This window comes from Schistocerca americana, chromosome 7 (assembly GCF_021461395.2).
Source record: "Schistocerca americana isolate TAMUIC-IGC-003095 chromosome 7, iqSchAmer2.1, whole genome shotgun sequence".
NCBI lineage: Eukaryota > Metazoa > Arthropoda > Insecta > Orthoptera > Acrididae > Schistocerca > Schistocerca americana.
In genome coordinates, this window is record NC_060125.1 from 449,258,141 (window position 1) to 449,834,856 (window position 576,716).

The 576,716-nt window shown below is 40.5% G+C and overlaps 2 protein-coding genes and 2 non-coding genes across 6 annotated transcripts; 2 read left to right on the forward strand and 2 right to left on the reverse strand.

Annotated features, from left to right (window-relative positions):
• Positions 1 to 89,849: 89,849 nt before the first annotated feature.
• On the forward strand, positions 89,850 to 405,729 carry LOC124621758 (DENN domain-containing protein Crag). Of its 3 annotated transcripts, XM_047147171.1 has the most exons (35): positions 89,850 to 90,645; positions 107,317 to 107,413; positions 112,383 to 112,626; positions 112,703 to 112,772; positions 129,288 to 129,460; positions 129,672 to 129,895; positions 140,348 to 140,473; positions 140,573 to 140,717; positions 140,856 to 141,031; positions 156,658 to 156,841; positions 173,539 to 173,680; positions 191,107 to 191,252; positions 191,451 to 191,573; positions 203,047 to 203,249; positions 206,975 to 207,098; positions 211,424 to 211,620; positions 220,729 to 220,919; positions 229,651 to 229,758; positions 235,601 to 235,741; positions 240,938 to 241,178; positions 248,362 to 248,505; positions 248,586 to 249,479; positions 270,634 to 270,720; positions 298,858 to 299,007; positions 303,583 to 303,770; positions 321,250 to 321,316; positions 323,146 to 323,277; positions 368,435 to 368,577; positions 382,685 to 382,785; positions 388,398 to 388,568; positions 388,654 to 388,821; positions 393,468 to 393,562; positions 402,105 to 402,280; positions 402,366 to 402,545; positions 404,589 to 405,729. In XM_047147171.1, exons 1-34 carry the CDS (start codon positions 90,444 to 90,446, stop codon positions 402,500 to 402,502), a joined length of 5,910 nt encoding a protein of 1,969 aa, XP_047003127.1. In that variant the 5' UTR covers positions 89,850 to 90,443; the 3' UTR covers positions 402,503 to 402,545; positions 404,589 to 405,729. The 3 variants fall into 3 exon arrangements, with proteins under 3 accessions (XP_047003127.1, XP_047003128.1, XP_047003129.1); XM_047147172.1 differs by lacking the exon at positions 270,634 to 270,720; XM_047147173.1 differs by lacking the exon at positions 229,651 to 229,758.
• A 23,812-nt stretch (positions 405,730 to 429,541) lies between these two features.
• Positions 429,542 to 487,912, reverse strand: LOC124621959 (sphingomyelin phosphodiesterase 3-like). Its single transcript, XM_047147487.1, has 5 exons — positions 486,919 to 487,912; positions 486,666 to 486,778; positions 446,311 to 446,524; positions 441,357 to 441,565; positions 429,542 to 430,161 (listed from the first exon to the last, which is right to left on the reverse strand). The coding sequence occupies exons 1-5, from the start codon at positions 487,664 to 487,666 to the stop codon at positions 429,928 to 429,930; spliced, it is 1,518 nt and encodes a 505-aa protein (XP_047003443.1). The 5' UTR covers positions 487,667 to 487,912; the 3' UTR covers positions 429,542 to 429,927.
• Positions 487,913 to 549,891: 61,979 nt separating this feature from the next.
• On the reverse strand, positions 549,892 to 549,966 carry Trnat-ugu. The gene has a single exon. It is a non-coding gene; the product is annotated as a tRNA-Thr (tRNA).
• A 515-nt stretch (positions 549,967 to 550,481) lies between these two features.
• Positions 550,482 to 550,556, forward strand: Trnat-ugu. The gene has a single exon. It is a non-coding gene; the product is annotated as a tRNA-Thr (tRNA).
• The last annotated feature ends 26,160 nt before the right edge of the window (positions 550,557 to 576,716 follow it).

The window sequence follows — 576,716 nt, forward strand, 5'->3', positions numbered from 1 at the left end:
CTAGAAAAGATTTTTACATTTGTTATTATTATTAAGCGCTGCACTCAGTTGGGAAAATCGATCGTTTGAACAATTCGTTCAGTTTACGACAGATCTAAAATTTCAGATGTGGACGAAGCCTTTTTTGGACGATTTCAAAAAACTCAGAGATTGCAGGCTGTCTTCGTCACAGCTGAAACTTCCCAATTAATTACAGGGCCCAGACAATCATCAATGGTTCAGACAGAGAACTCATTCGTCATTCACTCTAGAATAAAATGGTCACAAACCTTATTTCTGAGGAAAATTGTATATTGAATCCATTTCCGTACATGTTCCGTTTTCTGTTGGTTCCAAGTCTCATGTAATTTTCTTTTACAGGTTTTTCTTTCTCTTTATCTATCACGCTAGCGGCACAAACTTTCCTAGCTCGCTTTAGCGCGAAGAAGAGTAAATAAATCTCCTTTAGCAATCCGACAATCTTCCAACCGATACTTCCGAAGCTGTTCCTCTCTCTCTATATAATAACAATGGAGCATACATTTCTGTACCCCTGTTGTTCCAAAGAATAAACGTACTAGAAAAATACCTTGGCGTCGACGAGCTGTCGGCGCATATATTACTAGAAAATCTGATCAGATACTTTTCAAACGTAAATACATGTGGATGATTTGGTTGACCATTATTAATTATTGCGTGGTAGAGGGTAATTTTCCGTGGGGAGATTACAGGTGATCATAGAAATGTGTCTATTAACAGCCAACGACGCAACCTCGGGATAAAATCACTGAACTTTGAAAGTGATTCGGCTAAGGAACGTGGTATGTACGTGGTATTTGCGACTCTATCACACCGCACCCACCTAGATAATTCTTTAGTATTTGTAACGCACTCTGTCTCGACATCATATCAGAGGTTCCGCGATATATCCACCGAGTTATAGGCGATGACAGACAGTAGTAGTAGATGATGTGCTGATTGAGGTCGTAACAAGAAAAATATACACTAACTTCCCAGATCTCTAGCGATATTCTATGTTTTAGAAATTACGTCCATTCAAATACGTGCTTGCATAGGCTCACACCCACAAGTCAATCATATTTCACTCACTCTCATATCTCTAAACGAGTCACCTTCCTCGAACCTTACAATATGGTTTTAATCACACCCTACACATCTTGTAGTCGCACCCATTTCTCTATTTGTACAGCTTTCCACAAGTGCTCGTTCCAATTTAAGTCCGAATTGAGCAGAAGTCGGAGAAAGACATATCCAATACCTTCTGCAACCGACGCAAAAACAGATCGAGCTGAGTTACTGCAACAACGCCGGCCGCGGTGGTCTAGCGGTTCTAGCCGCTGAGTCCGGAACCGCGCGACTGCTACGGTCGCAGGTTCGAATCCTGCCTCGGGCATGGATGTGTGTGATGTCCTTAGGTTAGTTAGGTTTAAGTAGTTCTAAGTTCTAGGGGACTGATGACCACAGATGTTAAGTCCCATAGTTCTCAGAGCCATTTGCACCATTTGAGTTACTGCAACAGGACCGTGTTTTGAGCATTCGCTGGAAATGCGCGCAATGTGGTACGCCCCCAAACTAGATACAAGTACTACAGATGCCAAACATGCTATCTTTGTTATTCTGTGCCGGCCGAAGTGGCCGTGCGGTTAAAGGCGCTGCAGTCCGGAACCGCAAGACTGCTACGGTCGCAGGTTCGAATCCTGCCTCGGGCATGGGTGTTTCTGATGTTCTTAGGTTAGTTATGTTTAACTAGTTCTAAGTTCCAGGGGACTAATGACCTCAGAAGTTGAGTCCCGTAGTGCTCAGAGCCATTTGAACCATTTGTTATTCTGTACCCGCGCCAACATAGAAAAATTACGAACTATAGAAGCTCAACCTATTTACAAGTCACCTAGTCGTCGATTCGGGCGCAATGACGTATAGCTGTGGTCGGCCTCCAGCGCAAAGAAAGAGGTTTCTCAATACTTCCCCAGAATAGGGTAGCGTGCAACTATCCAGGCATTCCTAACCGTTCACCAAGTCCCACACCTCTAACTGCAGCTGCCTATGTGGACATGATCATACTAAATATACAGACAGGGCAGAGACCACGTTAAAGTTTGATCACCTACACTCTAAGCGAATTATCGTATGAGACGCTCCCTCTGGTCCTGATTCAAACACTGTTTTCTAACACGCTTTTGTACATTGCCAAACTTTTAGCTTTCTGCCACGACTTAGAGGTCTGTGTCAGATTCTAAACTGACATTAAGACGCACTGATCCACGACCTCTCACAGAAAACTAGACATCGCTCGGTGTAAATCATATTCTTACAGTGTATAGCATAACACTGGATGATTTTTAAATAAAAGATAGTTACAACATAAGCAAACTAGAACAGTTTGGCAGCGTTGTGGAAACTTTCCAAAGTACCGTCCGAAAGTGACTGATGACCTCTACATTTAAACTCATATGTCACAGTGACGGAATAGATGATGGCTCCGTGTTTCATTTCGAGTTATTTCTATTTTTGCACTCATGTATGCGATCGCTGTGTAGCAGCTAACAACCCCCAGAACTTGTCACCCATCCACAAAACTTCTTCCCCAACTCAAACAAGTGATCTCACTCATTCATTATGCGGTAACCATCAGCGCACCAACGCACGGATGTGATGGAAAAGACACCGCCGATGTATTGTAATATTAAGCAACACACTTGATAGCGCGAAGAATTTTACATTAACTCCAACACCGGCCAATCATGTGACAGCATGTTTCCCCAATATCAGTGTCGTAGCTAAACAATCCGTTCTCTACTTTGCGAGTATCGTTACGAACATGGATATATGGCCGCTCAGCACCCCCTTTCACAGTTAATTCTCGAACACATAAATCATCAAAGTATACCAGACGGTGCTCTACATACACTCCTGGAAATGGAAAAAAGAACACATTGACACCGGTGTGTCAGACCCACCATACTTGCTCCGGACACTGCGAGAGGGCTGTACAAGCAATGATCACACGCACGGCACAGCGGACACACCAGGAACCGCGGTGTTGGGCGTCGAATGGCGCTAGCTGCGCAGCATTTGTGCACCGCCGCCGTTAGTGTCAGCCAGTTTGCCGTGGCATACGGAGCTCCATCGCAGTCTTTAACACTGGTAGCATGCCGCGACAGCGTGGACGTGAACCGTATGTGCAGTTGACGGACTTTGAGCGAGGGCGTATAGTGGGCATGCGGGAGGCCGGGTGGACGTACCGCCGAATTGCTCAACACGTGGGGCGTGAGGTCTCCACATTGCATCGATGTTGTCGCCAGTGGTCGGCGGAAGGTGCACGTGCCCGTCGACCTGGGACCGGACCGCAGCGACGCACGGATGCACGCCAAGACCGTAGGATGCTACGCAGTGCCGTAGGGGACCGCACCGCCACTTCCCAGCAAATTAGGGACACTGTTGCTTCTGGGGTATCGGCGAGGACCATTCGCAACCGTCTCCATGAAGCTGGGCTACGGTCCCGCACACCGTTAGGCCGTCTTCCGCTCACGCCCCAACATCGTGTAGCCCGCCTCCAGTGGTGTCGCGACAGGCGTGAATGGAGGGACGAATGGAGACGTGTCGTCTTCAGCGATGAGAGTCGCTTCTGCCTTGGTGCCAATGATGGTCGTATGCGTGTTTGGCGCCGTGCAGGTGAGCGCCACAATCAGGACTGCATACGACCGAGGCACACAGGGCCAACACCCGGCATCATGGTGTGGGGAGCGATCTCCTACACTGGCCGTACACCACTGGTGATCGTCGAGGGGACACTGAATAGTGCACGGTACATCCAAACCGTCATCGAAGCCATCGTTCTACCATTCCTAGACCGGCAAGGGAACTTGCTGTTCCAACAGGACAATGCACGTCCGCATGTATCCCGTGCCACCCAACGTGCTCTAGAAGGTGTAAGTCAACTACCCTGGCCAGCAAGATCTCCGGATCTGTCCCCCATTGAGCATTTTTGGGACTGGATGAAGCGTCGTCTCACGCGGTCTGCACGTCCAGTACGAACGCTGGTCCAACTGAGGCGCCAGGTGGAAATGGCATGGCAAGCCGTTCCACAGGACTACATCCAGCATCTCTACGATCGTCTCCATGGGAGAATAGCAGCCTGCATTGCTGCGAAAGGTGGATATACACTGTACTAGTGCCGACATTGTGCATGCTCTGTTGCCTGTGTCTATGTGCCTGTGGTTCTGTCAGTGTGATCATGTGATGTATCTGACCCCAGGAATGTGTCAATAAAGTTTCCCCTTCCTGGGACAATGAATTCACGGTGTTCTTATTTCAATTTCCAGGAGTGTATTTCTAAGACCTCGAGCATAGTACTTAATTTATGATCCATCTCTCTGCGTATGGGGGTCACAGAGCATCTTGCCATCTTAGGGTAAAAGACCATCTTCACACTGTCATTGACCAACCCGCCCTGCAGCATTGTCACCGAATTAATATGCAACTTATCAGAAGAAGACCGCTACACTCCATGTCTCATGAATGAATCGAGCTTTCCGAGTTCTAATAACTCAGTGGTTTACAGTACGCTGGACCTCGCTAAAGTTTGGGGTTTGTAGAGAAATAATTTCCATTCTACATCTTGGGAATTATGTTGCGCTAGCGATCGGTAGGAGGACGCCTAGTGCTTGATATCGAGAAGTACCGCAAAAATGGTATAATATTATTGTGAACCATGCGAAAATACGTATGTTCTTGTAATCCCCGAGTCTGGTGATGTCTGTAGAAAAGTGAGTAGGTTCGGAGCAGAAAGAGCAACGAGTTTGTGCTGAGGGGAAACGATCTCGAATTTGTAGACGAGTTCTGAGAGCGACTTTGCTCCGCTGAGGGTGCTCTGATGTAAAAGGGATAATTTTGTGTGGCCCTGAATGTCACGTCTGTAGAAAGAAAGAAAAGGCTGATGGTGCTTTCCTAGGACTGGGGAGCATCGTGACACATAACCTGTGTGAGTGTAGGCATACCACAATTTTTTCGTGTGCTGTACAGATATAAAAGGTAACTGCACTGTTTGTGTAAAATGTGTATATATTGCACTGTAAAGTTACCGTGGCTTATGTTGTGTAAAATGTGTGTGTATTGCATTGTAAAGTTAGTATGGTTTATGTTGCTGCATGACTAGAGAGGATGACTAAGTGTCCTATCGTGAGGGATGTATAGATTCAGCACATCGATAACGGCGAGAGATTTTTTTATGTGGAAAATTACGTGTGCTATAGATAATGAGATTTGTTCCAGAAGCACCGCCGTCAAGAGAAGACATTAACTATACATCGATCGGTGTCAGACTGTAGCAGCAATCGTAGTATTTAATTGTAGTTACACTGGTAGATATGTTACTGGCTTCCAACATCCTTGTTAGTTTGGTATGTATTTGATGATCTATAGACAAGTTTATGGGTTTAACTGTCAAAGCACTATAGCAATCTGTGCAAAATAATTTTACCGCTGAAAGTCTGAGAAAGAAGAGACAGACAGTGCTTCGATACCGGCGGCATCAGTAATTCGATGGGGAAATTCGATAAGAGCCAATAATTATGCTCGATTCATTCACATCCTTTGTGCTGGGATATAGGACCGTCTACATAGTGGGGAGAACATTTGCGTATATTGAGAGCAGGAAGGGCAGACCGTTATGGAGTAGGTACCACGTTAGGTCCACGAGGAATAATGCATTCAGTGTTATTCTGCGTTATTTTCGTTAAGAAGCTCTGACAGGGGAAGAATTTCCGTGCATACAAGCTGAGACAACACGAAAACTCCTACAAAAGCACACCTTAATTATTGCTCGGACACTATGCAATTTACTAGAGTTCGACTTGGTTATTATTTTAGATAGCAATGTGGCTTCAGTATAGCATTGAGAATGTTGCTAGACGTGCTTGCGATGGTAAGTAGCTATGCGCGGCGATGCGTCAGCCACACGCCATAATGGCTAAGGAGAAAACGTCTTTGATATTCTGGAACGGATTTCTGCAGCATCTTCGCCGGGCCGCAGTTAGAGGGAGGGTAGAAAGGAACCCACACGCACAGCCCAGCTTGGAGCGTGTGCGCTCTGTAAATAAGTCTTCGCTCCCATCCGATCGCATCATCAGCAGCGCCTAGATGCAACTTTCATCTGCGTCTGGCGGCGGCTCGCGGCTGCGCTCCCGTCTGATCACGTCAGCACGTATTTTGATAAGAATTACTCAGAAATCAAGTATGAAAGGGATTTCCCCACCTCATGTTTGTGGGCATCTGTGCGTGGTTTGACAGCTGACGACCGCATCACTCCGTGGTCATTGGACAGGGTGTGTGTGTGTGTGGGAGGGGGGGGGGGTTCCTTGCACGTGTTGATTGCATTATTTTGCGAGCATGCCTGTGGACTGTGCCATTCACTATTTGGACGCTTTACGAGTACTGAGCATGTCTACACATCACTGTGCTGCATTGTTTAGAAGCACTTTGCAGCTCTGTACTGTAATTACTTCGGAAGATTAGGAGTTGTTTGCGTGTCTGCAGACTGTGTATTGTGATCCCAAGCACATCAGGGCGAGTGTTTTGCGTCAGTGTGATAAATGTACTGGATCCCTAAATAAAATGTTCCAAACTAAATAGAGTGCACTCCTTCCTTACTCTCCCCAGCAGCCCAACGCAGCCTGAGTCATTTTCGCGCCATTTTCCCCCTACAGACCACCATCTGGGATTAGGTCATTGGAGGGATGACAGTATCCTCTGGTGGCAGTAATCTGTACTAGGTCAGCTGGAGTCTAGATGTCGTTGTGGAGACATAGCTTGCAATATAATAAATACATGTTTGACATAGGCAGAGTCGTTTTCCCGCAATTTCACCCCACCATCTTGAATGATATCATGCACTCTGCATGTTAGTACACGTCAGTGCACGTTAGCCTGTCAACATGGGTTGCTAAGGGGACATGGCGGTCGGTTGAGGATCGTGGTCGAGACTTTAACTATTTCCTTCCACGTCCAGGAGTGCGTGGCACTCGCGAAAATTCGTTCCAAGTCCATGGTAGCGCTCTCTGGTGGTGTCAATATGTACTAGGCCTTGTGGTGAACACTCTGTTTGCCGCCGCCTTGGATTACGGTACTTGCGTCATCACCTGACGTCACGGTGACGCCCTCTGGTGCCGGTACTGTGTACTAAGTCAGTTTGAGCCCAGACCTCGTGGCGAACACACTGTTTGCTGCCATCTTGGATTATGTCACAGATGAGAGCGCCTTTGATGTTGGAGATGTGAACTAAGTCAGTTGGACTCTGTACCTCGTGGTGAAGACACCTGCATGAAATTGTTTAAATAAAGACTTATCTGAAAGTCCTTTTTTCCACAAATCCTTAGGAGGAGGTGGTGGTGGTCGGGCGACTGAGGTTAGTTCAAGTGTCCTTCCTTTGGCGCCATTTTCTTAGCTTAGTAGAGATAGGTGAAGTGACCTTTGTTTACTGCCAAAATTCAAACTTCCCACAAATGGCTCTGAGCACTATGGGACTCAACTTCTCAGGTCATTAGTCCCCTAGAACTTAGAACTAGTTAAACCTAACTAACCTAAGGACATCACACACATCCATGCCCGAGGCAGGATACGAACCTGCGACCGTAGTGGTCTCGCGGTTCCAGACTGCAGCGCCTAGAACCGCACAGCCACTTCGGCCGGCAAACTTCCCACAAGTTCATAGGTCGGGTAACAGGTTAGTGGAAGTAGGCCAAGTGAGCTATCTTCCTGTGATTTTCTTTGCTTAGTAGAGATAACCATTGTGTGATGCATTATCCTTTTGGAGTTTGAACTTCCCGCCATTTTTTCTGGGCAAGGGGGCGTGGCACATTCCTGCCAAAATTCACACTTGCCACCAAAATCCGCCATCTTAGATGAGGTCATGCGCTGTTGCCAAGTCCACATGCCACCATCTTGGATGACATCATCGCCACCATCTTGGATACATCTAGCAACAATGCACAGTGCGCCAGAATGTCCCTTGACCCAATACTTCTAGTCTATAAATAAAAACCATATCTTGTTGTTCTTCAAATGAATACTGTACCACCATGCTCACTGTATGACTACATCGCAGGTGATGTGTGTGTGCTCCGAGGCGAAGCTTACGTGTGAATGCCTCTGACATGAGATGGAGACAAACAGCAACACCTATTTGAAATGTGTGCGTATCATATTGAGGCAGTGACAGGGCGAGGGTTGTTTGTATGTGTGAACCGACAACCATTGCGCTGCCATCAACCGACGAACAACAACAGGACACTCCCACGGCCAATCGAAGCTCGTGGCGCCACGTTTCCGCAGTTGTCAGCCTACACAAGATTAGAAATGGCGTCAGCTATCCAGGTTTAAAATTTCATGACACAATTTTTCTCTGCCCTGTATAAAAGACTGTAGTAGGTTGTTGCCCTTGTCGAGTTTTAAGAGACTTCGCACTGCACTCAATTAAAATAAAACAAACTAAAAGGTAGCCAAAATGACATTCAAGGCGAGCAATCTACTAACGCCTCTCATCTATACACAGAAAAATAAGGAAGCAGTAGATTACCTTGTAGAACGTATGACGCAGTTGAGGAAACATCAAACTGGGTCAGGTCGACAGAAATGGATCACAAAATGTAAACATGTAAGATATGCAGTTGCGCATGTTCTGGGTGTTGGACTAAGAGAGATGTATAACTAAAGGGCGCCGCTCACAGCAGATGGCGCCATGAGAAGAGAATTAGGATAGCCAAATGTAGGGATGAGTTGCAGAAACGAACTTTGGAAAATTAATAAAATTCAGTATTAAAATCTAAATAATATGCTTATATAAGTGGGTTCTAAAAGGAGCAGGGATGAGCAACGATTTAAAAGTTAAAAATTTATAAAGTATATACTATACTAGCGAAGGAGAGTAAAAAGTATGAAGAATCTTTGGAAATAATTTTTAGTGAATTAAGCGGAATACGTCTATATTGCACAACTGCATCTCTGCAAATGTAAAAATAGGACACAGGTATACTGTAAACGTGTCTCACAATAACACCTGAATGTTGACGTAAGTCTCAAAAAACATTTCAGTAAAGCACATGACACTAAGAATGTAAAATAGGAAAAAAGCAGAGAGAAGAAAGAATGCAAAATGTAGGACTGCAAATAGGCCAGTATCACGTATATATCGCAGACCAAAACGCGTAACTCATAAGGTAAAGTATGAACGTATATAGTTAACAAACCAGCAGAGTTGAAGAAGAAAAAAAAGTACGTGGTGCACTCCCCCCCCCCCCCCAAAAAAAAAGAGTGATAGACAGTCGTTAACTACTTACGTAAGAATAATGATCTCTTAGTATCAAAGTACACTCCTGGAAATGGAAAAAAGAACACATTGACACCGGTGTGTCAGACCCACCATACTTGCTCCGGACACTGCGAGAGGGCTGTACAAGCAATGATCACACGCACGGCACAGCGGACACACCAGGAACCGCGGTGTTGGCCGTCGAATGGCGCTAGCTGCGCAGCATTTGTGCACCGCCGCCGTCAGTGTCAGCCAGTTTGCCGTGGCATACGGAGCTCCATCGCAGTCTTTAACACTGGTAGCATGCCGCGACAGCGTGGACGTGAACCGTATGTGCAGTTGACGGACTTTGAGCGAGGGCGTATAGTGGGCATGCGGGAGGCCGGGTGGACGTACCGCCGAATTGCTCAACACGTGGGGCGTGAGGTCTCCACAGTACATCGATGTTGTCGCCAGTGGTCGGCGGAAGGTGCACGTGCCCGTCGACCTGGGACCGGACCGCAGCGACGCACGGATGCACGCCAAACCGTAGGATCCTACGCAGTGCCGTAGGGGACCGCACCGCCACTTCCCAGCAAATTAGGGACACTGTTGCTCCTGGGGTAACGGCGAGGACCATTCGCAACCGTCTCCATGAAGCTGGGCTACGGTCCCGCACACCGTTAGGCCGTCTTCCGCTCACGCAGCCCGCCTCCAGTGGTGTCGCGACAGGCGTGAATGGAGGGACGAATGGAGACGTGTCGTCTTCAGCGATGAGAGTCGCTTCTGCCTTGGTGCCAATGATGGTCGTATGCGTGTTTGGCGCCGTGCAGGTGAGCGCCACAATCAGGACTGCATACGACCGAGGCACACAGGGCCAACACCCGGCATCATGGTGTGGGGAGCGATCTCCTACACTGGCCGTACACCACTGGTGATCGTCGAGGGGACACTGAATAGTGCACGGTACATCCAAACCGTCATCGAACCCATCGTTCTACCATTCCTAGACCGGTAAGGGAACTTGCTGTTCCAACAGGACAATGCACGTCCGCATGTATCCCGTGCCACCCAACGTGCTCTAGAAGGTGTAAGTCAACTACCCTGGCCAGCAAGATCTCCGGATCTGTCCCCCATTGAGCATGTTTGGGACTGGATGAAGCGTCGTCTCACGCGGTCTGCACGTCCAGCACGAACGCTGGTCCAACTGAGGCGCCAGGTGGAAATGGCATGGCAAGCCGTTCCACAGGACTACATCCAGCATCTCTACGATCGTCTCCATGGGAGAATAGCAGCCTGCATTGCTGCGAAAGAAGGATATACACTGTACTAGTGCCGACATTGTGCATGCTCTGTTGCCTGTGTCTATGTGCCTGTGGTTCTGTCAGTGTGATCATGTGATGTATCTGACCCCAGGAATGTGTCAATAAAGTTTCCCCTTCCTGGTACAATGAATTCACGGTGTTCTTATTTCAATTTCCAGGAGTGTATATTTGATTCTTTCCGGCCAATTGACCGTTTAGTAGTCTTCATCTGCTTTTTTCTTTTCTTTTACGCGTTTGGCTATTTCCATTTCTTCCAAAATATTTAGTTGTTTACCGTCTTGACCGTAGTGGAGGATTTTTAAATTCTGTAGCTTAGGGGCCGGATGTTCACTAGCCTTAAGAAGTCCTGCGAAGGCTGAGATGTGTTCAACTTAGCCTTTCTTGTTCAACAGATATTCATGAATTTTTTAGAAGTTCTGCCGGTTCGGCCAATGTACGCAGCCAGACACACATTGCACTACAATAGGTACACACCTGTATTTCGATACTTATCCCTGATCGTCGGCTGCTCGTTATGCACGTATTTGTACTGAATAATGGTATTTGCAAAAAAAAATCACTTGCACGTACATCCCTAGAAAGAGTCTAGCCAGGTGGTAGGAGAAGTTACTTAAGAAGGGCAATCGTACTTGATTATTTTCAGAATCAGACAAACTGCTCGAAATGTTAACACGCTGTCTAGACAGATCAGCTTCGTGAGGAATGTTTACAGTGGCAGCACTATAGCCATTCTTATCAGTAATATAGTTTATGTTTTTACGTTCCGCATGATGGCTGCGTCACTGTTAGTGGCGACTCCATAATTCCGGAAATTACACTGGCCAACAATGAAAATGTTTTGGGCTAAAAAATAGTTAATTCCTAGATATTTCAATCTGTTGAATTAAAAAATCACCAGAAAATGACAGATTAGGTCTTGCTTTGGAAGTAAAGTGACATTTCATTTTCATAGTCAACATTCTCAGTTTGGAGGAGATTTTGTTTTCAGAGTGGGCGTACCCGTCCAATAACAAAACACAAATGCTCTTAAGCTGTTTGTGAGTCATAAACATAGATTCTGTCTCTATAACTGTGAGTTTCATTTAGTTTATGCTGCAATTAAAGCGGAATTTCTGGTTTGGCAGTCCTTTTGTAGCTGAATTGAATGATCTCATTAGAGAACTTGACCTGTCAAAGGAGAAAGTAGAAATTCTTGGTCTCGGCTACAGCAGTAGAATCTTCTCGAAAGTGATGTCACAGTTTCACAATACAGAAAACGTCACATGGAACTGCTTCACTTTTTGGAGAAGAAAAACAATCTTGTTGTCTGTTGCACATTAATGGCTTGATGCTTTGGGTCGGTGCTGGGGCCGCTGCTGTTTCTTATTTACATAAATGATATGCCTTCTAATATTACAGGTGATCCAAAATTATTTCTGTTTGCTGATGACACCAGCTTGGTAGTGAAGGATTTTGTGTGTAATATTGAAACATTATCAAATAATGTAGTTCATGAAATAAGTTCGTGGCTTGTGGAAAATAATTTGATGCTAAATCACAGTAAGACTCAGTTTTTACAGTTTCTAACTCACAGTTCAAGAAGAACTGATATTTTGATCAGACAGAATAGGCATATTATAAGCGAGACGGAACAGTTCAAGTTCCTAGGCGTTCGGATAGATAGTTTCTAACTCACAGTTCAACAAGAACTGATATTTTGATCAGACAGAATAGGCATGATTCAAAAAGGGTATTTTCGACTCAAAAACGGGCTGTTCGAGCTATATGTGGTGTAAGTTCGAGAATCTCTTCTCGACCCCTATTCAATAGTCTGGGAATTCTGTTACTGCCCTCACAGTATATATTTTCTTTAATGACGTTTGTTGTTAGCAATATTAGCTTATTCCCAAGAGTTAGCAGCTTTCACTCAGTTAATACTAGGCAGAAATCAAATCTGCATGTGGAATGCACTTCCTTGACTCTTGTGCAGTAAGGAGTGCACTATTCTGCTGCATCCATTTTCAATAAGCTACCACAAGAACTCAAAAATCTTAGCAGCAGCCCCAACGCTTTTAAGTCTAAACCAGGCTCATCCAAGAATTGCGAACGGCGGGCAGTGTAGTTCAGCGCCCCGTCGGCGACCGTGTGTCGCTAGTGTCGGCGTAGGAGCGAGAAAGAGAGCTGCGGAGCGAGTGAGACCGCACACCACTGGTCTGCGCTGGCTGGACTGTCCCGCGGTCTAATCCAACGTAAACAAAATATTCTATTTTAGAAATAATTTTATGTAAGGGATATAGAGTCTCATTCTTACTGTTAGTAGTTACAAGTGAATATTTTTTGTTATACTTCGTGCTAGCGCTTTTTGTATCCCTTTTCAGAGTTTAGAAATCGGATCCTTAGTTTGCTGTTTTGTACGTAATAATTTTAACTGACCAAGTTTGAAAACTTATTAAAAATAGAATTAAGGTTATAAAGCTCTGTAATTCTTACAGTCAACATTGTTAAAGAAGACAATTAACATTTTACACGTTTTTTTTTTTTTTTTTTTTTTTTTTTTTTTTTTTTTTTTTTTTAGAGGAAACGATTTTCTCTAGGTTTGGTACAATATTCCGTGAGACTGCTGAGCTCAAAGAATTAGTTAAATTTTTATCACCAAGTAATGAACGGTTGTCAGTTTTAGCAAGCTTTAAAAGAGAGAAAAAGCGCTCACAAATATACGTGGAACCAAACATTGACAGAACTTTGGCCGTCTGCTTGTGCAAAAGAGGATATTTCTCTCGTGGAAGACAGCTGTAAAAGTCATCCAAAGTTTTACACATAAGAAAGCGGTCATTCAGGTGGATATGGCACTGCGGGTCAATCAGCTCTAATTGAAGCACTTGTGAGACGTCCTCTGCCCGAAGGGAAAACGGGCGAACAAATACATCTAAGGTCGGTTGCAGCTCATTTATCTGCAAAAATCTGTTTTCAAACTGTTCTTGTAATTCGCAAATGAGCCGGCCGGAGTGGCGGCAGGGGCTCGATCCGTTGTTACACCGGTCAGGCGTTCCAATTTTAAACCCATTGACTCTAAGACGTTTTCCACGGCTAGAAAAATATCCAAACCTGGGGTTGTGTCTTTTAATGGTATTATAAGGTCGAGAAATTCTTCCGTGACACGCAGATTGTCGTCGACACCTTGAATGAATATGACGAGCTGAGATATGTCCGCAACGTCCGTGGACTCGTTAAGAGCGATAGAAAATGAAATAAAGTTTGCCGCTCTCTCCATTAATTGCTGCTCCATATCTAAGGCCATATCTTCGACTCGGCGAGCAACAGTTTGAGGCGAAAGAGCTATTGCTTCAAATTTTTCCGTGAGGTCTGCGGGACAAATACAAGTCGCTGGGTCGACCAGGCAATCCCAGCCGCAAGGGTTTCCCTGCTTTCGCAATTCTCAGCGAGCATTTGTAACTTGCGCGCAAACTTGGCCCACCTGTTTCCTGCCCCTACCACGACAAAAAAGGAACATACAATTAATTTTGTACAATCCTGTTTTTTAAAACACTTTGGTCAATTTAGCAATTAATTGTTTCATTCATTGAAATTCAAATAAAAAACTAACTAAAAAAGATTGGTTTTAGGTGCGTTTTCCCCCAGTTGCTCTGAAAAGCGGCCTTAGACGCTAGCAAGGACAGCGAAATGTCGTCGCATAATAAATTTTTATCTATTAAAATATTTGCTTTTTATTTAATTAAAAACATAGACAAAACTACAACATATGTGTTCCCATCCATAAAAACAAAAATATACAAAAACAAAGAATGACTCTTAATGACTCTTTGCTGTCCGAGTGAGCGTTTGTGACGGCTTTTCAGAAAGAGGCAAAAAATAACGCACATGAAACTTTTTGTTATGTCTGTGTGGTGTGCGTACTGTAAGACCTTGGGTACACACACCATCAGATTATTTGACTTGTCGCTCTAACGAAGTAGGCGAGTGTCAGCAATATGTCTCGTGGTCTTATCGTGGCGTGTTTATCTTCTGCCGTTAGGTCAGACGATAGAAATGCCACTGGCACGCTTAGAGCAGCAGATTGACGGTGACCAACTTTAAACAGAACTTGATTAATTTTCACACACATTTATTAAAATAATAGCAATCATAAACCTTACTTAACTTGATTCTGGATGCTGTTTACAATTGACAATCTGAAGTTCCTTTGGTCTTTGTACGTTAATCTTATTCTCACATATCTCTGATACTTGACAACGTGTCTATTCATTTATCTTCATGGCTATGTACAGGAATATGGCAATCTTATTAGGTGCAGACTTAAACTTGACTACAGACTGATGCAGACTGACTAATCGGAGGTCTGTACACTCGTTATAACAACTCGCTCGTTCAGGTATCACTGCGCGAGTGTGATCCGCGAGGAGAAAAGGTTGTACTTTAGCAGCAATCTCATTGGCTGCATTACATATTAATACGCGTATCGGCGGAAGCAGAATTTGGTCTGTCTCTAAGATAGCGCCATCTCATAGTGCGGAGACGGACGAGCGCTGCGCCTGCGCTGTTGTGCTTAGCGAGGCGCGCTCTGTTGGGAAAGCTGTGTACGCGCTGACTACGCGGAACTATGTACACAACAGTCTGTGCGACACGATTTAATGCAACCAAAATATGAAAATTAACCGAAAAGGAATGTTCCTTGCTGCTGACAATCTGATATTGCTAAGTGACATGTCAGATTATAAAATATAGTTTTATTTATCATCTTTATAAATAATAAAGAGTCATACGATAGGAAACACTTACTTCACTATAATGCTGCTTGAAATTTTCTTTCAGTTCTTCAAGCTTTGACTGGCGTTCCTCTTGCGACAAATTTTCGAACTGATATTTGTGACAGGTATTAAAATGCCGTTCAATCGAGTGCTTTTTTAAATACATGAGGTTCCGATAACATACTAAACATTTGGCATGATTTTCCATAGCAGTACAAAGGAAATTAATTTCCCACTATTTAAGTGCGGATGCACCGCTCGTCTTTCTTTTTGTCTGCTGCTGTTAACCATTCATCTCGATCCACTGTAGCCTGATATCTGTTGACTAACGGCTTTGCGCCTGCTGGCGCGGCGGTCTGTCGTCCTTACGAAGTGCGCGTTCAGGGGCATGGCGAGGCGCGGCGGGCGGTCAGGCAGTCCGCACGGCCAAGCTAAGCGACACGGCTCGGCCACTGCAGCAACACGCGAATTCGCCCGGGGCGCTGGCCGCGGGCGATCGCGGGCGCTGGCGCCCCAGGGGCACAGTTTGGACGAGCCTGGTCTAAACTGAAGAGTTTCCTCATGGTTCACTCCTATTCTGTTGAGGAGCTCTTGGAAGAGCTGAAAAATTAAGCAAATTCCAGTCTTACATTGTTGATTTTCTTTATTTAAACTTACGAATTGTCGCCTGAATACGTTTCTTGTATTTCATTTTATCTGTTTCTACTATCGTGTTATAATTTCATGTATTGACTCGTTCCATAATCATGGAGACTTCTCCTTAATTGGGTCCCACGGAACAATAAATAAATAAATAAATAAAATAAAAATAAATGAAATTTTTGAATTTGAACCATGATCCAACTGAATGAAGGCTATTATACACTACTACTAGCTTAGTTTGAAAGCTATGTAACAATAACAATGGTCTTCCTTCTATTCCTGTTGGTCATGCTGTACACATGAAGGATACATTTGCAAATATGAGAGCCCTCTTGGACTCAGTCAGGCATCATGAATACAAATGGAAAATCATTGGTGATCTAAACGTCATTGCCATACTCTTAAGAATGCAATTGGGGTTTACAAAACATTGCTGCTTCTTATACAGGGTCATCCATTGATAGTGACCGGGCCAAATATCTCATGAAATAAGCATCAAACGAAAAAACTACAAAGAACAAAACTTGTCTAGCTTGAAGAGGGAAACCAGATGACGCTATGGTTGGCCCCCTAGATGGCCTGCCATAGGTCAAACCGATATCAAACGCGTTTTTCAAAATAGGAACCCCCATTTTTAATTACATATTCGTGTAGTACGTAAAGAAATATGAATATCTTAGTTGGACTACTTTTTTCGCTTTGTGATAGATGGCGCTGTAGTAGTCGCAAACGTATAAATAAGTACGTGGTATCACGCAACATTCCGCCAGTGCGGACAGTATTTGCTTCGTGATACATTACCCGTGTTAAAATGGACCGTTTACCAATTGCGTAAAAGGTCGATATCGTGTTAATGTATGGCTATTGTGATCAAAATGCCCAATGAGCGTGTGCTATTTATGCTGCTCGGAATCCTGGACGACATCATCCAAGTGTCTGGACCGTTCGCCGGATAGATACGTTATTTAAGGAAACAGGAAGTGTTCAGCCACGTGTGAAACGCCAACCACGACCTGCAACAAATGATGATGCCCAAGTAGGTGTTTTAGCTGCTGTCGCGGCTAATCCGCACATCAGTAGCAGACAAATTGCGCGAGATTTGGGAATCTCAAAAACGTCGGTGTTGAGAATGCTACATCAACATCGATTGCACCCATACCATATTTCTAAGCACCAGGAATTGCATGGCGACGACTTTGAACGTCTTGTTCAGTTCTGCCACTGGGCACAAGAGAAATTACGGGACGATGACAGATTTTTTGCACGCGTTCTATTGAGCGACGAAGCGTCGTTCACCAACAGCGGTAACGTATACCGGCATAATATGCACTGTTGGGCAACGGAAAATCCACGATGGCTGCGACAAGTGGAACATCAGCGACTTTGGCCGGTTAATGTATGGTGCGGCATTATGGGAGGAAGGATAATTGGCCCCCATTTTATCGATGGCAATCTAAATGGTGCAATGTATGCTGATTTCCTACGTAATGTTCTACCGATGTTACTACAAGATGTTTCACTGCATGACAGAATGGCGATGTACTTCCAACATGATGGATGTCCGGCACATAGCTCGCGTGCGGTTGAAGCGGTATTCAACAGCATATTTCATGACAGATGGATTGGTCGTCGAAGCACCATATTATGGCCCGCACTTCCACCGTATCTGACTTCCCCGGATTTCTTTCTGTGTTGAAGGATATTTGCTATCGTGATCCACCGACAACGCCTGACAACATGCGTCAGCGTATTGTCAATGCATGTACGAACATTACGGAAGGCGAACTAATCTCTGTTGAGAGGAATGTCGTTACACGTATTGCCAAATGCATTGAGGTTGACGGACATCATTTTGAGCATTTATTGCATTAATGTGGTATTTACAGGTAATCACGCTGTAACAGCATGCGTTCTCAGAAATGATAAGTTCACAAAGGTACATTATCACATTGGAACAACTGAAATAAAATGTTCAAACGTACCTATGTTCTGTATTTTAATTTGAAAAACCTACCTTTTACCAACTGTTCGTCTAAAATTGTGAGCCATATGTTTGTGACTATTACAGCGTCATCTATCACAAAGCGACAAAAGTAGTCCAACTAAAACATCCATATTTCTTTATGTACTACACGAACATGTAATAAACAAATGGGGGTTCCTATTTTTAAGAAAACGCAGTTGATATACGTTTGACCTATGGCAGCGCCAACAATAGCGCCATCTGGTTTCCCCCTTCAAGCTAGATAAGTTTCATTCTTTGTAGTTTTTTCGTTTGACGCTTATTTCGTGAGATATTTGGCCCTGTCACGACCAATGGACCACCCTGTATATGTGCGACAGTAGGGATAGAAAATCGTATTCTATTAAAGAAGAGTGGTCTGCAAGAAATCTTAACCCTAGCGAGAAAAATGTCGTTTCCGAGCGTTTCATGGACCCAAACGACCTTCTTCTTCCAACCCTGGATATCAAGCTGGGTTTGATGAAAAATTTTGTTTAAAGTATGAATCAAGAATCAGTAAGCACATAAGAGAGATTTTCCGAAATTAAAGGATGCAAAAGATAAGGAAGGTATTTTTATCGGTCCACCAATTCGAGAACTTGTGAAGGATCCTGTATTCGACCAAGTTTTGGAGGGGAAAGAAAAGGACGCTTGGGAAGCCTTCAAGGGAGTTGTTCGTGAATTTTTAGGCAACAAAAGAGATGGTACCTACACTCAGTTGGTGACGGTGCTCTTGCAAAGATCAATCTCATGCAGCCACCACATGATGCTGTTCAGATCCAACCATCTGCGAGGTATGGTTCAAATGGCTCTGAGCACTATGGGACTTAACATCTGTGGTCATCAGTCCCCTAGAACTTAGAACTACTTAAACCTAACTAACCTAAGGACATCACACACATCCATGCCCGAGGCAGGATTCGAACCTGCGACCGTAGCAGTCGCGCGGTTCCGGACTGAGCGCCTAGAACCGCTAGACCACCGCGGTCCATCTGCGAGGTATTCTTCCAGCAATTTAGAACCTTTAAAATGTAACTACTATTTTAAAAAAGGTCAGTAATACTCTCTATGTTGTTAGCACGTGTAATTAAAATATATCTTTTTCTCTCAATCCGTTAATACGAACTACTTCCACCTAGTGTGCATCACAAAAACTAGAGTTAAGAAAACCTTTCCTGTCATATTCGTTTTTCTGACGCATAATTAGTGATATTCTTCGCATGAAGTGCAGGAAACATTCAATTTTTTTCTTGGCCAGTGTTATTGACTTTAAAAAGGCAAGCTTGTGTTGCCGGTGGTGGCAAGAAAACGTTGGAATAATGAAGTCACTTGTCGTTGGCTTTCTGAAGAAGTCCATGTTGATTTTATTATCTGTTAAATGTAACCCCAAATCAAGGTAATTTAGTACTCCATTTCGACCCATATTCTCGTGGGTGAACTTCAGTTTAGGACGGAGTGCATTAAATTCATTAGTCAGCACAGCAGTCTCAGAAATGTCAGCATTAAAAACAACATTGATGTCATCAACGTAACGTCGGTGAAACAGCATTTTCCGATACATCGGTCAGTTCGTAAGGAAAAATTAACGCTCGAGACAGTTACCAAAACTTCCGGCAGTAACACTTACAAGCAACTGCCCACAACGAGACCATCGCCTTGCCTATAGATATGTTTGTTAAATGAAAAGCAATTATACGACACGAGGAGTCGCAAGAGACAAATCACCTCATTAATAACCTCTAAGATCGTACGCTTATTGTTGCTTAGGTCTTTTATGTATTTTAATAGCGATTTCTTGTAAACTCAACACTGTTATACGCTGAGGTGGCAAAAGTCACGGGATAGCAATATGCACACGTAGTATCGCATACAAAAGGTATAAAAGGGCAGTGCATTGGCGGAGCTGTCATTTGTGGTTACGCGGTTCATGTGAAAAGTTTACGACGTGCTTATGGTAGCACAACAGGAATGATCAGACTTTAAATGCAGAATAGTAGTTCGAGCTAGACGCGTGGAACATTCCATTTCGGAAATCCTTAGGGAATTCAATATTCCAGAATCCACAGGGTCAAGAGTCTGCTGAGATACCTTATTTCAGACATTAACTCTCGTCATGGACAGTGCAACAGTCGATCGCCTTCACTTACCGACCGAGAGCAGCGGCATTTGCCTAGAGTTGTCAGTGCTAACAGACAAGCAAGACTGCGTGAAATAACTGCAGAAATTAATGTGGGACGTACGACGAAAGTATCCGTTAGGACGATGCGACGTAATTTGGCGTTAACGGGTTATGGCAGCAGATTACGAGAGAGCATTTGCTAACAGCACGACATCGCCTGCAGCGCCTCTCCTGGGCTCGTTACTAGGTGACAGGAAAACCGTGGCTTAGTCATATGAGTTCCAATTTCAATTGGTAAGAGCTGATTTTAGGTTCGAGTGTGGCGCAGAATCCATGAAGCCGTGGACCCAAGTTGTCAAAAAGGCATTGTGGAAGATTGTGGTGACTCCAAAATGGTGTGGGCTGGGCTTGCACGGAATGGACTGCGTTCTCTGATCAAACTGAACCGATCATGGACTGAAAATCGATATGATCGGCAACCTGGTGACGATTAGCAGTCATTCGTGGACCTCATATTCCCAAACAACAATGGAATTGTCAAGGGGCCACAATCGTTCGCAACTGGTTTGAAGAACATTCTGGACAATTCGAGCGAATGATTTGGCAACACAGATCGCCCAACATAAATGCCATAGAACATTTATGAGACACAATCAGGAGGTCAGTTCGCGCACAACATCCTGCACCGGCAACACATTCGCAATTATGCAGAGCTATAGAGGCAGCATGGCTTCATATTTCTGCAGGAGTCCTCCAATGACTTGTTGAGTCCAATGCACGCGACTTGCTGACTGCACAGGACAAAAAGAGGTCTGACGCGACATTAGGAGGTATCCAACGCCTTTTGTCACATCATTGTATATCAGTAAGACGATTTAAATTTTTTTTTCCTCTGCGTGTATTGGCGTCTTTGATGGACAAGGACAGTTCCTGGCTTGTGAATATTTCAGGCTATTGTATACAATTTGTTTTCGTTTTAAAGGGCCATGGTGCAATGTTTTAAAGATATTGACAACGGTGTTTGCTTGCTAAGGATGGACAGCAGCCCATATACACACATCAAAAAAAGTTTTGCATCACCCCGGTCCCTAGAACTCCTGAAGATACACGCGGATGTTGTACGAGATCACAGACACAGTCACTTTGACTGTTCAGAGATGTCACTAAACGCGCCCAAATATGTAAACAACCATGCATGAGCAGCGCCTATTAGACGGAGGAGGTCCGACAGCCGATCAATTCCAGTCATTCCGCCAGGAAGGAGGTACACGGCTCGTGTCGTCTGTAGTTCAACCATGTCTAGATGGTCAATACCGCGTTTCAATCGCGTCCGCATTGTTACTTTGTGCCAGGACGGGCTCTCAACAAGGGAAGTGTCGAGGCCTCTCGGAGTGACCAAAGCGATGTTGTTCGGACATGGAGGTGATACAGAGAGACAGGAACTGCCGATGACATGCCTCGGTCAGGCCTCCTAAGGGCTGCTACTGCAGTGTATGATCGCTACCTACGGATTATGGCTCGGAGGAACCCTAACAGCAACTCCACCGAGTTGAATAATGCTTTTCGTGCAGCCACAGGACGTCGTGTTACGACTCAAACTGTGCGCAATAGGCTGCATGATACGCAACTTCACTCCCGACGTCCACGGCGAGGTCCATCTTTGCAACAACGACACCATGCAGCGCGGTACAGGTGGGTCCACCAACATGCCGAATGGACCGCTCAGGATTGGCATCACGTTCTCTTCACTGATGAGTGTCGCATATGCCTTCAACCAGAGAATCGTCGGAGACGTGTTTGGAGGCAACCCAGTCAGGCTGAACGTCTTAGACACACTGTCCAGCGAGTGCAGCATGGTGGAGGTTCCCTGCTGTTTCGGGGTGGCATTATGTGGGGGCGACGTACGCTGCTGGTGGTCATGGAAGACACGGTAACAGCTGTACGATACGTGAATGCCATCCTCCGACTGATAATGCAACCATTTCGACAGCATATTGGCGAGGCATTCGTCTTCATGGACAACAATTCGTGCCCCCGTCGTGCACATCTTCCTTCCTTCCTTCAGGATAACGACATCGCTCGACTAGAGTGGCCAGCATGTTCTCCAGACAAAGCCTTGATGAATTTGGGATAGTATGCCACGGCGAATACAGACAAGCATCAATGCAAGAGGAAGTGCTACTGGGTATTAGAGGTACCGGTGTGTACAGTAGTCTGGACCACTACCTCTGAAGGTGCCGCTGTATGGTGGTACAACATGCAATGTGTGGTTTTCATGAGCAATAAAAAGGGCGGAAATTGTGTTTATGCTGATCTCTCTCTTCCAATTTTCTGTACAGGTTCCGGAATCCTCAGAACCGAGGTGTTGCAAAACTTTTTCTGATGTATCTAAATTTCAACTCGATACCTGTAACTATTTCCGAATTAAAGGCGTGCAGTGTGATGTTGCAGCATTACTATAGTACGAAAACAAATGACAAAAACAATACGATTTCTTAAGATTTTGTTGCGAGTTAACACTTTTCACAATTTCGCGTGTAATGTTGCAGCTACACCTCGTCTCTTGCCAAATATTATGGTCCTAGGTAATCTGCATGGCACCCAAATCAGACATAAAGTGAACCTTCGGTAACTAAAACATCAGCCGTAATACGCCGTACTTGTCGATTTCAACGACTTAGAAGCATCTATTTTGTACACATTGGAGGTACCAGACCTCTTTGTACGTACATAAATTTCCACTCGATATCTCCGCCCAATCCTCAGAGAATTCGTGCTATAGGATGATCAAACATTACGATATTCGATTTACAGATGACAAATAAGATACTTTTTGTATCATATAACTACAAATTAAAACTGTTTGCTTTTTGTCATAAATATTGCTGCAAATCCTCGTCTCTTGCCAAATATTGCGCTCTTAGGTGAAGTGGGAAGCGCCTACAATTGGGGATAAGTCGGTTAAGTGAGTAATCGATTAACAAAATGTCTAATAGAAATCGCTGTACTTGTCGATTGCCATTAATTAGAACCTTCTGTTTTGTACACAACGAAGGGACCAGACATCTCAGTAAGTGACAAAAAGTTCCATTCGATAGCTCCACCCAGTCACCAAAGAATTCGGCCTATGTAATGGTCGAACACTACGATAGTCGATATACAAATGCCAAAGCTTTTTCGTAACATTTTACCACAAATTAACTCCTTTTGCGTTTTGTCACAAATATTGCTTCTAATCGTCGTCGCTTGGCAATTTTCACGCTCCTAGGTCAAGTGGGAAGCGTCAACAATGGCTGGTGAGTGAGTTATCGATTACCGAAATATGTAGTAGTATTAACTGTAATTATCGATTGCATTGACTTAGAGGCTTCAATTTTGTACAAAACTAAGGGACTAGAAACCTTAGTATGTGACATAAATTTCACACGGTAGCTCCACCCAGTCCTCAGAGAATTCGTCATTGGTTGGTTTAAATGGTGGGGGAAAGGGACCAAACTCCTTGGTCCCTCTTCTTGTTCCTGTTAAAACAATCATACAAGGGAAAGAATGAAGCAAACGGGACGTAGAGAACAATATCGAAAGGAAGGAAAAACCACAAGGACGAAAGAAAGATAACTGTGGTATCACCGCCAGACACCACACTTGCTAGGTGGTAGCTTTAAATCGGCCGCGGTCCATTAGTACATGTCGGACCCGCGTGTCGCCACTTTCAGTGATAGCAGACCGAGCGCCACCACACGGCAGGTCTAGAGAGACGTACTAGCACTCGCCCCAGTTGTACGGACGACGTAGCTAGCGATGCACACTGACGAAGCCTCGCTCATTGGCAGAGCAGATAGTTAGAATAGCCTTCAGCTAAGTCCATGGCTACGACCTAGCAAGGCGCCATTAGCCTTGCATAGCTTGTATCTAATGAGTCTCACTTGTATCATCAAGAGCTATGTACCACAAGGATGGATTAAAGTTAAGTATTCCAGGAGCTACGTACTTTTCTTTATAGCATTCATTACGTATTCTGTTGCAGACCTATCTCTATTCTGCGTGAAAGTAAACGCGTGCCTTCCGGCTACTTCCGTGGCGTGGCTGTCTTGCTACGCCACAACAATAACAAACACTACAAAAACAAAAGAGGACAAGGAAACAACAGAGAGACGCAAGAAAGAGGTAGAGGATATTAAAACAACTAAGCAAATTACCACGGCTGGCTGACCATGAGATACAAAGGAGAAGCCAGCCACACTACAACACAATGAAATGTTCAGTCCAAGAAAAACAAGGTGAGATGGACACATGAAGTGAAAAATCGAACACCAAGACAAACAAATTAAAGACAGTGGAATGTGGAGTCATCGTAGAGAAGGCCAAACGCCCACCCTTAGTTGGTACGATAAACCCCCCCCCCCCCCCCCCACCTCACGAATAAAACGTAAAACTAAAGTTGCTATGATGCACTGTCACCCAACACCGAAGTTAGGGTGCTGGGAAGGTTAACAGACCGCCACAGAGCGGCTAAAAGTGGGCAGTCCAGCAAAAAGTTCACGCCCGTCATTTGTGAGCCACAGCGACATCAAGGTAGGTCATCACAAAGGAGGAGGTAACAATGGCCAAAGCAGAGCCGGCAGAGGGCCACAGAGTCCCTGCGAGAGGCCCACGTGGAGGTCCTCTACATATTCATAGTCTCCTTAATGGCACACAGTTTGTTGTGCATACTGAGATTATGCCAATCCGTCTCCCAAAGCTGAAAAACCTTGTGGGGTAAGAATGATTGCAGGTCATTTACGGGAATGCCGATCTCAAGACGCACTTTCTGTACAGCCTGTTTGGCCAGCCTGTCAGGAAGTTCATTTCCTGGGATTCCCACTTGACCTGGGGGCCATTCCAGGGCACAGATGGATTCCTGCATGGTTGCTACCAAACGATGGCGGGGTTATCACTGTTCGATATCTTGTAGACTGTTCAAGGAGTCAATACAGACAAGAAACGACTCACCAATGCATGAGCGGATGCACTCAAGAGCACGAGAAATGGCCGCCAGTGCTGCAGTGAAAACACTACAGCCGTCTGGCAAGGAGTGATGTTCAATATGCCCTCCATGAACAAACGCAAAGCCAACATGACCATCAGCCGTCGAGCCGTGGGTGTAAACCACTTCATGACCCCAGTACATCTCAAGAATCTAGAGAAAGTGACAGCAGAGAGCTGCAGCATTAACTGAGTCCTTAGGGCCATGCGAAAGATCCAGGCGAAGCTTCGGCCTAGGTGTACACCATGGAGGTGTACGTGAATAGACCTCGACTGTGGGTGGTAAAGGCAAGGACTCCACTTGAGACACAAGAGATTGGACACAAACTGCAATCGTAAGCACTGACCTGGGACGCCGATGCAGGAGATGAACTGCCATGGGTGGGAAAAGGAGACGGTAATTTGGCTGCTCAGGACAACTATAAATGTCTGCAACGTACTGGCGAGCAGTTGTGCACGCCCAACCATCAATGGAGGGACTCCGGCCTCCACCAGGACGCTGGTCACTGGACTCGTCCTAAAAGGTCCCGTTGTTAGACGAACGCCATAGTGGTGCACTGGGTCGAGTAAATGCAACGCTGAGGGCGTCGCCGAACCATAAATCAGACTCCCATAGTCAAGGTGGTATTGAACAAGGGCTCTGTAGAGCTGGAGCAGCGTAGATGGATCTGAACCCTAGTTGTTGCTCAGGCAGCGGAGGGCATTGAGGTGCTACCAGCCCTTCCACTTTACCTGACGAAGATGAGGAAACCACGTCAATCGGGCGTCGAAAACTAGTCCTAAGAATCGATATGTCTCCACTACAGTGAGTGGATTGTCATGAAGGTAAAGTTCTGGTTCCGGATGAACGGTACGACGCCGATAGAAATGCAAGACACACGACTTTGCGGCCGAAAATTGGAATCCGTGGGCTACAGCCCATGACTGCGCCTTGCGGATGGCTCCCTGTAGGCGCCGCTCAGCAACACCAGTACTGGTGGAGCAGTACGAGTTGCAGAAGTCATCTGCATACAGAGAAGGTGAGACAGATGGCCCTACAGCTGCTGCTAGACCGTCAATGGCCACTAAAAATAGAGATACACTCAATACAGAGCCCTGCGGGACCCCATTCTCCTGGAATGGGCGGAACTATGGGAGACACCAAAGTGGACATGGAAAGTACAGAGCGACAGGAAATTTTGGACAAAAATCGGAAGTGGGCCCCAGAGACCCCACTCATACAATGTGGCAAAGATATGATGTCACCAGGTCGTGTCGTAAGCTTTCCATAAATCAAAAAAGACGGCAACCAGGTGTCGGCGTCTGGAAAGGCTGTTCGGATGGCAGAGTCGAGGGACACAAGATTGTCAGTGGCGGAACGCCCCTGGCGGAAACAGCCCTGACACAGACCCAGCAGGCCATGTACTCCAGGACCCAACCAAACAGCCAACATACCATATGTTCCAGCAGCTTACAAAGAACGTTGTTGAGGCTGATGGGCCGATAGCTTGTAGACGGACGAGAGATGTTTAATCATCTGAATGTGGATCCGATCTGGCCCAAGAGCAGTGTTGGGGCAATGTACAAGGCCACTGAAGAGCTCCTCCTCTCCAATTGGGGCGTTATAGGATTCTATGTGGCGTGTAGTGAACGAGACGACTTTCCCTTCCAGCCACTGTTTGAGAGTGTGAAAGGCTGAGGGGTAACTGTGCAACACAGAGGCTCGAGCATAGTGCCAAGCAAAGCTCTCAGCAATCGCGATTGCGTCGGTAGATAACACGCCATTTATGTGAACACCAGAAACACCAGTTGGGGGTCTGGTACCTGAAAGCACGTTTGATCCTTGCCCAGACATGGGAAGGTGACGTATGGCACCCAGTGGTCGAGACGTATCTCTCCCAACACTCCTGCTTCTGCCGTTCGATAAGTTGGCGAATGCGGGTGCGGAGCCATTTAAAGGCTATGAGGTATTCCAGGGAATGGTGCCGCTTATGTTGCTGTAGAGCTTGTCGACGCACCTTAATTGCTTCAGTAACTTCCGGCGACCACCAAGGGACTGCCTTTCGCCAGGGACACCCTAAAGAGCGAGGGATCTCGTTTCCTGCCGCAGAAAGGATTGTTGTAGTCACCTGCTCAACCGTCACATTGATGTTCCCGTGTGGGGGAGATTCAACAGTGACAGCAGAGGTGAAGGCTTCCCAGTCCGCCTTGTTTAAAGCCCATCTGGGCAGGCGTCCGTGGGCCTGACGCCCGGGCAGTGAAAGGAAGATGGGGAAGTGGTTACTAACACACAGGTCGTGATGTGATCTCCAGTGGATAGATGGGAGAAGTCCTGGACTGCAATTTGATAAATCAATGGCTGAATAACTACCATGGGCCATACTGAACTGTGTGGCGGCCCCAGTATTTAAGAGGCAGAGGTCGAATGAGACAGTAAACTTTCGACATCTCTGCCTCGGCCAGTAAGCATGGTGCCATCCCACAAGTGGTTGTGGGCGTTAAAATCTGCCAAAATTATGAAAGTTTAGAGAGTTGAGCAATCAGTGCAGCTAATACATTCAGAGGTACTGCACCATCTGGAGGAAGATATACATTGCAGACAGTTATTTCCTGCATCGTCCATATTCTGACAGTCACTGCTTCAAGAGGGGTTTGAAGGGGTACGGTTTCACTACAGACTGAGTTTAGGACATGAACGTAAACTCCACCTGACACTCGATTATAGTCGCTATGGTTACTGTAATATCACTCATAGCTATGGAGGGCAGGGTTCTGCATTGCTGGGAATCAGGTTTACTGGAGAGTAAAGCAGAAAGTAGGTGTAAAGCTTAACAGTTACCACAGCTCAGCCTGGTCGTGGAAAAAACCGCCGCGATTCCTCTGGAGCATGACGTCATAATGAGACTGGGAAGGTATGGAACATTCAATGAGGTAGTTTACGCCTCAGGGTCACCTGCTGCCACCAACTTATTGCCTTAGCAGTCTATATCCATTGTGTCTGAGGGTCCAGTGAGATCTAGATCCTCAGCAGACGCCAGACTCTCCACCTTATCTGCAGATGCAGAGCTTGTAGATAGCGGTGGTATGGATGCCACCACAAGTCACTTGCTCTTCTGGGTCTTCTTTTTGGATTTCTCTCGCTGCTCCTTGGATTTCCCTGGCTGGGAGGACTTCAGTCTCAGGGACTGAGGATGAGCATGAAGCCCTACCCTACAACCAGCTGCTTTTGGGCTCTTCAGCCACTGGCGGGTGTCATCTTTCCCATTAGCAGAAACCTGGGAAGGGACGACCCAAGGGACCCCTTCCTAGAGAGAGCAGCCGAAGAAGTCTTACACTTCTTCGGTGGTTGGGGGTGTTGCTCCAAAGTAGGTGGTGCAGGAGCAACAGGAAGGGAAGTGCCCCCCACCATCAAGGGGCAGGTGCACTCTTCCCACTCTGAGAGGTGACTGGGATTCATGGAGCTGATGGGGCTAGAACTGTTGTAGTGGCAGCATAAGACGATGTCATACATATAGGATGTAAGTGTTCAAATTTCCTCTTAGCCTCAGTGTAGGTCAGTCGGTCCAGGGTCTCATACTCCATGATTTTCCTTTCTCTCTGGGGAATACTGCAGTCAGGCAAGCAAGGAGAATGGTGCTCTCTGCAGTTGTCACAGATGGTAGGCGGTGCACATGGAGTATTGGGATGTGATGGGTGTCCGCAGTCTCGACATGTGACACTGGAAGTACTGCAGGAAGACATATGGTCGAACTTCCAGCATTTAAAGCACCACATTGGGGAGGTATATAGTGCTTTACATCATAGTGGTAGACCGTCACCTTGACCTTCTTAGGTAATGTATCACCCTTGAAGGCCAAGATGAAGGAGCCAGTGGCTACCCGATTATCTCCCAGACCCCGGTGGACATGCCGAACGAAATGAACACCTCGCCACTCTAAACTGGCGTGCAGCTCATCGTCAGACTGCAAAAGAAGGTTCCTTAAAAATATGATACCCCAGATCAAATTCAAACTCTTGTGGGGCTTGATGGTTACAGAAACATCCCCTAGCTTGTCACAAGCGAGTAACGCCCATGTCTGGGCAGAGGATCCTGACAGTCCTGCCATGGTGTGGCCAGGCAGGGGAACGATTTGGGGTCGTACTTCTGTATATTTAATTGAGCCCATGAACGCTTAAAGACTGCTAGTGTTTGACCATCAGGAAGAGATGATGTACTACACTTCATCACGTGTTGTTCAACCTGATGCCACCCACTCCAACCTGGGGTCCTCCCCACAGGTGCCACCCAGCTTCAGCAAAGGCCACCTGGCAGGATAGTCACTGCTGGGAGTCCCAATGCCCCAGGATGATGGGCATCTACTCCTCAGCCTACAGAGTGATCCCTGTGTGGTCAGGGGGCTACAACCAACAGGGTACATGGCGGCACCACCACAACAGGCTGGCTACCGTACTGGATATCAGGTACAACCAAGCAAACAAGTCCATTATCATCGTCAGCGTAGAAAACGATACTGCACAGTTGATGGAAAAATACCCACCCAGGAGGGTGACTTTGACTAACAGTTGGAGAATGAGCAGAAGTGCAGATCCACGTCGACGAAGGATGCAATAGGTCTCAGCACATGATGGACATGGTGCATCATGTAAGGCGTCCTTCCCCAATTGGCTCGCTCTTTGGGGAAAATTTTGAAAAATGGATGTCAAACCCTAAAGGGGACCATTACATAAAGGCCGAAACTTGTGAGACTCCTTTTAGTCGCCTCTTACGATAGGCGGGAATACCTCATGCCTATTCTAATCCCTGGACCTGCAGGGGGTTGATGCTCTGGGATTACAACAGTATATGCCGTACTTCTCGATTGCATTAGCTTACCAGCTTCTATTTTGTGCCAAACAAAGACACCAGATACCTTAGTACATGACACAGATTTCCACTCGATAGCTGTAACCATTCCTGGGAGAAAGGTGAGCAATGTGATGTTGTGGCATTACGACAGTACGAAGTAAATGACAAAAATGTAACGTTTTCTTAAGATTTTATTACAAATTAATACTTTTCGCGTTTTGTCATGTAATGCTGCTGCTGCATAACGTGTTTTTCCAAATATTTCGGTTCTAGGCCAACTGCATGGCATCTAATACAGTCAAAAATTGAGTTTTCGGTAACCAAAATATGAGACATATCATGCCGTACTTCTCGATTGCATTGACTCAGAAGCTTCCTTTTTGCACGGAACCAGGAGACAAAATACCTTACTTTGTGACACAAATTTGCAATCGATACCTGTAACCATTCCTGAGAGATAGGCGAGCAATGTAATGTTCTGGCACTACGACAGTACGAAAACAATTGACAAAAACGGAACGTTTTGTTAGGCTTTTATTGTAATTTAATACTTTTCACGTTTCGTCGTGTAATGTGGCCGCCGCACATCGTATCTGGCCAAATATTACCGTCCTAGGTCAACTGCATGGCATCAGTTGGTCAATGAGTGAGGTTTCTATAATCAAAATATGAAACGTGACATGTCATACTTCTCGACTGCATTGTACAGGACGAAAAGACCAAATAAGTTAGTACGTGACAGAAATCCCCTCTCGATACCTGTAACCATTCCCAACAGTAAGGCGAGCAATGTGATGTTCTATCATTGCGACACTACGGATACACATGACAAAATCGGGATGTTTTCTTAATATTTTATTATAAGTTAATACTTATCGCGTTTTCGTGTGTAACATTGCTGCCGCACCTTGTATCTTGCCAAATACTACGATCCTATGTTGACAGCATACCATCTAAAATGGTCCATAAGTGAGTTTTCGATAAATAAAATATGAGGCGTAACATGGCGTACTTCTCGATTGGAGTGACTTAGAAGCTTCTATTTTGTACGGAACGAAGAGATCGTATACATTAGCACGTGAGACAAATTACCACTTGATTCCTGTAACCATTCCCCAGAGAAAAGCGAGCAATGCGATGTTCTGGCATTACGACAGTACGAAAACCAAGGACAAAAACGAAACACTTTACTTCAGATTTATTATAAATTAATACTTGTCTCGTTTTCTCGCGTAATGTTGTTGCCGCACCTCGTCTCTTGCCAAATATTACGGTTCTGGGTGAATTGCACCTAAAACGGTCAATGAGTGATGTTTCGATAACCAAAATATGAGACATGGAGTACCATACTTCTTGATTGAATTCACTTAAAAGCTTCTATTTTGTACCGAACGAAGAGACCAAATTACTTAGTATGTGACACAAATTTCCACTCGATACCAGTAACCATTCCCAAGAGAAAGGTGAACAATGTGATGTTCTGGCATTACGACTGTACGAAAACAAATGACAAAAACGTAACTTTTTCTAAAGATTTTATCACAAATTATCATATTTGTCCTTTTCTCGTCTATTGTGGCTGTCACACCTCATGCCTTGCCAAACGTGACAGTTCTATGTCAACTGCATGGCATCCAATACGATCAACAAATGAGCTTTCGTTAACCAAAATATAAGACGTAACATGCCATACTTCTCGATTGCATTGATTTCGACAGTTCTATTCTCTACGGAACGATGAGACCAAATACCTTAGTACTTGACGCAAATTTCAATTCGATACATGTAACAATTCCTGAGAGAAAGCAAAGCAATGTGATGTCCTGGCATTACGACAGTATGAAACCAAATGACAAAAACCGGACGCCTACAATGAGCGACAAGTCAGTTAAGTGAGTAATCGATTACCAAAATACACACTAGAAATCGCTGTAATTGTCAACGGCAATGACTTAGAAGCTTCTATTTTGTGCACAACGACGGACCAGACACCTTAGTACCTGATATAAATTTCCACTCTGTTGCTCCACCCAGCCCAAAAAGAATTCGTACTATGCAATGGTCGAACACTACAATAGTCGATATACAAATGATAAAGAAGCTTTTTCGAAACATTTTGCGACAAATTAACACTTTTTGAGTTTTCGTCGTAAATATTCCAGCTAATCATCGATTCTTGCCAAATACTAAGCTGCTAAATCAAGTAGGAAGCACCTGGAAAGGCTATAATTGAGTTACTTGTGTTGTTGTTGTTGTAGTCTTCTGTCCAGAGACTGGTTTGATGCAGCTCTCCATGCTACTCTATCTTGGGCTTAGTGTATTCATATCTTTGTCTCACTCTATGATTTTTGCCCTCCACGCTGTCCTCCAATACTAAATTGGTGATCCCTTGATGCCTCAGAACATGTCCAACCAAACGATCCCTTCTTCTAGCCAAGTTGTGCCACAAATTTCTCTTCTCCCCAATTAAATTCAATACCTCCTAATTAGTCATGTGGACTACCATCTAACGTACAACATTCTTCTGTAGCACCACATTTCGAAAGCTTCTATTGTCTTCTTGTCCAAACTATTAATCGTCCATGTTTCACTTCCATACATGGCTACACTCCATACAAATACTTTCAGAAACGACTTCCTGACACTTAAATCTATACTCGATGTTAACAAATTTCTCTTCTTCAGAAACGCTTTCCTTGTCATTGCCAGTCTACATTTTATATCCTCTCTACTTCGACCATCATCAGTTATTTTGCTCCCCAAATACCAAAACTCATTTACTACTTTAAGTGTCTCATTTCCTAATCTAGTTCCCTCAGCATCACCTGATTTAATTCGGCAACATTCCATTATCCTCGTTTTACTTTTGTTGATGTTCATCTTATATCCTCCTTTCCAGCCACTGTCCAATCCGTTCAACTGCTCTTCCAGGTCCTTTGCTGTCTCTGACAAAATTACGTCATCGGCGAACTTCAAAGTTTTTATTTCTTCTCCATGGATTTTAATTCCTACTCCGAATTTTTCTTTTGTTTCCTTTACTGCTTGCTCAATATACAGATTGAATTACATCAGGGAGAGGATACAACCCTGTCTCACTCCCTTCCCAACCACTGCTTCCTTTTAATGCCCCTCAATTCTTGTAACTACCATCTGGTTTCTGTACAAATTGTAAATAGCCTTTCGCTCCCTGTATTTTACCCCTCCCACCTTCAGATTTTGAAAGAGAGTATTCCGGTCAACATGGTCAAAAGCTTTCTCTAAGTCTACAAATGCTAGAAGTGTAGGTTTGTCTTTCCTTAATCTATCTTCTAAGATAAGTCATAGAGTCAGTATTGCCTCACGTGTTTCAACATTTCTACAGAATCCAAACTGACCTTTCCCGAGGTCGGCTTCTACCAGTTTTTCCATTCATCTGTATAAATTCGCGTTAGTATCTTGCAGCCGTGACTCGTTAAACTGATAGTTTGGTAATTTTCACATCTGTCAGCACCTGCTGTCTTTGGGATTGGAATTATTATATTCTTCTCGAAGTTTAATTGTGTTATATATCACCAAAATATGTAGTAGAAATCGTTGTACTTGTTGGTTACAATGACATAGGAGCTTCTATGTTATACACAATGAAGGGACCAGATACCTTAGTACGTGACAAACTTCCACTCTATAGCTTCATATAGTCGTCAGAGAGTTCAAGCTACGTAATGGTCGACCATTACGAGAGTCGATATACAAATGACAAAGAAGCTTTTTCGTAACGTTTTACAACAAATTAACACTTTTTGCGTTTTGTCGTTAATATTGCTGCTAATTCTCGTCTCTTTCCAAATGCACAAATCAAAAAGAGTCTTACATAACCCTGGTTCCTATAACTTCTGGGGATAGACGGTGATACTGGATAGTGTGTCACAGACACAGTCTGTTTGACTGTTCAGAGATGTCAGTAAATCCACCCAAAGATGTAAACAATCATGCATGGAAACTGGAAATTTGTGGTAAGGTCTTATGGGACCAAACTGCTGGGGCCATCGGTCTGTAAGCTTACGCAGTACTTAATCTAACTTAAACAACTTACACTAAGGACAACACACACGCCCATGCCCGAGGGAGGACTCGAACCTCCAACGGGGGGAGCCACCTGGACTGTGACAAGAAAACAACCATGCATGAGCAGCGCCTATTAGACCTAGGGGGTCTGACAGCCGATCAGTTCCACTCATTCCACCAGGTACACGGCTTGTGCTGTCTGTAGTTCAACCATGTCTAGATGGTCAATACCATGGATCGATTGCGTCCACATTGTTACTTTGTGCCAGGAAGGGCTCTCAACAAGGGAAGTGTCCAGTTGTCTCAGAGTGAACCAAAGCGATGTTGTTCAGACATGGAGGAGATACAAGTAGTGGAACAAAGTTAGTAAGAGTCCATTTCCTTAGTGCGGGTTGCCTAAATCAGGGGCAGGTATGCACTCTGGGGCAAACCTACTGTTCTCCATTGATTGACAGGTACTTAGCCTATTGTTCTCCTTTGATAGACAGGACCTTAATCTATTGTTCTGCTAAAACGATCCCTCCTTTTGACTGGCAGGCACGTAACTTATTGTTCCTCCACCCCTTCCCACTCCCCTCCCCCTTCAGGAAACCTCCCCCTCGCTGCTGCAGGTACACTTTCAGGTCTTAGTTATTGGAGTACCCCTCTCACTCTTATCAATTTGATTGACAACTTAATTAAAATCTGATAAGCCCCCTCCCATTCCACCCTCCCTCCTGGAAACTGGCAGGAAGAAGACACAGTTGATCGGTCATTTGGAGGGAACTCCATTGCACTGTATGGAATATTGTATTAAAAATTTAGACAAAATGTGGAATATTGTTTATTTAAACAATTTAGTGGATTCAAGGCAGTGTATGGAATACATGGAAATTAGCGGAGAGGAATGATTCCATAACAGTAAATTCAAGGGTATATTGTTTATTTATAAAAATTTCAGTTTGTGGGGTTGGAGTTCTCTTGCTCATATTCTCTGCTGTTTGGAAACATGTAGGTCTTGTAAGAAGTAATTGTATGGGAAAAACATGTTGCATAACCTAATGTTTGGCACTGTATTCTGGGTGTCTTCACCTAATGTAACAGCACCATAGTTTAAGACAGGAAAGTTAGCTTCAGTGCAACATTTCTGAGTGCACCAGTTACAGCCAGGCGTGGATCTGTTGACAGTAAGTTATGCTGACCAGCTGTTGCAAAGTGGAATGGATGCCACAGGGCCGTCGAACCACTGAAAAGCATAAATGCAGCGGTTTGCATGGCACACGTTACCGGCAGAAGGGGCCTACTGGCGCAACCTAGGTGTTGTGAGTACGTGACTCGGAGCAGTGCGTTAGCAAAACAGAGGCACACAGCCGCACCTAAATAGGTGTGGGTTTCTAACTAGATTCATTCAAATGTGGTAACTCTCCTGGATGGCAGGGCGTATCACACCACCAGCTACACACAGTAGCAGATGAGGCACCAGCATCCCAGTCCACAGTGGGTCATTGGTTCGACCCTCAGAAGCTGACGTGGGGTCCGTAGCCGGCCAGCCAGTGGTGGGCCACTCTTCAGCTCACTACTGCCGGCAGTCGTCTTGGCTCCCAATACATGCCAGAGGCATCCTGAGCAAGGGCCGCAGATTCGAACACCAGATTGCGGGCGCTTGTGGTCGCCATGACCTCAGCTACACCAGCCAGGAAGAACACAGCTCGGCGGCTCCCAGCGGAGTGGTGCTGAGTCAACAGGGAAGAAGACTGCTGAGTCGACTGCTGGTGCAGCCCTGACGATGCACCCCTATCAGGCCAACACACAGCAGCACGATGCACTGGGTCGTTGTGGCAGTGGCCTCAGCATTGCGGGACCCTGTGACGCAGACCAAGGTGTTGGAGGGCACTGTGGTTGGAGACAATAAATCATTTAGAAAGCTCGAACAAGTCTTAATACAGTGCTTTCTACCTCTTCCCGCTACATTTGGTCATCCCGACACATTCGGTGGCAGAAGTCACCACTACACTAATGTTTGACCCTTTTTCAGCACATAACCTATTGTCCTGTTAAGTGGTTTTCCATGTCACCCCAATATCCTTAAACCCTTGATACAAAATTAAGTAATTAGTTATGTCCTCCCATCATTTTCTGGTACACTTTTCGAATTTCACATGCTTTTTAATGCCATTTTTGGCGCATTCTTCTTTGTCACCCACCCCCTTAAACTATTGTACTGCGTTTTACATACAAATTATGCAGGTTAACGTAGTGTTCTGCACTTAACCTGCTGATCTGCTCCATGTCATCCACTCACACACACCCTCCCCTTAACTACTGCACTGCTAACACCACATTGATATAAAAATTTAAACAAATTTATTAAATCGATATTCTTCACATGTATGGGGTAGATTTTTTTAATTCCCAGCATCCTGTTGGTTGGTGAAATTGATGGGATGTAGTTTAAACAAAGGATTGATAGTAAAAAAACACATCCTCCCACCCGATGCCTGACGCTGATGCCTGAGTCAGGGTGCACCGGTGGCCCCCACAAAGTGACGACAAGGCTGTTCAGGTTCCACAAGGATGAGGCGGTAGCATCCCTTCCATACTTGACACCCGAGTAATTCCTGTCGAAATACGTGTTCACCTAGGCACCGTTGCTGGCGCGATGATGCAGAGCTGTAGGTCCAGTGCTATAGAAATGTGTTCCAATGCTTCCCAGAATAGCACAGGGTGCACTGTTCCTAGCGATCCTAACAGGACATGGGAGCTGCATCTAGCCATGCACCTGTGCTTACCTGCCCAGCGTGGCTGACACATCACCACAAAATGTTCCCAGGACCTGTTTAGAAAATAGCCCAAAATAACACAGATTGCATTTTTCCCGATGGTCCTAACGAGACATCACACGTTACGTTCCTGGAAATCGTGACATCCTGCTGTCAACATACATCTCAGAAAAGTTAAATTTTCTCACCGCTAAAGGCCTTCATCATGTCTGTGCATGCTCGCTAAAACACAATTAATCATAAAATAATTCTTGTTGTTTGGAAAGAGAGTGCTGTCTAAGCACAGATGGGGGAAAACAGAACTCGAAGCACTGTTCTATAGAAGAGGAAAAATTGTGGGAATTTTCGGTATCCTATAGCTACAGGTCTGGAGATGTCCTAATGCACAGTGGTGGATGAGTGATGGCATCCCCACTTGTCTTTCAACACTTGCTTTCTCAGAACTTTCGATAGATATCTTGCCTCCATCTTGTTCGAATCAGTTTGTAGACGCTCCTATGCCCCAGGACAACGGATGTGTTGTGGGTTGGCAGGAAAGCCAACACTGTGATTATTAGAGGAAGCTGAAAGGCACGCGTTTTAGCTCACGCAGGCTGGCATGAGGTCTGGAACAGGACAAGGAAATTAGAATTTAGGAAAACGGACGTGGCTGGTGGAATACTTAACTTTAATCCATAAATGGTGAGCGTCGCTCTTGACTGTACATGGCGCCTTGCTAGGTCGTAGCAAATCACGTAGCTGAAGGCTATGCTAACTATCGTCTCGGCAAATGAGAGAGTATTTTGTCAGTGAACCATCGCTAGCAAAGTCGGTTGTACAACTGGGGCGAGTGCTAGGAAGACTCTCTACACCTGCCGTGTGGCGGCGCTCGGTCTGCAATCACTGATAGTGACGACACTCAGGTCCGACGTATACTAACGGACCGTGGCCGATTTAAAAGGCTACCACCTAGCAAGTGTGGTGTCTGGCGGTGACACCACAGGATATATTGTGAATAAGTGGAGCATTCTGATTGGCTCTTACTGAATTACCCTCCACATTACTGATGCTGCTGGTGTGGGGGCACTGTCCACCTTTTTTTTCTTTCTGCAGACGAGACTTTCAGCAGCAAAACTATTTGTACAGATCACCATATTGCACTGACAATTAAACCCTGCAAAGTGGCCTGCAGATCGTCAAATACGTAGAGACTCTTGCTCAATTACACTGCTGTGCCACTGAGGATGGAAACTTGAATATTAGAGAGCAAAATCGATCTCCAACCGGTCAATATATCACCGCGTACTGTGTCGATGTAGTAAAGATACAATTCGTACCCTGCACCATACAAAATCTCCCCTTTGACATAATGCATATAGCTATCGCCCGCCAGGCACCTGTACATATACCGTGAAGACAGACAGCACAAGCACATGCACCGCAGGTACACTTCTCGCTGCACTAGATATTTCCCGCGAGGTCGGGCAGTCATCCGCCCCTACAATGCTTGACCAGACCACTCTCAGTGGACCAAAGTCACTCTCAGAACTGTTGTACAAAGGCTGGGTCCGTTCCCCTCGGTACAAAGGCATCACCATTTCTGCTCCCGACCTGCTTGCTTGCTTTCTACACCAATCTCCAGACTCTTGGATTACAAGAACACATGTATTTTCACATGGTTTGCCTGAATATTATAGCATTTACGCGATATTTCCCGATATCAAGCACATAGCAATATCGCTTGCATAGCAGTACCACTTGCACAAGATAATTCTGAAGTTATAGACTGGAAATTATTTCTCTAGAAACCCGAAAGTTTAGCGAGGTGGAGCATGCTGTAAACCACTTAGTAACTAGAAACTTATCCCATCTGTGAAGACATTTAAGTGAAAACTCGAAAAAAAAATAGAGGAAACTGATATTTCCTCTTGCGAATACCAATGTTGGTGATGTAACAGATTCCAAATGATGCCTATAACTTACAAAGTCAACTAAGGTGGTTCTCATGTCTAGAGAACCAGAAAACATCTCCTGCACCTGTCTTTCACCTGCTAGATGCACTCACCACAATCGATGTTCCCTCAGCTAAATAAAGGCGCGAAATATGCAGAAGCAGTCAACCGAACAATTTACATGGGAGGGAGTAATGGTCCAGCGCAAACACACGTCTATATTGAATCTTCTCAGATTTCCATGCGATCACGAAAGCTGTCCAACACATACTAAGTATTAGTTCGCTATTCAGCCATCTAGAGGACGACATGGTTAAGTCCAGCTACATTCCTACACCCCAACAGGCCTCTCTACTCAGACAGCTCCTACCATTAGCCGAAAATGTGAACCATTCCCACCACAGGTCACCAGCGCTGCACGCCAAGCACGCATAGACAGAATCGTCCTAGGAAACTGGCCACATATATATTTTATCCCTGCCCTTACAATTAACGCTAGAACCGCGGCTGGGTCACTCGTGACACACTTTATAATTCTTTTGTTTGTCACTCTTTCGTATTATTGCCTAGAGTGTTACATTTCTGTGACTTTTTATGAAATAATGTAATTACTGATTATACTTCATTTCAAATATTACGGCGAAAACATAAAAGAGAAATATGAAGGTTCACCTAGAACTGCGGAGGGGTCAGTTCTGACCCGCCCGGCGCAGTCGCTATAATAATCGCATTTTTCATGTAGCTTCATGCCTATTGTTAGTGTGTGTTTGGTCAACAATCGCCGAACTCGTTTTTACTTCACTTCTGGCTGACGTTCCAGTTTTCAGCAGGGGTCGAGAGGGAGAGAGGTTCAAACAAGTCTGACCTTGTATGCAGATATTGCGCACCCAGAGTTTTGTACCACGAAAACGAGTTTAGTAGTGCATTCTGTCTGTGTAGATAGTGCTTGTAACTTACGAATGTATTATGGCCACATTTCTACGCACAGAAGAGGACATTATAAATGCTCTAAATGAGATTTTAGATAATGAATCTGAGGGCGAACCGCTGGAGTCTTTATCTGAAGAAGAATTTCCATCGCCAATAGTTCCGGATTCTTCATCAGAAGAGAAGGTTCTACTGAATGCTGATGAGAAAGATATGCTTGTTTATGTGTTTGTTTTATAATAATTTTTGTTTATGTATATGTTACGTAGACACTAATTTCAATTGCAACACTTTATACGAGGGCAGTTCAATAAGTAATGCAACACATTTTTTTTCTCGGCCAATTTTGGTTGAAAAAACCGAAAATTTCTTGTGGAATATTTTCAAACATTCCCGCTTCGTCTCGTATAGTTTCATTGACTTCCGACAGGTGGCAGCGCTGTACGGAGCTGTTAAAATGGCGTCTGTAACGGATGTGCGTTGCAAACAACGGGCAGTGATCAAGTTTCTTTTGGCGGAAAACCAGGGCATCTCAGATATTCATAGGCGCTTGCAGAATGTCTACGGTGATCTGGCAGTGGACAGAAGCACGGTGAGTCATTGGGCAAAGCGTGTGTCATCATCGCCGCAAGGTCAAGCAAGACTGTCTGATCTCCCGCGTGCGGGCCGGCCGCGCACAGCTGTGACTCCTGCAATGACGGAGCGTGCGAACACACTCGTTCGAGATGATCGACGGATCACCATCAAACAACTCAGTTCTCAACTTGACATCTCTGTTGGTAGTGCTGTCACAATTGTTCACCAGTTGGGATATTCAAAGGTTTGTTCCCGCTGGGTCCCTCGTTGTCTAATCGAACACCATAAAGAGCAAAGGAGAACCATCTGTGCGGAATTGCTTGCTCGTCATGTGGCTGAGGGTGACAGTTTCTTGTCAAAGATTGTTACAGGCGATGAAACATGGGTTCATCACTTCGAACCTGAAACAAAACGGCAATCAATGGAGTGGCGCCACACCCACTCCCCTACCAAGAAAAAGTTTAAAGCCATACCCTCAGCCGGTAAAGTCATGGTTACAGTCTTCTGGGACGCTGAAGGGGTTATTCTGTTCGATGTCCTTCCCCATGGTCAAACGATCAACTCTGAAGTGTATTGTGCTACTCTTCAGAAATTGAAGAAACGACTTCAGCGTGTTCGTAGGCACAAAAATCTGAACGAACTTCTCCTTCTTCATGACAACGCAAGACCTCACACAAGTCTTCGCATCCGAGAGGAGCTCACAAAACTTCAGTGGACTGTTCTTCCTCATGCACCCTACAGCCCCGATCTCGCACCGTCGGATTTCCATATGTTTGGCCCAATGAAGGACGCAATCCGTGGGAGGCACTACGCGGATGATGAAGAAGTTATTGATGCAGTACGACGTTGGCTCCGACATCGACCAGTGGAATGGTACCGTGCAGGCATACAGGCCCTCATTTCAAGGTGGCGTAAGGCCGTAGCATTGAATGGAGATTACGTTGAAAAATAGTGTTGTGTAGCTAAAAGATTGGGGAATAACCTGGTGTATTTCAGTGCTGAATAAAACAACCCCTGTTTCAGAAAAAAAATGTGTTGCATTACTTATTGAACTGCCCTCGTACTTTGTTTCGTCTTGAATTTTTACAAGTTATATATTACATTTATGAAGGTGTTTTTTTGTTCTAATATTACACAATATATTCAATATTAAATCGCGTTCTAATACGTATAACTACTATTACAGGAACAGCTGCCTCAAAGACTAAGTCAACTCGAGGAAGTGGACGTCCTCAAGGTTGGCGTGGACAACAAAATGCCCAGGGTTCAGGACTACTTCAGTTTCCTTCAGGTAGCGATATTGTAGCACCTGATGGAACAACCTGGAAAGTTGGAGTAATAGGTGACTGTTCAGCTGGAAGATATGGACAACAGAATGTTTTCAAAGATAGGACAGTACCATCTCCGCATGCAAAACGAAACGTGAATGAGACCTGTTACAGTGCATGGCATCTAATGATAATGGGCAAAATTTTGAAACATACTGTAAAATGTACAGAAACTGAAGCACGTCGTGTACTGAGCTCAGATGAGTGGACTATAAAAATTGAAGAACTGGAAGCTTTTATAGCTATATTGTACGTGGTGCTATTGGAGCTAAGAGCTTAGAACTAGACACATTGTGGTCAGTGAAGTGGGGAAATAATTTTATGAAATCAAGAATGGCTCGTAACAGATTCAGAGAGATAATGCGTTATCTCAGATTTGACATTAGATCCACAAGATCAGAACGACTAAGAGAAGACAAGTTTGCTTTGGTATCAGAAATCTGGAATGAGTTCATTGCGAATGCACGGTCTAGCTACATACCGGCTCCATACATAACAATCGACGAACAGCTTTTTCCTCCAAAGTGCCGTTGCAGATTCACGCAGTCTATGGCCTCAAAAACGGACAAAAGTATTGGATGGCGGTAGATAAAGACTCAAAATATATTGAGAATGCTATCACTTATCTAGGAAAAGATGACACTAGGCGTAGAGGTGAGCGTCTTGGTGACTTTGTTGTAAAAAAAATGATGCAACCGTACCTCAACAAAGGAATAAATGTCACATGTGACAATTTTTTCACCTCCTTAGCGCTCTCTGAGACACTGAAAGCTAATTCTACGTGTCTTGTGGGCACAATAAATCGATCTCGCAGGGAAATACCAGTCTATATCAAGAAGCCAAGAGAACAGTTATACAGCACAGTATTGTTGAAAAAAGATGATACCACACTGACTGTTTATCAGGGTACGAGCAACAAGAATGTGCTGATTCTGAGCACTATGCATCCTTATGTGACGATAGAGGATGGTATAAAAAAGAAGCCAGATACAGTTACGTTCTATAACTGCTCTAAATGTGGAGTGACCGTGGTCGACCAAATGGCTCGCAAATACTCTGTCAAAGCACCATCGAGGCGTTGGCCTGTTCACAACTTGCTGGATTGGGCTGGGATAAATGCGTGGGTATTGTTCAATTCTCTAAATGATAAAAAATTGTAACGCAGGGATTTCATCCTGCAGGTGGGGGAGGAGCTTGCTGAGAAGTACGCAGTGACTAGAAAGACTAGCGTCCCTGTCAGACTTGAAGATATTCCTGACAGACAAAAAAAGCTAACACGTTGCCTTGTAAAGTCTAACTGTGAAGGAATCAAATCATTTGTAAAGTGTCACATCTGCAAGAAAACTATGTGCAACAAATGTACATCAAAAGACTATTATTTGTGTTCATTATGTAATGGTAGCCAGTGAAAACACTCAGCAAATACATGTAAGTTTTAAAATATAAAATTATAATTTGTGTAAACCTTGTTTATTTTTCTTAATTTCATTCTAAATTTCCTAGTGCTTCTGACAATAGATCATTGGCACAAACAATAACCCACTGACATAGGGGAAATAAAGGAAAAGATCACGGGTCATTAGTGACCCAGCCACGGTTCTAGGTATGTCCAAATATGAGCGGTTATAGTGTTAAATATTACGATCGCAGTCTCGATTGGACTACATTCGACAATCAGCAAAGTATCGGAAATACACCCTGCTGACGGCTGTGGCTCTGGAAATAGAAATATCTGTACTATTCTTATGACTTCACATACCGGTACTCTTCCCTTTGCTACCATAGTATTCCACATCAAATCCATACCTTCCTTACGACTGGACATAGTCATTTCGTTTGCACATGTCAGAACACAAACACATACTTTACAAGCCTGATGCTCAAGGTGAACCTATCATGCATCCTCTACTACTAAGTATAATACTTGACCAATTACTGATTCCCTGCAATACGAAATAATATTGACCGAAAATCAGCTATGGGTGGACATGTCTCAAAAACTTTTCTCTTGCAAGGGGTACCACTTTGTCTTAGAAAGAGAGGCGTAATCGTCTTACAAACCGCCATAAGTTTAAAAAACATGATCGCAACGACCATATCACTATCACAAGCTGTCTTGATTCTACAAGTGCATACAAGTATCTATGTTAAAAGCCATACTGGCTTTATAAATCGAGATACGGCATTACCTCTGAATGAAGTGGCTTTTCCAGACAAATACTGTGACACTGAATATAGACAGTGATCGCTGGAGTGTATATTATCAGACCAGAAGTGTGGTTACAGATTTCCGTTGGTGCAACCTCGTTATAAAATTACCAAATTTAGTAAGTTATTCGGCTAAGGAACATTGTATGAAACTGGTATTTGCAACTCCCTCACGCCGCAACTAGATATTTCTCCAGTATTTGTAACGCATTCTGTCTCAATAATAATAATAATAATAATTTTATTGTCGTTCAGCTGATTACAGCAATAGACAAAGTCAAGAGCATATATTTCTACATAAACTACTATATCGATGTAAATTGGTTTACATAAAATAGGTACACATTAGAATACAGTATTTTCAACTTCAAAGAATTCATCAATGCTGTAAAACGGATTGTTCACTAGTAGCTTGTATAATTTAGCTTTAAAAATATTTACAGGCAGTTCTTTAAAGTCAGCACTTAGTCTATTAAACATCCTTAGTCCAATAACTAGGTAAGAGTTATGCAGTTTTGATAATCTATGATATGGTACGTCTACAGATGTTCTGTTTCTAGTATTATGGCTATGAATGTCACTTCTCATCACAAAATTAGACACATTGTTTCTAGTGTACATTAAAACATTGTAGATGAATAAGTTTACTACTGTAAGACACTGCAATTTAATAAACAGAGGTTTACAATGTTCTGTTTTATCAGAATCCATTATTATTCTTATTACTTTCTTCTATAAAAGTAAAATGTCATTTACATGACAGCTACTACCCCACAGTAAAATTCCATAAGAGATGATGCTTTGGAAGAATGCAAAATATGCTGATCTCACATAGTCATTGGGAACACATCTTTTTAAATTTCTAATTAGATAAATAACTCTTGAAAGCCTAGCCAATATATTTTTAATGTGTGGTTCCCACGTCACTTTATTGTCAATTGTAACACCTAAAAATTTAACAGTTTCTAATTCCTGGTAGTTTGGAATCTCTTTGAGGCTAAAGTAAAGTGTCTGGGTTTTGTTTTCATTTAGCAAGAAGCCATTAGCTTTGAACCATAGTGAGGACTGAGCAAGGGTATTTTCGGTCAGTGTTTTCAGTGTACCTAGATCAGAGCTTTTATGTAGAAAAATTGTGTCATCAGCATGCAATATTATATGAGAATTTATGAATAAGGGCAGGTCATTAATCACTAGTATAAACAGTAAAGGTCCAAGCACCGACCCTTGAGGTTCTCCGTACCTAACATTAACCAAATTTGATTTCTCCCTACCAGTGCACACAACTTGTTGACGGTTCTCTAGAAAAGACCTAAACATATTTATACTGTTGTCATCAAAACCATAGTAAACTAGCTTATTCAGCACAGTGTCATGCTCTACACAGTCAAAGGCTCTGCTCAGGTCACAAAATGTAGCCCGGGCATAGTCCCTAGCCTCGAACACATCTAGGACTAATTTTACGAGGGAGTCCATTGCATCCGTTGTGGATTTACCTTTCCTAAATCCAAACTGTTTATCACTAATTATATTTAGTTTACCCAAGTAGGCACTAACTTGCTCATACATAATCGTTTCTAAAATTTTTGAAAAAACTGGGGTTATGGATATAGGTCTGTAACTAGTGGGACAGTTCTTTTCCCCTTTTTTGTATATGGGCACAACTCTCGAAATTTTTAGTATGTCGGGGAACTTACTTTCAACTAGGCATTTGTTAACACAAAAGGTTAAAGGATAAATCACACAATCAATAACATCTTTCAACAAATTACATGACATATCATAGTAATCAACACTAACTGAAGGTTTGAAATTTTTCACTATTTTTAGGATATTATTTGGGCTCACTTCTGTGAAAGTGAAGGTGCTTGGGGGAAGCTTTCCAAAGCAGCTGTCCATAATACTAAGTGCATTTTCAGGTGGTTTGATTATTGAACTACTAATTTCTTCAATGGACTGAATGCAATATTTATTGAATTCTTCTGGGGTAATGGCAATTTCCTCTTTGTGTTTAGTGTGTGCAATGGAGTTTATTACACTCCAGGCCTTCTTGCATTTATTGTTAGATTTTTCAATGTTTACTATGTTATGCAGTTTCTTTGCTTCATTTATTGCCTTCCTATACTTGCATTTAGCTTTAGCACACACGTCTTTATACAGTTCTGATTTACTGGTTTTGTACAGACTAGAATACAGCATAACAGTATTTTTCAGTTGCCCTAGCTGTGGAGTATACCATTCCTTCGTTTTCCTTTTCTTGTAATTACTACTAATATTCACTGTACATTTTTTCAGAGGGATGTTATTTTCGAATACATTTAAAAAGACGGAGAAAAACTTTGTGAATACAATATCAGCTGAACAGTGTTGAGGCCTAATAAAACATGTGTCCCAACTGAAATAAGTGAGGGCATGTCTAAACCTGTCCATCCTCTCTCTGCTCACTGGTCTAGTAGTCACAGTTTTAGATTCTGGTTTGGTGCAGTCTAAAATTACATTATTAAGACTAAGATATACTGCATCATGGTCTGAGAAAGGGAAACTAATTACATCAGTGGACATACAAGTTCTCTTAATATTTGTAAATATATTGTCTAGACAGGATGAGCCTCTGGTAGGTTTGCAGTTAACATAGTACAGGTCAAATTGTCGAAGCACATTTTTGAGCTCTGTCACAGTTTTTCTGTCCTGCAGGACATCAAATCTTGAATTGATATCCCCTCCAATGACAACATTGTATTTTTTCCATTTCAGTATACATATGTACATTAAGAGTTCCTCAAGTTTCTCCAGAAAGATATGGGGGTCACCACTAGGTGGCCTGTACACTACTACTACCATTAGCTTAAGGCTCTCAATTACTAGCGCTGACATTTCAAAATGCATTTCATCACAAAGGGTATTGAGATCTATCCTGCCACAGTTTGGTGCAAGAGGTGTTTTTGCATATATTTCTACCCCACCACGTAAGTGCTGTTTTCTGCAATAGCAACTAAGTAGTGTGTAATCAACCAATACTTTGTACCCAAGCTCATCCTCTTTACACCAATGTTCACTTAAACATAGAATATCTATCACGTTTTCATTTGAAAATTCGTTGACAATTAAGCTTTTATCTGCCATGCCTTGAATATTGAGGTAGCATATTTTAAACTCTACTTTAGGCACTTCTTTTTTTGCATATTCTCTTAGTTGACATGACCTACTGTTACTGCATGAAAGTTGACCAGGTTGTGTCCTTATGTTACTAGAACACCCAGCCTGGTCTATGCATACAAGTTTTTTGTCATCTCAGTTGAAACATAATCCAAACACATTACTGGTCTTTTATCCTTCTCTAGCTTATCCAATAATATTCCGATAATTGTATCACTTAAAACACGTTTACCTAGATAACTGAAATGTTGAACATGCTTGGTATGCCATTCTCTGCTACAACTACTGGTGTTAATTAAGGAAACATTCTTAAAGTGCTTACAGATAGCTTTGTACTCCTTGTTTGTCTGCTCCACCTCCTTACTCACACATGACCACTGGGGCAAATCATGTCGATGTGGCACATTAACAACAATCACGTTGGTGTGGATTAACATTCCGAGAGTCTTCTTCAGTGTCGAAGTAGCAATCTTCCTTTCGTTTCTGCTGACGTCGTTTGCTCCGGCCATTACCACTACAAAGTCGCTGTCCGCGAGGACTGTGCTTTCTTTCTTGATTGATGTTGAAACATCCCGTAAACCAGCTCCTGATTTAACGGTACCTTCTATTTCAAACTCGTTAATCACACGAGGTCCGCTTTCCATTAACATAGCTGCTAATCCCCTGGCGTAACTGTCTGAATAAATCTTGATTTTACGTTTTTTCTTATACGTTACTTGGCTGTTCGCTAAGTTTTGAGAGTCCTGCACCACCTTATCAGATGAGTGTGCTGATACAGTTTCTATGTCATCTGTGTTTTGAAGCGAATTATATTTGTTATTTAATGGTAACACAAAGTCCTGCCTATGTTTATTGTTAATATGTTTGTAAGCGCTCCCCTTCGATTTTACAGTTACCCATCTACTGCTAGGACTGTTGTGAGCCGTTTTAGTCGTAGCTTCACTTTCTGGCAATCCAATGAATTTTTGTGTCCTCTCGTAGCTCAGCAATAATTAACAACAGATAATTTTCGGAGGATGAAGCACCGATTTTCACATCTTTGGTTTTTGTTTTACCACGCCATTGCTCCGACTTGTGTGGATTTAATTCATATTTCTCGTACAGTTTTTTTAAAACGTCCTGTAAGAGTCCAATAATTGTAATATATGATAGGTTTTCGTTTTTGATACTGTCTGTCTTCCTTGCTGCATCACACGTACTTGTTTCTTGATCATTAAGGGATGCAGCCTTTTGTTTACAATCCGCACAGTTCCACATAGTCGCACAATTATCGTCGCTTCTCAGGGAAGGATCAACCTTTCCGCTCCATGTTCCATTGTGACTGGTTCCTCATATTGCAGTCACGTATATGATCGCTGTTTCGGTGCAAGCCATCCCCAGAAGGTGATGCCCTTCCACAAAACTCTTTCTCCAACTCAGACAAGAGATGTCAGTAAATCATTATGTGGTAACCAACAGCATACCAGTGGATGGATGGGATGGAAAAGACACTGTCGATGTACTGCAATAATAAGCATCACAGTTGATATTGCGAACTATTTTAGAAATTTTACAGTAAGTTCAACACCGACCAATGATGCGACTGCATGTTTCCCAATTTCAGTATCATAGCTAAACTGTCCCATCTCTACTTTGCGAATATCATTGTGAATGTAGATAGATGACTGTGCAGTACATCCATTCATTGTTAATTCTCAAACACATACATCATCAAAGTATACCAGACATTGCTCTACATATTTCTAGCACCTTGAGCATAGTGCATAATTTACGATCTATCTCTATGCGGATGGAAGTCACAGATCATTCTCGCAGTCTTACGATAAAATTATAGACTGAAAGACCCCCTCGCACTGTCTTTGACCACTCCTCCCTGTAGCACCGTTACCGATTTAATCTGCAGCTGAGCAGAAGTAACACGCTACATTCCACGTCTCATGAATGAATGGAGCCAGCTGAGTCCTCGCCCATCCATGACCACAAGATTTCCCCAGATGTGCCTATGTCGAGGAGGTTAGCACCCGTTATCGGTGTATAGTAACACGTTTGAAAGTGTTGTGATGTATCAGCAGGTGGTTAAGAAGAACAAGTAACGGTTGGTTTTTGTGCATGTTGGAGCTCCAGACGGATGGAGTTTAATGCATTTTTACGTAAATCAACCAAGCTATCAACTCTAAAGTATTGTTCGAGAGTGTGGGATCACTACCTGGAAGGTATTGGTAAGAGAGGACAAACACATGCACTCCTAAGACTACAAGGTTCTGCACTTAGAGCAGGCTATAACGTTAGATCGCTCCAGTTTCCAACCTATTAGTTGTATGTAATGCTGCCCTTTTAATATTCCAGTGTAAGAAATATGTTTCCAGTGCGTGACATACATCCTTCTCGCTAGTTTCTCCATGATAAACTATGGTAACAAACTATAAAATGAAGAAACTACTTCCTTAAAATATCTATTCTGTGTAATACATGCACAATATAACTTTCTGGAGATGTATAGCATTCACTGTTCACATCCGATCATTGTTCAGAAATTATACTATGCCCACATCATTCCTATATAAAATGATCATATTAACGGAGAGTTCCTCTCAAAAGGTAACAGATAAATGCATAGCAGCAGCATTTGACATGTGAAATTACACGTCATGCTACCACTAACTCTGTAAACAGGACTTCTGTCAAGTAAATGTATTTATGGTGATTGCAGTGCCTCACAAACACCTATTGCTAACTTAGAATCATCTTAGTTATGAAGCTGAAGTCTAGGTGCAACAGGGGAATGGAATACATCATATAAATCTTTGTTTGTTTAGAGGAATGTGTCACATTTCATCACATGAGATAGAGGTCGTCTGATGACTGAGAGGTTCACTGTTAACGATCGCAAGTAGACACTGCTCTAAGACCCACACAGGACACGCAGTTGTACTTGAGTCAAACGCAGGCTATGTCACACAACTGATGCATTCTGACAGAACCTCGGGAAAAAATGGTCAAATGAGCTGCAGCAGCTTACCTCTCTCTCTCTCTCTCTCTCTCTCTCTCTCTCTCTCCCTCTATCTCTCGAGAATACATCATCACTCTACCATTAAATCGTACCTCGTTAAAATTCCATCTCTCTGACTACTCCATCCACTCTATGTCGTCCTTTAACACAGATGCAAGTAAGTTAACAGTCAACTCATGTGTATCACTACTACCTCAACAGCAACAGACATACAGTAGAATGTTGCCTCAACTAAAAAAAAAAAAAAAAAAAAAAAATAATTTTGATTCCATGGTTCCCGATGCTTCCATATCAACATTTTCTTGTATTCCTCTTGCTATTAGAATTCTTGTACACCAACCAGAAGACACGCAAGTACATCCTCAATTTCCCCACATTTTGGTCTGTTTTCTTTCAATTTTTTAGATATTTTCCGCTGTTCTATCGATTTTTATGTCACTTCTACCCATGCGATTCTCGAGAATTTTTGGACGCCTCGCGCTACCACAGGGGCACCTGTTCTGCACTGTCAAGTTAGTGGCGTTCACCGTCTCACAGCTCCCCCGTTTCAGCCTCAATCTAATGGTGGGAATGGACACATTGTTCAGAAGTTTAAAACTCAGATGCAGAAGTATGTATCTACTAGGTCCTCTGAAGCTGTGTTAGATCATTTTTCGAGTTCATACTGTTTCGCTCCTGTGGGCGACAAGTGCCCAGTGGAGCTGCTATATAGATGCCAACCAGGGACCCTCATTCACCTACTACATCTGTCATCACATCCACTGATGTCACCTGCTCCACGACAGTTTTGTTGATGAGGATAGAGGTGTCATCAGCAAAATGAGTAAAGTGAGTTTTAAAGCTAGTACACAAGGGAAGGTCATTGATAAAGATGAGGAAGAGAAGGGGGCCAAGTACAGAGCCCTGAGGAACACCACAGCCAATAGAGCCCCAGCTAGATGACACAGAGTACCCCTCAGAGTCGTTCAACATGACCTTCTGCTTTCTTCCAGCAAGGTAGGATTTAATCCATGAGCCAACTGAGCCACTTATACCATAATATTCAGCTTTTGCTAGGAGGAAAGGTCACAGAAGTTACCAACAGGAGACAATTTATTATTAAAAGACTCTAAGATATGATGGGTGAAGGAAAAAATAGCTTGTTCTGTTGGTACAGCCTGTTGAAATCCGAACTGGCTACTGTTTAATACCTTATAATGCTTGAGGTGTTCAATAAGTCTTTTATGAACCAATTTCTCAAGAATTTTAGAAAAGGCTGTTAAAAGGGAGATAGGCCGATAGTTGGCAACATTGGCTTTATCGCCTTTTTTAAAGAGAGGTTTGACAATAGCAAACTTTAGTCTCTCAGGAACAATCCTGTGCTGGATGGATTCATTGAATATGTGGCACAGTATTTTGCTTATCAACTTATAGCACTCCTTCAGTAATCTTGAAGAGATACCATCTATGCCAACGGAATTCTTGCTCTTCATCTCTCTAATTATATTCTCAATTTCATGTACTGTGACAGGAGACACTTTAATCTGCTTGGTTTTTTTATTAATAGCTTTTTGAAGGGATAACATGGCTTCATTAACAGAACATGTTTTTTCAGTTTGTACTGTTGATGCCTGAAAGTGGTTGTTAAAAGTTTCGGTGATTATTTCAACATTGTCATGAATGGTATCATTTGTTTTAGTTTCTATTGTGTTTTCTGCAGCAGGGATTTTACCTGTTTCCCTTTTTATTATGCCCCATATGGTTTTAATTTTGTTGTTAGAGACATCAATTTCTGATTTTATAGAAATACTCTTTGCCCTTCTTAGCACTTTTTTAAGGATAGAGCAGTATAGTTTGTAATGTTTTTCCTTTTCTGCACTATAACTGGATTTGAGTGAGGCATACAGATTCCTTTTCCTTCTGCAAGACCTTTTAATGCTCAGTGTTAGCCAGTTTTTATTAGAGTGGGCTTCGCATTTGGATTTGACAGTCCTTTTAGGAAAGGCCGCTTCGAATAGGCAGATAAATTCATTTAGAAAGGCATTGTACTTGTCATTGACATTGTCCAAGAGCTCAATCTGGTCCCAGTCTACTTCTTCTAGGGAATTACAGAAGCTATTGATAGACTGCGTGTTAATTACTCTGAAAGTTTAACTGCAGGAGTTGTTCTTACAAAGAGGACTAATATTATCAATTGAAAGTAGTTGACCATCATGGTCTGAGAGCCCAATCAATATACGTTTTACAGTTATGTTTAGAATTCTACTGCTGTCTAAGAAGATGTTGTCAATTTGACTTGTAGAATTAGCTGTGACTCTATTGGGAAAATCCACAAGTGCTGTTACGTTAAAAGAGTTCATTAAATGTGATAAATCATTTCTTCCCACGTTATCTGTAAGAAAATCAACATTAAAATCATCTACAATTTTAATATCTTTTATTTTTACAAAGAGATGAGTTAACAGAGACTCTAACTGTTTTAGAAAAATACAGATTTTGCCTGCAGGAGCCCTATAAAATGAAAGGACAGTAATTTCAGAGAAATCAGTACAGATTACAACTCCACAAACCTCACAATGTTGATCAATACAGTATTCACTCAAGTCTAAAGATCTATAAGCTATTTTGTTCTTAACGTAAATCACCACTCCACCCTCATCTAAAGAATGTCTACAGTAAAGAGCTGCTAGGTTACAGTTGTTCAGTTGCAGTGTGTCACAACCAAGTTTCATAAAGTGTTCACTAAAACAGATTACATCAGCATTATTAATAAAGTCCTTATCTAAAATGTTAATGGATAGCTCATCTAGTTTACTTAATAAGCCTTGAATGTTCTGATGGTAAACAGCAAATTTATTAGCACTGGCTGGAGATTTGGGGTGGTTGATTGGGTTAGTCTCTCTTAAAGTATTAACATTAGGCTTACTTGGAGGTGTAGTTATGACAATTTTCCTTTCCTTGTGGTGATACCATAAAAATTCTCACTATGAACTGCAGCTTTTTTGGACCTCTTGCTCCTCCTCCTTGCAGTTGGCACTTCTCCTTGGGTTGCTGAAGATTTCTTGTCTGTTAGCTGCTCTGATGGTTCTGCAACAGCAGCAAATGATACTCTGGGTGCTATTGATGCTTCATCTTTTGGCTCTGGAACTATTCTTGATGCCAGTATATCTTCCTGAGGTGGTGCTGGGAAAGCCTCTTCTGCTTGTGGGAGTGATGATATCCCCTCTTCTTCTTCTGAAATTGTTGGTAGGTCTATTCCGGATTCTGAAGTTATTTCTTGAATGACCATTGGAGCAACATTATTTGTTGATGCTAGTACTACTGTTGCAACCACTTCTGATGAGGGTGATTTTCCTTCAGTTGATTCAGGTTTTGCTGCCCTTGGTGAAGTCCCTGTTGTGTCAGCAATTAATCTTGGTAGTGCTGCCACAGGTGTTCGCTCTCTTGAATTCGCTGATGATGGTGAATTTGCTAATGCCATTAATAGTGGGTCCACTGTTGGGCGTTGAGTTTTTGCAGTAATTTTGGAAAGCTGACCTGCTGCATATGGTGATGTTTGCTGAGGTACTGAAGGTTGAACTGTTCTAGGCGAGTAATTTATTTATTTATTTATTTTTTGTACTTATAGGCAGCATTTCCACAATTTTTCTGCAGAGAAGTTTCTTGCCCTTTCTGTTAAGGTGCAACCCATGTCTCGTGAAGCTCTCTCTAAGCAGGAAGTCGGCAGGCAGAAACTGAGTATTTAGATACAGTTTACATATATTTTTGTACTGTTCATTAGCCTTGGTTATTTCTTTGTTTACGCACGATTCAAATATAAGGTCATGTCTATGTGGAATTCCCATGACTATAATTGCTTTACTATTATTAGAATCAAGTATCCTCTTCAACGTTTGGACAGCACTCGACAATTCATTTTTATAAACGCCGTTGGCTCCCCCCACTATTACTGCATATTCATTTATATTTGTTGGAGACCCGTCTTTTACGTTTTTTCCGATTTCATACAAGGGTGCTCCTGGTTTCACATAATTGCAAACTTGAACACCGTGGCCTTCACGTAAGAATTTTGCTAATCCACGACCGAGATTATCCGAGCGGATATTTACCTTAAAGGATTTCTTCCCTGACGCACTTTTATTTGACAATACAGTAGCAAATGAGTATTCACTATTTCTAATCTCTTCAAGAACACTGAAACGATTTTTTAATGCACTTGGACGACAGATTCGTTTGGTTTTCGACGAGTGAACTTTTTCGGCCTATTAAACTCAGCACAACTTTTATTTGGCGATGGATTAACACAGTTCAGTGACTGAAGATATATCAAGTCCTGTTTTAGCTTTACTATGTCGTCACACATAATGTCAATGATTTTTTCTTTTCTTGCTAATTCACACAGAATATCGTCCAAATTTTGTTGCAAAGGTCTGTGTTTACCGGGCTGATCACTAAGACTTGTATATACACGAGAGTTCACATGTTCTTTTTTTCCCAGTGTTTTTAACTAAGATGTGGCACGGCACGCACAAATTATCGCACACTGCGTTGTATTTCTCGCACAGAGAACACTTAAACACGCGATTTTTGTTCCTAAAAAGAAACTCACCGAATGTGTATCTTCTCCGGCTGCCATCTTAAATCTGTGACAGTTGCTTGCCTTGCAAAACAGAAGCAAATACTATGCAGAATGAACAAAACAAGGGCCCTTTCATAGAAGCAAATATTCGTAAACCACAACAACTGATTTCAAACTACACAAGCAAATTGTTTAATTTATCACTCCTGTACCAAATGTTGCAAATGAAATAAAGCAATTTTGCTCATTGAAAGCTCACATGATCTAGTGTGTGTGCTGTGACAACTGTTGCAAGAAACATATATATTAATGATCACTAAACAGCTGACCTAATCTCACATGCCAATTCTGAGAAGTGTTACAAGTAAAATATACATTTCTGTTCACTGTCATGATGCCATGGTCTTTAGTTTCCGCTGCAATGGTGGATTGGGAGCTATCTGGCATTTCCTGGGCAACTACAAACTTTGTTTGTGCAAAGTAACACATGGCGTTTTCACATACGTCTTCCTGCACACTTCCTGATCTTTTGTCATGTACTTTTTTCAGTTTTTGTAGAAATTCATTGAGAGCAAATTGAAATTCTCTCTGTCTCAGTTGGATATGGTGTATATTGTGAAGTAACACCCTTATATGGTACAATATATTTGACAATGAAAACAATTCAATTTTGACAGAATAATTTAATTGGATGGATAAAAGATATACTCAACAAGTGGTGGCAGAAAACGCACACATAAAAGAAGGTTGTAATTAGCAAGCTTTCAGAGCCAGTGGCTCCTTCTTCAGGCAGCAGGGTTGAAGAGGGAGGAAAAGTAGTGAAGAAAAAGGACTGGAGACGTCTAGGAAAAGGGTTTGATTTTGGGAAAGTTTAACGAAATCGGTCGTAATGAATGGGATTGATTTGAAATTTCGTTAAAGAAGAATAATAAAATTTATCTGTTGTTTTTAAGTTAATTTTCTTTCGTGCGAACTTTGTTGTAGAACCACTCTCTTATTTTCGTGTGGTAATAAAAAAATTTTTACTTACTTAATTATTACGTACATTTAAAGAAAAAATAATATTTACGTGAACTCATATGAACTGGTTAAGAATATTAGGTTGAGAATTGGGTCCTTTAAATCATTCGGCCTTGGCATACACTTTCCTGATGCAGTGGATTTTTTGTTAAATATTTTTACTGAATTTTATCCCGGCACTAGCCATAGAACACAAGATTACCTCTATTAGCAGAAAATGTTTTAATTATTGCCAAGCCGACATTTATCACTGATCAAACCTACTTCATTACACATTTAAGATATTTTGAAAGAACCAAACTGTTTAAATTTCAATGTTAACTAACATTAGCTATCCGCCTACGAATGCACAAACGTATAATTAATTCAAATTTTATCAGCCACAGGATCACTGAAAAAGAAGAACAATTTCTTAATTCACCATTGATTTTTATGCATCTGTTCCCGATTTACGAGTTTGCTATTGTTGGTCGCGGCACAGCCCAGCAACACCGCTAAAAAATGCTGAAAAATTCTTAAAGAAATTTTATAGATGACGTGGGCAAGCTAATTTACATAAATAATTCACACTTTTGATAAACTCTAATATATTTAGATCAAACAACAATACAACTCACATTAATTCGTAACGCATCGTCTAATGGCTGCTAAGTCCAGACAGAGACAAAAGAAGTCTACCCATTCGTAAAAAACTCTTTCACAGTGTCCTACCGCAATGACTTCTGAACAGAGAAGACCAAAGAATACATAATGCATTGTGCTTAAATAGTATTGCTGACTATTAACATTTCTTTGCAAATTGACGATATTATTCTCTTCTGGCAACATATCTCTGCTATCGCAAATACTGACACATTTTACAATCACATAATAAATACAGAAAAAATTCCTATCCTAAATACAGACAAATATTACAACAAAAAATACAAGGAGAATAACAAATGTCCTTTACACCACATTCAGTAATATTTTTGTTCAATAATTACGATATATACAACTTGCCCAGAGCGGCGTATATGGTACAAATAAACTCTTTCTTTTTTTTTTTTTTAATAACGTGAGTTTGCCAGGGAACGTTACATTGCCCCCTGGCAGCATTTGGCAAAGAGTTTTTACACTTTGACACAATGCTGCCAGTGACGTTCTTTACACTTGTATATTTTACGGAATGGCTCTTTTATTTAGTCCCAGGGTTATATAAGTTCATGGCTCCCCCATTTGGGCGTAGGCAAACAGGAAACCTGGGCAAAACTGTGCCGGAGCCCAGCCATCCCAGTTGGTTCATGGTCATTTGAATTAAATGCAGTTATTCATTTGAATTAAATTCAGTTCGTCATAAACGGTTACACAATTACACAATATCACAGTCACATACAGTTCGACTGAAGTTTTTTTGTGTGTGATACTATTATTCGTGTGATACACTACAAGGTCACTTGTCCTACGTAGTAAATGTTCAATGTTTATCGAAATGAAGTCATTGACATGTTATTCAGTTTATGTGAACATAAAAAAAAATCAATAATGCTGTATTTGGTGAGCGGTGCGGAGTGATTGTTGAGCGGCGCTCGGCGCGGCGCGCTGACTCCGTGTAGGTCACCGCCCCCGGCGTTGACAGCTACGGCGCGGAGGGGCGTGGCTGTCTGTCTGGTCTGCTACGGGCTGCTGCGGCCGCTGCATAGCTGATGTAGCCGGATGCGCGTTGGATATCCGCTCGCCCGTGCGACGTTTTCTTGCAGTGCTCCAGGAAACATGCAACAAGTTCAGAAACAGTGTACTATCCTTATAGGCATTTTTCCTGCTGTGGGAAAGAACGCACACAGTTAGTGGCAGTTATTACTCAGTAGGCCTTCACTAGTCTGGTTTGCACAATGTTTCGTTGTCACAGTAACACGTTTTATGGGCATACAATATTTTTCACCATGTCATGACTTGTCATTAGTCACACGCAAGTTTTCACCTTAGGACAAAATGTATCTTCGTAGTCAATGCGCTTTCCTAGCGTCCCTTGACACACAAAGAGTTAAAGTTTGACACTAGCTTGATCCACCGTCCGTTATCGGTTCACTGTTCGTGTCGTGCTAGTTCCTTGTCCACTTGCACACACGGCGATGATACAGTTTTTTATCACTTATACACAACTATTCCGTGACGTATTGCTGCAGGTTTAACAGTCACTGTCTGTCTCTGCCGCACAATACTGCACTTTTGTTTAAGTTCCTTTATTTTTATTTACAATGTCCGCTGTGCAATTTTTTTTTTTTTTTGTAATAGCACATTCGTAACTCTTTACCAAGGTGTGATATTTGCGTACATGGTAACAAAATATTAAAATTTGGTATTAGTTTGCCCAAAAGTCATCTATATTCGTGTTCGAGTAGATTTTATTTGTGCATTCCAGCCGGATTCAGGCATATTGTTCAATAACTCCTTTGAACTCATGTCACACTTTACTATCAACGTCCTACGTAACTACAGTGTAGTCTCTGTAGGCAAAAATTGACTTGGACTGTATCTGGCTAGCTCTTTTTTACTGTTTGAATCTGCACATGCTTCAATTGAAGCTTCTTTGTGCGTAACTTTGCATTACATAAATTTGCAACAAGTTTGCCTCCCGTGGTGCCCTCGGGTCACTACTGGGTGCATTATTTTCTCTAATAACATTGGTTAGATAATAAAGTTCTCAGGGCCTCATATTATTGATATTATTCTGGGTTCGAATCTGTCAATCTGACAGCTACACATATATACATACATACACATAATAGAGAAGATTGTGCCAAGAAATATTTCAAATTTGGGCACATAGAAAATTATGTAGTACACTAACTAATCATTACTAAAATGTTCTTTTTGATTGAACTCTGTCACAGCTTAACACTACAAATAATTGCACTAATCAGATTATCTGTGCAAACATTTAGAGCATGTTCTAGATAACACAAATTAAAAGAGTACATAACACAAATATCCATACACATGAGAAAGTCAATCATATTCTTATAACTAAACACTTCTACACTAGTACATTATCTCTAAAGATCACACATCATTAATGTTCATTATTTACAAAAGAATGGTGTCCACATAGGACTATTAGTCTTTTACTGTAGGAATGCTTTTACATCCTTACGCGGATACAGTCCCCGTACTCTCCCTGAGTGGGGATCTGCTAAGAGATAGCTACACTCATGTGGCACACTTACTACTCTAAAAGGTCCATTGTACACCAATTGCCACTTGCTATTCTGTTTCAAGGATGCCGAGGACTTAGGATGATTGCGTAAGAGTACCAAGTCCCCAACACTAAATTTTTGGTTATTCGTCACATGTCGATTATATTTTTCTTTCCTTTTCTGAGCGCACCTGGTAAGGTTGCACCCTGCTTTTCTTATCTTCTCTTCCTTAGGCTCAGGAATGACTGGGACCTTAGGCAAAGGTGCCAGCCACTCATTCAAAACTCTATTATTATTCATTATAATCTCGTTTGGTGGATACCCCGTAGAAGCATGCGGGGTTGCGTTGTGAACTTCTACAAACTTAGGTATTAGATCTGGCCATCTTGTGTGTTTATATGCAATGTATAACCTGAAAAATTTATTTAACTCTCCAAATGTTCTCTCTACTAAACTTGCTTGTGGGTGAAAACGGGAAATTAGTATATGCTTTATATCCTGTTCATGTAAATAGTTTTTCCAGGTATGGCCTGTAAAATAGGAAGCATTATCCGATATTATCGCTTCAGGCTTACCCACTTGTGTAAAATATTCCTTCCCTAACCATTTAACTATTCCACAAGCAGTGGCTGATTTAAGGCAGTATATTTTTAAATATTTAGAGAAAAGGTCATACACCGCTAAAATGTACTTCAATCCACCCCTGGCTCGTGGGTAGGGTCCTGCTATGTCTATAGATACTAACTGAAGTGGTCGATGAGGCACTATAGGATGCAGTTCAAACCTTGTGGACTTATTTTGAAACTTAGCTTTTTGGCACAGAGGACAAGTCCTGATAATGGTGCGAGTCTGCTGGCTTATCCCCTTAAAATAACAGAATTTGGACAAAATCCTTATTGTCTTGCCTATCCCAGCGTGACCCCATGCTAAATGCGTGTGCCACACTACAGCTGGGATAGCCTGTTGTGGTATACACACGACTCCATGGTCATTTGACACACCTGTTTTATAATACAGAATATTATCTACTATTTTGAAATTCTGAACACTTTTAAGATTGGTTCCTTCTTTAATTTTACTAATGATATCTCGCCAAATCGGATCAGTTTCCTGCAATATGGACATATTTTTACACATATGTAAAAAGTCCCTCCTATGTACCTTATCTTGTACTAATAGTATTCGATATTCCTCCGATTGTCCCAAAATATTTGACATTGAGGATTGCCCTAGTGGAAGCCTCGACAAGGCGTCTGCTACAACATTATCTTGTCCTTTAAGGTACATGATTTTAATTTTATATTCCTGTAATGCTAACCTCCATCTAAGCAAGCGGGTATGGTATAATTTGCAAGTCATTAAATAGCTCAGAGCCTGGTGGTCACTGAATACTTTGACTTCTTTACCATAGATGTAATAGTTAAATTTCTTTACCGCCCAAACCACTGCAAGAGCCTCTAATTCGGTAGCGGAATATGCTCTCTCGCAGCTGTTTAGTGTGCGGCTGGCAAATCCGATTACATTGATTGTTGTGTGGTCATTGCTCCTGTCCCACTGAAATAAACACGCGCCCAGACCGTATGAACACGAATCTGTCGCTATACAAAAATCTTTTGTCATGTCTGGGTGTCGCAGTATGTTGGCGTTCACCAAGGCATTTTTGATAGCGTCAAATGCGCGTTGACATTCTTCTGTCCACACCCAGTGCGCATTTTTACGCAACAGGCTCAATAAAGATTCGTTATTCATTAATTGGTTTGGAACAAACCGTCTAAAAAAAAATGCTAGACCTATAAATGCTTTGAGCTGTTTCTTAGTTCTCGGACTAGGAAACCCACGAATTACATCAAGTTTTTTGCTGTCAGGCTTGATGCCTTGTGGTGTTATTATGTGACCTAGAAATTTAATCTGATTACGTCCAAATTTGGATTTATCAAGATTCGCTGTTACTCCCGCTTGCTTAAACCTTTCTAAGACTTTACTCAGTAGTTCTACGTGCTCCTCCCAGGTGGCAGTGGCAATCACTAGATCGTCTACATACACTGTTACCCTTTGCAGCAAATCCGGACCTAAAACCGCGTCGAGGGCTGTTATAAAAACTCCTGCACTTACATTTAGGCCGAAAGGTAGTACCCTAAATTGGTAGCTCCTTCCCCCAAATATAAATGCAGTATATTTCCTCGACTCGGGTGTGAGCAGGATTTGCCAGAAAGAACTTCTCATATCAATAGATGTCAAATATTGCACTCCATGAAATTTTTGAATTTGCTCATCAAGATTTTCCGGATGAGTCCTAACAGGTACAATAATTTCATTTATGTCTCTCGCATCTAGTACTAACCGTACCTGTCCGTCTGCTTTTGCTACCGCCACCAAAGGACTACTATAAGGGGACAAAGACGGTTCTATTATTCCCCACTCGATCAGTTTTCTTATTTCTTTAGCTACTATTTCCTTCTTGGACCAAGGAATGGAGTATGAGGCTCGACAGTAAGTTTTGTGAGGCTTTACCTCGATATTGTACTGATATCCCTTAACAATTCCTGGTCGTTCTGAAAATACATCTGCATAATTAGATAATAACTGTACCAAATCCTGCTGTTGCATAGAGTTCAAATTTTCGGACTGTGACACTTTGTTCACAAGTGCGTCCACATTTGCTTTTAATTGATCATCTTGTACGTCAGGATAATAGAGATTCTGACCTAGACAATGATTGTCTAAATGTAGTATCCACTGATTCCTACACTTTATGTTAATAGCGTTACAATTAGGTACAGGTACCTCTTCAGATCTGAGCATGGACAATTCTATTCTCCTACCAGCATTCATCAAGCTTAATTTTCCCCGAGAAAGGTCGATTATTGCGTCCCTTTCTCTTAAAAAATCTACCCCCAAAATGCAGGCTACCTTTAAACCCTTTACTACCAGGAATGAGCACGCTATGGCTTCATCCCCTACATACATCTCTACCCGCACTTGGAGTTTAATTATTTGTCGCTGTGCACTTATGGCTCCAGTGACTTTACAATTATTCACGGGAAAAGTCAGCATACGCCTTTCCTTCCCCAGTACTTTGAATAAGTCCATACTCATAACACTGACAGTAGCACCTGTATCTACGACCGCTTGCACATCAATATTGTTAATTTTGATCTCTATTATCGCTTGTACTTTGTCTTTGTGCTCCTTAATGCACGTGGATGGTTCAGTTATTAATTCATCTCCCATCTGTACCCCGTCATTATACCTAAGGATACAGATTTTGTTCGGTGTTTTGTTCTGTGTCGGGCTGCTCTCACTCCAAACCTCAGCCGACGATGGAGAGCGTATCTCGGCTGCATCTAGTTTGTTGAATTATTGCTAGTGGATGGGCGTGGCTGCTCTGTGTCACTGACCTCCACTATGTGCACGTTGTGTTGCGTCGGCCGCCACGGTTGCGCAATTGGCGCATTTTGTGGTGGCGGTCGGTTATTGTCATATCTATCACTGTTTTGCCGGTCCGGACTGGGCCTCTGGTTCTGCGGCCAAGTTCGGTTTGCATGATTATAAGTATTAGTATTGCTCGGCCCCCTGGCATTTTTCCATCTATTATTGCTTGGTGGGCCTGTCTCATACCGGTCATCGAACCTCCTTTTCCGGTCATTATTCACCGGCGGACTATTGCCGTTCCGGTCTCTACCTCTATTTCCGTTTTGTGCATACTCCTGTCTCCTATTATTACCTCCGCCGTTTCCATTACTTGGTGGAGGCGTGTTATTTCTACCATTTCTATAACCATTTCCGTTACTTCTAGCCTGTTCAGAGGCTGCCTTAACGTCCTCCTGAATCAGGTCAATTGAGTCCAGAACAGACAAGAAATGTTCCATATCATTTTCAGGCACGTGTATAAGTTTTTCCTTTACATGTATCGGCAAGTGTGATTTCAAAAGCCTGATCAAATCCCGGGATGAAATCTGTTCGTCCCAGTAACGGGTCTTATTAATGTACTTCTCGAAATATTTTCGCAAATTGCCTAGTCGTGGAGAATACGGCTCTGGATTATATACCTCCTTCCGTAATCTCTCCTGGATACATGTTGACCAATATTTGGCCAAGAATGCTTTTTCAAATTGCTCATATGTATCACAACTGTCAGCTGCTTCGGTTGCCCATAATGCAGCATCTCCTTGTATGTAAGACATAACGAACTGTATTTTCTGGGTATCACTCCAAACGCTAGGCAAAATGTTTCTAAATCCCTTGATAAACACTACAGGGTGAACAGATTTCTTCTCCGTTGTAAAGATCTGAAACTGTCGGTTCCTAATCAAGCTTTCTTCAATCACTACTTTGGAATGACATTTATTTGTTTCGCTTACATTGGTTGCCTGTTCTGTCTCGCAGTCGCAATTTTTTACTGCAGTATTTATATGCCTATCATTGTTGGACCTGGCTGGCGTGACATACGCCCGTGCCTCGTCATGCCGCAAGCTAAGCTCCATCTCGGCAAGACGACGGTCCACACTCCGCTGCCACAGCGGAATGTCTTTGTGCACTATCCTTTTTAGATCTTGCACATCCGCACTTGAGCCCACATCTCTGGCCTCAATTGCGGCGTGCACTTTCTGATCTATTTCTTTTATGACTTCATTTTCTACTTTGTGCACTTGTTCGATCACTTTGTTCTCAATTACTTGAGTTGTGTCAATTTCTAGTTGTTCGACCCTATTAGTCAGGACACTGATTTCCTCTACTATATTGGCGTTAGCCACTTGAACACTATCTACTCTTTCGCTTAATTCTTGCACCGTTTTGGGTATGGTTTCATATTTTTGTTTCAAACTAACAATCTCACTTTGCATAACTTCTAAAGTTTGCATCAACTGCAAGTCCCTCTCATGCAGGCGTCGGTCACGCTCTGCTTGTTTAGCATCACGTTCTCTATCGCGCTCTGCTTGTTTGGCAAATTCAGCTACCAATCTCTGGTCACGCTCTGCTTGCTCAGCATCACGTTCTCTATCGCGTTCTGCTTGCATACATGCAAATTCAGCTACCAATCTCTGGTCACGCTCTGCTTGTTCAGCATCACGTTCTCTATCGCGTTCTGCTTGTTTAGCATCACGTTCTCTATCGCGTTCTGCTTGTTTAGCATCACGTTCTCTATCACGCTCTGCTTGCACACGTACAAATTCAGCTTGGAAATTGAGCATGCGCTCGAACATAACTCTTAATGATTGCACTTCTGACACCTCACCACTCTCTGGTCCGTGTCCAGTGCTTGCGGATGGCACAGTATTTCCGCTATCAACTGAATCACTGGGTGGCAATGGCAACATTTCTTGTCCTTCTGCCCCCAGATTCTCACATTGTACTTCCTGAACTACGTCACTAACATTACTTTGTGTCCCACTTTCCAACTCGGTATCACTACTTACTGACTGTTGCTCATTATCCATGTTGATATCTTTCTGACTACGCAATCTAACCATAGTAAACAAAAGAAATAAAATCTGAACTAAATATCCTAACACTCAGGTTTCACTGACATAATCACACAAGAAATGGACATTAACTAATACACACTTACTATATACTACAATGACTAACTACCTAAATGTCCTGTTATTTTAAAACAATTTACTAACAACAAGCACACCACTAATGATCCGAGAACACTGCACTGAGGCTACTTTACTACCCACAGGACAACTACACTGTAGCTTTACCTTTTGGTGATCTATCTTGGGTGCAGCTGCCCCCTGATATTGTAGTAGGTAATTAATTTTTCGAAATATTGAGCTCTCTTCTTCAGCTTGCCTCTGGGTACATAGTGTTCTCATGCAAAAAATCATACACAGGTATTACCACACAATATTGGTTATGCAATACATACAATACATAGAAAAACTATTAAATGTTCTGCAACAAAGTTCGACTATATTAATTCCCTAGTTATCTCACGGGTATTTAGTGGCCACTGCATATTCGAGCCCCACGTTGGGCGCCAATTTAACGAAATCGGTCGTAATGAATGGGATTGATTTGAAATTTCGTTAAAGAAGAATAATAAAATTTATCTGTTGTTTTTAAGTTAATTTTCTTTCGTGCGAACTTTGTTGTAGAACCACTCTCTTATTTTCGTGTGGTAATAAAAAAAATTTTACTTACTTAATTATTACGTACATTTAAAGAAAAAATAATATTTACGTGAACTCATATGAACTGGTTAAGAATATTAGGTTGAGAATTGGGTCCTTTAAATCATTCGGCCTTGGCATACACTTTCCTGATGCAGTGGATTTTTTGTTAAATATTTTTACTGAATTTTATCCCGGCACTAGCCATAGAACACAAGATTACCTCTATTAGCAGAAAATGTTTTAATTATTGCCAAGCCGACATTTATCACTGATCAAACCTACTTCATTACACATTTAAGATATTTTGAAAGAACCAAACTGTTTAAATTTCAATGTTAACTAACATTAGCTATCCGCCTACGAATGCACAAACGTATAATTAATTCAAATTTTATCAGCCACAGGATCACTGAAAAAGAAGAACAATTTCTTAATTCACCATTGATTTTTATGCATCTGTTCCCGATTTACGGGTTTGCTATTGTTGGTCGCGGCACAGCCCAGCAACACCGCTAAAAAATGCTGAAAAATTCTTAAAGAAATTTTATAGATGACGTGGGCAAGCTAATTTACATAAATAATTCACACTTTTGATAAACTCTAATATATTTAGATCAAACAACAATACAACTCACATTAATTCGTAACGCATCGTCTAATGGCTGCTAAGTCCAGACAGAGACAAAAGAAGTCTACCCATTCGTAAAAAACTCTTTCACAGTGTCCTACCGCAATGACTTCTGAACAGAGAAGACCAAAGAATACATAATGCATTGTGCTTAAATAGTATTGCTGACTATTAACATTTCTTTGCAAATTGACGATATTATTCTCTTCTGGCAACATATCTCTGCTATCGCAAATACTGACACATTTTACAATCACATAATAAATACAGAAAAAATTCCTATCCTAAATACAGACAAATATTACAACAAAAAATATAAGGAGAATAACAAATGTCCTTTACACCACATTCAGTAATATTTTTGTTCAATAATTACGATATATACAACTTGCCCAGAGCGGCGTATATGGTACAAATAAACTCTTTTTTTTTTTTTTTTAATAACGTGAGTTTGCCAGGGAACGTTACAAAAGTCACCCAGAACCATGGGTTAGGGGAGACGTACCACACGGGGTGACTCATTATTGGGGTCCACATCAGATGAGATTTGAAAACCTGAGACCTTAAAGGTGGAAGACAGGGTAATATGCAGGACTGAGATTACTGTTTAAACATCATACATGAGTTAATAAGAGTGCAAGCTAAGTGCATTGTACATAACAAAGGTGGGAGGGGGGGTGAAAAATTGATGGGTAAGACAATGCTTAGATGGAAGAAATTAACGTAAATTAAGGTCTGATGGGTGGTGTGAACCTAGGACATGTTGTATTACTAGTTCCCACCTGCGAAGTTCTGAGAAACTGGTGTCTGTGTCAAGAACCCAGATGGTGCATGTGGTGAAACAGGTGCCGAGGTCATGATTTCATGTTGTAGAGCATGCTCTGCAACAGGGTATTGTATGTTGCCAGTATTCACCCTCTACCTATGCCCATTGACCCTAATCGATAATTTGCCAGTAGTTATGCCGATGTAAAAGGCTGAACAGTGTTTACTTAACAGCTGGTATATGACATGTCGTTTCAGAGGTGGCTCTCCGTTTGACAGTATATGTTCTGCTAGCTACAGAGCTGCTATAGGTGGTGATAGGAGGGTTTGTAGCATACCTCTTGCAGCAGGGACAGTCACAGGGGTAGGAGCCATAGGGGGGGGGGGGGGAGGGGGGAGATGGGTGCAGAAGGAGCAGAGGGTCCGACAAGAATATTGTGGAGATTGGGAGGGCGGCAAAAAACTATTCTAGGTGTGGTGGGCAAAATTTCAGACAAAATGGATCTCACTTCAAGGCATGATTTTAGGAAGTGGTGATTCCTTGACTGTGAATATGCTGCTATGCCCATTGCATTAAAAAATGTGAGAAAAACAATGTTACAAATTATCGCTCAATCTCCTCTTAACCATCTTTTCAAAAATTCTTGAAAAACTCATGCACGGGTTGATTGTCAATCATCTTACCTTCCACAATATCCTAAACAAAAGCCAGTTTGGATTTCGTGCTGGTCCTCGTACAGAACAAGCAGTATTCTGTTTAATCAACCAAGTTCTGGACGCCATGAACAAAAAAAAGTCTCCAGTAGGTATTTTTTTTTTTTTGTGACCTCTCAAAAGCCTTTGATTGTGCACACCATCTAAACCTTTTGAAAAAGGCAGAATATTATGGTTTGGGTGCTACCGTTGGTTTGTAGCTCCAATCATACCTAAAGGACCGAAAGCAGAGTGTAATGCTGAATGGCTCATCCAGAGAACCTGCCTCATGTGAGTGGGGCTCAGTAAGTTGTGGTGTGCCGCAAGGCTCTGTTTTGGGTCCACTGTTATTTCTCATCTTCATTAATGATCTCCCACTGTTCTGATACAAACAGTAAATTTACTCTTTTTGCAGATGACGCTCCAATTCTAATTGACAATGTTACAGACAACAATCTTGAACAAACTACAAATAAAGTTTTCAATGATATTGTAACCTGTTTGCCGGCCGGTGTGGCCGAGCGGTTCCAGGCGCTACAGTCTGGAACCGCGCGACCGCTACGGTCGCAGGTTCGAATCCTGCCTCGGGCATGGATGTGTGTGATGTCCTTAGGTTAGTTAGGTTTAATTAGTTCTAAGTTCTGGGGGACTGATGACCTTAGAAGTTAAGTCCCATAGTGCTCAGAGCCATTTTTGTAACCTGTTTTTCTCCAAATGGTCTCTCACTCAATACAGATAAAACCCTTTATATGAGATTCCATACTTCACAAAGAAATCTGGAGGAAATTAACGTTAAATGCAGAGATCAAGAAATACAAAAAGCTGAGGTTATAAAATTCCTGGGTGCTTAAATAGACAGCAAATGTAACTGGTCAGCACACATTCTTCATCTTTATAAAACACCTAGGTCAGCAATATTTTCACTATGGGTTATTGCTTCAGTGGCTGAATCAGACACCATTAAGGCTTTGTACTTAATACTTTGTACTTTGTACTTAATGTCATATGCTATTACATTCTGAGGGAACCAACCTCACATAAAGAAAATTTTCGCTATACAAAACAAAAGGAATTAGAATAATGAGTGGTGTCCATCACAGGCACTCTTGCAGGCACTTGTTTCGAAAAATGGGGATCCTTACCACCTCCCCACAATATATCATTTCCTTGTTGACCTTTGTTTGTAAAAACCCTTCTATTTACAAAGATAACAGTCAATTTCATGACTATAACACAAGAACCAATAACAGTAGGCACATTGAAGTGAAAAGCCTCACTATGGCCCAAATAGGAGAAAATGTATATAATCACCAAATTTGTAAGTGTTGTAAAATTAGTATAATTAAAGTTATTTTGATACTCACCATATAGCGGAGATGCTGAGTCGCGATAAAGAGATTCACACAATCATAGCTTTTGGCTATTAAGGCCTTTGTCAGCAGTAGACACACATACCCACACGCACACACGCATTCACAGAAGCGCAACTTGCACACACGTCTGCACTCTCAGAGAGCTGAAACTACACATTCCATCCTGGATTTTCCATTGTTTAATTTTATTTTGAGTATTATCATAGGCATATGACAATTATTTATTGGTATTCCAGTATTTCCTTCGGAATATTTAGTTTATATGGACTCCTGTATGCATTACACATCCTTATTGGTACTCCTGTATTTCCTCTGGAATATTTAGTTTATATTGACTCCTGTATGCATTACACATTCTTAACGTGTGAAACAAAAATTTTCTGTTAACTGAATGTGCTGTTGTTTAGTTGATATCTTATTTACATTGTATCTTTTATTGCATTTATGTAAGATATATGTCAACTGTGTACGATTTGACACATTCCATGTCATAAATATATTACTCATCCTTAACATGTGAAACACAATTTTCTTTTAATTGATTGTGCTGTTGTTTAGTTGATTTTTATTTACATTGTATATTTGAACTATGTAGAATCTGACACGTTCCATGTCCTTGCGATTCACTTGCTACCAGGATTTATGGAACATGAAATGAAATAAATAAACTGAGTCACCATTCCCCTATTCTGAGTGAGATACTGGGCTCAGGAAAATAGCAAGATACTACTACAAAGAGTAATTATAACTACAAATTCAAGAAATTACTCCTAAAACTGGAAAGCAATTAGTGAAGGAGTCCTGCTGCATTAGATATTGGGTCCCTACCTGTTCCTTTTCTATATAAATGACCTACCACTTGCTACTGATGCTCATTCAATTTAATTGACTGATGGTACATCAGTTGTAATTGAAAATGAGACGTCTGAAAGAATTCCAGAAAATGTTAAAAATATTTAGAGAAACCTGAATCTTGGTTCCATCAAAATGGACTGAAACTAAATGTAACTAAGACAAAAATGATGCAATTTGAAGCTAAATTATTGGAACAAAATGAAATAAATATAATTTGCAGTGATCAGAATATCATAGAAGCAAACCACATGACGTTCCTAGGCCTAAATTTTGATAAAAATTGAAATTGGAAGGTACACAAAGACTGCAAACTTAACACCCTAGCTTTGCAACATATATTTTTTCAGGTGTCACAAGCATAGACATCTTGCTTTGAGACCATTATTCTGAGGAAATTTAAGAACAAGTGTGCTGCCAAACAACAGGTATCATGTTGATTACTGTTCTGAAATATAAAAATACAACACATTTCTTCCCTTTAGATGTATGAGGCATTGTTCGTCTTATATAAAAATAAATATACACTTAACTTTTTAAATTTCAACCACAACTACAGAATTTGCTACCGAGAGAATTTTAAACTCGCTGCACTCCATTTAAAACCTATGCTCAAACACTAGAGTACATAGGGTTAAAAATTTACAATAAAATAAAAGACATTTAACATGGAGGTAGGTTCACTGAAAAGATTGCTCTATACCCATTTGGTGGAAATGGAGAATTCTTTGAGGGCAGCTTTACAGTTCCAACAAGGAAATTATGGACTCAGAGCTGAAGAAAGTTAAGGATTCTCCTAATAATTTGTTAATTCAATTATTTTTTTCTATTCTGGGGGAATTTTATGACCATAAATCCGAATTGTACTTATTTATCACTTTGTCATAATTTAAATAGTCTATTTTTGTATATATTTATATTTTGACATAGCTTATGCAATATTTACATGTGTGCATTGTTGAAAGGTGCAGAGGAAGTAAAATACAATGTTTACTGTGTGTGCTTAAAAAAAATATTGCATTAACATACAGTTACAATAAAATTAAGATAAAAATCACAGCAGGTTATGGGCCCAGAGCAATAAGAAAATAGAAAAGCTAAAAATAGAAGGCATGAATAAGGAAGAAAAACAGTTAAAGATGTTTCAAGAAAACGAAGAATTTCGTGATATATAAGTGCTTAAAGATAGTAGTAGATTCAATCTGTGGGATGTTGAAATTAGAATATTATTTAATACGCAAGCCCTGTGAGATATTGTGGATGGAACTGAAACACTGGAAAATTGCAAAACTTAAGAAAAAGAAAAAATGGACAGTAAGGCAAAACATTTTATAATGAGGACAATTGATAAAAAGGTAAAGTCACATTTATTGTGTTGTGAAACTTTCAAATCAATGTATGATACACTTAAAGCAATTTATAAAAGAAATGCGTCTCAAAGGACTCAGCAGTTGCTTCAAGAATTTTATACTTTCAAGTGTGATAAAACCAGAGACATAGCTAGTAATATAAGTGCACTACAGAATACAGTATTTGAACTGAATCATCTCCAGTCAGAAACGGTGGCAGATATTATGATCATACCCAAGATTTTGCCTATTTTGCCAGAAGAATACAAACACTTTTCTCCAGCACGGGATTCATCACCCAGTGGTGAGAAGACTATGGAAAATCTAATTACAAGGGTTATAAGAGAAGAGGAATGACTGAAAAACAATAATCAAGAAGAGAGTATTGCCTTTGATATTCGGTTTAACAAAAATAAAAGATATAATTTGTAGAAATTGTGATGGTCGTGGGCATTTTGCAAGAGAATGCAAGAAGCCTAAGAAGAAAGAACACTGTTCTATATGCAAGAGGAATAATCGCAAAGAAAAAGAGTGTTACTTTAAAAATAAAAATAAAATTCAAGAACCAAAACTGAGATCTTTCAAGCCCTGTCTTCATTGCAAAAAGACAAACTCCAAAGAAGAAGACTGTTATTTTAAGAACAAAGACAGTGAACGAATATCATTTTGCACTTTTGAAGACATAAAAGAAGATCTAGTCACTCAAGAAAACAAGAAACAAGTCTTGATGACTAAAAGAAGATGGAAAACACTGCACATATAGCATATGAATGTAACAAAGGAAAGATTTCACAAGAAGCCAATGAGAACGATGATATGGCCATGGTTGTTGATAGTTCATGTAGAGGACATTTGTGCAATGAAGTGGACAAGTTAACAAATGTGAGACATTATGATAGTATTGTAAAAGTTGCCAAACAAGGTGGATCAATGAAAATAGTAGCAACAGGAAACTTTGTAGGAGATAACTGTGTTCTAAAAGATGTTATGTATGTTCCTGAACTGAGCAGAAATCTGATGTCTGTAAATGCAATCGCTGAAAAAGATTGTACAGTTGTGTTTACTAAACATTCTGTTCAAATCTATAAAGGTGAAAACCTGTTTTGAAAGGACAAAAACAAGAAATGGATTGTATGAAGTGAACATTAAATCAGGAATGCAATCACTACTGACACGAGAAGAAAAACAAGAATGGCAAAAGAAACTAGGTCATCCAGGCATAAACTGTGCTTCAAAGATCAAGAGAATGTGTGAAGCAGAACAATTGTGCGATGCCTGTGTGAGAACTAAATTAACAAGAAAAACATTTTCTACCGTGAGAGAAAGCGCAACAAGACTTCTTGAAATCGTACATACTGATATCTGTGAAGAGATAGAACCCCAACATTTAATGGATATAGGTACTACATAACAGAGTTAGATGATTTCACTCATTTCTGTGTAACCTACTTGTTAAGATGTAAGTCAGAGCCTGAAAGATTCATAATAAAATATGTGTTAGAAAGTGAAAATAAGTTCAATGCAAAATTGTCAAAAATAAGATGTGATAAAGGTGGTGAATATTCCAGCCATGAGTTTAAGAATTGGTGTGAAGGAAAAGGAATCGTGCTAGACTATAGTATTCCTTACAGCCCTCAGCTCAATGGGAAAGCAGAGAGACTAAATCTGACAATAATGAACAAGGCAAGAGCTATGATATTCGATAGCAAACTAAAGAAAGAGCTATGGGGAGAGGCAGTGCTCACAACTACATACTTAATCAATAGAAGCCCAACTATCAATCAAAGTGCCATACCTGCAGAGAAGTGGTTTGGGAAAAAAACAGATCTGTCAAGACTTCAAATTTTTGGATCAAGAGTTTTTGCCAAAAATTTACGCTATTTGAAGAAACCAGATGTAAGAAGTAATGCATACATTTTTGTTGGTTATGCACCAAATGGCTACAGACTGTTTGTTGCAGAAAGCAGAAATATTGTTGTGTCAAGAGATGTTGAATTTGAGGAGAAAGTGACAAAAGAAAATTCTTGTTATTGGTGAACTATCAAATGATACTAGCAATCAAGAAAATGAAATAGAAGACCATGATAATCAAGGAGAAGAAAATCAAGAAGTAATAACATGCAATGGAGACACAAGAAACTACAACCTTAGAAAAAGAACTAGTTTGAAAAAAACCTGTAAAATATAATGATTATGAAACAGCTTTACCTATCTATGAAGAATGTCTGAGTGGTCCAGACAAAGAAAATTGGTTGAAAGCTATTGAAGAAGAAAAGAGATCTCTTCAACAGAGTGAAACATGAAAGTGTGTTAGTTCAGAGGAAGAAAAAGGGAAAGGAATATTAACAAGCAAATGGATCTTTAAAGTCAATATAAGGCCAGACTAGTTATCCGAGGTTGCCAACAAGAAAAGGATATAGATTTCAAGGAATTATTCAGCCCAGTAGTAGATATATGCTCATTGAGACTGTTGTTTGCGCTGGCAGCGCAGAGTGTTTGATGTCAAAACAGTATTTCTCTTTGGGAAACTGGATGAAGAAATTTTTATGAAGATACCTGAAGGATACAAAGAAGCTGGAAAAATCTGTGTGTTGAAGAAAGCTCTGTATGGATGTAAACAAGCCCCATCCAGATGCAATAAAACTTAGACAGATTTCCTAAAATCAGAAGGACTAATTCAATTAAAACAGATCAGTGCATATTTAAAGATGCAACTGAAGAAATGTACGTAGCTATACACGTTGATGATGGAATCATAATAGGAAAAGACTTGGAGAAAATTGAAAATATACTAAAGAAAGTTAAGAAGAAATTTGAAATGCTTGTGGTATAAAATCCAGATATGTACTTAGGGATACAAATAATGAAGACAGAGGATGGAATACTTTTACACTAAGAACAGTATACAAAGAAAGTACTAGATAAATTCAATATGACTGACTGTAAGGCCATGAAGACTCCATTAGTTCCAGAGGGAAAGACAAATGAAGAAAATCAAGAAAACAGACACACTGAATTTTCATATCGTGAAGCCATAGGAAGCCTTCTTTATTTGTCATGTAAAACCAGGCCAGATCTTGGATTTACAGTAAATTATGAGAGCCGTTTCACAGAAGACCCCAAGAAAAGGGATTACAAAAATGTAAAAAGAACTCTTAGATATCTACAAGGTTCCAAGAATTATGGTCTTTTCTATGAGAAAAAAGAAAGTGAAGAAGATGACAGTATTCATCTAAATGTTTATTGTGATGCTGATTATGCACAAGACTTAAGAGGCAGAAAAAGTACAAGTGCATACATAGTTCTTTATAATGGTGCTCCCATTAGTTGGTGTTCCAAGAAGCAAAGTGTGACAGCTACTTCATCAACTAAAGCAGAATACATTTCAGCAGCAGAATGCACCAAAGAAATAAAACACATCAATACCCTAATACAAGAGTTAACCAGAGAAAAAGTGAAAATCATTCTTCATGTAGACAATCAAAGTGCTATCCAAATGATCAAATCAGGACACTTGGTTAGACGAAGCAAACATATAGATGTAAAATTTCACTATTTTAGCGAACAATACAGAGAAGCTTTGTTCAAGATAAAATATTATAATACGGAAGAACAATTAGTGATACCTAAGTTTGTGGAGCTTGTGATTTAGAGTCATTAAAAACAAACATTGTACTTTAAGGGGGGATGTTGAAAGCTGTGGAGCAAGTAAAATACAATGTTTACTGTGTGTGCTTTTTTTTAAACCAAAAAAATAGTGCTTAACATCTAAGAGTTTATATAAAAATAAAATATATCTGTAAGGTAAGTTGACATAGCAACATATCATGTGTGTATAGTGTTTTTTTTTCTTTGTGTCTATTTATGTGTGTTATTACATTCACGTAAAGTTACAATAAAATTAAGATAAAAATCACAGCATTCATTGGCAATAAAAAAATAAAATAAATATACATTTACTTTATATATAAAAACAAAGATGAGGTGACTTACCGAACAAAAGCGCTGGCAGGTCGATAGATACACAAACAAACACAAACATACACACAAAATTCAAGCTTTCGCAACAAACTGTTGCCTCATCAGGAAAGAGGGAAGGAGAGGGGAAGACGGAAGGAAGTGGGTTTTAAGGGAGAGGGTAAGGAGTCATTCCAATCCCGGGAGCGGAAAGACTTACCTTAGGGGGAAAAAAAGGACAGGTATACACTAGCACACACGCACATATCCATCCACACATATGTGCGTGTGTGCTAGTGTATACCTGTCCTTTTTTTCTCCCTAAGGTAAGTCTTTCCGCTCCAGGGATTGGAATGACTCCTTACCCTCTCCCTTAAAACCCACTTCCTTCCGTCTTCCCCTCTCCTTCCCTCTTTCCTGATGAGGCAACAGTTTGTTGCGAAAGCTTGAATTTTGTGTGTATGTTTGTGTTTGTTTGTGTATCTATCGACCTGCCAGCGCTTTTGTTCGGTAAGTCACCTCATCTTCGTTTTTATATATAATTTTTCCCACGTGGAATGTTTCCTTCCATTATATTGATATACATTTACTTTTGTATACTGGAAACCGTTATATGTAATTGCATAGCAGTATCTTGGAAATGTATATAAAATAACTTAAAAATCCTGATATGTGTCCAGTACATCAAATCAACAATGATTTGAAATTGCAAACGCATAAATCTATCATGCTCTATAGATCTTGGTGCATTTTTTACATCATTACAATGTGATCTTCTAGTGTAACGTGACAGGGTGTTGTAGTTGTCCCCTTTCATTGTTAACTGTAACTGCGAGTCCTATGAGTAATCTTTAACTGTGTAGTGTGCATTAGTTGCCAAGAAAGTATTAGTTGCCTTTTTAAACAGATTTAATTTAGGGGTCTTTTTCATCTCCTTTGGCAATTAATTATACAGTTTTATTCCCTTATAGAAAATGCTCTTTTGAACTTTCCATTTGTTTTTCCTTGGTAAATGTAAGTTGAAAATAGCTCCTGTTCCTTGATTATTTTGAACTATCAATGGAAAATTGATAATGCTTTCTCTAACTGGCACAACAGCTATACCATTCATGTGGTACAGCAAGGATACTCAGTTTTTTAAACAGTTTTTTGCTATAAAACTGACTACTACATCTAGTTATCAATCTTACAACCCTGTTGTGCGTGTATCCATGTTTTGTGCCTTCACTCCCCAGCTAAGAATCCCATAGCTAAAAACTGTGTCTACCTGGGCATAGTATGTCACCACAAGACATTGGCTGTTACAAATTGATTACAGAACCCTGAGAACAAACCTTGTTGATGACATTTTGTTTTGCCAGTATCTTAATATGTTCATTCCATGCTAACTGATAATAAATATTCATACTTAAAAACATTGTGCTTGTTACATTGTCTGTTTATTTATCATCTACACTTAATGTGATAAAGACATTTTCCCTCTTTATTCTATGTACATGCTGTTTGTTTTCCTCGTGTATAGTGTTAATTTATTACCAGTTACCAAATCATAAACATCTTTGAACATTTCATTTGTTGTGTCTAATAAAAGTTTTGCTGTTTTATCAGTGACTATGATTTTGCTGTCATCAGCAAAGAGGACTTTTTCTCCTTGTCTTACACTGTTTGGAAAGACATTAATATATATTGAGAACATAACTGGACCCAGCATGCTATCCTGAGGGACACGTATGTTTATAGGTTTCTTGTCTTGCAATTGTTGTACTAAAAGTTTATCATCAGCAGGCATGTGAACTATCTCCACCATTTGCACCTTGATTTCCACTTAAGATTGGAACCACTCATTTGCCATTCATCTTACACCTATTCCTTCTTCTTCTTATTTAGTGGTATTTTATGATGAATAGTATCAAAAACCTTGGACAAGTCTAAAAATATGCTTATAACAGCCATTCTTATCAAGGGCTTCAAGTGCCACTTTTGTGAACATTGTATCAACCAGTATTGCACTTCTCTCACCGTTGTTGTTGTGCTCTTCAGTCCAGAGACTGGTCTGATTCAGCTCTCTCACTATTAAAATAAATCTGTCTGTGGTAAGAGGTTGTATCAATTGATATGTCATTAGTTTTTCTTTCATGAGTAATTCAATTATTTTTCCGAATATAGACAGCAGTGAATGTGAGCTGTAATTTTCAGAATTCGCTGAATTACCTTTCCTTGGTAAGGGCAAAATGTGATTTGTGTTCCAGAAAAATATCTGAACTAAGGGCTTTTAGTGACACAGATCAAGAAATGAAAGACAGTGTGAATAGCCTTAACTAAAGTGCTCCAGTGAGTTGGCTTTGCGCTGTTCTCTGTGTTGTGATGTTTTATTTTGTCTGGTATTGAGTGCAAGAATTAAAATTGTTTAAGTGTGCATTCAGTGTTCTTCATTGGATTACCCCAACTTTCAGCAACTTCCCTACAGTGATGACCCTGCACAAAATGCATCACTATGGCTTCGGAGATGGAGCTGGCATGAAAATGGAGGGTGTCAAAAGCACTCTCCATTCACCCAGCAGTAATGCAACAGGTCCTCCTCATGATCAACAGCTTCAGCAAACAGCTCTGTAATGTAGGAACATACAAAACATTAAACTGTCAGTGTTTTGGAACTCAAGGTCACATCTCTGGTTCCTACATGTGCAAATTGTCAACACAACATACAGAATGATACATCACAATTCCTTTCTGTCATCACCCAGTTAAGCAAAGCTCAGACAACCTTTGAGGAGAATACTTTATGCATGCATAGCTGCACAGCACTTAAAGCCTCTTTTCACAGTCACCTGAATACAGGCTCTGCAGATTTATGGTGGATGACAACTTAGGAAATACGTCTGCCACCCAACTACTGCACAATTTGCATTCGCTACTGGCACCTGACCTACATTTGGAGCAGACCCTCCACACAATATGGCTCATCAGGCCTCCAAAGGACATGAAACTTATCCTCACAGTGGATAAAAATGCTTCGCTACCGGTGCTGGCAGATAAAGCTGAAAAAATGGCACCTAGCATAAAGGCACAGTGCAAAAAGTATTTTTTGTGTCAATGGCCCCGCCCCAAGCAATTCAGCGGCCATCACAAAAACTGGCCCCGACACAAGCATGCCAGCGAAAGCACTGGCCTCACAACTAATAAACTCACCTTAGAGATTAAAATGCTCACCTCACAGGTGACAGTACTACACAGAGTGCAGCGCTCAGGAGAGATATGCCAAGGCAGATGATGTAACAAGCATCAGAACAACAAAAGCAGTTGATGCTGATACCACTACAAGTTTGGTAACAAGGTCTGCATCTGCTCAGCACCTTGCCAGTGCCCAAATCCCCCTGATGGTCACCAAATGGCACAGTTAGCCATCATGTTCAACATTCAAGCTGCCACTCACTCTGTTACAACTGTTGCATTGGTTTCTAAGGAGTTTCCCACTCATGTTTTTGTCCATGGTGCTTGCCCAGGCACATGATGCAGAAAGATATTGACACTGACAACCAAACTGCTGTCTTGCTCCACTGGCATGGTAAATTTTCTGCATGTATCTTCTGCAGTGGGATTTCAGGCTTACGACAGACAGGAAGAGCATGGTGGTGTCCATGCAAACAGGAAGCACAATATTTTTTGGCTCGTACAGAGCACTGATATTATGCACAAGTTCCAGGCAAGAAGAGACTGTGCAATAACATAGGCCTACAGGAACCAATCACATGGAATTTCCTAATTGTAGATGTCAGGCAACGTACAACTGGGGCAGACATCTTATATCATTTTCAGTTACTTGTGGATGTTTAGACAGTCCTGGCATCTCAGACCATCATCAGGAGCACCTCGCAGGAGAACAAGTTTCAACAGATCCTGGAGCAGTTTCCTGAGCTCATTTCTCCATCAGGTGACAGACAGAAAAGAAGATCAAAGCCTCAGCAACAGGGCAATAAGAGGGAGTGAAGCACAGTCACCTCAGGGCCAAGAAGTTGGCTGTAGTCAAGGCAGACATGGATAGACAAATTATGGACAGAATCACATTCTCCTCAGGCATCCTGTGGGCCTTGCCCCTCCACATGGAGACTGTGTGAAGATTGCTGGGTACTGATGACTTGTGTGAATCTTTTTGTTGTGCCTATCACGACTTAGCATCTCCACTATATGGTGAGTAGCAACTTTCCTTCTTTAATATTGTTGCTGGGTACTGAATGAGAGAACCATCCTCAACAGGTACAAGCTGCTATATGAGTACTTGTATATGCCATATGGGCTAAAAAAAAAAAAAAAAATGCTGCCCAGGCGTGCAAAATTTCATCCACCAAGTCCTCTGAGGTGTAGAGGGTGTGTATTGTTATATGAGTGATAGCCATGTGTTTCTCTATACATCTACATAGCACATTAAGCAGTTGCAACTACTTTTCGAGCAATTTCAACTAGCAGGGATTGTGGTGAATGCAGCTGAGTGGATTTTTGACCTGGGCAGCATCAAGTTCCTGGGGCTTGATGTAGCAACAGCAGCCATCTTGCCTCTAGCAGACTATGTCAGGATTGTCCAGGAAGTGACACTGTCAAGAACATTCAGGAACCTTAAATGGTTCTTAGGATATTGAACTACTGCTACCACCTACCTCATATAGTAACATTGCTGACACCACTGAGTGGATTGCTTGGAGGAAAATTTGCAGCAGGAAATAGGAAGGTGCCTTGGAGTTAGAAAGAAATTGCCACATTTGAGTCAGTGAAAGACTATGCCTCATCAGCCATACTGTTGAACATACTCACCAAAATGAGCCAACAGCTATAATGGTGGATGCAAGCCAGGAGGCATCATCCTCCAAGAGCGTAATGATAAGACAAGGTAAGATAAGATCGCACATGGCAGCCCATGGAATTCTTCTCCTTGCTGCTAACAAAGAATAAAGGAAACTGTAGTGCTGTAGAGCGTAAGCTGTATGTCATCTATGCCACTGACAAGCATTTCCTTGATTGTGTGGATCACCTTGAAGGAGCATTAATATGCATCTGCTCCACATGGTCGGATGCACTACCGTTCATCCTGTTTGGCCTACAATCTTGCAATTAAGGAGAATCTGCAACATTTACCTCATGTACCATGAGGAGCTATGCCTACCAGAGGAATAACTAATTACTGACAAACCTTCAGACCTCTCCCCGCCAGCTTCCATGACTGAGTTTGGTCAATACCTTCAAGGAAAAAATGGCCCTACTACATACTTCCACACTACAATTACATGGACACAGGAACACTTTCACACATAAGGATCTCTACAGTGAAACTCTTGTCTGGCTGTATGATGACTCGGTCCACCCACCTCTCATGTCACCGTACAGTGGACCATACAAAGTTCTGCAGCATAGGACACACACCTTTAAATTTTGACGCAGTGGACAAGACAAAATGGTTAGCACTGAGAGGTTGATGCCTGTACGCTTGTACATGGAGGCTACAGAGGGCACTGCTACCATACTATTCACAACACCGCCAGCCACTTCCAAGCAGCACCATGCAGAGGACCCTGCCTTGATCAGGTGCCACCAGTGGTACCCATTGCTTGAAAAAACACCAGTTTCCTGACGTACCTGGGGCTCCAGGTTTATAAAAAAGAAGGGGATTGGGGTGTGGATGATGTAGTGACACAGATCAACAAACAAGTGACAAACTGAATAGAGTGTGGCATAGTGTTACCTGACATGCTTTGGTGAGCTAGCTTGGTACCATCCTCTATTGAGGAAATAGGATAATTTTTTATTTCGTCCATCTCCATTGTGTTAATACACAATATTTGATGCAGTGGTTACCGCCAAGTTGACACACTCATTGTCAGACCAAACACGTTGTTATTAACCACAACCAGTGATTAAAGATGGTGCCAAAAGGCTTGAATAGATCCTACACAGGACGTCCACCAGTGTAGGAGCTATTCTTGCCTTTTGGCACCATATTGTGTGTCTAGTTATAGTTAGTAACAAGATGTGTGATTTGAGAATGAGCATGTAAGCCTGAAAATTGCAGTAATTGCACCAAAAATTGTATATTAATTCAACTGAGATGGACAAAAAAAAAATTATCCAGTTTCCTCAGTCCTGAACAGTTGCAAACCTACCACTCCCTGGCATCATTCTTTGAATTACCAACCATTCTCTATGTTGTGACATATTTGGAGTGTTTGAATTTAAGGAGTTAAAGTATGACATCAGTGTTGTTCATTGAATTACTGCACACTTCAGTGACTTTCTCACAGAACCATTTAATATGTTTGTTAATGGGTTTTGTATACTGTTCTTCAGAACAGAGACTGGAGCCTCTTATATGCCTGCTGACTTCTTACTTTCTAATTGTTGTATTGTTTTCCTGACTTCAAACTTTGTAGTGGGAAAGAACATCATTCTGCTGTGATCCTTGAAGTTTTCCCTACATACTGAATATTCTATGAGGTTTCAGGATTGCAGCTGGACCATGTTGACTGCTAGCCACAATATTTTGGCTGGCAACTATCCAGCCATCTTCAGGTGAGTGTCTGCCATTGGGGACCACTAGTTCACGGTGCTGGCTTTATAGAAAAAATTGGCATGGAAACACATGTGCATTGGCTGCCATCGCAGAAGCGTCCTCTATCAAAAACCGCACCCTCTGCAAATAATGCTCCATCTGCAGTACACAGCCAAAAGCGTAAAGGTGAAACTATATATCCGCCCTCTGTCAGAATGCATGTTGCGACGGGGCGGTTAATAAAGAAGAAGTGCGGTTGAAGCATTTTCACACGCGAATGTGCATATACAAATGATGGTTAAAAATGTTATTGCAAATTTTGGCTCTCACGTAAGTCTCAGGGGATGACTTCCACACTTGGTGCATTAGTACACTTCCACACCCGCGCATTTGTTATAGTTTTTGAATTAATTATTCACTCAGACATAAGTACAGTTTATGCTAGGGAACAAGAATTAGGCAATTGTTATACTAAAATCAGTTTTTCGCGACACAGTTCAGTCACTATTTATTGGCGTTGTTCTTTTCTTTCACACAACGAAATTAGCACTGGTGAGATGGTTTACAGTTTTACTTTAATAATAATTTGCTTCTGAGCCCCCAATAGCAGTAATGTAGGCTGCTATAAACTAAAATTACTCAAACAATTCGAACAGAAACACAAGTCCCACTGTCCTTTTTGTTCTAACAGTTTTGGCGCAAAAACGCAGTTTGCCACATGTTCACTTACGACAAAGTATACCTTGTAAATCGTACTCACACAAATAATCGTAGCACTCCCAGTTCACCAAATATATGCTTGCACACTTAAACAATACTCTTTGTCGAAATAAATCGGTGCAAAAAAGAATTCTCAAACGACCACATGGGCCACACTCAAGTGGGGCTTGCTCGTCACCAACCCTCCAAAACGACTGACCAACGACTGACCCCCTGGCCAATTTTCTTACTGATTTTCAATTCCCCCGAAAGGGGCAGGCTGCTCTACAGCCTACAGACTTTTTTAAGAAATGGAAGAAGAAAGAAACGAGAAAAACAGGCGATAAAACGGTGACTTAAAGTGTAAAATGGCGGGAAAATGCGGAAAGTTAAAACAGAAAGCAAAAGGGGGTTGGCAATGTTAATAAAACACACAGGAATCAGACAAGTAACATAGTAGACACACAATTCAAAAACATGGCGACAGTCTGGTTTCTGTTCGCAAGAGATAAAAAATCACACCCAGCGACAGCATGATGGCCGTTCGGAACACTTCTCAAAAGACACAACATGGAACACTCACTGTAAAAACACTCACTGTAAAACACTGCACGAAAATGACGGCACAAAGATAACACTCCCGAGCCAAAGGCAGAGGGGGGGGGGGGACCTGGAGGAGGGGGAAAAAACAAGGAGGGAGGAGAGGAAAAAACGAAAAGGGGGGGGGAACCAAGGAGGGAGAGGACTCATAAGGGGGGAGAGGGGCAGGGCAGACGCGAGAGGGAATGAGAAAAGGCAGAGGGGGGAAATGCAAAAGGACTCGGTGAGAGAAGGGGACAGAGAGAGGGGAGGTGGGGAAAAAAGAGGATGGAAGGGGGGGAGGGAGCCTGAGAAAAGGACAGAGGAAAGGACGGGGAGTGAGGATCAGAGTTGATTTGAGGGATAAATGGAGGGAGAGAGGGCATCATCTGGGAGGGGGGAGTTGATGGAAACCACCTTGGGGAAAGAGATGAAGGATGTAGAGATGGAAGGGTAGGGGGGGACACAACAGTGAAGATGTGGCAGGGGGCGGGGATGGGAGAGGAGAGGAGCAACCAGGTGGTGAGGGGGATCAAGGCGGCGGGAGTTGTAGAGGATGCGGATATGTTCGAGGAATAGGAGCAGATGGGGGAAAAGGATGAGGTCATAGAGGATCCGCGTGGGGGACGGGAGGCGTATACGGAAGGTGAGGCAGAGTACTTGACGCTCAAGGATCTGGAGGGACTTATAGAATTTGGGGGGGGGGGGCAGATATCCAGGCCAGGCGGGACTGGCATAATAGAGGATGGGACGGATGAAGGATTTGTAGGTGTGGAGGATGGTAGAGGGGTGCAACCCCCATGTCCGGCCAGAGATGAGTTTGAGGAGTCGGAGGCGGTTGTGGGCTTTGGATTGGATAGAGCGGAGATGAGGGATCCAGGTGAGGTGACGGTCAATGGTGAGGCCAAGGTCCCCTGGCCAAGATGGCCGCTCGCTTGTATAAGTTTGGATGTCCAACCCCCTGGTTATTTAAGTACCAGTCTCACCAGTTAAGGTTACAAATTTTGATACACGCATCCCTCTGCAGAAATAAGTACACCATCGGAACCGCGCTAAAAAGTACATCTTATTTACCATGTTACATTAATTTCTAGGATTATTCCATTGCCCATAAATCAAGTTTTAGTTTTTGCAAAATTTCGCCACTTAGCGCAAATTTGTTAGTTTACATCTGTGCTGCAAAGTTTTAACATGGAACTGCATATAGCACCGTTTTTAGACGTAATCTATAGCGATCTACACATTGCGCTGGTCAAAACCTTCATATCTATAATAATTAATTAATTATGGGCGAAATATGTTAATAATAATTTGCAAACATTAAAAACTATTGCAAATTACATGTATAGTACGAGTTTAAAATACGTGTGATACCACCCAAAATATTATATAGTGCCGTTCTTTACGTCATGAATTTTCTATTGAATTTTATAAACAATTTCCCCTCAAACTTTGTTTATTGCTCTTTACGGGCTTAATTATTTATGAATCTTATCATATGACTACGGCACTCGATCCACTATGACGAGACGTTTTTAATGAGTGCTCGCTCATCCCTGTAAGTTGTTATTTGCTATGTTTACTAATCTTTCAGTATTCTTGATATTAACCGATTTTGAGGTTACTATAACTCTTGCGTCTCATGATTTGAAATAAAGATCGATCTTTCAGAAGGTGTATATTGCTGACGACAATCCACTGCCACATCGCTCTTCACCGTAACTTACATAGTTTTCGCGTAATGCGCGAAAAACCAAACAATGCCCCAAGCTACGGTCCAGGTGTCCGCCGGAGACCATCCCACCGACATTTGCAAACATCGCGCGGGCGCGCCACGCACTTCCGCGAATCGTGCACCATGTAGCGCGCTCGCTCTCCACAAAGCAATCTTTGCATACTAGAAATATTCATCTAGTAACGGGGGTTTGCGCCATCACAATGCTCACATCGCTAAAAACAAATGTCAGATGTTGCCAGATGTGTCTTTATAAATAAAACGTTTTCTTTCAGAAGAAACTAAAGAGATCACAGGGTCCCAAACCTATTCCAGTAGAATGCTGTCATCCCAATTTGTAAGATTTTGTGCTAGATGCATTTCAACAGATTTTTTTTAATTACTGATTCCCAAAAGGATCTCGCTGGGTCCAAGATTTCTGTGGCAGAATAATCCATAGAGTGCCTTGTGGTAATACTATGCTCAGCTATTGCCAAGTTACTGGGCTGCAAAAGGCGAGTGTGATGCTCATGTTCAATGCACATTTTGTGTACTGTGAGTATCGTCTAACCTATGCATGCTTTTCCACACTGGCAAGGAATTTTGTACATCCCAGCAAACTGCAGACCCAGCTCATCCTCTTCCAAAACAAGAAGGGCACTAATCTTTGTCAGTGGCCAGAAGATTACTTGAATATGATGTTTTCTTAGGATGCTCCCTACTTTAGATGAAAGGTTGCCGATGTATGGAAGGAACGTCCTGGACTTGAATAGCTCCTTATCTTCTTGATGTTGTGGGTTGTCACCATGGGCATACCCAGCGAGGGGCAGGGGGGGGGGGCAATTGCCTTCCCCCCCCCCCCCCCCCCCCCCCCCCAGAAGATATTCACAGTTTTTCACTAGTTTACTGTTTTATTTAATAAGAAGTGCTGTGTCTTGTCTCAAGGCCCCTCCCCCCCCCCCCCCTCCCCCAGTTCAGATCCTGGGTACGCCCTTGGTTGTCACATTTCTTCCTCATTAGCAACCCTACTAATCTGATGTGGAATATAACCATTATCTTTGAACACCAACCCCTGCAGACGTTATAGCTCCTTTGAAGGGCTGTGTGCATCAGGAAAAAACACGAGTCCCTTGCGCGTATGTACTAAGGACGTGAGTAGTTTGTGAAGGGTGATAGTAGCTCGACGCTTGCTGATAAAGTTTCGTATGTGTGGGCTTATGGCAGACAGAATGCCCTAATGACCCTTCCATTTTCCCAGTAACCGAGACGTCCAAAAATGGTAAGCAGCCATCCTCCTCTATTTGCATCATGTACTGATGTTGTTGTAGATTGAATTCAGCTTTTGCAAGAAGCATGACAGTTAATCTTCACCATGTGGCCACACTACAAAAGTGTCATTTATATATCACCAGAAGACTCTCAGATTAATTTCTACTGAATCAACTGCCCTTTCCTCAAAGTCTTCCATAAAAAAAGTTGGCTACAAGAGTGGAGAGAGGACTGCCCATGGCAACATGATCACTCTGCTCAAAATATTCAGTGTTAAATAAAAAAGTAAGTTGAGGAAAACACATGATGATAATGTGTTGTTATATCAGCTGTGAACTTATTGCTAATGAGTGACAAAGCGTCCATAAGAGGAACCTTAGTGAAATCTGAGATGACATAAAGCTCACTAGCAAGTTAGTTTCACTGAGTTGAAGTGACTTCAGTCTATTGACAAAGTCAGCAGAGTTGCAAAGAATAAACATTCAAAGCATGCTGAGTGTGGCTATGGCCAACACAGAAACTTTTTTCCAGGAGTCCCCTCATGGTTCCACATCACTTCCACTGATCCAGTCTGTCACCACATTTTTGCTTGCAGATGAGAACTGGGTCACCAGTGAAGAAGGAAATGGGCTATTTTCACTGCTTTCAAGTCTACCACATAGTGTTCCAGCTTTTGCTGTCAAACCCACACACTAAGTTGTGGATGTAGGCTCAGGCGATGTTAATTGATTACATAATAACACATTTGTTTCTTAAGGTGGTTAGACAAACAAACTTGTAAAGTAGTGTCCGAACGTTCACATGCCATGGTCGTGTGAGTGCAGTAAATAGCTCAATCACAGATCCTGGAGGGTGCACATTCCTCAGTGATTGAATGTGCAGTATGACCTCACAGCCACAGAGAGACAAAGGTTGCATGTCTGTCCGAACACACAAATTCTCTCTTGGCTCACTGGGCACTGTTTAATTCGTGGAAGCAATGGAATGAAGCGAATGATCGGTGCCTGTTCAGATGCATGAATGCGACGGAGGCGAGCACATGTTGTACATGACCCACGTTATCTACGGCTGACATAATATGCAATCAGCATAAACGTCCACATGTCATAGAGGCCTAGCTTATACTGGCTTTCACTTCATCTCTTTCATGCCAGTGGGCACTGTAACATTGCCAAAAGTTGGCCTAAGGAGAAAATCTGCACTTGTGTGTGAATATTGGCATGCTGCCAACTGTGCAATTCTGAGGTATGGCTGCTAATGATCCTGTGGTATGGCTGCCACAATTTAATAACAAAATATGTCAGAATATTAACCCTGATCATTACTACGTGAAGCTTATGAACAAAATCTCTGTGGGTTATATGACTGAATAATGGTTCAGATCACACCAACATCAGTGGTAAATAGTATTCAGTATTTAACTGTATTATTTTAGAAATGTTTGTCAATCTTGCTGCTGTCTAAAGAAATTATTTATTCATCCGTATACATTCAAGGTTCCTCTCACAACGATATAGGAATTATCAAGGTAGTAGCTCAAAATATACAGCACACAGATTAACATGCTTTATGAGGATAGGACAGATAGTTTATGATTTACCAGGTGGTTGGCAGTGACCTTGATTAAGAAGCCAATCCGACATTTGCCTCAGTCATTCAGTAAAACCACAGAACACTCCAATCAGGAAGGCCAGACAGAGCCTTGAATATGAGGTCAGTATATTAACAGCTGCATTGCCTCATTCTGTTGGTCCCTGCTGTATAATGTTCCTTGATTTATACATATACAGAAATTCTGAATGAAATATGTTTCACTGCCGAGAGAGCAATGCGTGAAGCCTCCAGTGACTACCATAGGAAAATATTGTCAAATGATCTTTCACAAAACCTGAAGAAATTCTGGACATGTGTAAAGGCTGTTAGTAGCTCTAGCAAAACAGTGAGTCACTGAAACTGAGTGTAGCAAAACAAAAGATGGAATGCTTAACTCTGTTTTCAAATGTTCCTTTACAAAGTAAAACCCAGGAGAATTGCCCCATTTTAATTTCTGTACCACTGAAAAGATGAGTGAAATAAGTATTAGTGTCAGTGGTGTTGAGAAACACCTGAAATTGTTAAAACTGGACAAAGCTCCAGGGCCCGATGGAATCCCTATCAGGTTCTATACTGAATTTGCAACTGGGTTGCCCCCTCTTCTAACTATAATCTATTGTAGGTCCCTTGTACAAAAAACAATGCCCAGTTCTTGGAAAAAAGCACAGGTCACACCCATATACAAGAAGGGTAGTAGAAGCAATCCTCAAAACTACCATCTAGTATCCTTGACATCGATTTGTTGTAGAATCTTAGAGCATAGTCTGAGCTCAAACATAAAGATGGTATCTTGAACAGAAAGACCTTCTCAATGCCAATCAGCATGGATTTTGAAAAGACAGAACATTCGAAACCCCACCCGCAATTTTCTCACATAACATACTGAAAGCTTTGGATCAAGGCAGCCAAATAGACGTAGGGTTTCTTGATTTCTGAAAAGTTTTTGACTAAGTACCACAGCTAAGCTTATTGTCAAAAGAATGCTCGTATGGGGTATCAAGTGAAATTTGTGACTGGATTGAGGACTTTTTGGTGGGGAGGATGCAGCATGTTAACTTGGATGGAGAGTAATCATCAGATGTAGAAGGAACTTCGCATGTGTCCCAGGAAAGTGTGTTGGGACCCTTGCTGTTCATGTTGTACATCAATGACCCTGCAGACAATATTAATAATAACCTCAGACTTTTTGCAGATGAAGCAGTTATCTATGATGAGTACTGCCTGAATGAAGCTGTGTAAATATTCAGTCAGATCTTGATAAGCTTTCAAAGTGATGCAAAGATTGGCAACTTGCTTCAAATGTTCAGAAATGTAAAATCATGCCCTTCACAAAACTAAAAAACATAGTATTCTATGACTGTAATATCAGTGAGTCGCTGTTGAAATCAGCCAACTCATACAAACATCTGGGTGTAACACTATGTAGGGACATGAAATGGAATGATCACATAGATTCAGGTGTAGATACAGTAGGTGGTAGACTTCAGTTCATTGAAAGAATACTGGGAAATCACAATCAGTCTGCAAAGGGGTTTGCTTACAAATCACTTGTGCGACCAGTCCTAGAATATTGCTTAAGTGTGTGAGAACCATACCAGATAGGAGTAACAGGGGATATAAAACATATACAGAGAAGGGCAGCATGAATGGTCATAGGTTTGTTTGATCTGTGGTAGAGTATCACAGAGATACTGAAAGAACTGAACTGAAAGAGTCTTGAACACAGGTGTAAACTGCCTTGAGAAAGTGTATTAACAAAGTTTTTATTGATTTTACTGCGGACTCTAGGAATTTACTATATTTCCCTATGTATTGCTCACATAAGGATTGTGAGGATGAGATTAGAATAATTACTGCACGCAAAGAGGCATTCAGACAATCATTCTTCCCACGCTCCATACAAGAACGGAACAGGAAGAAATCCTAATAACTGGTACAGTGGGACGTACCCTCTGCCATGCACCTCATGGTGGTTTGCATACTATAGATGTAGATGTGGATAATTTGTTCCAGCCAACTCATTATATACAGCATACTTTCGGTCTTCATTGCATTAAAGGACACTCAATGGTGATTCATGGACTGTTAAGATGCTTATGTGCCCCCCCCCCCCTCCTGCCCCCCCCCCCCCCCCCCACCCTTACCCGTTCACAAAGTTGACTCAAGCCTGCACATATGGAACTATACTCCTCAGTCCATATGGAAAACTGGAGCATCTTCTCCCATGATGAGTGAGATGTTGAACACAGGAGAATGACAAGACACAATTATTCTTGTCAAAGTAGCAAGTGCGATCATGTACTGAAATGCAACGGCGTGTTGTAGTTATCAACTCTCATAACTACCCACTACTCTTGAGTCCACTTAGTAATCTTTAATTAGTAGAAGTAGTAGTATAGTAATAGTAGAATTGCGTAGTATGCATTGCTTATAATACGAGCAAACAAAGTTGGCACTCGGCGTGTTGTCTGATTGGCGCGACTGTACATGCCTTTATGGTCGCCCCAACATCCACAGCGCTGAGTGTCAACTTAGTTTGCGGATTCAGTATACAGAATAGTTTGGCTACCTTTTTAAACAGATGAATTTTAATAGTCTCTTTCATTTCCTTTGGCGATTTGTTATTCATTTTTGCTACCTGATATATTATTTTGGGTTTTTTGTTTGTTTCCGTGGGTAAATGCTGTTCCATGATTATGTGTAGAATTATTGGCGAAATACATAGTAACGTTTTCCCTGATGTGTACCACATATTGATAGGATAGACGTACCGGTACTCACTTGGCACAGTAAGAATGCCCAATAGCTGTTTACTATGAGACCGACTACTACTTTATTCTCTTATTATTATTATTATTCTTACAGTCTTTTTCTGTAGTTTAAAACTGTGATCATGTTTTGTGCCATGTTGTGTGTCCTCACCTCTCAATAAGTATGTTTGGTTTTTTGCAGCTGTTACCTTACGATGAAGACAAGCGCTGAGACTGTGTAGGGAAAACGAATTTTAAATTTAGCGGCTATTGACTCATTCGCTTGTCACGACCTTGGTGAAGTCAACATGGCAGCAGTGGCAGAGATGAAATCATTTTGCTGAAGCGCAAGAAGTTACTGCGACAGTTGATGTTTCGTCAACACAATAATTGTGGGATTACATGAGATCGGCGTCGTTGTACAGCGTTGGAAAAAAAATAACAAAATGCACGACTATCATGTTATCCCGTGGATTTCATTAGTTTGTGATGTTTTGTGGATGAGTGAAGAAAATAGAATCGCCGATGTTCTTCGTTAATTGACGCATGCAATGCACATGTAGTTCGTACACACGAAGCGCTGGATTTGTCAGCAGCGCGCAAAAGCAGGAACGGAGAACTATCATGCGTAACTTTACGAGACAAGGAAGGAAGAGATGACATAACCTCCACACTCGAATGTGTTTTCGTTGAAGTTATAACCATGGCGTAACGTTTGTGCGCAAAGGAAAAGTGTAAATTAACTTTTATAGTCCGTGCCGTTTGTTTGTGTGTTCCCACTCAAAAAACTATGATAATCAAGTGCCTGAAGTTATGCTTCTAAAAAACTCATATGTGATAAGTGTTTTTTTTCTGCTGTACTGAACGTTTAAATCAGTGTTGTACCTAAGTTTATTGTTTTATTGAATAACGATGGATGAGAAAAGAATTGCCGATTACTTCGTGGTAGCCGGGTTACCTGAAAATCCTGAGCCATTGGAGGAATTTTCTCATGACAGTGCACATCTGAAATCGAACTACAATCAGCCACCAATAACAGATATCACTGTATATTTTCCAACCCTTGGAGAAAGTGTGCCACCAGAATATACTGTCCTGAGCAGAACACCAACAGGTAACTTACAAATTGGCTTGTAAACCAAACTTAACATTAGATTTGTAAAGGAAAGGAATCATCCTTCCAGGTGCACCTTTTGTATGCTTTTGAAAGGCATCTGATAACAAACATTGCCAAGACAACGCTCTGTACTTGAGATATGTACGATAGTTGTTTGAGATATTGAAGCAAATACTTATCAAGGCCCCCTAGAACCAACAACAAGTATTTCGTACACTCCTGAAATTGTTAAATATTGCAAATTAATAACTATATATTTGATAGAGAGTACCTATGTGATTCCACATGCACTGAATTAAATATATTATTAACATATATTACTGGGACACTGTCCACAGAGAAAGCATAGTGACCCCTGTAAGCTATTGTAAACAACTACAATAACAGACCTTTAACAGGTTTGTATGGGATAGTACAATTGGCCTCTCCACTCTCTTCCAAAAATTGTGGTTGCAGGGGCTTCCTGATTTATATTATAGGCCCTAGCTCAATTTTTGAGAAAAATTTTACAACAATTTTGTGGATTATTTGACAGATTCTGTTTTGAGAAACCACTGCATTTGACTCCTCAGCATCCTTGTTAGCAAGTTCTTCTTTTTCCATTCTTGAGTAATAGTTGAAACTGTCTTTGAACACACTGTACTCACAATCCAGTCACTGTTATGATTTGATTTCTTGTATTGCAGAATATGACATGTTCCTGTTATAACAAGTATATGACACTTTGTTGGCACAATGCACTCATCGATTGGCTTAGACAATTGCAAGATTTATAACTGAATAGGGGTCACTAGAGAAGTAGACTTGTTTGTGGAAGTAAATCAACTTACACTGTACAATTAAAAGAAAGTATAAGGGGATAGAAAAGTCATATGTTTTGTATATTATATTCCTTACTACATTCACTGATATTGCTTTACATTAGTTTTTAATAAAATGATGACTGAAGCAACACATGCATTTTATTACACTGACAGAAAATAGACCTATATATCTGTCAACAGAACATTCATAGATGCATTGGCAAAGAACAAAAAGAGGATAGAAGCTTTTGAGATGTGTTTCTACAGAAGAAAGCCTAAGGTTAAATGGTTAGATGATGTAAATAGTGAAGAGGTACTGAGTCGAATCAGGGAGAAATGAAATTTGTATCATAGTCATACTAAAGAATCAATAGCTTAAGGAACAAGAAATAGTTAACATTGAGATATAGTTAACTGAAGAAGTGTTGAGGGGTACAAATCGTAAAGGGAGATAAAGGCTTGATTGCAGTAAGTAGGTTCAAATGTATGTAGGTCGCAGTAGTTATGCACAAATAAGGACTTGCCTAGGACAGAATAGCATTGAGTGCTGTGTTAAACCAGTCTTCAGACCAAAGTTGATGACAAAAACAACAACAATGATGATAACAACAACACTGTCCATCAATTATGAAACTTGCAAGATAGGGCAAGTACGTAACTTTTACCGAACAAAAGGCTGCTTTCTTTGTTAGATTCTTGACTATACTGCAATAATATTCTACACTGACACTTTCAGATACATATCACTAAGGGTAATCTGTGGCATTAAATAATCATCAATGAAAGCAACGCACAAATATTATGGTTATATACTAAAAACTGTATATTAGTCTACTGTAGTTAAGGTATATTGAAATAAATATTTACTACTACTAATATATACTTTACATGAAACATATTTCCATGAAAAACAGTTGAGATAAATGATGCAGCAACTAGTGAGCCGTGATCCACAGCTCTTTTATTACTCAGTGTCGTATATGATGATTATCTCAGATATACATATTGTAACAATGAATGTTGCAAGCAAGTGATTAATCTGTTTCAGAGATCAGTTAACAACGCGATACCATGCCAATCAACCGATGACCTCATTAAAGTGACTGTGATACAAGCTTTAAGAAATGGTCAGAGGTTGACATCACTAACAGTACAAAAACATTAACAAAATAAAATCCAACAAACTAATGGGGTTCTTGTTGTTAATGTTGTCCGATATATTTAAAACTTAAAAACAGAACACTGTGGGGAAAATTGGGGTTTTGATCACACACGTTAATGTAACTATTGAGTATGTAGTAGGCCTATATATAAAATGAAAGGTAGCCATGACACATTTGTTGTCTTCAATAATTCCAAACGAAATCGTCATCTGACAAACAATCCTAAGCTGTGGGCTATGCTATAGCATAGTCTGTCACCATAAAAATTGACAAAAACAGCTTTTTGTTGTGACTCATTTGTTGGCTTCCCCAACTCTCATCCAAACTATCATCCTTGACCTTAACCTTGATCTCAGACTGTAGTATTGTTCAGTTTGTCATCAGAACCTTATAAAAAATACCATATATAGAAAGGAGGTCCATCTCCACTAAACCTATATAGTTCTAATAGGCAAAACTGTTTAAGCCATCACCCACAAGAAATAAATGTCCATATCACTATCAATTTTTTGCCAGTAGTTGTGACATCACACCAATGCCTTTATCTGAGACATACCCCAGTGCAGTGCATGCAACAACTGCAAATGCAAGGACACAACACTGGGGGGGGGTAATCACTTGTCGGCACTGGTCCTCTGTGGCAAGCATCCCTGGACACCTTTGAATGAAGTATAGAGGAGAAAAAATATATGTCATGCTGGAGCCACACTTGAAGAGACGTGCTCCAGCCCACCCACCAGGACCGCTGAAATGATTTTCCAGAAAAGCGAGTCAGCAGCCATGGCGGTCATGACCTCTCATGCTGTCAACAGCAAATTCAACAAGGTTTGCCGCAAAGCAACATCTGGTGTGAACACAAGAGCTTCTTGCCACTCAAACTCTGGACCAGGTCCCACCCTTAGCTGCAAATATGGATCAGCATTGGCATGCTGGTCAGTGGAGCATGAAGAAATTCATAAGAATGTGGAGCATTACCAAATATCATAAGAATACTTACTGAGAGGGAGGGCCACTGCTGCAACCATTGAGCAGTCCTATCCAGCAGTTTGGAATGAGGACCAAATAAGGAAACCAACGGCTTGTGGTCAGTGATGAGAAGGAACCTCACCCCATACAGCAAGATGTGGAACTTTTTGACCCCGATAATAATAGGTAGTGCCTCCTTTTCCACCAGTGAGTAGTTTTGTTGTGAAGCAGATAGTGTCTTCAAAGCATAAGCAATGGACTGTACAGTGCTGTCTCAGTTCTGATGGGCAGGACAGAACCAGTGGCATACTGGGATGCATCACAGACCAGAGTCAAAGGCTTATTTAGTGTAAAAGAAGTCAGGCAGGGAGCAGAGCACGTATGCTTCTTGAGAGACTGAAAAGACAGTTTACAATCTGCAGACCAGATAAGCTTAATGCCCTTCTGGTGAAGCCAGTTAAGAAGCTGGCCTGGGGAGTGAACTGAGCATAATATGAAATATTAGCAAAAAACGACTGTGTCTCATTCAGGTTCTTGGGCACTGGTAGTTTGACAATGGCCTTGAAAGGGGGCCTTCCATTGGGATGAGACTGTCTTTACTGAGCACATGACTAAAAAAAAAAAAGCTCCTCTGGGTAGGACAATTGCACTTTTCCAGCTTTTAACAAAGGCCATTATCCAGGGAGCGTTGGAAAACCAGCTGTCATTTCCATAAATGCTCTTCCCGATTAGGCCCCATGACCCAGGTGTCATTAAGGGAATTGACGCAATAGGGAATGTCTTGAACCAACAGTTTCAAATATCATTGTTAAATTCCCAATGCAGGCAAGATTATAAAAGGCAAGCTATTAAACTGATAGAGTGCGAAGGGTGTCTTGAGGACCAAGAAGAAAGTCCAAGAAACTGCATCCAATGGCAACTGCAGGTAAGCCCTCCCCTTGATAACGTCACCAACAAGTCTGCCTGCCATGGATTTGGTTTAAGAATCTGCGACATATTGTGCATTGACCGCCTGTTTAAAATTGCACAAAGGCACACGGTGCTGTCAGGCTTCTGAATTACCACCATAGGAGTGGTCCACTGTCTCAATGAAGTAGGAGAAATGACATCCTAGTCCTGTCAAAGGAACAAGTCAGTCTTTACCTTGTTGTGCTTGGCGAGTGGAATGGGGTGGAGGTGACAATTTTGGGACTGCCAACAGTTTAAGAGAAACACGTCTTGAAATTTTCTGCGGTTCCAAAGATACTGTTGAACAATGGACTATAGCACCAAGTAAGAAGTTCAAATCGGTCACAGGGTTGTACTGAGACACTAAATGCATGACATGAAAGCTGAAAATGGTAAAGGCGTCGAGACCAAAGATATTTTGCGCCAATGGTGAGTTGACGACAAACAATGTAAGGTGCCATTCCACATTCTTGTAAGGCTCAGACATGGAGAATTGCTTTTGCAAGAGAATGCACAATGTTTACTGTAAGACACATCCTGATGGAGTATCAAATTCATTTCTGGGCACCACAAGATCCTCTACATATCCAAATTAATAAGGCTGATTCACTCTTGTGTCTATCTGAAATTCGACCTGCCACTCGTTCACATTGAACAACGGCAAAACACAAACGACTACCACATGTGGAGCCTCAGAGGTAGCCCTAGAGTCCAATGAAAACATCGGGGTATTCGATGACTGACTCATGGCCCATCAACTGTCACAAACAATTTCCAAATGGCTTAGCAGACAGCATACAAAAACAAACCGTAACTATCCTCCCAACCTTGTACAAAAACAAATTTCCCCTGCCTTATCTTTTCAGTCTCTCGCCACCTCCAAAGTCCCACCGTCCAGCCACAGGGGAGCATTCCCTGTGTAACTTAGTACGATCAGGACTGGAGCAACTAAATTACATTCTCCGTGAGAGTTTTGACTATCTCTCGTCGTGCCCTGTAATGAGAAGTGTCCTGTCCACTATCCTTCCCACCCCTACCACATTAGTAGTCTGCCATCCACATAACATATACAATATACTCGTCCAACCCTACACAACCCCTGCTCCCAACCCCTTATCTCATGTCTCATACTCCTGTAATAGACATAGGTGCAAGACCTGTCCCATACATCCTCCCGCCACCACCTATTCTAGTCCAGTCACAAACATCACCTATATCATCAAAGGCAGGGCTACCCCTGAAACTGGTCATGTGATCTACAAGCTAAGCTGCAACCACTGTACTGCATTATATGTGGGCACAACAACCAACAAGCTGCCTGTCCGCATGAATGGCAACCGACAAACTGTGACCAAGAAGCAAGTGGACTATCCTGTTGCTGAGCACGCTGCCAAACATGACATCCTTCATTTCACTGACTGCTTCACAACCTGTGCCATACGGATCCTTCCCTCCAACACCAACTTTCCTGAATTGCGCTAGTGGGAACTTTCCCTGCAATACAGCCTACATTCCCATAACTGTCCTGGCGTCAACATTCAGTAGTTATTGTCCTCTCCCATCTATCCCCTTTTCTCTGTTCCTATTCCAGCACTACACAGCCCTCATTCCACTATTGCACCCAGTATTTTTTCTTCTCTCCTTTTCCACTATCCCCTGCCCCTCCTCACCTCTCTGCTGCCCTCCGTCTAACCTCCCAACTGCACATAACTGTCCTATCCTCCTCCTACCTCATCCGTGTGTGTTCCCCAATAGCACATCAATGTTCGCCACCCCTACCCTACTTTCCCTCCCTCTCCCCACTCCAGCTTCCACCTTGCCCACACCCAGTCACTACTCCCATCATGCACTGGTGCTGCAGCTCGCATTGTGGCCTCAGTTGCCTGAGACTGCAGTCATGTATGTGTGAATTGCATTTGTGAGAGTATGTATGTATATAGGCCTAAGTGTGTGTCTGTCGTCTAATCTTGCCCGAGGCCTTACTGGCTGATAGCTTTATTTGTGACAGTCTTTTTATTGTGCTATCTGCGACTCAGTATCTCTGATATATGGGGAATATACTATTTTAATTCTTGTGTTTGTTTCCTTATTTTTTGTGGGCTCATATGTTGTAAATTAAATCATTCCAGTGATAACATCAAAAATACTTTGAGTTTTTTTTCTTCCAGAAAGTTTGTGAAATCTCCAATACAAATATCAACTACATTTTGTGCCACATTGTTTGTATCAGTTATAAAAAGATGACAAAATCTCAATTGTGCCTTTTCTTGCATCTTCAAGAACTTTTTTTTTTTTTTTTTTTTTTTTTTTTTTTTTTTTTTTTTTTTTTTTTTTTGCCATATCACTAACTTGAGTATTATTGGTTATTTTGTGCAGAGCATCGGAGAACTTTCTTACATGGCACTGCATTTCTATATTGTGGATTTTCAAATGCAGTAGCTGTTTCCTTCCTACAGTTTAAAGGGTTTCTTAACCTTTTAGACTGACTTCTTTCCATTTTGTTGTAGAAATTCACTAAATTTCATTGATTGTTTTGTTTTCCTAATTTGCTGAATTTATGTTTTTGCGTGTTGTGCAACTCCAGTTGCAGTATATGTTTACTCGCTGTGCATTTTATTTTTATTTCTGAAAAACCTCATCAGTTGAAATGTTCTACTGATTGCACACGTTTGCTTGGTACCTGTGTGGATTACAGCACAAACGAAATCTTGCGATCGGCGTGTAGCACATTGACATCTGAGACAAGCCCTGCCTCCTCTTACCAGAGCAACCAGCTTATGGCTTGGGGGGGGGGGGGATATATATATAATGGTTTAATATATTGTAGAAGTGACACGAGAGATGATGGAGAGCAGGTAGAACAACATGAGAGATGATGGAGAGCAGGTAGAAGAACTGGGTTCAGCCCCTGCACTCACTTCAGTAAATAATAATAATAATAATAGCAATAAGTAGACACAGCACTACACATGGACCAACACTATATTAACAGCAGCTACTTGTTATGCCACATGATACAGTTACTTTGATAAGGCTGGCAATGAGCATACATATTTCAGAGCAGCACAAAGTCAGCCAACTTCCCCTGATCAGAGGAGAGCCAAGGTACAGTGTGTGACCAGTACCTATACCCACGCTTGTGCTACTGCCAACATCAATAATCAATCAAGACAGAATGGAGATATTAATAACCAAATCTGTTGAAGATAATATGGTCAGTAGTATCACTTTATTTTACAGAGGAGTACTATCTGGAACACTTTCTCAAGCACAAATAGGAAGGAGTGTTAGCAGCAGAGCAAGTAAGCTTTGTCCAGCATATTATAGACTACCACAGAGAGAGGAGTGATGCAGAGTGTGCTAGGTGGTGTCTTCCTCACTTAGTGTAACACTATACTTGTGCTTTGAGAGAGGAAACCAGTAATGTATGAAGCAGAAGAAAATATTGGCCAAGGATGTCGCATGTGTTCGGTTATTTTTAAATTTGTCTTCATTGGCTTCCAGCACCTTCAGGATATTGGAGTGGTTGACAGATATTTTTACTATTGTGCAATTCTTTATAAAATACTACATAATAACTTAAAGGACTTTGAATGCAATTTGAAAGTGTTCTTCATTAGAAAGAAAACTCTCAAAAATTTTACAGTAATATTGTTCATAGTTCCAAGTGTCTTTCTTATAGCACATCCCATTGGATTTTTGTTAAGTAGGCTTATAATGATTCCGCATTAAACAAACCCGTGATGAATCATGCAGTGCTTCTCTGAATCCTCCCCCTCCCCCCCCCCCCCCCACTCACACTCAGTCTCCCTCCCTCCCCCTCCCCCCCCCCCCCCTCACACTCAGTCTCCCTCCCTCCCCCTCCCCCCTCTCCCCATAATTCAAATTTGTAACAGTCTGAGACCAAAGAACAATACTTGGATATGGTTATTTATTATTATTATTGATATTATTTATTTACTCGTCCTTAGACCATTCAGAGCAACAGTATCAAATATGTCAGAGACATTACAGAAGTAATACATACATATATAAAATGAAAATCAAGTAAGATAGGTTTAGGTGAGGATAGTGCAGGAAGTCTGCCATTGAATAGTAAATGGAACCACCCCAGCATTTATCTCAGTAACTTGAGAAAACCCCTATTAAGATGGCTGGATGGGGAATAAACCTCTCTCCTCCTGAATGCGAATCTAGGGCATAAAGACTGACATAGCCACTTTTTCTCCCTCTCTCTCTCTCTCTCTCTCTCTCTCTCGGTATATGAAATTGGAAGGGGAATACAAATACATAGTCAGCATTAAGGTTGCAACATGTACAAGAAGTAAATCAGTGATGTAACTAGAATGTGAAATCTTGGTGTAAAACACTTCTGAAGAAATAAAAACACATGAACATGCTACTTAACCGTGCTGAAACATATAACACACACAAATGTGCTGCAACTATATCCATCACAACCAATCCAATACTAGATTCCTTCTCCGAGGTGTGTTGCACAGCATCTGAAACGAGTGAAACAGAAAACCAACAGCAGAAACATTATTTTGCAAAGACAAATACAGCATAGATGGGTCATCAGTTAAGAGAGTCAAAAGAACTCAACAATAAATGAGGACCTAGTATTCCTGTAAGCTACTGTATTCACTTGCATTGTAGAAACACTTCTAAAAAAGAACTAATTTAAACTGCTCTAAAAGTAGTTTCCTTCCCCATCTCTTTATGGAATTTGGCAGTGCATTATAAATAATGACACCAAAGTGACTCAATGCCATTCTTACTTACTCTGTATACAGGGATTCACAGTTACAAGTATTGTAACTGTTTTAATCGCAGTTGGTTAGCAGGCCACTGAGTCTAGTTATTGTCATCAACACACATTTGTAGATACACAAGGAGGATACAGTAAACAAACACAACTTTTTAAATAGGGGCTTGCAGTGAGCCGTAGCATAGCTACACTATGTAATCAAAAGTATCTGAAAATGACTTAAAAGTTCGTAGCACCCTACATTGGTAATGCTGGAATTCAATATGGTGTTGGCCCACCCTTAGCCTTAATGACAGCTTCCACTCTCGCAGGCACATATTCAATCAGGTTCTGGAAGGTTTCATGGGGAACGGCAGCCCATTCTTCATGGAGAGGTATCGAGGTGTCGGACGGTGAGGCCTGGCGCGAGGCCAGCGTTCCAAAACACCCCAAAGGTGTTGTGTAGGATTCATGTCAGGACTCTGTGCAGGCCAGTCCATTACAGGGATGTTATGGTCGTGTAACTACACTGCCATAGACCATGCATTATGCAGTCGCCATCCCTGAATTGGTCTTCAACAGTGGGAAGCCAGAAGGTGCTTGAAACATCAGTGTAGGCCTGTGCTGTGATAGTGCCACACAAAACAATAAGGGGTGCAAGCCCCCTCCACGAAAAACATGACCACACCTTAACACCACCGCATCCAAATTTTACTGTTGGCTCTACACACACTGGCAGATGATGTTCACCAGACATTCACCATACCCACACCCTGCCATCAGATGATCACATTGTGTACCATGATTTGTCACCCCACACAACATTTTCAATTCATGTTTTTTTAATATTGAAATTGAACAGACCTTCAGTCGGCAATGGCAGCACCACCTAGTTAGCCTTTTTTTCACCGATGTCGAAATACTAATCTTGAAATTAATATCGAGGCGTCATTTGGCATTTACCAGCGTGATGTGTGGCTTATGAGCAGCTGCTTGAACATGAAATCCAAATTTTCTCACCTCCCGCCTAACTATCATAGTACTTGCAGTGGATCCTGTTGCAGTTTGTAATTCCTGTGTGATGGTCTGGATAGATGTCTACCTATGACACATTACGACCCTCTTGAACTGACGGCGGTCTCTGTCAGTCAACAGATGAGGTCAGCCTCTATGCTTTTGTGCTGTACGTGTTCCTCCATGTTTCCACTTCACTACCACATTGGAAAAAGTGGACGCATGGGGATGTTTAGGAGTGTGGAAATCTCGTGTACAGGCGTATCACACAAGTGATACCCAATCACCTGACCACAGTCGAAGCCTGTGAGTTCCGCGGAGTGCCCTATTCTGCTCTCTCAAGATGTCTATTGAGGTCACTGATATGGAGTACCTGTCAATAGGTGGCAGCACAATGCACCTAATATGAAAAATGTATGTTTTTGGGGATGTCCGGATACTTTTGATTACATAGTGTATGTGACAAGATTCAAGCAGCCGTTTTCTGTAATGTAAAAATTTCATTTAATCATCCATTAACTTTACCCCAGAAAATTATTCCATAAGCTACAAAGGACTGGCAGTAACCAAATGACCCATTCTACCAGCATCTCAAGAGCAAACTTTAGAAATAATTCTCAGAGCAAAACATGCAGACTGTGTCTCGAGGAGAGTTTGGTTACAAGGCCTTTCCAGTTTAAGTCTTGATCAATTTTGATTCATCTTTTCAATATGTGTGTGTGTGTGTGTGTGTGTGTGTGTGTGTGTGTGTTTTAAGGGTCAGCCTGTTGAAGGACTTGAGGACTTGATGAGTTGTTGTGGACAAAGATTCCTTAATATTGCTCACTATTACACTAATGTCATCTGCAAACATCAACTCAGCTGCAGTTTCTGAGATGTGTTTGTCATTTATATAAGTAAAGAGCAGGCCACCTTGCAGTACACTTTCTTTGCATCAGATAATAATATGCTTTTATGATTAGAATGAGCTGATGTGAGTTCCATAATCTCTGATCTGCTATGCAAATATGATTGAAACCACTTGTTTTCAACCCCTTTTAGCCCTTTTACTTCCAACATTGCAAAAAGAGTTTCATGAGTAACAGAATAAAAGCTCTAGGAAGATGTAAATTACTGATGACACTTGATTTTGGAACCAATAATCATGATTTTAAAAAATAGAATAACAAACTAACTACAGAACTGAATCTAGATCTTTATTTTACACCCTTAAATTGTATTATGTTTTCTTTTAAGTAAAACACTTTCATACAGAGGACACTACATGACATCGAAGGAAAGCCTCTGCGGAATGTGAGGGAGCTTGGTGCGACATCGAATGCCGCAATTTTCGTCCTAGAACAAAATTTCAGAAACTGCATGAAACTGGTGATATTGGCTAACATAGTAGGTAGGGATATTTAAAAAAATTGTTTTTAACAAAATGGTGGCACTCTGAAATAAGAGTCTATTTTTTGACAAAACAGTTGCTATAAGAACCTGCACTGAAAATCTGAATTGAAATATATTGGAATATTACTGCTTACTACAGTAGAAAAAATGTTGACTTGCAAGTTACAAAAATGTATACTGTAATTACATGTATGTTTTAGGAGTTATAGCTCCCAAACTCGAAAAATGTTGTTAAAAATAGCATTTATAAGTTTGAACTCATGTTTTTTAATATTGAAATTGAACAGACCTTCAGTCAGCAATGGTGACACCACCCAGTTAGCCTTTTTTTCACCAATGTCGAAACACACTTATCTTGAAATTAATATTGATTTACTGGCTTCTGCTTACCAGTTGAAGCATTTTTTGCACAATTAAGAGTACCTTTTGAAATTTTCTATACATTTGCTCGTTATTTTCAAGCACTCACATTTTACTTCATGTAAAAGACAAGTGAAATGACATGTTATGCAGATATCAGAGAAGCATGTGCTTTCAGACTGTTTACTGTAAATGAATTGTTATGAAGAGAAATCTTGTTGAGAATAGTATTCTAGTTGATACTAATGTTCACTGTGACACCAGCTGAAGCTAACAGGGCCCCTATTTCATCAGTAACTATTATAGTATTACATCGGTTGTATTCAAGCTCTTTGATGCACCAGACTACCATGCAGTAAACAGCAGTTTTAACATATTTTAATATTTATGGCACACTTTATGTGAATGAATCTTAAAAACACTCTCTCTAAGGAACATTTTAATCCATTAAAAATTATGCCTAATAAATTCTACCCTTGTGTATCCCCTTAACTCCTACAACACTATTGTTTGTATCCAAGTTTCTCACTACTTCATCTGTGTAATCCATTATCACTGTTTCTGTACTTCTATCTGCTTGAAAGCCCTGATGTTTATTATTCAGTGGACTGTGGTTGTTTAATTGCCTGTTGGTTTGTTGTTTAATTAATCTCTTAATTGCTTTAGAGACTGCCAGTAGGAGTGAAATGGGTCTATTATTTTCAACTGTATGCCTATTACCACTCTCGAATAAAGGTATCGCTTGCAAGATTTTTAATCTGTGGGAAAACACTCCCTCAGTGAATGATAAATTAACAATGTGAGCCAAGGGCTTTGCAATTTGTGAAGCAGTTATGTGTTGTAAATGACACCTGTACATCATCTACATTGTCTGACAGTTTGCATTTGAGGCTTTTAATCTCCTTCACTACCTCATGTTCACTGGTTGGAATGAAACTCATGCCATGTGCAGGTATACAGTACCTAAGTTTACCCTATTTTGCTAAATTTAAGGTGGGTGTTTGGCAAACATTTACAAAGTAATCATGTATGTAACTTGGCAGATATTTCTTTGCCAATAGTGGTATTACCAGCATTGTTAGTGTAATTTCGTGCTCTTCATATATTTTCCCTCTTTCGCTTTTTACAGTATCCTATGTAGATTTTGATTTATTGCCAAACATTCTTATTGTACTATAGTTTTTAAATACTTTTTCATTTGCAGTTACCAGCCGATATATTTTCTTGAATGTCTGTACCTATGCCATAAACTGGGGTTCTGTAGATCATGTAATTTGAGAACTGAGCATTTTTAAAGTCCTACAGAAAAACTTAATGTCTGATATAATCCAGGAGCTAGATTTAGAGATCTGACATGAATGGGCTCTGATTAGTCAGAAAATACATTTCAGAATTGTCCATGAATATTGAAGAGAAAGCATCATATGCATTGTTAGTACTTGACTGTGAAAACACTTCCAACCAGGATTCATTACCTAGACCTGTAACAAAAAATACAATTTTCCATAGAAAAATTTCTTCTTTAAATAGAAGTACATTCCTTTCTTTCATAGGCATAGCTGGAATTGCAAGGATGAGACCATTATGATCAGATAGCCTTAAGTCAGTATGAAGTCAGGCCCATTTACATTCTGCCAACTTTGTCCAAGGCTTTGGAATACAAAGTTCACAAACAGCTTACTAATTATTTAATATCTAATGGCATTTTAGATGAATAGCAGCCTCGTTTCTGGCAAAATTGTAACATGATGACTGTTCTTATAAAAGTGATGGATGAACTGGAGTAACATGCGACTATTAAGTGCTTTTTAGATACTCTTCTAATTGTATGTTAATTATATGAAACTATTCTCTCCCAGTGCAAATATCATCTATACACTGACGGCCTTCATTTATATGATCTAAGTGCAAGTCCAACAAACATGTCCACAACTATCCAGCAAGTAAATGCTGATTTACTTGCCCTACCAGAGCAGGCACAGAACATGGGTTTGAAACTTAACCCATCTAAAATTCAAGCAATCTTAGTCACCCACAAAAGACTTATTACCCCTCAGTTCAGAGAATCTCTTCCACAATTAATGCTGAATTGCACAGAAATAACCTTTTTTCCTCCTGCAAAGAACTTAAGGATAATTCTAGACCATCACTTAGACTGGATTGGACACAAAACTGCAGTCTGTAAGGTGTCAGCATCACATCACTCTCTACAGAAATATAAAAAGCATTTCCTCTTGAGCTTAGAAGGAAGCTCTTAGAGAGTCTAATACTCCCCTTATTAGATATTCTCAAGGACTTTCGTACAAAAACTCACACAGGCCGGAACTGACAATTAATGCTTTTGTACAATACAATAGTGATACAAGCTTTTTCGACCACATCATTCTTGCCTACGAACAACTGCTACAGGTGTATGCTGATAAGCAGAGAGACTATCATACTTTATTTGCTCTATTCTCTTTTCAGTCATTGCACTCCCTCTTATTTGCGTACACTCTTATACTACTACACTCATTCTCATCAAAGTAAAATCCTTTCTATATCAGGGACCCAATTTTGGAACAATTTTCCTGAAAATATAAGAAATTAAACCCCTTTCAAATTTCAAAATACAGCTAATGGTACACCTTCCATCACAATAGTCATATCTCCCAATGTCTGTGCAGCTCACTCTTGCCAGTTCCTCTCCCCCACAACTTTTCTCTACAGCTTGTCGGCAGAGCTCTCTATTTATATTCTGTTCTTTCCTTAAGGGCAGTGTCATTGTAATTTCAATATTCTCCTCTTTCTTTATCCCTTACACTTCTGATAATACTAAACATGTCTTTAATAATACTAAACATGGCTTCAGGTGCATTAAGTTAATCTATACCGTTCTAAGGGCCCTTTACCACTATTCTTCTTATTCTTTTTCTTTCTTTCTTTCTTGTGAATGTTTTGTGATATATTTGGTACCAGTATGTGTTGTTCCTGGTCAGGTGGAAGAGAGGCCCTTGGGGCCCGGTTGGGCTAAATAAGCAACAAACAAATAAATATTTTCTATCTCTGTGGTGTCCACATTTGAACATATGTTGTCTGTAAGATTTTTCATTCAGGGTGTCTACGACCCGGGACAACCGGGAGATCTGGGAAAAACCCGGGAATCTTTTTGAGTTCCGGGATTTTTTCATTGTTTTAGTGTTCAGTTACATTTTTGTGATTTTGACTGGTAAGAACCAATACTCCAACAAAAAAATTTACTGTATCCCACTTCTGCAGAATAATACTGCAGCAACAAAACATGAACGAGAGAAAAAAACAAAAATAAAACTTAAGTCGCAAAGAAAATGCGCCATATACAACAACGAAACACAGTGCTCATACAAGCGTCTGCCAAAAGCAAAGTGTATCAAAGGCTTTAGGACGACTGTGTAGTGCTTCTTAACAACAAATTGCCTCCGATGAGCGTGACGTGACAGTTTTTACATTAGATACGTTTTAATGGAAGATCTTTTAATGTTTCACACGTACGAACATGCGGGCTTCCTGCGTCATTGTAGCTGCGCAAGTGCAGTGACACCTGTTATCTGGCGCTCTGTGGCAACTGCTGAGACGTACCTTTGTAATAGGTCATGGAAAAATATTGCGCATATTGCTTTGAAAAGCGTTACTTTCAAAGAAAATTTCCTTTTATGTAAGATAAACTATGTGAGAGGGTGTACGACGAATTTTTTAAATCACAGAGCGTTTGACTCTTGTTTAAAAATCAACTCTTTGGGGACGGCCATATGAAGAGTTTCGAGCCCAGAAGATCAGACATTTACGTCGTTATTAAAAAAATTTACTGGGACATTTATGTAACGTATGACGCACAAAAAAGATCAACAATATATGTGGAAGCTTAGCTTCTCTTGCAGCGTATTAATCTTAGAGACCAATATTATGTGTGATAGCTTTGTTTTTCTTGTAGCAACAATTGTACATTAATTTAAGCGATTAATTTTTCTTAATTGTGTGTTCGCGCTACTTAATAGTGATCTTGCTATTGGCTGACTACATCACGTGTCAAATGCTGTCATCAGCTGGCGAGATCAGGTGACATGAGCTGTGACTGGCTTACAAAAGCGCGTCGCAATCTCTATTTTAATGCTTCGTAACACAGAAATATGCAGTGTATATGTTGCTGCACATCAAAGATCTTTCCAAAACGTGCTTTTTCCCCTGAGTTTCATTTTCTAAAGTGCCGGGAAATTCTATGTCGGTGTATAAAACCATAAACCATAAAAGGATTGATAAGTGCCGAGAAAAAGTATACTGTCACTTAACACGGAAAAAGTGTATTTTCACCCGGGAGAAAGTGTATTTTCAACCAGGAAAAATCCGGGAATTAGTTTTTCCTTGTCCTTGTAGACACCCTGTCATTGTATTTGTTATTCTTGTGGGCTGTTTATGAAAGGAAACATGTTGGAACTGTGCAACACATTAAGAAACAATTTTTTAGTATAGAATCATTCACAAGATTTATGTTGAAGTCCTCACAGACAATTATTGTAGCTTTTTCATTAAACATAATATCCACCAGAGACTCCAGCTTATTAAAGAAGGTGTCTAAGTCCCCACAAGATGTTTTATACAGTGCCATAATTATTAGATTACCCATGTCATCTTGCTATTGAACAGCAGCAGCTTCAAAACTCTTTTCAGTACTCAGTGCTTCATCTCCGTCACACCCTTTTTTTAATTCCACATCAGATTTAAGAAAAGTACAAACTCCTGCACTTTTGACATCATGTCTACAAAACTGACTCTCCAGATTATAATGATTAATATTAACAATACCCAGTTCAAAATCTCTGCACCAGTGAGTGCTCCATATTGTGCATACAGTCAATATTGGCATCATTGACTGCAACTTCAAAGTCTAACAATTTCTTTCTCGGACTCTGGATATTATAGCTTAAAATATGAAAATTTCTAGAATAGAGACTGATAACAGTTGTACTCACACTTTGCTGTGTCATACCTGGTGCTATATTTTTTTTTTTGGGTGGGGGGGGGGGGGGGGGGGGGGGAGGGTACCAAAAATCCTTGAGCACTAAAGGTTGAATGAATGCTTTGTAAGTAGTCTTTATTGTGAGTGAACAGCCTTAGGATAATTCCGGTAAAACTCAGTCTGGAATTAGCTTTCCCCATGGCAGTCAAGAGCAGTTTTATTTTTGTCATTATGAGAAACAAAATTAATAGCTGCACAAATTGAGTTACTGGATACATATACCTTCAAATCTGTTCACAGGTTTCTCAGCAGACTTGAATCATGGAAGCTTACGCAGTCCTGAAGTTTACCTGTGCTATCGTAGAGGAAGAGACAAGCCACCTCTTGTGGATGTCGGGCAAGTTTTTTGATTTGTTATATTTTGTAAACTGTTCTATTTATTGACAGTTAGTTATTATTATTGGCATATGTGTGGGAGAAAATGTTTGAGTTTTAACATGTATGCCAACAGTTCAAAAGATTATTGTTACAAGCAAAATTTATTTTGTAAGTTCATACTTTGTTTGCCAAATGGAGCAGTAGAAGACATACATACTTGTATGTGCATATTAAAACTGGCTTTAAAATGCAGTATTGAAATTATTATAGCATTTGGTAACTGTTCTGTAAATGTGTAACACCTGGACACTGTTGCTTATTATTTTCAGTGCACTTGTTTAACAATAATGGAAATTCTTGTATGGAACAATACATAAAATAAGGGAAAGATAGCTACTCACCTTTAGTGGACTGATATGTGGCACAAGTGTGCTTGCATATGCATCCTCTCTTTTTCTGGAACACACACACACACACACACACACACACACACACACACGCACACACACACGCACACACGGACTAACTCTACCGCATCCTACCCTCAATGTATTTGTGTACTGTGACATTGCTATACATACAGAATTATTGCAATGGTTGCATCTGTCAATACACATTATCATGCTAAGAATCATCTGAATGTCAGATATTCGCTTGCTAATGAGATAGAGCACATTGATGTACTTTGTTTTAAAAGTAAAATCCTGTGACACATCTTGGTAACGCAGAAATATGCTATAGACCATTAACGAAGGTAATCATTAGGATTGTGGAATATACCATCTTACTGACTTTACGGGAAAAAGTTGAAATCTTCAACATCTGTGAGGGAAGAAAATCTTAAGTGTACAAGATATAGCAGTGCATTTTGAAGTGAGTAAAACACAGATCACTGATATTTCAAGGAACGTGAGTGACATCTTTAAATTATGGGTTAGAAATGAAAATCTTTCTGCTAAGCATTCATTTTCCAGTACATGGGGGTCAATAGTGGGTAACGTAGCATTTCAATCTCTAATTTTCATTTACATACCAAGAAAAGACATTGGAATGTATGAAGGTCAAGAGAAATGAAACACATTTCTACATCTACATTCACATCTATGTAGATACTCTTCAAACCGTCATACTGTGCATGGCGGAAGGAACCTTGTACTACTCTCCTGCTGCTGCTGCTGCTGCTGCTACTACTACTACTACTACTACTACTACTACTACATGTCATTTTCTTTCCTGTTCCACTTGCTAACAGAGCAAGGGGAAAATGACTGTGTAAAACCTCCATACGAGTCCCAATTTCTCACATCTTATCTTTGTGGTCCTTACACAAAATGTACATTTGTGGCAGTAGAATCGTTCTGCAGTCGACCTCAATTTCCAGTTGTCTAAATTTCCATAATAATGCCTTGCAAAAAAGAGAATCATCTTTCCTCAAGGAATTCCTATGTGTGTTCACAAAGCATCTCTGTAATACTTGCTAAATGGTCGAACCTGCGTATAACAAATCTAGCAGCATGCTTCTGAATTGCTTCCATGTTTTTTTTTTTTGTTTTTTTTTTAATCTGACATATTTGAACAGCATTCAAGAATGGGTCACATTAGTGTCGTGTACATTGTCCCCTTTATGGATGAGCTGCATTTTCCCAAAATTCTCCCAATAAAGTGAAGTCGAGCATTTGCCTTCCCTACTACCAACCTCATTTGCTCATTCCATGTAATACTACATTGCAGCGCTACACCTAGATATTTAATTGCTGTGACTGTGTCAAGCTGCATCCCACTAATGCTGTATTCAAACATTACAGTATTGTTTTTTGTACTCATCCACATCAACTAGCATTTTCTACATTTAGAGCATGCTGCCGTTCATCACACTGACAGGGTGATGTCACGGGGGAAACATTCATGAAAATTTTACCAATATATAGCACTGTAAGTGTCTTAAAATAAATGGGGTTGGCTTCAGATGACAGATGAATTGCAGTATGATGGCTGTGGTTCGAGTTGCACATTACACCATCTGTACTGTTCAGTGTGTGTGACTGCGCAAGTTCAGCCATCAACAGTTGTGGCACTGTTAGGTAGCAAAGCCCATCCACCATGGAAAGATCTTACCATGCTGCATGGGGAAAGTGGGTTTTTAACCGCCCCGGGACCAAAAACAATATAAAAAGCAAAATGGCATTGATTTCTAATTGTCACAAGACTGACGCGAGACTGTTCAGTATGCTGTCCACCATTCTCTGCAACAAGATGTTCTGAATGTGTTGTGCAATGCATGCCTTCAGTTCAACTTCATTCATAATTGGAGCACTGAACACTACACCTTCCAGATAATCCCAGAACCAGAAGTCACATGGATTAAGATTAGGTGACCTGGACAGCCAAGCTGTAGGGAAATCATGGCTGATAATTGTAGCATATCCAAAATTATTCTACAGTATCTGTCACACTGGCTGTGCAATGTGTGGGGAACATCATCTTGCTTAAAAATGAGCCTACACCCCTGCTATTGAAGGGTTGGAATGAAATTGGTGCTTAAAAGACCCTCATAGTGTTTACTAGTGGTGGTGCAGGTAACGGGACCTGCAGGATTCATCTCCTTGAAAAAATATGGCCCTATGATAAAGGATGCTATCATCCCACACCACACAGTCATCTTTGCAGAATGAAAGAGTATCAGTTGATATGCATACGAATTTTTCATTGCCTATCCTCAGCAATTCTGCATATTGACAAGTCCTTGAAGATGGAAATGAGCTTTGACTGTCCGCAGAGTGTTCCATGGCTGTTCATTTTCCACTTCCTTGCAAGTAAGAAACTCTAGAGTAAACATTTGTCTCAGTAGCAGGTCATCAGGAAGCAATTCCTGAACATGGATAATTGTGTATGGATAACAATACCAGATGTTTTGTAGGATTATGTTTCATAGGATTGAATGCACCATGCTTGCAGGCATGCCCAATGTTCGGGCAGTTTCTCATGCACTGCATGTTTGCACACCACTTCTTGACACCTCCAGTAATGCTGTGGCCACATCTTTGACAGATGTCCGATCCACTGCTTTCCCCCCTTTGCTACATTGCACTTCAAAAGAACCTATCTTTATGAATTTTGTAGTCATTTTCTCCAGATCCTTAGCAGGTACTGGACCAATGCTTTTTTCATACCCTTGAGTCTCTGGAACTTTCGCAGGGCAGCCACGTAGTCATCATTTTTGTAAAAGGGCTATATTAGCAATGTGTGATCCTTCATGGAGACAGTAATGTTGGGCATCTTGGATGCAAACTGAGAACTGCACATCTGTTGGTGTGTGTATTATGACACAGTGCCATCCGTTAGTCGAATTTTTGTTAGGTTTTTTTTTTTTTTATATTTCCCGTGTCAGTAATATGATGTTCAAATTTGACGTCATTCTGGGCAGTGGTTCTCTTTCTGTTTTAATTGTGGGAACCTAGTATTGATGATGTAATTTATATTACAATGTGACAACATGTGACATTATAAACGAAAAACTTTTATGTGATATGATTCGTTCAAAATGGGTTACATCACTGTGTATCTCACTTTCATTTTCAGTGACAAGTTGATAGTTTTATTATCTGACATCAACATTTTTGTGCATACATAATGTGATGCTCTAAATACTTTTAAGCAAATGTGTGACATTTTATAATGTGTGTGTTGTCATTAACGTTTACATCAGTTAACAGATTTTTGGCAGTTTAATCTTGTAATGCTACTTATGTAGTTTTTCAGTTTTGTCCACTAGAACCTGATGATGTCAATCGGCTAGAAATGATTGTTCAAATAAAGAAATTTATCAGAAGCTCAATCAGAACATTTGTCAGAGATAAGCTAGGTCTTTTCTTCAGAGCCATAACCAGTAAGACAATGTTCTTAAAATGTAACAAGTGTGTGGGAGTAAAAATTTCAAAAAGAAGACTTACACTGTGTATCAGCAAGATTGATGAATTTCAGAAACATGTTGCTAGAGGCAAGATTTCTAGACATAAGAGGCTACTGGCATTTTCTGTGACTTGTCAAAAGCCTTTGACTGTGTGAACCACAACATTCTCTTAAGTAAATTAGAATATTATGATGTCACCGGCAGTGCTGCAAAAGGGTTTGAGTCTTATCTATCCAACAGAAAACAAAGGGTGTCATTGTGAAATACCTGTGCAGTAAGCAGTCAGTCTTCATCTGACTGGGAATTAATTACATGTCGTGTTCCTCAAGGTTCCATCTTGGGCCCATTGCTTTTTTTTCTTGTGTACATTAATGACCTACATACATAAAAAAATAGGATCTGCCGCAGCAAAACATAACCAGCTATCAGTACAGCATGATTTACAAATGGTTCTGCAAAACCATGTAATGCAAAATTAATATCTGAATAAAGAAAACCCACTGATGATTGCATGGATGCTCTGAAATATCTTTGAATTGCATGAAAAAAACTGTGTTTTGCATAAGAGGCAGTCTGTGTATTCAATAATTTTAACTGCAAACATGGCAAACGCAAGAGCTGTAAGTCTAAATGATGAATACATTAAGAGTAGAAAAAAATCTGTACCTAACTTTCAGAACTGTTACTTCATTCATCAGGGATGAGTGATGGGTAGGGTTTGGGAGGTTGAAAGAAGGGGTATGTTACTCAAACCTCAGGATGACGACAACTTCCCTGATGATGTAAGGAGGAGAGAAAATATGGATCCTTCATCATGTGGCAGACTATCAGTTGAACTGCACACTAGAGACCAGAAATTAGTAATGCCACTAGTGTTCATGTCTGAGGTGGGAGTCACAATTTACCTCCCCCCCCCCTCCCCCCACACACACACAACGCTTTTTTTTTTCTTTTTTTTTTTTTTTTGCAAATGTTTAGTATTTATTATATGGTACACCAGTGAAAACCATTTTAATTAAGTATAAATACGTATCTGTCTGTATTCTTCATGTGATTATTTATGTTTCTATTTTAACAGTGTAATGTATGAAGGGAAGGAGCGCATTATGGCTGATTCAGAACCAATAGTCACTACTCCTGGAGGAAGAATAGCGAATGTGAACAACTCTGGGGCAAAGACATTTGTCACCTTCAGACGTGCTTCACCCAGCATGCCATGCAATGAGCTTGTTGTGACGGACATATGTGTCATACTCACCAATAAAGGCGAAACAGCACCTCATGCCTTCTGTATGATCAATAGAAACCTTAACAAGGGAATGGTAAGTTCTACCATGAAATAACTATCTTTTCCAGTGTCATTCATTGCCATAAATTATTGTATATTTTTGTTTCCAGGTTGGTTCTGATGTATTTTTATGTTACAAAAAGTCAATGAACAGAGCAACATCAATATCATATAAGCCAGGTATGTTTGTAATTGATTGATCTCTTTTGTATTTGTTTTTCTGATTTCCAGGGCTCTGTAGATCAGTTAGTAGATGATAAGATCTCTGTATTGTTAGTTTTTTACACAAAACTTTTTAAGTACATGCCATAATAATGTTCAGAATGTTTACTGTGTAAACATTCTGTTCACTTTTTTCATTTAGTTACAACTTCCTATTGAGCCTTATTACCTCTTATACCCTGAGGAAATAAAGCATTAACAGACACTAATTTAACATAAAAAATTACACTTCTGATGTTCTGTGTATTTAATCATGAACTGGCTTTCATCTCCTTACACCATTGTCAGCTAACAACAGCCTAAGAAACCACAAGCCAAATAAATAAACAAAATTTGTAGAACATCAGTTTTTCCTTTTGAATGTTATTGTCATGTTCATTCATTCAGTCACTTATGGACTATTGTATAACACCTCTGCAGTATTTGTGGCGTGGCTGATTTTGGAAAGTATTGCATATCATAAGACTGCTACGTTTTTTACTTTTACATAATGTGTGGCAATAGTTATATGACCTCTATTGCTGTGCTTTATGAAAAATTTAGTACCATTTTCAGTGACAAAGAAAGAATCAAAATGATTTTGTGTACTTTACACATGGGATTAGTTATTGAAAGACTCAAAACATGGATAGTAAATGCTGAGTAATATGCATTCTGGGTTTTAGTCTCCAGTCTTCTTTTGTTTGCACAAATCTCATTTTGTTGCATTCTTAGAAGCAGTGAAGAAATTTCCACAGCACAAGTTGGTGCTGTTCACACCTTGTGCCATTCTCATTTGTGAAGATATCTTCATGAGTTTTAGTCTATGAACTGAAATTAAAATGGGTTAGAAATTAATAGACTGCATTAAAAAATGAATGGTATTTTATTTTTATATATTTACAGATAATTTGGTATGTGAAATACTTTAAAACATGATGTTCTGCGGCAATAATATGTACTGTTCAGTAGATTTTCAGTTGTGCAATCACTTTTCCATACATTTTGAATAACTGTCCTTGTTCCGGGTGGGGCACAGCAATTTGCTTATTTAGAAATTCAGTTAAAATATAATCTAGATGTATATTTAATTCTTTGAACAGCATCAAGAACAACATTTAAAGTTTATGTTTACGTAGGTTTAAACATTATATCAAGCAGATGGCATCCATTATTATCAATACGTTGTGTTAATTGAATGAGAAGTTTTGTGCAACTTTTTTTAGCATATCAAGAGATGTGTTGGTGACAGCTTGACAAATGTTGTTCTTCAGATGAGCCAGGGCCCAAAGACGATTGTTGTAAACAAGTGATTTTGAATAGCCCCATAGAAAATAATAACAGGAGGGTAAATCAGGTGACAGTGCTGCCCAGTTCAGATCACCCCTAAAGGAGAAGTCTTGGGAAGTGTTGCTGCAAAACAGTCATTGACACGTGTTGCGTGCACCATGGCACTGCCCTGCTGGAACCATACACTTCCCGCATCTACGTCATAGAGTGTTGGTGGGAAAAACTCCTGAATCATTTGGACATGACAGTCAGAAGTCAACGAAACTACCTGTTTGTTCTCTTCAAACTACTATGGACCAATTATTCCAACTTGAAATAGTGCACGCCAAACAATCAATCGTTTTGAATGTAGGGGATGCTGATGAAGTTATCTGGGGGAGGAGGTGTATCAGGGCTCCAGTAGCGCATGTTCAACTTATTTACAGATCCCAAAAGATGAAACTGAACCTCATCATTGGAGAAAGCAAATGTCTCCTGAGGCATGCCGAGAAGCACCCCCCACGCATATGTTTGAACAACAAAATCACGTGGATTAAGTTTCTACAGCACAGCCTACTTGTAGGGATGAAATTTTAGTTCTTCATGAAGGATTTGCATCATAGATCAAGCAGACAATTCAACAGCAGCTGCATGTTCCCAGGCAGAGGCTTGAGGGAATCGCAAAACAGGAAGCCTTACTTGTCAACCTGCTACACCGTATGTGCCATTTGGCTTCTCCCACCCAACACCAGTCTCTCGGAACTGCGGAGATGGGAACTTGCACTCCAACACATCCTTTCATCCCGCCATCCCCCTGGACTGAACCTACGTTAAACAACCTCACTCCCATTTACTCTTCAGTCCGCTCCTCTTTCCCTTTCCTCTTTAGCCATTCATGCATCTTTTCATCGTACATAGTTGTGTTTATCTTTATACTGTATACCTCTTTACTTCTGTATGCATCCTCTTTGGTTTGAACCTGGCACAGTACTTACAGTAGAATATCTTTGGCTTCCCTCTGACAACCATGCCTCCATCCTTGCTACCCTCCCTGTTTTCATTTGCCTGTTGCTTCATAACCTGGGTTGTGAGTGACTGAATCCACTTTCCCTTCTTCCCTTTCTTTCCCCTCTCTCCTCCCTGTTTGATTTCCATATCCACAGAGTATTGTCAGTAGCAGTTCCTCTTTCTGGCATGCAAACTTTTACATCTCAGATGCTGTGTTTTCAGTTGCACTTTGAGCTCCCCCCCCCCCCCCCCCCCCACCTCCCTCTCACAGTTTCTAAGGGGTAATAGGGTGTATTGTCTGCAGAATGAAGGAACTTCAGCAAAAGACGAAATGATGATATCAACAGTTCTTTGGTATTTCTACTGTATCATTGTAGTAGAATCTTGTGATCCGACATTGAAGCCTCTTGGTGATGTATTGCTCCAAGAACTGGCTACACACACTGATAAATTGTCAACCTGGACTATGTACCACAGTGTGGAGTCATTTCCTGGAAGAAGGCCAGAAAGTTGGGTCAGAAGATTACATTAGAATGATACAGTACAACCAATACTTAAGAACTTTTAGTGTCTTCAACAACAAAAGAATAGTGCATAAAGTGATCCACTCTTAGAAAATTACAGTTATTGTTCTGGCTTGTAAAGAATTTCATGAACCATGAACAAAATTAGTCAAAGCCTTCACTTTATCAATCACTGTATTATGTTGATATGCTAATTGCAAAATAATCTTGCTGCTGATTGGGATGAGATACTGGGTACTGATGCACAAATACTGGGTACTGATGTACGCATACAGGTCATGCCTAGAAAGTAATGTGTTACATTGTTTTGTGATGCGACTATACATCACAGAGTGCTCAGACCAGTTGGGAGGGGACCTTAGCCTTCCAGCGGTAGGCCACTTACAATGGAGAAAACTTTGTAGTAATGCTTTTGAAAATAAAGTTTTATGTGAATCTCAAGAAGACAGTGCTGGAAACTTTTGGAATGCTTAACAGGGTTGCCACAGGTTCTGGAAATCAGAGAAATCATGGAATTTCAAACACATCAGGGAAATACAAGGGAAATTTGGAAAAAAAAAACAATGGAAAAATCTCGTTTTTTGTCTCGGTGGATGAAATGGTTTGTTTACTGAGGTGTCGTGCATCGTCATTGGCTGGGTGCAACTGAGTACATTTGCCACTTCCCTACTCCCTCATTACTACTGCTTTTCCCCTTCCTACCATTCCCCTCAGCTTGCAGTCAGTGCTGTCACCGCTTCTTGCTGCTAGCCTAGCAGCTGCCGATGAGAGGCAGGGAGGCATGAGGAGTGGTTTGTTTGGATCTGATTCTCAGAGACAGTGGATGCAGCAGCCGGAGATGGTGGTCATGTGTGCATGAGTTGTGTCTGAGTGATTGTGTGAATGTGTGTGTGCCTTGGTTTTCTGGCAAAAGCTATGGCTGAAAATTTCGTTGTGAGAGTGTGGTTGTGTTTTCTACATGCCTGTATGTGGCTCTGCAATCATTTTTTTAGTGAGTTGCTACCTATCCTCATTATTATTGATTTCAGAGTATTTGGACAAGTTATCTGTTGCATGGGTTGATCACCATGGTCTCATTTCACAACATACTGTCTGTGGCTCGTGAATAGCTGGCCACACAAGTGGATTTCCGCCACAGGCCAGAACCGCAGGCCGTTTCTGTAGGAATCTGTAATGAATCGGGTCTTTCGATCTGAAGTCATTCATTTCCCACTAATGTGAAGACTGTGCCCATTGGATCTAATCTCACTGATTTGCTCACAGGCTGGGTCAATGTGTGTGGTATAATGCAGCAGATTTTCATGGTTTATCCATAGGGCCCGGACTGTGGTGCTCCTCAGCAAGCCAGAGGCCATGGGCGATGGATTTCAGGAATTAAGACTGTCTCGCTGCAAGTACGTTGTACAGTGTGGTGTTTTATAGAAATTTTATTTGTTCTAGTGCATTTTGGCACTTCAAAAGTGGATTATATGTTAGAAAGTATGAACAATAAGAAGAAGAAAATTGTCAGTCCCTGGCAGCTTGTATGCTATGCATTCATATACTTCTCAAAAGAAAAATCGCACAATACCTATAAAATAATAGATATAACACAGTGGGTAATAACTGATAATAATGAACATACTAGAACCAACATTTTATTTGTTGTGGATTGGCAAGAGAGCCAACCCACTATGAGAGGAAGCCGAAAGGCACGCGTTTTAGCTCACGCAGGCTGGCGTGAGGTCTGGAACAGGTCAAGGAAATGAGACTAGCAAAAAAGGACGTAGCTGAGGAATACTGAACTTTAATCCATAATTGGTGAACATCGCTCTTGACGGTACATGTTTTACAGCATCAATAGTAACTGGTAATGGCGCTTTGCTAGGTTGTAGCAAATGATGTAGCTGAAGGCTATGCTAACTATCGTCTCGGCAAATGAGAGCGTAATTTGTCAGTGAACCATCACTAGCAAAGTCGGCTGTACAACTGGGGCGAGTGCTAGGAAGTCTCTCTAGACCTGCCGTGTGGCGGCGCTCGGTCTACAATTACTGATAGTGGCGACACGCGGGTCCGACGTATACTAACGGACCGCAGCCGATTTAAAGGCTACCACCTAGCAAGTGTGGTGTCTGGCGGTGACACCACATTATTAGCGGTCACCCATAGTGTTGGTTTACACAGTTCTTCTCCCCCACCTCCGCTGCCCCCCTTCTCTACACTTCTTTTAAAAGGCCTACTTTTTCCTGAGGTTATTTCTGAAATCAGTGAAGGTATTTTAAATCTGCCTTTCAACTCCAAGGAGATGCATGTTTTCGTCACCAAATGTGTTTTGTTTTATTGAAATAAAATAATGCCAGTGGTCGTAATTAAACACACATGCCATTTGGCTTGCTTTCTCCATCTAAAGTAGTTCATTGCAAAAGATGTTGATGTTAGCATTTAAGATTTTTGCTAACATAGGAAACGCCATCTGCTTGCAAGTTTTTTTTTAGATATTTCCTCATTTGCGCTATTGTTTCTTGTACCGTAGCTGCAAAGGCAGATTGTCAACTTACATCTTAATTTACCCTTGAGACCTAAAAATTTGCCGGGGAAAAACGCTAAAACCTGTCTGGAAATCAGAGAAATATCAGGGAATTTCACTTGGGGAAACTTGTGGCAACCCTGGCTTAAGGACGCCTTCGGGATGATTGTCTTTCCAGATCGTAGTCAAACAACTGGCACAAGACGTTTAGAGTAGGTCAGTAGGAGCTAGCTGATGAGGTCTGCGCAGGATGCCTGTCAACATCGCAAATGGATGATCATTAGATTTATGTGAACCTGTTGCTGAACTCATACTGTCAAATGAGTGTTCACTTGCTCTCGGAATTATTGTGCATGCTAAAAACTGTTTTTTATTTTTATGAGATTGTATCTGAAGACTTGGCCTTGCAGAAGATTTGCACTTCATGGATACTGCATGACAAAGCAGCAGCTCACACTGCCTATGTTTGCACAGCCTGCCTGATCTGTACTGATTTGTCAATGGTGCTGCAGCCACTTTACAGTCCCAACATGGCTCCAGTGGACTTTTTTTTCTTTTTGTTTCCTTATTTGAAAACTGAAATCAAAGGAAAGTATCTTAAGTTGATGGCCAGTATGCAAGCTACTTTGACGGCTTCTCCGAAGAGCATCCTGATTCATGAGTTACAGAAAGATAATGATGCATGGAAAGAATTTGAAGTTGTTTGAACCTATCTGAGAATTTTTTATATCAGAGAGAGCGAGAGACAGATATTATTTTCTGGACAAACCCTGTAAGTTCGTTTGCTTAGCTATTGTTTTGCTCAAAGATTCAGCAATAAAATACTCATAAGATTCATCCCATAATTTTTTGTTAGTCGCTCATTTGTGCCATTTTTAGCAGTATATAAAAACTGAGAATGATACTAATTACTACACACTGAAATAGGTGCTGATGGTTGTCATAGTGCTCTACTATCAATAGATTGTTCCAAATTCCTGCCCCTTTTACTACCCATACTGCTCGTGTCTTGCCAACTATCACAGCTGCTGTCATTAAAGCTTTTATCTGCAGCTTTTTTAGTAGTAACTGACAAATGACTCCTCTTCATCAATACAAGACATCATTCAGTAGCAAAGGCTACAGCAAACAATTTGACTGCCATTTGCCACTAATTGTCAAAGTTCACTCCTGACAGTACCAACAGAACCAGTCATGTTGACTGACCAGAACTACCAACGTCTAACAGCACAATGTTGTTGTTGTTGTTGTTGTTCTTGTGGCGGTGGCAGTGGCAGTAGCGGTGGCGGTCTTCTTGGTCTTGGTCTTCAGGCTGAAGACTGGTTTGATACAACTCTTCACACTAGTCTCTCCTGTATAAGTTTCGCCACCTCTGAATAGCTACTGCTGACTACATCCATTTGAATCTACATACTGTACTCTTCCCTAGGTCTCCATCTGCAATTTTTACCCATCACACTTCCCTCCATTATTAAATCAACAGTTCTTTTAGTCAAGTTGTGCCAGGATTTTTTGTTCTCCAATTCGATCCAGTAACTTCTTAGTAGTTATTCAGTCTACCCATAGATTCTTCAGGATTCATCTGTAGCCACATTTCAATAGCTTCTAATCTCTTTTTACCTGATGTAAGCTCTCCCTTAATAATTCCAAATAAAAATACCTTGTTCTTTAGCCTCAGGAATGCGGAACTTAAGTTTTGGCTATCAGACTTTGAAAGAAGATGACATACACCATACCACTACAAATAATGGAAAATAAAATGTCTGTGGTGTGTATGTAATTATTTACTGCAAAAATTAATCATAAGTGATGGAAAGGTCTTGTGCAATAAAATATTTTTCTCATTTACTTACCGTATTTACTCGAATCTAAGCCGCACTCGAATCTAAGCCGCACCTGAAAAATGAGACTCGAAATCAAGGAAAACAATTTTTCCCGAATCTAAGTCGCACCTGAAATTTGAGACTCAAAATTCAAGAGGAGAGAAAAGTTTTAGGCCGCACCTCCAAATCGAAACATAGTTGGTCCATTTTAATATGAGACACAATTTAGGTCGAATGAATGATGATACAGCTACAGTAGTTTGGTTCGAGTCGTAAGCTTAGCAGTTAAGCTTTACCAGGTAGCCATTGCTACGCGTCAGGCACTCCGTCCGTATTTACACTGGTACCCTTCCTTGTTCATGTGCTTCGTCTGGTTTGAATTGATTGCTTATGTTTCTTTGATCTCGTAAGTGTCGTTCTCTTTATTACAGGTGTTTACGTCACTCTAAGCTGAAAATGCATTACTGTACTGTGTCATGCATTGTTTGTTGCATTCTGATAATGAGTGTTTATGGCCTGTCGCCGCTCGCTGCATGGCTTGCTTTTGTGCGCGCTATCGCCGCATACAATGAAAACAAGAGAGACAGCGAGAGAGAGAGGGAGGAATTGTCTCATTAGTGAAACAATGGCAAGAGACTGCTATTTGTTGTTACTTACACTGCTGCTTTCTTTGATAATGATCAACAAGAACCAAATAATAGACTGCATATGATAGAAGATGTGCTGAACAATTTATCGAAAATTTTTCTCTGTTTGGAAATCTTTGCAAACGCCTCTTTAGTACATTACATTACATTCTGCACAGAAATTAGAGTCATCTTAGATTTAAAAATCTAGTCAATTGCCATGCTTCATTTCTGACTGTATCACTATTAGGCATAAGAATAATATGAATATAAACATGACATGGTATGTATATTCTTCCATGTTTGCTGTTGTCTCACTCTAGTTTCGTAGTTGATTAGGCAGACAGGATTTAAATGAGATAGCAGCAAACACGAAAGAATACATCGCAAAATGTTTATATTCGTATTATTCTTATGGTGAAGAGAATACTGTTATTAGCAACCATCTCTTCTCACAGGTAGGAAAAAATTCAGAATGTAGAGTTGACCATATTGACAAAAACCCCAAACAGTCTTGCCAGTCGGATTTTCGTAGTACATTGATAAGCTGCTACATTCAATGATGAACAATACGGAATTTGTATTTACTTCGTTGGATAATGTATGAAAATGCAGTGGCTGAAACTCGGGGTGGAGAAGAAACCTCGTCTTCAACCTTTTTTTTTTTTTTTTTATTTTTATGTATTTACTGACACAGAGGTTTTGGCGCCAGTATTTATCTTTGTGCCTGCAAAGCAAGCCTGTGTAGCGCTACATGTATTTGACGGCAGAAGTTAGTTGTGGCTGCACCTACCAACATTTTTCAGAACTTCCGCTTACTTTGCACTCGATCCTAAGCCACAGGCGGTTTTTTGGATTACAAAAACCGGAAAAAAAGTGCGGCTTAGATTCAAGTAAATATGGTAGTTTATTCAACTTCCAAGAATAGAAACCCACCTAACCATATCTCACTCATTCACATTGATGAAAACTGACAAATACAAATCCATTCACTCCAGAAACCACAGGTTGTTCAGTGTTCGTATATCAATTAATTACACCCCTCAGTGCAATTATTAAACATATTCATCTTTAAATTTGCATATTTTTACATCCTGACTCTTGCACCTGATGCCACTCCACTGACTCCATCCCACAACTCACTTCACGCATTTGCTAGAGATCAGAATTGTTGACATAACCTGACCATCAGAAAATATGTGAAATGAGGAAAGTTTTACAAGCCAAGGCTCGTCAACTGGTGCATGCTGTTAGATTAGATTAGATTGATTATTCATTCCATAGACCCATAAAAGAGGGAATGCTCCTGGGTGTGGAACATGTCAGATAAACACATTACAAAAATGTAATTAGAAAAACTTGAGTTTCATTCATTTTAATGATCCTCAGTCAATAAACAGTAAAATTATGTACATGAATTAAATTTAAACTTCTAATATTTACAGGTTTAATACTTACATCTGCTTTCATTAAATCCATCATTCAGGCATTTGCTAGTTTCTTGGCTATTACAACCAAGTGTTGTCAAAAATTAAATTATTCATTTCAGGGGTCCTCAGTTAAGAACAGCCTGATTATGTACAAGATTTAAAATTACACTTCCTCTATTTACAGTCTTAAGACTTACATCTGCTTTCCATACATCCATCATTCACACAGTAGGTAGTTACTTGGCTGTTACAACCAAGTATTGCCAAAAATTAAAGTATAATAAATTTTCATTAAAATGGTCTACTGCACTTGTTGAGAAACTAATGGATGGAATAGAAGGAGTTGGCCACCAAAAATTCTTTTAAATTATGTTTAAATTGTGCCTTGTCTGAAACTAAACTCTTAATGGTTGCTGGTAACTTATTGAAAATATGCGTTGCTGAATACTGGACTCCTTTCTGGGCAAGAGTAAGTGATTTTAAATCTTTATGTATATTGTTCTTATTCCTAGTATTGATACTGTGTGCTAAGCAGTTAGTTGGGATAAGAGATGTATTATTTACAACAAACTTCATTAAGGAATAATACTGTGAAGCTGTGGTTAACATGTCCAATTTTTTGAATAGGTTTCTACATGATGTTCTTGGATTTACACTACTCATTACTCTGATTATATGCTTCTGTAAAATGTTTTCTCTGTTTGTGGAGTTACCCCAAAATATGATACCATATGACATAATGGAGTGAAAATAAGCAAAATATGCCAGTTTTTTTTATATTTATATCTCCTATGTCTGACATCATTCCCATTGCAAATACAGACTTGTTTAGGTGCTATAGCAGTTCGTTAGTATGTTGCTCCCAACTGAATTTATTATCAAGTTGTAATCCCAAGAATTTTACACTCTCGACTTCTCCTATTTCCATGTCATCATATTTTATACACACACCAGAAGAAAATCTATTGGAAGTTCTGAACTGCATATAGTGGGTCTTTTCAAAGTTTAATGACAGTGAATTGGCTATGAACCACTTATTAATGTCAGTAAAAATTTGATTAGCTGCCCTTTCTAAATTTATATTTGATTTACTATTTATTGCATTGTTTGTATCATCTGGAAATAAGACAAACTTGGCATCTGGTAATGTAACAGATGACAGGTCATTAATATACACAAGGAACAGTAGTGGACCTAGTATGGATCCTTGGGGAACACCACATGTAATTTCCTCCCCAGTCAGATGATGTCTGATTGCCTGCTGCTGAAGTGTTACGTAATGACGCCCTTTGTTATCTATTAGTAAGATATGACTGAAACCACTTTGCAGCAGTACGAGTGACACCATAATATTTTAATTTACTTAAAAGAATGCTGTGATTCACTCAGTCAAACACCTTTGACAGTTCACAGAATATGCCAGTTGCCTCTAATTTGTTGTCCAATGAATTAAGGACATTTTTGCTGTAAGTGTAAATAGCTTTCTCAATATCACAACCCTTAAGAAACACAAACTGTGACTTTGACAGTATATTATTTTCACTAAGGTGCTTACATAGACGCTTGAACATAACCTTTTCAAAGATTTTTGAAAAAGCTGGCAAAAGTGAGATCGGTCGGTAATTTGACAGCCTTTCTTTGTCCTCGTTCTTGTGGAGAGGTATAACTTCAGCGTATTTAAGCCAGTCCGGGAATCTTCCTGTGACAAGTGATTGATTACACAAATTTCTTAAGATACGACTAAGCTCACATGAACACTCTTTTATTAACTTTGTTGATATGTTAAGACACTATCCATTCCTTTCAGCTGCTCCTCCAAATCCTTTGCTGTCTCTGAAAGAATTACACTGTCATCAACAAATTTTGGAGTTTTTATTTTTTCTTCCTGAACTTAAATTACAAATGTCTCCTTGGGTTCCTTTACTATTTGCTCAGTGTACAGGTTGAATAACATTGAGGAGAGGCTGCAAATCTGTCTCACTCCCTTCTTAACTCCTACTTGCCTTTCAGACCCTTTGATTCTGGTTTCTGTACAAGTTATAAATAACTTATTGTAGCCAGTATTGTATCCTTACTTCCTTCAAAATTTCAAATAGTCCAGCCAGGAGAGTCAAAATCTTTCTATAAATCTACAAATGTTATAAGCGTAGGTTTGCCTTTCTTCAACCTACCTTCTAAGACAAGTCACAGAGTCAGTATTGCCTCTCATTTTTCTATATTTCTCCCCAAACTGATCTTACACTGTGGTTGCTTCCACCAGTTTTTCCATTGTTCTGTAAATAATTCGTGTCAGTGTTTTGCAACCATGACATATTAAGCTGATGATCTGGCAGTGTTCACACCTGTCAGCATCTTCCTTCTGTGAAACTGGAGTTATTACATTCTTTTTTAACTCTGAGGGTACTTTGCGTGTCTCATTTATCTTGCATATCAGATGGAATAATTTTGTCATGGCTTTCTCTCTTAGTAATACTGAGGAAATGTCATCTACTCCAGGGGGTCTTGTTTACATTTAGGTCTGTCAGTGCCCTGTGAAATTAGTATTGATATAAGCCATTATTCTCTTTAGCTGCAAACCCCAGAAGGCAGTGGTCAGACACGTATTGAACACAGTGTAAACAGACAGACATTTATGTTTCAGTTGTACCCACCTACAGTGTTAAATGCTTTGCCCAACAGGTAATAACATACTTACACTTTTCTGTTTCTGGTATGCTGCCATCAATCTCTGTAGAGTTAACTCGAACTCCACCAAGAAAAATTTGAGCCTGTTGAGGGATATTTTTTGAGCCTTTTGTTATAAGGGAACTGTGGTTCCTGGTAGCCAATATGTACTTTGCGTATGGGTTCACTGAATCCAATGGAAGAGATGATGGTATGCTGTGCTGTGCCTTCAGCAAAGGCAAACACATCATTGTAGTTTTGCATCTATATGTTGAAGCCTATGAGAAACCAGATCCTACCATGTTACTTGCTGATTGCACATTACAGATTTTTCAGTGTTGTGAAGGTATTTTCTCAGAAACAAATCTAATTAAGGCCATGGACTATATAAATGATAATTATATTATTGTAGGTAATGAGCTGCTTGACTTCTTTTCTTTTAAGGGTTCCCTGCATTGCAATGTGTGAGTAGTACCAGGGGCTCTAAAATGCATACCTTAAGTGCTATGAGGCCTTCTTTAGTTTCGGTGCTGGGAAGTAAATTTCTTCTACTGCATGCTCTTTGCTTTCCATATTTTGAGAGGTGATGGGGTAGACCAAAAGAAGGAAAAAAGTCCAGTAAACATGGGCTTTAAAGTGCATACCTCAAGAGCTGTGAGCACTTGTTCATCTACATATACATCAATACTCTGCAAGCCACCCGACAGTGTATGGCGGAGGGTATTTCTGGTACCATTGACTGCCATCCTTTTTTCCTGTTCTCTTTGTGAATGGCCCATGGGAAGAATTATTGTCAGTAAACTTTTATATTTGCTGTAATTTCTCAAATATTTTCATTGTGGTTATTTCATTAGATGTATGTGGCAGGAAGTGATATACTGTCTGCCTCTTCCCAGAAGGTAGTCTCTCAAAACTTCAGTATTAAACTGCTTCATTGTGCGCAAAACCTCTCTTGTAGTGTCTGCCACAAGAGATTGTTGAGCCCTTCATGGGATCTTGTCTCTCTCTCTCTCTCTCTCTCTCTCTCTCTCTCTCTCTCTCTTGCCCCCCCCCCCCCTCCTCCTCATCGATCCTACCTGGTAATGATCCCAGATTTTTGAACGGTACTCACAAAGGAAACTCCCCATCACAGCCCCGTCAGATTTAGTGGTAAATTGGCCTAGTGGACAGCTGGTCTGGAACTGAACACAGATCAAGTATGAAAACAGAAAGAAGAGTGTGGAAAAAAAAGGCAAAATAGAACGATGAATGCTTCAAGAAGAGGAAGCACAATATAGAACAGGGAAATAATGAAATGGTGTCATGGTTAAGTGGTTACGGTGATGGACTGCTATTCGGGTGAGCTATGTTCATTCCTCCCTCCTGGCATTTTTTATTTTTATTTATTTATTTTCTGTTCACTTTATTGAAATTTGTGTCTGTGTCGTGGTGTTGTAATGTCTGTTTACAACAGCGAGATGTAAGTTATGGACCTGGAATGGCAGTTGATTATGCACAACTACCCTATTAGCAGCTGAAAGGAAGTGGCTTTTGAATGGGAACCACAAATGTTTGACGACAAGGTGACAAGGCAACCGAATCCTCCACCAGAAAATTCATTTGGTGTGTCGTACATGGCCTTACTGATAGTATGTGTATCATTTGATAGGAATTTCTTATCGACACACCTATTTGGTACAACTGGTAAGTGTCTGAGATATACCTCCTTGCCCGATTTAGATGTTTGTATGAATGTGAATGTGATCACTCCCAAGGAAACGATGAGAACGTAATAGTTTGTCATATAAACTGCAAGAAATGAATGCAACAGTTTCACAATTACACAGTTTCTCTGTGCTCCGTCAAAACAGGTTTTTAACCAGAATGAGACTTTCACTCTGCAGCGGAGTGTGCGCTGATATGAAACTTCGTGGCAGATTAAAACTGTGTGCCCGACCGAGACTCGAACTCGGGACCTTTGCCTTTCGCGGGCAAGTGCTGTACCATCTGAGCTACCGAAGCACGACTCACGCCCGGTACTCATAGCTTTACTTCTGCCAGTATCTCGTCTCCTACCTTACAAACTTTACAGAAGCTCTCCTGCGAACCTTGCAGAACTAGCACTCCTGAAAGAAAGGATATTGCGGAGACATGGCTTAGTCACAGCCTGGGGGATGTTTCCAGAATGAGACTTTCACTCTGCAGCGGAGTGTGCGCTGATATGAAACTTCCTGGCAGATTAAAACTGTGTGCCGGACCGAGACTCGAACTCGGGACCTTTGCCTTTTGCGGGCAAGTTCTCTACCAGGAGAGCTTCTGTAAAGTTTGAAAGGTAGGAGACGAGATACTGGCAGAAGTATTATTATTCCTGGACCATTCACTGTTGCTTCTATTTTATTTGTTTATTTATTTTTCCCACAGTTCAGTACACACACTTCCTGATTTCATGCTAGATCTTCTGTGTTCAGTTTTTGATGAGCTGTCCACTGATGCCTCTTACCGTTAAATCTGAGTGTATGTGATGGGGAGTTTTCCTTGTCAGAATCTGCCGAACAAGCACCTCGTAAGCCATTTCGTCCATGGATGATTTGCATTTCCTTAAGCTCTTTCGTATGAATCTGTCTGGCGTCTGCTTTTTCTATGTTATTTTCTGTGCTAATGCACAGGTTGCTCTGGATAGTTACTCCTAGATATTTTACGGTAGATAGTGTTTCCAGCAATTTGTCATCAGTTGTATAGTTGTACAGCAGTGGATTTCGTTTCCTACTCGTAATGTTTTCTGGACGACCGGAGACTGTGTGGTACTGGGATGCAAGACTCACACGTCTCTCGTGGGTGATTTAATTATTGTGTGCAGCCGATCTTCTTCTCAGGACAGACGGCTGCATCGATCTTCACAATGCTTCTTCTCCGAAGATTTCATGCTGGTTAGGGAAATGATACTGAACTACTTCTCTACTTTTGAAATGATTTCTTACTCTCAGAATATTTTCATATCAACGTCACTATATTTTCTTCTTCACAATAAAACAACTACATAAGTTTCACGTCTGCTTTCTAGTCTCGCAAATCAACCCTGTCTGGAAAACATTAGTACTTAACATATACCATTACAGACTCTTTTGGTTTCAATAACCCTTGTCAAAACAGTTCTTGCTCCTATCAAGTCAAATGACAGAGTATATGAGTCTCTAGATAAAACGTATTTCATTTGTTCCCAACAGTCACTACTATTTCACTGCCAAAGAATAGCCCTTGATTACTCCTTGTACTGGACGTACAGCTTCCAAGGCGTGCGCGGTCACCACTTGTCAGCGCCGATAGACCGCCACAACTTTAGTCATCTCGTAACATGTGCCCGTCCTGCACACACATAAACCTTTAAAATATCATGTGTTCGAGATGGTGAAATACGAGTGTGTCTAGAATTTACCCTGAAATTCTCGAGGCACTAAATTATGTATGCACAATATGTTAACACGTTCAGGGTCAACTGGCAGAAACTGGATCATTCATCAGTCTTTTGCAGGTGCTTTTTCAAATCAATATGGTCTTGTGGCATTGTTACTTTTTTGATAGACAACTGCATCAACTGCAAACAGTCTGAAAGAGCTTCTGACACTTTCTGCTAAATCATTCATATACTGTGTAACACATCTCTTCCACTGAACAAGTGCTCATAGCTCCTATGGTATGCATTTTAGACCCCATGTTTGTCAGACTTTCTCTCCATACTGTCTGCTTCTAAAATATGGATTCCTGCCATATCCCTGAATATTCCTGTCATATCCCTGAATACAGACCCAGTAGAGAAGTAATCACCATAACTGTTACATTTATCCCACTTTGAGACAAGAGAGTCAATGCCAAAATTATTTGTGGTTGCCATGGAACAATGATTGTACACAAGTGTGCACCTCTTCGTTCTAAGCAACTTTACACCTACAAATGCTTTTCTTCAGGGCTCCAAAAATATCGAAATCAAAGGAGGGGGAATTAGGACTGTATGGAGTGGAGAATATGTGTAAGGGCTTCCCAGTGAAACTCCTGCTCCTTAGTTGAAACAAAAGGCACACTAGCTTCGGGAAAGTCATAATGACCTTTTTCTTTGATTGCAAGAACACTCTGTTCATTAACTTTCTGGAACACAGCTCTACAATTAATACATGGTGATATTTGGGCACTTTTGCATAAGTGGAAGCACTGCATCAAATCCAAACACCTGGTACTGTTGACAGAAAGCATCATTCTGTTGCAGAATCATGCCCACCCACATGTTGCCAAATTATTGAGACTACACTGAAGAAGTTTCACAGGGAAGCCCTTACACATCATCCATACAGTCCTGATCTTCCCCATGCAAATACTGTTTTCAAGAACAACATTCAGGGCAGTTAATTTGCTTTGGATGAAGAGTTGCATGCCTGGGTGCAATCCTGGTTCTATATGTAACTGCTAACTTTTTTCCCATGAAGGCTTTTTTCACAGTGGGATAAATGTATTGACAGTTATGGCAATTACTTCTGAAATAATAAACAATTTACTTACTTTTTTCCAACTGCCTCGTTTTCATTTCATGGCCCCAGATATATATTTGTTGTTCTTGAGAGTTGTACTGACATGGAATAGACTGTAAAGTGGAGTGAAACTGGTGTTCTTTTTCAGGTATTTTGTCTCGATATCCATATGCAGATCGTCGAGATTTTCCATTCCCTCCATCTGTGCCAATGTTCTGCTTACCTATGGGCTCTACAATAGAATGTTGGCCAGTTTCAGCAACTCAACCACGGCCTGTTTTCTCTACATTTGTGCTTACAGTTTCAGATGCAGCTGAAAAGGTTAGTCTGAATTTCTGAGGTTTTCTAGTTAAAATATATTTAAATGGAGTGTGTTAGAATATCTTGTAGCATCATGCAAGAGTTGAAAAGGGTTGATGTAGCAGTGAGAAAGAACAAACATTTCACAATTATAACACTTTTTCTTCAATGAAGAGTCCTCTAACATCAGAGGTTTGCAAATATGAGTACATAGACATTTCTTGTGTTTCAGGTGTATGGATCAGCAGTAACTTTCTATGAAAGAATTCCTAAGGATGCACTTTCTTCAAAACAACAGGAAGAGCTGGAGTTGAATGATGGTGATCAGAAAACTGTGAATATCAATAAATGTATCTGTCTTCTATCACATTGGCCATTCTTCGATACATTTGAAAAATTTCTTGGGTACCTTTACAACATGTCATGTGAAGGTTCTCACAATGTACCCATTGAGAGGTAAGTTCTGGCTAGACATTGACTTCAAATTACATTAAATACACTATAAAGAAAAAATACATTTGAATGTTCTTTTTTTGTTTGAAAATTATACCTGATAACAGATGACAAAAAAATTACCAGTCTAAAACAGAAAATGTTCAGTCTGAAGTATATGTTAAGTTTCAAAAGTGCTGTTTCACATTACTAGTCACTAATGGCATACACTCTGTACAGTACTGCATCAAACACTTGGTAACATATTTGTATACCATTGTCCAGTAATGGAATGGACCAAAGTGATAAGCAGAGTAACTCATTTGCAAAAATCCTGTGTTTTTCCCTTGACAGTTATTATTATGTGCCATACTAAAATTCTTTACATGCCATGTTTAGGGTGTACATGCCCCCCCAGACAACTGAGAACTTTGGGAAAAACCTGGAAATTTTTCACCTGGGAGAAAACTGGAAAAACCCAGAAATTTTTTAGAATTTCAGGAATTTTACATTGCTTAAGTTTTCAGTTAAATTTTTGTAATTTTGACTGGTTAGAACAGACATTCCAACAAAGAATTTTACTTTAACCTGCTACTGCAGAATAATACTTAGCAATGAAACATAAACAAGAGAACAACACAAAAATAAAATTTACATGGCAAAAAAAAAAATTGCGTCATTTACACTAACGAAGCATAATGCATGCAAAATGTCTGCCAGTAGCAATAAAGACTATGCAATGCTTTGTAATAACAAACTGCTTTTGATGAGTGTGATGTCACAACTGTTTAAATTAGGTTCATTTGAGCAGTTGCCAGTGGGCTCATGCCTATGCACAGAGCTGCAGTCACTTATGAACAGCACCTTCTCCCACTTTTGGCTACTGGAAATGTCACTATCAGCTGTAAAAGCAGTATCAGCAAGCAAGCAGATGTTAGCTAGAAAAATTTTCCTGGTGTGCTCAAGCTGCCAGGTTTGCATGTGCACAGAATATTCTGGGTTGTTGTGGGGGTGGGCGGGGTGTGTTTATGTTTTGTGATTTTTGCTATTTTCTTTCCATTTACAGCTCTTGCTTCAAATGAAAACAAAATTGTGTTCTGTGACTGGGAGCTATCTAGTGATTTAAAATACGTTCACATAATTACAGAAGACCAAAATATGTTATTAGTTTCAGTTTTCTGAATTTATTTTATTTCCGCATTCTTGGCAATCAAGCATTAATACTCTTGCAGAACAATGAAGTTTTTTTGTCATTTTGCTAAAGAAATTTGGCTTTCAGTAATCTTTTCCTCAGAGCTAGTCAGTTTATTTTAAACAAAGTGTTTCATTCCACACTATTGGCTAGTTTCAACTGTTCACTCAATTGGTAGTGCAGGTTTTCATTTCTGCCACATATGACATTATGCCATAATAAAGAACCAAACATGAAATAATACAGTACTGACACTTCAAGGAAATTGGGAATGCGAAGACCATACTGAAAAGGTTAAGGCCGGGTAGGGACCTACTTCATTGTGAATCGGACATATGAATGTGCGCTTTAAGCTGAATTATTCATTTTAGTATGGTTTATGAAATTTTGATGCTCTTGGAGTATTCTGTGATATCTTGTTTCTTGTATGACATAATGTAATATGACATAATGTAGAGTCTAGTTTCGAAATGAGTATGTGCCAAGGACTGCTGTCTTATTTTGCATTCGTAATCTAGATAGGATATGATAAAACAGTTGCCCTAAAGACAATAACTCTGTATGTACCCTACAAAAAACATGCCACAGTGCTGAACGGTGTCACATGATGCTCCAGTACACAGAAAAAATGCAACAAAAGGCATATGAGCAGAGCAAACATCAAGCACTGGCTACCTACATCATTGTAGCTGCACATATGCAGTAGCGCCTGTTTTGTGGCACTCATTGGCAGATGCAAATAGTGGTTTGAGAAGTTTTATTTTCAAAGTAAATTTCCTTTTATGTGAGATTAATTATGTTACATTTAAGGACCAGCCACTTAGAAAAATTTCAGGCCCAGAAGGGTCACTATTTAAAATTATACTGGCTCTTTTGCATTTTATACATCTTAAAGGGTAACACACCCAAAAAAGACCAGTATTATATGTGGAAGCTTAACTTTTCTTGTAGCTGTACTGTATGTATATTAATTTCAACCATTAACTTTTCCTATTTGTGTGTTTGTGCTACTAAACAGTGATGTTGCTATTGGTGGCTGAATACATCATTTATCTGTGTTATGAAAAGGAAAGTTGCTACTCAGCATATAGCAGAGATGCTGAATCACAGATAGCCACAACAAAAAGACTGTCACAAATAAAGCGTTCAGCAGTAAGGCCTTCATCAAAAATAGGCGACACACGCGCAAATGCAAACACAACTCTCTCACATGACTGCAGTCTTGGACAATTGAAACCACACTGTGAGCAGCAGCATTGGAGGCTAGCTTGCTGTGTTTTGTGGGATTCGTATTTATACTTTCACAATATGAAAATATGCAGCGTACATGTTGTTGCGCATAAAAGTTCTTTCCAATATGCATTGTTTCTTTGCTGGGTTTTGGTTACTAAATGACCCCCTTGGGGGTCCGGGGGTTAGAATAGGCCTGAGGTATCCATGCCTTTCATAAGAGGTGACTAAAAGGACTCTTGCACTTTTTGACCCTGTAAGTTCAGGTCCCATTTTATGGTTTGACCTGCCACTTTCCAAATTCTGCAGAAGTGCGGGCCATTTGGGGAAGGACGCCTTACATGGTGCATGAGTTATCTATTGTGCCCTTAGATTTGATCTCCTGAACCTCTTGTCATGACTTTGAATCTCCACCTGCAATTCAATTACTTGGGTGAGGACACTTCCCGTGGTAGGTCGTTTTCTTCCGTTGCCTCCTGTCCTCACTCGCCCCCATGACAATATTGGATTCCTCTGCACCCAATATCCAGCACGGTAACCAGTCTGTTGTGGTGGGGCCATCATGTACCTATATGTGGGTAGTACCCTTACCTATATGCGGGTAGTACCCTGACAGCACAGGGATCGCACTGCTGATGCCTGAGCTGTAAACTCCACACGTATGCCAAGGAGTAGATGCCTGTCTTCCTGGGGCATCAGGACTCCCGGCAGTGGCCATCATGCCATGTGGCCTTTGCTGTGGCTGGGTGGTGCCCATGGGGAGAGCCCATGAGCGGAGTGGGTGGCATCAGGGCGGATGACCCACAATGAAGCAGACTAAATCATCTCTTGCTGGTGACCATACGGCACCAGTAGTCTTTAAGAAGGGCAAGATCGAGTTCAGTGCTGACAGATATGGCCCTAAATCGTTTCCCTCCCTTGCTACACCATGGAAGGAACTAGTGCTACAGAAAGAAGAGAGCCATATTTGCCTCAGTATTTAGTCTGTAGCAGAATGGATGGGGACTCCTTTGTACCTACTAAGCCTCAATTGTTTGTTGAACATCTTGACGATAAGTTTGGGGAAGTGACAGTGCTGTCCAAACAGTGCAGTCTTGATTTAGACACCATCCTCAGCCCGATCCCAGGTGTTACTCGTTTATGACTGGCTGGGTGATATTCCTGTTTCCATCACTCCCCATAAAAGCCTCAGTATGGTCCAAGAGTTTCTTTTCCATTGCGACCTCCTCTTGCAGTCTGACGATGAGCTCCGTGCCAATCTAGAATGGCGGGGTGTTCATTTCATCCGGTGCATTTAGAGGGGACCCAAAGACAATAATGTTGTTGCCAGTGCCTTCATCTTGGCCTTTGAGGGTGATTCCATGCCTGCAAAGGTCAAGGTGATAGTTTACCACTGTGGCTTTAAACCATATGTCCCTCCCCTTATGCAGTGCTTTAAGTGCTGGAAACTCTGGCACACATCTTCCCGCTGCACTTCCAGCGCCACATGTTGTGACTGCAGACGTCTGCTGCATCCAGATACTCTATGTGCACCTCCTCCCTCTTGTATCAACTGTGGAGAGCAGCACTCCCCCTGCTCGCCAGACTGCACAGTACTCCAAAAGGAGTGGAAAATCATGGAGTACAAGACCCTGGACCAGTTGTCTTACCAAGAGGGTAAACGTAAATTTGAACGATTACCCCCCCGTTCGGTTGACATCCATATATGCTGCAGCTACATTACCATCACTGTCACAAGTACCAGTCATACCACACTCTGTGCCGTGAACAGTGGGCCCTCTGAGCTTCCATTTATATAAATAAGGAACAGGAGTGGCCCCAACATTGGTCCCTGGGGCACCCCCCACTTGACAGTACCCCACTCAGACCCCACATCACAGCCGTTATCAGCATTGTGAATAATGCCCTTTCACTGCCTGTTGCTAAAGTAAGAGTTGAACCAATTGTGAACTACTCCCCGTATTCCGTAATGGTCCAGCTTTTGGAGCAATATTTTTTGATCAACACAATCAAATGCCTTAGTTAAATCAAAAAATATGCCAAGCGTTCATAACCTTTTGTTTAGCCCATCCAGTACCTCATAGAGAAAAGAGAATATAGCATTTTCAGCTGTTAAACGACTTCTAAAGCCGAACTGTACATTTGATAGCAAATCATGTGATATAAAATGATCAATTAACCTTACATACACAACCTTTTCAATAACTTTTGCAAACACTGATGGTATAGAAATAGGTCTAAAATTATCTGCATTGTCCCTTTCTCCCTTTTTATAAGGTGGCTTTGTTACTGAGTACTTCAATCACTCAGGAAACTGACCATTCCTAAAGGAAAAATTACAAATATGGCTAAATACAGGGCTAACATGCAGAACAGTACTTTAATATTCTGCTAGACACTCCATCATAACTATAAGAGTCCTTAATCTTCAGTGATTTAATTGTTGACTCAATCTCCCTCTTGTCTGTATCACAGAGGAGTATTTCAGACATCAACCTCGGAAAGGCTTTTGCCAAGAAAGTTATGATTTCCTGTAGAAACTAAATTTTTATTTAATTCACCAGCAATGCTTAGAAAAGATTGTTAAATACTGATTTATCAGTAACAGAAATATTTTTACTGCGAACTGACTTGATATCGTCAACCTTGTGCTGCTGACCAGACACTTCCTTCACAACACCGAGCGAGGTGGCGCAGTGGTAGCACACTGGACTCGCATTCGGGAGGACGACTGTTCAATCCCGTCTCCAGCCATCCTGATTTAGGTTTTCCGTGATTTCCCTAAATCGTTTCAGGCAAATGCAGGGATGGTTCCTTTGAAAGGGCACGGCCGATTTCCTTCCCAATCCTTCCCTAACCCGAGCTTGCGCTCCGTCTCTAATGACCTCGTTGTCGACGGGATGTTAAACACTAACCTAACCTAACCTAACCTTCCTTCACAACTGACCATATTGTATTAATTTTATCCTGTGAACTAGCTATCCTATTTGCGTACCACATACTCTCTGCCTTCCTAATAACATTTTAAGCACCCTACAATACTGTTTGTAATGGGCTATTGTAGCTTGATTGTGACAACTTCTAACATTTTGATATAATTCCTGCTTTGTTCTACATGATATCCTTATCCCACTAGTCAGCCACCCCAGGCAGCCCATTACTACTAGTACCCCATTTAGAATGTTCTAGTGGAAAGCAACTCTCAAAGAGCATGAGAAATGTGTTAAGAAAAGCATTGTATTTATCATCTATGTTATTGGCACTATAAACATCCTGCCACTCTTGTTCCTTGACAAGGTTTAAAAAACTCTCTATTGCTGTTGGATTAACTTTCCTACGTAGTTTGTAATTAAATATGACATTGGTTTGAGTACAAAAGCCTTTTAGTGTTAAAATTTGTGCATCATGGTCTGAAAGGCCATTCATGCTTTTACTAACAGAATGCCCATCTAATAATGAAGAATGAATAAATATAGTGTCTATGGCTGTGCTACTGTTCCCCTGCACCGAAGTTGGTTAAAACACAGTCTGCATCAGATAATATGAATTTAGATCTATCAACATCATTTTTCTTGGATCATCATATACAAAATTTATGTTGAAGTCACCACATATAATTAGTTTCTGGAACTTCCCAAAAAGTGAATCAAGAACCCACTCTAGCTTGAGCAGAAATGCTCTGAAGTCGGAGTTAGGGGACCTATAAACAACAACAATTAGAAGTTTAGTTTCACTAATGCTCGACGACCACTCACGTACACCTCTATGGTGTACACCTAGGCCGTAGATCCGTCTGGACCTTTCACATGGTTCTAAGGACTCAGTTAACCCCACGGCTCTCTGCTGTCATTTCCTCTCAATTCTTGACATGTACCGGGACCATGAAGTGGTTTACACCAACGGCTTGATGGCTGATGGTCATGTTGGTTTCGCGTATGTTCATGGAGGACATATTGAACAACTCTCCTTGCCAGATGGCTGAGTGTTTTCACTGCAGAGCTGGCAGCCATTGCTCGTGCTCTTGAGGGCATCCACTCATGCCCTGGCAAGTCATTTCTTCTCTGTACTGACTCCTTGAGCAGCCTACGAGCTATCGACCAGTGCTACTCCTGCCTTCCTTTGGTAGCAACCATCCAGGAGTCCATCTACACCCTGGAATGGTTCAGTCATTCCGTGGTGTTTGTGTGGACCCCAGGCCACGCCAGAATCCCAGGAAATGAACGTGCCAACAGGCTACTCTGAAACCGCTTCTGGAGATTGGCATCCCCGTAACTGACCTGCGATAATTATTACGCTGCAGGGTTTTTCAGCTTTGGGAGGCAGAATGGCATAATCTCAGTACGCACAACAAACTGCATGCCACTAAGAAGACTAAGACTGTGTGGAGTCCTCCATGTGGGTCTCTTGCATGGACGCTGTGGTTCTCTGACAGCTCCATATTGGCTATACATGACTACCTCCTCTGTCACGAAGACCCATCTCGGTATCACTGTGGCTCACATATGACTGTCGTCCGCATCTTGCTGGACTGCTCACCTTTAGCCCCTCTGCAGCGGACTTTTAACCTTCCCAGCACCGTATGTTTGGTGTTGGGCGACAATTCCTCAACAGCAGATTTAGTTTTATGTTTTATTCGTGATGGGTTTTTTTATCGTACCATCTAAGGGTGGGCATTTAGCCTTCTCTCTGAGTCCACCACCCTCCCTCCGTTTTAACTCTGTCGGACTTTCTTTGCATTTGTTTGTCTTGGTGGTCGTCTTTTCCCTACATGTGTTCGCCTTGACTTATTGGGGTGGACATTTTAATGTGTTGCAAAGTGGCTGGCTCATCCTCTTTTATTATTGTAATCAGCCAGCCCAGACCATGTGCTCTATGGTTTTAATACCTTCTTCTACTTTTCCTTGTGGTGTAAGTTTTCCCCATTTTTTTGTTCGTTCCATTCGTTTTCTTTTTAGGTGTGGTTCCCCATTCCTTTTCCCCCTTTTACTTTCTCAAACATACATTGGGTTTTTTTGTACCTTGAGCCTTGCTCGTGTCAGGAATAAGGGACTGATGACCCTTTATACCCCAAACAAATCAATCAACCAACCAACCAACCAACCAGTCGTTCCCTAAATGGCTGGGAAGCTCTAAGCTGCTGAGTAAAAATTTTAACATTCAAAAGATTGATACATTTTACAATTCCGAGGGGAAGTATACTATCACTTGAACATGGAAAAAATGTATTTTCACCCGGGAAAATGTATATTCTTAGCCAGAAAAATTTGTATTTTCACCCAGGAAAAGTGTATTTTTAACTGGGAAATCCACAGAAAACCCAGAAATTTTTCTGTTGTTGGAAACAGACAAAAATAAGGAAAGGCAGTCACTCAATGTCAGCAGACTGATTGGTGTGACCTGGAGAAATGTAACTGATCAGGAACTCACCCTGACTCTTACATTGTTAGCTTTTTGTAGTCAGTCTCTCTCTCTCTCTCTCTCTCTCTCTCTCTCTCTCTCTCTCTCACACACACACACACACACACACACACACACACACACAAATTACACTGTCTGCTAAAGAGCAGTTTCGGAAGCATTGGGGGTAGAGTAGTTTGGCAACTGGAATTGAAGGGTAAGTGTAGGGAAGTAGTGGGTAGCAGCAGAGTAGTCAGAAAGCTGTTATTGAATTGTCAGTCTCAAAATGAGAATAAGTTACAATAAACATTATGAAATTGCAAGAGAGATAAGCAAATGTTCTGGCACAGAAGGAGCCATGGGGAAAGAGTAAGTGAAAAGAGACCTGAAGAGCATTAGAAGAACATGTGTGGAAACACACAAATGCTGAAAGAAGGGGACCTGGTTGAGCACAGATACTGGAAGGAAGTTCCAAAGACAAGGGTGTCCTGAAAAGTTTACCCTTGCCACCCACTAAAGTATCCATTGTGAGATGGTGCTCAGAGAAAACTAAAAGTTACCCGAGTAGCATTGACCAATGGAAGTTTATTTCTATGAAGAATCACAAGAAATATGAACATCAGAAAACCTATTCTCTATGACAAAAATGTAATAATTTTCTTGACCTGATAGAAGAATTGTCACTCTATCAAACACAGTCCCAGGAAGACGCGAGAGAAAGCACACAGTTTTTCACCATAGGTTACACTTCCGTAGGCTTGGTAGGAATTGGTCAGTGTAACAATCTGTTGTTGCTGTGGCATAGTCCTAGGCCTAGTCCTGATCTTGATGCGCAGTACCGGAGACTCATCATACATCAATCGAATTCACGATTGCTTTTAGATTTGGCGTCAGACTCCTATTCAGAGTTCTATATTCCAACATAATTGTTGTAGAGGAGTGTGACAATAAAGTAAGTTAAATGTTTATTTGACACTACCATAGTGAAACCACAGTCACAGTTCCATGACTGTGGCTTGACTATTGTATTGTCAAATAAACATTTAACAGATATTCAGACTGCAGAAGAGCTGCAGGCAGCTGTCCTATAAAGGCCACCTGGAGTTTGGATACCAGGAAGTGGCTGGCATCACAGGTCTTCACAGATGTGAGAAGAGCCAGCAGTGTCCAGTGATCGTAGCACCCTCACTACTGCAGCTAATGTCTCAGTGCAGTGGAGCAGCATCAGCTGCAGGCATCTGGCATGGCAGCAACCTGCAGGGCAATGCTGTGTGGCATGTGTGCTGGGTCATGAGGCACCAGCCTTCCACTGCACTGCTCTTCCTTTTGACCGATCTCTGTGTGTAAACAGTGGCCATGGCATAGGCAACAGCCAAGGACATTCATTCCTCTTCCCTTTGGAGGGATATGGTGAAGCCATCTCTATGCATAGATAGCTGCCATGGCAGAGGTGATAGTCAAGGACATAGTGGGAATCAATGCCTTGGAGGACTGAATAAGGTCCCAAGATATGTTTCAGAGGTGATTTAAACAAATTTAAAAAATTCTGATTAAAGATACATGCTGATATGTGACTTCATTAGTCACATTCCTTTATTTTTTTATTTCTTTATTAGGCGAGGTGCCAAATATGAACAGAAAATTCATGCTGAATAAGAGAGCACACTGTAGTACAGAGCCACAAGATGGGCAGATTGTTTCAACAATATGTGTACAGTAGTTGTGTATGTTGTGTTATGTCCGCACTATAACACAACAAATATTCCGTGATAACCAAATTTATTTGACCTTCTGTCACTCAAAACAAAACTTAAGTTCGACTACACAACACTTCGCTGGCTGTAGCGCCAAGGAGAAATCAGAGTCACTAGTAGAGAATACAAGTCCAAAACACTGCCAACCAGTCGATACCGACGCATCGCAAGTTTCCAGCCAGGGAGGCAACAGTACGGTTCAGTCGTCGTGAATCCAGCAGCTGGAACTGGTTAAACGGGCTCAGGGAGCTCGCTTAAATCCGCAGGTCCGGTCAATCAGTGTGTTGATAGATGGCGCCCTTATACGGTTGCTCACTCTGGTGGCAAGGGCAGTGCCGCCAGGGTAATCAGTATCGATAGTGGTGTGTACGCTGCTGCTAACCTCGCGACAACGCGTTCACTTGCGCCAGTTGTTGACATCGTGTGCGGCACCAGCGGTACTCGCTGTGTGCTGCGCATGTTGTAGCACGCCGCACCGAGTTGACGGCTGCTGTGCGGCGGCCGATACGACAGTATAGTATCAGAATTACCAACAGCAATGATGTTTTTTCTTACGTTTTGTCTACATTACAATAAATTCCTTTCTTTTAGATATTTCATATTTTCATACAATGGGTAAAAAAATTATGATAAGCAGTTGTGTGCCATTACTTAATGCATTGTTTATACTTACCTTGATCCTGGCAGACTTTTTTTTATTGATTTCCTTATGAGCTGCAGCTTGCCCTCGAATACTGTGTGCCATTCCTAATACATCCCTACAGTTTTCATTTCCTCTAACATTTTTCTTCTAATTTCCCAGATGAATCTAGAAATGTTGTTATTATCTATAAGCACTTATTTCTCTATTTTTGCTTGTTAAGTAGGAATATATTGTATTTATATTAATTGAAATATGTTTAGGTACATATCATATTTCTTGGAAGACATTCCATTTCCATCCCCTCAGAGGCCACGAATTCTGATACAGCTTTCAGCTTCTGACCGTCTTGTACTGACACAGCCAGAAGATCTTCCACTTCCCAGAAGGTGTGGTAGCAGACTTCAGTATTATGGTTACTTATTTATGTATATGTTTACTCTTTTGCAAAGCATCACGTATTCTTCAACTTAAATATTATTTTTCAGTGGTGCAGGATTTAGAGAACTTTTGATGAGCCTGGGACCTGATAATTGCCTTCTTGTTTTGCTGTTGGCACTAACAGAACAGAAACTTTTGGTGCATTCTCTTAGGCCTGATGTATTAACAGCAGTAGCTGAAGCAATTTCTATGGTATGTGCTATGCAATTTCATTTGCAGTCTTGTGCTAAATAATTGTAAAATATATAAATAGGATATTATTTTGTTTCTTTTCTTGCTAACATTACTACCTTCTCACTTTTTTTTTTTTTTTTTTTTTTTTTTTTACAGATAATTTTTCCTTTCAAGTGGCAGTGTCCATATATACCTCTTTGTCCACTTGGTTTGGCAGAAGTTCTTCATGCTCCACTTCCATTCCTTATTGGAGTGGATTCAAGATTTTTTGATCTCTACGATCCACCAGTAGATGTTAATTGTGTTGATCTTGATACTGTCAGCATATCAGTGTAAGTTGGATATGATAGTGTTGTTGTACAATGATGATTTATCTCGTATGTGCTCAAGCTGTGTACTGCATCAGAGAGTCTAGTGCAGATTATCATACTCTCCGTAAACTGATTTAAATGTAATATCATAATCACTGAGTGATCCTGTTTCAATGACATGCATATATGTAATAAAACATAAAAGACGACTCACCACAATGTAGTTAAAAGACCGTTTCAGAGGAAGGTGATCACCCCTTAATGACAGTCAACAGGCCATGGGATTAACTCACATGTACTTCTTCTGTGACATGTACTGCTTGTGTGCCATTAGCATACTGTGTTGCAACAGCTGCAGGATTGAAGTGCCAGCTGTTTGTGGCATGTCGTATGAATCTAGATGGTAGATAAGAGGTATGCATTCTCATTTTAATTTGTGGAAGATGTCTGACCATGTGCGGGCTCACCCATCGCAGAGGGACAGGGAGAGGGATGATGGACATTGTGGCCAGCAAAGCTGGACCTTCCAAATGTGGGTAGCTGCTATCTTGATGGCCAGAGATGGCCGGGCCTCTTAGGCCACAGGGAATGGTGCTGATTTGGCTGCTGAGATAGCTGCTGGCAGCTTGATTTTAATCATCAGTCACTCTAGGCCACAGGGAATGGCGCTGATTTGGCTGCTGAGATAGCTGCTGCCAGCTTGATTTTAATCATCAGTCACTCTATGTTACATTAAATAGTAGTTGGTGTTCAGGGTTACATGGAGTGAGGTGGGGCTTACTACAGTTGGTGTTTTTATGATGGAAGGACCTGCAGTTGCGGTTGCAGTGTGCCCCATAAATGTGTCAGGTAGTTGGTATGTTGGCTGCTGTTGGCCCAGCCACCTGGGATACAGTTGGTTTTCGTGGTGGCCGAGGTGGCTGCCTTTAGCAGTGACGAAATGTTTCTGTTGTCCTCTTTGGCCAATGGTTGTGGAGAGTGTATCTTTCCTTTCTTCTGCCTGAAGGTGTGGGTTCACACATTTCCATCGACACAGTATTTCCTGGGTACGGACTGAGTTAGGGCTCCATGGTGTTAACCAAAACAGAACTATCAGTGTATGGTGAGGCTGCCCATGTAACATTTCAACTGATATTTTTTTCCATTTATTGCTTAGGATTAATGTTTCGATTGACAACTGTGTGATGGTCTTCTATATCTGTTGTTTAAAGATTCTGACCATTGGTTTGATTCTATTTTTGATTGGGAGTGGAATAGAGAAACAATCAGATGCTCACTCTGTTTTACTAACAGAAATTCTAGGTCTGGTAAGCCATGAAACATGGTCATTTTTCTGCAACAAGGGCTTGCAGTCTCCTCCGATGACAGCGATATTTACCAATAGTTTTGTAGTAACCTCCATGTTTGTGGAACCATCCTGACAATATAGAGAAAATGTGGTAGTGTGTTTGTGTAGGTGAACTATATAGGCTGCAAAAATGGACCAGCAACATTCACCTGTGCACTCTTGCCACAGGAAAGGTTTTTGTGAAGAGAGAGAGAGAGAGAGAGAGAGAGAGAGAGAGAGAGAGAGAGAGAGTGTTAATGTATTACAAATGTAAACAGTTTGGATGCACAGTTTTACTTATAGGAAACGACCTGGTGAAATAATGCTGAAACTTCTTAATCTCGTCAGATATTACATAGAAGACTTCATACACAATCTCACTAAAACCCAATTATCAACTTTGTAAACAACAGGCTTCACTATCTGGTCATGCTTCGTCTTTCTTGCATCAGCTTTCTCGTTCATGTGTTCTTGGACTTGATACAATTCTTCTCTCAACCCATGTCTCAGTGAAAACTTATAAGCTACCCAAAAATGCTAGGTGGCTTTTTATCCAACAGAACAGTTGAAGGTGACTTTCTGCAGTCTTCAGGGAATATCATATTAATAAGTCTCAAAGTCTGATGACTTTTCATACCAATGTTGTGTTGTTTCCCAAAATAGACAATATAAACAACCAACTTCACATGTTACATGCTTCACTGGATTGAAAGCTTGTCTGTAGGGAAAAGTAGGAATATGTTTCATGTTACTGTCTTCCATAGGTTTCTTCCATAATTTTTATTTAAACTATGGACCATTATCACTAATAATGTACTGAGGCTGAATAACATTTACGGAATAGTCTTTTTCTAATTTCTTAAGCATAAAATAGTAATATTGTAAATATATTGAGAAAAATTTCTTACAAAATTTACTCTGTAGTATGGAAGTGGTCAATACAAGTCAATTGAAAGCATCTCACCTGGTTTATGTGATGATATATACATTAGTCCTTTGTGCTGCTCAGTTGACACTTTAGTTTTTTTGGCATACATTGTATGTCTTCAAAAAGTGCTGAGTCTGTTCACCATGTTGTTAAAGATACAATACTCCTGTAGTGTTAGCATACATTTGCATGTCCAAAATTGGCAAAGCTGTTGTGAATATACAGTACCTTGCAAGATCATCAATAGCACGTCACGGTATACAGACTCTCCATTGATCAAAATTAATGTTCCATTTTTGAAATAAAATTTCCTTGCTCGTCCAGATTATAACGTCATCTGCATCTTGCTAACATATGATATTCTGCAACATTTTCCGGACAAACTTTTCTCCCTCAACAGGTTTGATAAAATTTACGCATATTTATCTTTCTGCATAGGGTGGGCTGTGTTTAACGCTGTTGCATCTCCAGAAAGGTATGATAATGTTTCTGGTATGACTTTAATCTGTCCAGGTACATATCTTGTTTCAGAGTCAGGTTCTTGTAATGTTATTGCTTAGCACATGAGAGAAATGGGCACAAGATGTCAGCTCACTAGAAAGATAGCACTTTGTGGTCAACCATTACTGTTGTATCCTTTCCCAAGAGATAAAATGAGAACTTATCAATTCCCGTGATGATGACTAATGCTTCTCTCTGTATGCTTTTTCTAAAACACAGTTAGGGATCGACTATATTTCAATTCTTTTATCTTGGCGGTTCGCGCACGCCTGCCCAGACGCGGGAGATTGCTGCATTGCCAGTTGTACGTGCCAAGAGAAGCAGCGCCATAATATAGTTCACAAACTTATGTTTCGGGGGGAGCGCGCAGTGTATGAAGTAAAGTCACCTTGGCCGCATCAACCCTTTCGCTGCTACAGAGACGTGCTCCCTGCATTCTGCGATGTGCGCGATTTTGTCATCATTGCACTGCTCGCCTGTGCAGACACGTGGTGTTTCGACTGCTTTGACACACTTTATCATTCGATTTCACAAAAACTATTTGGCCCAAAAATTAGATTTTTACACATCTTCTTGACTGATACCTTCTCCCCATAAATGACTTAATTTTGTTTCGAAGTTCAACGCAGTTATTGTGCAGCATTAGGTGTAGTAAACCATTGCACAAAATTTTGAAGAGTTTGCAGAGGTAAAAGTCCATAGCGTATAGTTGCAATTAGAAATTTCAAAAAATTACATTCAAACGATTAAAATTCATGAAGTGAGACACTTCGATATTGTTTTTAAATAAAGAAAATATTCAGCACCGAACAAGGTTTGAACTCAGAACCTTTCGCTTCGCAGCCATACACTTCAACCATTACGCTAACACAGCTCGACTTTCCATACATCTCCCAAAGGGCTTTAAAATATCACGCAAAATACCAACAAACACTGTTGGTACGACTATGAATTACTCACATTTCGTCGAAGTACAATAGGAAATATACAATTACCGCTGTTCTTTATTGCGAAAAAGCGGTTAGTGAGAATGATACAAACACCTTTCCTTGCTATCGCCTGAAGTAGGAGGCTTATTGCTTGTTTGCTTTAATTAATTAATAGAATATGAAGCAATTGGTATAAAGAATGCTTTTTCCAAACTTTCTATAAAAGAAAGTCTGCTATCAAGACACTGCTTTTGTTCAATTACTTTATTTATGACTGAATGTTTCTAAAACTGAAGACACTCGTCCGTGGTCTGCACTGCAGTCGAGCTCTGGCAACATCGTTCTCTGTTCATTGGCTGACCGTGTTTTGTGACGTCAGATGCGCAGAACGAACCTAAACTCGGCCACCATCATAAATGACACACACTTTAGCAAACACTGGTGTTTCATAACTCTGTTGACAAAACATCTGATACAATTGCACACCTATAATATAATCACGGGAGTCTGCTCCTAAATAAAAAATCCACTGGCAAATTTGAATGATGCAATAATTTTGCATCACCCAATTTAGTTTTTTAAAGATCGAAAGCTTCTTTCTGTGGGCCCAAAATCCAGAAAGTTCTGTTTTTAATAATCAACACTTTGTACAATGAATTTTCCGACACATCCATTTTGTCCATATCTGGTACAATTTGTTGCACAATGATGCTATGATAACCCACTGATGGTGCATGAGGAATGGTTGTTCAAAGAAGCTGTTTCAAATTCTTTAAAAGTTTCACATTTTACTGGTGCTTTACTGCCCCATACATGAGCACAGGTTTTGCCGTATTGTTGATGCATTTGTGTCTCACTTCATTAATGTCATTATGTTTTGTTTCAAGCTCTGTACAATGACCTTGTACACCACCAAGCAGTTTCATTGCAGCGTTCACATAATCAGTGCACTTTTGCTTTATGGTTGCAGTTCCGTGATTGTACTGTCAGACCAAATCGGAAGTTTCAGCTAGAGGTTTTTTTCACTGAATCTATTGCTCTTTGAACTGTGTTTATACTGTGGTGGTTTCACTCTAATGATTATCACATTTACTCTGTAATTCCACCTTGAGCACATCGTGCTTTTGTGAAATTAAATCAAGTTCACTTTTTGTATCTCTTAATTCTGCTTGTACTCCCTGTACAAGATTATTTCTTGGGCGAATTTTCTTATTTAAACTGTGGAGCAATTCAAGTAATGCCTGATTATGTCTTCACATGCAGTTTCTAGTCGCATAGCCAGGACTGTTGTTGGCAAATTCACGTTTTCATTATCACTAATTTGATTGATTTCAAAATTTTCTGTACTTTTTTCTGGCTTAGGATAATTAATTACATTTCATACAAATTCAGATTCAATGTTGTCTGTACCATTAGCCATTGTCTATCCACTTCACTTAAGTTCGACAAAGTTAGTAATGGTTCCTAAATACATCCAATGAAATTTAAAATTTGCCATCTTATGAGCCGCTGCTACACATTTTGTGGACTTTATGTAATGACCCGGCCTATTCCGGGCTGCTGTGTGTCAGGATGGGCAAGAGAAATAGTGAAGGAGAGAGCAGAATCATGCCAGGGCATGCAATTAAACAGTTATACAAGGTGTATATGACTCGGGAAATCAAGGAAAGACCTGGGAATTTTTCGTTGTTTTTGTGATTTTGACTGGTAAGAATTGATTCTCTAGCAAGGAATGCCACTGTATCCTGCTACTGGAGAATAATACTACAACAGTAAAACATAAATGAGAGGGAAAAAATTTACAACAAAAAGAGACTGTGGAGGCAAAAGCATTTGCAAACAGCAAAAGTATGTCAAGGGCCTTAGGGCAAAGACTATGTAATACTTCGTGACAATAAACTCCTTTCTATGAGTGTGACGTCACAACTGTTTACATTAGGTTCATCTGAGCAGTTGCCAGCAGGCTCATGCGCATGCGCAGTTGACTTGCATATGAGCAATACCTTCACAACTTCCGGCTTCTTGAAGTGTGGCTGTTAGTTGTATTGGCAGTAGCAGCAAGCTGCCAGATTCGCGCATGCACAAAGTTGTAGTTGGGAGGGTGGTAGTCTCCATGTGACCAGTGTTTGTGTTAAGTGATATCGCTGTTTCTTCTTCGCTTACAGCCCCCATGCCAAATGAAAACAAAACGAATTTCTATGGCCAGGAGCTGTCAAGTGAGTTAAAATACATTCACATAATTACAGAAGGCAAAAGTATATTATTAGTTTCAGTTTCCTGATTTTATTTTATTTCCAAGTTTTTAGCAGTCCAGCATTAATTGCTTTGCAGAACAATGAAGTTATTGTTGTCAGTTTGCTAAAGAACTTTGGCTTTATTAATCTTTCCCGCTGAGGCAGTGAACTTATTTGAAACGAAGTGATTCATTCCACAGTATTGGCTAGTTTCAATTATTCACTGAATTTCAAGTGCATGTTTTCATCTTCTGCCATGTATGGTATTATTCCATAATAAAAAACCAAACAGGAGATAGTACAGTACTGCTACTCCTAGAAAATTTACGTCCCAAAAACCACACAGAAACTCTTAATATCAGGTGGGACCTACTTCATTGTGAATCTGGACAAACCAATGTGCACTTCTGGCCAAATTATGCATTTTAGTATAGTTTACGAAATTCTGATGCTTTTGGAGTATCCTCTGATGTCTGGTTTCTCTTATGGTGTAATGTAATATCTCTTTATGCTTTATACATACAAACAAGCGGTCTTCGTACATCACTGCAGCTGTGCATGCACCACTTTGCCTGTTTTCTGGCTCTCTCTGGCAACTGCTAAATCGAACCTATTTCTGACAGTCTCGAGATAGTATTGCGAATGGTGCTTTGAAAAGCATTACTTTCAAAGTAAATTTCCTTTTACGCAAGATGAATTGTTACGTGTGAGAAAGTGGGATGAATTTCTTAAATCACAGAGCGTTTGACTCTTGTTTAAAACTGAACTCTGTGAGGACCAGCCACATTGAAGAATTTCAAGCCCAGAAGACCAGACATTTACGTCATTATTTTAAATTTACTGGCACATTTGTGTGGCGTACCTTGTAGCTTATTAATCTTTGAGACCAATATTGTGTGTGTAAGCTTAGCTTTTCTTGTTGCTGCATTATGTATATTAATGTAAACCATTAACTTTTCCTCTTTATGTATGATGATGATGACGACGATGATGACGTTTGCGTGATTATCACTACCTGCACAATTTCCCAACCTTTTCTCAGTCCAGTCTCGCCACTTTCATGAATGATGATGAAATGAGGAGGACAACACACACACACCCAGTCATCTCAAGGCAGGGGAAAATCCCTGACCCCACCTGGAATCAAACCCAGGACCCTGTGCTCAGGAAGTGAGAACGTGATCACGAGCTCTTTATGTATTCACGTTATGTAAGTGATCTTGCTATTGGCCCCCATCCCAACCCCAGATGTGAATCACTGATAGTTTGCAGTCTGTCAACCGAAATCCCTGAGGGGGTGGTGGCTAGCTAGACACCCACTCCCTACTTCGGTGAAGTTTCCCAGAGTTCCACAGCTGTTATACCACAGGTAGGGCATACCTTGTGGTGCAACTGGATGAATTAATCAGCAGACAGGTTGCAAACCGATCTTCATCACACAGTTTTAGCTGTGGCTTATCTGAAATTCAAAAGCCCAATATTCTCACCAGTTAAAGATGCAGACAGAATGGCGGCACAACCAAATGCTTGAGAGCCGCTAAGTTCGAATATTTATAACCTTACAACTGTGCCTGTGATGTAGTCGTACTGGGGGTGGTGGGGGGGGGGGGTTAGGATTGCCATGTAGTTGTTCTGTCAGCTTTTCCTAGCTCACTTTGCCCCGAGTAAGGGTTGCTAGGTTGCTAGAGTTCCTCAGTAGCATACAAGTGCTCTGAGTTACAAAATGTTACTTAACTGCTGGTCACACTGTGTTAGTGGCACCAGACACCTCAGCCATGATCAGTGTCACAAACCCCGTGTCTCTGGAGTGTTTTGATGTAATGTCAACAATAGCACATCAGCCACACTGGCCTATATTGTCTGGTCATGACTGGAAAAAAGTTTTTAAAAATTTACAATTTGTGCACCAAACTGTTTCGGAACACAGCAGTACTAACCGTATAACTGCCATCATCTGAATCTGCCACAGCCAAAAACTGCACGTTGTCCAGCCATGCAACTCTATGTTGTAAACACCTCCCCTGTTATACTCTCACTGAATATGATTTTTGTCCTTCTCCTGATGTGCAAGTTGCTTAGGGAGTGAGCTTGTAAACTTTATGGTAGGTTTTTGGTGATATTATTTTATGAGCATTAGGTCATAGTCCAAGACACATTTCTCTGCGTAATGTGTCATCTACTAGTGGCTGTAACAATTCAGAAAACTTTTACAGTCTCAAACCAGTTCAAAAAGCTGAACTGTTCATACGTTTCCAGACTACAGTTGGTTCATGAGATCGTCAGACCACTGCCTAAGATCACAGAGTCCATTGATGTGTGTGTTATGAAGCTTTATTTGGTTCTAAGATCTACAACTTGTCTAAATTCACTCCTTATTCTATTCAGTTAAAGTTGATTTTGAATTTCTGTGGCATCTCCCTACATCTTTACATAGCAATGATTCACTCTTGATAAAACCATGGTATGATAATTCCATGGTCCCAGTGCATTCTACATCTAAATCTACACACAAATACACACACATACTCCACAAGCCACTATAAGGTGTGTGGCAGAGGGTACCCTTACCACTACTAGTCATTTCCTTTCCTGTTCAATTCACAAAATACAGCAAGGGGGGAAAAAATGGCTGTCTATATTCTTCCATACAAGCCCTAATCTCTCTTATCCTCATGATCCTGTGCAAAATGTACATTGGCAGCAGTAGAATCATTCTGCAGTCAGCCTCAAATTCCGGTGCTCTAAATTTTCTCAATACTGCTCCACGAAAAGATTGTTGTCTTCCCTCCAGTGATTCCCATTTGAGTTCCCGAAGCATCTCATAATAAATGCATGTTATTTGAACCTACTGGTAACAAATCTAGCAACTTACTTCTGAATTGCTTCAATGCTTTCCTTTAAACCGAGCAGGAGCGGGTCCCAAACACTTGAACAGTACTCAACAATGGGTCACAGTAGTCACCCACATGCAGTCTCCTTTACAGATGAACACTTTCCTAAAATTCTCCCAGTAAATCGAAGTCAGCCATTCACCTTCTCTACTACAATCCTTACATGCTCATTCCATTTCCTATTGCTTTGCAGCATTACAGCTAGATATGTAAATGATGTGATAGTGTCAAGCAGCACACTACTGATGTTATATTCAAATGTTATGAGTTTGTTTGTCCTACTCATCTGTATTAACTCACATTTTTCTACTTGTAGAACTAGTTGCCATTCATCACAGAAACTTGAAATTTTGTCTGTTATACTCAGTGCAGACACATTCCTGTAAACTAGAGCATCATCAGTCAGCCAACAACTGCAGGTTGCTGCTCAACCTGTCAGGCAGTTCATTTACATACATAGAAAATAACAGTGGTCCTATCATACTTCTCTGGGGCACACCTGATGATACCCTTGTCTCTGATGAACACTCACTATCAAGGACCACTTACTGAGTTCTGTTACTTAAGAAGTCTTTGAGTCACTCCCGTATCTGAGAACCATTGTTCAGCTATTGCTCATCTATCCATGTTGCCCAGACAATAATATTTCTTTTGATTCTTAAAGCAGGTGTTAATGCTTCTTTTTGTAGTTCCTATTTACACTTGACTGCATATGCAAGGGATTTTAGTACTCCAGCTGTGGCAAGCAGCAGGTGTAGGTTCTTTGTAATGTCCAAATGTTCACACACCCTTCTTGCAGGTTTAAACATTGTGTCAATACCAAGCCTTCCAAGAACTCTGCTGTGACCTGTGACCAATTTTATGGAAGGAGAGATTTCCCTTTAGATGGTTCATTCTCATTAGAATCTTCAGATTTTTTAGGGTTTAGTGACCTATTTATCACTGTCAGTAGCCATTTCTTCTGAAGGCTGCTCATCCACCAAGTACTGTGGCTCGCACATTCTCTAATCCTGGTCCACCGGTGTTTTACTGTAGTGAACTATTTGTCTCTTTGTCACAGTAGCTATTTCTTCTGAAGTCTGATCATCCTCCAAGTAATGTGGCTCACACATTCTCTAATCCTGCTCCACTAGTGTTCTGGTAACTCCTCTTTTCTATTTGGGATGGACCATACTAAGAGAATCTATGAGCTACAGTACTTGGAGGATACATTTGATCATTTAAAAATTGCCTTCAGAAAAAAGAGCTATTGTGACAAAAAATAAATAGGGCACTACGTCTTAAAAGATCTGGAGAGCTTAGTGAAAAAGAGCCAACTAAAGGGAAAGTCTTCCTCCCATTCATAAAGTCACAAGTTGTGAGCCATAGTACTAAACAAAGCTCCATAATGCATGTCGGTGCAACCCAGCAGCCTGACATATAAACTCTTCAGCGTGCTGAGGTCGCTTGATGTTGTAACTACTTTCTGAGTTGTTATAGTTGCTGACAATGTCTGCAGCTCTGGGAGATGAAATGTTAGGCAGAGAAAAATAGCTTGGATGAGAATCAAATGGTTCAAATGGCTCTGAGGACTATGGGACTCAACTGCTGTGGTCATAAGTCCCCTAGAACTTAGAACTACTTAAACCTAACTAACCTAAGACATCACACACATCCATGCCCGAGGCAGGATTCGAACCTGCAACCGTAGCGGTCGTGCGGTTCCAGACTGTAGCGCCTTTAACCGCTCGGCCACTCCGGCCGGCCGGATGAGAATCAAATGCCCATGAAACAAATATCACAAAAAACACAAATACTGGCTGTGAAAACCTGCGTTGTATCATTTATTGGTAGGATCCAAGTTCACAGAAACTCTGACAGTTGCAGGCTAACACATGAAGTCGACCAAAGCAGAACAAAGAATACATTGGTTCCACAAAACATCTGTCTTGACAGTTATTGATTTCTTATAGCCATGGGCCATTACCAGACAGCCAGCCCTGCATGTAAAATATAAAGCATAGTATTCAGTAAACGTTATACACCAGTGTGGCGTGCTAGACACACATCCATATAGGGGCCCACTCTCATGCATACTACTGTGTAACACTCACAGTACATGCTCCAAATCAGGCCTATTTTTGAGACCAGACACAAAGAGCAATTCATGCTCACATTCACACAGCAGTATACAATTCAGAAAAGTCAATCTTCGAAGTAGCATTAGAAAATGGCATGATTTCTGGCAGCACTTAATGTCAATCTCTTATGCTTCTATTAGACTAAATGATTTTCAGTGTTTATTATGACTTCTGGCAGCACTGAATGGCAATCTCTTATACTTCTATAAGGCTAAATGATTTTCAATGTTTATTATCCAATAGTTACTGAAAATAAGCAGATGTCTGATAATAGTTATCAGGTCATGATTCAGATATGAATCTATTATTGATTGATTATTAATTGTAGATCAAAGAGACTAGTTTGTAAATTATGACTGCCAAGTTTATGTGCCAGCTAGCTCAATAGATGATGATGAAGAGATTGAAAAAAAAGTCTGGTGAGATAAAAGAGATGATTCAGATATTTAAGGCTGAGGTAAAGTAATTATGATGGGAGACTGGAATAAAATGGCAGGAAAAGTAAAAGAAGGAAAAATAGTAGGTGAATATGGTCTTTGGGAAGCTACCTGGTAGAATTTTACTTAGAGCATAATTTAATCATGAAAAAAGACCATCATGAAAAAAGGTTGTATTCATGGAAGAGATGTGGAGACACTGGAAGGTTTCAGATTGATTATATAATGCTAAGTCAGAGCTTTTGGAACCATATTTTAAACTTTTAAGAAATCTCCAGGGGCAATTGTGAACTCGTTCCATAATTTATTGGTTGAACTGTAGACTGAAACTTAAGAGCTTGCAAAAAGGTAGTAAATTAAGGAGATTGGACCTGGATAATTTGAGAGAACCAGAGGTTGCTGAGAGTTTCAGAAGATACATTAGGTAATGATTTACTGCAACAGTGGAAAGGAATACAGTAGAACATGAGTGGTTAGCTTTGAGAGATAAAATAATGAAGGCGCCAGAGGATCAAATTGGTAAAAAGATGAGGCCTAGTAGAAATCCTGGGATGTCACAAAAGTATTGAATTTAAATGGTGAAAGGAGATAATATAAAAATGTAGCAAATGAAGAAGGCAAAAGAAAATACAAACTTCTAAAAATGAGATTGACTTGGAAGCAGAAAATGATTAAGAAGCAATGGATAGAAGATAAATTTAAGGGTATAGAAGCATATATGTGTACGGGAAAGATAGATACAGCCTGCAGGAATATTAAAGACACATTTGTAAAAAAAGGAAAGAAGCTATATGAATATCAAGAGCTCAGGTTGAAAACCAGTAATAAGCAAGGAAGGGAAAGCTCAAAGGTGGAAGAAATGTAAGAAGGACTATACAATGGAATTTTAATTGAAGGCAATAATATAGAAAGAGAAGAAGATATAGATGAATAGATTAAAATGAGTTAGGAGATATGATACTGTGAGAAGAATTTGACAGAGCACTGAAAGACTGAAATTGAAACAAGAATAGATGACATTTTCTCATAACTGCTGATAGCTTTGGGAGAGCTAGCCATAACAAACCTATTCCATCTGCTAAATAAGATGTGTGAGACAGACGAAATACCCTCAGAATGTAATAATTCTAGTTGTAAAGAAAGCAGCTGCTAACAAGTGTGAATATTACCAAACTATCAGTTTAATAAGTACTGATGTGAATTATTTACAGAAGAATGGAAAACTGGTAGAAGCCAAACCTGAGGAAGATCAGTTAGGATGCCAGAGAAGTTAGGAACACACAAGGCAGACTAACCTCATGGCTGTAATAAAATACAGGGTGCAGAAGGTTATATACAACTAGTACAGAAACCAGACATGTTATAAGAGATATAGGGCATGAAAGGAGAGTAGTGGTTGAGAAGGGAGTGTATCCCCAATGTTGTTCAATAATCTGTATATCGAGCAAGCAGTAAAAGAAACCAAAGAAAAATTTTCAGATCGGATAATGCTGCAGGAATTAGGTTAGGAAATGAGACACTAAAAGTATTAGAAGAATTTTGATATTTGTGTAGTAAAATAACTGATTATGAGGAAACAGAGAGGATAAAAAGTGTAGACTGACAGTGGCAAGAAAAGCATTTCTGAAGAATGGAAATATGGTAACACTGAATATAGATTTAAGTGTTAGCTAAACTTTTCTGGACCATTATCTGAAGTGTAGCCCTGTACGGAAGTGAAATGTGGAAGATAAACAGTTCAGACAAGAAGAGAATAGAGACTTTTGAAATGAGATGCTACAGAAGAATACTGAAGATCGGATGGGTAGATCATATAGTCAATGAAACTGAATAGAATTGGAGAGAAAAGAATATTGTACCATAACTTTACTAAAAGAGGGTATCAGTTAATAGGACGCATTGTGAGGTGTCACAAATTCAAGTTTGAGAGAAGTGTGCAAGTTAATAATTCTAGGAGACCAAGAGGTGAATACAGTAAGCAGATTCGGAAAGACATACACTATTTGATCAAAAGTATCTAGACACCTGGCTGAAAATGACTTACAAGTTCGCGGAGTCCTCCACCAGTAATGCTGGAATTCAATATTGTGTTGGCCCACCCTCAGCCTTGATGACAGCTTCCACTCTCGCAGGCCTACATTTAATCAGGTGTTGGAAGGTTTCATGGCGAATGGCAGCCAATTCTTTACGGAGTGCTGCACTGAGGAGAGGTATCGATGTCGGTCAGTGAGGCCTGGCACAAAGTCGGTGCTCCAAAACATCCCAAATCTTACTGTTGACACTACACACACTGACAGATGATGTTCACTGGGCATTCATCATACCCACACCTTGCCATCAGATTGCCACATTGTGTACTGTGATTTGTTACTCCACACAACATTTTTCCACTGTTCAATTGTCCAATGTTTACACTCCTTACACTAAGCGAGGTGTTATTTGGCATTTACCGGCATGACGTGTGGCTTATGAGCAGCCGCTCAACCATGAACTCCAAGTTTTCTCACCTCCTGCCTAACTGTCGTAGTGGATCCTGATGCAGTTTGGAATTCCTGTGTGATGGTCTGAATAGATGTCTGCCTATTACACATTATGACCATCTTCAACTGTTGGCGGTCTCTGTCAGTCAACAGACAGGGTCAACCTGTACACTTTTGTACTATACGTATACCTTCACATTTCCACTTCACTATCACATCAGAAACAGTGGACCTAGGGATGTTTAGGAGTGTGGAAATCTTGCGTACAGACGTATGACACAAGTGACACCCAATCACCTGACCACGTTCGAAGTCCATGAGTTCCTCAGAGTGCCCCATTCTGCTCTCTCAAGATGTCTAATGACTTCTGAGGTTGCTGATATGGAGTACCTGGCAGTAGGTGGTAGCAAAATGCACCTAATATGAAAAACTTAAGTTTTTGGGGGTGTTCGGATACTTTTGATCACATAGTGTAGGGAGCCGTAGTTATTCAGAGATGAAGAGGCTAGCAAGGAAGAGTAACACGGAGAGCTGCATCAAACTGGTCTTTGAACTACAGACCCCAACATAACTAGCAGAGTAACCCCAAACCCAATTGATTTTACACTTAAATACAGAATTGCCCAGATCACATATGTATATAAATATTTTACGTGGTTTGGTACCAGCAATAGTCAGAATTACAAGAATTCGTTGAGTCACATAATGTACAAGGACTTAGTATATGACTTAGTAAATGGGTTTCAGTTACAGTTGGTGTCAAGGGATGTCAATGACAGTGTCTCTCAGTACTTGTCAATTATGAGAAGGTAGCACACAAGTACTGAACTGACATACTGTGGTTTTGAACCAATGTAATTTTTTATTTTCTATTGACTGTTATAACAACACTACGTGAACCATCAATAAGCAGCTCTGTTTCTATCACATTTAGCTCCAGCCATCACTATTTGCCCTGTCCCAAGGGCTCTTTAAATCAGCAGGTTTTCTAATTCCATGCACGTGAAGTTGGTCAGATGTTTAATCATGTGGCCATAGGACCTAGGTTTCATGCAAGAAATAATAATAATTATTTTTGTGCTGATCAGTGTATTCATTGTGTTTTCTGTTTTTTTCTTTATTTCAGAGAAGTACTGTCAAATTGGTAAAGAAAATTTGTGACCATTTACAAATGCAAATTTCTGGCACAACATGGTTGTTTGACAGTTGAACCTCAAAAGAGTGACTTATGATAATATCTTTTTCTGTGCTTTCATTGTACAATAACACAAGCAAAAGGATCTTGTTGTTAATATGTTTTTAGATACACTAACTGGAGCATTAATCTCTTATTGTCACTATGACAATATATTATTTATGGAACTTTTAGTAGAGTATTGATGTTCTTGCTTGTAATATAGCTTTGATCACTCAGTGTGTGTTATGTGGATATTCTTAAATTATGCATGCTGAAACCTAGAGGAATTCTGTGTAAAGGACTATAACTCCAGAGTCAGTTCATTTTACATTCAAGAAAAGTTCCATCACTAATTATTGGCTGTTGCAAGGAATTTTGCCAGCTGATCTTGTATCTTCTGTAACTTTTCAAATGTATTTCAAGTGGATCTTTAAGTTTTGTGATCATGGCTGCAGCAACTTAGCAAAATAAGCCACTTTGTAAATAATATGTAGGAAAGTGTACTGATTATTCCATTATCTTTCAGTAATTTCATAACAAAGTGATTAATAAAATCAGTGCCAGTATAGTTTGCAACTGTAAGATTGTTGAATCTTAGACTACTAAAATCTTGGAAATTACAGCTGTGAAGATAGAAGAAGCCTCAGTACAAAGCTGCTCCCAAAGAAACCAGCCAGGATATTGCGGAACAGCCTTGAGAATTTGCAACAGAAAGTGATGTTGCACATAAGAACTGTGAACAGTTTGGCTCAAGATACATCAAAAGAAAATAACATTGATAGAGATTTCCAACTAAAGAGGAAGGAGGTAATATAAGATTATAACAGCATGATAAGTCATTTATAATTGTTAATATGACATTCTGCTGTTCATCATTATAATAGAAAGCAACTGACAGTGACGGCTGAATGAATTTATATTAGAGATGCTTTTTCATATCATCAAGCAAACTTCTGTTGGATCTGTTACATTTTATTGTGGTGGGTGGGACTAGGAGATATGTCTAGAGCAGGTCTTGGGGGCAGATGAGAGGACTGGAATAAAATTCTTGTTTGTCATCCTGATGCTGAGTTTGTCCATTTCAACATACGTGATTAACATTAATTACTAGGGACTTGAAAATGTAACATCTATTTTTGGCAAACTTTGCATGTTTTTGACAGTAGTGTCATCTATTTTTTCCAATATTTGCATCTATTTGTGCTAAAATGTGCATCTGTTTTTGGCAAAATTTGCATCACTGTTGGGTGAAATTTGCACCAATTTTTTGTGAAGTCACATCTGCTTTTGGTGAAATTCACATTTTTTCCTTTTTTGTTGTTTAAAAGGTTGTCCTGCTACTTTCTTCAAGATGAAGCCATAGTACTTTGAAATGAACCATAAAAAAGGAGAGATTTTTGACTGGAATGTTTTGTTTCTATTTAAGCTTTCGGGAAATGATTGTTTCTGCTGAGAAGCAGGAGCATTTTCGTGGAAGTGAACAGTGTGTTTGTATGATAATGTGCTTCTCAACATTATTTTTTCTTTCCCCACTCATTTCAATAACTACAAAATCTGCAGAATATTGGTTTCAATCTTTCATGAGCATTCATAGCTGTGTGACCCATATGAGACAACACTATGTACAGAAGTGACAAGCTACGTTCATAAAAGTGTAACTGAAAATAACTCTGTTCGCACCTTAGGGGAAAACTTTTGGCATGTTCAAAATATATTTATAGGCTCTGTTTTCTGGTCACTACAGTGCAGAGTGCAGACACTATAAACTGGCAGTCAGCCATGAGAATAAACAAACAAGAATTATGACCTCTAGAGGGGAGAGGAACAGAATAGGGTAACAAGCCACACATCTGTCTCTCAGGGCAGCCAACCAGCCTATACTCATGTTCTGTTTCTGCAAAAGCAGAACTAACACATTGTCATAGGAATTGTCGAACCCTTTTGGTGTTGTGAGAGAATCATAATTGGAATCCCATGATGGACCAGGATCAGTCTCTGCACTCAATTCATATAAGAAAAAAATATGACAACCAATGCATAGTCAAAGTGTTCGGTAACAGCTCTTGCACAATTGCTGTCTGAAGTTGGAAGTATTGTAAACAAGGTAGTTCAGGCCCAACCTCTAGCTGCATTGTACACAATTACAGTCTGAAACACCCACCACCTAAAACTTCCACATGAAGTATCTGCATTATAACAATTTTTAACTTCAGCTAACTGACAAACTTGCATGTTTCTGTGTTCTAAAATGCTAGATCTCATTGCTGACTCCTGTGTTGCAGTACACTGCATGTATCTTAGACGAACCATTCAGCCTCCCACAATTGGTGTGGCGCCAGAGCTATGTAGCTTCTGAATATAAAAGAAGGGTAATTTCTTCACTGGTCTGTGTCAAGAGAGAGAGGGAGTATAAGAGAGGTTCACTTGGCCTTTTAAGAACACATCTGTTGATGAGCTGGAAAATCTCTGACATTTTTTTCCATTCCATTAAAACTGTCCCTTGCAATCATACTACACATTTTTTCAGATCATTTCACTTCTGTTAGTTCACGATTTTTATAACCTCTTGTTATATGAAGATGCCAGTAACACACTACCACACTACACTTCCATTTAACATATTCATCAGCAAATTATTTAAGGTTCCACATGCACTGAATGAATTGTTGGAATACAATGTTTTTAGCCCTCTTTGTCTGTAAATTGCACTATCATCATCACAGAAGATTGTATCTCTTGTTTACTGACATGGCATGTAGGGCAGTGTGTCTTTCGGTATCTTGGTTTCTTCCACTAATGTTAAAACATCCTTTCTAAAAGTTTTTAGTTCACTTCTGATATGTTTATATCCATTCTGCATATCTTGCTGCCCACCTTAGTTATCTGGTCACTTCAATTCCTGTACTTGCAAAAATTGTGGACAAAGTCCTTGTTAAAACTTAAAACTCTCTCTCTCTCTCTCTCTCTCTCTCTCTCTCTCTCCCTCTCTCTCCCTCTCCCTCCCTCCCTCCCTCCCTCCCTCTCTCTCTCTCTCTCTCCCTCTCCCTCCATGTACAAACATAACAGAAACCTGTTTTCATTCATATCAATGCAATCTTTGTAACAGACTGAGAACTTTTCATCTTGCTCCCTTATTCATGTGTGCTCCCATCAGACACTATACTTCTGCACTCTCTTTCTGTTCCTTTGTTGTAGTACCGTCAGCCTATTGCACATTTTAATATTTCCCTTGTGAAAGACAATATTACTACCAAATGGACAGTTTAGTGATATCAATCAATTGGCTACATCCCAAGTTAACTCGTTTATGTAAATTTATAAAAACACTACCATTTAGTACCATAGCCAAGGCATTTGTCAGTCATGACTGAATGCACTGTATCAGTATTAACATAGGTAAGATCACACAAACAATAACAAATTAACATAAGTATAGTATAGTACTTAATAACAAAGAGTGAGAACATTTTTACAAATACATGTCCATTAAACAATAATTAATTGCACATAATACTGCATTGTTTAGGCAATGCAATTTGCTATTTCACTGCCAAAGAATTAATTCAAACTGCGCCGTGGTTTTTGTCGCATATTGTGCAAAATATTTCCTCAAAATTTCACTGATATTTAGATGATTGAATATTTTAATAGTCCTGCTGGAAAATTGTTCCACGTCATTGACAGGTAACAGTTTGAGATGTCTCTTTTTCTTATTGTGTGTGTTATAATTGTGGATATCACTCCTGTTGCTGAATGTTTAATGATTTTCCTTCACATACATGAGACAGTTGAAGACACATTGACAGCAAATTGTCATTACTTCTAGACATGCAGTGGTTGAGTTTCCTGCTTGATATTATGATCTTTATTGCGTTTTATTATTATTATTATTGTTATTATTATTTAGTAACAGTACTTCCTTGCTGCTGGTAGAGTGATCAAATAGTAACAGGCCATAGCTGATATGGCTGTGAAACAGTGAATAATATATCATTAACAGATACTGATCACTTATCACATGTTTCAGTTTTCCAAGTCCGTATTTGATTCATGAAAGTTTGTCACACACACATGTACAGTGTGTACTTGCAAGTGAGTTTGCTGCCCACCATAATACCCAGAAGTTTCACAGCCCCTGATCCCTGCTGCATTTTGCCCGGCGTAGCCCCCTTATTGTAGTCAGTCTGCCAAGCTGTGGACATCTATGCTGAAAATTCACAGCTATTTATACAAGATTGCAGCTCATCTGCTGTGACAATGCACCACACCTAGTCATGTTTTTGACAACATTTTCTTGGCCCGCCAGTGGAAAAACTGCTTGACTCATTCTGTAAGACTCCCATCTTACCACCACACTGGCAAGTTCACAGTGCCAGGTCTGATCTGTCTCTCAACGTTTGAACAGCCTCATTGCTGTAACAGGCATGCCAACAGCTTGTGCTCACCAGCTGCCTACGGCTTGCGCAACACTGTGTTGCTGTGCTTCCATCGAATCACCACTCTTCCTTTTCCTGAAAAGAAAAGTTTGGTATTGAAACTCTTTATGCAGGCTTCGAAATAAAATTTAATTCTCTCTTTTGAACACATCATAGCATGAAGTTCACTGTTACTGAGTGCTACACAGTCATTGTGGAAGGATTTCCACACACTAAAACTATTTCTTTGTGTTTATCTGCTTTTTTGCACTTAACATGTGATTTGCTCTCATCACTCACCATTATTTTGGTACAGTCTGTTTTGGACTCAGCTCCACTAAAGTGTAATTGTTCTTATTAGTGCATCAACTACTCAGATAGGAGATGAGGTACTCGTGGAAGTAAGGCTGTGAGTATTGGTCCTGAGTCCTACTTGGATAGTTCAGTCGGTTGAGCACTTGCTCGCGAAAGGCAAAGGTCCTGAGTTGGAGTCTCGACCAAGCACACTGTTTGAATCTGTCAAGAAGTTTCATAACACACTCACTTCACTGCAGAGCAAAAACTTCATTTTACAAAACTTTCTCCAGGCTGTGGTTAAGCCATGTCTCTGCAATATTTTTTCTTCCAGGAGTGCTAGTCCCACAAATTTCGCAAGAGAACTTCTGTGAAGTTTGGAAGGTAGGAGATGAGACACTGGCGAAAGTAAAGCTGTGAGGATGAGTCATGAATCATGCTTGGGTAGCTCAGTTGGTGAGCACTTGCCAGCGAAAGGCAAAGGTCCTGAGTTCGAGTCTTGGTCCTGCACACAGTTTTAATCTGCCAAGAAGTGTCAACACATTTGTCTTTTGGCTCCATGTATGAGAAAAATATTGGTAACTGCTTGGAACACATGCATATTCCTTGCTTTATCAGATTTACAATGTAAGGGGTAAGTATGGCCTGCAATTGTTCCTCAACTATGGTGGTCATTGTAAATGCACTGAGTTCTTCAACCTCAGCATGTAAATCAATGCATGCAGGCCTGAATCCGTATACCCTCAGCTGCCATCTTCTGATGGCACAGGGACACACTAATTTGAAGACATCATTGTCTCATAATTTGAAGACACCATTGCCTCATTCAGGGAGTTAGTTAGTTACTTGCATGTTCTACGGATCATAGTTGCAATCTCTTGCTGTAATATGGAATGTGCCAATTTTTTTATTGACAAAAACCTGACCATTTACATTATTGATTTTTACATTTATGGTAAGCTTTTTATTCCTTCGGTGGTTTATTATTATTATTATTATTTTTCCCCTCCCCCCTCCCCATGACTATGTATTTGCACTCTCTCTCTCTCTCTCTCTCTCTCTCTCTCTCTCTCTCTCTCTCATGGTTTCATTTTGTGTTTAAAATTAATTTTACTATCTATTACATTTCTCATAGTAAATCAAACAATGGAAAATCCATGATAGAATCTAACAATATTATAAAAAGGAAAGTTGCTACTTACCATACAGTGGAGATGCTGAGTCTCAAATAGAATGAAAAGACTGTCACAAATAAAGCTTTCTTCCATTAAGGCCTTCGCCAACAATAGATCACACACACACACACACACTTACATATGACTGCAGTCTCAGACAACTGAAACCACATTGCGAGCAGTAGCACCAGTGCATGATGGGAGTGGGGACTGGGTGGGGGTAAGGAGGAGACGTCAGTGGGGAGGGGGGAGGGATTGTATGATGGGGGTAGCGGACATTAAAGTGCTGCAAGTTAGATGGAGGGCAGGAGGGAGGGGAGTGGGGGGAAGTAGCAGAAAAGGAGAGAAGTAAAAAGGCTGGATGTGATGGTGGAATGACAGCTGTGTAGTGCTGGAATGGGAACGGGGAAGGGGCTGGATGGGTGAGAACGAAGGTTGGGGCCCGGAGGGTTACGGGAATGTAGGATGTATTGAAGGCAAAGTTCCCGCCTGCACAATTCAGAAAAGCTGGTGTTCGTGAGAAGGATCCATATGGCACAGACTGTGAAGCAGTCATTGAAATGAAGAACATCATTTTTGGCAGTGTGTTCAGCAACAGGGTGGTCTTCTTGTTTCTTTTGGCCACAGTTTGTGGCCAGTGGGCTGGACATTTCTCACGAGAAATGTCCTACCCACTATCCTTCCCACCCCTCCCACAGTTCTATTCTGCTGTCCACCAAACCTACACAATATACTCATCCATCCTTATACAACCCCTGCTTCCAACCCCTTACCACATGGCTCATACCCTGTAATAGACCTAGATGCAAGACCTGTTCCATACATCCTCCCTCCACCACCACCTGTTCCAGTCCGCCACTAACAGCAGCTGTCCCATCAGAGGCAGGGCGACCTGTGAAACCAGTCACGTGATCTACAAGCTGAGCTGCAACCACTGTGCTGCATTCTATGTGGGCATGACAACCAACAAGTTGTCTGTCTGTATGAATGGCCACTGACAAACTGTGGCCAAGAAACAAGTGGACCACCCTGTTGGTGAACACGCTGCCAAACATGACATCCTTCATTTCAATGACTGCTTCACAGTCTGTGCCATATGGATCCTTCCCACCAACACCAGCTTTTCTGAATTGCACAGGTGGGAACTTTCCCTGCAATACATCCTATGTTTCTGTAACCCTCCTGGCCTCATCCTTCATTAGTCACTGTCTTCACCTATCCAGCCCCTTCTTTGTTCCCATTCCAGAACTACACAGCTGTCATTCCACCATCACACCCAATCTTTCTACTTCTCTCCTTTTCCGCTACTCCCCTCCCCACCTCTTCCTTGCCCTCCATCTAACCTGCAGCACTTCACTGTGCAGTACCCCCACCACACTACCCTTCCCCAGCCCTGTACCAGCCTCCTCCTTACCCCACCCAGTCGCCACTCCCATAATGCACTGGTGCTGCTGCTTGCATTGTGGCTTCAGTTGTTTGAGACTGCAGTTTTGTGTGTGTGTGTGTGTGTGTGTGTGTGTGTGTGTTGTTGATGATGAAGGCCTTAATGGCTGATAGAGTTATTTGTGACAGTCTTTTTGTTGTGCCTATCTGCGACTCAGCATCTCCGCTATATGGTGAGTAGCAACTTTCCTTTTCATAATATTGTTACATTTTTCATAGTAAAGATATTTATAATTTAATACTTCACTCATTTCTGTGCCAGGATAAGGCTGTATGATGGATTGTGTAATTCATTTCTTCCTCTAGCATCACATTTATTAATCTTGCTGTTTTCGGAGTGTGACTGATTGTTTATGACAAATTTCATTGTTGTTGTTGTGGTCGTCAGTCCTTAGACTGGTTTGATTCAGATCTCCATGCTACTCTATCCTGTGCAAGCTTCTTCATCTCCCAGTACTTCCTGCAACCTACATCCTTCTGAATCTGCTTAGTGTATACATCTCTTGGTCTCCCTCTACGATTTTTACCCTCCACGCTGCCCTCCAATGCTAAATTGGTGATCCCTTGATGCCTCAGAACATGTCCTACCAACCGATCCCTTCTTCTAGTCAAGTTGTGCCACAAATTTCTCTTCTCCTCAATCCTATTCAATACCTCCTCATTAGTTATGTGATCTCTCCATCTAATCTTCAGCATTCTTCTGTAGCACCACATTTCGAAAGCTTCTATTCTCTTCTTGTCCGAACTATTTATCGTCCATGTTTCACTTCCATGCATGGCTACACTCCGTACAAATACTTTCAGAAACGACTTTCTGACACTTAAATCTGTACTCATTGTTAACAAATTTCTCTTCTTCAGAAACACTTTCCTTGCCATTGCCAGTCTACTTTTTTTATATCCTCTCTACTTCGACCATCATCAGTTATTTTGCTCCCGAAATAGTAAAACTCATTTACTACTTTAAATGTCTCATTTTCTAATCTAATTCCCTCAACATCACGCGACTTAATTTGACTACATTCCATTATCCTAGTTTTACTTTTGTTGGTGTTCATCTTATATCCTCCTTTCAAGGCACTGTCCATTCCGTTCAAAAAAAGAGTGTATTCCAGTCAACATTGTCAAAAGCTTTCTCTTAGTCTACAAATGCTAGAAACTTCGGTTTGTCTTTTCTTAATGTATTTTCTAAGATAAGTCATAGGGTCAGTATTGCCTCACATGTTCCAACATTTATATGGAATCCAAACTTGTCTTCCCCGAGGTCGGCTTCTACCAGTTTTTCCATTCGTCTGTAAAGAATTTGCATTAGTATTTTGCAGCCGTGACTTATTAAACTGATAGTTCGGTAATTTTCACATCTGTCAACACCTGCTTTCTTTGGGTTTGGAATTCTTATATTCTTCTTGAAGTCTGAGGGTATTTCACCTTTCTCATACATCTTGCTCACCAGATGGTAGGACTGGCTCTCCCAAGGCTGTCAGTAGTTCTAATGGAATGTTGTGTACTCCCGGTGCCTCGTTTCGACTTAGGTCTTTCAGTGCTCTGTCAAACTCTTCACGCAGTATCATTCCTATTTCATCTTCATCTACATCCTCTTCCGTTTCCATAATATTGTCCTCAAGTACATCACCCTTGTATAGATCCTCCATATACTCCTTACACCTTTCTGCTTTGCCATCTTTGCTTAGAACTGGGTTTCCATCTGAGCTCTTGATATTCATAAATGTGGTTCTCTTTTCTCCTAAGATCTCTTTAATTTTCCTGTAGGCAGTATCTATCTTACCTCTAGTGATATGCGCCTCTACATCCTTACACTTGTCCTCTAGCCATACCTGCTTAGCCATTTTGCATTTCCTGTCTATCACATTTTTGTGACATTTGTATTCCTTTTTGTTTGCTTCATTTACTGCATTTTTATATTTTCTCCTTTCATCAATTAAATTCAATATTTCTTCTGTTACCCAGGATTTCTACTAACCCTCATCTTTTTACCTACTTGATCCTCTGTTGCCTTCACTGTTTCATCCCTCAAAGGTACCCATTCTTCTTCTACTGTATTTCTTTCCCCCATTCCTGTCAATTGTTCCCTTATGCTCTCCCTGAAACTCTGTACAACCTCTCGTTCTGTCAGTTTATCCAGGTCCCATCTCCTTAAATTTCCACCTTTTTCCAGTTTCTTCAGTTTTAATCAACAGTTCACAACCAATAGATTGTGGTCAGAGTCCACACCTGCCCCTGGAAATGTCTTACAATTTAAAACCTGCTTCACCTACTACGTTTCCTTCTCTTCCTTTTCTTACTATCGAATTCCAGTCACCTATGACTATTAAATTTTCATCTCCCTTCACTATCTGAATAATTTCTTTTATCTCATCATACATTTCTTCAATTTCATCATCATCTGCAAAGCTAGTTGGCATATAAACTTGTACTACTGTAGTAGGCTTGGGCTTCGTGTCTTTGTTGGCCACAATAAGGCGTTCACTATGCTGTTTGTAGTAGCTTACTGCACTCCTATTTTTTTTATTTATTTCATAAGCAAGTAAATGTTCAGTGAAGCTGATGTCAGTATATCCAACTGTTGAAACAGTTGTGTACAAGCATTTCTAAATTGGACATTACATATTGCCCTGCCAACCAGTAACAAGTCCAAATCCAAAACCAGATTGTCAGTGAAATACAACATTCACAACTGGAAGCATCCTTATTATAAGAGACTACAGCACCCTGGATCGAGATCTGATCAGTTGTCATCTGTGTGGCTGTGCTGGCGTATTCTTATGTTCTGGTTGTGTTGTTACATCCTGTTCACTATTATGAGCATCGGGGATAGTCCCTCCCATCAGTTTTACAATTGTCAAGTGGGTCTCAGTATCCTTGAACCTCCCCCATTGTTGATCTGCACCTCTGAACAGTAGTAAGGCTTCATATGGAGGATGTGGATGATGTGTCTGCATTTTTGTCTTCTTCATGAAGGGACATAATCCTCGACTTCATTTGCAATGTCCAACAAACAACACGTTATGATATGACCCAAAGTAGTGCTTTAGTAACTTTTCTTGTAGTCCCACTTTCCGCAAAGGCATAAAAATCCATACCAACTAACCCAGGCTGTATCTCACTGGCTGGTACTTGGCTTTGCATCATTACTGTCTTTCTCCTTAAACATCCAGGATCAATACATGTGCTAGCTGCTATGTTTCTTCAGTCCTGGTGATCAGATGTTTCACATAGTCATCCTGAGTATCATCCAGTTGGAATGTGAGCAGCGTATCCATTTTGTTTTGCAGTCATGCAACCATGAGGAGAGTGAATGGTGTGAAGCCTGTAGTGTGGTACTTCGCTGTGTTGTATGTGAACGTAACAGCATGCAGTATTGTTCGACATCAGTGTACATCAAGAGCATATCTGCCAACATCTTATTAAAATGTACAGTGATGCCATTCGTTTGTGGGTGTTAGGCAGTTGCCATCCTGTGGGTAGTGTTGCAACATGAAATTATCCCTGATATTAATTTCAACTGGAAAACTTTTCCACCAGCAGAGATCATCATATGGGGTGCTTCTTGCTTCTAAATGCCCTCTTCCACATCTTTGTTGACAGCACAGCTAGTGAGGCTGTCAGTGCAGTCTATTATCCATCAATTCCCATTTGTTGACTTTGGTAACCTCACCAAGACATCAGTTCCAATTCGGTGAAATTGTGTTGCTGCAGATGGGTTGGTACCAGATGCACCAGAGATGACTGTGGCACCTCCTTCCATCATTGGCATTCCTTACACTGCTTCACATAGTGTCTAATGATGGAGACCTGGCCAGTGATGTCTGCATCTGATTTGCTCTAGAGTCTTCATAAATCTCAGGTGACCATATATTGGAGTACCATGGAAATACTTCAGGATTGTTGACTGCAGATGAGATGGGATGACTAGCAGTTGTTCCCACCCATCGAATCATAGTTCGTCACATACATCATTCCATTTCTAATTAGAATTCTCCTTTGGTCAGTTCTTCATTCTTCAAGGCTTCTATGGTTTTCAGCAATGCTGTATCTTCCCTGTGTTCGGCAGCAATGCTATTTATTACAGTGATGACTGAGATTTCATCCCTGCTTCCGTGTGCTGTCAAGGAATTCCTTGAAAGACGATAGCCAGCATCTCCAATGGTGTACTCCTTCCAACTCAAACCCCCCCCTCAGAGGGGGATGCACCCTGCACCCGCCTCAGGTCACACCTCCTGAACACCTGACAGAGGGACCAATTGGCAACTTGAGGTCCATCCTGTCAGACATTTTCCCAATTATACCTAGAATATCTTTTCGTCACCCTCCCAATCTTGTCAGACCGTGTACTCCTTCGCTCCTATCCCTATGACTGTCCCCACTGTAAGTCTTGCCCTATGCACCCTTGTAATAGACTAAACGTGTACTGTCAAAGGAAGAGCCACATGTGAAATGATATATGTCATATACCAGCTGTTATCTAAACACTGTTCGGCCTTTTACTTTGGCATGACCGCCACCAAGTTATCAGTTAGGATGAATCGGCATAAGCAGAGGATGTGTACTGGCAATTCACAATATCCTGTCATAGAGTGTGTTCTACAACATGACAGTCATGACCTTGGTGCCTCTTTCAGCACGTGTCATCTGATTTTCTGTCCCAGACACCTGTTTCTCAGCCCTCCGCTGGTGGGAACTGAACTCGTCATGATGCTTTGGCAGTATTCTCTTTCTTACATTTTACCTTATCTTGCATCTTTAAGCTCTCATGTTTTCAAATCTCATCTGTGCAGTCCCCAACAATCAGTCTTTCCTTCTCATCCCATCCAGGAAGTCTCCCCTGACCCGGGGTTCTGGTTGACTTCAAAATTCTACCCCTTTTCTGAAACCTCACCAGTTCTTTTCCTTCATTCGTCTTCCTTCCCCGTTAACCCTCGTGCCAGGAAGAGGAGCCACTGGCTCAGAAAGCTTACAGAGTTTAATTCGTTCTATATGTGTGTTTTCTTCTGCCTTTGGTGAGTCAATTTTTTATCTATCCAATTACATTATATTCTCAAAAATAGAATAAATGAGAAGTAATATTTCTAGGATAATTACAGTAATACATTGTATAGAAATAAAAATAAGACATACCTGTATCTTTGCAGGTCACACTTACAATTATACCATGACAAGAGCTTCCAGTAAGGCCTTTCAGTAAGGCAGCATGCCTTAAATAACACTCTGTGGCTCTTAGTTGGTATTAAAAGCAATAGGACTTGACAATGTTAATTTCCACTTAACATGTACAAATTAAATAAAGAAAAAAAGTGGAATTGTCACAATAAAATTCAAAATAATATCTACAAATAATATCTACAAATTGGGCATACAGTTATTTCATGAAAAATAATGTACAAAAATAATGACGAGGGCTTGTCATGTTAAAAATTCAAATTTGTCACATATTAAGTGTACAGTTACTTCACAAAAATTAAAATGGACAATTGTGTTGATTAAACATTTTAACATATAGTTATAACATTATACAAGGCAGAGCTTAATGCAACTTTATGCTACTATAAGGTATATAAACTTATATTACAACCTCTTTTTATTTTCGTAGGTTGAGGATGTAAAATGTAATGGGTTTATATTAATGTATGACATGTAAAGAACTATAGGCTTTGGTACTGTCACCATCTGGTGGCTGTTGTGTTTACTTCCGCCATTGACACTTCAAACTTGGCTATATCTGCCTCAGCCCATGGCAGATGCACACACAATGGACAACAGGCAAGCACCACTGCTTCACTAGTAAGTCTCAGAAAATGTCAGAGTTCCAGTTCAGTCTGAAATCATTTTGTTCATTGAGCACATGCTGTGGTTCTTTCTTGCCATGAACAAAGATTTCCATTTCTTCTAGTATGTCTAGGGTGTAGCCTTTAGATGCCTTGTATAAAATTTCTAAATTATCTTGCAAATGGCCTGTTTTATTTCAGACGATCACTGAGGGCATTCTTGTTTTGATCATATGTGTGCTCTCTAAGTCTAACTGCTAAGTTCCGGCCATTTTAGCCAACATAAAATTTATTGCAGTCATGACATTTTATTTTATAAACACCAGAATCCACGAATTTATTACATAATGTCAGTAGTTTAGTGTCATATTGTTCCCAAGGCCCCTTTCATGCAAAAGCCTATGTTCACTGTTTCTTTTTTAAAGCAGTGCATGATTTATTCAGAGTGTGCACCATATATGTCATTACCACATACTTTCTATCATGAACATCCTCTTTACAGTCATTAGTCCCCTTTTCTCCCCCCTCAGCTTGTACATTTTCCTCATGTCATTTTCTTTGTATATGTTGGCCCTTACAACTTGCGTGATTATCCTGCGTTCTTTCTTGATTTCATTACTTTTTTGTGGTAGCTTAAGATCTATAGTGCCCCTGGTGCAGGGTGGGGCAGCTATGAGCCAGGATGATGCGAGCAGGAGGTGTAGGCAAAGTGGAAGCCCAAGAGATTGCAGAGAAAAGCTGCTGCAAATGTAACAAGTTCTTTTATTGACACGTCTGGGCTGCTTGATACAGCAGGTCTGCGGCTGACTGGTAGCTAAATTCTGCTAGGCTGGTTGTCTGCACATCCTGCGATGCTGCCACGGTACTGCAGAGTACCAACAGACTCATTGTGTACGGTGGCCATACGGTCCCCATGCCATTGGCTTGCATTCTCGATGTTGCTGCATCCACTCCAGCCCCTGGTGATGCATGGCTGTGTCAATGTGGAGGATGCACATCACATGGAGATGCCCATCCCACAGTGGCAAGATCTGGTGCACAGAGCTGCCCTGCCATGGCCGCAAACTGTTGCCTTCTACTGGCAGGTCCATGTGGCATTCTCATCCTGCACAGCCCTGTGATGCTGGTTGGGATGTGAGACTCAGAATAATCGTATTACAAAAATGACCAATACTTATAGTTGGCAGCGCCTTGCTTGTTGTGCCACTACCAATTACTTATTCTAAAATACTACTGCCACTGTCTATGTAGAAATCTGCCTTACTCCTTGCTGCACTAGTTTGTACTGTACCATAGAGTTCTTTGTTTTCAGCAAGCTGACCTGGCTCCCAACATTGCATTGGCCTTTATTACGGTGACATCCCACACTCGCCTGTTGTCTGTGCTGCTGCCGTACATCACTCAGGCTGACACTAATATGTCCATATATGATTGTTACACTACAGGTCCTATGGGTGGCTGATGTAAAATAAGCCCATTCCTGTCAATTTGGATGGCTAGAGATGACTTTCATAATTGTATCTGTGTCTATCGGTATTTTGAATACTGAAAATAAATGTCTCTTGTGATGGTTAGGTCCAAATATTTTATACTACAGTCTGTTTTGGACTCCACCATTAATTTAATTTTTTTTGAATCGCACTCATTTCTTTGGCTATACTGCAAACCTCATCCTTATCACCTTTATAAAGTTACATTAACCTCTACATTGTGTAATGTTATAACTATACATTAAAATGTTTTATCAATATAATTGTCCATTTGAATTTTTACATATTGACTTTTATGAAATGGCCATATGCCCAATATGTGATGTAAATTTGAATTTTTACATGACAAGTCCTATTCATTGTTTTTACATATTATTTTTTATGAAATAACTGTATGCTCAGTTGTTGGACATTATTTTGAATTTTACCATGACAATTTTTACTTTTTATCTTGTGTTTAATTTGTGGACATTAATTGAATTTTAACATGGTCAAGTCCTTTAACATCACCTATTGTCGACAAGAGTATTATTTGAGGCAGGCTGCCTCACTGAACAGCACTAGTCATGGTACAGTTGTACATGTGGACTGACGAGATGCAGTATATTGAGTTTTTTAAATGTGGTAAGTCTTAATTTTGTTTCTATTCATTCATTACACCATATTAAGGTTGTCGTCTGCACAATGCTGCCACCACAATTTTTAATCACTTTTCCAGTGATACAAAATGTCTGACAGACAGCAGAGTAAGATTTGAAAGTTAACTGAAAAAATGTCTTCTTGAACTTACATATGTGTGTCTTCTTTTTTATGGAAAGAAAAGGGAAAAAAGCCCTTGTCGGTGATCAGCATGTAGGCATATTTATAAAAAAATTGAGATGTAAATATAAAATGACTCGTACCATATCATAACAATTTATCCTGCAAATGATCCATGTAACATGAAACTAGCTAACTAGTACACAATTGAAGACTACTTAGAGAACACAGAGTAGTGGTTAATAATGAAGGGGAGTGATTACAATACCCTGCCACATTACAATATGTGGTCATATCATGTTTGCATGTTTTTCAACTGTTTATTTTCATTGCGTTGTGATGATAAATCCTATATCATTTTAAGATGACCCCTGTACGCATAAACAAAAATAAATAAGACAGAATTGTGACTACAGCCAACTAGCAAAGACTCACAGAATAGAACTGTACAGTCAGTATATCATCTGAACTGTTTACTTTTGCACAGTTTCACAGCTTCCAGCACTTTTTTCAAAGAAAGCTGCCACTCCACAATATAGTCATATTGTTGGTCGTAGCTAGTCTTTTCTGTGCTCAGGTGCTGCCTTCGACTAGAATGCAATGGTTTGTGTTTTGTAATGTTTCATAACGTATGTTATTAACTTTAAAGATTACAAACACAGTATGAGAGATCGAAGTCGGTTGACAGAAAAATCTACGTCTTTCTTTCTAGGCTGGGATAGATACTACTCCCACTCTGAAATGAGTTAGATATGACTAAAAGTAATTGAGGTGAATGTATTAGTGTTCTCATTAGGTATTTCATAATCATATGAAAAAGAGAGTACAGAAAAGTAAGTACCTTTATCCTAACATGGAACGAGCCAATAGAACTTGTGCAGGAGGAATAAAAAATTATAATGTGAGGTCTGTTCAAAACATTATAGAACCTTCTCCACAAAATTTTTCTATGCTTACATTTTACTTTTTGTGTGAGGTCTCATTTTAAATAGTCTCCTCCATAATTGATACACTGTTCCCAATTACATTTCCATTTCCAGAAGCATTCTTAGTACACCTCTTGCTGGATCACGTGAATCACCGTCTGTGAATTTTCTTTTATCTCATCTATCATTGTAAATCTTCGTCTTTTCAATGGGATTTCCAACTTTGGCAATAAGAAAAGTCCACAGGAGCCAGGCCTGGAGGGTACAGAGGATGAGGTTGCACAGTGATTTTTTTTTGTGTGTGTGTGTGTGTGTGTGTGTGTGTGTGTGTGTGTGTGTGTGGGCGCACGCGTGCGCAATAGTCACACACCAACAGGGATGAACGGATGAATGTGCGGGTGTGTTCAACACATCTTGATAGTACCATTAATTAACAATTTGTCCCTGTGGCCTGAATTCATGATGAACTAATCCTTCAGCATCAAAGAAAACTATCAGTGTGGGTTCGACGTTTGCTCTGACCTGATGAGCTTTTGTCTTGGAGAACCTTACCCGACTCGTGAAGGTAGAACCTCGGTCACATCATAACTGTAGACTCATGTCTCATCACCATTTATGACTCTCTTAAAGAACATCTGGTTCTCATCTGTGTTATCCAAAAGCTTTTCACTGATTGTTAGGCAAGGGTCTTTCTGGCCTTGACTCATGAGCCGTGGCACGAACTTGTTGGCAACATGATGCATTCCAAGATGCTGTATCAGGATTTCATGACATGATCCATCTGAAATGTTACATTCTTCTGCAATCTCGTGGACAGTCAGTCTTCAATTGGAACAAACAATTATGCTGACATTCCTGACATGAGCGTCGTAAACTGTGTGACACAATGTTCTACTCAATACAGCACTGAACAATAACTAACAGACATACAACAATGAAACTTGTAGTAGTTACACATTAAACACAGGCGTGTGCAGGGATGCCAACCCTCCAACACACCGTTGGCATGAAATTACTAATGTACTGGAATTTTTTGAACAGATTTTGTGTATAATATATTTCTTGTATTTTCCTTAATCTTTACAGCATATTTATCAGTTGCTGAACTAGCACTTGAAATTGAGAATTAGGAATAAGTACCTTTAGAAAAATTCATATTATTGGTATCTTTAAATGTGTGACATATAGGCAGACAATAACACTTTGCCTTTTGTTTCAGCAAACACTAGAGCTGGAAATTCAAGAAGCATTTCTACGTTTTATGGCAACAATATTGAAGGGATATCGTTCATATTTGTTGCCAATTACCAAAGCACCAACTGTGGGAACCACTGACCCTAATTCATTATTTGACCTACAAGGTAATATAATTACAAATCAGGTGGCATTTGTAACATCATTAAAAATTTGCTCTTAATCTAGTTTCTAACCTACATAAGTTACCCTCCAGTGAATTTAGAGGACATTTCAAAAACCGTAATGTTTGCTGATGTTGCAAGCATACTAATAGAGGGGCCCAAACTCAGCTTTAGCAGACACACCTCTGATGATAGTTGAATAGGCCACAAATGGTTCACAGCAAATAGCTTATGCCTTAATCCCACAAAGATTTGTATTATGCAATTTCAAGAACGTAAACATGACCTGTTAGCATCATAAGTGGACATAATGGCCATACTCTAAATGAAACTTTGTGTGCAAAACTCCTAGGGGCACATTGGATATAAGAAATGAGTCAGCACTTGAATAAACTGATCAATTTCAGTCCAGCATGGTATGCCTTTAGTTGCATCTCCCATTGTGTTGTCTTATTTTGCGTATTTTCATTCCCTGTTATCTTACGGAATTATTGTGTGAGGCAGTGCACTTAAAATAAATAAAATGTGTGTTCAGCAGATGTAAGCATTAAGAATATCATGTAAAGTAACTAACTTTACATCTTGCCGAAGCCTTTTTAAGGATCTTGGAATTCTTACCCTCAGTTCTCATTACATTTACTCTTTATTGGCTTTTGTTGCTGATGATAAAAATTAATTGGAAATGAATTAATAATAACAACATTCTACTATAAATAGAATACCATAGCTGTACAAGACACAAAAATAGTTTTCATGTAGACTTTTTCTCCTTGTCCAGGTTTCAGAATGTAGTTACAGGGTGTATGTGACCTGGGACAACCGGGAGATCCGGGAAAAATGCGGGAATTTTTTCATCCAGTAGAAAACCAGGAAAAAGGCGGGAATTTTTTAGAATCCCGGGAATTTTTCATTGTTTTAGTTTTCAGTTAAATTTTTGTAATTTTGACTGCTAAGAACCGATACTCTAACAAAGGATATTACTGTGTCCAGCTATTGCAGAATAATACTGCAGCATTAAAACATGAACGAGAGAGCGAGAAAGGGAAAAAAAAACAAAAACCACGAAAATAAAACTTAAATTGCAAAGAAAATCCGCCATATAAAAAACACAGTACTCGTACAAGCGTCTGCAACCAGCAAAATGTACCAAAGGCTTTCAGAAGGCTATGCAATGCTTCATAGCAACAAATTGCCTCCTATGAGCATGATGCCACCACTGTTTACATTAGTCTCATTTAATCAGTTACGACTGGCCTCATGCACACGCGCAGTTCAGTCGCGTATGAGTAGTACCTTCTCCTGCTTGTGGCTACAGAAATGTGGCTGTTGGCTGGCAGCAGTAGCAGCAACCAGCCACACGCTACTCGGAAGAATTTTACTGGCGCGCCCAAGCTGTCAGATTCACGCGAGCGCAGCAGGCCCAGGTCAAGTGGGGGGTGAGGGCAAACCGGGGTATCTGAACCAGCCGGCAATTTCGGGGGGGAGGGGACAAATTCATATTCTTCAGAAAAAAAACCTTGTTTCACAAAGCACCTAGCATCCAGTGCACGTGGGTCTATCGATTATTCATATGATTTTGAAATGCACCCCTGCTGGTTTTTGAACACATTCTATGTTGATTTCTGAATGAATTATATGTTGATTTTTGAATGAGTGCATAGTGTACATGATGTCTCTGCCAGGGGAATCCTCGGCACATCTAGAAATAAACTTTCCTGCAGACAAAACGGGACAGGGCTATATGAGCTGAGTGGAATAAAGCCGAACCGTTGAATGCCAACTGGTGCTTGTTTATGTGATTGATTCGGTTTGTGAATGTTCAGCAATGTTATAATTACTAGCGAAATCCATATATTCAGACTACCAGAGTGGAAATACACGACTAACAGGAATAACAGGTAAGAAAGAAAGATTATGCATTATCTTCTCGGTGTATCCAAGAAAGTGAAATTTTTACAGAAAATTTTTGGCCAGATCGCTACACTAGACAGGGCCTATGGTAGTCTTCGGCTGGCAGCTGCTTAATTTCCATTCCGGGAAATGCATTGTACGAACATGTAATAACGGCTAACCGGAGAATAATTGCTGGTTAATTAAACTGGTGATTGTGGCAGGGTTAGTAAAGTTAACCGGAGAATGAGTTTTGACAGTGGTAGGAATAGTTACAGAATTTGTGATGACAAGACTGTTTGTTAGACTGAGGAAGGAGAAGAAACGGGGACACCACACAAATTATGGAAGAATATGACGATTCCAAATTTATACAAAAATTTAGTTTTTCTACTTTTTAGTCTCATCCATGAGAAACTGGAGCATATGAATGAAATATGAAACAATTTCCTAACGTAAAGCTTTTTGCTTGTAGTAGGCCAAATAGGTATTTCGTATTGGTACTTCGTGAATTATATTCTGTCGTATTATGAAAATAATTATAATTGCCAAAACAGTCTCATTCATTTGGTGTGTGTGTTACAGTTGCTGCAATATTAGAAAGGCCTAATTTGTTTTATCCAGCACACAGTGGCAAAATAGACGTAATCAGATTGAGAAACCAAACCAGTCTGGGTACTATTTGTATTAACAGCTTTTTCAGTATTAGACAATGACATTTCTATTTTTCATGCAGCAAAACGTTTGATAAAATTTGGTTAGGTCATAGTTCTTTCGCAGAAAGGAAAGCACAGCTTGTAAAGCTGTAGCAAGATTAGGGAAAAAATGGCTAGGACTTAAGGATTGAAGAAGTGTGTACTGTATAGCCTGTCTCTTGTCTTTTACTGGTTTTAGGTATCCTATATTTAATTTTATGTTAAACAGATCAAGTTTCTAGCTAATAGGCAATAAAGAGTCCAGATTTTCTGAAGAGTTCTTGTTCTTCTGGTTACAAATAATCCTATCCAGTATTAATTGCAAGGTTTTCTCTCTCTCTCTCTCTCTCTCTCTCTCTCTCTCTCTCTCTAGGACATTTTAATTTCTACTGTCCGGGAGGTGGGGGGGGGGGAGGGGGGGGGGACACGTTTTAGTTTCACAGAGCGAAATCAAGTGACATGCGGTATAAGAATGTTGTTTGAAGAGGCATGACACTGCAGGCACACTTAAGGCCAAATAACATGTCTTACATTTCCTCGAAGATATGTGTTTTATGTATCATACTCTTCAGAAAGGTGTTCGCCACAAAATGAACTTATTTTTGAAAAGTTCTTATTAATTTTTGATGTTCTAGTGTGCAGAGCAGTCTGAGTTAGGGGGGCTAGTCTCCATGTGACCCATGTTTACATTTAGTGATTTTTGTGTTTCCTCTTTGTTTACTGCTCTCACGTCCAATGAAAACAAGATGGATTTCTGTGGCTCGGAGCTATTAAGTGAATTAAAACAGACCTGCCCTCTGCAGGAGACAAACTGCTCAAGAAGCGGGAACCACTGATATCAAAATGTGCCCACACAACAGCGTATTGAAAAACAGAGAGAATTTAACAGAGACACATATTGCTTCCATAAAATTTGGGGAAGCTGTTGATAATATAGTTGGAAAAAGTTACAGAGAACAAACTGTTCAATATTTACATTGATGATGCAGTTCACAGATTGAATTCTTGGATAAATACTGGAGCACAATTAAATGATTTGGTAAAACTAAAATCGCTCCCATATGCTGATGATGTTACACAGATTTTTTTCAAGAGAAAATGATTTACAAAAATCCATTCGAGAACTGTGTATGTTAGAATGCCACTTCCAAGGTTTGAATGCCACTTCCGAGGTTTGGGCGGTCATTCCAGCCCCTTAATGACAAGGGCTGGCGTGTCACCCAGCCTGGATATAGTTTTAGGCAGGCTATTTCGCACATTCAACTAGGTTAATACCAGGCTGCCACCCGCATACCACCTTAGTTTAGCACTATTTCAAAACATTTAGGAAGCATTCACACACTTTCACATGGGTAAGATTACATGCAGACTGTTGGGGTACACAAATTTGGTTCCCAGGTGGGATGAGGAGAGGAGTATAAAGGGGTGGCAACATAAAGGGCATCTGGTCATTCTCTGACATTAACAGTGCCAAATCTGATAGTAGCTGTGCAGCCCCTAGTAGGTATGGGATATAGACAAAAGAAAGAAGAAGAAGAAGAAGAAAGAAGATGATGATGATGATGATGATGATGATGATGATGAGATGCACAGAATATAACACGAAAAGATCTTTTAGTAAACCTAAGTCAATGGCATTTTGCAGAAAATATTCAATGTGAACTAAGGTGGTAGTAAATGAAAAAACAATTAAACAGGTAAAATATTTTAACAATCTTTGATGTAAAATATCACATAAATATACAGAAGTTGTGCTGATTAAGTTGAACAGATTTGTAGTTAGTGAAATTTATAAAACAGTTGCACTGTCAACATTTTTATGTAGAAGTAAACCACGCATATGGAAGAAAAGACAAGAAAAACAAATGCAAGGATTATAAATTGTATTTGTCGGAGTAGTGAAGGGATGTAAAAGAATAGATAAAATACAAAATGAAGATATTCTAAAAGAGTTGAAAATTTGGAACATAAAAGATAAATGGAATGAAAACAAAAAGAAATGGAATGAACATCTACAATCAGTGGGTCTACAGAAACAACTATGTCAGATAAAGAGCTTTAAAACAAAAAGGGATCCTGGCAGACTGAGAAAAAGACTGGAAACTGCAGAAGAAGAAGAAAATTCACAGATTGAGTTTCCATAATGTCTTTCTCTTACGACAATGTGTAGCTTCTTTTATTTCATTACATGTTCTTTCTAACTCTTCACCATCTGTGGAGAGCAAGTTGGCATAAAAATTTATACTGCTGTGGTAGGTGTTGGCATCCTGCCTATTTGGCTACATTAATGTGTTCACTATGCTGTTTGTAGTAGCTTATCTGCATTTGTAATTCCTTATTAATGGTTAGACTTATTCCTGCATTACCCCTATTTGGTTTTGTGTTTATAACCCTGTACTCACCTGGCCAGCTGTCCTGTTCCTCCTACCATCGAACTTCACTAATCCACACTACATCTAACTTCAGCCTAATCATTCCCCTTTTTAAATTTTGTAACCTACTTGCCCTATTAAGGGATCTAATATTCCATGCTCCAATCTGTAGATTGGAGGTCTGTTTTCCCTGGTGATGTCAGTCCCATCAAGAGATATGAATGTGTGACTATTTAACCTCCGGAATATTTTACCCAAGAGAATTCCATCAACATTTAACCATATAGTAGGGTTGCATGCACTCAGGAAAAATAATGGCTGTAGTTCAGATAATTAAGGTATAGAAAAATTTAATCATGAGTAGTGAGTGAAGCTCAATTGTAGGAAGAGGATGAGATGGAAAAATAGTAGATGATACGGACAGGGGGAAAGGAATAAAAGAGAAAACCACCTGATAGAATTTTCCAAAGAGCATAATCTAATCATTGTTAACATTTAATATAATGGAAGGAAACATTCCACGTGGGAAAAATTATATATAAAAACAAAGATGAGGTGACTTACCGAACAAAAGCACTGGCAGGTCGATAGACACGCAAACAAACACAAACATACACACAAAATTCAAGCTTTCGCAACAAGCTGTTGCTTCATCAGGAAAGAGGGAAGGAGAGGGGAAGACGAAAGGAAGTGGGTTTTAAGGGAGAGGGTAAGGAGTCATTCCAATCCCGGGAGCGGAAAGGCTTACCTTAGGGGGAAAAAAGGACAGGTATACACTCGCACACACGCACATATCCCATATATGTGCGTGTGTGCGAGTGTATACCTGTCCTTTTTTCCCCCTAAGGTAAGTCTTTCCGCTCCCGGGATTGGAATGACTCCTTACCCTCTCCCTTAAAACCCACTTCCTTTCGTCTTCCCCTCTCCTTCCCTCTTTCCTGATGAGGCAACAGCTTGTTGCGAAAGCTTGAATTTTGTGTGTATGTTTGTGTTTGTTTGTGTGTCTATCGACCTGCCAGTGCTTTTGTTCGGTAAGTCACCTCATCTTCATTGTTAACATTTGGTTTAAGAATCATGAAAGACTTTTGTATGTCAGAAACAGACCTGGAGAATGTTTCAAATTTATTATATAATGGTAAGAGAGAAATTTCAGAACCAGTTTTTAAACTGTGAGACATTTCCAGGGGCAGATGTGGACTCTGGCCACAACTTATTAGTTAAAAACTGTAGATTAAAACTGAAGACATTGCAAAAAGGTAGGAAATGATGGAGATGGGACCTGGATAAGTTGAAAGAATCAAACGTTGTTGCAAGTTTCAAAGGGGTCATTAGGCAACAATGTACTGAAACAGTAGAAAGGAATACAGAAGAATACGAATAGTAGCTTTGAGGGATGAAATAGTGATGGCAGCAGAGGATAAAATAGGTAAAAAGACAGTGCCAAGTAGAATTCCTAGGATATCACAAGACATATTGAATTTAATTGATGAAAGAAGAAAATATAAAAATGCAGCAAATAAATCTGATGAAAGCAAACACAAACACCTAAAAGATAAGATCATCAGGAAGTGCAAAATGTTTAAACAGAAATGGCTGTAGGACAATCGTAAGGAAACATATATCATTAGGGGGGAGATAGATGCTGCTGGGGAGAGATAGATGCTGCTGGGAAAGATAGATGCTGCCTATAGGAAAACTTAAGATGCCTTTGGAGAAAAGAGAAACAGCTGTATGAGTATCAAAATCTCAGATGGAACGGCAGTACTAAACAGAGAAGGGATAGGTGGAAGGACTGTATAGAGGGTTTATACTAGGTAGATGAACTTGAAGGTAATAATATAAGGTAATAATAATAATAATATAAGGTAATAATATAAAAACTGAAGAGGACGTAGACAAAGATGAGATACTGCAAGAAGAATTTGACAGAGCATTGAAGGACCTAAGTTGAAACATGGTCTCTGGAGTAGACAACATTGCATCAGAAGCACTGATATCCTAGGGAGAGCCAGCCATGACTGGTCTGCAAGATATGTGTAACAGACAAAATACCCTCAGACTTCAAGAAGAATGTAATAATTCTAATTCCAAAGAAAGCAGGTGCTGACAGTTATGAATATTACCAGTCTGTTAGTTTAATAAGTCATGGTTGTAAAATACTGACTCTAATTATTTGCAGAAGAATGGAAAACTGACATAAGCTGACCTTGGAGAAGATCATTTCCGATTCTGGAGAAATGTGGGTACACACAAGGCATACTGACCCCACAGCATACCAGGTGTAGAAGTATGAAACTGGAATTTCCCTAGAGGTGATGTTAGTCTCTGTGTAGGGACCATGAGACCGCATCTGCAGCACCATCTGTTTCCTGTAATGGCTGACAACAAATGTCAACACACAGTAACCCAAGTTCCATACATCTATGTCTGTTTCAAACCTGTAAACACAACTACTTTTGTGCCTACAAACTACTATTTGCAGACAGCATTGGTTTTCCATTATCATTTGAAGAAAACTGCTGCAGAATTGCATTGAATGCTTGTCAAAGCGTTCGGTGAACATGCTCTTGGGAAACACCGTGTTTCGAGTGGTTGAAAAAATTCAAAAGTGGTGATTTTGACATGAGAAACAATGAGTGCTGGAAACCACTGAAAAAGTTCTAAGACAATGAATTGCAGGCCTTATTGGATAAAGACGATACTCAAACTCAACAGAAACTCATGGAACAATTGAATGTGATGCAGAAAGCCGTTTCTCTTCAGTTGAAAGCTATGGGAAAGGTGCAGAAAGTGGGAAAATGGGTTCCACATGAACTGAATGAAAGACAGCAAGCAAATCAAAACACCACTTGTGAAATGCTGCTTGCCAGATACAAAGAAAAATTGTTTCTCCATTGAACAGTGACATTTGATGAAAAATGGGTATATTTTGAGGATCCTAAGTGTCCTAAATCATGGGTGAATCCAGGCAAACCATCAACATCCACTGTAAGACCAAATCACTTTGGAAAGAAGACATCTCTCTGTGTATGGTCGGATCAGAAGGATGTCATCTAGTATGCGCTGCTAAAACCTGGTGAAACCATTAGCACTGATCACTACCAACAGTAAATGATCCATTTAAATTGAGTGTTATGTGACAAATGACTGAAACATGAAAAAGGGCAACACAAAGTCATATTGCTTCATGATAATGCCCCATAACATACAACAAAACAGGTCAGGGAAATGATCAAAGTGTTCAGTTGGGAAATACTAGGGCCTGCAGCTTATTCTCCAGACTTGGCTCCGTCCAATTATCATGTGTTTGCATCACCGGGATGCACTCTTGCTGAACAACGGTTCAATTCATATGAAAACGGCTCATTGACTGGTTCGCTTAAAAAAACTGTTTTCTGGCATGGCATTCATAGCCTGCATAGAGGTGGAGAAATGTATAAATAACAATGGAATTTATTTTAAATAAAATATTGTTTATCAGTTTCAGAATACAGACATAATTATTGCAGTCAAATTCCAGTTTCATACTTCTACTCCTGGCAGGTTTGAACGTAGGTTAAGGAAAGAAAAACCTATGTTTACAGCTTTTGTAAATTTGGAGAAAATGCTTGACAGTGTTGAGTGGAATACACTTTTTGAAATTCTGAGGGTAGAAGTGGTAAAATATATAGAGCAAAAGAACATATATTACTAGGTTAGATAGAGCAGCAATCAGTCATAGAATTAAGCTGCTTTAATATGACATTTATAGTCACAACGCAGATCGTGTGCTGTGAAACTAACATATAATTTTATGACAGTAATAGTTGAACTGTGTAAGCATTCACTTGAGCACGAACAGCTGCTACAATTCCGCACTGGTATGTAATGTTAACATTAAAAGACAACGATGTGATGGACTTCTAACTTTTGTAAATCACATTGTAATATATACTCTTGTATTTGTTTTAGCATTGATAATGACCTGACACAGGTCGAAATCTGATCTGCGTTGTGACTATAAATGTCATATTAAAGCAACTTAATTCTACGACTGATTGCTGCTGTATCTAACCCAATATAACCACAGTCGTTGCGTGCACCCACCCCATGGAGGGCAACCTGATCATATATTACTTGTACAGCATTTACATCTACATCTACATTTATACTCCGCAAGCCACCCAACGGTGTGTGGCGGAGGGCACTTTACGTGCCACTGTCATTACCTCCCTTTCCTGTTCCAGTCGCGTATGGTTCGCGGGAAGAAAGACTGTCTGAAAGCCTCCGTGCGCGCTCTAATCTCTCTAATTTTACATTCGTGATCTCCTCGGGAGGTATAAGTAGGGGGAAGCAATATATTCGATACCTCATCCAGAAACGCACCCTCTCGAAACCTGGCGAGCAAGCTACACCGCGATGCAGAGCGCCTCTCTTGCAGAGTCTGCCACTTGAGTTTGTTAAACATCTCCGTTAGGCTGCGTTCACACTGCCGGCCGGGCGGAGCCGAGCCTGGCCGGGCCGCCGCCCGCTTTGATATCAAACACATGGTTTTGAATTGCGGTGTTCAGACTGGCGGCCGGGCCGCGCCGACACGGCGTAAGCCTACCGGAGCCGAGCCGGCGACATCTCGAATGTTTAATATTGCCGGCGCGAGCCGACCGCAGGCGCGAGCCTGTGGAGCAGCACTACTGCTTCTGCAGTATACGCGTCACACGTCTCCCTTCTGCTTTCATCACAAGTGTGACTGCACACGACTTCAGTTTAAAATGTTACCTCACATTTCACAATCAGTGAGGAAAAATTACGTTTATTATAATGATACATGAGAAATTACTTTTATTTCATTTATTTAATCTACCGTATTTACATTTAAATTTGTGTTCTGTTTCGAAATTTTGTCTTGAATGTTCTGCAGCACATACTAAAATGTATTATGATTCATTCTGTAATATGAATAAAATTTTTCAGGATAGTTTTTAAGTTCTTCATGTAAAGAAAAAAACTCTCCTAAATGTCTGTCGCTATTTATGGGATGAATCCATAACCTCCTAGTTCTTCTGTACTTCAAAACTCGACGAGTTACAGCAGATTCAAAACAATACGAATAAAGGAGTGAAGACATTGTTCTACACGACAGCACAGACTAGCTAAAGGCGAGCAGCTGTTGGCTGCAGCTGCGTTTTCTACTGACTTGCTTGTCAGCTGTCGAAGGGTGGGGATTTTTTAAAATTTATTTATTTGGCCTCCGGCAGCTGACATCCATTTAGCCAAAGAGTGGGGATTACCTTGACAGTGCAGCGCAGCCCGCCAAGGAAGAAAAAAAAAAAAACAATGAAGAACAATGAAACGCACATCTGTGTCGATGTACAGTAGTTTCATTAACTCTCCATTATTTTTTCTGTCAAAGTAGACAACGAGACTACAGAATTGCGCTTCAGTTTCTGCAGTAAACGTATCACAAATCTCCAGTTTGTTTTTGTGATTAGTTTTACACCACTGATCACTAGTAATTAGTTTTTTTCTGTCCTGCATTATATGACTGCATTAAGCCAAGCTGTAACCGCTCGAACTCCGTGGCTTGCGGACGCGGCACTGACGCCACTGAATATCTCGCATTCCTTGTGACCAGAGACAGATATCAGTGTCATTATCATTTCAAAAACTTTTTGGTACTTTTAGCTACATTTCATTCGCAACAATGTATGGTCTAAAACGGATCTAACAGTAAGCTACCCGCTACATAACTTTTTCACTACAAGATTTGTAAATCAAGTGCACAACGTTGACAAATAGCGCCATTTCACAATGACTGTTAACAAATATGAAAAGACAAATGATTCAATACGAAGCTAAGATGTTACACTAGCACGTGTACAAAAACCAGATTCTTTAGCCGCATACTTTCTTCAAAATCGGTTGGGAAGTGTTACGAAACTAAGAAATCACGCGAAACGAAAAGTAGACTTTTTCTTTTTTCACGACGTAAGTAACGCTTTTAAGGAAAAAATAAGTTCATAAAACGATGTGGCGAAGTCTTATATACCGCTAAGAATTTTTAAAACATGAAAATCGGAGAAGTGGATTTTCCCCCATTTCGCTGTCCCGGCTCGGCGCGGCGCGCAATGTGAATGCACTACTCGTCGGCCTGAGCTGGCTAGGCACGAGCCGAGCCAGCTCGCGTCAGCCCGGCTCGGCCCGGCCGGCAGTGTGAACGCAGCCTAACGCTATCACGGTTACCAAAAATCCTGTGATCTGATTCAGAAGATATGACATTTTTATTGCTGAACAGTGAAAGTGGTGAAAAATACATGAGCTTAGCACTATAGTTCAAAGAACATTTTATTATGCTAGCACCAGAGGCATTTACTGAAAATTATGTAGTCTTCAGTGAATACCCTCCAATTACATTATGCAATATCTCTCTATTTACAGAGAGTTGAGGGGCATGAAAGAGGAACAGAGATTAAGAAGTGAGTGAGGCAGGGTTGTAGCGTATCTGAAATGTTATTCAATCTGTACATTGAGTAAGCAGTAAAGAAAATCAAAGAAAAATTTGGAGAAGGAATTAAAGTTCAGGCAGAAGAAATACAAGCTTGGAGGTTTGCCAATGACATTGTAATTCTGTCAGAGACAGCAAACAACTTGGAAGAACTGTTGAATGGAATGGGGAGTATCTTGAAAGAAGGATATAAGAGGAATCTAAGCAAATGCAAAACAAGGGTAGAGGAATGTAGTCAAATTAAATCAGGCAATGCTAAGGGGATTTTACATAAGGAAACAAGACACTCAGAGAATTATATGTGTTTTGCTGTTTGGGCAACAAAATAACTGATGATGACCGAAATAGAGAGGATATAAAATGTAGACTGGCAAAGGCAAGAAAGGCATTTCTGAATAAGAGAAATTAGTTAATATCAAATATAGATTTAAGTGTTAGGAAGTCTTTTCTGAACGTATTTGTAGCCATGTATGGAAGTGAAACATTGATGATAAATCGCTTAGACAAGAAGAGATTAGACCTTTTGAAATGTGGTGCTACAGAAGAATTCTGGAAATAGATGGGTAGATCACGTAACTAATGAGGAGGTACTGAATAGAACTGGGGAGCAAAGAAATTTGTAGCACAACTGATGAGAAGAAAGAATCGCCTGATAGGACACATTCTGTGACATTGAAGGATCACCAATTTAGTATTTGAGGGAAGTTTGGAGGGGGAGGGGGTCCTTGAAGGAAACAAGGAAACGAATAAAGTAAGCAGATTAGAAGGATGTAGGTTGCAGTAGTTATTCGGAGATGAAGAGGCATGCATAGGATAGAGTGGCATGGAGAATCCCATCAAACCAGTCTTTGGACTGAAGTCCCCAACAACACTGTGTGCCATGAGTCATTCCCCATCCCTGTAGGTTCTCATTTTTGAAGGGGTCTGTTGAACACATTTAATGAATGAATCATGCAAGTAATAAAATCTCATTGCATAGTAATTTGATTCAGAAGATCTGACATTTTTATTACTGAACAGTGAAAGTGGTGAAAAATACATGAGCTTAGCACTATAGTTCAAAGAACATTTTATTATGCTAGCACCAGAGGCATTTACTGAAAATTATGTAGTCTTCAGTGAATACCCTCCAATTACATTATGCAATATCTCTACAAATCTGGTAACGTAACAGTAAGCAAAATTACACTTTAAGTGAGCAAAATGTAGGATGTTAAGCATCAGCAGCAGACTTAAATCAGTCTTAATTGCAAAATCACAGCAGTTGTATTTAGTAATAAATTTCACTGCAGTGTGAGTTAATTTTAAAATGTCCTGAAGCACCGCGGCAAACCCAAAAAGGAGTTTAATAAATTTAGCTCCCCTTATACTTATCACTGCTAATTAGGAACAATACCAGACAATACCAGTAAACAACAAATGACCACAGTGCAGTATGGTAATGGTAATTGTAATTGCAGCGGTCAGTCTTATTTAAAAAGACAGTAAAACTAGTTTAAAAATACAGGTTGAGTCTTAACAAAGAAGACAACAGCAACCAGTCACTTTCTACAGTGCTGTTTATTTAAATAGCGCTATTATTGGTTTCAAACTGACAGGTTCATCTTCAGACAACTGGTTCATGTTGTGATACATTTTACCCTTAGCTTTGGCATTCTGTTTTCCCAAATGATGAAATTTCTTTGGGGTGGTGGTGCCCTACAAATGAAACAAGATAGACAGTGTCTTATAAGTGTAATTTGGCCTCACAATGATTTTAAATGATGTAAACAAATTATTAAAGTAAAGATGTTTTTGGTAACTTAGTTGAAAAATCCACGCTGTTATATTCCAGTGCTGACTGCTTGTGATCATGCATCAGTGATGGCTGTATGATGCACTTTTTTTCACGTATGTGAATACACATAATCTTACACATCAAGAAGTTTCACCATATGGAAGTGTATATACAAAGATGGTGATAATGCAACAATAACAATGCCAAAGACTTCCACTCTCACAGATATTTCGATATATACATATATGTGACAGTAGGAATTTACAAATTACTGTTGTTCAATTACTTACTCTTTATATTAACAAAGAACTTATTAAAATTAAGATAAACAAATGAGCAGCCAGTTTGTTATAAAGTGTTACTGGAGTGATATTATGTAAATATTGTGGTATACATTGAAAGCAAAGTAAATGATAAGAAATAGGTGTACATAAATAAATATTACAACTGTGGACATGTTATGTAACTGTTGTGGCATACATCGGCAGCAAAGTATATGGTTTGGATTGGATATACATAAATAAATATTAAATCGGTTTTTGACAAAGTAGCACAGTTGAAAAATGTAATTAAATAGTTATATTTCGGCCATGTCATCACACTGTGGCTCTTGTTGCAGACTACAAGATATTGCATAATTAATCACAAGTGAGTCAATGACACAACAGGGTATAACATTGCCCAGTTTTACAACTGTTATTGTAAGTATATAGACTGGTTGATAATCCATGATGTGGGGATCTTATCCAAATTCCAGATGCACTTTAAACATTCTGCTCTGTTGCTGACAGACCACTCAGCTGATTTCATCTGTATAAAGTCCTCCCATCTTCTAATCCAGTGACTTTGGGCTCTTGGATTACCCCAAGTGCAAGTTATTTGGGAATTAAGCAGTATCGTAATAATCTTGAAAATTAATATGAAATTGTTGAAGTGTTATATACTTTTATTGCCTCCATTTATAAAAGTCGATCATATGTCCTTGAGTTATCAAGCAGCAGAATTACAGAACATATGTTACATTATGTCACAATTTCCTGTACATTAAGATTAATTCCCTCAGTTAATGGTAATGTTGCTATTGCAATAATATCTGTTCAATATTATGCATTTCGATGGTCTTTTATTCAAAAATTGTAATACTGTCCTTTGTGACATAACCTACTTCATCGAACACTCGTTGCAGACTGTCTGCTCACCTCAAGTAGAAGTATGCCAGCACACCAACATATTATGGAACAAAAAGTAAAGAGGAACCATTACTTTAAACTGCACAAATTATTGTTCAGGCTGTAGGACATTATCTCAGGGTACCCCGTAAGCTTCCATAATAGACCTAGTCCTGCTTCTATTCTGGATCACTTACTAGTAAACATGTTACTTATCTTTTTTTGCAGGCAATTCTTATGTGTTAGTGGAAAATTGAGATGCACGAAAGTTTCCTGAATCAGTTCTCAGTATTCACAACAGCCCAGAAAAATGGTTTCAGTTAAATTCGTTGGATGTGAACACATCTAAAACGCACATGATACAATTCAGAACCATATAATCAAAATGCAAGCAGTACTAATAAATATTGGTTTCTTATCAGTTTATTGCAGGCAATGCTTATGTGTTAGTTGAAAACTGAGATGCAGAAAAAAATCCCGAATCAGTGCTTAGTATTCACAACAGCTCACAAAAATGTGTTTTAGTTAAATTCGTTCGATGTGAACACATCTAAAACACACATGGTACAATTCAGAACCAAATAATCAAATACTATTCACAACAATGAAGACATAGAAGAAATTCATAGGACTGAATTTAGACAGACAGACAACAGTATCCAGCAAACAAATAAAGCAACTTTGCATTTTTCATGCAAGTAAGATCAACTGCAACTAACATGGTCACACAAAAAGGCACATATAGAAGGTACTTAAAAATCTATTTTTAAATGTTGTATTATTTTTTGGGGAGATTATGCTAACATAATATGAGTACTAAACATACCAAAAAAGGTCATTCAGAATATGTGCACTGTGCATAACAAAGAACTATATCATCCATTATTTAAAACCCCACAACTATTAACTCTCCAATCACTATATAGCTATGAAATTATCATCTTTTTTTTACACCAGATATGAATTGATTGAGGAAAATCATTTTGTTCATATACATGTCAACAGAAATGAAAAAAAAAACTTTATGCTTTGTATCCATCTTAATCTGTATGCCCAGGCTCCTCAAATGAAAGTGTGTAGCTTATTAAAAGGGACCACGCTAATGCAAATGAAGTTCGTTCCACTGAAAATAAAGCTGTATGAAGCACCACTACAGAAATAGATGGCTTCATGTAGGGTGGACTGATAATAATATATATCATTTACTTATATATAAATACCATTTTACTCATATATTATTCTTTATTAGTTTAAAAATTATTGTGACTATGATGTAAATTTCCGACATATCTCCCATATACAAAGTACACAGTGCAGATTTACATCTTGAGAAGCACAAATTGTAATTCACATATTAGTTTGATAAAAACAAATTGTTTTTGTGTACTCATATTATTTATTTGTTTTGCAAAATACACACTAATTAAACAGCTTAAAAAACTTGAACAGTAATTTAACATTAAGAAGTTTCATCAGCTAGCCCCCCCTGTCATGATTGCTTCACAGAGTAGTAGTTATTAATATGAGATGAATCTTCAGTGGAAGTAAGTAGTGCTTCTCCTGTTTTAGAAGTTCGTTTAGCGGCCTTTCTAATGCTGCCCAGGCAGCTACACGCTGCTTGTGCAATCTCTCATATTGCTGTGTATGAGGTCTGTCCAATAAATTCCAGAACATTTGTAATTTCACAGCAATGGCGTGTTGGAGCGAAGTGCAGTTGGCATCCCTGGACATGCCTGTATTTAATGTTTAACTGCAGGAAGTTTCATTGTTGTATGTCTGTTTATTGTTCAGTGCTGTATTGTGTAGAGAGCTGTGTCTCACAGTTAGTGAATTTTGAGATGACAGAGTTAGAGGAGCAACACGTCTGCATTAAATTTTGCATGAAACTTGAGAAAACCTTTACAGAGATACACCAAATGGTGCAGGAAGCCTACTGTGATGAGTGGTTAAGCTGTAATCAGTCTTACATATGGTTTACACGGTTTCAAAATAGCCGAACAGAAGTTAAAGATGACCCTCATTCAAAGTCCCCATAAAATCTATCGTCAATGCTCATGTCAGGAATGTCAATGAAATTGTGCCTGCCAATCGAAGACTGACTGTCAGAGAGGTTGCAGGAAAATATAGCATTCCAGTTGGATCATGTCATGAATCCAGAGACAGCACCCTGGAATGCATTGTGTTGCCATCAAGTTCGTCCTACGGCTCATGAGCCAAGACCAGGAAGGCATTGCAATCTATGATGATGAGACACGAGTCTATGTTTATGATGTTGAGGCCAAGGCTCTATCTTCACAGTAGGTTGGAAAAGTTTCTCCAAGACTAAAAAAAATCGCATCACGTCACATCAAATGCCAATGCCAAGCTGATAATTTTCTTCGACTTTGAAGGATTAGCTCATCAAGAATTCATGCCACAGGGACAAACTGTTAATGGATAGTACTATTGGGACGTGTTACGAAGCCTGCAAGAAAATGTGAGAAGGAAATGGCATGAAATGTGGTGGGACAGTTCATGGCTCGTGTATCATAATAACACACCCGCACATTCTTCCCCATTGTGCCTGACTGTTGCACAAAAATGAAGTCACTGTGCCGCCTCATCTCCAAACCCTCCAGGCCTGGCCTCTATGAACTTTTTTTTTTTATTTTCAAAGTTGAAAACCCCATTGAAAGGATGACAATTTGCAATGGTAGATCAGATAAAAGAATATTTGCAGACGGCACTTCACGCAATCCAGCAAGCGGCATACCAAGACTGCTTCCAGAAGAAGAAATGGTGTTGGGAGTGGTGTATCAGTTGTGGAGGAGTGTATTTCAAAGGAGACCATGCACAATAAGTGAAGTATAAGCACAGAAAAATTTTGTGGACATGGTTCCAGAATTTTTTGAACAGGCCTCTACAGTAAATAAATGCAGCAAGATACTTAATCAAATGTGCAATTTTTGTGGTGGGCAGGCAAATTTTCATAAAGTTAAATTGTATACATATTTCAGAAATTTTATTATCTTGTTTTTATCTGAAATAATTGTTTTCTTTTTAAAGGCTTCCTTCGCTCCAGAGATAAGAATAATCATAAATTTTTCACCTATGTGATGAAAACCCAGATGTTCATACGGTTTATAGAAGAGCGCTCATTCGTTTCGGATATGGATGCAAGTTGGGCATTTTTTGATGAATGTACAGAGAAGGTGACTTTTGTTCTTGTATTACTATTAATGGTGTATTTGCTTGTTCACATATGTTTTCATTCCGCATGACCATGATTTTTGTCTATCAGCGTATTTTCTAAGAGCATCCCTGTAGTTTCTCATTGATTATGGGATCCACAGAGCATGCTGAAATAATGAATGTACCATCTGTTTCAAGTCTGTTTTTGGTTGTGTTAGGTTGATGATGATGGTGAGTGTCGCCTCTTAGAAATGGATGAGTCTCAACATAGTGAACGCACTGTGTTCATTCCACCACCAGAGCCAACTGGATTATCACCAGGAGTGACATATTCATATGAGGTCTGTGTTATTTTGATATTTATTAACTCTGTATATGTTCTGTGTCCTTATTTCATGTGCCATAGATTTAAAAAAAAGAGAGAGAGAGAGAGAGAGAGAGAGAGAGAGAGAGAGAGAGAGAATATGTCTCACTTATGAGCAGAAATAAGTGTTTTTAGCCAAAGCTTAGCAGCAACAATCTGGAAGAGACTGAGAATTTTACGGATATATATTGAGATCAATATCATTTTATAGCATACCTGATGGTCATCATATTAATGTTGAAGACCACGATCGCTATACGCATTGCCAAGTAATATTGTAATATATTATTTCCCCTTTCAAAGGTATATTATGTGTATAAAATCATTGTATACTGGTTGTGTATGTGACATTGTATTGATAATATAGAATACTCGAGGTAAAAGAAAGGTATTTTAATAACATGATTCTTTTAAATCACGCTAAAGGACTCTTCAATATATTGTATTTATTATTTCAGGCATGTTGTACATTCCCTGAGAGGGCATTCTTCATTTAGTTTTCTTTGTAAATACTAAAAATGGCAAGAAAGTAATACCTTCCATTTAATTAATTTACAATGAATTTTGGTTAAACCATGGTGAGAACACTGTTTTAGAATACGTTACACCTAAAAATAATCAGTAATTCTGTACAATCCATGATGCACTAGGAAAGGTATTAATTCTGGACAATATTTTGTGGTGTCACCGCCAGACACCACACTTGCTAGGTGGTAGCCTTTAAATCGGCCGCAGTCCGTTAGTATACGTCGGACCCGCGTGTCGCCACTATAAGTGATTGCAGACTGAGTGCCGCCACACAGCAGGTCTAGTCTAAAGAGACTCCCTAGCACTCGCCCCAGTTGTACAGCCAACTTTGCTAGCGATGGTTCACTGGCTACATATGCTCTCATTTGCAGAGACAACAGTTTAGCATAGCCTTCAGCTACGTCATTTGCTACTACCTAGCAAGGCACCAAATTCAGTTACTATAATTACTATCTTCAAGAATGTATTCTGAACGGATAATATTGTGAATCATGTACCGTCAAGAGCGACGTTCATCATTAATGGATTAAAGTTAAGTATCAAACTAATTACGTCCGCTTTCTGAATTTTCATTCCTTGTCATGTTCCAGACCTCATGTCAGTATAGTTCTTCCCTCCTCACACCAGCCTGCATGAGCTAAAACGCGTGCATATCGGCCTCCGATCGTAACACGGTGTTGGCTCTTCTGCTAACATAAAATATTTAATATAAAATCTAGTGGGGATTTCAGTAAGTTTTGATACCTTGTTCAGTTTGAGTAGTTATTGTTTTCCATTACTAGGGGTGTTTATTTCAGTGTCAACCATTATAAGATTTTGCGCTGGTTGGACAGTGCCATGGTAGTAGGATCCTCGTGAATGAATGCATATTTAAACGTAGAATTTTGGTTTGTGTCTAGTGTCTTCTGTTTCAAAAACAAACTGATCTACAAGAGACTATATGAAAAGTTTTGATACTATAATTCACTTTTCACAGGACCATAGCTTTGTAGGGTTTTCCAATAGATAATTAGCCAAGATAAATCTGCAGGTGATCTTCATAGCCCATCTAGAGTAAACCTTCCTAGCCACCCAAGATTCCAAACCCCTTGTCTGGCTCAAGTTCATCAATGAGATCGTCATGATCTGATCCTGTGATAAAGGCATTCTATCCTCATACCTCCACATCACCAACACCTTCTCTTGCATCCCTTTCATATGGTCCTTGCAGCCCAGTGTTCCATCTTCTTGATTGTTTCGAAAACCACCTCTCTTGGTGTCTCCATAAAAACCTTTGTATCAAGCTCATTAATCGACAAAAGTACCACAATTTTGATAGTTGCCACACCATCCTCAATAAAGAGTCTTGTTACCAATGGATGATGCATCTGCAGTGATTGATAATCCCTTGTCCTGAATGCCGAAGTATTATCAAAAAATTGGTTGTTTGTTGTTGTCGTGGTCTTCAGTCCTGAGACTGGTTTGATGCAGCTCTCCATGCTACTCTATCCTGTGCAAGCTTTTTCATCTCCCAGTACCTACTGCAACCTACATCCTTCTGAATCTGTTAAGTGTATTCATCTCTTGGTCTCCCTCTACGATTTTTACCCTCCACGCTGCCCTCCAATACTAAATTGGTGGTCCCTTGATGCCTCAGAACATGTCCTACCAACCGATCCCTTCTTCTGGTCAAGTTGTGCCACAAACTTCTCTTCTCCCCAATCCTATTCAATACTTCCTCATTAGCTATGTGATCTACCCATCTAATCTTCAGCATTCTTCTGTAGCACCACATTTCGAAAGCTTCAATTTCTCTTCTTGTCCAAACTATTTATCGTCCATATTTCACTTCCATACATGGCTACACTCCATACGAATACTTTCAGAAATGACTTCCTGACACTTAAATCAATACTGGATGTTAACAAATTTCTCTTCTTCAGAAACGCTTTCCTTGCCATTGCCAGCCTACGTTTTATATCCTCTCTACTTCGACCATCATCAGTTATTTTGCTCCCCAAATAGCAAAACTCCTTTACTACTTTAAGTGCCTCATTTCCTAATCTAATTCCCTCAGCATCACCCGACTTAATTAGACTACATTCCATTATCCTTGTTTTGCTTTTGTTGATGTTCGTCTTATATCCGCCTTTCAAGACACTGTCCATTCCATTCAACTGCTCTTCCAAGTCCTTTGCTGTCTCTGACAGAATTACAATGTCATCGGCGAACCTCAAAGTTTTTATTTCTTTTCCATGAATTTTAATACCTACTCCGAATTTTTCTTTTGTTTCCTTTACTGCTTGCTCAATATACAGATTGAACAACATCGGGGAGAGGCTACAACCCTGTCTTACTCCCTTCCCAACCACTGCTTCCCTTTCATGTCCCTCGACTCTTATAACTGCCATCTGGTTTCTGTACAAATTGTAAATAGTCTTTCGCTCCCTGTATTTTACCCCTGCCACCTTTAGAATTTGAAAGAGAGTATTCCAGTCAACATTGTCAAAAGCTTTCTCTAAGTCTACAAATGCTAGAAACATAGGTTTGCTTTTCCTTAATTTTTCTTCTAAGATAAGTCGTAAGGTCAGTATTGCCTCACGTGTTCCAGTGTTTCTACGGAATCCAAACTGATCTTCCCCGAGGTTGGCTTCTACTAGTTTTTCCATTCGTCTGTAAAGAATTCGTGTTAGTATTTTGCAGCTGTGACTTATTAAACTGATAGTTCGGTAATTTTCACATCTGTCAACACCTGCTTTCTTTGGGATTGGAATTATTATATTCTTCTTGAAGTCTGAGGGTATTTCGCCTGTTTCATACATCTTGCTCACCAGATGGTAGAGTTTTGTCAGGACTGGCTCTCCCACAGCCGTCAGTAGTTCCAATGGAATATTGTCTACTCCTGGGGCCTTGTTTCGACTCAGGTCTTTCAGTGCTCTGTCAAACTCTTCACGCAGTATCATATCTCCCATTTCATATTCATCTACATCCTCTTCCATTTCCATAATATTGTCCTCAAGTACATCACCCATGTATAGACCCTCTATATACTCCTTCCACCTTTCTGCTTTCCCTTCTTTGCTTAGAACTGGGTTTCCATCTGAGCTCTTGATATTCGTACAAGTCGTTCTCTTATCTCCAAAGGTCTCTTTAATTTTCCTGTAGGCGGTATCTATCTTACCCCTAGTGAGATAGGCCTCTACATCCTTACATTTGTCCCCTAGCCATCCCTGCTTAGCCATTTTGCACTTCCTGTCGATCTCATTTTTGAGACGTTTGTATTCCTTTTTGCCTGCTTCACTTACTGCATTTTTATATTTTCTCCTTTCATCAATTAAATTCAATATTTCTTCTGTTACCCAAGGATTTCTACTAGCCCTCGTCTTTTTACCTACTTGATCCTCTGCTGCCTTCACTACTTCATCCCTCAAAGCTACCCATTCTTCTTCTACTGTATTTATTTCCCCCATTCCTGTCAATTGCTCCCTTATGCTCTCCCTGAATCTCTGTACAACCTCTGGTTCTTTTAGTTTATCCAGGTCCCATCTCCTTAAATTCCCACCTTTTTGCAGTTTCTTCAGTTTTAATCTACAGGTCATAACCAATAGATTGTGGTCAGAGTCCACATCTGCCCCTGGAAATGTCTTACAATTTAAAACCTGGTTCCTAAATATCTGTCTTACCATTATATAATCTATCTGATACCTTTTAGTATCTCCAGGGTTCTTCCATGTATACAACCTCCTTTCATGATTCTTAAACCAAGTGTTAGTTATGATTAAGTTGTGCTCTGTGCAAAATTCTACCAGGCGGCTTCCTCTTTCATTTCTTAGCCCCAATCCATATTCACCTACTACGTTTCCTTCTCTCCCTTTTCCTACAATCGAATTCCAGTCACCCATGACTATTAAATTTTCGTCTCCCTTCACAATCTGAATAATTTCTTTTATTTCATCATACATTTCTTCAATTTCTTCGTCATCTGCAGAGCTAGTTGGCATATAAACTTGTACTACTGTAGTAGGTGTGGGCTTCGTATCTATCTTGGCCACAATAATGCGTTCACTATGCTGTTTGTAGTAGCTTACCCACACTCCTATTTTTTTATTCATTATTAAACCTACTCCTGCATTACCCCTATTTGATTTTGTGTTTATAACCCTGTAGTCACCTGACCAGAAGTCTTGTTCCTCCTGCCACCGAACTTCACTAATTCCCACTATATCTAACTTTAACCTATCCATTTCCCTTTTTAAATTTTCTAACCTACCTGCCCAATTAAGTGATCTGACATTCCACGCTCCGATCCGTAGAACCCCAGTTTTCTTTCTCCTGATAACGACATCCTCTTGAGTAGTCCCCGCCCGGAGATCCGAATGGGGGACTATTTTACCTCCGGAATATTTTACCCAAGAGGACGCCATCATCATGTAGTCATACAGTAAAGCTGCATGCCCTCGGGAAAAATTACGGCTGTAGTTTCCCCTTGCTTTCAGCCGTTCGCAGTACCAGCACAGCAAGGTCGTTTTGGTTATTGTTACACGGCCAGATCAGTCAATCATCCAGACTGTTGCCCTTGCAACTACTGAAAAGGCTGCTGCCCCTCTTCAGGAACCACACGTTTGTCTGGCCTCTCAACAGATACCCCTCCGTTGTGGTTGCACCTACGGTACGGCTATCTGTATCGCTGAGGCACGCAAGCCTCCCCACCAACGGCAAGGTCCATGGTTCATGGGGGGGTTAGGGAAGGTTAAACAGGGAGGACAGAGCACTGAGACCCCGGGTGAGAGTGATTACCTGTTATTGGGATGAGGGGGGCGACAGGCAACAGACACTTCATTGACACTCCTGACCCTCCAAATCTAGTCCGCAAATAGATCTCCCATGCCATATCCAACACGCCAGTATTCCCCTTACCAACTCCATGAACCATTTGCATAGAAGCGCCTCCACCCTCCCCTCTCCCCCCCCCCCCCCCCCCCCCCAAACTCCTCAATTACCCAATATCACTCTGGGTTGGAACAACTTAACCATGTCCCTCAACGTTGCTTTCACTACTTATCACACCTGTAAATGAGGAACATCACACCCATAATCCTTACTACACACCCAAACCGGGATTCTGCTGCCAATGTACAAAGTATCCTGGTCCAGCCTTACGCCACACATACTGCTACCTCCTTGCCACATGCATCATGCTTCTATTTAAGTCCCAGTTGCAACATCTGTCCAATGTATCCGCTCGGGACATCCTATTTCAATCCCATCAGAAGCATATCTTAGCCTATCAGAGGCAGTGCCAGCTGTGAAACCATTCTCGTCATATACCAGCTTTGCTGTAACTTCTGCCCAGCCTTTATACGGGCATTTGTCCTCCCAAATGAATTATCACCACCAAACTGCAGCCAAGAGCAGAATTCATTACCCATTTGCAAAACACTCCACTGACTACAACATGTCCGATTGAAATAGCTGCTTCACAACATGTGGCATAGGGATCTTCCTCGGACCCCCCCTCCCCGTAAACGTAACTTATTCGACTGTCAGTATTCATTTTATTGAAGGTAAGAACAGTTACCCCATCAAAGGTTTTGAAAAGTTTTTCTACAGTTCTAATTTAGTTTGTTACCTCTTTTACTGTACTCGGGTTGCTTCGTTCTTCGTTCTTCATTGGAACATTGAACTGCACATCAGGGTAAAAGATGCTTCTGTCTCCTCAAATAGTTACATGCTTTAAAAAAGATTGCTCTTAACACAAGTATCTAAATACATTAGCAGAATAAGAGAAATTAGTTAAGATTGAATATAGATTTAAGTGTTAGGAAGTCTGTTTCTGAAGATATTTGTCTGGAGGATGTGGAGGAGGCCCTTCCGGCAGCTATTGAACGCACTGGGTGTGACCGGCTGCAGATAGTAGCACATGTCGGAACGAATGACGCCTGCCGCTTGGGTTCTGAGGCCATCCTTGGTTCCTTCCGGCGGCTGGCTGATTTGGTGAAGACAACCAGCATCGCACGCGGAGTGCAAGCTGAGCTTAATATCTGCAGCATAGTGCCCAGAGTCGATCGCGGTCCTCTGGTTTGGAGCCGTGTGGAGGGTCTAAACCAGAGGCTCAGACGACTCTGCGACTATAATGGTTGCAAATTCATCGACCTCCGTTATTGGGTGGAGAACTGTAGGGCCCCCCTAGACAGGTCAGGCGTGCACTACACACCGGAAGCAGCTACTAGGGTAGCAGAGTACGTGTGGCGTGCACTCGGGGGTTTTTTAGGTTAGAGGGACCCCCCCTTGGGCGAAACGATAAAATACCTGACGGCTTACCAGAGAGGACATTATCATCGTTGATAAAGAACGTCCGTCCTCAGAGACCAAAAAACAGGAAAAGTCAACGTAATATTGGTAAACTGCAGGAGTATCCAGGGCAAGGTTCCTGAATTAGTATCTCTTATTGAAGGAAATAGTGCGCATATAGTATTAGGAACGGAAAGTTGGTTAAAACCGGAAGTGAACAGTAACGAAATCCTAGACACAGAATGGAATATATACCGCAAGGATAGGATAAACGCCAATGGTGGAGGAGTATTTATAGCAGTAAAGAATTCAATAATATCCAGTGAAGTTATTAGCGAATGCGAATGTGAAATAATCTGGGTTAAGTTAAGTATCAAAGGTGGGTCAGATATGATAGTCGGATGCTTCTATAGACCACCTGCATCAGCAACCGTAGTAGTTGAGCGCCTCAGAGAGAACCTGCAGAACGTCGTGAAGAAGTTTCGTGATCATACTATTGTAATAGGGGGAGACTTCAATCTACCAGGTATAGAATGGGATAGTCACACAATCAGAACTGGAGCCAGGGACAGAGACTCTTGTGACATTATCCTGACTGCCTTGTCCGAGAATTACTTCGAGCAGATAGTTAGAGAACCAACTCGTGAAGCTAACGTTTTAGACCTCATAGCAACAAATAGACCGGAACTTTTCGACTCCGTGAATGTAGAAGAGGGTATCAGTGATCATAAGTCAGTGGTTGCATCAATGACTACAAGTGTAATAAGAAATGCCAAGAAAGGAAGGAAAATATATTTGCTTAACAAGAGTGATAGGGCACAAATCGCAGAATATCTGAGTGACCACCATCAAACGTTCATTTCTGAGGAAGAGGATGTGGAACAAAAATGGAAAAAATTCAGAAACATCGTCCAGTACGCCTTAGATAAGTTCGTACCGACTAAGGTCCAAAGCGAGGGGAAAGATCCACCGTGGTATAACAATCATGTACGAAAGGTACTACGGAAACAAAGAAAGCTTCATCATAGGTTTAAGAGTAGTCGAATCATAGCTGATAAGGAAAAGCTGAACGAAGCGAAAAAGAGCGTAAAGAGAGCAATGAGAGAAGCATTCAACGAATTCGAACATAAAACATTGGCAAACAATCTAAAGAAGAACCCTAAAAAGTTTTGGTCATATGTAAAATCGGTAAGCGGATCTAAATCCCCTATTCAGTCACTCGTTGACCACGATGGCACCGAAACAGAGGAGGACCGAAGAAAGGCAGAAATACTGAATTCAGTGTTCCGAAACTGTTTCACTGCGGAAAATCGTAACACGGTCCCTGACTTCAGCCGTCGCACGGACGCCAAAATGGAAAATATTGAAATAAACGATATCGGAATTGAAAAACAACTGCTATCACTTAGTAGCGGAAAAGCATCCGGACCAGACGAGATACCCTTAAGATTCTACAGTGATTATGCTAAAGAACTTGCCCCCTTTCTATCAGCAATTTATCGTAGATTGCTGGAAGAACGTAAAGTACCTAGCGACTGGAAGAAAGCGCAGGTCGTTCCCATTTTCAAGAAGTGTCATAAATCAGATGCGAATAATTATAGGCCTATTTCGCTTACGTCAATCTGTTGTAGAATAATGGAACATGTTTTGTGTTCTCGTATTATGACGTTCTTAGATAATACAAATCTCCTTCATCATAACCAACATGGATTCCGCAAACAGAGATCATGTGAAACTCAGCTCGCCCTATTTGCCCAAGAAATTCACAGTGCCGTAGACACTGGCGAGCAGATTGATGCCGTATTCCTGGACTTCAGGAAGGCATTTGATACGGTTCCGCACTTACGTTTAGTAAAAAAAATACGAGCTTACGGAATATCGGACCAGGTTTGTGATTGGATTCAGGATTTCCTAGAAGAAAGAACACAACATGTCATTCTTAACGGTTCAAAATCTGCAGATGTAGAGGTAATTTCGGGAGTACCGCAGGGAAGCGTGATAGGACCTTTATTGTTTACAATATACATAAATGACTTAGTTGACAACATCGGTAGCTCCGTGAGGCTATTTGCAGATGACACGGTTGTCTACAAGAAAGTAGCAACATCAGAAGACTCGTACGTACTCCAGGAGGACCTGCAGAGGATTAATGCATGGTGCGACAGCTGGCAGCTTTCCCTAAACGTAGATAAATGTAATATAATGCGCATACATAGGGGCAGAAATCCATTCCAGTACGATTATGCCATAGGTGGTAAATCATTGGAAGCGGTAACGACCGTAAAATACTTAGGAGTTACTATCCGGAGCGATCTGAAGTGGAATGATCACATAAAACAAATAGTGGGAAAAGCAGGCGCCAGGTTGAGATTCATAGGAAGAATTCTAAGAAAATGTGACTCATCGACGAAAGAAGTAGCTTACAAAACGCTTGTTCGTCCGATTCTTGAGTATTGCTCATCAGTATGGGACCCTTACCAGGTTGGATTAATAGAAGAGATAGACATGATCCAGCGAAAAGCAGCGCGATTCGTCATGGGGACATTTAGTCAGCGCGAGAGCGTTACGGAGATGCTGAACAAGCTCCAGTGGCGGACACTTCAAGAAAGGCGTTACGCAATACGGAGAGGTTTATTATCGAAATTACGAGAGAGCACATTCCGAGAAGAGATGGGCAACATATTACTACCGCCCACATATATCTCGCGTAATGATCACAACGAAAAGATCCGAGAAATTAGAGCAAATATGGAGACTTACAAGCAGTCGTTCTTCCCACGCACAATTCGTGAATGGAACAGGGAAGGGGGGATCAGATAGTGGTACAATAAGTACCCTCCGCCACACACCGTAAGGTGGCTCGCGGAGTATAGATGTAGATGTAGATGTAGATGTAGAATGTAGCCATGTATGGCAGTGAAACATGGATGAAAACAGTTTAGACAAGAAGAGAATAGAAACTTTTGAAATGTGTTGCTACTGAAGATGGATAGATCACATAACTAATCAGAAGGTACTGAAAATAATTTTGCAGAAAAGAAATGTGTGTCCAACCTGACTAGAAGAAGGAATTGGTTGATAGGACACATTCTGAGACATAAGGCATCACCAATTTAGTGTTGGAATGAAGAGTGTGTGTGTGTGTGTGTGTGTGTGTGTGTGTGTGGAGGGGGGCGCACAGGACAGAATAGCACGGAGCCACATCAAACCAGTTTTTAGACTGAAGACCACAACAACAATGACAACAATTGACAAAATAAAAGTGAAGATAGCTGGGCTCTAAATATTGACTTTAACAGCAGTTCAGCATAACTCACTGAAGATGTGGCACACAGTACATGGCTTTGCCTTCAAATGAAGTGTCAGTCTGCTGTAAAAGAAATTGCTGTTAAAGACTGGATTACTGTGTGAGATTTTTCTCTCTGCAGCAGTGCGTGAGCTGATATGAAACTTCCTGGCAGATTAAAACTGTGCGCGGACTGAGACTCAAACTGGGACCTTGAAGGCAAAGGTCCCAGTTCGAGTCTCGGTCCAGCACACAGTTTTAATCTGGATTACTGTGATTATTAAAGGAGGTATTACATATCCAACACCTCAGTGGCTGACTATATTCTTAGAGTTCAAGCGTATTTTCACCACTTTTCACAAGTAACATATTTGGAAGTACAAAAAGGTGATGAAAACACTGATACATTCTCAGTTTGACAAAATTAACAGAAGAGGTCATTTTCTTGTATGTGGGGGCAAGAAATTTTATTTGGATAAGGCATTTAGACAGGAGAGCTGACAGAAAGGGTGGCTGTTAAGAGGAATGCAGCAAGAAGAAACGTTCTGTGGACTGTCTCTCTTTTAGTATTACAGATTAAACACCTTGCACTACTATCGTTTAAATGTCCCCTCCCCATCCCATGCCTTCTCACAGAATATCTGATTTGAAATTTTACTGTTGTGAAAATGGTATTTATATTGTTGTTGACAGTTATTTTACTAGGTAAATGTACACAACCCTATGGGGTGGTAAAACTATTTCTGCAACATTCTGCTAATTTGAGCAGTGTCATTTTATTTTTAATCATCTTACTATTTAGCACTTCCAGTTTGACTGATTTGAACAGTAGTTGTTTTAAAATGTACCAGAGCTAGAAAATGCAACAGTTTACAATTGGTGCAAGAAATAACCCAGAAACAACATCAAGTTTAGTGCACACTGCAATACAGAACTGGAGTCCCCAGTGCTGCTGTCTCCTCAGTGACATCTGGGGCACTGACCAATGTTAGCTGCTAACTGTGGGTGGCCTACCTGTTAAATTCCTACCTGCCTTGGTCTCTCTCTCATAGCCACCAGTCACTCTTCCCTCCAACTGTCTCTTCTCCTCTTCTACCCCTCCGATCTCCCGTAGTCCACTCCAACAGTTAAAACTACTCACTCTAGTCGAGCTGCATTGCAAGTTCATAGTTCTCAACCAAAACGGTGTAGCCATGCAGATGTGTGTGTTTGTCTTCTGTGCTTAATTAGCTCTGAAGGTATACATAACCCAGAAGCATAGCAAAGTTTTCAATCTTGTTTATGTACCTAACTGTTGTACTTTTATACAATTCACATAGCTTTGTGGTTCATTTTCCAAACATCATTAATTTTCTGTTGTCAACAGGGCTTTAATTTGAATCCTTTACTCTTCAAACAAAAGGATGTTAAAGGGTTTCTAAATGCAGCACATCGTCTAAGTGGAGGTGCTCCAGGAAGTCCAATGGCTCGGAGAACAAAGCATGAAATTAAGTTGTCACAAAAATTAGCAAGAAAATATTCTTCTTCTCCTGAGCACTGGGCTAAGTACCTTCTGGGAACATGCTTCAGGTATGTTTAATCTTGTTATCATTTAAAGGTGCCTGTCAGTGATACTGGTATGATGGACTGATACTAGCTTTGCATTTAGAAAGTAATGTGCTGGCATTTTTGATCAGGAACATCAAGCTCAGAGAGACTTCTTTTGCAGCAGATTAGTTAGAAATGTAAAAGTAATAAAATGTATATTAACAGTTGTAAATAAGCAATTATTTTTAACTAGTCAGTTAATCATTAGACATTGTGCAACTGAATTAAAGGGTCACTTTTTCAAGAACTTGTAATTGTCTCTCATTCCAATGCACAGGAGTTAGGAAACCTGTTTGACACACCTTAGCTTTGGTTTGCCTACCTCCATGTTCTAGAGCAACTGGGAGACTAAATTTGTATCAAAGTTTCTGAAAGGTATATTTTTAAAGTGTTCAACAAAGATAAGGCAGTGGCACCGAGGCTGTTGCCGAACGAGGGGGAGGTGGGGAGGTCTTAGATGGACCCAATGCCATTTTATTCATGGGTGTGATAATGTAACGCATGCACGTGTGTGCGCGTGTGCCTGCCCCCCCCCCCCCCCCCCCACACACACACACACACACACACCACAGGAGGGCATGAAACAAAAGTGCTGAAAAAGCACGAAACCCCCTCACTGCTTTGGATCATATTCAAATTTCATTAAATGGTTTTGAACAGTGCCTAGTGTTTATGCCTTGTATACCAGAACAAAAACTGCACTCTCACAACATCCCAAAGGAGTCAGATAATGTTCAATGTGGTCACAACTCCGCAATGTCCTTAGAGTAGGACTGAAAGCTCAGTATGGCAGCAGTGTTGAACAGTGTCCTGTTGCTAACCGTACTGCAAGTATCTGGGAGTCAACACCCCAAGGGAAGCAGTGGTCTAATTGGCACGCTTTATGTCACCCCCTGAGGCATTTCTGTATCAATTTTGAGCTTCTGTGTGTCTGAAATGTTCCCCTTGACCACCCATGAGAAAACTGCGCAATTTCAGTGCTTTGTGTCGCTGTTGTGACCCCCATCACAGAAGCAGCAAAATAATGGGTGAAATGTGTGTAACTGGGACTGTTATGACCTTCCTGTCATGTGACATGTCCATGGTGGCATTGGGTAGAATTGTGATGAAATTTGGTTCCAGTGTAACATCATTAACCCACCGTAAAGGTCACACAAACTTCCAAGCTGTGGGCTTTTTTTTGCATGTGTTGATGCCTTGGTGTTTGAAGCATCACTGAACCTGTAACCTAAACTTCAGCTCGTTCACGTTGTGTGAAATTTTCAGTATTTTTCCTTCATAAAAACTATTAATACTAGAGAAAAAAGAACTGAACCTTTATTGTAGGAAATTTAGTGTAGTTTAATTTTGTTCTGTGGCAAATTTTCGCTAGAGGGTGTGGTTTTAGAATTATTCATGAAAAATGTATAAAAGTGATATTAATTGTGTTCTGTTGTAGGGACCATTTGAAATAGGTCATATGTCCACATGAAGTTTTTTGTTCAGAATCAAACAATGGAAAATCCAGGATGGAATGATAGTATTATGAAAGGGATAGGTTTCAGCTCACCATATAGCAGACTTAACATCTGCACTCTGTTCAGAATCACTAATAAGCCCCTCAAAGCATGTATCTTTCCTCCTGACTCGCCCTATATGTACATACGGTATCTTTCACAGTTCTCTAGACAAATGTACCTTAAAATATGCATTATGGATGGAATCATACTTAGAAATTTTCAAAAAAGTTTTGTAAGTCCCCTTAAATTTGACTAGGTAGATCAGTTAAAATATTGGAGGAAGGTGAGGGCATAAGGACCATGTCAAGTTAATCACTGTTATAATCAGCATTATGTTTTTAATATATGTGCGAAGTTTTTTCTCTGTTATCATGATATAGCTGATGAAAAAAGTATGTGTATTGGAAAAGGAATACTAATTCAAAATCCTAAAAAATGATATATGTTTTGAATGTACAACCATTTTCTGTTTGGTGAAAAGCTCTCGGGTTTCCAGCCAGTGTCAGTGTTAAAAGTATTGCAACATTTCAATGAGTGTCATCCTTGTCATCTTCTGGCAAAGTGTCAAGATATGCGGATGCCGTGATTATACAGGCCAAGTGTCCTCCCCCCCGACCCCCCACCCCCCCCCCACCCCCCCCCCCCCACCCCCCACCCCCAAGCTGTGGGTGGTTGTGTGTTCTCTGGACCCCAGGCGAGAAGGGGTTGAGGTTGCAGTGATGGGGCTAGTAGGTGCTCCATTTGCATCTCTGTGTGGGCATTCTGGTTGTGTCTTGCAGTTGTATGGTACTGGTTGCACCCTTCTCATATTGCAACTAATGCCAGATGCCAAGTTGCACTAAGTTGATATCCTTCATCTCTGTTGACAAAATGTCATGAACCGTATTTCAATGGATTACTTTATGATGCTTTCTCAATAGCTGGTTGCGCAGCAGAGCACCTTGGTGTTCTGGAAGTCAAGGTGTGGTCTTCCTCGAAGATATGCTCTGCTATCAGTGATTTTTCTGTCTGTCCCAGGGGCACATGCCCGATTTGCTCGTTGCAACATTTCGAAATACAGTGTTGTGTTTTCCCGATGTACTGTTGGCCACATCACAGATGATGCTATACATTCCTGGTACATTCATTTTTAATAAGTTTTTCACAGAGCCTAGATGCTCTTTCATCTTCATTGGTTATCAGAAGACAGTTTGCATGTTGGATTTTTTGAATAGTCTTGCAACTTCTTGAGAGTAGTCCCAGGTGCAGAAGGCAAGCATACCTCTTGTCTTGTTCTTCTTCTTCTTACCAGTTTCCAGCATCTTGTCTCTTCTTGAATACCCTATTAATTTGCACTTCTTTGTACCCATTTTTGCAGAATACTTCCTTCAGGTGCTGTAGTTCGTTGAGAAGGTTTCCTTTATCACAGGTGATGTACACTCTAAAAACCATCTTCCAACCACTACTGAAGATGAAAGAGTGGCTGGCCTTTGCAAAAGACCCATTAAAAGTGAATGTAGCAAGAGTATAACCATCACTTGGCAAACACAATGCTGTATTTCGATAGGCTATGAAGAGCACATCAGGCTTGTGCACCTGGGGCAGACAGAAAATTCAGCAGTATCCGAGCATATCCTCAAGGAAGACCACACCTTGACTTCCAGAATACCAAGGTGCTTTGCCGAACAGTTGCCTCTCGGGACAATGTCACGAAGGAAGCCATTGAAATATGGGTTCACAACAATCTTGTCAGCAGAGATGAAGAACACCAACTAAGTGTGCATGGAATCCAGCGTTAGCAGCAATAAGACAAGAATGTGACAAACCCATTCAACTTGTAAGACACATCCAGAATGCTCGCAGAGAAATGTGAGTAGAGGGCCCACTGCCCTTACCACTGCAACCTCACAGCCCTACACACCTGTCAACCAGACAATACATGTCCACCTGTAGCCAGGTGGAGGGGACCACTCTATTGGTGTAAGTATACAGTATCTGCTTATCTCAACGGCTTCTGCATATCTCACTTTATCTCACACTTCACCAGAAGATTATGAGTATGACATTCATTGAAATGTCATGGCATTTTAACACTGCCTCCCTGGTACGTACCCGAGAGCTTTGACCAACAGTATATGCCGAGAGAGCCTACATTCTCAGATTTCTGTTTATTTTTATAGTGAACGTGTATCCCTATTGCTTGGCCTTACAGTTTCATTCTGTCCACAGTATCTGGTTCATACACCTACCAAGCTATGTTATGATGTACCGAAGCAAAGCGGCTACTTGTCTACGTACTGCTTATGAGGTCTTAGTAAAAATACAGAAAATGAAGTTGCAGCCTATGGATGAGGTATGTTACAACTTTTTGCAATTGCTAGGCAACTCTTTCATATTCTTCAGAGTCTTTGTCAACAATAAAAAATTGTAAATGTATTTTCATAGTTTTCGGGACTGTTGGTTCGTTACTCAGAGAAGATAAATTGTTAGAAGGGGGTGGGGAGGGGGGAACTAAGACCCCAGAATGAGAAGAACCTGTCTATTGCGTATTCCAACCAGGTGGATACTTCTCATTGTCTGGTCTCTTACACCCACCATTGTGACCTTCCAAATATTTTCTTTCTGTGGATGACAGTAATGGTTTCATAAGCTCAGAACTGGAATTTCACCTTATATACAGGGTATATTAGAAGCAAAATAAAAAGTATACCAATCAAATGTTGTTTAGCTATCAGGGTGATATCAGTCAGCATTATTGCCTTTTCTAGTAACTACATTCATTATGAAGATACGAACAGCACTACATCTTTCTTGAAATAGCTCTCTATATTTTTTATTCAATATACCACTGTCTGTCTCCTCAATGCCAGTTCAAAAATATATCACAGTGTACCATCCACAAAAACATGACTATATTAAAAACAGAAAACAAAATTCACCTGCACTTCCTGTATTAGAAAACAATTCAAGTGCTCAGGGTAAAAAACACCACAACAAGGTAATAAAACATCTGTTTGGAAGGTGGGTTCTTGTCAGGATAGTTTTCTCTGTAGAGTTCCTCTTCCTTAGTAACATTATAGCTACCTTCAACCACAATGTTGTAACCATTCAGTTCTTAAATGAGGGCTATCTTGGCTGTACACCATATATCATTCAAATAACAGCGTGTATCTGTATTGTAAGTAAAACATTGCAGTTACTGTTCTGTTAACTTACATGCTCCATAGATGAATAGCATTTCTACCTATTTTCCATTGGTGTATGTTGCACTAGCACAAACATTTAACTTAGGATGGTTGACTGAAATACAGGTGTGCACTTTCCTTGTATTTCCATTTGTTTACTGTCAACTGCAACAAGTGGATGGGTTACTTTGCCCAGTTACCTGCACTGTGAACTAGTACAGGAGAGTCAGTAAGTTTTGTGACACATCTTGAATAGGTTTTGATGGAGGAAGTGTATTACTGAATAAAACAAATATGGTGCTATTTAAAAAAGACTCATTGCTGCTTATCTCTTCATAACAAAGAAATTTACAAGGAAGGTAATCATGCTGATTAATTTTACCCTGGTAGCTAAACAACATTTGTTTCAAACATTTTGTATTTTGCTTCTGTACAAAAAGTTTTTGGGTGGGGATGGTCAGATGTTTTATAACTGTTTCACAGGCAACATTTGCTTGTCAAGGTGGAGAAAGAGTGTATCATAGAATAGTAAGATGGATGGGAAGAGAAGAGACAATAAAATTGATTACCATAAGTTAAGCCTAACCACCTATGTTAAAAGAGTCATTGCACCCAAACCTTATATATATATATATATATATATATATATATATATATATATATATGGGAAAAATATATCTAAAAACAAAGATGATGTGACTTACCAAACGAAAGTGCTGGCACGTCGATAGACACACAAACAAACACAAACATACACACAAAATTCAAGCTTTCGCAACAAACTGTTGCCTCATCAGGAAAGAGGGAAGGAGAGGGAAAGACGAAAGGAAGTGGGTTTTAAGGGAGAGGGTAAGGAGTCATTCCAATCCCAGGAGCGGGAAGACTTACCTTAGGGGGAAAAACGGACGGGTATACACTCGCACACACACACACATCCATCCACACATATACAGACACAAGCAGACATATTTAAAGACCAAATATGTCTGCTTGTGTCTGTATATGTGTGGATGGATATGTGTGTGTGTGCGAGTGTATACCCGTCCTTTTTTCCCCCTAAGGTAAGTCTTTCCGCTCCCGGGATTGGAATGACTCCTTACCCCTCCCTTAAAACCCACTTCCTTTCGTCTTTCCCACTCTTTCCCTCTTTTCTGATGAGCAACAGTTTGTTGCGAAAGCTTGAATTTTATGTGTATGTATGTGTCTGTTTGGGTTTCTATCGACCTGCCAGCGCTTTCGTATGGTAAGTCACATCATCTTTGTTTTTAAATATATTTTTCCTGCGTGGAATGTTTCCCTCATGAGGTGACTTACCGAACGAAAGCGCTGGCAGGTCGATAGACACACAAACAAACACAAACATACACACAAAATTCAAGCTTTCGCAACAAACTGTTGCCTCATCAGGAAAGAGGGAAGGAGAGGGGAAGACGAAAGGAAGTGGGTTTTAAGGGAGAGGGCAAGGAGTCATTCCAATCCCGGGAGCGGAAAGACTTACCTTAGGGGGAAAAAAGGACAGGTATACACTCGCACACACGCACATATCCATCCACACATACAGACACAATATATATATATACACACACACACAGGTATGAGCAGCGGCAAATTGAAATTAGTGGAGATTGAGGCCTGGCGGATAACGAGAAGAGAGGATATACTGAAGGGCAAGTTCCCATCTCCGGAGTTCTGACAGGTTGGTGTTAGTGGGAAGTATCCAGATAACTCGGACGGTGTAACACTGTGCCAAGATGTGCTGGCCGTGCACCAAGGCATGTTTAGCCACAGGGTGATCCTCATTACCAACAAACACTGTCTGCCTGTGTCCATTCATGCGAATGGACAGTTTGTTGCTGGTCATTCCCACATAGAAAGCTTCACAGTGTAGGCAGGTCAGTTGGTAAATCACGTGGGTGCTTTCACACGTGGCTCTGCCTTTGATCGTGTACACCTTCCGGGTTACAGGACTGGAGTAGGTGGTGGTGGGAGGGTGCATGGGAGAGGTTTTACATCGGGAGCGGTTACAAGGGTAGGAGCCAGAGGGTAGGGAAGGTGGTTTGGGGATTTCATAGGGATGAACTAAGGAAACATTCCACGATTTTTTTTTTTTATATAGAAGGAAACATTCCACGTGGGAAAAAATATATCTAAAAACAAAGATGATGTGACTTACCAAACGAAAGTGCTGGCACGCCGATAGACACACAAACATACACACAAAATTCTAGCTTTCACAACCAACGGTTGCCTCGTCAGGAAAGAGGGAGGGAGAGGGAAAGACGAAAGGATTTGTGTTTTAGGGGAGAGGGTAAGGAGTCATTCCAATCCCGGGAGCGGAAAGACTTACCTTAGGGGGAAAAAGGACGGGTATACACACACACACACACACACACACACACACACACACACACACACATATCCATCCACACATATACAGACACAAGCGGACATATATAGAGGCAAAGAGTTTATATATACTAACATAGGTTGAATCAGTGTCGTATTTCTTAAAGGCTGTTAGTGCAGATTTGTTCAAAACTGAATGAAAAGCCCCCTCAAAATCTGCAAATAACAGACAAGAGAAGAGATTTGAATCAGTGACCTGCAAATGTTCCATTGTACTTTACATATAAAGCAAATTTCCCCCATTTTATGATGAAAAACTAATTTATTTTCTGTGTGATTTGATGATAAATTTAGTGAATATCTTGAGCTAGCAGATACAAGGCATATATTATTTAGTTTTTTTTGTCTTGTTTGTCTCTTCTTGTGAAGTACAATAATTACATCACTGTTACAGTTTTAGGTAATTTTCTTTTTCCATAAATATTTTCATTATTGTTTCTAATTTTTTTGCAAGTATTCTCCTTAATCCATAATGATATTGATTAGATAATTGATGGAAAATGGAAGGTACTACCAGCTACAAAAAATCACAAAAAAGAGAAACTCATTCCGTAATTCAAGGCAAGATGAACACACACAATTATTTTGTATTTTGTTGTTAGAAATTTCAGGATGGAGAATTAACAAAAATTAGGAAAGACAACACACACTTTCCCGTAAATGATGGGTAATGTATAGACGCATTTAAAAAAATCAGATCATTGCTCCAGCTTTCAAACTGTTTTTGTTAAACACACACACACACACACACACACACACACACACACACACACACACACACACTTAAAAACTAATGTAAACTTAGAAACTAACGTGATAATGTGATAGTGTACTTTCTGATCTCTTCACTGTGTTCATATGCCACCTACCATTCATCAGCATGTGAATTGCTGTCTTTGTTATTTAATTTTTTTGTGTGTATTATACATTAGCAGTATCACTGATAGTTAAAATGTGGTGTGGAGTTAAGGAAGTGTGATTCATGACATTAGACTCACTTTTTACATTTAAATCACGAGAGGCAGAAACTGGTAACTTTTTTACTGATTAATTTATTTGAATCTTTTTCCTTTTACGCTTGTTTCAGGTTTGTTACCGTGTGATGATGCAGCTGTGTGGCGTGTACAGCCAACCAGTCCTTGCAGTGAAACTGCTTTTTCAGATGAAACGAAGTGGTATACAGCCAAATGCTATTACGTACGGCTTTTATAACAGAGCTGTATTGGAGGCCACTTGGCCCTCAGACTGCACTAATTCTAGTCAGCTGCTGTGGAACAAGTTAAGGTTTGTGCACCTTTGAGGTATAGACTGAGGAATAGTGTGAAATACTGGCTGTCATATTCTATGTTTACATATACGTATAATCTGAAATGAGGTTACTGTTTTAGCCGTGATAGTGTGTGGGATGAATTACTGTCATAAGCCTCCATATGGTATAAGATATCACTAATTTTATCTTGTTTTGTGAGACATTTGTAGGAGGGAACAATATGATGACGAATGTACACTGCTGTAATTTCAACACTGAATCACACTGTGATGCACAACTCCTCTCTGGTAATATTTTGCACCAGTCTTGGCTGAGCATCCCTATGATGCTTTTTCAATTACTAAACAAATGTGTGCTCTGCTCTTCTTTCGATTTTTGCTATTTCTGCCATCAGTCCTACGTGGTAAAGTTACCAGACTGAAAGTACTAGTCAGGTTTTGTTCAAATGAGAGTTTTGTTAGCTATCTCCTTCCTGAGGATTCTTCCAATGAATCTGCCTGCCTTTCCTATTATTATTATGTGGTTGTTCACTTTAAATCACTTCATATGCATGCTAAAATCAAACAGTGGAAACTCCAGGTAGCAATATCAACTACGTAGGAAAAGATAGATTTCTACTTACCGTAAAGTAGAGACGTGTCTTCTTTATGGTAAGTAGCATTCTATATTTTCCTGCATTGTTCATATGCGTGCTTAGATATGTAATGTAAGTGACTGATTCCAGTGAGTGTTTGGCAATGGTAATCAAATAATAATGGATCTTTCTACCTATTAATGTGCAACATGTTACATTCGGGTTTATGTTGTGGGTTAACTTCCAATCCCAGCACAAGGTGCCAGTGTTATCCCTGCATTTTGTTACAGCTATCCAGCATTGTAATTTCTCTGTATACAACAGTGTTATTCGCTAACACTTCATGGAAATCTGTAGTTATGTGCAAACTGTTCACAATCATTGTTGAAAATGGAAATGATCTATGCAGTTTTCCAATTGCTTGGCAAACTTCATTCAATCAGAGCATATAACAGACTGCTGTTAGAAGTGAGGAGAAAGTTCGTTTGCATTCTGTGTGTAAATTCATATGGATGTTCCATCAGGTGCAACTGCCTTTCCTTTGTTGAGCAATTTTAGGTAATTTTCTATCCCACGGTGACTAATCTAAAGATCTGTGAATTTAGTGTTGGTAATATCTTTAAATGGAAGAACCATGATGCAACCTTTGTCAGTGAAACAATTTCAAAAAACAAAAATTGGTATTTCAGCCTTCTCTCTGGAATCATCTGTTTCAGTGCGATGATGGCTAGTAAGTGACTTAGTAGATGGATTTGATCTGTGTACAATAATAGTATTTTTCCATTGATACTCATCATTTTCTATGTCAGAGATAAATATTTTGTTGAGGGCTCAAGCATTTGGAGCTGTATCACATTATTGCAAGGTAGGGTTTATCAATATGTGAGTTGGGGTGGCAATCTATAAAACATAGACATTTAGCGGAGATGCTGAGCCACGATAGGCACAACAAAAAGATTCAGACAATTATAGCCTTCGGCCATTAATGCCTTTGTCAGCAGTAGACACACATACACATACATACATACACACACGCACACACAAACTCACGCAAACACAACTTGCGCACACGTCTGCAGTCTCGGAGAACTGAAACCACACTCAGTTCTCCGAGACTGCAGACGTGTGTGCAAGTTGTGTTTGCATGAGTGTGTGTGTGTGTGTGTGTGTGTGTGTGTGTGTGTGTGTCCACTGTTGACAAAGACCTTAATGGCCAAAAGCTATAATTGTGTGAATCTTTTTGTTGTGCCTATCACGACTCGTCATCTCGGCTATATGGTGAGTAGCAACTTTCCTTCTCTGGTATTGTTACATTCCATCCTGGATTTTCCATTGTTTGATAAACATAGACATTTTTCATTCTGGCAAGACATTTTCACAAAACTTCAATCCCAAACTTTTCCTTCGAACACCAAAATATTTCCCTGACTGACACCTACATAGGGAGAAATGACCACTGTAATGAAATAAGATAAATCAGAGCCCACACAGAAAAGGCTGTTCGACAGTGGTACAGTGGACAATCAGTCTGAAAGTAGTTTTGTGAATCCCCTGTCAAACATTTAATTGTAAACTATAGAGTAATCATGAGCTGTAGAATCCTTGTTCCTGCCACCCACTGTAATCGCTTGAGTCTTCTAATCTATAGCATGTAAAAGAACACACCGAAGTTGTAGTAGTTATTTGACAGTGTTCAAGAAATGTCGTCACATTAACTTGGCCTTCAGTTCTATTTGCTGTCAGCAGTATTTAACTTTAATGTCATGTGCACTCATAAAGAAAATCTATTGTGTGGAGATGCAAGTAAATAATCGTGCTTAGTAGCCAACAGAGCTACATTGCAATGGAAACCTGAGAAATCCTGTATGTGGTTGTGAGCGGGAAAATAAACAAACTTGTTTGTCGAAAGGTGATAGAATATATCATATGATGATGGAATATATTTAAATTAAAATCATCCACTCCCTTTTCTCTACCTTCATCCCCCTAGCTCACTTAACCATCAACTGTTGAATCTTCACCTCCATTACTACTCTTATTTATTTAATACGTGAGGACAATATTTTTGAACACCAAATGTTGCCCTGATGAATCTCCTCCGTTTTGGGTGCCATGGAATATTTTTTAATTACTCTAATTAATATTCACACATGATGTTGACGCCATCAGCACTTTATGCTATTCTACTTGAAATAAGTTAGCTTTGTCAACCAAATCAACTTCAAAATGAATTAAGGTTGACCAGTTTTGTAATTGACCTCACTTTAGGAGAACAGTGTTCAAGTATTGGAATTAGTCAAATAATATTGCAAGAACAGTTTACAGTATTGTAAAACAGTGCCAGTTTTTTTTTTTTATCTTTTCATTAATAAACAAACCATTTCAATAAAATTCTTATGGATGCATGGCTGTGTCCTTATGTAAATAAAAATTCCAGTATTTTGTCCACTGTCATGAGCACCCTTCAATGGATGGACCACATACAACATGTCACTACAGTTGCACAGGGTGTCTCAGCACAGCAATCACAAATTTTCAGAAGAGATAGAGGACACCTAGATGATGGAAAATCACAGAGCAATGCATGGTCATAAATGTATTCGTGGCATAGTAGGGATGACATAAAATGTAAGAAAGGAAGGACATTAAAAGGGTGAGAAAACATGTTTATTATGCTTAATACAGCTAAAATGCTGGGATGACTTGGGCTGGTGTATGCAGTAGATGCCTGCAACATCATATGCGTGATCATCGTGACCACACTCGCTGTGAAGCTTCGCTTTGTCTGCCAACACAGTGGAAGTAGGATGGCACGTTACACAAATGTGGAGCTGACAGATATACATCTGGTATATAATCCCGCTCATTGCAATGAGTGAAGCGCACAGCGGTTGTACGCCCGTTGTTACCCCATGAGGCAAACTCCCTGCCACATGTTCTTTGCACACACAGACAGGAGGTTGTCCAAAAGGGAATCCTTCAATGAGAGGAGACAACAAGGTAAGCAAACGCCTGACAATGATAGCCAACGAGGAGACTGTGCTAGGGCTGATACACAACAATCCTGGTGTCAGTACAGGCAGTGTCTGGCGGATCCTGCATGACAACTTCATGTGCCAGTGCTACATCCACTGTGCTAGCCCGTTCTTGTTACCCCAACATTTGGCATCTTTCTTCAGGAAGTACTGTTGCACCTATTGAACAACACACACATTCCCATTGTGAAGTGTTCTGTCATATGGTTGCAGCATGATCGGGCCCCCTACATTACAGTCTTGATGTGCGTCACCATCTGAATGCAATGTAACATCATCATCGGTCAGCCAGAGTGATCAGGTGCATTGGCCTATGGGATCGGCAGACCTCACTTACCTTGATTACTTCCTCTAGGGATACACCAAGACATTGGTGTACAATACTCCCCTTCACAGTGCTGAGAACCTCGTTGCGCACATTATGGCAACTGCCGGGGATGTCTGGAACACATCCAGTATTTCCCAGACATTAGGTCTTCCATGCACCAGAGATGTGAAGCATGCGGCATGGTCCAGGGTCGTAATTTTGAATACCTTCTTGGACGATGATCATTGTCCATTATTGTTCTTACTACTCGGTTTCTTCTGTACTACACATAATAAACAATGTTTCTCAGCCTACTCGATTCCTTCTTTTCTTGTGTTTTTATGGCATCACCACAGCATTGAGCTGAAACACCCTTTATATGTTCAGAGGGCACATACCTCATAATGTATTACTTGGTCCCTATACCTCAAGTTTTCAGATGACATGGGCACGTTGGCATCCATTTGTTACTGGAATGAGAGGAGAGGGAGGAGGAAGATCAGATACTTTATTGTTTAAGGTTTTTATTTTTTATTATTTGTCTTCTGTGAATGAAGCAGCAACTGCTGCCGTTATGTAATGATTATTAGGCACATCCGGGTTCCACCTGAAACAGTTCAGCTCTCCCTCAGCCTTGATAGAATGGCACATAATCACTATAATGAGATCTTACTATAGTTCAATTCTTTTATCTTGGCGGCTCGCGCTTGCCCGCCCAGATGCGGGAGATTGCTGCGTTGCTAGTTGCACACGACGCACGCGCCAATAGAAGCAGCGCCATAGTATAGCATAGTTCGCAAGCTTACGTTTAGGGGGGGAGCGCGCAGTTCATGAAGTAAAGCCACCACGGCCGCATTAACCCTTTCACTGCTACAAAGACGTGCTCCCTGCATTCCGCGCTGTGCACGATTTTGTCACTGCACTGCTCGCCTGTGCAGACACATCGTGTTCTGACTGCTTTGACACTCTTATCAATCGATTCCACAAAAACTATTTGGCCCAAAAATTAGATTTTTACACATCTTCTTGACTGATACCTTCCCCCCATAAATGACTGAATTTTGTTTCGATGTTCAACGCAGTTATTATGCAACATTAAATATAGTAAACCATTGCACGAAATTTTGAAGAGTTTGCAGAGGTGAAAGATCATAGAGTATACTTTCCGTATGGTCGATTTTAGTTGCCACAATGTTGAGAATGAAATGTGGACAAGATACCTAAATTTCATTTAAAATTTACTGTATAACAATAGTTCATTTAAGTACCACATAGGTGTCAATATGTAATATTGAGAAATATTCCGTCTTTCGCGACTGTAACAAAAGTTTTATTTACACTGAGCACGTTTGGCTTTATTTTAAAGCACTTCAATCAATCAAAAGGAAGTATACAAAATACATTAAACAAAACTGTAGACTTACAAAAACATTAGGACTTGAATATACCGTCTATCAGTGAAGTGCTCTGAGCTACGTCAAATATAATTTTTGTGTGTGGCACACACAAACATCATTTATTTGCTAAAACACTGATCTGCCAACACAAATGTTGAATATTGTGTTACCGCAGCACAAAACTACGAAAGGTGACTTGGCAGTGGAGGAGACAAAATACTGTCCACTGAAGATGCTTCAAAAGAGAGAAACGCATCTGGTCTAAATAAGCCCCTTATTACAGTTGCAGAAGAGGAATATATTTCAGTACCATTGGTAAAACTGCGACTGTGGAACAAAAACAAGAAAGAGAACATGAGTACCATTGTGTATGTGCCATACCTTTCCTTGATTGAAGTTCTTTAAAATAAAGCCAAACGCGCCCGGTGTAAATAATACTTTTGTTACAGTCGCGAAAGACGGAATATTTCTCAATATTACATACGACACCTATGTCATAATTAAATTAAATGAGATATTGTTATACAGTAAATTTTATATGAAATTTAGGTATCTTGTCCACATTTCATTCTCAACATTGTGGCAACTAAAATTGACAATACGGAAAGTATACGCTGTGGACTTCTACCTCTGCAAACTCTTCAAAATTTCGTGCAATGGTTTACTACATTTAATGCTGCATAATAACTGCGTTGAATATCGAAACAAAATTAAGTCATTTATGGGGGGAAGGTATCAGTCAAGAAGACGTGTAAAAATCAAATTTTTGGGCCAAATAGTTTTTGTGAAATCGAATGATAAGTGTGTCAAAGCAGTGGGAACACCATGTGTCTGCACAGGCGAGCAGTGCAGTGATGACAAAATCGCGCACAGCGCGGAATGCGGCGAGCACGTGTCTGCAGCAGCGAAAGGGTTAATGAAGAGACAAAGCACTAGAAATTTCAAAAAATTGCTTTCAGACGAATATAATTCGTGAAGTAAGGCACTTCGATATTGTTTTTAAATAGTGAAAATATAAAGCACCGCATAAGGTTTGAACTCATTACCTTTTGCGTAGCAGCCCAACACCTTAACCGTTACGCTAAGGCACCTCGTCCGACTACACAGCGCCATGAGGACTATAGCACCTCACGCAAAATAGTGACAAACACTGTTGGTATGACTATGAATTACTCACGCTTCGTCGAAGTACAATAGGAAATAAACAATTACCACTGTTCTTGCGAAAAAACGGTTCGTGAGAGTGATACAAACACCTTTCCTTGCTATCACCTGAATTAGGAGTCTTATTGCTTGTTTGGTTTAATTATTTAATAGAATATGAAGCAATTTGTATAAAGAATGCTTTTTCCAAACTTTCTATAAAAGAATGTCTGCTATCAAGACATTACTTTTGTTCTATTACTTTATTTATGACTGAACGTTTCTAAAACTGAAGACACTCGTCCATGCTCTGCACTGCAATCGAGATGTGGCAACGTCGTTCTCTGTTCATTGGCTGACTGTGTTTTGTGATGTCAGATGCGCAGAACGAACCTAAACTCGACCGCCAACATAAATGACGCGCACTTGAGTACACGTGCTGATGAGACTGCCAATATGATGACAGTTTTATTCATACGATGACACGATCACACACACAGTATAACTGTATTGACAGGGACTCTTGATTGTGGAAGCCTGTGCTCGTACGTCAACCAGTCTTCCACATTTATGCATATTTATTTTTCTTAAAACTGGTACCTGTCTTCCATTAAGTTTTTATCTCAGTCTTTTCTAATCTTTTGTAATGTGGCAGAGAATTTCTTGGTACATCTACCATCATTTCATATGTCTACTTCTGTTTCATTCTCATTATGGTCATATTTAAGTCTGTGTTGTGTACCAATAACATGCTACAGTCTGATTAAAATTACTTGTTAGTTTACACATCACACTTTGGAGATTGTTTCCTTCATGCCCAAAGTATTCGCTGTTGCCAAAGTGCCACAGCAAATGCTCAGTTCTCTTACCGTACCTTGTCAGACTTGCCTTCTTGATGTGTTTGTCTCCTGAATCCTGGGACTACCCCTTTTATTTTGCATTTCATCAGACATGATAATCACACACACACACACACACACACACACACACACACCATTTCAAACAATGCCCAAAATATATCTTTAAAAAAAAGGGGAAAAAACGAAATTCAAGACAACTAAAGTTAGTATCTCTTTGCTTTCCATATTTTGGGAAGTGATAATATGGACCAAAACAAGGAAAAAATGTCCAGTAAACTTGTGCTCTAAAATGCATACCTTAAGAGCTACTAGCATGTGTTCATTTGCAGTGCTTTGGAACACAACTGTTATAATGAACAAGTGCTCATAACTTTTAAGGTATGCATTTTAGAGCACATGTTTACTGGACATTTTTTTCTTGTTTTGGTCCATATTATCACTTCCCAAAATATGGAAAGCAATGAACTTGCAGTAGAAGATATTTGCTTCACGGTATGGAAGTCGAAAAATTGCTTGTTGCTCTTAAGACACGCATTTCCAACTCTACCTTTACTGCGACTTTTTTGCTTCTAGTATCATGTACTTTCAACTGTATGCCTTTACACCATTAATTATGATACACCCTGTGTATAAAGTGTAATAGGTATCCTTCAGAGCAGATAGATCTCTCATAGATGTGCTGATCTCTCAGTGATTTTCGTGTTTACCTAAGTTTGACATCTCTAGACTTTAAGATTTATGCTGTGATATTGACACTTTTTATTTTCATCAGCATTTATTTACATGATAATATAACTAAAACCAAACCACCTCAAAATCAAGTTTATGAATGCAGTTTACGAACACAAAATAACCAATTTGTAGGTTTTTTTTTTTTGGCAGTTAATGTAGAACGAATGCTTCAAAAGGCTGCTCATATCACATAAAATTCTTGTTGTGTGTTGGTTCATGTTCACAGAAATTTGAATGAATCAGCCCAAGTCATGGTATGGAAACCAACCCCCGAAACATCACAGAACCACCTCTGGCCTGAACTACACCCTTCACACACTGCAGGTTAAACACCTCATTGGGCAGTTAGTGCACTTGATGCCCTGCTTCATTTTAAACAATTCAAAACCATGGTGAAAACCATGTTCTGTTGGACCACACTTAACACCTCCAGTCAGGTGCTGTTCAGCTTGTGTGATGTTTGGACCATAGAAGACCTGCCACAAAGTTTGCTCAGAAACTGGATGAGATCAGTCTGCATTCACAGACAGCAGAAATTTGTGTAGGATTTCAAACCAGTTGTCCTTAACAAGGCATAACACTTGTTCTTATGTAATGCTACGTGGCATTCCTTGCAGACAAACTAAGCAGCTGTGTTGATCCAACACCAAACTGGGCAACTTCATTTGTGGCTTTGTCAGTGCCATGTCCAAGCACAGTAGCCCTGTTTTGCCATTCTGTCACACCTCCTTATTGACCCATGCTACTGCACTGATACTGTACAACTGGCTGACATATACTCACTGTGTCCCTGCCATGACTTACGTCATTAGTGGAGGCTCACATGTCACCTAGTACCATTTCTACACCAAGTACAATGATTGAAAATGAAAATGGTCATTATGTTATTTTAATAAATATATTGTTCATTGAGCTTATGTAAATAACAATTACAGACAGTGTGGCATTAATTTGGAGCACATTTGCTCTGCTGCCTTAAATAACAATAAACAACAAACTGTTTCTATAAACTGAAACCAGATGATACTTTATGATTCATTGTTTTAATTGTATTGTTTTATTTATTTGTGTTAGGAATGTCATTATTGGTGTTGCACTGTTTCGTCGTTCTGGAGCAAGAAGACGTCTTTCAGAGGACGCTGTTTCATTTGCTGATGCCATGGATGGTTTGTCTCACACTTCTGTAGACAGTGGAAACTCTCATGAATATGCACAGGTTCCTCCATCATCTGATTTATCTGAAGTAAAGAGCAAACACATTGGTGGTAAGTCCCAATGCTAAAATATTATAAAAATATAGTATTTCTCTACTTTTGGTGCTGGTGTAGTTTAGAGATTATCTGACGAATGGTATCTGGCTTACATGCTTTTATGGCTATGAATCCTGTACAGTTCATTTCATTTCCAATTTAATTGACGTGAATTGCAGATTGCTAGTGATACCACACCAGATTAGCTGCATGACACACAAACTATCTTCCTGATACAGCTTATTTGGGGTGGGCCAGAGGTGGTTTAGATAGTTTCTTCCTTTTCTTTTCTTTTTTTTATTTTGATTAAAAAATAGAAAATGAGATAAGTGAGTCTTGAGATTTTAGAAGCAGATATTTCGTTCCTCTCCTCAGTTCCTTTCTCTTGACCAGTTACCTGCCTCTGATTGCTTTCCTTCGTAATTTTCACTTTTTAGTGTTTGTCACTACTTCCCTTAATGTCCTTATTGCCAGAATATGTGGAGCAGTTAAAGAAACCTTTGTGAAATTTGCCATACCCAACATATTGTTATAATTCACTGTTTACATTTTGCTTCTTTGTTTGCAGTTGTTTTGTAGTATAAGTGATAGATGAATATTAATACCTACTTCAGAAAAATAAAGTAAAGTTATTAAGAGTGTTAGTTATAAGTGGGTACTGAATAAAATTTGTTACTTTCTTCTGTTTTATTTGTCCTGTTTGTAATTACTCTGAGAATCAACACCGAACACCTCGTCGTATTCACCATGATTTTGTCTTGCATAAGATTCTGCCGGCCACATTTGTTATGCTATATTTTTAGCAGTACTTGGCAGTGACGATTATTAGGAAGGCATGTGATGGGACTTTTCAAGTATTGGCAGGAACTTCAGACTACATAGCAACAAGGTTGACCCATGTTTGCTTTCAGGTCTTATATCCTTTCTTGGTTATTAAACGAACATCTTTTGCTGACTATACCTTCTGGGCAGCAAATAGTATTCTGTTGCTCACTACGTGTGCAAATTTGTTTTTATGCCAACTTCTGAAGAGGTTAGAAACAAAACTTGCAAAGTGTGTGTTACCTGTTAACAATTTACCTTTTTACCAAATATTTTGTTTTGAATTTTCGTGTATATATATTGCTAAGGTACGAAGCTTTCTTTTCTTAATACTTTTAGGGACCATCCTGATCGGTGCACAGTGTGTCCCTCACACTCCACCTGCCCCACCCTATACTGATATTGTACTGATGGTCTATTTGTATTAATAGATACATTTCATAACAGCTTTAATAAAACTGTCAGCTGTGGAATAAACTATGGGAGGGAGCCCAGTGTATGCAAGTGTTATGTTGGGTTTATTGTGTAACTTGGGTTTTAATCAGTGTAATCCCAATTTGTGGAAGCTCTCCTCCCTCCTCTCCCCCTCCCCCCATTTCATCTCTCCATTAGTACTTCCATACATCACTTGTCACTCATTCCCATGCTATTCCATAAAGAAAAGATACTTAACAATTCCGGCCATTTGAATTCCCCCCCGCCCCCTCCCCTTTTTCAATACTAGCTTTTCTTAATTATGTAGTTGGAAACATTCCCTGCAACTGTCCTTCATTCTCGCATCCCTGGCCTCAAATCTCCACTGCTCGTTGCTCTCAATGTAGCTTCCTTTCTCCATGCCCCAACCTTTCTCCCACCCCTCTTCCATCCTCCTGCCTTCACATCAGCCTTTCAGTCCCTCTGCTATTTTTCTACCCCAACCTAGGTCACCCATCACAACCTTTCCACATACTTTTCTTCTTATCTGAGTCCTCTACCTTCCAGTCTCCCTTTTTCATTCAGTATGATTACTGCTGCATATCTTACATGTCCCTCCATTTACCTACATGTTCCGACCCATTGCACGGTCTCTTCTAACCCCATCCTTTCTATTCCACTCTCCTCATGCAAAATCACTTTTTGCCCTAGTCACGTAGTAGAAGTCAGTATTTACTCTCCCCCCGCCCCCCCCCCCCCCCCAAGAGAATAAGGGGATCTTATGATTTTATTGCCAATGTCCTTATGTATGAATGGTAGCAGGTATTGCAAGACTTGCCATTCATTGACAAGGAATACTGGACTTATGCTTCTAACTTAAAGAAAATGTTATGGTTTGTGCATTTATTGTCAACAATAGGTTACTCTAAGTGTTGCATTTTTGCTACCCCTACCTGCTGTTTCCTTAATTTTGACTTCTTTGATTCATCATGTCCAATGACTGATCTCACACATCTGTCCGGAGTAGTGAGCAGTGGGCTTAATCTACAAAGCAAGGTAGATGCCAAGAAAAATCATGTTTTTAAATTAATTTGTATCAGCCTGGATGTTTCAAGTTATTTGAAGTCCAGAATAATACTACCTTCTTTTGGATACTACAGAAATGCTAAGCATCCATATACTCGTATATATTGTTTAAGAATAGTGTTATTGCTAGAAGTAGACATATCTGTCATTTACAAAATGTGTGGAGAGGATAAGATATAGTTTACGTCATACTTCTTGCAAGTGCCCTTCATACCCATTGAGGTGGTCCCATACTTTAGAATGGATTTAATGAACAGAATTTTTTTTAAAGTGCGCAAAGAGTAGGAAAGCTGGCCATTAGGTACAGCCAGGAAATTCAACTATCAGGATTAGCAACAAAACCATGTAAAACAGAACTTGAGATTCCTAACTATGATGCCATCACTTCTTTTCAGTTATGCTGTCTGTTCCTAATTGGGAATGATCTTGACTTGACTGTAAGGCATCAGACAGAAACAACAGCAGTAGCCTGTGGTAGTTACTTGAAATGCGATTCTGTAATATGTATCTTACATTAATACAGTGCATTCAAGCTCCTACTCTTACGAAATTTGTATTGAAATACAGTTTGTGGAGGGATATAATGGAACCGGATAGATAAAAAATATACTGAGTCTTTATTTCTCATCCTGGTAAGTCTCTCCTGACCTGGGATTCTGGATGACTTTTCCGAACTTTCCACAACACCTAAAACTCACCATTAATTTTCCTTCACCCCTCTTCCTTCCCCTTCTACCCTTCCTCCAGAAGAAGGAACTGCTAGCTCCGAAAACTTGCAAATTTCTATGCCTCTGTATGTATTTTCTTGCAACTGTTTGGTGAGTAGATCTTTTATCTCTACAATTACATTATATTTTCAAAAACTGATTATTTTTGTTGAAATGTGGGGAGAGAGGAAGAAACAAATTACTAAATACACTGTAATCTGCACTCCAATGTTGAGATGACTGGGGTGGGAAGGAATACCATAGGAAGGAGACACTATTATTAATAACACTGCCTACTGCTAGACACACTTGCACACGTTATCAGTATACACCATACACCATGAAATAGTAATTGTGCAAAAGAAACACAGTAAGTTAATGTAAGATGTTAATGATCTACACTCTACAGAAGGTGCAATGTACATTGTGGTGGCTGGTGATTTGTGGAACAGAATGAAAAACATTTAGAATCGTTAATAATGTTATTGATATTGGCGCTTTCCTGATAGCTATATCATAGTAAACAGAAGTTAAACAAAAAGAGCCGCTAAATTGTAAGTATTGGTCACTAAATGATTCAATTTGAACACACAAAACTAATAAGAATATCTTCACTGTGATTAGCTTCAGCATAATGTAAATGGTTGTATGTAACAGTCAGAGTTGCTGAAGTATTTAAACCCACATCATATACACATTAACAGGAAGGTGGTTTTTGGCATAAACCCAATTCTAAATATTGTCATTTACCTTATACCATCATTAGTGTGACAGACTGTGAAATGTGAACATATTTTAGAAAATAGAACAGAAAGAGTAGTGAGATTCGTTCACAGACTGAAGAATAAAAACCTGTAACAATGATGGCACTTTTTACACAAATGATTATTGATATGATTCACACATGCAAGAGAAGAGTTTGGCTTTACAAATCAAAAGCACCTGACTGCACGTAATAATATCTTGTGAATGCTTTCAATGTTCAACACTACACTTGTTATAAAAGTTCTGAAGTCCAGTATCTCATTATTTTGCAGTCTGACACATGCTGCTTAAATCTACCCACTGCAGCAACTTCAAAAGATATTATTATTCAGTGTTTGTGATTCCATTTAAGTCATTGCCTCCCTTGTGCTGTTAACAATTAACAATACCAAGCTGACCAATGGTGTCCATTTCATCATTATAGAAGTTGGCTGTTAAATAATTGTAGGACCCTTGGTCGCCATTATACATGATGATGACATAATTCTGGAGCACTTTTGGCTGTACAAAAGTAATGTCTTCACATAACTGTATACCAGAGGCTTCCTCTAGGAAATATTTCCATTATTTCTTACCATGCACTCTTACAGAGAGCTCCACCAATAAAAAGGCACCAATTAAAAAGGTGTGCCAACAGGATGTTGCTTGTCTTTGAGGGTTCTCCTAATCTTATACACCTTTGGTCTATATACTGCCTCTATCCACCTGCCAGTGCTACTCTCTCTCTCTCTCTCTCTCTCTCTCTCTCTCTCTCTCTCTCTCTCTCTCTCTCAGTAAAACACTGCCATGGTTTGAGAGGGTCTTGTATTTTTAGTGTTCTGAGTGAATTCATTGAAAATTTCGTAAGGCAGGCATTCCATAGTATGCCTGGTCACTGTTGTGATCATAAGTATCACACCAAACTAAAAAAAAAAATAGAAAAGTATGTGATAGTGGAACACTGCTGTACAAAAGGACATAAAAATCTCCTCTGAAAATACAGAGATCCTATGTTGTGCCTTATTGTGCTGGGACTCTGTAATAAAAGAAGTGGTAGAAATCTGGATGTATTATTCCACCCTATTCAATATACAACGAAATTAAATACTAAGCAAATAAAGTACGTTCTAAGTATAAATATTCATCATTTTTGAACAACTTAACCCTTTCACAGCTATGCCTGTGTGCATGTGGATGGTAGTTGCTGCATGTCTCAGGTGCTGCACGCAAAAGAATACAGGTTTACTTTTCAATTTCACACGCCACACTTGTTTCAAATCATTCTTATGTTGCTTTTTCCTGATAAGTACTGTTCTTTGTTCGGTCTGGTTGCATCACTTTAATCTCATAAAAATTCCACTGTTGTACTGTGAAATTCATTATTGCTTTCCCAATGGGGTGTTTCCTGTGCAGCGTTTCCTGCCCACACTTCCCCACGTACTTTCTTAGTTAAAAAATAATTTATTCACCCTTCAGCCACGATAACTGCAGCCCATCTGTCCTGGGCGGGAATTGTGTTAAGATTATGGCCAGGTGGGCAGGGCCTCTCACCTGATATTGCCGGCTTGACCTATCTGACCTGTGGAAATTCTATGTAATTGTTTTTGTAAAACTGTAGGAAGTAATACATACGAGTTACATTTCCTTTGTATGACTTTACAAAAAGAAAAGAAAGAGGAAAAAAGAATCGACTATGAGAAAGTCTGTTTCTGCCACCGTGCACATGTCTTGTACCTGCTTTCCTGGCATTGCAGCGAAAGGGATATTTTTCATAATTACAAACAAAATACTTTTTACTTATCTTCCTCTATCGCTTCGCTTTCTGCTCATTTCTTTGGCAAAGCTTGGATTAGTTATGTGATGAATGAAACACATTTCTTTGCCATTCTAATTATTTATTAACATCAGATTGACTGTTCACAACACAGCTTCTGGAGAGAAGTGAGACAAATGAAAGACATCTTCAGATGAGTGGCATTGCATCTTTCAAGCTATGTTTCTTTACAGGTCAAAAGCTACACACAGACACTCTGAACCTGTGTGCAATGTCCATATTTAAAATCTCACATTTCTCATGAGAATTTTCGCAAGGCAAACTTTTTTAGTTACAGCAATTTTATAATCAACACATTAATTTTTGTGAAACTGTATGTTTAAAAAAACCATAGAGTTATGGTTACAGAAATATAGTAACTTTTGGAAAAAGAAAATTATTCTTTCAAAAGTGAAGTAAAGAAGGTTTCAATTTAGGTATGTCAAGGTTAATACAAATGACATTCCTCTTGTACAAATTTTAGGCCATACATGGTTTGTAGGTATTGTAATTTTATCAAATTTCTGTAAATAAAATGGCTTTAATGAAACTAACTACACTATTACGATTAGAAAACTGATAAATAAATTCTGAATAATGAAATGTAATGCGAAACATTTTGAATAAAATGAAGGTAAATACACAGGAAAAATTTAAGACCACAAAAGAACAAAGACAACAACTGGATGAAGAGGAGAAAGAAGATTTACACAGAAACATAGAAGCGGTCACAGATGCAATTATTAAAGAGGGGATTAAAGTTTTGCAGTCACATTTACAGAATGAATACCAATAAGCTAATGAAGAAAATTTTTAATTTCATTTCCAAATTAAGACACACCATGCGATGGCTGGAAGAGACAAGAAGGCATTTGAGAAAACTTAATGTCACAGAAAACACCTTAAATGACAGGGAACATTTCAAGCTAATGATCATACAGCCAAATTTCATATGCACAACAAGAGCCAAAATGTAAGAAGGTGATGTCAGATAAACAGAGGCAGGCCACCAGCCAGTGCATAAGTAGTTCTGGGAAGATAAGAAGAAAAAGATTTTGCCGAAATCTTGGGTTCTAAGCAGTCTAAAATTGCCTCCCTGCCCGTAGTACACACACACACACACACACACACACACACACACACACACACACCACACTATTTCTGGAACGTATTGATTACATGTTACTTATAAAATACCAGAAAATAAATATATAATTTTATTCATTATTTGGGTCATTAGTTCCCCTTTTTATTTTTGACTATTACCTATATTTTAAATAAATGATACGATGCCAAACCATCATTACTATATGTTCAACATACATGTTGAACTAGTTATGGCACTGCTTGTTAAAATAATTATTTACATGTGATCACATTTACTGTGTAGTTCAGATACGAGTTAGTATTGAGAATGCCTTATAAACACTGATATAGACTACTACAAAAATCAAAATTTTCCTACCCATTGTTAAAAGTTCATAGTGCGTCAGCAAATCTAACAGAGGTAGTGTCTATAATCTTACTGGAGTGTGGGACAGGTTGTTAGAAATGGGGCCTTCACAAAGGATCATAAGTAAAAACTTGATTTCAAGGGGAAGTGGTGAGACTGCAAGCAGTCCACAGTTTTCTCCTTACCCTGCAAAGCTGCCCTGTTGGATAACAAAGGCTGCACTCGCAACCTTGTCCATTTGCACACGCAAATCTCATTCTTGGTGCTGTCATTCTGTCAATAATAAGCTAAGCCATTATTTTATAAAACACACACACACACACACACACACACACACACACACACACACACACACACACACACACAGGTCTTGTCCTGGTAGTCAATAAGTTGCTGATGAAAATATAGTGCACATCTTCCATAGCTTGAGTTTTATCGCCAGACATTATGTAGCTTGAACACTGAGAGAGTTTTGTAACAGAGTTTGTCTCCGTAAGGAAATTCTTACCTCAGTAGTATTCACGTGATGTATGCTGCAAGGTTTCCTGTGTGAGATGATGAACACATCCAGATGCTATGGCACATACTCCCAGAAGAAATTTTTTCTGCTGCTCTTGGAGTTGCTGATTCTACAATTATTAGTGATTTACCTGTGCTCTTAACTGACACAAATTGATTTGATGATAGCAGACCATTGAATATTGCAGATTTCGATACTCACATCTTACAGACTTTTGAGACTTGTTTTATGTATGCATGAAAGTTCCGTTCTTTCACACAAGTCACAATTTTGTAATGAACAAACATGATTATGCTATAGTAGGTTCACTGATTTATTTGTCCAATTACCTGCTGAAGAGTTTGTGTTCATGTAGACTTGCATTACTGTCTGACCGGGTCAAACACTAGGTGCCCACTGGCAGTTCTCTGTAGGTAGTGTCACAGTGCTGCAGGTAAATTGTTGGAATGATGTTGCTGGTTCTAGTGTGTGGTTGTTCGGCTGGTGTAGAGACTATCTGCCCTGCCCCCCATTTTATTATATTGTGGTTATTTCCTGTTTATCATTTATTACTTTATTTTCCTCTCTTTCTTTTGTTCTTTTTATTCTTTAACTGAATTATTCTTTTCTCTTTTAATTGTGTTTTGCTTTGGTAATCCAAGTTTACTTCTCCCTCTGTCCTTTCTGTTATTTTGTACTGAAGCTTGCACCAACCTTCTTAATTTACTTTATTTTACATCCAGCTCACTCTGACATTTTTTGTTAATCATTGCCTCCCTTCCTCCCTACAAATAGTGGGTCATTGTTGGCAAACCCAAGTGCGCACGCGCGCGTGCGCACACACACACACACACACACACACACACACACACACACACACACACACACTATTGCTATTAGGACTCTCTCTTTCTTTCCTCAAATGCCTTTTATCTCCTTGTAGAACAACCACAGCGTAATTAAATTAGACATCCCACTGTGTATTGTGATTCTGTATGAGTCCTCAAAAGGCTTACGAAAATGTAATCTTGAAATATTTGTGGTAGCACTGTAGTTTTGGCAATAATCCTTGGTTGTATGAATGTGGCTGTTCTGTAGTTTTATGCAGTTTTATTTCATTTCATTTCTCTGCACACTAGTTGTTGTAGTACTTTTCTTCTTCGTGCACTGCTGATTCAGTATTGTAGCTGGCTTCTTCTATTGCTTAGGCAACCAGACAGATACCGACACAGGATACAACAGCTCAAGTGTCAGTGTCAATGCACGTGAAGTTCAGCCTGCAGTGACTTCAGATACGCAAACAGAACTTGTTGGTGGTATGTGTAGTTGACTTTGGAAGCTTTTCTGAGTATGTAGCAATATAGTTAATTAACTTAGCATTGCTATTTCTGTTGTAAAATAAATTAACCCTAGTTATCAGTGTAAGTAAAATCATGTATAATTTGCTCTGGGTATAAATTTTTTGTCAGTCTGTTTTTGCTGCATTGTATGATATGTCATTACTTGGTCTCTTAATTATAAATTCTTCAGCATGCTTATATTCTTTCCTTTGATTCATTTTATTCATGTGTGATAAACTAATTTAACTGAGCCTGTGTGCATTATGCTGTCTAGTTATTTACTAAGGACAAAATGGGAATGGGGTAGGGGGATAAATTTAAAACAAATTGTAACAACTAAGAATATTACTGTAATGTTCTAATTGTATGTTGTTTTGTATCTCCACATGACTGACTGATGTTTCAGTTCAGTACTAGGTAGATATTTTTACTTGCAGACTCATTCTCATAGGTGCTTATAATCTGTTCAGATATCTTTTTTATATAATACTTTGAAAATAAGTGAGATGGATATGGATATATATTTCTTGATTTTCTAAGAACAGATAGGGGAAGTGGTTATGTAGCTTCAGAAAAATTGTTTAAATTACATAAAAGCAATTGTGAAATGGGAATTCTAATTTAAGAATTTAGTAGAACATGCAGTTTAAAGCAGTTTTATTTACTCATACAGCTCAAGGTCTGACACAAGGCTTTCTTATTGTCAACATTCGGGCAATGTCTCTGTCAGGTGTCTTAACTATAACTTCTCATTTCTGTGACAGATGAGTAAATGTGCAGTGTACTCATGCTTGTGTTGCTGTTGTTATGATGTCGACTGTGATGGTAGAAGAGAGAGGGTTCAGATGTAAGCTAGCATATATCCGATTCCTATCAAATAGCACCAAGACAGAAGCTTAGTGTTCACAACCCAAGGACATATCACCATCAATAGTGTTGCATAGTCTCATTTCTTGAGACACTGCAAAAAGGTTTGGAATTTGGGGTCTTTACCTGTATCAGAATAACAAAGTGACTGACAATTGAACATGATAAAATCAAATCAACAGTCACATCAGTGGCTGTAATTGTTGTCGCAGAGTAATATGACAATAGCGAACAAAACAGACGGCACAATCAAACTTTGTTCGCTGGTTATTTGTTGCAGTGGTAGCTCCTTTGTGAACCATTGTCATTCACTTTGTTATTGTGATCTGTTTATAATACAGGTCTTTGGCACAAGATCTGGTGATTTTCTAGCAACTCCTTTCCTACCAATGCTGCCCAGATATTGGCAGTGAAAATTTTTTCAGCATTTCAAATTAAAGCAATTACTTTTGAGTCTTGTGCCACCTCACTGGTGTGCATTAGCTGCTTCAGTTTTAGGAGCAGTTACATATTACAGTCCTCACTTAAGATAGTTATATTGGAGTAGGAATTAAAGTTAGGGAGAAGAAATGCAAACTTTGAAATTTGCCAGTGACATTGTAATACTGGCAAAAACAGCAAATGACTTGAAAGAGCTGTTAAATGAAATGGAGAGTGTCTTGAAAGGAGGATGTAAGATAAACATCAACAAAAGCAAAACAAGGATAGTGGAATGTAGTCATATTAAATCATATAATGCCGAGGGAATTAATTAGGAAAAGAGACACTTAAAGTAGATGAGTTTTGCTATATGGGACACAAAATAACTGAGGACAGCCAAAGTAGAAAGGATATAAAATGTAGATTGACAACGGCAAGAAAAGCATTTTCGAAGAAGATAAATTTTTAACATTGAATATAGATTTAAGTGTTGAGAATTCCATAAGCTTTTGAAATGTAACACTACAAAAGAATGCTGAAGATTAGCGTGGTAGATTGCATAACTAATGAGGAGGTATGAATAGAAATAGGGAGTAAAGAAATTTGTGGCACAGCTTGACTAAAAGAAGGGATTGGTTGATAGGACACATTGGCACATTGTCCAAGGATCACCAATTTAGTATTTCAGGTAAGTGTGGCAGGTTAAAAACCGGAAAGCAAGACCAACAGACAAATACAGTGAGCAGATTAAGAAGGATGCAGGTTACAGTAGGGTCACTCTGTGTCAGCTCTCCTAGGCTTCCCTGCTCAACTATCACAGATTTTGACAAAAGTTTATGGAACATTGGTAAATTTTAACATTTGTCGAAGTGATGGTCACCTTGTACAACTGGACACTTTCTCTTAAGAATAATAATGAAGAGAATTTTACAGGATAAGTTCAAACTTGAATATTTTGTTAAAACACAAAAAAATGTGGTATTTTCAACCTGATTTTGCAAACAACTGTGTTCTATGAAACTTTTCAAACTGTCTTCTTTAGAAAGACCATGGATTTAACCACCTAAAAAAGTATGTTTGATTATCCAAAGTGAGCTAACAGTGCTAGATAATTTGAATCAAACTTGTTCAGGAAAAACACGGCATGAAAAAATGTAAAGTTTGGCTTCTCACACCCGTTAGAGTAAACGTATGCTGAACATAAAACTTAATATGCCGTAGCCTGGTAGTACAAGGATGTTGAATACAAAATTTCACTCACCTGCTATTTTGCAAGAAGCTACAAATGCATCAAAAAGATGACAGTTTTTATGAAAAGGGGAAAATAGTGTATATTCAATACTTCTTTTTCATATTCCATTTTCTGTTATTACTTCAAAACCAGTCGCATCCGAAACAAAGTGTTTTAAACCCCACAAAACAGTGGGTTTAATTTCCACCATGGGCCAACAATGCTACATAAATTGAGGCAAAATAGTCCTACAAATCACTCTGCAAATGAAAACTTTGGGTTCTTGTACCTTGTTGATTAAAGACATTATAAACATGAAACTTTTCAGACAACAACTTAGTGACATAAGGTTTTCCCAGATAAAATGCCATTCATGTACTGGTTTCTAAATTTCTCAAAATCAGTTAAAACTTAATTTTTGTAAAAATTATAAAAATAGATCACATTCAGTGTGCTTTCTGTGAATCTATTTTATGTAATTGATCTGAAGCTAACCACAGTTGGACAAAGCATGTTTTCAAGCATTCAGAAAATTGCGTCTAATTTTCCGCTGTTCGCTAACATAGCAGAAAATGATGGCAAATCGTAGTAAATGGACCGCAGAAACATCCTATATTGCAGCGACCTGTTGTCCATGTTTTGTTGCTTGTGGTTTTTATTTTTAAAGTGATGAGTAATATATTTCTATATTGCATTGCTCCATGGTGACATTGTCACTAATGGCTGCAGAACATGACCAAGCAACCCCTTTCCAATAGGGTCATGCCTGATAGCCATCCAAAATACCTTATCTGTGATCCTCAAATCTGTAGAAGTATCTCACATATGTGGCAAGCAAAAAGTAATATAAATTTTTATTTTAAATTTATCAACTTTGCGGTTTTTATTTAATTCGAAATTTTTGAACCATTTTCTGCTGTTCTTTTTCTGGAAATTGATACTGTCAGCCAGATGATGATATTGTAGGAACAGAACGTGTGAAAACGAGATGTTGTTGTGTTACCCAACAAGCATCTTGTTTCTAGTGCCAATAAAATGAATGAGCTGGGCCTTGAGGATGCATAAATTTTATCAGTGCATCATTTCGTTCAGTTGATCTCAGTAATGTTGCACTGTTCAGAAGTTTAAAATCAAAATTGATATTGTTGTTTGCTTGGCACATACAAGAGATACTCCTACATATTTTAGAATTGGAGATAAGGTATTTATCAAGTGACTTTATAAGCAGACAGGCTGTACCACAGCAGGGCTTTAGAACCTAAGTTAAGAAATGAAATTGGAGGCTTGGGAACTTGAATGAAGAAACCCACCTAAGGCCGGTATTACACAGCTGTCAGACTTGACCCCTATTGCAATGGGGTTGCTGGTTCATGTTCTGCAGCCATTCCTGACGGTTTCACCATGGATCAATGCAATGCAGTGAGATATTGCTTCCCAACTTAAAAATAAAAACCACATGCAACAAAACATGGACAACAGGTGGCCGCAGTGTAGCCTGTTGGTGTGGTACATTCCATCACATTTGCCATCATTTCCATGTTTGTTAGTGGACATTGGAAAATCACATGTGATTTCCAACTGTGGTTAGTTTGAATTCAGTTTTATAAAACAGATTTACTAAAAGCAAATTGAATATGATCTATTTTTGGAATTTTTACAAAAATCAAGTTTTAACTGATTTTGTGGAAATTTAGAAAGCAGTAAGTGAATGACATTTTATCTGGGAAAACATTATGTTACTAAGTTGTCTCCAAAGTTTCATGTTTGTAATCAACAAGATATAGAAACTTTATTTGCAGAGTGATTTTTCCAACCAGTTTGCCTCAGTTTACTAAGCATTGTTAGCCCATGTTTGAAATTAAATCAACTGTTTTGTGGGGGGGGGGGGGGGGGCTGAAAATACATTATTTTGGATGAGACTGGTTTTGAAATTGTAATAGAAAATGGAATTTGAAAAACAAGTATCGGATATTCACTGTTTCTACCTTTTCATAAAAATTGTCATATTTTTGATGAGTTTGTAGAATATTAAAAAATAGATGAATAAAATTTTGTGCTCCACATCCTTGTGCTACAGAGCTGTTGTGTATTAATTATCATGTTCAATGTGCATTTACTGTACAAGATATAAGAATCCAAAATTTACATTGTTTTCATGCTGCAGTTTTCGTGGACAACTTTGATTCAAATTATCTAGCATAGTTAATGTGCGTTGGGTAATCAAATACACTTTTTAGGTGGTTAAAACAATGGTCTTCCTAATGAGCCCAGTTTGAAAAGTTTTATGGAACACAGTGGTTTACAAAATCAGGTTGAAAATACCACATTTTTTGTTCTTACAAAATATTCAAGTTTGCACGGATTTTATTCAGTATGGCAAAGTGTTACATAAATGAAGCTTTATCTTTGAGACCCTTGTGGTGTTAGGTTACTGCACACCAAGTTTCACCTATAATCTTTGAGATGTTATCAGCAAAACGTTTAAATTTTTGATGACTTTGTCTAAATTTTTCTGAGTGTATATGTCTGGTAAAATTCTTTTCATCATCATTATTATTATTATTATTATTATTATTAAGAAAATGTGTCTAGTTGTACAAGGTGTTCAAATTTGATATCTTTCAACAACATATTGCATGAAACATAACAGCTCAAATTCACCAGAAATTCATGCTCGCTCTGTGTAAAGTCATGCACAGAGTCAAACAAGTGACTATATCTTGGCCAGTATTGCTTTGACACATGTTAAACTTTACCAATATTCATCAGACACATGTGCAAATGTTGACATATAATTTCGTCGAAATCCATGATGATCGAGTGGGGAAAATGTTCAAAGTTAGGCTATTTGACATGGAATGACCCAGTAGTTATTCGGAGATGAGTCTTGCATAGGACAGAGTAGCATCAAGAGGTGCATAAAACCAGTCTTTGGACTGAAGACCACTACAACAAACAAATACCCTTCATATCTTTTGTCATGTGATGTTGGAATGTAAATGCAGGAGAAAGAAAAGTGTTGTATACCAAACAGTTGCTATTATACTCTACATATTTTATACAATCAGGAATTCACAGCAGATATGCAAGTTTGAATGTGAATAGAACAGTCGGGAAGTGAAGGGGACAGAAATTACTGCATCAATAATTTTAGCTAGTAGCAAGTAGAAGACTAAATAAAACTGTGCTTAAGCATGAATTCCTTGTATCTCTTTTTTAATTACATATTTGTAATTGTAATAAATAGACAAGTGTTCAGAAGATACACTGTTGAAGTTGTGGCATGTATATTGCTTACAGATGTTAAATGTGCGAGCAAGGCAAACCCTTCTGACTCAGGCTTCGCACAATTTGACCGCTTCCGCTCACGTCACGGCAGCATTGTGAGACCCTCAGGCACTTCCTTGCTTACACCAGTGCGTCCCCTGCATCAACAGCCATGTAAGTTATAATATGTGGCATTTCAACCAGCCACTGTAATTGAAAGTTGTTGTTGTAATTGAAAATTGGCAAGAAAGTTGAGTTTCCATTAGTGTATATTCACTATACAACATTTTAAATTGTGGCAATTTTAAATGTGTCTTGTGTGAAATCTGATATACTTTTTGCCATTTCAGAAAAGTCATTGTAAAAAACGAAAACATGGACCACAGTATGGTCAGATTGACAAATTTTCCCTATTCTTGCAAAAGTTAAAAATGTTTATTATATGCCTTGTAATCCACATGAAACAAAATTTCTCCTAATCGTAAAAACAAGTGAAAATAAACTCTATAACACTTAAGTTATAGGAGTAGATGAGAATGATACTTGGTAAGGGGAAGCTGGGGAAAGTATTTAATCAAAGGTACTTTTAGCTTGTCAAAAATATAGAAGTGCAGAAATGCACTGACAGGCCAAAATATGTTGAACACCTGCTTAATAACTTGTTGGCCAACCTTTGAAACGTGATACAGCAGCAATTCTGTGAGATGCAAATTCAGTATGTCTTTGACAGGTTTCTGGAGATATGTGGCAACCGATATCTATGCACAGGTAACAGGATTCCCATAAATTATGGGCTGGTGGCTTGGGGGTGTGGGAAAGGGGCCCAGTGGTTTCCCAAACGTGTTCCATGGGTTCACATCAGGCGAATTTGGTGACCAAGATATCAACATCAGTTCCTCAAGCCACAGTAGCATAGTTCTAGCCTTGTGGCATGGACACTCATGTATATTACTAAAGGTTTATTACAATAAGGCAAGTATTAAAACTAGAAACCGTTTATATGTGTTGAGATAGAGTAACTCGTGGTGCTCAAATTACCCAGACTACAGTCATCCAGGATTTGAGAATGAGAGCACTTATTGACTTACAACGAACTTTAAATATAATTTCATATATTTTACAAACTTTTACTCTGTGATACCCCCCCCTACCTCCCCCCCCCCCCCCCCCACATACACACACACACAAAATAATGAAAGGAAAAAAAAACGCTTGTTGCTCACTACATTTCGTGCAGTAAAACTTCAGTGTCAGGCATGACATTTTAATTTATTACTTCTTTACTACTTACTCTATTGACAGCACATTTTGCAGGCAGTATCCATGTATACCACTGAATGTATGCTACATAGTTCAGGAGGTAAAATATTTTACAGGAGATAGTTTTGATAAGTCGGTAAATTTCCATTAAAGAACAGAACATTTTTGATGCATCTTCATGGTTGGTAAGCTTGATTATTCCAAGGATTTATGAAGAATTCGGACAATATACAATGTACAGTTCGTTGTTGATGGCTGTCTGAATTGATAAATTGTCAACTGTGATTGACAATGGAGAAAACAGAGTTTCGTGCTGTTATTAAACATTTTCATTTGAAGGGTTGGACCGCCACACAAATCAAAACAGGCTACGATGAATTTCATGCGGGCTCTGCACCATCATTGAAGACCATTTACTTTTGGATTAATGAATTTAAACTTGGTCGGACAAGCACTGAAAACGAAGGGCACTCCGGCCCTTGAGTTGACGTCATCACGAAACCATTGACAAAAGCCATGATATGGTAGTGGAAGACCGCTGAATTGAAGTTCATGGTATTGCTGAGACTGTAGGCATCTCAACTGAGCAGTACATAATATGCTGCATGGAGAATTGGGTATGAAGAAGCTGTATGCGAGGTGGGTGCCACAATTGCTCAAGGCCAACTAAAAGCATATCCGAAACAACATTTCATTACGATGTCTGGCAATGTTAAATTGCAATCAGCAAGACTTTTTGCACAGATTTGTGACTGCTGATGAGACCTGGATCTATCATTGCCCACCAGATTCAAAATGACAGTCAAAACAATGGACAAAGGTGGGTGAAAGTGCACCAAAAAAGGCAAAGACCATTCTGTCAGCTAGTAAGGTGATGGCTGTACTCTTTTTGGGATCCCCAAGGAATAATGCTCATCGATTACTTTAAAAAGGCAGATCCATAACTGGATCATTTGAAATTTGTGTTGGGTGAAAAAAGACCAAGGAGGGCACCCAGAAAAGTTCTCTTTCACCATGATAATGCACACTCCCACACATCAGCAATAACAATGGTGAAAGTGCACCCTATTAACCTTAATTAGCCCCAAGTGACGTCTTCTTGTTCCCTAACCAGAGGCTTTGACTCACTGGGAAGAAATTTACATCAAATGAGAAAGTGATAGTTGCAGTCAATGAGTGTTTTACAGAGTTTGACAGAAAATATTTTTCCAATGGGATGAAAAAGTTGGAGGATACATGGACAAAGTGTGTATCCCTCAATGGAGTCTATGCGGAGAAGTAAGACGAGCTGTTTACAAAATCTGATCTATCAAACCGGTCTCATACATAGGTGTTCGCCCCTTTTAAAGAATCATGGCCTGGAGGTTTACTGGATCTACTAGAAGGTGCCATCACTGTCAGAGGGTGTCCAATAATGTTCACCTGTCCACAGCTTTCGTGACGCCACATTTGATTGTTATCGCAGGTCCCATGGAAGTTAAGACGAATGAGTGCCCCCCCACCCCCCACCCTCCAGCATACCTCTGTCTCCACTGGCCTGCATCCACAGCAGCTGTTCATCTGGATAATGGTGTAGACACAACTATTATTGTGATGTAATAATAATGTTATTCATATAAACAAGAAACACTTTAGTACTGATTCGAGGTCCCAGCTCGATGATCCCATGCCCACTATAGGCATAATTAACTTTTTTGTTGCATCAATGAAGTAGCATCATAAAGTAAATGAGACTTGAAAAAGGCTCTGTTATAAGAACACATAAGTTGAACATGTGGGATAGAAGCAGGGGTGGGAAAAAATTATGATGAGGGGTCTGTATCAGTTGTGAAATGCCTTTGATATGGTTAATCTGTTGATCCAGGATCTTTTGTGGCGTTGAACCTAACTTACACTTCTAAAAATGTTTGACTACCAAAAATAACATACATAAGTGAAACACTGCAAAAATAAATAGAATACTTAAGTTAGAAAGTTGAATAATCAGAATGTGCATAAACAAATAATACCAAGTAAATGAATACTGGAGACTATTTTATAATAAAACTGTTTTCAAGAAAATGGAACTGGTAATAACCACAAAGAAGACACACATTTCATTCTTCAGACATATCACATAATAACTGTGAACTACTGTTTATTGGATACTCACATCGTTTGAGTATACAAAGCACAAATAAAGAAAGTACTGAATTCCAAATGCTATTCCATGAATGTGCCAGTTCAGTCACTGATATTAAGCATGTTGGGATACAATCAGATGTATTATCAAAAAACATCAAAGACACTACATGCAATCTTCCAGAGTGTGTCACAAACGAAATCCTGGCAATGTGTAGTCTGTCAAAAATGACCCATAAGGCAAAGATACAGGGAATGGCCAAATAATGTGAACACCTGTACTTATTTGGGAATCATTTAGTAATAATAAGGGGTTGGACCTCCATTTGCCCGTAATACAGCTGCGACTCTTCTTGGAATACTGGTATATAATGATTGTATAGTCCTCAGTGGAATGTTGTGCCACTCTTTGATCAGAACCTCTTCTAACTCCTGTAGTGAAGAGGAAGGCGGAAATCAGCTCCGCAGTCTGCGCTTCAGTACCGCCCGAAAGGGCTCGATAATGTTCAAGTCTGGGGACTGTGTTGGCCAGGGAAGATGCTGCAGTTCAATTGCATGCTCCTCATACCATGATTGTACTTTCCTGGCTGTGTGAATTGTTGCATTATCGTCCTGAAATATGGCATCATTGTTGGGGAATAACATTTGAAACATGGGATGCACCTGATGACCCAAAATGTTCACATAATCATTGGATGTAACATGGCCTTTGAGAGTAATGATGGGACCAGCAGAATGCCATGATATGGCTGCCCACACCATCACACTTCCACCTCCACACTTAACTATTGGAATCAAGCAATCAGGATTGCAGGCTTCTTTTGGCGTTCTCCAGGCATAAACCTGGCCCAGTGTTGGAAATAACTAAAACATTGACTCATCGGACCATATGACATGTTTCTTCTGATCGGCTGTCCAGGATTTATGCTCCTGACACCCTGTTTTACACTTCATTGTGTTGGTTGTCATCACTGATGGTTTCAGTATAGCAGCTCACTCTGCAGTCACTTTAGCCAATGTAGTTTTGTGTTGTTTTGACACAATTCATGTGAGTGTATGGCAATCTCTGTCATTTAGTTTTGATTTGTGCCCACTGTTACGTTCATACAATGATGTCCTTCCATGTTTTGTGTAGGCTGTCATGCTGTTCAAACAGTTGCTCTTGAAACATTCAGTAAGTTGGCTGTCTTGGTTACTTATGCTCCAGCTAATCGAGCCTCCACATTCTGCCCTCTTTGGAACTCTGTTAGATCTTTTCATTGCACGTCAACCTCAGGCTCTGAATGCAAATACAAAATGTGCTCTACTCGTAAACAACCTCTACTAATGCGCAATTGGTACTGAACATGCACAGTCCAGCATGACACGTGCCGTACCTGCATTGTTGACCGTCAAACACAACCACCCCATTACTACCACTGTTCACGTTATTCTGCATATCCCCTGTATATTTACAGCAAAATTGAACATCGTGAAGTGAAGCAGCTAGTTGTATCTCTGTTTTATTAATGGCAGTTTATTGCAAGGGGTGTGTTGCTTGATGTTGGGTTATGTTGCGGAGCGCTCTGTAGCTAAGCAAATTCCCACAGGCATTAGTTGTGTGTTATCATTAACTCCCGTAGGTATAGTAAATAACACACGTAACTGTGTCATAATTGTAATTCAAAATCCTAGAACTTAAGTTTAGAATAAACACACATGCTTTCACAATGAAACTGTTGTATTAAATGTTTTTGATAGTCTTATTGGGTTAATTCTCTTCATTGTCTTTGATTATGTAACTTTCTACAATTTGCAAAATCAAGTCCAACCTACCACCCTATAAAGAAGTAATGCTGCAAATGTGCTGAGAACATTTAATACAACTGAGGTTAATTGGTTGAAATTTGGGATGCTAGAATGTGGAACCAGATAAATGTGTGCTCTATTGAAAGAAATGACAGTTATAAAATACTTTTTGTGCTAAAGTACATACATTGTTTTACACAGTTGAAAGCAGTGCTGGTCTATTGATGACTGGTTTGTACAATGGACCATCTTTGTCAGAAGAGGAGACAGACGTTTTTGACTCAGCTTTTGGAGGTGACTCCCCTACAGTAGGATCACAGAGGAGACGTGCTCGGAGTGGTAGTTGTTCTGAGTTTGTCTTCAATCTGCGACATCATGGTCAGCCTGCCAGCCCAAAGCCAAACCGAGCTTCTGAGACTGAGGCTTGGAAGCTTCTTAGCAGGTATTGTTGATACATTGCTCATTGCATTAATATGTTAGAAGTATACATAAGAAACAGTTCTTCTTATCAGTTGACACCAGAGCTGGGCAGTAAATCACACAAAAACATTACTATTCGAAACCAAGAAACCTTCTTTCAGTAAAACACTGACAATCGTCACAATAAACAATATGAATTCAACATTAAACAGTACTGTTACTCAGCATAGTCAGTCGAGGGAAACAACAGAAATTGCCTAAGAGTGAATTTAATAAAGAAATTATTATAGTACGACAATCGAGAATCTTACAATTTAAGAATAGGTGAGAGAGCAACAAATCTGAGACAAAATTTGGAATACCAACCATATGGAAAGGATACACTGCTACTCACCACACAGAGAAGGCACACAGTGAAAAAGAATGCTAAAAATATTTCAGCTTGTAGACAAAGCCCTTTTTCAGAAGTAGAAAACTCACCCGCATTCACACACACATGACCACTGTCTCCAGGCACTAATGCCCTACTGTCACCGGACTTTCCATTTTCTGGCAATATTTGAAGTAACTAATTAGCATAATGTAGGGTCAGAACTGTTATGGGGACAAGTGCATGTTGCAGACCAAGTTCCCATTTGTAAAATTGTGAAGTACTGATGCTGGAGGAAGAATAATCTTTTCCAAATGGTATTATGCATCCTGTTTGACAGTTTTGTGATTATGTAGGAAGTTAAGTTTTGCAGCAGTGGCGATAATGAAGCTATTGATTTTAAATCCAGGTGTGTTGAGGAGAAACATTGTCTGATGATGGCAGTGTTGTAGAGTTTGCGAGGTGGAGTTATGATGTGCAAGAAATGTGTAGCACTCATTACGTAGTGGTCCCATTAGATATTTGCAGTACAGAAAAATTTCTGCTGTTTAAAGTGTTCTGAATTCTTGCCTTCGTGGTAGTAAAGTTTCGAGATTTCATAGCCATATAGCAGAGGCGGGACAACCATTGTCAAGTTGGCGAGATGTGTGACGACTGGATGGGTAAATGGAATTCTGTTTTGCATGTCTTTCTTGTTAGTGAAACATTCAGAGAGTGTGTTTCGTTAGTAGGCAAAGTGACTGAGGAGTTTTGTTCAAAAAATTCTGAAACATTATCCACAAAATTTTTCTGTGCTTACCTTTTACTTATTGTGAATGCTACGCTTCGCAGTACTCTCCTCCACAATTGATACACCACCCCTCCCTCCCCCCTCCCTCCCTCCCCCCTCCCTCCCTCCCAATACCATTTCCACTTCCAGAAGCAGTCTTTGTATGTCTCCTGCTAGATCGCTCGAAATGCTGTCTGCGAATTTTCTTGTATCTCATCTATCATTGCAAATCTTCACCCTTTCAATGGGGTTTTCAACTTCGGAAATAAAAGAAGTCCACAAGACCAGGTCTGGATGGTACAGAGGATGAGGCAGCACAGTGATTTTGTTTTTTGTGCAGTAACACACCGACAATGATGAATGTCCAGGTGCCTTATCATGATGCAAGAGCTATGAATTACCTTGCCATATTTCTGGCCATTTCCTTCTCACATTTTCTTGCAGGTGTCACATCACGTCCCAATAGTACCAGCGATTAACACACTGTCCCTGTGGCACGAATTCATGATTTAATCCTTCAAAGTCAAAGAAAACTGTCAGCATCGCTTTGGCATTTGACATGATGTGTTGAGCTTGTTTTGGTCTTAGAGAACCTTTCCCGATCTATGGTGAAGACTGAACCTTGGTCTCAAGATCATGACTGTAGACCCACGCCTCGTCACCAGGTATGATTCTGGTAAGGAACATCTCATTTTCATTAACACAGTCCTAAAGCTCATCACAGATTGTGAGGCAAACGTCTTTCCGGTCTCGACTCATGAGCTGTGGTACGAACTTGGCGGCAACACAATGCTGTGTCAGGATTTCATGACATGATCCAACTGAAATTCTACATTCTTCTACAATCTCTCACACAGTCTGTCTTCAATTGGCATGCACAATTTTGTTGACATTCATGGCGTGTGTCATTGGTAGACATAGAGGGTCATCTTTAGCTTCCATCCGCCCATTCTTAAACTTTGTGATCCATTCGAACACTTAGTCCATCTTAAGCGCTCATCACTATAGGCTTCCTGCATCATTTGGTGTGTCTCTGTAAAGGTTTTCTTTAGTTCCATGTAAAATTTAATGCAGACGCATCACTTCTCTAACTCTGCCGTCTCGAAATCCGCAAACTGCGCACATACTGCGAAACACAGCGTTCTACTCAATATGACACTGAGCAATAACTAACAGACTTACAACAACAAAACTTCCGGCAGTTACACATTAAACACAGGTGTGTGCAGCGATCTCAACTGCATTTTGCTCCAACACACCATTGGCACGAAATTATGAATGTTCTTGGAATTTTTTGAACAGATCTCGTATGTGTTTTGAATATGTGTTGGAGATCATATCATCATACCCTATCAGAGTGATTCCAGAGCAGACTGAGCATGCTTTTTGGTATTTTTAGTCTGACTGAATTGCCCATATATGCTCTTGAAGCTGGTTATGAGTCATTGTAGATCTTCAGGTATATGCACTGGAGAGGCATACTAGAAGAATACTAGGATAGTATTGTGTGAAGAATGATACATTTCTTTGTTATTTTCATCAAGAGCCTGTAGTTCTATTTGTGCAAATGGTTAAAAGAGAAAGTGAAGCACATTCTTTATTTGATGGTAGTCAGTATTGAAACTGAGATATTTACAATGAATACCGAAACTTATGTGTTGAAAGCATAATACACAGAAAGTAAAAGGATACCTGTTTATTAATGAGCATAACTCACGGAAAGATATTTAACTACTAATCAATACCAAGGGGTGTGGCATGAAATTGTTGAAAGAGGCCAAAAAGTCTTCTCTACAAAAATAAGTCAAGTGCTCTAAGAATTTCAAATGCTGAAGATAGTCGTATAAAAACAAAATGAAAATCTGAATGCTTTCTAGATCCCAGAGGGCCCTTGCTACGTAAAACAACAAAAAGTAGTAGTATTTCTCTGCTTTGATTGAGCACCGTACTTTGCGAGCAAAGTTTCACCTTTGTACTAAGATGCCAACTAAAATATGTCAACCTTACACCCTGTTAATCGCTAACAGTATGTGTTTCCAGTACAGTATCATTTCCCACATGTATGGTCTGATAGACCATAATCTTCCTGTTCTTCTTGGTCAGTTTCATACACACAGAAAACTATTTTTCCTTGAAAGAGCACGCATACAAACTTCCTGGCAGATTAATCATATCAGCACACACTCCGCTGCAGAGTGAAAATCTCATTCTGGAAACATCCCCCAGGCTGTGGCTAAGCCATGTCTCCGCAGTATCCTTTCTTTCAGGAGTGCTAGTTCTGCAAGGTTCGCAGGAGAGCTTCTGTAGAGTTTGGAAGGTAGGAGACGAGGTACTGGCAGAAGTAAAGCTGTGAGTACCGGGCGTGAGTCGTGCTTCAGTAGCTCAGTTGGTAGAGCACTTGCCCGCGAAAGGCAAAGATCCCGAGTTTGAATCTCGGTCGGCCACACAGTTTTAATCTGCCAGGAAGTTTCATATCAGCGCACACTCCGCTGCAGAGTGAAAATCTCATTCTGGAAAAATTTATTATCTGCACAGAAATACATGAAGAGTTCTGTGAACCTACAAAAGATACAAAGTAGTTTCCATGCTGTGCTAGGCAAACATTCCACTTTTTCGTTTTCAACATTGGTTTATAAATTTTGTCACAAAGCTTCCAAAACTGTAGATTTTCAAATTTTGATTGGATTCATTCCTGCAAATGCTAAATATCACAAATCTTCGCAGAATAAACCTCATCTTTTAGTATATTCGAGACTATAACCAGACTGTGGTATATGAGAATAGTGAAGGCTTTTAAAAGTTGACTATTTTCCAGTTCTACCAACATATCTTGAATCATAAGTAGGTAATTTACAGAATTGTCAGTCCATTTAAAAAAATAAGTCTTGAGTGATCTATCACTGAAAATCCCTACCCATAAACTCATGCCAAGAGAGTTTAACTCTGTCTCCATTGTAGAATCCTAGTAGAGATAGTTTTGTCTGTTCACTCTGCCATTTGACTTCAACTACCCACTTCAAAAGAATGTTTTTTTTTAAAAAAAACTTGGTATCTACTTCTTGCCTGATTGTGTACGAATAGCAGAATTCCATGTGCCTGTCTGGATCACTTACATTTAGCCCTTGAAGTCTGTGTGATATTAATTTTTGCTTTTTCTGAATACTTTGTAGGTTTGTTCTTGCTATTCCATACTCCTTGGATGCTTGTCTTTGAGATTTAATTAGGTGATTGCATTAACAAAGTGCAACAGTGTTAATATTCTCTTCTGCAGTAACAGACTTTGGCCTACCTGAATATCAGATCTCACTACCAACTCACTCTTTTCAAATCTTTAATTTTAATGGGGGCTGGATGTCTGGAAAATGCTCTGCAAACAAAACATCACTTTAATTAGTCATGTTTCCACCATATTTGCAAAACAAATGTGTACTTTCTATTCATTGTGTCAGATAACAACAAACAACAAACCTCAGACTGCAAGTATCAACAGACTTATGGGTGCTACACACTAGTCAAGTTCACATCTGATTACCACAACATTAGATAAAACAAAGTCTAAGGATTGCCCTTCCCTGTATATTCTTTGTTATTTAAAATCTTCTATAAATAGATAAGGTTACTGTTTTAATGTGTTTCAGATTTGGCAACTTGCTCGCAATTCAACAAGGCATAAGCTGTATATCAATTTAATCATTTTATTTAATTATGGTATCTCCATGCATATGTGTATACTTGTATGAGAGCAGATTTTCTCAACCTATAGTGACAGCACCACAACCACCCACTACAAACATTATTATTATTTCTTTACTTTCTCAGACGTTAAGTCTGGTTAAAAATGGAAAGTGATGCGGACCTCGATCAAGCGTCACTTCCTTGTAACTGTACAGTATATGTTATATTGCATTTAGGAACTTTCGTGTAATTGAACATGTATCAATAATTACGGATTTCTGTAGTTGTATATATAAGTTTGGATGTAGCTGTATTGCATTGATGTACTGGTGGATCTTGTGTGGTATGACTCCTGTAGTTGATAGTATAATTGGTATAATGTCAACTTTATCCTGATGCCACATGTCCTTGACTTCCTCAGCCAGTTGGATGTATTTTTCAATTTTTTCTCCTGTTTTCTTTTGTATATTTGTTGTATTGGGTATGGATATTTTGATTAGTTGTGTTAATTTCTTCTTTTTATTGGTGAGTATGATGCCAGATTTATTATTATTATTATTATTATTATTATTATTATTATTTATAGATGTTAAAATTACTGCTAATTGACACTTCATTCCTTAGTGCCGACTTCTTTCATTTGATATTAGTCTTATGTGCAAATTGTGACATTGGCATTTTGACCCAACAAAGTACTTTCAGTGTTTGAGCTGCATGGCTACAAATAAACTCAGAGGAAGCACTATTTAACTACTTGAATACTGAACCCTGCTCATTGTGTATTCATCACTGACCATGACAGGCAGCAGTTCCTTCTGCCATGCGGGCAGCTGACTGTTTAACAGAGCCTTAATTCAGGAACAGCTGGTTTCCTTTGCACTAATGTTGTCATAACACATGAAAGACTTTCAGTTGTAAGTGATATATATAAGACTATTAAGTACACCAACTAGGACCCTGTTAAAGCTTGTAACGCATTTTGTGCTGAACTTGGCTTTCATTTGAATATGTCTCATTCCATTGCATCTTCTGTTGCATAGCTTATTTCGAAACTTGTGAGCACCTTGCACCCAGGTGGTTGCTGATTTTCAACTCTATAAAGTTATTTAGAGATCTGTTTGCTTATACTTCTGTCCTTTACAAGTATAAAAAATGTTATCCTTTCAGTACTGTTCGTGAGCTATTTTCTATGTTCTGATATACTTTACTGCTACTTAATTTTAAAAATTCTATTAATTTGTTATGATTATTGATGAATGTAAGAAAAACAGTGTTATTGGCTTTAATGCATAATCTGTTCGTCATGTGTTGCTGTATCTTGATAGTGGTGCCATAGTGTAATGAAATGAAGCAGTGAACGCATTGGAATACACGCTGCACTCCAGGGTAAGAGGTATTAGGCTTAACTTCGTGTTTAAGGACTCTGAAGTACCATGCTGTAAGCTGTCTGTGTGTTAGCCCAAATGAATAAATTAAGACAGGCTGATGTCAGTGTGCAAGTTCTGAAATTTGTCTAAGTGACCACAGGAAGGAGTCGTATTACATTTTTGTCGATACCTGTTTCCCAAAACCCAAATTTTGTAAGTACTGCTTACTAGATATAGAACAGTTTAAACTTTTTGCCTGAAGTGTGTAGTACGACGTTTTCATGATTATCTGTAACACAATATAGAGTAATTAAAGGAGATATATGGTTGGCCAGGCAGTACTCACTTTGAGCTGCAGTTCCAAGAACACACTTAAAAGTAGAAAAAACTACACCAACCTGTGGTACCGTTAGCTCAGGCTCCGGGTTTAGAGGAACCCTCCTTTTGTGAGGACAGGAGAGACAAAGATGAAAGAGACTGACTGAAAACACTTGATAAAGAGTGGGTCGGCTTCAGTCAAGGGATGATAGACAATCAGAGTGAGACATAAAGATGGATTAATTCATCTCTGTACTGAAGCTGGCACAATGCTTATGAATATACTGTCTTTAATCTTTTACTCTCTCTGATGCCTCCATCCCTTGTCCTCACAATAAATGTTTTTATCTCAGTCTGTTGGTCAGATGACCTGTCCCTCCTTTCTAACCATCCCTCTCCCCTTCCTGAGGAAGAAATTATCAGTTCAAAAACCCAGGTATAATTTTTTTCCACTTTTAAATGTGTCACTCTCAGTTGTTGAAACTGTGCTTCCTAAAGATTAAATACTGGTCAGCCATCCTGTCTCCTTGTAATTTTACTATTCGACACATGATATTACATTACAGTTATGGACACACATTGCATATTTTATTGTCCAGTTACATTATTGTGCTTGTCAGTGTAGAGTACTGATCACAACAGACATTAAGAAGTAGCTTTTTGTAATTAGAGTTTTCAAATTATTCTCTACTTTTTTTCTGATCAGGTCAGAGAGTTTTGCCAATGATGCTCAAATTTTGGACAAACTTGGTCTTCAGGCAGAACTTCATAACAACACCAATAATGTGCCTTCAATTCCAGAACTTCCCAGAACTACAAAATCTCCAAGTTCTAAAGTCATTCCAAGCAGGTAAATTACATCAACCATTGTAGTAGTCTTTTTCTCCATGCAGTATTTTCTTTTAATTTTCGTGTTGTATATTTTGGCAGGGCTCTGTTTGGTCGTAGAAACAGCCTAACATTACGGCGTCAAAGCCGGGAATCATCGTCAGAACATCTGGAAGAGCGAAGTTCAGCTGGCAGTACTGATGATTTGGACTCTGTTGGCAGTAACACACCCAAACACTTTGGTAAACTAATGTCTGCCTGGGGTTCAAAAGTTAGTCGGGTAGGAAATGAAATGTGGGATCGTGTAGGTATGAAGAAGCTAGACAGTGACAGTAGTCTTAAGAAAAGCAGCACTGATTCTCTTCTTGATTATCATAATAATGTGAAGAATAAGAATATTAAGAATTCGTCCTCCTTTATGGTAAATAAAACTCCCCAAGTTTTGCACTCTGCAACTACTGCAAGTGATACACATCAGACACAGGAGGAAAGAGAGAATTTTCAGTGTGACCCAAATCATGTAAATGGACCACTAGATTCTCCTAGTAAGAATTCTGCTGCTCATTCCCAGAAGACCTCACCCGTAAGGACACCTGTTACGGAGAATGACCCCCTTGGGGCTCTACATATGGAAGATGACATACCCCAAGACACAGAGTCACCAGAACCACCTAACGTTCAAGATCATCCCAGTGCATCTCAGTATAATTCAAACGCTGCAGCAGTTGTGTTAGAGTTGTCAGACAGTGAGAGAGGCCCGGTGCTTTTTGGTGGTCGGGGACGAACTCAGGGTGTGTCTCGTAGTGCAACTTTTACTCAAGAAAGTTCTCAGGTTGGAGATGAGGATGAATTAGAAGAAGGAGAGGGAGAAACTCACTCTGTGCAAGGAAAGTCGATGCAACGATCATCGACAATGCCTGTTGATGTTCCGGTTACGTCTGGTGGGGTAACTTCAAGTATAAGCAGCCTTGGTTCAAGCTTCAAGTTACCATTCAGGTGAGTTTCATTTATATAATTATTGACATCAAGAAACTGGGCAGATTACACTGCAAGGCATCAAAGTTCAGGTAGTTTTTGATACAATTTAAATGAAAAAAATTTTAAAAAATTCTCTACTTTGACAGTAATATTATACAAACCTTTGGACAGTTAAATAGTATATCAAGACATTTTTCCAGTCAAAGTTCACTCATTAATCTTTTTTGCACTACATCCTGCTTCATAAAATAGTGATGTCTGTTAGTTTTCGTATTTGCTAGTAAACAAAACTAAACTCCTAACAAAGTAAAAGATATTCTTTACATCTGGGGTAAAATGACTGACTAATGTGACTTTAAAGCATTAAAGTCCACTGCTTTATTTCCATGAATGAATTTGGACTTCATTTATTTGCAGAGAAAAATCCAAAAACAGTTTTACAGTAAATGTTCAACCAGAAATTTGCTTATATGTATATTGGCTTGCACATCAACACACTCAACTTTACCATGTTGCTGCATATAGCTAAGTGGTGTGTGTGTGTGTGTGTGTGTGTGTGTGTGTGTGTGTGTGTGAGGATGTGTGGCATGTGTGGTTGCATGCATGAAGTGCTTGTGTGCATACGTGGCTCCACTGTGTCATTCACTCTGTGATATAGCAAAAATTTAAGTTATATCAACCACCAGACTAATTGTATAGCATTGCAATGGCCTACTTACACTGCCATTTTATTACTTCTTGCAAAGCATGCACACTGTGAAACAGCAGCAAAAAGTAAACTACATGGCCGGCTTCAATAACCTAAAATATTCTAAGAAGATACTTTGTTTCATGTGAACAAATTTCAGAAAAAATGACAGAAATTGTTGAATTTCTGTTTAATCAGTGCATTTAAGTAAGTGCAGTTTATAGTAATGTTAATAATGAGATCTTTGCTAGCTTTGGGATGAATGCTTTTTTGAGTTACAGTACACATACGCATGCGCGTGTGACCCCTCACCCCACCCCCCACCCTTCCTCCTGTCCTGCCCCCTAACTCTAACTCTAACTCTCTCTCTCTCTCTCTCTCTCTCTCCCCCCCCCCCCCCCCCCGAACATTGCCTGTTAATGAATGGTTGCCCAAGCAGACACATGTGTAGAAGGTGGGGGAGAGGATGGGGGTGAACAATTAGGGAAAATGTGTGGGGCAAGCCTGGGGTTCCCATTTGTCTCAATGTTTCCAGGACAGTCCCAGTTTTTAATTAAATGTCCCGGAGTCCCCAAACCCTCTTTGGGAACAGTGAAATGTCCTGCATTTCCCTCTTAGTGTGACTTTTTACCTTTTTACACTTATTACCTATCCTGATACAATGGTTTGTTTGTTTGAAGTTTCTGAACACTAGCATTGTGTGTCATTTGCATGAAAAAACTGAACTGTTTTAGTTGTCAAGTTCATATAATATATTGATTGATTCAGAAAATTGATGTTATTGTGATCATGTGAACAGGTGCATGTGTTCTAACTTCGGTGTGTTGTACTGTGTAGAGTAGTTCAGTGTTTCCAGTGCTTGCAGCAGGGATTCTGATTATCTAAATATTGCTTATGTTAATTATGGGAAAATGCAAGTGTAAACTAAACAGTAAGGCACTGCAAGAATTCCCATTAATTAAAAGAAGTGAGAAGAATGCTGTGGGTGCAGTTTTGTGGTCCAAAATGTGGCACTGGACATGGAATGCACATTGAATAGTAACTCACATGAAGTCTGACAAACATAAAGCTGAGTTCCAGGTTAACTCTTCAAGGTCAAAATTTGATAACTAGTTTTTGCAGAAGGTAGTTTCAGACATGGATAAGCAACTTCTGGTCCAAGAAGCTTTATTTGTGTACCACATATTCAACCAGAGTTTCAAGTCCATGGACAGCTTCAATGAGATAATTAATTAAATCATTGTTCAACAAGAAGTTCTCATGCTCACAAATGAAAACCAAATTAGTGACCATGAATGTGATTGTGCCATTTTCTAACAAATAATGAAGGAACTGAAAGCAGTAAAGTCTATTTCAGTGATGACAGATTCTTCCAGCCACATAGACTTCAAACTAGCCCTTTAGTGGTTAGGTTTTACCGCCCAGATAAAGGCATTGTAATGAGAGTGTCGTAGTTGGTGAACTTTGGTTGTGGAAGTCCAGAGCATTTGACTCCGTATGTCTTACAGATGATGTTGGAGAAGTACAATCTTAAGAGAAATGTCGTAACAGTTTCTGCTGACGACATACACAGCAAATATGGAGTAAAGAAATGGAAAGATTAAAACAGTATTTTATTTTAAGTTGCAGTGAAAGCGTGAAAATAATTTGATTGGTGTAGGGTGTTCTGCTCATATTGTACACGGCATTGTCCAAACTGGCACAGATTGCACACTAGTTGATATACAGATCATTATTGATTAAATCTACCAACATTTCCATGCCTGTACTGCCCACTTGTTGAGAAACTAAAATCCTTCTCTGACTTCACTGAAGTAAAATACAAGAAACTCTTAGGCTGGAGTAAAATAAGATGGTTATACCTTCTACCAGCTGTTTAAAGTGTCATTGATATTTCCCAAGCATTAGAATCCTACTTCCCATCCCTTAACAAGTATCCTGTCACTCTGAAGACTTCCTCCCCCCCCCCCCCCCCTTCAAAACATCTGCTCTCCTTAATCACTCTTCAGTTTCTTCAAGCTAGTTACAGTATTTTCCCCAACAGTATTCTGTGCATAGAAAAAGAAAATGTAAATGTAACTGATGTTGCAGACAAAAGATTTTTGACATATGTAGTAAATCAATATTACAAGAACGAAAGTTGCTACTCACCATATAGCGGAGATGCTGTGTTCAGATAGGGACAAGAAGAAGATTTTCACACTTAGCTTTCGGCCAATGGCCTTTGCCAACAAGAGATACACATATGCAAACACACACTCAATGCAAACACAACTCGCACACATGACTGCAGTCTCAGGCAACTGAAACCACACTGCAAGCAGCAGCACCAGTGCATGATGGGAGTGGCAGCTGGGTGGGGGAAAGGAGGAGACTGGGGCAGGGAAGGGGAGGAATAGTATGGTGGGGATGGCAGAGAGTGCAGTGCTGCAGGCTGTGTGGGGGGCAGGGGAGGGGGGGGGGGGGGGAGTAATGGAAAAAGAGAGAAATAAATCTTCTTCTTCTTCTTCTGTAGTGGTCAATCCAAGGATTGGTTTGCAACTGCTACAATGGCAGCTTGTCTCCATTCTGTGCGTCTTTCAGCTTTTCTCTTCATTTCTTTATAGGTGTCACATCCCACATCTTTCATGATTTGATCCATGTACCTCAGTCGTGGTCTTCCTCTTGGTCTTTTTCCCTCGACATATCCCTCTATGATTGTGTTCAGGAGTCCTTTATGTCTTAATAGATGGCCTGTAAATTGCACTCTTCTTTTAACAATGAAACTCCAGAAGCTTCTCTTCTCACCTGCTCTTTCCAGAACCACTTCGTTTGTGACCTTGTCGATCCATTTTATTTTGAGCATGCGTCTATAGCACCACATTTCAAAAGAATTTAGCTTCTGCTGTTCCTCTGTCCCGAGAGTCCATGTTTCACACCCATAGCATGCCACACTCCACACATATGATTTCAAAAATCTTTTCCTGGTTGCAAGGCTGATGCTCTTAGATGTTAATATGTTTTTCTTCTTGTTAAAAGCAGCCTTTGCTTGAGCTATTCTACTTCTCACTTCTGCCTTGCTCCTTCCATCCCTGGTAATATTACTGCCCAGATAAGTAAATTTATCAACTTGTTCAAGCAGTTCATTGCCTACATGAACTTGGACTTTCACTTGATCTTCTTTGTCGCATGCCATTACTTTTGTTTGTGCTTTATTAATTCTCATATTATATTCTTCACCCATAACTTTATCCATTCTATTCAGTAGGACTACAAGATCTTCTTCACTTTCAGACAGGACAGCTATATCATCGGCATATCTTATCATATCTATTCGTTGGCCATGAATTACTACACCTGTCTGTGAATTTTCCCTTACTTTTTTCAGCGCCTCTTCAATGTATACGTTAAAGATAACAGGGGATAGTGCGCAACCTTGTCGGACACCTTTCCGTATCTGCACCTCTTCTTGTTTTGTCCGTCCACGGATAACTGCTGTCTCGTTTTTGTATAGGTTCCATATCATTTTTCTATCTTTATGGTCTATTCCTACTTTTTTGAGTACCTCAAACATTTTATCCCATTTAACATTATCAAAGGCTTTCTCTACATCTACGAAAGCTATGTATGTTTTCAGGTTCTTATCTAGTCGTTTCTCTATTATTAGTTTTAGAGCAAATATTGCTTCTCTGGTTCCTCTATCTTTCCGGAATCCAAACTGGTCTTCGGAGAGTGTAGCTTCGACTTTTTGTTCTATGCGTTTTAGGATAATCGAGGTTAATATTTTAGAGGCGTGAGTAACTAGGCCGAGTGTCCTATAATTTTCACATCTTGTAGCATTTGCCTTCTTTGGAATGGGGTTCATAATGTTTTTCTCAAAGTCTTTAGGAATTTTACCCTGCTCGTACATGTTGAAAACAAGATTATACAACTCCTGATTCAGTTTTGCTCCTCCAGATTTCAGAAGTTCGGCTGGGATATTGTCTATACCAGGCGATTTGTTGTTTTTCAATTTTTTCAGAGCTAGTTCAAACTCTACCTTTAATATAGGTTCACCTATGTTGTGTGCATCTACTTCTGTTTCTTCTTCCATGATGCTTTCAGACAGGTCTGGTCTGCTGTACAGTTTTCCTGTATATTGTTTCCATCTTCTTGCAACTTCATAATAAATAAAAATAATAAAATAAAGTAAAATTAAAAAACAGTGGATGTGGTGATAGAATGACGGCTGTGTAGTGTTGGAATTGGAGTAGGGAGGGGCTGGATTGGTGAGGAGAGCGACTAACAAATGTTGAGGCCAAGGGGGTTATGGGAACATAGGATGTATTGCAGGGAAAGTTCCCACCTGCACAATTCAGAAAATCTGGTGTTGTTCGGAAGGATCCATATGGCACTGGCTGTGAAGCAGTCATTGAAATAAAGGATATCATGTTTGGCAGCACGTTCAGCAGCAGGGTGGTCCACTTGTTTCTTGGCCACTGTTTGTCGGTGGCCCTTCATACCGACGGACAGCTTGTTGGTTGTCATGCGTACATAGAATGCAGCAGTTGTTGCAGCTTAGAATGCAGCACAGTGGTTGCAGCTTAGAATGCTGCACAGTGGTTGCAGCTTAGCTTGTAGACCACATGATTGGTTTCACAGGTAGCCCTGCCTGTGATGGGATGGGTGATGTTAGCGATCAGACTAGAGTAGGTGGTGGTGGGAGGATGTATGGGACAGATCTTGCATTTAGGTGTATTACAGGGGTATGAGCCATGAGGTAAGGTATTGGGAGCAGAGGTTGTGTGAGGATGGATGAATATATTGTGTAGATCCGGTGGACGGCGGAATACCACTGTGGGAGGGTTGGGAAGGATAGTGGGCACGACAAGAGGTAATCAAAACCCTGGTGGAGAATGTAATTCAGTTGCTCCAGTCCTGGGTGGTCCTGAGTTATGAGGGAAATGCTTCTCTGTGGCCGGACGGTAGGGCTTTGGGAGGTGGTGGGAGACTGGAAAGATACCCCTGCCCCCTACATCCTCCCACCACCACCTGCTCTAGTCCAGTCACTAACGTCACCTATGCCATCAAAGGCAGGGCTACCTGCGAAACCTGTCATGTGGTCTACAAGCTAGGCTGCAACAACTGTATTGCATTCTATGTAGGCATGACAACCTACATGCTGTCTGTCTGTCTGTCTGTCTGCCTGTCTGTCTGTAGGAATGTCCACTGACAAACTTTGGCCAAGAAACAAATGGACCATCCTGTTGCTGAACATGTTGCCAAACATTTCAATGACTGCTTCACAACCTGTGCCATATGGATCCTTCCCACCAACACCAGTTTTTCTGAATTTTGCAGGTGGAAACTTTCCCTGCAATACATCCTACATTCCTGTAACCCTCCTGGCCTCAACCTTCATTAGTCGCTTTCCTCACCCATCTAGCCCCTTCCCTGCTCCCGTTCCAGCGCTACAGAGCCGTCATTCTGCCAAGACATCCAGTCTTTTTTTAAATTTATTTATTTATTTATTTTTATTTCTCTCCTTTTCCGCTACTCTCCCCACCTCTCCCCTGCCCGCATCCCAACCTGCAGAACTTCACTGTCTGCCAACCCCACCATACTATCCCTCCCCCTCCCAGCCACAGCTTCCTCCTTTCACCCACCCAGTCACCACTCCCATCATGCACTGATACTGCTGCTCGTAGTAGGGCTTCAGTTACCTGAGACTGCAGTGGTGTGTGTGAGTTGCATTTGTGTGTGTGCGTTGACAAAGGCCATTGGCCGAAAGCTTTAAATGTGAAAATCATCTTGTTGTGCCTATCTGTGACTCAGCATCTCCACTATATGGTGAGTAGCAACTTTCCTTCTCATAGTATTGTTACATTCCATCCTGGGTATTCCCATTGTTTGATTGTAGTAAAACAATAGTTACATTAGTTGAAAAGTGAGGGGCTAGTGACACATCACCAGTTTAACAATATCACCACAGCTCTTTCTGGTACCTGCATTGGATGGATTCGTGAATGATGTGAACCATTACTGGTAATTCTTTAACTGATGAAGAAGACCACCCTATGTAAAACCTTCAGCTGTATTAGTGTTCAAGAATTGCTTAGTTTTGTAAAATCTAGTGTCGTGAACTTTACTATGGACAAGGGAGAACTATTTGATGAGTGCTGTTGTGTAATCTGAGTGAAGGTAAACTGCTGGACTGTAATGTTGGTGTCAGTGAAAAACAGAGAGAAAATTTTACTCATTCTTTGCAATGAGTGTGTATCTAATACATTTAAACACTTGGTTGAATTTTCACTAACTATTCCAGGTTCTAATGCATCTCCCAAAAGAGTGTTTTCAGTAATTAAAACTTTGTGGATAGATGAAAGAAACAGTAAAAGCTCTGTCAATGATAAAAACCACATTTGTTAGTCTAAATAATTTAACTGGATAGATAAAAAATCTACTTACCAAGCGGCAGCAGAACACACACACAAAATACGGTTGTATTTGACAAGCTTTCGGAGCCAGTGGCTCCTTCTTCAGGCAGAATGGTTGAAGGGAAAGGAAGAGGGGTGAAGGGAAAGGACTGGAGAGGTCTAGGAAAAAGGGGCAGTTTTGGGAAGGTCACCCAGAACAGCAGATCAGAAGAGACTGCATGGAATGAGAAGGAATGACTGTTGGGGACTGCATTGGACAAGATATGAAAACCTGAGAGCTTAAAGGTCGAAGACAGGGTAATATGCAGGCAGAGATTACTGCTTAAACATCATCTATGAGTTAATAAAAGTGAAAAGCTAAGTGCATTGTATTTAACAGAGGTGGTAGGGGAGCAGTGAAAAATAGATGTGTAAGACAATGACAGATGTAGAAAACTAAAATGGAGTGAAGCAAAATACTGAGATGGAAGAAATTAATATAAAATAAGGCCAGGTGGATGTTGTAGTGCTGGTTCCCGCCTGCGGAGTTCTGAGAAATTGGTGTCTGTGTTTCTGCCGCCGCTTGGTGACTACTAGAGTTTTTATATATCAAGTTAAATTATTTTGTCAATAATTGATTATTTTTGTTGTTATATTTGTTAGTCTCTCTTATGTGAGCTTCTACAATTTGCTACTTAATGAAAATAAACTACTAGAGCAAATACTCCACACTCCACTAAATAGTATTATTCAAGCACTGCCTTCAGCGCAAAATGTGAGAAATTTTTTTTTATATCTGTACCCATGCGTGCAACACTGCCATTAATCCCTCATAAGTCATATTGTAGATTATGTGAAAATAAACTCTTATTAAGCCTCTATTGATTGTAACTCTATTATCCCCTGAGTTTTACTAATTTTGTTATTTTGAAAATGCTGTGAATTTAATTAAAATAATAAGGGAACTCAAGGCATGTTGCGTGTGTGGAAGTACTGAAAGGTTTGTGTGTGTCATAAAACTTGGAGGGTGGAATATGAATGAGAGACAAAAGGGGGGACTGATGAAGGGGGAATACATAAGTGAGAACAGTTGCTCCCTCTGATAATACACATCCTCTTCTCTGTGCCCCTGAAACAAACATTTCAGTGTGGATACTAAATACATAGAAGACTCTACTGCAAGAAGATATTGAGAATACATGCATCCTTTTATAAACTATTAAAAATGTTGTAAAATGTACAATGTCAAACCCGAAGTTCTGAGAAATGGTTAACAATATATCACATGTAACCCAGATAAATCTGTATTAGACAGGAGGGAAAGAAAATTGTGTGGAGTAAATGATGGTAGTAAGCTTTGTGGGCAGTAAGAATACATTATGAAATCACAGGCTACAGATTCATCACTGGAAAAGAAGAGAACCAGAAATAAATCGCACACAATTGTCACAACACTTCCTTCCCGCTTTACGTTTAGGCATGGTGACGCTAAAGATTGAAGGGTTAAAATATATTCTATTATGGCAACACACGCTATACTTTTGGTGGCAATGTTTTGCATCATGTTAGCCATCACATTCACACTTGCTGCAGCTGGTAAGGAATTTAAGAGTTTCTGTGTTTCTGTAGAGGGAAACTTACTGTTACTCACTTATCCTTGCCTTAAACTGGCCTGAATTCAATAACACAAATCACTTTAACCAGTCAATTATATTGATTGTTCCATTACACATTTTGGCAAATTATACACCTCTCATCAAGTATATTTGCATAAATTAACAAGACACCAAATTTGTAAAAAATTGTTGAGCAGTCTGATCCACTTTCTGGTAGTGATCACAGAAAAGTATTGGGATTAAAAACACTGTATATAACCTGAATTAAACAAAATATGCATACGGAGACAACATATAATCTTTGTTTAGTCAGTAATGGAAATACCAACTAAAGAGATTGGTTGTGATAATTTTTGTGTGTTCATTAACAGTCCAGATTCCTCACATATCAACAATGTTTTTTTTAATGAATTATTCTGTCTAACATCCTTGTACCATAAGAAGACACCAATTTTACAAATAAGGAATAACAGATGAAGTTGCAGTTTAATGTATGCTTGGCAGAATGCATGGAAGATAATGCAGAATATGTTATATTTGACCATAACATTAGATCATTGCGAAGTGCTGAGTAAAAGAATTTTCTTTTCTCTACTATTGCATACAGTGAGTAATTGTTTGAAAGTCACACTCCATATGGACCTGTGATTTTTAGCTGTTTTTGATTTACAGACTATCATCCCGAAAATAGGATAGAGTGAATATTACTAACATGTGGGTGATGCCCATTAAATCACCTACTAACAGTTGCAGTTTCCACTGTCACTGAGGCGACAGCATCTTAGGTAAAGGAGTTCAGTTACTTTAGTGTGCATAAACTCCCCTTAATTTTAGTGGGTCATAAAGGAAGAACAGACCTCATTTACTAAATTCCTTCTGACAAAAAGTGAGTAATAATGGCAAGTAGTAAACTGATTGAATACATAATAAATAATGATCAATATTTGGGTTACTGCATTAGGAAAGGTGTCCTCATTTTATAAAAAGAAATCTATTGAAAAAAGTAGCAGGTGTTTTGAAATTCAGTCAGAAGCTGAAAAGAGTCTGACTCTCTGCAAAGAGAGAAAGACTCCTGGGAGGGGGGCCTCAGGACATGACCACAATCAGAGATGACCAGCACCTGCATCCAGGGCAGATGACACAGAATGGGGTGGAGATGAAGCAAATGGCATGCTGTGAAGGCGCCTATTGAAAAAGAAAAAAGAAAATATCTGAGGAAGAAAGTAGGGCCTGGATTGCCGGCAACAGGCAGGAAGGAAGGACCGTGTGGACTGGCAGTTTTTGGGCTAGAGGTGAGGAAGCATTGTCAGAATCTGAAAAAGCGAAGGCAGCGGCATTGATTCCTGCACAGGTGGGACATTGGGCAAGCAGGACACAGTCAAAGAAGTTGTGAGTTGTGCAGGAAGCACTGTGTGTGATGCAGAAGCTGTGCCATGCTGTCTGTAGCATGTGGGGGCATTGACACCAAACAGTGCTGCATCAAGCAGGGAGTGTGATCATCAGTGTTGTTCCTCTGTCAGCTGGCAACTCAATAGTAGCTTCCACCCCTGCATTGTCTGTAGTGGTAGCGGAGCATGATTCTTCATCAGTGACACTAAGCTACCCTCCCTGGACTGGTTTGGTTGTCCCTGCACACAGACCTTTAGGGATGAGTTGTGGCTGCTGTTATATGTGCTGTTTGGTACAGGTTCGCTGGTCTGGAGGTATTGTCTTCCACAACCTATAATTGATTGTGATGCCTAAATAAGCCCCTTTGAGAGTAATGTCATGACTACATTCCGTTTAAATGACAGATTTGAATGTCTCTGGTCTGTCAGTGATAGTTATTCTTACAATACATGCTCCTGTCGGCTGGATATATTCCCCATATGCAACCTTATATACAATCACGTTTGTATGACAGAAAACAATTTTCTTTAGCTGACAATGATAAGCATTCAAATCACAGAAAAAGAATCCCAAGTTGATTATTGCCCAAACTGGTTGGCTGTCAGGATATCCTGTCACCTCTGTAACTGTCATCCATGAAGGATTTTTACCTTTACCTCACTTCCATAAATGGCCACTTCACTTAGATTTCCTGAATTCAGCAGATAGGTAAGTGGCTGGTACATCTGTAGAGCGACAGGGAATGGCTAGAGCGTGTTGTCTTCCACCTCTGCAGTGGCATATGACATGTCCAGGGTTTCCACAGTGAAAACAGAGCAGTGTGTTGTCTTCCATCCTTCAGATGTCTGTCCTCCCATGGGACGTTTTACTTGGTGGTGGAATTGGTCATACCCACTTTGATTAGATGCTGAGTTGTCATTTGATGGTGGTGGCATAAGACCAAGTTGGCCGAGTCGATTCTCCATCGCACATTTGACTGGTGGAGTTTGGTGTGAAAGATTGATACAACTCTTCTTCAACATTCTCTGTTACCTCCTGATGTTTATGGTTACTTTGTGAACTCAGTTCAACATTTCTGGCTGCCTTACTCTACTGTATCTTTTCTCTTACTCTCTGGCATATGGGAGGAGCAAGGTCATGGTGGTTCTCCCAAACTCCTCTTTTCTGTGGATTTCCTAGATACACTGGTGTCACTTGATGACTGTTCTGTTGTTGTGGCCTTCTTTACCAGAAGAGTTTGGTACATGTCCTCTGCAACTCCTATCATCAACTGTGAGATTTTGCGGGTGCCTGTCATATTGGGATTTACAGTGCTGTAAATTGTCAAAACTTTCTTTATCAATGACTGTCATTGCACCATGACACTGAACCCTATTCTTTGATATTGTTCTTCTGTTAAAAGGACTTGCTATCAACTGTCACTAAAAATTTTCTTCAGTTCAGCAGGGAATTTTTTCCGAGCTATTGAGCTGTACCATCCAAGTAAAAGTACACATTTTCCAAACACATCATGTCATACAACCTGTTGTATCTGGCAACTCAGTCAAATCCTTTCAGCTCTTTTGTAAGGTTGTGACCAGTATCTCCAGAAATCACGAGTAGGCGTCTGATGTGCAGCGGTCTCCTGAATATACAGACTGTGGGACTGATGTATTGCTTGCATTTGGTTCCTGTCTGTGCAGTTGAGGATTTTACATTGCCTAATTGAAGCAATGGTGATGAAGATGCCTTGAGGATACCCATTCCACCAAACAATGTCATGTCAAAATCACAATCAAGTCCAAATCCAAAGGCAGGTTCATTAGCATCCAAATCCAAAGGCAGGTTCGTCAGCAAAGCACAACAGTTAGAAATGAAAGTAAGTTTATTCCTGACACTGATGTACTGTCAATACAATACTGATCTTTGGACAGTGAGTGCAGTTATATATTCAAACATCAAATGTTCCAATGAGCTAATATTCCTACAACCATTGAATATTGCATACATGCAAACATTTCAAATGTAATATATTTCAAGAACCTTCCAGAAATGATAAATAATAAATAACAAATAATGTGTGAAGCAACGACCAGCAGCATGCCAAGCAGTGATGCTAAGCCTACACAATGCTGATGGCACCAGAGCATGTGGCAATACAATCCATCCTTCCAGATATAGCTAAGTAAATTATGTTGTTCCAACACTGCAGCATGGGCTCCTTGTCTGCCCCTAATCATACCTCTGAGAAGATGCAAGTAGTGTAGGCAACACAACAGACAACAGTAGTACATTCTGTGGATGCACGAGTTGCTTGGCCACCCGTGCCTGAAGCACGCAGGCAATGGAGTACGATCACCTATGTTATGGGGCAGCTACTAGACTGCCCACATATTAGTTGTTTGCCCGTACATGCCTGTGCTTGTCCATTTGCTTGCCAGTGGGCACACAAACTCAACAGCTTGAAGTAAGTAAACACCAGTTGCAAATCTATATTGTATGACAAGTTGGTCGTCTTTGGTGCTGAGTACTGTTCACACAGTTTAGGTGCAAAGTATAAAACATCTTAAATAATCTCTTTTGCACTCTTCAGTTGTAGCTGTAATCAGTCATTATTATCTGTGGTGAATACTAGTCACTAAACTGTGCAAACCACTGAGCCATGGGCATAAAAGTTTAATACTGAAATTAAGATTTAGATATTAAGAAAAGTGATCAGTAAACTGGAAATTTTTTATTTGAATGCATAGAAATACACATGGTGGCAGCAGATGGAAGCATATAGAAAGACATGAAATATATTGCTTTGGGGAGCAGAGGTCTTCAGTAGAGAGGAAAGATTTGGAGAAGAGACTGACAAGACTTGACCATGCAGGAAAAGTCGTCCACAATATCCTGTAAGGGAAGACTGTCTGCCTGGGATGTTAAGGGAAAGTGTGTTGTTGCTATTTGAGAAAATTTGTAATTTTAATAACTTACAAGTGGCAGGATGTTAGTAGATAAGACCAAGGTGAGTGGAATTGCATCATAAACCTGATTAGATAGGAATGGGATTGGAGGGTGGTTGAAGAAAAAATTGTAGACCCAGAGAAAAAAACAAATGAACAGGTAATACAAGAAAAAGAAATGGGAACGAAGTCTTTCGTGATGGCATTTATGTGTAAAACATTCTCAGTTTTCTTGCCACGTTAATTCGGGATAAAATCTCAATCTTTCGACGATTACCTCCATTGTCATCATCAGGAGCAACTGACTGTCTTCACTGCTGCTGTGGTAGCCTTTTTTATAGCCTGTGGATGGCTTCTGATTGGTCAGCTTGTGATTGGTCAGTGATTACGTACTGCTGTCGCAGACGGTGGCAATGTGTGCGCCAGTGGCGCCACCGCTGCCGTTGGGGCGTAAACCTTGGAAGGAACGTCTCTGTTGCTTCTCTGCATCAAGCGCTCGTTTCCATGCACAGCCCAGATGGTATCCGCTATCGCGGTTAAAGTTATTCTGGCTCATTCTTATTTCAACAGCCTCCTTAATAACAGAATCCCAGTACATGGAGGCATGGGACAGAATTTTTGTTTCATCAAACAATATTTTATGTTTGTTTGTGAGGCTGTGCTCTGCAGTTGCCGATTTCTCCAGTTCTCTATTTTTAATATGGCGCTGTTCTGCGCAGTAGTCGGAAACAGTATGAATGAATGGTGTGACCTATATAATTGCTTCCACACTCACAGGGGATATTATATACTCCAGGGACCCTGAAGCCGAGATTGTCCTTAACAGGGCGCATCATCTCCTTAATTTTCTTAGGACGACAAAAAATTGGTCTTATACCCCGTCTACGCAGGACTCTTCCTATTTGGCTGGAAATAGCACCACAAAAAGAAAGAACTGCAATCGGTGTTTCATCCTGTGAGTGTGCAGCATTTCCAGGTTTCCTTTTTTTTTTCCAGTTGCTCCTGACGATGACGATGGAGGTAATAGTCAAAAACTTGATATTTTATCTCGAATTGGCGCACAAGAAAACCGAAAATGTTTTACATATAAGAAAAAGAAACCATAAAAAAGAGGGAAAAGACAGTAAAACTTAGTTGGAATTGAAATAAAATAGGTCGTGAAAACTAAGGACACATTGTAGAAACTATTTCCCTTTTGTTATTTTCTGAGGAACTACAATGAAATCTGGTTTTACATTCATCATGCTTCCTTATAATGTGTACTAGATTGTACTTTCGATACCAGTATCATTTGCTTCCTTTCCTGTCCCATTCCGAAAAGGTGTGCGGGAAGGACGACTGTTGGTTAGGCTCTGTTTGAACCATAACTTTTCTGATTTGGACATCATGGCTATGTCCCCTTATTGAAAATAATTATGACTTTGATTTTTCCCGATCACTTTGTTCTTCAATGACCTGTGGTAAATTGCTGCTATAAGGGGTATGAGTACATCTGCCTAGTAGATATAGAATCATAAAGGAATCTTATTTGGTGAAATTTCCATTCCTATGTTGAGTGATTGTGGTTGATTTTCAGGTCTGTGATTACTTATTTCAATACCTGTCATTACAGCCCTTTCATTGTTCGTATGATGATTGAAAGGAACAACAAGTGTTTGATCTTTGACAGTGAACCAATATCAGAAGACTGAATTCAATTTTTTGGGATTGTCTCTGTCCTTAATTTGATAACCAATGAGCACTTGTATTGATGATTTTTGTCTGTTTAGTGACTTTACTTAACCCATTAAGTCCCAAATTAATTTTTTTTTTAAATTGAATTTTTTATTCCTTAATTATAATGTACATAGTGTATGAACCACAATAAGTACAAAAATAGCCAAAGAATATTTATACATGCTGATATAATTGCCGTCCTCAAAATAAGACGCTGGGATCTAACAGTATCATATAGTATACTAAACTGTATTCAAGTCTTAATTATTTATTTCTTGTGAAATGGTACAAAACACTTCACACACAGTGTTACATGGCATTTAACACAATATGTTTTTGGTTTCCCATTGCATTTAGCTCTTACACATCTTCTTTACGTGCTTCTTTTGTCAATCATATGACCAATTCCAACAAACCTTACGTCTGGTATCACTCTCAACTGCCTTGATGGGTATTCCATTGGACGTCCAATATTCGGTCTTCCAGTGTCCAATTTCAGGTATGTAACTGTAACAGCACGTCTGAAATCCAGTAAATCCAGTGCATTTTTCCCATGTACTAGTCTGTAAAAGAGCCAGGCATTTACGAGGGCCATTTCCAGCGTACGTATAAATATGACCCAGTACCATTTTTTCCCTTTAATTACCATCGCATATTTTCCAACTAACCAGTCATGGTGGTCAACACCTCCCTGTACGCGTTATACGACTTCAAAACGGCAGGTTGTTGCACTTGTGTCTTCTTACTTGCTTGTCTATTGTACCGCGTAGCTGCTCCCAAAGGTTCAACTTTGTCAAAATTTGTATCAATTGTAACGCATTTGTTGTCATGCCATCGAACAAATAAGACTTCACCATTCCTGTCGAACTGGTAGTCATAGTTTCCTCAAACTGTCTTTTTCAGTTCGTTGCTGCTCAGTAGTCGACAGTCACCAACTCGATTCTCTCTGACAGTCCCAGTTGCTCGAAAACCCAAATTTCCCAGATGAATCAGAAGATCTCAGCTAGTGAAGAAATAGTCAAAGCACACACAATGATTCTGGTGTTTTTCAATGCAGTCCAGCATTTTTAGGACTACTCTTGATCCCAATGGTAGGTCATCCCTTGCAGTATCTTCTGGATCCTTTCCACAGTATAAATCAGATTTGAAACAGTAGCCACTTGCTACACAAAGAGACCACAACTTACAGCCAAATCTAATAGGCTAGCCTCGGATAAACTGTTTCAACCCACTTTATCCATAGTATTTGAATATCATTTCGTCAATTGACAAATTTTTCTCAAATATTCCAAATTTTTGAAAAGTTTCATTTATCATTTTCAAGAGAGGTCTAATTTTGAATCTACGATCGTGTTTGTTTTCATTGGCTAAGTCATTGTCTTGAAAATGAAGCAATGTTTTCAGTTTCTGATATTTACTCCTTGACATAGCTGTCTTTCTAATTGGTATGCCCACATCTTCATCTTCAGACCAGTATAGCTTCTCAGCACGGAGCTTACGGTAGCCAGCAAAAAGAAGAAATCGACAATGACCTTCACTTCTTCAGCTGTGAGGATAAAATCCTGCATATTCTTCATATTTACTGCATATCTCACAGTTTCTTTCACTATGAACTCGTATATGTTTTTGTTCATCAGTTCTTCAAACATCTCCTTCGGAGTCAAGGAAGAAAGTTGTTCCTTCAATTCCTCTCTCTTTGTGGTGATGTCATGCTCACAAGTTTGAGACAGCTTTGTATAAACTGGCACATCTGAGACTTCCACGGTTTCAGTAACATCGTCTGGACCTTCTTCTTCGTCGGTCATACAGTCTACTTCAGGAGGACATACAGTGATATCAATATGGTACTGATCATCTGACACCACATTATAGAATGCGTCACTGTTTATTATTTCTTCTATTTCTTTATTAGTGAGGTATCTATCTCGTCTGAGGGCCATTATAATCTATATAAAATGAAATGAAATAAAATGTAATAAAATAAAGTGAAATGAAAGACTAATACATTAGCACAAACTACAGAAAAGGGAATGTGTAAATACCTGTGTCCATATGGAACTGTATTATTTACTAATGGGTAACATATTAATAAATATACTTACATAAAATGCTGTAAATTTCAAAGTAACTTCATATCCTGTAATACATATAAATAAAAAAAAAGAGGGGTCGTTACTTACCTCAGCAACAAAATCTGGTAAAATTACCATGTTCAAAAAAGAAAATACATCAGCAGTAGCAGTGTTTCATATTCCAACGTGCAGCAATACAAATAAGTGAAATGATAACACCAAGTCCCAGTGTCCTATTTCGAGTACACCAAATTTTATAACAATGGAAAACAATGAATATAACTCCAATTGAGCTAACAATGCAAGTAGTTTAAAAGACACATTGTTGACTATAAATAATCACAAAAATATCTTTGCCACATATTTCAAATATTACTAAATTGTAGATAAAATAAATATCTGTAATAACGAAAAGTGTGCCTTAGTATTCAATAATCAATTTATGGTAGGATTTATTGCTTTTAATTTACTGTAAGCATGCATTTGTTATAAAAAGCATCAACAAATGACGTAGAACAGTAATAGTTGCAAATTAATAATTTATTGCGTATTTATAAATAAATATGAGCTCTGACCTCAAAATAGGACACTGGTACTTAATGGATTAAGATGAGATTGAATGGTGAAATTTTACTTTTGAATTCATTGAATGCTTTCACACTGTTCGCTCCTTACACACATTTAACTTCATTCAGCTGTTTTTTTCACTAAGGCTTTGAATTTGATTAATTCTGTTTAAATCTCTTGACTTTCATAATAATTTTGCAATACTGCTCTTGATCTATGGCAGGTCATTCATATCCCTCACCATTTTCCTCATTACACATACCACGTACATGTCTAAAGCTTATTGTACAATACTTTTGAATTTTATCCATTGATTCTCCAGAACTTCAGCCCCAGAGAGATAATATTCGATGCCCACTGCTTAGAGAATCAGTGATTTGTTTCAAGGTCACATTTTCTAAGTAAAAATATATTTTCACATTTCTTTACTTGAATTATGAAAAGGATAGATTGTTACTCACCATATAAAGGAGACATTGAGTCATGGATAGGCACAATAAAAAGACTACAAAACACGTAAGCTTTCAGCCAAAATGTCTTCTTCTGAAATAGACAACATACAACCATGCCATGGCCAGACCAGAGACAGTGATCATGTGTATGTGAGCTGCATTTGCGACTCAACATCTCCACTAAAAGGTGAGTAACAATCTACCCTTTTCATAATTTAGTCACAAATTCCTTTCTTTACAGCAATTGGACTGAAAGTTTGGGTTTACTCATTAGTAGGAAATATTGCCTCTCATGTTAGTTCTCTAATTAGCTGCTCAAGCTAATTTTCGGGTAAGACATTCAATACAGTTTCTAACAATCCCTATCTGTGGTACCTGTTTAAGTTGCACAACTCTCACATTTGTAGCTGGTAATTTAAAATCTCCCTTTGCTGTCACAACATGATAAGGAAAGCTACCAGCGATATTCTCGAAGTGTTTTTTTCCCCCTGAAGCTTCTTTCCATCACCACTCTTGAGGTCTGCAGTCTATAAAATCATCCAGTTTTTATTGTAGACCTACGTTTGAAACTTACCTTTGTGCAGATCATGTAGAATTTGAAATCTGTAAATTCTCAAGTTCTTTATGACAGTAAATATATTGCCGCCATTGGTATCTAGCCTATCATTGCAATACATTTAGTTTGAATGTCATTCACTTCTGCTTTCATCCAGCTTTTTGTTCATAGTACTATGTGGATATTATTACTAATAATAAGTCAGAATACTACTGGATATGAGCCCTGCATGTGAGGCTAACTATCATCACCATTTCAGACAGACATATAAAGGAGCTGAAATTGACCCCTGAATCCAGACCGCAGCCACTATTTGTGCATACATGAACCATGACTGACTACTTACTGCCAGTTGTACTCATTGTACTCAAAGGTAGAGCTGCCTCCACACCCCATATGAGACTTTTTGGCAAACATACTAAGTGCACACTAGCATTCCTTCCCAACCTGCCAGTTAATGTCCCTTAATGACTCCATTACCCATCTAACAGTAGAGCTCCCAAAGATCAACATAAGTATCTTCTCTGCTTTCTGAACTCTGCAAGACCATGTTATATCTATTTATAAGAAGTCGTTTCTGAAAGTATTTGTATGGAAGTGAAACATGGACGATAACCAGTTTGGACAAGAAGAGCATAGAAGCTTTCGAAATGTGGTGCTACAGAAGAATGCTGAAGATAAGGTGGGTAGATCACGTAACTAATGAGGAGGTATTGAATAGGATTGGGGAGAAGAGAAGTTTGTGGCACAACTTGACTAGAAGAAGGGATCGGTTGGTAGGACACGTTTTGAGGCATCAAGGGATCACAAATTTAGCATTGGAGGGCAGCGTGGAGGGTAAAAATCGTAGATGGAGACCAAGAGATGAATACACTAAGCAGATTCAGAAGGATGTAGGTTGCAGTAGGTACTGGGAGATGAAGAAGCTTGCACAGGATAGAGTAGCATGGAGAGCTGCATCAAACCAGTCTCAGGACTGAAGACCACAACAACAACAACAACAACAACAACAACAACAAGATTTAAAGGCTCTGCTGTGAAGCTTCATTGTCTAAACTGCACAATTTTTACACAAGGCAACTGCCTGTTATCTTCAAGTCCAGTTGCGGCCGGCTGTTGCATCTCACCAATTTAAACACTGGTTCACCATAATAAAGCAGGTGTTAAGAGGCAGGAGTATAATGTCAAGGCGGGGGACGATCCAGAGCCCTCTGCAGGAGAAACAAGCCGTGAATTCTGCACGCATGGCACAAGAAGCCTGGCTTAGCTGTCCTGGCTGGATTCCACATCGTTATCTTGTTGAATTCATTTGGGTGGCCGACGATGCCTATACGCAACCAACACTGATTCCCATGATTTGCTGAGCTGAAATCCTGAGACTCTGTTTATTAATATGTTAGCTATATGTATTTCAACTGCTTGTTTACTGACAGAGCCTTAATATGTGTAGGCAGATGAGAGGATATTACTCTCTCCATAGTTCATGCCATGTCTTGTATCAAGACAGTGTTCAGCAACAGCTGTTAACACATCTGTGGATTGTTCTGTTGAGTTTTATAGTGTTTCATATAATGTCCAGCATCAATAGAAAGACTCATTTTCCTTCTTATTATTATTTTAAAAAATTTAGCTGTAATTTTATGTGTACTTGGGGGAAGCCGACTGATGCACAGAAGCAATTAACATCACAGACTTTCGAGGTACCACTCCTTTGTTTACTATAAAAATTCACTCTCTGTGTTGAAGACTACTGTTGATTTCTTTTATCTCTCATTACATTTTCTTTAAATGTCTCTTTCTGTTTATTGTGCTGAAGGAAACTAGAAATCTTTCTACTTTTTCGTTATACAATTTTATCTCTCATTGGATGTGACTTTCATTCTTATAAATTAATGGTGCATTTGACTTTGTCTCAAAAAGTAGTAGCAGCCAAACTGTATGTGATATAGAGCTGCTGACCACATAGAAATACATGACAATAAGATACCTGTGTTGCTTAGGTGGGAACAAAATAAAGAGGTTTACAATCAGTAAACTGGGTCTTCTGTATCTTCTGTTGTACTGCTCATTTGATACAGTCAAACTGAAGTATTCATTTGTGGAAGTTCAGTTAATTATCTCCCTTTGTTCTTATTTCATTTTATTGTCCTTGAGTGACTGAGGTTATCTTTCATATAATCTTTTCTGGCACACTATAAAACTGAATAAGATTCAGATACTCATCTCACTTGTCATTCACGCAAAGAGTGTGTATAAGCAGCGTTTATTTCCAACCAAAATTGTGGTCAAAGTTTAAAATCAAACATTTTAGCCAGTATTTTGGTTGATAACTTGTGAAACATTTATAAAACTAAGGACATGTTATTTGAATGACCAGTGGATCTACGAAGCACATAATCCCTTCCCAAACGTTAAACTAATAACTGTAGTAGGCCAAGATCCTAAAGTGTTACTGTATGTTTTTTATTTCTTTCACATAATTTTTTTGCTTCTTCTTGCAGTTTCTTTTTGTTCACATTTACAAGTTAAGGAGCCTAGTTTTACTGTAATTGTTGTTTCTAGATATATTTTTATTTTTGTCGAAAAAGTGTAATGTGGTTTTTGTAAGTTTGTACTTATTCAGTGCTTCCTCACTTCTGTATAAGCAATTCTCTGATGTAAGCTTTTTTCAAGAATAAGTGTTGAAGCAGTGTTTTTGTCACCTTAGTTGTAGCTTATATGTAGTATCCTTTTCCTATCAATCATTCAGCATGCCAGTTGCTCACCCTTTGTGTAGTTTGTGTGCTAACAACACCCATATCTCGCTTCTTTGCAGCCGTTATTCTCCTGCTCGACTCAGTCTGCGTAAAGCAGACCTTCGCATCGGCACTCAGATCATTGAGAATGCTCTCACTAACTTCAGGTCAGATATTCATTACGCACGGCTTTAGAGGTAGTCTGCATGGTGAGCAAGTATATTAGAATTGTAGAGGTATTTGCATATAATTGTTTGTGAAACTTCAATGTGTTAACTCTTTGTATTATGTTATAATACTTCTGATAAAATAATGTTGTGTTACTATACATCTTAAATCATGAGTTAAGTTACTATATCAATAAAGGTAAATTGCCACTGGGAGCCAACAAACCAACTACCAGGATTAAAACCATCAGGATTAAAAATGGGGTCCTAATCTCTAAGCTTGGAATATCATTCCCGTATACTCAAAGAAATAATAATTTTTGCATATAGTTCTTGTGAATCCAGTACTTGGGCTGCAGCTGAGACATTTGTCCTACGAGCAGTATCCAATATAAAATATTCAGGTGAGTCTTTGGAGGCACTGAGAAATTAGGAGAACATTGATTGCAGATTGAAGCTTTCAGTTTGATTATGAGGCATCTCATTTTTTGGATTTTGATCTGCTACATAGTTTGAAAACTTGCTATATCTACATAACTTCTTTGCAATTTGCACTCAAGTACCTGACAGAGAGTTTATTGAACAACTTTCACACACTTTCTCTAGTGCTCCATTCTCAACCAGCACTTTATGGAGTTTTTATATCAGCATAATCTTAAAAGGATTCAACTGATATACAAGATGGACTGGAAGACTTGCCTTTATTAAGAAATATGAGCTGCTTCGGTACACCGAGAATATGTACTTCTATTTCATGTTGACAGCAGTTCTTGATTCGAATTCTGGTATATTTATTTTGTCATCTTCGGCGATGGAATTTTGGAAAACTGTATTTAATAACTCAACTTTAGTAGCACTGTCATTGGTAACATTACCATTGGTATTGCACAGTGGGGGTATTGATTGTGTCTTGCTGCTGGCGTAATGTACATACAACCAAAATCTCTTTGGCTTTTCTGAGACAGAGACAGAGTTTCTTCGTGGAGACTATTAAAAAATCTGAGATTGAAATCTGCACTAAATTTCTGACCTCTGTGAAACTTCACCAGTCTTGGGGATTTTGCGTTCTTTTAAATTCAGCACGCATTTTTCATTGCTTTTGCAATAGTGTTCTGACCTGTTTTGTGTGCCATGGGAAATCAGTTCCATCTCTTATGAGTTTATTCAATATAAATCTCTCAACTGCTGTTGATACTATTTCTTTGAATTTAAGCCACATTTGGTCTGTGATTATCAAGTTAATTTGGAAGGAATGGGGATGGGTTTTTTAAGGGAAGGCATCAAGTGAATTTTTATGTGCATTTTTAAATAGATATATTCTGCATTTATTTTTGGTGGGTTTGAATGTTATGTGGGGTTCAGTCTCGCTACAACAATATTGTGGTCACTAAGCCCTGTATCATCTGCCATGATGCTCCCTGTTTGCTTGGGATTATTTGTTTCTAAGAGACCCAAGTATGTTTTCACAACCATTAAACTTTGAGCTAGCCCCTAAAATAATTACTTAAAATAACTTTCAGAGAAAGCATTTATTACAGTTTTGGAAAATGTTTTATACCTACCAATGGCTTTCAACATGTATTCATGCCTATATATCATGACAAGATGGAACTCATCATCAACTACAACTTGTGTGAGTAGGGTATGTATTTGAGATGATACTCAAGTTTCAGCATCATCTGAATCAGGAGATCAGTAAAAGGAACCAATTATTAACTTATGCTGGTTGTCAAGCATAACCTCTACACATACTAACTCACTGGAACTATCTAATTCTATTTTGCTATGAGATAAACTACTACTAACAGCAACAATACCAGAGAAGGAAAGTTGCTATTCACCATATAGCAGAGATGCTGAGTCGCGATAGGCACAACAAAAAGATTCACACAATTATAGCTTTTGGCCATTAAGGCCTTTGTCAGCAGTAGACACACATACACATATGCATACATACACTCACGCAAACACAACTTGCACACACGTCTGCAGTCTCAGAGAACTGAAACCACACTGCGAGCAGCAGCACCAGTGCATGATGGGAGTGGAGACTGGGAGGGGGTAAGGAGGAGGCTGGGGCAGGGAGGGGGAGGGATAGTATGGTGGGAGTGGTGAACAGTGAAGTGTTGCAGTTCAGACAGAGGGCAGGAGAGAAGGTGCAGAAGGGGTAGAGGGTAAGTGCTGGAAAGGAGAGAAATAAAAAGAAATTAATAGACTGGGTATGGTGGTAAAATAATGCTGTGTAGTGCTGGAATGGGAACAGGGAGGGGGCTGGATGGGTGAGGACAGTGACTAACGAAGGTTGTGGCCAGGAGGGTTACAGGAATGTAGGATGTATTACAGGGAAAGTTCCCACCTGCGCAATTCAGAAAAGCTGGTGTTGGTGGGAAGGATCCACATGGCACGGGCTGTGAAGAAGTCATTGAGATGAGGGATATCATGTTTGGCAGCATGTTCAGCAACAGTGTGGTCCACTTGTTTTTTGGCCACAGTTTGTCGGTGGCCGTTCATGCGGACAGACAGCTTGTTGGCTGTCATGCCTACATAGAATGCAGCACAGTGGTTGCAGCTTAGCTTGTAAATCACATGACTGGTTTCACAGGCAGCCCTGCCTTTGGTGGGATAAGTGATGTTAGTGACTGGACTGGAGTAGGTGGTGGTAGGAGGATCTATGAGCCACGAGGTAAGGGATTGGGAGTAGGGGTTGTGTAAGGATAGACGAGTATATTGTGTGAGTATGTAGCCATCTCTGAGGTGGGGGTCAACATCGACGAAGGTGGCTTGTTGGGTTGAGTAGGACCAGGTGAAGCAAATGGGGGAGAAGTTATTGAGGTTCTGGAGGAATGTGAATAAGGTGTCCTCACCTTCAATCCAAATAGCAAAGATGTCCTCAATGAATCTGAACCAGGTGAGGGGTTTAGGATACTGGGTTTTAAGGAAGGCCATCTTGGGGAACCCTTCCTTCACTGACTGTAATTATCCTCCCATCCTTGTACAAAAACAAATATCCTGTGCCTTACCTTTCCAATCTCCCACCACATCCCATAGTCCCACAGTCCGGCCACAGAGGAGCATTCCCCTCGTAACTCAGTACCATCCGGTACTGGAGCAACTGAATTACATTCTCTGCCAGGGTTTCGATTACCTCTCATCGTGCCCTGAAATGAGAAAAGTGCTGCCCACTATCCTTCCCACCCCTGCTACTGTGGTATTCCTCCATCCACCGAACCTACACAATATACACGTCCATCCTTACACAACCCGTGCTCCCAATCCCTTTCCTAATGGCTCATACTCATACCTGTCCCACACATCCTCCTACCACCATCTACTCCAGTCCAGTCACTAACATCACCTATCCCATCTAAGGCAGGCTACCTGTGACACCAGTCATGTGATTTACAAGCTAAGCTGCAACCACTGTGCTGCATTCTATGTAGGCATGACAACCAACAAGCTGTCTGTCCGCATGAGCGGCTACCAACAAACTGCGGCCCAAAAACAAGTGGACCACACTGTTGCTGAACACGCTGCCAAACATGATATCCCTCATCTCAATGACTGCTTCACAGCCTGTGCCATATGGATCCTTCCCACCAACACCAGCTTTTCTGAATTGCACAGGTGGGAACTTTCCCTGCAATACATTCTACATTCCCATAACCCTCCTGTCCTCAAGCTTCGTTAATCACTGTCCTCACCCATCCAGCCCCCTCCCTGTTCCCATTCCAGCACTACACAGCCGTCATTTCACCACCACACCCAGTCTTTTAATTTCTTTTTATTTCTCTCCTTTCCACTACTTACCCTCTACCCTCTCTGCACCTTCTCTCCTGCCCTCCGTCTAAACTGCAACACCTCACTGTCCGCCACTCCCACCATACTATCCCTCCCCCTCCCTGCCCCGGCCTCCTCCTTACCCCCACCCAGTCACCACTCCCATTATGCATTGGTACTGCTGCTCGCAGTGTGGTTTCTGTTCTCTGATAAAAAGCTATCATTGTTTTAACCTTTTTGTTGTGCTTTTCACGACTCAGCATCTCTGCTATATGGTGAGAAGAGTAGCAACTTTCCTTCTCTGGTATTGTCACAGTCCATCCTGAATTTTCCATTGTTTGATTTTTGCTAACAGCAACAAACACATGGCCACCAACAAAAGTTTGCTTGAACTTATCTCTGGCTTTAGCCCACTTTCAGTACCTATAATAATTTGAGCTTCGTTGCTTTGTAGTAGCACTTAGAACTCTGGTTCCTTCCCAACACAGCTACAAACCTTACTATTATAATACCTTTGTTTCCTAGGTCTACCTTTGTCCTGTCTTTGAACTGCTCCCTTTGAGATTGAAGTCCTTTTTGGTCTTTTGTGAGTCTTCTAATCTAAAATATGCCCAATTCACTCCACACAGCCCCTGTTACCTATGTAACCATCTCCTGTGTGATGGACTACTGATCTATTAAGCGGAAACTGATACATCACCACGCTATGGCGCAAGTCAAGGAATCTGCAGCCTACATGGTCGCTGAATCATCTGAGCCTCTGATTCAGATCCTCCCCTCAGTTTTGTACCAATGGTCGGCAGTTGATCCTCTTGACATTGATACAAATGGTGAGATCTGTCTTCATCTTGCATGCAAAACTGGTAGCCTTTTCCATTTCAGATAGCTGTCAAAACCAGAGAGGATCTCTTCCAGTCCAAAGTGACATACATCATTAGCACTAGCATGAGCCACCGCATGCACTTGGCTGCAAACTGTCCTCTTCAGGGCATCAGGAAAGACCCATTCCACAACTGGGATGAATTGCGCCAGTGTGCACACAGAGAGCACACTGGACTTCTTTCCCTCCTTGGCAGTCATATCCCTAAGGGCACCCTTTATGCGCCTGACACTGGAGCTCCCAACTAACAGTAATCCCACCCTCTATGGCTCTCTGGATCTTGCAGGCTGAGCGGCTTCCTGTGAAACAAGACAAGTGACTGCATCTGCCTCAGGATTTTCATCAGCCACAAATAGCAACTGAAACCTATTTCTCAGGTGAACTGTGTGTGTTATGGTCAGCCCCACTGCAAGTCTTCACTGCCAGCCACACCTTGGAGTGACCTCCCACTCTGCTTTAGGTGAGACTCAACATCAGTGCAGGCAGTAAATCAGGTGGCATCACCAGTGGATTGATCAGGGGACACATGGAACATGTTAGATGTCCCTTGGATGCACTTGTCCATTGTGGGGCCCAATGACAGCCTCAAGCTGCATAACCTGGACTCTGAAAGAAGGGTCTCCATTTCAGCCTGCATCCTAACACAGCAATCACAGTTGGTGTCCATGCTAAAATTGGTGGAATTCTGCACTAGGCAGTTATTAAATTGCAAAAGTGTGTCTCCTAAGCATACAAACACACAATAAATTTACAAACTAAACTACTAAGCACACAAGTAAAAGAAAATAAGTCACTGCTGTTTGAAGCTCTTACAAATAATTGAAAAATGTACACTGTACTCTCCTGTGATGCTGATCTTGTGACAAGAACTGCCACCTTATCTGGTTGTTCCATATATAATAATGTTTACAAGAATTACTTTATATTAGAAGTAGTATGGAGTGAAGGTGTCCCCCCCCCCCCCACCCCTTTTCAGTACAATCATACTGACTATTGTCTACTGAGGAAAAAATTTGCAGAGATGTGCTTTGTCATTGATTTAGAAATACTTGCCCTCACCAGCCATCATCTTGTGCACTCACCATACTAGGATTTTCTTAGCAATCGACCGAGCGAGGTGGCGCAGTGGTTAGCACACTGGACTCGTATTCGGGAGGACGACGGTTCAATCCCGCGTCCGGCCATCCTGATTTAGGTTTTCCGTGATTTCCCTAAATTGCTCCAGGCAAATGCCGGGATGGTTCCTCTGAAAGGGCACGGCCGACTTCCTTCCCTGTCCTTCCTTAATCCGATGAGACCGATGACCTCGCTGTTTGGTCTCTTCCCCCAAAACCAACCAACCAATCTTAGCAATCGTGTACTGCTGTTGTGAAAATTGAAAGTCATCTGTTAAAATTATTCTACATGTACATCCACACTCTGTTTACCATTTTTTGTGCATGACTTATCATTGTTCCATTTCTGAGGGTTTCTTTAAGAGATCTGGGGTTTCTTACTGTTACTTTCACGTATGGAGTGCAGGAAGAATGACAGCTTAACTACCTCTGCGTATGCTGTAATTAGTCTAATCTCGTCTTTGTTATCCCTACAGGACCGATGTTCAGGGGACTTTAGTATATTCATAGATCCCTCACTTAACACTTGGTGCTGAAATTTTGGATATAGGCTTTTGTGAGATAGTTGACATCTGTGTTTAAGTGTCTACCATTTTGGATTTTTCAACATTTTCGACTTTTCGACATTTCCATGACAATTATCCACTAGTGAAAGAAACCTGTAACCTTTTGTGCTCCTCTTTGTTGTCTACATTCAGTATCTGGCTGTTAGACACTTCGGCACTATTCTTGGATTGCCTGCACAAGTGTTTCGTAAGTATTCTTCTTTGTGGATTGGTCTTGTGGCCCATTGTCCTACCAAAGAGATAAGATCTCTCATCTGCTTAAACTGTGGCTGAGTCTATGCAGTCATTCCACTTCATATTCCCACAAATCGTTAAAACAGGTATTTATGTGAATTAACTGATTCCAGTTGGTATTCATTGACATTGTACTCAGAGGATATTACATTTTTTTTGTTTTGTGAAGTACACACTTTTACATTTTTTAACATTTAATGCAATTTCTCAATAGTTACAGCACTGTACTGAATATTTGTGCAGCTTTTTTCAAAGGGTACTTCCCTATAGATAACTGCAAAATCTCCAAAATTTCTGAGATTACTGTTAATTTTGTGTGCAGGCTTTAATATGTAACATGAAGAGTATGGGTCCAACTATGGTTGTGTTGTGGTGAAATGACAAGTTTCAACCCAGGTTCCTGTCAGCTTTACCTATTTTCCATTGCAACCGTCAGCATGATGGCCTTCGAATATTTGAACATAATCATTTTAGCTGGAAACAATAAGCATCCTGTATCACAGAAAATGTTGCCCCAGAACTGAATAATCCTTGGACAGATTAGTCGAAGATCCTTTGATATCACAGGAGATATTGAATTTAATTGCTGAAAGAAGAGAATATAAAAATACAGCAAATGAAGCAGAGGGTGAAAGGGAATAAAACATTTAAAAAATGAGATTGACAGGAAGTGCAAAGCGGCTAAGTAGGAATGGCTAGATAACAAAGGTAAGGATATAGAAGCATATATATATGTATAGAAAAGAGAAACAGCTGTATGAATATCAAGATCTCAAATGGGAAACCAGTACAAAGAAAATAAGAGAAAGGTGGAAGGAGCATATTAAAAGTCTATTCAGTGGAGGTGAACTTGAATGCTATATTATAGAAAAGGAAGAGGACGTAGATGAATATGTGATGGGAGAAGAATTTCACAGAGCTCAGAAATACCTAAGTTGAAACAAGGCCTCTGGAGTAGATGAAGTTCTGTCAGAATTACTGATATCCTTGGGAGAGTCAGCTGTGACAAAACTATTCCACCTGGTGTGCAAGTTGTACGAGACAGGCAAAATATTCTCAGACATAAAGAAGACTGTAATAGTTCCAATTCCAAAGAAAGCAGGTGCTGACAGCTGAGAATATTACCGAACTATCAATGTAATAAGTCACGGATGCAAAATACAATAAAAATTCTATACATAAGAATGGAAGAACTGGTAGAAGCAGACCTCAGGTTAGGTCAGTTTGGATTCCATAGAAATGTGGGAATACATGTGGCAATACTGACCCTATGACTTATCTTAGAAGATAGATTAAGTAAAGGCAAACCTGCATTTCTAGCTTATGTAAACCTAGAAAAAGCTATTGGCAGTGTTAACTGGAATGCTCTCTTTGAGTTTCTGAAGATAGCAGGGTTAAAATACAGGTGGCACAAGACTATTAACAACTTTCACAGAAACCAGTTGGCAGCTATAAAAATTTGAGGGACATGAAAGGGAAGTAGTGGTTGAGAAGGGAGTGATACAGGGTTTTAGTCTATCCCCAGTGTTGTTCAACCTCTACATTTAGCGAACAGTAAAGGAAACCAAAGAAAAATTTGGAGGAGGAAATACAGTTTGGGGAAAAGAAATAAAAACTTTGAGGTTTGCTGATGACATGGTAATGCTGTGAGAGACAGCAAAGGATTTGGAAGAGCAGTGGAATGGAATGGACAGAAAGGAGCACACAAGATGTTGTTGAGCTATGTTCTTCAATTGTTCTCTGGCCATGTGGACTTGCTGATGGTTGTCAACAAATTTTTTTATTTCCATCAGAAATTTATCGCAGCTTTTGAGCTTTTCTTTGTTTTGATAGGCCCCTGATGGACTCTGGCATCCAAGTAAAAGTAGGATGTTGGCAAGACAAATTGCGTCATCTCTTGTTCATATTTTGGTCCCTTTAACAATTTTATTCAGCTTCTGGACAGCACATCCTGAAAGAAGTTCTGGATGCCTTACGTGCTTTTATCATGCCAACACTTGTGTATCTATTGATAGCACAACAATTCACACCAATAGGATGAATTTATTGTTTTTATTTAGTGTTCTTGTCCTTTTGCATAACCTTAATAGAATAAGCCTTCACACTGAAAGCATGTTTATTGAGCACATGCACAAAAGTGCAGATGGAGCTGAACTGCTGACTTTAGCAGAGTGTTCTCACATTTATAAATACATAGTTTCTTTAGATTTTTTAATTTTATATTTATTTATCCTTTTTTCCTTCCTCAGTCTGAAGACTGGTTTGATGCAGTTCCCCACACTAGTTAATCCTGTACAAGCCGTCTTTGACACAGCATAATTATTATAGCTAAGTGAAGTCGGACATTCTCAGGTGGGAGATAGTAGTTTCAATGTGTTTCATTTAGCAAAATAATTTTAAAGTAAAACTCTGTTAATGGTTAGACTGCAGTTTTGTATTAAAATACAGTATGAAAGCTAGTTTCTGTTGCATCTGCAACCATCTTGAGATCTGTAAACAAACAAATGGAGAAAAAGTAGCCTAAGAAAATTTTGCACAGGCAAGTAGGATATAAAAACTGACCAAAAAATATAATGGGGAGTCAATTCTAATAGCAAAAGTGAAAATTTGACAAATCCATTTAACAGTGGAGTACAAAATACGTTAATGCTTGTAATTATGTAACGTACTGTTCAGAGTATAAAAAAGTGGTGACCATGCATTTGGAAGCATCTACATCTACATCTACACTCCGCGAGCCACCTTACGGTGTGTGGCGGAGGGTACTTATTGTACCACTATCTGATCCCCCCTTCCCTGTTCCATTCACGAATTGTGCGTGGGAAGAACGACTGCTTGTAAGTCTCCGTATTTGCTCTAATTTCTCGGATCTTTTCGTTGTGATCATTACGCGAGATATATGTGGACGGTAGTAATATGTTGCCCATCTCTTCCCGGAATGTGCTCTCTCGTAATTTCGATAATAAACCTCTCCGTATTGCGTAACGCCTTTCTTGAAGTGTCCGCCACTGGAGCTTGTTCAGCATCTCCGTAACGCTCTCGCGCTGACTAAATGTCCCCATGACGAATCGCGCTGCTTTTCGCTGGTTCATGTCTATCTCTTCTATTAATCCAACCTGGTAAGGGTCCCATACTGATGAGCAATACTCAAGAATCGGACGAACAAGCGTTTTGTAAGCTACTTCTTTCGTCGATGAGTCACATTTTCTTAGAATTCTTCCTATGAATCTCAACCTGGCGCCTGCTTTTCCCACTATTTGTTTTATGTGATCATTCCACTTCAGATCGCTCCGGATAGTAACTCCTAAGTATTTTACGGTCGTTACCGCTTCCAATGATTTACCACCTATGGCATAATCGTACTGGAATGGATTTCTGCCCCTATGTATGCGCATTATATTACATTTATCTACGTTTAGGGAAAGCTGCCAGCTGTCGCACCATGCATTAATCCTCTGCAGGTCCTCCTGGAGTACGTACGAGTCTTCTGATGTTGCTACTTTCTTGTAGACAACCGTGTCATCTGCAAATAGCCTCACGGAGCTACCGATGTTGTCAACTAAGTCATTTATGTATATTGTAAACAATAAAGGTCCTATCACGCTTCCCTGCGGTACTCCCGAAATTACCTCTACATCTGCAGATTTTGAACCGTTAAGAATGACATGTTGTGTTCTTTCTTCTAGGAAATCCTGAATCCAATCACAAACCTGGTCCGATATTCCGTAAGCTCGTATTTTTTTTACTAAACGTAAGTGCGGAACCGTATCAAATGCCTTCCTGAAGTCCAGGAATACGGCATCAATCTGCTCGCCAGTGTCTACGGCACTGTGAATTTCTTGGGCAAATAGGGCGAGCTGAGTTTCACATGATCTCTGTTTGCGGAATCCATGTTGGTTATGATGAAGGAGATTTGTATTATCTAAGAACGTCATAATACGAGAACACAAAACATGTTCCATTATTCTACAACAGATTGACGTAAGCGAAATAGGCCTATAATTATTCGCATCTGATTTATGACCCTTCTTGAAAATGGGAACGACCTGCGCTTTCTTCCAGTCGCTAGGTACTTTACGTTCTTCCAGCAATCTACGATAAATTGCTGATAGAAAGGGGGCAAGTTCTTTAGCATAATCACTGTAGAATCTTAAGGGTATCTCGTCTGGTCCGGATGCTTTTCCGCTACTAAGTGATAGCAGTTGTTTTTCAATTCCGATATCGTTTATTTCAATATTTTCCATTTTGGCGTCCGTGCGACGGCTGAAGTCAGGGACCGTGTTACGATTTTCCGCAGTGAAACAGTTTCGGAACACTGAATTCAGTATTTCTGCCTTTCTTCGGTCGTCCTCTGTTTCGGTGCCATTGTGGTCAACGAGTGACTGAATAGGGGATTTAGATCCGCTTACCGATTTTACATATGACCAAAACTTTTTAGGGTTCTTGTTTAGATTGTTTGCCAATGTTTTATGTTCGAATTCATTGAATGCCTCTCTCATTGCTCTCTTTACGCTCTTTTTCGCTTCGTTCAGCTTTTCCTTATCAGCTATGATTCGACTACTCTTAAACCTATGATGAAGCTTTCTTTGTTTCCTTAGTACCTTTCGTACATGATTGTTATACCACGGTGGATCTTTCCCCTCGCTTTGGACCTTAGTCGGTACGAACTTATCTAAGGCGTACTGGACGATGTTTCTGAATTTTTTCCATTTTTGTTCCACATCCTCTTCCTCAGAAATGAACGTTTGATGGTGGTCACTCAGATATTCTGCGATTTGTGCCCTATCACTCCTGTTAAGCAAATATATTTTCCTTCCTTTCTTGGCATTTCTTATTACACTTGTAGTCATTGATGCAACCACTGACTTATGATCACTGATACCCTCTTCTACATTCACGGAGTCGAAAAGTTCCGGTCTATTTGTTGCTATGAGGTCTAAAACGTTAGCTTCACGAGTTGGTTCTCTAACTATCTGCTCGAAGTAATTCTCGGACAAGGCAGTCAGGATAATGTCACAAGAGTCTCTGTCCCTGGCTCCAGTTCTGATTGTGTGACTATCCCATTCTATACCTGGTAGATTGAAGTCTCCCCCTATTACAATAGTATGATCACGAAACTTCTTCACGACGTTCTGCAGGTTCTCTCTGAGGCGCTCAACTACTACGGTTGCTGATGCAGGTGGTCTATAGAAGCATCCGACTATCATATCTGACCCAACTTTGATACTTAACTTAACCCAGATTATTTCACATTCCCATTCGCTAATAACTTCACTGGATATTATTGAATTCTTTACTGCTATAAATACTCCTCCACCATTGGCGTTTATCCTATCCTTGCGGTATATATTCCATTCTGTGTCTAGGATTTCGTTACTGTTCACTTCCGGTTTTAACCAACTTTCCGTTCCTAATACTATATGCGCACTATTTCCTTCAATAAGAGATACTAATTCAGGAACCTTGCCCTGGATACTCCTGCAGTTTACCAATATTACGTTAACTTTTCCTGTTTTTGGTCTCTGAGGACGGACGTTCTTTATCAACGATGATAATGTCCTCTCTGGTAAGCCGTCAGGTATTTTATCGTTTCGCCCAAGGGGGGGTCCCTCTAACCTAAAAAACCCCCGTGTGCACGCCACACGTACTCTGCTACCCTAGTAGCTGCTTCCGGTGTGTAGTGCACGCCTGACCTGTCTAGGGGGGCCCTACAGTTCTCCACCCAATAACGGAGGTCGATGAATTTGCAACCATTATAGTCGCAGAGTCGTCTGTGCCTCTGGTTTAGACCCTCCCCACGGCTCCAAACCAGAGGACCGCGATCGACTCTGGGCACTATGCTGCAGATATTAAGCTCAGCTTGCACTCCGCGTGCGATGCTGGTTGTCTTCACCAAATCAGCCAGCCGCCGGAAGGAACCAAGGATGGCCTCAGAACCCAAGCGGCAGGCGTCATTCGTTCCGACATGTGCTACTATCTGCAGCCGGTCACACCCAGTGCGTTCAATAGCTGCTGGAAGGGCCTCCTCCACATTACGGACGAGACCCCCCGGCAAGCACACCGAGTGCACACTGGCATTCTTCCCCGACCTACCCGCTATTTTCCTGAGGGGCTCCATAACCCGCCTAACGTTGGAGCTCCCTATAACTAATAGGCCCGCCCTCTGTGACTGTCGGGACCTTGCTGGAGAATCGGCCACTGGCCCAACAGGCGAGGCATCCTGTGGTGGCTCGGAAACGATGTCATCACCACTAGGAAGCACCCCGTACCTGTTGGAAAGGGGTAAGGCAGCTGCCACGCGGCCAGATCCCACCTTTGCCTTTCGGCCAGGCACACGCGAGCCCACCACTGTCCGCCATTCACCCTGGAGTGATGGCTGACCGGTAAGATGCTCACTGCCGGAAGACGCAGCGACATCAGGGGTTCCATGTGATTCCAAGGCCACCGAAGTAGGCATAGGTCTCACCACAGTTGCCCCAACGCCACTACGAGCCGACGCCTGCGCCTCGAGCTCGATGAGCCTAACAGACAAAGCCTCCACCTGCCCCCGAAGAGTGGCCAATTCTCCTTGCGTCCGCTCACAACAACCACAGTCCCTACACATGACTATGTTTACCCTATCTATACGGTGACAAATTCCCATTAGCTGTAGTCATACTATGACGTGCACTCATAAATAGCAAAACAATGACAGTATGTAGTTTAAAAACATCAGCGTGAGCAAGCCAGATCGTAGACCTGCCGAAAGAATTTTAGACCAGAAATCTTAAAAACCTTATCCCTACATCCAGGTGAATTTTAAAATTATGAAGACAACAATGGCGTAAGTTAAAATTACTAGAAGATTCTGCCAAACTCACTGACTGTTAGGATGACACTCTAAGTTACAGTTTGGGTCATTGAAAAGATTGTTACACATTGAGCTGTCAGCCAAAGCCTTCTACAGAACAGGAATCGCTAACACATTCACACAAGCAGGCACACCTGACAGACACAACCACTATCTCCAGCTGCTACAGCCTGAATGGTGCTTTGGACAAAAGCAGGGATCTGGAATGGGGCAGGGGAGTAGGCGGAACGAGAGGGTACTAGTGGCAGGAGCTGTGTCATGAGACTTGTGAGGAGAGGGGTGGGAGTGAAAAGAAAAATGGCAGAGAAGGGGAAAAGGCCCTGGTGGATGTGTTGGCAGCAGGAATAGAGAATATATTGTAAGGATAACTCCCATCTGCACAATTGATGCAGAGAAGGATCCAGCTGGATATTAGGGATGACTCCACAGATGTCAATAACTGCCATCCAGTCTCACTCCATGCATCATTTTCTAAAATATTTGAGAAGGTAATGAACTCCAGAATTGTGACATAAGCGTGTCATGATGTGATACATAGCCAGTAATAGTTTGGCTTTCAACATGGACCCAATACTGAGTCAGCTATTTATACAATTCCTGTTTGACATGATACACTGACGATTTGCTTGCTGGCTGTCAGGAACAGTAGGAGGTATCCCTTGCCCCTGAATTAGGACTGCCAAGGTGAGTGGAGAGGTGAAGGGAAGGCAACGCTGACTACTTTCCGCAATGCTGACATCAATTTCCATTTCTTGTGCTTGAATGAAGGCAGATATGACATACTCCAGAAATATTGGTAACACTCAGAGGCAAATGAATATCTTCCAAATAGTGTCGATTTTCTCCGCTACTGGCGGCACCAGTATAAATCATCAACTTATTCTGTCCAATGTGTTCTGAGCACATAACACAATCTGTAAATGATAAAATATCATCAGTTGATCTTTTGTGACTTATTGAATTCATTTGATTGTGTCAGTCACAATATTTTATTAGAGATGTTATGTTTTCAAGGAATACTTAGCACAGCACATGCCTGGTGTTATTCTTATTTAAGAAACAGTATCACAGAAGCTATACTAAGCTGTTTGAATAATGCAGAGAGGGATGCCACATTATCTGTGTGGTGAGCAATTACAGTGGGAGTCCCACAAGGTTTGATCATCATTCCACTTCTGTTCTTGCTTTATGTTAATGATCTACTATTTTATTTGAATCAGGAGGCAGAATTAGGCCTGTATTTCTTGAAGTTTCTGTAGCAAATAGAATATTCTACTGTCTTTCAGGTGTACATCTTTGATGAATGCACATTTACTCTTCAGCATTGTGTCAAGTGGTTTAAATTTTTTCAGCAACATACCTTGGTTGTAAGATCATCAGTCGAAATATCAGAAGAAGAAATAATACCATCCTTGATGTGTGCCCGAGACATGATGGACAGAAATAAATAGAATTAGTCCTATTTACAGATGATACGAACAGTGCTGTGAAGCCAAGCAAAGAAGCACCAACACAGAAATTAGTGAACTAAATGATATTTTTTTGTGGAGTTACTGATTAGTTTTGCACAAATGGGCTAGCTTTAAACTTTGTAAAAAACACAGCTCATCCAGTTTTGTACAGTCAGAATATCCCATCTCCTATTAATCTATTATATCAACTAGAAATAATAATCAAGGGAGAAAATTCTAAGTTGTTAAGTGTGCTTATTGCAAAAACTTAAAAGAGGAGAAAACATATCGTAGATCTGCGAAAACATTTAGATTTGTCAACTTTTGCCGTAAGAATAATTGGCTTCTGTAGGGATCTAGAAATCAGTAATTTAATATACATTTATGGAAAAAAATTGCAGCATCAAAGAGGAGTTGTGTGAGATAAACGGAAGTTGGTAGGCATGTTCCTACAACTAGGAGATGAAATCTATTCAAATTTCATGTGCCACTATGAGGATGCAACTCAGTTTTCCTTCAAATGGATGCTGTATTGGTTATGGGCGTTAATTACCTTTGAGATTGGATGCGTTGATTGTTGTTAGTGAAGAATACCTTTAAGGTGACATAGACACCATTAATAACATCTGAGTGTGGACGAGGTGTGTAAAACTGCTACAAGAAGGCGGATGTTCCTTCTGCAATATTGCACTAAGACTTGGCAAGAATGTAGCCACCCACATGACTGCTGGCAGCTGTGGTCATGAGAAATGTATTATGTGATTCTTCAGTTTCTCCTGGTGTATTTGATAATCAAAATATCCACGGGTGTGCTGACGGCCTATAGTGTCCAACGGGCACAATATTTCGGCGATCATACATGTCGCCATCATCAGGTGAACTGACGGACTGAGCTCCTGTGAACGTGCCGGCACGGAGATCCGTACGCTATGGCTGCTCAGAGGGAACTGGGTTCGGTCGCGGCGGCGGCCGATATAAATACCCTCCGCCTGCGGCGCGCTCCCTCCGCCGTCCACGCCCCGTGCCACGGTCGAGCGGTGGAACAGATTGCGCCGGCATCTGAGATGACGTCGGTGTGATGGCTCTATCCGCCGTGGTCGTCACAACTATACGTTTGCTCGACTTACTCTTGATTAACCCAATCGCTGGTTCCCAAGCCTTGCTAAGATTATAGCCACAGTCACGGTTTATGAGGTCGTCATTGGTGCGAATTTCGATGGCCTCTCTAACAACGCTGTCCCAGTATCTCGACGTCTGTACCAGAATCCTCGTGCGGTCATGCTCCATGGCGTGATTTTCTGACAAACAATGTTCAGCGACCGCCGACTTGCTCGGATACATCAGTCGAGTGTGCCTCTGGTGTTCACGGCATCGATCCTCGACGGCATGCATCGTCTGACCAGTATACGACTTGCCACATTGACACGGAATCTGGTACACGCCGGCCTTCCTCAAACCGAGGTCAACTTTGACGCTCCCCACCAGTGCACGAGTTTTATTTGGAGAACAAAACACAGTTCCGACCCGGTGTTTCTTCAGAATGCGCCTTGATAACTTCAGGTTGGATGAGTCAGATATCATGGTGAGTTTTGACGTCGTTTCCTTGTTTACGAGGGTACCCCTGCGAGAGTCACTAGAATTGATTAGTCAGAAGTTTGACGAGAAGACCACTGAACTTTTTAGGCATGTCTTGACTTCCACGTATTTTCTTTTTAATGGAGAATACTATGAACAAACGGAGGGAGTCGCCATGGGTAGCCCACTCTCACCGGTGGTAGCGAATTTGTACATGGAGAACTTCGAGGAGGAAGCCCTGTCGTCATCCGTATGGAAACCTACTTGCTTTTTCCATTACGTGGATGACACGTTCGTCATCTGGCCATATGGTATAGATAACCTCCTTGACTTCCTTACACATCTAAACTCCATACACTCCAACATCAAATTCACTATGGAGACTGAAACGGAAGGTAAATTACCTTTCCTTGACGTCTTGGTCAAGAGAAGGGCTGACGGCACCCTAGGTCATGGGGTGTATCGGAAGACAACGCACACTGATCTGTATTTGCATGCAGACAGCTGCCACCACCCTTCACAGAGGAATGGGGTACTTAAAACTCTAGTACATAGGGCGCGCACTATCTCTGACGCAGAGAGTCTACCCCAGGAATTGGAACATCTGAGAACTGTATTTCGAAAAAATGGGTACTCAGAGTGGCAGATTCAACGTGCTCTCCGCCCAACCACTGCAGCACAACCTGTTGAGATGGATGAAGTCACGAGGGAGGAGGTAGGCACTGCATTTATTCCATACACAGGTGCACTCTACGGGGAAATCGCCCGCATTCTGAAGAAACACCGGGTCGGAACTGTATTTTGTCCTCCAAATAAAACTCGTGCACTGGTGGGGAGCGCCAAAGATGACCTCGGTTTGAGGAAGGCCGGCGTGTACCAGATTAGGTGTCAATGTGGCAAGTCGTATATTGGTCAGACGATGCGTACCGTCGAGGATCGATGCCGTGAACACCAGAGGCACACTCGACTGATGTATCTGAGCAAGTCGGCGGTCGCTGAACATTGTTTGTCAGAAAATCACGCCATGGAGTATGACCGCACGAGGATTCTGGTACAGACGTCGAGATACTGGGACAGCGTTGTTAGAGAGGACATCGAAATTCGCACCAATGACGACCTCATAAACCGTGACTGTGGCTATAATCTTAGCAAGGCTTGGGAACCAGCGATTGGGTTAATCAAGAGTAAGTCGAGCAAACATATAGTTGTGACGACCACGGCGGACAGAGCCATCACACCGACATCATCTCAGACGCCGTCGCAATCTGTTCCACCGCTCGACCATGGCGCGGGGCGCGGACGGCGGAGGGAGCGCGCCGCGGTCGGAGGGTATTTATATCGGCCGCCGCCGCGACCGAACCCAGTTCCCTCTGATCAGCCATAGCGTACGGATCTCCGTGCTGGCACGTTCACAGGAGCTCAGTCCGTCAGTTCACCTGATGATGGTGACATGTATGAAATATTGTGCCCGTTGGACACTATAGACCGGCAGCACACCCGTGGATATTTTGATTATGAGAAATGTATAGTCACGAGAAGACCAGTGTCCAAAGAACCACATGCTGCTACCAAGATGGGAGGTCATCGTGTTTGGCATGTGGCTCTGGCACATTGTACTACATCTGCAGCAGCAATTAGAGCAGTAGTTGGCACCACAGTGACACAGCGAACTGTTACATTTTGGTTATATCAAGGACAGCTCTGAGACAGATGCCCAGTAGCATGCATTCCATTAACCCCAAATAACCACTATTTGTGATTTCAGTACTTTGGTGTCAGGTGAGAACTCATCAGGGTGAAGATCTGTTGTGTTTCCTGGTAGAAGCTGATTCTGCTTCAGTGCTATTGATGGTCTTGTGTTGATTAGGTGGAGGCCAGTTGAGGGCCTGCAACCATCCTATCTGCATTCTAGACACACCAGACCTACACATGGAGTTATGGCCTGGGGTGAGATTTTTTATGACAGTAGGAGAACTGTTGTGGTAGTCCCACACACCATGACTGCAGAATTGTATGTCAGTTTGGTGATTCAACCTCTTGTGCTGCCATTCATGAATAGCATTCCAGAGGGTGTTTTCCATCAGGATAACGCTCGCCCACATATCGCTGTTGTAACCCAACATACTCTACAGTGTGTCAACATGATGCTTGGCCTGTTCAATTACCAGATCTGTCTCCAATTGAGCACATATGGGACATCAACGGACAACATCTCCAGCTTCATCCACAAGCAGCATTAACCATCACTCTACTGACCGGCCAAGTACAACAAGCTTGGAACTCCATCCCACAAATTGACATCCAGCACCTGTACAGCACAATGCATACATGTTTACATGCTTGCATTCAACATATTGGTGGTTATACCGGTTATTAATGTACCAGCATTTCACATTTGCAGTGGCTTATCTCGCACTTATGTTAACCTGTGATCTTGCAATGGTGATAACTTAAATATGTTACCAAGACAAATGTATTCGTAAACTTTCGTTCTCTACATCAATTATTTTTTGGTGTTGTGATTTTTTTTTTCTATCGATGTATTACGGATATCTTCATTTACTGATGTCTTATGCGGTAACTCCTCACTTAGGCAAAAAGAATTCATTACACAAAGAAGAGTAATTAGAATTATGTGCAAGGTTTATTCACATACCTCATGCATGCATCTTTTTAAGCAGTTAGGAACAGTAACCACAGTCTCAAACTACATTTATTCACCTACAAAATTTATCAGCAATTCAGCTCAGTTTAATTCACCTACAAAATTTATCAGCAATTCAGCTCAGTTTAATTCACCTACAAAATTTATCAGCAATTCAGCACAGTTTGAAAATAATAGATATTCACAAGTACAAACCTAGGAGGATAAATTATCTACGTCACCCTTTAATGAATCAAACTTTGGCAGAGAAACGGGTGAAATATGCACTTATAAAACTCTTTCATAATCTCCCCGTGGAAATAAAATGTCTGATAGATAGTAGAAGTGGTTTCAGATGTAGATTAAAGGTGTTTTTCCCCGTTAACAATTCATTCTACACTGTAGAGAAATTCTTGAATAGAAATAATTACTCATTCAGAAAAATCAGTAAATGGCCAGTGTATAGCTATATATCATATCTCGTGTGTGTGTGTGTGTGTGTGTGTGTGTGTTTTTGTTCTGTTGACATGTTTCACATCATAACAGTTATCATGAAAGTGATCTGTGCAACACCTTACTGACTCGAAACTCTTAGTTGTCTGTGAAAGATTTTGTGGATCTATGTATCTATCTCATAAAAAATTGTTTCTAATCCATTCAAAGACTTTATGAAAATCTGCATGTGTAAATACTGAATGCAGAGGTCATTCATACTGATAGATAACTCCATAGCATTTGGGGGAATAGAGAACCATTATCATCTTACCCATTTGCAGAACAACATTGGCTCAGTTTCATGTTAGTGAATAGGCTGATTTTGGTCTATACTTGCATTTTTGGTTTGAGGATCATAATGAACCAACTTTTGATCACCAGTCACATCATCTCATGTCGAAGAGCTAGTAATCTTGGTAGAACCTTTCTTCATGCTGCCTGTACAAAATTGTGACCACACCACTTTGGCAAATACTTGATGACTCTGTCTGTGCCTTAATTGCTATTTGGTGATATTGCTGTGCAGTACAGGGGGTGTGCTTGTTGTGACCTCTTTCCCAGCTGATCAGTGTGCCACAGCATCCTGATTTGAACACAAAATGCTGATCTACCTGAAACTTTATATCATTAACTAGCAATTGATCACGGAAGATTGTCATCATATTGCTCTTATAGCACTTAATAAATTTTCATAGTGGATTTCTGCAGACAGACATTTTGATATCATATAATGCGTACTGGAAATTGTCCCTATTTTCTAGAAATAAGTATTATTTGCTTTTCGGTTACAATATTGGGAAAAGAATAGTTGCTACTCACTGTGTAACCGTGATGTTGAGTCACAGATAGGGCCAACAAAAAGACTGTCAGAAAGTGAGCTTTCAGCTAGCAAGGCCTACACACACACACACACACACACACACACACAAATGCAACTCACACACACATGACCACAGTCTCTGGCTGCTGATGCATCCAGAGACTGCGGTCGTGTGTGTGTGTGTGTGTGTGTGTGTGTGTGTGTGTGTGTGTGTGTGTGATGTTGTCTATTTCCAATGTAGGCCTTGTTGGCCAAAAGCTCATTCTCTGACAGTCTTTTCATTGTGCCTATTTGCGACTCAGCATCGCCAGTTTGTGGTGAGTAACAACTATCCTTTTCATAATAGTGTTACCGTCCTTCCTGGAATGTGCACTGTTTATTTTTATGTCACATTTTTATGGCTTTATTGTTACGTAGAAGCATTCATTTTGGTTTAGATATCTCATGTGCCCTATTATCACAACATCAGCACCATATGTAAACTACACGAGATGAAAATATTTATTTTCACTCTATATTGAACTGTCCTTGTAGATGTTGGGCTTATTACTCACAGGACCATGGTTTTATGTGCAGAAAAAATACTTAATGCCATATATTTTAGTAATTCAAAAATTTTATCACTAATCAGTAGTATAAATACAGTATAATTTATTGCATTATTTTCTCTGTGCACCGTCATTGAATCGTCCAGAATATTTCGAGTTACACCACATTCTAGAATAGCACTGAGTCAATAATATGAGTCTAATACAGGTATATTGATCAGATTAACTGCATACCTGGTAGATTATCACGGTGTTGCTGTTGTTTGTTTCAACCCAGATACATCTTTAATACATATACGTAATGTTTTTATAGCTTGTTTTTACTCACTATAATGAACAGTACAGATTTGAAAGTATTGTTGGCTCATGACCACTAGTAACACAAATGTAAATTTTAGAATTTATTCTTAAATTCATTTCAGCTTGTCAGCACATTGTAGAGTGCATTATCGATGAGGCACTATGAATTAGAGCATACAACAATTCTGTAGTTGTGTTATGAACTGAACGTTTACATGAAAATATCATTAAATGAAGGGTGGTATGAGTTTAATATTGAAATTTACAGTGGCTGGGTTGCAGTTTACTATCTTGCACAAAAGAAATGATACTCTTAATGTTACAAACAGTAACTACTGTTTACCATGACACATTACTGCATGGCTATTTTTCAGGCTTGAACTGCATGCTTACACAGTGAAAAGTTTAGGCACAAGATATAAATCAGAGTGTGAGGGACAGAGCAGATTCTTACAAACATGTTCTTGCACTCCGCTGGAAGGCAAAAGCTGTGTGGCTCCTTATTGAAAGGAACATGCAGAAATTTTCAAACAGTTGAAGAAAAGACTGCAAAGTGTGTGTACTCACAGTACTTTGAAAGTGACTATACATGGTAGGAATAAAAAATTTGTGGTATCCTTCTCTTTCCTTTTATGTCATTGTAAGCAACATTCCTTCTGAAGAGCATCAAAATGTGACTGTAATAAATTACTCATCCACTGCCAGCAGTTTACACCATTAAATATGTCGCAGCATAGGAACACGTGCGAGATCAAAACAACTTTGTACTAATGTGTTATAAAAAGAGTTAATAGTAATGTAAACAGTCTCATTTGTTTTGTTTCAAGGTGGGATGTTTAATGTAAAGTTCCTGATCCACCATTTCTTTATGGTAGTTTCAAATCTCATACTGTGACATATTCACATTGAATAAATAAAACATTAACATCTTCCCTAAAATATTATGTTGTACTGCTTCATTCATCCAACCTTGTTCAAAAGATCCCATCATAAAGAAGCAGTTTCAGAAGTGTGGGATAAGTTAGGTTATTCATTACCAGAAAGAAGTAACTTTCAGAAACCTGCCAATTTGCTTCTACGATTTTTTTCAGTCGTTCCTGTCGCTTATTTTGCTTCTTTCAGTAATTTATGTATGTGAAGTTATTCTGTAATTTAGAGACAGTGTTAAACTGTAGATTACCCCATAATTAGGAATGTCAATTCCTTCAACAGGATCATGCCTAGCAAAGCACTGCAGTGTTAAAGCCAACGTTCAGGTGGATGACAGTTTTACCTGTTTATATTAACATTAAGTCCATTAAGTGTCATTAAACTGTTATGTTATGTTCAGTTAATGCTTACATGGGCTATAAATGAACAATAGTTGTCAGAAAGCCACTACTTAACATCAGTTATACTGTACAGCATATGTTTAGCTCCTAGTGTAATGATCAGAAAGTAGATCTTATAAATGCTGTCAGAACAGAGGCCTGGTAACATCATTGTCATTTGTCATTTTGGTAACAGGAATGTCCACTAAGATATGTTTTTAATTTGCAATTATTTTCAATTTTTAGCTGTATGGCAGCTGATATTTTATCAAAACCTTTGCACCAGAATACAGAATTTATCTCTAAAATGAGGAAGCGAAGGAAGCCAACTCTATACTTTTGTATGTTGTATTGTTACGTAAATCACAATTCATGTGAAATTGACTGTTATCAACAAATCCATTAAGGGGCAAGGGTACCCGGCTATAAGTATAAAAATTCCAAAGGCTTTGAAGGGACCTCAGCAAGAAATGCAATATTTACTTTATGCATGATTCCTACTCATATTTGTTTCGCTTGACAGTTAATTTAATGAATAAAGATAATGTTCCATTTACATCCTAGGGATCATCTCCTCCTCCCCCCACCCCTTCTCTCTCTCTCTCTCTCTCTCTCTCTCTCTCTCTCTCTCTCTCTCTCACTGTGTGTGTGTTTGTGTGTGTGTGTGTTCTCCCACCCCACCACACACACACACACACACACACACACACACACACACACACACACACACACACAAATAAAATATTGCCACAACATAGCCCCCAACTGGGTTACATTGGGTATTCTATTATAGTAACTGGTATTTGTGTTCATTGCTGGTAACTATAACTGTTTTATTTTAGTATTTAGTAATATTAAAATATCTCTAGTCACTGTTTTTTGTAACATAACTACTTAGGCTTCTGCGGTTAGTGTCATGATTATTAAAATTCTTCTGAATATTGTACTGCATCATTGTATGAAATACAATGGAAAATCCAGGATGGAATGTAACAATATTATGAGAAGGGAAGTTGCATCTCCACTATATGGGGGTGAGTGGCACCTTTCCTTCTCACAATATTGTATAAAATACTTCAGTTATAAACTACAAAACCAATGTTTTGACCGAATTACAAAGGCCCTCGTCAGGGCAAGACAATGCAGTACGGTTGAAACATTGGTTTTACAATTTATAAGTAAAGTATTTTATGCAATGACAAGGTACCACACCCAGAAGACTTTTAATTGTAACTGTTGTTTTTGTTATGTCTGATGCATTCATGAACTAAAGTCAATTTCCAGTATCTACAATTTTTGCCTTACATTTGTTTCACTTTTCCAAGCAAGCATTGAATCAAATTAAAGAACTATAAAACTTTTGAGAATGGCATCCCAGTTGAAACTGAATGTAAAATTCTGAATAAAAATTGGTGTCATTTAACTTGGCTCTTTCTTTCCAAAACTGTTTCCTGCATTGATGAAAAATTCTCCAGGTTTGCGTTAGCTCATCGTAAAAGTTGACATTTTCCTAATTTGTTATTCCTTATTATGCTTATTTTTGCTGTACATTCATGGATGTTATTAAGTGAAGATAATTTTCTAGCTGTACAGTGTATGCATTTATATTATGTTGCCACGTGCTGTGCTGCATACAATGTGGTGTAGTGGTTAGCCCCATGACTGGCATGCTGCGGATCACTAGTTAAAACCCAACCACCAGGAATTATTCGGTAATAAGTGTTAACCATTAGTGGAAGTTTCTGAAAATTTCTTATGTTTGTAATATTTGCTTATTCTGGAATATTCGGTGTCTGTATGAGTAGCCGTGCTCTCCATCCAGGAGTTAGGTGCTGCTCTATCTGTATATTGGTGTTCATAATAAACATCCTTTCAGTGGTAAGTGTTGCACTTCATTGACGACCATACTTTTGGATTTGTACATATCCACAGTTATGATGTGACAACATGATCTATATATTATTACAAAGTGGAGGTAGATGTCATGAAGTGACACTGAATAAGGATTTGTATGGTAAAAGTAAGTTTAATTCCTCAGCTTTGATAAGTTTTTCTAATTTAAGTTTTTGTTAATTATGTCTAAAGTTTGTTGCATTGCTACAGTTCCTTGTAGAGTTACAATATTAACTGACTGCTGTCTTCACTAGATGTATGTGTCTCTGTAATTAGCTTGGTGAATTTTCTGCTATTCTTTATGGTTGTGTTGTGTTCAGATATGTACCCCTTTTTCAGGAATTACAGAGATTCTTAATGGACTGCAATCCTTTTCAACTCTGGGTTTAAGAATTTTGTGCTGTGCTTATCATATCCCTAGTTTCCTTACTGAGTAAAATATAGTTACTGTTCTTCATGGCTTCTTCGATGGACCTCTGAAAATTTTTTGCACGTACCCAGTCACCTGCATTGGGATGGATGCATTACAGTTTTGCTTTCAATATTATCACATTATTAGCATTTAGTTTGAAACTTCCTGGCAGATTAAAACTGTGTGCCCGACCGAGACTCGAACTCGGGACCTTTGCCTTTCGCGGGCAAGTGCTCTACCAGCTGAGCTACCGAAGCACGACTCGCGCCCGGTACTCACAGCTTTACTTCTGCCAGTACCTCGTCTCCTACCTTCCAAACTTTACAGAAGCTCTCCTGCGAACCTTGCAGAACTAGCACTCCTGAAAGAAAGGATATTGCGGAGACATGGCTTAGCCACAGCCTGGGGGATGTTACCAGAATGAGATTTTCACTCTGCAGCGGAGTGTGCGCTGATATGAAGTTTGGAAGGTAGGAGACGAGGTACTGGCAGAAGTAAAGCTGTGAGTACCGGGCGTGAGTCGTGCTTCGGTAGCTCAGCTGGTAGAGCACTTGCCCGCGAAAGGCAAAGGTCCCGAGTTCGAGTCTCGGTCGGGCACACAGTTTTAATCTGCCAGGAAGTTTCATATCAGCGCACACTCCGCTGCAGAGTGAAAATCTCATTCTGGAAGCATTTAGTTTCCTAATGATTTTTTGCTGTCTTCCTCTCCTTTACGTGGTCGTGCGGTAGCGTTCTCGCTTCCCACGCCCGGGTTCCCGGGTTCGATTCCCGGCGGGGTCAGGGATTTTCTCTGCCTCGTGATGGCTGGGTGTTGTGTGCTGTCCTTAGGTTAGTTAGGTTTAAGTAGTTCTAAGTTCTAGGGGACTGATGACCATAGATGTTAAGTCCCATAGTGCTCAGAGCCATTTGAACCATTCCTCTCCTTTAGCGTGAGTGAATAAGATTGTTAAAGCCTAGCTTGGAAGCCACAGCAGTCATATGTTCCATGGTTTGTTGATACAATTTAGGTCAGATACTTTCATGTACAAAGCACAGAGATTTTGTGATTTATAAAGCAAATACAAGTTGTGTTGAGTACAGAAGTTTGGGATTTTTATTTATCAGTTTTACTTAATATTGTAGTTACAGTTTCATAAGTTTGTTGTGATTTTGTTTTATCCTCTCTGCTAAAATGAACAGCTTATCTCTTGTGAAGTTCTCTATATGTTTGTATTCCAGTGTGCATATATGTGCCAAGCTGCAGTTACAATGCGTATACTACTGTCCCATTGAGATGATGGGTCATTTTGTAAAGTGAACTTATTTCATTTGTTAGCCTTGATTTTTGAGCAACAGTTAAAACTCTTCTGGTATTTGTCATTTTGTTTGAACATTATCTTCACATGGTTTGATGTTAAACTTTCAGTGTGACAAATTATTTGGAGTCTAATATGCATTACTGTTTTGTCATCTGTACAGATTTTTTCCTAAATTTGTGTATTGTCCATATTACCTGCCAAGATATTCTTAAATCGTTAACATAAGAAGTCAGGATGTAAAATTATATAATAAAAAGTATTTTTACTCAATAACATCCATAATTGTGCAGATAAAATATGTGTAATGAAAAATAGGAAGTTGTAAGGTTGCTAAGGAGTCATGTATGATGTTATGACAAGTATCACTAATGTTGTGTTTGAATGCAGATGAAGTCCCTTTTCAATGGTGCAAGTGTAAAGACAGAGATGAGGTAATCATTATAAATTCATATTCGTAATTTTTGTTTCACTTTTTGCATTCTGTTTCATCCATGAAGCCATTCTCACAAAATTAATGACTGTCCCTTTTTTTTTTAAAAAAAAAAAAAAAAAAACCTATGTGGAAAACTGAAGCATATGTAAACTGTAGAAACGCAAACTTTAGTCTTTGAAAGTGGAATTTAATGTTTAATTTTGAATCACATGTAATAGAAACAACAGTGGTTGGATATTTTTTAATATTGTGAAATATTCTAACCAAAGATCTGTATACAAAGCAAATAGTGAAAAAGAAAACTAAGGATAAATTTGAAAAAGAAGTTAAAGTTCATAAAAAGTAATAAAACCTTGAGGTACACCTATGACATTTAAATTCTGTCATAGGCTGTAAAAGATCTGATAGATCAATTTAATTAAATGAAAAGTATCTAGAAAAGAGGTTGCAAGGCAAACATCAACAGAAGCCAAAGGAGGGTAAGAGAGAGATGTCAAATTAATCAGGTCATGCTAGGGAATTATATTAAGAAACAAGATTCTAAAAGCAATAGATGAAATCTGCTGTTTCAGCATCAAAATAAATGATGGCTGAAATTGGGAGGATACAAAATGCAGACTGTCGATAACAAGAAAAACATTTCTGAAAAAGAGAAATTTATTGACATCAAATGTAAAGTTCAATATCAGAAAGTATTTTTCTGAAGATATTTTTCTGGTGTGTAGCCTTGTACAGTAATGAGACATGAGTGATAAGCTATGCAGACAAGAAGAAACTGGAGGCTTTTGATATGTGGTGCTAGAGAAGATTTTGGGGATTTAATGGGTAAATCAGATTGCGAGTTTAAAGATAGTTAATTGAATTAGGGAAAAATGAAATTTATGATATAACCTTGCTAATAAAGGAATAGTTTGATGGCACACACCCTGAAGCATCCAGGAATAGTTTGGTAATGAAGAGAAGTAAGCAGGGGCAGGGGGCTGAGAGGAATTTTAAAGGGAGACCCAAGCTTGATTGCAGTAAGCAGGTTCAAGTTGATTTAGACTGGAGTAGTTATGTAGAGATGAAGAAGAAGGGACAGGTTGATAGAATACATCCTGTGGAACAACAAATCTTCAATTTGGTAATGGGAGTTATTCATGGTGGGGGGGGGGGGGGGGGGGGGGAGATGTTACAAATTGTTGAGGTAGGCTGACTTGACTCGGTAAGCATGGGCAGTGAATGTAGATAGTGGAAGTTATGCATAGATGAAGAGGATAGATTAGTGTGGAGAGTGCATCACATCACTTCACATCATCATCTTGGTTTTGGGTATTTACTAATTTAGATGGTCCGTTGTAAGGATTCCTTACTTATAATATTACTGTTCATATGCAAGCTAGCAGTGACTAATTTTCATATGCAAACAATTATCCCTCATCTAAAGGTACATTTTGATTTATTTCTGCATAAGTCTGTAATTTAAAAGTATTACTGTTTTAGTATCTGTATATTTGGAAAAAATGGATTCATATTTTGACTATTATTTTTTTCTAGTCCCAGCAGTTTGACTTCCAAAAAATCAAATGAATTATTAATTGGAGGCCTCAATAGCCTGAAGTCTGCAGCTACTTCAGTTGCTAAGAAATTTGATGAAATTAAAGAAGCAATATCTGCCAACTCCACACCTGTAAAAGGAGTAGTTGGGTATGGTGAATTACAACATTTCTGAATATTCTTTGAATGTAACATAGTTTTTCATGTATTTTGAAGTTAAACCTACAGAGGCTAACTGTTTCTTATTTTCAGGTATCTAAATTATAATCTTACTTGTTACAAATAATGAATTTGGTGTGTACATTAACCTGGCTTTTAGGTAGACTTGCCAATAAACTTCTTAACAATAATTCAGCTTTTTTCCTGCCCACATATGTATGAAATTGACTTCTAGCTTTTAACTGATATCAGACTTTATCATGCAAGAAGACAGTTTTCTAGCTAAGAAAACTTGTAGAAAGGAAAAGCTTTGATTATTCAGATTACATCTGATGGCTACAATCGTTAAAGGAAACAAAGTGGCCAATCATATCCTGACATTTGCATTGAATGTAAATAAATAATTTTAAAAACTCTTCAATATGTGGCAAAAAATTGAGAATTGATTCTCAGCTTTGGTGCTCAGTTTCTGTTCATTCTCTTATTATTCGACATATTGTGTACACGTGGTACTCTGCAACACTGAAGTATTTGAGGGGAAGAAAAGAGATATTACCACAGAGAAGCTGCGTCCTGTCTTTAATTTATTCAATAATTAGTTGCTACAGCATTATCATCACCTGATTTTGTTGTGTGGTGTGAAACATCATATACTGTATATAGGGTGTTTGACTGTTAGACACAAATGAAAGGTGCGAGTAGAGGACAGTGAAACAAGCAAATATTGTAATAAACACAAGCTGATGTACTACTTTGATGATGTACCTTATGGTGAAAAGATTAGTCTGTGGTACATAAATGATGTGCTGCTACACTTTCGTGTGACTATTCAGGAATAAATAGCGTGAATCTTTGTCAACAAGTGTATTGATCATGGCTGAACAATGACATGGCCTCCCAGGTCCCCCAACATGAATCTGTTGGCTCTTTTTTTGTATGGCAGTATTTAAAAGCTTTGGTGTATTCCAGATCTCTTGATAATGTTGATGAACTCTGGGGAACACGTTGTGGATGGTTGTCAGTGCCTTTGAAATATGGCTGGGATTTTTTAATTTTTACAGGCATCGATAAGATGATGTGCTGATGCCAGCTTGCACATGAATGGTGGCCATGTGGTACACTTATTGTAAAGTGTTTGTTCTCAAGCGCGTATCTGCAATTTGGGTCCTCAGGGACTCTGTTGTATGGTGATTGTGTACTTGATCACAATACATCATACTGGGGAAAGCATTGGTTTGTACCTATGATTACTAGGATTATTTGCTTGTTTCTTTGTCATTCAAGAACGTGTTTCATTGTACCCATGATAGTAAACTATTCTGTATGTGCACTGCAACTCACAGTTTCATTTGGACTTTTTTTTGTACCTCTCTCTTGCAAAGCTTATGGATTTCATAGACTAAATGATTTATACAGGTACATATACAATTACTTATCAAGTGATTCATGATGCATGATGCCAGTGACTTGGTAAAATGTCTTAGTTATGTTGACTAGGTGAGGACAATGATGTTGAAACTAATCCTTGAATAAAGTCAAGTCATGTTGCAGCTTCTTTGCAGCCATGTCTTCCCTTTTCAAATTATTTCATATTACAGCCTGAGCAGTGTAATTTTGCTTTAGTATTGAACTTTAGACAATTTGGAAGTATAAAGTGTATTAAGAATATGATTCGATATCTTGTAAACAAGACATAATATTTGCTTCGCATGATTGACACCAATATTTTTCATCTGTTTGTGGATACTCAGAAGTAGGAAAAGTAATTATAACACCTTGCTTAATCTTGATTGCAGAAATGAATAAATAAACTACTTTGCAGAAAGACGTGTGTTGTTGTAACTCTTCAGGCTTTCCCGGCGATCTAATGACATCTTGGGTTGTCGGGTGTTCTGCCGGATATCAGCGTCGTACTTGCACGATATTTTGGTCACGTAGCTCGTAACCTTCATCAGGTGCGACCTGAGACTGCTCCTCGAGTGGACCTGGTCCAGTATTTATGCCTATGGCCTTCCCCTTCCACCAACGGCTGCAGGCACTTCCTCTGTGGTCCGCGCCCATTCCCTGCGACCTGCTGGAGCGTTGCTGCTCCATTTTCCGTCCGCTGCGGTTCTAGGTGTTCCCTCTGCGGTCCGCGCCCACCAACCCCACTCCTGGGGGTTTCATCTACGGTCTGGGGTACCAAGCGTTCCCCCTGCGGTCCGCGCCCGCTCACCACGACCTGTTGGAGCGTTGCCGCTCCGTTCTTCGTCCACTGCGGCTCTGGATGTTCCCTCTGCGGTCCACGCCCACCAGTCCCACTTCTGGGTGTTCCATCTTCGGTCTGGTGCTCCTGGCAGTCCGTCAGGGGCTCGTTTTCCATCTCCATGTCTCTGGTTCTTCTGTTTGTGCAGTGTTGCAGCTGGCCCCGTTGCTCCTTTAACACACACACACACACACACACACACACACACACACACACACACACACACACACACACACAGACACCATTCACTCACTCACTCACACACAAGCAAGCACACCTCATGCACACATGACCACTAACTTCAGCATTCCAGCCCGAGATGCTGGAGTTAGCGGTCGCGCGTGTGCATGAGGTGTGTGTGTGTGTGTGTGTGTGTGTGTGTGTGTGTGTGTGTGTGTGTGTGTGTGTTTCACAGATGAAGGCTATAGCCAAAAGTTTTATGTAAGTGTCTTTTTAATTGCGCCTGTCTGCAATTTGTATCTTCTTTAAGGTCAGTAGCAGTCTATCTTTTTCCTATGTTGTTGTCTACACACATTTCACATATACTGAAAACTGACAACAACAGATACAATAATACACCAGGCATCAAATCACCCGAACTCACACAAACAAACAAACAGCACTTAGATACATATTAGAAATCAGGAATATACCAACTGAAGTGTGACACATTTGATGGAAGACATGTATATCATGCCAGGAGAACATTTTACACCGAGCATGGATGTATAGAACAACTTTTGCAGAATGCTTACAACACCAACACAAAATTTCCACTGAAGACACAGACATGACAATCATAAGGATAAACAACAACAAAAAACACCTTCTTACCTGTGAGAAAACTACCACATTCAGAAAACATAATGTAAAAGAAATAGCTCATAAATGATCAGACCAACCTGGCAAACCACACACTCTTTAAACTATTAAGCGGGTATCAAAAAGTTTGCATTTGAGGCTATTGCCGCAGTGTATAAGCATCATAGCATGACTCCAAAACAGGTAAATAAACATGGGAGTAGTGTGACATTTAAGTCTTTCCAACATGCACATAGTAAATGCAAAAACCCAAACTACGGCAGCATTCTTACCTAATGTACACAAATAGGCCAGCATGCTGTTATTCTTTTCTTAGCTGCTGAAGAACAAACACCAGTAGACTTCCATTGCAGAACGAAAAATTTGTATGGGGCAACATATCTGTTGAAAACCACCATTGTGGAATGACAACTGCAACAAGGGATGCAAATGTCGTAATGCAGAAGTTATACCAACTCAAGTGGGAGACACTCATGCACGTGCCCTACAATGCTGATCTCTCACCATGCTATTATCAAGCCTTTGGCCCCTTGAAAAAAGCCTTGAAGAGTCAATAATTCCTGTTGGACGAGGATGTGCAGTAGGCAGTTGTGAACTTGTTTGCACTGGAGGACACTGTGTTTGACCAAACGGGAAACATCAACCTGGTCATCGGTGGTATGATTGCCTCAGCGCTCAAGGATATTTTGCCTGATTGGCATACTGCTTCTGGACAGTATGGAAACTTTTTGATTGCACCTTATAATAGACCAGTTACATACAGACATAAAGTTCAGACTTAATCATTTGCTATTGCTTAACACCATCTGTGAGTATTTGTGTAGGTCACATTGTAACAGCTTTTCTCTGTAACCAATAAAAATTGGACACATGTTATATTAAGTGTTTTATTCGAATTAGTGTATACTATCACCTCTTAAAATATTTACTATTCCTCCTGAAACATCCTGTTTATAAATGTACTGTATGTTGTATTATACTGTATACTGTATAATGTCTATAGCCTATCATGGAATGTTACGAATTTTCTGTTCACCAGAGTAGGTATGTTTGTGTGGTAGTGGTCTCTTTGTGATTGTAACTAGCTTTCAATAACTAACCACTGCATTATATCACTCAATATGTGCATGTTTCCAGTATGCTTCTCTGTTGCCAACTTGTGAAACTTTCCTTAATCTCAGTTAGCTTCTGTATTCTATAATTTATTGTGGATATTGGTTTTAACACTCACAACCCTTCAGAGTTTTGATAGCAGTTACTCTTCAACTAATTTCTTGCAGTTATTAATTGTTTCTCATTTCCCTGAAGCTTCCCAAGAAATGCTCTTTCTGTAGTAATCACAGATTTTGTTTATTGATCAGGTATATAATGGATAGGAATTACATATTTCTGATTTATGCTCTGAATTCTATCTTAAGTTTCAGTGCATTGTGATATACCCCTGCTTTGTTACACCCTGGTTTGAGTAAAAAAATTTCCATTTCATATTTTTATGACAGGCAGGGATATCAACCTGAATATGAGAACCAATATCTTGAGGATGAGTCAGTTGACGTAACAGCTGCTGTGCCTGAGAGTAGCAGGAGGATATCTAGTGAATTCTCATACCTTGATTCACGTAGTAATTTATGGGAGTTATTTGGTGATGGCAGCAGGAAAGGAAGTTCCACGAATCTTCACCCACTTGGTGAGATTAATTTTTAATTTTATTCTTTTTTCTTTTGAATTAAAATCATTCTGTATAGTATTATATAAGCTGTTCTATGTATCTTTGTTCATATATTCATTTGCTCATTTCTTCATACGCTTAACCAGAGCTTGGTAGTATTAGGCATATTCCTCTAATTTATGATGTTTAAATGACCTCTTGCGGAAAACCAAAATAATTCTTTTTGCTGATTATGCAAGCTTCACACTCGTGATTTGTTAAGTAAGACACATCTACTAGCATTGAATTGCATCCCCTTTTTGCCCTGACGATGGCAGTCTCATTGGTGTCTTATCACAGCATGGCCCTGAGAGACAATAAGGTATTGAATAACCATCTTGATCCTTGACCACTAGACCACTGCACTAGCTGATAAGTTTTAATCAAAGCAGGATCCAAGATATGTACATCTAGCTTATTGGAGTTCTAAATGTGTTGAATAGGTTTGATGCCCACATTCAAAGGCATTAATCAAAGCTGGATCCAAGGAATGTATATCTAGTTCACTGGTCTCCTAGATATGCTGAATAAGTTTGACATCAGTGGAACAAGATTGCACAAACGTTGCCTTTGTACTGTTTTTTCTTGCTCAAGGTCAGATTACCTGGGAAGTGCTGCAGTTGGAAACACAGTTGCATAGATCCCTGTAGTATTCACATATGAAAGAAAATAACAAACTATCCCAGGATCCGTTCTGTCCCTTGTAAAAATCATCTCTACAACCTGCTGGAACAGTGCCTTTTGGAAAGTGGAATGCATTACATCATGAGATTTCTGCGTAGTATGCCTTTCTTTTAGCATATATAGCAATATGTACTGCAACTAATCAGACCACACAATCCATGTTTTGTGCATCCACTGTGCACACTAATCTCTGTGTCTATTGGCATGGGCTGAGCAAAGAAGGGGGTCAGAGGCTTCTGTCCCCACAATGAGGTGGTGGTTTTGGGTGACATGGCTGCTCATTAGTTGTCCATCAGTGAGTATTCTGCTTCACTGTGATCCATCAATCCATTGTTACAATCTGTGCTAGTTGATAGCAAAACCTGTCTTCAATACATGATTGATGGATAGGTAACTCAGGTAGTGATGATTTTCCCTAAATAAAGGTTCTCGCAGTACACTTGGATTTGGGGTTGTGGTGTAGTGCCTACATGATCTAGGAGTCGTACTATCCTGTTCATGTCATACAAGTTGCCAGTATATGGATAACATCCCAGTCATGTGAAACACCAAGCTGTTGCATTTGCACTGGCAACAGCAACACCCTTTTCTAGGCAGTTATTAACTGGTTCTCGGAAAATAAATAGTCACTTAACGTGGATAATGCACAGAATTTCAACTTTGTATAGTGCAATCCCTGATGATGGCTAACCCCATGAGAAAAATGCGTGATGTTAAGAAGAATTCGACTGCTAGATGGTAAACTTGTTGGTTTACTGATACACAACTGTTTTCATGGCCTAAAGCCACATTACCAGGTCCAACAGTGTTAAAAGGTCATCGATGTACCCATTGCTCTTAGTAAAGATACATTATTCACTGTTTATTATCAACATTATGCTAGTGAACGAAGGGTGACAAAGACGTGATCCATTAATTTTGTGAAAATTGCTATTGTGTCGATCACATAGTCTCTTGTTTTAAGGTTTACCAGCATCAGTGTGATGGCAGGGTCGTCCAGTGTTCAGGAAGAGTAGGAGCAGTCCACACAAGCGATGAGTCCATCGTAGTTGCTGTGTGGGTGTTTCTACTCTTCCCAACACCAGCTTGCCCTGCCATCACCCTTGCTGTGCCATCACCCCGATGCAGGCAAGTTTTAAAACAAGGTTCTATAATGACAGTATCCATGCACCTGCAATTTTAATGAAATTAATGGATCATATCTTTGTCATCCTTTGTTTGCTAATGTAATGCAGACAATATTCACTGAATAATATTTCTTGACAGGGGCAGTGAGTATGCGTATGACCTTTTAACACTGTTGCATCTGATGGTGCTGCTTTAGCCCATGAACCAATTTGTGTTTCAATAAAATAACAATTTTATCATCTGTCAGCCAAATTATTCTGAACATCATGCCCTTTCACAGCTGCGGGTGCCCAGAATATAAAATACTTTACAATGAAATGAATAACTCTAGCTGCATTGGTATTATACACAGTGTAAATTTTAAGTTGGCAAACCAGAATAACTCGAAAAATAAGCTTCACACGAAAAAATGTGTAGAATTCAAAGTTGATTATTTTTTAGGGGGACATCTGCTGGTGCTAAAATTAGCACGCCATCCCAGCCCCCTGGGGGTGGGGCAGGAGGGAACTTTAAAATTTCAAATGGGAACACCCATTTTTATTGCAGAATCAGATTCTACGTAAAAAAAACTACATACATTTTGTCTTAAACATTTGTTTTGATACTTGTTAGTTGGCGCTGTAATTCAAGAAATTCCATGTTCTCAATTTTGCGTGGAAAATGGTTATGGATAAATGAAAAATCTTACTTCACTAAAACTAAAACTCTCCCTCTCTCCCCATAGGGTGGGGATTGAGAGAGAGGAATTAGAGTTTTGCAAATGTTGACTCAAATAATAATTTTTTCCGCAGATTCAAATAAGTTTTGTTTGTTTTGTGGCCATGAGGCCACACAACTTTTAATTATCAAACAAATCATCTGACTAGCTAACTAACCACAATCCTACTTACTAATGAGTGAACTCATTAACCCACAGAGTAAACAAAGTAAAAGACTAAAAGTATTCCCCTTTAAAATTTGGTGATCCTGAAAAGGAATGGTTGGTTTCATTTTATTGTTGATTATCTGCAAGTACTTGCAAGTAAATGAATTTTGGGGTGCTTGTTTCCAGTGAGTCCCCTTGCATCTCACTTTCACCAAACGTTAACTGACAAAGGTCGCTGATGGTTGACTTCTCGAATCCAGTGTGGGTTCTGATCACTCCAGTAATGCATGTTATGGCGATTAACTTCGGCAAAAAAGTTTTGGTTTGTTTGCATCCACTGAACTTCCCAGTGACAAAACATTAGGTGGTTTTGGAAGTCATCACCAAGTAGTTCCTGATGCATGGATACATGGTATGGATGAAATTTGTGGAGCTTCAGGATTTTCCAAACACTCATGTGTGAAATTCCTGATTGCCTTGATATTTCTCTTATACTTGCATGTGGATTATGAGCCACAGCAGCTAGGACTGCCACTTGTTTGTTTTCTCCACAAACAGAGCTGCACGGGTTCTTTTTTTCAGGTTCACACTACCTTCCGGAGTAAATTGTTTAATAACTCGAACAAAAGAGGACCGTGATTGAACTTGGTGAGGAAAATGCTGCGCATAAAGTGCGACTACTGCATCGTTAAAATTTCTGCCACTTTCTCCATAAATGTACACCATCTCAATTGTTTCTTCCACGGAAAGATAGTTCATAGTGTCATATGCCACCTATTACTCTCAAGAGAGGAAAGATAGGGGGTGTTAAGATAGGCAAGGTTAGAATTTCTATGAGCGAGAAGTGGCCCGCTCGGCACAATTCCGCCTATCAATACTAACTCCACGTCAAATGTGACTGGTAGCGAGCAAAAACCACGAATGCAGTCACACAGCGTAATCAAACATAAGTCGCCCAAAAGACAATCGTTATAAATGGTGCAGTGCTGTCTGTATGCTCAGACAGGTAAAAGAAACAGTGCATCTATTACATTAATACTTACAATTTCTAAAGCCCAGTCTTCTTACGATAAAGAGCGAATTTCTCGTCCCTGCGCTACCTATCAGCAGCACTCCAGAAGAATTACACTGCTCATCAGCAAGGGCTGGATAAGAGCATCGATTATCAATCAGGGCTGTTTGGGATATCGGTTATCGTACATAATTCTATAAATGTAAATGACGTAACAGCCGCGGTATTCCGAAATAAAATAAAGGTGTGAACAATGTGATTTAAGTTAGTGAATTTGTGAAAACGTTTTCTACGTTTTTCCACCCGAAACTAAAAGACTCAAACTAAGCAAGCACCCCAGTTGTGAGACTTCTCGACAAACAAGAGTGATTACTCCTAATCTAATAAAAAATTTGATTCGTTAGTCAGTTAGTTTTAGTTAATGACTTCACTAGTAAGTAGGATGTTTGGTTAGTTAGTTAGCTAGTCAGATGATTTGTTTGATAATTAAAAGTTGTGTGGCCACATGACCACGAAACAAACAAAACTTATCCAAATCTGCAGAAAACATTAATATTTGGGTCAACATTTGTAAAACTCTAATTCCTCCCTCTCAAACCCCAACCTATAGGGAGAGTTTTAGTTTTAACAAATCAAAATTTATTAAGTAAATAAGTATTTTTTATTCATCCATAACCATTTTACAAGCAAAAATGAGAACATGGATTTTCTTGAATTACAACGCCAACTACCAAGAAACAAAACAAATATTTGAGACAAAATGTATGTAGTTGTTTATGTAGAATCTGATTCTGCAATAAAAAATGGGGTTCCCATTTGAAATTTTAAAGTTGCCTCCCACCCCACCCCCTCAAAAGTAATCAACTTTGGATTCTACACATTTTTTCGTGTGAAGCTTATTTTTCGAGTTATTCTGGTTTGTCAACTTAAAATTTACACCCTGTATAAAGCATTCAAAAATCAAATTTATTTAAAAATTTCATTATTTTTCAATTTCAGGCATGCTTTACTTATTGATTTTTATATCGGAAGGAAATTCTAGCTAATTTTTGTTCTTTACAGCTTGTGGGCGTATAAACATAATGGATTTTGCCATGAAATCATCAACTGCTGTCACATGTTTCATCTATATGATTCCCTTACAAATAATATCCATTTCTGTAATCTCATTTTATTATTGAGTTGGGCTTAAAATTGTACTTTGTGTTGTACTACATTATGCTGCAAATTTATCAGAGATAATTCGCCACATAACTTAAATCCCTGTAATGTTTTTCCATGTTGTAATTAACCCAGTTTGAATAGTTTAGATTCATTTCATGTAATACATTATGTACCTGTTGACTTTTATTTATAACATCTTTGTACTTCTATTGGGTATAGAGCAAACCAAGATACTTAAATTATATGAATAGTACACAGTGTGTCAGTGTTAAAAAAAAAATTATGGGGTTAACCTAGAAGAAAATTGCCTGGTTTAATTTATCTGAAAGTAAGTCAAGCACTTCAGATATCATGATTAAAGTGGAAAGTAATTAATAAAAATGGGAGATACTTTATATTGAAATAGGAAGAGTATGTTGTTTGCATATGTTGCTAATGAAAATTATATATTATGTGTCATTTCAAGAGGGAATCCTCTACACTTGCTCCCGCTCCCTGCCCCCCTCCCCCCCCCCCCCCCCCCGCCCTCGTTCCTCCCTGTCTCTCTCACTCTATAACCTCCCCCCCCCCCCCCCCCCCCCCCCAAACTTTTCCTTTTGTTTCCACCTTTTCTACTTTTACTTTCTTGTTTATAATTTTCTATGCCCTTCCTGTCACATTGGCTATCTACATTTACAATCTTATATCTCTCTTCTCAGATACTTCATTGCTTGCAATTTTCTTCTCTCTTGCTGAACGCATTTTATTCCATTTATTAAACTCCCATTCAGTAAGGCGCTGCTCCCATTCTTTGTCTACCAATATTTTTTCTATCTAAATTTTTACATATATGAAACACCTGTTCCTTTTTCATTTGCATTTTATGAGGCATTTTCTGTAAATGAACAGTAACAATATAGATACCCAATTGTAACTGATTGAATTGTGGTGTATTTTTCCATGTGGTTATTCTTTCTGATTTAATTATCTCTTTACTGTCAGCTGTCTTGGTTACAAATACAGTCTTCTGTCTGTATGCTATAAACATGTTTTGTAGATTATTGCCAACAGCTGTTACATGCCCTAGGTAGTGCATGACACAAAGCTGTCTATATTTATTTTATTATTACAGCCAGTTTCAGTTATCAGTGACTTTCATAGTATTTGTATGCAGCAAATAAAGAGCATAAAACTAACACTAATGCATAGGCTACATTCAATTAAAATTAGAGATTACATGAAGTAGTACTTACAAAAAGTGATATATTTGTTACGTGTAATGTAAGTATTCGACATGGCAAAGTTATCCATACAGCCTCATATTGCATCAGAACTGCTGAACATGAAAGTGACAAATCATTGGATCGCTTTATGTCATATGTCTGTTGTCTGATACTCTTTGACTCCATTATGGTTTACCTTACAAACGGTTGTAACACTGCCTTACATCTAACACACCACCGTTGTCTTTTTATTTCAGTACATATTATCTCTTGGATATCCACTTTTGTGAGTATTCCAAATGATCTGTAATAAGTCAAAACATCTTATAACCACTTTGTAAGTTAAAACATTTAACAACAAGGTTTGTCTCTCTCACATTCAACAGTTATGTTGTGACATCAGGCCTTAATAATATCCTTGCCATGTCAAAATATTGATATGGCACAAAACTAATATACACTTTATGTATGTATTGGTTTGTGCAATCTTAAATTTCAATTGAGTGTACTCTATTAATTTCTTTTTGTTTTATGCTCTTATTTTCTGTATGTAGATGCTGTGAAATTGGTTGAAACTGATAGTCGTCGTAATATTACAATAAATGTTGACAGCTGCGCATCGTACACCTCAAAAAATTTATGCTACATCTTGAAACATATTTACCTGTAGCCTGTCTTCCTTTTGTTGACTGCAATCAAAATTGAGGTCTACTTATTTTCTGCATTAATTTTCATTCATGCAAGGATAACTTAACTGTTCTTGTCCCAGAAGAGAACACCACACAATGACTGACACAACAAACTTTATTAAGTCTAGAAAACAACTTATTATAATGCGTACACTAGTCGTGGAGTGACCTACAATAACAGTCTGATAGCACACATGAGTTATAACTGGTGGGTACCATCTCTAAAAGCTGTTAGCCAGCTGTAGAGTGCATGGATGAGACGCTGCACATGCATCCATGAGTGGTGGCTTCCAGAGGTCGTTAAACTTCTAGTTGATCTGCCGACTTCTGTGGCCCACCTTATAAGTGTGCACCCAGATCTCTGGTTTGGATCTATGTGGGGTCACTACACCTGTCACCCCCCTTCAGGGAGGGGGGGGGGGCATTGCTGATCCCTGGGCTGAAATGTGGACAGCTGAAATGTGGACAGCTGCAATGTGGAGACAGCATCCATATCCATGGAGGCTTTGGAAGCAAGAGGAGTGAGCAACCCATGATCACTGGAGACCTTAGGATACAGCAAAAGAGGCCGGCACGAGGAGATCCCCAATGCCCCACTGCCGCAAGCTAAGGCTGATCCTGTGACATCGAACCAGTAAAAGGTATGTACGCCATCTGGAACGCCAACGGAGCTGGTGCAGAGGCTGCAAAGGCATAGGTTCTTTGACCGAGGCACTGTGGCAGGTAGTCCCTTGTGCATACGGTATAGATGTAGCAGCCTTTCTTGCAACAATGCCTGTTGGTATCCAGCATGGGCACCAAACGAAACCACACATCCAGACTGCTGACCCTTGTGTAAAACCTATGTGCAGGAATATGATGGTGGGCAAGATCTAGGACAGAAGAGATCGTGCAGTATCCTTGGATGGTGCGCAATAGGCCATCAGAAAAAAATTTAATGCCTCTTCAGTGGGGAAGTCTTGCGGATATTTTTCACCTGGGCCTTAAAGGTGCGAACCATGTGCTCAACTTCCCCATTAGCATGTGGATGAAAGGGAGGGGAGCAAATGTGGTGAACATTTGACCACACACAGAAATCATGAATCGCCTGAGACAGAAACTGGGTTCCATTGTCAGAAATGAGGGTAACTGGAAGACCTACTGAAAAATTTTTTAAGAGAGCTTGAGTAGTGTCCTCAGTAGTGGTCAAAGGGCAGTGGACCACATATGGAAAACACGAAAGCTCTGTTAATGACAATCAGCCAGAAAACATCCAGAAGCATACCCGCAATATGGACATAGATGCATTCCCAGGTCTTGGTTGCTGGAGGCTATGGGGAGAACAACGGCCTGGGTGCTGCCTGTTTACTAAGACACTGAGGGACACACAGCAACCAATTGTTCCAGCTCTCTGTCAAAGCCAGGTCAGTAAACATGCCTGTGAGTAAAGGATTTAGTGCTGGAAGCACCCCAGTCCCCCTCATGTAACTCCTGTAAAATCTACCACCACAAACTCTCAGGAATGACCACCTGGGGAACTGCACCAACCATGGAAATGATGACGACGCCATACAAGACCAAGAGATGATGGCACAACACAAAGTAGTTGTAAAGAAAATTGGAACAGCATCCCAGTGGATGAGAAGACCAACTCTGTTGGACAAGGCAGACTACCTGTCTGGCTGAGGATGGGGTTGGCCGCTGTTGCCTTGGTGACTCAGGTACTAGTGATCAGAAAACCATGTACTGTTTGGAGACATCCAAATGAAAACACTTGAGCTCTTCCCAATCCAACCTGGGGTCTGGGCCAACAGGTAGCCGGAATAAGGCATCCACATTGGCACAGTGCTCCATAGAGTAAAAAGGTATGTCATTGCTGTATTTGGAGAGGAACAAGGGACACAGCTGCAACTTGTGGCCCACCCAGGTGGGTAGATTAAATAACAAAATTAAGGGCTTGTGGCCCATTATTAGCTGAAATTTGGTGCCATATAAGAAAATGTGAATTTTGATGACCTCATACACAATGACCAGAGCTCCCTCCACAACCTGAGAGTACTTGACTGAACGTTTTGGGTGCAAATACCAAGTGGCTGCTCCAAGCTATCTGCATTCAGATGGGCAAGGACCATAGGCATTGATGCGATCGTAGTCTTATAATCAATTGACTCTAAAGGGTTCGAAAAGTTTGGGTCTGTTAGTTACTAGGTGGTCTAAGTCATTGCCTTCGCATGTCAGTTCACTTACTATCTGCTCAAAACAATTTTCAGACAAGACATTTCAGAACAACCCCCACATGAATCCCTTTCTCTGGCATCAGTTTTAATTTGCCTGACTCTCCCATTCTATAGCTGGCTGGTTGAATTCTCCTTCTGTTACAGTAGCATGGTCAGAAAACTTACTCATGGTATTTGTCAAGTTGTCTCTGAGCTGCTCCTGGTGCAACTGACCTATAAATTCATCCCATTACCATGTTTGACCCTCATTTGATCCTTAACTTCATGCATATTATTTCACATTTGGAGTCTACAATAATCTCACTATATACAACAAAGTGCTTTACAACAAAAAATTCACCACAAAGCATACTTGACACTGCATATTAACAGGATGTGTGCAGATGTCTTCAGTATGAACTGTTGTTGCCAAACTTATATTTAGCTCACAAGCGACTATGAACCAATAACATCAGACCCTTACATGCTCCTTGGTGCTCAGCTGTTAGTCACTTTGTCGTTCTTATCCAGATGTAAGAGCAAATGTCAAGTATTTCTTCTTGACATTTACTTCTGTGCCATATATGAAATTTTATTAGTTAAATATTTTGAACATGGCTGCACATCAGCAATGGTTACAGAATAGCATTTGAAGTAGACACCCAACCAGTTGCAATAAATGGTGGTTTGCAGTTAACCTTTACCATGGTTTCATGGGATTTAAAACTGTCTTCCTCAGAAGGACAAGAAACAAACTTCACATTACAAACAGTCAATAAAGCTATCTCCACATGAAATGTGTTGGCAATGGTCTGTACATCCGTAAGTAAAAATTAAGGCCCTTAGAATCAAGGCCTTTGTCACATCAATAAAACCGAGCGGGGTGGCGCAGTGGTTAGACACTGGACTCGCATTCGGGAGGATGACGGTTCAATCCCGCGTCCGGCCATCCTGATTTAGGTTTTCCGTGATTTCCCTAAATCACTCTAGGCAAATGCCGGGATGGTTCCTCTGAAAGGGCACGGCCGACTTCCTTCCCAATCCTTCCCTAATCCGATGAGACCGATGACCACGCTGTCTGGTCTCCTTCCCCAAACCAACCAACCAACCACATCAATAAAACCAATCACATAAAATACCAGACCATGTTAAGAGCTACGTGCATACTCAGCATGTTCTTTGGATAGTAATTTTGACTCCTCTATGTGATATGGTCCAAGGCAGTTTTATGATTATAGTATATCTTCTCAGCAGAAAATATGGCAACATGCTGACCATTTTGATAATTTCTTAAGCTTATCATTGTTATTAAGGAAAATATGCATCCAGTGATTTATGTTCAGTTTCTCTCTCTGACACACACACACACACACACACACACACACACACACACACACACACACACACACACACACACATTCAGAAATTCTTCTACGACGTAAAAGAAGTTGTCAGCAGATATTATTTTAGTTTCCCTTTGAAGTTAATTTTTTACCCATTAAATTCTTTATACCAATGGATAGTTGATCAAAGATGCAAACTGTCTTCGGTTGTTGAAAACAAGCTTCGTAAGGGAGTAAATGTACAATGGTGCTGTTGTCAGTATGCCCAATTATTTAAAGAGATATCTACAAAAGGTTCTAGAGTAGATATCAGACATTATTCTTATTATATGCTTTTGTGCAATCAACACAGAGAAACAGTTATTATCTTGGATGTTAGTAACTGCTTCAGCTGTATTTAGTCCATTATTACTAGATCACTACCAGTTTTGAGGCCCTAAAAACTACATCTTAAAACATATGACTGAAACATTAGAGCGGAAAAGCTCGGAACCTTTTTTATCCAACATTCATTGTCTGTCAGAATAAAACACCGCTAAAAGGCAGTATGTCATAGAATACAGTCAGTATGACCACGCACAGGGCTGCATCTCTTGTACGTGGTTCTGTATACCTTTAGGTCGGAGATGCGGACCCATCCACTATATTGGAATCCGGTTGTTTTATTCTATGACATACCGCTTTTTAGCAGTTTTTTGTTCTGACAGACAACAAATGTTGGATAAAAATGTTTCAAGTTTTTCCGCTCTAATATTTTTGTCACTTATTCACCTGAAGCCGTGTCTTTTAGTGCCATGAAACCAGTAATAAAGGATTGAATACAGCTGAAGCAGTTATTAATATAAGATGATTACTTATAGCTGTGGTTGCCCTACCTACAAGGTTGTCCACAAACAGTTATTAATTTTCAAGTGTTGAAGATATTCCATTAGGCATAATTATAATACTTGTATCAGCAGCAAACAGAGCTATTTTTGCTCCTTGAATAAGTAATGGTAGATCATTTACATATAACAAAATAAGAGTGGATCCAATATTGATCCCTGAGGTATACCTGTAATGGTTATTCTTCATTCAGAAGATGCAGTTTCATTGTGTACACTTCCTGAGTTTCTGTACAGAACACTCTGCATCCTTTTAGTTAGAGAGAATGAATACACAGTAAAGGATCAGAATCAGAAGTGTTAAGTAATCCATAAACACATTGTTTCCAAATTATTGCTGTGGCTCTTGCAGTCACTTATTACTTTAAGATTGAGTACATAGGTTTGGACTTTGTCATCAGTGGGGATGTCACCGCCAACTGTATAAAATACGACATAAATAATATGTGGTGTCACCGCCAGACACCACACTTGCTAGGTGGTAGCCTTTAAATTGGCCGCGGTCCGTTAGTATAAGTCGGACCCGCGTGTCGCCACTGTCAGTGATTGCAGACCGAGCGCCGCCACACGGCAGGTCTAGAGAGACTTCCTAGCACTCGCCCCAGTTGTACAGCCGACTTTGCTAGCGATGCTACACTGACAAATACGCTCTCATTTGCCGAGACGATAGTTAGCATAGCCTTCAGCTACGTCATTTGCTACGACCTAGCAAGGCGCCATAGCATTTGATATTTATCTTGTGAAGCATGTACAGCCAAGAGAGATGTTCACCAATTGTGGATTAAAGTTAAGTATTCTACTAGTTACGTCCGTTTTTCTAAGTTCTCATTTCCTTGTAATGTTCCAGACCTCACGCCAGCCTGCGTGAGCTTAACACGTGCCTTTCGGCTACCGGTCCTAGTGGATTGGCTGTCTGGCCAGTCCACTACATAATACTCTTTGGTAGTGATGTGAGTTTAGGCCCCCTGCTGGGAGGAATGTTTTCGACATTCTAGTGCACTCATTTCACTATTAACAATTGTACTGTGCACTTGCATTTCTCTTCTACGTCCATTGTCACTAATAAAGTATGTGTTACCTGCATTTACTAGCATTCTGTCTCATTCTGCGAGCATTCGTGACCAGAAACAATACATATCTATTAAATTGCTTTTTCACTGGATTCTGCAGTTAAGTCACTTATGCCTTTGTAATCCAGTGACATAATGACAGTATGTTAATATGTGGAAAATGTAATACCCACTCCACTGGAAAAAATTATTCAGATCTCCGTACATCTTTGTGCAGACATCGTTCTGATTGTGCATGTTCAGGATAAGAGCCATGTTGTGACTCGCCGATCATTCAAAGCGCCACCGCGCAATTAAGCGGCCAGCCGAGCAGCAGCTGCTAGACTGGGACTCAGTGCTCATTCGAATGCTAACATGTACACATGTCTTGCTTGTCAACTTACTCTGTGACTTATATGTGTTGCGTCGTTCTGAAATATATGTGTTAAACTTGACGTTACAACAATTGGTGACGAGGTAGTGGATTTTTTCTTTTCACCGTTGACCCACAGGTTTCCATGGCTACTGTCAAGCAACTATTGCAAAATCTCCTTGAACAGCAAACACTTCTAACAGCGGCGATTCGCGATTCCGTCGCGGCGTCAAATGCGGGGCATTTCTAGGCGTTGGCTATACCTCCTTTTCCTCCTTACGATGAGACGCCGGAAGACTGGTCTGATTATGAAAAACGTCTTCGACAGCACTTCTTGGCATTTCATGTCATGGACGAACAACCATGTAAGTCTCTGTTCCTTTCCTGGATTTCACCTCAAATGTATCGGTTGTTGTCGCAATTGTCTCCTTTGAAGGATCCTGCGTTTTTGTCCTTTGCTGAAATGTGCTCACTTCTGTCTGTCTATTTTCAAAAGCAAACGCATGTGGTAGCCTCTCGTGTTGCCTTCTATTGTTGTCAAAAACAGCCACATCAATCCTATCGCGCTTGGGCTGCTGAACTTCACGGCCTCAGTCGAAAGTGTCAATTTGTTACTGACATTCACAAAGAATCCTATGCCGATTCCATGGTACGGGATAGTATTATCCAGTCGGCGCCCGACAAAGAAGTTCGGCAACGTGCCCTTCAGTTGGCAAATCCAACTCTAGATGAAGTTCTCTCCATTGCACAGTCTTTTGAAATTTCTCGCGCCGCTGGGGCGCAAATAGAGGCATGGGGTGATGTCGGGGAAATACAACCTCTGTGCGCTGTTGACGACGCGTGCGGCACGTCCCCGCTGGCCGACGTGGCCGCAGTGCGCTCCCACGCGCAGCCTCGGCCTAACCGTAAACAACCCGCTAAAAAACTGCAGCAAAACCCGCGGCAACTTCCTTCATGCCCGCAGTGTTTTACGAAACATTCACGCGAGAATTGTCCCCAACGTTGGGCTGTGTGTCACAATTGCAAAAAGAAAGGTCATGTGTCTTCCGTTTGCAAATCTGACTGCATACATGATGTTCATGAACGTGACGCTGATTCTGATTCTGTGTTGTCTGTCAATTGCACTTCTTCCCTTTCAGGGAAGTTATTCCTCTCTGTCCAAATCCTTGGTCGAGATGTTCGCATGCAGGTGGATACCGGTTCTCCTGCCACTATAATTAATTCTCAGACGTATCTTCAGTTGGGTTCTCCACTCCTGTCACCTGTCACTCGGCAATTACGGATGTACAATAAACAGAAGATTTCTCTCTTGGGACAGTTTAATGCTGAGGTATCTTACAAATCCGTCATTCGCACTGTTCCCATATTTGTGGTCGACCAGAGTAACGCAGAGAATCTTTTTGATTTCGATGCCTTTTGTATTTTTGGGTTCTCCATAGATGACTCTGTCAATATCGTCTCTGATTCTATTCCTTATGCCCAATTGGATTCCTTTTCGACGACATTTTTGTCCCTTTTTTCTCCTGGGTTAGGCCGTGCAAACGACTTTGAAGCTCATAGCACGCTCAAACCCACTGCTCGGCCTAAGTTTTTTCGGGCTTGGCCCATTCCTGTGGCCCTTCGTGATCGGGTAAAACGGGAGCTGGATCGTCTCACTACTTCAGGGGTCTTGCTTCCTGTCACTTCCAGTGAGTGGTCCTCTTCTATCATTGTCATTGCTAAGCCACATGGTGATATTCGTCTCTGTGGTGATTTCAAAGCCACTGTAAATGCTCAATGCCTCATCGACACTTACCCTATGCCCCGTCCTGAAGAACTGTTCACTAAACTTGCTGGAGGCCAATATTTTTCTAAAATGGACTTGTCAGAAGCTTATCATCAACTTCCTCTCGACGCTTATTCCCGGCAGTTTCTGGTCCTTAACACACCTTTCGGCCTCTATCAATACCAACGCTTGCCATTTGGGGTTGCTAGTGCCCCTGCTCTCTTTCAGCGGTTCTTGGAACAATTATTGCTCCCTGTCTCTGGGTGTATCAATTACATGGACGACATTGTTGTCACTGGCTCCACCACTGAAGAACATCTTCAAAATCTCCACACACTTTTTCATGTCTTATATGTAATCTTCAGAAATCACAATTTTTTCAGGCATCTATCACGTACTTGGGGTTTCAACTGTCTCAGGATGGTATTCGTCCGCTTCAGCAAACTGTCGCTGCGATCAGTGCCCTTCCTCGCCCTACATCTGTAAAGGAACTGCAGGCCTTCTTGGGGAAAATAGCATACTATCACAAGTTTTACCATCTGCAGCTTCGGTGGCTCAGCCGTTGCATCGCCTGTTGCTTAAAAACGTGCCTTTTCACTGGTCCACGTCATGCGATGCGGCTTTCCAGAAATTGAAGACTATGTTGAAACAGGCTCCGTGCCTGGCTGCTTATCGACCTGGCCAACATCTTGTTCTTGCCACAGACGCCTCTCAATACGGGGTCGGTGCAGTCCTTGCGTGCCGTTTTTCTGACGGTTCGGAACAACCCATTGCTTATGCCTCCAAAACGCTCACGGATGCCCAACAAAAGTATTCTCAAATTGAAAAACAAGCTTTGGCCATTATTTATGCTCTTCATAAGTTTGGTGTTTTTCTCTATGGCTCAAAATTTTGTCTTGTTACGGATCACAAACCACTTGTTTCCTTGTTTCATCCATCAACATCACTTCCCGACAAGGCTGCACACCGTCTCCGGCGTTGTGCTCTTTACTTGTCTCGTTTCAATTATGAGATTCATTTCCGGCCAACGGCTCAACATGCGAATGCTGATGCTCTGTCTAGCCTTCCCATGGGTCCTGATCTGGCATTCGATAGGGATGAACTTTTGTGTTTCCACCTGGATGTTGCCGAGCAGCAGGTTCTGGACGGGTTCCCCATCACTCGGGACAGGCTGGCGGCTGCTATGGCTTCTGACCCTACCCTCTCCCCTGGTTTTACGCTGTATTCAGAAGGGTTGGCCAGATCGCCCGTCCGCTAAGACTTCTGATCCGTTGCGGAACTACTACGCTTTGCTCGGGATCTTGGTATCTATCAATACTCACAACGCAGTCCTCTCACCGTCATCGTGATGCCTGCACAAGAACGGACGCCACCAGGAGACGTGCCCATGCAGGAACCGGATGACCATCCTCTGTCAGAGCAAATCTACTCACCTCCTCCTCCAACGGACGCCGACACATCGCCCATGTCTCCTGTCATATCAACTGGGCTTTCCGCAATGGGCAGATTGGTGCATGGGTCACCTGCAGATTTGACCCCTACGTCTCCTGTCATCTCGACCTGTTATCATCAGGGACACTTCTGTCCGTACGGGAAGCCTCCTCCTCGAGACTACGGTGAGTCAAACAACGCCTATGGACAATAGCCATCTCCAGGACACCTCCATCAGGACCAGTGCAACAATTTCAAAGGGGGGAAAAGTGTTGTGACTCGCCGATCATTCAAAGCACCGCCGCGCAATTACGCGCGTCCTCTACGTGCGGCGCTGTCTGCCAGCCAAGCAACGGCCGCTAGACTGGGACTCAGTGCTCATTTGAATGCTAACGTGTACACATGTCTTGCTTGTCAACTTACTCTGTGATTTATATGTGTTGTGTCGTTCTGAAATATATGTGTTAAACTTGACGTTACAACAAACCAGCCCATAGCTGTGGGATGATAGTAATGTTGAAATTGCAACTGATGCTACATTTTTCCTCATTGCTTTTGCCATGATCCATCTGCATCTGTACTCTGCAAATAACTGCACAGTATGTGGCTGAGAGTGCACTGACTTAATAAAGACTCTCTGATCCACAAATGCACTTGCCATGGGGATAGCATAGTACATTGTCTGCAGTACATTTGTTTTTACACATCTCATGGTGCAAGCTTCAATAAATCTGTCTCTAGTGGTTATTTAATAGCTTTCAGATGTTGTGTGCACTCATCTATAGAGCATCAAAATTACGTATGAGAATCAAAAGTTTTAAAATATAACATACAAATTTCTCATGCCTAAAGTACCTCCATTTGTGATGTATAGTTGACATCCCACTGCTGCCAAAGATGCACCCTAATGTCAATTATTGAATTAAATACTTAACTGAGTTAAAAAAATAAACAAAATGGCGCTCTGACAATGCAGAACCATATATGAATTTTAAGTAGAAACAGGAGAAGCTATAACTTCCACCATTTTTTTCTCATCAGCTCATTTTCTGATATTGTTATTAGGACTGCTGCAAGTAAAGTTTTCAGTAACTCTTAATCTGCATAGTTAATCAAGCTTAGTATATGTATCCTAGAAGAGATAGAGAATCATACTCTCTACAAAGTAGACACAGATTTTGGTAGTTATTAGGTATTGTTTATGTAATAATGAAGACTGAATGGGTACAGATGGTTTGCACAATAGAGATGATCCCACATAATGTGGCAGTTGGTCTAAGCAGTGAAATAATCTAACATAAAGAATTGCATATGAAACATGATGGAAACTTTGCAGTAACCTCTACAAAGTATGCTTCCCAGCAGCACAGTGGAAATGAGCTAAAATGTTGTTAAATGGTGCTACCGACTTTGCGCATGAGAAACTATTATTTACACTTCTGCATTAGTATGTCCTTTATTAGCAATGTACCAAAATTTGTACAGAATTAAAACTGATGTTGATATGGGCATTATCTGGATTGACATAGGAAATTTAAACTATTTTCACTGTTATACTGAGTTACTTATAGAGATGTGTGAACGCATTGTTTAACACATTAAGTTTTTTTCAGATTAGGTGGTGTTAAGGGATTACTTGTACCCATTATTTATTCTGATCTTTTCTTTGCTTAGGTTCGGCAGCATCATCTCAGCAGCAGCTCCTTCCAGAGATTTTGTACCCTAAAGAAACACATACCAGGTGAGATATGCTAGAAGGAAAACATTCTGTCAGAAATCATAGCTACAAGGATAGCTTGAATAAAAATAATATGAGAAAATAGTTACTTTTTGTAAAATGTAATATATTGTAACAGTGCTCATGGGAATGAATAACTTGGAAAGGAAAATAGACCTGAATGCTACATGGTGACAAAATTACATTCAGAAGAGTTGAGGATGTGAAATGGCACACAAAAAGCAGAGAGAAAATTACATCAATGCGGTGTTTTCTTGAATGCATGGTACTCTTTTTCCCACTCCCCTATGATAATACTGCCTGTTATTACAACATTGTAAGCACACATTGATTCAACTGGTCAGTCATTATTACAGTATATTTACAAGGCCAGTATTGTATAAAAAAACTTCAGCATCTACATAATTACAACGTAACAAGTCCTTTCTTGACAGTAAATCATTGTTCAGTTTCAAATATTGTGAAATACAATTCACTTCTATCTTCTACGAATACATTTATTATTACTCTCTCTCACTTTCTCTTAAATTCTGTTTCAGTTTCTAATCACATTACTTTCCTCTCCTTCCATGTTGCCCCATATTTCCCTCATCTTGCCCCCACTGCCCTCATCTTTTGCTCCTCTCTCCCCTGCTGCCCGTCTGGCAACCCCCCCCCCCCCCCCACTGCCCCATCTCTCCCCCACTGCCCCATCTCTCCCCCACTGCCCCATCTCTCCTCCACTGCCCCATCTCTCCCCCATTTCTCCCAACTTTCACAACTCTTCCTCATTCCTCTCATGCTGCAACAGCTGCAACAAACACTCTGCACAGCTGCCCACCCCCCCCCCCCCTCCCCTTCCCAAATATGGTGCTTTGTCCTTGTCCCCTGCCCTTGCAACTGTACCCTGCCCTTGCAACTGTACCCTGCCCTTGCAACTGTACCCTGCCCTTGCAACTGTACCCTGCCCCTGCAACCAAACCCTGCCCTTGCAACCACACCCTGCCCTTGCAACTGTACCCTGCCCCTGCAACCAAACCCTGCCCTTGCAACCAAACCCTTCCCCACTCCCGTTACTATGCTCTGACATCCACCCCCTTAATATGGCCTGCACCCTTTGGTGCCCCCTCCCCCCCCCCCTCCTACCAATGCCCTGCCACCTCCCTTCCTTCACCCTACACCTGTCTTTCTTTCTGGTCACCCCATGCTGTGCTTTGCCCTTTCTACTGTACTCTCCCAATACTCTCCCACCCCAATTTACTGGCCCCCCTTCTGTCCTGCACTGCTCCCCCACTCCTCTCTTCTGACCCTTCTACTCTTCTCTACCGCCCCTCTTTACTCCATCTCGTCTTCCTACTCTCCAACTCCTCCTCTTATTCTAGTTTCCCTGTGCCTGCTTCTCCACTTACCTTCCCCTCACCCTCCCTCTCAACTTTTGTCTCCCAAACTCTGTTTCACTCTTCCTTATCCATCAATGGAATATAGAATTTCATTTTTACATATTTTCTCCTCAGTATTGAGTTACTGATATTCACGTGCACATGGACCTGCACAACATTGTCCCACCCATCTACATTGTGCTGGTACTGCGCTTTGACTGGCATTTCTAGCACGAGATAGTTGGCTGAGACAGTGTGGCCTTGTTGGTGTGTGTGTGTGTGTGTGTGTGTGTGTGTGTGTGTGTGTTTGTGTTTGTAAGGATTCATCTGTAAGCTCAGCAACATTCTCAGTCTAGTTTATGTGCATGTCAGCAGTGCCTCACTTCTACAGTAATGAGTTGGTCTTTATTCTTTCTGTTATCTGTACTCCACTAAGGAGATTCAATTACTGAACTTTCTGTATTATTTCTACAGAGATCCAAATGCTCCTGTTGCATTGGAGATTAGCATGACAACATGCTCAAAGTGCCATAATTGTTCATCAGTGCTGTATGATGAGGAAATAATGGCTGGTTGGGAACCTGAAGACTCAAATTTGAACACAAAGTAAGTACTGGGTTTCATCATGCATATCACTTAAAATGGACCATTTTTTTAGATCATTCATTTTTTCTTAATTTTGGCAGGAATCATTACATTAATGCCTAGTTGCAATCCGACTCCTGCTGTATCTACTAGCCAGATTTGATATATTGTTGAATAACTGCTCTTTCAGAAACAAATTAATTATAAACATACCTTTTGCTAAAGGTTAATTATGGTCGTTTCTAATACAGATTTGTCTCATAACCCGCAGCATATGTTTGTTGATCGAAGAGGCTGTTAAGAATTAATGAATAAGCAAGAAAACATTTTCAAGTAATAGCTGTTTTTCTTAATATTTAATGTATTAAAATTTCCAGTTATTACATAAAAAATTAAAATTATAACTGTTGCCAGTATAAAAATAACTGTGATCTAGCTGACCAACTGTGAACGTGTGCTTTTCTATACTTCCTATGAGCTCGTGAATGTTTATGGAAAGCCACTGAAAACGATCCACACTGCTGGTTGAAACCAATGATAAAAATTTAAAATTAATTAAACATGTATGCTTTCGGCCAGAAGGCCTTTTTCTGAAATAGACAACATACACAGACACACATTCATGCAAACGCAGCTTGCACCCATGACTACTGTCTGGTTGCCAAGGCCAGACAAGAGACAGTGGTTATGTGTCCGTGGGCTGCATTTGCTAGAATGTGTGTATTTATGTTGTCTATTTCAGAAGAAGGCCTTCTGGCAAAAAGTTTATGTGGTTAGTAATCTTTTTCTTGTGGCTGTCTGTGACTCAATGTCTCAGCTGTGTGGTGAGTAGTAATCTATTCTTTTTGTAATATTGCCAGTTAAGCAGTTACAAAATGGGACACTGTTGGTGGAAACATCAAGTTTCCAACAAATGACAAACCAGCAGAAAGCCAAAACTCTCGGGAAGTGTCCCATTGAGACTAAGCTCCACACCACATTAAACTGCGCTAAAGGTGGTGTGACATGCAGAGACCTGATGCATATTCCCAAAGAAGACTTGAAAGTTGAATGAGTCCAAGAAAGCACTGTAGATGTGCAGAATGTTATGAAAAGGGTGGAAGATGATCTGATTAAATCCAACTCTTTCATCCTCACTTTTAATAGCACAAAACACCTGTAACATTTTAAGGCAGGTTTTCTTCAGTTACCATGTGGCCCTGTTTCCCCAAACTAACAAGCTGTTTTAAATACCAGCGATTTGGGCACACCACTCTCGGATGTAGGGGAGAAGCCACTTATGGCAGATGTGGTAAGGCTGTCTACGGAGTAGTCAGATGTTCATCTTCTCCAAAATGTGTGAATTACTCTGGGGCTTGCCTTCTCTGGAATAGAGTCTGCTCTGTTCCTTGAAGAACAGAAGATACAGGAGATTAAAGCCAATCCCCTATGGTGAGGCCAAGAAGATTTACAAGACCATGCAGCCCCCAATATTTACCACATTCTTTGCTTTAGTTGTTAAACAGCCAGTACAGAAAACCAATGCTGCTACATAAACTGAGGTAGCTAGTTTCAGCACTAGTACCTGCATTTATCAGTGCACTTGTGCTGCAGTGGTTTCTTCACAGCCTACACTTCATCCCAAAACATCACAAAAATCTGTGGTCACCAACACTGTGGAGCTCCCTGCTCCCTTGTAGGTTCAATGCTGCCACTACCACTGCCGCAATTGTGGCTCCAAAGGCTACCCAGGACAAGAAATTGAAGGCCAAGCGTCCACCACCAACAGTGTTGGGAAGTAAACAGTCCACTGATGTCTATGTCATCCTATCTGATGTCTCTCAATTCTTCAGTAGAGCTAATGGACCTCAATATTGGACAGGGGCAATCATCTCACCCCAAGACTGAGCCCCCAGCCATTATGGGCTCCCCTCCCTGGCAGAAAGACTGAGTGAAAGTATAACCTTGGTGATAGATGGATCCCACATTACAGTGGAACATTAATGGGTTCAGGACGTATGTGGAAGAGCTGAAACAACTAGCACAGGAATCCCCCCTGTGCCTGGGTTTACAAGAAATACATTTTAAAATCACTGACACCCCCGTGCTACGGGGCTATACCCTTCAAAGAAAGGATGACTTGACTGAAGTCAGAGCCAAGGGAGGGGTTGCTATGTTTGTAAAAAATGTGCATCACTCCTCTGCTGTCATAGATTTTGTGGATCTTCTGGCACAAGTCCACATTAATTCTTCCCACTGGGAGACTTCAATCTCACACCATGTCTTGTGGGGCTTGACCTCTCGTTACCCTCAGGGTTTTGGAGAGCCTCATGATGTCTCACGAGGTGTGCATCCTCAACACCGGGTACTCAAACTCATTTCTGTGATGCTGCTGGGTCATTCTCAACCATCAACTTCTCTAACTGCTGTCCAGCCCTTTCAGATTCTGTGCAATGGGAAGTCATTGACAGCCTTCATTTTAGTGTCCATTTCCCACTCCGCAACCATCTTCTGGGTGGACCACTCCATGAAGAGAAGCCGCCAAAATGGATGGTCATCAGTGCTAACTGGATGCTGTTCAGCCAGTTGGCTGTGTTTGAACACAGCAGCAGCAGCGGCATCCAGGAATAGGTGGATCACGTAACACAAGTGATCCATCACGCCACTGACCTGTCGATCCCAAAGTCCTCCAGTCATCTTACGAGGTGACCTGTACCTAGATGGACAGATGAGTGCTGTTCAGCAATCCAGAACAGGCGTGTGGCTCTTAGCTGGTTTAAATGCTGCCTAACAGCAGACCACCTCATAGCCTCTCGAGTTGCAAGAGCCAAGGCTCGACATGTAATTAAGGAGAGCAAGAAAAGGTCATGGAAAGCATTCCTGGACTCCATAAATCATTCCGCTTGTTCTACAAAAGTATGGGAAACCATACAGAAGATTTCCAGTAGACAGAGTCATTTACTGATAGCAGCAGTGCAGAAAGGAGTGTCACCAAACAACACCCGGAGACATTGCTCAGATGCTCTCATAGCATTTTGTGAAAACTACTGCCAGTGCCAGCCAAGATTCAGCGTTTCACCGCTGCTGTGCAGTTGTAGAGAGGGGCAGGTTGGACTTCAGATCCGACGATTCTGAGTCTTACAACTGCCCTTTCTCCATGTGGGAGGTGGACATGGCATTGTCTGAGTCTTGTGATACTGCACCCAATCTCTTCCAAATCCAATACTGCATGCTTTGACTGCCAGCAGTGTCAAAGGAAATCCTCCTCAAACACATTGATTTGATAGGGCAATCAATCAATTTCCCAACTCATGGAGGGAAGCAATTTTGGTACTATCGTCAAACCAGGAAAGTACATCACATGTCCCAGTAGTTACCGGAGTATTGTCTTAATGAACTGTGTAGGAAAGGCCCTAGAGCAAATCGTTAACTGTCATTTGGTTTGGTTGTTAGAGACCATGCAACTCCTTAGTCATTTTCAGTGTTGTCAGCCTGACACTGCTAGAGGCAGTTGTCAGCAGGCTTTTCTATGTAAATATCACTGTATCAGGGTATTCTTTGATATCAGTAGGACATACGATACTACTTGGAGACATGGTATTCTCACACAACTGCATCAATGGGGCTTTCATGGCCACCGCCCCATCTTCATATGGTCTTTCCTGTGAGTGGTTTTCTAGGACCTGAGCTAGTGACACACTGTCAGATCGTTTTGAGCAGGAGAATGGTGTCTCTCAGGGCAGTATTTTAAGTGTTGCCCTCTTTGCCACAGCCATAAACAGTGTCACATCTAAGGTAAGGAGTCCTGTACAGTTCTCCTTACATGTGGATGATTTTGCTTTTTTTCTGTTACTACTCCAGTGTTTCAACAGTGAGCCATCAGTTGCAACTTACACTACTGAGGTTAGAGGAGCGGGCTGCAAAGAGAGTTTTCAGTTTTATGCAGATAAGTGTGTGTGTGTTCATTTTAATCATTCCCATCGCATTTTTAATTTATCTGACTTGCATATGAGGGACACCATCCTATATTTTAGAGGCTCGTGAGGTTTGTGGGCCTAATTTTTGACACTGAGTTGTGGTTTTCACACCTGTGAGACCTGAAAACCAGAATTCTCATGGCACTGAACATAGTAAAGTGCCTTAGCCATTGGTCTTAGGGAGCAGACAGGGTGCATCTGCTCCAGTTTTATAGGGCTACTGTGGGTGCACGGTCTATGGATCGGCGAGGCCTTGTTATTTGAAGACCGTTAACGCCGTCCACGATGAGGGGATGAGGTTGGCCATGGGTGCTTATAGGACAAGCCCCAAACTCAGTTTCTCAGCTGTGGCTGGTGAACTGCCACTTAAAATTTGACGGCAACTCGTCTTAGGGCATCAGGCTTATAAGTTCCTTACAGCTCTGTATTCACACGCGTACCATCCTGTTGCTTGTCCCACTCTGGAACACCTTTTCTCCCATTTTCCACAAGCGACAACGTCATTTAGGATCCACATTCGGCATGTGCTGGAGACACTTGGAGTGGAGCAATTACAGCATCAAATCCAGGGTTTTAACTGTCTACCACCCTGGTCTTTGCAGAGTCCCACAGTCATTTTAGATTGAGCACTGTACAGGAGCGAGTGCAAGTTGCAGACAGGCACAATTAAAAGACGCTTACATAAAGCTTTCGGCCAAAGACCTCGTCAATAAAAGAGAGACACACAGCATTCGTACACACAAGCAAGTACACCTCATGTACACATGACAGCCAACTCCAGCACCTCAGGCCACAATGCAACTATCACATGGGTTGCAAGCAGCAATCTAGAGGGGTTGGGGAAGGGAGAGGGATAGTAGTGTGCAGGTGGGGAGAGAGACAAATGCTGTCTGGTGGAATGTGAAGGGACTAGAATGCCAATAGGTGCAGCATCAGGAGGTTGTGGGGCAGCGAGGTGGAGAAAAAAGAAGCAAAAACGGAGAGGAGTGGGGAAATACGGGCAGATGTGATGGCAGAGGGTGGCGAATAAACAAACCGGGAGATGAGAATTGGGAGGAGATGATAGGACACATGGGGTGGAAACTGTTGGGTGGACAATGTGGAAACAGTATGTTACCATAGATTGAGGCCAGGATCCCAGAATCACTTCTGCTCCAGATACAAGTCTGCAATCCCTACTCCATATGTCACATCTGTGAAACTGAATCCTTGCTCTCCAGCACCTGGTGCTGCACTCTAGGCACCACCTCCATAAGATGTCCAACCCGCTGACCTCCATAAGTTATCCAACTTGCTGACATCCTACTGGCACCTTGGGTTGCCACTATCCAACCCCTGTCGCACCCACAATGTTCCTCCTCGTCCACCCCTAATAGCAGCTAGACCCTACCTAGCTGACCTTTTCAGCTTGTCACATCCCCAAAATGCCTTACTGACTGTCCACCAAATCCAGAGCCAAAACATTCCTATAACGCTGTTGTTAACCTTCCCATCAAAACCTTCAGCTCCACAGAGGTTTCATACCATCCAGGCCTCACCTTTAGCCCTACACCCAAGTTTAACAATGCTGGACTTGTCAAAGACCTACTCTTTTTCTCCCAATCCCTGCAATAGAAGCACTTCTTCGCCAAATATCCATCCAACCAAAACCACCCTAATTCCAACATTGAACCCTGCCTCTTCCAGTTCATACCACCATCAAACCGTGATCCTCCCCCCTCCCACATAACCACACACTGGTCACTTTCCAGGAGTTCCTTATGTTCAACGTAGCCTCACCATCCTTCCCCAAGTCCCTTCCCCAGAACAGCAACCTTTCAGTACAACCTCAAGACAAATCCTGACCTAATTATCCTACTTGCAGACAAAGATTCCACCGTTGTTATGAATTACAGTACTACCTGGCAGAAGGCCTCCACCAATTATCTGATGCTACATCTATAAACTCTACCAGAGTGATCCCATCCCAGAAGTCCAGCACAACCTCCAATCCCTTCTTAAAGCCTTAGGCCCTTCCCAGAATCTCTCCCCTGAATCCATTTCTCTCCTCACCCCTGTGACACAACTCACACCTACCTTCTGTATGCTCCCCAAAATCCACAATCTTCCCATTGTCACTCATTATTATGCACCCAATGAAAGAATTTCAGCCCTTATTGACCAAAACTTCCAACCAGTTGCCTGTAATCTAGCCTCCCATGCCAAAGACACCAACCACTTCCTACACCGACACTCCACCATACCCACCCCTTTACCTACTCATCACTGTTGACACCACCTCCCTATACACCAACAACCTTCATACCCATCATCTTACCAGTATTAATCACTACCTTTCCCAATGTCCTTCAGACTCCAAACCCACTACCTCATTCCTCATACACCTTACTAACTTTATCCCAACCCACAACTTCTTCTACTTTGAAGGGAAAGTATATAAACAAATCTGTGGCACAGCCATGGGCACACACATGGCACCCTCCTATGCCAACCTTTTCATGGAACATGTAGAGGAAACCTTCCTAGCCCCCCCAAACCCCAAGTGTGGTTCAGGTTCATTGATGATATTTTCATGATCCGGATTCAGGGCCAAGACACCCTACCTTCATTCCTTCACAACCTCACCACCTCCGCTCCCATCCTCGTTATATGGTCCTCCTCAACCCAGTTTGCCACTTTCGTAGATGTTGACCATCTCCTCTCTGATGACTCTATCTGCACCTCTGCTCACATGAAACCCGCCAATCACCAACAGTATGCATCTGGACAGCTGTCATCCCTTTCACACCAAAAAGTCCCTCTCATACAGCCTGTCTCCCCAGGGGCAGTGTATCTGCAGTGACAAAAACTCCCTTACGCAGTATGCTGAGAATCTCCCTAAAGCCACCACAGACAGGCTCTATCCCAATCCTTCCTGTACCCCTCCTGAATGGAACAACTGAACCACATCCTTTGCCAGGGCTTTGATTACCTGTCATCATGCCCTGAAATGAGGGAAATCCTACCTGAGATACTCCTAAAGTGGTGTTCCATCGCCCACCCAAACTCCACAACAACCTAGTCCATCCCTGTGCCACTCCCAATCCCAACACCTGGTTACGAGGATCATATCCCTGTGGAAGATCCAGGTGCAAAACCTGTCCAATCCAACCACTCAGTACTTACTATTCCAGTCCTGTCACAGATTTATCCTAGCCCATGGGGGGCCAGGCCACCTATGAAAGGAGCCATGTCATTTACCAGCTCTGCTGCAGTTATTGCACAGGTTTTTATATTGGTACAACTACCAACGAGCTGTCCACCAGGGTGAACAGCCACCACTAAGTTGTGGCCAAGAGCCAAGTAGACCACCGTGTAACACAACATGCAGCTGAATGTAACACACTTGATTTCAATGAGTGCTTCAAATACCCGAACCATCTGGATCCTTCCCTCCACCACTAGCTTTTCTGACTGCACAGATGGAAGTTATCCTTGCACCACATTCTCTGCTCCCATATTTATCCCAGCCTCAACTTACAGTAACATACTGTCCCCTCACCCTCCACCCACTTTGTCCTGTCATCTTCTCACCATTCTCATCTCCCACCCTGTTTATTTGCTGCACTCTGGCAATGGATCCACCCATCTTACCCTGCTCCTCTCCTTTTTTGCTCTTTTTCCCCCATCCCCCTGCCCTGCAATCTCCTGACACTGCACTTATGGCATTCTAGTCCCTGCACACTTCACCAGATAGCTTTCATCTCTCTCCTCACTCGTACTCTACAATCGCCGCCGCCCCCCCCCCCCCTTTTCCTCTCCGGATTTCTGCTTGCATCCCACATGATGTTGCATTCCAACCTGAGAAACTGGAGTTGGCAGTTATGTGTGCATGGGTGTGCTTGCTTGTGTGGATGAATGTGTGTCTCTTTTACTTATGAAGGCTATGGCTGAAAGCTTTATGTAAGTGCCTTTTGATTGTGCCTATCTGAAACTTAATGGTCTGCTTTACAGTAAGTAGCAATCTGTCTTTTCCTACATTGCTGATATTCCTACCTGGAGTTTCCATTGTTTGATTTTTCCTCTGTTTTTAATGCAATATTTTCAGACGTTTTATATGATCACCACAACTATGTAGCTGTCTTTACAGATGGGTCCAAACCGGGGGAACCCACTGGTTGCTTGGTTGCTTTCTTAGATCATGTCTTCAAGCTTTGACTGCCTCACGGCTTTACTGTCTTCAATGCAGAATTATAAGCGATCTTGCAGGCACTACAGCAGATGAGACATTATTCCAGTTTTACATTTCTTGCCTGTTCCAATTCTCTGAGTGCCCTTCACAAACTGTACCCAACACATTCTATAGCCTCACTGTTGGGATCCAAAGTCTTGCGTCAGTGGGCAAGTGAGTGGGTGGAAGTGACAGACAGTAAGCTCTGTGTAGTAAAGCCCACAATGTGGCTGTGGCATACCTCCCTCCAACCACATTGACGGGACGAGGTCCTCCTTACTTGTCTTTGCGTAAGCCACCGCTCTCTGACACGTGGCTTGTTGCTTCAGCGAGAGCCCATACAGTGTGTGTACAGTGTGTGGTGCTTGTGGCATACAGATAACTGTGCCTTACATTTTATTGGACTGCGTTTTATTTTCTGACTAGTGGGCCATGGCAGATTTGCAGATGGATCTGCCCTTTGTTGTAAGTAATGCTCAAACGAATTTGGTTCAAATTTTAAAGTTTTGTGAATTTGTCCAATACTTTTCCCGTAATGGTTTTAATGTGTTCAGAGGGTGATTGGCTCACCCAGGGTTTTTTTTTTTTTTTTTTTTTTTTTTTTTTTTTTTTTTTTTTTTTTTTTTTTAGCTCCTCTGTCGTTTTACTTGTGTTTTAATCTCCTGTGTAGCATATTTTAGTATTTCTTCATTGTCTTAGTATGTATGTAAACATTTGTGTATTTTATCCCCATTCACTTCTTTTCGTGTGTGGATGGGCACTGATAACATTGCCATTGAGTGTCCAAAAGACACACACACACACACACACACACACACACACACACACGCACACACAATATTGTCATTATTCCATTCTGGATTTTCCATTGTTTAATGTTAGTTAAGGTCTATATTCTTTTCTCTTAATGTTTTTTGTGAAAATGTTGAACTTCTTGAACTGATACAAATGGTTTTGAATTTTGTTTGTGTAGAGGATATCCCAGGGGAAATGGCCAGTATTCAGGAATATGACAGGAAGCGAAAACAAAAAAGTCCAGTAAACATCGGGTGCACAGCCCATAAAAGCTGTGAGCTCCATCATTATCTTGGACAGTTTCCAGCCTCTGGCCGGGTCTGTAAGGAACATAGGCTTCTCCATTGTCTTCTGTCTTGCCATCATCTCTCCGTCTTCACCCTGGTCCAATCTTCTCCTTTCTTCTGGACATATTCCACTACTCCTTTCAGCCATCTGTCTCTCGGTCTTCCTCTTGGTATCTTTCCTTCCAGTTTCATCTCGTGTATCCTCCTGGGTATCCTTTTCAATAATGTGAGACAAATCTCATTTACTGCAAACTCTTTGCTTTCTATATTTTGAGAGGTGACAGTATGGACCAAAACAAGGAAAAATTTTCAAAGAGCATGAACTCTAATGTGCAGCCATGAGCAGTTATTCATCTTGCTTCTGTGAAACACATCTCTTCTACTGTACAAGTGCTCGTAGCTCTTGAGCTATGTATTTTAGAGCCTATGTTTACTAAACTTTTTGCTTCAAATTATCATTCCTGTAATTTCCCTGAATATTATCTATTCCTCCTGCAACACCCTGTATATTTTAAATTGGTCAATGTTTCCTCAAATTGAGATTGCACCCAAGTGCCGCTAAGACATAAGTCTCAAGGTTTCACCTAAACAACAAGTTATCAAAGAGCTGTGGGTCTTCTTTGAAGGAAGGCTACTCGGACATAATAGAAACCTAAAAATATCTAGTGGTCATGTTTGTTAGAACACTCAGTTACCAACTACATCTGTCAAGAACAGCTGCCATAACAAAAACTCGAAGTGCCATCCTCCAGAAACTCTAAGTCACATTGTGGGAGTCCTCTGCACCTACACTGTGTACGTCAGCTCTGGGATTGGCTTACACTATTGTGGACTATTGGACCCAGCTTTGATTAATAGTACTGACACAAGAGTTGTCAACACAGCTCATCCATACCATGTGTCTTATAACTGGTCCAATCACACCTGCAACTTTTTCCTGGCTACCCATACTTATCCACATACCACTGCCATCTATGTGGTGGGAAAGTGCATGTGTACGGGAGTACAAAAAACTGCTCTAAAATCCTCACCTTCCTGTTCATGCAGACATTCAAACCATCAGTAAAGGAAAGCTTCATCTCCTCACCCACTCCTGGTAACTGCAAGGATGTTAGTTGGCAATAACTTTAATTCTAATGACTGCTGGAGACTCAGATGGTAGATTAATGCTACAATGGAACAAATGAAGATGCTATGCATATTGACCAAGCCACTTGACTTTGAATTGTGACACAAGATATGGTTGGTTTTTAGCCAAATAAGTACAAGCTGTGGCAGGTGTGCCAATTCTCTGCACAAGTGGAAGAAAATAACTTCCACAAGTTGTGACTATGGTGCTGAAAAACAGACTGTTCACCATATCGTTCAAGAATGCCCTCTGAGAGCTTTCCATTGTGATCCAACAGAGTTACTAGTGATGACAAAGGGATCAAGAGACTACAATTGTGGCCTAGTTTGGAATATGAGATAATTATGGATATCAATTTTTAGTGAATCCTCCATCCAACCATGATCCACCCCCCACTGCCCCCAAATCACCCCGTTAACTTTCCAGAATTTTTTAACCTCGAACCTTGCCTCACCATCATTCCCCAAGTCCCTCAACAAGCAAACTAACTTTACATCTGCCAAAAGAACCGCAGTCCACCACCTAAAAACTGATCCAGACCTTATAATCGTACCTGCAGACAAAGGCTCCACCACTGTTGTTTGTTGTTTCGAACTGCAAGGATTACCTGGCAGAAGGACTCTGCGAACTGTCAGGTACATCCACCTACAAATCTTGCCATAGTGACCCCATTCCAGTAATCCAGCAGGATCTACAGTAACTACTCAAATCCTTAGGCCCATCCCAGAAACTCTCCCCAGAGTCCATCTCTCTGCTCACCCCTACCACTCCCCGCATACCTACCTTCTACATACTTCCTAAAAACCATAAACTCAACCATCCAGGATACCCCATTGTTGGGACCAATTATATCCTCATCCACAATTACTTCTTCTTTTAAGGCATTGCCTACAAATAAATCCGAGGTACAGCTATGTGCACCTGCATGACACTGTCCTATACATGGGCCATCTAGAGGAATTCTTACTTTACACCCAGAGTCCTAGATCCCTCACCTTGCTCAGATTCAGTGATAACATCTTTGCAGTCTGGATCAAGGGTGGGACACCCTATCCACATTCCTCAGGAACCTCAGAAACTTCTCCCCCATTTGCTCCAACTGGTCCTACTCAACCCAACAAGCCATCTTCCTAGATGTTGACCTCTACCTCAAAGATGGCTACGTCAATACCTCCATCCATACCAAACCTACTAACCACTAGCAATACCTCCACTTTGACAGCTGCCACCCATTCCATACCAAGAAGTCCCTTCAATACAGCCTAGCCACCCATGGTTGTCGCATCTGCAGTGATGAGCAGTCCCTCACAAAATATACCGAGGGTCTCACTAAAGCTTTCACAGACTGTAATTATCCTCCCAACCTTGTACAAAAACAAATCTCCCTTTCCTTGCTTTTCCAGTCTCCCAAAGCCCCACCGTCCGGCGCAGAGGAGCATTCTCCTTGTAACTCAGGAGTGGAGCAACTTAACTACATTCACTGCCAGGGTTTCGACTACCTCTCGTCATGCCCTATATGTCCTGCCCACTACCCTTCCTAGTCCTCCCACAGTGGTATTCCGCCGCGCACTGAACCTACATAATGTACTCGTCCATCTCTACACAACCCCTGCCCCCAATTCCTTACCTCATGGCTCATACCCCTGTAATAGACCTTGATGCAAGCCCTGTCCCATACATCCTCCCAGCACCACCTACTCCAGTCTGATCACAGACATCACCTATCCCATCAAAGGCAGGGCTACCTGTGAAACCAGACATGTGATCTACAAGCTAAGCTGTGACCACTGTGCAGCATTCTATTTGGGCACGACAACCATGGCCACTGACAAACTGTGGCCAAGAAATAAGTGGACCACCCGGTTGCTGAGCATGCTGGAAAGGACTGATACTTCTGCAGAACTAAAGCTTATGGAGGAAAGGTTCATGATTGTGTTTTAGGTCTGTTTAGATTCGTGATTCTTTATGGTGTGGGAGGGAGTTTTTGAGGGTGAAGTGAATATATTAGGTCTGGGTGGCAGGGTTTTGCAGCTGGGAAGGGATGTGGGGGAGATTTAGAGATTGTTGTAGAGGTGGTGTATATGGTAATCCAAGGCAGGAATAAGAAATAAACAGGGTGGAGAGTTTACTTTCAGGTGATGTTGTGCATGTTGCTCTAGTTCCTGGAGGGCATCCAGAAATTTAGGATTGTGTAGCAGAAGTATTTTATGGATGGAGAGGAGGTATTGCGAGATGGCTTGGGCATGATGGATATGGTTCCTGTAATCTTCAACCTTTGTTAGTCGTTTTCCTTACCCTTCCCTTCCCTGTTCCCACTCCAGCACTACACAGTGCTCTATTCCACCAATGCACACATAGTTTCTTTATCTCTCTCCTTTTCCACTAACCCTCCCCCGCCCATTGTCTAACGTCCCGACTGCACCTAGCTGCCCTACCCTCTCTCCACCTCGTCCCTGTATGCCCCCACAAGCAGCACTTTACTGTTCACCATTCCTACCCTGCTATCCCTCGTCCTCTCCACTACAGCTGCCTCCTTACATCCAGCACACGATTGCATTCCCCATCATGCATTGCTGCAGAGACTGCAGTTGTTGGTGTGGGTGTGCGTGTGGGTGTGCATGTGCGTGTGGTAGGCCAAAAGCACATTTTCTGACAGTGCTGTAGTTGTTCCTATCTGTGAGTCAGCATCTCCACTATGTAATGGGTAACAACTATCCCTTTCATAAAATTGTACATTCCATACTGGATTTTCCATTATATGAAATATGGTTTTCATAAATCATTCTAATTATAAATCCTGTATACATCTTTTACAGTTTAATTATTACTAAGGCAGTAGCCACATTTGAAATTTGTTGGGGAATTGGCTACATTACAGTCTGCATGAATCCATTCAGACATTTCATTTGTGTGGGACAATTCCAGTTCATTATCAGTTTCATCTGAGAAACTGCTGTCATTGTGAATGAGTCTCTTTTTCTTCTAATTCTTTTGTTTTCCCTTTTGAAATTGTGTTTCTGCTGTTGCTGTAGCAGAAAATTTCTTATAGTCCTTTGTCAGTTTTTGCTTATTCAAAATACTTTTTCTTGGTATGGGTGTTAGAATTCCTGAATATTGTGTAGGCCTTGATTTGCTTGATTCTAATAGATTTGTTGCCATCCGAGGTATTGGAGAAAGGTCTAGAGTAGACACCAATGCTCCGATGCGACAATGTTCATCATCTGCATTTGTTTTCTCTCTTCTTTCTGCCATCTGTACCTCCACAGGTGGTTCATTCATCAGAATAAAGTTCTCCTCTGGGAACACATATAGATTGTAAGGAAAGATTCCTGAAACCTTGGTGTATGCAGCATGAAATAATACAGAGATGTTTGCCTTGCAGATCCTTTGATATGAATGACTTCTCATAAACAGAGTGCATTCTTCGTTATAAGCAGCCGTATCAGCTTGTCTAATTTTCTTTCCATTCCTAACTACTGCAGCCACGGCTGCAGTTAATGATTGTTCTGTCCATGAAGCTTTACTTTTCTTTTTTTGTTCATAATTCAAAACCATCTGGAAATAAAACATTTCCCTTACTAAAAGTACAGTGAACAATGAAACTCCAGGTTAGAATATCAACAATGTAAAGAAAAGATAGATTGCTCTTTACCATAAAGATGACACCTCAAGTCGCAGACAGGCCCAACATTAGGGGAAACGAACTGGCGGATGTGGCTGCCAAAGATGCATGTTCCCTACCTCACGTTGTTGAATGTGCCGTCCCCCTCCATGCTGTTACCTCCCTTTTGCATTTTCGTGTTATGCATCAATGGGAAGAGGAGTGGCTGGCAGTCGGTGAAAATTAGCTGCGTCTGGTCAAGGCCACCACGCGGCCATGGCGTACGTCCTACCAGTCATGCAGGCGGGATGAGGTTCTCCTCACTCGCCTCCGCATCGGGCACAGTCCCTTAACGCACAGTTTTTTACCCCGGCGGGAGGACCCCCCAATCTGCAGTGCTTGTGGCGTCCAGATTACTGTCCGCCACATTTTACTTGACTGTCCTTTATTCTTTGACCAGAGGGCGGTGGTTTCCTTGCCACCGGATTTGCCCTCTATTTTGCAAGACGACGCAACGACTGTGGTTAAGGTCTTACGGTTTTGTGTCCTGTCCAATTTGTTGCCTCGGATGTTAGCGAGAGGATTTTAATGTGCTGCTGGGTGACTGGCTCACCCAGGCTTTAGGTAAGAGGTCCGCCAGTCACGATTACCTACTTGTTTCACTTCGATTTCTGTTCTCTTTTCCTTGTGTTTTCTTTCCTTTTTTAGTGCGTTTCTTCTCCTCTTGTTTTGCCTCTGTATCTGAAGATTTGTAACTGCGTCAGGTCTGTGTCTTTTAGCCGTTCTCCTTGTTCGCTGTCCGTCTTCGTCCCTTCACTGCATGTGTTCCTGTTTCTATGCGTTTGGGCGCTGATGACCACGCTGTTTAGCGCCCTAAAACCTCAAACCACACACACACACACACACAAAAGACACTTACACATTAGTTTTTGGTCAAGCCTTCATTAAAAAAAGAAACACACACATTCATTCACACAAGCGAGCACACCTCACGCCCACATAACCTCCATCTCCAGCAGCTTGGACCAGAATGCAAGTGTCAAATAGAATGGAAGCAGCAATCTGGAGAGGGCAGCGAAGGGGAAGGGATAGCCGTGTATGGATGCATTGGTAGAGGATGCCACACAGAGTGGGAGACGAGAATAGGAAGGAGATTATAGGGCAGAAGGAATGGAAATTATTGGGTGAAGGGTGTGGGGACAGTACATTACTGTATTGAGGCCAGGATTATCTCAGAAGTGAAGAATATGTCGTAAGGATAACTCTCGTATGCACATTTCAGAAAAGCTGGTGGTGGGGGGGGTGGATCCAGATGGCTCAGGTAGTGAAGCAGCCATTGAAATCAAGCATGTTATGTTCAGCTGCGTATTGTGCCACAGCTTGGTGGTGGCCATTCATCCTGGTGGACAGCTGGATGGTAGTCACACCAATATAAAGAGCTGTACAATGATTGCAGCAGAGGTGGTATATGACATGGCTGCTTTCACAAGTGACCTGACCTCTGATGGGGAACGATAAGCCTGTGAGAGTGCTGGAATAGGAAATTCTGGGTGGGTGGGTTGGGCCTAGGTCTTCCACAGCGATATTATCCTTGTCGCAATTGGTTGGGGTTGGTAGTGGCATATGGATATACAGGATGGGACAAATAAAAGTGGGCTGGATGAGTGGATACTTTGTACGATTGGATGTGAATTTATGCATATATCCATACCCCTTGATACACACACAATGTGTATGCCTGCCACGTGGTCCACACTGATTCAGAGCGTAGTACAGTCTGTGTCAGTGTGAGTGGAGCAGTGCAAAGAGGACGATGCTACTCACAGTGGAGCAGCAGTTGTGGAAATTTACGTGACAACAAAGTCATGGAAACAGTGTGGTCAGTTCTTTGTTGAGAAGTTTAATGGCATCATAGTGCCTTGCAACTTACTCCAAAAATAGTGTAGGACAGGATATGTTTTGAACAAGTGAAAAAAACATTCTGAAACGTGCCTGCACACCAGAAAGTGTGGATGCAGTTCACCAGAAAATGCTTCAGAGTTCTAGCAAATCAGCCTGACAGCTGTCACAAGAGAACAGCATATCATGTTGATCCTGTGGACTAATACTCCACCAGAACCTGCACATGCATCCTTACTGAGTGTCTGTTGTTCATACATTAAAACCAGCAGATGCTCATCAGCACCTCCAGCTTTTTGAGAGGTTGTTGTGGCTGTTCACTGTGATAACAGTGAATGGCTTGAACATGGATCTGTTCTTTATGTCTAGTGAAGCCTAATTTCACCTGGGTGGTTATGTCAACCACAGAATCACAGGTTGTGGGTAGCAGAGAATCCTGATAACTTCCACAAAACACCATTGCATGATCAGAAGGTTGGGGTTTGGTGTGCAATGTCTGCACGCTGCATTATTGAACCCATCTGCTTTCATCATACGATGACTTCAGCGCATTGCATTACCAACATTTTGAAACTTGTGGCAGCATTAACAGAAGAGGAAAAGACCTACAATTACTTCCAACAGGATGGAGCAACTGCCCATATGGATGGCCAAACCTTGGAGCACATTCACACAATCCTCATGTCTGACAGAGTTGTTAGTACATGTCAGTCTCATTGTGGCTCTGGCTGATCACCCAGGTCACCTGATCTGTCAATGTCTGATTATTTTGTGTGAGGATCCCTCAAGTCTAAGGTGTATTGCACCAACCTCCATAGTCGTCAAGAACTGCAGCAGAACACTTCAGATGATGCTGTAGCAATTCCATCAGTCCAGCTTTGATCCACCTTCAACAACTTGCTGATCAGTGCCTAAAAGTGCCAAGAGATGAATGGTGGTCATTTTCAACATCTTCTATAGTCATTTTAATACTGTATTTCATTTCCTCTGCTGTGTTTCTTTGTACCCTGGAACTATGTTCTTCAGGCCACTTTTGTTTGCCCCACCTTGTACTAGGACATCGTGGAGGTTGGGTGGATAACAGAACAACGCTTTATGAGGGGTAGGAAGTATTTTAAGTAGAATGTGCCTCGCTTCAGGGCACGATGATAGGTAATCAGAACCCTGGCAAAGGATGTGGTTCAGTTGTTCCAGTGTGGGTTGGTACTTCTTTGTAGCTGGTTCTTGGGGGTTGTTGAAGGATTGGGGATGTGAGAGGAAATGGCAAGGGAGATCTGTTTGTGGACTAAGTCTGGGTGATGATGTCTGTCTGTGAAGGCCTTGGTGAGTCCTGCGTATCGGGCAAGGTAGTTCTTGTCACTGCAGATATGCCATCCCAAGGTGGCCCAGCTGTATGGGAGGGATTTTTTTGGTGTCCAGCATAACCTCCAACCCCTGCTTAAAGCCTTAGGCTCTTCCCAGAACCCACTACCTCATTCCTCGTACACCTTACCAACTTTATCCTAACTCATTGATGATATTTTCATGATCTGGACACAGGGTCAAAACAGCCTATTTTTATTCCTGCACAACCTCAACACATTTTCTCTCATCAGATTCACCTGGTCCTCCTCAATCTAGCATGCCACCTTCCTGGATGTTGACCACCTCCTCTCTGATGGCTCCATCCACCTCTCTGTCCACATTAAATCCACCAAACACCTACATTATCTGCATTTAGACAGCTTTCCGTCTCTTCCACACCAGAAAATCCCTCTTATACAGCCTGGCCATCCATCTCTTCCTATTTCAGTCATATCAAAGGCTTTCCTACCCTACCAGAGGCCAGGCCACCTGAGAAAGCAGCCATGTCATATACAAGCTCTGCTGCAATCATTGCATAGTTTTTTATATTGATATTATTGCCAACCAGCTGCCCACCAGGATGAATGGACCCTGCCAAACTGTGGTCAACAGCAAAGTAGTCCAGCCTGTGGCACAAGATGCATCTGAACATAACATGCTTGATTTCAATGGCTGCTTCAGTACCCAAGCCATCTGGATTCCCCCTTCCACAATGAGCTTTCGTGAACTGTACAGATGGGAGTCATACTTAAAACACATTGTCCACTATTGAAATTATCCCAGCCTCAACATATGACAACATATTATCCCCACACCCCCTACGCAACAGTTTCCACCTCCCCTGTCCTATCACATCCTCCCTATTCTTGTCTCCCACCCTCTTTGCATGCCACTCAGCCAATGCATCTACCCATCTTTTCCCACTCCTCTCCTTTTTTGCTCCCTGTTTCCCCATCCCCTCCACACCTCCCTGCCCCACAGCCTCCTGACACCGTTCCTGTTTGCAGTTTGGTCCTGCACATTATGCCAGACAGCTCTCTTGTCTCCCCCCACCTGTGCACTGCAACTCTTCCCCTTCCCCAACCTCTCCATATTGCTACTTCTACATGACAGTTGTTGTATACATGGAGGAACCCTGGAGATACTAAAAGGTATCAGATAGATTATATAATGGTAAGACAGAGATTTAGGAAACAGGTTTTAAGGTGTAAGACATATCCAGTGGCAGATGTGGACTCTGACCACAATCTATTGGTTATGAACTGTAGACTAAAACTGAAGAAACTGCAAAAAGATGGAAATTTAAGGAGATGGGACCTGGATAAACTGAAAGAACCAGAGGGTGTACAGAGTTTCAGGGAGAGCATAAGGGAACAATTGACAGTAATGGGGGAAAGGAATACAGTAGAAGAAGAATGGGTAGCTTTGAGGGATGAAATAGTGAAGGCAGCAGAGGATCAAATAGGTAAAAAGACAAGGGGTAGTAGAAATCCTTGGGTAACAGAAGAAATATTGAATTTAATTGATGGAAGGAGAAAATATAAAAATGCAGTAAATGAAGCAGGCAAAAAGGAATACAAACGTCTCAAAAATGAGATCGACAGGAAGTGCAAAATGGCTAAGCAGGGATGGCTAGAGGACAAATGTAAGGATGTAGAGGCTTATCTCACTAGGGTTAAGATAGATACTGCTTACAGGAAGATTAAAGAGACCTTTGGAGAAAGGAGAACCACTTGCATGAATATCAAGAGCTTTGATGGAAACCCAGTTCTAAGCAAAGAAGGGAAAGCAGAAAGGTGGAAGGAGTATATAGAGGGTCTATACAAGGGCGATGTACTTGAGGACAACATTATGGAAATGGAAGAGGATGTAGATGAAGATGAAATGGGAGATATGATACTGTGTAAAGAGTTTGACAGAGCACTGAAAGACCTGAGTCGAAACAAGGCCCCGGGAGTAGACAACATTCCATTAGAACTGCTGACAGCCTTGGGAGAGCCAGTCCTGACAGAACTCTACCATCTGGTGAGCAAGATGTATGAGACGGGCGAAATACCCTCAGACTTCAAGACGAATATAATAATTCCAATCCCAAAGAAAGCAGATGTTGACAGACGAATGGAAAAACTGATAGAAGCCGACCTCGGGGAAGATCAGTTTGGATTCCATAGAAATGTTGGAACACGTGAGGCAATACTGACCCTACGACTTATATTAGAAGAAAGATTAAGGAAAGGCAAACCTACGTTTCTAGCATTTGTAGACTTAGAGAAAGCTTTTGACAATGTTGATTGGAATTCTCCCTTTCAAATTTTGAAGGTGGCAGGGGTAAAATACAGGGAGCGAAAGGCTATTTACAATTTGCACAGAAACCAGATGGCAGTTATAAGAGTCGAGGGGTATGAAAGGGAAGCAGCGGTTGGGAAGGGAGTGAGACAGGGTTGTAGCCTATCCCCGATGTTATTCAATCTGTATATTGAGCAAGCAATAAAGGAAACAAAAGAAAAGTTTGGAGTAGGTATTAAAATCCATGGAGAAGAAATAAAAACTTTGAGGTTCGCCGATGACATTGTAATTCTGTCAGAGACAGCAAAGGACTTGGAAGAGCAGCTGAACGGAATGGACAGTGTCTTGAAAGGAGGGTACAAGATGAACATCAACAAAAGCAAAATGAGGATAATGGAATGTAGTCGAATTAAGTCGGGTGATGCTGAGGGAATTAGATTAGGAAATGACACACTTAAAGTAGTAAAGGAGTTTTGCTATTTGGGGAGCAAATTAACTGACGATGGTCGAAGTAGAGAGGATATAAAATGTAGACTGGCAATGGCAAGGAAAGCGTTTCTGAAGAAGAAAAATTTGTTAACATCAAATATAGATATAAATGTCAGGAAGTCGTTTCTGAAAGTATTTGTGTGGAGTGTAGCCATGTATGGAAGTGAAGCGTGGACGATAAATAGTTTGGACAAGAAGAGAATAGAAGCTTTCGAAATGTGATGCTACAGACTAATGCTGAAGATTGGATGGGTAGATCACATAACTAATGAGGAAGTATTGAATAGGATTGGGGAGAAGAGAAGTTTGTGGCACAACTTGACTAGAAGAAGGGATCAGTTGGTAGGACATATTCTGAGACATCGAGGGATCACCAATTTAGTATTGGAGGGCAGCGTGGAGGGTAAAAATCGTAGAGGGAGACCAAGAGATGAATACACTAAGCAGATTCAGAAGGATTGTAGGCTGCAGTAGGTACTGGGAGATGAAGAAGCTTGCACAGGATAGAGTAGCATGGAGAGCTGCATCAAACCAGTCTCTTGACTGAAGACCACAACAACAACAACACATGACTGTTGCATTCTGGTCCAAGTAGCCATAGATGGATGTGTGCATGAGGTGTGCTTGCTTGTGTGAATCTGTGTGTGTGTGTGTGTGTGTGTGTGTGTGTGTGTATATGTGTATGTGTGTGTGTTTTTTTCTTTTTCTGGCGAAGGCTGTGGCTAAAAGCTAATGCGTAAGTGTCTTTTAGTTGGGCGTGTCTGCAACTTAACGTGTCATCTTTGCAGTAAGTATTTCCCTTACATTGTTATAAGCACAGTAAATTTCAGATATTGCTTATGTTAAAAAAAATCCCTAAAAATCCGACAGTTGTTAAGTATGTGTGGGATACAGAGCAACATGCTTTGGAATGCATGCCATTATCCCAGGTTGCGCCATTTTGTTTTGAACACATTTGAAGCAGAACGTACAACGAATGAAGCTTGGAATATCATTAGGCACTTTGGCTCACATTAAAACAGCAATTTTCTATTTACTAAGTTTAGAAATTCAATATGTTCTTAGAAAATTTTATAATGGAACAAAAATCCAACAATAACTCAGTAACTAAAATCTCACTGAAGCAGCTCTGACTTACTACCACTAGCTTCTCATCAATGTACGAGTACAAAATAAATGCCCAGTCTTTGGAAGCAGTAACATCTGTCAAGTATCTTGGTGTGACTATTCGAAATGATCTCAAATGGAATAATCAGATTAAACAAGTAACAGGTAAGGCAAACTCTAGATTGCAGTTTATTGGTAGAATCCTGAAGCGATGCAGTCCTTCAACATAGGAAATAGCTTACAATACGTTAGTTCACCCAGTCTTCTAGTATTGGTCATGTGTATGGGACCCTTACCAGTTGTGTCTGATTCAAGAGATTGAGAAGGTCCAAAGAAGAGCATCAAGATTTGTGACTGGTACATTTAGCCATTGCGAGAGCATTACAAATCTCATAGAAAGTTTGAAGTGGGACACACTTGCAGATAGACGGCACGGTAAACGGAAGGGGGTGCTCACTAAATTCCGAAATCCAATCTTCACCGAGGATATAGAGCATGTATTACCACCAACTTTCAAATCAGGCAATCATCAACATTCAAAGATAAGGGAAGTTAGAGCTTGTACTGAGGCGTTCAGACAGTCGTTTTTTCCTCGCGCGATCGGAACAGGGGGGGAATATGAGTTTGGCGCGAATTGTGCCCTCCACCACACACCACTTGGTGGCTAGCGGAGTATATATGCAGATGTAGATGTAGAAAGTGTCACCACACTCACTTCCGTCTATGGACTGGAGGCACCTGACTTTTGAATATGCATCCCATTCACCGCTACATACTATAACCCCTCTGTCCCCTGCCACTGCAACTATTTCTCTCTCTTAATGAGAACAGGTCAGCAGAATTTGAATAACTGAAAATCATCATCATCATTTTGGACAGTTTCCAGCCACTGGCTGGGTCTGTCGGGAACACAAGTCTCTCCATCGTGTTCTGTCTTTCCACCATTCCCCCTCTTCCACCTTCGTCCAGTTCTCTCCTCTTCTCGTCACACATTCCTTCACTCCCTTCACCCATCTATCTCTTGGTCTTCCTCTGGGCCTCTTCCCTCCAGTTGCAGATCAAACATCCTCTTTGGAATTCTTCCCTCATCCATTCTCTTCATGTGTCCATACCACTGCAGTCTTGATTTTTCTATCCTGTCCTGTACTGGTTCCTCCTTTAGTCTATCCCTCACATACACATTTCGCAATCTGTCTCGTCTTGTTACACTCAACCTGCTCCTCTGGAACTTCATTTCACTAGCCTGTATTCTACTTTTGTCGCTTTTGTGCATTACCCATGTCTCACTTCCGTATGCCAATATGGGGACAAAGTAGGTTCGGTATATAATTCCCTTGGATTTCTGTGGCACCTCCTTGCTCCAAATAAGCCCCCTAATGCATTTGTAGAACTGCCCTGCTTTTTTGCACCTTTCATTTATTTCCATTGCGTTTCCCCCCTTACTTTCAATCATGCTTCCCAGGTACTTGAAGTTCTCTACCACTTGTAGTTTTTCCCCTCCACAAGTTATATCCACATTTGGCCTATTCTTCTTCCTTGTTGTGACAATTATTTCACTTTTCTTTGCAGAGAAATGCATTCCATATTGTGCTGCCGTTGCCTCCCATACATCTAACTGCTCTTGCACCTCCTTCTCGCAATTTCCCCATAACATCAGGTCATCGGCAAAAAGCATTGCTTTCATTTTATGATCTCCAATTGCATCTGATACTTGCTGTAGGATTTCATTCATAACAATAATAAACAATAAAGGCGAAAGTGCATTTCCCTGTCGCAGCCCATTTTCAAGCTTGAACTACGCAGTACGTTCCCTCCCCACTTTCACACAACTCTCACTTCCCTCATACATTTTTCTGACTTTTCGTGTTATCTCTTCATCTATCCCTTTTGCGTTCAGCACATCCCAGAGCTTGCCCCTACAGATACTGTCATACGCCTTCTCAATATCTAAAAAGGCCATGATTAAGTCCTTCCCGTACTCATAGTGCCTTTCCTGCAGTTGCCTTACCGCAAATATGAGGTCCGTTGTTGATCTTCCCGGTCTGAAACCATACTGCTCCTCTTGCAGTCTACTTTCAATACTGCTTCTTATTCTCTTCTTCAGGATCTTTTCATAGATTTTTCCACAGTGGCATAGCAGGGTGATTCCTCTGTAGTTCTCACATCTCCTTTTATCCCCTTTCTTGAAGATCAGGACTATAATTCCTTTCTTCCAATCCTCAGGAATTCTGTTCTCCTTCCACACCACCCTCAGCACTCTGTATAGCCACTGGGTTCCTACTTCTCCTGCTGCTCATATCATATACACTGTTACTTCGTCCCAACCTGGTGCCTTGCCCCCTTTCATCCTCTTTATGGCTTCTTACACTTCATTCCAAGTTAGATCATCAATTTCCCCACTATTATAATCGTCTGCTGCCTTAGGCTCTCCATCGCTGTTAGTTACCCGCTTGGCGGCATTCAACAGATCTTCAAAGTACTCCTTCCAAATCTTTTTGAGCTCATGCATTTCCTCCACAACTCTTCCATTATTATCCATGATCCTTTTGCACTCGCTTCTGTCATTCCTCTTATTTCTTACCATGGTGTAAAGTACTTTTTTGTTCCCTTCACTGTCCTCTTCTAACATTCTTGTCCATTTTTCCATCCACTTCTTCTTCTCCGCCCTTACTATGGTCTGTGCCGCTTTCTTGTTTTCCTTATATTTTACCCTAGCTTCCTCTGTTTGGGTCTGGAACCATTCTCTGAAGGCTTTGTTCTTTCGAAGTACTGCCTCTTTACATATGTTGTTCCACCATGGGGTTTCCTTACTTCTCCTCTTTGTGCTAGTTCTTCCGCACACAGTCTCAGCTGCCTCAACTAGAGCCCTCTTAAAATCTCCCCATTCTTCTTCCACTGTTCTCTGATCTTCCTTTGGCAGCTTCTTCCTGATCAGTGTCTGGTACTGGGTCCTCCATTCATCCTCTTTCAGCATCCATGTCTTTAACCTTTTCTCCTGTATATCTGTTGCCCTCCTATCTTTTTTCTCTCTCAGGGTGGCTACCAACAGCCGATGGTCACTGTCTAAGGCCTCAGATGGAATGACCTTAACATCTATGAGGCTGCTCATCATCTGCCTATCCACTAGTACATAGTCTACTACTGAAGTTTGGGACCAGTCTCCACTGTACCAAGCTATTTTGTGGCTACTTCTCTTCTTGTACCAGGAATTTGCGATCGCCAGCCCATTCCTCTTGCAGAATTCCAGCAACAATTTTCCTTCTCTATTTCGGTTCCCCCAGCCCTCTGGTCCCATTATCTCCTCAAATCCTTTCCTGTCTGTGCCAACATGTGCATTGAGGTCCCCTATTATAATCTGATTACCTCCATTTAGCTGCTTTTGCATGTCATCTTTAAATTCCTCCTTCTCCTTTTTTGTACACCCCACCTGTGGGGCATATGCTTGGATGATTTCAATGCTTTCTCCTTTCACTCGTACTCTGGCTTTTATCATTCGATCATTGATACCGTCCACCTCCTCCTGCAGACCCTCTCTGACCACTATTGCCACTCCATTTCTTCCCCTCTCATTCCCTATCCAGTACAGTTTACATCCTTTACTTAGTGGTTTTTCACCAACTCCTCTCCACCTAGTCTCAGCAAGTCCCAAGATGTCCAATTTCCTCCTTTCCATCATTTCTACAATTTCTTCTAACTTCCCAGTTAGAGTCCTTACGTTTAAGGTGCCCAGTCTTAAACCATCTCGTAATCCTTTTCCATTGCTTGGTCGGTTTCCTTTAAATCCGTTCCGAGATCTGAGGCATGTTCCCTTTTTAAAAGCAGTTGATTTATCCACTACTGGCTTGCTAGGCCTATCGCAGCTTCACCAGAGCCCCGTTAGCCGTCACATTTCAGGGTTCCCATAGGGCCTTCCCAGCTACCATAGTGGTCCTGAGGCACACGAAGTCCCCGCTGTACATCGCCCCTATAGGCAGTCCCCTACTTTGTGCCGTTGCCCATCTGCCACGACTTGGACGAGGGGTTGGACTTATGGGAGATGAATAACTGAAAATAATTTTTAAAATATCATATCATTGTAGTGCTGAGTTCAAATATATCAGTGGTTCTTCTCTAGCACTCACAAATTTGAGAAAATACTTTTGTTCATAATGACTGAATATATTTTCCTAAAAATTAAACTAAAATAAATATGTGTATTGCTTTTAGACAGAAAATAAGGATCATATTTTGTGTGTGTCCTTGCAGGTTGCAGGTTTTTAAATTTATTTCCACTTTCACCTCAAAGCTTCTTTTGGAACACTTTTTCCATTTGACTGCCATCTGGCTGATCTCTGTGTTGTTGTTGTTGTTGTTGTTGTTGTTTTGCCTTTAGTAGTCTGAAGACATGTTTGTGAAGCATTCCATGCCGTTCCATCCTGTGCAAATCTCTGCCTATCTGCATAACTACTGCAAACAAACATCCATTTGAAACTGATTATTGTATTCAAACATTGGTATCCCTCAACGATTTTTACGACCCCCCCCCCCCCCTCTCTCTCTCTCTCTCTCTCTCTCACACACACACACACACACACACACACACACACACATAACCAAATTTACGAATCATTGATGCCTCTGGACGTGTCCTATCAACTAGTCATTTCCTTTAGCTATGTTCTCCTGCAAATTTCTTTTTTTTTTCCAGTTTGGTTCAGTACCATCTCCTTAATATTTGATCCACCCATTTAATCTTCAGCATTATTCTATAGTGCTATATTCCACATTTCTATGTGATTTACAAATTATTACTTATAGGCTATACATAATTCAACTCTACCCCCTCCCCCGCCACTGTGCTTTCCACATTATTGTTAGACTTATATCAGGAGTCATATATGATTGTAAAATAACGAAACATAGATTAAAAAAAACATGAATCAAATTAAATTACGTAAGCTAAAACATATTTATGAAGAAATACTTTGATACTGGGTGTCAGTTCTGAGAAGTAATATTACAAGAAAGGTAAAACTCTTTTATTTGCCTGGGGAAAAGGTGTTTACAGTAAATAAGTGGATCCCGAATATGTTTAAGTTTCATTTATGTGATGGTAACTGGTTGCAGGTATACTGACAGCATACAGATGTAAGACGAAAAGATGCTGAGGACTAAGAACATAAGTGATCAGTACTGTAATTGGTATAGAAGAGCAGGCTCTAACGTAAAAAAAAAAAGGGTGGGGTGGGGGGAGGGGGGGGGGGGGGAAGGGGATTTTGCCTGGCGTTAAGAGAAACAGCATGTAAAAAACAATGATGGAAAAAAACTCACATCTGAAAACAAGACACAGGCCAGGTGGAAGGTAGTTAATAGTGAGTGTAACATCAAAAGGGATAAACAGACATGATGTAGCAATCTGAATGCGACACATTTCAATACTTCTACTGATAGATACTGAAAAGCAGACTTTTTGATTTGTCAAAAGCTTTTACACTAGCCAAGAGATGATATTAAATAAACTGCAGTTCTACAGCTTTACAGAAAACACTGTTATATTATCTTATTCAAGTAGCAGAATGCAGGAAATTTTTGTTAATGGTGTACAAGTGCATAAGAACACCCCTCAAGGTTCAATACTGTGCCCAGTTATATTTATTATTTATATTAATGACTGGCCATATAACATAATGTGGGACCATATAATGCATTTATTTATTTATTTGGCAATAATCCATCTGCCTGTATAATACTGAGACAACAGAGATGGTAAAATATGAAATAGATCAGACTGCCAATAATGTTGAAGTGTGGTGTAATGCAGACTCCCCTTGAATCAATCAAGGTAAAGCACAAGAACTACATATTACATGAAATCGTAACATTCAGATAACAATTGATTCCAAAGAATCACAGGATGATTGCAAAAAAAGTGTTATGCAAAAGTAGAAAAGATCATTTGCACTTAGAAAACAACGTCTTTCTGTTAGTATTCCAGTGCTGAAAATTGTCAATAATGCTTTAATATATAGTCATATAGCATATGGTACCATTCTGTGCGGCCACCAAAAGAACGTGACAAATGCTTTTAAATTACAAAAAAAGACAATGAGGATAATATGCAGCATGGCACTCAGAACTTATCGACTTAGCTACAGAAAACTAAAGATTATGACTCTGACGTCTCTGTGTATATATATTGCAGTATGCAATGTACATCAAGAAGAACTTGTGTAGATACGAGCAGTATTGCTTGTGCCATAAGTACCAGACCAAGAAAAAAACACGATGTGGTATCATTTGTTGTAGCTTAAAGAAACAAAACAAAGACTATTAAAATAAGCTTTTGGATGAAGTCCTTCTTCCGAAATAGAAACCACACCCAAATTTGCACGAGCACAACTGAGACCACACGGTCATCGCCTTTGGGCACTGGAGCTGACTGGACTGTGACTGTCTCTGACATGAAACAGTCTGCCGGGATGGGTGGTGCAGGTAAGGAGATAGCATGGGGTAGGAGAGGAAGGGGCAGCAGGGTAGGATTTGGGGCAGGTGTTTATACTCCCTCTGGGAATGTGTAGGGACTTGTTAGAGGCAGGATAGTGCTGCTAGGTGCAATGTCTGAAGGCTGTGCTGGAGGGGGGGGGGGGGGGGGGGTTGAAAATTTCCCATGTTGTTGTTGTTGATGTTGTTGTGGTCTTCATTCCAGAGACTCGTTTGATGCAGCTCTCCATGCTACTCTATCCTTTGCAAGCTTCTTCATTTCTAAGTAACTATTGCACCCTACATCCTTCTGAGTCTGCTCAGTGTATTCATCTCTTGGTCTCCCTCTACAATTTTCAACCTCCATGCTGCCGTCCAGTACTAAATTGGTGATCCTGTGATGCCTCAGAACATGTCCTACCAACCAATCATATCTTCTAGACAAGTTGTGCCACAAATTCCTCTTTTCTTCAGTTCTGTTCAGTACCTCCTCATTACCTGTGATGCCTCAGTACATGTCCTACCAACCAATCTTTTCTTCTAGACAAGTTGTGCCAGAAATTCCTCTTTTCTTCAATTCTGTTCAGTACCTCCTCATTAGTTACATAATCTACCCATCTAATCTTCAACATTCTTCTGTAGCACCACATTTCGAAAGCTTCTATTCTCTTCTTGTCTAAACTATTTATCGTCCGCATTTCACATCCATACAAATACTTTCAGAAAAAACTTCCAAACACTTAAATCCATACTCTACGTTAAAAAATTTCTCTTCTTTAGAAACGCTTTTCTTGTCATTGCCAGTCTACATTTTATATCCTCCCTACTTCAACCATCATGAGTTATTTTGCTCCCCAAATAACAAAACTCATCTATTACTTTAAGTGTCTCATTGTTGAGTGTCCTTTCTGCCAACTAGAGTGTCAACCTAGGTTAACTACAGCTGTAATTTCTCCTTGCTTTCATCAGTTCGCAGTACCAGCACAGCAAGAGCATTTTGGTTAATTTTACAAGGCCAGATCATTCATCCAGACTGTTACCCCTGCAACTACTGAAAAGGCTGGTGCCCCTCTTCAGGAACCACACGTTTGTCTGGTCTCTCAATAGATACACTTCCATTGTGATTGCACCTATGGTATGGCTGTCTGTACCGCTGAGGCATGCAAGCTTCCCCACCGACGACAAGGTCCGTGGTTCATGGGGGTGGATGGGGGGGGGGGGGGGGGAATATCCCATATCCCTAACTATAATGCAGTCTCACATACTGTTTGTGTTGTTGCTCATGGAATCAACTCAAATGATCTGACCATCAGATTACACATCTCCAGTTGCAACCCTTCCTTCTACAGTGGCCTCTTGTCTGTCCAAATTCCATTAGTCCATAGCCTTCACCTACCTGGTCTTGCAAAACCTTATAAATCAGCCCAAATCTCCTTGTAAAACCTCCTATGCATCCATAAAATCATGCTCAAATCTCCCTGCATTATCTCCTATGCATCTGTAAAATTCTCCAGTGCCAAAAGAGTGAAACTCTTTGAATCTAGAAACTAGTCAGCATGCACGACACCACCTGATAAACTCTCCAACCTGTTCACCACCTACTCCCACATTTGACTACTGCTGTTTACCGTCTCTACAGGTATAAGATGCTCCATCAAACCTTCCTTATCCCCTCATAACCACCAAACCCTGCCTCACAGACCAAGAACATAGCACACCCTCAGAAACTCATTCCCACCACTATGCGGAACCCAGGAACTAAACAGACCTGAAACGCAAGCCTCAAAAAGCTTCAGTCCCAATTCCTAAATTCAATAATGCTAGGATTTTCAAAGACCTTCTCCCTCAACAGTGGAAACACTTTTTCACCACCAACCTTGCTAATCAGACCCAGCCTAAAACCACCATTGAACCCTGCCTGACTCGGTTTACTCCTCCACCCAACTGTCATCCACCCCCACTGTCTCCGAATCAGCACTTATCAACTTTCCAGAATTTCCTAACCTTGAGCCATACCTCACCATCAGCACCCAAATCCCGCAATGTAAAAACTAACCTTACATCCATGGAAATAACCACAATCCATCACCTAAGAGCTGATCCAGACCTTATAATCCTACATACCGACAAAGTCTCCACCACTGTGGTTATGAATCGCAAGGATTACCTGGCAATGTGACTCCTCCAGCTGTCAGATTCATCCACCCACAAACCCTGTCACAGTGAGCCCTTCCAAGAAATCCAGCAGGACCTTCAGTCCCTCCTCAGATCCCTAGACCCATCCCAGAATGGCTCTCCAGAGTATATATTTCACTACTCACCCTCACCATTCCCCACACTCCTACCTTCTACGTGCTTCTCCTAAAATCCTTAAATCCACCAATCCAGGACACCTCATTGTGCCTGATGACTGTGCCCCCACAGAGAGACCCTACCATATTTACTCGAATCTAAGCCGCACTTTTTTTCCGGTTTTTGTAATCCAAAAAACCGCCTGCGGCTTAGAATCGAGTGCAAAGCATGCGGAAGTTCTGAAAAATGTTGGTAGGTGCCGCCACAACTAACTTCTGCCGTCGAATATATGTAGCGCTCGTGTTTGCTGCTATCTCCTTTAAATCCTGTCTGCCTAATAAACTACGAAACTAGAGTGAGACAACAGCAAATGCGGAAGAATATACGTATCGTGTCATGTTTATATTCGTATTATTCTTATGCCTAATAGTGATACAGCCAGAAATGAAGCACAGCAACTGACTAGATTTTAAAATCTAAGGTGACTCTAATTTCTGTGCAGAATTTGATGTATTAAAGAAGCGTCCACAAAGATTTTCAAACAGAGAAAAATTTTCGCCTAACTCTCGTTCAGAACATGTTGTATCATACGCAGTCTATTATTTGGTTCTTGTTGATCATTATCAAAGAAAGCAGCAGTGTAAGTAACAAAAAATAGCAGTCTCTTGCCATTGTTTCGCTAATGAGACGATTCCTCTCTCTCTTTATTTTTAAAAAAAATTGTACGCGGCGGTAGCGCACACAAAAGCAAGCCATGCCGCGAGCGGCGACAGGCAGTAAACATGCAGTATCAGAATGCGACAAACAATGCATGACACAGTACAGTAATGCATTTTCAGCTTAGAGTGACGTAAACACCTATAACAAAGAAAACGGCACTTATCAGATCAAAGCAAAATAAGCAATCGATTCAAACCAGACGAAGCACGTGTAAAATGAAGGGTACCCGTGTAAATACGGACGGAGCACCTGACACATAGCAATGGCTATGTGGTAAAGCTTACCTGCTTAGCTCACGACTCGAACCAAACTACTGTAGCTGTATCGTCATTCATTCGACCTAAATTGTGTCTCATACTACAATGGACCAACTTTGTTTCGATTTGGAGGTGCAGCCTAAAACTTTTCTCTCCCCGTGAATTTCGAGACTTAAATTTCAGGTGCGACTTAGATTCGGGAATTTTTTTTTTCCTTTATTTCGAGTCTCATTTTTCAGGTGCGGCTTAGATTCGAGTGCGGCTTAGATTCGAGTAAATACGATATGCTCTGGTGAACCAACACTTTAAGCCTTTTAACTGTAACCTGCCATCCTATATAAAAGAATGAGGAAACTGACTCCACAGTTCTGTTCCTTTGGCATCCAGTACCCTCTTTGTCACTGTTGATGCCACCTTCCTGTACAGCGGGGTTTACCAAACTGTGTTCTGTGGAACACTGCTGTTCCACAGGAAGTAAAGTGCTCCGCAAAAAACAATAATACGGCAGTTTATCATCATTTTTTCAAAAACATTTGTGATGATTTGCGTTTAGTTATGATTTGAAATTGAAGTAATCACTGAATATAACAAATTTTTCTCATTCTTTAAAATTTTGTTAACCTTGTAAACAAACAAAGTACCAGGATTCTCAGTGTTCCATCAGGGAAAAACTTCGAAACTCCTGCTCTACACTAACATCCTCAATGCCCATGGGCTTGCTACTATCGAACACTATTTTTCCCAATGCCTGACTGACCCCAAACATACAACCTTCTTCTTGGTCACCATCACCAGCTATATCCTTATCCACAATTGCATCTTGTTTGAAATCATTGCGTACAAACAAATCCACGGTACAGCAATGAGCACCCAAATGGCACCACTCTATGCCAACCTTTTCATGGGCCATCTAGAGGAATCCTTCCTAACTTCCCATAATCCCAAGCCTCTTGTCTCCATCCAGTTCACTGATGGCATCTTTGTGATCTACTGAGGGTGAGGACACCCTATCCACATTCCTCCAGAACCTCAACACTTTCCCCATCAAATTTGCTTTATTTGGCTCTCCTCAACCCAACAAGCCACCTTACATCATTACCTCCTCCACAGCGAACCTACCCCCCTCCAACTATACTTCCAATTTGACAGCTTAAATTGTAGCCCTCTCCAGATATGATAAAGAGTCTCATGAAGGCCTTCACTCACTGAAATTACACTCCCAATCTTGTTCGGAAACAGTTCTCCCATGCCTTATCTCTTCAGTCATCTACCATCTCCCAAGTATCCACTGTCTGGCCACAAAGGAGCATTCCTCTCATGACCCAGTACCACCCAGAACTGGAGAAACTTGATTACAATCTTTGCCAGGATTTCAACTACCTCTCGCCATGTCGTGAAGTAAGGAATATCCTCCCTTTTATTCTCCCCACCCCTCTTATAATGTTGTTCTGCTGCCCACCAAGCCTAAGCAATATTTTTGTCCATCCCTACACCAAACCCCTTGCCTTATGGTTCATATCCCGAAGATGACTTTGATGAAAAAGCGTGCCCCATAAATCCGCCCCACTACAACCTACTCCAGTCGTGTCACAAGCATCTTCTACCATCAAAAGTGGGGCTGTCTGTGAGAGCATCATGTGATCTAAACAATAAGCTTCATCTACTGTTCCACTTTCTGTGTGGACATGGCAACTAACAAGCTGTCTGTCTGCTTGAATGGCCACTGCCAGACTGTGGGCAAGAGACGGTCAGACCACCCTGTTGCTGAATGTACTGTCCATCATGATGTGCTTCACTTTAATCACTGCTTCTCAGCCTATGCCTTTTGGATTCTTCCTGCCAACACCAGCATTTTTGAATTCCGTAACTTCCCTGGCCTCAACCTTCACTAATCCCTATTCTCCACCCACCTATCCTGTGCCATGTTCTCACTCCAGCTGTACACATGCCTTTTATCCCACCAACGTTCCTACAAGTCTTTTCCTCTTCTGTACCTCTCTGCTCTCCCGTATTACTCATGTATTAAATGAATTTTTCATGAGTGCTTGACAGAACATGGCAGCAATATTAAACAAAAAACACTTTCTTGAAGAAAGTTTTGCAGGATGCCAGGAAACTGGTTCCCATTTAATATTTTAAACTGGTATGAATAGGATTTCCGTTCACCAGATATCATATTCAGCAGTTCAACTTCCCTGAGTGCTTTATTCTTGCTGTCACAGTGTGTAACAAAAAAGAAGTAGAGTTTTCTGTATTCCAGACAATGCAGAAACAATTTGTTGTGATGCAGCAATCATCATATTGTTTCAAAGTACAGGGTGTACATAAAGTCTGCGAACTTTTTCAATTATTTATTGCACAAGAACTAAACATTATATAGATGTCATACATATTGCATTTTGAAGAGAAACTCTCAAAGTATTTTTTAAAAACATTCGATATGCGAACCGTGAGTGACCCGGTAGATGTCAATTCGGTAATCATATTCTTGCCATACCCGTCCCAGCATGGCATCGTCGACTGTGGCAGTCACTTCTACATCTACATCTATATCCATACTCCACAAGCCACCTGATGGTGTGTGGCGGAGGGTACCTTGAGTACCTCTATCGGTTCTCCCTTCTATTCCAGTCTCATATTGTTCATGGAAAGAAGGATTGTCGGTATGTTTCTGTGTGGCCTCTAATCTCTCTGATTTTATCCTCATGGTCTCTTCGTGAGATATACATAGGTGGGAGCAATATACTGCTTGACTCTTCGGTGAAGGTATGTTCTCGAAACTTCAACAAAAGCCCGTACCGAGCTACTGAGCGTCTCTCCTGCAGAGTCTTCCACTGGAGTTTATCTATCATCTTTCGCGATTACTAAATGATCCTGTAACGAAGCACACTGCTCTTCGTTGGATCTCCTCTACCTCTTCTATCAACCCTATCTGGTATGGATCCCACACTGCTGAGCAGTATTCAAGCAGTGGGCGAACAAGCGTACTGTAACCTACTTCTTTTGTTTTCGGATTGCATTTCCTTAGGATTCTTCCAGTGAATCTCAGTCTGGCATCTGCTTTACCAACGATCAACTTTATACGATCATTCCATTTTAAATCACTCCTAATGCATACTCCCAGATAATTTATGGAATTAACTGCTTTCTGTTGCTGACCTGCTATATTGTAGCTAAATGATAAGGGATCTATCTTTCTATGTATTCGCAGCACATTACACTTGCCTACATTGAGATTCAATTGCCGTTCCGTGCACCATGCGTCAATTCGCTGCAGATCCTCCTGCATTTCAGTACAATTTTCCAATGTTACAAACTATCGATATACCACAGCATCATCCGGAAAAAGCCTCAGTGAACTTCCGATGTCATCCACAAGGTCATTTATGTATATTGTGAATAGCAACGGTCCTACGACACTCCCCTGCGGCACACCTGAAATCACTCGTACTTCGGAAGACTTCTCTCCATTGAGAATGACATGGTGCATTCTGTTATCTAGGAACTCTTCAATCCAATCACACAATTGGTCTGATAGTCCATATACTCTTAATTTGTTCATTAAACGACTGTTGGGAACACTATCGAACGCCTTACAGAAGTCAAGAAACACGGCATCTACCTGGGAACCCATGTCTATGGCCCTCTTAATCTCGTTGACGAATAGCGCGAGCTGGGTTTCACACGACCGTCTTTTTCGAAACCCATGCTGATTCCTACAGAATAGATTTCTAGTCTCCAGAAAAGTCATTATACTCTAACATAATACGTGTTCCAAAATTCTACAACTGATCGATGTTAGAGATATAGGTCTATAGTTCTGCACATTTGTTTGACATCCCTTCTTGAAAACGGGGATAACCTGTGCCCTTTTCGAATCCTTTGGAATGCTACTAGAGACCTACGGTACACCGCTGCAAGAAGGGGGGGCAAGTTCCTTCACGTACTCTTTGTAAAATCGAACTGGTATCCCATCAGGTCCTGCGGCCTTTCCTCTTTTGAGCGATTTTGATTGTTTCTCTATCCCTCTGTTGTCTGTTTCGATATCTACCATTTTGTCATCTGTGCGACAATCTAGAGAAGGAACTACAGTGCAGTTTTCCTCTGTTAAACAGCTTTGGAAAAAGACATTTAATATTTCGTCCTTTAGTCTGTCATCCTCCGTTTCAGTACCATTTTGGTCACAGAGTGTCTGGACATTTTGTTTTGACCCACCTAATGCTTTGACATAAGACCAAAATTTCTTAGGATTTTCTGCCAAGTCAGTGCATAGAACTTTACTTTCGAATTCATTGAACACCTCTCGCATAGCCCTCCTCACACTACATTTCGCTTCGCGTAATTTTTGTTTGTCTGCAAGTCTGTGGCTATGTTTCTGTTTGCTGTGAAGTTCCTTTTGCTTCTGCAGCAGTTTTCTAACTCAGTTGTTGTACCATGGTGGCTCTTTTCCATCTCTTATGTTCTTGCTTGGCACATACTCATCTAACGCATATTGTATGATGGTTCTGAACTTTGTCCACTGATCCTCAGCACTATCTGTACTTGAGACAAAACTTTTGTGTTGAGCCGTCAGGTACTCTGTAATCTGCTTTTTGTCACTTTTGCTAAACAGAAAAATCTTCCTATCTTTTTTAATATTTCTATTTACGGCTGAAATCATCGATGCAGTAACCACTTTATGATCGCTGATTCCCTGTTCTGCGTTAACTGTTTCAAATAGTTCGGGTCTGTTTGTCACCAGAAGGTCTAATATGTTATCGCCATGAGTCGGTTCTCTGTTTGACTGCTCAAGATAATTTTCAGATAAAGCGCTTGAAAAAATTTCACTGGATTCTTTGTCCCTGCCACCCGTTATGAACGTTTGAGTCTCCCAGTCTATATGTGGCAAATTAAAATCTCCACCCAGAACTATAGCATGGTGGGGAAATCTACTCGAAATATTTTCTAAATTATCCTTCAGGTGCTCAGCCACAACAGCTGCTGAGCCAGGGGGCCTATAGAGACATCTAATTACCATGTCTGAGCCTGCTTTAACCGTGACCTTCACCCAAATTATTTCACATTTCGGATCTCCGTCAATTTCCTTCGATTCTCTCCCAGAGCTCTGCTACATCACGTGGTAGAGGTGGTACATACACCAGATCTTTCATGTGGCCCCACAGATAAAAGTCACACGGAGTGAGATCTGGTGATCGGGGAGGCCATTTCATGAAACAGCTGTCCCCTTTTGTAGCACGGCCGATGCATCAATGCGGGAGCTCCGAGCTCTAATACCCACAAGCTTCAGGATCAAAATGGGGTGGAGCCCCATCCTGCTGGACGATGAAAGGAGAGTCCAATTGCATTTGAGGCAGCAGCAACATGTCCAAGTAGGAAAATCCACTGACAGTGCTCTCGCACCTGAACTCACCATGTTTGCAACTAGTGCTGACTATCAGCAAATCACCAAACTATACTGTGGCGATATATGTGAAAAAAAAAACTTTCAGGGCTTCTCTTCAAAATGACATTTGTATGATATCAGTACAATGTTTGATTCTTCTGCAATAAATAATTGAAAGTGTTCCCGGACTTTATGTACACCCTGTACACCATAACCATTATTTGGTAGTTAGAAAGAAGTAAAAATAATTAAAATTTATAAAAATTACTGTGGATCTAAATTATGTTAAGAGTTGTTGCATAATAAAATGTGATGCACCAAAGATCACAAATGAAATTAATTTTGTTTTTAATGATTGTTAAGAATTGGTGTTGAAGCCACATTATTTCTGATCTAGTGTCATTATTAATAAGGCAATGTATATATATTGTGAGATCTGTGCTGTAGGGTTAACACATTGCAGTCGGGCCACAGATACTACTGCAATCCCTCAGAAGTCGTAGACTTTTGCACCTTTTTTACATGGCTCCTGACCAAAAGGTAATGAAGGAAAGCAAAACCTTTTAACTGATGTGTGTGTTATCATCCTATATCTAAACATTTGTTTAAAGTTTTTTGTAAGATGTCATATATTTACAGAATTATTATATTTTGAAAATTAGATGATTCAGAGGTAGAAAAAAAGTTTGAAATTGCAAGAAATCAGAATTTATTATAAAATAAATGTACAAAATTATTTCATTGAATTTTTACAACTCTTTTCATTGAGTAAAATTTGTCTTTGTTTGATATTGCTTGAAACAGTCAGGTAGACACAATCCTACATTACATTCTTCACACCACCATCTCGTCTCCCTTCTCACTCGTTTGCCAGTACTCCGTGCGCTCTTCTCAGAGCAAACAATGCAATATCTTGATGCATATTTCTTGCTTGTTGTTGATGGGACGTGAGTGGGGAAATGCCTTGCTGTTAGCCTGTTTGCTGCTGAACCCTGCTTTTCATTTTCGTTGAAAACTTCGCCGGATTTCTCCAGTATTTGTTTTCCCAGGTTCACCATAAAAGTAAACAAGCTGGTTCGTTTGTGAGAGACAGGCCGAAGTTTCTTGTACAGAATGTAAGAATTGACCACGCACATCATAAATACATGAAAAAATACCTTTTTCCACCATTTCATTGTTCGTCGTTGAAAATAATAGTAGGTCACCAGCTGATCTCCATGATCAACACCAGTTTTATTTTTATTATAATCAAGTATGAGATCAGGCTTCAGTTTTTCTACCATTCCAGCCTTGGATTTTGTCTTAGTAACACTACTTGTCATTCTATGTTTGGTAGAAAGGGCAAACACATCCCTAGTATCTTTCCAGTGAAGTGCTAGCGCGGAATTTTTTCTCTTGAATACGATTTCACCTCTTCTTAGTTTATTCTGTTTGAATTCCTGTGGTAGGCCTCTTCTGTTTCTCATTACTGTGCCAACAGCAGATGTGCCCTCATCAAACAACTTTTCAAATAATTTTACAGAAGTATAAAAGCGGTCCATGTACAATGTATGACCCTTACGTAGATAACTGTTGCACAAACGTAGCACCACTGAATCTGCACTGTTGTCTTTTTCACCTGCACCGGTGTACACTTCACAGTTCAAAACATATCCTGTTGCTGAATCACTTAGAATGAAAAATTTTATACCATACCTGCTCGGTTTGTTCTTGATATATACTCGAAATCGAATTCTCCCTCTGAATGGTCATAAACCTTCATCAACTGTGAGATTCTCGCCAGGAGAAAAACTGTTCTTGCTTTTCAGTACAAAGTTATCAAAAAAAGGTCGGATTTTGTGTATAGGATCATGGTTTGGTTGACCCCTTCGTACATAATTGTCGTTGTTATTTACGTGAAGCATAAAGTAAATTGACCTAAATCTGTCTCTTTTCATGATTTTTGCAGGTAAGGAGGAATCTAGCATTAGGTCATTGCTCCAATAGTCCGTAATATTTGGTTTGTGTACAAGGCACATGTGAATAATTATAGCAAAAAACTGATACATCTCATGTAGCTTCACAGCAGACCAATTGGCCCAAAGCGACCTGGAAGTTATTTTATTTTGCATCCGCAATTTGGAAATTGTTGCTGCAGCGTAGCGGTTTGTTTCTGTCTTTATATTTTTGATGACATTTGTGTCAATAAAGACGCTCCAACAGTCGAATTCAGTGCTTTCGGCGCTCAAAGGTGCCAAGACATTACTTACGCCTTCAAAGAGCGGTAATTGTTGTAGGACATCGTCATTTACCCATTCAACAACGTTGTTTTGGGACTGCTGTTGTTGTATTCTGCCTCTGCCTTTTTGAATGGGAGCTTCACACTCTTCTAATACGTCTGATGGCTCATTTTCATTTTCGGACCAATCGTTGTTACCATCGAAATAAATGACATAAGTCAGTGAAACTGCCGAGATTATAATTGTGATTCGTAAACACAATGACTGACCATTATAATTACCATCTATTTCAGAAGAACTATTTTCAGTTTGAAATCCATCATCGTCAATTTCAGATCCAGATTCTTCCAGCAGCCTCAGAATTTCCTCTTCAGTCAAACTGTCCCCCATTTTACGACAAACGTTTGCGATAAAGACAACTACATAAGCACACTGCAAGAGTGAATGCGCAGGAATTGTTTTGGCGCCTTTTTTGAGTGACATAGCGCTTAGAGGATGCAGGAACACCATCTAGCGGTCGTCCGATGTACTACAAGACCGAAACACTCAACTCCAGATGTCACTGCATGGATATAATGCGCCGCAACCTGAAATAATAATCGAGAAGGCGGCGCTCGGAGAATCTCCGAGTGCCGACTGTTATGGCAATAAATGCGCGCTCGTAGTTTCTACGGGCAACGACCGGAATGTGTTAAGCATCATTGTCTGATTATCAATACATCCAAAATTTTCATCCACCAAGTGCCTAAAGTGTGGATAAAAATCATCGGCAATGAGAGCTGAAGACTTCGATATAATAAGTCACCCTCGTTCTGCGAGCAAACTTGTCAAAGGGGATGGAGGAGCGAATGGAAGTTCAGGGCACTATCTTGCCCTTAGTGTGGAAAATTGTCCCTAAAAGGTGGAAGAATCAGCAATGATCAACAGCATTGAGGATGCAGAATGCAGTGGAAACCATTGCGTTAAAGACACAATGTGTGTATCACAGACATGTGACCTCTATTTGAAAATGTGTTAAGATGACCTCTCCATTGTCACAAGAATCCAGATGAGCCCCCATTCAAATCGCTGAGAGGGGACTGCCCAGGGAGAGGTGCCAATGAGAAAAGATGGGAATAACCAACAAAGCGGAAACATTCTACGAGTTGGAACATGGAATGTCAGAAGTGTGAACCTAGTAGGAAAGCTAGAAAAATCTGGAAAGGAAAATAGGATTTCCACTCAGACAAATATAATATAATATCAACAGCAACAAAAAATGATGTAATGGGAATAAGATTTGTTAGGAATAGGAACACAAGGCAGAGTGACAGGGCTCTTCTCATAAGAATTAACAACAAACTGACTCTGGAAAAAATTTTCTGCCATGTGAAATGGTGCAAGATGTTTGAAATTCTGAGAAAAATAGGAGTAAGCTATAGTGAAAGATGGATAATATACAATTTGTACAGCAATAAAGTGCTCAGCTTAAAAAGGCTGTAAGATAGGGATGCAGTCTTTGCCCCTACTGTTCAATCTGTACAACAAAGAAGTAGTAATTGAAAGAAAGAAAGGTTTAAGGGTGGTGTTAAAATTCAGGCTGAAAGGATGTCAATGATAAGATTCACTGATAACATTGTTACCATCAGTGAAGGTGAAGAAGAATTACAGAATATGGTGAATGGAATGAGCAGTGTAATGAGCGCGGAATGTGGATTGGGGGTAAACCATGAAAGATGAAAATAATGACGTGTAGCAGAAATGAAACCTGCAATTAATGTAACATCAAAAATTGTGGAGCACAAACTTGATGGAGTTAAGGAATTCCACTACCTTGGAAGCAAAATAACACATGTCACATGAAGCAAAGAGAACATAAAAAGCAGATTGTCATAGGCAAAGAGAGCATTCCTGGCCAAGAGGAGTCGACTAGTATCAAATATCAGTCTTAATTTGAGGAAGAAATTTCTGAAAATGTATATATGGAGCCCAGTGTTGCATGATAGTGCATCATGGACTGGGAAAGCTGGAAGAGAAGAGAAGAAAGGATTTGAGATTTGGTGCAATAGGAGAATGGCCCCCCATGAACCATGGACCTTGCCGTTGGTGGGGAGGCTTGCGTGCCTCAGCGATACAGATGGCCGTACCGTAGGTGCAACCACAATGGAGGGGTATCTGTTGAGAGGCCAGACAAACGTGTGGTTCCTGAAGAGGGGCAGCAGCCTTTTCAGTAGTTGCAGGGGGCAACAGTCTGGATGATTGACTGATTTGGCCTTGTCACACTAACCAAAATGGCCTTGCTGTTCTGGTACTGCGAACGGCTGAAAGCAAGGGGAAACTACAGCCGTAATTTTTCCCGAGGGCATGCAGCTTTACTGTATGATTAAATGATGATGGCGTCCTCTTGGGTAAAATATTCCAGAGATAAAGTAGTCCCCCATTCAGATCTCCGGGCTGGGACTACTCAAGAGGACATCGTTATCAGTAGAAATAAAACTGGTGTTCTACGGATCGGAGCATGGAATGTCAGATCCCTTAATCGGGCAGGTAGGTTAGAAAATTTAAAAAGGGAAATGGATAGGTTAAAGTTAGATATAGTGGGAATTAGTGAAGTTCGGTGGCAGGAGGAACAAGGCTTTTGGTCAGGTGAATACAGGGGTATAAATACAAAATCAAATAGGAGTAATGCAGGAGTAGGTTTAATAATGAATAAAAAAATAGGAGTACGGGTAAGCTACTACAAACAGCATAGTGAACGCATTATTGTGGCCAAGATAGACACGAAGGCCATGCTTACCACAGTAGTACAAGTTTATATGCCCACTAGCTCTGCAGATGATGAAGAAATTGATGAAATGTATGATGAGATAAAAGAAATTATTCAGGTAGCGAAGGAAGACAAAAATTTAATAGTCATGGGTGACTGGAATTCGACAATAGGAAAAGGGAGAGAAGGAAACATAGTAGGTGAATATGGATTGGGGCTAAGAAATTAAAGAGGAAGCCGCCTGGTAGAATTTTGCACAGAGCATGACTTAATCATAGCTAACACTTGGTTTAAGAATCATGAAAGAAGGTTGTATACATGGAAGAAGCCTGGAGGTACTGACAGGTTTCAGATAGATTATATAATGGTAAGACAGAGATTTAGGAACCAGGTTTTAAATTGTAAGACATTTCCAGGGGCAGATGTGGACTCTGACCACAATCTATTGGTTATGAGCTGTAGATTAAAACTGAAGAAACTGCAAAAAGGTGGAAATTTAAGGAGATGGGACCTGGATAAACTGAAAGAACCAGAGGTTGTACAGGGAGAGCATAAGGGAACAATTGACAGGAATGGGGGAAAGAAATACAGTAGAAGAAGAATGGGTAGCTCTAAGGGATAAAGTAGTGAAGGCAACAGAGGATCAAGTAGGTAAAAAGACGAGGGCTAGTAGAAACCCTTGGGTGACGGAAGAAATATTGAATTTAATTGATGAAAGGAGAATATATTAAAATGCAGTAAATGAAGCAGGCAAAAAGGAATACAAACGTCTCAAAAATTATATCGGCAGGCAGTGCAAAATGGCTAAGCAGGCATGGCTAGAGGACAAATGTAAGGATGTAGAGGGTTATCTCACTAGGGGTAAGATAGATACTGCCTACAGGAAAATTAAAGAGATCTTTGGAGAAAAGAGAACCACTTGCATGAATATCAAGAGCTTTGATGGAAGCCCAGTTCTAAGCAAAGAAGGGAAAGCAGAAAGGTGGAAGGAGTATATAGAGGGTGATGTACTTGAGGACAATATTATGGAAATGGAAGAGGATGTAGATGAAGATGAAATGGGAGATATGATACTGTGTGAAGAGTTTGACAGAGCACTGAAAGACCTGAGTCGAAACAAGGCCCCAGGAGTAGACAACATTCCATTAGAACTACTGACAGCCTTGAGAGACCCAGTGCTGACAAGACTCTACCATCTGGTGAGCAAAATGTATGAGACAGGCGAAATACCCTCAGACTTCAAGAAGAATATAATAATTCCAATCCCAAAGAAAGCAGGTGTTGACAGATGTGAAAATTACTGAACTACCAGTTTAATAAGTCACAGCTGCAAAATACTAATGCAAATTCTTTTACAGACGAATGGAAAAACTGATAGAAGCTGACCTCGGGGAAGATCAGTTTGGATTCCGTAGAAATGTTGGAACACATGAGGCAATACTGATCCTACGACTTATCTTAGAAGAAAGATTAAGGAAAGGCAAACCTACGTTTCTAGCATTTGTAGACTTAGAGAAAGCTTTTGAAAATGTTGATTGGAATACTCTCTTTCAAATTCTGAAGGTGGCAGGGGTAAAATACAGGGAGCAAAAGGCTATTTACAATTTGTACAGAAACCAGATGGCAGTTATAAGAGTTGAGGGGCATGAAAGGGAAGCAGTGGTTGGGAAGGGAGTGAGACAGGGTTGTAGCCTGTCCCCAATGTTATTCAATCTGTATATTGAGCAAGCAGTAAAGGAAACAAAAGAAAAATTCAGAGTAGGTATTAAAGTCCATGGAGAAGAAATAAAAACGTTGAGGTTTGCCGATGACATTGTAATTCTGTCAGAGACGGCAAAGGACTTGAAAGAGCAGTTGAATGGAATGGACAGTGTCTTAAAAGGAGGATATAAGATGAACATCAACAAAAGCAAAACAAGGATCATGGAAAGTAGCGAATTAAGTCGGGTGATGCTGAGGGAATTAGATTAGGAAATGACACACTTAAAGTAGTAAAGGAGTTTTGCTATTTGGGGAGCAAAATAACTGATGATGGTCGAAGTAGAGAGGATATAAAATGCAGACTGGCAATGGCAAGGAAAGCGTTTCTGAAGAAGAAAAATTTGTTAACATCGAGTATAGATTTAAATGTCAGGAAGTTGTTTCTGAAAGTATTTGTATGGAGTGTAGCCATATATGGAAGTGAAACATGGATGATAAATAGTTCAGACAAGAAGAGAATAGAAGCTTTCGAAATGTGGTGCTACAGAAGAATGTTGAAGATTAGATGGGTGGATCACATAACTAATGAGGAGGTATTGAATAGAATTGGGGAGAAGAGGAGCTTGTGGCACAACTTGACAAGAAGAAGGGACCGGTTGGTAGGACATGCTCTGAGACATCGAGGGATCACCAATTTAGTATTGGAGGGCAGCATGGAGGGTAAAAATCGTAGAGGGAGACCAAGAGATGAATACACTAAGCAGATTCAGAAGGATGTAGGCTGCAGTAGGTGCTGGGAGATGATGAAGCTTGCACAGGATAGAGTAGCATGGAGAGCTGCATCACATCAGTCTCAGGACTGAAGACGACAACAACAACAACATTAACAACAACAGGAGAATGTTGAAAATTAGGTGGACTGATAAGATAAGAAATGAGGAAGTTCTCCACAGAATCAGCGAGGACAACACTGTCAAGATGATAGGGCATGTGTTAAAATATCTGGGAATAACTTCCATGGTAATAAAGAGAGCTGTAGAAGGGAAAAATTTTATCAGAAGGCAGAGATTGAAATAAATCAAAAATCAATTGTGAGAACATATGGTGCAAGTGCAACTCTGAGATGAAAAGGTTGACACAACAGAGGAATTCGTGAAAGGCCACATAGAATTAGTCCTAAGACTGATGACTCAAAAGAATAAGCCTTGTTAATACTATGTCATTTTTGTACACAATAAATGTAAAAAGTTGTTATATGAGAAACTGAGGATGATGGAATTTTCTGTGATTTTTATTGAATGGAGCATCCAGAAATCTATAACAATTACCTATCATTTTATAAGCAATTCTGTCATTGCAGGCCTATGTAATCTCCTTTCTGTGAATTACATATTTAGTGGCTCATTTTACAACTTAATATCTTTTTATTTGGAATTAGTGAGTTTCAGAGCTTTGTTCAGTCATCCTAATTTAGATTTCCCCCAATTTTTTCCCAAATCCTTGAAGATGAATGCCAAAATGGCCACAGGAGACAGCTTATTTCCTTCCCCAGCCTTGTTCAAGCGCATATTGTGGCCTCAATAACCTAGTTGGCAATGGGTTGTTAAATCTTAGTCCTCGTTCGTTGTTCATAGAATAGCTGTGGCTCATGTGATGTCACAAAACATATTAAAATGCGTTCCAAATTAACTGCTTCATCCTAGTTTGTTTGTTTCTTAAGTTGATATATATCTCATCCACATTTCTTTAGTTTTGTTCAGATTTTTTTAAGTTTCACATTTTGCCATGTTATCCATCCTTTTTACATCTCCTGTGGAATGAGAAGGGCTTAGCTGTAAATTACAAAGCATGTGACTGAAACAGATCATAATGAAATGCAGTGGGGCTAGTTTCTGTTCTGCCTACCATGCTCGACAAAACAGGACATTGGGTCCTGAAGCCAGATGAAAATACGGATAAGAATTTTGTATTGCGCACATGGGTACAGATTCCAGGCGGGACTTTTTTTTACATTTTTTGTAATACAACATTGCCATAGTTGTAAGTACTATCATTATAATCATTACCATAAAAATATAATTCATTACGCATTTGTTAGCGAACTTACAGGAAAAGTTCTTGATCGTAGCACTTTTATCAGGTATTACTCAAGGAAGTCACACTGACCTGCAATCAATTCACGATTACCGCTATTTCATAAAATTTTTGGAATTACATAAAGGATAGAAATGTGTTGTTACACATGTTTATCACAAATTATATACTTTACAGATTTTTTTTTTTTTTTTCCTTTTTCAGGTGCCAGTTTTGTGGGAAAGCCACAGTTCCATTTCTTAGTGTTACCATACTTGATTATCGGTCTCAGCCAAAAATGGCTTCAGCACAAAGTCAAGAAAGTGTGAACAGAAGTAAAACTTCCTTGAATCGGCTTTCTTATCTGGGTAAGCAGAGTCTGCCTATGCAGCAGTTATAATGAGTTGTTGAAAAACCCTACTATTAGTGATTTTATCATCTAAAGTGCTCATTTATTACTGTACAATTTATGTCTCTCCCACATGAGGATGTGTACATGATAAATGTACTTTGGTATATGTTAACTGAAGTATTTAAGCAGCACAAAAGTTTAACATACATTCAAACATGTGATGTAAGCAGCAAACCTGGGCTGAAAGTTGCAGTAATAATTTCAACTGCAGTAATAAATTGTAAGGAAAATAAAAATACAAAAAGGGAAAAAATTCTGTTGGACACAGTTGAATTATCTTTGTATGTATTCACTATGAAATATGCTTGGATGCTGTTGTGAACAGATGTAGATTATTTAGTGAGGTTCAGGAGGGAATCTTAAAAAATATTGCCACAACAGCAATATGGAAAGTTACATGTTCCATTACTAAGTATAAAAGTACCAATCAAACTCAGTTCTCAGTAAATCAATGAATATAATCAGTGTTTGAAAATATAATGTGATAGGATAGATAAAAGAAAGCTACTCACCAAACAGTGACACACAAAACACACACAAAAAAAATGAGGAAACGTGTGAGCTTTCTGAGCCGGTGGCTCCATCTTCTGGCAGAGGGGTTGAAGGGGAAGGAAGGTGGATGAAGGAAAAGTCAGGATTGCTTTGCATATATTGCAATGTATTATCAAGATGGAAGACCTCATAGAAACATATGTAGAAGTTAAAAATTGCAAGTTTGAACTTGAAGTGTAACATTTTAAATGTGAAGAAAATCTTTTACAAATGTTGACTATTTTAAATTAAAGTAAAAAGATGATTTACTGAGCAGGGAACTTGTTGGTTAAGAGTGGAACTCATATTAGTGAATCGCCTTCGAGCCATTTAGAATAGGTTTCCTGTTGTTTAAGTCATCTCTGGTGATTAATAGGACGTCTCCTCTATAAAAAGTGTGGCTGATTTCTTGTACCATTCCCATCCAGTCCAATCAAATGCTCTGTCTTCAATAATGTTGTTATCAACAGAATGTTTAACCACAGCTTTCTTTTCTTCTTTGTTGTATAATTTTCTATAGTTTTCTTAGAAAAATTTTCCGGTTCCCAATTCTGATTCAAATAACCAAACCCCACCGAGACAGTACACAATTAGTAACTACTTACATGTAAAGAAAGGAAAAGACCCTGTGGTGTTAAGGACAGATAGTTGATTTTATAAACAAGTACAGGTTGAGTTCCTCAACAGAGACCAGTAGTTCAGTTCTGGCTTTTGCACTGACTTTTCCCTATGACAGCTGGTCTCAGTCTGTTGACAGTGTGCTTTGTAACTCTAGTATCACAATAAAAATTCGAATGTTTGTATTTAACCACTTAAGCATTCTCCAGCTCAGTGTCTGTTTTTTTCATTGATTTGTTCACTATATGTTGAAGCAATCAGACCATCTGCATGGTAAACTTTTGCATAGAAGTAGCATGTACAGAGTGTAAATAAAGCAGTGTGGGTGGGTATGCAACACACTGAGGCTTCAGATGACTGAAGAAATGGTTCATGGCTTTAAGCAGTGAAGCTTTTGGACACTATATAAGGAAGATGACTGTGTCATGATGAGTGAAAGAAAGAATTGTTCGTGGAATAAAGTAACCTGACAGTAAAGCAGAATCTCTTTATACTCTGTTCTTCATACAGCCAGGATTGCTGTGCATGAACTGCAAAATATTATCAAAATGGTAAACCTCATAGATACATCATTACACAGGCATTCCATCACCAAGTCCAAGCACTTAGAGCTTTCTTGAGAAAATCTTTGTAGTGTATCACTGTAGTTAGCAACTGGAAGCACACCCATTTCTGCAAGTTTGTTTTTCAGCTTCAGGAAGAGCTAATTATATTTTAGTAGTATGTTTCGTTGCATGTTGTAGCTGTATGTTCGGCCTAATTCAGATTTTTATCTAATTTTACCCTTAGACCCTTTGCTTAGTGGAAGAAATTTATATTTATCCTGCTTAAAAATAAGGATGAAAAGAATACCTAACATTTCATGCCAACTAGGATAGAGTGATGAACCAGAAGAAGTTGGATTTTAAGTGGAATGCAGTGCATACAAGTCTACATTGACATTATCGATGGCTGCCTTCCAAGCTATTTGGTTTTGCACTTAACTGAAGTCATTAGCTTACTTTTGCTATTTACAATAGGACAGAACTGATGACTTATCATTGACATACAATGAGAAGAGTAAAAAACCTTTTACCGATCTCTGAGGGGCATGTGCAGTCTCCCTTCTGTTTTTGCAATTTCAGAAATCATGCACTGCAAGCAGAACACCGGATTTAAAAAACTGTACTCCTTTCACATAAAATAGTCCAATGGTCACAGCATAATAGTTGCACAGTCTTCTTTACATAACAGGGTTTCGTGTGAATTGTTGTCTTTCTTTCAAGAATTCCCATTTAAGTTTCCCAGGGATTTCTATTACACTTTTGCATGAACTTTACTAACCTGTTATGACCCTAGCTGTGCACCTCTGAGTTCATTCATTGTCTGTTGTCATGCTTTCTTGATGCGGACTCTGGACGCTGGAACAATACTCTCGAATTGGTTGCAGTAGTGTCTTTATGTGATTGCCTTTACAGATACCTTGCACTTTCCCAGAAACCTTTCAATAGATGTAAGTCTTCCTCCAGAGTGATTGAATTCTGTAGTGGGGGGAAAAGGTAAGGCCTTTGGAAAGGGGGACTGAGGCTTTTGGAGGACATGTTCATGACTTTGTTATGGGTCTCTTTAATTTCTCGATTCTGTTTGGTGGTGGAAGCGAGTCTGATGGTGTGGTAAATGTAGTACGTCTGCAAGACAGGGTAAATTGAGCATGAGAGGATGTGGAGGAGTTCCAGAGGCTCTTGCAGAAGTGGTGGTCCAAGGTGGGAGTATGAGTTGAGTGGATTGGAGAGTTTCTTGAGGTGGTGGTGTGCAAACTAGTCTAGTTTATGGAGGGCTATAATTTCAATCTGAGAAATGGGGAGCAGGAATTTGGGAGTCTAGAGCAGGAGAATTGTAAGAATGGAAAACAGATATTACAAGGAGGTTTGGATCTGATTTACATGGTATTGCAGGGCTAGGTTGGTGAAGCTTATGGACTGATGGAATCTGAAGAGACAGAGGTCATTGTGTAAGGACAGGTTGCAGCTGGAGATTGGTAAACTAACAGTCAGGCCATTTGGTGGGATTCCACGAGCCAAGCAACAATTCAGGAACAGTACGTCAGGCTAGAAATAGGGGAACTTTTCCGTATTTCTGCTGATGGAAGGAGCGAGGTCCATTGTGTGAAATTGACATAAAAATAAAAAGGTGATAACGGTAGCATGCAGGTTGATAGGTGTATATGAGTGGAGAAAGGGACAGCAGGTGAAAAATGGATTGGGTGAGGTCAGCATGTGCAGGCTGGAATATGCGAGAAGAATGGTGGGGTGGGAGGGGGGGTCAGGGGGGGGGGTTGTTATGAGGTTCAGCGAGTTCATGAGGCACAGGGAGTTAGGGGGTGTAATAACTTTGAAGGAAGGCATAGAAATGATGAAGGAAGGCATAGAAATGATTGTATCAGTGTGCAGAGTGTGGGTCATTAGATACTGCCCCAACAATCCACATAGTCACATATCCATGTGTTGAATTTGAATGAGGCTGTTCATACAATGTAGCTCAGAAGTCAGTGCATGTGGAGTTTGGAAAGCAACAGTAAAACACAGGAAATAAGAGAAAGAAAAGGACAAGAGATAATAAAATTTGTTAGATAATAACAACACAGGAAAACAGCACTGGGTTGTGTGATGGAAGAAAAGCTGTTAAGCAAAAAAGTCCAGGATGGAATCATTATGAAAAGGACATACCACATAGAGGAGGAATTGAGACACAGCCAGGCATAATGAAAAGACTGCTAAACATTAAATTTTTTTGCCAAAAGCCATCATTGGAAATTGACATACATTCACTTAAGCTCAACTCACACAAACAATGCCACTGTCTCCAGCCACTGCAGCCCAACTGTGGACTGCAACTGTGTCAGATGTCAGGCATGAGCAGAAATCTGGGGTGGGTGGTGGTGCCAAGGAGGAGGCATGGCACAGGGAAGAGGAAAGATTTCAAGGTAGTGGTGGAGGAAAGTGTTGCACTGCCTGTGAGAGCATGTAGGGATGTGTTAGGGCAGGGTTGGGACTCCTAGGGGAGTGGAATAGGAGAGAAGTAGAGAAGGGGAAAAGACTAGTTGGTGTGTTGGCAGAATAGAAGGCATACATTGTGTGTACTGCTGGAGTGGGAACGGGGAGGGGGTAGGTAGGTGGAGGACAGGAAATAGCAAAGGATGAGGCCAGGAGGGTTATGAAAATGAAGGATACATTGTAGGGAGAGTTCACATCGGTGGAATTCAGAAAAGCTTGTGTTGGTAGGAAGGATCCTGATGGAACAGGTTGTGAACACATCGTGTTGGGCAGCATGTGTCTTTTAGTTAGAGTTAGACGGTGACTATTCATGCAGACAGACAGGTTGTTAATTGTCATGCCCATATAGAAAACAGCACAGGGTTGCAGCTTAGTTTGTAGATCACATGGCCGGTTTCGCAAGTAGCCATATCTTTGAAGGGATAACTGATACCTGTGACAGGACTAGAGGATGTGTTGATGGTAGTAGGGTGTATGAGACAGTCTTGCATCTAAGTCTACTGCAGGAGTATGAGCTATGAGATAAAGGGTTGGGAGCAGGTTTGGAGTAGATATGGACAAGGATATTGTTGTAGGTTCAGTGAGTTACAGAATACCACAATGGGAGGGGTAGGATATTCCTCATTTCAGGGCACAACAAGAAATAGTTGAAACCCAGGCAGAGAATGTGATTCAATTGCTCCAGTCCAGGGTGTTAACAAGTCACGAGACGAGTGCTCCTTTGTGGACAGACAGTTGGTATGTGGAAAATAGTAGGTGACTGGAGAGAGAGGGCATGGGAGATGTAGTCACCAACCACTTCCCACGGTCCGCTGTCCGGCCACAAAGAATCACTCGCCTCGTGACTCAGTACCACCTAAGACTGGAGCAACTGAATCACATTCTCCACTAGGGTTTCAGCTACCTCTTGTCGTGCCTTAAAGTAAAGAATAGCCTACCCACTGTCCTCCCCCCCCCCCCTCCTCCCCCCACCCTCCTCCCGCCTCTCAGTAGTATTCCGCCACCCACCAAACCTACAAAATATCCTTGTCCACCCTTACTTCACCCCTATTTCCTGCCTCATACCTCATGGCTCATATCACTGCAATAGGTCTAGATGCAAGACCTGTTCGATGCATCCTTCCACTACCAACTATTCTTGTACTATCACAGCATCTCCTATCCCGTCAAAGGCAAGACTACCTGTGAAACCAGTTACATGAATTGCAAACTGAGCTACAACCACTACGCTGCTTTCTAGATGGACATGAGAACTAACAAGCTGTGTGTATGCATGAATGACTTCCTCCAGAATGTGGAGAAGAAACAATCAGACCACTCAGTTGCTGAAAATGTTGCCCAACATGATATGCTTCTCTTCAGTGGCTGTTTCACAATTTGCACCACCGGGATCCTTCCTACCCACACCAGCATTTCCAAATTGCGTGTGTGGAAATTCTCTCTACAATTTATGCTGCATTCCTGTAACCCTCTAAAGTCAACCTTTGCTACCTCCAGTCCTCAATCTACCTATCCCCTTCCCTACTCCCACTCCACAAGCCTTCTGTTCCGCCATTGCACCCACTAGTATTTTCCCCTTCCTTACTTTTCTTCTCTCCTTTCCACTTTCCCTTTTGTGCTCCCCTAGTGGTCCTAAAATGTCCCCACCACATCTCACAGGCAGGACATCATCTTCCCCCAGCACTACCCTGCTATCCCTCCCCCTTCCCCTTCCCACCCCATACCTCCTCCTTATTATAATCATTCACCTCAGTTTGATGCTCATGCCAGATGCAGTTACAATCCACAATAGGGCCACAATGGTGAGAGACAGGGCCCAGTGCATGTGAGTTGTGCTTTTGTGAATGTGTGTGAGCGTGTTTTCCATTTCCGAAGAAGACCTTATAGCTGAAAACTTAAATGTTTAGCAGTTGTTTCGTTGTGCTTGTCTGCAACTCAGAACCTCCTGTATGTGGTGAGGGGGCAATCTATCCTTTTCATAATGTTGTCGTTATTTCATTCCGGACTTTCCGTTGTTACATTATCATGTTGTGTATAAGCACTTACACCAAGTTAATTTTTTTTATTGTTGCACAGCTTGTGTCTCACAACAAGAAAACAAAATACACATGGTATAAGTGCAGCTAAACAACATGATTATGTAAATTCATCTGCTGTCATTGAAGTGTATCGTTATAAAAATTGAGCACCTATGTGTGGATGAACTTTACTAAAGGAAATAGGGAACGAAAACTCTGACCACTGAAGGTGTTCAAAATAAAGCAAAATATGTACAGTGTAAATAAGACTCTTAATTACAGTTGAAAATTGATGGCACATAACCTAAATTATGTGTATAATTGCAGCTGTGGATAAAGAGACCAAAGAATAAAGATGACAAAATGTTATTTTTATTTCAGTAAAATATTCCCGACCCAGTAAACTTATTGTGTCCCATTATCCAAATGTTCATAGAGCTAATCAAATATGTGGGACAATATTCCTTACAATTATATCTCTGTTAGCAGTCAATAATGAGGTAGAGTATTGAATGCCTTTAAATAATTTAGTAAAGCATAATTTGCCTGTTCATGCACATCTGTTGTTTGCAACTGATTCTTTTAGAGATCTTTATTGTCCTCCAGGAACATTTGAGCTTAGAATAGGCTGTAGGTTTCTGCAACAGACTGACATCATAGATATTTGTTTTTAATTCAGTGGCTCCAATCTGTTGTAGTCACATGGAAGTATTTATTGTGCAAGAGATTCTCGATAAATATGAGCTAGGGAGGGGGCTAACAGTGCAGTTCATTGAATGTAAAATATAACTGGTGTCCAGTTAGCACCTAGTTCCTTGATCACTTTAAGTAGGTTTACTTGTTTGCAATATTGAGGAGGGAGTTGGGGGGGGGATACCGTTATTTTAATATCAAGCCTTTATATGGTAATATCCTCGCACACAAAAATATTTTTAAATATGGTATTTAATATATCTGCTGCCTTCATTTTCAACACCAGGAGGACATTTGAGAGATTAGATGGAAGCTTTGGACCTGTTCATTGTCATTACGTGTGACCAGAACTTCCTAAAATTTTGTTATAGATCTTTTGCCAGGACTGACTGAAAGTTATTGCGGGCTTCACACATATCTATTCTTATGGGTGCATAAGTTTCTATTAAATGTACTGTATCAATTTCCCTACAGTCCCTTTTGTAGTGAGAGTGTTTTAGTGTCTTGAATGGTACTGGCTACATACTTATCTAGACCACAATTTATAATATTATTCAGCTTTAACTACAATTACTCTGTGTTTGCTAGATCTAAATCAAAGATTCTCAGGGCATCCTTTAAGTAAGTCAGTAATGACTGTCCGTCTGTTTGACCAAATATCTGCATCTACATATACATCTACATCTATACTCTGCAAACCACTGTGAGGTGCACGGCAGAGGATATGTCCCATTGTACCAGTTATTAGGGTTTTCTCCTGTTCCATTCAGGTATGGAGTACGGTAAGAATAATTGTTTGACTACCTCTGTGCATGCAGCAAGTATTCTAATCTTATCCTCATGATCCCTGTGTGTGTGATTATGTAGGGGGTTTTAGTATATCCCTAAAGTAATAATTTAAAGCCGTTTCATGAAACTTTGTTAATAGACTTTCTCAGGTTAGCTTATGTCTGTCTCAAAGAGTCTACCTGTTCAGTTTCTTCAGTATCTCTGTGACACTCTCCCACTGATTAAACAAATCTGTGTCCATTTGTGCTACCCTTCTCAGTATAAGTTCAATATCCCCTGTTAGTCCTTTCTGTTACAGGTCCCGCACTGTTGAGCAATATTCTAGGATGGCTCACTCACATGGTTTGTAAGCAAACTCATTTGTAGACTGGTAGCACTTCCCCAATATTCTACCAATAAACTGAAGTTTCTCAACTGCTTTATGCACAACTGAACCTATGTGATAAGTCCATTTCATATCCCTACAAAGTGTTACACCCAGGTATTTGTATGAGCTGGCCGATTCCAACAGTGACTCATTGTTATTATAGTGATAGGATGCTAAATTTTTAATTTTGTCAAGTGAAGTGCAAAATTTTACATTTTGGAACATTTAGAGCAATTTGCCCCTCTCTGCACCATGTTGATCTTATCAAAATCAATCTGAATATATATGCAAAAACAAAGATGATGTAACTTACCAAACGAAAGCGTTGGTATGTTGATAGAGACACAAATATACAAATATCTTTGTTTTTAGATATATTTTTCCCACATGGAATGTTTCCTCTATTATATGGGTATATATGCAGCTTCTATGTCTAAAAACAAAGATATGTAACTTACCAAATGAAAGTGCTGGCATGTTGATAGACACACAAAGAAACACAAACATACACACAAAATTCAAGCTTTCGCAACCAACAGTTGCTTCATCAGGAAAGAGGGAAGGAGAGGGAAAGACGAAAGGATGTGGGTTTTAAGGGAGAGGGTAAGGAGTCATTCCAATCCCGGGAGTGGAAAGACTTACCTTAGGGGGAAAAAAGGACAGGTATACACTCGCCCATGCACACACACACACACACACACACACACACACACACACACACACACACACACACACACATCCATCTGCACGTACACAGACACAAGCAGACATTTGTGTCTGTGTACGTGTGGATGGATATGTGTGTGTGTGCGAGTGTATACCTGTCCTTTTTTCCCCCCTAAGGTAAGTCTTTCCGCTCCCGGGATTGGAATGACTCCTTACCCTCTCCCTTAAAACCCACATCCTTTCGTCTTTCCCTCTCCTTCCCTCTTTCCTGATGAAGCAACCATTGGTTGCGAAAGCTTGAATTTTGTGTGTGTGTTTGTGTGTCTATCAACATGCCAGCGCTTTCGTTTGGTAAGTTACACCATCTTTGTTTTTAGATATATTTTTCCCATGTGGAGTGTTTCCCTCTATTATATGGAGCTTCTCTTAGATAGTACTTCATTATAGATAACTGCATCATTTGCAAAAAGCCTGATTTTACGATTAATATTGTCTTGCAAGGTCATGAATATACAAAATGAACAGCAAGGGTCCCATCACACTTCCCTGGAGCACACCCAAAGATACTTCTACATCTGACGATGACTCCCCATACAAAATAACATCCTGTGTGTTCCCTATCAAAAAGTCTTCAACCCAGTCACCAATTTCACTTGATACCCTATATGATCTCATACTTTTGACAATAAACATTGGTGTGGTTCTGAGTTGGAAGATTTTTGGAAATCAGGAAACACTATTCACGATCCTCATTATGTTTGAGCTCAGAATGTGTTTTAAGATTCTACAACAATTTGATGTCACAGATGTTGGATGGTAGCTTTGTGGATCACTCCTACTATCCTTCTTGTAGATGGGTGTGACCCGTGTCTTTTTCCAAGAACTGGGGATGGTTTTTTGTTCAGGTGATCTACAACAGATTATAGTTAGAAGAGGGGCTAACTCAGCAACAAATTCAAAATAGAGTCTGACAGGGATTGCATCAGAGCCTGGAGCTTTGTTCAGTTTAAACGATTTCAGCTGTTTCTCAACACTATCGACACTAGTACTTATATCAATCATCTTTTTGTTGGCACAAGGATTAAATTGGGGCAATTCTCCTGGGTTTTCTGTTGTGTCCTGCCTACTCATCAAATATGGGATGCCTAGGAAACTGGCTTCTCAGATCGCTAGACAACAATTCAAGCAAATTCGTATTAAAGAATTTTATTATGAAATGAATCAATGACAATACCTAACTTCCATTTACAAATAGCCACAAACAATGGATACAAAGAGAACTTAGTAACAAAGCTGAACAATAAAATGAAGAAACAGAAAAGAACAAACACCCAACTACCATCAACACAAGGACAAAATCACACACAAAGAAACACACAAAATACAAGAATAGAAACAGCACAAAGTGTGAAAGAAACAGAAAGTAAAAGATGGTGCACGATGACGTACAACCACAAATACACACACAGAATATCCAATATTTTCAAAAAACAAGGCATAAAAGTAGCTCACCAAACCAACAACTCAATTCAGAAATACTTCCAAAAAAAAAAAGGAAAACCTGATCTGTATCAGAAATCAGGAATATACCAACTAAAATGCAAATGGAAGATAGGTCAAACCAGGAGGGTATTTGACACCAGATACAAAGAACATGGAAGTATAGGACAAATCATTCAACATTTGCAGAACACTTACACCAACACCAACATAAAATTATAACCAGACACACAGACATGGAAATCATAAGGATAAACAAAATCAAAAAGCACCTCCTCACCCTACAAGAAGACTACCACATCCAAAAAACCATAACAATAAAGAAACAACTCATAAATGATCAGATCACCTTGGTAAGCCACACACTCTTTAAAGGGATTGACCACTTAATATAACATTAAAAGTACAAATATAACCACAGGTTCAATTTACCACTACCATTTTCTCCCAGTTCTATCCGATAATCAGTGTCTCGGCAATCCCTGTCTTCCCCCCCCCCCCCCCTTTCTTTAGAAGGGGTGAGGGGAGGGGACACCCCTCTCATGTCTCTATCTACATACAAGACAATTTCACTATCTCTCTCTCTCTCTCTCTCTCTCTCTCTCTCACACACACACACACACACACACACACACACACAAAATTGTTTCATAGGTTGTCAACACTCACAATGTGAATGAAAACAAGAGAGTAGACATAAATACTGTAGCAGTGATGAGAATGAAGAACAGTTAAGAAAGTCAATTATAAGTAGTGCAGTGCAGTGCAGGAAATAACGCAAAATGCCAAAAACTGCAGATGTGAAATGAAGCCTGTCGACATCAACCACTGCTAGCCAGAGGGGAAGGTGCAGACTATGTAAAGAAACACCGTAAGTAGCTTACAGACTAACTTCACAAAGAAAACGCTGTTTTTAACCTAAAAGAATCAAAAAATAAATTTACAAGTGTATGTATCCAATTTCAGAATGCCACAGAATAAAAGTGAAATGCGTCTGGTGTGATTCTTTTTAGTTACATTGCAGTCAGCTCAAAACAGATAACCTATAATTACAGATGTACACAGATGTGTTGCAAGCAAAGGGCAACATGCAATATAATCTATGTCCTTCAGTATAATGATTCCTACACAAGTGAAGGAATACAGTGGATGGTTTTATCCAAGTCGCTGGTCTTTGATGCTTTTGTAGAACTGGCCATGACCAGTCGGGAGCAGCGCTTTTGTTTGCTTCATCTAGAGGCCGCTGCTGTCACGTTGTAATCTTAGAGGGGTCGGTCAGAGTGCTATTGGCTGACATCTTCTTCACAGCCCTCTCTGCTCTGTGGTTTCCAACTGGCATGCTGGTGCTTGACTTTATGCTGGAACATTTTCCTTTGTAAAGGAACATTTGAAAGCAGAGTTAAGGATTTGAGCTTTTGCTTTGCTACCCTCAATTTCAGTTCCTGTCTCATTCGCTAGGGACTGGACACACATACTCAATTAGCTTTTTTCATGTCCTTTTTGCTTTTGGTGACCATCATACTCTAGTAGCTTCATGGCTTCCCTTACCGCTAAAAGTAATGTTTAGTTCTTCCAGCCAATACTGGGTGGGTTAAAGTCACCACCATGACTAGCTTCAGGTCATGTGTTATTTTTGGTAAAACTGTTGAGGCATTGCAATGCCTATGTAAGTCTGTTTGGTATTTATCTACTAGGTTATTTGTCATCAAGTAGTCAATATACTGATCATGACTTTATATTGTAAGGACTTAGCTAGCAATGAAAGAACACAAATGGGGCAGTGATCAGAGACTGCTGCGGCAGTTCCTTTTTGGGCAGTAGTTTGACAAGTCTTTGTTTCCAGGTCACTGGAAAAAAGCTTGCAGTCTGGTGGTAATAGAAGATATCCTTCATTGTGAGCAGTAGTGAGTCAGTAATAAGTGTGACCTTTTACAGTGTAATGGCATCATGTCCATTGGGTGCTGATTTAATACACATCATGCATGAATTTTTCAACAATATTTTTGGTAACATGATTATGAAAGAGTATTTTCCGTCTAGAATCAATGACATCTAATCTGTCTGTTGTCAGTTAATGTACAGGCATGTCTATTTCAGCATTTCCTATAGATTTGCTGACACACTTCAGCATCTACTGACAGGCAGTATGATTTTCCAGGGTGAGGCATCGTCTGTATGTCATACATGCAGCCCTCTCTTCAGCTCATCATTTAGCCATGGTGCAGGATTTCTTCTGGCTTACATGGCCTTTGGCAGAAATTATTTGACTTATAGATGAGTAAATACGCATCAGTTTGAAAGTGCTGTTTCAGGTCATCCCACTTTTCTCACTTATCTTCAGTGATCTGTGTTTTTTTTAGGTCTTCAGTCTGAAGACTGGTTTAATGGAGCTCTCTATGCTACTCTATCTTGCTGAAGTCTCACCAATGCTGCATAACTACTGCAACCTTACATCCACCTGGATTTGTGAACTAGAGGCCTTGGTCTGTCTCCTCTACAATTATTATCCTCCACACTTCTCTCCACACCAAATCAAGTTTTCCTTGATGCGTCAGGTGGTGTCCTATCAACTGATCTTTTTTTTTACTCAAGTTGCACCATAAGGCTCGTGGATAAGAAAAGTATTGGCATGAAAATGAATATCACTATATGGAACAAAAATAATGTTTGTAATAGTATTAAATACAAGCTAAAAAATAGTGACGGAGAATACTATTAACACATGTATTGGAATTATAAATAACAGCATTGAGCTAATGGCTCACTTAATGGGGAGAAAACAATTTTGTTGTATTTGGATATCTCTGAGGGTAGAACATAATGAACTTTCACTTGCAGAACTGTGACTTGTCTTTCTAATTTTCCTTTTTTAAGGCACTGTGTGCACGTTTTGAAATTACATATTGTGGATTTGTGTGTGTAATTCAAATTCAGCAAGCCTATAATAAAACTGAACTATAGCAGGAACGAATGAATAAAATCCATCTATCAAAATACTTTTTTTAATTGCTGAACAAAGGGAAACCCATAAAGACATCTCACATAAGTAGCTGTTTACCTGAGAAGCATTACAGTGTGTTGTGGTCACTCTTACTAGGATAGAAAACAATGTCTTTCACTACTAGGATGACCAATTAGCACTGTGCAATTTTTATTTATTTATTTATTTATTTATTTTTTAAGAGTCCTCCAATCACAGATTTTTGTTGAAATAAAAATAATTTTGTGTGATTGTAATCTTCCATATGTTCAGTTTCCATTTCCTGTACAATATTTAGACAACCGACCCATCCATCTTCTTCAGGTGCTGTGAGTATTGCCATTATATTTACTCACTGCCTGACTGAGAGTTAGTGTTGGTCTCACACTGCTGTGTATAACCAAGTGCAATTCCCATCATCATCGCCACATCTAGTTAGGGACATCAATGTACTGAGAAGTGATTAAAGGATGATAAATTTAGTCATGGTACTGGATGGCTTACCATGAGTATTGTTTGCAATGGAGGTATCAAGAGTATTGGTGACCTTGAAAGTTTTAATACTCTTGATGTCATTGCTTAGCATATATTTAATCTTGTTGAAGATTTAATAAGGATATTGGTACATCTCATTTTTATTGCTCAATGCCTTTTGCATATGTCTGGTTGGAGTCCAGGCAGTGAGTACAACAGCGAAACTCGCAGCAACTGAAGAAGACAGCTGGGTTGGTCTTCGAAATATTGTGCAGAGAGTTGAACAACTCAGTTGAAAACCCAAAATCTCACTTCTTATCAATCACGTCAACAAAACCTGAGAGTTACATTGGTATAATTACAGCTGTTGAAACTGATGAATTACTTTATTACAGGTCTGAGTAATTCATCAGTAGATTCCAGCAGTGCAGCTGAAACAGATGTCAGTAAACTTCGTCCAGCAGAAGGAGATCCTCTGACTGCATGTAACAGGAAGGTAAAGATTAAAAGCAACTAAGTGAAAGTATTTCTTACATTTTCTGTGGCTCATGTTTTTGATAACTCATTATGGTATAGTACATGTCATTCAGTTTATAAATATAATACATTTTCTCAGTAAACATGAATGTGTATGCTCACCAGTCACATGACTGACTTTGGAACTGAAGTTAATCTACATTTAAGTGTAATAAATGAGTCTATTCAGAGAAGAAGAAACTGTTAAGTCAAAGTGATTTTAGTTTGTTACTTGTATTATGTTTCTTCAATTAATTATATTTGTAGAAATTAATTATTATGTAGAACTTTTCAGTTGTTCATAAAAGTAATACGTTTATCAGTGAATATGCTCACCATGTTCACGATTCACTTTTCAATTAATTTTTGCCTACCTATAAATTTAGTAAATAACAAAAATTCACCAAGCAAATAATAAAAATTGCCAAGAAATTCAATTTATTTTTTAAAACTGTTTTCATATTTTGATGAGTTCTTAACAACAAACTAAGTAAAACAGTAAATATATTGTGACACTGTTGTTTGTACACCTATTTTTTAAACTGCAGCTGTACAGGGTCTGGTAGTGAACACCAGGTGATGTCCTTACAGCACACTAGTATGCAATGGATATATGACATTAACAAATTGCAGTATGCAAAGTGCTTTCATGATATACATAGAGCAAATTTAGCTGAACTATCTCTTCAAGAATTTATTTGATATGTTGACTGGAAGAGACAACTATTGACATGTTGTTAGAACAGCACCAGTGTAACATTGTTACAGGAATTGGCATAGGAATATCCAGTTGCAAAATGATTGTTACCCACTTCAGTATCCATTCTTGCTGCAAAATCACCTTCATTTAGTGAAGGGGAAGTATGTAGATAAATTAATATCAATTTAAGGAACATGGATCTGGTCTATGCCAGGTGGTGAGAACAGGGCTGGATATTGACTATTTTGAGATGTGCCATTTGCTTCTTTGCCAAGGTAATTTATAGAACACCAGTTGTAACTGAATGGCTAATATGTTGGAAACACATTTTGAGACCATGGCTGTGTGCAAGGTACAGATGATTCTTGAAAGGAAGAAAACAGCAGTCAACCACTTTTAATAACTGTATTTATTTACACAAATAGTGCCAGGACACTACATTAATATATAATACCTACTTGAAATTTGACATTGATTTAACTATTGTATTAATGTATGACTAAGCAAGCTGTTATACACTCCTGGAAATGGAAAAAAGAACACATTGACACCGGTGTGTCAGACCCACCATACTTGCTCCGGACACTGCGAGAGGGCTGTACAAGCAATGATCACACGCACGGCACAGCGGACACACCAGGAACCGCGGTGTTGGCCGTCGAATGGCGCTAGCTGCGCAGCATTTGTGCACCGCCGCCGTCAGTGTCAGCCAGTTTGCCGTGGCATACGGAGCTCCATCGCAGTCTTTAACACTGGTAGCATGCCGCGACAGCGTGGACGTGAACCGTATGTGCAGTTGACGGACTTTGAGCGAGGGCATATAGTGGGCATGCGGGAGGCCGGGTGGACGTACCGCCGAATTGCTCAACACGTGGGGCGTGAGGTCTCCACAGTACATCGATGTTGTCGCCAGTGGTCGGCGGAAGGTGCACGTGCCCGTCGACCTGGGACCGGACCACAGCGACGCATGAATGCACGCCAAGACCGTAGGATCCTACGCAGTGCCGTAGGGGACCGCACCGCCACTTCCCAGCAAATTAGGGACACTGTTGCTCCTGGGGTATCGGCGAGGACCATTCGCAACCGTCTCCATGAAGCTGGGCTACGGTCCCGCACACCGTTAGGCCGTCTTCCGCTCACGCCCCAACATCGTGCATCCCGCCTCCAGTGGTGTCTCAACAGGCGTGAATGGAGGGACGAATGGAGACGTGTCGTCTTCAGCGATGAGAGTCGCTTCTGCCTTGGTGCCAATGATGGTCGTATGCGTGTTTGGCGCCGTGCAGGTGAGCGCCACAATCAGGACTGCATACGACCGAGGCACACAGGGCCAACACCCGGCATCATGGTGTGGAGAGCGATCTCCTACACTGGCCGTACACCACTGGTGATCGTTGAGGGGACACTGAATAGTGCACGGTACATACAAACAGTCATCGAACCCTTCGTTCTACCATTCCTAGACCGGCAAGGGAACTTGCTGTTCCAACAGGACAATGCACGTCCGCATGTATCCTGTGCCACCCAACGTGCTCTAGAAGGTGTACGTCAACTACCCTGGCCAGCAAGATCTCCGGATCTGTCCCCCATTGAGCATGTTTGGGACTGGATGAAGCGTCGTCTCACGCGGTCTGCACGTCCAGCACGAACGCTGGTCCAACTGAGGCGCCAGGTGGAAATGGCATGGCAAGCCGTTCCACAGGACTACATCCAGCATCTCTACGATCGTCTCCATGGGAGAATAGCAGCCTGCATTGCTGCGAAAGGTAGATATACACTGTACTAGTGCCGACATTGTGCATGCTCTGTTGCCTGTGTCTATGTGCCTGTGGTTCTGTCAGTGTGATCATGTGATGTATCTGACCCCAGGAATTGTGTCAACAAAGTTTCCCGTTCCTGGGACAATGAATTCACGGTGTTCTTATTTCAATTTCCAGGAGTGTATTTTAGTGTAGTATTTCATGTTGCATTAGTGTATGCAATTTGATTTTATCACAGAAAACAAGTGAATGAAATTTTGAAGAAAGGACGGTTGCATAACTCAGTGTGTTCATCGAGAATATAATGTGGTGATTTGCGTTTATGTACATATATATCTTTCTCCTTGAATAGGTCCATAGGTTATCTTTCTCAGCATGGTGCAATATCTGGATGCAGTCTTCAGTGCTTTTCACTCTGTCTGTTGAGAGTTGTCCTGTCTGTTGAAAGTTGTCCATATTGCCAATATGGATTTTGATATGTTGTCCAACCACATCGCATCTACATGCACTTTGATCTGAGTTTCGATGCTTTTCCCATTTGTCCTACGTAATAGGAGGGGCTTCCTGACCAATAAAAAGGGTGCTGAATCAGGCCTCAAACCTGGATGCCTGCCTTTCATGGACAGTGATGGACGTTGTTCTTACCAAATGAGCTATCTGAACTCTGTGGACTAGCATTCCTGGGAGAAGAGATATCATAGAGAATGGCTTAGTGCCAACTTACAGTTTGTTTCCAAAGTAAATATTTAAGTTTACATGGAAATTGGCCTCTTGTGAAACTTCTCAACAGTAAGCTGTATGCCAGACATGTATGTATACAAGGTAGACCACTAGTGTTCACCAAATTAAAAAAAGTCACTGACCTGCTCAGTGTGTCAGCAGTGTCAAAAGATAATTGTAGAGGAATTAGAGAAAGGAGAGGTCAGAATTAGAGGTGAATGAAAACTAAAGTGCTGTTCGCCCAGTCCCTTAAGGTCAACAAAGAAACTGGCAAAAATGCAAAATTGCTAAACTCTGGAAACACACAGGTGAGAAAGTAGTCAGTAAGCAGACAGCAATCATTTACAAGATCTGGAAACAAGAGGACTGCCAAGTGGCTGGACATTTGCCCGAATTTGTCATCTTTAAAAAGAAATGAAAAAATAAAATATGAACAACCATTTTAGCATCCCATTTACCTTGATAAGTATGAGATTTTCCCTAAAGCCTTCTGTGGCTGCAGAACAGTTTGACTCACAAAAGGGAAATATCAAGGAGGATTTAGGAAAGACTACTCTTTTGATGTGCGTGTTACCAATGTTACATCTGTGTTCTTTTATACCTGAAGTTTAAGGATAAGAAGTTCTTAGTTACCTTCATTGATTTCATGAAGGATCACAACCCTGTTGATTGAAATACACTAAACCAAATCCTGAAATAAGTCAGCTTAGACAAAAAATAAACAATTATCCAAAAAAACCGTGATTGGCACCATAAGTGAAATTCAGAAGGTAGATTTCAGTGCCTATGAGGTCGGGATGGATGTTAAGTTAGGAGATGGCGTGTCACCTCCACTTTTCCCTTCGTGCAGTGGCTCAAAGCAGTACATGGTGAAGATATCAAAAATACTGTTTGTTGCTATGTTCTTTTGCACTCTCCGTTCTCTCTTAGGCTTCTAACTTCCTGTTCAGGCATTTCTATTCACTGTCAGGTCTTCTGCTGCATACAGAACTGGTACAGCAGCATTGGTCTGACACTGATTGCTCAGCTTTTGCAGATGATTTTGCGATCTTTTCTGATTACCTAGGCATAGCCACAAAACAAATCAATAAATTCAAAATCAACATGGCAGTGGTTAGCCTCCAGAGGTCATTTGAGAAACCAAAATTTATAACAGGCATTAAGTCGCCACCCTGAGAGGTAAATGCAGATGATGGAAAAATCAGGCAGGCAGAAAAAAAATCAAGTACCTAGGAGAATCATTAGAACCAGGCATTTCCGAGAAAGTAGCCTTTACATCTGGGAATAACTCGATGTAAATGGCATAGAAGCTGTCAAGAAGTATTTACAAACTACTGTGCAATCATTTAATCAGAGGCTTTGTATGCAGCAGAATGCCTCACAGTGAGTAGAAATGCCTGAGCAGGAAGTTAGAAACCTAAGAGAGAATGCAGAGTACATAATACAACATAGCAACAAAGAGGCCCTGCTCAGGTTTTGAACAGGATCTTCAAGAAGTGGTGACCATAAATGAAATCCTCCACTAAAACTACCTGATGCCAAAAGCTAAAAACCAGCGATCTTGTCATGTCATTTGCCAAATGAAAAAACTTCTGATTCTAAAAACTGAAATTCCTTCTGCTTTTGTTCGTTCATTCATCTATGTGTACTTGGTAAATAGACATTTATGAAAAATGTGTATAGTTGTATGATGGCATTTGCTGATATATACTTTATTTAAGAAATCACCTGTGGGATAGGAGGAGTTGTCAGACACAATTTTTAATATGTTTTTAACTTATATCCAAAGATATGTTACCAAAGAATAATGCAGCTCTATGGTTTACATATTTCTGTGCCAAAGATAGGTGCAGTGGTAAATTGTGAAGACCATTCACCTCAAATTGGCATAGGGAAAATTAAACATCCTCGAGCGACTCCTAGTGTGTAGGCTGGTGAATAAGGGGTAAGTCACCTGATAAGACATCTGCTGGCATATTCAGAAAAAATACACAACTTATGAGGAAAGTCCCTCAGCATTCAAGAGGGAGAGTAACAAAACAATCAGAACAATGAAACTAGCTGATTTAAGTTTACAGTAATTCTATCTATAACACATTTTCTGCCCATATACCAGAACACATACATTAATCACTATTGTGTTTCATAGCTTTCATCAGCTGTCTAATATTAACATACCTGTAGTAATTGGACAAAAGACTTAACATAAAGATATGCTAATGTTTCACATATTTGCTTATATCTGCATCATGTTCTGGCTGCTCGCATGAATTTATTATAAAGGGATATTACAAGAGTGGCTGGAAAACATTACCAGCAACTAATTACTAAACTGGATAATAGATGTGAGCTGAACACAGTGATTGTAAAACATGTGTAAACTGCAATATAAATGTAAAAGCATCTCTATTGCAGAGAGAAGACCCTCCGGCAGATCTTCCAGTTACACTTGAGCCAATTACTGTGCCATATCTCAATCCATTAGTATTGAGAAAGGAATTTGAAAATATTTTGTACAATGAAGGAGACAGCTGTCTTACGCAGTCCCGATTTGTGGATGAGCATCCAATTATATACTGGAATATGGTAGGTAAAATATTCTTTTTCCATTACATTTCAAATAATTAATTGAATTCGTCATACAGCAGTTTGTATTGCATGAATATTGCAGGTCTGGGTGTTTCAACGCATCACAGCTGTAAGTCACTTGCCTGGCTTGTGTTTACATGCAGCGTCTGTAGAAAAAGGAAACCGAACTGTTCATCCATCATGGGCCAACAGTGATCACAATAATGTTTTGATTCACTGCATGTGGGATAATCCTCGCCTTCATGAAGAGGTAAAACTTGCTCCACAAATAATTGCTGATTATGTGTAGTAATTATTTAGTTTACCACAAACTGTTTGAATACCCTTTACTGTTGTCTTCTGTAAGTGTACATCGACAGTTTACTGAATAATAATGTCCCCAAAGTCAAGAAATATGTATTAAACATTGCACTAACATTACACAACTGCTAAGAGAGAGTTCCTCAGTTTACTGAAAAAGACACTTATGTCACATATTCTTGGTGGCCATTTTACTCGAACATAACTGTTACTAATTGTAACTGACAACACTGTAATGGTACCAGAATGAATCTTTAACTATGCAGCAGTGTCCGCACTGTTGTGAAACTTCCTGACTGGTTACAAGTGTGTGCTGAACCAATAAGATAGAGGAGAGGTAATGGTAGTGTGGAATTATTTCTGCTTCACAAGTAAGGAACCATGTGTGTTTAGAATATGTCAGCATCATCAATATACTGATATTCATTAAAATTATCACCAACAGCATGAAAAAACATCAAATTGTACTCAAACAAAGGAACAAACGTAGAAGAGAATGTAGCACAATGCTCCTTTTGCAATTTATGAACAAAATTAGAGAACAGAGAAATGCTTGAGATTCATACATTTAGAAAAAGCTGTTCATTCAGGGTCAGAAAAATATGCACAACAGTCACTGAGAAATAAAGCACTGATTCAACGCATGAAGAATATGTACACCAATACTAGATCTTCAGTTTGACATCAGCTGTTCTCAGGAGCCCTAGAGGTGGTTCTCAGATCTCTAAATTGGAAGAAAGGGAGGAATACTCATTAATGAAACATACTGTAGCCAGCTTTGTTTTGCTCATGACATCGTGATGTTGATTCCTACTGCAAATCATTTTCAACAATGTATGAAAAAATATAACAGAGCAAGTTTGAAAGTAAACCTTAAAAATATTGTGATCAGTATAATCAGCACACAGAAAAAAATAGTAAAAATTAACAAAGGCATCTTAGATCCATTGGATTGTTTTGTAATTAAGACAGTTGAAGGCAATGACTACATGGACAGCAAAAGAAATAAACGGAATAGTATAATATCTTGGAGTGGTTTTGGTAAATTAAATAATGTATTTGAAACCAAGCTTCTGATGTGTTTGGGGAGGGGGGGGGGGGGGGGGGGAAGAAAAAAATTACAAACAGCAAGGATTACCAGTTTTAATTGATAGCAGTGAGACTTTGGCATTTTTTGCAAAAACTATCCAAAAACAATGAGCAGCAGAAATGTACATCTTGGGAGTTACATGGAGATGCAGGAAGACAAACAAATTAACCAGTGTACAGATTGGAGTGGACTACTTAAAATGAAATAGAGTTTAACAGTTGTCGGGCAGATTGGTGGTAGATGGGCCAATGAAACTCATTCCTGGATTTTAGCAGATAAGAGAAGATTGAGATGAAAACTTAATGCAAGTTGTGAAGATGTCATTAAAACAATAGCAGCATGAATTTGTATAACTGAAGATCATAATGCATGAAGAGGTCCGGAGGTGGTCTTTATCCAGTAGTGGGTGCCAAATATTACTGCTGCTGGTGATTATGATGATGATAAAAGCACTATTGTATGTTTCAGTGATCCAACATTCTCAAAAATTTACTAATAACTCTGTTTTCCCATGTGGATTAGTTATTGCTTTTCTTGCATACTTGACTGCAGTTCATGTGAAGATTAGTATTCAGACACTGTACATTCACACTAAATCATCAGTTCTTTCATTAATAAATAGCACGGCATCTAGACTCCACTTAATTCTCATATATCTGTAAGGAAGAAAACTGTAGAGTGGTACCCTGTTTTAAAAAAACAATAATTTATTTTTTTGTTACTAATTTCACACGTCGGGTTTTTAACATTTACAACTTAAAATTATGACCCCACATTTTGTAGCTGTATGTATTTTTCTGTGGCATTGGAAAGAACATTTAAAGAGGACTCCAGTGATGCAAAACAGTCAGTGTTGTAATTGGGCAGCTATAAACATTAAAGATTACTAGCATACGTAATAAAATTCGCCACACTGTTCATAATAACTTAGAGAAAACTTCACCTTTATATATTTACGCATTCTGAATATACAGGGTGACTCAGGGACAAGGTACATGCTTTGAGGGGTGATAGTATTGGTGATTCTGAATAAAAAATTTCAAATGAACATATGCCCTTTTCTTAACTGTTCCGACATACAGCTGTTTGAAAATCATGGGTGTCAGTCACATATCCTCCTTCACCACCACTCACATAAGAATACAACCAAAGTGACATTAGGCCATGTAGTGTTGTCTTTACTGACTATTTCAATGCGCACATCACTTGCACATGATGGGATGACAGGTCATGGAAGAGTACACATTGTTTACCTCACATGTCAGTACTGCAGTGGTTGCACCAGTGTACTGCAGTGTTGTATGTATAGTCGAAACAATCAGGTCATTGTAGTGAAGGTGCCACACATCTTCATTCATGCAGAACATGGTCACATGATCTTTGTCTACTGGTTTTGTAATTGGAATTCCAGAGCCACTGTTTGCAAATACGAATGTGGATTTCCTCCTGATTACAGATTTCTGGATAGCACAGTATTTTGCAGGGTGTTGACCAGTTTGCGCAAGCCTGGTAAGCTTGCCAGCATACATGATGTATCTGAACATCCTGTCCAACAAGATCATAGTGAATTTGAGAACACTTTTGAAATGGCAGAACACAGTGCAGCTACCTACTCTAGGTGACTTGCTACACAGCTTGGTGTTCCACAGACATGAATAATACGCATGGTACATGAGAAGGGTCTCCATCCATATCATCGGCAGATTGTGAACCATCTGCGTTGTTTTCATTAGTTTCCTCAAAAACTCTGAAGAATGGACCATATGTTCATATGTCATTTTTTGTTCAGAATTACTAATACTATCACCCCCTCAAGGTATGTACCATTTCTCACCCTTCATTTAGGGTGGCCTATTTTACCTGCCTATAGGACATGGTTTTGTTATAAATAAAGCCCAAATTAAAAAAAATAAGTAAAACAACTTCATTTCCTCAAGTAAATAGAACATATAGACCCTATGAGCAGATTGAAAGTTTTAGTAAAACACAAAATCACTTATACTGTTTTCTGTTAAAGGATAAAAATGTGTGCATTCATACAAGAAATCATTGTTGCTGTCTAATGGGCTTAGGATAATTAGGGAAATTTATTGCTTCAAGAAAGGATGGCTAACTGCAGTTTGATGATTCACTGCTTTTATCCTAATAAAGCCACAGTGTTCTCAAACTGTCATGGATAAAATAGTTCTTAAATAGTTTTGAGTGCTTGTAAAGAATGTAAATGAAAGACTTTTTTAAAAAAATTTGTGCGTTTACGGGATGGTATGATGAAATCAGAGTTAAAAGAAAAACTGAATGCCTTGTAAGTATAATACATGTTGGCTAATGACACCACCACATTGGCAAATCAGGTTTTATTCACAACTGAGCTCTTTTATTCTGTATAAAAGTTTTCTAGTGTGATGCTGTACTATACTCTGTAAGGTGAGAAATTGCCAGCATCTGGCAATGCTAGTGCCAGTATTCAACTGTGAATTACAAAGGGCTCCTGCAACACAGACTATGATAACACTGGTGTGTTACCATCAGTTTAAGTATGGCAAGATATACACACACACACACACACACACACACACACACACACACCCCTTCCCCCGCCCCATCTGCCAAACTTGTACTTTGTTAAATTCTTTCATTGAACAGTATGTGATGGCAACATGATGTGTTTGATACTCATCAAGCAATTGCAGTAGGTACCTGCAGATCTTTTGCTTTTGGAAATGGAGGTTTGGGAGGTTGACACGATTTTCAAATTATCTTGTTGACGCAATACAGTAAATCTGGCCGCATTTGGGTGTTGGAAAATTGCAAATAGTTTTTTGGTGTACTTTTTCTTTGTCAAATTGTGTGCTGAAGCAACCTAGTAGGACTTCTTTATTATACATCATACTAAAACTAAAGTACAGTATCTCCATAAACAATAAAATACACTTTTTTAAAAGAAAGTTTATATTGCTTGTGATTTATTTACTTTGGTGACTCATTTAATTTGTTGTGTCTAATATTTTATATCAGTATAGTTCACGTAAGTAATATTTATCAATAAAGCTTCATTTCATTAAACCTACTTACAAAATAATAAAATTAGCTAAACCAATGTAGAAAAAATTGCAGATGTGTAGTAGTTTTACAAGGTGCGCAAATTTGGCAGTTCTGCCAAAGGAACAGGATCAATTTGGCACAACTCTGGTTGGCATACGAACGTAAACAATGTTGCATTGTTGCATTATGTGATTCGTCACAGCGGACTCACAAAGCAGCTGCACCGAGCCAACATTAAGTGTCAGGACTCCTCTTTGGTCCCTGAACTATAGGCCTGGACTGAATTTTTTCCTTTTTATTAATAACCAGCTTTTATTGTCTTTTACCACCCCCCCCCCACCCCCCCCCCCACACACACACACATATAGAACAGTGTATCTGAAACTGTTAAGATAAGACAAGGGAGAGAGTGAATGGTTTCTTATGCTGGGTTTCAGCACTTATTGTTTCATTTCCATCTACAGGTTGGACAGCCTATGTATGTGTTGTGGCAGCTAAATGAGGAACCAAGTTCTCTCGTAAGTGCTCTACTTACAGATCCTACCAGTGTGTCCAAAGGGTAAGTTGAATCATGTGTATTGAATATAACATCTTTGTAAATAATTTAGCAATAAAAGAGACTACTCAATGAATAGCAGTAGTGTTGAGTCGTTGGCATGTGCACGAAAAGAACAAAACTTGGCTAGCTTTTGGTATAAATCCTTTGAAAAGCTAGATATCGCATGCATGCGTGCGTGCGCTGTCTCTCACGAAAAGGAGCAGGAAGCATGAATAAGGGTTTGGAACAGGTAGCTAGTGACTTGGAGGGAGGCAGCAGTTGTGCAGAATAGGAATGTGGGAGGAAGAGGTGGCAGGTGCTCAGGCTAGGGATGCAATACATGGGCATTGGAACCAGCGAGGTGCAGTGCATGACAGCGACATGAAGGCATGGGTTGTGAAGGGGTGACAGGACAAAGGAAGGGGAAACTGCTGGGTGGACGGTATGGGAACAGTGGGTCATCGATGACTGAGGCAGAAGGATTATAGGGGCGTAGGATGTGTTGGAAAGATAGCACCCATATATGTAGTTCAGAAAAGCTGGTGCTGGAGGGAAGGATGCAGATGGCATGGGTTGTGAAGCAGTTATTGGTCTCTGACAGTTTGTGCCCAGCAATGTGTTTTGCCACTGGTTGGTCAATTCTGTTTTTGACCCCAGTTTGGTGATGGTCATTCAGTCGGATGGACATCCAGTTGATAACTATGTCCAAATAAAATACTGTGCATAAATTGCAGCAGAGCTGGTGTATGACGTGGCTGCTGTCACAAGTGGTCCTGCCTCTGATGGAACAGAATAAGCCTGTGACAGGACTCAAGTAGGATGTGCTGGATGGGGGGATCAGGCAGGTCTTGCACCTAGGTCTTCCACAGGGATATGCCTGGAGGTGGTGGGAGGATTGGGGAAGTGTGAGAATATGGCACAGAAATGTGTTCATTGACTAGGTTTGGGGGCGGGGGGGGGGGGGGGGGGTAGTGCCTGTCTGGGAGACCATCAGCATACTGGGCAAGGGAATTCTCATCACTACATATATGTTGACGATGGGTGGCCAGGCTGTATGGAACTGATTTTTAGGGTGCAAGGGGTGACAGCTGCCAAGGTGCAGGTGCTGCCGGCAGTTCATAGGCTTAAAGTGGACAGAGGTATGAATGGCACCATCAGGGAGGTGGTGGTCAAAGTCAGGAAGGTAGCATGTTGAATAGAGGAAAACCATGTGAAGTGGGTGGAAGAGGAGGAGGAATGAGAAGAGGGTTGTCTTCGCCCAGGTTCTAAATAATGAAGATATCAACATTGAACCTGAACTAGACAAGGTGTTTGGGGTTTTGGGAAGCTAGGAAGATATCCTCTACAAGGACCATGAACAGGTTGGCACAGGAGAATGGTTTGTGTACCTTCTTTTCAAAGGGAAAATAGTTGTGTGTAAAGATATAGTTAACAACAATATTACAAGAAGGAAAGTTGCTACTAACCATATAGCGGAGATGCTGAGTCGCAGATAGGCACAATTCTAGCTTTCGGCCATTAAGGCCTTCGTCAACAGTACACACACACACACACACACACACACACACACACACACTTAAGCAAACGCAACTAAAACACACAACTGTGTGAGTTGTGTGTGAGTGTGTGTGTGTGCGCGCACCTATGTGTGTCTATTGTTGACGAAGGCTATAATTGTCAGATTCTTTTGTTGTGCCTATCTGTGACTCAGTATCTCCGCTGTATGGTGAGTAGCAACTTTCCTTCTCATAATATTTCTACATTCCATCCTGGCTTTTCCATTCTTTGTTGGTAAGGTGTATAAGAAATCATGTAGTGGTTGTGGAGGTGGAAGGACATAGGGAGAGGTAGTATTCCATAGTGGTAAGGACATGGGCGTGAGAGATGTTGGTGTATAGGGAAATGTCATCAAGAGTGAAGGGATCCAGGTAATAACGGGGTGTGCGGATGGTCAAGAGCCAGTGAAGGAAGTGTGTTGTGTCTTTGATATGAGAGGCTAGTCTGTGGGCAGTTAGTTAGTTTTGGTTGACAATGGTGGAGATTCTTTCAGCCAGAAAGCAATGACCAGCTGCATTTGTGGCATACAGTGTTGTTGAGTTTGTGGATTTTGAGAAGCATGCGGAAGGTGAATGGATTTTGGGAGGGGGGAGGGATTTGGTCTCGGAGGAGAGATTCTGGATCGACCTAAGGTACTTAGTAGAAATGACGTGAGCACCATGTAGTTCGTAGGTGATGGAGGCAGACAGTTGATAGAAGCCTGGTGTCTAGTAATCATTGCAATTCATCACAGCAGTGGTACATCTTTTTTTACAGAGAAGTTGATTAAATCAGGACCTGTTTTGTGGTTGCAAGTGGCTTTCCTTTCTTCCGTGGGGAGATTTGTGTTCTTTGAAGAGACCTGGAGAAGGATGGTGAGGCCAAGTTGGATGTAAGGAATTACTGGAAGGTGACCAGGGGGTTGGTTAAGTGGGAGGGAGAGAGGAGGAACACTTTCACTTCTGGAGGAAATACAGAATCTGTAACTACTTTTCCACTTCACTGTTGATAGCATATCAGTGGTGGTTCTAGAAGTCCTGTACAGGGGAAAGAAGGACCAGGAGAACTCAGGATGTTACATCCACCACACTAATCAACAAGTTTGAGGTGCTGTCTTCTGCTGAATCTGAGCCAGTGAGACTCGCTTTACCTGTTGAAAAACATGCTGCATCCCATGCCAAGGGGACTCAAACACAACCCATGCCAAGGGGACTCAAACACAAAAAGGTGGGAGTCCATTATCTTTGGCAGTTGAAATGTACAGCTAATAATGGCACCATTTAGGGAAATGACTGTAAGGGATGAGAAAGAACACTGTGCACTCAGTGTGTATGCCTGGGGGCCTCATTCAGCATTGTGGGAAGAGGCTATTCTGGCAGCCATTGAAGGGACGAGGCACAACCAAGTGCAGATTGTGGTACATGCTGACAAATGATGCTTGTCATCTAGCTCAAGGTCATACTTGGATCATTACAGCAAATGGCAGAGAAGGTTGAGAATACCATCCTTGCTCACAGACGTTCACAACCGGCAGCTTTTTTGCTCAGAACAGATCTGGTCCTGAGTCGAGTGGCAAGCCTGAACCAGAGACTTCAAAGGTTCTGTAACTTCGTAGACATGTGCCATCTAGCTGAGAACAGTAGGGTCCTCCTTATTGAGTCAGGTGTGTTGGGTTTCTTAGATTGGGCAACTCCCCATCCTATCCAGATAATGATATCTGTAGGAGACCAGGAACTATCATTGTTAGATCCAAAGAAATCCCTCCACTCTCACCCCCCTGTATATGCGGGAGAATTAAAATCATAGTGAGTAAATGTTGAAGCAATAACAACGTGCTCCTAAAAAGTAATGAAGCTCACATACTAAATTATAACTGAATCCTACCAACCACCTGACTCACTTCTGGTGTAATGAAAAATTTTACAGGAAACCTCATTTCACTGGTATGGAAGTTCCTCAATCACACTGTAATCATCAGAGAAAACTTAACCATCCAACAATCAATTTCAGTAATTAAAGTGTGTTTTTCTTAGTGCTGGGTGTGATAATTTCCTGTGTAACATTACTACTTCCGTGAAAACTACCTAGAACAGTTCAGAAACCCTCTCATGATGGAAATAGATTAGATGTAATAGCAACAAATAGACTTGATCTCTTTGAGGATGTCCGCCCCAATACTAATATTAGTGAACATGTGGCAGTTGCAGCAACAGTGGTTACCAAAGTACAAAGGGCAATGAAGCAAGTAGAAAGAAGGAAAAGAAATGAAGGAGGAGTAGTGTCATATCTCAATGAGGAAATTGTAACTTTTAGCTCAGGACTCAAGTTTAGAAGGATAGTTGACCACGCACTGGATAAATATGTACACAGTAAAACAGTTCATGATGGTAGCGACCCTCTGTAGTACACAGTTGCTGTAAAGAAGCAGATACTACTGCATAATATTTATGAAAAAAGCATAGTACTATAAATAGGTTGGTGCCAAATGAAATGCATTTAGCTGTCAAGAGAGCAATGTGTGAAGCCTTCAATGGTTTCTGTAGTAGAATAATGTCAAAAGCTCTTTCACAAAACCCAAAGAAATTCTGGTCATATGTAAAAGTTGTTAATGGCATCAAACTTCGGCTCCAAACACTCTTGGTTGTGACAGAAACTGAAATTTTGGGTAGCAAAGCGAAAGCTGAAATACACTACTGGCCATTAAAATTGCTACACCATGAAGATGATGTGCTACAGATGCGAAATTTTACCAACAGGAAGAAGATGCTGTGATATGCAAATTATTAGCTTTTCAGATCATTCACACAAGGTTGGCGCTGGTGGCGACACCTACAATGTGCTGACATGAGGAAAGTTTCCAACCGATTTCTCATACACAAACAGTAGTTGAATGGCATTGCCTGGTGAAACATTGTTGTGATGCCTCATGTAAGGAGGAGAAATGCGTACCATCATGTTTCCGACTTTGATAAAGGTCAGATTGTAGCCTATCGCAATTGTGGTTTATCGTATCGCGACATTGCTGCTCGCGTTGGTCGAGATTCAATGACTGTTAGCAGAATATGGAATTGGTGGGTTCAGGAGGGTAATACGGAACGCCGTGCTGGATCCCAACGGCCTCGTATCACTAGCAGTCGAGATGACAGGAATCTTATCCGAATGGCTGTAATGGATCATGCAGCCACGTCTCGATCCCTGAGTCAACACATGGGGACGTTTGCAAGACAACAACCATCTGCACGAACAGCTCGACGACATTTGCAGCAGCACGGACTATCAGCTCAGAGACCGTGCCTGCGGTTACCCTTGACGCTGCATCAGAGAGAGGAGCGCCTGCGATGGTGTACTCAACGACGAACCTGGGTGCACGAATGGCAAAACGTCATTTTTTGGATGAATCCAGATTCTGTTTACAGCATCATGATGGTCGCATCCGTGTTTGGCGACAACGCGGTGAACGCACATTGGAAGCATGTATTCATCATCGCCATACTGGCTTATCACCCGGCGTGATGGTATGGGGTGCCATTGGTTACACGTCTCGGTCACCTCTTGTTCACATCGATGGCACTTTGAACAGTGGACGTTACATTTCAGATGTGTTACGACCCATGGCTTACCCTTCATTCGATCCTTGCGAAACCCTACATTTCAGCAGGATAATGTCCGACTGCTGCCCTGGCCAGCACGTTCTCCAGATCTGTCACCAATTAAAAACGTCTGGTCCAATGGTGGCCGAGCAACTGGCTCGTCACAATACACCAGTCACTACTCTTGATGAACTGTGGTATCGTGTTGAGGCTGCATGGGCAGTTCTACCTGTACACTCCATCCAAACTCTGTTTGACTCACTGCCCAGGCGTATCAAGGCCGTTATTACGGCCAGAGGTGGTTGTTCTGGGTACTGATTTTTCAGGATCTATGCACCTAAATTGTGTAAAATGTAATCACATGTCACTTCTAGTATAATATGTTTGTCCAATGAATACCCGTGTATCATCTTCATTTCTTCTTGGTGTAGCAATTTTAATGGCCAGTAGTGAACTTAACTACATTTTCAAATTTTCCATCCCAAAGGAAAATGCAGGAATATTGTTGCAATTTAATTCTTGTGCCACTGCATAGGTGAATGACATAGTCATTAGTGTAAGTGGCATTGGAATATTGAATTTGCTGCTGAGTTAGCCTCTCCTGTAACAATAATCTGCTGTAGATCCCTTGAACAAAAACCATGCCCAGTAGCTGGAAGAAAGCACAGGTCACACCTGTCCACAAAAAGAGTAGCAGAAGTGACCCACAAACTAAATGCCTAACATCCATTTGTTGTAGAATCTGAGAACATATTCTGGGCTCCAACATAATGCAGTATCTTGAATAGAGAAACAGGGTGTATTCTGAAAACACTGATTTTGTGCAATCCAACTTGCACATTTCTCACATGACATACTGAAAGCTGTGGATCAAGGCAGTCAGGTAGATGCAGTCTTTCTCGATTTCTGAAAAGCATTTGACTAAGTACCGCATTTACACTTAATATCAAAAGTACAATCGTGTTGGATATCAAGCAAAAGTTGTGACTGGATTGAGGGTTTTTTGATAGGGAGGGTGCAGCTTAGTATCTTGGATGGGGAATCATCAATAGAGATAAAAGTAATTTCGAGTGCATGCCAGGAAGGATGTTGGGATCTTTGCTGTTCATGTGGTATATTAATGACCTTGCAGACTATTTTAATAGCAACCTCAGACTTTTCACAGATTATGCAGTTGTCTATAATGAAGCATTGTCTGAGAGAAGCTGCACAAATATTAAGCCAGATCTTGATAATATTTCAAAGTGGTGCAAAGATTGGCAATTTGCTTTAAATGTTCAGAAGTGTAAATTTTTGTGCACTCATAAAAACAAAAAAATGAAGTATGCTGTGGCTATAATATCAATCAGTTACAATTGGAATCAGTCAGTTCATGTAAATATCTGGGTGTAACAGTTTATATGAATATGAGGGGAACAATCTTATACACTTAGTCATAATTAAAGCAGGTGGCAGGCTGCAGTTCATTGGTAGAGTACTAGGAAAATACAATCGATCTACAAAACAAACTGCATACAAAATACCCATGGGACACATCATAAAGAATACTGCTTAAGTGTGTGGAATGAGCCCCTAATGGGACTACCATAGGGTGACCAGATGGGAAACTATATGGAATATGGACACATTCAGTTCAAAGGAACCATGTTTGCATACATGTTAATCAATATAGGCAAACTGTTGAAAACCTAAATCAGCATACTGGATGGGATTTTCAACCCTGTTCCACCCGAAACCAAGTCCAGTGCCGTAACTATTGTGTCACCTTGATCAGTATGAGATAGTTAAATATTCCAAGTATTATGGCTTGATTAGGGGTCATTCATGCTCTCAAATTTTCATTAACAGCAGCAGATATGTCTGGGGTCTAGCAGAAGGATTAATCTAAAACCTTTTGCCTGTCCTCGGTAGTTAGTCTTGTCCAAAATATTCTACATATCAATTCATTTTTCCTGTAGCAATATTATGAGAAGGAAAGTTGCTACTCACCATATAGTGGAGATGCTGAGTCACAGATAGGCACAACAAAAAGACTCTCATAATTATAGCTTTTGGCCATTAAGGCCTTCATCAACAACAGACACACATGCACACACACACACGCAAACGCTACTCACACACATAACTGCAGTCTCGGGCAACTGAAACCACACTGTGAGCAGCAACACCAGTGCGTGATGGGAGTGGCAACTGGTGGGGGTAAGGAGGAGGCTGGGGTGGGAAGGGGGAAGGGTAGTACAGTGGGTTGGCAGACAGTGAAGTCCTGCAGGTTAGATGGAGGGCAGGGGAGGGGAAGTAGCAAAAAAGGAGAGAAATAGAGACTGAGTGTAATGGTGGTGGTGGTATGATGGCTGTGTAGTGCTCCTGGATGGGTGAGGACAGTGACTAACGATGGTTGAGGCCAGAAAGATTACGGGAACACAGGATGTACTGCAGGAAAAGTTCCCACCTGCACTGTTCAGAAAAGCTGGTGTTGGTGGGAAGGTTCCATATGGCACAGGCCATGAAGCAGTCATTGAAATGAAGGATGTCGTGTTTGGCAGTGCGTTTAGCAACAGGGTGGTCCACTTGTTTCTTGGCCACAGTTTGACAGTGGCCATTCATGTAGACAGACAGGTTGTTGGTTTTCATGCCCACGTAGAATTCAGCACAGTGGTTGCAGCTTAGATTGTAGACCACATGACTGGTTTCACAGGATGGGATAGGTGGCGATTGTGACCGGACTGTAGTAGGTGGTGGTGAAAATCCCTGTTAGTAATGTGGACATAAAAATGCCTCCATTCCTACACAAATACATGTTATTCTTTGCAGCTTTTGTGTACTGCTACAAACATTGAACAAATAGTAGTTGATAAATAGCAGGTGTTTGGTGTAAATGAGAAATACCAGCATCCCAAATTAATATACGGTTGCATCTCTTCAGTTACTGAAGAACTAAGAAAAATATCTATATTGTGTGCGACTGTATTTTTTTCCTGTCTTTGACATTAATTTCCTAAAATTATTCTTTGAGAGGAAGGTTTTTTTTATCAATACAAAAAAATTGTATTGGTGAGTCTAACTCTCTTTTTTACTCTCAGTAGTCATTTATAGTGTGAGCAATAGATTTCAGTGTATTACGAGTCCACAGCAGCTATTTATCTTATTGTTAATGTAGTACACATTAAATAGCATTCTGCTCTTTACTAGATGCCACTCATCCTATTTGTCATACTGTTAACTGTTTTCCACACTTCCTTCTGTAAGGTTGTCTCACAGCAGTGAACTCTTGGTCTTAAAAGTTTGAGATTCAAAATGTTCTTTGTAATTGTAGGTATATATTTAGAAAGCAGTCTTATGTCACAAGGCAATACCATCTGTTTGATTTTCTTTCTTTATATTTTTATATTGTCCTAGTTTATATTACAGCTAACTCTGTGTTTTCTTATTGTTTTCAGAGTAATGGACCACGTTCTATTGGGAGTTCGATGCAGTGACCTCTTGGAGCCACTCAAAAAACTAGCAATCGAAAGACACAAGCTGAAAGGCCGAGGTGTCATTAGAGGCCATTCTTTATACAGAGAAATGTTATTTTTGGCCTTCACTGCCATGGGCAGGGACAATATTGACCAAAGTAAGCTATCAAGCAGTAGAGATGACTTATCATTTCTTTTATATGTACGACATAAATAAAGAGTTTTTTTTTTTGTTCCTTACAGGTGCATTTGATAAGGAATATGTGACAGCATATGATCGTTTGTCCGAGAGGGAACTTAAATTATACAGTAAATGTGATCAGCCTCTTACACCAGCATCACTCTTCTGCAGGCTTTACTTCAAAGAATTGGAGTTATGACCTAGATAGTAACTAAATGTGAAGCACTTAAAAGCAAATCACTGTAAGTATTTTCTTTCTTCTTTTAAGTTAACATTTGATACAAAGCTCCACCTCTTACTGATGTAACATTGGTTTCAGGTGTTAAATCCCTTAAAAAGTTCATATTCATTATTTGTAGTGGCTAAGGATTTTCTGTGATGTGACATTTTCCCTGTTTTAAAACTGTTTCTTCATTACGTCATACCTTTCTCAGGCTTTGTTGCAGTCTGAAACCTTGTCCCCTGAGTGCATTACACATCTTGCACTACTCTTTTTGGAAAAACTGTTTGCTGTGGATGAGTTATTCAGCATGAAGTGTCCTAATGACTCCTTCATAATACTCATTCCTAACTGACAGCACTAACAAATACATTGTGTTTGATATAGAACATTCCTTCAATGCATTACCATCTTAAAGTTACTTAACTTGACAAGCTACATTCAAAAATTTGCATTTTGTTAGTATCAGAAAGATGTCCACAGTTCCTTAATTTTAAATGTTCGTTTCAACCCTGTTGCTATTATTTCTGCTGACCCTCTTTCACCAGCTAACTTTGCTGTTTCATAGTTGCTTGGTGTTGGATTCAGTCATCTTCCAACCCTGGAAGTTACAAGTCACTCAAAGTTATCTTTCCTTCCGTTTTGAACATTGTAATTTGAACTGTTAATAGGATATTAATTAAAGTTGCATGTATATATCTAAACATATGGTTTATTCCATCCTGGTGTTTTGTATTGTTAGATTTAATGTTGACCAAGCATGACTTGCAGTTAAAACTAATGTGATAAAATTTATATAATTTTATCTGCTTGCTGCACTGATAACACACAAAATGAACAAAAGTGGACTAAAGGTAATATTAGTTGAACAAAATCAAACAATGGAAAGACCAGGTTGTAATTTCAACAATATTATGAAGAGGATAGATCACTGCTCACCATAAAGATGACACGTTGAGTTGTAGGCAAGTACAATGAAAAGACTGTTACAAATGAACTTTCAGCCAATGCCTTCTTCACAAAAGATAAGAACATGCACACACACATTTGCACAAGCAAGCACACATGGCCTTTATCTCTAACCATATTCTGGCATGACCTGCCCCCCCCCCCCCCCTCTCTCTCTCTCTCTCTCTCTCTCTCTCTCTCTCTCTCTCGTATCTTACACCCACCCCCCCCACCCCCACCTATTTTTTTTTTTCCTTTTTCCAACCTTTCCACAACCCCTTCAGGGAGATAAGTACTTGCCAGCTCTTACGTCTCCCGGTAATATAAATGTGTACTTCGTGTCATAAAACACCTAAAAATATATTCATAAATTAATCTTCATTTTTGCCATGAGGCCCCAAAGATGATCTATCTGGTCTCTGATCTTGTCACGTATGCCTGTATCAGAATAACAACCTACCAAACAGGAAAGGAGCTTTGTCACACTGTCTCTTCTATTCACTGCTGTCACTTTAATTTGCTACTACAAGATTTAGTTACCACAGTCAGTTGTAAACAACTAATTGTTGATCAGTTTTCACTGTTTTTCTGCAGCATGCATTTTACACAACAGAATATCTGAAACTAGCTGTAATAGTTAACAGAAAAGCAAGGAGGCTATTATAATCACACCAAACTAATGCAATAATGTACAAGTAGCAGAGGACCATTTGAGTGAAACCAGTATGAAACCATACATCCATATAATGGTGAACTGAGAACATTGCCCCCTTCTATGCTCAACTGTCAATCACTTTGTTATTCTGATCCAGGCATATACGCAATAAATAATAGGCTCTGCAGTAGTTGCAAAATGCTGCATCTATTTACATCTAAACTTCTCCAGAACCACATACTGCAACATTAAGTAGTGAACTATATTCTGTATCATCAAATTAACATACTTATGCGCCTATCCATGTTTTGCCGTCAGTTTTTGTGAAAGCTTTTGTCCAATGCATACAAATATTTAAGAAATGAAATATTCTGAATTTAGTCTTTAGTTTAAGATAGCATTGCACTACCTTGAGTTCATTGCCCGACAAGATTCCACATTGAAATTCACAATTCTTTTCAGGTCCATAACTTAATGTGATGTTACACCGCCACCATGAACAATTTTGGGTATAACCTGCTGAGGATTAACCATACTTTGCAGCATTTTTATATAGAATTGAGTACATATTTACAATGACATGTAAAAATTTTTTGAGAAGGAGCTGTAAAAATTTGACTTGGGTTAACTCAAAATATTGATGTCCAAACTATTTTTCTGCTATGCTTTTGGCAAAGCAGTGCAGAGTTTTTAAAATATTTTAATCTTATAGGCTTGAGAATGTAAGAATGTGTGTTCTCTGGTGCACCAAATGCAGCAGATATTTTTATGCTTCTGCAAAAATATGCAGCTACTTGTTGAGTTTTTGGATTTTAAATGCAGTGGCCTCACTTTCCAGTATGGTATCTGCAGTCTCTCTCCAACACGAGAGAGAATTGCATTAATATGGTACCTGCAACTGAATAAAGACTGTTTGATGTTATATTGTAGACAATATTAAATCCAGAAGAGCTAATAAAATGGAAAGTGTTTTTCTAAACCGCAAACATCACAAAAATATTTTTGTAAGCATAATGTACTTTGAATTATAATTACAAATGCCTCACTCACATTTCAGGAAGAATTTGAGTACGCTGTATATATTATAAATATTTATGCTCCTTTTTCTGTGATTCACTATTCAGAACAAAATGCATTCTATTTTACTGCTCAGAAAATTGTGCTTGTTAAATAATGTGATCCTAATTGAATCGTTGCTTGTTTTGAATGTATGATTGTTGTAAAATTTTTAAAAACAAAACAATGTATATAAACAGATGAATTTTAAGGCCTACTTGTTTCGTTGCAAATTGATAAATGGTGGTGGTATATATTGCTTCACCACACTGGTTGTGATTTCTGATTATGTTAATTGATTGTAGTGTTGACTTCCAGTATTTTGTTAAGTTGGAAACTCAAACATATTTATATGGAATGAACTATTGCTTGAATCCCGGTTTTGAACCATTATTTTCACATTTCACTTTGTTTTATAATTAACGTATTTATATCATCATGTACATGTACTGTCAAAATTCTTGATTTAAATTTTAATATATATTTTTGTATGTGAAAAAATAAAATGTAAAAAATTGTCAGTAAAATATGTATTTTACTTAAAAGTGATCAGAAAGATTATTTTGTTTCTCCTTAACTCCCTCCACAATTAAACTTTCAGTACAACAGATTGTACACACTCATGAAAAATCTAGATAGATTGAAACCATGTTTCAGATTGAATGCCAGGAACTTCCCTTACAGCTTGGGAACAAGACTGAAGCTGATCGGCAAACCAGGAGACATCTGAATAGCCCAACAAGTTTCTCCAGCCTCCACCTTATTACTTCCAACAATTAACATCCCCCCCCTTTTTTTTCTCTCTTGAGACCACCTCTAAGATGTTTTCTTAGAATGTGTTTCAAAATTCTCAACATCTTATATTAGTCTGACATATATGCAAACACCCTGTAATTGTGAGTATAAGAGCAAGAAATCAAATAATTAAAAAGTTAGGTTAATAGTATCACACTGATATTTTTATAGGCCAGCTGGTCATAAGTTCAAAATGTTCTGGTATGAAGAACTGCTTAACACAGTTACTGAAAACACGGTGCCCATTTCAGCATCTGAAACCTACTCCTTCTAAGTTTGAATTTAGTGTGCTCCTTCTGTCTTCATGTCAGAATAGTTACAGCACACTGGGCAATAACTGTTAATGATAAATCACCCATCTTGTAGTGGAACTACATAGAGTTTTATGAAATTGATAGTATAATTTGCTCCAGCCTGTTACATGAAATGCTATATTTTACAAATTTTGTGAATGAAGTATTCTCACTTACTCTAAAGATAAATCTTGTAGTAAAATTAAATGTTGAAAATTAATCTTTTTCCACAAGTTGATCATGGACAGACATATGAAACAGAGGTGCGTGTGTGATAACATATTATCAAGTGGAAAGTGAGGAAAGGTGAGAAGCAGGATGACACAAACATGGAATGATACTTATTTTGGTATCTTCTCTCCCCCAGCACCACCACCACCACCACCACCTTAGGAATATTTACATTAACACTACCAGTGTGTGAACTGACCTGCCTCAATACCCTTAACAGAGGGAGTGAAGGCTACTGCAGTTGCTTTGCAGAGGATTTTTCACTAACTACAACAGGCTCTCTATTATGTCTATGTTATTAGTATCTGGGATCTGCCTGTGTAAAAATGCTTTAAAGACAAGAAGCAAAATTTGTTACACAAACAAACAAGCAAGGAACCTTTTATCTGTCACAGAGACAGATCCCTCAATACTAAGAAGAATCATCATCCATTTAGTATCCAAGGAACAATATAAGATACAGAAATTTATGCACAGGCTTTTCATTTATAAAAACAAGCTCCTCGTCCAAGGGATGGCAACTGATTGCCGTTTCATCCTCTGTCTTGTGGTGCCATGCAGATATGGTATGGAGGGGCATGTGTTCAATTGGCATCATGAGGCTGACTGCACTCTATACCTGACCTCTCACCAAAGAAAAATCCTTAGCAGGACCGCAAATCAAACCGATGTCCTCTGCGTGCTGCATGGCAGCCACCTTCACTGGTCACTCAGGTGTGGAGGCAGACTTTGTCATTTATATCTTCCTGTAAATTTATGTATGAAGGCACACACAATGAGGCAGTTTATTTCTGCCCCCTCACAACCTAAGCCATCATCAATACAGTGAATTAACTGTCAACAAGCCAAATACCTTAGTTGCATACAAATGCAGTTCCAGTGTTGGCAGTGGGGGACGTGGGCTAATACGCCCCCCCCCCCCCCCCCCCACACACACACCAAACATTTTGCAAAAAGCATTTTTGTTTCTAAATATATTAATTTCTAAACTTTTCAATGAACTTTCAGAGAATGCAGAATGTTGTAAATTATTCATAGACTGACCATACCTGTTGTCAACAACAAATCCAACACAGTTTGTGAATCCAAAGGTGGAATCAGCAAACCAAAGACAGCAGGACAGAAGGGGAATGATGTCCCACTAAGAAAACCAAACAAAACAGAAAGGCTCACTCTACTGAACATAGGTGAAAACAACAGAATTGCCCCCATTTATAAGCTTGTATAGCTGTAGTCAGCAGATGTGTTCACAACCTTAGAGCAAAATGAAATACTGATAATGGTGAGTGTACTCTTTGATTTTATATTGCATAAATTATGAAAGCATGGGGAAGCCACACCTATTACTTTTTCTGAGGGCATGTAGTTCTGTGTGGTTAAATGATGATGGCATCCTCTTAGGTAAAATAGTCCCTCTCATCATTAAGAGAAAAAAAGAAGAAGCTGGTATTCTACAAGTCAGGGTATGAAATATCGGGTAGGTAGGTTAGAGAATTTCAAAAGTGGAATGGGTAATGTGGTGGTACATGTTGCTATTCAAGGTAGCAACATGTCCCACTTCCTTTCCAATGTGCCAGTGGCAGAAGATTATGCAAAAACCTTAATTCATGGTAATAGTGGTAGAGGAAAATATGCATACTGTGTACGCATTTATTTATTTTTTTTTTTTTAATGCACACGTTAACATAGTACAGCCACAAGATGCGATGGAGAGGGTGAGTGTTTTAATTTAGGGGCAGGAGTTATTTACACTTTGACATTGTAACTTGGTGGTGCTGTGGATGCCAAAGAGGAAGAGGTCAGAACAACAATTGCCGTTGTTCTGAAAATAAAAACAAAAGAAGATGATGTGGGATTACTTACGTACTTCTTGATTTTGGGATACTAATGATCTATCTGTCAACAAGTTTGGTTGCTAAGAGCTTAAATGTGAATGTTTAACTGATATGCTGAAATGTTTTTGAGACAGTTAAATACATACAGGTGTTGAAAAGGAGTGGTTATGTGATTTTGTAGCTAGCAAATAGCAAACATAATCTTCCATTAGCACACCACTTTCCTGCAGACGGTGAAGAAGTTCAGTATAGGTACAAGTGGTACTACATAGCACAACCATGACTTCAAGGGGTGACACGAGTACAGAAGATATAAAGGTACAGGTATCTATGAACATACTGTAGCGGCACCACCATTTAGGATAGGGAAAGTTAGTTTTGTGCAATATTCTGAGCACAAGTTACAGCCAGGTGCGGGCCAGATTGCAGGGAGTTACACATACTAACCGTGCAAAGCAGAATAGAGGCGACAGGGCCATCAAATTGCTGAAAGAGTATACGTAGTGGTTTTGCTTGTCGCAAATCACAGGCAGAAGGCGCCCACTGGCCAACCTAGCGGGTTATGAGTATGTGATGCGAAGCGGCGCTAATGGCAAAACAGAGACGCACAGCAGTGTCTGGTCTATTTGGATGACATTATAGTGTTTTCAAGTAGTATGGAGCAACATAGGCAGCAGTTAAGGGAAGTCTTTATGAGGTTAAGAGCAGCTCGTTTGACGTTGAGCCTGGAGAAGTGTCATTTTGCATTAGAAGAAATAAAATATTTGGGTTATATTATAAGTAAGGACAGATCCGAGGTCGGTACAGGCTGTAAGGGATTTTCGGGAACCAAAAACAGTTAAGGAAGTGCAATCATTCATTGGAATTTGCAATTTCTATCGAAAGTTCGTGAAGGGATTTGGCACAGCCATTGACACAGTTGTTACAGAAGGAAATTTGAGTGGACAGAAGAGTGTCGGAAAGCATTTGACAAACTGAAAGAAGTGTTAACATCAAGTCCGGTTGTTGTGTTTCCAGATTTTGAAAAGGAGTTTGTACTAGTATTAGCATTAGGGTCTGTTTTTAGTCAGGAAATTGATGGGAAGGAACATCTTGTAGCGTATGCGTCTAGGCAGTCAAACACAGCAGGAGAAATTACTCAACATTTGAGAGGGAGATGCTTAGCGTAATCTATGGAATCACATATTTTAAATGTTATTTGTATGGGAGAAGATTTCAGATAGTGATGGACATGCTGCATTGAAGTGGTTGAAGGATCCATCCACTAGACTTGCTAGATGGGCTGTGAGGCTTTGTGAATTCACTACAAAGTGGTGCACAAGCCTGGGAAGAAGCACAGTAATGCAGATGCACTAAGTAGGAAGGTGGCAAAAGTAGAAGTCCTAGGTTATGACCTAGCACTATGGAAAGAATTACAGGACGTGGACAACGATTGTAAATTGTATGGACACAGCCACAATTTAATATGTACGATGGTCTTCTGTGCAGGGAAATGAAGTTAGGGCCAAGGGTAGTAGTGCCAGCAAAGTTGAGGGATGAGGTTTTAAAGGAAGCACACGATCATGTCATCTGGTCATGGAGCGTGTAGGGCGAAGAATAGGAGAGTGGCGAAGAGGTATTGGTGGAGAGGAAGGAAAATAGATGTGGATCAGTATGTCTAGATTTGTATACCTTGTGCGCAGAGAGCAGATTTGTGTGGGAAACAGATGGAGCTACAACAGTTACTGGAAGCAACACGTCCATTTTCCTTGCTGGGATCGATGTCTTAGGACCTTTCAGGTGAACACCATCAGGGAACAGATTCATTCTGAAAATAATAGACCATTTTTCGAGGTATGCGGAGATGGTGGCTGTGCCAAGTCAACAGGCAACAGTGGTCATGCAAGCGTTAATAAACAACTGGATTTTGAAGTTTGGTGTACCTGAGACAATAATTACTCACCAAGGGACCAACTTCATGTCAGATTTAATGAAGCAACTGTGTAAATTGTTGAACGTAAAGATGTGGATACTCATCACCATCAGTGGGATGAGTATTTGAAGCATATTGTATGCGCATACAATGCAAAAGTCCATACAAATAATAGTTTGCCTCCATACGAGGTAGTGTGTGGCGAAAAATGCTGTCATCATTTGATTTGACGAGGCTACAGAAAGGAAGAACCTATGAATCTGTACGTCAGTTCGCAAGGACAATTCGGGATGTTTGGAAACGGGTACAAAAGGCGAATACAAAGGCTTTGGAAAGACAGGAAGATGCAGTAAAGAGGGAAGGAAGGTTACCACAGTATAGAGAGGGGCAATGGGTAATGCTGTCCAGCTCCCATACGCAAAAAGGGAAAACGAAGAAGTTTCTCACAAGATATCAAGGGCCATACCAAGTTGTTGAAACCGCATTCCCCGTTAATGTTAAGCCTCAGCTGCCAACTAGAACAACGATAGTACACATTGGGCGGTTACGGCCATTTAAGGGTTGCCCGGATGTGATTCCAGGAAGAAAAGAGGAAGAAAGAGAGGTGCTAAGCACAGAGAAAACCAGAAAGATAGAGTACAGCATGAAGTACCGTATGCTTTGCGATCCAGAAAGTAGTGGTGTATTTTCAGTTTTTTTTCATGTCATGTATCATTGGGTTTGCGTAGAGTAATTAGGCATTGTATTTTCATACGTTGTATGTATTTTTGAATATAGCCTGCTGCAGACAGCAGTCCTTTTGAAGAGGGAGGGAGGAAGGGTGATCGTGATCCCTGTCCTCATGTCACTGAAAGGGGAGCATTGGCAATGATTCATCTCTTCATCATCGGGGTGGATGCCTTACGGGTGCAGCACCTGGATGAGGGTGATCTGTACTCAAGGCAGGAAGATGTGGTGGTGTCGAGTCACCAGTGGGCATTAAGGTTGGTATGGAACATATGGGAAATGGGGAATGAAGTAAGGAGGCTGAAGAAAGTGTTCAAAGAGCTTAGGAAATGTCCAGAGGGCAAGGGAATTCTGAAGGAAGTTGCAGGGGAGTGTAAGAAATTGCATGAGGTTTATAAGATGCTACGGAAGCAGGTAGGACAGATGGAGGAAGTGGTGCCACGGGTAAGACGGAAACGAGAATGGCTGAACGTAGGGGAAAAATTTTAAAGACAGTTTTTGGAACCGCAGATGAAAGCGATATAAAAGAACTGAACAACATGGTGGAAGCAGTGAGACAACTCGCAGAGGAGAGTAGGGTAATGGAAGCTTGGCATGCAACTCAGATAGGGACATTGGAAGGGGAAGTCCTGAATAACACATGGTTGCTCCGCACATCAGCAGGGCAGGTAGTGGAATACGCTAAGGTGTTGGAAGACATAATAAAGCGTAACCTGGGAACCGTACAGGGGCATCTAGAAGTACTAGATAGCAGGGTGGTGGTAACCAGACTTTTGCAAGGAGTAGCTGACAGTGTGTGGTATGTGCAGGGAGTAATAACGAATCTGCAAGAAGCGCTGCATCACGCATTGCAAGGCCTACGGGGGTTGTGCAAGGTGCAGAAGGAACTACTGTCAGGGTTATATTTAATAATGGAGCCAAGCGAGCAAAATTTGCCATTTTTCTATGATGTTGCAACAGTAAGGGTAACAACCGACTGTGCACGAGTCTATATTTTGGTCCAATTCCCAGTTATGGAGAAGAACATGAGATTTCAGTGTTACACAGTCCACCCATATACAGTGAAATGGTGAGCGTTGAACAAGTTTGTGGAAGTGAAAACTAAAAGGTATTGCTGATCACAGCAACTAGAAACCGGTACACTGAGATGGCTAGGTAGGAATTACGAAACTGCCATAGAGGGAAGGTAACGGTATGTCCAGCCAGGGTGGTAAGTACCAATCCGGACACATGCACAGTGCAGTTATTTTTAGCCAGGGGGAAAGGAATAGATTGTTCAAGGGACATCATGGAGCCAAAATTGAGCTTGCAACAGGTCGGGATGCATTGGATCTTCTCCACCTACGAGAATTTGGTAGTAGTAGCAAGTTGTTTTGAGCGGGGAGTATTTGCAGAAGTGAAACGTATAGAGCTCGAAGGGAGCGGAATTTTAATCAATGGCACTAAGTATAACATAATAGGACCAACCTTCCACCTGCCAGTGTCAATTTCAGGAGTTATGCAACTAAATGTTATGTAGCCACAGCTGTACCAGCCAGAAACCACTTTAGAGTTTTTGCCAAGGCAGAATCTGGCCTTGTTAAATCAAACTCTGGAGCCAGGTCTGTTGAGATCCATAAACCAGTTTATTTTAGAGCAAGGGGAGTGCATATCAGCCGAACAGCTTGTGCAACATGTCGCTCAGTATAGGGAAAGGCAACGGCAAATAATGATCATTTTGAGCACCTCTGTGCCATGTGTCATCGTAGCCCTTAACTTTGTTATGTGTTGTTTTCTTTCTGATCAGTCGGAGAGCTAATTCCAAGAGGGAACCAAGAGTAGTCAAAGTCCCAATGGACTGGATAATGAGGGCATGAGACGCGTAGGTAAGGGTCTGATCGAGCAGTGGTCATCCAGTGAGGAATTTTTACGTTTTGTTTCATTTCATAGTTTTAAGGGGCACTAGACCACATTTAAGTTTTCTAATAATAAGGAAATATGCCACAGGTGCCGACCCAAACAAGATAAGAGATAGTTAAGGGTCGACCCGGGGACCAGGTCTTTCCGAAAAGGGGAATAATGTAGCAGCACCACCGTTTATGATAGGGGAAGTTAGTTTTGTGTAATATTCTGAGCACAAGTTACAGCCAGGTGCATGTCAGATTGCAGGGAGTTACGAATACCAACTGTTGTGAAGCAGAATAGAGGCCACAGGGCCGTCAAATTGCTGAAAGAGTATATGTAGCGGTTTTGCCAAATCACGGGCAGAAGGGGCTCACTTGCCAACCTAGCGTGTTATGAGTATGTGGCGCGAAGCGGCGCATATGGCAAAACAGGCGCACAGCCACGTATAAATAGGTGTGGGTTTCTAACGAGATTCATTCAAGTGTGACAGCTCTCCTGGATGGCGGGGCGTGTCACATCACCAGCTACACACAGCAGCAGATGGGCTGCCAGCGTTCCAGTCCATGGCAGGTCGCTGGTTTGACCCTCTGAGACTGATACGGGGTCCGTAGCCAGCCAGCGGCGGGCCATTCCGTGGCTCGCTAACGCAGGCAGTCGTCCTCGCTTCCAACACACGCCAGAGGCATCCTGAGGCGAGGGCCGCAGATTCGGACTCTGGATTGTGGGCGCTTGCTGTCACCACGATCTTAGCCACGCCAGTGAGAAGTACGCAGCTGGCTTCCAACGGCTTACACCGAGCGGCGCTGAGTCAGCTGGGTCACAGACCATTGAGTCAGCTGCCGCCATCCTGACGCCGCCGCAACTCCGCTGCCGTACAAGGCCGACACACAGCAGTGCGTGCAAGGATCACTGAGGCAACCATTCCACGCCAAGCCATTTCGCAGACAGCGAAGTGCTGTCGTCAACATTGCGGGACCCAGTGACGCAGATCGAGAGGAATGGGGGCACTGTAGTTGGAAACAATAAATCACTTGGAAAGCTCGGACGAATCTTAATATGGTGCCTTCTACCTCTTCCCGCTACATTTGATGTTGCTATTACATTCAGTGGCAAAAGTAGCCACTACAACACAATCATATTCACAGAATTGGTACCCTTGTTAAATACTCTCCAGCAGCGAATGCCAGTGCTCACATTTCCCTGTGGGGATGGCGGGATGGAAGAGAAACATGTTGAGATAAGGTTGTGGTGATACAAAGAAGAATTTGACAGCAAAATTGTCAGAAAATGTGATGTTGCCAAGTGCAACATACTAAACAGGGATGAAGAGAAGAGACATACCTGAAACTTATTATCACAATAAGGAAGATATTATGTTGTGATAACAACCAAATAACTAGATAACAGCAAAATAAACATAGAAAAGAAGATTTATTAAAGAAAATAATTTTTCAACATTAAAAATAGTTATCGTGTGTGAGTACTGGCTCAGCATGTCATTCAAGATATATTAAGGCATCTAAATGGAAGAGTCTGCAAACGGTTTCCAACTGCAGTTCATGGCAGGAATGCTCCATATTTCGGTGAAAGGGTGGTTAACTGTGACAATGGCAACAGCTATGGCTACGAGATACCTGATAGGGCATTATGTCGCATCACACACACACATGAAGGCATCACCTTCACACTGCAGAACAATATACAACAAACTAGATGAGTTGTAACATGGGCCATCTACAGTTGTGTGTAGTGTTTCACATCATCACTAATTTTTTTGGCAGTACTAAATACTGGTCTCAAGGTGATAAAACATGTACTCAAAATATGTAGTGCTATTGAGTGCATAATCTTCACACTTTAGTGTATGTCTACCACTATGAGTATGGATACAAAAATGTTAAGTAAGATTTTAGATAAGCTGAAACAGCTCGATCAACTAGATGAACTGTCTCACAACATAACAACTATGTCAAATGATGTGTCAACAACATCAAGTGACATGACAGCACTCAAAACGGACAGTAGAACTGAAACAGATAAGTTGAAACAGCTGGATAGGCTAAAATGCATCTAATAATATACAAACTCTCTCAAGGAGGATCAAAACAGAAATGAAGGAACATTAAGGCTCGGTTCGGGAGGAGGTAGAGGAACATTTTAATAATATCAATGATATGATCAAACAATTAGAAGGTACAACTATGAATGATTTCAAAACTGTAGCAGCCCAAATTTCAGATACACAGAGCAGGATTGAGGCATTGGAATTAAATAGAAAGCTTACTGAAATAGCTACTGTTCCAAATGCTTTAACCAGTTTGGAGAAGTTACACAGGTATTACTAGGACAGAAAGTACAAGAAAAAAGTAGACATCACTAGCAGTAATTCTAATTCTATGGATGATAATGTTGATCATTAGAATGAATTTCAAAAATTGTGTCAAGAGTTAAGTAACACTAAATGGAACTTAGGAATAAATACATCCAACATTGAGTTATCAACAGAGGGTATTAGAGGGATTGCAATTAGGAAATGGATTAAATTGGTCAAAACAACTGCCTCATATTTAAACCTGAAAGTGATATACATCAGATGCATTTCTTAAAAGTATTTTCCCGATCTTTGGCCAAGAAATGGGTTGAATAAGAAAATATGTTTCATACTGGGACATTTAGTAGTTGACACTCCAGAAAGGAGGACAGCCCATTCTGAGGATTTTAAATCGTGGGTGGACTTCCAGTAAAAATTTAAGAGACGATATTGGTTGGCAAGTACCCACGAGAAATTAACTTTAGAACTGTTAGACCCAAACTACTATAATGTTTCATGGGGCACACATAAGAAGTATGTTGAATGGCATTTAACCAGATCAAAATACTGAGACAACCCACTAGATGAAAAACATTTAGGTTAGTATATGTATATATTACCTTATTATGTAAGGAGATATTGTATAGTGGTCAGTGCATTGTATCATGCATGCTATGCACTGTATTATTGAAGCTGCAATTGATTTATTACATTGGGAATCACTTAATACTTAACAACACATGTTAGGGAAGGGGGGGGGGGGGGGGGGAGTAGTATGCACAACTCCAGCAGGGATATTGTGATGTCCTAACATATAAACACAGGACATAGGTACAAAGGAAATAGGTATATGGCAACTCTCGTTGCTTGGCTAGTAAGAAGAATGTGCCACTATTACTTATGGGCTAAGAATACTGCAGTGATCATATGTTAGTGAGGGCAAAAGACCTGGTGTGTTTTATAGCACGGTAAGATCATTGTGCTATTAAGCAACTTCAACATTGGTAATGGTGATGAGGAAAGGTCAGAAACCGCGCATACTATTATACATTTTTTAGATGAAAGGAGTTAGGAAATAAAGGATAGGCAAATCCAACATAAAGGAATAGTCTAATCTGCGGACATGTGAATCCAGAGAAAGAATGACCTGAACCAGTTTCATATGGATAAACATTGAAGGAACACTTGTATCACATATATTATAAAGTATGTTCCCAATATCTATCCACAGTATTAGATGAGAATAAATTGGTTATGGAAGCACAAAACTGTAAAATAAGAGTAACAGGGTTGCCACAAGATTCCTCAAGTGAAATGCCCTGATTTCCAGACAAGTATTAGTATTTTTCCCTGACAAATTTTGGGATCTAAAGGGTAAGTTAAGATATAAGTTGTCAACATGTCTTTGCAGCTACAGTACAAGAAACAACAGTGCAAACGAGGAAATATCTAAAACAACTTTCAAGCAGATGGCGTTTCCTGGTGTCAGCAAAAATCTTAAATATGAACGTCAACACCCTTTGTAATGAACTGTTTTCGTATGGAGAAAGCAAGCCAAATGGTATATGTGTTTCATTAAGACCGCTGATGTTATTTTATTCCAGTAAAATGAAACACATTTGGTGACAAAAATATGCCATTTGCTTGGGGTCGCAAGACAGACTTACAGACTGATTTCAGGAACAACCTCAGAAAAAAGTAGGCCTCTTGAAAGAAGTGTATAAGGTGGGGAAGAATTGTGTAAACCAACACTGTAGGTGACTGCCAATAAAATTTGGTTGTACTATTTCATTATTGTCGGTTATTACCCTCTGTGTTGAATCTATTACTTTACACGTATTGTTTTATTTTTCTTTCGAGAAATATATCAGTATATAGCGTACAAACCGCCAGTGAATGACAATTTTATTCTTTTATCATTCATACTTTCTGACACACAAATTGCTTTTTAAGTGCCAAAATTTAGTAGAACAAATAAAAATGTCTATAAAACACCACAGTGTAGGCCGCACTTGCGGCGAGACAGTCGCATTTCCTGAAAACCATCGCCCATGGCCTCTGGCCTGCTGAAGAGCATCGCAGTCCTGGGTCCATGGATAAACCATGAAAATCCCCTGCATTATAACACATACAAACTGACCTGGACTGTGTGCAGATCAGTCAGACTAGATCCCATGGGTAGGGCCTGCATATTAGTGGGAACCGAATGATTTTAGATTATCAGACCCGATCCATTATAGATACCCACAGGAACGGCCTAGGTTTTTGGCCCGTCGCGGAAATCCACTCGTGTAGGAACTGTCAGCATGTTAATGAAATGAGACTACAGTGATCAATCCATGCAACAGACAACTTGTTCAAATACTCTGAGAAACAATAATAATGAGGATAGGTAGCAACTTGTAATACCGAAAATGCAGGACGCATGGCACCTGCTACCTATATATAACTTTTTTTCTGAATTGTATCTAAATATTTGTAATTTAAATGCTTTCTTTTAATAAGTAAGGACATTGCTTCACTGTATGTGTACATTTAGGTAGAAGGCTGTTGATGTTTCATTGTATTTATTGTGTTTTACTGTGAAACTTATAAGCTCTGGGAAAAAGCCAAAGGAATTGTTATTTGCATCGACTAGCAACAATAATAGCAGTGCTTGTGCATTGTAAAATCTTTGGGTAGGGAGTTGTTGTGCAGAGTGCACAGAGAGAGAGCAAGAAACGGGTTCCAGCACTTGTCATGTGCAGAAGTGTGATGTTAACGCTCTCGCAATAGAGTGTACCATTTTCGGCAGCATCATGTATGCGCGCTGGCCAGTTGTCTAGAGCATGAGTACAGACAGTGGACGGGTGGAAGAGGCTGTATTAATTACGATTGCCCGTTCCTATAATTAGCCGTGGCTCCACAATATGCTACCGTCTTCAACAACAGCAGCAGTTCCAGCAACAGTTTCGTCGTCAGCTCTGAGTTTCGTCGTATGCACAGCACTGAAGTAAGACTGTTCATTGGTAGAAAGTATTAACGGCTAACCCAGCAGTACAACTCAGAGTGATTTGATTGATAAGATTTATTTAAATATTAATCAATTAAACTCAGGGTGACAGAGTCCTCATTGTCCCCGGACATTGTTACCAAGCAGGATTCTTGTTCCTTTTTTTCCTAATATGCTAACTGAGTGTCATAAGAAACAAATTGAATAGTTACAGCCAGTTTATTAATGAATAATTTCTCTTTTAAGAATTTTAGCCTCCGTCTACTTTCAATTAACTGTTGTACAACAGAGGCTTCAGTATATGACTAAAGTAAAGCAATTTCATTTTTCAAGTTTGAGAATCAATCACTGAAAAAAAAAATCCAAATCTAAAGAAATGCACAAATTAAGAGTGCGGAAGTTTTATTTATTTTACATATAGCTTGGAGCACATGGTTTGGTACATATTCTAGTATTTAATTCTGTTCAAGTCAGTATATAAAAGGATCAGTTGTTCAGACAATAAAATGAAATCCAATTTGCAAAATAAGTAACGACAAAGTAAAAAGTGCTTGCTTTTTTTTCTAAATTTCTTTGATGGCGTCATGCTGAGGTCACTGAAAGTCATTTTTCACGTAACGAAGTTCTGTAGTAACATACAGTTTAGTTGCCTTTTTCAAAATTTAATGCCAAACATAACGTAACAGTGACTTCTCAGTTTTCTTTATCATTACATACTCACTTGAAATCAGTGAAAAAAACGTGGCTACCTTTCCCATCATCTTGTACAGGATTTTGGATGTAAATTGCCCTAGTGGGCTGGCGACTGTTAATTACTTCTTTCTCGTTCATTAGTATAACTTTTGGATTCGTGATCAGTGGTACCCCTTTCTGTCCAGTGTTGTTCGTGAGTGAATGCACAATTTTCCAAATTATAGCCCTGTTCGGTTTCATTACTTTTATTTTTAGTAGGCTTTCCATCAGAAGGGTAAGTTGTACACTTTCCTCCTACTCACCATAAAGATGATTTCTGAACTGTAGACAGGCATCAAGAAAAGAAAATCACACTCTCACCACTAAATTCAGTCATAGCTTTTGTCAGAAAACAAAAGCACACTCACACAATCACCCACACACAACTCACATACACATGATCACCATCTCCATTTGCCGCATCTACAGGCCCAGAATCAGATCCGAACAAACCATTCCTCAAGCCTCCCTGCCTCTCGTTGGTAGCTACTAGGCTAGCGGCAAGAAGCGGTGGCGTGCTGACTGCAAGCTAAGAACAGTGGTAGGAAGGGGAGAAGCAGTAGTAATGAGGGAAGTGTCGCATGTAATCAGCTGCATCCAGCCAGCGATGATCCATGAAACCTCAGTAAACAAACTGTTTCATGCTACTGAGACAGAAATGAGATTTTTCCAGTTTTCTCTCTCTCTCTCTCTCTCTCTCTCTCTCTTCCAGATTTCCCTGATGTGTTTGAAATTCCCTGATTTCCAGAACCTGTGTCAACCCTGAGAAAGGGAATTTAAAGAAGCATTCTCCTGAATAATTAAAGCATATGGACTTACCTAATCAATGTTGGTTCTTTTAAATCTTCGTTTTTCCATGCATGTTGTATGAAAGCATATCTGAGATTTGAAGATGGGAGAAGTAGAGTAAATGGTAATGCAAACATGTAATTCCTTCTGGTAAGTAAAAGGTTGGATCTTTGCATATCAAACAAATCGAGGCAAGTACGCTTTTGCAAAGCAGTTACAGGGGATTAACAATAATCAACAGATATGTAATGGGAAAATGGTTCTCACTGGTTTTTAAAACTAAGAATGTATTTTGAATCAAAATGGTCAGCTGTCTCAAGAATTTAAGTCATTCATTAATCTGTGGACCACAACTTCAAAGTCTGACACGAGTACAGAAAAGAAAAGGTAAAGGTAATTACGAACATTCAATTGACAGATCACATGCACAGAACTGATACCCTGGTTAAGAACTCTCCAGCACTGAATATCAGCAATATCATTCCAGTAGGGTTAACCCTTTGCACTCCATAATGCAGTCCCAGGGATTTTCCATGCACATTCATTTAAATTGCCGCCGCTGGGACAGTGAGTGTGCTACAGAGAATTGCGCAAGTCTCTTTGTTGAAACAATGAGGCCACTGACCAACAATTAAGGGCAGACATTAAAACAATAAGAACGCTTCCATTCAAGTATATTTACATACATTACAATACAAAACTTTCCATTGTGTGATATTTTATGAAGCTATTCAAGGTGAACTGTTTCGATCATCATTTCACTTAAACTGTTTACAAATGAATCTCTGTCACCCTCATTTTCACTTAGACATTCCTCCAAAAGCTCTACAGTCGCCTCCTTGAAAAGGACTGTGCATGAAAAGCTAGCCCTTTCATGCCTACTGATGTGGATATAGTAAGTACAACCTCTCTCTCGAAAACAACTGCTATTGTTTGGTACTGAATTAACAAAGGTTTCCCTAGATGGCAGAACTATGCAGCATTGATTCCTAGCCCAGTTCGATTCAAAGAATGGAGCATGTGAGAGCTACGAAAAATGTTGTGGAATGAGGCTCGACATTGGAGTGGGAAACACAATTCACACTGTCAAGTGCCACTTGCTGTTGGAGTTGAAACGGTTAAGGTTATACAAAGGGCTTTCATGAAGTGCGGCAGCTTTTAAAAGCAGGACTTCTGGCCAGGTGACTACAGAGTTATAAATACAAAACAAAGTAGGGATAATACAAGAGTAGGTCTAGTAAGGAATAAGAAAACAGGATGGCAGGTAAGCTCCTATGAACAACGTAGTGCACGCACTATCGCAGCCAAGATACATGTGAAGCCAACAGCTGCCACAATGATTCAAGTTTACTTGCCTCCTAACTTTGCAGATGATGATGAAACTGAAATAATGTATGAAATAAAAGAAATTACTCAGATAGTTAACCTCTAAACCAAAACATTGGTCCAGGAGACCTTCTGGGTTTGCTAAATGTGTTGTGTGGCAACACTGTTCTGTTTGCCACTATCCCCTCCACAGTACCTTCTCACTGGCAAGTTATTTACGTAGCAGAAGCATGTTGGTTCGGTTTGTGGCTTCTTGTTGTCACATATTTATTAATTTTATACTACTACACAGTGTTTCATGTTATGTATAAAATGGCTCGGTCTGTTAGACCGAATGTTTCATATACATGTAATTTATTTTTTCTGTTTCACTTTTTGTATGTTTTAGAAGACACCATGATGGATAACGCTTCAGTGTGTGTTCGTGAATCTACAAGAGGCCTAAGGAATGAGAGAATATTGTACAGTGATGCCAGTTTTGAGAAGAAACTTTCAGAGCTATTGCAGAAGAGCCATCCATGATGAATCCAAGGTGGAGAATGACTACTCATATGCGAATTCTAACTTTATAATTACTGACGTAAGAGAAGATGATCTGGGAAGAAAAAGGAATGGTAATAGATGATGATGATGATGATGATGATGACTCTGATAATACACTGGAAGATGAACATTTAATTACTGACTATACACATGGAAAACTAATTAGCATGCCAGATATTTTTGTTGATTGCTACACAAATATTGTGCTTCATTATTATTACTGAAGACTAACATTGTAACTGTTTATGAAATACCAAATTAATTTTGAACAAATAAAACTTAAAAAAACACTCAATTTGATGTTTAATACAAGATAAAGAAAAATATCATCCCAAACACACAAAAAAAATTTTAAATGATAAACCTATGAAGAAATAATGATTGAGGACAAATCAGGTATCTCAGACCAGTTGTCCCTAATTAAGTACTATCGACCTATGTTTCTGTTTAAAGGTTATGGGAGATGAAAATTTAATTAAGATGGGAAACTGAAATTTGATGGTACTTAAAGGGGTAGAAGAAAAAATGGCAGGCAGCAGGACTGGAGCAAGAGAATGAAAGGGGAAAACGCCTGGCAGAATCCTGTACTGTGGATAATATAATCACTGCAAACACCTGCTTTAAGAATCATGAAAGAAGGCTGTATGCATGGAAAATGCCTGGAGACACTGGAAGGTTTCAGAGAGATTTAAATAATGGTGAGACAGTGTGTTCAAACTCAGATTTTAAACTGTGAAATATTTTCTGGTGTAGATATGACCTCTGAACATACTAGTATTTTATTGATTGTAAACTGCAGATTAAAACTGAAGAAACTGCAAAAAGGAAGGAAATTTAGGGGATGGACATGAATAAATTGAAGGAATCAGAGGTAGTTGAGAGTTTCAGAGGGAGCATTACGCAATGATTGACTGAAACAAAGGTAAGGAATGCAACAGAGGATGAATGAATAGCTTTGAAATATGAAATAGTAAAGGCAGCAAAGGATCAAACAGTCAGAAAGACAAGGCCTAGAAGGAATCTTTGGATAACGCAACATGAGATATTGAACTTTACTATCACAATGAGAAAATATAAAAATGCTGCAAATGAAACAGGCGAAAAGGAATAAAGACACATAAAAATGAGACTGACACAAAGTGTGCAAAATAGTTAAGTTGGAATGGCTAGAGGATGAACACAAGGCTGTAGCAGCAATGCGTGACTCAAGCAAAGACAAATACTACCTATATAAAAATTAAAGAGAAAAGAGATAGGGGTGTATGAATATCAAGAGCACAGATGGCAAGTCAGTGCTAACCACAGAAAGGCAATAAAAGGGAAATGAAGACAATATTATAGAAAGGGAAGTTAAAGAAATGAAGGTAAGCTGGGAGATAAGATACGATACTCCAACAAGAATTAGCCACTGAACAATGAAATAGCTAAGCTGAAAAAAGTCCCCCTGAACTATTGATATCCTCAGGAAAGGCAGCCATGACCAAACTATTCCACTTGATGTGCAAGATGTATGAGAAAAACAAGACGCCCTCAGATTTCAAGAACACTGTAAGAATGAATCCAATTCCAAGGAAAATAGGAGCTGACTGGTGAGAATTACCGGTTTAATGCCACTAATTATTTACTATGCAGCAATACTAGAGAATACTGACCCTATGACTTACCTAAGATAGACACAATGAAAGCAAACCTGCACTTACAGCATCCATAGATTTAGAGAATGCTTTTGATAATGCTGACAGGAATACAACACTCTTTGAACTTCTCAGGATATCAGGAGAAAAATACAGAGAGTGAAAGGTTATCTGTAACTTTTAGATACAGCAGACTGTAGTTATAAGAACCGAAGGACATGAAAGGGAAGCAGAAGTTGAGAAGGGAGTAAGGCAAGGTTGTAGCCTAGCTCTAATGTTATTCAGTCTGTGAACTAAGCTAGCTGTGAAGGAAATCAAGGAGAAATGTGGAAATGAAATTAAAGTTCATGGAGAAGAAACAATAACTTTGAGATTTGGTGATGACATTGCAATTCTGTCAAAGATGGCAAATTACTTGGAAGAGCAGTTGCACAAAATGGAAATTGTCTTGAAAAGAAGTCATAAAATGAACATAAACAAAAGTAAAACCTAGGATATGGAATGGAGCTGAGTTACATCAGGGAAAACTGAGGAAAGTACATTGTGAAGTGTAGATGAAATGTACAAAATAACTGATGATGTATGTGGTGTCTGTTCTTTCTGACACCTCCAAAAGAACAGACATCACATACATAATTAAACCAATGTGGCCAATGATCCCCTCAGTGCAGATGCACACCAAGCTCGAACTCTACAGGAATTGTGTGTGTGTGTGTGTGTGTGTGTGTGTGTGTGTGTGTGTGTGTGTGTGTGAGTGAGTGATCATCAGCACCCTTAAACTTATCAAAAGAATCAAACGTGAAGACAAACTAAAATTGTTGTGTACTCATGCATTCCCAATGAGTCAACCTATCTCACATACACCAAAACCAATTAGGAGAGAAAGTAGCTATACATGAAATTAAACCACATAAAACAAAACACAGAAGAGCTAAAAGAAAAGACAGAGAAATGTGGCTGGCCAACCACCTACAGAAAACTAGGGCGAGCCAGCCAACCTGTTGACACATTGCAAAAGTCTCCCAAAAATCTAAGATATTTAGTGCCTTGAGGTTTCTGGCTTTCAGGTGTCTCAGGTGTGGCAACCACAACAATTTCGAGTAAAAAATGAGGCTCAGAAACTACACTGAGTCTCTAAAATGCAGGATGGTGTCCCCCATAAAAATGAGAAAGATTAAAATGAACAAATTCAGACTTATCCACAGAAAACTGAAAACCCGTCTTTGCAGCCCACTCCTCTAACTTCTGCACTGTAAATTGCAACTGACAGCTTGCTGTTGCAACATTGGAGGAAGAACAGAAAACGGCAAAACTGTCCGCAAATAACGAGCACTGTACACAACTCCTTACTGCAGACGCGATACCATTTATGGCTATAGTAAATAGGATAACACTAAAACACTGCCCTGAGGGACTCTATTCTCCTGCTTAAAACAATCTGACAGCGGGGCACCAACCCAGGCCAAAAAAAAAAAAAAAAAAGACTGTTGAGGCAGGAAAGACCGTATGAAGAACAGGAGGTTGCCACAAAAGCCCCATTGATGCAGTTGTGCAAGAATACAGTGTCTCCAAGTAGTATCGTACGCCTTACTGTTGAAGAATATACTAATACAATGATGGCTGCACAAAAAAGACTGCTGAATAGTCACCTCTAGCAGAGGTCAGGTTGTCAACAGTGGACTGAAATCTCTGGAATCCACACTGAGAGCTGCTAAAGAGTTGTCTGGTCTCTAACAACCAGACCAGATGACAGTTAACCATTCGCTCCAGGGTCTTCCCTGCAGCTCGTTAAGGCGATACTCCTGTAACTACTGGGAAATGTACGGTCCTTTCCCGGTTTCAGGAGAAGTACCAGAACCATCTCCCTCCACAAGTTGGGGAAGTTGCCTGTCTGACACGTAAGATTAAAACATTTGAGGAGGACTTCCATTGACGACACTGGCAAATGTCGAAGCATGCAGTATTGGATTTGGTAGTGACCAGTGCAGTACCATGAGTCTCACACAATGCCACCTCGAGCTCCCACATGGAGAAAGGAAAGTTGTAGGCTTCAGAACAGTTGGATCTGAAGTCCAACTTCCCCTCTCTACAGTTGCACGATAATGATGAAATGCTGGTCCTGGCTTGCACCGGCTGTAGTTTTCGCAAAATGTTCATCCAGCATCTGAGCGATGTCACTAGGCATCATTTAGAGACACCCCTGTTTCAGCACTGCGGCTATTGGTAAATGGCTGCATTTACTAGAAATCCACCCAATGGCTTCCATACTTATGTAGAACAAGTGGAATGGTTAATGGGGTCCAGGAATGCTTGCCATGACAATTTTTTGCTCTTCTTAATGACACGTTGAGCCTTGGCTCTCAAGACTTGAAAGGCAATGAGGTTGTCCGCTTTCAAGTGTCAAGGAGCAGCACGTCTGGCCCAGATGGCTGAATGACACTCTTCTGTCCGCCAAGGTACAACCTGCCTCTTAACAGGACAGAAAGACTGATATAGAGAGGTCAGCGGCACGATGGATCATACGGTCCGCCCATTCCTGGATGCTGTCACAGTGTTCAAACACATCCATCTGGCTGAATAGTGCACAGTCAGCCCTGGCAATTATCCATGTTGGTGGCTCTGCTCCAACAACGCACCATTCAGTAGGTGAATGCAGATTGGGAAGTGGTCACTGGAATGAAGCTTGTCAATGACCTCCTAGTGAACAGTAGGCAAGGCTTCTGTTCCAACAACACACCATTCAGTAGATGAATGCAGATTGGAAAGTTGTCACCGGAATGAAGCTTGTCAATGACCTCCTAGTGAACAGTAGGCAAGGACTGGACAGCAAAGAGATAGGTTGATGGCCAAGAATGACCCAGTAGGAGCATAGAAATGAGTGGGAGTACCCGTATTTAGGATATACAGCTCTTTAAATCTCAGGAGGGCCAGCAAAACCTGACCCCAAGAGTAAGTAGAGGTCGAGCCCCACAGGACATGATAGGCACTGAAGTCTCCCAGGAGGACAAATGGTCGAGGGAGTTGTTCCATAAGATCTGTGGGAGTCTCAGAGTCTACTGCATTCAGCGGAGGTAAATACAGGGAGCAAATTGTAAGCCTCCGAAGTGCATTCAGTTGGTACTGCATGCAGGTCAGTAACCAGGGGGAGTGCAGAAGAGTGGTGCGCATTAGTGACAAACACTGTGACACCTCCCTTGGCTCTTTCCCCCTGACAGGTCATCCTTGCGGTATAGAGTATAGCCCAGTAACACAGTGACGTCTGTATATTTGACACGTGTTTCTTGTAAACACAATCACAATGGAAGTGTCTGTGCTAGGAGTTTCAGTTCCTCCACATGAGTCCTGAACCCATTCAAGTCCCACTGTATTATGGGAGCCATGTCATCAGTGTGGTTTTAATTTACCCCTATCTTTGCACCAGGGAGGTGAAGCACTTGTCGAGCAACGGAGGGTGGAGGGGCTGACTGGATCTGAGGCATCTAACTCCACAATGTCATCCTCATCAGTCAGACATGCTAAAAAGACATCTGATAGTGCCCAGGACAGCTTGTGACCTGAACATCGGGATCCTTTTCCTGCACCCTGTCGCATCGAGGACGAGGGGGAAAGGGGCCATTGAGAAGCACTCTGCTTTGTTTGTCCGCTTGGGATTCTCACTGTGGAATTGTTGTAGATCTTTCCTGTTGCAGCTGCCTGGATAGCTTTGTCCTTACTCTTTTTTCCTTGGCATGTACACGTACAAGTACAGGTGCTTGTGGTGGATACAGGCACTATAGATGTCATCTGTGCTGAAGCATCCACCTTGGGAATAGATTCCTGCACCATGGAAGAAAATGAGGTGGCAAAGACAGGGGGTTTCATTGTCTTATATTCTTTTTTGGCTTCAGCATAGGGGATCCACTTGGTCACTTTTGTTTCCTGTATTTTTCACTCCTCAGCAAAATCAGGGCAGTCTCGGCTCCAGATTGAGTGGATCGCTGAAGACAGGCAGTAAGTCCCAGCGTCATGAGCTGGTTTTCCTCACTTCCCGCAGATCACTTCACCTCCACAACTCATGGCTGTATGGCTGAAATGCTGGCATTTACAGCACCGCTTAGTGATTGGTATGTATTGCCAAACATTAAGTCAAAGGAACCCCGCCATAATATATTCAGGCAGTGTTGGAGAATTGAATGTGACAATGAAAGTGGCAGTCTTTCAGTGTCTCCATTAGTCCTTTGCGTTCATTGCTCCACATCGACTATCCCCTGGAATGACCATTCTTGTTTCAGTTCCTCTATGCCCATGTCCATGATATCTTGGCACATGACAATGCCAGATTGGAGTTGAGAGAGGTGTGCATCTCAACAGTTACATTCACCCAGTTTCTGCAATTCCTTAAGAAATTCCACCTGCTTTGACCTGTTAGTTTTGACTAACAATGAACCATTACACAGTCATTTTATAGATTTTAAAGTGCCAGCAAGGCCTTCCAAACCCTTATGGATATAGAAGGGGGACACTTTTTCAAATGTCCCCTCCTCCCTCTTTATCACAAAAACACATTATTATTCACGACTCCACGAGCCCTGTTACTGAAGTCCAAAGCATTCTTATTATCGGGAGAACTAGCCTCTCTCATTATCTTGAATGAATAATACTCCCAGGCGGTACACCCTTCGCGCTGGGATGAGGAGATGATGATTTCAAGGGTTACATCTCGGTCCCACAAGCAGTTAGGGAAATAAGGATCCAATCAAGTAGAGCCCCTCATGCCTGAGTAAGTGTTATACAATTGAGGTGCAGCAGGTTCCCCAGAGGTTGCCCACTAATGACTGTTCCACCTCAACAGCCATGTAACCCATCAGCATGCACCACGCCTTGAGACTGAGGTTTTATTTTTATACAGGTTTATTTCATCCTCGCAATCTGGGCGGTCAAGCCAAGATCCCCTTTCCCTGCGATACACGACATTCCATCACTGCACTGCATTGTGGTTGCTGAAGCATGCCCAGAGCTTACAGTGAGAGGAGACTGGCAGTGCTTACCAGTCCACAATTCAGAAACCACAGGGTCGCCAAGCCCTTACCCAGCAATTAATGCTCAGCCCCTGAGGGCTTACGGGAATGCGAGTTTCCGCAAGTGATGAGGCTAATAAGCCGGGACACTAAATCAGTACTGTGTGGTATAACATGAGAATTTAGTTCTGATAGGAGACATGCTTGGGTACTCCAAGCAGTTGTTGTGACCACTGTGTCCAGATGGTATAGTGGTCAGCATATCTGCCTTGTAAGCAAGAGATACAGGTTCGAATCTCGGTCCAGCACAGATTTTTTCAACCTGATCCATTGACATAAATCACTGCCCATTGGCAGCTGTCTTTAATTCCTTTGTGTCACAAGTGCTGATGGTCGAAGTAGAGAAGATATCACATGCAAGCTGTCAAAAACAAAAGAAGCATTTCTGACAAAAAACTGCAAATATGAATATGTGTGTTTGGAAATCTTTTCTGAAGGTATTTGTCTGGAATGTGGCCTTGTATAGGAATGAAACTTCGACAATAAACAGATGAAGCAAGAAGAGAATAGAAGCTCTAGAATGGCACAATTTGACCAAAAGAACTGGTTGGCTGATAGGAAACGTCCTGAGGCATCAAGGAATCATCAACTTGGCAATGGAGGGAAGCATGAGAATGGTAAAAGCTGTATAGCAAGACCAAGGTTCAAATGCAGTGATCAGGTATAAATGAATGTAGACAGCAATAGTTATGAAGAGACTTGCAATTGATAGTTGCAGCAAACCAGTCTTCAGATTTAAGACCACAACAATGACAAATTATAGAATTGTCAAAGCTGTGAAAGTTTGTTGCTATTCCAGTTCTTAAAACAAATGCAGGACACCAGCAATCTTAAATGTTTGAACAAGCAATTTTTTGTTTTTTTGTTTTTCAGATCAAATATTTATATGTACTGCAATTTTTTAGAAGTTATGTTGAAGTGATGTGCTAAGCACTCGTGTAAACAAATTATTTTAAATGTTTTAATACAGCAATAACACATTATTATTTTAAAAATATTTATCAATAATACATTTCTTTTAAGTATCGTAGGCATCTGTGGCTCATTAAAAATCCTGGCTGCAAAACTGTGTCCACTTTTCTTCCAAGTGTTTACTAAAGTACACATGCTGTAATGCCAACAATATTCCCAAACTTAAATTTCTTGTAATAAATAACTTAACATCTGTATAAAACTGGGCTTCGTTAAGATCAGGTATTCAAAATAATTATTTTTATGCTAAATAGGATGATGGCATAACTTTTTTCAAGTTTATCAAAGCAGTGGCAATGACTGTTTTCCTCAATGAAAGAGCTCATGTATGCTCCACAAATACTATTTTCAAAACATTGTTTAATTTCTTCTCTCAGAAATTACATAATAATATGGATACATTAAGATCACAATAACACAGTGGAATGCTACTTCACTGCAACAAAAAAGTATTTACAAATGCCAACACATTATGCACATTCTATAAAAAACATAGAGGAGTATACTGAATCAAGTGCACAGCACTGGTACACCGTGGACAAAAAACTGAGAAACATGAGTGATAAACATTAAACTTGTGTTGGTCGTCTATACTAAAACAAAAAAGATCTGTGTGTGTTGTATAAACTTCATCACAATATTTGTAAATATTAATAAAAAAAATATAAGACATGATTTTTTTTTAAAACTGTGGATGATCAGTGTACAGGACATTACAATGTTTTAGTTTCCATACAATGCTTGTTTGTTAGTGTCATATATATTGGTAAATGATCTGTTAGATTTGTAAGAGCTGTTGAAAAACAGTAACCCACTGGTACTGATCCAGAGATTGTTTTGTTGAACAAAATTCTGTCTATTCGTCGCATGCCACCCCAAGGAACCGGACGGATTAAACCATCTTTGTCACGATTAGCAACTGCCATTCTTAAATGATGACCATGTACCTAAAAAACAATATCAGTTAAAGAATTTTATAATATTTAGGTGCAAGTCATATTATGAGCATCGCTGCAAAGTTAGGAGGTAGATATTTACAAAATTAACACAGAGGTCATCACATGAATTTGTATCGTAATTATTTTACAGCACAATGCACTAATTAAGTTACACAACAATTTTATTATGCAGCAATAAAAATACTTTGCCTTGATGTGAGAACCAATTTGACAGAAACAGAATCCCTTAAAGCAAAAAAAAAGTAGAAATCCTCTCAAGCTCCACATCCAAACTTCTCAACCTCCACATCCAAACTTCCAGACTGTTCTCAACCTATCTTTAAAAAGCTTAACCCCTGGGAGATTTCCAGTCCTCTCAAAAGGTCGAATCTCCAGTTCCCAATCCAGTTTGAACTGTTCTGGGCTTATAATCAAGGATTTGCTCCCTTTAGTAGGTACTTTCAGTGGAAGCAGTTCTTTGTTACATCCCATTGACTACAGTCAGTTCAGAGCACATGTTGAACCTTCAGTTTCTAAGTTTCTCAGCAAACTTTCAGAAAATAAGGTAGCATGAAAACTAAGAGCCTCAAAAAGCTTAGGAGTTCTAGAAAATTACAAGCTATGTTAAACACAGGATACCTTTCAATTGCTTGCCCAAGGGCTGGCCCACATGTAAGGGCTTGGTGCCTGACTGGCTCCAGTAAACATTCCATCCAGGTATAAGTACTGATTCACAAGCTGTCCCCTTGGGCTCCCAACAATAAATTCAATATGGTTTGTGAGTCCACTGGTAGGAGTGGCAAATTATGGGAAATAAGTAGGACAAGAAAGGAAAGGGAATGTCCTCCATTAAGGAAAAAATAACAGAAAGATGACTTCTTTACATAAGTGACAATGAATGAAAAAAACACCACTCCCCCATTTGCATCCTCACATAGCCACAGTCTGCAAATCTATGATCAAAATCATAGTGTTCAGTGAAATACTGATAATAGTGAGTGCACATTCAATTTTATACTGAGTAAATTATGCTGTCAAATCTGTGGGAATTTCTTGCTATTATGGTTCTTAAATGAGTTGATGAGAGACAAATTTCTCAAGTTTTCAGATGAATGCTTTCGATACTTGTTTTGCAAATCAAACTGCCTTTTCCTGCTGCTAGTTATTTTATTTATTCCATACACGTTTCGCCTTCTACTGTTTTAAGGCATCATCAGTGGGATCTATAATGATACAGTTTTGTTAGTTATAGATTATCAAACAGTTCACTTTGCGATTTTTTGTAAACTGTCTGATAATCTATAACTAACAAAACTGTATCGTTATAGATCCCACTGATTATGCCTTAAAACAGTAGAAGGCGAAATGTGTATGGATTAAATAAAACAACTAGCAGCAGGAAAAGGCAGTTTGATTTGCAAAACAAGTATTTACATGCTTGCTGTGGCGGATGGCCACACAAACAAACTGGTGAATGCTTTCAAAATAATATATTTCTCTGAATTTCAAGGCATGTTAAAGAAATATACTAAGCACTAATGTAAACAAGACCATCAACAAGAAAACGAAGGTTGTTTTGAAGGGAACCAGCTGAGGTATAACAAAAGTCCACGTTATCTAGGGCCCCACTTGTCAGGATACTCAGCAATAAAGAGCCCTTGTTGAAAACTGCCACTAAGATGAAAACAAAGAGAGAGAGAGAGAGAGAGAGAGAGAGGTGGGGGGGGGGGGGGGGGGGGTCAGTTTGGCACTAAAGCCATGACATCCACTTCCACAATGCATCTCATAATTTCTTTGAACTTTCTTTGACTTTCATCAATTGAAAGTGATTTCTGTAAAGAAGGGTATTATTAATCTTTTTTTTTAAACCCACCATAATAGAGTAACATTCACTTCACAGTATGTTCCTCACGATAGTAAATATTTAAAAGCCATTACAGGGTGTCTACAGATTTTTAGAGCAGCAAATTCATGACTTTTTCATTACCTCTCAAAAATATGCATAGTACAATGACAGAAACAGTTTTTTTCTGAACCCAAAAGCTGGCTGAAATGAAAGCTGAATGTAATTATTCTTGTATCATTTAAATTGTTTTCAGCATGAACAACGTAACTGCATATGACCTTCAGTAGACCAGCCATCAGATACTATAAAAACATTATAAACTTTCATGTACAATGGGGTTTGAATATTTTCTGATATATGTATGATGACATGAATTAAAACAAAAACTGATTTAACACAGTAATATAGCGGAAACTTACAATATTCCTTAAGACAACAGAACACTAGTATCACTGATTTTTAAGTTTCAACTAAAACTTCTTTGTTAATAGAAAAGCCTCTTTCTACTGCAGCATTTCCGTTAAACATGCACAACAGCTTCTGCACAGATCTGATTACGTAATGGTTCACAGTCTGTAACAAACTCATCAGAAAGTGATCAAGTTTATCCTCATTTGGACTGAATTATTTTAGTTGGTTTTCAGACTATTCACAAAACTGTAAGTACTCTCTCTTGATTACGTCAGCTGTTGATTGAGTCTTAAAGGTTTTTGACACAATGCAATTGTCAATCAAGCATTTCTCAACTGTAGCTCTGCTTAACTTCAGTTGATAAACATGAACCACCTTTGACTATCTTTAATTTCAAAGGACTCTTCTCAGCAATTTTTAGATACAGACCTGTGCATTTATTTCTGACAATAAGGACAAATTCTACCATGTAGTACTTGCTAGCACAAGTGGCATCAAATCCAATATCTACATGATGAATTGTTTCATGAACACATGCTTTGATAATATCAACAGTAAGTAATTTGCTAGAATTTGTCACCATTTCCATAACAGTTTTCTTTATTAACTGAGAGGTAATGCTACATATTAAATGCTGTACATTAAACTGAATAAATTTTTGCGCAAAAAGGGGAAGAGAGAGTCATTTGACTGATACTTAGTCAACAACTCCCGAAGTTCAACTGATAATGATAGAAGAAAATCAAGTTTTACACAAAGGAATCTGTCTTGTAAGTGACGTTTAATTTTTTCATAGTTTCTACTTTCAGGTGGTCTTTTTTATACTTCAGTAACACACTTCTTCAAATGCGAAACAAGTTCAAGTGCTTTCTTTGTGGCTTCAGTATTTCCAACCCATCTTACAGAACAAAATTTGAGACGAAACTTGGAAAACCCAGTGATATTTGAGAAGGTTGCCCTCCTGGAAGCAAAGTCCTTCATAAAGTACTAGATCACCCTATGAAATTCATGAACATTCCACCCACTTTCATTACAAGAGATTTCAAAGCTCCATTCAATACATGAAGCAAGTACGTGCCACAATGAAATATTTGTGGTTGATTATCTCCTTCACTGATTTTAAATGCTTGCAAATCATGCGACATCTTCAAGCTCACATTTGGCCCACGCATTGAAATTTGTATTATATTCTTAGATGACAAATTCAAAACATTCAGACCTTCCTGGAAACTTTACCTTAAACCAGAAGATGTGGAAGAATTCAAAAACACATATCTTAAATATCTTGTAGATACAGACTGATTTTGTTCTTCCCAAAAACTAATCACCAAATTCATCTGTCCCTTTTGGACAACTTTGTTTAAACCCTTGTCATATGACACACAAAAGAATCCAACTTCCCTAACTTTGTTAGCTAGGAGATTCTGGAAATGAGGGCCAAGTTCATAAGTAATTATAAATGACAACTTATCCTTGTGTAATTGGATTTTTTTCACAATCATGCTGTCAGGAAACATAATTTGAAATATGTCCGTTGTGTTTCTAGAACTTCTTCCTGAAGAATAAGGCATGGCTTTATCCATGCCCCATATAATTTCAGATTTTACTGTCTTACCAGTGACTAAAAATTTTTTCAATGAGGTTGTTTTGGAACACTCTTCATCTGAAGTTCTAGAGGTTGTAGCAGGGGCAAGTGATTGTAATTCATTACCGCTATTCAAATTCTGTTCAGAAGGAACTTGTGACTACGCTGGCACTGCTTTTACTACAGTAAAAGGCAACTTGTTTTGCTGCCTTACGACTAATGAATGAACCAATGCTGAATGTCTCTTTCCTCTGCCATGTGTCTTTACACATGACATGCCACTGACACTAATGTCAAAGTCACATTTGCACCTGTTAAAGTTATTACTTTCTACTGTTTGAAGCCACATTTTCCAGTCTTTTAAGTCATCATGTTGTAGCCACTGAAACTGCACTTCCTAGGCACCTTGAAAAATTTAGGAATCTACTACTTCAGTGTCAGTACCTACGGCTAAAATGAAGGCCATTAGCAACAGGTTTCTAAAAGAATATATTCAAGGAAGCATGTTAATTATACTGCATGTAGATCATCAGTGTGAGATTAGGGGAGAGGATGGGGAACTGAGATTCAATCTTTCACCATTTAAACATGGAACAATGAACACAACCACAAATTCAGTTGTAAACCTTTCCCCGGAATAAATAAATATGATTGTCTTCACTTTGTATTCTTAGCGGATGCCTAGCTTAAAAAAGAGATTTCATACTTCTGTGACTTTTCGTCTTCCAGCTAAGGTGGTCTCTCTCAAGCCCTCTTTACATTGACGCAATTGCTCGCAAACACAAGTAAATGCACATTCATGTGAACACTGCACAAGGATTCACTAGTGTGCACCTCCAAACAGGCATTTACACTGGATCAAACAGAAGATAACAACACAAGATAACTGAGCAGCCATGCTGTACTTGGTGGTTTTCATACTTATTCATCAGTATGACGAAAATACGCTGTTTTCGCGAGACATGGACACACAAAACAAATAACAGAATAAGCAGATGCCAGACAGATTCATATTTTTAATTTTAATTAGCATGATAGATGGATACTTTTAGTTGTTTATGAAGCTTTCTCCTTTCCTGACTGATGGAGGCATGTAACCAATTGTACATTTGAGTGCATCGGAAATTTTCTACCAGTTTTTCAGTGTAACCTTTTGGCACAGACACTGTTCAGCAAATGGCCAGAACAGTGTGTACTTTTTACAACAGTGAAAGTTTTCATAGTTAATTACACATTTCAAATACATTACATACACATGCATACTTATTCTGTTTTATTTCATTTCCTTGTATGTGGTTATTCAAACACTATTAACATTCTTCTGACAAAAGCGGTATTGCCATCATTGTTGACTTTGATATTTTCCATGAAGTTGGGCTATTACCAAATAGAGACGAGTAGATAGATTTTAGTTATGAGGATACTAAAGTAGATCCATAAATTTTCAAAACAGTACAGATGGAAAATAAAACAGAGCATTTTACAATTGCGTGGCCCTACATTTAAATGAAATTGTTTGCTTGATGGCAGGTGTTGGTCTTCCAAGCACTTTAATTTACATTTGTTCATCTAACGTCTAACAGGAAAATGCTTATGAAGCAATCATTTCACTCACAGTAAATTATTATTATTCTTTCTTTTCTCAGACGTTATGTCTGGTCAAAAATGGAAAGTGACGCGGACCTTGATCAAGCGTGACTTCCTTTTAACTGTACGGTATATGTTATATTGCATTTAGGAACTTTCGGGTAATTGAACATGTATCAATAATTACAGATTTCTATAGTTATATATATAAGTTTGGATGTAGCTGTATTGCGTTGATGTACTGGTGGATATTGTGTGGTATGACTCCTGTAGTTGATAGTATAATTGGTATAATGTCAACTTTATCCTGATGTCACATGTCCTTGACTTCTTCAGCCAGTCGGATGCATTTTGCAATTTTTTCTCCTGTTTTCTTTTGTATATTTGTATTGGGTATGGATATTTCGATTAGTTGTGTTAATTTCTTCTTTTTATTGGTGAGTACGATGTCAGGTTTGTTATGTGGTGGTGTTGTATCTGTTATAATGGTTCTGTTCCAGTATAATTTGTATTCATCATTCTCCAGTACATTTTGTGGTGCATACTTGTATGTGGGAACGTGTTGTTTTGTAAGTTTATGTCGTAAGGCAAGCTGTTGATGTATTATTTTTGCTACATTGTCATGTCTTCTGGGGTATTCTGTATTTGCTAGTATTGTACATCCGCTTGTGATGTGATCTACTGTTTCTATTTGTTGTTTGCAAAGTCTGCATTTATCTGTTGTGGTATTAGGATCTTTAATAATATGCTTGCTGTAATATCTGGTGTTTATTGTTTGATCCTGTATTGCAATCATGAATCCTTCCGTCTCACTGTATATATTGCCTTTTCTTAGCCATGTGTTGGATGCGTCTTGATCGATGTGTGGCTGTGTCAGATGATTCGGGTGCTTGCCATGTAGTGTTTTCTTTTTCCAATTTACTTTCTTCGTATCTGTTGATGTTATGTGATCTAAAGGGTTGTAGAAGTGGTTATGAAATTGCAGTGGTGTAGCCGATGTATTTATATGAGTGATTGCTTTGTGTATTTTGCTAGTTTCTGCTCGTTCTAGAAAGAATTTTCTTAAATTATCAACCTGTCCATAATGTAGGTTTTTTATGTTGATAAATCCCCTTCCTCCTTCCTTTCTGCTTAATGTGAATCTTTCTGTTGCTGAATGTATGTGATGTATTCTATATATGTGCCATTGTGATCGTGTAAGTGTATTGAGTGCTTCTAGGTCTGTGTTACTCCATTTCACTACACCAAATGAGTAGGTCAATATTGGTATAGCATAAGTATTTATAGCTTTTGTCTTGTTTCTTGTTATTGTTTCTTATTATTATTATTATTATTATTATTATGCTACCTGTATTGTGTAACACACTGAAATCTCACATGGCTTGATGAAATAAAACATTAGTAGGCGACAGCAGCCGGAAGGCTTCAGGAACATTTTGGCTAGTGAGAAATCGATTTTACTCTGTTTCTCCCCAACACGTTTAAAACAAGATTAAAATTACAATAGTTTTATATTAATTATTAAAATCCCCTTAAGGAAATATCTTTCCAAAAAAGATGTGGAATAAAAATATTTAAACGGAAGTGGGAGCGGACAGAATTAAAGAAACAGCTGTTCTAACAAACTCCTACAGTAGCTTTTGCGTATCAGGGATCTGACAGTTTGTCTGTCTGTGCGGAGCCCCATGTTCAACAATGTACGATGAATGGTGTGCTCTGAAGCACTTGTGCATGCACAGTCACTGTGCTCTTTTGGCTGAGATGCCACAGACCTTCATCAGTCCTACTTTACAGAGCAGACAAAGCTCCAAACTCCACATTCTGTGAAGAGTCAAGGACGTCCAACCATTTAGCGCCTTTGGTAGTTTTACTGTCGTTTTATCTCTTTCCACAGATGACGACAACAGAGGCACGTGAACATTTGATCAGCTTCACCATTTTCAAGCTACTCGTTCGCAGGCTTTGTGTAATAATAATCAGCCCTTTGTCAAAGTTGTTTATCTTAATGGACTTCCCCATAGCTCAACGAAGCCACACCTCCAAATTTCTATATTGACACCTGTCCCTCAGGGTTGCAAATTGCAGTAGCAGTGGTTTTGCTGACATGGCTTGCACAGATAGATAGCAAGTCCCCTATAGATAACAAAGGCTTTAAGAGTTCTTGTGAATCTTTATAATATATAAACGATCTTTTACTGAATTGACTGCGGGATACAACATTTTTGGGGGGTAGCACTACCTTGCTACTCCCCTTTAGAACTGCACTTGACTGAACACAAAACAAAATTTATGACTACCCACTCAATTTCATTACCTTTTCATTAATTGGATGACCACGTTATTACATCACTTTTTTGTGACTTTCATGACCTGCAGACATCCTGCATTACAGTCAGGTCAGAGAATCTTCCTAGTTGCAACATATATTTTAATATTGCTTACAAACATCACTTAAAACTTCTGGGCTATTAGGCCGTGGTCGATGTATTAGACTTGTCCTAACTTTACCTCTCCAACTGCGGGAGACATCTTCAGAGGTGAAATGGCAAACTGCAACCAGAACTCCAGGGAGCGCAGAAAACATAGGCAGTGTAGAGGGTGCCACACGGGTTGTTGGCTACAAAATAGTATGCCAACATTCTCGACTGAAAATAATCGTTCGTCATTCTTACATGGCAATGTTGACATCCAAATTTTATCTGATTTCACACTTTCCTCTTATCTGTTCAAATTATTATGGTGTTTATTAATCTTGTTTGCATCTCTATAAATATGCGCTTGATAATGAGATGTTTTCAATATGACATTCCTCCCAGTGAACTTTATTTCATAATCACCCTCCTGGTAAACATGTTCTACTATGGCTAATTTATCCATATGTTCCAGGCAGCAGTTCCACTTGTGTACAATGAGACTGGTGTCAACACTTCTTTTTGTGGTATTAATATAAACCAGCCCACAACCACAAGAAATTTTATAATCACCCAGTGTAGTCAAAGAATGTAGTATATTTTTTGCTGATCTTAAAACATTCTTTTATCTTCCTGGTGGGCCTGAAGGAAGTTTCCACATTGTATTTGCTCAATACTTACCCAATGTCATCTGTAATCATACTGATGAACAGAAGGAAAATTTTCCCTTTGAGCAGCTGTTGTTCCTTATAATGTCCTAATTCTTTCCCTAGGGTGAAGTGCTCCAACTGTCTCCTTGTTAGAATAATCTTTCTTCCTGATCGTCAACCATACATGTTCAAGCTCATCTTGTATGTAAGTTTATTCACAAATTTAGTGCACCCTATCTACCAAGGTTTTAATCACCCCTCTTTTTTGTCTGGGGCGCTAATTTGAAACTTTATGCAGATAATGGTCAGCATGTGTGGCTTTTCTGTACACTCTATGGACCAACGACCCCTTCAATCTCTTGATAACAGACACATCAAAGAAATTTGGTTGGCCATAACAGTCCGTCTCCATAGTAAATTGTATTTTCGGATTGGTACTGTTGAGATGTATCAGAAAGGCATTCAATTCCCCTGCACCATGTGTCCATACTACGGAGATACCAGCGGTACCACCTGCCTGGTCCTTTCCTGGCAATCTGCAAGACCTGTTGTTCAAAGTTCTCCATAAATAAATTGGCAACAGCTGGACTAAGAGGACTGCCCATAGCCACCCTGTCAATCTGTTCATAAAAATCATTATTGGATTGAAAGTGGGTCTTGGTGAGGCAGTGACTAAATAACTCCACAATATCTGCTGGAAAAATATCAGCTATACATCAAATAGCTTCATTCAATGGAATGACAGTAAATAAAGACACAACGTCAAAACTAACAAGGATATCACCTAGGCCCATGTGCATTTCTTTTAATTTGTCTATAAAATGATATGAATTTTTAATATGACTATCAGTTCCACCAATATAAGGTTGCAGCAATGAGGCAAGGTGTCTAGCCAATTCATGGGTAGGACACCCTATAGCTGTCACAACGGGCCTCAAAGGAATCTGTGGTTTGTGCGCCTTGGGTAATCCAAAGAGCCTAGGCAGGTGTGCTCACTTTTTGCAGAATAGCTTCTTGTCATCAGAGGAGAGTGGAGATGCTTTCACCAACTGATCAGTGATTTTCAAAATCTTCATAGTCAGATCCCCCTGAAGTTTTTTATAATTGGTGTGATACAAAATATTATTGAACTTTTCATGATTGTCCCTACTTCTAAACAGGATTATGGTATTACCCTTGTCTGCAGCAAGAATGATAATGTTATTATCTGCATTGATATCACTCGGCGCCTTCATTTATGCCTGCAGCAAATTACTGTTAGGTGGCTCACATGTGCGTAAAATTCTAGTTGTTTCCATCCTAATTAAATCAGCTGACTGCTGTGGAAACTGACAGATTCCTGCCTCAACATTTTCTGTAATATCTTCCACAGATACTTTTACACACACCACAGCAAACTTGCCTCCTTTGGCTAGAACAGAAATTCCTACTTCAGCCAAATCTTTATCAGGCAGGTTGATAATAGCTTGAGAACTGACCACAACTGAAGATACCGACATGTTCTTCTGTAGACTAGCGAACTAATTCCTCAGTCTATTAACTGATATCTCTGCCTTAATTTCCATAGTCCTGATTGTTAGACTGTCAATCTTATTCCAGCCAAAATGCTGCATAGAGTTACTAATAAATAAGAGGAGCTGTAAGAGTTTACTGCTGGTTTCCACCAATGTTTGCTGTGTCTGGTGAAGACTCTCTCATAGCACTGCTAATTCCTTATGGTTGTAAGTACAATGAGCCAATGCCGAGCGAAACATCTCTTCACCTTATGAAATTTTAGAACAGTCGTAGTGCCCTTGCAGTGTAACACTGCACACTCAGCTGCTGTGTTTTCTTATTGCACATTCCCTCAAATCGTCACGCCAATGCTGACATATCCTCCCCACAGAGGCATTTGATTGAACAAACAGCCAAGGCTCCTCAGGCACTGCAATAACAGTAGGAAACAGGAGTTATACAAATATACTGATAACTTTGCCTCCAGAGACCTTACAAACAATACCCTGACCAACTAATCAGGTATCTGATTTCCCATAGCAGTTGCTTTTGCAGAGGTTGGTTTGACTCGGATACATGAAACATCCTGCAGCTCATGTGGACAACATTGGCAATCCCTTGGCAGCTACCTGCAACTACCAGCTCTCTCTGAATTTGACATATTTCATCAATATTTACTTGTACTGCAGCAACTTTTACACCACCCCCTATGGCAACAAGTCACAGTAATATAGGGTCCTCTGTAAATGTGCATTAATGGTTCACGTGGTGCAAAGTCACAACCCTCATTATTTGAAGAACAATGATCTACTGAAATGTTTGCTTTTCAGTTTATGAGAAATAAACAAAGATACATTATAAGTATTCTGTTCCTATTAACAGTACTTCAATTGAACACAGTGTTTCTTACCTAGCTACTATGCAAACATTAACAGCTAAAGTGTGCAACGAAGAACAAATAATAGAAGAAATTTATCACAAGATAGGACATTTTGAGTATAGTGTATATCATATCAGTCTAGATTCTCTTCTTAAAAGATGACTTGATTTCAATTTTATTGATATAGCAATCTCTGCAATTACAGCTGAGACATAAAATTATCTATTGTAATAGTCGTCGTCAAAGTAGCAGTGAGAGATAGATCCAACTGGTGTCAAAGTAAACACTGCACATTTGGTGCATTAAATTCTATACTAAAGCATGCAGCAGGAACACTTACTATGACATCAGCATCGAGAAGAAACCTCCTTCGTTCTGAGTCATCAGCTAGAATCTCCTTAAATATTTCAGGATCTGAAAGTTCCTCAGAGTGCATTGTCATCTGCCTCATTTCTGTCCCTATAGCCCAATCATGATCTTTGCCTGGTTTCTCCACACATACGTCACAATATTCTTTGAAAATGACATGATATTGGAAATCCTCATCAGCTGAAACAAATTAAGATTTTTTTAATTCTTACAGTACTCAAGTAATTTTGTACAGATAACAGAAGCATCATGAATTTTGAGAAAAAAACTGAGTTGTTTCTCTTGTTATGTAATACTGCTGTTGTTTCACAATCTAATGCAGGCCACACCAACTCAAGCACTAGGTGCTTGCGCGCCTCGGTGTTGCGCCTAGTGGCACCAGAGCCGTGCCTAGCAGCACCTGTGCTTTGCCGCTCCCTCCCCTCTTTCCTCCCATGTAGAGGCTGTAGCAGCCTGTGTGTGACGGAGAAAATGCTCATCAACAGTGTGCTGTCACTACAAAAATATACATTCCAAAACACACGAGGGGATTGTTGGACAGAAGTGAACTGATTATTAAATTAAAATCAGAATCGCCACGATCTGAAGAGGTAAGCCTTGTTTATACTGTGCATTCTAAAAGAAAACCAAAAATATACCTTTTCGCAATTGTACTCATAGAAACTTGTGCTACTTCCCTTTAGATATTTTTGCTAAACTAAATTATGAGACTGTTTTGTATGGTAAGATTTTAAAGTTAATTATTGCTAAAAAGAGTGATCGGAAGTAATATGTCCATCTGCAGTGGCCCTATTTGAGATGCTAAGCTTGTCTGAATATACAATTTCTCAAAGAGTGCATGAAATTGTTGTGGAATTAAAGGAGCACTTGCCCAATAAATGTCGTAACTTCTTAGAGTACTCAATTGCCCTCGATGAGAGCACTAACAATCGCAGCATAGCTCATCTTGCAATTTTCATAGTAAGATATGTCGAAAAAGGTTTCACTGTTGCCAGGGAACTGTTGGATGTCATTTCTTTGACAAGTGTCACAACCGGAGAAGATATTTTCCTGGCTAAGGAGGTGGTTCTGAATGATATGCAGTTGTTACTCAAGTGCCTTTACAGCACTGCGATTGATGGGGGCCCTGAAATGTTGTTGGAAGGGGTAAGTTTTGTAGAGTGTATGAACAAAAAAGTGCACAAACTAGGCTTCCCCCAATTTTGACAATACACTGCCTTTTAGAGTAGAAAGCAAAGCATAAATGTAAAGGATTTTTGAAGGATCTTGAATCAATTCACAAAGAAATTCCTTTTTACTGTGTCACACAATGATTAAGCTGCTCTACTCTCAGTCTTTTTTGATTTGAGACAAGAAATAGTTGTGTTCACTGATATGAAAGGCTGTCCACAATCAGACTTGAATGATGAGCAATGGATCACTGACCTCACTTTCATGAAAGACATCATGGGGTATTTAAATATCTCACAACAAGGGAAAAATAAATTAATTGGCACTATGTGTGACTGTATTGAAAGTTTCAAATTGCAGCTGTTGCATTTTAAAAGTCAGCTTCAAAGAGGAAATTTGGACAATTTTCCCTCTCTAATATCCTTGAATTTAGGTACTTATAAACACATCAATGATCACACAAAAGTGGTACAGTCATTGCATAAAGAATTTGAAAATAGGTTTGGAGAAATAAAACTAGTAAAACCTATACTCAAAGTTTCTATGACACCTTTTTTGGTGCATCCAGAGGGTGCCCCACCAAGTCTCCATGTTGAGCTGAAAAAACTACAGTGCTATTCAATGTTGGCACATCATAACCGTTACAAAGGTGATTTGATTTCATTTCATAAAGGCATTGATCAACAAGAATTCCTCAGGTTTCATGCCCTTGGCCTTAAATGTGTTGCTACATTCAGAACAATGTTTGTTTGTGAACAAATGTTTTCCATTATGAAGATTAACAAAACAAAAACATGGGCAAGTTTGTCCGATGCTTCATTGGAAACTACACTTCGAATTGCAACTGCAATAACAATTATTCCAAATATTGGAAAATTACGGGCTTCAAAGTCATGCTAAAGATAAACAAAGAATGTTGCAAATTAGTGCAAAATAAGGAGAGCAATGAAACTATTCATCCTGTCTGTACACAAAACTGTTATTATTATTATAATTTGTTTTCATACTGGCACGCCGCCTGCCAAGTGCTGATTTTACCAGCCCTGTTCAACAACACGTTCCTCTCCTGCCACTGCCACAAACAGTGGTGTGTGTGCCTCCCTCACCCCACTGGCAGTACAGTAGAGCACTGGTGCTTTTGCTGGTGCTGGCTGGTGTTCTTGAAGCACCTGAGTTGGCGTGGCCTGATCCAAAGGCACTATCTTTCATATCGAAACTGACTACCAAAGAACTTCCGGCCCAAGATGCTGGAGGGCGGTTGTTTGTGTGTGTGTGTGTGTGTGTGTGTGTGTGTGTGTGTGTGTTTTGCTGATGAAGGCTGTGGCCAGAAGCTTTATGTAAGTGTCTTTTAATTGTGCCTGTCTGCAATTTTATGTGTCTTCTGTATGGTAAGTAGCAATCTGTTTTTTCCTACATCATTGATACTTCTACCTGGAGTTTCCATTGTCTGATTTTTACCAAGGAACTTGATATTTTAATACTGTCAGCAGATTTTACTAAATAAATGAAGACATGTCATTATGGTTTTTTCATCCTTTTCTTTTTTGTCAACTGGTTTTCCAAAAGCTGATCATTTTTATAGCAAAATAAGAATGGATTTAAAATAAGTATAAACACACACTGATTAATAAATAAAACTTGTGTATATTTTGAACAATATTTGGTATATTGTAATTATGTTACTTATAAAATTTCTATACGTGCTTCTGTTTTGCAATTCCATCAACATCATTTCGCAACTACACAAGCCAACCAAAAATTTCTCACTTTAATTACGTCATTTTCCAAGTCTGGTACTCTACTATCCAAAATAAGTCATCTGCATACATTATCATCATACACTCCTGGAAATGGAAAAAAGAACACATTGACACCGGTGTGTCAGACCCACCATACTTGCTCCGGACACTGCGAGAGGGCTGTACAAGCAATGATCACACGCACGGCACAGCGGACACACCAGGAACCGCGGTGTTGGCCGTCGAATGGCGCTAGCTGCGCAGCATTTGTGCACCGCCGCCGTCAGTGTCAGCCAGTTTGCCGTGGCATACGGAGCTCCATCGCAGTCTTTAACACTGGTAGCATGCCGCGACAGCGTGGACGTGAACCGTATGTGCAGTTGACGGACTTTGAGCGAGGGCATATAGTGGGCATGCGGGAGGCCGGGTGGACGTACCGCCGAATTGCTCAACACGTGGGGCGTGAGGTCTCCACAGTACATCGATGTTGTCGCCAGTGGTCGGCGGAAGGTGCACGTGCCCGTCGACCTGGGACCGGACCGCAGCGACGCACGGATGCACGCCAAGACCGTAGGATCCTACGCAGTGCCGTAGGGGACCGCATCGCCACTTCCCAGCAAATTAGGGACACTGTTGCTCCTGGGGTATCGGCGAGGACCATTTGCAACCGTCTCCATGAAGCTGGGCTACGGTCCCGCACACCGTTAGGCCGTCTTCCGCTCACGCCCCAACATCGTGCAGCCCGCCTCCAGTGGTGTCGCGACAGGCGTGAATGGAGGGACGAATGGAGACGTGTCGTCTTCAGTGATGAGAGTCGCTTCTGCCTTGGTGCCAATGATGGTCGTATGCGTGTTTGGCACCGTGCAGGTGAGCGCCACAATCAGGACTGCATACGACCGAGGCACACAGGGCCAACACCCGGCATCATGGTGTGGGGAGCGATCTCCTACGCTGGCCGTACACCACTGGTGATCGTCGAGGGGACACTGAATAGTGCACGGTACATCCAAACCGTCATCGAACCCATCGTTCTACCATTCCTAGACCGGCAAGGGAACTTGCTGTTCCAACAGGACAATGCACGTCCGCATGTATCCCGTGCCACCCAACGTGCTCTAGAAGGTGTAAGTCAGCTACCCTGGCCAGCAAGATCTCCGGATCTGTCCCCCATTGAGCATGTTTGGGACTGGATGAAGCGTCGTCTCACGCAGTCTGCACGTCCAGCACGAACGCTGGTCCAACTGAGGCGCCAGGTGGAAATGGCATGGCAAGCCGTTCCACAGGACTACATCCAGCATCTCTACGATCATCTCCATGGGAGAATAGCAGCCTGCATTGCTGCGAAAGGTGGATATACACTGTACTAGTGCCGACATTGTGCATGCTCTGTTGCCTGTGTCTATGTGCCTGTGGTTCTGTCAGTGTGATCATGTGATGTATCGGACCCCAGGAATGTGTCAATAAAGTTTCCCCTTCCTGGGACAATGAATTCACGGCGTTCTTATTTCAATTTCCAGGAGTGTATTTTAGCAATCTTCTTGTTATTGTCTATACTATTAAACTACCATCAACCGGCAGAAGCATACAATCCTCAATAGCTACACACAAAAGATGGAGAAAGGAAAACATGCTAGCTTTCAGAGATATCCTTCGATGAGCTAGAGTACCTGAATATACATGCACACACACACACACACACACACATGTGCATAGGTGTGTGTGTGTGTGTGTGTGTGTGTGTGTGTTTGCACTCTAGCTCTCTGACAGCTAGCAAGTTTTCCTCCTTTTGCGTGTGTTTATCAACAATTCAATGCTTCTGTTTTTGCTGAGTGGTCTCCTTTAACCCTAAAGTATTTACGGTCTACAAGAACATTTCTACAACCATAAAAACATCAAAATCAAATGTCTGTTCCTGGTACTATTATAATCTGATGATAATTTCAAAACAAAACCAAAACATAGAGCAGAACATAAATCTGACTGAGAAATATCTAATAGTGTGCAGTAAACTTTTACCTGGAGACATGTTATCAGCATTGAAATCTCCACATATAACATCAAAATCAACAATGTCTGTTTTTTCTGTAAATTTGTACTTGAACATATGAATAAATACATATGCATCTGTCACCTGCCTTGGAATGACAGGTTCATCACCCTGAAACGCTTGTGTATGCATGTTGCTGATGAAACCAACATGGCGATATAAGCCCGAGTCACTCAGCAAGACCTGTAATTGAAATGAAATAAGAAATAATTACTCTGAACTAATATACAAGATCAACTTTTCTAAGATGACATTAAGTTCCTTCTTTCTTTTTTCTCCACCTACTTTGCTCCACATTAAATTTAAAAAACTGGCTGGAAGTAGGTCTCTCTAATGGTAGTTGTTATCCTACCTGGGACGACTGCACACCAAAACAGATTCTGAAGTTATATTGCATTTCATTAACAAACAGCATGAAATAATTCAAATCTGTTGATACTTTCTCTAAAGTAATTATGAATTTGTCAGTACAGATTTACTAAGTTCACAATACAGTGCTGATCATTTGCCTGTTAATGGGGACATTATGTTTGAACCATGGAAATGGAAGAATGTGACAAAACAGCACCTGGTTTTCTCCTGTTTTAAATTTGGATTATCAATAAAGTTTTCAATTATTTCCAGTAATTTTCTTAGTATTCTGGTTACTATAATGCAATTATTTACTTATTCATTCAACCATTCCTTCAGCACGAAGCATCTAAAACTAGCACACCTAATAACAATCCAGCTTCAAAACTTTTTGAGTTCTCTATAGTTACTTATATGATAGTGCAGGTGATTTATGAGAAGTCCATATAATATTTTCTCTGTGTTTTTCAAGAGGAGAACACAAATGAATAACAGAGACCAGCAAAACTGACTGCAATCACTCAGTGCATTTATGTTGAAAAGTAGTATATTATGCGCTCACATGTAAGACTGTGTTATAAAATTAAGGATTTGACCAACTACATAACAATGTGTTAATTATGAATTACATATTTCCTACTCTCATGGTCAAATATCATCCCTGGAATGGCTGTTCGTCCACTGACCAATTTCATTTTAAGTGTGGTTCACTGACATCATCCATGGAATGTGTCATTATATTGAAAGTGATGGTTATATGGCAACAACAGTTATTACTGGTTGAGAGTAACAAAAACCCAACTCCCTCTAAATTGTGCAATGAGTTTTTGTTCAAATTTTCATAGCCAAACGAATAGTGAGAAATGGACAAATGGGGTATCAAATTCACCAACATGTGTAGAAAAACAAAGGAAAAAATGAAGTGCTTGAAGGAAAATTACACTATGCATTTTTGTCCAAATGTTCACAACCAAACAATGAGTGGGAAATGGATAAATGGGGTATGAAATCGACCAGCAAAGAAATTGGTGAAAAAGGGTTTAAATGCTTGCAAGTAATGAGGGAAATTAAGAAAAAATTAAACAGTGGTTTGAGGGAGAATTTTTGTTCGATTTTTCATAGTCAAACAATGAGTGGGAAATGGATAACATCAAACTGACCAACATGAGGCGTAGTTTTGCAAAAAAAGCTTTTATTCCTTGAGAATATCCAAGTAATTAAAAAACTTAGTGATTTAAGAAAAAATTGAATATTTCACAAACTACTGCAGTTTCTATGTAAATGAAGAATAAAAACTACATCTCTTCATGGTCTAGCCATTATGCACATACAAATTTACACTGGTGTGGTATTTAAGTGTCAAAATGGTTTTCTTTGCACCAAGTACTATATTAAGGACATTTCAAGGACAGAAGACATTAGGAAAGTGATTTTGTAAAAATTTCTATGGTAACACCTCAGTGTTGTCACAGCTCTATGTATGACTAACAGCCATTAGTGTCTCACAGTTAAAAGCTGGCAACAGCCTGCTAGTGGTCAGGGTTCTTCTTACACCTACAGAATGTCTCAGGCATCATCTGACGTGCACAAGCATGACCAGCCACCTAATATACCCAGAAAACATGGAAGGGCTCCAACAATGTTGCATCAGAGATGTCCGATTCTGACAAAGATGGAACCACAATCAAAAAACAGATTCTTTTGGTGAATAAAGAATTCCAATTGCCAGTCACTGGAGAAGTATTCGAAGAACTAAATTTGAAAAATAAGAAAAAGATTACAACAGAATGGTCAAATGTTTGGTGAAATAACAGCTCTCACATTAGAAATAAAATAAACTAGAGAAAAATCTGACATGCCTTTGAATGAAGCTCAATATCATGCACACCAAATGAGGTGCCAATTGAGAATTCAAAAAGTTCGATGTTTAGCTTGGAATCTCAGAATTTTAAAGAGTAAGTGCCACCATTCTTGCCACAAATGAGCCAATTGGGACCGACCGGCTGACCACCATATCACCCTCAGTCAATGACATATTGATGCGATATGGAGGGATAAGAGCCAGCACACTGCTCTCCCTGCCATTGTCAGTTTAGCACATCTGGTGCCAATTCTTCTCATTCCAGTAGTTTCTCATTTCGCATCCTGCAGCTAAGTAGACCCTTCCCAATACTCCCATCACAAAAAAATCCCTGACAGTACCAAGAATTAAACGCAGGTTATCTGCAAGGCAGCCAGCCATGCTGATCACTCGGCTACAGAGACAGACAATTTTAAAGAGTACCACAAGATATCTGAAGGATTACGTAGACTGCAGTCAGTTGTGTGGTTGAATCAATCTATGAAAATTCAATTCTGGTTAAAATAACACTGGGGAGGTACAAAACCTGATTTCCACAACTTTGAAAGTTTCTACCAGCTGCGATATTCAATGCTGAAAGCATATATAAATGCACAAAATGAAAGTATATTCTGCTCAAGATAGTATTGTGCCACATTTCAGTGGCCAGTCATAAAGGCATTAGTTATCATGTGATTACCTATGCATCAAATAAGGCCAGGCAGGCCCTTAGGAGCAGCAACCCCATCATAATAGGATAGCCAATATAAGGGTATGATTGGTTCTCCACAAAATTAGAGAAGGGCCACACTAGTCCAGATGAGGCAAAAAATGGTTCAAATGGCTCTGAGCACTATGGGACTTAACTACTGAGGTCATCAGTCCCCTAGAACGTAGAACTACTTAAACCTAACTAACCTAAGGACATCACACACATCCATGCCCGAGGCAGGATTCGAACCTGCGATCGTAGCGGTCACGCGGTTCCAAACTGACGCGCTTCGAACCGCACGGCCACACCGGCCGGCCCAGATGAGGCATGTTGGATAACTGGCAGGAAGGGATAAGATTGTGAAGTGCTGTATTCACTTTCAGAAGAAGCAGGATTCAAGTCCCTGACCTGCCATCCTTATTTAGGTATTCTGTGGTTTCATCAATTAAATTAATCTAATGGCAGGACACTCCATTCGAAAGGAACATTTATACTATTGCTCCCCAATCACTGTCCAATCCAAGCCTGTATTCCTTATCTAGGGATCTCACCACTGATGACACATAAAGCCCCAGTCTTCCTGCTTTCTTCCTTGATTACTCTTCTGGCATCTAGAATATTTTTCAACACTATCAGTATTGGTTCTAGATGCTAACACACAAGTCCTGTGCAAAACACTGAAAGAACGTCCACCTCAAAATTACCTCACAATGCTAGGAAATAGTAATTCATCCCCACCATCAGATTACTACCTCAAATTTCCTAATTTACAAAGCTTGAGTACAAATAATTTAAAGAATTTTTTTTATAGCCTTCCACATTCAAAACTGTTTTTTATTGACTGGTTTTAACAGATAAGACTGTTGTCTTCAAATTTTTAAAAACTTTTTTGGTTTATGTCATGTTCCATTGTGTATGCATTACTTATGCCATATTATTATTTTAGTGGAGAATGTATTACACATTCCACACAGGTTTGTTTAAAAAACTACAAACAGGTTTGTCTCAAGTACAAATATACACAGCAAAAAAATGCACCTTGTGAAACTTTGCAAGTCTACTTACGTAGCACTCAGAGCTGATGTCCATGTACAAGCTTCAAATGATAGTACATTTCCTATGTAACGATCTATGATGTAACATCAAAATAAAATACCGTACTTCCGATGAACCTCATTCAATTAAAAGTTTCAAAGCATATGTGACATTTCCTGACACTTTTACAGAACTTATTGTACAAGAAGTGACACATTCTCAAGATATCTTTAATGTGATGCATTAATGAAACTGATACATTCAGGATATGCAGATACAAATATAATAACCATCAAATACGACACTGTACGTCTTGAAAACATGTAACTTAACATGTGGTCTCCTTGGTTTATTTCTATGAAGCAATCACAGACCAGGATACATGTCATGCAAACATCACAACATTTTAAGGGAGAGGGTAAGGAGTCATTCCAATCACGGGAGCGGAAAGACTTACCTTAGGGGGAAAAAAGGAGCCTGGGCTTCAGCAGTGGTGATGTTGGGAGTAGGATTAAGGTTTTTTAAGAAGGATTGAGATGCAAGGCTGGAAGTCAGAAATTCCTGGAAGGTTTGGAGAGGGTGATTTTGAGGAAGAGGAGGTGGGTCCCACTGCGACGGAGGACGGAACTGTTCCAGGCAGGGTTCAATTTGGATGGTGTCTTGGGGAGTTGGGTCATTAGGAGTAGGATTAGGATCATTTTTCTTCATGGCAAAGTGATATTTCCAGCAGAGAGTACGAGTGTAGGACAGTAAATCTTTGACGAGGGCTGTTTGGTTGAATCTGGGAGTGGGGCTGAAGGTGAGGCCTTTGGATAGGACAGAGGTTTCGGATTGGGAGAGAGGTTTGGAGGAAAGGTTAACTACTGAATTAGGGTGTTGTGGTTCCAGATTGTGTTGATTGGAATTTTGAGGTTTTGGAGGGAGTGGAGCTGGAAGTGGGAGATTGAGTAGATGGGAGAGACTGGGTTTGTGTGCAATGAGAGGAGGTTGAGGTTTGCTGGAAAGGTTGTGAAGGGTGAGTGAGTTGCCTTTCCGGAGGTGGGAAACCAGGAGATTGGATAGTTTTTTGAGGTGGAGGGTGGCATGCTGTTCTAATTTACGGTTGGCCTGTAGGAGGATGCTCTGAACAGCCGGTGTGGATGTGGGAGAGGAAAGATTAAGGACTTTTATTAAGGATAGGAGTTGACAGGTGTGTTCATTGGCTGAGTTGATGTGTAGGTGAAGGATTAGGTGGGTGAGGGCAATGGATTGTTCAGTTTGCCTCTCCAAACCTTCCAGGAATTTCTGACTTCCAGCCTTGCATCTCAATCCTTCTTAAAAAACCTTAATCCTACTCCCAACATCACCACTAGAGTGCTGCAACGCTCAATGTTTGACCGGTCACTGCTCGCCTGTTGACAGGGGGACCGAGCCGCTCGTGTCCGGCCCCACACGACTCGACTCGGTCACGTACTCGCCCCATGTCTGATGTCCGGATTCCGGACACGCGGATAACCGAGCATGACCGGCCACCGCTGACGTCTCACCTCGCCTCGCCCCGGCTCGCTGCAAATCCAACGCCTCTCTCTCTCTCTCTCTCTCTCTCTCTCTCTCTCTCTCTCTCACACACACACACACACACACACACACACACACACACAATGTATTTATCTCTGTCTCTCTCTCTTTTAATACAAAAGTAATGTTTCCAAGAACGGGTACGAGCCACAGCTAAATTCATAAAGCAATTGGGAAGTAAAATGATATTTCAATACAATCGTGGATAGAAGACGAGTCTCATTTCCAAACAGAAGATATATTTTTCCTTTCATTAATAGGAAACATTAAATAAGTGTTGTCCCTGTAATCTAGAAGACAACCACCTTCATAAAGAAAGCATACAAAGAACATTAATCATTTAAAGACGTAACTTCTCGTACTTTTCACATGTTTGCAACAGAAACAAAATTATAGTTATTGTTTATCAGCAGTAAATCACTTACGCATTCCGCATTTACTTGGCTGCGGCGATTTGTTAGTAACATGCCGGCTTTACTAAAGCATCTTTCACTAGGTGCGCTTGTTGCTGGGATACATAAAATACGTCGTGCAACTGCAGCCAGGCCTGGTAGATCTGTTTCATGTCTGCTCCTCCACTTTAAGATGTCATCATCATCTCCGGGGTACATTAAAATGTAGAGATCTACTTCATCTGCTGCGGATGATCTGTTGTTCCCCATTCCCTGAAACGAACTCTCTTTCTGGGTGGTGATGACACAGTACTTGAAGGATCTATGATAATAGAGTGTGTAAGGATGCCAGCATAGTGTACAAACTGTTCCAGCGTGTGTAGGCCTCTAGTTTCAACGATGATTCCAAAGACGAGCAGAGGCTACTTCTCTTAATGTACCTTATAATGCATTTTGCAGTATTTATTGTTGATGTGATGTTCGGGTCATGATTTAGCAAGAAGTTATCCTCATCGAAACTATGGCTAAGTGTGTTTTTATACAATGACCAGCACAAGGAATCCTTTCGTGATTTTCCAAAGCCTTTATTACATTGGCAGCCTGGTCGGAGACAAAAACAAAACTGTGCAACATGTCCGGCGAAATGTCCCAGTCACCCATCCTCTCTTCAATTTCTTTCATAATATTTACTCCCGTCTTCTTAACTCCCGGCAATTTTATTGTAAATAAAACATTGTTCACAACAGACCAATCTGTGTTAATGTAATGTGTTGTAATCGTTAAATAGTGCACCAGATTTTGCGAACCAGTCCACATATCATCTGTCGCAGCACATATTTTATTAATAACTTCTGCAATAACAGAAGGCATTATGCTGTTTCGTATTGCATCAGCTCGTTCTTTGACATGTCTGCTTATAGTAGAGGGATGTGGCATGACATCTGCCACGTTAACTTCTCCATAATGCGCACCTAGATGTGCTAATTTTTGGCCTAGTTCTCTGAAACCTTCACCGGAAACAGCATTAAAAGGTCTCATATCTTTAGCACACATGGCAACACACTTTGCTGTAATACTATTTCTTATTACTGCCGATATCCGTGGGAGCTGTATCTTTGTGAGGTTTCTTGCAACTGTGTTTCTTTAAATGAGTGGTTCTCGACTGGAAACACGATAATGTGGAGCAATTTATGCACGATACGTACCCAGTAGACGCACCAACACAAATTTACTCCATACTAGGCTTTTTAGACCTTCCAGTTTCTTCAATGTGTAAACATTGGTTTCAATCTTACATCTTACTGCACTGGATTCCTCGCGCTGCATGGTTACAGAGAGAGAGAGAGACACACCACACGGATAATGACACGTGTAATGTGTTTGAAGTTACGTGCTACGTATTCGGTCACGGCATCTATGCTCGGTCACAAGGACTAGTGCGGGCAGCCTATCCAGTTAGGGTGTGCACGCGCCATTTCGTACTTTGTGCTCGCTTACTCGGTCATGCAAGACTCTAATCACCACTGCTGAAGCCCAGGCTATTCGTGATCTGAAGGCTGACTGATCCATCGTCATTCTTCCGGCGGACAAGGGTTCCATGACCATGGTACTTGATCGTTGGGAGTATGTGGCTGAGGGACTGCGTCAGCTTTCAGACAACACCACATACAAAGTTTGCCAAGGTAACCCCATTCCCGATGTCCAGGCGGAGCTTCAAGGAATCCTTAGAACCTTAGGCCCCCTGCAAAACCTTTCACCTGACTCCATCAACCTCCTGACCCCACCGACACCCCGCACCCCTACCTTCTACCTTCTTCCTAAAATCCACAAACCCAATCATCCGGGCCGCCCCATTGTAGCTGGTTACCAAGCCCCCACAGAACGTATCTCTGCCTACGTAGATCAACACCTTCAACCCATTACATGCAGTCTCCCATCCTTCATCAAAGACACCAACTACTTTCTCGAACGCCTGGAATCCTTACCCAACCTGTTACCCCCAGAAACCATCCTTGTAACCATTGATGCCACTTCCTTATACACAAATACACTCCTGGAAATGGAAAAAAGAACACATTGACACCGGTGTGTCAGACCCACCATACTTGCTCCGGACACTGCGAGAGGGCTGTACAAGCAATGATCACACGCACGGCACAGCGGACACACCAGGAACCGCGGTGTTGGCAGTCGAATGGCGCTAGCTGCGCAGCATTTGTGCACCGCCGCCGTCAGTGTCAGCCAGTTTGCCGTGGCATACGGAGCTCCATCGCAGTCTTTAACACTGGTAGCATGCCGCGACAGCGTGGACGTGAACCGTATGTGCAGTTGACGGACTTTGAGCGAGGGCTTATAGTGGGCATGCGGGAGGCCGGGTGGACGTACCGCCGAATTGCTCAACACGTGGGGCGTGAGGTCTGCACAGTACATCGATGTTGTCGCTAGTGGTCGGCGGAAGGTGCACGTGCCCGTCGACCTGGGACCGGACCGCAGCGACGCACGGATGCACGCCAAGACCGTAGGATCCTACGCAGTGCCGTAGGGGACCGTACCGCCACTTCCCAGCAAATTAGGGATACTGTTGCTCCTGGGGTATCGGCGAGGACCATTCGCAACCATCTCCATGAAGCTGGGCTACGGTCCCACACACCGTTAGGCCGTCTTCCGCTCACGCCCCAACATCGTGCAGCCCGCCTCCAGTGGTGTCGCGACAGGCGTGAATGGAGGGACGAATGGAGACGTGTCGTCTTCAGCGATGAGAGTCGCTTCTGCCTTGGTGCCAATGATGGTCGTATGCGTGTTTGGCGCCGTGCAGGTGAGCGCCACAATCAGGACTGCATACGACCGAGGCACACAGGGCCAACACCCGGCATCATGGTGTGGGGAGCGATCTCCTACACTGGCCGTACACCACTGGTGATCGTCGAGGGGACACTGAATAGTGCACGGTACATCCAAACCGTCATCGAAGCCATCGTTCTACCATTCCTAGACCGGCAAGGGAACTTGCTGTTCCAACAGGACAATGCACGTCCGCATGTATCCCGTGCCACCCAACGTGCTCTAGAAGGTGTAAGTCAACTACCCTGGCCAGCAAGATCTCCGGATCTGTCCCCCATTGAGCATGTTTGAGACTGGATGAAGCGTCGTCTCACGCGGTCTGCACGTCCACCACGAACGCTGGTCCAACTGAGGCGCCAGGTGGAAATGGCATGGCAAGCCGTTCCACAGAACTACATCCAGCATCTCTACGATCGTCTCCATGGGAGAATAGCAGCCTGCATTGCTGCGAAAGGTGGATATACACTGTACTAGTGCCGACATTGTGCATGCTCTGTTGCCTGTGTATATGTGCCTGTGGTTCTGTCAGTGTGATCATGTGATGTATCTGACCCCAGGAATGTGTCAATAAAGTTTCCCCTTCCTGGGACAATGAATTCACGGTGTTCTTATTTCAATTTCCAGGAGTGTATTCCGCGCGTCCAGGGCCTCGCTGCGATGGAGCATTTCCTTTCACGCCGATCACCTGCCACCCTACCTAAAACCTATTTCCTCATCAGCTTCATCCTGACCCACAACTTCTTCACTTTTGAAGGCCAGACATACCAACAGAAGCAAATAACCAGTGCCACTTCCTCATCCCCTCAAACCCAGAATCCCCCACAGAAGAACCACAAAAGTGCCCCACTTGTGACAGGATACTTTCCGGGACTGGACCAGACCCTGAATGTGGCTCTCCAGCAGGGATACGACTTCCTCAAATCCTGCCCTGAAATGAGATCCATCCTTCATGAAATCCTCCCCACTCCACCAAGAGTGTCTTTCCGCCGTCCACCTAACCTTCGTAACCTGTTAGTTCATCCCTATGAAATCCCCAAACCACCTTACCTACCCTCTGGCTCCTATCCTTGTAACTGCCCCCGGTGTAAAACCTGTCCCATGCACCCTCCCACCGCCACCTACTCCAGTCCTGTAACCCGGAAGGTGTACACGATCAAAGGCAGAGCCACATGTGAAAGCACCCACGTGATTTACCAACTGACCTGCCTACACTGTGATGCATTCTATGTGGGAATGACCAGCAACAAACTGTCCATTCACATGAATGGACACAGGCAGACAGCGTTTGTCAGTAATGAGGATCACCCTGTGGCTAAACATGCCTTGGTGCACGGCCAGCACATCTTGGCACAGTGTTACACCGTCCGGGCTATCTGGATACTTCCCACCAACACCAACCTATCCGAACTCCGGAGATGGGAACTTGCTCTTCAATATATCCTCTCTTCCCGTTACCCACCAGGCCTCAATCTCCGCTAATTTCAAGTTGCCGCCACTCATACCTCACCTGTCATTCAACATCATCTTTGCCTCTGCACTTCCGCCTCGACTGACATCTCTGCCCAAACTCTTTGTCTTTAAATATGTCTGCTTGTGTCTGTATATGTGTGGATGGATATGTGTGTGTGTGCAAGTGTATACCCGTCCTTTTTTCCCCCTAAGGTAAGTCTTTCCGCTCCCAGGATTGGAATGACTCCTTACCCTCTCCCTTAAAACCCACTTCCTTTCGTCTTTCCCTCTCCTTCCCTCTTTCCTGACGAAGCAAACGTTTGTTGCGAAAGCTAGAATTTTGTGTGTATGTTTGTGTGTCTCTCGACCTGCCAGCATTTTCGTTCGGTAAGTCACATCATCTTTGTTTTTAGATATATTTTTCCCACGTGGAATGTTTCGCTCTATATATTCCACGTGTAGTTATTCTGAAGAGATACAATTTCCTTCATAATTTAGTGGGAAAACAACTTTTCACATAATGAAATGTAGAAGCTGTGAAATGTTATGCTGAAGGCAAATGTACAAAACAGGAGCTGTTTTCATACTACAGTGAAATGTTGGTGAATCGGGAGCATATATCAAAAGTGAACTTTCAAGTTATGATAAACCCTTCTTTTGAAAAACTTTGTGTGTGGTAGCTAAGTTATTTTCCTTTAAATGGTTAGATTTAATGGGTTTCATATGAATTAGGTATTTATTTTTTCCATTAATTTCAATTTGCACTTTGAATCACTGCAAATCTTCAGGAGGCACAAATACGCAACTGTAGTTTCACTCAATAATCTCATATGGAATAATAATCTCGGGTACCGCCACCGCTTGAAAGAAAGTGTTCATTGCTCAAAAATGTCCTGTAAGAATAACATATAGTGCCCACCTACAACCACCTTGAACACATCTATTTAAGGAATTAGGCATTTTGTCTCAGAATATATTCATTCCTGATAAAATTAGCTGTAAACGACCCACTGCAGTTCAGAAAGAACAATATACCTAACTACAATTCCACAAGGAAAAAAAAAGACTTTCATTACTCCACATTAGGGTTGTCTTTAGCACAAGCAGGAGTGCACAATGCTGCCAGCAAAGTTAAATCTGAAAAACAACTGCAAAAGTTTCTTCTTGACAACTCCTACTATTCTGTAGAAGAATTTCTATTTCTGTAATGCTCAATAGGTGATGGGTAGCAACTACTGACTCACAATAGTATTAAGAGAAACACCATTGAAAACTTAGCATATAGCCCTATTTACATATGAATGAATAACGTGAATGTAAAATTACTCATTCTACATAATTATGATTAACTATGTTATTGTTCAAAGTAATACGTCCATCTATTACAAGGCCAAATTATGTCACCGAATGACAGCAAGACAAATCCCTGCCACCAATGAGAGTTAGGGAGTCTGTACTTGTTCATGAAACATATAGGTTAATTTTCTGAATACTGCACCACTGGTTAATTTTGTCCAAGCACTGCTGTGATTATCAAGTGATGAAGAGACTGCAACAGCTCTTACAGACAACAGTATCATTTCCATAAAGTGCAATATCACTGTCAATCTGTTTAGGCATGTCATTCATGTAAACAGAGTACTGTTTACAGCCTAACCCAATATCTTGTGGTAGTCCAACATCAATTGGATGGAACCAATACTTACAAAGAACTGCTGCTTTGTAAGGGTGGAATCATTAATCCAGATTATGAGCTCAGGACATCCAAGTAGATGAGGCCATCAGAGAGATGTAGTCAAAAACTTTATCAATATTAGAAATACTGATCCTGTCATCTCCCTTCACCCTGACAATATGGACATGATCAACCCATCACAGTGATAATTGGAGTTTGGAATGCTCGTTGCAGAAACCAAAGTACTCATACATCAGAATTCCCCCCCCCCCCCCCCCCCCCCCGAGTTATTTTCAGAGGGCAGAAAGAGTGCTGGGGACAGGTAAGAATTATTCATTCAAGGAGTTTGTTGAGATCTCTTAAATAGGATAGTAGTATTCAATGAGTAGTAGGTTTTTGTTAAATTTAGGAAGGATCATAACTTGCACAGTTTTCCATGCTGAAGAGAAGTAGGACAGTTTCAGCCAAAAACTGCAAATGCTTCACAAGAGAGGTTATGGTGGCTGGAGGGAAGAGTTTAAGGAGAGATGTACAAATCAGTCAGGGCCAGGGAATGTGTGATTACCTTGACACATTATTAGGATTCAAGACTGTAGGCTTGTTAACAAACCTGAACTCTGTTGTTGGCCTTGTTTTTCCTTATCTGAGTCACTCATCCAATGCTGTCATTTCCTGTCAGTAACATTCACTGTCACCAATGATGTGACTTTAGAATTATGACACTGGACTTTCACTTGGGAGGACAACTGTTCAAACTCCAACCCAGCCACATGCATTTAGGATTTTGTGATTTCCCCAAATCACTCCAGGCAAATGTCAGAATGGTTCCTTCACAAGGACATAGCCAACATCTTCCCCATTCTTGACACAATCTGAGCTTGTGCTCCATCTCTAATAACTTCGATGCCGACAGGATGTTAAACCCAATCCTTCTCCTCCCTTCCTTCCTTCCCTCCTTCCTTCAGAATTGTGACCCTTAGCTCTTCAGCCATTACTTCCACCTTTTCTTGTTCCTCACACTCAAGACCATCCTCACCATGGAAAGGCTTGTTTCTCTGATGAGTGCTTTTCACTGCCTGCTTATCTGTCCAATCAGTCATCAAGTAGCATCTGTTTTATCAGATCTCAGCACTTCTGTGCTTTTGTAGTCGTCGTTTAAACTCATCCTCTAGTTTCTGCAGGCAGACAGTGGTCATTAAGGTCTTGACAATGTTGTGCCACAGCCTACATGTTCTGAAAATGGGGCAAGTTTCTAACATCATGTTCAGTGGTAAGCCTAAAGCTTGATTCACATGATGAGCAGGGATGGATAATGTACATAAAATGCTCAAAATCCAACTCCACTTCTCTTTTTATCCACAACTGTAAAATTTCCTCCTTGTGTCTCCTCCCAGAAAGTTGTAACTTTCCCAGTTGGTAATGACTATGTTTTTACCATTGTTCCAGCTTTGTGTTGGACACTGGCTAAATTCTGAATAACTAAATTGTGATTGGAGCTCACATCATAATGCACATTGGCTGCCACACACTAGCCAACTTTTTGATCATGATTATTTCCAGAAACTCTGGAATTTTTTCTTGAACTGAATGGTATTTGTGTAGACTCTTTGGGACCAATGATGCCAGGCAGCACATCTTTTGCTAAGCCTACACAACCTCTGTCGACTAGACAGTTAACAATACATGTGACACTACAAGAACAATTTTCATTTTGTAGACTGGATAGCCAAATACAATGTACCCTTGCAGTGGTGTTCTGTTGGATACAGCCCACGTTGTCTATACACGAAGATACAAAACAGCCTTTTTTCTTAAAACAGATACACATGTGATATCTAACACATACTGTGAGGGCACGATAGAACAGTCAATAAACTGAGAGGAATTAATAAGTCTCAACAGTCAATAACAGCCTCCACTTTTGGCAGAACAACACATTACTTCAGACCAACAGCACAAAAAACAGACAAAATCTGATGTTTCAGATGCTGGACTGTTATCTATCTGATATCACCCATCACTGTTTTACCGAAGCCCAAGATGTCCACATGTATCTTCGCATGCTGATTATCATTCGCTGGCCGTCATGGCCATGTTAAATAGACATGCACCAATTGAGATGCTGATCGGTTTACATCTTTATGGCTTCAGTCCCAGGGACAACCATGTTTTGGTGGACTCAAGAGTTATCTGTTTGCACAGAACCACTGCTTTTACCCCAGGGAGCCACATGAAATTATTAGCATATTACTTATCTTCCACCCACACACTTCAAGATATATTGATTAATTTTGTTGTTTCATTGCAAATAAAAATTAATAATGCATTTTTTAATGTAAGTGATCCCCTAGGGGCACATTTCCTTCATGTAATGTTTTCCAAAATCAAGTAATCTGTTCCAAAATGTATAAATCATTTTTGGTCTCCTTTCGGCAGTCTGGCACCCAGCAATCATAATTTAAAAAATGACTGCCATGAGTGCAGAGCCACTTGTGTCCGATTGTAGTGGGGAGATGAGTGGAAATCTCTGTAAGTAACACGGATCCAAACTGATATATTTCAATATAAAGATCCCCAATGGTGTGACAAGCTCCGTGGTCAGTCAATCAGTTTCTGTTCAATGGTGGTGGTAGGCACTCACCAGTCCAAGAGTATTACAGCACAACTGACTGTTTTCATGCACTGGATACAGTAGCTAACTTATCATCAAACTTTATAGAGATAGTTGTTTTACATGTCAATAAATATTTGTTTCATGTTGTGCCTCTACTACTATGACATCCTCGATTCCAGCTTCTCTTCAAGGAACTATGGTGGCATACTCAGGAACTGCGTTTCATACAATGATGCCTCCTCTTCTCCACACTTTTATCCACTATTGAACACTAAAAGAAAGTAAGAATACCAATCATGTGAAGGAAAAAAAAATTGCAGCATGCATATGCAATATTTTTAGTGAGCTCTGCCTTCAGGTAAAGAAAAAATTATAAAAAAAGAAGACGAAGCAAATTAGTGACAGTTTGATGTTGACATTTCTAGTAATTCACATACACATAAATGTGTAAAAAAGATTGTCATATATATACAGTTGCTATGCATCAATTACTTACTCAGGCAACATATAATCTACCACATTATATGATTTTTGCTTCAGTAATGCTCTTTTTATCTGTAGTTTCAATGCTCCATCACTCCATGTTCACTTCCATTGTTACCATAGGTCCTTAGCCTTGCTTGGTTATTAACTCACTATTTTATGACACCTTTAGTCGACTTTCATAGTACAACTTCTCAAAATCATACATTCCCCAATGCAGTATGTGTTAGTGTGCCAGCAACAGTACACAAGTGGTGTGTACTAAACAGCATTCATATCGGTTACTTTTGAACTTCCACGGGTATTTTTTACAACATACAAAAAATTCTAATACGTGCAAGAAGAGGAAGATGGGGAGACAAAGGAGCCGAATATAATGTTTCTTTTCTAGGAAGTTTCCTCCAGTTTGACACTTATTTTTTGTTGCTGTAAACACCCACAGTCGGTCAGTACCGTTGGCCTTCCAAGGCCTGTTCAGATGGAGTTTAGTTTAATTTTTAGAAAGATGTTATTTTCTCCTCTTATTTTTGACATTCAACAAACAAATTCTTTCATTTACAAAATGAAAGTTGCTTACTTCAAAAACTTGATAGTATAATCACTTTTGTAAGGATGTCACCTGGACCAGTATTTTATGCACTGGAGGTAAATGTATTTCACATAATATTATTGCAGCTACTACATCTCTGTAAAAGTGGTAACAAAATGCAAAAATAAATAAATTGATGACTAACACACAATGAAACTGTAAGTGTACTGCTAGTGAGTAGCAATGAACTACGTTTTAAGTCCAGTCTGGCAAACAGTTTTAACATTTCCATATAATCACTACTCAAATAATCTGCCCAAAGTAGAAAAGTTAATTCTCAAGAAATGTAGAACTTTCAAAATAAGTAAAGTGCACCTTACTTTCAACTAATCTAATTAGTAGCAGAAACTGTGCTGCACAAATAAAAGAAAATTACATGAAGAAGTTCATAATTAAAAAGGAAGAAAATCTTCACAGAAAATCAAGAAATGAGTCAAAGAGTTTGAATTATCAAGAAATGAATCAAATAAACTTAAGTGGCAAATAACATTTCCTAAACAAATATCAATAATAACTGTTTCACATTGCACAATGTACATTGCAAGAGAGAATAATTACTCATGAATAAAAGGGACACATCAGCATCAAAGAAAACAGGGAAGGACAACAAAACTATAAATGACTTACCCTCCTTCAGAAAGTACTTATGGCTACCAGGAAAAAAAAGACTAAAATTATTATTAATTTTTAAATATAGGAACAATACAACCAAACAGCAACCAAGACAACTTAAAAACTCTCACACTGTACTGGAATGGCTTCTGAGGAAGCGATATCCAATCTACAATTGTCATGCTGTAAAATTCTTTCTAAAATGAATGAAAATAGGCTGCAGAAAATTCTATAAGCAGTGCACTGGATAAAAGCAGCCAGCCATTCAATAACAATAAATTGATGGACCAGCCACTATGGAAAATTCCCTTATCAACAATGGGAGGACTCTAGACATCACTCGCTCTTTCATTTGCAAAACAGACTGTATTTCTCCACTAGAATGTGATGTTCTGCACAGATGGTCCACTCATGAACTATCATGGCGCTGGTCACTCTCCTCTTATTGTGGCACAACACTGTGTGCTCTACAGAGATACACACTACCTGTTTAGCTCATCTGATGAATCCAACAGATGATTCTCTAAGTGGACATATCTTGTTGACTAAGGAATGAACACAGCAAATTGTGAGTTTAATGTCCCACACCTATACTGAGTATTCAGATTAAGAATAACATTTTGGGAGATCCCTATCTGGCAAAGAAATACAGACCAGTGAGTGACATGTGGAATGTACATTTTCCACACTGTTCACGATACAATGGCCATAACAGTGGGAGAGCAAAACAAGGGATGCATGACAAAAAATGAGCAAGTTGCACTGATTGTACTCCGTTCAAACAAGGCACATTCTGTGTTACAGTGAAGTTCTCAATAACTTGGTTCTTGATATTTGTAGAATTAATAGAATGTTGAGAACTTAAAAGTGACATATATCATCATCTGGAATAACGGATTACTTTATGGGTACAAAATAGCATTACATTTTGTGCACAACTGCAAAAGCAAATTCCTAACAGTTGCAATGAGCTTGGCACAGTTGCTGCACACATCTACCTCAATTCATCATGAAACACGATTTTGTATGTGCCGTCATAGCAACACCTCACCTCAATGATGTCACTGGACTCAAGGTGACTACTATTTTCATCTGCAGCTGTTTACACTTCACAGCTACTGTCAAAAGCACTGCCTGCTGTCAGGGAACTTTTCTTGCCAACTACACTATAAGATATATGCATCTTCATATCATACCTGGGCTTGACTTATATCCCTTACAAAATATTAATATTCTAAAACATTGCCTTTTTCTTGCCACCGAGTGTGCTACACAGGTGTCATATTGTAATATTTTTGGTTTAGAACCGAACTACTTGATATTTTAAAAAAAACACTATATGATCAACAGTATCAAGACACTTCTTAGCATATATTAATATGAGGTGAGTCTACCCTTCACCTTTATGACAGCTTCAACTCTGCTGGAAACATTTCCAATGAAGGGCCTGAATGACTGTGGAGGAATGGCAGCTCATTCTTCTTCATAAACAGTAACCAGAAGAGGTCATGATCCGGACACTGGGATCTGGAGCACATTTAAGATTGTAACTTGTTCCAAAGATGTTCCATTCGGTTCAGGTTGGGACGCTGGGCAAGCCAGTCAATTTTTGGAATGTTAATGCTCATTAATAACCACCTCACGATGCTGATTTATCACAGGGTGCACTGTGTTCCTATCCTTCCTCATTTAATGTTTTCTTAAGTGCAAAAAAGAGGCACATCCCAACTATCAAAAACAGCCCCATACAGTAACACACCCTCCTCCGTACTTCACACTTGTGGATACACACGACAGCAAATAACATTCTACCGGCATTTGCCTAACCCCAACCATTTCATCAAATTGCCAAAGGATATAGCATGATTCAGCACTCCAAACCAGTTATTCCCAGTCATCTGCTGAGGGCATCAATCTTAATATCACCTCAAAGCACTTTGTATCATTGACTACAGAGAAGTTCTGACCTTTATTAATTATATCCTCATCAACATGTTTCAAAGTATGGCTGACTATGGTACAGCCCCATGCTCTGCCTTCTTCCTTCAGTGGCTTGCTTTTTTACTAATCATCAATAAAGCACAGCTAAAATCCCAGATCCCTAAAACAAAAACTTAACTTCATGCACCGTGAACACTTGAGCTATTATAGCACTCACTCTCTCAAGGAACTGGCAACCAGCACAGCATGTCACAAGATTAAGGGAATATACTTGTACAAACAGAGCACAATTCCAATCTGCCTCTGGTCACATTTTTTATCACTTCAGGCATATGTCACGGAAGTTTCTAAATAATAGGAATCAATTTATTTAATAGTAAAAATATTAATGTTCACGATGACAGAAGCAGCCATATCTTGGGTTCCAAACTCTTTTCTGAGAAATAATAAAGCAATGGATTGCTGCCTTCTGGACTTCCTTTTTCACCATAACGTTCCAGGTCACAAGTGGTTCACAATGGTGAAGCACTTGCTGTTGCATATTTCATTCAATATATGTAGTAAATAAAATATGTCAACAGCATAGGGAAAAATGTAGTTTTAGAATGTAAGAATAAAAGACGTAGTCTGTAGAATAAAGCACATCCCAAAAATAAAATCAATTAGGAGTTGTTAGATTACAGGATACAGGTAACAGTCACTGTTGTGTACCCAAAAACTAGTTGAAAGCAGCATCAAAATGACGAAAAGGCTGGCCACTTTTGACAAAGTGATAAAATTGCAAAAAGCTGTGAGACTTCATGTGGGAGTAAATCCAAACAGTTTGGGTTATGAACTGACAGTACAGTACGTTATGTACATTTTCTGTTCAGCTGTATGTGTGCATCTCAATATGGCAATTTTGAGGCTGGCTTCCACAGTCACAACTATACTTTTTATTAATGAACAGAAGTTTTTAAAGTGAGTATTTAATTAGCTGATCAACAAAATCTGCATCCAATGTGTTAGCTCCAACACACTTGAGGAATCGTAATTTCCAAGGGACTTCATGAAGTTGTGTCCCTTGTATAATCAATAGGGTTTCAAATTGTGTTAAACATAACATTTTATTTGCTGTTAATAATTGTTTCCACTACAATACTCAGAAATCATTCTGACATAATAAATAATGCCTTTTGTAGATCCCAGGGAAGCAATCAACACTGAACTGGAACAAACTAATGGAAACTATAAAAATAATTAAGTTAGAATACAGAGACATGAATTTTTAAATAAATTGAAGAGAACAACTAGAGCAGTAGTAAAGATAAAGCAATATAGAAAAAGAAGCTACATTTTAATAGCTGTTAGACAAAATATAATCTGTCCCCATCTCTATACAACATCTACACAGAACATGCAACAAATCAGTGTCAAGAATAATGAACACATTTTGAAATAAATGGTGAACAAATACAAGTTTTCAGGTGACACAGCTGTGAAATCCCTTTAAGAAAGAACATCAAAATAATGTTACAAGATATGGATGCAATAGTAAGAGATGTATTGAAAAAAGATGAAGCACAAGATATTACTGTTCACACAAATCAAGTTAACATGTGGCTTGGAGGCTGATGGGAGTGATCATACAGGCATTTCCCATTGATAATTGACCCCAACAGCCACCACGCTTTGTGTGAACAGCAAAAACAACAAAGTAGGGAAGCATAACAACATTTATGAAGAGAAGAAAATGCTATGCTCAAACAATACAACTATAGAAATGAGGAAAACATCAGTTACCAGCAATTTACAGCAGTGAAAACTGATGATAACAAAAAGAAAATGAAAGGTTTTGAAGCATTTGAGACATGGTACTTCAGACACCTGTTAAAAATTAAAATAGAATGAATGGATAGAACTGCCATCCATTAAATCTTTTAAAGAACTATAAAGACAGCATGTTTAGGAAAGTAACTGTATGAAACTACTGGATAGGTCACATACTATGTTGTGGCCAATTTGTTGTAAATACTCTAGAGAAATCATTGCAAGAAAAGTGAGGTAGAGTATAGCCACAATCCACAACTAATGAAGAGTAATTACTACACAAAAATGAAGGATTAGCTTTAATAGGTCCAGATGGAAAGCTAATACCTGACTGAAAGGTTGATGATCATGATGATGATGATGAAGTGAGAATTTAGGGCAGTGGCCAGCATTAAAGTCCAGACCTGATGTTCACACCATGCAGCTATGAACAACCACAAATTACCATCTTGACAAATAGCTTTGTGATGTGACATACAGATGAGATCTGCTGTGTGGATTATGTGAAAGAACTTGCCCCCTTTCTAGTAGCTGTTTCTCATGTTTAATGGTTCAATGAAGCATTCAAAGTGATCGGAAAACGTGCAGATCCTTCTCATTTTTATGAAGTGTCAAGTGATATACAGGGTGGTCCATTGGTAGTGACCGGGCCAAATATCTCATGAAATAAGCATCAAACGAAAAAACTACACAGAACAAAACTCGTCTACCTTGAAGGGGGAAACCAAATGGTGCTATGGTTGGCCCACTAGATGGCGCTGCCATAGGTCAAACGGATATCAACTGCATTTTTTTAAAAATAGGAACCCCCATTTTTCATTACATATTCATGTAGTATGTAAAGAAATATGAATGTTTTAGTTGGACCACTTTTTTCACTTTGTAATAGATAATGCTGTAATAGTCACAAACGTATACGTACGCAGTATCACGTAACATTCCACCAGTGTGGATGGTACTTGCTTCGTGATACATTATCCGTGTTAAAATGGACCGTTTACCAATTGCAGAAAAGGTCGGTATTGTGTTGATGTATGGCTATTGTGACCAAAATGCCCAACTGGCGTGTGCTATGTATGCTGCTTGGTACCCTGGACGACATCATCCAAGTGTCTGGACTGTTCGCCAGATAGCAACATTATTTAAGGAAACAGGAAGTGTTCAGCCACATGTGAAACATCAACCACGACCTGCAACAAATGATGATGCCCAAATAGGTGTTTTAGCTCCTGTCATGGCTAATCCGCACATCAGTAGCAGACAAATTGTGCAAGAATCACAAAAACATCAGTGTTGAGAATGCTACATCAACATCAATTGCACCCGTACCATATTTCTATGCACCAGGAATTGCATGGCGACGACTTTGAACATCGTGTACAGTTCTGCCACTGGGCACAAGAGAAATTATGGGACGATGACAGACTTTTTGCGCGTGTTCTATTTAGCAATGAAGCGTCATTCACCAACAACGGTAACATAGACCGGCATAATATACACTATTGGGCAACAGAAAATCCACGATGGCTGCAACAAGTGGAAGATCAGCGACCTTGGTGGGTTAATGTATGGTGCGGCATTATGGGAGGAAGGATAATTGGCCCCATTTTATCGATGGCAATCTAAATGATGCAATGTATGCTGATTTCCTACGTAATGTTCTACCAATGTTACTACAAGATGTTTCACTGCGTGACAGAATGGCGATGTACTTCCAACATGATGGATGTCCGGCACATAGCTCTGTGCGGTTGAAGCGGTATTCAACAGCATATTTCATGACAGGTGGATTGGTCGTCGAAGCACCATACCATGGCCCGCACGTTCACTGGATCTGACACCCCCAGATTTCTTTCTGTGGGGAAAGTTGAAGGATATTTGCTATTTGCTATTGTGATCCACCAACAATGCCTGACAACATGCGTCAGTGCATTGCCGATGCATGTGCGAACATTACGGAAGGCGAACTAGTCGCTGTTGAGAGGAATGTCGTTAAACGTATTGCCAAATGCATTGAGGTTGACAGACATCATTTTGAGCATTTATTGCATTAATGTGGTATTTACAGGTAATCACGCTGTAACAGCATGCGTTCTCAGAAATGATAAGTTCACAAAGGTACATGTATCACATTGGAACAACCGAAATAAAATGTTCAAACATATCTACATTCTGTATTTTAATTTAAAAAACCTACCTGTTATCAACTGTTCGTCTAAAATTGTGAGCCATATGTTTGTGACTATTATAGCGCCATCCATCACAAAGCGAAGAAAGCGGTCCAACTAAAACATTTATATTCCTTTATGAACTACACGAATATGTAATAAAAAATGGGGGTTCCTATTTTTAAAAAATGCAGTTGATATCTGTTTGACCTATGGCAGCGCCATCTAGCGGGCCAACCATAGCACCATCTGGTTTCCCCCTTCAAGCTAGACAAGTTTCGTTCTTTGTAGTTTTTTAGTTTGACGCTTATTTCATGAGATATTTGGCCCAGTCACGATCAATGGACCACCCTGTATATAGTTATGGACCTTTATATAACATGTTTAACCTTACGTATTCTAATATTTTTGGAGCAAACATACACCAAATAGAATTAAAACAACAACAAATATTTAACTGCACAGGAACAGAACAGGAAGAAAAATAATTCTATTGTAAATATGCAAACTAAAAACAATACTACCGACATTGGATGAATCACAGCCAGAATAAAAAATAAAAGTAAGACAAAAAGCAAATAATGATTTTCCAGTGCGAAACTGTAGGAAGAACAGAATAAATGAAAGAAATCATATAGGAATAGAGTGTGATGAGAATGCAAATACAACAAGGACTTTGCAAGTACCACATGAACAAAAAACGAAACCGACTAAACTTTATCAGAAAATAAATGTACTATATATAGGCTATGACTTTAGAATTTAAATTGCCAATGGACTAGTAAAATTAAGAATAAAAACAGACACAGAGCTAACAAGAAACAAACTCATCAGGCAGGAACTCATAAATGTAGATTTTGAGAACTTACTTAAGAATTGCTAGGCATGCCAACAACATCAGGATCTTGAAAAATGAAAACTGTACAGAAAAAAGGGGCATCTATGTAAAAAAACACACTTAAGCAAACAGCAAAATAAATGCAGGTGCAAAGGAGACAAATGGAAAGAAAATCTCAAATGAAACTAGGCCACTGTTAAATAAGAAGGGGAAGTTTCAAGCACAAAATTTAGAGAAATTATTAAAAACAGTAAGAATATGGACGTGACAAAACAAGAACTTATGTTGAGTATACATCAGATTTTATTCCGTATAATATAACATTGACTAACAAGAGATAGAAAATTATACATGCATTCAAAGATTTCTTAAAATGTTTGTATACTTCAAGAGATGAATCAGAAACAAAGCTAGCTAATAATGACACAATTTGACAAGGAGGCAGGCAAGGAGATTCCACATCACCAAAACTATTATCAGCAAGCCTAGAAGAACTTTCCACCTCTCCGTACGTGCTCATGGAACATACCTGGACCAACTTCATTTTGCTGACAACATTTTACTGGTGACCTCTAGTAAATTTCTGCAACTAATGGAAGAACTTAATAGGCCTAGACCAAGATTGACAGTTGCCCTGAAAATTAATTATAATAAACTATACAATGTATAATCAATACATCAGAAGGACATTGCACACATCAAAATGAAGTCATACAATCAGTTGAATTTTTCTGTTTTTGGCAAAAGAAATAGATAATAAAATGGCCTCAAATACTTTTTGCTAAACACAAGTTTTCAAAACTAAGCTTTCAATGTATTTCTAATGGAAAGTTTACAATAAATGTGTATTACCAGCTTTGACTAACGACAGTGAGCGATAATCATAAAAAAGAGTTGTTCAGGGAGGTAATGAGAACTGCATCAAGAATTATTGTATGCACACTGTTACTTGACACCTCATACAGGAGATGGTGAGTGGCTACCATGTGGACTGTCGAATTATAGTGTGTGTGTGTGTGTGTGTGTGTGTGTGTGTGTGTGTGGTACTGGGAAACTAGAGCAGAAGATGTAATTGTGACTATGATGATGATGATGGACAGAAGATACACATAGGCAAAGGGATGGCTGATGGACTGAGGAAGTTCTTAGTTGGATTCAAAGGCATAAGAAAAGACCAACGAAATGACCTAATGGAAGGCAGGAAGATGAAGAAAGGATGCAGAGACAACATGGATGAATGTAGCTACACATCTTAAGGCATAGAGAGGTCTGGAGGAGAACTTTATACAGAACTGGTTGGCCGACAGAGGGTGATGATACAATTATGGCACAAAATTTAATTAAAAGAAAGGAATATAATTCAAATGGAGGTGTAAAAGTGATACAAATTAATATACTGTACTTGGTTTCTGTAAGTAATAACTATCACTCAAATAGAAAAGATATGAGCAAATTAAAAAGAAACCTGTTATGGTTCAGAACAGGAAAAAAATTATTTTACTTTATGGCCAAATTTGTTATCATCTTTTTTTTCCATTCGGTGCTATTTTTCACCACAATAAGTGTTATTTTCTATCAGAGTCATCATTATTTATACAAATTAATACTTTTTACAAATACATTATTTATGTGCCCAATTTGGTGTATTTTCTGCTAAATTCAGTTTATTTTTTGACACATTTACTACCCTTTCCTACCAAAGCCAGTGTTGTTAATGCCAAAAATATTCTTTTTTACCTAATCTGGTAAATTTTTTGCCAAATTCTGTGTCATTCGTTGTCAAATTCTGTGTCCATCAAATTTTGTGGTTCTTTTGTCAAATTCCATGTTGTTTTTGCCAATTTCAGTACTCCATTCACTGTCGCATCAAAGTTCATTATGTGGGAAAAGATCCGTCAGTTTAAGATTATACACAAACCTCATCTTTGATGAGATGAGATGTCAAAATGCAGTTTTAACATTCAATAACTATCAGTTACAAATACTAGTGAACTGCCATCATCAGGTCTATAACATTTTTACGTGGCAAAACTACAAATTTCCCGATGTCTCCTAAAAATGCTGTAAACAAAGCAGCCATGGAAGTTCTGGGAAAGAAATGAAAATTTAAGACTAAGAAAGATGTAAAGATCTGGACTGAAGAAATACAAGAGGCTATTGAGAAAAAATATACAGCATACAGAACACTTTTAGGCAATCCTACAGCAGAGAATCAGGAAGTTTATCAAATAAAGAGAAATACAGCACAGAACCTAGTAAAGAAGAGCCATCAGTGTTTACAAGATAGATTCACTTCAAACATTGATAATGATGTCCATGGTCAATAGTCTTTATGTTGCAAGGCATTGAAAATGTTACATAAAGAACAGAAAGACACTGTGAAACTAACTGATTGACAAGAAATTCTGGCACTCATACTTTGGAAATCTTTGGTATTAAGATAAGAATTCCAAGAAAAAAAAAAAACCATATACAGATGAACTTTTTGGATTAGATATCTCTCTTGAGGAGGGTACTGTCATAGTAAAAGCCTTAAAAACACAAAAGAAGCAGGATTGGACAGGATTAATGCTGATAGCTGTAAATATGGTGGAAGCTTCTTACATGTTCACTGACATGGGGATACAACTAACAGCACCAGCAAAAACAAATAAAGAAGTCAAACAAGGTTGCTGTCTCTCCACAACACTTCTTAATATCTACGTGAATGAGGTCATAGTAGGATGGAAACAAATTTTCAAGTGCACTATAATGCCCCCACCACTTTATGCAGATCATGATTATAATGAATCATCCTCCTCTAACATTACCTTATTTGTTATAGAGATAGCCGATACCACGTATACTATCGATTCTTGCATAGGTTAAAATTATCTCAGCTGTTTCACTAAAAGAACTCATATGATTTTGTATATGGTGTATTATATTTCAGGCTAAAATATATAAAAAGAGATTAATGTGTTACAATCGATATGTACAAACAGTTAAAATTACTCTTCTTTTAAGAATAATTGAAATTACGAAATTTCTGGCATACTTAAGATTCATATTATTAATTGTGCAATCAAATACTAATTATTAAATTTGTTTCTGTTTATTTATGAAATAATGATATAATTTAGTAAAAGAAAGTTTGTAAACTCGCAAACTCTATGGAAACTATGAGTAACGCATAATGTAGGTAGTCGTGGGCCTGCCTCTGATGGACATAGACAAATTGCTAACCTTGTCAACAACAATGTGAATCCATGTTCTGAAGTGAAAATTGTAAAGTCAGTGTGATTTAGAAGAATGGGATGAAAATAAAAGAAAATCATAGCAATAGACAAATCTTTATCAGTTATTTCATCTGCAGGAACCCATTAAATCAAAATTTTCAGCAGCAAGAATGTATTCCTAGAAACAACAAGATTTTGAGCCAGCAACAACAAAAACAACAACAACGAGATAATGGAGATAAGTAAAAAGTTATTATTTTGTAAATCTTACACCTCTTGAAGCTTTTGAAAATAGTGAAGATATTAAGACAGTGAATTTAATAGTGATGTGTGGGAGGGTAAGATTACATGTGTTATTGTACTACAGTCTAAAGAGGGCTATACAACTTGAAAAGATAGGAGAAGAATATGGGTTCATAATATTTCCACATAAATCAAAAATAAAATCCAAAATTGAGATAAATTACAAAATACTGGAGCAGTTACCTATCTTTAAATATCTTGCATGTGAAATATACCCAACAACACATCACAACACAGAAATCAAACTTTGCAAATTTTAACATAAATGTGCAACAATTCAAAAAAATCTGAAGTATACAACCAGAAAGAAATGTAAATTGCAAGCTTTTTAAAAGAGGCAGTAGTGGTAGTGTTTGAAAGTGAGATGTTGGTACTCTCAAAGAAAAAAAGATGGAAAATTACATCAGCTGAGATGAAATTTCTCAGGGCAGTCAAAGGCTGCACGGGCAATTTACAAAACACAAACATAAGACTAGAGCTACAGATTTTCAATTTGGAAAGCAAAATATAAAATCAACGGGAATAACCATTTCGAAAGAATACACCAAGATTGTCTACCTGGAATCACCATGAACTAAAAGACCATTGGATGTACAAGGACAAGATGGTTTCTGAAACAGGCTGTGTACCCTGCTCCACGAAGTAAAGATGATGATGAAATGCTCAGGGAAACAGTTGAGACTTATTCAAAGGAAGCTTCTTAGCATTTGCCTCAAATGATTTTGGGAAACCACAATAAATGGTAGACCGGATTTGCAAACCATTTCTAAAAACTATGAGTCCAGTGCCCTAGTCAATGAGTTACCTAGTTCACTATGAGATAAGGTTTAGGTTTGATGTTCAATTGTGAATTACAAGAATACAGTAAATATAAGGATAAGAAAACCAAGAACAAAGGTCAGAAACAATATAACTGGGAGGATGTAGAACTGGGCAAGCACTGTACACAAAATTTACAAGGGTGATGGCAAAAATTATTGGAAATATGAAATACAAGGTTTAGCAAATATTTTAAGAATTCTTAGGAACTGTTGTAATATTAAGTGCTTGCATTTGATTCAGATACGCGTTGCTTATTAAAACAGGGTGTGCTATTGTGGAGAAATCTGAGTTTTAAAGAACATTCATTTAAATTTAAAAATTGAACACTTGTATAATGAAAAGGTTTGCTGATTGGTATGTGTGCAGAAGAATTTTTTTAAAGAATTTAAAATTGTCATTTTTTTTTCAGGAATTTTCAGTAGTGAATTTCCAAACTCACAAATCTATCACAGCAAGTCAACCAACCTTAGGAATCATCTCCCCCTGACCATCTCCAGTCTGGATAAGATATTGCATTGATGTCCCCAAATGAATGAAACTAAGTTCGAGCATTTGCACTCAAGATACAAAAAAATTCAAAAAGCTTTCAATCGGAGACTGCAAAATGTCATGTGAGCTCTTCAACAGTTATGGTCAACTCGAAGACAGCTTAAAATTGAAACTAACTTGTTTTAAGGGGATAGTCGGATCAGATGCATAATTTTTTGTGCTTAATAAATTGTTGAATTTAACAGACACTGACAGTAACTGTTTTTGTGCAGCATGAGATCAAATTTGAGGAAAAATCAATCTTCACAATGTCTCAAGCATTTTGTGACTGCAATAATTTTGGCTCAGTGTTAAAGTGACGGTTTACTGACCCAAATGTCCAGAGAAGCTCCTTGTTAATTATACCATGGTGAAACAGTTATTTGTAAGTATCTGAGAAATAATTAATATTTAAACTTGCCTCATAAAATTTTTGCACCAAATTTGTTCAGTATTTGATTTTGTTTTATTTTAGTTTCATTAGATAATGCAAGATGTTTTGGTAGGAAAGGTTTTATTTCTTTTAGACAGCCTTTCAATAAGATTAAAAAATGAGCCTGAAGACCTTTGTGTCTGGACAGCTCAGTTAGTAGAACAGCAAATGCAGCACACACTTTTAATCTGCCAGGCAGTTTCAAATCAGCACACACTCCAATGCAGGGTGAAAAGTCTATCTGGCTATTGTCAAATGTTCACAAACTGTTGTTACGCTTCATGGTTGATGAATTCTTTGTGTGTGTGTGTGTGTGTGTGTGTGTGTGTGTGTGTGTCATATAACATGGCTGCTTTCACAAGTGGCCCCACCTTTTTTTACTGGGTAGGAGATGCCTGCGAGCAGACTGCAATAGCAGGTGATGAGGGGATGTATGGCCAGGTCTGGCACCTGGGTCTCCCACAAGGAATGACCTTGGGGTGCATGATTGGAGTAGGGATTGGTGATCATGATGTCCTCATGCCAATATGGTTACTAAACAGCATAAATCCATCAAGAAGGCTAGGGGAGTATTTACGCTAGAAAAATCAAGTAAGCACATGTTAGCATCCCACTTAGACAATGAATGTACATCATTCAGTTCTAATATGATGGACATAGAGGAATTATAAACAAAGTTAAAACTGACAACGGATCACATTCTGGGGTATTTTGGAAAAGTGTAGCTCTTCTATGAAGAAGTCAGCATACAGAATACTATTGTGACTTCTTGAGTACTGTGTGCGTGTTTGTGATCCTCAACAGGTTGGATTGAAAGACGATATCAAAGCATTTCCAAAGCGTGCTACTAGATTTGTTCCCCGGTGGTTCGATCAGCACGCAACTAGAGGGTCTTTAAATAAGAATATACATAATACAAAGTATTGTGTTGTCAAAACTGTCAATCACTGTGCCACAGCTCAGTTATTGTTGGAACGAATACATTATTTAATTTACACTCATTGCTGCTAGACGTCTGTTGTCTTCTGTTTTCTTGGTTACCATCACATGCTGCAAAATGGCTACTCCACAACAGAAATTATTTTATATTCTTGAGCTTGGAAAGAGTAATTCCATGATTACAGAGCAATGACATTTCAAGCTGAGGAACCACACTGATACTCCGAATGGATGTAACATTGCTACATAGTATTGACAGCTTGTAGATATACGATGTTCTGTAAAGGAAAGAGTTCTGGCCACCATGGTGTTTCCAACAAAAACTAACACTAACACAGAACCAAGAAGAGTTGAAGAACCAAATCCATACTGCCGTAACATGTGTGATGACGGACATGCTTACCCGGGAGGAATTTGAGTATCGATGAGACAGTGTTCGTGTTGCTGGAGGAGGACATATTGAACATCTATAATCTACACTTGAGAGATCTGCAAAGATATGTCCCAAGCTTCATAGTCATATATTTTACTGTTTCGGTGCATGATTTGTGATGGTACAACTGGAACACCAACACATTTAAATTGCTTTCCAGCATGATTTGACGCCTTTTGACTTCTTCCTTTGCGGTTTCATTAAGGACAATTAAAGAGACAGGAAAATTAAAGAGACCTTTGGAGAAAAGAGAACCACTTGTATGAATATCAAGAGCTCAGATGGAAACCCAGTTCCAAGCAAAGAAGGGAAAGCAGAAAGGTGGAAGGAGTATACGGAGGGTCTATACAAGGGTGATGTACTTGAGGACAATATTATGGAAATGAGAGGATGTAGATGAAGATGAAATGGGAGATACGATACTGCGTGAAGAGTTTGACAGAGCACTGAAAGACCTGAGTTGAAACAAGACCCTGGGAGTAGACAACATTCCATTGGAACTACTGAAGGCCTTGGGAGAGCCAGTCCTGACAAAACTCTACCATCTGGTGAGCAAGATGTACGAGACAGGTGAAATACCCTCAGACTTCAAGAAGAATATAATAATTCCAATCCCAAAGAAGCCAGGTGATGACAGATGTGAAAATTACCGAACTATCAGTTTAATAAGTCATAGCTGCAAAATACTAACACGAATACTTTACAGACGAATGGAAAAACTGTTAGAAGCCGACCTTGGTAAAGATCAGTTTGGATTCTGCAGAAATGTTGGAACACGTGAGGCAAGACTGACCCTACGACTTATCTTAGAAAATAGATTAAGGAAAGGCAAACCTACATTTCTAGCATTTGTAGACTTAGAGAAAGCTTTTGACAATGTTGACTGGAATACTCTCTTTCAAATTCTAAAGGTGGCAGGGGTAAAATACAGGGAGCAAAAGCCTATTTACAATTTGTACAGAAACCAGATAGCAGTTCTAAGAGTCGAGGGGCACGAAAGGGAAGCAGCGGTTGTGAAGGGAGTGAAACAGGGTTGTAGCCTCTCCCCGATGTTATTCAATCTGTATATTGAGCAAGCAGTAAAGGAAACAAAAGAAAAATTCGGAGTAGGTATTAAAATCCACGGAGTATAAATAAAAACTTTGAGGTTCGCCGATGACATTGTAATTCTGTCAGAGACAGCAAAGGACTTGGAAGAGCAGTTGAACGGAATGAACAGTGTCTTGAAAGGAGGATATAAGATGAACATCAACAAAAGCAAAACGAGGATCATGGAATGTAGTCGAATTAAGTCGGGTGATGCTGAGGGAATTAGACAAGGAAATGAGACACTTAAAGTAGTAAAGGAGTCTTGCTATTTGGGTAGCAAAATAACTGATGATGGTCGAAGTAGAGAGGATATAAAATGGAGACTGGCAATGGCAAGGAAAGCGTTTCTGAAGAAGAGAAATTTGTTAACATCGAGTATAGATTTAAGTGTCAGGAAGTTGGTTCTGAAAGTATTTGTATGGAGTGTAGCCATTTATGGAAGTGAAACATGGACGATAAATAGTTTGGACAAGAAGAGAATAGAAGCTTTCGAAATGTGGTGCTATAGAAGAATGCTGAAGATTAGATGGGTAGATCACATAACTAATGAGGAGGCATTGAATAGAATTGGGGAGAAGAGGAGTTTGTGGCACAACTTGACAAGAAGAAGGAACCGGTTGGTAGGACACGTTCTGAGGCATCAAGGGATCACAAATTTAGTATTGGAGGGCAGCGTGGAGGGTAAAAATTGTAGAGGGAGACCAAGAGATGGATACACTAAGCAGATTCAGAAGGATGTAGGTCGCAGTAAGTACTGGGAGATGAAGAAGCTTGCACACGATAGAGTAGCATGGAGAGCTGCATCAAACCAGTCTCAGGACTGATGACAACAACAACAACAACAACAACAACAAGGACAATGTTTACATACTAACACTAACACAGAACCAAGAAGAGTTGAAGAACCAAATCCATACTGCCGTAACATGTGTGATGACGGACATGCTTACCCGGGAGGAATTTGAGTATCGATGAGACAGTGTTCGTGTTGCTGGTTGGTTGGTTGTTTTGGGGAAGGAGACCAGACAGCGTGGTCATCGGTCTCATCGGATTAGGGTAGGATGGGGAAGGAAGTCGGCCGTGCCCTTTCAGAGGAACCATCCCGGCATTTGCCTGGAGTGATTTAGGGAAATCACGGAAAACCTAATTCAGGATGGCCGGACGCGGGATTGAACCGTCGTCCTCCCGAATGCGAGTCCAGTGTCTAACCACTGCCCCACCTCGCTCGGTCGTGTTGCTGGAGGAGGACATATTGAACATCTATAATCTACACTTGACGGATCTGCAAAGATATGTCCCAAGCTTCATAGTCATATATTTTACTGTTTCAGTGCATGATTTGTGATGGTACAACTGGAACACCATACTGGTACCTTTGATGAGAAAAAAATCAGAACCACAGATTTTGAGATGTGGTATGACAGAGCTTTTGCCACAGTTGAAGCTATGTAAAACAAATGTTGTATTTCCACTTTTCAAATTCTCATAAAAGCGTTAACATAATGTATTAAGAAGCCTACATTTCAAAAACCACACGTGGGTGATCACAGTACTGGAACTACTTATTTTACGAACTGAGAACTGGAAATATTCGTGTTCTTTATGAAACACCCTGTATTAAGCTTATGCCTCATGAACTCAAATGGGAAGCCCTGAAGGGAAGACAATGCTCTCTTCACAAGGCACTACTGCAGAAGTTTAGGGAACCAGCATTTGAGGCCAACTGCAAATCGATTCTTCTAGCACCAATGTACATTTCCCATGACTATGTAGATAACATGAGAGAAATTAGGCCTCATACAGAGTCTTACAGACAGTTGTTTTTCCCTTGCTCTATTTGCAAGTGGAATGGGAAATGACTAGTAGTGGTACGTAGTACTCTCTGCCATGCATCATATGGTGGTTTGCAGAGTATACACGGACGTATAGACATGGATATTCTGTAGGTTGGGAGTATTGTGGAACATTACTTTGAGTGATGTGGGGAAGTTAACAGGGTTACTGGTGTCAAAGGAGGAAACAACACAGGAGATATGTTTACAGATAAGCCGGATAGGATACTGTCTGTCAATAAAGGCTCTGGCAAGGTTATCGATACATTTCGACAACTCCTGCTTTCCACTGTACATGAAATGCAATGTCGATGGGTGGCGAGGCCATATGAAACAGACTTTTTGACATGGAACCTGTGACAGCTGTCAAAGTGGAGGTGCTGTTGGTGGTTGGTGCGCTTGATATGAATGGGTGTATTTATTGAGCCATCTGAGAGGTGGAAGGACCAGGTAAAACAGATTTGGGAAGAGGTGTTAAGATTATACAGGAAGGAGCACAGATTGCCCTAAAAATGCCATCAATTAATCTGAACCAGACAAAAGGTTCTAGGTGTTGAACGGAAAGGCAGGATGTCTACAGATTGCCCTTTAATAAGTTGGCACAGGAAGGTGCAATGTGAGCACTCATGGCAGTACCATGGTTTTATTTATAGACTTGATGATCGAAAGTGAAATAATGTGGGTCAGGATGTGGTTAGCTATGAATGTTAGGAAAGAAGTGGTAGGTTTGGTATCAGGAGGGCGTTAGGGGAGATAAGTGTCTAGTGGTCACAATGCCATAAGGATGGCATCCAAAGTAACCAATAAGGAGTCTGGTGGTAACACAAAGGAACTGTGGAAAGGCAGTGAAAGTAAGTAGTGTCCTTAATTTAAGAGAGGGGTTATGGACAATGGTTTTGAGATGTTGTCCACCAACAAAGGCACAGATTTGTTCAATGGAAGCATTGTTCTCAGCCACAATGAAACAACCTGTGAGGAGACATGTGGGGTTGGGTTCATAGATTTTGGGGAGTAGGCAAAAGGTAGGAGTGTGAAGGTGGGGGATGTTGGTGTGAGGAGACAGACATATTCAGGTGACAGGTTTGGGATGGACCAATCCAGAGCTAATCATTCCTGCAGATAAAGGAACCACCACAATGATCATCAAACCTTATTGACAATGTGGCTGAAAGTCTCTGCCAACTTTCTGACACCTCTGTAGACTAACCTTACATTAATGATCCTAACTCAGAGGTCCAACAAGACCTCCAGCAGCTCCTCAAAGTCTTAAGTCCATCCCAAAACCTAACACCTGATCCATCTCTCTCCTTGCACCTGCAAACCCCCACCCCCCCTCCCACCCCACCCTCCTACTTTTTATCTATTTCCCAATGTGGCTGGCTACAATGCCCCAACTGACCAAACCTCTGCCATTGTTGACCAACTCCTTCCAACCACTGTCCACAATTTCCCATCCTACATTCAAGATACTGCTCATTTCCTTAACAGCCCTACCACAGTTCCTGTCCCATTACCATCAGACTCCCTGTTGGTCACTGCAGATGCAATGTCTTTATACGCCAATATCTCTCATGTTCATGGCCTTGCGGTCATGGAACACTACCTTCCTCAATGTCCTCCTGACACAAAACCCACAACCACACCCTGACCTACAATTCCTTCACTTTCACTTTCAAAGGCCGAATATATAAACAAATCCAGGTTCTGCCGTGGTTACTAGAATGGCAACTTCCCATGCCAACTTATTTATTGGCCATCTAGATGAATCCTACGTCTCCAGTCAATACCCAAAACTGTTTGTATGGTTCAGATCCACTGATGACATTTTCATAATCTGGACTCATGACGACGACAACCTGATCTGGACTCATGGCAAGGACAACCTGTGCTCCTTCCATCATAACCTCAACATCTTTTCCCAAATCCACTTCACATGGTCCTTGTCAACTCAACAAGCGAACTTCCACCTCTCAAATGGCTTTATATGTATGTCTGTACATGTCAAGCACCCCAACAATCAACAGTACCTTCACTCTGACAGATGTACTTGTACCATGTCAAAAAGTCTCTTCCCCACAACCTTGCTACCATGGCAACCGCAACTGCAGTGGAAAGAAGGAGTTGTTGAAATTTACTGATAACCTTATAGAGCTTTTATTGACAGATAATATTCTATTCAGCTCATCCATACAAAGATTGCCTGTGCCACCTTCTCCTCTGACACCAGTAACCCTGTAACTAACCACCAACCAGCGCAGCTCTAATCACCCAGTATCACTCCGGCCTTGAAAAACTCCACCATATCCTTCAACAGGTCTTTGATTACCTCTTGCCATGCCCTGAGATGAGTGATATCCTTTCCAAAATCCTACCTATGTCACCCAAAGTAGCGATCCACCACCTTCCCAACCTCCACTCCACCCTGACCTCACACGTTACTCCCCTGTGTTTAACTCAGGTGCAAAAGCTGTCCCATACAGCCATCCACCACCTCCTATCACAGTCAAGTCATGGGCATCTGCTACCAAATAAAAGGCAGGGCCACACTGAAAGTAGCCCTGTTGTATATCAGCTGTGCTGCAATTAGTGTACACCTTCTATGTGGGAATGACAAGTAACCAACTCTCCACTCACAAGAATGCCAACTGTCAAACACTGGCCAACCGCAAACTTGACAATCAAGTTGCCACGTATGCTGTGCACCACAACACCAATGACTTCAACTGCTGCACCACTATACAGTCCATTTGGACATTACCTGTTTCTCTGAACTACACAGATAGAAATGGAATTCTCTCTCCAGCATATATTGCACTCTCACAATCCCCCTGGCCTAAAGCTCACTTTACATTTTCTGATCTGTCTTCTGCCCACATCACTCCTTCCCCATTCAGATCATGTACTGTCTTATCCTACCACACTTCCTGACCCTTCCCTCACCTCCTCCCCCCCCCCCCTCCCCATTATCCATGCGGGCTTTCTCTCTCTCTCTCTCTCTCTCCCCCATTTTTTCACCCCTCTCCCCCTTTCTCACACCCATCTCCCTCTTCATCTCCACATTCCTCTCCTTTCCTACCCAGTTTCCCTCTCTCTATCCTTACATGCTCTATCTGCTGAATTCCTTCCATCTTGTGCAGCTGCTGAGTCATCTTGTGAAATACCTGCCTCATACTAGTCTTCTACCCCTGTCCTTGCCTTGTGCATACTTTCCTATCTCCCCCCCCCCCCCCTCGCCAATTTTTCCAAACAGGCTTTTGAAGTCATTGATAAAATATTTCACTCACTAAGACAATAACACTGTATCTGTGTTAGCTCTGAAATCCAAAGAAACTTCCTTCAGGCTTGGGTCTCCAAGTTAAAAATTCAACCTATTACAGAACCCAATTCTTGCACTTGCAATTAAATGTTCATTTGTCACCTTTTTTGTCATAATATTTCAGGTGAATCAAAATGCATTAAGTGAATTGTTATATTTAAAACCAATGAAACTTTTTGGAAAAGCTGTACTTGTTAAAACACCCATCTAGGTCACAAACAGTGTTTTTTTTCTGTTAATCATTTTCAGTCATAGAAAGATCTTCTTCAGAGTATTATGTAATTAACAACATAAGTCACGAATAGTACAGCCACTCAACTTATACAGCATTAGGTAAGCAACATACTTACAAAATTAAAATACTACGTGTATATAACTACTGGTGATGAGACGGCTCTGTGTATTGGGTCCACGCATCACCAAAGGGGATATACATGTTGTATTTTTATTTTATAGCTATGTTGTTTCTTAATGCTATATAAGGTGAATAGCAGTATTATTCATGGTCCACTTTGTTCATTTCAGAGTTACACACTGGGATGAAGATGGTCTTTATGACAGTTGTTCCACTTATGACTTCAAAAATTACGCACTGTATTTTTATTTTATGGCTATGTTGTTGCTTAATGCTATATAAGGTGAATAGCTGTATTATTCGTGGTCCACTTTGTTAATTTCAGAGTTACATACTAGTCTGAAGATGGTCTTGATCACTGCTGTTCCACTTATGACATCAAAAGTTAAAGCTGTACTTGAAAGTTGAACTACTGCACAAATATTTGTAGGTTTCTTATAAAGAATGCACTTGTTAAACTGTTTGATATTTTTCAAGATAAGCAATAAGTTAAGTGCAGTTATATGTAAAATCGATAAATACTATAGTAAAAGTTGCACTGATTACATTAACAATATAGTGTTTTACAAATATTGTAGTCTCAAAGTAGTTGAAAAATTATTGTGACTGAATTTTCCACAACTTTAACCTCGTGATGCGCAAATTGGTAAATGGCAGAGCTTTGAAATTTTTACGGTGCACTGAATACAAAAGTTGTACATCTAATCCAAATATTTGTCTTACATAATTAATTCTAGTAATTTTAAATCATCTTAAATTCGGCCAAACCTGTCAAGATCGTATACATTTTGCAGGCTTCTCACGCCTAGAATTTTTTTGTGCCTTGAGCTGATGAAAAGGCATAACTCCCACATGGAAGTGTGTATCAAGGGTCTACATGAGAAGTATGTGGTGTACCCATAAAGATGTCATCAACCCAGAGTTTGGTATCAACATGACTGTCTTTTAATTAGACCTGGTCCTGTTGTAGGTGGTATGCCATTGTCTTCTGACATCTGAAATTATTTATGCAGCCAGTTGCAGGAGGACCTGCAGTGTAGTGTGGACTCCAAATCATTGTAGAATTCACTATTTGTCACATAAACAAATGTTGGCAATGGTGAAAGAAGTGAAAAGTAACATAAAAATCTAAGCACTGACCAGGTATCAAATCTAAGATTCTTGGATATGTAGCCTGCACTTCATGATTGAGCTGAAACAATCTTCAATTTATTAAAAACTAAATAAACAGTCCTAATAATAGTTTCTACAGCATTGAACTGACCATCAATCATTCACAATGACCAAGCTGTCATAGTGAATATTCTGGGCATTGTGTTATGTCTTTCATATAAAGAAAATGCCTAATAATTTTCTGTTCAACAACTCAAGAAAATATGAAACTCACTGAATAAGCCTATGACAACAAGAAGTCATTAAGTGGTGCGAGTGAGAAAATTCATCTTAATGTAGTCTGCAGTCTTCAAAATAGGGGAACGACGGGTAGTACGGGCCAGTTGGTTTTTCGACTATTCACTACAAGATAGCAGCACGGTACACAATGTAATCTTTGCCACCACTTCAATTTCATCATGTGCAGAGAGTTATTTTGATTCCCAGTATCATATCGTCTGTGAGTGATTATTGCTTGTTTGTGCTCCAACAAATTGTTACCCCAAATAGTTTTTAACATCACCCTGAGGGAGGAGGAGGAGGAAATTAGTGTTTAACGTCCCGTCGACAATGATGTCATTAGAGACAGAACATCACCCTGAATCATTACAGTAAGAATATACTTATGAAACTAGAGCTGTTATTTAGTTTACTCTGTTAATGTAAGACATTGACAATTGCATTTTGTTTGCTCTAAAATGTTTCACTTACTATCATGTTTTCATACCAGTGTGAATCTGGTAATATGGGCCATGCTACATGTGGTATGGGCCATGGAACTCATTGCCTTTTTTAGGATACTATGCCAACATTTAAGAAAATACCAGAAAGTGAAGTTTGGGGAGAACAGTCAGAGAATGATACAAAAAATGCCGTTCCAAGTGTACTGGAAAATAAATTTTCCAAAAGAGCCACCTCTGACCGATACTATGTACCTAGAAGCACTCTGCAAAGAAAGTTAAAAGCTATAGCAAATGATGAGCCAACTGATATGAAACCACAAATGGAGGCTTTTAAGGCAACCTTTGATGAAAGATGTGAAAAACTGTTAGTAGCTCATCTAACAGATTTAGATTCGTGTCTAATGCCCCTGTTCAAAACAGAGTTTTTGAAACTGGCCTATGACCTGACAAAAAAATTAATCTTGAGTCACAGATTCAACAAAAGGACAAAAATGGCTGGAAAAGATTTTTATACCAGTTTTGTGAAGAAGCACCCATATTTGACCTACAAAAAACCACAATCAACTAGAATGATGCGGTGTGCAGGGTTTAATAAGATACAGGTTGAAAGGTTCTTCAGCTAGTTTGAAATTCTATTAAAAAAGCATTCCTTTCATCCACCTCAAATTTTTAATACAGACAAGACTGGTGTATCATGTGTGCATAAAAATGACAAGATCATTACAATGAAAGGCAAATATTAAATGGGTAAAATTACTTCTGGAAAGAGGGGACGTAATGTTACAGTTCTATTTTGCATGCCTGCAACTGGGCAATTTATGCCTCCAATTTTTATTTTCCCGAGGAAACTAATGAATGAGCACCTCCTGATTGGTGCTCCAACTGCAATCATTAGTTTTTCCAACTTCTAGCAGTTGGATGACACCTGAGGCTTTTCTTAACTGGCATCGACACTTTGTTTCCTTCACAAAGCTCTCAGCAGATCATTTCTTACTGACTGTAGATGGGCATGCCAGTCACAAGGACTTAGATATCATGTTTGCTCTGGAAAACACTGTCCATATGATGAAATCTCTCAAAAACTGCTACAACACTGCTTGCAGTTTGTGGATGAGGGTTAATCCAGGGTCAAGAATTAATGACTTTGGTGTTGCAAATTTGTAGCTGATGCCTACAAGAAAATGTGTCACCTAGATATTGGTGAAAATGGATTTCAATGGACTGGCATTTACCCGACAAATCCAGACATATTTACTGATTTGGACTTCATCAATCTCACCAGCACCTCTCATAGCTCCCCCTCAGCTTGCTTCCCAGGCAGAAACTACAATCACTTCTTGAGAGACCACCACTTCCTCCAATGCACTACATTCCAGTGAACATTCTGATTTTGCAAGTGTTTTAAAAGTGGTGTTGCCTTTGCCCTCCTGCAGCGAAAACAGGTTGACATGTTGGAAAAGAAAGGCAGAGAGAAGCGAAATATTAACATCAACTCCAATAAAAAATAGACTGACAGATAACAAAGACTCAGAAGAGCAAAAGGAAAATGCACAACACAAAAAGAGACAAATGAAATTTTCAAAACAAGAACAAACGATGATCAATAAGAAGAAGAAAAAGGTACGAATCATTTTTTTCCATAATGACAGTCCTACACCAAACACTTCTCAAGATGTTGTAGATGTAAAATGTATTGTGTGTGGAGAAAGCTATGAGGAAAACTAGATTCAATGCAACAAGTGTGGAGGCTGGGCACATGAGCTCTGTGCAGACATTGATGACTTGCTGTTTTACTTTTGTGATCTCTGTAAGCTAAATAAATCATAGAGTAAATGAGCTATACTAGTCATACATTGTATATACTATTAAACAATAAAAGATTTATTCAAAACAGTATTCTTAATTTATAAACATAATCATATTGGTGTGGCCCATGCCACCTGCCAATTTTTAAAATGCCCAAAATGCACGGTTAATTCTAATTATATTTTGCGTTATGTTCTTTTCATATATTGCTAAATATATTTTTATTACTTAGAGGAAAGAAGTTGAAAATTTGATTTTTTTCGCTCATAACTGCGTTAAGTTACAAATATATTTTGTAATTTACATTTTTCCTTAAATGGCCTATAATACCCACTGTTCCCCTACTATACCTGTTATAGTTCACGTGGAAACACTTTTCTCATCACGACACAAATAGAAACTACAATCCAATACATATTCTTACAAAAAATGAATAGATCCAGGCCCCACATTATTTAAATTTGATTCAGATCTTCTTATATAGGTAGGACACAAGCAGATACACCAACCTTCACACAAAGCACTCCTTGAGAAGTGTATTTCGCATGCTTCGTTCTATATGAGAATGTCTTGAAGTCTGCCGCAAGTATGGGTTTTTTACTTGCAAACATAAGACCACTGCCTTTAACAAACAAAAATATGAGATTTAGTTCATACTTCAATTTCTTATTTACAATAAACAATCATACATGCAATTACGTACTAACAGAGGCCGTACATACGATACAAAAATCGTTGTAATGTATAAGCTGAAGAATTTACCTAACATACAGTGATTGATGTCCCATGAGTATTCACCGACGTCATATAAAAAATATTTGAACTCATCTTTAAGCCTGTCAATTAATATTAAAGCATAAGAACGTTCCCACACTTCCTGGAGACACAAGAAGTCCGTGTACGGAACTTCTGAATGCAAACTCTCTAGTTTACTACATACTTCGTAACCAGCATCTTCTTGGTCTAAGTTATGCAAGTGTTTTCCTGTGTGATTCGTGAATATTTCCGCGATAGCAGCTGCTCTAGTTTTTGAGTCTGTGACATTATTTAATCTGCAGACAAATTCTGGTGCCAATAATACATTGGCCGATCCAAATGTGAAATATTTATTTTCATTTCTCTTCGAAATAAAAGCCGACTCACAGTCTGAATTGACCTCCACGTAGGTATACTTCTCTTGTTTGAAATTACGGCAAATTATCAACCACAAAACGATGCCAATTACGCCAACTGGACTTACTACGATCACTAGCAGCAAATAAATACTTCCCATAATTATGTTCATTATTTTATCTTCAACACTTCTAGCTGCCGATTCTCTAACAACACAACATGACAATAACAAACTGAGCAATGTTACCCAGGGCAGCATTAAGTTGTACGAGATCGTGTCCAATAAATCGGCATTTTTGCTGTAGTATCGTGTTGCAATATCTAGCCTGTATTGTAGCTCTGGTGTATCATCTTTCGCGTCGTCAAGATGTTTCTCACTACAATCACACTCTTCCATGGCTATTCGCGAACGCGAATCACTGTTCTGATTACAATTTATGACGAAACTGCTGATGGCTGCCGCGTTCAGTTGCCGACACAAAACATTTCATGACAAGTTCACAGAAAACGCAATCTACCCCAACACTGACATTGTATTTTAACAACAAATCAGCTTCTGCTCCACTGTTTAGTGTTTACTATACGCTGTTTGCACAGAAATATCTATGGTTTGTTGTCATCACCATCATAGGGTTTATTTAACATAAAAGTCACACTACCTAGCGGCAGTAGGGGTGAGGTCACGATTTTAGCAGTCGGTTTATCCGCAGGGGAGAGAGAGGAACCTTTCTACTGTCTTCCGTGCAATAATAGAGCCTGCAAAAAGTGAGACGGCAAACGAGTTAACACAGGAAATTTTTTTTTAAAAAAATGAGGTATGTATATTTCCATACTCTTGGTGAACAAACAATAATCAGGACATTCTCTGTTCAATAAGTACAGGGGTAATATTGGAATCAGAATTTTATTGTCTCGTAACTTACAAGTTAAATCATTGATTTTATGAACAGGAGACTCGTCAGCTTATAACTATGATAAATTATACATGGGATACAATATTTTTTATATAATCACAGTAAAATCGGAATATTATTTATTATTATTGTTTTTATCCTAATCAGATGGTCAGATAATTAAAAAATTCAACAACAGAGTAATAACATTTTTGCACCATGGTGCTATACAATTCACTTTTTACTGCCTCAGTTGGGACCTTTCTAAAATTTGTGTCTTTCACTTTATTGCAAGGTTATTTATTGTATACTTTCATTCCCATGTATTGTGGAGGCAGTTCAAAAAGATTAAGCCTGTGTGCACGCAGCATGAACCTTTCTTTGTTTCTAGCTTCGTAGCTATACTGAAAATTATTTGTCAAAAAGAGTTTAGGGTTATTACTTGTGAAAAGAATTATTTCATACAGATTCAATGAGGGAACGAACGCTTAGTATCTTAAGATCTCTTAATAATGGCCTACAAGATTCTCTTGGCTTTGCACTGCATATGTTTCTGCTAATTTTTTTCTGCAAAGTTAGTATTTTTGTCATGTTGCTAGCATTCCCCCAGAAGACAATACCGTATATCACCTCTGACTCAAAGTAACTGTGATATACTGCTTCTTTTGTGTCTACACTAATGACATTGGCTGAGATTGAAATACAAACGCCAGGCTGTTTACTTTATTTTTTAGACAATCTGTGTGTGGGGACCGTGATAGGTTTCTGTCCAATTGCATTCCTAAGAATTTAACATGCTATGCTTCATTTAGCTCCTGGCTTTTGTGCATTATGTCAATATCACTTATTCGAGACTGTTTAATCTTAAATTGCATCAGCTGTGTTTTTGAAATATTTAGCTTTAGTCCATAGATGGAACCAAACGTCTAGGTTTTCTATAATTTCTATGACATTTTCAGGAATTTCTTCTGTATTTTTATTTTCTACCCGTACTGATGTGTCTTCAGCAAATAATGATAATTTATATTTATGAGTAAGTCATTTACATAAAAAGGAAAGAGGACTGGGCCTAGAATTGAACCTTGTTGTACTCCCTGTGAGATGGTTGTGCACTTGGAGGAGTATTTCCCTTTGCTTCATGTTATGACAACCCTTTGTTTTCTCTCCGTTAGATATGACATACACCGCTGTAATTCCATTTTTTTTTCATTTTATATAATAGTAAGGAGTGATTCAAGCAGTCAAATGCTTTGAATAAATCACTGAAGATTCCTGCAGCTTTTTGTGACTTGTCCAAAGTGGAACTAACTTTAGTCACAGATTCATTGATTGCAAGAATTAAACTTTTGCCTTTCTGAAATCCAAATTGAGTTTTTGAGATTAGATTGTATTTGTTGCAGAAATTTTGAATTTGAATTGCAACAATCATTTCAAATATCTTAGAAAACACAGGAAGAAGCGAAAATGGACGGTAATTTCCCATATCATCTTTGGAGCCTTTCTTAAATACTGGCTTGACTTCTGCATATTTTAGAAATACTGAGAAGTACCCTTCCTCAAGTGATTGATTAATTATTTTGTGTAGTGGGTATGCTATTATATTTGCAGCTGCTTTAATAACTTTGGCAGGTATTTCATCCCATCCCACAGAATTTTGTTTTTTTTAGGTTTAGTACAGTTTTTCTACATCTTTTACTGTTACATTGTGAAATTTAATTAGGCTCTCTTTCTCGCTCTTACTTGAGCCAAACGAATGTACCAAATATTGATAAGAGTCTACATCAACATCAGATATTGCTCCATTTTCTGATATCTGAACAGGATGTACAATTATTTTGTCTTGTACCTTTATTTTAGAGAGTTCCTGGTTGCAAGGTTTGATTCCAAGTTCAGATTTGACTACTGCACATACTGCATTGGATTTATTTGCGTATTTTTAATGAATTTAGTGTTTTCCATTTCCTCTGCTGCTTTTGCAACCTTCTTAAATAGTTTTTTATACGCTTTAACATAGTTTATGAACTCAGGACTCTTATTTGATTTCAGCTCAGCTTGTAGCTCTCTCTTTCTATTGCTAGATATTTTTATGCCAGTAATCCATTTTAGTTTATGTGTTGCCTTTCTTGGGCAAGCTATGGGTGGAAATGTTTCATTGAAGACATGTAACAAGCTGTTTAAAAATTTATCAAAATATTCTGATCATGAGTTTCCTTGTTGTAATGACTAGTCTACCTCATTTAATATGTAACAGAACAAGTTAATGTTTTCTTCACTGAACTGTCTTTTAATGAAGCATTTCCCATTTTTAATATTTATTTTTCGTAAGTTTCATTCTATAAGCAGAGCAGAGTGATCTGAGATACCTAGGTTTAAAGAGAATTTTGCAGTGTCCTCAAATGTATAATTTGTTAAAATATTGTCTATGCATGTTACTGTTCAGTCATTTTGTCTAAAGCCATATTCTTGAATTACGTCAATAAACTTAGTTGACATGCTTGTTTTGCTTGCTGTATCTATGTTAATATCGGCAGCAATTATAATTTTTTCCTATTTTCTTTAGTGAATTTCTTTAGGAGCTACTGGAATTTATCTAAGAATAATGTATTTACATCACTACCTGGAATTCTGTATATAGAGATGATGATATTCTGTTGTTCTAGCTCTACACAACAACTTTCAAATACAAGCTCTTAATTTAGAAATTTAAAATCGTCTCTTTCTTAAATTCCAACGAATTGTCAATCAATGTATAGAAGGCTCCACGAGTACTGTTTTGCCTACAAAAACGACTAGTTATCCTAAAGTTATTTGAAACTGTGATTGAATCTTTCATGAGACAGTTTAGGTTTAGGCAAATGACTTTGATAGTTCTTCCTTGTAGAAGAATAATTTGCAACTCATCAATTTTTGTGGTTTTATCGTGAGGATATTGCTTTTAGGCCATTTATGTTCCAGTGCATTAGGAATGAAGGCTTAAAATTATTTATACACATCTTCCCTTCAATTGCCTCCTTCAATTTTACTGTTGAAATTTTCTTTCCAGAGCGATGTTTTACACGATTGATGTGACATTTCTCTTACCATAAAAAAGGTTGTGGTTCTTTCCTTTTACGAGTGGTGGGCGTTGATGCGTAGTGAATTGGCGTTTCACATGTGATTTTTTAAGTTTTAACTTGGGTCACTGTAGCTAAACTTGTTGGGGATCCTCTTCTTGTTTCTTCAGCTTTGTCTCGAATCATTGGAGTATCTGGTTCTTCAGTGAAGCTGACGATTCCGTTGCTGCTGCTATAACTGTAGGTCACAATAAGCGAGGCTTTTTTGATTCAATTGTTTCAGAGTTACATCACATAGTGCTTCTTTGCCCTTCATATTTCTATGCATTCCATGGGTAGTGAAGTCTTCTCTTTTTTGACTGTCTGCGTTAATATATGTTGCAATACTGAAAAACTTACAATTTTTTTTCCATATTTCGGTTAGTTGCTTCAATTTCTGCGTTCACACGCGATGTTTTCATGAAGTCATGTCTCATAGGTATGCTTGTTACGAACAATTTCATGTCTGTAACCTTTTCCAATACTTCCATTAAAGATCTCAAGGCAAACTTTGCTTCACTTTTTTAGACATCATTTGCTCCAGCTAAAATAATGCAGAAGTTACAACTTCCTTGGTTGATGCATGTGTCAATGCATCAAGTAATTTCTTGTAGTGGAGCACCTGGCTTCATGAATTCAACAACACTTTGATTTATTATTTTTCCATTCATAATTTCTGCCAATTCTTTTCCATGACTATCATCAAGCAGATACATAATGCCAGCATGTTGTTTTACACGTTGACTATTGTTTGTTGTTTTCGGTTTTGAAACTTTTCGTTTAATATTTGCATCACTTAGTCCGTTTGTTGTTTCTGCTACCACAATGAATCTGTTTTTGCATACAATATTAGGTTCATGTTTTCTTTGAGAATGTGACACTTCGAGATTATTGTGAGGCAATTTTAATTCGTTTGCATGCTTTTGAACATTATTTTTCACTAACACACTATAACTGTTTGCGCACACGCCTTTTGGTTTACTTATAGTTGTTTTGCACCATATTTTTGTTAGATGGCCATAATTTGTTGCATTCAATATGCACACATTGTTTTGTTGCAATACGGTTTCACTGTCTTTTTGGGATTTTACTTCCTGTATGAAGTCTTCTTCCATCACTGTTTTCCACGTTTCTGTAGAGATCGAGTCTTCTCGTTTTATTAGCATCTCACTTTTTCCCATTTGAAGTATTTTAATATACTGTTTTAGGGCACCGATTGTGAATTGTAAACTTGCTACATATTCGTTTAACTTTGATATCTCGTCCTTAGTATTCACACATACTTTCTTTTTTTCACCTAAATTTACTTTTTTTCGCGGAGATACACGACGTATTTTCACAGTGGCTGCCATATTTACTTTGGATGTTATTAGTAAAGAACTTAAAACTATGAAAATTCGAAGGTTTTCAATCTGAATGCTCCCAGTCATGACAACAAAACAGTAAAATTATTAGGATTTCGTATAGGTCAAAACCTCAGATGAGAGTCCCACACAGGGAAGATATGTGGAAAATTGGCACATTCCATATATCTGTTATAAAGGCTGGGGAAGAGTGTCAATAAAGAACTTCTGTTATATGCATATTAGGCATTCTTCGATTTGTACCTGAGTTATGGAATACTATTAGGGGGCAATTCAGTAGGCTCAAAATTAGTGTTTAAATGGCAAAAGAAAGCCATAAGGTGCATAGCAGGACTTAGCCCATATGAATCATGTCAAGATTATTTTAAGAAACTAAATGTAATGACAGTGCCTGGCCTGTATATTTCCAACTGTCTTGTCTTCATTAAAGAGAATCTGAGTGAATTTGACTTAAAGAGAACAGTTCATGGCCCTAACATAAGAGGTGGATATACAATTAATATGCCATATGCTAGGCTTGCAAATTAGTCTTTTGAGGTGGATGAAAAGTAAAGTAATTTACTCCGCTCAAGAGATCCTTGAGTATGTGACGAATGACCCACTTTCCTTATGATAATGAACTATAAATTAACTACAAACTACTCATATACATATGCCACATTGTGCAACTATTTTATTACTGTTTTCATGTTGTTAATTATCTGTTTGATTATTTATTAGTCATTCACTAAACTATGTAGTTCATTTATCGCGTATTGAATCTGTTAGTAAATTTCTTGTTGTTATTGACATTTTCACAAATATGTATTGTATCCATCTTGGATTATTACATTGTAGTTAATAAAATTTGTCATGTCAAAGTTTATATTATTATTATTGTTATTTTCACTGTGCTAACACTGATGACACCAGTCAAATGTAAATATGCTCAATGGTGGAATAAAACATTCGTATTTGAGTCATACAAAATGGAACTGAAATACTCTGGCGGCAAGAAATTTGTGTATGAACATATTGATGTTCAAACTTCGCTGTTTCTATTCACGGGGTGAGGTGTGCTGTATGGTCACAGTAGCAATTAGGGGACAGTCGAGATGCGAAAAATGCTGTACACATCACACATCACAGACCTGCACATCTGCATCCATTGTATGTATCTAATGCCAAGAATATCATCATAATATAGAAGATGCCGCGAATAACCAGAAAGAAACAAATACAAGAAGTAGCTACCTACAACAATATATAACGAAGCAAGCAACATGTGAAATTCATGTAGCTACACCACTACAGTATAAAACCCAGTAGTGCTGAATCTTCCAGATAATACACCTGGTAGGCAGAGCCAGATAAATAACACTGAAGATTTTCCTCTATTAAGGAGAATGGATGGTGCACATCAGAAAATGGACATTAGCCAAGAGTAGTCGATTTCACTTAGCGATGGAATGTCAAAACAAATGTGGGCTCTTTTACAATGAGATGGCACTAGCAACTGAAGTGCATATTGTTCAGCTCACATACCTTCTCAGCGACCAATAGAACGAATAATTCCTAATCCGCACGAACCTTCACATCACAAAGATCGCTAAGACACAAAGTACAGATGAGCACAGGCTAATAGACAGTATCGTCAGCTTAACATTGAGTACAATGGAGCAGATAAGATCAATGGGAGGTGAAAACATACAACTACAACAAATCAGGAAGAACATTGAACAGCTTATTAAACAAGACAGTACTTCAAATTTTACAGAGGAATCCACGATTGCAGTAGCCAATAAAGAAAGTTTGCTACAAGACGTCCACCAAAATGAAGTAAATGCCTCAGCATCCTCAGAGGTATTGTTTAAACTTACTTCAGGTATAATGTTTCCTGCACATGATGTTATAAGAGATGATGGACTTGCAGACATACTTCCAGACAAAATAATGAGACTCTCAGTACCAGCAGCACCTTTGAGTGGTCCAGAAGATCTATCACATCATTTCTTACGCTCGCTGTTTACAAAGGAAGAACTGTAAATTGCTTTAATCCACTCAGCGAACACAGCATTAGGAGTGGACAATATCTATTATGAAATGCTGCAGAATTTATATGTATCTGCCAAAGGGTGGTGTCTTATATATACAATCGAAATATGGTTACACAAATCATTTCCTGAAGATTGGACTATGCCAATCATTACACCAATTCTGGAATCTCGAAAGGATCCAACGTCTGTCGCCTCCTAAGACCCTTGCTACAACCATTTTGCGTTGCGAAAACCTTTTAACAGTTAGTTAAAAATCGTCCTGAATGGTAGCTCGAAATTAATAATGTACTACCAGATTATAAACATAGTTTTCAGAATCATCCCTCTGCATTGGATAATGTGACACAACTCACTTTGGACATATAAAGTGGATTTGAGAAAAGGTAGTATTTTACATCTATGATTGTGGATATTGTAGAGGCATATGATAATGTTATCACACCCTTATTATAGCAAAGAATGATAGAAATAAGACTGCCATACAATTGTATAAGCAAATTTTTCATTCAAAGAATTATCTTCTTACAAGTAACAAATAAAAGTGTAGGCACAAGTTACGTCATTGTTGGACTTCGACAGGGATCAATGTCGAGCCCTATTCTGTTTAAAGTTTACACAGCAAACATGGGAAACAGGCTGCCAAAGGCTTTTCAAGTAGTACAATATTCTGATGATATATGGAGCTATAGTTCTGAAACCAGCCTTGAAGAAACGAGTAGAGTAAAGGGCACAGCAAAATTCTAATTAGAAACCTGGTTGGCATCAAAGGACTTGTAGCTCTCAACCATTAAGACAACTGTGGTTAACTTTGGTAGGTGAATGATTCCTCAGGGACTCACAAACATAATATTAAATAACCAATTCTTCCAAGTGAAGAGTCAAACAAAAATCCTAGGAATTATAACGGATTTGCACATATCATGGATAGGGCATACTGCATACCTCACAAAGAAGATTTAGCCTTGTCTCAATGTGATGCACTGAATTACAAGAGTATGGTGGAGATCAGATTGTATATTCTACTATTAACATACAGAGATTGTAACGTTCCCTGGCAGCACACACACTATTAATAAAATGAAATGACACACAGAATTGCAGAACTCAAGCATGCACATTTGCAAATGTTTAACAACAACTGTGGCATGCCTGTTAGGAACGTGTACAGTAATGAGAACACTACATACAGTTCATACCAACAAAAAAGCAATTCATATGTACTGTAATTGTTTAACAAAAAATATTATTTAATTTTGTATAAAGGACGTTGGTTATTATTGTAATATTTTCTGTAATAATATTCTCGATGTATTTACGATTGTAATATTTCTATACTCATAATGTAATTACGAAATATGTTAATATCTGCGATGAAAAAATGTAAAATATAGCCACAGAGGAAAGTAATGTTGTAAGATTACAAAGAGACATTCACAATCAGCAATAATATAAATAGCAATACACAATGTGCATTCTTTGTCATCTCCCTCGAGAGCTGAGAGAGAGAGGAACCTGTGACGTAGCATTATATGAATGAGTAGACTTCTTTTGTCTGTATCTATCATTAGCCGCCATTAGAGGAGAAATTATGAAGGTGTGTAATTTTAATTATTGTTATGGTCTAAATACATTATAATTTATCAAAATTATGTATTACTAATGTAAATTAGCTTTCCCATGTCATCTATAATATTTCTTTAAAGAATTTTCAGCACTTTTAGCGATTATCGTTGGTGTTGCTGGGCTGTGCCGCGACCGAAAGATTTGCAGCGGCGGCACATTTAAAAAATTGTTCCGCTATAAAATTAACCAAACCCGTAAATCGGGAGCAGGTAAAATTAGCAGTGAATTACGAAATATTTTTCTTTTACAGCGATCCTGAGGCTGACAGAATTTATTACTGGTTTTACATTTGCGCATTCATAGGCGGATAATTAACGTTGAAGTTGTTAATCTGTTGGTTCTTTCAATTTCTAAAGCAAATAACTTAAACGTATAGTGAAGTGTGTTTTGTCAATGATAATTAAATTTTCATGTCAGCTTGGCAATATTTAACCATTTTATGCTATCAGAGACAGTCTTGTGTTCCATAGCTAACGCCAGGAAAGAATTCAGTAAATATTTAAAAAACCACTGCATTTAGAAAATGTGTGCCAAGGCCGAAATACGTAAAAAAATTTAATTTAAATAATTTTCAAAGTCATAAATGTTATTAATCAGTTAGTCTGAATTTATCAGCAGGAGAGCGCTGCTAAGGTTCACGTAATTTTAAATGTGCTTAATTCTGTCTAAATGAATTTTTATTACCACACGTAAATAAGGGGTTCTACAACAAAGTTCGTACTGAAAGAGTAAATAACAAAAATATTTAAAGCCATTTCTTCCCCATTTTCTTCCATTCATTTTTACATTATATATATATATATATATATATATATATAATATTTTTTTCACCCGTGTGAGGTTGATAGATCCTCCATCGGGCGCCTCCCCAGGTGGCGGATAGGGGAAAGCCTCCCAGATATGGGTGGCACCGAGGAAATCAAATACTCGGGGCGGACCAAAACTATCACATCCTCGAGGATAAGTACCCGGAGTAAAAACCGGCAAAACGAAGAAAACTAACACAAAAGCCCAGACACGTCTGTGTGGTAACCACCGGTACTCTGGCCAGCGTCTGTCACCAATGGTGCGGCTGATAACGAGCTCCAGGAACTGAAAATCCCTGGTTCTACCAAACTGGCGCAAGCCAGACGAATTACAAGCATAATGGCAAGTACACCTAAAAACAACATTACCCCAGGTGGACGATCCACCCGTCGCAAGACGGCAACCAGGCACTCGGATTCTGGGGGACCTGGAGATGTACTAAAGGGCGAGTCGGAGCGCTCTGGCAAACTACCCAAGAAAACACACACATACTTTGGCACCTTCAACATACAGACACTAATACAAACGGGAAAATTACACAATCTAACAACGGAACTCACCAGTCAAAAGATCTCGATCCTAGCGCTACAAGAAACAAGATACACGGATTCAGACACAATAGACTACGGAAACTACAGATTCTTCAAGAGTGGAACCAACAGGAAAATCGGCAAAGGAGGAGCACTCCTCGGCATGGCCTTCGCAGTAAACAAAAACATCCTAGACTCAGTAAAAGAAGTCAACGCGATCAACAACAGGCTCATGACCATGCGAATCAAACACGCCAACAAGAACTACACCCTCATCAACGTACATGCCCCCACGAACGCAGACAACAAGGACAAACCAGAAGAAACAGACAAATTCTGGGACAAACTCGAAACCACCCTGGCAAAAATACCCCAAGACAACGCGAAAATTCTACTAGGCGATTTCAACGCACAAATCGGCAGAGAAAAACGCTACAGAAAAACAGTAGGAAATTTCCCTGCACACAAATTCACCAACAAAAACGGCACCAGACTGATCGAACTCTGCCAGCAAAACAACCTCAAAATCATGTCAACCTCCTTGATGAAAAAGCCCAAGAAACAAAAGACGTGGCGATCACCAGTCCACTCACTAGGCGAATTCCAGATAGATCACGTGGCAATCTCCTATGAATACCAGAAAGAAATCCACGACGTCCAAGTGAGAAAAGGCGCCAACATAGATTCGGACCACTACCTAACAAGAATCAAAATCAAACTCACACCAAGAAGACAACACAAAAAGAAATTGACCTCACCGAAATTTGATACAAGAAAGATCAGAGAATCGAACATCACAGAACACTGGGAAAAACAAGAGGCGAAAGATTGGACCAGCTTTAAACAAAAAATTGTGAACACAGCCAAAGAACTGATCCCGCTGACTAGAAAACCCAGGCACCCTTGGTGGAACACTACCTGCGAAATCGCCCTACAAAATCGAAGAACAGCTTTCACAAACTACAACAGCAACAAAACACAAGAAACACAGGACAACTTCTATGAAATTCGAAGACAAACATCGAAAACAATAAGACAAGAGAAACGCAAATACATCAACGATCAGCTAAACTCCATCGAAGAAGACTTCAGAAATTTCAACACACGGGATTTCTACAGGACGTTCGCCAACCAAGTCAAAGGATACTCACCACAGAACCTCTGCTTCAGAAAAGAAGACGGAAAACTGGCACTTACCAACAAAGAAAACTGTGAAGAGCTCACGAAGTACTTTTCAAAATTACTAAATTGCCCGGAACCCAATTCAACCTTCGAACCCCGAGAACCGGCCAACGCACCGGAAGACTCACCATCACCAACAAAAGAAGAAATCCTCCACTGCATAAAGAAACTGAAAAACAACAAGGCAGCCGGTGAAGACGGAATAACGGCAGAACTGCTGAAGAATCTAGGACCAAACTCGCTAAACGAAATCACACAAATCATACAGAACACCTGGACAACCGAAATCATACCTGACGACTGGAAGACCGCACTCATTCACCCGCTACACAAGAAAGGTGACAGGACAGACACAAACAATTATAGAGGAATTTCCCTGCTACCGGTCATCTACAAAATTCTATCAACCTGCCTTCTCACCAGAACGCAAGGACAACTGGAACCCGCCATCTCGGAATACCAAGCGGGTTTCAGACCCAACAGAGCCTGCCCCGAACAAATCTTCAACCTGAAATCAATCATAAAATCCCACATGACAAGCCCCAAAAAAATCATCTGCACTTTCGTCGACTTCAAAAAGGCTTACGACTCGATCGACAGAAAGTCCCTCATCCAAATCCTCAGAGAAAAAGGCCTAGACCAAAAGACCCGAAGACTAATCGAACAGACACTAACCAATACAAAATCCAAAGTCAAATTCATGGGCGAAATCTCGGACCCCTTTGAAATCCACACTGGCCTAAGACAAGGAGATGGACTATCCCCGCTATTGTTCAACATCGTCCTGGACAAAGTAATGAGCGAATGGGAAGCTGAAGTCAGGAGACAAAACACCTGGAGACCAGTCACATTAGGAAGGAAAAGACTGGAAATCCCTTACCTAGCATTCGCAGACGACCTAGCGATACTGACCTATGACCCAACATCAGCAAAAACACAGATCGAAATCCTGAAAGAATGCGCCGAGAAAGTCGGCCTACAAATCTCTTTTGAAAAAACGCAAGTCCTAACAAGAGAAGGCGACGACATCACAACCAAGTACGGCAAAATTAAAGGGGTCACACACTTCAGATACCTAGGTGAAATCATCGAACCGACCGGAACAGAGAAACTGGCTTACGAAGACAGACAACAGAAGACACGGAAATCACTAGGCATGGTACGAAACGTCTACAACAAACAATGCATTTCCAGAAACACCAAGATCAGACACTATAACACAGTGATCAAACCCGCCGTACTGTATGCCAGCGAAACACTAGCACTCAACAGGAAAATCAAAATTGAAGAAATCAAAAAAGAAGAACGCAAAATCATGAGGAAAATTTTAGGAGGAAGACCCACACCAGATGGCTACAGACTACAGAAGAACTCAACAGTAGAAGCATATTCGAACATCGAGAACGATATGAGAAAAAGGCGCCTTAAATTCTACGGACATTTAGATAGACTCCCTGAAACAAGACTCACCAAGAAAATTCTAGAACACATCAAGACACTTAAAGTCTCGACACCCTGGATGGAAGGAGTCCGAAAAGACCTACAAGCAATTGGCACCACAAACACCACAGACAGAAGCACCTTCCGAAAACACATAGACAATTGGGAAGTAAAGTCAGAAGCGCTAAAACAGCGGACCAAACAAGAATGGTCTGAGGAGAGAAAAGAGGCCCTCTCCAAGAGAATGAAGGAGTACTGGAAGGACAAGAAGAACAAGCCTTCAAAGTCATAAGCTTAACGATTTCCTTTTAGGGAAAATTCGCCAACAATAATAATAATAATAATAATATTTTTTTCATCAAACTGGCGCCCAACAACGTGGGGCCCGAATAAGCAGTGGCCACAAAATACCCATGAGATAATTAGGGAATTATTGTAGTCGAACTTTGTTGGAGAACAATTAATAATTTTTTCATGTATTGTATGTATTGCCTAAACAATATTGTATGGTAATACCTGTATATGATTTTTTGCATGAGAACACTATATACCCAGAGGCAAGCTGAAGAAGAGAGCTCATTATATCAAAAAATTAATTACTTACCACAATACCAGGGGGCAGCTGCACCCAAGATAGATCACCAAAAGGTAAAGCTACAGTGTAGTTTTCCTGTGGATAGTAAAGTAGCCTCAGTGCGGTGTTCTCGGATCATTAGTGGTGTGCTTGTTGTTAGTGTTTTTTTTTTTAACAACAGGGCATTTGAGTAGTTAGTCATCATAGTATATAATAAGTGTGTTTCAACAAATGACCATTTCTTGTGTGATTATGTCAGTGAAACCTGAGTGTTAGGATATTTAGTTCAGATTTTGTTTCTTTTGTTGACTATGGTTAGATTGCGTAGTCAGAAAAATATAAACATGGATAATGAACAACAGTTAGCAAGCAGTGATACCGAGATAGAAAGTGGGGCACAAAGTAATGTTAGTGGCGTAGTTCAGGAAGTACAATGTGAGAATCTGGGGGCAGAAGGGCAAGAAATGTTGCCACTGCCAGCCAGTGATTCAGTTGAAAGTAGAAACACTGTGCCACCCACACAGACATGGACCAGAGAGTGGTGAGGTGTCAGAAGTGCAATCATTAAGAGTTATGTTTGAACGCATGCTCAATTTCCAAGCTACGTTTATGCATGAACAAGCAGAGCGTGATCGATGCCAGCATGAGACAGACTTGTAGTTAATGCAATCTTTGGAAGCTATGCAAAGTGAGATTGTTAGTTTGAGACAAAACTATGAAACCATACCCAAAGCGGTGCAAGAACTGAGTGAAAGAGTAGATAATATCCAGGTGGCTGACGCCAGTATCGTAGATGAAATCAGTGTACTGGCTAACAGGATGGAAAAATTAGAAATTGACACAAGTCAAGCAATAGAGCAGAAAATGTCCGAACAGGCGGACAAAATTGAAAAGGAATTTACGAACTGGTTAGAGGCAAAAGACACCGACCTTAAACAAAAAATAGACGAGAAGGTGCACGCCGCGATTGAGGCCAGAGACTTGGGCTCGAGTGCGGAAGTGCAGGACCTAAGAAGAGCGGTGCACACTGACATTCCGCTGTGGCAGCGGAATGTCAACCGTCGTCTTGCAGAGCTGGAAAACTGCTTGTTGCACGGCGACGCACAGGCGCGTGTGACGACAGCCAGGTCCAACAATGATAGGCATATAAATACAGCAGTGAAAAATTGCGATTGCGAGACAGAACAGGCAACCAATGTTAGCGAAACAAACAAATGTCATTCCAAAACAGTGATTGAAGAACGCCTGATTAAAAACCGACAGTTTCAGATCTTTACAACGGAGAGGAAATCTGTTCACCCTTTAGTATTTATCAAGGGATTTAGAAACATTTTGCCTAGTGTTTGGAGTCATACACAGAAAATACAGTACGTTATGTCTTACATACAAGGAGATGGTGCATTATGGGCAACCGAAGCAGCTGACAGTTGCGACACATATGAGCAATTTGAAAAGGCATTCTTGGGCAAATATTGGTCAACATGTATTCAGGAGAGATTACGGAAAGAGGTATATAATCCAGAGCCATATTCTCCACGATTAGGCAATTTGCGAAAATATTTTGAGAAATACATTAATAAGACCCGATACTGGGACGAGCAGATTTCATCCCAGGATTTGATCAGACTTTTGAAATCACACTTGCCGATACACGTAAAGGAAAAACTTATACACGTACCGGAGAACGACATGGAACATTTCTTGTCTGTTCTGGACTCAATTGACCTGATTCAGGAGGATGTTAAGGCAGCCTCTGAACAGGCTAGAAGTAACGGAAACGGTTACAGAAATGGTCGAAATAACACGCCTCCACCAAATAATGGAAACGGCGGAGGTAACAATAGAAGACAAGATTATGTACAAAACGGGAATAGAGGTAGAGACCGGAACGGCAATAGTCCGCCGGTGAACAATGACCGGAAAAGGAGGTTCGATGACCGATATGAAACAGGCCCACCAAGCAATAGTAGATGGAAATATGCCAGGGGGCCGTGGAACACCAATACCTATAACGATCCAAACCGAACTTGGCCACAGAACCAGAGGCCCAGTCCGGACCGGCAAAACAGTGAAAGATATGACAATAACCGACCGCCATCACAAAATGCGCCAATTGCGCAACCGTGGCGGCCGACGCAACACAACTTACGCATAGTGGAGGTCAGCGACACAGAGCAGCCACACCCATCCACCAGTAATAATTCAACAAACTAGATTCAGCCAAGATACGCTCTCCATCGTCGGCTGGGGTTTGGAGTGAGAGCAGCCCGACACAGAACAAAACATCGGAAATCTGTATCCTCAGGTATAATGACGGGGTACAGATGGGACATGAATTAATAACTGAACAACCCACGTGCATAAAGGAGCACAAAGACAAAGTAGAAGCGATAATAGAGATCAAAATTAACAATATTGATGTGCAAGCAATCGTAGATACAGGTGCTACTGTCAGTGTCATGAGTATGGACTTATTCAGAGTACTGGGGAATGAAAAGCGTATGCTGACTTTTCCTGTGAACAATTGCAAAGTCACTGGAGCCATCGGTGCACAGCGACAAATAATTAAACTCCAAGTGCGGGTAGAGATGTATATAGGGGGAGAAGCCATAGCGTGCTCGTTCCTGGTAGTAAAGGGTTTAAAGGCAGCCTGCATTTTGGGGGTGGATTTTTTGAGAGAAAGGGACGCAGTAATCGACCTTTGCGGGGAAAATTAAGTTTGATGAACACGGGTAGGAGGATAGAATTGTCCATGCTCAAATCTGAAGAGGTACCTGTGCCTAATTGTAATGCTATTAACATAAAATGTAGGAATCAGTGGACACTACATTTAGACAATCATTCTCTAGGTCAAAATCTCTATTATCCAGACGTACAAGGTGATCAATTAAAAGCAAATGTGGATGCACTTGTGAACAAAGTATCACAGTCCTAAAATTTGAACTCAATGCAACAGCAGGATTTGGTACAGTTATTATCTAACTATGCAGATGTATTTTCAGATCGACCGGGAATTGTTAAGGGATATTAATACAATATCGAGGTGAAGCCTCACAAAACCTACTGTCGAGCCTCATACTCCATTCCTTGGTCCAAGAAGGAAATAGTAGCTAAAGAAATTAGAAAGCTGATCGAGTGGGGAATAATAGAACCGTCTTTGTCCCCTTATAGTAGTCCTATGTGTTATGTGTAAAAAGGTACACCATTCTTTTGGAAATGAATGAACATTAATTATGTGTTATCTGTAGAGATAATGTACTAGTGTAGAAATATTTAGTTATAAGAATATGATTGACTTTCTCTTTTGTTTATGATTATTTGTGTTATGTCTTCTTTTTAATTAGTGTTAGCTTAAACATGCTCTAAATGTCTGCACAGATAATCTGATTAGTGCAATTATTTGTAGTGTTAGGAGGAACATTTTAGTAGTGATTAGTTTGTGTACTGCATAATATTCTATATGTGTGTCAAACTTGAAATATTACTTGATACAGTCTTTTCTATTACATGTGTATATATATATGTGTAGCTGTCAGATTGACAGGTTCGAACCCAGAATAATATTAATAATATGAGACCCTGAGAACTTTATTTTCAAACCAGTATTATCAAAGAGAGTAATGCACCCAGTAGTGACCCAAGGGCACCATGGGAGGCAAACTTATTGCAAATTTAAGTAACGCAAAGTTACGCACAAAGAAGCTTCAATTGAAGCATGTGCAGATCGAATCAGTAAAAAGAGCTAGCCTGATACAGTCCAAGTCAATTTTAGCCTACCAAGACTACACTGTAGTTACGTAGGACCTTGCAAGTAAAGTGAGACATAATTTCAAAGGAGTTATTGAACAATATGCCTGAATCCGGCTGGAATGCACAAATAAAATCTACTCGAACATAAATATAGATGATTTTTGTGCAAACTAATACGAAATTTTAATATTTATTACCATGTACGCAATTATCACACACTTTGGTAAAGAGCGAACAAAGAATTTACGAATGTGCTGTTACTGTGCTGTTGTAACTGAAAAAAACTTAAAACAAAAGCGCAGTATTGTGTGGCAGAGACACACATTGACTGTTAAAACTGCAGCAATACGTCACAAGGTTGTTTCGAACAAGCGATAAGAAACTGTATCATCGCCATGTGTGCAAATGGACAAGGAACTAACACGACACGAACACTGAGCTAGTGTCAAACTATAATTTGTACTGTGCATGTGTACAAAAAAAATATTCTTTAAGTGTCGAGGGACGCCAGGAAAGCGCATTGACTACAGAGATACATTTTGTTCTAAGGTGAAAACTTACTTGTGACTAATGAAAAGTCATGACATGGTGAAAAAATATTGTGAGCCCATAAAACGCGTTACTGTGACAACGAAACATTGTGCAAACCAGACTAGTGAAGGCCTACTGAATAATAACTGCCAATAACTGTGTGCGTTCTTTCCCACAGCAGGAAAAATGCCCACAAGGATAGTACACTGCTTGTGAACTTGCTGCATGTTTGCTGGAGCACTGCAAGAAGATGTCACACGGGCGAGCTGATATACAACGCGCATCCGGCTACTTCAGCCATGCAGCGGCCGCAGCAACCCGTAGCAGACCAGACAGCCACACGCCTCTCCGCGCCATAGCTGTCAACACCGGGGGCGGTGACCTACACGGAGCCGACGCGCCGCGCCGAGCGCCGCTCAACAATCACTCCGCACCGCTCACCAACTACAGTATTATTGACATACTCCAAAGTATCTACACAAACTGCATAACATGTCAATGAACTCGATTTTTGACAAACATTGAACACTTATTATGTATACCCGTAAATTGACGAGAGAAAATTAACACTAACAAGTGTAGGAGATGGATTTGTAACACATAGGTAGTGAGAATATTATGAAAGTGACGTTGTACTAAATGATTTCAAAAAAACTAAGTGATATATCCTAGGACAAGTGACCTTGTAGTATATTGCAAAACGATAATTACGGGTTGTTAAACTCACACAACAAACTTTCGTTGAACTGTATGTGACTGTGATATTATGTAACCGTTGATGACAAACTGCTAAATCATTTCAAAAGAATTACTTTTAAAGAGACAAGATTAATCATGAAGCAACTGGGATGGCTGGGCTCCGGCACAGTTTTGCCCAGGTTTCCTGTCTGCCTTCGCACAAATGGGGGAGCCATGAACATTATAACCCTGGGACTAATTAAAAGAGCCATTCCATAAAAATAAAAAAAAACAGAATTGTAAAGAATGTTACTGGCACCATTGTGTCAAAGTATAGAAAATCTTTGCCAAATGCTGCCAGGGGGCAATGTAACGTTCCCTGGCAGCACACACACTATTAATAAAATGAAATGACACACAGAATTGCTGAACTCGAGCGTGCACATTTGCAAATGTTTAACAATAAGTGTGGCACGCCTGTTAGGAACGTGTACGGTAATGAGAACACTACGTACAATTCATACCAACAAAAATCCAGTTCGTATGTACTGTAATTGTTTAACAAAAACATTATTTAATTTTGTATAAAAGACGTTGGTTATTATTGTAATATTTTCTGTAATAATATTCTCGATGTATTTACGATTGTAATATTTCTATACTCATAATGTAATTACGAAATATGTTAATATCTGCGATGAAAAAATGTAAAATATAGCCACAGAGGAAAGTAATGTTGTAAGATTACAAAGAGACATTCACAATCAGCAATAATATAAATAGCAATACACAATGTGCATTCTTTGTCGTCTCCCTCGAGAGCTGAGAGAGAGAGGAACCTGTGACGTAGCATTATATGAATGAGTAGACTTCTTTTGTCTGTATCTATCATTAGCCGCCATTAGAGGAGAAATTATAAAGGTGTGTAATTTTAATTATTGTTACGGTCTAAATACATTATAATTTATCAAAATTGTGTATTACTAACGTAAATTAGCTTGCCCATGTCATCTATAATATTTCTTTAAAGAATTTTCAGCACTTTTAGCGATTATCGTTGGTGTTGCTGGGCTGTGCCACGACCGAGCGATTTGCAGCGGCGGCACATTTAAAAAATTGTTCCGCTATAAAATTAACCAAACCCGTAAATCGGGAGCAGGTAAAATTAGCAGTGAATTACGAAATATTTTTCTTTTACAGCGATCCTGAGGCTGACTGAATTCATTACCGGTTTTACATTTGTGCATTCATAGGCGGATAATTAACGTTGAAGTTGTTAATCTGTTGGTTCTTTCAATTTCTAAAGCAAAAAACTTAAACGTATAGTGAAGTGTGTTTTGTCAATGATAATTAAACGTTCAGATCGGCTTGGCAATATTTAACCATTTTATGCTAACAGAGACAGTCTTGTGTTCCATAGCTAACGCCAGGAAAGAATTCAGTAAATATTTAAAAAACCACTGCATTTAGAAAATGTGTGCCAAGGCCGAAATACGTAAAAAATTTAATTTAAATAATTTTCAAAGTCATAAATGTTATTAATCAGTTAGTTTGAATTTATCAGCAGGAGAGCGTTGCTAATGTTCACGTAATTTTAAATGTGCTTAATTCTGTCTAAATGAATTTTTATTACCACACGTAAATAAGGGGTTCTACAACAAAGTTCGTACTGAAAGAGTAAACAACAAAAATATTTAAAGCCATTTCTTCCCCATTTTCATCAATTCATTTTTTACATAATAAATAATTTATTTCTTTTTCTCATTAAAAGACCTAATAATATCTAAAGCATGTTGTTCTATAGAGGCAACAGAAAATCGGTGTAGAAGCTAGAAAAACTTCAGATATTAATATACAGAGATCTAATAAGCTCTAAAATCGACTATGAAAGTATGTTGTTCTTAGAGGCAACAGAAAGTCGATCCAGAAACTATAAGAACTACAGTTTAGCTGCTTCAGGACTTGCCTACGAGTTACGTGGTCCACTCCAACCACTGCAATGTTGGAGGAAGCCACAGAAAGGCCCAGCGAGTTATAATGGAAATTAGTGATGGAGATCTTCATCTTAAAAAGACTTTTTACAATTGATCGCCCACTGATACAGAAACTCGACAGGCTATATTAAGAAGCTACGAATAGACAGAGAATAAACATTGCCCGAGTGGTTCTAGGTGCTCCAGTCTGGAACCGCGCGACCGCTATGGTCGCAGGTTCGAATCCTGCCTCAGGCATGGATGTGTGTGGTGTCCTTAGGTTAGTTAGGTTTGAGTAGTTCTAAGTTGTAGGGGACTGATGATCTCAGCTGTTATGTCCCATAGTGCTCAGAGCCATTTGAACCACTTTTTTGAAGACAATGCTCTGTGTTTCGGGGAATCAGAAGGGTGTCATCTATTATGAGCAGCTTAAGCCTGATGAAACCGCTAACACTGATCGCTACCAAGAACGAATGATCAGTTTCGATCAGCCATTGGGTGAAAAACGGCCGGAATATGGAATAAGGCAACACAAAGTGGTATTGCACCATGGTAATGCTCCATCACAAGCAAAAAAATGGGTCAGGGAAACAATCGAGGAGTTCCGTTAGGGAATACTATGGATGCGGCTTATTCTGCAGACTTGGCTCCGCCCGATTATCATCTATTTGCGTCACTGGGACAAGTTCTCGCTGAACAAGGCTTCAATTTGCGTGAAAATGTACTAAAATGGCTTGCTGACTGGTTCGCTTCAAAAGAAGAACTCTTTTTTTTGGCGTGGCATTCATAGCCTGCTGGAGAGATGGGAGAAATGTATAACTAGCAATGGAGATTATTTTGAATAAAATATTGTTTATCAGTTTCAAACAACAGACCTATAATTATAGCAACCAAATTCCGGTTTCAAACTTCTACACCAGGTATGTCCATGCCTTCACCCCTTCTTCCCCACCAGGGTCGAACCCAATTTCTACTCCTGGCTGATCACTGTTGTGGCAAGTACTGCGTAGATAACTGCTTCTTCCATGTCCAAAGTGCTGTGAAACGTAAATTTACTCATTTGATTGTACCAGCATGACATAAAACGAACCCTTTAGTCCATAATTCCTTACAATCATAAAGTCATTTCATTCTAACTGCACAAGATAACAATAACTACTTAATAAATTCGATCCTAGGCCTCTCAGAAGTTTCAGTATGAGTAAATAGCAGCTTTACGAAAATATCGACTTCCACACTCACCAAAGGAATAGATACCCTTGGTTCGCTGGGGTAGAGTTACACGTGAAGTGAGTCGTATGACAGTGTTATGGACCGAATGAATAAAACAGACATCTATTTTGTTCTCGAAATTTCGGAGAATATTCTCAGATTCGCATGACTTAAGCGAATCGGTGATTATACTTCACCTGGGAGTGTTTTCAGCTTGCGTAAAAGAATGGGGGAAGTTGATCAATGCAAAGAACATTCTGTGAATAAAAATAGAGCATTTTCTCACAAGAGGGAATAATTCTCCGCATTTTTTGAAATGAGCTCTGTAGCATATTTCGAGCTGAGTAACTTCTGCTTTACCGACAATTTTTAGTAAAAGTAGCAGAATTAGCGTTGCTAGGAAGGTAGCCCGAGAAATACTGGGGAGAGAGAGACTCGAAGTTTACATAGATTTAACAATAGAAACATTATTTGGCTGCCGAACTTCCTTCCCAAAAAACATGAAACAAGAGGAGGGGTAGCGACCTTTCGAACGAACCTAAACCAAAAACATTTTTGTGCTGTTTAGTAGACCCAGGTTTTCAGATTGGTGTAGGAGAAGACTTAGGTATATGTGCAGGTGGATAGAAAGCAACTTCGTCACTGACATTTTCAGATGTTCATCCTCGTGTTTGCTTACACCAGACAACTTATGTTTGTTATGCAGCGAATAAGAAAGCAGATCAGAAATATTAATAACTGGTTTATTACAAATGTAGAAATCTGTTTCTTGTAACGAAACCGCTTGGGCGACTGCTTAACACTAGGATGCCCAGCCTTTCCCAGCCCTCTCTAACCCCCAGGGGGGTCATTTTGACACCTACTTTACAGGGTGTTTCAAAATGAACATACTGGTTTTAAGGCGTTGTAGCATTTATTACGTTCAACTTAGATTGTAAAGAATATACCAAATGAAAGAGCAACTCAAACAGTTTTGTTTGTATACCTATGCGCAATGGGAAGAGTATGGAATGACAAAGAGTGACTGCAAAACGTGTTGAACGAGTGCGAGTCTTTCACGCTTAGCCGCAAGAAATACCCCTGCGGTAAGTTTATGGGCCTTTCTCTTATGGTGAATCAACTGTAACTGATGTTTCTTATCTTGATATGCCACAACTATAGCCTGTGCCTCAATAGCAAGAAGCTGAACTAGACATCTTTATTTGAGAGCAGAATGATTCACTGCCTCACTGGCAAATCTCAGTAAGTGACTGGTTAAACGACGTTGTATGCCACCAGTGGATTGTGCACAAGGGTCCATTTGACACAGCATTTTATGCATGACCGCCACATTCACACACGATCTGATGCAATCATGTGTATGTGCCTCCGATACCAGCCAATCTATCTGACTTTAGAGACAGTGTTATTGCAACAGTTACTCCTGACACATTGATCAAGGTTCCAGAACAACTCGCCTATTGATTCAATGTGTGATCAGTGTTCACACTGAATAATTGTAAGAAAAACTGTTAGTGTTTTTCTTTCATTTGGTGTATTATTTATAATTGTAAGGTGAATGTCTTTCAAAACTTTAAAATCCGTATATTCATTTTGAAACACCCTGTATATCTGTAACACTTTGAATTGTTATACCAAAATTGCAAGCAATTATTATATTTCTTTTCTTACATGATTTATATTTCATTTAAGATACTGTATTGTGAATAAAATATAACAGAACCCAAACAACTTCAGTTGTTAAAAAAGTTTCTGAAACCTATAAAAACCAGACAAAAGTAAGCAAGTGAGGGGGTTAACGTAGTTATAAATGCATAGGAAAATTGAATTATTCGTGGTTAGAGCAATTTTATCTAGTTTATACTTCCACATAAATGACAAATTTCTACAGTTTTCTTTTTCCATTTTCCACAAATCATTTTCATACAAACTGTGCACTTGGAAATAACGTTGTTAGACTTGCAGAATTTAAGAACTGACATTTACAATTTTCTTGGCTATTTCATCTTCATTTTCATTTACATTCTTTTCATAATCAAAGCACTATGAAATGAGCTACTCTCCACATACTCAGACAGTAGTTTCTCTGCAAGTTACTGAATACAATGTTTTCTTTTGATATCCTTCCTAGAAAGAGCTCTGAATATTAAGTAAACATTTATTCGTGCTAGGTTAAGAATATTGTAGAAGGAGTGTACTGCCCTCTTCCTGAGAAGGCCTTGACTGAGTACTGCCTGACCATTTTGTCTACTATGTCCATCCCAGATTTTGTCTTGTTGCAATAATTTAGTGTTTTGTGGATTTTTTCTCGTTTGTATTTACATAACACTAGGCTGAAGGGAATTTATCATGACAATTTTTTTTACTTTATTTACTCGATAGCCCAACAAAAAGTAGGTAAGGGAAAGAAAGATTGCTACACACAATTTATGATGACACAGCGAGTTGCGGACAGGCACAACGAAAAGACACTTAGACATTATCTTTCAGCCAAAATCTTCATCAGAAAAGGAAACACACACACGTTCTTTCATATAAGCACACATAACCGCCATCTCTTGTAACTGTCACATAGAACAGAAGCAGCAATATGGACAGGACAGGGAAGGTGAAGGGATAGCAGGGTATTGATGGGGCGAGAGAATAGTCCCATGTTAAGAGAACGGGAATTATCCTCCATTTCAGGGCATGATGATAGGTAATCAAAGCCCTGACAAAGAATATGGTTCAGTTGCTCTAGTCCAAGGTGGTATAGGTTGTCGAACGGGGTACTCTTTTGTAGTTGGTTCTTTGGGTTGGTGTGAAGCGTTGGTGAAATCCTCAGTATATTCTGGAAGGCAGTTCTTGACTCTGCAGCTATGCTGTCCCGAGGTGGCCTGGCTGTATGCGACGGATTTTTTGGTTTGAAAGGGACTACAGCTGTCGAAATGCAAGTAATGTTGGTAGTTGGTGGATTTAATGTGGACAAAGGTGTGGATGGAGCCATCAGGGAGAAGGAGGTCAATGTCCAAGGAGGTGACTGGGTTGAGGGGGAACAGCTGAAGCAGTTGGGAGAGTAGGCATTGTAGTTGTGAAGGAATGAGGAGGGTGTATTACCCCAGAGTCCAGATCTTGAAGGCATCATCAATGAACCTGAACCAGACTAGGGGTTGACGTTTTAGGAGGCAAGGAAGGTCTCATCTTGATGGCTCATAAACAGACTGGCATAGAGGGGTGCCCATGTCTGTGTTGCAGATTTGTTTGTACATCTTCATGTCAAAGGAGAAATAGTTGTGAATTAGGATAAAGTTCGTGAGATGTATGAGAAATGAGGTAATGGGTATGGAGTCTGAAGGATGTTGGGGAAGGTAGTGTTCAGTTGCAGTAAAACTATGAGCATGAGGGATGTTGGTGTATAGTGAGGTGACTTCAACAGTGGCAAGTATGTATCCACAAGGTAAAAGGATGGGGACAATGGAGAGTTTGTGAAGAAGGTTGTTGATATCTTGGATGTGGGAGGTTAAATTATGGGTAATTGATTGGAGGTGTTGGTCAATGACGGCCAAAATTCTTTCGGTGAGGCCACAATAACCAACCATATTGGGGTGTCCAGCTTTGTTGAGTTTGTGTATTTTGGAGAGCATGTAGAAGGTGGGCATCTGGAGTATAATAGGGGTAAGAAGGGAAATGGATTCAGGAGAGGTTCTGGGGAGGGCCTTAGGATTTAAACATTGATTGGAGGTTATGTTGGACTTCTGGGATGGGACCACTGTGGTTGAGTTTATAGGTGGAGGAGTCAGAAAATTGGCAGAGGCCTTCTGCCAAGTAGTCACTATGATTCATAACAACAGCGGTGGAACCTTGGTCTGCAGGTAGAATGATTAGGACAGGATTTGTTTTGACATTATGTAGGGTTGTCCTTTCTTCTGCTGAAAGATTGGCGTTCTGGGGTAGGAACCTAGGGAAGGATGGTGAGGACAAGTTGGTGGAAATGAATCCCTGGAAGAGGAGGGGGGATCATGGTGGGGTGTTGGTATGAACTGGGAGAGGCAGGGTTCAAAATTGGGAGTAGGTTGGCTTTGTTTGAAGGTCTTGGTTTCAAAGAAGTGTTTCCATTGCAGGGATCAGAAGAAGGGGATTAGGTCTTTGTCAAACCCAGTGTGATTTAATTTGGATGTAGGTCTAAAGGTGAGGCCTTTGGATAGGACCGAAACTTCTATGGGGCAGAGGATTTTGGTGCAAAACTTAACAACAGTGCTATGGGATTGTTTTAGCTCTGGATTTGGTGGAGTGTTGGTAGGAAGTTCTGGGGGATGTGGCCAGCTAGGCAAGGTCCAGGTGCTATGGGGGAGTGACAAGGAGTAACACTACACACAGGATACAGGTTGGATAGTGGTGCCCTGAGGTGGCAGTATGATCTCAGCAGGTTGGATAACTTATGGGAGTGATGTCTGGAAAGTTCCTGCAGGTGCTGAAGAGCAAGGGCTTCAATTGCAGAGATATGATGTATGTAGCAGGGATTGCACATTAGCAGTATCTTGTGGAAGAGTGGAGGTGCTTCTGGGAGACCTGTGCTGTGGAAATGTGTTTTTGCAGTACCATGTTCCTGAGGACCAGGTCTGATGGAATCTGAAAAGGTGACGGTCACTGTGAAAGAAGGAATGGGATCCAGGGAAAGGAATTTTTATGATTAGACCATTGGGTGAGATTGTATGGATTATGCAGCATTTTAGAAACAAGTTGTGGGACTGGGTTTTAACCAGCGACAGGAATACTTTTCTGTTCTGGTGCAGAAAGAAGGAGCAGGGATACACTGTGGCAGGGATGGCGTAGGTACAACGGGAAAGGCCCGGAAATGGACAAAGGAGGGTGTTAGGTGGTTTGAAGGGAGATGAATAACAGAAAAGATGCGTAAAATGTACGTAAAGACATGCAACAACACTCACACATACTCAAAAATACGTACAAATACGTCAAAAACGCACAGACACCTGAAAATACGCAAAAATGGGTGAAACTGCGTAAAAATGCGCACGAATATATTAAAAAAGTACAGAAACGTGAGAGAGAAGAAATGGATGAAATGTGGGATTATGCGTGTATTGGAATAAGGGAAGAGAGGGGGAATGGGGATCGGTTAGGTCAAGGATCACAAGTTCGTGTGCCATGGGTAGGTGTGGAAAATAAAATGCTATAATACATGAGGATGAGGGAGGAAGTGGGATTAATAGAAATAAATAAAATTGTCTGTGGGAAGAATTTGGGGCGTCAGGTGCTGCATCAACAATCTGTGCAGTCACACAGCTGTGTTTTGTGTGTGGAGAATTTCTTGACACGGTCGACGCAGAAGTGTGTGTGGTGTGGAAGGCAGTGAAAAACACAGAAGAGGAGGAAGAATGGAAACGGAAAAGTGTAATGCTATAGCAGATATTAACAAAGGAGAATGTCATGGGGTTGTGGGGTTGTCACTGAAAGAATTTCGGCCGTTGTTGACAAATACCTCCAATGAATGCCCATAATTTAGCCCCCCCCCCCCCCCTGTCAAAGACAGCTACCACTTCCTTCACCGATGCTCCACCATCCCTCTCCCATCACCTCCTGGATCACTATGCATCACTGTTGATACCACTTTCCGATACACCAACGTCACTTATGACCGTGTCTTCACCGCTATTGAACACTACCTTCCCCAGTGTCTCTCAGACTCCAAATCCACTACCTCGTTCCTCATACACTTTACTAACTTTATCCCAACTCACAACTATTTCTCCTTTACATACAAACAAATCCACAGCAGAGCCATTGGTACAAGCAGGGCACCCTTCTATGCCGACTTGTGTATGGGTCATCTAGAGATCTTTCCTAGCTTCCCAAAACGCGAAATCTCTAGTCTGTATCCTTCACAACCTTAATGCCTCCTCTCCTATCCGCATCAGAGTGTCGTCCTCAATCCAGAATGCCACCTTCCCGGACGTTGATGTCCTCCTCTCTGCAGACTTCATCCACATCCCTGTCCACATTAAACCCAACAAACACCAACAGTACCTACATTTCGACAGCTGTCATCCCTTTCACACCAAAAAGTCTCTCCCATACAGCCTGGACACCTGGGGACAGCATATCTGCAGCGTCCAGTCTGCAAACAGATCTTCCGTGCCCTTTCCCCTCGCAACCCCAACCAATCCTGTCACCACTCCCAAGAGCTAGTCACTCAGTATCCAGTATCACCCCAGACTGGAACAATTGAACCACATCCTTCGTCAGGGTTTTCATTACCTATCATCAGTGGGACATCCTATCCAGGAACGTTCCCACTCCTCCTAAATTGATCTATCATCCACTGAACGTCCACAACATCCTAGTCCATCCATCCCTATACCAATTCCAGTCCCAGCCCCTTGTCCCTGTGGATGACCCAGGAGTAATACCTGCCCATTCCCCCTACCTAGCACTTACTACTCCAGTCCTGTAACAGACTTATCCTATCCCATCAGAAGCCAGACCACCTGTGAAAACAGCTACAGTGTAGAGCAGGTCTGGTGCAGTCACTTCTCAGCTTTTTATACTGGCATGATTGCTAACCAGCTGTCCACCAGAATGAATGGCCACTGTCCAACTGTAGCCATGAGCAAACTAGACCACCTTGTGACACAACATGCAGCTGAACATAACATGCTTGATTTCAATGGGTGCTTCACTTCCTTAGTCATCTGAATCCTCTCCTCCACCATTAAATTTTCTGAACTGTCCAGATGGGAGTTATCCCTGCAATACCTTCTCCATTCACGAAATTACCCTTCCCTCAACCTTTGGTAACCTACTGTCCCCATACCCTCCACCAAACAGCTTCCATCCCCTCTGTCCTTCCACCTTCACCCTATTGTCGTCTCCCACCCTCTTTATGCGCCGCCCTCTGTCAATACAGCAGCCCTTCTTTCCCCTTCCCGACTTCGTTTTCGCTCCACGTTTCCTTCCCCCACCTTACACTCTTCCCCCCCAGCTACCTAATGCTGCACCCGTTGGCAGTCTAGTCCCTGCATCCTCTGCCATGCAGTGCTCTGCTCTCCCTCCCACCTGTATCCTGTTATCCCTTCTCCTTCCCCACTCCATCCAGATTGCTGCTTCCATTCTACATGACAGCTGCATTCTGGTTCGAACTGGCGGTGGTGGCAGCCACGTGTGCAAGAAGTGTGCTTGCTTGTGTGAATAAATGTGTGTGTGTTTCCTTTTCTGACAAGCCTTTGGGCGAAAGCTAATGTGTAAGTCTGTTTTCGTTGTGCCTGTCTGCAACTCAGTGTGTCGTTTTTACTATGAGTAGCAATCAATCTCTTTTTTATATTGTGGATATTCCAACCTGGAATTTCCATGTTTGATTTTGCCTAAAGACTCTTTTTCCTTCCCACAACGCTGCGCTGTTGTCCTTTGTTAATATTCGCTATAGCATTACTCTTTTCAGTCTCCATTCATTCTCTTCTATCCTGTATTTATTCACTGCCTTCCAAACCATACACACTTCTGAGCAACGCAGTATCAACGATCTCGTCCACGCACAATGCACAGCGGCATAGCTGCATGGATAATTGATCCAGCATCTGATACGCCAAATTTGTCCCACCGATAATTATGTTCATTCCTACTGATCCCACTTACTCCCTCATCCTCATATACTGTATTTTAGCGTTTTATTTCCCCATACCTACCAAAGCCACGCGAACTTGTTACCCTCGACCTAACCGATCTAGCTTCCCCTCTCTTCTCTTATCCTAACACACACATACTCTCATACCTTATTCGGTCCTTTTCCGCATGTTTCTGTAGGTTTTAAAAGTATTTTTGCGTATTTTACACAGTTTCAAGCATTTTTGCGAATTTGTAAATATCTGTACGTATTTTTACTATTTGTACGTATTTTTTGCATATCTGTGTGAGTTTAGGCGTATCTTAGGTATACTGTACGCATTTTTTCTGCCGTTTCCCCTGCGCTAGCAGATGCTGATATCCTGCAATTGAAACACTTCTCTGCCACCATTACCTCCAACCAAAGCCAACCTAATCCTAACTTTTATCCCTGTCTCACCCACTTCATACCACCATCTAACCGTGATCCTCCCCCCCTCCCCTTTCCCATATAACCACAGCTTGGTCACGTTCCAGGAATTCCTTACCTCCAACTTGGCTTCGTCATCCTTCCCCAGACTTCTTCCTCAGATCACCAAAATTTCAGCAGAAGAAAGGACAGCCATACACAACCTCAAAACTAATCGTGACCTAATCATCCTGAATGTAGACAAATGTTCCATCATTGATGTTATGAATGACTGTGACTACCTGGTGGAAGGCCTCTGCCAATTATCTGGCTCCTCCACACCAGAGTGACCCCATTCCAGAAGTCCCACTTAACCTCCAAACACCACTTAAAGCCTTAGCAGTCCCTTTTCAATCATTCTACCCAACAGCTTCCACCCCTCTGTACTATCACCTCCTTCCTATTCTTATCTCCAATCGTCTTTGAGTATCACCCTCAACAAATGCACCCTTTCCACTCCTATTTGTTTTTGGTCCCTGCTCTCTACCTTCCCCTCCTTGCCCCACAGCCTCTCAGCACTGCGCCTTTTCGCCATCTAATCCCTACACCCTCTGTCAGACAGCGCTCTTTTCTCTCCGTACCTGTACCCTGCTTTCCCTTCCCGTTCTCTGCTCTGTCTTGAATGTGAAAATATGACTATGACATTTGTTGCAGAACATCACATTCACTACTAGGACTAAAAATTTTGGACTACATTTTACTTGAAAACAGTTATGGAATCAGGCATAAGAAACCATTATAAATAATAAACATTTTTTCAAAATTTTAACATCTAAGGTACATGACCGAATTACAATATTTTCAAAAGGTGAGAATAAAGTACCTTGCACCCTCCGCCCCCCCCCCCCCCCCCTATGCACTGTGTGGGTATACTTGCTGTCAACATCTACAGTTAACCAGTACTTTTGTCCATACTTGCAGGCTTGAAAGCCATGAATTGTGTGAAAGGGCACCTAGTTTTACACAGGAAGAGTTGCTCATCTATCATAATGTTTGTAACACATTGTGCAGTTTTCTATGAATTTGTTCCAAACAGCACAAACCAATACTAATTTACCAATCTGTGAAGGAAGAGAGAAACCTCGTAATGTAAAAGACCCTGTTTCTACTTATAGTTTCCACACAAAATGGTAGGCCCCAGGAGTCTAACCATTAGCTGTAGAGGTCTGCACTTTTGCAACCATTCATCCCACAAGCATAAATAATTGCAATAGATGCTTCTGTTTCTTCTGTGGTCACTGACCAGCTGTCATTTCCAATTACTCTTTGTGCCTCTCTTATAGTACTTCCAAATATGTTTGATTATGTAGTCGTCTATGAACATGTCCCAAACACCTGATACTTGTTCATCACTGAAATTTATTTTTACACATGGTGTAGGTCTAGGAGAACATCACAAAATACTATGATTAGGAAGACGTCCATCTTGTGAATTAGCCATTACTTCGATACAGTGAGTGCCATCAGGAGCAATTTCTTTAAGTATTACAACAGGTAATAAAGAAACATTCACTTTTTCTACACTCCAAGGAAATGGATCTTCTCTCCTTCTCTTATAAGAAACTTCTTCATCTACAAAACATGATCATTTTTAAATTTAGCTAATTAATAACTGCCAAAGTGTAGGATAGCAATTATAAATTCTAAATTAGGTACTGTAAAATTATATTTAGGTAAGGATACTATTATAATAAATTAGTAGCATTAATAATAATAAAATGTTCTGGTATTGTATTGTATTGTATGGAACTGGGGACTTAGAAACGATGGAGGGGCTTCGTCCCTTCCGTAGCCCTCAGTGGTTCACAACCCCACAACAGGCTACAGCAGTCCACCCACCCCACTGCTGCCCCACACAGAATCCAGGGTTATTGTGTGGTTCAGGCCACAGTGGACCCCCTGAGAATGTCTCACACCAGACGAGAGTAACCCCAATGTTTGCATGGTAGAGTAATTAGGGTGTATGCGTATGTGGAGAAAGTTGTAAGGTGTCTATAATTTCGCATCTTACAAGTACCCATCCACATACTTTGCCGTGATCTACAAACACTATTAGGTATCATGTGATAGGTTGTACATCGTGTATATGAATATATAAAGGAGACTGACATTGTCATGTACGGCTTGTAAATAATTGTTAACGCTTATTCCATGAAAGGTAATGGAGTGTCGTTATTATCCGAACGGCGTAATGAATGATTAGCTATACTAGTAGAGTTTGGAACGACGGTGAAAATGAAATGGGAGGCGGAACTCAAACCCTGGGTGGAAGGCCCACCCACGTGTGGTGGTCCAGCTCCACGCGCCATGACAGACACCTGAGCGCGAAGACACAATACAGGGGCGAGCGGCCGCTATCGGCCGCTATTGTAGTAGGGCCAGAAGGATAACCGGATAATACTTCCCAACCCTCTGCAGATTTTGGACGCAGGTGAGAGGAACGAAGAAACGGCACCTCGAAAACCACGCAGGCTTGGTTACTTCCGCGGATTTTTACCCAGAAGCGTACCATTCCAAGTGTATAGGTTTTTCCTCGCAAACTTTCCGCGCTGGACGACAAAAGACTAAAATATCGTTGGTCGGCGTTCGGAAGAATCTGTAGAGAGGGAGAATATTCCATGGTTTCGGGAATATCGTTCGTTTTCGAAATTACGATGGTGAGGAGCTGAGCCTTGCTGGGAAGCCAGCGGTGGAGAGACGAGGTCTTCCGTTGTGAGAGCCTGTGTGTGACGGTAGCTCGGTATCAGCTTTGTTGGTACAGATGGACTTGCTGTCTCTGCCCTCAGGAGAGTTTATAGTTAGAACAGTTAGGCACTGTACTGTTGCGAACCTGTACGATTCTGGACTTCACCTCCGGGTTGGAAGTCGTCGTTGAGTACACAGCGTTCAGTAATTGAGAGCACTTCCTCTGCCTATACTTACGTTGAGACGTTATCTGAAATCCGTCCTTGTGGCTAGGAGTTCGCGTTTCTCGTCTGTAGAACACAGAGAGGAGAAGACAGTATTAGAGAATATTAGTCAGAGGACCGCCTTCTGCCGCCCTAGTGTTTGAAAGAGCTTTTATTTTGTGGCTGGAGTTCTTCCATCGACGCAGACATGTACGAGAACCAACACGCTGACGCACCAGATGCAGTACATACGGTGATATCGCAAATTGCTTCGGCTTATTAGGGCTATAGAAGATAATAGCTGTTATCACGTTAGTGTATTTCCACTGAGGTTCCACACCACCGTAGATCATCTTTGAAAGTAGTGTCTTCTAGCGTTTGGCACGTAGATGATGTCAGTCATTTCGCATTATTGATATTAGACCGCACAGTCATAATAAGGGGCAGAGTTGGGCAATTGATTAGTAATTTTACTTAGGAAATGTAAACTTTGTAATACAAAGGGATTTTTTAATCTACAATAAATATACACTACTGGCCATTAAAATTGCTACACCAAGAAGAAATGCAAATGATAAACGGGTATTCATTGGACAAATATATTATACTAGAACTGACATGTGATTACATTTTCACGCAGTTTAGGTGCATAGATCCTGAGAAATCAGTACCCATAGCAACAACCTCTAGCCGTAATAACGGCTTTGATACGCATGGGCATTGAGTCAAACACAGCTTGGACGGCGTGTACAGGTACAGCTGCCCATGCAGCTTCAACACGATACCACAGTTCATCAAGAGTAGTGACTGGCATATTGTGACGAGCCAGTTGCTCGGCCACCATTGATCAGAGGTTTACAGTTGGGGAGAGATCTGGAGAATGTGCTGGCTAGGGCAGCAGTCGAACATTTTCTGTATCCAGAAAGGCCCGTATAGGACCTGCAACATGCGGTCGTGCATTATCCTGCTGAAATGTAGGGTTTCGCAGGGATCGAATGAAGGGTAGAGCCACGGGTCGTAACACATCTGAAATGTAACGTCCACTGTTCGAAGTGCCGTCAGTGCGAACAAGAGGTGACCGAGACGTGTAACCGATGGCACCCCATACCATCACGTCGGGCGATACGCCAGTATGGCGATGACGAATACATGCTTCCAATGTGCGTCCACCGCGATGTCGCCAAACACGGATGCGACCATCATGATGCTGTAAACAGAACCTGGATTCATCCGAAAAAATGACGTTTTGCCATTAGTGCACCCAGGTTCTTCGTTGAGTACACCATCGCAGGCGCTCCTGTGATGCAGCGTCAAGGGTAACTGCAGCCATGGTCTCCGAGCTGATAGTCCATGCTGCTGCAAACGTCGTCGAACTGTTCGTGCAGATGGTTGTTGTCTTGCAAACGTCCCCATCTGTTGACTCAGGGATCGAGACGTGGCTGCACGATCCGTTACAGCCATACAGATAAGATGCCTGTCATCTCGACTGCTAGTGATACGACGCCGTTGGGATCCAGCACGGCGTTCCTGGACCCACCGATTCCATATTCTGCTAACAGTCATTGAATCTCGACCAACGCGAGCAGCAATGTCGCGATACGATAAACCGCAATCGCGACAGGCTGCAATCCGACCTGTATCAAAGTCGGAAACGTGATGGTACGCATTTCTCCTCCTTACACGAGGCATCAGAACAACGTTTCACCAGGCAACGCCGGTCAACTGCTGTTTACATATGAGAAATCGGTTGGAAACTTTCCTCATGTCAGTACCTTCTAGGAGTCGCCACCGGCAACAACCTTGTGTGAGAGCTAATCATTTGCGTAACACAGCATCTTCTTCCTGTCGGTTAAATTTCCGTCTGTAGCACGTCATCTGCGTGGTATAGTAATTTTAATGGCCAGTAGTGTATAAGCAGGAACAACGTTTATCATTTAGTAGGATTAGTTGCCTACATCGTTCATTTTTGTTTAGACTGTGATTTATGGAATTAAGAGATCCCAAGGTCTGCTTCAGGGGGTAGTCAGACAGGGCCAAATCTTCATCTTAGCGTTTATTATTTTCTGTTGCTCACAGTCATTTTACACCCGCCTGGGGTAGCATCTTGGAAAGTGTTTGTGCAGCAATAGTGTAAATGAGGCGGAATAAGAGGAACCAGCTCGTATTCCCCGCGGCAGATGGAAAACAGCCTTAAAAACCGTCCACAGAGTGGTTGTCACACCGGACCTCGACACTAATCCGCTGGGTGGATTCGTGCCGGGGACTAGCACACCTTCATGCCCGGAAAGCAGTGCGTTAGACCACACGGCTAACCGGGCGGGCAAAAATTCGATAATATTGTCAGAAAATGCATTTTCGTAAACTGTCTTTAATCACCCTAATAATTTGTTGCCGCACATAATAGTAAAATCGAAACCTAGTGCAACTTTTCCAGAACACATTGATGCCATTTCCTTAGTTGTACATCGAACCGTTTGCCTGTTTGAGTGAGTTGAATACAACGTAAGATTATGAATTTGTTCTGTGTGTGTTACCGGACGTAGCAGAAGACATCACACCTAGAACCTTGTCAAGGAGGAGGGGAGGTAATGAGAAAGAACTCCCGCGTCAGAGAATATACTTCGAATTCATACGAAATTGAGAACTTCCTTACAGAATGTTTTTTTGTTCTGAGAATCTTATCCAGAGACTGTTCTATTTTTTATTCATGTGACTCAATGAGCAAGTTGGCATTTCCAGACTTCTGCTGTTGAAGCCCTGGTGCAGCTGGTATACGTTAGGTGTGCTGTATAATATTGGATTTATACCCTGTGCTATTATCAGTACCTCTATACTATCAGGATGCCTAACTCCAGGTGTCCGAACCTGCTGGCCAGTTGCCCAAAGATCCTTGTATTTCGTTTCTTGCCTAATCACAAGATGGCTACCATGAAATGTCATGAGAACACAACATATAAATACTTTTAGATCCTGCTCCCACATCAACCTATTACATCAATACTGATTTGAAGTTCGAAGTCACAAATAAGTAAAGACTTCCATATCATGTATGGACCACTGGAAATCTTTTTGCATAAATGCAACATGGCGGACTAAGTAGGTGACAAGAATCTGTAGGCCTGCCAAAGCTACAGGCTCTATTAGATATCTACAGCCAGACAGTTTAGAGATCACTGGTTATTACCCAAGGAGATTTGAATGTTATTTGTCGCTGAGGGACAAAAGAGTTAACATCACAGCGTTCTTAATGTGCGGCCATGGAATTTTCCTGGTGTATCAGCAGTGTGTTGAAGTTCACGCGTTACTTACATGTTCATCCTTGAAGCTAACAAATCGTTCATGGCAACAGGTTACACAAGTCCAGCTTTAGTGAAAATGGAAACCAATGACGTGATCCCAGCTGATACTAGCCAAGGGTCGAATGTAATACTGCATAAGGGCCATACCATCGAGCCAGTCGTGGCATACTCTCCATCAAAAGAAAAATTACAGATCAACGCCAGTAGGGTACCACAGAAGTGTCCTTTCAAGAGACATGTCCTCAGAATTAACAAAAGAAAGCGGAGTGTCATTCATCGCATACAGCTGTCTCTTTCCACTCTCCAGCACAAAACACCCAGCAACAAAAGTCAAGACACGGATTACCATCATTACAACAGGTACCAGCTCCTGATGCGAATGCTCCAATGAAGGCAAAATCAAATTACACCCACACAGTGGGGGTTTTTCAAATTTTTGCCCATGTTCTACTATATTACAAAAAGAAACAGAGTTTCACTATGTCATCAGAAAAGGCATCACTTAATACTGTTGCAATGTTAGCTTTACCTAATCCGTCAAGATCAATACTTCGTTTATATGTTTATGATTTTTAGATATTTTTTAGTTACTCCACCACATGCATCACTCTTCCCGAATAGCAAACATGGAAAACAAAAAGGTGCCCTCGTATATTGGCTTTTTTTACAACCACCTAGACCTTTAGACTTACCAGGGTAGTAATCGTAACTAAATTGAATATATTAATTTGACATGTATAAGTTTAACAACTGATAATTTAACAGTATGAGGAATAAAATAAAATGGGATAAAAAGATAGTAGCAGTGGGATTCGAATCCGAACCGACGAGCTGGCAGTCTGTGCACCTGACCAGTGAGTCTTAGTACCGTTATGTCAACTGCTGCTTAAAAGATCCCTCATCCTCTACTCTTAAATCTTTAGAGAGCATTTTACCTTGTCGGCCGCTGTGACCGAACGGTTCTAGGCACTTCATTCCGGAACCACGCTGCTGCTACAGTCGCAGGTTTGAATCTTGCCTCGGGCATGGCTGTGTGTGGTGTCCTTAGGTTAGTTAGGTTTAAGTAGCTCTAAGTCTAGGGGACTGATGACCTCAAATGTTAAATCCCATAGTTCTTAGCGCCATTTGAACAACGTTTTACCTTTTCCTACGGCCTACTCGGGGGAAATATTCAAGAGATTTGAAACTAAATTTCTCCTCTACTCGAAGAGGATGTCTTTAGCAGATCATCCACAGAATTCGCTATGTTGCTTACACAATGATTTACACATGCTTTCAAAGAAAAATATTGGCTTTGTGCTGTTACCAACGTAGTGCCCTCAGTGCCATCGGTGCTTGTACATTTGAAAACAAACATCTGTGTCCCTTTTCTGAGTTGATCGAAGTGTGGCTGACCACCATTTCAGCACTCAGCATTGGTTTCTAGTTATTGTGGAGCGCTAAGAAAGATGTTTTCATCCATTTTATTTGCATGCCAGCACACATTCAAAGAAAAGTGGAGTGTATTTTGTACGGTTTCTGGTCGTTTTTGAAGAAAAATGGAGTGTATTTTTGACTGATTTCTACCTCACATTCCGAGAGAAATTGCACAAGTTTAGTGCAATAGTTACAGTGTGCTATAGAACATTAGCACAGGATCACTGGCTGCCACTGCAAGCATGGTAGTAACGTAGTAGTGGATATTGATATGGTTGATATTGCAAATGTTGCCTGTACTCTGGAAGTTCAGAAATGGGCAGCAACCGGCCCAACAGTTGGGTATTAAGGACACAACAGTTCAGTGCCCACAGCAGACACTCCTGAGGAAGCAAGGCATTCCCTAACAGCAGGAAATATGCTGGCAGGTATAACACATATCAATTAACAGACATGGGTGCATACATTGTATTTGTAGAAGGAGAAAATTGTAATATGGGAAAGTTACATGTAATCGCCCTGGGGGGGAAGTAGTTCAAAGAAAGTAACAATGACATTCTTAATATCTCAGTTGTTAACAGGAATAGGTATAAAACTGAAACCAAAATCGAGCAGTCAGCAAAGATGTTGTGGTTGCTTGATGTCTTTCAGCAAAAGGTATGGAGGCTTACATCCGTAAGCTGTTTGACATGTTATACAAATTTTATCGTCGACAGAGTTCGATATGAAACATTCTGTATCCTCCCACTACTCTGCTCACATCTCACCCAGACAGAGAAGCTACTATTAACAGCTTTTGTGCTTTAATGCTGTAGATCTTTCTCTCTCTAAAAAATTAAACATACATGTTAATGACACAGGCTCTTACATGGAATGGTGTTTGAAGGCTTCTGCAAATCTGACAATGGCTTTTAAACTCCTCCAGTGTTATGAACTATCGGCTGTCTCAAACAGGGAAAGTCTTTATAGAGAACTTATCAGCAAGCACATGTCCGTAGCTTGTATTTGCGAACCTTGGTTTATCTATCACATCGAATGCAATCCAAAGGTTATGCAACGCTTAGACATGACAGAGAGGATGGAAAACGAGACGTAGCCCAGTTTAATTAGGATACAATTCTGTCTAAAAATTTTTACGCCACTGTTAGGACGACAAATTGCCAAGCAGTGGTCCCTGTAAGTTACTCCCCTAACAGCTCATTTACCATTTTCACCATTTACAAACTTTTCCTTAGTGTAAATTACGAAACTTTGCTGTGAATCCGATTATACGCCAGCTTCAAACGCCTCAACATGCACCACTCTGTATGGAGTTGTTGAATAGATGACTTAGATGGCAGAGATCTGCATACACTTCATAAAGATCTACATCTAGTTCTTCCGATCGATGGCTCCCACGGCACATAACCTGTACAGATGACCGTGAGCTGTTGATTTGTCATTGTGTTTTGCTGACTTTCGCCAGCGTGTGACGGAGTGGACAGTCAAAAGTGGCTCTGTTTCCTCAGATCATCTCTTCTGGAAATTTCGATAGATCCCTCTATGAATCTAGTTTATATTATATATGCAAACATATTCTACATCTACCTCTACTTGTACATCTACATCATTAGACTGCACTTCACAGTTAAGTGTCTGGCAGACAGTTCATCAAATCACCTTCAAGCTATTTTTCAATCTTTCCACTCTCGAACATCGAGTGATAAAAACGAACACTATACTCTGTCCATGAGAGCTCTGATTTCTTTATATTTATTATCACTATTTCTGCGTATGTGACCAGTTCATCAAATAGCTTTATTTCACCTAGACCTGTTATACGTGACAACATAACTTCGCTGTCACACTGAAATTCGACCTCAAGGGAGACAACATCTTTGTAAACTGCAAGGAACAGCCGCCTTCAGTTGTGGGATAAGCTATGTTGTGGTGAAATTTTTTAATGTGAGTTGCCTACATCAGGGACAGGTTATCCATTTAGGGGCAAACCTATTGTTCTCCTTTGACTGACAGGTCCTTAACCCATTGTTCTGCTAAAAGAATCCTCCCTTTTAACTGACAGGTCCTTAACCTACTGTTCCTCGGCACCCCCCCCCCCCCCCCCCCCGCCCCTCAGGAAGCCTCCAACCCACTCATTTCCCTCGCTGCTACAGGTACACTTTCAGGTCTGAGTTATTTGAATAGCCCCCTTTTACTCTTATCAGTTTCATTGACTACTTCATTAAATTGATAAATTAATCAACCCTTCCCCCTCTGGAAAACCCCCCTCTCGAAAAATGGCGTGAAAAAGACTCAGTTAATAGGTCATTTGGAGGGAAGTCGATTGTAGTGTATGGAATATTGTTTAAACAATTTAGACAACGTGTAGAATATTGTTTAATTAAACCATTTTGGGGATTCAAGGCAGTGTATGGAGTATAGTTTACTTTTTTATTTAAAGAATTTTTCAGGAAATCTATTCACCCCCACCACCCCGCTATCCCTCCTCCCCCTCCCCTCTCCCCTTCCCCTCTTCTACCAGGAAATTGGAGGCTCTGGGATGGAGAGGAAGGATCTCGCGAAGGGAAGTTTAAGGGTATATTGTTTATTCATAAAACATTCATTGGGGGGTTGGGTTTCTCTTGCTCATCATTCTCTGCTGTTTGGAAAGATGCAGGTCTTGTAAGAAGTAAGATCTCGTAAGGAATACCATCATGAAACACACATCACACATAATTACACTGGTAAATACCTTCGAATCACAAAGAATGCACCCATCCAGGGGGAGCCGCGAGCCAAATCGTCATAAGCCGAACTCTCTGAACTGCTTGTATACAAATCAAATGCAACATATGTCACACAACTGATGCTTCCTGACAGAACGACGGATGGTCAAATGACCTGCAGCAATATCTCTCTCTTTATTTAGAATACATCATCAGTCTACCATTAAATCATACCTTGTTACACTTCCATCTCAACCGATCACTCCATCCACTCTCTGTCATCCTTTAACGCAGATGCATGTCAGTATTTAGGCAGATGGTTCCCTGTTTACCTAGAAAGCGTCAAATACAGTAGTCAACTAGCGTGTATCACTGTAACCTCAATAGACAAACATTAGAATGCTGCCTCGATGGAAAAAAAATGTTTCCCTTGTTCCTGGTGCTTCCATGTCAACGTTCTCTCGGATTCCTCTTGCTGTCTCATACTCGTTCCCATGTACAAGAATAGTTTTGCACCAAATAGATGACACGCAAGTACTTCCTCAATTTCCCCGCATTTCGGTTTATTTTCCCTCAATTTATATGTATTTTCCGTCATGGATTTTATGTCACTTTTACCCACGCGATCATGACATCACTTCTCGTTCTGTGTTCTAAAATTGCTATTAAATGTAGTTTAGCTGCCAACATGTAACACAAGTGCACTATTTTTCTGGTTGGGCGGCATAGTATAGCACTGTATGGGTAGAGGCGACTGGATGCATTCGATTACAATGCTATACTATGCCACCCGAGCAGAAAGACGGGTGGAAGACACACTTGCTGGTTCTCTAGACATGAGAAGCACCTTAGTTGACTTTGTAAATTATAAGCATGATTTGGAATCTGTTATATCACTGACATCAGTAATCGCGAGTGAAAAAATATCAGTTTCCACTACTTTTTTCGAGTTCTCATGTAAAGATCTCCGCAGACGGTATAAGTTTCTTGTTACTCAGTGGTTTACAGGTTGCTGCACCTCCCTAAAAGTTTCGGGTTTCTAGAGAAATAATTTTTAGTCTAAATCTTCGGAATTATACTGTGAAATCGATCAGTAGCATACTGCTGTGTGCTTGTATCGAGAATTATCACGTAAATGGTATAATATTCTGGCAAACCTTGTGAATATACATATGTTCTTGTAATCCCAGAGTCTGAAGATGGGTGCAGAAAGCAAGCAAGCAAGCAGGTCAGCGACAGAAACAGTAACGCCTTTGTGCTGAGGGGAACCAAACTGCACCGCTTGTCTTAAATGTGTATGTTGCAGTGTAAAGCTACAATAACTTATGTTTTGGCATGTCAAGAGAAAATGACTGCGTGTTCTATCGTGGGAGAGGTAAGGATTTGATGTGGAGAACTGCAATAGCCATAAGGGGATCGAAAGATTTTTTTTTTTTTTATATGGAAAATTTTGTGCGTTATATATACATTGAGACCCGTTCTAGAACCAGTCCTATTTAATTTTAGTTACACCTATAAATATGTGCCTGGTTCCCAATATTCTTGTGAGTCTGGAGATGGCCGTAGAAAGCGTAGCAGCGACGAAACAGGTTGGGGCCGGAAACAGCATCTCAGTGAACGCCTTTGTTCCAGGCTGAGGCTTGTCAGTCCTTAGTACACCAGTTCAGAGGGTCTGAGAAAGATTACGGGTTATGACGGTTTGGCTCATGGCTCCCACTGGAAAGGTGAATAATTAACTAATGCTCACTTTCCGTTGAGTCACCTTTGGGACAACATGTGTCACGTGTATACACTGTGGAAATTTGAGAACATTCAGCACGACGAGTGCTTGCCCTGGGGGTATTGATAGCGTTTGAACTCCTACCATTCAGATCCTCCTGGGGCTGGGGTCGTCCACAGCCGACTGGCCTCTCTCTGGCTGGCACATGTTCTGCGTCTGTGGTTCAAATGGTTCAAACGGCTCTGAGCACTATGCGACTTAACATCTATCGTCATCAGTTCCCTAGAACTTCGAACTACTTAAACCTAACTAACCTAAGGACATCACACACATCCATGCCCGAGGCAGGATTCGAACCTGCGAGCGTAGCGGTTGAACGGTTCGAGAGCGTCTGTGGCCATGGGTCATGTTTACAGGTGAAGTTTCCTCTGTTGGTGCTGCACTGCAGCACAATGAGTACGTGGGATGTATTTGACGATCTGTAGACCACTTTTGTGGGGTTTAACTGTCAGTGCAATATAGCGATCTGTACAAAATAGTTTTGCCACTGAAAGTCTCGTCTGCATGAAAAAATGGCGGACAATGCTCCCATTGCTCCCATATCGGCAGCAGCAGCAGTTTGGTGATAAATTCAATAAGAACTGATCAGAATTCTCCATTCATTCACAACACATCCTTTGTGCTGGGACATAGGAGCCTCTACAGATTGGTTCGAACAAAATGGGGGCAAGGTATCTACGGAAAATTCTGAGAGTAACGTGATTTCCTTGTCCATGTGTTCAAGGACGAGGTGAAGCAGACCATACGTCTCTGGCATAATGCTGTCCCTCATCCACCATTATGGGACTAGGACATCTTCAGTCCAGCAGCTGTAGGACACCGAAAATTCCAGCCATTTTTCTCTTCTGTAGGACAGTGCCTCAAATTCTGTTTGCATTATTGTTCCGATTTTCCCGAGTGTGCTTAGACAGTGCTCTCTTTCCAAACAACAAGAATGCATTTATGATTAACGGTGTTTTTGCAAGCATGCACAGACATGATGAAAGCTTTTAGCGGTGAGAACAAGGGCGAAAGGTTACCGTTTCTGAGATGTATGTCGGGAGCAGGAAGTGACACATGACAAACGGGCTGTTCTGTTAAGACTGGCCGGCCGCGGTGGTCTAGCGGTTCTGGCGCTGCAGTCCGGAACCGCGGGACTGCTACGGTCGCAGGTTCGAATCCTGCCTCGGGCATGGGTGTGTGTGATGTCCTTAGGTTAGTTAGGTTTAAGTAGTTCTAAGTTCTAGGGGACTTATGACCTAAGATGTTGAGTCCCATAGTGCTCAGAGCCATTTTGTTAAGACTGCTAGGAAGAATATGCCATGTGTTATTCTGGGATGATTTCGTAAACAGTTTCTCAAAGCATTGCAACAGATTTCTATAGCATGTCCAGAGGGAGACTTGGCTGTTATTCACATAGACATGTAGCATCAGTATAACACTGACAATCTATTAGCTGAACCTGTGAGGGTGAGCTACTATGCAAACATCTCACTGGACCGCAGGTAAAAAGGCTATGCGTCAGCCGTGGTGACTAGGTAAACACGTATTTCGACAGGAATTTCTCAGGTGTCAAGAATGAAAGGGATGCCGCCACCTCATGTTTGTGGGACCCAAATGGACACCTGCGCATGGCTCGGCAGCTGACGGCTGTGCCGTCACTTCGCGGAGGCCGCCGGTGCACCCCGACACCTGGCTGGATGTGTGGTGGCGTACTGTACAGTCCATTGGACAGGGGACACCTGGAGATCCGTGCTTCGCGATCGAAAGATTATTACTAGTGTAATTATGTGTGATGTGTATTTCATGACGGTCTTCCTTGCATGGTCGGAATAAAAAGAAGGCTGTTCGATTTAATTACTTCTTACAAGACCTGCATCTTTCCAAACAGCATAGAATGGTGAGCAAGAGAAATCCAAGCCCCACAAACTGAATTTAATATAAATAAACAATATACTCTTGAATTTCCTTTCGTGAGATCCTTCCTCTCCTTTGTAGAGCAGGCAATTTCCAGGTAGAGGGGAGGGAGAGAGGGGAGGGGGAGAGAGGGGATGGGGTGGCAGGAGGGGGGGATCGATTTCCTGAAACATTCTTTAAATAAATGAACTATATTCTATACACTGCCTCCAATCCCCTAAATTGTTTAAATAAGCAATATTTCACACATTGTCTAAATTGTTTAACCAATATTCCATACACTGCAACCGAATTCCCTCCAAATGACCTAACAACTGAGTCTGAAGGGGCTTTCCAGAGGGGAAGGGGTTAATTAATTCATCAATTTAATTGAGTGGTCTATTTGAATAACTTAGACCTGAAAGTGTACCTGTAACAGTAAAGGGAGTGGGTGGGTTGGAGATTTCCTGAGGGGCGGGGGGGTGAGGGGGTGGGGTATGGGGGAACAATTGGTTAAGGAACTTTCAATCAAAAGGAAGGATCCTTTCAGCACAACGATAGGTTGAGGGCCCGTCATTCAAAGGAGAACAATAGGTTTGCCCCTGCTGTAGGCAACCTGCACTAAAAATTTCTCCAAAATATAGCTTGTCCCACTGCTGCCTTCCTGTGGCATCTAATCTATCTTTGCGGTATATTTTCCATGACCCACTAAATATCCCAGAGCTTTTTCTACACTTGGTGTTTCAGCCACTTCTCAGTCCCAAGAACAATTTGAGTGAGAGAAATTTCCTGGAGGGCAATAAATCCAGGAACTTTGGTATGAATACTTCATCAATTAACTGATAAAACTTTGACAGTCGAACTGTCATTATAGTGATGTCAGTTAGGTTAAGCTATTTGTATGTCTTCCGGCGAGTCTTCATCAGAGTACCTCATACTACTGTCTAGCCTTAAACACCCCAGGTGCACCCACAAGTACTCCACAACACTTGTAATTGCTACCTTTGTGTACTGCACCCCTGATCTTTTAAGGACAGTCATATAATTCCCCACCCGGAAAGGTAGGTCCACAAATCTGCACCCAGGACCATCACAGAACCAATGAAGCCTTTCACTGAGATTCTACACTTGGCTCCATATCGAAGGACCCCTATCAACTCTAGGAACAACGCTGCATATTCCTAGATCTGTTCACATCTAATATGCAAGGCCAGCAGCCTTCACCACTTCTGTCAACCACGTGTATCAACTGAGGATGTCCTTAGGATCCAAGCGACAGGCATCACTGGTGGTAATGTAAGTCAAAACGTCCAGACCACTGCATCGTACAAGCTTGGTACCCGCGACCAAGCCTGCCTCCACATCCTGGATGAGGTTTTCCAGCAGACACGCTGAATCCACATTGGCTTTCTTTTCAGTATGAATTCTGTTTCTATAAGGACTCCATAATGCACCTAACATTGGAGCTTCTAATAACTAGCGGACCCCTACCCCCATATTCCTTGTTGGATCCTGCTGAAGGAGTGGCCACCTGTCCACTGAAGGGCGAATGGGCGGGCCAGACAGCTGGTCTCCACATTGGCCCTCCACCACAAGCGACACTGATGCATGACCACCAGCCACTCACCCTGCTGTGAGGACAGATCCACTACGTTAGGTACACCAGGAGTCAGCACCAGAGCTTATGTGCGAAACAAGTGACACCAAAGGTGTCCCATATGATGGGCTAGATTCTCCATCACTGCTACGCCCAGCCTATAAATAACTGACCACAGCCAAAGGTGCATTCAGCTGTTCGTGAACTGCAGCCAGTTCCTCCTGCATCCACAGACAGCATGCACTAATGTTGCTCATCCTAGCATGACAGACTGAAGAAATAAAGTATTAATGCACAGACAGAAACGAGATATGCAACTTGCTATCTTCTGACGTGTTCCAATGAAGGCTGACGTCTTAATGAGCTGCGTACCTGGTTGTTCAGAAGAAATAGCAGCTGTTTTACAGGCTGCCTGACTCTACACTTTACAGTCACAAAAACACGAGATTACACCCATTAAACAGAAAAACACACTCGGCATTTAAGAATTTGTTATACGAGATCTGCTTTCCTCTTCCCACAAACTTTGGAAGAAAGGAAGTTTCAGCCACCGGGAGAAGCTTCCATATTTCCCACTGAAACATTCGCTGTTCTACAGGTGGCACAATGGATAATCTCTCTCCAAATCCCCAAAGCAGCAATAATCACTGAGTCACAAAGCCAGTAACAATCAGAATTGAAACAAAAGGACTTGCAAATACACCCTGGACATAGTAGACAACTACTGTCAAGCAAGAGGAGGATGAAACTCCCATACACAGGCTACCTTTTGCAAACAAAATGACAAGCGATTCTTCACGGGAAGAAAGCTTAAAAGCTACCCAGGTATATAGCCTATCATAAGAAAACAGCCATGTTTTGTAACGTCCAAACACTCAAGGAAAATAATATTGTGTGTTGTGTGTTGCATTTCAGTGAATGATTTTTCTGCTCCCACTTACACAGAATCGGCGTATCAGCGACATTTTACTGACAATGTGATGACCTCACAATTTGTGATGTCAGTCACATTCTATTTCAGTGCAAGCGTTATGAGAGTGGTGGAGTCAATTTTTACAGGAGCCCTCCGGACTTGATCAGTGCCAACCACTTTGTATTAACCCAGTTCTTGATGATAAAACCGAAAGTACATATGCACCATAGCAAACTTTATAGCTGTAGAAAATATACAAATCGAAACGGAATGATGGTGTCGATCTTACTGCAAGAACTGAATTACCAACTTTCATACAAACAAGTGGTTTTCTGTCAGTTGTATCCAGCATTCTCATTGACTACATGTCACAATTATGTTCTGAAAATGCATTTATAAGTGTCTCCTCTTCAGAGTGTGTCATCTAGATCAATGTTATCTTGCTATAACTGTCATTTTTTAAAGATTTATGCTAGAAGCAAAAAAATGTTATAATATTACTACAGGTTGTAACCTCCCAACAGAAAAAATATGTACTAAATTATATAGATGTAATTATAACATTCACATTGAATGTAATCTCCCAACAGTTTATTATTCCAGAACCTCGCAATAATAATGAGACTAACCTCCCAATAAAAAAAATGTGACTCATATATAACCTTTCAATAATTAACTGTCTGTGAATCCAAACTGGTCAGCAGTGCTGAGTCATGGCCATGAAAGATCATTCTGAATAAATTGAAAATTCTTACCTCAATGAAGTCGCCGGATAACGCGTATATATCTGCTCCTATAAGAAATTTTTCTGGCACAGCCCAGTGCAATGCTGGCCGCTAGATTTGTTATCTATAAAAAGAAACAACTGATTTTTCTTTGCGATAATCGGGATGACCATGGATTGCAGAAATTAGTAAATTCTTTAACTTCAGAGGAATGATTGTCGAAAAGTTAATTTAATAAGAAAGATTATTATTAAAACATTTTTAAAAACATTTACATGGGACTTGATATAACAATAGTACAAATTTAATTGTAACAAATTAGATATGCGCGCAGCTGCTTTTATCTTATACTACATCACTCAGGCACGACCCGCCCAGCCGCCCGACTGCGAGCTATCACCACTGTAGCCGACACTGCTCCTACTGCAGCCGACACTGCCCTCTGGTCTGCGATTCTATTATAGCTTACATATCGCAGGCAGCGCGGCAATACATCGAAATTACATCTGCTCGAGTGAACTAGCAATAAATTCCTTAGTCATGGACCTCTTAAAAGATATTATGTAAAATTCACTGAACTAAATTTACGGAAGTAGGTGTAATGTTCTCAAACCACTATGGATACAAGAAAGTTACTACCTAGTTACTACAGAGTGAGTGTTATAAGTCGGTCCAGCTGGTCCATTTGGTGTGTGAAAACTAAATGATTAACCATTTCAGTGACATTCACATAAAGCACTAAAATGACATCGACTATGCTTGTGCTATCTCCTTAATCATTCGCCAGTGATGTGATAGAATAAAAAGTTGCCAATTGCTACCTTGTGTGACCTCTCAAAGGGCTTTGGTTGTGCAGATCACAAAATGCTCTCAAGGCTGATGCACACTGACCATCACATCAGGTCACATAACGTCAAAACATTGCACACTGCATTTCAAATAGCAGCATTCACACAGGTCGTTAACGGACCGTCACGTAATGTCATCTCCCGTTAAGGTTTCCAGGAAGAAAATTTTGATGGCGTCGTCGTCTACTAACGTCGTAAGTTAAACTATTTTCGGCGTGGTTACGCGTATCATAGTAGTGACTTTAGTTCTTTTTTTTTATTCTTAATCTTTATTTTATTATTATGCTTTGTTTTCGTGGCAGATTCCAAAATGTTCCATGCTGGCTTGGATTCTTTTTTAGTGCTCTTCCACATGCAGGGTCAGATATCGGAAAGCGAAAAATTATATAAGTTTTACGGTAACAGGAAAGGAGTGATGCTCACTTTGCATATAAATAAGAACATAAGTTTTCACTAAATATTATTTTAAGTGAAAAGTCAGCGCTAATGAAGAAAAATACAATAGTTCATGAAGTTATTAGTTACGTAAGAAAAAAGGTACTGGATAAAGTAAACAGGCCTGACTTATTCTCTTATAAATATTGCATCGTGTTTTTGTATGTGCATATTTTTGCTAGCAAACAAATATTGTTTCACTTAACAGCACTTCATCAAACAAAACGTATCAAGAACATCCTCTATGAAGTTTTCTTTCGCCATGAATAAACCTTATCGTTAAAGTTACTCTGTTCTGGTACTATACCCTGACTTTTTGTTTCACAGGTGGTAACTCATGACCTCACTTTTGTTATTGGGAATTAACGTGACGTGATGTGATGGACAGCGTGACAGCGCATGACATGACGTGATGGACATTTGAATTGGCCGTATAGGAGGCCTGGCACTATGAATGCACCGGACCTGCAGATATCTGAAAACAAAAGGCAGAAGACAGTAGTAGATGCCCCAAATGGGAACAAGATGTGATAGCCTTTCAGTGGGACATAATAGAGAACCGCTTCTGTCAGGGTTATGTGCTGTTTGTAGTAATGTAAACGCTCTGCCTCTGCCTTTCAATAAAAAATGTATATTGCAGTTTTTGCTGATGACACAAGCGTTGTAGATAACACATCAGTTAATAAATTGGATTACAGTGTCAAGGATATATTACAAGAATTTCTGGGCCAGTCACATTTAAAACATAAATTAATAAGTGATGGTACTTATCCCCATGGTACGCAAAACGGGTCAGATCGCTGTTGCAGAAGCAACGAAAAAGCATGCCAAATTTAAAAGAACGCAAAATTCCCAAGATTGATAAAGTTTTGCAGAAGTTCGAAATATAGCGCGTACTTCAATGCGAGATGCTTTTAGTAATTTCCACAACGAAACTCTGTCTCGGAATCTGGTAGAAAATTCAGAGAGATTCTGGTCATACATAAAGCACACCAGTGGCAGGACGCAATCAATTCACTGAGCGATAACAATGGTGAAGTCACTGATGACAGTGTAACTAAAGGAGAGTTATTAAACATGGTTTTCCGAAACTCCTTCACCAAAGAAGACGAAGTAGATATTTCTGAATTCGAATCAAGAAGAACTGCCAGGATGAGAAACAGAGACGTAGATATTCTCGGTGTAGTAAAGCAGCTTAAATCACTTAATAAAGGCAAGGCCTTCGGCCCAGATTGTATACTAGTCAGGTTCCTTCCAGACTATGCTGAGACAATAGCTCCATATTTCACAATTATGTACAACTGCTCGCTCATAGAAAGATCCGTACCTAAAGGCTGGAAAACTGCTCAAGTCACACCAATACCCTAAAAGGGAAATAGGAGTAATCCGCTGAATTACAAGCTCATATCGCTAACGTCGATTTTCAGTAGGGTTTTGGTACATACACTGTGTTCGAACATTATAAATTACCTCAAAGGAAATAATTTATTGGCACATAGTCAGCACGGATTCAGGAAATATCGTTCTTGTGAAACACAACACAACTAGCTCTTTATGCTCAAGAAGTAGTGAGTGCTATCGACAGGGGATGACAAATTGATTCAAAATATTTAGATTTCTAGAAGGCTTTCGACATCGTTCCTCACAAGCATCTTCTAATCAAACTGCGTGCCTATGGTACATAGCCTCAGTTGTGCGACTGGATTCGTGATTTCCTGTCAGAAAGGTCATATTTCGTAGTAATAGACGGAAAGTCATCGAGTAAAACACAAGTAATATTCGGCGTTCCTCAAGGAAGTGTTATAGGCTCTCTATTGTTCCTGATTCATATTAACGACATAGGAGACAAACTGAGTAGCTCTCTTAGATTGTTTGCAGATGATTCTGTCATTTACCGTCTTGTAACGAATTGCAAAATGATTTAGATAAGATATATGTATGGCGTGAAAAGTGGAAATTGACCCTGAATAAAGAAAAATGAGTACTAAAGGAAATTCGCCAAATTTCGATTATGCGATAAGTAACACAAATCTAAAGGCTGTAAATTCAACTAAATACTTACAATTACAAATAACCTAAATTGGAATGATCACGTAGATAATGTTGTGGGTAGAGCAAACCAAAGACTCTGATTCATTGGCAGAATACTTAGAAGGTGCAACAGGTCTACAAAAGATACTGCTTACACCATTCTTGTCTGCCCTATTATGGCATATTGCTGTGCAGTGTGGGATCCTCATCAGGTGGGACTGACAGATGACATCGAAAAAGTTCAAAGAAGGGCACTTCGTTTTCTATTAACGCGAAATAGGGAAGATAGTGACACAGACATGATACATGAATTGGAGTGGCAATCATTAAAACAAAGGCGTTTTTAGTTGCGACAGGATCTTCTCATGAAATTTCGATCACCAGCTTTCTCCTCTGATTGCGAAAACACTCTGTTGGCACCCACCCACGTAGGGAGAAATGATCATCACGATAAAATAAGAGAAATCAGGGCTCGCACAGAAAAATTTAAGTGCTCGTTTTTCCCGTGCGCTGTTCGAGAGTGGAACTGTAGACAGACAGCTTGAAGGTGGCTCATTGAACCCTCTGCCAGGCATTTTATTGTGAATAGCAGAGTAATCACGTAGGTGTAGATGTAGAACTTCCTTGCAGTTAATATAGTAAAGACCAGTTTCATACATTTCCCTGCAAATCAGAAGGACCTACAAGAAGTAGCCATTATGCTTAATGACTAGGCTATAAATAAAGTGGACTCTTTTAAATTTTTTTACCTCCATGTCGATAATAGACTGAAACGTCATCTAGGTACTAACATGGTTCTCATCAGCAATATCTACTCTTAAGAGTCATCTCATGTTGGTGACTACAGTATCTCAAAGTCAGCATACTTTGACTATTTTCATTTAATTACTTGTTAAGTATAATATTTCAGGGCAACTCACCAGCGTCAAAAGCAATTTCACTGCACAGAAAAGAGGAATCCGAATAATATTTGGGCTACTGCCACAAACCTCATGCTGTAATCTTTTTAAACAATTCACTATAACAACAACAAGCATCTGAGTACATATACTCTCCGATGTGTACTGTCATAAATAATCCTGCTCACTTTGAAACAAAACTGCCATCACCATCATAATAACACCAGAACAAATGAGATCTCCACTCCGAAGTGAAATATTTTGATACTTGTACAAAGAACATCAGCACGCTGGAGCTAAATTTCTCAATCTGTTGCCAAATAATGTAGAAAGCATAAGAAATTACGTATAGCCTATATTTCTTAAAAATGATTTAAAGAACTATCTGCTTGATGCCCCATTTTACACTATGAAAGAGTTCCTTAACAGCAACAAATAGTATCCTTTTTAAGACACGTTATACATAGAATTGTAAATTCCTGTTAATTGGATGAAAATATCTATTTTAGTGTAACACCAAACAGAAAAAATAGTGCACACCACATACCTTTTTGTAAACTTTCTTACTACTTCTGTGCACTTATGTTGTTGTACTCATTAGTATAGACAGGATTGATATACACAACACCATTAGTGATAATGAGAAACAGAAGATACTCTACAACCTAACCATAAGATGCTTTGAAAACACTTAATAGGTGGAAGCTGATTAAATGCAACCAAACTCCAGGCTACAAATGGAATCAGGATACCATTGTGATTGTGACCGATTTTTATTGGTCTCATGAATTACATTTTGTGTAGCTATTTTTTCTTTATTTATTCATATGACTTAATGGTCATTTTACAGTCTTATTGAAGGTCTTCATATATAAAAGGTTAAATATACACAAAATATACATAATACAGGTGTACATAAAGTCCAGGAACACTTTCATTATTTATTGCACAAGAATTAAACATTGTACAGAGTCATACATTTTGATCTTTAAAGAGAAATTCTGAAAGTTTTTTTTTTTTTTTTTTACAAAAATTCGAATGCGCAGCATGAGTGACCCGGCAGACATCAATATGGTAATCAAGTGATTGCCATACCTGTCCCAGCATTGCATCGTCGACTGTGGCAGTCGCTTCCTGTATCATCTCCCGGAGCTCTGCTACATCACGTGGTAGAGCCAGTACATACACCGGATCTTTAATGTGTCCCCACAGAAAAAAGTCACATGGAGTGGGATCTGTGATCGGGAAGGCCATTTCATGAAACATTTCTCCCCTTCCGTATAGCAGAGACGGTCCATCGATGCAACAGCTCTGTGTTCAGGTACCCATAATCTTCACGATGAAAATGGGTTGGAGCCCCATCCTGCTAAAAGATGACTGGAGAGCCCGATTGCATTTGAGGCATCAGCCATTACTGCAACATGTCCAAGTAGGAATATCCAGTGACAGTGCTCTCAGCGAAGAAGAATGGCCCGTACAGTATTCGACGTGACAAGACACAAAAACCAATTACCTTTAGGTAATCATGCTCAAATTCAATGCATTTTTGTGTTTGCTTTGTACGCCAGATTCAACAATTACGCCTGTTTACTTTCCCATTAGTATGAAAAGTGGCTTTGTCTCTAAAAATTAAGCTATCAACAATGCCATCCCCATCCTCATTCAATTACTGCAACTGTGAACAAAACTCAAAAAGCTTGTCTTTGTCGTCGTCATTGAGCTCCTGCATTAGCTCCAGTTTGAAAGGTTTCATAGACAGATTCTGTCGCAGGACTTTCCATACTGCCAATGGAGCCATTTCGAGTTCACAGGATGCACGACTCACCGATTTCTTTGGACTCCTTATGAATGTCTCTCATAAGCGCTCCACATTCACTTCACTCACACTGGGACATCTGCTTCTCTTTGCCGGGCGCAAACAATGCGTTGTAAAGAATTTGTTGTGCCAGTGGTAAATGGCCTTCCTTGTTGGTGGCTTGTTACCGTACTTGGATCTGAAGATCCGCCGAACAGCTGCAACAGACTTGTTTTTGTGAACTCCAACACACAGAAAGTTCGCTACGCACCTGAACTCGCCATGTTTGCGACTAGTGCTGACTGTCAACAAATTGCCAAACTACGCTGTGGCGCTATACATGAAAAAAAACTTTCAGGGCTTCTCTTCAAAATTATGTATGTATGATAGCTGTACAATGTTTGGTTCTTATGAAATAAATAATTGAAAGTGTTCCCAGACTTTATGTACACCTTGTATAGACATACCAACAAACAATCCAGAGAAAATATTGCATTTAATATTTAAGTGTGTCCCACTTCGAAGGTCAAATCACAACACTGGACAGCCTGCAGATGAGGACACATTATCACATCTTCTGTGGGGGCCCAATGGGTCGTTCCACAAAGATAGGTCTTGTACTTCTACGTAGCAGCTCTGACAGACCTTTGCTGACTTTCAGCAGCTGTCATTGCTAAAGCTATGTAGGCTAACCCCCTTCAATCAACGTTCCCTACCTTCATACAGCATGGACGGTTTGCACACTTGATATCATCAGTGTCTTTTCGACATTGCAGGGAATTCACCTTTTCGCCACAGAAAGGGACATCATTTGTTTAATGGTTCCAACTGAGATCTGGCCAAAAGTTCAGTAGTTTTTACATGAGGACAACTGAAACATTCTCAACTCAAGGAAGCTGATCTACCATCAAATTTATTGGGCTATAGTCCATAAGATCATCAAAGCCATGGTCTGCAACTGCCCAAGTTCAAAGTGTATCAGGCTGCTCTATCTCAGCCTTTCGCACCATGATCCACACCACATACATTTTATCTTTGCTTGTCATTTCTCAAATGCATTTGACTGATTATCATTGATCATTCCTATAATTTTCAGTATATCGTTCTGATGTAGTCTGCAGCCATCAAAGATGCGGTGAAGGACTTAGCCATAGCATTACTCATCAAATATTATTCATCAAAGACCTTCCAAAAATTTTGCTGCAGTTTATCTCAACAAAATTTCAGGATTTCTGCCAACACAACACCATCAAATAACAGATTCTTCATGACAATCAACTGCGCTCATCATCATCATCCAAAACCTAGCAGCCTTTGGGGTGAGGACTGCCACCAGACTAATCTAACCAAAACTTTGTAGGAGGAGAAGGTGATTAGTGTTTAACATCCTGTCGGCAGTTAGGTCATTAGAGATGGAGCACAGATTGGGGAAGGATGGAGAAGGAAAGTGGCCTGCCCCTTGAAGGGACCATCCTGGCGTTTGCCTCAAGCAATTTGAGGAAATCATGGAAAACCTAAATCAGGATGGCCGGACACAGGTTAGAACCATCGTCCTCCTGAATGACCAGAGCTTTGAAGTTCACTACTGTATTTCACCCAGTGGAGCACAGAGGGGGCAATGCCCATCTGTCTGCCAGCAGTACCATCTCCACCATTCTTGCCTGATAATCAGGTCATCCCTGAGGATGTCCCATAGGCTACATCATCTCCACTCGAATCTCTGGAGACCAAATCCTAGACTCCTGTCATCATTATACTGAGAGCTCCCAGGAAAACCATGCTTGTTGGCCAAGATGACCATATAACAACTCTTCATTGGAATAGTTTTGACTCCAAGAACATACAGACACAAGCGATGCCTACCTGCAGTATAACTAAGCGATTCTCTGAGTGTTTCCTTCAATCGTTGTAGAAACAATCTGAGTGGATGAATGCTATATCTCAACTGTAGTTTCGAGAGTGGTTACTATTGTTCTGCTGTGGGAGGCTTTGCCAGGAAATGTAATGAGTACCTCTGCCACATGGCAGCAGCCACACTTACTCCACAGAAAAATTACAAACCATAAGAACTTCCCTAATGTCACCTGGGAGAGAACTCGATTAGATGTTACAGCATCCCTCTCTTCCGATATATCAAACACAAATACCATCCTCGCGCTGACATCGAGCATATGAGGTGATCCTATTAAATGTAAAGGTATTGCTTCACTGGAGCAGGTGGCCAGTGATCGAAGTCGCTAACACAGAACAGTCTAAAGTTTCATCGCCTGTATTGTAAGAGAACCATATCACATGGACTACAATCACAAGAGTGGGTCCCTCTGTCGTTATTTCATAAGCAGTTTTATACTGTTTTTTCTGCTGTAACTACTGCTTTGTACACCAACATACATTTGGTTTTTCCACCACGACTTCGAGGTCTGTCTCGGTGCTAAGCTGACATTAACATGTTTCATTCCATTGGCTCTCACAGGAGGCTGGACATTGCAAGGTGTACATTATGCTGCTCCCACAACACAATGGATGGATGAAATAAAAGACAGAGATATTGTTTGTTATCGACAAAAATATGAAGTACATCACAATATATGGAAACTGGAAGAGTTTGCAGCATCGTGGAGCATTTCCAAGCAGCTGTCCAAAGGTGATTATCTCTACATTTAATCTCCTGTTCCACAGTGTAGGGGTAGCAGATGTCTTGGTGATCCATTCTTTGAAGAGACTCTGACTATTGATTCCTTATACTGGTGGTGCATTTTGCACCCAGGAGTAGGGGGACAAAGAGAGCACGAGCACATTTAGTTAGTGCAGGTTGCCTATATCAGAGGCAAGTATTCACTCAGGGGCAAACCTATTTTTCTCCTTTGACTGGTAGGTGATTAACCTATTATTTTTCTAATAAGACCCTGGGAGTAATTCTTCCTTTTGATTGACAGGTACTTAACCTATTGTTTCCCCATGCCTCCCCCTCCCCTTCCTCCTCCCAACCCCTCAGGAAATTTTCAACCTCCTTCCTCCCCTCGGTGATACAGGTACACTTTCAGGTCTCAATTATTCGAATAGTCCCCCTCACTCTTATCAATTTGATAAACTTCTTAGTTAAATTGATCAATTAGTTAACTGCTCCCCCTTCATTAAACCCTGCTCTCCCCCCTCCCATCCCCTATATGGAAATTGGCAGCTCTGTGGTGGAGAGGAAAGATCTCACGACAGTAAATTCAGGAGTATATTGTTTATTTATAAAAAAATCTGTTTGCATGGGTTGTATTTCTCTTGTTCATCATGCTATGCTGTTTGGGAAAATGCAGGTCTTGTAAGAAGTAATTAAATCGATTGCTTTTTTTTCCATCCTGATCACACAAGGAATAATGTCATGAAACACCCATCACACACAATTTTGTTGTTAAAAGTCTTTCTATTGCAAACCATGCACCGCCCGCCATCCCCTGACCACTGGATCGCACAGAATGCTACCTCAAACGCTGCCAGGAGTGTGGTTGTACCGACGAGGGCCTGAGAAGCGGCTGCCAAGCGCATGTGTCCCTACTCGCATCCCCCTGATTGACAGATCGGATGTGACACTAACCCTCAAACAAAAGCGTTAGGCGGCAGCATCCCTTTCATACTTGACACCTGAGAAGTTCCTGTCGAAACATGTGCTCTTTCTCCGTTTCTCCTAGTGTCCTGCCAGACCTGCACAAGCCGTAGGTCGAGGTTGGGCCAGAGCACAAACAAAGCAATTTTTACTCAGTAAACCCCATGTGGAATACTGATGCGTGCTAGAACTCTATCCTTCCAAGGCAAATTCCTGACTGAGAATGGATTCCGCCATTGGCTCTAATCTGCCGTCTGTGTTGGACAGAAAGGATCTCACGACAATAAATTCAATTATATAGCATAGGATAAACCGTCTATTTATAAAATTCAATTTGCAGGTGCTGAATGTCATTTTTATTTGATGGGAAAAGCTCACATCCAGCTACTACATATCCTCATTACGTAATTACACTGCGGAGGAATGGAGATGTCGTCTTATTGGAAAATTATCCTGAGTGTGCTCACCTTGACATGCAGGGATCGACTGAGCAAGTGCACAATGCCACCACCAGAAGACATTCCATCCCCTATGCCTCGCCTCATCCTTCCCCTCCCCTCCTAGAAGAAATTGATATGAAAAAGACTCACTCTGTGCTCGAGAAGAAGGATCCCTAAATTCACGAAATTCAACTCAAAAGTCAATAACAAATTGATGCATATCCTTTATTTAATCACATTGCGGGAGACGGAGTTCCCCGTTTGGGCAGACATTGTGTATTGTGACTGCATCCCTCCCCACCCACCCACCCCCCACCCCGCCGCTCCCCATGACATACCAACTGTAATCACAAGGGAATGGAATGAAGTGCGATATAGTAGCCACCGTTTGGCCTCTCCCGCGTATCTGCCTATCGTCAGGGTGCCGCCAGGAAAGTCAAAACAGCCCCATATCCTAATTACTGATCACTTTACTAAATACCAGCTACCATGGATCGGGTATCGACCTCCTTTGACCTCGCGGCCCCCAAACAAAGCATCAAGTGGCGGCATTCTGTTGACTGGCAAATTCCAGACTCGCTTCACGTCTCTATGTCTCTCAAGAGGTCACTCCCTGCTAGTCTGTGTGAACCAACGTCTCCAAACATGGAGATACAAGTTTTCTTCTCTCCTCAGAATACTGTTTTCCTGTTGGCTAATGTTGGAGACAAAGGGAAAGCTGACGCAATTTCCATATCGAAAACAGAGCGAAATAATCCATTTGCACTACCTTCTCAAATTAATTGTTTAACAATTTACATGAGCTAAATAGATCGCTTAAAACACTCACTTCCACATTACAATGATCCTTCTTCATAATAAAATGTGTTTTCAACGTGTATCACACACAAACATGTAACATACCACCCGTTGCTAGTCCGATTTTTGCGTGTGTTCACCCCTGGCAAACAACTTACAGAGAAATTGGGAGTGGAACTGTACGCAAAAATGGATAACGCTAGATTTAAATGTGACCCTGTCACCCCTAATTAATCTGCGGTGGTAGCGTTGACGATGAACCACACCTGTTTTTACTTCCAAGCATGAATGATCATGAACACTTGGTGTTCAATGACATCAAACACATACACAAAAATAAAATAACGCAAAAGGGTGACTTCAGGATCAACTACTGAAAGTAAAGGCTCTACTGAATCACAATAATTTTATTATACCCTCCAGATCAATGCTGAATAAAACACAATGAAAAATTTACAAATTATCCTCCTGACTGGCATTGGCAGTGAACTGTGTTAAAATTGGTCCAAAACTCGATCTCTTGTAACTTGGCTGACCGAGTGATATCGACACAAAACGTAAAATACGAAGAACCACTACACCCCAAAGTACCGTGAAACCTCTGTGGAAACAGCAATTGCACGTGATCCAACTATTTAACGTTACTCCTAACACAGGCATAAGCGGGAGCGATCTCACCGTAATGTTCCTGTTGCAGCGGCGGTCTCCGACGGCGACGGCGCGGCTGTGCTGTTGGCGTGTGGCGTCACGGAAACTACGCTCCTACACTACTCGGACAACAGACAGCTGTCCATAAACTTCTCTATTTGCAACGATCATCCCGGCAGCAAAGAGCTGGCGCGGCTAATGTCCACTCAGAACGAAAAAAACAAGACGGGAGACGACTTGGGTAACGTCCTCTCAGTACTAGGGCCCAGAACGGAAGAAAACTATTACTGAGAGTCCAGCAAGATCGCTCTTCACCTTTGTTTTCTCCCTGCAACTTTTACCGAGCGAATCACATCACTAGAAGGTCTCAAAATACCCAGTTTTCCAGTGCCGACCAATGTACGGCCTGGGAACAGAACTCTTTTCCACCATTCTTTTATTTCTACAAAATTTCACAAGTAAACTCCGCCCTCGCCGGCTGGGAAGAACCACAGCTGTGGGCAATAACACGTTTACTGGAATTTTTCTCCCAAGAGACCACTCGAGGTTTTCCCGGCAAGATTCCCCGTCGTAGCGAACACAGATTCTTGCATTGAAAGTTTGTTATTCCGAACTCCTGGCCTGCCGCACTTGAGTAACTCGAAGGCATAAAATTAGTGGGACATAGGCGAGAGCACACACAGGAAAGCCCGTCCAGTTATCCACTGCTCTGTTTTGGTAAACACTTGAACACCTGCAGCTGCACGTCCTTCAGAGGTTGGCGACCGCTGTGGCCTCTCTAAACGGATTACAGAAATCCCCCAGTTCACCATTCATACCGTTAGGCTGTGGCCTACGGCGGCTAGGCGGGGAGGTAGCCGAGCTCTGCTCGCGTACTGAATTTCCGCAAAATCTTATAATTACAAAATCGTGGAATTCTCACGTGCCGATGCGTTTCCACATAGATTTCCTGCACCGTAATTTAGAGTATTACTGCAACAAAACCTAAAGTGTCACGTTAAATGGACTCATGTAAGGTGCCACGCCGTTGCCACCCTACAAACATTATACAAATCAAGTAATGAGATTTCCATCACAAATAGATCGTAGTGCTAAATATATCCGAGGTCTCGTACACGCTCTCCTCCACCACAACGTTGCTACTAAACATATCTGATGGAAAAGTCCTGACCATCACACAAACTCGCGATCACGGTGGACGCGCCACTTGCTGTCGGGTGCCGCTCTCGTTCGCCGAGGCGCACCGCCCATGCCTCCTGATACCGAAAGCATGTGTGCACGTATCACAACTATCGGAACAATAAATTGATCAATCGGAAATGTAACGTCGCGATTGGGTCTTTAAAAGTACTATAAAATTCCTAAATTGGTTTTCTCCACTACATTCGGAAGGAGGGTGGTGGGTGCGTGATGCAACAGAGACAACCACAAATGCCACTGGAACGCAGAGCCCACTGCGATACATTCAGAAGCACTAAATATAAGATCCAGTCCATAGCAATAAGCTCTCACAGATAGATGTCGGAGACAGCTGAAAACACTCACACATCTTGAGCACTCACTCCCCAACCCCCCCCCCCCCCCCCCCCAAGTCCCCATCTCACCACAGACGTCCACTCTCGGCGCCCCCGTCTACATCTACATATCCATATATACTCCGCCAGCCACCAAGCGGTGTGTGGCGGAGAGCACAGTTCGCGCCAAAGTCATATTTCCCCCCCTCTGTTCCACTCGCGGATCGCGCGAGGGAAAAACGTCTGTCTGAACGCCTCAGTACGAGCTCTTATTTCCCTTATCTTTGAATGGTGATCACTGTGCGATTTGAAAGTTGGTGGTAATAATATGTGCTCTACATCCTCGGTGAAGATCGGATTTCGGAATTTAGTGAGAAGGCCCCTTCTGTTTGGCGCGCCGTCTATCTGCAAGTGTGTTCCACCTCAAACTTTCTAAGAGATTTATAACGTTCTCGCGATGGCTAAAAGTACCAGACACGAATCTTGCCGCTCTTCTTTGGACCTTCTCAATCTCTTGAATCAGACCCAACTGGTAAGGGTCCCATAGAGACGAACAATACTCCAAGACTGGACAAACTAACGTATTGTAAGCTATTTCCTTTGTTGAAGGACTGCATGGCTTCAGGATTCTACCAATAAACCGCACGTACACCGCCAGCGGCACGTAAATAGATTGGTGAAAATTATCGCCGCGTCCTCAGTCGCAGTTGTGGACGCGCGTATATGGAAGGGTGCACCACCCCGGGTGTGGATGGCATTCAGGGATGATAGGAGTGGTAGTAACTCGGAAGTTATCAATACATCCAGCACGAACGTCCATAATTTCGAATCTTCTCTCACGCAACATACACACGTCCGCTTCTGTCGCGCTCACTTATCACACTTCGGCAGCCCTCGCTGCCACGGGAAAGATCAGGCAGGTAGGTGCATTCTTTGTACACGTCAAGGCCTGAGCTAATCCGTTACTTTCGGTTGCCGACTCCTCGTGACTGTCCTTGCAGGCGGCCGCGATGCACTCCCAAAGAATCAGTTGCAGCTTTTACGTATACAGTAGCTCTAAGCGATTCCACTCCGACATAGACCCTCCAGTTTAAGAAATCTACTTTTCCCATTCCGAGGCAGCGATGTTGTTGACCATACACCTAGAATTTCACACGCGAAATGTAGATTCCTCCCGTTTATGCGAGTTATTTTCGAAGATTGAGGAAATCGCACAATACACGCGTTTTCACGTCGCTAAAGTATCGTTACTTGCCTTGCAAAGCCCGTACAGGGCTATGGCGTAGACTATATTCCCTCTAAGTATTATTTTATCAAGTAGAAAAAAATCATTCTTTATCTGTCACGTCATGCAGCAAAGGATTAGAATATTAAACTCATTTTTGGCTCCTGAGGGAGAGCTGAGATCTACCACTGTCACAGCAGGCCCCTCACTTTCGAACACTCTTTTAAGGTAACCTAATATCTCGCCACATACGATGTCTCTTGAGGTAACAGCACAGAGAAGTTGTAAATGTAGGTTTCATACTACATATCACTTTATAAATTCGGTAACACGTCTGATTTTATTACGATGGTTGTCTCTCCTTGTGTAGGTGGACAACTGAATATCGTTAAAAGATATTGCTGCAACGAAAACAACACTGATATCAAATTGAAAGGCCAATTAGCTAAATTGCATGGCGAGTAGTTTTTCTTATCCAGTAGTCGGGTTACACTCACCAGGTAGTTCAATCTATGGAGGGATGACGACGTTCTTTTCGAGGAACACTATTAAGAACCGACATTTGAAGCTGACCACTGAGGGATTTTACCGCCGGCAACATGCATTGTACATAAAGACCGCGCTATTAAAAACGCTATCACAACGATAATGTTATCGTCAACCTGCATGAAAAACGGCCTTGGTTCTACAGGCACACACAAGAGTCGCTGATAGTGTAACGTTTTCTGGTACAAACACTGTCAGTGACTTGGACCAAGTCTCTCCATTCAGCCACCTACTTGTACTAGATCGTTTGGAGACGTCTTTTATTACTCGAACCTGTCTGCTACAGCAAAACTCCAACGTTGTTTAGGCAATTCCTTTGCATTTGTAACTGTTCCTCGGTCTCTGCCACGGCTCCCCTGCAGATTTGTCCACGTGATTGCTCCAATTTAAGTCGGAACTGAAGGGAGGTCGGAGAGCGCCATATCCACTACCTTCTGCAACCCATGTAGTAACAGGTTGAGCTAAGTTTAAGCAACAGGACAATCGTTTGGCCACTCGGTGGAAATGGGAACATATTATCATAGCTCTGCCAACGAAGCTGATCACAGAAGGTTTCTACCGCCAGCAACATACATTATGCGTATGGGCCGCACTCATCCGATCTCATCGACTACTTTACCGTCACCACGCCTTTATGCCTTTTATGTGTTATGCCTTTTGGTAGAAATGCTGTATGCGATTTGGAATCAAGTCTTTCCATTCAAGCACCTAACTCAATTGTATCCTATGGAGATGTCTTTTAATGATTGCAGCCACTAGTGAATTATATTCGTGGCACTCTCATATCTCGAAACGAGTCACCTTTTCCGAACCTATCTACTACATGAAATGATGATTAAATGGACACCCTAGCTGCAAACAGGCGTTGATGTACTTCATTGGGGACATGCTGAAAATGTGTGCCCCGACCGGGACTCGAACCCGGGATCTCCTGCTTACATGGCAGACGCTCTATCCATCTGAGCCACCGTGGGCACAGAAGATAGTGCGACTGCAGGGACTTATCCCTTGCACGCTCCCCGTGAGATACAAAAATGGTTCAAATGGCTCTGAGCACTATGGGACTCAACTGCTGAGGTCATTAGTCCCCTAGAACTTAGAACTAGTTAAACCGAACTAACCTAAGGACATCACAAACATCCATGCCCGAGGCAGGATTCGAACCTGCGACCGGAGCGGTCTTGCGGTTCCAGACTGCAGCGCCTTTAACCGCACGGCCCGTGAGATACATATTCCCAACATGTCTACACCACTACATTCGTAGTACGCCTAATAGATGTTTGCCCATCATACTCATTACTCGTGGCAGATTAATCTACCAAGTCCCGAACTCGTACGGGACTTGGTAGATTAATCTGCCACGAGTAATGAGTACGATGGGCAAACATCTATTAGGCGTACTACGAATGTAGTGGTGTGGACATGTTGGGAATGTGTATCTCACGGGGAGCTTGCAAGGGATAAGTCCCTGCAGTCGCACTATCCTCTGTGCCCACGGTGGCTCAGATGGATAGAGCGTCTGCCATGTAAGCAGGAGATCCCGGGTTCGAGTCCCGGTCGGGGCACACATTTTCAGCATGTTCCCAACGAAGTACATCAACGCCTGTTTGCAGCTAGGGTGTCCATTTAATTATCATTTCATTTCTAGCAAAGCTACATGGTCATTCACGGTAACTGTTCTTTCGGGAACAGATACTACCGTCATATATAACTATCTACTACACTAAAATTCCAATAGTCCAAGATAGTCCCTAAGCATCTTGTAAGTGCTCCTCAGTCTCTGCTCTGCCATTCCTGTAGCTTTGCGCATGTGATCGTTCCGATTTAAGTCGGAACGGAGCAGAAGTCAGAGAGCACTGTATCTACCACATTCTGCAACCAGTGTAGAAGCAGAGTGAGCTGAGTTAATGCGAAAGGACCGTGTTTTGACCACTCGGTGGAAACGGGAACATGTTGTCGTAGCTCCGCCAAAAGTGGACGATGTGTAAGGTCAGTGCCAAACGAAGTCTGCTCGCGCAACACAAGGTAGTATCAAATACAGTACAAACAGTTATGGGTGTGCTTCTTACCACGAAAGTTAGGGAGACTCCACATCATACAGGAACTGGAAGACAGACGAGGATTTTGTAACTGCATCGCGATGCGATGCAAGCACTGCAGACTGCAGACCGAAGCAGATCTGCATCCTTCAGGGTGCATTCACATCTGTCACCCAAACATTTTATCATCGTTATTCTGTACCATCCAACAGAGAAAACTACGAACCATAAAAGCCCTACTAACTTCATCCGACAGTGAACTCGAAAAGATTTTTACTGCATCTCTCTCTTCCGATACATCGAAAACAAACACCGTCTGGTGCCGGCGTCGAGCATGTGTGGCGATCCTATTAACTATACAGGTATTGACCTACTGGAGCAGATGGCATGTGATCGAAGTCGCTTGCACAGACCAGTGTAAAGTTTTATCACCTGTACTGTAGGAGGACCATATACCACAGACTATCAGTCACAAGAGGGGGTCCCCGTTTGTTTTTATGGTAAATACATTGTTTTTTTTCTGCTGTAAGGTGTTTTGTACACCGACAAACATTTTGTTTTTCCCACCACGACTACGAGGTCCGTGTCAGGTTCTAAACTGACATTAACACATTCCGACCCATTGGCTCTCACAGAAAACTGGACATCGCACATGTAAATCATGTTGTTGTTGCTGTTAACACAACACACACACACTGGATGATTTTAAATAAAACACTGTCACAACATATGGAAACTGAAAGAGTTATGCGGCGTTGTTGAGCGTTTGCAAACTGCTGTCCGATGGTGATTGACAGCCTCAACATTTAAACTCATCTTTCACAGTAATGGAGCACTTCCAAACTGCTGTCTGAAGGTGATTGATAGCCTCAACATTTAAACTCATCCTTCACAGTGATGGAATGGCTGATAGCTCAGCCTTCCATTTAGATTGATTCCTCGTATTGCAGTCATGCATGCAATCACTGTTTCGGTGCTAGTCATCCCCGGAGGGTGTTGCCTCTCCACCAAGACTCTTTCTCCATCTCAGACAAGTGATCTCAGTCAATCACTATGTGACAATCAACAGCGAACAAGTGAATGGATGGGATGGAAAAGACACCACCAACGTACTGTAATAATAAGCATCACAGTTGGTGGTGTGGGTAATTGAATTTCAACACAAACCAATGACGTGGCAGCATGCTTCCCAATTTCATTATCATCACTAAACCACCCCTCATCTACCTTGTGAGTACCATTGCGAATGTAGACAGATGACTGTGCAGTACGTCCATTCATTGTTAATTCTCGAACATGTATGTCATCAAAGTATACCAGACAGTGATCTACATATTTCTAGCACTTCGAGCATAGTGCATAATTCCAATCTTTCTCTATGTGGATGGAAATCGCAAGGCATTCACGCATTCTTAGGATAAAGTTAGAAATTGAAAGATCTCGTCACATTGTCTTTCACTTACTCACCCTGCAGCACTGTCACCAATTTAATCTGCAGCTGACCAGAAGTAGACCACTACATTCCACATCTCGTGAAAGAATAGAGCAAACCAAGTCCGTAATTGGTGTTCTGCACCCATCCAAAAATACACCCCTTATCGGTTTATAGCAGTAGATATAAAAGTGTTGTGATGTAATAGCAGACGGTTAAGATGAAGAAGAAATGGGTGGTTTTTAAGCATGCAGAGCTCCAGGCAGATGGAGTTTGAAGCATTTTAAGGAAAATAACTGCAGTATCAATTCAAAGTATTGTTCTAGTGTCTCGGATCAGTTCCAAGAAGGTATTGGTATGTAAATTAAGTACAGTATCAATTCTATTGTTCTAGTGTCTGGGATCAATACCAAGAAGGTATTGGTAAGAGAGAACATAAACACATGCACTCCTAAGGCTACATGGTTCTGCACTTAAAACAGGCTGTAATGTTAGAGCGGTATGGTTTCCAACCTATCAGTCATGTGGAATGCAACACTGTTAATATTCCAATGTAAGAAATATATTTCCAGCAATACATTCTTCTTGTAGGTTTCGCTATTAGAAACTGTGGTGACTAACTGTAAAATGAAAAAATTACTTCCTTAAAACATAGATTCTGTGTGATACCTGAACAGTACAGCTATCCAGGGGTGTATAGCGCCCATTGTACACGTCCGATCACGGTTCAGAAATTATACTACGCACGCATCAGTCCTATATAAAATGGTCGTTAGTAATGGAGCATACGTCTTACAAAGAAAGAGACAAGGGCTTAGCAGCGGCGTTTGACATTTGAAATTACATGTCATGCCAGGGCATCAGTCAAGCAGATGTATACACGAGGATTGCAGTACCTCACAACCACCTGTCACTAGCTTAGAATCACCGTAGTTATGAAATTGAAGACTCGATTTCATGTCCAAGATGAGGCAGGGGAATGGACCACGTCGCTTAAATCTTCGTTCGTCTAGAGGAATGTGTCGAAACAGGATGGACATGTTTCATCACACATGATATGGAAGTCCTCTGATGACTGAGAAGTCTGTTATTAATGATCGCAAGTAGACAGTGCTCACACACAGAACACGTAGCTGTTTATGAACTGAATGCGGGTTACACCACACAACTGATGCAACCCAACAGAACAACAGAAACAAATGATCAAATGACCTGTAGCTACATCTCCCTCTCTCTAAAATGCATCATCAGTGTACCATTAAATCATACCTCATTACAACACCATGACAGCCGATCATCCCAACTACCTCCAACTATCCTTTAATGCAGATGCAAACACGTCTAGAGGCAGATGGTTCAGGAAAGCGTCAACGACAACAGTCAACTAGCGTGTATCACTATTACCTCAATAGACATACAAAATTCGAAAAAAATGACAGTTTTGCTGGTTCCTGGTGCTTCCATTTCAACATTTTTTCGTATTCCTCTTGCTGTCGCATACTCATTGCAATGTACAAGAATTGCTCTGCAGCAAGCCTCCCTCAATTTTCCCACAATTCGAAGTATTTTCGCTCAATGTATAATATTTTTCGTCATTTTTATAATTTTTTCGATTTTATGTCTCTTCTACCCATGCAATTATGACATGGCTTCTCACTCCATATTCTAAAATTGTTCGTAGTACAGTTGCCAACAGCTAGCGCAAATGCGCTATTTTTCTGGTCAGGTGGCATAGAATAGTACTGTACTCGAATGCATCCACTCTCGTACAACCACATATTCTTCAGCTGCAGTGCATTTGCTCTGTTTTCTATATGTCTGTGTTGCAGAAGGCTCCCATGACCCAAAGTAGACACGAGATAGTGTTAGAGTGTGAATCCACTGTGCGTTTTATCAGAAACAATTTTGGAATGTGGATCCACAATATGCCACATCCGGGATAGGGTTTGAACGTGAACCTGCCATGTGTTGTATCTGGAGCTATATCGGGACATTGATCCACAGTATGCCCTGTCTGGGATAGGGTTTTGGAGTGGACTATGGCTACCTGAAAAGGCAGTCATGAGGAGTCGGCAACCAGAAGTAAAGATTAGCTCAGCCTTTGATGTGTACAAAGAATGCGGCTACTGCCTGATGTTGCCTGTGGCAGTGAAAGCTGGCGAAGTGATCAGTGTGCTGGGTGAGCGCAACAAAAGTGGATGTGTGTGTGTTGCATGAAAGAAGATTAAAAATTATGGACGTTTGCACTGGGCGTATTGATAACATGAGAATTCCTACCACTACAATCGTCCTCGGATGAATTCCACAGTCGGGGTAGTGCACCCTTGGATATACGCGCATCCATAACTGCGACTGCCGACGCGGCGGTACTTTTCGCTGACCTCTACATCAGCGCTGGTGGTATACAGTGAGGATGGGGGCACAGTGCGTGGACGTCTGTGGGGGAGGCGGGTGGGGGTGGGGAGTGAGTGCTCAAGATGTGTGAGTGTTTTCAGCTGTCTCCGACATCTATCTGTGTGAGCTTATTGCTATGGACTGGATCTTATATTTAGTGCTTCTGAATGTATGGCAGTGGGCTCTGCCTTGCAGTGGCATTTGTGGTTGTCTCTGTTGCATCACGCACCCTCCACCCTCCTTCCGAATGCAGTGGAGAAAACAATTTAGGAATTCTATAGTACTTTTAAAAACCCAATCGCGACGTTAAATTTCCAATTGATCAATTTATTGTTCCGGTATTTGTATTACGTGCACACATGCTTTCGATATCAGGAGGCATGGCCGGCGCGCCTTGGCGAACGTGAGCGGCGCCCGACAGCAAGTGGCGCGTCCATCGTGATCGCGAGTTTGTGTGATGGTCAGGACTTTTCAGTCAGATATATTTAGTAGCAACGTTGTGGTGGAGGAGGGCGTGTACGAGACCTCGGATATATTTAGCACTACGATCTATTTGTGATCGAAATTTCGTCACTTGATTTGTATAATGTTTGTGTGTGACACTCAAACGTTGAAAGTACGTTTTATTATGAAGAAGGATCATCGTAATGTGGAAGTGAGTGTTTTAAACGATCTATTTATCTTCTGTAAAGTTTTAAACGATTAATTGGACAGGGTAGTGCAGATGGATTATTTCGCTCTGTTTCTGATATAGAAACTGCGTCAGCTTTTCCTTTGTCTCCAGCATTAGCGAACAGGAAAACAGTACTCTGAGGAGAGATGACCACTTCTATCTTCGTGTTTGGAGACGTCGGTTTACATAGATAAGCAGGGAGTGGCTTCTTGAGAGCGACAGAGACAGGAAGGAAGTCTGGAATTTGCCGGTCAACAATATGCCGCCACTTGATGCTTTGTTTGGGGACCGCGAGGTCAAAGGAGGCCGATATCCGGTCCGTGGTCGGTGGTATTTAATAACGCGAACTGTGACCAGGACATGGGGCTGTTTAGACTTTCACGGCGGCGCTCTGACGATAGACAGACAGACGGGAGAGCCCAAACGGGGGCTACTATATCACACTTCATTCCATTCCCTCGTGATTACAGTTATTATGTCATGGGGAGCGGCGGGGGGTGGAGGTTGGGGGGGGGGGGGGGGTGCAGTCACAATGTCTGCCCAAGAGGGGCACTTTGTCTCTCGCAAAGTGATTAAATAAAGCATATGCATCAATGTTTTATCGACTTTGGTTTGAATTTCGTGTTGAGAGCTTCTTCTTCTCCAGCACAGAGTGAACCTTTTTCCTACCAATTTTTCTGGGAGGGTGGGTAGGGATCGGGCGAGGGGTAGGGGGGAGTGGAACGTCCCTTTGGTGGTGGCATTTTGCACTAGCTCAGGCGAGCTAGTGAACACACAAGGAAAATTTTCTAATAAGATGACACCTCCATTCTGCCACAGTGTAATTACGTAATTAGGATATGTAGTAGCTGGATGTCAGCTTTTTTCATCAAATAATAATGAGATCGGGCCCTGAAAGCTGAATTTTTAAATATACAGTATATCCTATGATATGTAATTGAATTTGTTGTCACGAGATCCTTTCTCTCCATGGCGGAATCCTAAACAGTCAGGAATTTGCCTTGGAAGAATGGCCTTCTAGGCGGCATCACTCTTTCATACTGGGTTTAACGGGTAAACACTGCTTTGTTTGTGCTTCATCCCAACCCGACCGACGACGCATGCACGCCCTGCAGGACACTAGGAGAAACAGAGAAAGAGCACGTGTTCCGACTGGAATGTCTCAGGTATCAAGTATGTCACATCCGGCCTGTAGGTAGCGGGGTCTCGAGTGGGAACACATACGTTTGGCCGCTGCTTCTAGACTCTCGTCGGTACAATCACACTCCTGACAGCGTGTGCGGCAGCTTTTTGTGTGATCCAGTGGGCAGGGGTCGGCGGGCGGTGCCTGCTTCGCGATAGAAAGACTTTTAACCGCATAATTATGTGTGATGGGTGTTTCGTGACATTATTCCCTGCGCAATCGGAATAAAAAAAAGTGATCGATTTAATTACTTGTTACAAGACCTGCATCTTCCCAAACAGCAGAGAATGATGAGCAAGAGAAATTCAACCTATACAAACGTCGGTTTCTTATAAATAAACAATATGCTCCTGAATTTCCTGACATCAGATCCTTCCACTCCACAACAGAGCTGCCAGTTTCCAGAAATGGGCGGCGAGAGGAGAAAGGGGGGGGGTTATCGAAGGGGGAGGGTTTAATTAATTGATCAGTTTAACTAAGTAGTCTATCAAATTGATAAGAGTGAGAGGGGGCTATTTGAATAACTGAGACCAGAAAGTGTACCTGTATCAGCAGGAGGGGGTGGGGTTGGATTGGAGGTTTCCTGAGGGGTTCGGAGGAGGAGGGGGAGGCGGAGGGTTGGGGGAACAATAGGTTAAGAACCTGTCAATCAAAAGGAAGGATTATCCCTAGGGGGTCTTAATCCTCTTGGGAGAATAATACCTTAATGACCTGTCAGTGAAAGGTGAACAACAGATTTTCCCTGATGTAGACAACCTGCATTAACAAAATGTGCTCATGCTATCTTTGTCCACCTATTCCTTGGTATATGAGTACTGTTTGGTGTCCTAGGTGTTAGTCATCTTGACCTCCATATGATTTTACACTGTGTCTTTCATTTTTACAACTTACAGTACGTAACTACATTTGGAACAAGGTGTTATTTTGCTGAATGTAAAACCATAGAGCATGGATAGTATGCACTATCAGCTGTCAATCCCACCAGTGGAGGAATGGAATGATTTTCATACATCCAGGCGAGGATGTAAGTACCCTCATCCCTCCACATTTTTTTCTCGCATTCTCATTAGTTTTATGTATTTTCCATCAATTTTCCTATTTTTACCAGATTTTCTATAATTCCAACGGATTTTACTCAATTACTCGAGGTCCAAACCACCACCCTCGATGAGTTGTCATGTCAGCAAAATGTCTCATCGCTTCGATCTCTTGATCCTATGAGCCAATGACATTGCAGCATAGTTCTCAATTTCTGTATTGTTGTTTAACCATTCCCTCCATTATTTTGTGAGGCTCATAATGTTGCAAAACCTGTTAGACAGCCTACATCACATGACACAAACGCTATTTCTTAGTGTAGGAAATAGGCATTAGCACCACAACACTCTCAAATGTATCAGCTTTGTATCTATATACACCAACAAGGAGAGCTAAACACCTCAGCATGGAAGCACCTAGAAATATCATGTGTAATAGGACAGGTGATGTAAGATTGGCATGGAACAGGCTTCGCAGAACGGCAGTTACAGTATTAGAATGAGAAAACTGGTCTATATCATTAGCACCTGTGAGTACAAGTTTGGAACAGGTGTTATACCCTTTGCCGCAAACCCTTCCTGCCATATATTGCGATGTCCTCCATATTTTTCTCAAATTTTTGTCAATAACGAACACTGTCTTTTATTTCAACCATTCTGTGTGTTGCGGGAACAGCATAGTTTGCAGCATGCCATGTCCAGCTTTCTGTGAGAACCAATGGGTCAAAACTTGTAAATGTCGATTTAGCACCTGACATAGACCTCGAAGTCGGTTTGGAAGCACAACACGTATGGCGGTGTATGAAGCTGCAGTCGTACATTTCTGCGATGTCTTACAGCAGAAAAACAATATACAAAACTGTTTATAAAAGAACAACACAGGGACCCTCTCTTGTGATTGATAGTCTGTGGGATATGGTCCTCCTACAGTGAGAGCGACGAAACTTCAGACTGTTCTGTGGAAGGGACTTCGATCACTGGCCACCTGCTCCAATGGAGGAATACCTGTACATTTAACAGGAACGCCTCATATGGTCGATGTCAGAATGCAGACGGTTTTTGTCTTTGATGTATTGCAAGAGAGAGACATGCTGATGTTTTATCAAGATCTCTACCAGGTGACGTTAGCTAAGTTTTTATAGTCTGTAGTGTTTCTCTATTGGATGGTAAAAAATAATGAGGAGGGAGAGGATGTTTGGGTGACAAACATGAATGCACCTTGAGAGACAGAGATATCCTTTGGACTACAGTACCTATATGTGATTTGGAACTGCACCATAACGCAGTAGCAAACTTCTCGTCCTTCTTCCGGTTACAAATTTTCCCAATAAGAAACACCAATATAACTGCTTGTACTGTCTTTTCTACTACCGCGTGTCAAAGCTTTATTTAGTGCTGGCCTTACACATTGTACACGGTTGGTGCAGCTGTGATGACATGTTCCCATTTCACTGAGAGATCAAAAAACGATCCTCTTGCCTTAACTCAAAATGGTTCAAATGGCTCTGAGCAGTATGGGACTTAACATCTTAGGTCATCAGTCCCCTAGAACTTAGAACTACTTAAACCTAACTAACCTAAGGACATCACACACATCCATGCCCGAGGCAGGATTCGAAACTGCGACCGTAGGAGTCCCGCGGTTCCAGACTGCAGCGCCTAGAACCGCACGGCCACCACGGCCGGCCTGCCTTAACTCAGCTCACCTTGTTTCTCCATGGTATGCAGAAGGTGGTAGACATAGCGCTTTCCACCTTCCACTCAATTCCGACTTAAATTGGAATGATCACATGGAGAAAGTTGCAGGGGTTGCGGCAGAGATAGGGAAACAATTGCAAGATGTAGAGAGACTGTCTAAATCCACACTCGAGTTTGCTGGATGGGGTCCTTAGCAGATAGGTTCGAGAAAGGTGACCCGTTTTGAGATATGAGAGTGGCACAAATATGATTCACTAATGGCTGTAATAGTTAGAAGACATCTCCACAGGATCCAATGCAAGAGTGTGTTGAATGGAGAGACTTGATGCCAAATTTCAGACAGAATTTTTTCCAGAAAGCGTAACACTATAGATCTGAGAAAGCCAAGTCATTGGTCATAGGATTTTGTACATTTATTACAACTTCTATCTAGCGTTGCATTTTTAAGTGGTTCCCAGCGTTGCACGCCATCTACTGTATGTGATCATTCTCAATAAACCATCAACCTCCGTCCCCTAGAGCCACTTGTATATGTCGCAAAACCTCTGTTACACTGCGTACATGGTATCAGGATAGAATGCATTACAAATATTGTTTGTCAGCATTGGAAATACCTAGCAGTTGGATGAGGGAGTTGCAAATATCGGCTTAATACCACGTTTCTTAGCCGAATCACTTTCTAAATTCGGTGGGAAGGTGATTTTATTACGAACTTATACCGCTGGAGACGTGCACCCGCACTTTCAAACTGGTAATACATACTCTCGGGATAACCATCTATGTTCAATATCGGGGTATTCGTGTGGAAGACCACTTCATTCGGAACCAATACCATACCTCGATTTATAAGGCATGTACGGTTTTTAACATGGGTATCGTTAGCGATACTTGTGTGTGCCTGTAGAACCAAGAGCACTTTTTATCCAGTATGACAGTAACATAGTCGTTGCGATCGTGTTTATAATAGCTGGCCGCTTATAAGACGATTACGTCTCTGTTCCTAAGACACACTGGTACCACTTGCGAGAGAAACGAATGAGGGGTGTCCATCTATTGGAGATTTTCGCTCAGTATTGTTTGATGCCACCAGCATTCAGTTAATGAAGAAGTATTATACTTAGTAAGGGATATGTGATAGATTCGCTGTGGTCGGCAGGCTTATGAAGTATGTGTTGGGATGTAAAGTTACTGTGGTCAGCGTACCAACATTACGAAGAAAATGACTATGTCTGTTTGTAAGGGAAGGATGGATTTGACGTGGAAAACTGAAATTTCAACACATCGGTAGCCATAAGGGGAACGAAAGATTTTACATGGAAAACTATGTCTAGACATAAGGAATATACATACAGGGTGTTACAAAAAGGTACGGCCAAACTTTCAGGAAACATTCCTCACACAAATAAAGAAAAGATGTTATGTGGACATGTGTCCGGAAACACTTAATTTCCATTTTAGTTTCGTCAGTATGTACTGTACTTCCTCGATTCACCGCCAGTTGGCCCAATTGAAGGAAGGTAATGTTGACTTCGGTGCTTGTGTTGACATGCGACTCATTGCTCTACAGTACTAGCATCAAGCACATCAGTACGTAGCATCAACAGGTTAGTGTTCATCACGAACGTGGTTTTGCAGTCAGTGAAATGTTTACAAATGCGGAGTTGGCAGATGCCCATTTGATGTATGGATTAGCACGGGGCAATAGCCGTGGCGCGGTACGTTTGTATCGAGACAGATTTCCAGAACGAAGGTGTCCCGACAGGAAGACGTTCAAAGCAATTGATCGGCGTCTTAGGGAGAACGGAACATTCCAGCCTATGACTCGCGACTGGGGAAGACCTAGAACGACGAGGACACCTGCAATGGACGAGGCAATTCTTCGTGCAGTTGACGATAACTCTAATGTTAGCGTAAGGTAACGTTGACCACGTCACTGTACGGAGAGTGCTACGGGAGAACCAGTTGTTTACCTACCATGTACAGCGTGTGCAGGCACTATCAGCAGCTGATTGGCCTCCACGGGTACACTTCTGCGAATGGTTCATCCAACAATGTGTCAATCCCCATTTCAGTGCAAAAGTTCTCTTTACGGATGAGGCTTCATTCCAACGTGATCAAATTGTAAATTTTCACAATCAGCATGCGTGGACTGACGAGAATCCGCACGCAATTGTGCAATCACGTCATCAACACAGTTTTTCTGTGAACGTTTGGGCAGGTATTGTTGATGATGTCTTGATTGGGCCGCATGTTCTTCCACCTACGCTCAATGGAGCACGTTATCATGATTTCATACCGGATACTCTACTTGTGCTGCTAGAACATGTGCCTTTACAAGTACGACACAACATGTGGTTCATGCACGATGGAGCTCCTGCACATTTCAGTGGAAGTGTTCGTACGCTTCTCAACAACAGATTCGGTGATCGATGGATTGGTAGAGGCAGACCAATTCCATGGCCTACACGCCTTCCTGACCTGAACCCTCTTGACTTTCATTTATGGGGGCATTTGAAAGCTTTTTTCTACGCAACCGCGGTACCAAATGTAGAGACTCTTCGTGCTCGTATTGTGGACGGCTGTGATACAATACGCCATTCTCCTGGGCTGCATCAGCGCATCAGGGATTCCATGCGACGGAGGGTGGATGCATTTATCCTCGCTAACGGAGGACATTTTGAACATTTCCTGTAACAAAGTGTTTGAAGTCACGCTGGTACGTTCTGTTGCTGTGTGTTTCCATTCCATTCCAATCGAGGCTTCAAGTTCCCAATTGGTCAATTTACTGTTTCCAATAGTAATACTGCGAACACATACATCAATCTTTCACGACATAACATGCAACTGAACTGAAATTTGAAATTCCTAGCTACTTCCAACGTAATGGATTTCCTACCAAACGATGTAACTGTGCCAGTATCCACCAATAGAAGGCAAGGGGGAAAATCCAGAAGGGTTTGGAAACAGGGCAGTTGTGGGGTCAAATCCCACCAAATATATTAGTCCTAGTATCCTCCAAAAGGATACAAGGACAAACTGTCTCACACAGAGGCTATCGATTTAATTAATTAGTCATTAAATTTGATTGACTGAGGTTGTATTTGAAAGACATCCACAGCTGATGATTTACTAGGTATCCACTACTTTGTTCAGGAGAAAAGAGGTGTTAGCGTGGCACACGATAGATACTTACTGGGCAGGAAGTAGCCACTTGAGAGAGAGAGAGAGAGAGAGAGAGTTTGTTGTTTGACAGGAATTTCTCAGGTATCAATATCAAAGAGTTGCCACCACCTGATGATGTGTTTGGGGTTGCGAGATAAGGAGGTTGACATCCAGTCTGTGGTCCATGGTATTTAGTATCATGCTGTGTGATTAGGACAACTGGTGGCATTTGACCACCATGGCGGCGTCCAGACAACAGACCCATTAGCAGGAGATCCCAAAGAGCAGCTACTATACTGCACTTCATTCCATTGGTCAATACTTACAGTTATAACGTTTGGGAAGTGTGGGTGGGGTTGTAGATGTTAGCTCTACCCAAGTAAGAGAGCCAAGTCTCTTTCAGACTAATCAAACAAAGAATACATACCAATATGTCATTGACATCGACTTAAATTTCGTGTCGTGAGATCCTGCCTCTCCAGCACAAATTGAGTCTTTTTCCCACCAATTTTTTTCTGGCAGGGGAGGGGAGCGAGGGGGTGAGAGGTAGGGTGTGGGACATCCTCTGGTGGTGGTATTGTGCACTAGCTCGGTGGTCCCTGCGTGTCAAGGTAAGCACACACGAAAATTTTCCAATAAGATAACACCTCCAATCTGTAGCAGTGTAATTGCGTAATTAGGGCATGTAGTTGCTGGGTGTGAGTTTTTCCTGTCAAATAAAGAGATTCAAGACCAGAAAATAAGTTTTATAAGTAAACAGTATTCCTCCGCTATATAATTGAGACTGACTTCAATTTTAGCTTATGAGTTCCTTCGTCTCCAGCACAGGCTGAGTCCTTTTCCCACCAGCTTCCTGGTGAGGGAGGGAAGGGGAAATGGGGGATGTGAGGGGAGGACTGGTGGATTTGCCAGTGAGGGAGGTGTTAATTAATTATAGATTTAATTAAGTAGTCAATTAATTCGATAATAAAAATGTACTTGTATCAGCTGAGGAGAGGGGTTGGGGATTTCCCAGAGAGGTGGGGGAGGAGGAGGAGTGGGAGTTCTTTCAGAAGGATGAATTATTGCTAGGGAGCCATAAATCAATTAACAGAGCAACAGGTTAAGGGGAGGTGGAAGGAGTCATAAATCAGTCATGTTTGCCCCTGAATGCATGCAACCCACACTAATGAAGTGGTGTAGAACACACATTAGCCTACAACTTTTGTAGGCCACATTGAGGTTGTTTGATTTCTTGACAGATCACACCACAGGTATCTTACGAGTATATCAAATTGTTGATCTTGATTTGCCAAAATCCACTTTTGTATGTACTAAAAGGTTATCATTTACTCCCTGTTTACTACTGTTGAAGGGGAATAACTAAATAAATCAGGATATGACAGCTATAACATGATGTAAAGTTATGGGAAGTTTACGAGGGACTTCTACAACCAATGTAAAGTTACACGGACGCTAATGTCCCACTTCTGACACCAATTGTAAAAGAGTTCACGCCGGGAAGGGGGGATATAATTGTTATGTCCCTCTCCTGACACCAATTGTAAAGGAGTACATGGTTTGGGGATGGGGAGAGAAGCTTCTGACACCAATCGTAACGTATAAAACGGCAGGGAAGGGGGTAGAACGCTGTTAAATATGCGTCGTGGCGGCAGGGTGCATGAGGTCGAGCGGTCAGTATTTGATAGTGGGCATCCAGGGCTTTCGTTAAATGACGAAACAGGGAATTAAGTACAATAAAGAGGATGTATTTCAATATACGGAGCACAAAAGGCGCACCTAGGGTCGGAAATTAGTAGGTTTAGACAGAGGCTCTACCTTCCAAAAAGACGTCTGTTCTGCTCGAGGTCTGGATTACAAGAGAGCGAAGCAAGTGTGTTCTGCTCTGCAGGGCGCTCCGGCGTCCACCCACGTGATCGGTTTCCTGCACACACTATTGGCTAAAATCCATGGCGTGAATTTGCTAGCAGTTTCAGCAGAGGGCTCAGGGCGTCTCCTGTCAGCAGCTTTAACTGGACAGAACCGCCTCGGTTTTGACTTGTGTCACGTAGACACAGCGTGAATTACTCTGGGAGAAAACTTGTAAAGATTCCACTGGGCCTTTGAAATAAATTTCTTTAACTAATTCCCTAAAATATTCCTTGACTGGCTGCCATCCTGTACAATGAACAGAACTCAATATAATGGCAACAGTTGTCTTTGTAAGAGCTTAGCTTTCATCACTATCTAGACAGATACTATGAAGCCACTGTGAAATGCATGGCAGATGGTACTTATCCTTGTACCAGAATATTAAGGTTTCTGGCCGGCCGGAGTGGCCGAGTGGTTCTAGGCTCTACAGTCCGGAACCGCGCGACCGCTACGGTCGCAGGTTCGAATCCTGCCTCGGGCATGAATGTGTGTGATGTCCTTAGGTTAGTTAAGTTTAAGCAGTTCTAAGTTCTAGGGGACTGATGACCTCAGCAGTTAAGTCCCATAGTGCTCAGAGCCATTTGACCCATTTTTTAAGGTTTCCTCCTCTTCCAATTGTGTATGGAGCACTGGAATAATGACTACTACTTATTAGGTTGGTGCATAAGCTCGTAGCATTTTTCTGTAAGTATAATAAATGGAACATATACGCATAACAGAAATTTTAGTTGTCAAGAATAATTCATTCTGCTTCACTATTTACCACTATTTTTCAAACAAGATATTACTCCAAATATTTGTTGAATTCTCAACTGTAATTAACAACTGAAGATTTACTTTATGTACAGCTCTCATAAGCTTCCAAATAGTCCCAAAAATTTACTGCCAATAATTACACAATTAAATTTAGAGGGAATAATTATCTATATGAATATAATACCACAAAAATATGTAAGTAGCTTAGTTATAGTGTATGCTAGATAATACAAGACTCATATAAGACAATTTGCATAGCACTCACAAACATTCGAAAATATACAGTACATGCAACATAATGAATACATAAACAACTACATTGCATGGACCAAGTCAAATTTGTATCAAAAGCATGTAAAAGTATGCATATGTCTAACAACTAGCATTTAGCAAACTACAGTTGTATAAATCAATATTCTAGCCCTATACCACATTAAATTACAATTCTACTTACATCATATATGAAATACGTATACACATTCCTAAATATTTAAGAATTCCATTCTCTGTCACTTAATAAAAATTTTGTGGCTTATGTAAGCTAATTCTCGTTTTGTAGACAGTATTACACTGCAGTTTGTCTTATATTGTAGTGCACATAAACTCATTATTATAGAAACAATTCTGTACCAGAAATGTTTTGTACGATTTTTTAAAAGTATATTTATTGTTCACCTCTCTAGTTTGAAGGGAGATTTTCTATAGCTTTTGCCCCTGCAAAGGATGGATTTGATTTGCATTACATAGTGCTTCCTCTGGGCTCATGGAAGAAGTTCTGTTTCCTTGTGTCATGTGTATTCTGGACAATGTTTGAATTCTGGTCAACATAGGGGATCATATACATACATGCTTGCTAGTGTTAAAATCTTCAGTGCTTTAAACGTTGCCTTACACTGTTCTCTGCATTTAAGTTTGACTTTCATTTTTGTTACTCTTTTCAGAATTTTGAATACACTATTCATAGTAATTTTGAAGCTGGCTCCTTACAAAATAACGCCATAATTTAATATAGAATAATTTAGTGCAGAGTGTTTCATTTTCATAATATTTGCGTCTTTTAGGTAATTCAGTTTGTCTGGAACGTATAGGTTTGAGCACAGTTTTCAGCTTATACATTGCTTGCCAAAAAAGGTGAAGGTCCCAGATGGAGAGGAGGAAGCGAAATGAAACTTTACATGTTGAGAGGGTATATAATGTTATTTCAGTGATAACAGTATCGAGTCAAATTTACTAAGTACGTGGCAGTCTGAGCCCATATAAAGGGTGAGTCAATAACTATTGCCACCTAGAATAACTCCAAAAGTATGATAGGGTCTGAAAAGTTTGTGTGACAAAAGTTGCATGGGACAATGGTGGCCACAATATGCCGTTGGTGTTTTTGTTGCTAGGTGGGATCGCTTCAGAGGTATGAGGGTCGACTTTGTTTTTTTAAATGGGATACTATAGTTTGGTACTTATTTTCTGATAGTGGTTATTGAGACGAATCCAATGATGTGTAACAATAAGATCTTTGAAGGTCAACGAAGGTCACAAAGGTGGTATGAACGTCCATTTACAGAAGGTGCACAAAGTGATGACTATTGGCATTTATTCAGTGTTGCAATCTTCTTATCATGGATTGAGTGGTATTTCTTATCACATTGGCACTTATCGAAGCACATGCGCTGACATTTCGCTCTCGCATATCTTCAGGTGTAGTTGGAACGTCTTTATAAACAATCTGTTTTACGAATCCCAACAAGAAAAAATCCAGAGCCGTCAAGTCTGACGAACGATCTGGCCACGACACATCACCTCCGCGTCCAATCCAACGATTGGGGAATTGTCTCTGTAACTCATTTCTAAACTTCAGCAAAAAATGTGCCGAACACCCATCTTGTTGAAACCACATTCTGTTCCTTGATCCTAAAGGTATTTCTTCCAATAACAGCCCTAACGTTTCTTGCAGGGATGTGGTGTAATTCCTACCATTAAGATTTCCTTCGATGAAACAGGGGTCTATAACTCTGTCCTCCAGAATCCCATACCACACATTCACCGATCACAGTTTCTGGTGTGCAACTTGCCACAGCCAACATGGATTTTCAGTTGCCCAATAATGCATGTTATGCAAATCAACATTTCCAGCTGGCTGGAGTGGCTGTGCCATTCTAGGCTCAGCAGTCTGGAACCGAGCGACCGCTCCGGTCGCAGGTTCGAATCCTGCCTCGGGCATGGATATGTGTGATGTCCTTAGGTTGGTTAGGCTTAATTAGTTCTAAGTTCTAGCCGACTGATGACCTCAGAAGTTAAGTCGCATAGTGCTCAGAGCCATTTGAACTTAACATTTCCATGGTTCTTGAATGTAGCCACTTCAGTAAATAAAATCAAATTAATAAATGTGTCATCCCTCTGAATCTGAAGATGAGCCCATTGGCAAAACTCAATGCGACATATACAAGCTGTACCAGTTAATTCTTGGTAGAGACTGATACGGTAAGGATGATATTTATGACGAACAACACTACTCTTTCTCATGCCAGATTCCCGTGCGATCTGATGCGAACTAACACAAGGATCTCGAACCGTGGCGTGAGTACCAATTTCCGTTTCCTCGTTAGCAACTTTCCTTTGCCGGATATGTTTCCGATGCGTTAAAGATCCACTTGTTCCCAATTTATCATACATATATTTAAATGTACGACGTGTAGGGTGAGTGCGTTGAGGACATCTTTCAGCTAATAAGTCTCTAGCTCTCACTGAATTTAGTTGGAATTCCCCGTACATGAGAAGCATATCGACTTGTTCTTCGAAGAAATACATCATTCACATTCGCTTGATTCGACGATACTAGTCTTACGTTTCCTATTAGTGTTGTATTACGAAACCTTCCAATGGTGTTTACATGTTAATAATACCACTCAATCCATGATAAGAAGATTGCAGCACTGCATTGATACCAACGGTCATCACTTCTAACACCTTCTGTAAATCGACGTTCATGACACCTTTTTAACCTTTGTTGACCTTCGTCTCGATAGCTGCTATCAGAAAACAAGTACCAAATTATAGCATCCCATTTAAGAAAACAAAGTTGACATTTATATGTCTGACACGACCCAACCTAGCAACAAAAAAACATTATGGCCCCCGTTCTCCCATACACCTTATGTCCCACAAACTTTTCAGCCTCTATCATACTTTTGGAGTTATTCGAGGTGGCAATAGTTCGTGACTACCTTGTATAACTATCACCTGACAATTCAGGAGTACACTACACGAAAGAAACATCTACTCAGGTAACAGAGTACTTGTAGAGTGCACATGAGGATTTTTTAGGCTAGGCAGTAGTTTGAGATGTTCTGATGTCACCCAATATGCAGCAAGGGAAGTCAAACGGCGTTCAGAATAAAGACGCTTCGACTGTCATAATTTTATCAGTTAACTGTCGAAGTAATCGTAATTAAAATCCCGAATTTACAGCCCTCCAGGAAAGTTCTCGAGTTCAAATTATTCTTGGGACCGAGAGCTGATTGAAGCCCTAAGTGGAGAGCTCTGAGATATTTGGTGTGTCGTGGAACGTATATAGGAAAGATAGATTAGATGCCATAAGGGGGGGGGGGTGTTCATTGCAGTTAACAAAAATATTGTCTCTATTGAGGTCGAAGTAGAGAGTGACAGTGAAGTTATCTCGTCACGTATAACATGTCTAAGTGAAACCAAGATAATTGCTGGATATTTTTACCGGACACGCGATTCTGTTATGACAGTTCTAGACTCATTGAAACAAAAGTCTACAGTCAATAGCACGTAAATATCCGGATCATGCAGTACTAGTTGGAGGCGACTCTAACCTAACGAGTATAGATTGGGATGTCTATGGATTCACAGGGGGAGGGGTTACAGACAGACAGTCATGCGAAATACTTTGAACACGTTTTTTGAAAATTCTCTCGAGCAGCCAACTCGACAGCCCACACACGATGGAAATATCTTAGACCTCGTAGCTACAAATGGGCTGGAACTTATCGACAACGTCAGTATAAAAATGAGGTTTAACGATCATGATGTCATTATATCAACTATAGCTACGAAAGTTGATAAATAGGTCAAAAATGCTAGGAGTGCTTTTCTGCTACAGAGAGCAGATAATCAGTTCTTAAATCTCACTTAGATAGTGAACTGGCATCACTTAGTTCCAATAAGACAGATGTAGAGGCATTATGAGCAAGTTCAAGCAGATCGTAAATCGTGTTCTGTAGAGTTATGTGCCTGGTAGGTGGATTAAGGACAGGAAAGATCCACCATGGGTTAATAACGAGATCCGGAAAATGCTGAGGAAGCAGAGGCTGTTGCCTCTCGGTTCAAAAGATAACTCACAAATGACGACAAGCAAAAGTTATCAAAGATTCTTGCGTTTATGAAAAAATCTGTGCACAAAACATACAACAGCTACCACCGTCACACCTTCGCAAAAATCTACACTATGTGTTCGAAAGTATCCGGACACCCCCAAAAACATACGTTTCTCATTTTAGGTGCATTGTGCTGTCACCTTCTGCCAGGTACTCCATATCAGCGACCTCAGTAGTCATTAGACATCGTGAGAGAGCAGAATTGGGCGCTCCCCGGAACTCACGGACTTCGAACTTGGTCAGGTGATTGGGTGTCACTTGTGTCATACGCCTGTACGCGAGATTTCCGCGCTCCTGAGCATCCCTAGGCCCACTTTTTCTGATGTGTGAGTGAAGTGGGAACGTGAAGGGACACATACAGCACAAAAGCGTACAAGCCGACCACTCTGTTGAATATCAGACACCGCAGATAGTTGAAAAAAAATGGTTCAAATGGCTCTGAGCACTATGGGACTTAACATCTGTGGTCATCTGTCCCCTAGAACTTAGAACTACTTAAACCTAACTAACCTAAGAACATCACACACATCCATGCCCGAGGCAGGATTCGAACCTGCGACCGTAGCAGTCCCGCGGTTCCGGACTGAGGGCCTAGAACCGCTAGACCACCGCGGCCGGCGTAGATAGTTGAAGAGGGTCGTAATGTGTCATAGGCAGACATCTATCCAGACCATCACACAGGAATTCCAATCTGCATCAGGATCCACTACAAGTACTATGACAGTTGGGCGGGAAGTGAGAAAACTTGGATTTCATGGTTAGGCGGCTGCTCATAAGCCACGCATGAGGCCGGTAAATGCCAAACGATGCCTCTCTTCGTATAAGGAGCGTAAACATTGGACAGTTGAACAATGGAAAAATTTAGTGTGGAGTGACGAATCACGGTACACAGTGTGGCGATCTGATGGCAGGTTGTGGGTATGGTGAATGCGCGGTGAACGTCATCTGCCAGCGTGTGTAGTGCCAACAGAAAAATTCGGAGGCGGTGGTATTATGGTGTGGTCATGTTTTTCATGGAGGGGGCTTGCAATCCTTGTTGTTTTGCGTGGCACTATCACAGCACAGGCCTACATTGATGTTTTAAGCAATTCGGGAATGGCGATTGCATCTCTCAACACGATCGAACACCTGTTCATAATGCACGGACTGTGGCGGTGTTTTTGCACGACAATAACATCCCTGTAATGGACTGGCCTGCACAGAGTCCTGACCTGAATTTGACACAACACGTTTGGGTTGTTTTGGAACGCTGACTTCGTGCCAAGCCTCACCGACCGACATCGATACCTCTCCCCAGTGCGGCATTCCGTGAAGAATGGGCTGCCATTCCCTAAGAAACCTTCCAGCACCTAATTGAACGTATGCCTGTGAGAGTGGAACCTATCAACAAGGCGAAGGGTGGGCCACACCACATTGAATTCCAGCATTACCGATTAAGGGCGCCACGAACTTGTAAGTCATTTTGAAGCCAGGTGTCCGTATACTTTTGATCACATAGTGTAGCTGAGAATCGGAAAAAAATCCGCTCTTTTGTAAAATCGCATATCGGGTCTAAGGCTTCCGTTCAGTCATCTGTTGATCAGTCTGAAAAGCTGACAATCGGAGATAGAAGAACGAAGGCCAAAGTTTCAAATTTCTCGTTCAAGAAATCATTCACACAGGAGAATCATAGAAACATACCGTCATTTGAGCATCAGACACACTCCCTGTGAATGACATAGTAATAACCATCCCTGGCATACAGAAACAACAAAAAGTTTTGAAAGCAAATAAATCACCTGGGCCAGGTGGAATCCCTGTTCGATTTTACAGAAAGTAGTCTAAGGCATTGGCTCCTTACCTACCCCACGTTTATCATGAATCTCTCGCCCAGCACGAAGTCCCAAGTGACTGGAAAAAAGCGCAAGTCACTCCTGTATGTAAGAAGGTTAAAAAAACGGGCCTGCAAAATTACAGACCAGTATCCCTAACGTTGGTCTGCTGCAGAATCCTTGAACATACTCTCAGTTCGAATATAATAAATTTCCTTGAGGCTGAGAACCACGAATCAACATGGCTTTAGAAAGCATCGCTTGAGCGAAACTCAACTTGCCTTTTTCCCCACATGGTACACTGCGAACAATGGATGAAGGGCAACAGGCAGATACCATATTTTTAGATTTCCAGAAAGCACTTGGCACCATACCCCATTTCAGGCTGTTAACGGAGGTACAGACGTATGGAATAAGTTCACAGATGTGTGAGTGGCTTGAAGACTCCTTAAGTAATAGAATCCAGTATGCTGTCCTCCAAGGCAAACGTTCATCAGAGACAGGAGTATGAACAGGAATGTCCCAAGGAAGTGTGACAGGACCTCTATATATATGTTGGGCAGCAATCTGTGTTTGTTTGCTGATGATGCTGTAGTGTACGGTTAGGCGTCGATGTAAGTTAATACGGATAAGTAGGAAGGTCGAACCTGTAATGTCTAATACAATATCACTAGTGTCCTGCTTGACAAATTTAAGTAGTATAAATATCTAGGCGTAACGTTGCAAAGTGATGTGAAATGGACCGAGCATGTGAGAACTGTTGTAGGGAAGGCGAATGGTCGACTTCGGTTCGGTTCGTACCGACTAAGGTCCAAAGCGAGGGGAAAGATCCACCGTGATATAACAATCATGTACGAAAGGTACTACGGAAACAAAGAAAGCTTCATCATAGGTTTAAGAGTAGTCGAATCATAGCTGATAAGGAAAAGCTGAACGAAGCGAAAAAGAGCGTAAAGAGAGCAATGAGAGAAGCATTCAACGAATTCGAACATAAAACATTGGCAAACAATCTAAACAAGAACCCTAAAAAGTTTTGGTCATATGTAAAATCGGTAAGCGGATCTAAATCCCCTATTCAGTCACTCGTTGACCACGATGGCACCGAAACAGAGGACGACCGAAGAAAGGCAGAAATACTGAATTCAGTGTTCCGAAACTGTTTCACTGCGGAAAATCGTAACACGGTCCCTGACTTCAGCCGTCGCACGGACGCCAAAATGGAAAATATTGAAATAAACGATATCGGAATTGAAAAACAACTGCTATCACTTAGTAGCGGAAAAGCATCCGGACCAGACGAGATACCCTTAAGATTCTACAGTGATTATGCTAAAGAACTTGCCCCCTTTCTATCAGCAATTTATCGTAGATCGCTGGAAGAACGTAAAGTACCTAGCGACTGGAAGAAAGCGCAGGTCGTTCCCATTTTCAAGAAGGGTCATAAATCAGATGCGAATAATTATAGGCCTATTTCGCTTACGTCAATCTGTTGTAGAATAATGGAACATGTTTTGTGTTCTCGTATTATGACGTTCTTAGATAATACAAATCTCCTTCATCATAACCAACATGGATTCCGCAAACAGAGATCATGTGAAACTCAGCTCGCCCTATTTGCCCAAGAAATTCACAGTGCCGTAGACACTGGCGAGCAGATTGATGCCGTATTCCTGGACTTCAGGAAGGCATTTGATACGGTTCCGCACTTACGTTTAGTGAAAAAAATACGAGCTTACGGAATATCGGACCAGGTTTGTGATTGGATTCAGGATTTCCTAGAAGAAAGAACACAACATGTCATTCTTAACGGTTCAAAATCTGCAGATGTAGAGGTAATTTCGGGAGTACCGCAGGGAAGCGTGATAGGACCTTTATTGTTTACAATATACATAAATGACTTAGTTGACAACATCGGTAGCTCCGTGAGGCTATTTGCAGATGACACGGTTGTCTACAAGAAAGTAGCAACGTCAGAAGACTCGTACGTACTCCAGGAGGACCTGCAGAGGATTAATGCATGGTGCGACAGCTGGCAGCTTTCCCTAAACGTAGATAAATGTAGTATAATGCGCATACATAGGGGCAGAAATCCATTCCAGTACGATTATGCCATAGGTGGTAAATCATTGGAAGCGGTAACGACCGTAAAATACTTAGGAGTTACTATCCGGAGCGATCTGAAGTGGAATGATCACATAAAACAAATAGTGGGAAAAGCAGGCGCCAGGTTGAGATTCATAGGAAGAATTCTAAGAAAATGTGACTCATCGACGAAAGAAGTAGCTTACAAAACGCTTGTTCGTCCGATTCTTGAGTATTGCTCATCAGTATGGGACCCTTACCAGGTTGGATTAATAGAAGAGATAGACATGATCCAGCGAAAAGCAGCGCGATTCGTCATGGGGACATTTAGTCATCGCGAGAGCGTTACGGAGATGCTGAACAAGCTCCAGTGGCGGACACTTCAAGAAAGGCGTTACGCAATACGGAGAGGTTTATTATCGAAATTACGAGAGAGCACATTCCGGGAAGAGATGGGCAACATATTACTACCGCCCACATATATCTCGCGTAATGATCACAACGAAAAGATCCGAGAAATTAGAGCAAATACGGAGACTTACAAGCAGTCGTTCTTCCCACGCACAATTTGTGAATGGAACAGGGAAGGGGGGATCAGATAGTGGTACAATAAGTACCCTCCGCCACACACCGTAAGGTGGCTCGCGGAGTATAGATGTAGATTGCGAGAATTTTAGGAAACAGTGGTTCAGCTGTAAGGGAGACCGCATATAGGACAGTGGTGCGACCTATTCTTGAGTACTGCTCGAATGTTTTTGATTCCTACCAAATCAGAATGAAGGAAGACATTAAAGCAATTAAGAGGCGAGCTGCTACATTTGTTACCAGTAGTTTCGAACAACATGTAAGTGTTATTTAGATACTTCAGGAATTCATATGGGAATATCTGAGGAAAGGCGGTGTTCTTTTCGTGAAACACTATGGAGAAAATTTAGAGAACCGGCATTTGAAGCTGACTGCCAAACTATTATATTGCCGCCAACATACATTGTGCCTAAGGACCATCAAGATAAGATATGATAAATTAGGGGTCATATGGAAGTGTATAGATAGTCGATTTCCCCTTGCTTTATTCGTGAATGGAACAGGAAAGGAAATAATTAGTAGTGGTATAAGGTACTCTCTGACATGCACCGTACAGTGGCTTGCGGAGTATGGTTCAAATGGCTCTGAGTACTATGGGACTTAACATCTGAGGTCACCAGTCCCCTATAACTTAGAACTACTTAAACCTAACTAACGTAAGGACAACACACACATCCATACCCGAGGCAGGATTCGAACCTGCGACCGTAGCGGTCGCGCGGTTCCGGACTGAAGTGCCTAGAACCGCTCGGCCACACTGGCTGGCGCTTGCGGAGTATCTTTGTGGATGTGGAAATAGGTTACATTGTACCTCCTATAGCCTGCATGCGTACATTGATTCGATTGGAAAGAATACCAGAATGCCTTTATATCCTCTGCTGAAGCAAGATGCCCCAACTGCTGCAACTGCTCCTCTGTACCGTGGATAATGACACTGGGACCTTCTTGACACCCGAGCTGGTCCCACGTCCTATCTGGAACGGATCTGGCGATCTTGCTGGACGTGAGTGAACCTCAACCACATGCAGACAGTTCATAGAGATATGTGCCTTGTTGGGAACAAGCATTGTTGTGTTGAAAAATTGCATCATGATACTGTCACATGAGAGATAACACATGGGGATGCAGCATGTGCGTGACATGTTCTTGTGCCATCAGGGTTCCCTGAGTCATTAGCAATCATGACCTGAATTTGTACCTGATTGCCCCTCCACTGACTGCTCCTCAACCCCACACCATGATACCAGAAACAACACTGCTTTGCCTCTCCAAAACAATGGAAGACTGGGACTGCTCCCCAGGTTACTGCTATACTTGTGGTCATCAAGAGTAGTACAGAATCATGATTCATTTTTGAATATAATACAATTCCATTCATCAGCAGTCCATGCTCCCTCGTCATGGCTCTACTCCACACACAGTCATTTGTGCTGTGATATTAACAGTAGGCTACTATGGTACAGTAACTCTCTAGTCTGGCTAATCCAACACACATAACAAATGTGCAGGATGACACAGATGTCGCAGGTCCATTACTTGTTCTTAGATGGCAGGTGCAGATGTGACTGGATTACAACGTGCTTGGTGCACAATGCTGCGATCCTCCATTGTCGTGCTTAGTGTTGTTCCATTGGAACCCTGACGATTTTACCTGCCTCATTTCCTCATGCAGTCCAACACTGGGACATTGTCATATCCCGATGCCCCACTAATCTGGATAATCCATGATTCGATCAGATAGTCAAATGGAGACCTCCTATGAAGCCCCTTTCAAACTAGTGCTGCCCACATCATTTACACATGGTACTTGCCAATGGAGTCTCCCTGTATGAAGCTATAGAGACATCTGTTCTGGGTGCTTCACCTCTCTTGTCAGGTAGTGTATTTTAAAGCACATGCCTCTTCTAACAGAGCAGCAATAATTTATCTGTACACTCCTTTTTGTTCTATGTTTTGCATTAATTTAGATTCACGCATGAAAAAATGGAATTTCAGATTATTCCACAATGCATTATAAATATTTTGCATTAACCACATTCGTCAACAGAATGGAACGAGACTTCAAAGTCAAGGTGGCTCATTAACATAGTTTTGACCTTGGCATTGTTAGAGGGGAGGGATGAAGTTGCCTGTTAACATTGTGTTGCACTCATTCATGTTGTGGTATTGAATTTCGCGTTTTTGATTGTTGTTAGTGCTTATCTTACTGCCACAATCCAAAGGTTCCATGGCAACTTGAATTTTTTTCCATTGAGTGCTATCCAACGTGAGGCAAAAAAGATTTAGATTGTAAAGTACCTGGACATAAAGTCTACACCGTATATAAATATAAATAAGAACATAAAGAGATGAAGCTATTATCATGAAATAGCTTTTTTGAATAGTGAAACTGTCAAGGAAGAAAATACAGTCGTTTTCACAGAATTTGGTAAAAACACAATGAAGAATATAAAAGAGCCTTATGTATTGGCTTAAATATATTGTTTGACATGACTGAAAATATATATTTTGTCTAGAGAATAAATGCCTATGTTTTGAAGTGTTTGGACATGTTCTAATGTTCCACTT

What these genes read in the sequence shown, in the direction of transcription:
- LOC124621758 (XM_047147171.1), top strand. Translation starts at nt 90,444, where the DNA reads ATGGATGAGAAAAGAATTGCCGATTACTTCGTGGTAGCCGGGTTACCT. An exon ending in TTTCAGATGCAGCTGAAAAG is followed by an intron (nt 129,461 to 129,671) that starts GTTAGTCTGAAT and finishes CTTGTGTTTCAG; the next exon opens with GTGTATGGATCAGCAGTAAC. An exon ending in TCCAACTAAAGAGGAAGGAG is followed by an intron (nt 156,842 to 173,538) that starts GTAATATAAGAT and finishes CTTTTGTTTCAG; the next exon opens with CAAACACTAGAGCTGGAAAT.
- LOC124621959 (XM_047147487.1), bottom strand. Translation starts at nt 487,666, where the DNA reads ATGGAAGAGTGTGATTGTAGTGAGAAACATCTTGACGACGCGAAAGAT. An exon ending in TGCTGATAACATGTCTCCAG is followed by an intron (nt 441,566 to 446,310) that starts GTAAAAGTTTAC and finishes AATTTGTTTCAG; the next exon opens with CTGATGAGGATTTCCAATAT. An exon ending in TTCTCGATGCTGATGTCATA is followed by an intron (nt 430,162 to 441,356) that starts GTAAGTGTTCCT and finishes ATTGTTTTTTAG; the next exon opens with GTACATGGTCATCATTTAAG.